The sequence below is a fragment of the Nasonia vitripennis genome (assembly GCF_009193385.2).
Source record: "Nasonia vitripennis strain AsymCx chromosome 4 unlocalized genomic scaffold, Nvit_psr_1.1 chr4_random0009, whole genome shotgun sequence".
Lineage (NCBI taxonomy): Eukaryota > Metazoa > Arthropoda > Insecta > Hymenoptera > Pteromalidae > Nasonia > Nasonia vitripennis.
In genome coordinates, this window is record NW_022279645.1 from 1,316,019 (window position 1) to 1,892,734 (window position 576,716).

Below are 576,716 nucleotides of genomic sequence, written 5' to 3' on the forward strand. Positions count from 1 at the left end.
AATAAGGTGGGACACAGAGCAGCCTTTTGTCCTCTTAAAGAGTACAATCTATGGTACTGCTTTTATTGCCAGGCTGTAGCTCCACACAAAGGGGATGATTGTCCAAATAAGGACAATCCCAAAGATGGGTATGTAAAATCTTATACATATAACAACACAAACACACAACACAAACACAACAGTAATAACTTCAGAGGTAGAGGTAACAGAGGAAGGGGTGGTTATAATAATGTCAGAGGTAGAGGAAATAATGTAAGAAGGGGATCTTTCAAACGCAAGGTCGATATACAAACACCAGGCCGAAATCAGATGAAGGGATACAAGGTCAAAGCGATGCTAACAGGTAACAACACACATATAATTAATAAAACACCTACAAAACTAGTACTTATTTCGGACTCTGGCGCAACAGAGCATATAGTAAATAAGAGCATAATTTTAAGTAACTTCAGAAAAAGTTCAGGCGAATATATCAGAAGTGCAAATAAAAATAAATCTGCAAACATCTCTATAGACGGCAAAGGAGATTTAATTTTAAAATCAGAATCAAATGAGAATAACAAAATAATTTTGACAAATGTAATTTCTGCCAAAAATATTTCAGACAATCTGATCTCTCTCTGGATAATTTCTTTAAACGTAGCAAAACATGAACAATCAGATGAGCAACAAGAAGTCTACGATAAGTATTCATGCACGGCTAACATAGTCTCGGTAGACGAGTTCTTGCAGCAATCTCAGTCAGATATCAAGGATCTTGAGGATCAAAACGAATCAGATGAAACTAACGCATCAGAGGGAACTCAGATGAATCCGACTGAGATTGGGAGGGAGAAGCAGCAAGAACGAACTGTACAAGAATCAAATTCATCTAGTCAGAGAGAAGTTTGTGATACAAACTTAGATGAACAAATTCTGAACAGGAAAATCCTAAACATAGACGACTCGTCAGAAGAAATGCTGAAATATCTACAAAACAATGTGGACAACAAATCAGATAGACAAGAAAAGAAGCTGAACGAAGGAATGCTCTGGCATATCAAATTAGGTCACGCTTCTCTGCAATATTTACTATTGCTACAAAAGTCAGAAGATAAACTCAGAAAGGTAAAATTCGACAAGTCCATTACAGACTGCGAAGTTTGCGTCCTAGCAAAAATGGAAAACCTGTCGTTCTCAGAAGTCAGAGTCAGAGCAACAAGGCCATTAGAAAGGATACACACAGACACAATGGGACCAATTAAACCAGTCTCGTATCCTGGGGAAAATAAATTCATAATAGGATTTATAGATGATTACATCAGATTTGCCAAAGCATACTCTACTAAACACAAAAGTGAAGCTGAAGATTGCTTAGAAAAATTCTTGGTAACTACAAGAAATTTACTGGGCAAAGAAGAAAAAGTGTGTTTCATCCGAACGGACAATGGCACTGAATTTACTGGAGGTAAATTTTCAGAAGTTAAGGAAAAGGAGAAAATTGAAGGAGAGTTCGCACCTCATTACACTCCACAACATAATGGAACCGCTGAAAGGTTCAACAAAACCATACAGTGGAAAATCAGAGCGCTCATGATAGACTCTGGTCTACCCAAGAGCATGTGGATACTAGCTTTGGAAGTGGCGGTCCATATCTATAATAGAACTCCACATAAAGGAATCGATTCAGAGATACCAATCAAGAAAATGGTTCCAAATGGAAACATGCATCTAGACAAAATCAGACGTTTCGGATGTTTGGCCTATGACAAAAATTCAGAAGATTCAAAGGCTAAGAAACCTGAACCAGAAAAGCGACCTTGTCTAGAAAGAAAAGCCAAGACAAACAGACGAACTTGGACACATCTCAGAGAAGTAGTAGTCGAAGTAGAAAATACCAATCACGATCTGCCACAAGTATCTACTCCAACTGGAGAAACCAGAGATACACACTCAGAAGAAGATGAACTTGGACATATTTTTATAGCACGAACGAACAGAGATCCTGTCAGTTATAAAGAAGCTATTGAATCAGGCGACAAACATAAATGGTCAGAATCAATAAAACAAGAGTTAAAGTCTATGGAAGACAACAATGTGTGGACAATAGTAGACAGACCCTCTCTAGACAAAGATGGCAAAAAGGCACACATCATTGATTCCAAATGGGTATTCAAAAGGAAAATCTCAGAAGACGGTCAGACGACTTACAAAGGAAGATTAGTTATCAGAGGATTCAAGGATAGAAAAGAATATGAACTCAGAGAAACTTACGCACCAGTCTCAAGATTGCCAATCGTTAGATCGACTTTTGCAATCATTAATAAGTTAAATTTAACTGCTTATCAGATGGACGTCAAGACAGCATTTCTGAATGGAACGCTTGAAGACGACATATTCATGGAAATACCAGATGGTATAAAAATAGACCCATCCATTAAGAAAAATAAAGTATGTAAACTCCAAAAATCCTTGTATGGCCTCAGAATAAGTCCCAAGCGATGGAACAAACGCTTCTCAGAAGTTGCTTTGGAACTTGGACTAGAAAAGGACATAAATAAACCATGTCTGTTCACGTGGAGATTACAAAATCAGATGGTAGTATTACTGCTATATGTAGACGACATCATTCTAGCAGGCAACAATCAGACGAAACTAAAACAGATAAAAGAAAAATTATGTTCTACCTTTCAGATGAAAGACTTAGGAGAACCTAAATTATTTTTAGGCATGAAAATAACCAGAGACAGAGATCAGAAAATATTAAAACTGTCACAATCAGAGTACATAGAGAAATGTCTTGAACGTTTCAATATGAAAGATAGTAAGCCACAGAAAACACCTATGGTTACAAGACAGGTTCGAAAAAGAGAACTCATAAATTCAGAAGAAGCTCAGATAGCAACTCATGCACCGTATAGGGAAGCTATAGGAAGCTTACTATATCTGGCAGGTGCCACCAGACCTGATATTGCATTTGCAGTAAACTTTCTATCAAGAAAACAGCTGTCACCCACTGAAAGTGACTGGAAGGAAGTAAAAAGGATTTTCAGATACCTCAGAGGAACCTCAGAAATAGGTTTGATTTTCAGAGCAGAAAATGAGTATATGGAAGCAATGACAGACGCTAGCTTTAGAGATTGTGAAGATTCATCTTCAACTGGAGGATATGTAATAAAATTGTATGGCGACTCAATTATGTGGAGAAGCTATAAACAAGTTTACGTATCACTCTCTACCTGCCAACTTGAGTACTTGGCAATGAGCAATGCTTGCCAAGAAATTGTATCGTTGGATAAAGCTATCAGAGATATAACAGGGAAAACTATGTATCCTGTTACCCTGTGGTGCGATAACAAATCTGCAGGGGACTGCACTCAGATGGAAGGAAATCACAAGTTGAAAAACTTTGATGATGATCTGGAAACAATTCAGAGAAAACTACAAATCAGAGAAAAGACAGGGAGTAAAAGTCACATGGCAGAAACACACGGAGACTACATAAAACAGTGTGTCCTAAAGGGACAAATCAGAGTTAAATGGATATCTACTACCGACAATGTGGCAGACATTATGACTAAACCTCTGCCTAATGATACTCATAAATACCTCAGAGATAAAATATTGAACATAGAAATTCACACTTAATTATAATTTTCAGAGTTTTATTTTTATATATATATATCAGACGAATAAGAATTTTTGTACATATTTCAGATACAGGAAACCAAGGAGAAACTAATTCAGAGTAAAGTTCAGAGAATAAAAAACGCAGATGTACAGGAGGACAAGCGCCCCGAAGGGAGGGAGTGTTGGCGAGTCGTCGCGCCGCTTGCCGTCTATAGTAGACTGCAGGGCTAATCTAGCGCCACCATGCGGGCAGCGCTAGGTATTCACGCGTGCTCTGCAAAGTACTCTCTCTCCTGCCGACCGCTCTCGAAGCAACAGCTCCGTCGCCCGAGTTATATATAAGAAGAAAATAAAGAGAGTTATAACAGAATATTAGAGCCTAGTTTAATTACGAGTTCTCCTCAACAACCATCCAACTAGGATTATTCTAACACATGTATTTATTAAAACAATTATACCAAGCTCTAGGGCTTTCTCTGAGTCCATAGAGTGCCTTTTGCAATTTACAAACTTTATTGTCTCCAGTTTCATAACCTTTCGGTTCTTTCACATATACTTCTGTTTTTACATAACCATTTAAAAATGCCGTCTCTACATCCATTTGATTAATGAATAAATTATTCTTACAACAATAAGACAATAAAATTTTTAAGGTTTGCATTTTTCCTACTGGTGAATAAACATTATCAATGTATTCCTTTTGTTGAAAACCTCTAGCAACTAATCTAGCTTTATAAACATTATTGCTTTTCTTTTTGTACACCCATTTTACATCAATACCCTTTTTATCTTTTGGCCGTTCAACAATTTGCCAAGTATTATTTTTCTTTAAACTATTAATTTCGGAGTCCATCGCAATTTTCCATTGTTTATATTCATTTGAGTTTAACGCTTCCTCAAATGTATTCGGTACATTTGCATCAATGTGATTTACATAGATAAAATGAGTTATAGGATTTCCATATCTATTTACAGAACTTTTCTTTCTATTAGATTTTCTTTGTACTTTTAAACTTGAATTATCATTTTCAGCGATATCAAAAGTTAATTTGTTATCTCTACTTTCCCCGAAGGTCTGAGTAGAGATAAGAGATTTTGTTTGATTTGAATTTACATCATATTCATCATTTTTGGATTCTTTTTCCAGTATTTCATTTTCTACGTTTTCAGATTCGCTATTTTCCAAATTTCTATCTTTTTCATCATCAAGTTTTTCTAAACAAATAATTTTGGTATTTTCCTCAACTACTTGTACATGTCTAGCATGAATGACTCTACCATTGACCAGAACTTTATAGCCATTTTCTACGTAGCCTACTAGTACACCTAATTGGGTTTTATCATCCCACTTTGTTAAGTGACAACTTTCCCGATTCGCATTTGAAATAATAATTTCAAATGTAGAGTCGAGAAAGTTCTACACGTATAAAGGTACAGCGAGACTCAAGGCGATAAAAGTATCAAGTGGCTAAGAATCTCGCTAACCTAAACAACTTCCCCGCCAACGACTAGAGGCGCACGTGCCGAGCTACGTTGCAGTTTCGGCGCGCAACTAGTTGCCAGGCCCCGTAAGGTCTAATGACTGCAACAAGCGTCGCCTATGTAACGCGGCTAAGGGAAAGTAAGCTGGCGACGGCGTGGGAGGTCCGGAACCTCTTCCGAGCGCTCTTGAACCACGCTGCTCTCTCACTCCGTGATCGGGCACAGAAGCCGGCGGACCAATAGAGTTTCGAAGTTATACTCAGAGTTTCATTCAAAGATTTAGATTTGGTTTAATTAATTTCCAATTCACAGAATCAAATTAATTATTCAGAGATAACAGAATTTATTATTCAGATTTCAAACGAGAATTTTCTGTAAGCATTGTAAACAGTTTCATAAAGGGTAAATACAGATACAATTGGACCATATAGTTTGTTCAATATATATACATTATTCAAAGTCACTCATTCCCAAAAATCCCAAGATAACAAAAGAAAGGAAGGTCTAGGAAGGAAAGTTTCTATTCAATCGTTCGGAGAGAAAAATCACAAGGTAAGATTCATAAATATTAATTTGGGCAACTACCAAAAGGAAAGAAAAGACACTTGCAGGCAGGCATACGGATCCTGATCAGATTCCACCCTGGACACCTGTAGAGCATGTCAGATAGGCAGACTCACATAAAAGGGGAAGCTCTTCAAGTTTCCACCTAACAAAAATTGGAGGTCCCACCGATATTTTGCCTATCTCAAAGCAAATTTGATTCTCTTTTCTTTTGGACCACAATATACTAATATTAACGTGAATGCAGTGCCCGCGACGCTAAAACAAAAAAAAATTAAAATTTAGAAAAATCGTAAAAATTAAATGTTGAAATAAAATAAATGAACGCGAAGTGATTAAAAAGAAAATTCTCTAGAAGTAAAATCACGCGAGGTACTCGTAACAAAGGCAAGTGTCGAATTTCAAACTGCGCGCAGCATAGTCGAAAGCGTCGCTTGGAAGCTTGGCGTCGCGTCATCAGAGCCTTTGTGCCGGTCCAACGCGCGTGGAGAGTCAAAGGGGCGGCCATCTTGCGAGCTTCGGTTTTCCCAAATTCGAAATCAATCCTTGCTTTGTTCATGTTCGTTCAGCCTGTTGAGAAGAAAAACGTGTTAGGAAAATATTCGAATCGAAAAGAAAGATTATCGAGGATCTAAATTTCAAAAGGAGAAATTTTCAAATCTCCAAAAATTTGCTGAAAATAAAATTATTTTAGCTAAAAACATCCTAATTGTTAAAAATTTCAACAAAAGTAATTACACAATTTTCAAAAAAAAGGAACGAAAACTTTGCTTATGAAAGGACCCCGAATGATAACGACTAAAATATTTATGATTTTAATATAAAAAAAAATATATCTAATGAACATATACAAATTTATATAATACAGGTGACAACAAGTTGGTAAAGCTGTGTTACTTTAGAGGGAAGGGCCCGTTAGTTTTTTTATATAAAGGGAAAGAAAACACAAGCGAAGTTCATATAAGTATAACATACGTACCTCAATCTGGTCGACAAAGATTAAAAATCATTGACATTTCCCAGCCAAAATCGAACCAGAGCGTTGTCATTACGCAGGTGCTCTGGTGCTGAAATTCGATTTTCACAGCAAAGGTGAGAGTTGACTGTTCAGGACCAGACGTATATACCCAATGCTATAAAATAAAAAAAAAATCAAAATTGGTATCAGTGGTTATTAGGAACAAATTGATTCATGAGTAAGAGTATGAATGACAACAAATTGGTAAAGTCACACTCATTGCTTGAGATTTACGAAAACAAGTAGGAAAAGAAAGTCCTTGTTAAAAGCGCACTTTGAAGTACTCATGCGAGCCCCTCCTATATAAAAGTTATATACCTAATACTGAAAAGTTAATCAATCATAAAGAAACACAGATAATAAAGTAAGAAAGATTTACAATAAAAAAGCACTATACATGTTAAAGCCAACCCGCACAATTTATTCAAACAACATAGAGAGCAAAAATTAGAACATTTAAAAGAATAAACTGTGCGTTAAAAGATTACACGTGCGCACTATTTTCACCGCGATTTAATAACAATAATTGAAGGAGAAAGTACGCGACGCGACGCGGGTGAGGTTAGCCATTGCAGCATAGCAGCCGACGGCATGTGTTTGTTCAGAGCGAACGCGGGCGCAGTTGCATGCGTGCGAGCGTGGTTACTAGGCGCGGCTAGGGACTTTTCAGCGGTGCGAGACTAGGCGCGCGCAATTGACGCGGTCGAGTCGGAGTAGAGTCAAGAAGCAGAGAGAGCGCGCGGCAGCCATCTTGAGCGGGCGCGAAATTCAAATAGCGAATGCAAAGAATTAGCATGTTAAGGGTTTTATGACAATAATAATTATTATAGATTAGAAATCACGTTAATTGAACCTTCTTTTTGCATAAACAAATAAATAATTTTTTTTTACTTTAATTATTTCATTAAGAGAATTTTGCGTTTTAGGAAGTAACAATTGTTGATTTAGGGTTTTGTTAATTAAACTTTTTGTAGATTTAAGAACAATATTAAAATTTCCTTTTGTTTTTGGAATAATATCTCATTATTAATTCGGTTTTCTTCGATCGAGGTACTTAATTATTTTGATTATTTTAATTAATTTTGATAAACATAATAATAATTGTTTAGAATCCCAGTTTTGTTTTTTTTTATCGTGTTCATATAATTCTTTTTATGTTTAACAAAATTAAATAAAACCGAGTGACGCTTCATATACAATCACGTAAGAACTTTGAGATTTTTGTTAGATTATTGCAACACACTTAATTTCTTGTCTCGCTAATTTTCACGTCATATGCCAAAATTCGATTATTTAACTCAATCTACCCAATCAAGATTTACATTTATTTTTAAATAAACAAATAAATGTCATCGATAATTTTTAGAATTTTAGGAAGTCTAACTTCTATTAGGCTAATTGGTAACGTTTAAGTTTTTTTTTGGGTACTGGTTTACGGTTTTGAATTTAATTATTAAGATATAGCTATCTGATTTTCCTTTTAGTATAAAAATCAAACAAGTTCTTTTTAGGATAAAGGTTATGATAATTTGAAAGGTTTTAGGTTAAATTTACTTTTGAAACTTTCATTAAGATTTGCGTGAATTTTTATCAAAACATTATTTTTACCCCTCTATGAACACAGTACTTATTTGAGATGACGGGGAACGCCTCAAACAATGATGATTCAGCCACTGGAGGAGCACCAGATGCGAGCATGCTATTAATGAGCACCATGGCAAACAGCTTTGCACTTATGAACTGCATAAGCGGCATTCCAAGTTTTGATGGAAGAAAGAATCTTCGAGACTACATACAAGATTTGAGGAATGCCAGCGAGTTGTTGAGTGACCCGATTAAGTCGCAATTCTTACAACACGCTCTACATAAAATAACGGGACCAGCAAAGAAAAGTTTAAACAATAAAACGATAAGAAGTGTAGAAGATTTGATACAACATTTAAAACAGAGATTTGGACCCAGAAGAAATTTCAGTTACTATAATAATAAAATACAGAACGTGAGGATGAGAGAACAAGACACAGTAGGCGATTTTTATGATGAGATAAATGTGCTTCTGAGCAGTGCTAAAAATGCTTTGAAGGAAGAAAAAGGAGAAAGATTCAAGAACGACATGATGGCACCATTGGAAACTTTAGCAGTGGATATATTCATCAAAGGTTTACCTGCAAATTTGGCTGAGAGAGTAGACTATAGTAAACCCAATGATCTACGAGAAGCTTATGAAGATGCAGTGAGACTAGAAACCAGAATGGAAGCAAAAATAATTCCATATTCAAGACCATACAGAAGTAGAGACCGATACTATAATAATCAGGAGAACTATAATGAACCACAAAATGGTGACAATTATCGTCGCTACGGAGGATACCGACATGAGAATCGCTATCAAAATAATCAACAGAACTCAATTTACGTGGGGTATGTGAATGATAGAACATACAATGAACCGCCGCAAGATGAACCCCAGAATTATTATCCACAAAATAATTATTGAGGCAACAACTATCGAGGAAGAGGCTACCAAAGCAATTACGGCAATCAAGGTGGACGAGGAGGTTACAATCGTAACTACAACAATGGGCAGCAACAACGCAACAATTGTCAAGCTGGGAATAGCAATGGAAACAGGGGAAATCGGCAAATATTCGACCACCAAACTGGGAGATACTACGATGCACCGCAACATCCTAATAGGAGAAATGACACTAATTGGCGCAATAATCATCAGCAACATAATTATCAAGCCCAAAGAGGTAATTTAAACTACCAAGAGGCTCGCCACGACCCCAGGATGGCGAGCCAAAGCCAAAATCAGAGTTATCCAAGACATAACCAAATGCATCCAATACAGAGTTAGGGGACCAATCAAGCCCAAAACCATCAGATGCCCAGGAACACGGATCTACAGCATTATCAAGAACAGTTAAAAGCATACAACGAGAACAAAAATGCGAACCCAATGGGTCCAAGCAACAATCAGCCGAAGGCACCAGTGATGACAATCTTGTCGAGGCCAGTGAACTATAAAGAATGTGGTCCACAAACTGTAAAGGACCTCAAAATGTTAATTGGGAGGACGACAAAGCCACAGCAGTAAGGATAAGAATACCAGTTGGAACCACTAAACCATGAGTGGAATTCATGATTGACAACGGAGCCACAGTAAACTTAATTATAGCAAGTGTACTGGATGATGACATGCCCATCTGTACTGCTGACGCTAGAGAGTTAGGCGGAATGATAAACCAAACTGTGAAGACGTACGCATCAATATACCTAGACATCAAAGGCACCCCAGTGAAATTTCAAATAGTATCGGACGACTTCCCAATTCCATTTGATGGGATATTAGGATGAAACTACCTAAAGAAGAAGCTGTAATATCTTATTACAAGAATACGCTAATGATAAGCGGAGATGTAATGCACCCCATACCATTTATTGGACATGAAGAGGAACATAATCCGAGAAATATTAAAAGAGGATATAAGTGTAAACAAACAAATGAAGTGCTAAAAGTAGAATCTGTTCAAAGTGAAAAAAGTGAACCTATGAACCAAAATAATGAAAATATAACCGATCAAATTGGAGGTACCGTAAAGCACATAATCAAAGTCAGAACCCGACAAGTGATCCAAATCAATCTGATAAATACCGAACTAAAAGAAGGATACATACCGAGAATAGATGTGCGAAACCAAGATCTATTTCTAGGAGAAGGTGTAGTAACCAATATAAATAATACTTGCAAAATGATGGCTAACAATGCGAGTGAGGAAGATGTCATCATAGAAGTGGATCCAAAAGAACTTATACCATTTGACACAGGACCAGATTTCCTGCAAGAAACTGACAGTGAGTTTAATGGCGACATGATTGTGGACCAAATAAGGAGACTAGAAAAAGTAAAAGAAGCAATCAGGAGAGATCATTTAAATCGAGAAGAATTGGATATAGTCGATCGGATTATCAAAGACTACCTGGACTAATTTCTACTTGCAGGAGACAAACTTCCATGCACGGATATGATTGAACACCATATACATCTAGAAAACGATGTACCCATCAACACCAAGCAATATAGGCATCCTCCTCAGCATAAGCAAGTTGTAAGGCACAGCGTAGAAAAGAAACTAAGAGATAAAATCATAAGAAAATCCAATTCACCTTGTAACTCACCAATATGGATCGTACCAAAGAAACCCGACAGTCATGGGAATCCAAGATGGCGGATGGTGATTGATTTTAGAGAATTAAATAAGAAAACAATTAGAGACGCATACTCATTGCCAAACATCGCAGATATCATGGATCAATTGGGAGGAGCAACGTACTTTTCTATCTTCGATTTAGCAAGTGGGTTTCAACAAATACCAATGGCACCCGAAGACTGTTATAAGACTGCTTTCACGACAATTAATGGACATTATGAGTACACCAGAATGCCAGCAGGTCTGAAAAATGCCACAGCGACCTTTCAAAGACTAATGGAAAAGGTACTGAGAGGACTTCAGAACATTGAAATGCTTGTATATTTAGACGACATCATTGTTTATAGCAAGGATCTGCAAGAACATGAAAGCAGAATTGGCAACCTCATGCAAAGACTAAGAGAAGCGAAATTAGTTCTACAACCCGATAAAATTGAATTCTTCAGAAAAGAAGTGGGCTTCTTAGGACACATAATCAGTGCCAGATGCGTGGAACCAAACCCAGAAAAAGTTGCAGCTATAGCTAAATTAGCTACACCCAAAAACGCGAGGAACATAAGAGAAGTACTTGGAATGTTTGGTTATTATCGAAAGTACATTAAAGATTTTGCTAAAATTGCAAAACCATTAAATGACTTATTGAACAAAAATGTGTAATTTAAGTGAACCGAAAAGTGCGAAGAAAGTTTTGAAAAATTAAAGCAGTGCCTAATGGAAGAACCCATATTAAAATTTCCTGACTTAAAGAATAGATAATAAAGAATTCACTCTGACCACTGATGCATCAGACTACGCAATCGGAGCAGTCTTGAGCCAAGAAAAAGACGGATTTGATAACCCAGTCCAATATTTATCGAGGGCACTAAACAAAGCTAAAAGAAATTATTCCACCACTGAAAAGGAATGCTTAGCGGTACTATATGCTCTACATCAGTTTAGACCATATTTATTGTGCCGTAAATTCACACTGGTGTCCGACCATGAACCTTCAAATTGGATGCATAGCAGAAAAGACCTTGGACAAATGCTCATGAGGTGGATATTCAGGTTCACGGGTTTCGAATACACATTTAAATACAAACCTGGAAAATTAAATAAGATTGCTGATGCTTTGTCAAGAAATCCTCCAGAAATGACTGAAAAGGAAATTAACGAAAATTTTCCAAGAATCAAAGTAATGGTAATTGATGAGAAAACAAAGGAAGATCAAAATAAAACTAAAGACAAGAGTCCAGAGTACACAGTCCAGTAGGACCATATATTAAACAAGGAAGTACAACCAAAACATTCAAAACCATCGGTCCAAAGAAACCCGTACAAGCAGAAGTGTCAACCAAGGTTGAAAAATCAACAACAGAAATGACCTCTCTCAAGCCCAGAGAGTTGCCAGAAAGTTCATCCAACATAGATTCAGACACTTCTATGACAGTGAACCCGTCTAGAAGGTCATGGCTATCATCCACAGCCAACGAAGACAGCGACTTAGATAAACCACCATTGCCAGACTCCAGATACACTGGATTACGAGTGGAAGACCCAGAAACACCAGAAGATGAAAAGCAAGAAATACCAGAAAATGAAACATTTTCTTCAGAGAACAACCAAGACAAGACTATAAGTAATATAGCCATTGAGTTGAGCGCAGTAGAAGGACCTCAAACCGAAGAAACCACTGATGAAGACTCTATAGAAAACCTGTCCATAAAAACCACTCTGACAAAACAAGAAGTGGAAGAGGCTAGTAGAAAATTTGAAGAGAGTTTGAGAAGATATGAAATGGGTAAAAGAATGGATACCAGCGAATCAGGAACTGAAATAGCCATACAGTTAAAATTACCCTCACATTTTTCAGACGATGATAATGTACCAGACGACGTGCGTGAATCCCTGTACCTGTCGAATCGAAGATTCGTAAATGAGACTGATATGGACAATGTGTGGAGAAAAGGTGTTCAAAATCTAATAAAACGAGCACGGGAAAAGTTACAAGAGACACCAGGCCAAGAAAATACGGGAGATGAATCAGATGTCGACAGTGTCACAGACATTATTCCACCACCAATAAGAAAAGCCTTATCTGTCACGCCTACTATAACAAGCGATAGTCCCACAGCCAACAGTACACCCCGAAACAAATTCAAGAACAAAAGAAAACTAGGAGTGCTGAGCGAGATGGAAGCCGAAGAAGGGTCAATCATAGACATAAGGTTTTCCAAACCACCGGAACCAACAATGCCATTCCTTATACCTACACCACCGGACTTTGAACCACTAAATAAAAGTCGTGGTTCCCACCAACACCATGAGGAATCTGATAGTGCTTTAACCCATATAACAGCCAGAATGATACGAGCTCCTCACAACATAATCACTGTAAGAGAATGTCTCACACACAAGAGGGACAATCTTGTGCATTTCTTATCAGCCGATTGTGACAACAGGTGGTCCGTCACCAGACTGCTAGTAGAAATAGGAGCCATTGATTTAATGAAAATAAAGAACCAGAAACCAAAGTCAGGACAAGTGCTAGTTACTCCTTTTAAGAAGCATCACATATTTACGGTGATAGTGAAAGACAAATACTTCAATACCATCAAAATGCCGAATCTGAATGAAGCACTCATAAACCTAAAACAAATACTCGTAGAAAGGCATCAAAAGCTTTCGAGTGGCCAGAAAAGGCGATATCTTGGACCAACTAGGATTTCCAGCCATCATAGAAATGCTCTATGAACACTTTCACAGAAGTGGGATAAGAGTGACCATGTGTTATGGCAAGGCAGAAGTACCACCTGAAAAGTACAGACAAGAGATAATCAGCCACCTCCATGATAGTCTAACGGGAGGACATAAAGGAATCAACCAAACTTATCAAAAGATAAGAGAACGGTACTATTGACTCAGAATGAGGAACGACGTTCAGGACTACATCAGGCGGTGTGCGAATTGCCAAGAACAGAAAATAGAACGATTTAAGACAAGAGAACCAATGATCATCACGGACACACCAATAGAAGCTTTCGACAAGGTTTCAATTGATACCGTAGGAAAACTAAAAATGACACCAAGAGGAAATTGCCATTTGTTAACGATGCAGTGCAATCTAACAAAGTACCTTATAGCAATACCTATCAAAAATCTGCACGCAACCACGATTGCAGATGCATTGGCGAAATATCTCATTAATCAATTCGGAGCCCCGAGAGCAATACTCTCAGACAGAGGAACCAGTTTCTTGTCGAACGTAGTTGAATCTCTACTAAAGTTATGTAATATAAACCACTTAACAACCTCGGGATATAGACCTCACAAAGGGGTCACTAGAAAGAAGTCACGCTCCGCTCATAGAATTCATCAGAATATATTCTGAGAAATATGATGATTGGGATCACCTAACACCATTTGCAACCTTCACATATAATACTAGCATACACGCGGCAACCAATTTTACCCCTTTCGAACTGGTTTATGGGAGGGTAGCGCGTTTTCCCTTAAGAATAGCATCTGATGAAAAATTAAGAACCTATAATGTTTACATGCGAGATCTAGTACTAAGGTTAGAGGCAATGAAACTTTTAGCAAGCGAAACCCAAATAGCTAACAAAATCAAAACAAAAGCGAGGTATGGCAAAAAGGTTAGAGCGTTTAAGGGCAAAGTGGGCGGATATGCCAGGTTAATTAATGAACCCCGAGTCAGTAAATTTGATGCATACAGAAACAAACCCTTGAAAATCATTCAATTCGTTGGCAGGAAAAACGTAATCTTAGAATATCCTAATGGCAAAAGAATTCGAAAACACATGGATAAATTAAAACATGTAGAGGACGACTCTGATACCAAATCTGATTAATTAATCGCAATAAGTGTAAATAAATTGTAAATAATATATATATATATATATATATATATATATATATATATATATATATAACTAAATTTCATGAACCGAGAGATGATTGAGAGCACACCGACATCAAAAGACTGTGAAGTAACAATGCTATTGAACCCCAACACGGCAGCATTAAAAACTTGTGACATAAGATATGGAACCAGTGCAAAAACCCAATGGAAATATTTAGAAAATGACCAATCCTGGCTATACTCAGTTGTCAAACCAGAACAAATGTGAATTTCATGCACGAACCAAGCAGACACAAAAATAAAACTGGAGAAAGCCGGAATAATACGACTCTCACCAACGTGCGTTGGGAGGACCACAGACAGCATGATATTTGGACAATAAACCAAATCCACTCGAACCACATAATTGTATAAACCCTAAATTAATTTAAAAATACATAACATGTACGCCATTATAAATGAAAAGGACCAAAATCTTGATCACAATGCACCCCAAAGCATTGACACCAATCTGATTTTAATCAAGCCAAACCCTTAAAACAAATGATAGAAAAATTAAGTGAATTGAAAGAACACAAAAGGCGAGAATATAAAACAAATACACTCTTATATAGTAGTCTAACTTTCCAACTGGTAATGATAGCAAGCATCATAGCATTAATAGTGGGAATGAAATGCGGAATGATGATACTCTGCCCAAAATTAAATAAACAAACATATAAAATATCTCAAACTAGAGAACCCAATTGCGATAACCCCATAATTGAAACAAACCTAACAGAGACCCGTAGTACTTCTAAAACAAAATGCAATAAATTAAGTAAATCCAAATCATTCATAATAGAAACCCAATTTAAAAATGAAGCAGAATGCGATTATTAACACACCCCTGTATGCGAACCAAGCTTTAGCAGTACATTCCCTAACACCAAAAAAATCTATATTTACAGAAAGTAACAAGATGACCGCGGCAGCTACAAGCGTATCAATATTCTGCGACATGCAAGTACCAGTTTGGACCGTTGTCCGAGAATTTGAACAACTTGGGAAACCACGGTGCATTTTTACCGAAAAACACCGAACAGACCCCGGAAGCAAAAAGATCAATATAACTTATGATACAGTGATGGAGACCATGCGAGCCAAAGACTTAAAAACCATACTCATAAGAGAAAATAAGTTCGGAAGACCAACTAGAGCAACACCGATACCAATAAGAAGACCCCTACTCAATGAGAACAACCCTACTCCAGCAAAAAAAAACCGTTCAGTCCAACGTGAAACACGAGTCCCGATCAACACGCAACAAGCAAGAGGCTTCAGTAAAAATAGACTATTTTGCATTTTACCATGGGAAGGCATAGACAAAGAAAAGGATGAGGCCTTTTTCCAACACTTTGCGGAGTTTGGAAAAATGGTATACTATGAGACCATACGAGACAAAAAGGGACGTTTATCATACGGTTATGTCCAGTATTTTGAGGAATCTGGCGCAGAAAAAGCTAGAAAAAATAGTGATCCGACATACAAAGCTACATTTGCCGAACCCAGAAAGAAGAGCCAGAACGAACATGGAATAGATACAAAATTCCACCCGTACTGCAAGAGAGATATCGATGTGAGCCTGTATGAATTACATGACCAAATTTGTAAGAAACAAGCCAAATGGACCAATTACCAGAACCCTATGTCAGCTTCCTTAGCCGGAACAGCAACACCTCAAAATGTCCCCATGCTAACCAAAATCAGAAAGAAAGCAAAGGCGGAAGTAATTCAGCAAGAAGTACCAACATTAAGCAACATCGTCAAGCCAGAACTACCAGAAGTTCCAGAGTTACCAAAGATACCAACACCAAACAATACCATAGAAGTCGAACCGAAAGGGGACACCACCATAAATCAAGAAAAACGTTTAATTTTTGAGCTGGACCCAACTAACTGGTACTTTGTAACTCGCGCTGCATATAAAAATACCCCTAAAAATGTTTTAGAAAAGATGGATGTAGATGAAAAGACTAAAGAATAAAATAAAGTAAAAACCCCATTGCAACCAAAAATATTTCTCCTTCTATCATGAACCTAATTAACAAACTAACCGCACATACAAAAACACACAAACACAACACAAGCATTAAACAAACACAGAAATAGAAAGGGGAACATTAATGATGACAATATGTGAGTCACAAATGACCATATTAACTGAAATGTCCCCGTTAATTCTATCAACAAAGGTTTAAAAAGTTGAAACCTAACTGACAACTCACGTAAACACAAAATGTTTTATCTCCACATACTTGGACGTAATCCACTCCTGCATAGCGTTGAACCACATGCAACAAGATCCTTTAAATCAAGTTGAAACCTAACTCACATGACCCACTGAAACATAAAATGTTCTGTCACCACATACGTGGATATAGAATTTTTCTTTTCTTTTATTCAACTCAACAGTTCAAAGGCAGAGAAGACAGCGCCATGAAAAACTTCATGAAACATGGACCATGCGTCGTTTCTATTACACCGACAGCAACACAATACTTATATATAGCAGATGTGGAATATGCAAACGAAGAAAATAAACACAAGGCAATCAAAACATACACCAAACCCAAGTCACAGAGCATAATGGAGAAAATGGAATATGTAGAAGGCAAAGGCTTAGGCAAAGGTCTACAAGGTAGAACGGACTCAGTCAAAGCCGTACCAAATGAATACAGACATGGCCTAGGTGCAACAGCCCTAGATTATTCAGGATCACCACGACACTGGATTCATCACTGAACAAAAGCAAGTACCACCAGCCATCATAGAAGAACCAGGAGAGGTAATAAGGGTCAGCAAAATCAACGAAAAAACTATGTCAACAAGTATAAGGGGAAACCCAGACGACATACAAGCAAACTTAAAACAATTTGGACCATGTGAAATAGAGAAAGTTTATACGGACCAACAAGGCCACACCAAACTAGTAGTGAGATACCAGATCGCTCTGCATAACAACAAAGCAGTGGAGTATGCAACAGCAATAATAAAAAAACCATAGAACAACAAATACCAGATATCCCTACGCAGACAACACCAGAAGCAGCAATAAACATTCCACTGGTCCTTCCGATATTACCATTGTTACCACCAGCAATTCGACCACCGCTATTCGCAACGTCATTAACAACATCATTACCAGCATAACCACAGAAATCGCCAAGCGAAAAACCAATGCCAGAAATAATAACAGGACCACTGGATGACACGGCAGCGCTAAGATTCTGTGCCCAGGTACCTTTGGGCATGAACTCTCTAACCTTCGGAAGGATATTTGCTGTACAGTACAGAAAAAAACACAGTGTATGCGGCAGAATGAGCGATTATAGAAGCAAAGAGGACCATGAGTTCGTATGTAAAATACAAAATGGAGAAACACTAAAACATCACAAAGAGTGTGGCAAATACATACAATACCAACACATGGAAGCTCACAAACAACATTGCATAAGGGTCCAAGGCAACCCAAAAGAAGAAAAATGACCACAGGAGACAAATAAATAAGCAGGGGCCAGTTGACATCAGCTGATGTAATCATAGTGGAGGAAATAGACCTAGAGGAACTACCACAAGGACATGACGAAACAAACCCACTAGGAACAACAATGGACCAAAATATTAATCCAATCAGTGGTCCTGAACGAATACACAAAAAAAAACTAGGGGGACTCAAAGAAATAAATAATATATTTTTGTACTTTTACATTACACCAAGTTTAATTGCAACCCTTATGTATCCATATAAATAGAATATAAAACATAAAATTGTACACTAACAAAATGAACTATTTAGACATAAGACAATTAATTAGCGCAGGAGATCAAAAGTACTAACAATTTAGCATATAAGGCATCTAATGTAGGACCACGGACCACAGCAACAAAAGTAAGTGGAATATTAGTTAAAACGCACTTCCAATATTAATAAATAATATTAAGGGAACAGAATGATTCGAAAATCCCTACAACCACCCACCCGAACATAAAAACAAAACATTTAAAACCCATAGAAGTCTCATCAACGGCGTTTTCTCTAGCCTAAATCCCATCAACCAAACGTATGTCAAGCAAAACAATCATAAGCTAGACGTATTAAAGAACCATGAGCGAAAGCATCAACACATGATAAAACACACATAGATCATGTGCTGAGTCATAACTCACAAGACATTAATGACATTATTTAAAAGGGAAGAGAAACATCACAATTGACTGGAGACCAGAACAAATAACAATAGATATAAAAAAATTTGCAATGACAACAATAAGCAAATTAAAGCACTTTGTCTATCCAAATAAATTGAATCATTCTGACAAAATTACATTTCTCTTTCACTCAACCACATCGAACACAAGTTTCTTTTTCTTCTTTTCCACTTACAGGACCACGTACCCGAAATTAACGGCGTCAGTTGTTCCTCGGGGACGAGAAACGTTCTCAAGGGGGGGAGGATGTTACGTGACAACTTTCCCGATTCGCATTTGAAACACGTATAAAGGTACAGCGAGACTCAAGGCCACAAAAGTATCAAGTGGCTAAGAATCTCGCTAACCTAAACAACTTCCCCGCCAACGACTAGAGGCGCACGTGCGGAGCTACGTTGCAGTTTCGGCGCGCAACTAGTTGCCAGGCCCCGTAAGGTCTAATAAGTGCAACAAGCGTCGACTTTGTAACGCGGCTAAGTGGAAGTAAGTTGGCGACGGTGTGGGAGGTCCGGAACCTCTTCCGAGCGCTCTCGAACCACGCTGCTCTCTCACTCCGTGATCGGGCACAGAAGCCGGCGGACCAATAGAGTTTCGAAGTTATACTCAGTTTCATTCAAAGATTTAGATTTGGTTTAATTAATTTCCAATTCACAGAATCAAATTAATTATTCAGAGATAACAGAATTTATTATTCAGATTTCAAACGAGAATTTTCTGTAAGCATTGTAAACAGTTTCATAAAGGGTAAATACAGATACAATTGGACCATATAGTTTGTTCAATATATATACATTATCCAAAGTCACTCATTCCCAAAAATCTCAAGATAACAAAAGTAAGGAAGGTCTAGGAAGGAAAGTTTCTATTCAATCGTTCGGAGAGAAAAATCACAAGGTAAGATTCATAAATATTAATTTGGGCAACTACCAAAAGGAAAGAAAATATACTTGCAGGCAGGCATACGGATCCTGACCAGATTCCACCCTGGATACCTGTAGAGCGTGTCAGATAGGCAGACTCATAAAGGGGAAACTCTTCAAGTTTCCACCTAACACATTTGCTTTTTCGCAACGCTTCTGGAACTCTTACAGACTCGAATACCATAAATTTTCAAATTTTCTACATTAGGTTTGATACCAAAAAATATTTCATAAGGAGTTTTGTTCTCCGCTGTATTAGCAATTGTACGATTCTTTAGATAAGCAACAGATTTCATTATTTTGGGCCAATAACGTCTGTGAATTTTTGCTTCACTCATTAAGCATCTACCTATGTCCATAGCTGATCTATTGAATCTTTCCGCTACTCCACTCAGTTCATGGACGTACGGTGGACATGTTACTAATTCTATTCCTTTGGACTTTACAAAATCATAAATCTCGCGGTTCAAATATTCTTTGCCATTATCACATTGCAACTTTTTTACGCTTTTATGAAATTTATTCTCTACTAAATTTATATATTCTTTCAGACAACTGGCAGTTTCTGATTTATTTTTAATACAAAAGATTCTAGCGCATTTACTGCAATCATCAACAAAAGTTACGAAATATTTCTCTCCACCATAACCGATTGTGTTATGTAGACCATTTAAATATGTGTGAATTAATTCTAAAATTTCAGTAGTTTTCGTTATATTATTTTCAAACGGTACATTAGCCATTTTACTTTCTATACAATTTGCACATTTCATTTCAGTACTTTCGGTTTTTTCTGGCAAGACTCCTACTAATTTATTTTTGTCTAACTTATTAAGTATTGAAAATTTACATGACCAAGTGCCCTATGCCATTTCTCTTTATCAGTCAGTGTCATTGAATTTACGTACATTTCTTTGTTCTCCTTTTGTAGTACAAAACTTTTCATAAAATAGAGATTATCTTTTTTATTTGCAACTGCTATCAACTCTTTAGATTTATTGTATATTTTAGCATTATCATTTTTAGCTACTACTGTGCAATTTTCTGTGACTTTAGATAAACTCAATATATTTTGCTTAATTCCTTCAACATAATAAACATTTTTAACATCTACTTGTTTTTGACTGTAATAATTTTGGAAAAGTAATTTTACAGTTCCAATTTTAGTGGCTTTAAAATTTTTATTATCGTCTGGTAATTTTACTTCAATAGGCTCTTTTAAACATATGAATTTATGAAAGAATTTATCGTTATTTATGATGTAGTCAGTACAGCCACTATCTAGAATCCAATTTATTTGTCCTAAATTTTTGCTACTATTTTCTAACGCAGTTACCTGATTTACCTCTGGATTGCAGACCTGTGTCAGCCATGCTTCGGATAGGTGGTCTTCCTGTTGTTCGCCTGAAGATTCCCCCCTGGGTTGAGTTGAACGTCGTCCACGACCTTGACCTCTGTAGTTTCCACCTCTGTTGTGACCCCTGGTGTAGCCTCTGTTGTAGCCTCTGTTGGAACCTCGTTGGTGACCTCGTTGACCTTGAGTGGAATGAGCACCTCGTCCCCGGTTGCTCTGATGTGGTCTCGTGCATTCGTCTTTGAAGTGGCTAAATTTTCCACAGTTGAAACATTTGCCCCTGGTTTGTACCGTAAAGGTGCTGACGTTTGATTTATTATTAGACTCGGGTTGAGTCGTATTTTTCTCTTTGTTTTTTGACTTTACATAATCTACTGTTCGTTGATCCTCTGGTATAACATCTATAAAATCTCCGATGTAGCTGTAACTTGGTGGCAAAGCTCTGATTAAATATCTTAACTTTTCGGTTTCTTCTAATTTTCCACCAGCCGTTTTGAACTCATTAGTGACCTTTTCGAATTCTACAAAAAATTCTTCCACTGTTTTGTAATTATTTAATTTAATTTCTTCGATTTTTCCTCTGCATATAATTTGCAGGGCTGTAGACTGACTTAAATACATCTTGTCGAATTTGTTTATCATCTCGAAAGCCGTTGTGCACTCACCAACATATTCTAATTGTTTATCCGATATTGTGCTTATAATTATTGTTCTGGCTTTTAAATCCATTTTATTCCATTTTGGTTCGTCCTTTTTGTCATCTTCAGTCATTGCTCTGACTGCTGGATCTTTATATTCTAACAAAATCATTAATCTAATTTTCCAACTTGTATAATTTGCACCATCGAAAACTGGTATCAAAATATCTTCAATTTTGGCTTGCTTAGCCATTTCTTCTTCTTAAATTCTTATATTTGCGTACACTTGACTTTTTCGTATAATAATTTTCTAATCGGATTTCTTATATTTTCCTTCCAAACAATTTCTTTATTTTCTAATTCGTGATCTTGAATTACTTTTAGCTTAAGCCACGAGAACATGTTCTTAACCTCGAAATTGCCACGTGCTCTGTACTAGCACGTTAATACGTTTTTCATTTGCCGACTTTAATCCACTGACATCGCACTTTAATCTTGATTAATTTTCAAAAATCTTCTTATAAGTTTGTACCTGACGACTTTATCTTCGTCACTGAGTATATATTTTTTGATTTTAACGTTCTTTGACTGGTTAATCTTCACTTGAAACTTTGCGTTATTCGACAGACGTATCGTCACGAAAATTCAAATTCCAATACTTCACAAGCATATAATCTTTCTGAGAAATTTTCTCGGAGTCTTACAGGCAAGAGAGAGAGAGAGTATAGTACAGTGTCGCATAGTCTGACTCCACGGAGCTGAGTATACAGTATTGATGAATAAATAACTGCTGATGTGGAAATATCTTTATTAAACTTAGAAATAATTAAGTTATACAGTCCCGCACGTCCAGCGTGTACGGAGTCGTGACGCCAAGTGAAGCTACAAGCGCGCCAGCGCCACGTGTCGATTGCTTTAGTAAATTAAGAAGCAGAAACCAATCATAGATCGAGCGGGTAGAATGCTCGTATTTGTCATTTCTTGAGCATTCTCAACAAGTATAGTATGCGTTCGATCGAGTTTGTCTCGTTGCACCAAATCGTCGTGCAGGAGATGGCACGACGAGTATTATATTAGAAAATGTGGATTAGCGGAACATTAATATGGTTTCGGAAAGAAGCGTTCAACCCTGGACGCAGTTAGTCTAGTGATTGACACTGCACAAACAGCGATAGAGGGGAAAAGATGGAAGGGGGAAAAAAGAAGTATTGCGCCATAGTTACATTTGATGTCAAAAATGCATTCAATTTGGCCAGATGAAGTGAAATACACGAGGCACTCTAGAAGCAGCATGTGCCTTTATATATAAGAAAGATGATTTCCGATAACTTGGAGAAAAGAATCTTATTATATGACACTGAGGACGGTACTAAGACGTATAAAGTTACAGAAGGCGTCCCCCAAGAGTCAGTACTTGGCTCACCGATCTGGAACATCATGTACGACGGGGTACTCAAGCTACAATTACCTGAAGACATAGCAGTAGTGGTAGAAATGAAACATAAAGAAGAGGTGAAAGACATAGCTGAAGAGTGAACTTGTATAATACACGAATAGCTAACAGAGACGGGTCTGGAATTAGCCAGTTACAAAACGGAAGTTATCCTCATTTCCAGTAGAAAGAAGATCGAGAAAATCACACTGACGGTGGATGGACATGAGATCGTTTCTCAACCTACCATCAAATACTTGGACATCACCAACGATGCAAGACTGAGTTTTTAAAAGCATCTAGAAGTAGTAAGTGATAAAGCGTAAAAGTTAGCGCTGCTTTATCACGATTGATGCCAAATGTAGGAGAGCTAGCTCAGAAGCGAAGGTTACTCTTAGCCAGTGTAACCACATCGATTACGCTATACGGAGCCCCAATATGGGCAGATGCGATCCGGGTAAAATCGTATGCACGAAAGTTGACTACCGTGTATAGGCGAAGTGCACTAAGAGTGGCGTCCGCATATCGTACAGTATCGGACGATGCTGCCTGCATTATAGCAGGCAAGCCACCCATTGACCTTTTAGCGTTGGAAAGAAAGGACGTATTTGAAGATAGGAGACGATTGAATGACAAAAGCCAGAAAGAGATCTGGGATGCCGCAAGAAAGAAGACGATGGCTGAATGGCAAACAAGATGGGACGCTAGTAGCAATGGGCGATAAACTCATCGCCTTATACCAAGGATAAAAGACTGGATTGAAAGAGGACATGGAGAAGCTAAGTACTTCTTCACGTAGTTTTTGACCGGGCACGTATGTTTCGGGCGTACCTGCATCGGTTTAAACTAGACGACCGTCCGAACTGCCCAATATGTTTGGATGCAACAGAGGATGTCGAGCACGACTTTTGCGAGTGCTCACATTATTATCAGGAGAAGAACTTGTGAGTAATCTACAGACTAGAGTAACTCCTGAGTCGATTATGACGGTTATGCTGACTTCAGAGGATAGATGGTGCGCAGTCAGCAATTATGCAGCAGACATTCTCAAGAAAATCAGAAAGGACGAAGAAGACAGAAGAAGATGGAGAGGCTGAGTATGTACGTGTGTGTGCGATGCAGAAAATGAAGGATGACTATAGTGATGACGACCACATCAACCAGAAGCGGGCGAAAGCCTTTCGCCGCCCCCCTCCGCCTTCGCGAAGCATTGCTTGACAGTGGTACCGCGGGGTTCAGGGGCATAGAAGATGGAGCTAGGCACCTTTACGGAGGGTCGATAAAGGCAAAGAGGGCGTTCCTTTTTACGGCTGGGTGTATTTTCACCTGGCCGTAAGATATATGGATTTAGTCGGTGTGAATCCGACACACGGCTGACATTGGGGATGGGGCTGTCTCGACGACCCTATAAACAAGGCCATGCCCTTTCTAAGATTTCCCCTAATACCTCTTTCTCCGAGAGAGAAAAAAAACACGCACACACCTAGATCGAAACCCAGTCCTGTCCAGGGAGAAAGTTCGCTTCCCACGGGGAGTAGCGTCCCCGGACCATCTGAGCAAGTAGGGTGGTACAAAGGTCGCCTCCCGTGCGACTGCATGACCGTTTCCCGCGACCTTAGGGGGAGTGCAGCGATCTTCGATCTGCATGCTCTACAGGAATAGCAATCCTGAGGTGCCCGAGCAAGCAGGGCAGTACAAAGTTCGCGTCGTGTGCGACTGAAGGATTATCCCCTGCGACATTAGAGGTACCGACTGTAGATTTCGGTCTACCGACTGTAGACTTCGGTCTGTACGATCTACAGAAATAGCAATTCTGAGGTGTCTTTGCTCGCCGTGCGATGAGGAGGTCTGATCGCCGTCTTTATTGGCCGCTCGTGCCCTACTAAGTCTCTCGGACTGAGTTCTTGGACCTGGCTGCCTTATCAGCCGGCGAAAATCCTGTTGGCGGTAGTAGAGCCAGAATGTGTCCAGATTTGCGAGGCCACCGTGACTGGTGAGAGATATCCTACGACGGGAGGCGAAGCATGGGATAACGCGTGGCTGAAAGAGCGGTATGAGGGCTGAAAATTTGTACGTGTGTAGAGGAGTCGGAGAGAAGAAAAAAAAATAGAAGTAAATTAAAAGAAGAATACGTTATCAGTGCCAAAACCGTGGACACCGGGAACCCCAACCTCTAAACCAGCTGAGCAAGGTGATACCTTTAGTAGTCTGAAGAGCATAATCACCAAATTGAACGAGTACACTAAAGGCAAGACCAACGTGCACGGTCCGTTGCCAGATGAAAGGGATGCTAAAAATAATCTTATCTTTTGTGCAGATATGATCTTGTTGTAATTTGCAAATTTGGTCTGGGTGAAAGGGACGCTGCAAATACTTATCTGTGCAGATATGATCTGAATTTTTACAGATATCTGTTTGTGCATGTAAAATGTCGACTGCTCTATGTATTTACGAAAAACACGAGTCGCAATCTGCAGATTTTGCCCAGATGTAAAAGATGCTGAGAATAATCATCTGTGCAGATTCAAATTGGTTTTTTACAGATATCTGTTTGTGAATGTAAAATACCGACTGCTCTATGTATTTACGTATATCACAAGACGCAATCTGTAGATTAGGTCCAGATGTAAAATTAAAATGGCTCTCGCAAAGGAATTGGAAAAGCTGGAGAAGATAGAGAAAAAAGGTATTTGCCTATTAAAGGTACTAGAGCTTCTTCTTTGCTCCCACGAACGAACAATTAGGAGAGTTTAGCAAGTGCGTCCAGCGCGAAAAGCAGAAATATTATTTTAAAAAGTAGAAAATATTATTTTAACAAGTTTTCTGAAAACAATCAACAAAAATTGTTTAAATATTTTAAAAAGTAACAAATTTTATGATAATATCCAGACAACTTTTTTAAATATTATTTTTTTGCAAAACCCCACATTCATCTGGAAACTATATGCGTTTGAAGCATATCCATCAGTATAAAAGTGCTCTTCGAAGCCCAAATCTTAAGTAAGTCTGCGGTAGCTAAAAAATGGAAATTCTGAATTCGAGAAGAAAATATGATCAGAAAGCGAGCGCGGCAACAAGTACGAGCAGAAGAGACACAGCACGCATCAGAACAAACACCAGGGCAGTAAGCCGAAGAGCGAAGCGCTGTGTTACAACTGCAACAAACCCGGACACTTTAAGCGAGATTGTCCGGAAGGAAAAGAGGAAGCGAGCGCGTGAGGACGGTCGACACACGCTCGCGAAACTCCAAGAAGACCGTAAAGGCGGTGAGTAGGAGCGCGAGCCCTAGAGTCACCAGGGCAGAGAATAGATCAGTCTCTGCAGCACAAGCTTCAAGAGCAGAAAAGAGAAGGGGGGGGGGGGGGGGGGGGAACCGCGCACGGCGAGCGAAAACTCGCCTGAGAAGCAGGAACGACACGGCGCGATAATAACGCCGAGCCCCAAAAATAAGAATAAAGCGCGGAAGGCGGGTCAGAGCATGCAGGAGCCCGCCGCGCTCTCATCACTGTCAGCAGAAACAGCTGACGAGGGAGATGAGGCAGGCCAATGTACGCAAGAGCACAGAGAGCCTAGCAGAAGCGAGCGAGATGCGGACGACGTATTCGACTCAATTCTGGAGATTCAAGCGGGAGAGGAAAATAACCTCCCAGGCTACGAAGACAATCCCTAGGAGAAATGCTGGTAGATGGAGGCAAGGGTCGGAAGTTTCCGATTCCGCGCCGTATACGACAACGGCGCATCTCGCGTATGCATGGGTCTGATCGGACCGCAGCTAGCGAGCGCACTAGGACGGCAACTCATGCCGAGCCACGGTCGCGGCGCCAAACTAGCAGACGGTAGCTACACGAAGATCGTAGGCTACGTCTGGTTGCCCTTCAGAGTCGGCAATGCCGAGGACGTCCGCGTGGCAATAATACCGGACCTCCCGACGGACTGCATTGTCGGTGTCAACTTTATGCTAACATTCAAGGTAGTGTTAGATTCTACGACATCAAAGCTGCATTTCAAGGAGAGTAAAATGTATGTCAACGTCGAGTTGGCGGCGATGGAAGGAGGCACGCTAACTCTAGCCTCCATGGGGCTAGCAGACGTAGAAGAGCAGCAGAGAAAAGCACTGCGAGCGCTCCTCGACAAAATCATTGGTCCAGAGACAGGAGAAATAGGATGCACGACGTGGATAGAACATCACATCGAGGTGCAGACTACAAGGCCAATAAAGCAGAAATATTTTCCGGTCTCCAGGAAAATAGAGGAGGAAATGCACGAGCAGGTGAGAGCCATGCTCGCGGCAGGTATAAACGAGCCATCGAACAGTGCTTTTGCGAGCCCAGTGGTGATGGTGAGAAAAGCGAATGGAAAATATCGCTTTTGCGTCCACTTTAGGAAAGTCAATGCGATCACACGAAACGACGCTTACCCATTGCCACAGATGAACGCGATATTGAGAAAATTGCAGCAAGCACGCTATACAAGTACAGGCCGGACCCTGACATCACGGGCGCCATGGGAGACGACGACGATACCTGGAAGCTCGTCGTCCCGGCGGAAAAACGACTGCAAGTGAGAGATCGCCGCGTTCGCGGAAGAAAATCATACAGCGTGGGATGAGCATCTCAGCGAGATCGCATTCTCGTTTAATACCGCGGTGCACGAGGCTACATGTGCCTCGCCTGCGATGCTGAATTGCGGCAGACAACCAGCAATGCCAGCGTCGCTCAGAGTAAAAGAAGACCAAGAAGCGAGCCAGCTTTACACGAGCGAGCAAAAGCCGGCATTCAAGCGCGGCGATATTGTCGCCAAGAGAAGACACGTACTGTCGTCAGCCACCGGCGGAATAGCGGCGAAACTAGCCTTGCCGTATGTAGGTGCGTACACCATCATCGCATGGGTCGGCTCAAACACATTCGAGCTAACTGGCAAAGACGGAAAAATCGAGAAGCTGGTGCCGGCAGAGGAGATGAAAATCTTCTACGATACGGCAGAAGACGAGGCAGGCGACGAAGTAGACGACGAAGCGGACGCCAACCCAACCCGATCATCGAGGGATGCCGCCCGCGCGGAAGACCGCGAAAGATTGTAACGGCAAGCGAGCCGCCGGAAGAACAGCGAATTGTCAAGCGCAAGCCCGGCCGACTGAAGGGCTCAACTAAAGCGAAAGTTAGTGATAAGGCGGAAACATCACCCCACGTAACGCATGCGATGAATCGCGCCGCGCGAGCATAAACGCATGATTGTTTATATTTTCGATAGCTAGCTTTCAGTACCATAATCATCACCCTTCTCTTTCCTCCTCTTACCCGAACAGCCGAAGATGGATCCAGCAGAGAAGAGCTTCGAAGAAAAGGCCCATTGCGAAACCGGGACGGCGGGTATGCTGCGTCTCGCGGCCGCGACATGCACTCGATGGCCCGCAGTCCACTCGGAAGTGGTCCTATAGGCCTTCTCGGAGAGCTTGTGACCCTCTCCGAGGTGGCGAGCCGTGCCCGCGAAGAGGCCGAACAAGCGGCTGATGAATGGGCCGAGGCACGGTCCACCGAGAGGGCCGCTGACGAGGCCGAAGGCGACCTCGACGAGACGGCGCCCACGGTTGATAGGAGTGGCCGGTCGACTGGAGACTCGCCGGCGAACAACGAGCCGGCAAGCGAAGAGGCAGGAGTTTGGGGTGTAACCCCCGAGCCATCAACCCCAGGGGCGAGCTCTCTCGACAACGAAGAGCGCGCCGACAGTTGGGTGGAACTGCGCAAGGAGTTGTGCGTCCTGAGGGACACCATCCAGGAGTCGGAGGACTGGGAGGTGAACCTCTTTGCGCGCTTCGACGCCTACCTCTAGGCTGCCGGATCGCAAGCCGACCCAGAGGCGCAGGTGTGGGCCCGCCGTATAGAAGATCGGCGGGTCGAGCAAGTCCTCCTTGATGGGGCTCGGCGACGGAGGCGAGACCGTTGCCGCGCGCTCGAGGCAGAGGAGCGCCTCGACCGGCTCCGCGAGGAGCGCAAACGCCTGCAGGAGAAAGCGCGCCTCGGAAAGCAGGCCTCGCGCGTGCGCGCCATGAGGAAGAAGTGGCCCGCCAGAAGGAACAGCAGCGCGCGGAGTACCTCAAGAAGAAGAGGGCAGAGGAACCGCGCTGTTACGTGTGCGGCTATCCGGGAGTGCAGCGATCTCACCAGTACCCGGAGTGGAAGCGCCACAAGGAGATACTGTTGTCGACACCACGGGATTACAAGAAGAAGTAGAGGAGATGTAGAAGACGGATGGAGTTGAAGGGTATAGAGTACCTTAGTTTTCTATAATCACCGTGTTTTTCTTTCATCGGCAATCCTTCTTACCTGGACATTACACCATTTACAGCTTCATCAAGTCAGGCGCGCGACGAGGTCGCAGAGCTGCTTCACAGGGCTGCGCAGCGTCTGGAAGGGGGGGTGTAACAAGCGAACGCGAATTCGTAATTCGCGCGCTCGTCGCGTCGCGCGACCATTTCATGCGTGAGGAATTAGCGCGCGAGACAGATAGGCAAAAGCGCTAGTACAGTCATGACGTGTGAGACCTTTGACCGGTACATCACTCGCAATTATCAACGAGTACGAGACGAGAGAGAACAGCGACAATCCGAGATCCGCTGGAAAAGCATACCCGAGCCATCATCATCTCGAGCACCCGGGGTACCCCAGCACAGCATCGCTCAGCCAGGAGGGACGCCTCCCAGCCACCCAGGACTCTTCCCCGCCGGCAGCAATGGATACGCGGCGACCGAGCATCGAAATCGCGCGTCGAAACTGTAAGTTCGTCACATTAGCTATTGCGCGATTTATGAATTATCGAGTCGGCTGCACACGTCGAAGCCGAGGCTCGCTGCCACCGAGTCATCGGCTCGTCTCCAGTACGAGCCGCGAGTGCGAACTCGTCCTCTCGCGACGCGCGATCTATTGTACCAACATCTTGAAGAATATAGCCATCTTTCAATTGTACACGAATGCATGAGTATTTATTCCGTATTCCCGTTGCGTCCTTCCATCGAACCCGGTAGAGTAAAGGAGACCGCGCAGTTGTACACCGAGGCAACCTGGCTGCATAGTACGGGGTCGGCATTGCACCGACGGCTAACGTCCGTCACCGTCTTCGGCATCATCGAGGGATAGCCGTGCAGAGATAAAAAGAGTGAGTAATCCCCCTCGTTGACGCGACAGCATCTTCGCGGCTGTCGCGCTAAAGCACAGTTGCTCCGTGACAATATATGTGTCAAAGTTTGTATGACTTGTTTGGAAAAACGTCTGCTCAATCGTCTAAGGCGACTGATTGTACCTATTCAGCCTTACGCAGGACGTGGGTTAAAGTTCTCTGTCAGACGTAATGTTTTTGTGTGTAAATATCGTTTATTTATTATTCTATATATTCTTTAAAAAAAAAACTTGAATACAAGTCTGCTAGTAACGATTTACCAATAACCTCAAACCCCTATAAGTTCCGTGTAATTCTGTTGCGTTACCCGACCAATTAAAATGGGCAGTTTGTACTCAAAAACAAGCTAAACAGATTGAATCCAATGACCACACATTGAGTACGTTAAAAAGTGTTTCATTCATAATTAGATTTACATGCCAAAAATGGTCATTAAGTGGATTCAGATTCGCTAGAATTAGTTATGACTTAGATTTACACTTATTTTTCTTCAAAATATATAAATCGAGTTAGTCTGTAAATAATTATTTATTCAAGTTGCGTACTATTTTATTTTTAATTTTAACATTTTACAAATTTTAAAAGAACTTATCTAACACGGGCATTAAAATGTAATAGATCTTAAAAAAAAGGCATCTCTGCATCTAGGACACGTTGCAGCGCTTTGGCGATCATTTGTTTAGGTTCCCATCGAGGACTATAAGGAATATTTCCAATATGTTTGAAGAACGGTGTTCCCTGATCAGTCATGTGGTAAATTGAGTGAAGTGATAAACAAAATTGTTCTTCAGGAAAGTTTAGCGGTAGTACAAAACTCAAAATGAAATAAATATCTGAATTTTTCAAATGCAATGATACTTTTCGATAAGATATGGCATCATATTCTAATACTGTCGCATACTGAAGAACTAGAAGTGATATAATAAATTGTTTCCTTTTTTCGAAGCACGATGAATAAATAGCTATCTGTAACATAATAAAACACATTTTGTGATGTATTACTTAATTGAATTTGGCAATAATCTTTAAAAAATTATTACCTAGAAATATGAATAAATTATTGTATTATTATTTATATATTATATATAAGTATCTATCCTAGCGCTATGGCAAACCCAAGCATCGTTATGGTTCTAGGTATAGCCATTCTCTAGAAGAGAGGAAGAGGAGGAGAGAGGGGCCGAGTAGTCGTGAATGTACTGCATGCGTTGAGATGCCTGCCCAATAGATCAAGCGAGGAGTGCCGAGAGGGGGGAAGGTGACCGCACGCGCGCGCATGAATTCGACGGTAGCGGCAGCTGCTGCTGAGCCAGCACATTCCGTATCTATTGCGCCGACTTTTTATCACCCTTTACACACACTAATTCAAAACATATTATATAAAGTAGTATGTTTTTTGTTTTAACTTTCGTTACCTTTAAATAATTTTGTAATTATGTATACGCGTAGTACATAGAGAGTGGTGGCGTAATATCTAGTTGACTAAGCGGTCAGTCAAATTTCGCGAGTGTGTGGCGGAGGGAGAGAACAGTGTCGAAGAGTCGTGTATGCGGTATTGCGATCCGACGCTTTCTCCTATACGTGTACTTACTTATAAAAGATAATAAGTTTTCCGTGTATTAATTTTTACATTCTATAAAATATTAGGAATATCAATTTGACCTGCAATTTGGTTGATTGAAGGCTGCCTGCACTTGTACTCATTATTTTGTATGTTTTTATTTAATAGAGATTTTGGCCACCTGTAGCAATAAGCCCGCCAATGTTTTTTTTTTTTTAAATGTATACACTTTTCAGTCCTCAATTTTTTACATTACTTGCACTTTTATTTAGATAATTAATTATTTGCGATAATTTAAAGCAGACCCATGCACAACACTTTCTTCAACGGTTTCTTCTTTGCCGCCAGAACTTGCGCTTGCAAAAGGCGCAATTGTCTCTCCGCGTTATCTTCCGTTCTCTGACGGGAATATGTCTATTTTGGATGCAACCACTGATTGTATTATGGCAATAAATACAGTTGTGTTGATCTTCTTCTTAACGCATTGAAAAAATTTTCGATTTTCGCACCGCCTGTTTTACTTTCACACGCTTCTAACTTAAATATTGGCTCCACCCCTGCTTCAAAATCTATTTCTATTTCTTCTTCCACCGATCCTTCTTTGTCTTTTATTTCCACTATAGGTTCTTCAATTTCTACTATAGATTCTGCTTCATTTTCTTCACGGCGACTAGTAAATCGCACAAATTTATCTAACGGCCCGTCTAATTTTTGGTACCCAAAACAAACCCGATAATAAAGTTTGTGTATGACTCAAATTTTGTTTTACGCACTTTTCTATTCATTTGCACTTTATTTTTTTGGAAAACAATTGGTTAAAAAAAACGTGCACTACGGTGTCAATCACTATAGATACAATCTTTTGGAAGCTGCGCTCTCTCGTAGACTTCGTGATGGTCTGAGACAATGCTGCAGTGCTCATCCTTGGACCGCACTTACTGGCATTCCAAGGTATCGGTTACTTCCGACAGACAAACGTGACTGATACTTACATACATAACACATCCAAGTTAATAAGCAGCTGACACATAGAACAACAGCCGAACAGCTATTAGCGCATGCTGATTTAACAAAAAACAATAATCATTGTCAATACTGTCAAGAAATGGGACATGGTATCGGGCAATGCCCGTATATAAAAGATTATGAGATTTGCTGGAAATGCAAGGAAACAGGTCATAATCCGAATAAATGTGTGAATATAAAAACTAAGAATACAGAAAAACGTAAATATTTCGACATTACGGACCATACAGTACAAAACTGTCCGGACGTCGTTTGCAAAAGATGTAACAAGAAAAGTCATACGATAAAGTACTGTAAAGCACGCGAAGCAAATTCACATTTTAAGATATGGGCGATTTATGAAACAGCCGGACACGAAGAAGTAAAGTATGAGCAAGCGAAAATCCTAGTTGCAGAATACAAAGTTAAACAGCAGCTTAAATGTTAAATATGCGAAGTAACAGGTCACAACAAAATTTTGCAATGGATTTAAAAACGAACAACAAATGCATCAAACCAGTAGTAATAATTACAACAGAGGTTTTCAGAAGAAATTTTGCGAATGCTGTGAATTTGCAGGTCACGTAGTAAGTGAGTGCAAAAAATTAATGACGTTAGAAAATCAAGGAAAATCCAGACAAGCATTTTGTAAGTACTGCAACGAAGCAGGGCATAAAATAGATGATTGTAAAAAGATTAAAAAACTAAAAAGAGAGCAAGAGAGATTCATCTCAATATGCAAAAATGCAAGTCATACAGCAAACCAATGTAACAGAAACAAAAACAAGCAGGAAAACTACAACACTCTTCCTGGAAGGAACGCCTGGGAAGAGAAATCAAAAACAAAGCGTTTCCACTACAAATAACTAGCAATGAAATTATTAACCAAGTGCAAGATAAAGGCAATATAGGAAAAATAGACACCAGCAAAGTAATAAAATATTACAGACATACGTTTTGAAACTTGAAAACTTACTGCAATATATAGAAGTAGAAGTCCAACATGCGAGAAAATTAAATTGATTATTGTTAGATTGTGGTGCACAACTGAACATTATTAAGAAACCAAATAGCCGAAAAATGAATAAAATTCGGACCAAAACCTACTAAAACAGAACCTTTGAATGTATTAAAACCAAAACCTGTACAAATTAGCTGGACTTTTGAATCAATTGAAGGACTAGCTACAAGTGGAGTGTATTCACAAAATGACTTAGATAAATTACAACAACAACTGATATCTTCAATGGAAAAAGCATGACTTTTAAATGTAATAGCAAGAGAGATGGCAGGAGAACACACGCTAGGAGAAATTTTCACAGAAAATACACTAAAACACACTGCCGATAGCACCTGTCATTTAATAATTGAGAAACTAACGACATGCATTTGTTAACATTACTACAAAATAACTCAGCTAATAAAGAATTAAAAAATAAATAAAAATTAATACAGTGTACGAAGATACAGAGCTACAGGAAGTCAAAGTAATTTCTAGACCTATACAATCACCTCTTATTCCAACCAGACCACTAAGCGTTACTATTCCAGTCACGAAAAATAATGGAATTTTTCTTTAAGTTTAGATTAAATATTAGAAGTTCTTAAATGTTTCTAAATAATAAATAGTAATTAAAAATGTGTAAGTCGATAGTTGTAAGTTTAGATGTGGGACTACCGCCATATCTGGGCCCCGAGGAATTACATCGTATGATGTAATCTATACACTATAAGTATTTTATTTTACAAAGCATTAATTTAAAAAAAAATTTGATTTTGATAATCAGAAAATATTATAAATATTTATGATTTCAAAGTCGCAATGTATAAACATTCATAAGAAAATAGATAATTAGAATAATGTGATTTTAAAGACATAATTTAAAACTACAAAAAAAATTTAAATAGATTAGAATAAACCAAATTGGTTAGGACAAGATGGCAAAAATAAGGAAAATAATGCAACAAACATTAAATAAAATAAAATTAAATTTAAGATTAAAATATTATTTATACAATTACAATCATACCTATGTGGTATGAGAAGCTCGACAATTACATGATAATGTTGACTAAAAACGTCGATGTTAACACGATTAAAATCATTGCAGTAAACTTTCAGTTCATAGAAAAACAAGGCCACTAAACCTCCAGGTGTCCTTATCCGGGCTATAGCAACCCTCCAAATTCTGACCATTGATGAGACAGTTGCAATACCTCCAAGAGCGAGAGAGTTGCCAATCCTGAAACTAAAAATAAACGAAAAAAATTAATATACGAAAGTAAGAAACAAAAAAAGTATAGAAAAGTGAAGCTAAGAGAAGGAAGAAGGAGAGCAGATAAAAGGTGCGAAGGAGGAGGAAAAATAGAAGAAGAGAAAGGCGGAAAGAAAATCGAAAGGAAAGTGTGAGGTTAGCGGCGGGAAGATGGCCGACGCCGCAGGCAAAGCAACAGCGGAGAACGGCACCAGAAGGAGAGGAAGGCCGAGAAAAGAGGAAAAAACGAACATGCATACAGACCAAATGAGGAACTTCCTCGAGAAAGGAAACTGCGGGTTCGAGGTGGTCTTCGGAAGAGGCAGAGTGCAGCGATCTCCCGTAAAGACGCATGGGGACGAACAGCCAAAAAATGAGAACATCAAAGTCAGAGAGGCAGGGGACAGGAAAAACAACGGGCAAGTAGACGAACCGGAAAAGGAAAATCATCAGGAGGACAAAGAAGCACCACCCGTGGAAGCGGCAACAGGAACGGCAGAGGACAAAGAAAAGGAGAAGAATTCGTACTTACCGACACAGCAAAACGAAAGAGGGGAGGACAGCGGATCAACGGACGGAGAGGAGAAAGAAGGAGGCTTGGAGGCGGAGTCAACAGAGGGCGCCAGGGGGAACAGAAAAAATCAAAAATGAATTGAAGGGGGTAGTAGAACGATTGGATACGGAAGCTAAAAAGAACAGGGAGTTAGGAAAGGAAATAGATAAAATGAAAAAAGAAAGGGTTGAACTCAATAAAGAATGGAAAGAAAAGATGCAAAAACTCAAGAAAGAAACAAGAAGTGGTAGCTAGGAATACGAATCTAGAAAATAAGATAACGGAGGGGAGGGAGGAAGCAGAAAGGAAAGTACGAAAATTGGAAGCAGAGTTAGAAGAGCTAAAGGGAAAAATGTAGTTAATTATGCTAGGGGAGACAGATAGGAGAGGGGTAGCAGGGAAAATAGGGGAAAGCAAGGGACAGGAAATAGATGGGAAGGGAGTGGGAAAAGAAGGAAAAAGAAGAGAGGACGATCAAAATAATAACGTGGAACATAGCGGGAATAAGTAAAATATGGGAAGCGTGGGACATATTAGGAAAGCAAGATATAATAATGTTACAGGAAACCTGGCTAGAAAAAGAAAGGGAAGGAGGATTATTAAAAACTTTAGACCAGAGGTATAAATGGGAAGCTAAAGCAGCGGAAAGAGAAAGCAATAGAGGGAGGGCAAAAGGTGGGATAGTGGTAGGTATAAAACAAGAACTTGCAAAAAAGGTAGAAATAAAAGAATGGAATTACGGGATAAGTTTACAAAACATTGATATAGGAGGGAACGAGAAAATTAATCTGATAACTTGCTACAATAATGTGGGCATGAATAAAATAGGAAAGGACCTAGAAGAGATAGTACAAGAAGGGGTCAATAGAGGGGAGAGAGTGGTGCTAACAGGGGGCTTCAATGCCAGGATAGCGGAACAGCAAGGGGAAGGAGATCAGTACAGAGAAAACAAAAGGGAATCAAAAGACAAAACGTTAAATGCGGAGAGGAAAAAGCTTCTAAAAATATGCGATGAAATAGGCTTAAAAATTAGAAATGGGATGACGAAAGGGGATGAAGAGGGGATAACTTATGCGGGGGAGGGAACAGGATCGGTGATAGATCTAGTACTAGAAATAGAAACAGAAAAGGAAAGCATAATAGAAGAAATGGAGGTAAAGAAAAGAATAGAATCAGACCACCTACCGATAGCTTTCTTAATCAAAAGAAGGGAGAGGGTTGGAAGGTCGGATGAGGAAGAGGAGCAAGAAGTGAAAAAGAAGCTCAAATGGAAAGGGAGAAGGGGATTGGAATATAGGCAAATAATGGGAGAAAGATGGGAAGTATCGGAATCGAAAGAGGGAAATAACCAGGAAAAATGGAATGACTTAAGAAAAGAAATAGAGGAGGTAGCAGATATGTTAAATTTAAGGGTAGATACGGAAGAAATGAGGAAAAAATCTATAGAGAATATGCGGGAAGTTAAAGAACAGAAAAAAAGGATATTCAAAGCGTTAAAGAAATGGCTGGAAACGAAAGAGGATAGGGATAAGACGGAGCTGAAAAAAGAGAGAGCAATACTAAGAAAAATAAGGGGGGAGAAAAAAAGGCAGGAAATGGAAAAGGGGTGGGAGAAAATAGAAAAATGCAAAAACATACAGGAATTTTGGGAGGCTGTAAGGAAATATAGGCCAAGAAAAAAAGGGGGGTAGGAGGGGCAATAGAGAAAAAAGACTGGGAAGATCACTTTAAGAAACTGTTAGGAGGAAATGAGGAGCAGGAAATAGAAGAAGGAGCAGAAAAACAAACAGGAGTTGAGGGAGAAGAGGTAGAGGAACTGAATAAGGAGATAACGTTATGGGAACTAAAACAGGTAATAGGAGAGATGAAGAATAAAAAAGCTCCAGGGGAAGATGGGATAACGGTAGAGTTCTTAAAAGGGTTGCCAATAAAGGGGTTAGCAGGACTAACAGATATAAGGAACGATATACTAAAGGAAGGAAAATTACCAAAAGGGTGGGAGACAGCTAGGATTTGCCCAATATTCAAGGAGGGAAAAGAAGATGAGGTGCTAACTACAGGGGAGTGTTGTTACTGGACACGGGATACAAGGTTCTGACAAATATTATAGCAAGCAGGTTAAACGATTGGTTAGAAACACAGGGGAAAATAAAGGAAAGCCAGGCAGGATTTAGAGGAAGGAGGGGAACGAGAGACCATCTTTTCACACTAAATAGTATAATAGGAAATAAAATAAAGAGAAAAGGGGGACAATTGTACGCTGCATTGATAGATTTCAAGACGGCGTTTGATTCGGTAGATAGAAAGCTACTGTTAGAAAAGGTTGAGATGAAGGGAATCAAGGGGAAAATTCTAAATTTAATAAAGGGAATATATAGAGAGACAAAAAACGAGGTTATAGTGGGAAGGGAGACAACGGAAAGCTTTAGGTCAGGAAAAGGGGTAAGGCAGGGATGCCCGTTAAGCCCGTCATTATTTAACATATACATAGAGGATCTGGAAGAAAAATGGGTGATGAGAAACGAGGGAGGGACGGTGATAGGTGGGGTAAAAATGTTCTGTCTCAAATTTGCTGACTATGTGATCCCACTAGCGGACACAAGGGGGGGACTGCAAAGCATGCTAAAGGATTTAGAGAGCTACTGTAAAGGGAACGGTATGACACTAAACACAAAGAAAACAAAAATAATGTGTTTTAAGAAAGGGGGAAGGAGGGATAGAAGAGACAAATGGGTATATGATGGGAAAGAACTAGAAATAGTGAAAGAATATAAATATTTAGGCCAGTGGATCATGTCGACGAACTCGTATGGGGTGCATGTAAAAAAATTAGCTAAGAAAGTAAGGAGAGCAACAAATATGGTGTGGGGAATATGGAAAATGGCAAAAATAGGGAGTCTAAGAAGAAGAACTTACATGCTGGAATCTATTGTCAAATCTAGTTGCTTATATGGAGCAGAAATATGGGGATGGGGTAGGAGAGAGGAGATAGAGAGAGCGCAGTGTAGATACGTGAAGATGGGAATGGGACTAAACAATAATACGCCGAGGTATTTATGGAGAAGGGAAGCAGGAAAGCACAGTTTAGAGATAGAGACGAGGAAGAGAGCAAGCAAATACCTATTGTACACACTAGGAATGGGGAAGGAAAGGTGGCCAAGAATATGCATAAAGGAAGAGCTAAGGGAAATTCTAAATAAAAATCCATCGAAGTGGGGAAGAGAGTTAGAGACCAATGGAGGAGGTAGGGGATCAGGCACTGATCAAATTAATGCACGAATGCAAAAGAGGGGAAGAATTAGCAGGAATAAAGGATAGGCTAGAAAGAGGGATAAGAATAAAATTAGAACAGGAAATACAAAGAGACTGGGAAAAGATAGAAAAGTCAAACTACTGTCCAGAATATAAAAATTGGAAAGACGGATTTAGGAGAGGAAAGATACTGGGAAAACAAGGAAATAAGCGGCTTTGTAAAAGAACAATGGGCAAGAATGAGATGTGGGAACATAGGTAGGGAAAACGGTATGTGGGGAAAAAGAGGAAACTTTGGGTCACATTTGGAGCTGTATCGAAGCGAGAAAAGAAATAGAGGAGGAATTGATAAAGGAAGTGGATGAAAAAAAAAACTATGAGGAGAGGAAGGAGAGAATGTGAGGGAACTGGGAAAGATTCTAAAAGGAAAGCCAAATGAAAAAATAGGCATGTTTGCGCACCAGTTCGAAAAAATAGCTAGAGTAAGGGACAGTAGGCGAAAAGAGAATGCGGGCGAGAGGGGAGGAAAGGGTTAGGAAACGAGTTGTACAGAAGACCGATTAAAAAAATAAAACTGTAGGAAAATGCGAGAAAAGAAAATGCGTAGATAAAACTTTGTAAATATAGATTAAAAAATGTGATATAATAGGTAATAAGATAACAAAATGTATGTATGTAAAATATGTAAATGTAAATGAAAATACGTAAACAGATGTAAAGTCTATACAGGAATAAAGAATATATTTAATTTAATTTAATATACAATTCTGTTATCAATATAAAAAAAAGGAGAAGAAGGTAAAGATACTAACACATACTTTCCAGTAACGACAGTACTCAGCCCTAGGTGGAATCGGAGCAGGTAACGCTTCTCGTTTCGCTCGCTTGATAGCCCAAGTATATTATCAGTCCTCAAACTAAAACAAAAAAAAAAATACATCTATAAGTCTCATAAAAATATATTTAAAACTGAACAATTTGTAAAATGACTAGGAAAAAAATATGTATATACTTAGATACTTACACAAATCATACTATATCGTTTGCGCGAAAATCCATACATGTTTATAAAACGTACGTATACACAAATTGTGAGAACGAAACTGTACTTACCTGGTAGCATATTAAGTCTTTTATAAGTGAAATCTGTCTGCTGTACACTTTTGTAATGCCGAACTAACCGAGAGTCAATGAACCTAAGTTCTTCTAAATTAGTATTTTTAATAGAGAGTTTGAATTTAAAATACGAAGTTAAATATCTCATTGCAGTTAATTCTCATTATTTGCAATGTTTTGGGCGCCGAAGTGTTAAGTCGTACGTCTCACTGCATGAATTTATTTAGAGTTGCAGATATGACAATATTTAAAATACAAACGTTAAAATTCAAGCTCTTAAAGGAAAAAAAGCATTGTGCGCGCTGTACGGTTTCGACATACGGCTGAATATGCATGTCAGTATCGATTTAGCGAAATGCTCAATAAGCAATTCGTGATGTCGTAAGCTAACGCTACTTTTAATGTATACGTTGTCAGTAACTTTGAGTTTTTGAATATTGTAAACAATTACGTTATGAACAAACTCTTGAAAAGCCTTACATGCGCCTAAACGAGCAGTTCGTAGTCAGTCGCGGGCTCCGTGCGTCGCTGTTCGACAATTAGCGCGAATCATTGTAATTATATCCGAACCGTATTTTACTAAATTTCTATTAGTTGATAAATTATAAAATATTTTTTCGTGTAAAACCTAAGGGAATAAATCAGTTATATTGAGCATTTCAAATACATTTGTGTGTGCAACCTCATTGTCAAGAACCTTCCCTTCTAACGAAGATATTTTCAACGCTGCTCAGGATCAACACAAGGTAAGTGAAATTACTTACTTATTATTCATTTATAAAGATGCGGATTTATTTAAACATAGAGACGACCCACTAGACAATATCATTAAGCTCCTTATGTTGTTAATTCTCCAACGAATGTTTAGGATGTAACAACTGATTAGGCCCCATTTTTCACACTACCTTCCGCATGGTAGCACTTATATGGCCACTCATTTAAAGTATTTAAGAGTATTTGGTAGTGTTGAAATATAGTATGTCCTGTATAGGAAATTCCGACTATACTATAAAGTATAGCGCGATCATGAGTGCGTGAGGGGACGCACATATATAAGCATCCCCTCTCGCGGAATGGTAGAAAAGCTGTATATATATAGTAGAATAAATCCACATTATTATTGAATAGAGTAATTCTCTCTGGTCTCATTTACTATCATGGTAACAGGCATGGTTTGCATTTAATTATATCCCGCATATACACTCTCGAGTGATATGACAGATATTTAAAATTTAGTGGATTACGGAGCAACACTGGAAACGAAGAAAGTGGTGAAAATTAAATTAAAGATTCCGAACACGAAGGAACGTCAGAGTATAAACTATAGTTAAAGAAAATTCTAAAGTACAAGAAAAGATTGAAATTCAAGTAGACGAAATGGAGAAGAAAGAATTTGCTATACCTGTATTTGATGGAGAGGATTACATATGGAAAAAAAGAATTACGATGTTCTCAAAATTAAAAAAGTGTCATGAAGTGATAACTGGAGAAAAAGACGCAACGAAAGATAAAGAGTCATGGAATGAACAAGATTTGAAAGCTATAAATATTATATATAGTTCGATATCAAATAAGCAATTAGAATTTATATGCAAAGAAACTACTGCGTTTGGGATAATTAGAAAGTTTGATAGTATGTATCTGAAAGAATCTACAGCACTACAGATCGTGTGTAGAAACAAGTTGGAAAAATGAAAACTGGAAAAATACAGTGACACTGCCACGTTCTTCAGTGATTTTGAAAAAGCAGAGAATGATTTGAAAGGCGCAGGTGCTAAAATAAGTGAATAAGAGAAACTAAATTATATGCTTAACACATTGCCATTCCAATACAGTTATATTGGTGATTTAATAGACACGCCACTAGAAAGTAAACAGACAGCGGACTATGTCAAGAATAAAATAAAGCTTGCTGAATGAAGAACGGGAACAAAGACGTGGAATGAAAAACAAATGTCTTTGTAACAAATAAAGAAAGGTGCTTCAAGTGTGGTAAGACCGGGCATTTTGTAAGAGAGTGCCAAGATGGCGGTTAAGCGAGACACAGCGGCAAAACGTGGTGAGGTTTAACACGTGGACGCGGCAGAGGCAGCTACGGCAGAGGGCGCGGCGAGTTCCGTTAGCAGCAGCAAGGAGCGAGTACCAGTCAAGCGAGCGATACAGATGTCAACGCCTGGGTGGCAACAGCGTACGCGGCGCGAAATGAACAAAGTATAGGTAACAAAATTTATTGGTTGCTCGACAACGGTTGTTCAGAACATATAATTAATGATGACAGCTATTACGAAAATTATATTGAGTTAAAGAAACCGGTTAAAATCTATTAAGGAGATAGTAGTAAATTAGAAGCTACTAAAATCGGTAATGTTGTAAGTTATTTCAGAAGTCAAAAAGAGAAATGGCATAGAATGTTACGGCATGTGAATTTTGGCTATTTTAATATTTTAAGTAAGGGGCAGTTGTTGCAAGGAATACCAACTGAGTTTGAATCGGAAATTTTAAAATGTCAAATATGCACAGAAAATAAAATGCATAATTTACGGTTTAAAAATAACAGAACAAGAGCGAGAAATATTTTAGAGATAATACACACTGACGTATGTGGTAGTTCAAGACCCCGGGTCCAAACGGTGAAAACTATTTTGTTTCTTTCATTGACGATTACAGTAAAATAGCAAAAATTTATTGCATTAAAACTGAGGATGAAGTGTATGATTGTATGATAAAGTATACAAACAAAGTAGAAAATATCACTGAAAAGAGAGTAAAAATAATACGATGTGATAACGGTAAAGAATACTTAAATAATCGATTCTATAAATTTGGAAACGAGAGAGGTATTTATATAAACAATTGTCCAGCTTACGTACATGAGTTGAATGGCACTGCTGATAGGTTTATTTGAACAATTATGGATATCGCGCGTTGTTTATTAGATGAGGCCCAAGTAGATAAAAAATATTGTCCAGAAATTGTTAGTGCTGCGACGTATTTAAAAAATCATACTTTAGCAAACACGATTGAAAAGAAAACTCCATACGAGATATTTTTTAATAAAAAATCGAATGTTGAAAATTTAAAATTATACGGGAGTAAAGTATTTGTTAGAAAACCCGAACAAAAGAGAAGTCCATAATGGGATAAAAAAGCTGAAATAAAATTTTGTTAGGTAATAATGATGTAGGATATAAAGTCTTATTAAATAGTAGAATGATAGTTGCGAGACACGTTGATGTGTTGAAATAGATAAAAAATGTATTGGCCTCGACTATGACGATGAAAATATTACTTCCCGTACTCTGACTCTCGGGTAGAGTAAGAGAAGCGAACTTGAGTTCGAAAACGAAATTGATGATGATGTATTTGATAGCGCAGAAGAAAGTGAAAATGTAACCAAAAAAAGGCAAACAAATTTAAAGAATAGTGATTAAGATAGTTTAAAGCCAAATACTCCACGTCGATCAACACGTGAGAAAAGGAGCCCGATAAGGTATCTGGAAAATAGCGCAAATAGAGTATCCATACATTACTGTAGAGTAGATACACCTTATACATTTGAGGAGGCAATGAATAGCGATGAAAGTAAAAATTGGATGAGAGCAATGGATAAAGAAATGGATAGTTTGTATGAAAATAAAACATAGTTGATAAACAAAAAGGAAAGGAGATCCTAGATGTAAAATGGGTATATATAAAAAACTCTAATGATATATTTAATGCTAGGTTAGTAGTAAGAGTCTTCCAACCAACGAATGGTATTGATGACATAATACGCTCTAGTAGCAAAAACACAAACGTTAAAAATTTTGTTATCATATTGTTGTCAATTTGGTATAATTATAGAACAGATGGATGTTGTTACAGCATTTCTAAATGGTAAACTAAGCTCAGAGTTATATGCCCATCAACCAAAAGGCTATAATGATGGAACGAATAAAGTATGTGATGTGACGTGGCATCACGTCACAGAGAGTGATGATGATGATGATGGCATCACTGGAGGTGTGGCTCTCTACATCCATCACTCACTGACAGCTTGTATCATCTCGTCATCTGATGGTGAATGGTCGGGCAAACCAGGTAAGCCGGAGTATCTTTTCTGTGAAATCACAGCTAAGGGAATATCGCCCATCTTCGTAGGGGTTGTGTATCGCCCTCCTCATTCTCCCTTTATCCAGGTATCTAACTTTATTGAGCAACTAACAACACACATGCACAACTACTCCACGAAGGTCATCATGGGTGATTTCAATGCTGACCAACTTTCCTCGTCTGAAGACGCCAATTTCATCAAGGCTTTCATCGACGAGAACTCCCTTATTTCTGTGCCATATGGTGCAACTCATCATAGACAAGACTCTGACACCTGGCTTGACCTTTGCTTAATCGATGAGCAGGATCGCCTGCTCTCATACTGGAAGACTGACACACCTTTCATTAATGGACATGACCTTATTACAGCCACACTCGACGTACAGATTCCACGCTACGTACCTAATACCTACACTTACAGAAACTACAAAGGAATCTGTGCTGAGAAGCTAAGGGACTTCCTTAGCGCATGCGACTGGTCATTCTTCACCACACCATCACTTGACGGCATCACCATCCTCAACGAAAACATCACAAAAGCCATAAATCATCTCGCCCCATTAAAGACTGTGACACCTGGACGTAAACGTCACCCGTGGTTCACCGCGGCTCTTCGTGACCTTTTAACTGAAAGGAATAGGCTCTACAGGCGTTTTCGCAGAAGTCGTCTACCTTGGGATCTATACTTTTATAGAATCGCAAGGGATGACGCTCATCAACGGGTCGAGGAAGCCAGGCTGAATTACTATTATTCACGCTTGTCTACTCTAACCGACGTTGCAGAGATATGGAGAGAACTTGAAAATCTTGGCATTACCACCTCTAAATCTTCTCCACCTGCTCGGTTCTCTCCAGATGCTCTCAACGAACACTTCAGTTCCATCTCAAATGACCCTCAAGCTCCATCTGTCGAGGAGTATCTGCGGACCCTCGAGAGTCTAGACCTCCCTGAACACTTTATCTTCACGGCCATCACAGAATCGGACGTGTTAGCTGCAGTTTCACATTTCAATACCCAGGCCAGGGGAAGCGATGGCATCCCACAGGTTGTAATCTCTAAAGCACTACCAATACTCACTCCTTTAATCTGTCAAATTTTCAACCTGTCTTTGAGTGAGGCATGCTTTCCCTCTGCCTGGAAATCATCGCTCGTAAGAGCATTAAACAAGATCAACTCTCCTACAGCTGTAACTGACTACCGACCGATTTCCCTACTTTGCTTTCTATCCAAGGCGCTGGAGTGGCTGGTGCACAATCAAATCTCTGAATACCTTGAAACTAGACTCTATCTTGATAGTTTCCAAACTGGTTTTCGCACTGGCCACAGCACGCAGTCCGACTTGATTAAGCTGACTGATGATGTCAGGCTTGGAATGGACAGGAAGAAGGTCACCCTTCTGCTTCTTTTTGATTTTAGCAAGGCGTTTGATACAGTGTGTCACGTCAGGCTACTCAGAAAGCTACCCTCCTTCGGCTTCTCCAAGCAGGTTATCCGCTGGCTTGCATCTTACCTTTCTGGTAGAGAACAGGCCGTCATTGGTGACAACAACGAACTCTCTACATTCCTACCACTAAACACCGGTGTCCCACAGGGGTCAGTCTTGGGCCCCTTATTGTTCGCGTTATACATCAATGACATTGGCCTCTGCCTTGACTCAGATGTATCCCATCTAGTCTACGCGGATGATCTGCAAATCTACTGTCAATGCCCCCTTGAGGAGCTCGATTCCTGTTCTGACAAGATGAGTGCTAACGCCGAGAGGATAATGGGCTGGGCAGCACTAAACAGACTTAAGCTAAATGTTAGTAAGACTAAGGCGATCGTCCTGGGCTCACCCTACTATATCAATGCTCTACATTCTACTGCTAACACCTATATAAATATAGGGGGAGCCCAGGTCAACTTTGAATCATCTGTGCGCAACCTGGGGCTGGTGCTTGACTCAAAACTTACGTGGAAAGAGCACGTTACACAAACTTGTAAACGTGCTCACTCTTTAATGTATCGGCTATATTTCTTTCGGAAGAGCACTAGCCTCAGGTTGCGCCAACATTTGGTGCAAGCACTCCTATTTCCCCTCATCGACTACTGCTCACTTGTTTACTGCGACCTGACTCAAGAGCTTGACTTAAAACTGCAGAGGCTTGTCAATACGGGAATCCGATACATCTATGGTGTAAAGAGGGACGAGCACATTTCCCCTTACAGGCGTGAGTTGCAATGGCTCACCACCGCCGGACGTAGGAAGTACTTCATGGCCTGTTTTCTTAGACAAATTTTCAACACCTCAATACCAGCTTATCTACTAGCCTATTTTGACTTCCACGTCGCACTCAGGCCTGTCAGGGGCGAGGTGACTCCACTGGACATCCCGTCCTTCAAGACGGAGACGCTGAGGAATTCATTTTTCATCAGCGCCTCCTACCTCTGGAACAGCCTTCCATCTCAACTTCGCGACACACTATCCATATCACACTTCAAACAAGCAGCTAAAAATTATTTCTTTAATTTGGAAAACACATAAACATCGCACAAACATACATACATTCTCTTTCATCTCATGTCATCTCTCAACATCACACACACCTTATACTATATACCCTTACACAAATTTTATTTATTCCTTTATCATAATACACTATATTTGTTATATGTACAACAAAATGTACAAAAATAAAGAGCAATTAATCTAATCTAATCTAATCTCTCTCTGTCTCTCTCTCTGTCTCTCTCTCTCTCTCTCTCTCTCTCTCTCTCTCTCTCTCTCTCTCTCTCTCTCTCTCTCTCGCCAACTTCACGTGAGTACTAACAGTCTTGCTCTGCTTTGCTCTCTTTTCTCTGAACTCTTACTGCCGCACGTTGCCTTCGGGCCTATTTTTTTGTAGTTTGTTGCATGCGCATTTCTGCAACCTTCGTAGTGACATATTATTCACCGGAGGCTGCACTTTCCTACATCGCTTTTCTCCTGCTTCAACATCTGTCGCTGGCACATAACCTGCAAACACGCACGGCTTCTCTCCTCGCTGCACGGCGCCTCTCTTTCCTTTGAAGTGATCCACGTGGAGCCATCTGTTGTACGGACGGAGCACCACCACCAACATCATTTACCATCAAACACAGGTCGGTCAATCACCTCTCTCGATCTGCACCCCATCTGGCAGTGACATAACATCGTCAAAAATGAGCGGAATTGGTGAAAAAAGTACCGAAGCACCTGTTATATGTGCTCAGTGTAACAAGGTGGCCAGGGGGAGAATGAAGACATGCGAGTTGTGCAACGATAATTTTCACACCATATGCGTTGCTCTGCGGTCCATAATGGTGGGAAATGTTGCCACACTCGCCTGTGCTGCCTGTGCGGTGGGTTTTGACGTCGTCACGCCCAAAACCGCGCAGACGAGGGCAAAGACAGCGGCAGAAACAGCAAACTCTTCCAACAAGGGCACTCCTTTAACAGGTGTGCCCAAGAAAAATAAGTCTGCGCCTCCATCTCTTTCCAGCGCCAGAGCACAGTCGCCAGAGAGGACACAGGCAGCAATTGAGGCGTCCCTCAAGGACATCATCACGGCACTGGATGAAATCAAGCGGGTCCAAAACGAGGCCCTTCAGGCACAAAACACCGTGTCTGAACGGGTCTCACGGATCGAGAAGCGACTTGGCCCGCTTGAGAAACGTCTCAAAGCCCTTGACGACTTGCCTGCGCTCAAGACTCGGCTAGGCAATGCTGAGTCCACCATCTCTGAGTTGCAGGTAAAACTCCAAGAACTGTCGTCAAGGAGCCCAGCAGAGCAGCACAACATCAGCACTGCTCCTGCCTCCGATGAGATCAACAACCTCCGCAGTGAACTGGCCGAGGTTAAGAGGAGGCAGGAGCGCTCTGCAAATAATGTGGTGGTAATCTCCGGCCTAGCTTACACCCAGGAGACGTCACTACATCTCCTGGCTTACGCTGTCCTGTCTGCACTGGACCCCACGGTCCTGAGGCGGGATATTGCAACTGTCAGAACCATGGGGAGACTTGACGCAAACATCATCAACGCGCAAGGAGACAGCAGACTTCCACCACTAGCTGTCACTCTCTCCTCCAGTGCACTGGCCCGCTCCATCATAGTGGCCAAAGCCAGGAAGCGCAAGCTACACACCAGTGAACTCGATAGTTCATTACTGGAGGAGGCGAAAGCTCTCTACCCAGATCACCAGGGACTCGTCAACATTAATGAGCTGCTTCCTCCAGATGTTCATAAGCTCTGCATCAAGACCAGGCTTGAAGCGAAGAAGAGGAGAGGCTGCCGATCCTACGTGAGGGATGGCAGAATATACATCCGTACTGGCGAGGACAGCGAACGGGCCACTATTATTTCGACTGAGGCGGATCTTGAGGCTTTTTTAGCCCGAACGTCGCCAACAACCAGCACGGACATCACACGCTAAGACACACACCAATCATCCCGCCACGACCACCATCTAAATCATCTAACTCTTTCATATCTGCCTCTAAAGCGTCTCTGTCCAAGGGTCTAAGAGTCTGTCATTTCAATGCGAACTCCCTAACGGGTCACATTGAGACGATCAGGCTATTCTTGTCCACTCGTCCCCTCTTTCACGTAATAGCTGTGACTGAGACCTGGCTGAGTGACAAAATATCATCATCCATCCCTTCACTGGATGATTACACTCTACACAGACGGGACAGAAACAGGAACGGTGGAGGTGTGGCCCTCTATATTCATCATTCACTGACTGCTAGCGTCATTTCGTCATCCGACGGCGAATGGTCGGGCAAGCCGGGTAAGCCGGAGTATCTGTTCTGTGAAGTCTCTTCTAAGGGAATATCACCCATCTTCGTGGGAGTTGTGTATCGCCCTCCTCACTCACCCTTTATCCAGGGAACTAACTTTATTGAACAACTAACGACGCATATACACAACTACTCCACGAAGGTCATCATGGGTGATTTCAATGCTGACCAACTGTCCTCATCAGAAGATGCAAATTTCATCCGAGCCTTCATTGATGAAAACTCCCTTGTTTCTGTACCATACGGTGCAACTCATCACAGACAGGACTCTGACACCTGGCTTGACCTATGTTTGATTGATGAGCAGGATCGCCTGCTATCATACTGGAAGACTGACACCCCTTTCATTAACGGACATGACTTGATCACGGCCACTCTCGACGTACAGATTCCACGCCACGTACCTACTACATACACTTACAGAAACTATAAAGGAATCTGTGCTGAGAAGCTAAGGGACTTCCTTAGTACATGTGACTGGTCATCCTTCGCCACGTCATCACTAGACGAATGCATCACCATCCTTAACGCTAACATCTCGAACGCCATCAATCATCTCGCCCCATTAAAGACTGTGACACCTGGACGTAAGCGTCACCCGTGGTTTACCGCGGCTCATCGTGACCTTTTAACTGAAAGGAACAGGCTCTACAGACGTTTTCGCAGAAGTCGTTTACTGTGGGATCTATATTTTTATAGAATCGCACGGGACGACGCCCATAAACGGATTGAGGAGGCCAGGTTGAATTACTACTATTCACGCTTGTCCTCCTTGACCGACGTTGCAGAGATCTGGAGAGAGCTTGGAAATCTCGGTATTACTACTTCTAAAACACCTACACCTGCTCAGTTCTCTCCGGGTACTCTCAACGAATACTTTAGCTCCATCTCTAATGACCCTCAAGCTCCATCTGTTGAGGAGTATCTGCGAACCCTGGAGAGTCTGGACCTCCCTGAACACTTCATCTTCAGGGAAATCACAGAATCGGACGTGTCGGCTGCAGTATCACACTTCAATACCCAGGCCAGAGGAAGTGACGGCATCCCACAGGTTGTAGTTCATAAAGCACTGCCAATACTCGCCCCCTTACTCTGTCAAATTTTCAACTTGTCTCTGAGCGAGGCACGCTTTCCCTCTGCCTGGAAATCATCACTAGTAAGAGCTCTAAATAAAGTCAATTCTCCAACAGCTGTAACTGACTACCGTCCGATCTCTCTTCTCTGTTTCCTGTCCAAGGCGCTGGAGTGGCTGGTGCACAAACAAATCTCTGAATATCTCGAAACAAGACTTTACCTTGACAACTTCCAAACTGGTTTTCGCACCGGCCACAGCACGCAGTCTGGCTTGATCAAGCTAACTGACGATGTCAGGCTTGGAATAGACAGGAAAAAGGTCACGCTGCTACTTCTTTTTGATTTTAGCAAGGCGTTTGATACTGTGTGTCACGTCAGGCTACTCGGAAAGCTATCTTCTTTCGGCTTCTCCAAGCAGGTTATCCGCTGGCTTGCATCTTACCTTTCCGGAAGAGTGCAGGCCGTCATTGGTGACAACAGCGAACTCTCAACATTCCTACCACTAAACACCGGTGTCCCACAGGGGTCAGTTTTGGGCCCCCTGTTGTTCGCGTTGTACATCAATGACATAGGTTTCTGCCTTGATTCAGATGTATCCCATCTAATCTATGCGGATGATCTGCAAATCTACTGTCAATGCCCCCTTGAGGAGCTCGACTCCTGTTCTGTCAGGATGAGTGCTAACGCCGAGAGGATAATGGGCTGGGCAGCACTAAATAGACTTAAGCTGAATGTCGGTAAAACAAAGGCGATCGTTCTGGGCTCCCCTTACTATATCAACGCTCTTCCATCTACTGCTAACACCTACATAACTATAGGGGGAGCCCGGGTCGACTACGAATCATCTGTGCGCAATCTGGGGTTGGTGCTCGATTCCAAACTCTCGTGGAAAGAGCACGTTACACAAATGTGTAAACGTGCTCACTCTCTAATGTATCGGCTCTACTTTTTTCGGAAGAGCACTAATCTCAGATTGCGCCAACATTTGGTGCAGGCACTCCTGTTTCCAATCATAGATTACTGCGCACTGGCTTACTGTGACCTGACGCAAGACCTCGACCTGAAGATACAGAGACTTGTCAACACCGGGATCAGATACATCTGCGGTGTAAGAAGGGACGAGCACATCTCCCCTTATAGGCGTGAGTTGCAATGGCTTACCACCGCCGGACGTAGGAGATACTTTATGGCATGCTTCCTCAAAAAACTTTTTACTACTTCAATACCATCTTACTTGTTAGCCTATTTCGATTTTCACGTCGCGCTCAGGCCTGTGAGGGGGGAGGTGACCCCCCTGGACATCCCGCCCTTCAAGACGGAGGCGCTGAAGAACTCATTTTTCATCAGCGCGTCCTATCTCTGGAATAGCCTTCCATCTCATCTACGCAACATATCATCTATTTCACATTTCAAACAGGCGGCGAAAACACACTTCTTTAAATTAGAAAACACTTAAACATGATGTAAACTTATCATCTCATACACACACTTTCACCTCATCTCACCACATTTCATCATTCACTTTCTCACACACACACACACTTACACAACTATTACCTTTTGTGTTAACCTAGTCACACATCACTATAAGTATTTATATGTACAACATAATGTACAAAAATAAAAAAATTATTAAATCTAAAATCTAAATCTCTCTCTCTAAGTTATAGTGTAAACTATTTAAGTAGATTTCAAAATTGTTATGATAGTACTCACTGGAAGTATGCTTTGAGAGTGTTAAAATATTTGTACTTAACTAAAGATTCAAGTTTACATTATAAAAGAAAAAAAATTGTAATTCAATTGATTGCTACGTAGATGCAGATTGGTCTGGCGATCATTTAGACAGAAAGTTTACATCTGGTTATGTAATTAGGTGCTTCGGAAATGCGATCGGTTAGAAATCACGCAAACAAACATGTGTAACAAAAGCGTCGACATACGCAGAATATGTAGCATTATCAGAAGTTGTAAGCAAGTTAGAATATATCAGAGAGATAGTGAAAATATTCGATATAAATGTTAAAGAACCAATCAAAATTCATGAGGATAACTTGGGAGCAATAAACATTGTAAATAATGGTAATTTCGCGAAAAATTCTAAGCATATTGAGATTCATTATCATTTTGTACATGAAAGCGTGAAAGAAAAATTGATCGGAGTGTGCAAGATTGACACAAATGAAAATGTTGTGGATATGTTTACCAAAGCTCTGTGCAGAGAAACATTTAAAAAGTGTAGATTTAAACTTAATGTAATGTAAAATGAATTTTCCGTACAGTCCAAGGAGGCGTATTGAAATATAGTATGTCCTGTATGGAAAATTCAGACTATACTATAAAGTATAGCGCGCTAGAATGAACAAGCGCGCTGATGAGTGTGTGAGGGGACGCATACGCTTGTGAGACTATACGACGCTTGCATCGCACTCTCTGAATCGAGCCGTCGCTGAGTACACATGTAGTACAAAAGCTGTATATAAAGTAGAATAAATCCACATTATTATTGAATAGAATAATCCTCTCTGGTCTCATTTATTATCAAGTAGTAAGTTATTAGAACTGAATATTTATGTAATTAAATAACATACTAAAATCTCGTAAAAATGTTTTATGAAGCTGAAATATTTCAATTTTTCTAAAAAGTCAAAAAATTAGTTCAGTGAATTTTGCTTGATCGGCAAGGTATACGCCTTGTACAGAACGTAATCTAGCAGTCGTAGTCTAGCAGTGGCATCCCTATATGATATACTAAGTCCCTATAAGATATACATGTCTTGAAAAAGTATTGAGACGTCAAATGTTCAAATTAATTCCGTAATGGACATGTTTGCTTATCTGGGTGAAAACCGTAAGTCAGGTACTGATTCTTTTGCGAGGGCTTCGAAGGTGTAGGTTGTCAAAATAATTGAATAACCTTTTGCTACTTTCCTCTGCTCATGTAGATTAATGCTAACGATTTTTGATACACCATTTTGTTTATTTTTTATTTTAGCGTTTGAATTTTTCGCGCACCTCCGACTATGATGGTGCGCATGCGCGTGGTTGACCGGGACTCGATCGGAAAGGACTTTACCGTGTCTACTGTTCTCGCGATTATATTTTTTTTTACTTTTTTTTTGTTTTGTTTTATTTTTTTTTTTTTTGTGGGGCCTGGGATTTATTTATTTAGGAAAATAGGATTGTTCATTTGGGAAAATGGGATATATTCAATTGTAAAAATGGAATTTATTCATTTCAGTGAATAAAAAATGACTGCCCTTGCAAAGTATATCTGCGTCCGTGCAGGTGTCTGGCTGGTGGTGGTCATGGCTATTTCCTCCCACTACTCTAAAACCACCACTAAAAACACACAAAATTATAATCAAATTTTTGAAAGTGAGTGGCTTACAACTTAAAATGCGCTATTAGAAAAAGTTACTATTCACTTTATATGCAAGAAAACGGGTCTTTACTGGCACTTGTAAAAAAAAGTACAGTGTGTAACTAGGGGGGAGGGCGATTTCTACCCGCAGAAATAGCCCTTCCGCCTCCCTCCCCCAGTTGCACAATATACTATTGTCCAACATTTGCTGCCTTGAGATCTTGTTTTTCTTCCCATTTAAAAACTGCAGCACCTAGAAATTTGCATAGAAAATTTTCGCTCCACACTGACAAACCAGCGGTTGAGAATCTCTACGGAAAGGTTAAAAACGTATCGCACAGCACGGCGCTGCGCTCGTGCTGTGCGATGGCATAGTTTGTCCCCCACTTTCGGGAGAAAAACTGCCCCGAACTGCGCGCTTACTCTACCGCCGGAAAAGCACATTAGCTCTCTCTTGTTAGAGCACAAAGGACGCACTGTCACAGGGCGCACATTTTTACCGCCAGCCGAGTCGTTCGCGCGCAACTCGCGATCTAACATTTTGCAAATTTGTACTTCTTGCATAGACAATGGACAAATTCTTTAAAGAGTTTGATCTGGCTTATTTTGAGGACGTATTTAAGTGTAAGTGCAATATTTTTTCAATCAAAAATAAAATCATAACCTATAAAAGGCACTGATGTTCAACTGCATATTTATATTACTCTGCATCGTCTATTTATTGTTTTTTTAATTTATTTAGCACATGGCATTAATGACGCTAATCTTGCTGCAATGGAAAAAAGCATGATATCGCATATTTTGAAAAATGAAAGTGCAAAGTGTTTACTTGATTTTATTGGCTAATTTAGTTTCTACAAAGGCACGATTAGTAAAGGTGTTGCAGAGATTGTACAACAAGAAATCTCTGTAATAAACAATTATCATACTAATCCAGAAGATGCAGAAGTTTCTGTTGAACCTATTTTGCATGCTAGTGAAACCCAAGATAATGTTGTATGTGTTGAATCTGCTAATATGGATGAGAAAGAGAAAGGTGATTTTCGTAGTTTTAATTCCTTAACATTTTTATTGAGACTTAATCGAACAACTCTTTCACCAATACTTGTATGTATACGGAGTATGGCTTTAATGGACATTTGGAAACTTTGTGTATCACATATATAAAATAATCATTTCAGGTATATGAAACCAATTAATAGCATTACTATTGCTTCTATTAGCGTAACACTCCCTAAATCTATTAAACCGGACTCTTCAACACCTACAACTTCTGATTCCACTTCAACTGAAGTTTCAAAATTAAAAGGCATCCCTGTTGGAAAGGCACAAATATCAAAATCATTTATATTACATGTAGGAATGAAGTATTCAAAAATATATAAATCATGAGGATACAAAAAATAATAGCTAGTTGGAAAAACCTGCTTTGTAAAATAAAATTTCTTTGACTTTCAAGAATCCTGCTACGTTAGACATCGAGCTTCAGGAGTTTGAGGACTGGTCAACAAATAATAAGCTGAATATATTGCCTTATATAGTTATATGCGGAAAGATTGATGAGATAGCTCAGTCTTATGTCATATTGAAAGCTGAAAAGTATAACTTTCCTAACCCCATCAAAGCTGTTAAAGCTTGCTACAAATATTTGACAGCATTAAGATCTTAGCCATATCTTTCAGATTACGCATGGGAGTTTGTTTCTAAATTAATTTACTCCGTATCTGTCAAATATTCTGTATCGGCCAACACAGCTGTTACCGCTATTAATTAACTATAAATAATTTTATAGTATCTATTTATTTATTCATTTATTTTGTTTAGCTACTAATCATTGCAAAATGAGTATTATCGTTTGAAAATCGTATAAACAAAATTATTATTTAGTAATAGTGAAATCAAGACTCTAACAAATTTCGAAATTAATAATAAATTTGAAATAGATTAAAAAATGCGTTTCGATATAGTAATATCTTTTGTTCTTCCTTTATCTGCTGATCCGAATATACCGAGAAGAATTGTTCAAAATATAGTCGACTTTTTACATAACTTCATTTGTAACACATTACTTTTACGTATAAAACAAGACATTATAACGTTATTAAAGAAGAAAAATATTTCAGAAGCTATAATTTTAGAAATACAAGAATAGTTTGAAAAATATGATTCAATATTTGAAGAAGTATTAACAGAAAAAAAAGATTTAAAATATTTAGAAATAAAGGATTAGTAGATTATAAAGAATTTTTTATTGGAACAAAATTAGTTGATAAAATTGTTGGAAATGACGTAAAATATGTTACTAGAAATATGTAGGAACGCTATAGGTACTCGCGCTGGAACAAACAAGTTCGGAGCTACGTACACTCTAAACCCCAAAGTAGAAAAATTGACGTGTATAAATAAATCAGTTTACACTTAAGGAATAGAATAACTTCTTAGATTTGTACTTTAAGAAAGTTTAAATTGATGACTTTATACTTTGGAATCGGATACAAATATTTTAAAAGTGTAAACAAGAAAATATAAACTCCTGAAAAAGTTTACATTGACAATTTTAAACTTTCCAAAAATTGAAATTGATCATGTTCAACTTTCCAAAAGTATAAAATTTAATGAGACTGTTTCAAATGTTTAAAAATAACATTTTAAACTTTCGGAAAAGTTCAAATTTGTAATTTCAAACTTTCTAAAAGTTTAAAATTTCACGGGAACACGTTGAAAGTTTAAAAATAAGTTTAAAAATAAGTTTTTAAACTTTAGGAAAAGTTTGATTTTATACTTTTAAACTTTCTAAAAGTTTAAAATTTCACAAGACCATCCCTGGTAGGAACGTTGCCGGGTTTTCTAGCAGAACTCTTCTAGAAATGAACATTATCAGTAGATTCTGTCTGGTTGATCTACACGAAAACCCTATACTGGTCACATGAATTTTGCACGTCGTTCTCGGTAGAATATCGAGAACAAATAAAAGTAATAAAAATAAGGCTTTTTATTCGTTTTAAATGGATTTAAATATGTTATAATAATAATTAACATTTCAAAGTATTGTTTAGAATAGTAGTAGGAATAATAATTTTCTTCATATGCACGTAAAAAATAAATCCCGTGAAACCATAACCTATATTTTCTGTCGAGGAAATAACGCACTGAAAACGATTTAACTGTCGATTTTTTGAACAGTAAGTTGGATCTTGATGCGGTTTTTTGTATTCGATTCGTGATAGCGTCCAAAAACTTTGTGACATATAGTGATAAATTACTTTTTGAAAAATACATTTGTGCATTAAAAATATGCATTTTAGAAGTGCATTGCAAAAAGGCAATGAATAATTAACAACTTGTTAAATATTAAAGGAAATTAATCTATTGTTTATACGGTTTTCAAACGATAATTCTGATTTCGCAATGATTAGTAGCTAAACAAAATAAATGAATAAATAAATAGATAATATAAAATTATTTATAGTTAATTAATAGCGGTAACAGCTATTGCAACGCTGTACCTCCCAGCACACGTGCGCAACTCCTGGCGCTCCGATGCGCCCGAATTTGTTTTGTTTAAGCGGCGGATTCGCCGTAGTCGCCGTACGTTTGTGAGCACGTAGGGAGAAAGGACAGGAAATAAATAATCTCTTTATTCTCTTTAATAAATCCCCTATATTTCACCCAACCCCTCCCTACAACGCGGTGACTTCTGCCTCCTACGCGATTTAGCCACGTAGGGCGTAAGCGATACTTTCCCTCGCGCCTTCCCGGTGCTCTCGCACCTAAACTGCGCTTCACTACTCACGTCTCGCGGGCAGTCGACCCAGCGCTCAGCCTAGTCGGACTGCACCGGCGGAGACCCGTTCTCTTCCCCCCACTCCTCTCTCTCCTTTGTTGGCGAGCTCGAGCGTACGTGCCGCTTCTCCCGCTCGGTTCTCGCTATGCCGCGGCGTTTCTGTGTCTGAAGCGTCCGGCGTGGCCTACCTCGCACAACGTGCTGGTTGCCCCGATGTCGGTCTCTCTCTCTCTCTCTCTCTCTCTCTCTCTCTCTCTCTCTCTCTCTCTCTCTCGCTCGCTCTTCCTTTGTCCCTCACTCGCGAGAGACGCAGGCCAATTCCTCAGCGCTGTACGGCTCTGGGTTTCGACGCCACGGACTCCCAGTTCGACTGACCTGCGTAGGCCTTCTCGGTCGCGCTTTCTATCTCTTTCCGCGGCGTACGTCCCGCACTGCACACGCACACACTCTTTCTCTCTATATCTCTCACTCAAGCGTATTCGATGCCGCGTTCTAACCCACTCCTCACTCGCGTTCCTTTTTCTCAAAACCACTTACCGGGTCGCCGTCGCTGGTGAATCTCTCCTCCGCGACGCTCGGAAACCTCGCGTGGACCGTGGCAGTCCTCTCGTCCCGTCTTCACTGCTCCCCTGGTCGCCGGAATGCACCTCAGAAAACCGCAAGACTTCTCCAAACTCTCTGTACTACTCTCATACTTTTCTCATGCTCGCAAACCTCTGCGTTACTCAATTCTTAATGAGGGCTCAAAACCGCATAGCTTCTCGCCGACCGTTCGCGCGCCATTTTCTATGCAGGGGATCTGCCGTGCCGAAAAGAGATTTTTCGGCGCGGCTGCGACGCACCACGTCGCAATCCCCCTCCCTTAACTCCCCTAGTCAGGTAGTCCCCTAGTCACCACCCTTCATCCACCCTCTTCCCCCGAGGTCACACCCAATAGACCAGTGTGCCTCGTTCTCTCTCTTTCCCTCTGACATCATTTGACTTGCTGGTTCCTCCTTCTTTTCTGGTTTGTCTTCATTCTCTAACTCTCCTTCACTCTTCTACCTCCTTCTCGCATTCGGTTCCTCTTCCCGGTCTCTCCTCTCAGTTTCACGACGAAGCCTCTCTCTCGTCCCTGCTATAGCTCCTTCCAGGCTTCGCAGGATCTGCAGGATTTGCTCGATGCTTTGCGGCTGTGGAGCCTCTCCCACTTCCTGCTGGCGCTGGTTGAGCTCTGTTCTCTCTTCAGGCCGCACTCGTTCTCTTCCCCGTCTCTCTTCCTGAACGCTCGCCGCGGCTCCAATCTCGGGAGCTCTTCTGGATAGGTCTTGACAGCGTTCCTCCACACGGGTACCCTGGTTGCGGTATGCTTACGCACGCCGAGGGCATTCCGGCATGGCTGTCTCTCGCCTTCCGCAATTAAAACAAAGATCCCTCGAGGGCAGTCATTCAACTTATGACCTTGTTGCCAACAATTGAAGCAGTGGTGAGGTGCTGGATCCACCGTCGGGTTGGTTGGGATTGGGTTCAGGCCCCCAAAATATACTCCTCTAACCCTGACCGGCATAGGTCTGCGTCCCAGTGACCTACTCCTCCCTCGGTCTCACCCTGACGACTGGTTCCGCGCACCCTGCTCCACAGATGGCCCTGCGGCCTCTCTCCTTTCTCCTCGTTGATCCCTGTCCCTTCTTTCCTGACTACTCCGGCCCGGAGGATGAGGTGGCCCCGCCGTCGGGTTTTCTATTCCCGAGGCTGGTCGTTCCTTGTGCCCGTCCGCCTCTCTCCTTCTTCTACGTGCTTCTCGTCTGCGAGCAGCCCTAGCGGCATTTCGTCGCTGGTTGCGCGAGGTAGCACTCCCATCGTGGGCTGAGTCGGCGGGCGCTGGGCAGAATGGGTTCAGCCTCCCTGCGCCACTCGTCCTCGAGCCTCTGAAGCTCCTCCACTCTCTGCTGTTGCTGATGCTCTCTTTCTCTCTGGTGCTGCTGTTCTCTTTCCCGCTCTTGCTCTCTCTCAAGCTCTTGCTCCAACTCTACTTCTAATTGCTGCTGCCGTCGTCGCTCTAGCTGCCGTTCTCTTTCCAGCCGCTGCTGTCGCTCTTGCTCGAGCTGCCGCTGCTATTCTTCCAGCTGTTGCCGCTGCGCTTCTAGCTGCTGCTGCTCCACTTCCTGCTGTTCCTGCAATCGGCGCTCTTCTGCAGCTCTGGTCGCTAACTCCGCTTGCTGCCGTCTCTCCTGTTGATACTCTACCACCGGATCTCGCGACAAGACGACGACCGGTCCCTCGGGAATTACCCGCATCGGTATTTCTACAGTCGGAGCTTCCTCCACATCGACCTGGGGCGAGTCTCCGCCGTCTCTCGGCGTTGGGACCCAGTTGTCCCAATCGATGGTGGCCGTCCCTCCGTAGATCCCTCCAAAGAACCCTGACCTTGCTGGTACGCCTGGTTCGTCGTCGTCATCGTCGTTGTCACTATTCCCCAGGTGGTAAGGGAAGTAATCCTCCTTCGTGAGCTGCCTATTCGGGTTGTACTTCTTCTTCTTCTTCTTTCTCTTCCTTTTTTCAGGCTCGGTCTCCGTCACCTCACTCTCCTGCCACTCCATGAGCTCCTCAAGTACCAGAGGCGGGTCTTGCTGGTCTTGCCCAGCGGAGGTAGCGATATATTGCTCCAGCTCCTGCTGGGCTTCCCGGCTTTCCCTCGGCCTCCTCACTTGCTTCGCTTGGAATACCCCCCTCAGGTAATTCGCCCTCTCTCCCCAAGTCCTCATTGGGCCCATTTTCACTCAGGGGTTGGTGAAGCGCGCCCAGCCGACGAGGTATCGCACCTTGCGATACAACACGATTCAGCGTATCGTCCTGCTCACTCCTTGTTACTTCCTCTTCCAAGGGCTGCCTCTCCGGCGGGCTCTCCTTCTCCTTCTCCTTCTTCTCCTGTTCCTCGGCTGGTGAACTCCTACTCTGGGAGCTCATCACCTCCTCTACTACTTCCGGGACGTCAGCCATACGCAGGCGGAGCCTTGGAGTGGCGACACCGATCTTCAGGCTGACCATCCCCCTCCCTACATTATTCAGCCCCCTCGACGGTGTTGTCTGGGCAGCCGAATTGAGTGGTGTTGCAGCTCGCTGCGGCCGGGATGACTTGACCGCCTGCGCGTATGAAACGCGGGTTGAAGCCTTATTCACTGTTTCCGCTGAATTGCTTTCACTAGCGCGCGGCGGCGGGCTAGGGTGTTGGTCCTTCCCGTCCACCGGGTGCTCCTCCATTTTCCTAGAATACGCAAAAGTTAATTCGTTCTCGCTTTTCGCGGCGGTATCCACCGCTTGAGTTCGTCTACGTAAGCCTTATTCAACCGCCTTGAACTCCCATCTCCCTGGCTCAATATGTATACGATTGGCGATTTCACCTCAACGATTTCATACGGACCCTCCCAATGTGGCGCCAGCTTCTTCGATTTACTCCTCGACGCATCCGACAAAACGTGGGTTTTTCTCATTACCCAATCGCCTTGCTGGAAGCGTATATCTTTCCTCCCTTTATTGTATACCCGCTCCTGTTTCTCCGTCGCCAAACTCGTGAATTTTGTCACAAAATCGCGTAGTGCGTCTAGACTTTTTACTCTCTCTACCCACTCCTCTGGCTCACGCCTTTCGACTGGCTTACCTGCCTCGACTTCCCGGCGCAGACTTAACACAGGTCGAGGGTGTCGCCCGTAATTAAGAAACGCCGGGGAAACCCGAGTGGACGTCTGGACCGTCGTATTAATAGCGTGTCGAAACTCGCGGGGTTCGCCTGCGGCTGGTACGGCGGAGTTATGATGTGTTTTACTCCGTACATTTCCAAAGTCTTCTTCAACAACTTATTATCAAACTCCTTGCCGTTGTCAGAGAGAAAATATTCCGGAGATTCCCACCTTAACAGAATCAACTCCTCAAACGCCCTGGCGACCGACTTTCCATCCGCTTTCCGCAGATGTTTCAACTCAATCCAACGCGTGAACAGGTCCTGAAATACGACTAGATACTTGAACCTGTTCTTGCTTGGCGGAAACTCCATGAGATTGGCTGCGACGATGGCCCAAGGCCTCTCAACCACTCGCCGTCCCATGAGTACCTTCGCACAACTCTGCAGTACCTTGTATTTCTGGCACTCCTCGCACTCTTGCACAAAACGATACACATCGTGATACGCGCCTCGCCAATAATACTCTTGAGCCACTCGGTCATAGGTCTTTTCTATTCCCAAGTGACCCGAGGTCGGTGGGCAATGTGCATCTCTCATCACACTCCCTCTGCTCCTCGGGCACCACTAATCTCCACGCCTCCTCTCTATGCGTGACCGGGTCCAGCAGCGGATCGTAGCGCCAACGTTACAGCATGCCGTCCTCTATTCTCCAACCCTGATATTTTTGCGGGAATTTCTCCACCTGCTCGAGCAATTTAAGATATTCCGGATCCGAAATTTCCTCGAAAGCGGCGACGGCATCGCCGTCGTCTTAACCGCTCCGGGAAAGGGCATCCGGAAAATGGTTTAATTCGCCCTTACGGTAAATCACCTCAAAATCCCACTGTTGGATTTCTATCGCCCATCTCGACAGCCGACCAGACGGGTATTTAAGATTTCTCAACCACTGTAGGCTCTTGTGATCGGTTATCACGCTGAATTCGTACCCCTCAATGCACGGCCTCAGCTTTTTAATAGCCCAAATCACCGCCAAGCACTCCTTCTCCGTCGTGGTATAATTCCTTTCCGCGCGTGCAGCACGCGGCTAATATACACGATCGGATGCTCGCCATCCTCTCCTTTCTACGTTAAAACCGCCCCTATGGCCACGCCACTGGCATCGCATTGTACCTTGAACAGCCTCGAAAAATCGGGCCGAGCAAGTACAGGTGCCACCGTGAGCGCGTGCCGCAACGCTTCGAACGCTTCTTGCTGCTCCTCACCCCATTCCTACTTCTGATCCTTGCGAAGCAGACGGGTTAGCGGAACTTTGAGGACGGCCTCTCGCTCTATAAAGCGAGAGTACCAACCCAACATGCCCAGAAAACGCCTGAGCTGCTTCACATTCCTCGGCGCGGGATAGTTTCGAACGGGTGATACTCTGTCTGAATCGGGCCTAAGTCCTTCGTTATCCAACAGGAAACCCAGATACAAAATCTGCGAGCAACAAAACTGACACTTCTCCCTATTTACCGTCAGCCCGGCCTGAGTGAGTCGCTTTAATACAAACTCGAGCCACTCCAAGTGCTCCTCGAAGGTCTCGGTTGCGATCACCAGGTCATCCAGATACGAGAACACTGCCGGCTCACACGCGGGACCGAACAGTGCATTTTTCGTCTCTTCGGTGGGGTGTATGTTTGGCCAATTAGGAGGCCTAGCTGCAGCTCCTTACCTTATTTGGAGCTTTTAATGCATGTGATGTTGCAGGGAGGGCCAATCAGAAAACCAGAGTAAAAATCCTTTCCTCTAGTACACCGAGTCCCCTTGTGCTCCTCTCCTGTCAAACTCGCCTCTGATTTAGTTTTTCTTCTCTGCAGGCTTATAGAAGCTCCTCTATGCATTTTGAGCCGACTTGCGCGGTGTCCTCTTTGACGGCTCCTGGAGCTTCCAGCGCGCCTGACTTATTTGTCATTTGCCGATAGCGCTGCGCGCTCCGTTGGTTTCCCCTTCATTGCAGGTATGCGCGGTCCATGATGTACAGTAGACTGCTTATTTTTCTCTCTACTGGTGCTGTGCTGTATTCGTTATATTTTGTAGTGGCTTGGTTTTAGTATCGGTGTGTTCTGCTTAGTCTCCTGCTGTAGAGTCGTAATGTGTGCATGCATATCGGTGTGCTTCGCTTGGTCTCTTGCCTCTGCTGTAGAACCGCAATGTGTGCGTGCGTATCGGTGTGCTTCGCTTGGTCTCTTGCCGTAGAGTCGTAATGTGTGCATGCGTATCGGTGTTATATTTTATCCTTATTGTTTCACGTGAATCTACTAACTGATTTTACTTGTCAATATTCGAGTTTAATTATGTTTTGATGTTTACTTCGCCTTATGTTGTCGTTCCTTGTTCTTATCTATTCAATAAATTATTGGATTTGTCAATTACTATCGGTTTCGTATTTAGGGTCTGTTTAAAATAATGTGATAGTATCCCGATGCCAAGTATAGTGTTATACTTCGGGCTATCGAGAGCGTCTTGTGACCTACATATTCTGAGTTTGCTATATCTTATTATACGCTGCATTCTAGTGGGAAGGGTATCGATTGATTTACTTTACAATAACTAACCTTACTTGTTTTTAATATATTAAAATGCGAAAGAAAGTGAGCATTTCACACACGCTTGGAATGGACGATTTTCTACGCTACTTTTAGGCATGAAAAAAGGCCCATTTCATGTGTGTGTTGGGAAAAAGATTTATACGCACTAGTTGCACTTGAAATTTCCAAAAATTTCAGGTTTAATCGCAGAAAGCAGCTAGACAGGGAGTCAGTACAGGACTTCACTATCGCTTTAAATAAGCTAAGTACCAAATGTGGTTATGGTGATTTTCTACAGAAGACTTTCCGAAATCAATTTGTGTACTGGTTAGGTAATCAAAGCCATCATGCTAATATCTGTAAATGACCCAAAGATGTCGTTTGCAATGCTTGCCAAGTCGGGAACATTTGGAGAAAGTCTACTTAAAAGCAAACTCCGCTTGATCTGTTAATCAGCTGGATGAAGATATCTACATTTCATAGATTGTTGATATTCTCAACGTTGAGGTGCAGTAGGAAGGAGTCCAGGGCAATGGAAAATTTTTAAAAGTATTATCTGTCAACAATCAGCGAGTTGAATTCGAGGTGGATAGTGAAGCTGCGGTGACCCTGATGTCGACGCAACAGGCCAAGCAGTTGTTTCCCGGACTACGTCTACAACGATCACCTGTACAATTGGTAACGTTCTGCAAAACTAATATAAGTGTGTATGGTTACATTACAGTTACTGTTGTATATGAGAACAAAATACTCAATTTAAATTTGTACCTGACTGATGTCAGTCGTTCAATATTGCTCGGTAAAGAATGGATTCGACATTTTATGCAATGTAATAGCGTTTAAAGTTTGTTTAATTCGGTTTCAACTATCGACACCAATGAACTTTGACAAAAATGCGTTCGTAAAAAAATTATCTTGTAAATACGAAAACGTGATACTGCAGAATCTATCACCGATTACAAGACTGCAAGTAACTATGACGCTCAAGGTGGATGCCAAACCCATATTCCTCAAGACTTCGAGTGTGTCATTCCGAGTCGTTCCACTAGTCGATGAGGCGTTGGATTTTTTGGAGAAGGAGAGACCGTGTGTTCCGACATGGCCTGACACCGATTGTTCCGGCATTGAAGAAGAATGGAATCGTTCGTATCTGTGGAGATTATAGTGTGACAGTTAACCTGAAGCTCATCATCAACGAATGCCCATTACCTAAGACTGATGAACATTTTGTGAACTTTACAGGTTGACGTTACTTTAGTAAAATTGATTGCTCGAAGGCATATCTACAATTACTGGTTGATAAAGATACAGCAGATCTGTTTACGATTACTACGCAACGCGGATGATACAGAGTATTGCTTTTGATGCTTGGTGTGGTAGCTGCACCTGCGATTTGGCAAGAACACATGAATGCGTTATTTAGATTGGTTAAGGGTGTGTGTGTGTTTCAAGACAATATTCGGTTGGCGGTCGCTACACCTAATGAGTTCAATAGTTCAAATCATGCAGTATTTCAAAAACTAAATGACCACAATATCAAAGTAAATTGGAATAAATGTAGTTTCTTTAAAGAAAATATTTTATACTGTGGTTTTATCATTGATTCAAAAGGTATTCACAAAGATCCAGCGAAATTTGAGGCTGTGACTAAAATGCCGCCACCAAACTACATCAGCGAATTCCGTTCGTTTATAGATATAATCACGTATTACAATCGATTTATGAAAAATATTAGTGAGATATTGTACTCGCTGTACAAATTGTTAAGTGAAAATATCAAATTTGTCTGGTCGAAGGAATGTCATCACGCATTTGAAACGGTAAAGAGTGTATTTAAAAAAGATAAATGTTAAGCTTTTTTTATCCTAGTAAAGCTTTAGTATTAGCTACAGACGCTAGCCCTGTAGGGGTGGGAGCGGTTTTGTCATACACGTATGAGGATGGTTCAGGACGTTCTATACAAAACATTTTACAAACCTTAAATGAGATTCAAAGAAAATATAGTCAGATTAATCGTGAAGCTTATGCGATATTTTTCGCAATAAAAAAATTGCATCAGCATCTATACGATCACAGATTCACTTTAATTTACGACAATCGACCGCTTGCACAAATCTTCAGTCCAAAAAGAAATATTTCCAACTTTCAGCGCTATGCGTACACTGAGAGGAAATAGGCGCACCCTCTGCTCAATTCATAATGAAGGGTCTACTTTCTGTCGCGGAATAGCAGCTACACCTCGCGGTAAATCTGTTGTTATTCTACAGCGTAGACCGCCCTACTGCGAATCGGCGTAACAGCTGTCTTGTTTACAAGAGTGTCGGCTACACGGGCTTAAGGAGTTCGAGATTCGTGATAAGATTAACCGTCGTTTCGCATTACACATGTATTATTTATATTAGTGTTTCCGATTAACATGAATGCATTCTTTGAATAATACCCGGATCTGCAGCACTTGAAGCATTTATTATGCGACGCAGGTTAGTTTTCGAAATACTTAATCTTAAATATTTAGTTCTAATATAGCACGTGTTTTTTTAATAAATATACACATACATATATTGTTTTACAATTATGTGCATACAGAGCAAGTCAAAAACAAGAACTTTTACAATCTTGATGTGTTTCAACACCGATAAACAATTGTTGGTAGGACAAGCGAATTCTATAAGTATTGTAGCACGTTAACAGTCAGTATCTGATATTGAAGTTAATATTCAATCGGAGATTGTACCAGATCTTGCTACTGAGGCTGTAATTGTAGAAAACGGAGAAGATATTGCAAAATCAAGTGATTTAAATCAGACATTCCAAAAAATTAGGCACATTGATACACCAGACCTCTTTAATCTCATGTTACTTAAATATTCATTACTGTTCGCTTAACTCGAAATGTTTGCCCGGTTTTTAGTAATTTAAATATCATGTTTATTATTTTTGAGAAAAATTCCTTAAATAATTAAAATTATTTTTATGACTTTTACAGACAACTTTCAATTTATTAAAAATATATTGTATTACAATTTGATGAAAACGTTAGAAGGTCGAATTATTTTAGAGATGTATAAAAACGAATCTAAAATTCTTCATTTATGAAGATTAAAATGTTTTATAATACAGAATATAATTTCAGAAAATCCAATGTTATATCAGTGAGTCTGTTCAGCCAATAATAAATCAAAATTGTGCCATCCAAGTTTTTATCGAATCGAATTTTTAAAAGTCGAATTTTCTTATAGGTAGTTAGGATTACTAACACACACACACACCCACACACAAACATCTCCGCGCAGGTATGCCAATACCCCGTATGTGGCGCGTCCCTTGTGGGGTCTGTCCCTGAACAAGGAGCCGAAAAGGTGTGCTTTTTGCAAGCTCCATTACCACGTCAAATGTCTGAACACCATCAACATCAAGACAGTCGTGGTAAACGATAGGCAGTTTATAGCCTGTCCTCCCTGTGTGGATGCCAAGGGTGCCAAAGCGGGGCCCAGGTCAACATCGGCGGCGGGGGTGACTGCGACAACAGCGGCTAAGACCACCCCAAAACAACCGGGGATGAAGAAGACGAGATCGGCACCACCATCAGCCAGCACTTCACGAAGTACTTCACCAACTCGCTCACCACCAACCATCGAAGCTGCATTGAAGGACATTCGTGAAGCTCTCGATGACATCCGCAATGCTCATGCGGAAGCCATCCAGACACAAAACATCGTGTCGGAGAGGATCTCGAGAATTGAGCAACGTCTTAGCCCGCTGGAGAAGCGCCTAAAGGCCCTCGATGAGCTGCCTGCACTCAAGACTCGCATACTTAATGCTGAGTCCACCATCACCGAGTTGCAGGCGCAAGTCCAAGATCTCTCATCGAGGAGCCCAGCATTGCAGCAGGACAACAACAACAACAGCAACAACAGCAGCAGCGCTGCGGAAATTAGCAGCCTCCGCAGTGAGCTGGCTGAGGTCAAACGACGGCAGGAGCAGACCTCAAATAGTGTTGTTGTTATCACGGGCTTGCACTGCACCCGTGAGACCTCGCTGCATCTTCTCGCGTTTGCAGTCATAAACGCACTTGACCCTACGGTCCTGCGGAGAGATATTGCATCCGTCAGGGTCATGGGTAGGCTCGATGCACCCGGGAACACCGCCAGGAGTGACGGCAGATTGCCACCACTGGCCGTCACCCTCTCGTCGAGTGCACTAGCACGAGCAATCGTCGTTGCCAAAGCTCGTAAACGCAAGCTCCACACCAACGAGCTGGACGCAACCGTGATGGAGGAGGCCAAAGCTCTGAGCCCTGACCACCAAGGGCTCATAAACATCAATGAGCTACTCCCCACCGACGTCCACAAGCTGCGTTCACGGGCTAGGCTGGAAGCCAAGAGGAGGCAGGGCTGCCGAACGTTCGTCAGGGACGGGAGACTGTTCGTCCGCTGCAACGATGACAACGAGCGTGCCACCGTCATTACCACCGACGCCGAGCTGGATAATTTTTTAGCTCGGATCCCGCTCGCCGTAAACATCACTCCACAATGAAGCTGCCACACATACATTTCATCCCACCACGTCCGCCATCAAGCTCATCCGCCGTGTCTTCATCGGGTTCTGAGGTATCTCTGTCTGAAGGTCTAAGGGTCTGTCATTTTAATGCGAACTCTCTCACGGGTCACATTGAGATGATCAGGCTCTTTTTATCCACTCGCTCTTTATTCCACGTAATAGCTGTTACTGAGACCTGGCTAAGCGAGAAGGTGACATCCATCCCTTCGCTGGATGATTACCTGCTCTACAGACGAGACAGAAACAGAAACGGTGGAGGTGTGGCCCTCTATATACACAAATCTCTGACGGTTAGTGTTATTTCAACATCCGACGGTGAATGGTCCGGCAAGCCAGGCAAGCCTGAATACCTCTTTTGTGAGATATCGGCCAATGGAGTTTCTCCCATCTTCGTGGGGGTTGTGTATCGTCCACCTCATGCTCCTTTTTTCCAAGGCTCTAACTTTATTAACGAACTAACAACTCACATGCACAACTACTCCACGAAGGTTATAATGGGGGACTTTAACTCTGACCAACTATCCTCATCTGAAGATGCCAATTTCATCAGGGCCTTCATTGATGAGAACTCCCTTTCGTCCGTCCCCTATGGTGCCACACACCATAAACAGGGTTCTGACACCTGGCTTGATCTGTGCCTAATCGACGAGCAGGATCGCCTGCAGTCATACTGGAAGACAGACGCACCTTTCATCAACGGACACGACCTTATCACGGCCACTCTCGACGTACAGATTCCACGCTACGTACCAAATACATACTCATACAGAAACTTTAAAGGAATCAGCGCTGAGAAGCTGAGAGACTTTATTAGCGATTGTGACTGGTCATCTCTCACCACCTCATCCTTGTATCCGAGAGCAATAGACTTTACAGGCGTTTCAGGGACTCCAGGCTCGAATCAGATCGACGCGTTTACAGATTAGCTAGAGACTATGCTCACAAACAAGTCGAGGAGGCCAGGCTGAATTATTACTATTCACGCCTTTCCACCTTGACTGATATTGCTGAGATCTGGAAAGAGCTGGAGAAACTTGAAATTTCTGCCACCAAGGCCCCCTTACCATCTAGATTCACCACAGATGAACTCAACACGCATTTCAGCGCGATCTCAAATGATCCGCTGGCTCCTGCTGTTGAGGATTATCTTGTTACCCTGGAAAGTCTTGACCTCCTGGAACATTTCGAATTCAAACCTATAACGGAATCGGACGTGTTGGCTGCGGTATCGCACTTTGACACTCAGGCCAGGGGGAGCGACGGCATCCCACAGGTTGTCATCTCAAAAGCTTTGCCGGTTCTTGCTCCCTTACTAAGTCATATTTTCAACCTGTCCCTTAGCGAACCCTGCTTCCCATCTGCCTGGAAAATGTCACTTGTGCGCGCACTCAACAAAGTCAGCTCACCAACAGCCCTGACTGATTACCGTCCGTTTTCACTTCTCTGCTTTCTCTCCAAGGCTCTGGAGTGGCTAGTGCATAGGCAAGTCTCAGAATACCTTGAATCAAGGCTATTACTAGATAACCTTCAAACAGGCTTCCGCACTGGTCACAGCACTCAGTCTGGCCTAATTAAGCTAACTGATGATGCCAGAGCTGGGATAAACAAAAAGAAAGTAACACTACTCCTTCTCTTTGACTTTAGCAAGGAGTTTGACACTGTGTGTCACGTCAGGCTCCTGAGAAAGCTATCCACCTTCGGCTTCTCAAAGCAAGTCATCCGCTGGTTTGCCTCCTACCTCTCTCGTAGAGAGCAGGCCGTCGTTGGTGACAATAACGAACGTTCTTCTCCTCGGCGTCTCAACATCGGCGTTCCGCAGGGGTTCGTTCTGGGTCCACTGCTGTTTGCATTGTACATCAATGACATCGGTTTCTGCCTTGATACCGATGTTTTCCATCTCATCTACGCGGATGACTTGCAAATTTACAGTCAATGACACCTCGAAGAGCTCGATTCTTTATCAAACAAGATGAGTGCCAATGCTGAGAGGATTACTGGTTGGGCTGAACAGAATAAGCTAAAACTTAATGTTGCTAAAACTAAAGCAATTGTCCTGGGCTCTCCCTACTACATAAACGCATTACCCTCAACAGCTAACACTTTCATTAACATAGGGGGTGCCCAGGTCAGCTTTGAATCTTCCGTGCGTAATCTGGGATTGGTGCTCGACTCTAAGCTTACGTGGAGGGAGCATATTACACAAGTGTGGAAGCGTGCTCACACACTAATGTACAGGCTTTACTTTTTCAGGAAAAGCACCAATCTCAGGTTGCGCAAGCACTTAGTGCAGGCCCTCCTGTTTCCTCTTATAGACTACTGTTCCCTCGTATACTGTGACCTGACGCAGGAACTCGACCTAAAACTTCAGAGGCTCGTGAATACAGGAATTCGGTACATCTATGGTGTAAGAAGAGATGAGCACATTTCCCCATACAGGCGGGAGTTGCAGTGGCTAACCACTGCCGGACGCAGGAAGTATTTCACTGTTTGTTTCCTAAGAAAAATGTTTAACACAGCCGTACCATCATACGTACTGGCATACTTTGACTTTCGCGTGACACTTCGGCCTGTTAGGGGGGAGGTGATACCTCTGGATATTCCGACATTCGCGACGGAGACGCTGAGGAACTCGTTTCATATCAGCGCCTCATACCTATGGAACAACCTGCCATCTCACATTCGTAACACTACATCTGTCTCAGGTTTCAAGAGACTAGCTAAAGAGCACTTTCTTGAGCTTGAAAACACAAACACTTGAATTCGCTTGTACACATTCACTCAAACGCACACACACACACGCCTGTACACACCCACGCAAACGCACACACTCACACACTCTCGCTTGACCCATCTTCACATTATCATACTTTCACAATACAGATTTTTGCTGTACTACTATTGCTGCTGTATACAATTTATCGTACAACATATTGTACGTCAAATAAATCTAATCTAATCTAATCTAATCTAATCCCTTGGGTGGCGGATAGGGGAATGCTCATCGGCGCTCTAAGGTCTCCTCAAGCGGCCGAAGGGTAGAGCAGAAATAAAATATGCTCCGCGGACCAAACAGGCTAGGGGAAGAAATCCCGAAGATAAATCAAACATGGATAGTGAGTTAATAGTATCACTACCCCAAGCGGGTCAAGCCTCAGAGCCCAGTCCCGCCGTCGATTCCGATTGGATGAAAGACCCGGTGGTCGGCGTTGTCCCCGTGGAGATTGCAGAGGGGAGGGGGGCAAACTCCATGGGACGCCGCAGCGGTTAGTCACCTGACCCCTGCTGCCCGTAGAGAGGCAGGTGACATGGAAAGGTTGATGCAGACAGAAATAAGAAAGCTGTTTGCGTAACACAAAGGAATGCGCACTTGGATCGCCTTGGCAGCAGAACAAGCCCAATGTGCACCAACAAATAATAGATCTTACCCAAATCATAAGAGCAACCTGCGATGCTGTGCCTCTTAACACAGGTGCGCAAGACGTAGAGCCTCGCATGCACTAGGATTTTTCTTTAACCGTAGGATTTGGCGCGATCGCAACGTTTGGGAGAACGCTAGGGAGAGAGAAAAATAATCACACACAATGGTTACAGTTTATTGCACTTGTATTTTGCCCAGCCCTTCCCTTCAACGCGGTGGCTGTAGTGCCTCCCGCGCACAATTTAGCCACGCAGGGCCTATGCTGGTACGCTTACACACGAGCCGCGCTCGTACAGCAGGCGGCAGGTCTCAGGCTCAGGTCCAGTCCGTTGACGGCTGTCTCTCTCTCTCTCTCTCTCTCTCTTCTCTCAAGGCTCCTAATGGACGTCCGTCGGGATAGCTGCCAGCTTGTCCGGGCGTTGGCACTTCCTAGTGACAACGCACTGCACCTGTATCTCACTCATACTATCGCACACATTCGAGAGACTCTCCCAATCTCATCTAATCTTCGACCTTGGGTCGACGAGCAAAGGGGAACACGATATCTTTCTCGCACGTCGACGTACTCTGTCGACAGCCGGGAGAGAACTGGCGGATTTCCCGCTCGTTCTCGCGCTCTCTCCTCGAGCCCGTCAAGCCTGCGCTTCTTGCTTGCGCCCGATTACCTTCCAATCCGCGCGGATAACTAGCCATGCATCGGCGCTCGCTGATTAGCTCGCGACATGTGCAGGACCAATCAGCGCGCGCACCGACGTTGACGGTTAGCTAGCCCGTTATTCGAACTAGTGAACAGGCCGGCGCCGACAACAACAAGCCGACTCGCTTGTTTCTTCCGCGCACTCAGGGTTTGGCCGCATCGACCGAGATTCCTCGTATCAACGCGGCTACAAGATATAGGAATCTCTGCATGGCAGATGATAATTTACAGCAATGCCAACGCCCAGGAACTCCAGGGAGGGAAACCTTGACAACCCCAAGTTTTAGATCTCGGAAAGCAGGTACAACAAAGACAGCCCCAACTACTCCGAAAGATAGAAATGGAGAAAAAAAAGAAGAGGATAACCAACCTAGAAAGGCAGCGTAGAAGGAAGTCGTCACAAAAAAAGTCAAAGAAATAGGAGGAAAGGGCAAGCAAAGAGAATTAAAGTGTCCCTGGCGTTACAAATCAGAATAGGACCAGCAAGGATGGACCAAAGCGGGTAAGACCCCCCAGACCGGATGCTTTAATCATCAAGGCTGCAGAAGGAAATAGCATACAAATATTTTGAAAAGAATGAAAGGGGCTCCGTCACTTAACAAGCTATGAGATAGCGTAAATAAAATACGCAGAACAGTGGCAGGAAATCTTATAGAGCTTAAACGCACAAGAGAAGTCAAAACCTTGGACTTTCAAGAAACAGTTAAAGCAGTATTAGTAGAAGGCGCCACGATAAAAGCACTCTAGCAAGAAAAAACCATTGAAGTAAAAGATCTAGACATGCTTACCTTTAAAGAGAAGGTACTAGAAGCACTACAGAAGGAAATTGTCGAAGAGAAAAGCATATCAGACTCTATAGTAAGATCTCTGCGAAAGACGTACGGTGACACGCAGATTGCAGTGATACGGGTACCAGCTCAAATAGCAGCTAAGATCACTGAGCTATAGAAGATCAGAAGAGGATAAGTGAACTGTAGGATCCGAGTAGCTAACCGCAAAAGCGAGCGGCTTAGGTGTTATAAATGCCTCGGTTTTGGCCATATCGACAGAAACTGCGCAATAACTAAAGATAGAAGTAAGCTTTGCTTTAAATGTAAAAGAGATGGACACAAAGTAAAGGAGTGTAAAAACCAACCCAATTGTGTACTCTGCAAAGAAGGCACAGGTGGGAAGAGTGGCTACGCAGCTGGTAGCTATGCATGCCCAGTTTACCGAGCTGCAGTAGGAGTTACTGACAGACGAAGAAAATAAAAATAGTGCAGTTAAATATAAATCACAGCGCGACTGCACAAGACCTACTAAGTCAGTATGTCCGTAAGACAAAAATCAACATAGTCATCAGTAGTACCCCGGCACCATGGAGAAGGTAAACAAAGCTGACCTTGAACTCCCACCCGAGCCAGTAAGAGGTAAAGGTCAAGATTGTTTACTATCCATGGTGCCATTGTACTTTGGAGAGAGAGCCCCCACTCTCCCTTTTTCTATCCAAAGTGCCTCCGACTTTTCGAGACACTTTGGGGAGAACGCATGCATACAAACACACATGCATATAAAGAACAAGCAAAAACAGATAAAATCTATCCGGCGAGCACGCAGTCAAGAAAGTGGCACAAAAAAGCACTTTGGAAAGCAATGGAGCATTTTCTTGAGATGTCTGACGGTTGACTAACGACTAACGTGGAGAGATTTTCGCCAGCACTACCTTTTGACACGCCTGCGCGTACACACACACACACACACATGGAGATCAGACATTTTGCTGACTATACTTACTATAATATAACATGATACCGACAGCTTAATAAACTACACACACACACGCACACTCACACACACACGCAAACTCACACACACACACACACACACACACACACATATATATATATATATATATATATATATATATATATATATACATATATATATACATACACACTAACAGTTACACATAAATACTGTAGTATTATAAAATAATTTATTTGCATTAACGCCATACAGGGGTCTATCTGATTGTGAGTAACAATGACAGAAACTCTTCTTTCATTATTTGTTGGATACATCGATAATATGCATCAACATACAGACAGTACACTAGCACATATATATAGTACTGTACAGACTAGTGGGCGGTACTGTCGGGTATACACCGGGTCCCTTTTCTGACCTGACTTTTATTGCAGCGAGGCAAGAAGATTCCGACCGACGCAGACGCTCATCAGTTCCAGAACGGCAGTAGCCAAGACACGACCACTACTCATTATATTCACAATTTATACATTTCACATTTACTGTAACCTCGAGTCGATCACTGATCACGCAGTGTATTTTCTAATTGAATAAAGTTTACCTCAAAATAAAATATACATTCCTGATTTAACCAATAATTTTGATTCCCGAAATCAAATGTCAAATATTCAAATCAAATAAATAAGTTTTTAAAAATCTTACCTTTTCAGATATGTAATTTTTTATTGCAAATAAGTAATCTGCTAGTTCCTGATTTTCATTAATTAGAGGAATGTGTTCTAAATCGATTCCATATAAACAATTTTTAATAGATGGCGATAAATACAATTCGGGTGTCACATAAGACAATGATGTTCCACGAATATTTAAAAGCAAGATATTCCATCCCTGAAATTGTTGAGCTTTAGTATTTGATTGGTCAATAAAAAATTTTACGAGAATTTGAAATCTAGTTTGCTTTGAACGTATGGAAACCATAATTTCTAAATTTTCTAAAGGCACTCCTTTTACGAATGATTGAAAATCAATATGTGATCTTTCAGCATAAATTTTCAAAAGATTTAACTGGAAAAAACATTATATCATGAGTGCACAAGATTGAATGATAAATTATTATTACATTTTTTAATCAATAAATCGAATAGAAAATTATACTTGATAAGATTTATAAAAAAATAAAAGTTCATCAATAAGTTTTAATAAGGATGAGCCGTCTGTGAAATCCCACATCATAAGACTACTTATATTATCTGAGAAACATTCAGAATCTTCTTTCTCCAAGTGATTGACTTGATCAAAGAATAAATCTGGACCAAGTTCTGGATAAAATGGATTAAAAGACATTTCCCACCTAAGTGTCTCTTTTACATATGGTACCGATATTTGTACATGATAATTTTGTATTATTTCAGAGCTCTTTGGAAACAAAATGAAGTTGGACCGTCTCCACTCAATGCCTGCAATAATAACGTTAAAAAATAAACATGTTGTTTAATTAATAATTAGTATTGTGTAATTTTAATGTATTAATTTTGAAAAGAATTTAAGTTTAAATTGATTCATCATGACAAAGCCAGATTTGATTAAGAAAAACGGCACTAAACTACTATTCTTTCTACTACCATTTAGAATGTATTCAAATGACAAAAATTTTCGAACAACAATAGTATATACAATCGGTGATATGCATAGCGTTAAAAAAGTTTTAATTAACTATTCATACTATATGACAATTTTCCTTTCATTTACCAACTTATATATTGGTCATAAATTTTGAATTGTCTGTGTTAAATAAGTAAGTAAATGAATAAACACTCGTGGTTAATTGTAATAGTATATATTGTAAAATAATAAATATGAGGTGCGTGGCAAGCGCCCAAGGTGTCAATCCCGATCACATCGGAATCTTACAGTCAAGAGAGAGTGTAGAGAAGAGTATAGCATAGTTCTACTCTACGGAGGATGAGTGTACAGTATAGCATACGCTTAGAGTATAGACGTGAAACATACGCAGTATGCTTACGTTCGCTTAAGATCATCTTGTTGCACAAAATCATCACTAGCCTACTAGAGTGATCAAAACAAAAATCTCCGCAAAAGATCAATGTCGAATAATACTAATTCCGAACATGTTTTACTTATAATGGTGTAACCTGAACGACCATCTTCGACCTTCTTCAAGATAAGTTGCTTACTATCCAGCGCACGTGATCACTATAGAAAAAATCTGAAGACTACCAAATGCTTTTTAAATAGTGAAACATAATTGTACTAAAATAAAGAAAAGTCGAAAAAGTAGGCTATTTTTAAAAAGAAGCAACCTAACTTTCGCGACTTTAATCGTTATATATGATAATAAAATAGAACTCAATTTCTACGACCTATGTCAAAGCAATAGATAGTCTTTAGCAGAGTTCTGTCTTACATTTTTTACAAATATTTCATCTATTATAATCACGTGCGCTGGATAATAATTACACAGCCCCACAATAAAAAAAATTGTAAGTCCCAAAACTTGACCACGGTACTTATATGTTTTTGAGATCGCTGAATCCGAATCCAGGGTCATTTTAACACCATCAGATCTTAAGTCAAGGTCAAATAGGGGTCACATTATCAAAATACATTAAGAAAAGACTAAACCATGGTATCTTGGGGTTTTTTCGGGCGCTGAATCCGAATCCGGGCTTATTACAATCCTATCAGGTCATGGTAAAGGTCAGTTGAAGGTCAAATCATAAAGATTCATAAAAAGTAAAATAAAACCATGACATTTAGGGGATTTTGGGGTCGCCGAATCCGAATCCAGGGTCAGTATAGTCCCATAAGGTTATATTTATGGTCAGTTCAAGGTTAGTTCAAGGTCATGGACGTAAAGAGCGTGAAAAAAATAGTTATAAACTGAAACAATGCAAAAGGTAATGTAAAACATAAAGCAAAGAACAATATATATGCAAGTACAATCGTATCCTTTAAAACTATATCATAGTTTGCTGCTCCTTCATTTACTTTAAATTTGTTAGAAGTATATACAATTCAATAAAATACTCGTAAAAATATTAAGCCCATTACTCTTTTTTATGGTAACGAACTATTTTATTGTCAAATGATCTACGAAGTGGATTAGGCTTCCGCTTCTCCGATGTTGATGGTAGATCTCTTTTTAACGACCAACAGTAATCTGCTAACATATTTACGTCACATCTTCCTTGGCACCTGCGCTCCATTTCCTTGATATCTTGGTGAAATCTCTCTCCCTGCTCTTCGCTGTAATTACCTAGATTTTCTGGAAACTCATCAACATGCGAATATAAAAAGTGTAATTTTAGATTCATTAGGCAGTCTTGATTTTTGTACCTATTTACTAAATTTAAAACTATTTGTTCGTAATTTGGTCTCTTATGATTTCCAAGAAAATTTTTAATTACGTCCTCTAAATATAACCATGCTTCTCTCTCTGTATGATTCATTTTCGTAACAAAAATTTCATCATTTATCATCTTACGAATCTGAGGACCATCGAAAATTCTCTCATTTACTTTAGCATCACTTAATTTAGGAAACTGATTTCGCAGATACTTAAAGCAGCTACCATCTTTGTCTAAAGATTTTACCCATTGTTTCATGAGTCCCAATTTAATGTGCAGAGGTGGTATAAGAATTTTTGATGGATCAACAAGTGGCTTTTCTTTTGTATTCTTAGAACCCGGTTCGAATTTTTTTCTAAGGGGCCAGACACTCTTTATGTAATGATTTTTTCTATCCCTACTATCCCATTCACATAAATAGCAAGGATATTTTGTGAATCCCGATTGTTGCCCCAGAAGTATTCTTATGATTTTAAGATTCCCACATATTTGCCATTTATGATCATTGTATTTTATTCGGTCTAATATTACTTTCATGTTACAGTACTCTTCATTCAGTATTACCGAATATCCTATGGGAATGGCTGCATAAACATTTGTATTGTGTAACAGAACGGCTTTTAAACTTCTCGTCGACGAATCGATGAACAATCTCCACTCGTTGGGGTTGTAACATCCATGTTTAAAGCAATTCATCAATCCAACTATATCTTTGCAGTAAACTAAGGAAAATTCTTCATCTTTAGCGAAATAATCACGATATTTCTTATCTCTGTCTCGGTAGTAAGAAACTTGAATTTTTACAGCTTCATTAGTATTTTCTTTTAGCCATGAAGCCAAGTACCCCGCCCCATCCTTTGGTAGGCCCAAATCGCGTATGAGATCATTCACTTTTTCTTGTGTAAGTGGACCTTTCTCCTTCTTAGCATTATAGGGGATGTATTCCTCGTCACTTGTATCACTTGTACTAGCAACGTTATTGTCTTCATCAGGCGATTTTTCTTCTTCCGCAATAACATCTCCTTCCTCCATTTCTTCTTCTATCATTTCATCTTTATCGTGTCTTTCTAAATTTTCCTCAAGATCCATACTTCCACTTACGTACGTAGCCAGTGGATCTTCTTTTATCAATTGACGATTCATATATAGGTTTCGTGACACTTTCAACGTTAGCGTAATTAATGTGCGACTTGATTTTACTATTAACTCCATGCAAATTCGTATTACAAAAATAACAGTCTTCTTTCCTTAAAGGTTCCTTCTATATCGTAGGCACTTTCATTTTTACTTCAGTTTTACCATTTTTGCCTTTCTGTAGCATTTTCCTACATATTCCGCATATGATTTTAGGAACCCAATCAAATTCGTCAATTTTCATGTCTAAGTCAAACATATTCTTGTACTGCTCTTTAATATTTTGATTGATTGTTCTTCTATTTTTTGGGGTCTCATACTTGCCACAAATGTAACAAAAACTATCCCGTTTTGCTATAAGGCATTCTTGGTCACCAGACCTCAAGTGATAAATTCTTGTAGTATTATACTCTTCGAAAGCCAAGTTTCCCACTAACAAAGAGCTGCGGTCGCTCGATGACGACGCCTGCGGGCCCGCTTGCTCACCCTGACCAGCCGCCGATACTGGGGTTCCGAATCCCTGCATCGTAATTTTTTGCTGTTTGTCTGCCATGACGACTCTAAAGCCTTCACCCAGGGGTTTAGCCGACCGAAAAAAAGAATCGGTCGTTTCCCACCGTCACCACGTGGGGGTACCCTGGGGGCAAACAAACAGCATATTCATATCCGTTCGTATCAAGTAGGAAATACAAGTGATACAAGTGAGATGAAGATTACTGTAACATGACTTTGGAAACCTTTTGGGAAAGAAGACCTTAACACAAACCCAAGATAGTCAACATCAATCGTCTTGGGACTTACACTGAGAGAGACACCCGATAATGAATACTGCCTAATGAATCTAAAATTACACTTTTTATATTCGCATGTTGATGAGTTTCCAGAAAACCTAGGTGATTACAGCAAAGAGCAGGGAGAGAGATTTCACCAAGATATCAAGGAAATGGAGCGCAGGTGCCAAGGAAGATGGGACGTAAATATGTTAGCAGATTACTGTTGGTCGTTAAAAAGAGATCTACCATCAACATCGGAGAAGCGGAAGCCTAATCCACTTCGTAGATCATTTGCCAATAAAATAGTTCGTTACCATAAAAAAGAGTAATGGGCTTAATATTTTTACGGGTATTTTATTGAATTGCATATACTTCTAACAAATTTAAAGTAAATGAAGGAGCAGCAAACTATGATATAGTTTTAAAGGATACGATTGTACTTGCATATATATATTGTTCTTTGCTTTATGGTTTACATTACCTTTTGCATTGTTTCAGTTTATAACTATTTTTTTCACTCTCTTTACGTCCATGACCTTGAACTAACCTTGAACTGACCATAAATATAACCTTATGGGACTATACTGACCCTGGATTCGGATTCGGCGACCCCAAAATCCCCTAAATGTCATGGTTTTATTTTACTTTTTATGAATCTTTATGATTTGACCTTCAACTGACCTTTACCATGACCTGATAGGATTGTAATAAGCCCGGATTCGGATTCAGCGCCCGAAAGAACCCCAAGATACCATGGTTTTAGTGTATTTTTAATGTATTCCGATAATTTGACCTTGAGAAAGATGTGATGGGGTTAAAATGACCCTGGATTCGGATTCAGCGATCCCAAAAACATATAAGTACCGTGGTTAAGTTTTTGGGACTTACAATTTTTTTTATTGTGGGGCTGTGTAATTATTATCCACCGCACGTAATTATAATAGATGAAATATTTGTAAAAAATGTAAGACAGAACTCTGCTAAAGACTATCTATTGCTTTTAAAATATTTTGACATAATAGTATTACAATAAATGTAAGTTGTAAAAGTAGGCTATTATGGAAAAGACGCAAACTAACTTCCGCGACCATGCAATCAAGATTATTATATTTATAGCTCTATTACCATAATCTGCAAAAGTTAAAATTTGGCAGACGTCTGCTTTAACAGTCGCATAGTGTGTGCGAGCTTATTGGCAGCAAAGCAAGTCATAAATCTGTTCCGTAATGCAGCAGACTATAGGCAAGCACACTATCTTGGCGGCTTAGGGAAGAAAGGTCTCGAAATATAGCACTTGCACTGATTAAGAAATGGACCCTAAGGAAAAGGTTGGTTGTTTACGAATAAATTGAATAAGTAGTTACAGACAAACGATAGAATTAGGCGAGTGTGTGATGAGCTCACACTGGGAAACGCATTCATCTATAAACCCTAAACAGGCACTGAAACAATTAAAACTTTACAGTATTTCATATCTTATTTGCTTCTTTAGCTTCATTATGTCTGCATTTTATCTCTTTTATCACACATTCTAAAAATAGACCAAAAATCCTCCTGTTGTAAAAAATGCGGAAGCGATGACAACTGCCTCGAAAAAATGTGTAGGATGATTCGCCACCTGCTCGACATCCTAACGACGAATTGACTGGAGAGGATTACAGAAAATAGGTCATTGCAGAAATTATAAGAAATCTAATGAATATGATTTAGAATAGCAAAAAACGCTTGCTCCTCTCGCGGCTAACATATAATGTTAGTAGAAGGGGTACATTATCGATCCTAGAGGGGTGGTTACCGTCTGGGGACGTTACCGATCCATGGGGGAAGTGAGGCCTGGGTCTGGTGGTGGGGCTTCTGGCTTGGGGGACGGTATCGATCCAAGGTGTCGGCCTGTCTCAGGGTCCGTTAGAGTTCAGCTGGGCAAAGGTGGGTGAGGGGGGTGGGGGGAGGGGTGGTCAGTCTTGGGGGACGGTATCGTTCCGCGGTGGCGGGGTGATGTCATTCAGGCGTGTTTGTTTATATATTTTTTATTTATTGTAAATTGTGTTTATTGTTGTTAAAAATTTTATTTATTGCGAATTTCTTGGATAGAATTAATAATTTTGTGTGTGAATGGGATAAGTGTAAAAAGTAAGTAAAAACGTTTAGATGTTATGAACAAATGAATGTTTATAAAAATTATTTATAAATTTCGAAAGTTGGAAATAATTTGGGCCCCTGTTTTCGGAGTTAAGTATTAGAAGAGTATCCGGAGCAGTGCCTATCCGGAGCTGTGCGCGTCGAGGTGGCCCATGTTTGTGAGAAAAGGGAGTGGACGTATGCACTTTGAAATGCTGGGAATGAGCACGTGTAGAAGGACGGTTGGAGTATTAGGCAGGCTTTCTTGCGGATGTTTAGATTTTTTCGTAGCGAGGATAGTGATATAACTGAGGACACACGTGTTTCAACAAGCGTTGTTTTTTATTTTGAGCCAAATATATAGGGTTACATGAATATATATAAAAAGTGCACACATGATTATATACGAGACAAAATATAAGTCGCACACACACGCGCTTTGATATTTTATTTACAATGTCGGTTTTTTGGTTTACAGGTTTTTTCGGTGTTGGTGTAGATGATTCTTTTATTTACATGTTTGTTTTTGCGTTCTTTGAGATGGTTGGTAATATTTACAATGCGCATATCGTTGACTACAGTATCTGTTGAAAATATTGTAAGAAAATTAGAAAGAGAACTACCACAAGTAAGATGAAACAAAAAACTAATGCAATAATGCCCACAGACGTCAGAATCGAGGCTCTGCAGCTGTTGAATATTCCAATCGTAGACACGGCAATTTCGTCTAAGTCGGTCGATGTGATCCGGGTGGCTGGGGGGGGGGGGGGTACTCCAAAGCTATCAAAGTAAACTTCTTGTCCCGCAGAGTCGATGGAAATCGCAATCCAATGCGAGCCAGGTTTTGTGCTGTCATCGTGTTAACCTGGTATGTTTTTGAGTGCGCGTAGAATTAGTAGAAAGTTCATCGTGAACGCAAGCGTAGTGATGTTCTTCAGCTGGTCTTTACTCCCCACTACTAGCGATGGCCGTAGCTGTGGTGGCGGAAGACACTTACAGCTTAGATTCTACGGATAGGTTTAAATTTTTTAATTTTACATAAGCTTCTTCTATTTGTAAGTATTATTTTTCCTCTCCATATTAATATTAAAATTTAAATTAGGCAAAAGTGGGAGAATAACTCTGGTTATAAACTTCTCTCAAACAACAATTATATAAAAATAACCGGCAACGTTTCGTTCCTGGTGGGGACTCATCAAGCCTTTATTAACAGAAAATAAAATAATGTACATCAGTCATAATATAATATAAAAATACACTTGGATGTCAGTTGCTTAACAAAACAATAAAAAACTAGTCATACCATATTAAATAAATAAACAAAAATATTGCACAGGAGACGAATAAGTCCTTTCTAATGAAATGCAAAAAAGCAGGTGTGATACCGTTACATATTTCAAGGAATTGTCGACGTAAGTTTGTTTTTAAGAGCAATTGTTGTCAACAAAGGTTTGATCACTTTAATGTATCAAATTGTTCACGACTTGTAAAACTGGAAATTAACGATACTTTTGTACATATAGAATTAAAAAAAAAAGACTTAATGCAATAGCTCAAGTACTGCGCACGTTACATTTAGATATTAACCTTCTTGAAATGTTCTTAGAATCTACAGAGAAAAAATGCTCAAATATTTACATACAACTTCCCAAAGACTGTAATAATAATAATAATAATAGCAAAAAATGGGTAATTAATCTCTCTAACACTGAACTTCCTTCTGAAGTGATTGATGTAGTTTCTATGGGTCAGAACTTCAATAAAAAATGTAAACTCAACAAAAAAGATATCATCACAACTATTAAAAATTTCGAAAATGGCATTTCTATGTTAGAGACTGATGTCAAATGCCTACTTAGAGACATACTTATTAAAAACGTTGAACTTGCGTGCAATAGTGATTTAATATGTAATGTTTTCGAGAAAGAATTTCGTCGAAAGTTATCTATAACTAAAGAATTTTGCTCTCAGAATCCATCTATATTTTTTACTCAAGCAGATAAAGGCGGTATAACTGTGTGTCTCAATTACGACGATTATAATGAAAAAATGTCTAATCTACTTAGTGATGAAAAAACTTATAAAATTGTAAAAAAGAACCCTCTAACTTCTTTGCAAAAAACGTATATAGTATTTTAGCCGATTTGAATTATAATGAGTGCTTAGAATTTAAATACAATAAGTTCCAATTAACACAAACTAATACTGTACTCGCTAGAACTTATGGATTACCTAAGATTCATAAAAAATATGTACCGTTAAGACCAATTATTTCAACTGTAAACAGTCCTACACACTTTTTAGCCAATGTAATTGATAAAAATCTTAGACGTTGTTTCAAAAATCTAGCTTCACATATTGACAATAGTTTCGCTTTAAAAGAAAAAGTGACTGATATATATATATATATATATATATATATATATATATATCCCACATGGTTATATTTTGGTCTGTATGTACATTATTTTATTTTCTGTTAATAAAGACTTGAGGAGGTCCCCACCAGGGACGAAACGTTGCCGGTTATTTTTATATAATTGTTGTTTGAGAGAAGTTTATAACCAGGGTTATCCTCCCACTTTTGCCTAATTTAAATTTTAATTCTTCTTCTATTTGATCTACATGCGTGTAGTTATTTTTATTATCAGGCACATCTTTTGAGGGTTGTTAGGCTGTATTAAACCATTCAAGGCCGTGGTGATAGCATGACAGATATGTGTTTGTGACGAGTATACCTTTTTGTATAACGTCGCATTCGTATGAGGCTGGTTTAATGATCCAGTGTGCGATGAAATTATAGTCAACATTGAGCACAGCAACTTCCTTGGGTAGAAACTTGCCTTTTTGTCGTGAAACGCTTGTATATCAATTACGTAGTCTGTTTTCTCCATGATGAAGAGAGAGAGAGAGAGAGAGAGAGAGAGAGAGAGAGAGAGAGAGAGAGAGAGAGAGAGAGCACAAAGCACTGCGGGTGAGAGTTCTAAACTGACTGAGGTGTAGGGGGTCATGTGGGCCTGCAGTCCCTTCCGCTATGCCACTTCTCTCTCTCTCTCTCTCTCTCTCTCTCTCTCTCTCTCTCTCAGGGGAGTGCCTCCCTCTTTGCTCTTTCTAGTATGCCGTCGAGTGTGTGTGTGTGTGTGTGCGTGTGCGTGTGCATATATAGGGGGACTTACGAGTTAAAATCTATAACGACTTGTCTTGCTGCATCTATTTTTTAAACGTTGTCAAATTCTGAATAGAGTATGCAGTTTATAGTTTTAGATAATGGCTTATCGAAGCGGACTTTGATTCTGATTGATCTGTTTTTTACGAGATTCCAATGTCCGGTGTAATGAGCCGAAAGATCGGGAGTAACATCGAAAGCAAAATGACAATAGCCGTCGGCGTATTCTGAACGCGTAATATCGTTGCCTTCGTTCATGTAATGTATGCCAGTGCCTCAGAATAACGTGTGATAGAATTCAACGTACATAGGGGCGTTTTTGTCAAACTTTGGCTGTAATGGCTTGCTCCGTATTTGAGTGCCGTCAACATTGAGATATAGAAAATTAATGGAAAAGTTTTGAAAATTAAATGGGTTTTTTGTCTTGTCGCCGTTAAAAGTTCTGTTGTCGACAAAGCCAAGAATAACCCTCTTAGATAATTGGCCGAGTATGACATTTTCTAAAAAATCCCCGATCGTACCGCTGTGCATGGTAAAAGTTCTTACTTCTACACGTGTGATGGGGTATTTAGCCGTGGCCGATGACAAAATCTTGGCGTATGCTATGAGTACAGCTGGTAAGACTTTTACTCGACGCACGAGAAGTGTGGCTTCGGAAATATGCAAAGAGTACTCGGTGGGTGATGCGTTCATGAGACAAAAAGCGTCTTTAGAATTTAAGTCGAACTTCTACAATGTTTATGAGAAATCTATCCCGATTCATTCTATCGCAATAAAGATATCCAAGAAGATCGTATTGCTTGACACTCGCTAGACATGCCCGTCTTTCAAGGAGACCTGTATTTTTCGTACCAGCATCGCCTGGCTGTTCGTCCATAAAACCCGCAACATCGCTCGCTTATAGCGCTGTGGTTAGGTAAGAATTCTTGGCAGCAGGTCCGTAATTTAAAAGAGTTTCCAAGTATGCTCTATAGGGATACGCGTTATTCGGGAGTGAGACAAGTTTTTGATTTAAATAAACGTCAACTTGGTTGAATATCGAGTGTAAAAAGTTGTTTACTGGAGCCACAAATTTGTCGGTCGTATCTGTCAGCGGTGTTATTTGCACATTCAGTTTTTTCATAGTATGTGCGAGATCTAAATAATCCTCGTTTTAAGAATTTATGCAAAACTCTATGGGACTCTCGTCGCTCAACGACGACACGGGTTTGTAAGATACCCATCTGCTTGATTCTATGGCTGTTTGTGTAGGAGGTAAAGAAAACAAGTCGAGCTCTATTTTGAGGCACGCTTCCGAGTGTGCAAAAACGACATCTTAACGTTAAAACGTTAGCCAAATATTTCACGTGTTTTTTTACTTTTTTGCCTTCTTCTTTGACTTTTGCTTCTTTGTCGGTTTTTTCTTTAATCTTTTAACGGGCTTTGCACGACGCCTACGTAGGCTCTTCTTTGACTTGCGTTTCTTGGATTTTTTAATGGCAGCAGCAGCACCAGCGGTAGATAAGCGTCGCTTTTTTCTTCGTGACACCTTCCGTCGCGGTCCAAGCGAAAGACGAGACTGAGTAAGACGCTTAGCATGTAGATGATTATAACCAGAACCTTCCATGACTTTCGACAGATTCTCTCTTGCTTCTCGCTTAAGGTTATGTCCCGATTCGTTGAGACGGGTTTTGAGCAACTTCTTGAAAGTCATGTTGTTTTCTCCGACGTCTTCGAGTATATTAACGCCAGCTCGTAAAGCTTCCTTGCCAACGGCTCGAGCACCTTTGGCAAGAAACGGTAAAGCACTGCGGAATATTCCAGAGAACCATGATCCCAAGCCATGGCCGCGCATCCGAGGCGACCCGACGTACACATGACTTTCGCCCCGACCGCCACGTCCGATTTGATGGTTAAAGCTCATTTTGCAGACAAAAGAAAAATCGCTTACTTCGCTCTCTTAAAATGTAGTGCTACGGTCAGTGTTCCAAACTCGAATGGTATAGGTTTCCCGAGTTGGTCTCTTATATCTATATCATTTGTTTGAAATCTATTTACGAGCACAGGCACATAATGAACTGGCGCAAAATGCTTCACTACAGTAGTGCCAAAATCAAATTTTCTGGCCTCTATATTGACTATACGCAAAAGCAGCAGGTTGAGTGCCTACGAGACGTAATTGATAATTATCTATTTGCTCTCGCGTTTCTGGGGGATCTACACCAAACTCAAAACCAAGTATTCGATGGACAGTGGGCGACAATTCAGGCGATCTGCACAGCCTTACTGTATTATTTTTTATGAGAAAGCCTATGTATGCAAATCCGCCTCTCTCGTTGTGGAATAATTTCGTGCATAGATCCGTTTTAGCAGCTAGTGTTAAAGCGTCGATTATTGTGTCAACGAGTCGTTGTATAATGCTGTATGTACCGAGTTGAAAGTAGCGTGTTTCTTCTTCCTCTTTATGGCTTTTGAGAAGGCAGTCTTCGCGACGCAGATGAAATGTCGTGCAGGGAATGTGAATTTCTGAAATGCCAACTAGCCACCGGCCATAAAATTCAATTTCTTTGTCAGCCGTGTCGAGAAACTTGTAGTTGTATTGTTGGGAAAGTACTTTGCACTGCTGTTACTCGGGAGAAAGATGGTAAATTCTGTTTGATTCATTGGTTTTAAATATTTTCAATTCTGCAGCAGGTATCCAAGAGTTGAATTTGTCGGGATAGACAACCCAGTTGACCAAATACTGTTTTTTCTTGCCTTTGCCTTTGCTACGTAAAATTTTCTCAATTTCAAATTCTTGATCTTTGACACGTTTTTCATGCACTGCAGACAGTTCTTCGGGTTAGAAAATGCCCTCCATTTCTTCACCTTTTAAATCGCATAGTTTGTAGATAAATAGGCCTTGTCATTTAAAACATTTGTAATTCTAAAAACCTCTTCACTCCAAGATTTTTCAGCACCTTTTTTAATAATATTCTTTTCTCGACTAATGCGTATATACATGCCGGTCTTCTATTTCGGCTTTTTACGAAGAGGCTGTCTCCGCATGCCACGTTGAACTAAATTTTGTTGCACCTTGTGTACGTTATATATTGTTATACTTGCTGGCTCCATTTTAATTAATAGAGCGTGGAGTTTTATCGTAAGCGTCAACCAATAACTGTAAAACGTCAATGTATCGTTTTGTATTTTTATATATAAAATATCTGTACATGCGTTCTTTCAGCATTCCATTGAATCGTTCGACAACAGCAGCTTTCACATCAGGATTGCTTACAATACAAAAGTGAATATCGTTATCTTTGAGTAATTTTTGAAATTCGTTACCGACAAACTCTTTACCGCGATCTGTCTGTAGCGTATGTGGTTTTCGCAGACTGCTGTTGAGAATATTTTTAAATGCTTGAGTGATCTTGAGAGTGGTTTTATCAGCCAGAGGCCGAGCCCAGACAAACTTGGATCGAACATCGATTACCACCAAAATATAGCCAATATTGTCATTGTACGAGTTTAACCACGCGAGTTAAATGATATCAGCCTCCCAAATTTTATCCACACCATCCACGTTGCAAAATAACTGCGGAAATTTTTGTCGAATAGCTTTGTGAAGAGTGTAGCTGTCGTGCTTTGTAAGCCACTTTTTTATCTTATCTGCAGAAATTTTATTTTTATTTTCACGAATAAGATTTCTAGCCCCGGGAAAGCTGGCCGTATGCTTGGGTTCCAAATATTGTTTTTCCAAACGACGATTCAGCGCACTTTCAACCATTTTTTCGTCGTCGTCGAGAGCGGATGCAAACTCAGACTTTGACTTGCCACGATTAGCGATAGTCTGATTATTGTAAATGTCTGATTTACTCCAGTTTCGACTCGTAGATACAGCACCACAGATACTCCAGAGCTGAGTATTGCCAATAAACTCTTTAGGTACTTTGAGAGCCTGGAGCAATCTTTCAAATTCTTTACTTCCAACAGCTTTGCATTTTTTCCTAGCTCGTGCAGCTTCGTTCACCAAATCTATAATGTTTGAATGGTGAATTTTTTCACCGTCAATGTATACTGTTCCACTAGCGTCCCAAAATATGCGATCAGTGTGTGATTTTAAAAAATTTAATAATTGTTAGATACTTTTTCTGAAAATTTTTAGAACACTGCAAGATTAAATCGTCTGGAACCGGTTCGGAACACAGAGAATTTTTTTCACTAGAACTAGTCTATAGTTTACGCTTTTCTTCTAAAAAGAATAAGTACCGTCGCAAAATGCTCAAATAATGCTTTAAGCGATCTTGGTCGTTTGTGTGCGTTGTTGAGTCGAGAATTTTTTTCATTTCATCGTCTAGCCGGCTAAGATTGTCACCGACAGTTTGGCTAGTTCCGAGACTGACGGTACTTGCAGTGTCGGAGCCACTTGTCACGACATTACTGCTGCTGCTGCTGTTGATTGTAGCAGGACGTGTCTCTCGTTGCATTCTATCTAGCTGATCTTTGGATATTAAGACCATTTGGTCTTAATATTCAAATGGTCTTAATATCCAAAGATGGTAGAAATGGTAGAAATCTTCTGCCTTTTTGAACAATGACACGTTTTTTACTTTTCCATGAATTTTTCCGACTCTTTGCCGCGAGTTTTCTTAAAATTTGTTTATGTTTTTTAAGCTTATTTTTTTTGATGATTTTTCAACGACACTGTTCCGTAAAGTACTCGCAAATATATTTGATTAACTTTTCGTCAGCCGATTTTAAATGTGCTATATGCTGATTTTTGTCAGAATGTCAGAGCGTCCAAGGGAGCGATATATTTTTTTTCAATCGGGAGGTTTTTTCGACTCGTGCTAAGCTTATTATATAGACTGCTCCCACTTGCTGGTGATGTACTTTGGCAAGTAAATAAAATGATATGCGTCATCTGAAAATATACAGGTTCTAAAGCGAAATTCATCCGCAGTGCTCTGTTTACAGTCAACCATCAAGTAGCCAAACGTTTTGCTGTAGCATCCTGATACGCTTCTTTGACAAATTTTCGATCTTCGGGGTAAACTTGTCGGGCTAGATGTTGAATCTGTACGCGATCGCGTGGATTCTTGAACAAGATAATATACGATGCAATAAAATAAGATTTTGTCAAATGACACATCGGCCATTTCGTCAAAAAAATCTAGAAAACGTATTATAAACGAAGATTTTCAACACGAAGTTGGGCCGCATATCGTGCTAGTCCAAGGATCTGTCCAGCGAGTATCCATGATGATGATGATGATGATGATGATGACGATACTATGCTGTCTGTTTAAGCACAAAATACAAACTAAATTTATTTAGAGTCTCTCGAAATTTGTAGAGACTTGTGAATCGTTCTCGAATTGTGTGCAAGGAAGAATTAATAACTCTCGAATTTCGTGGTTGAAAGGTATATTCCGTATACCGTGAAAAACTAAGGATGTTTATTGAAAAAGAGTGTATGTACAAGTGATGATAACTATGGAAAAGTATGAGAAAGTTTGTGAGATATGCCGACGCGAGAACAACTATTTTGTTTAACGGTCGACACTGTGAGGCGAGTACGTGCGCTCACAGTGTTTCGGCTATACGTACTAACTATACATCCGCGAGAGCGGCAGAAGGCCGCTCGCGCCACAGGCAGAGAGGGAGAGATTAGATTAGATTAGATTAGTTTTTATTTGCTGTACAATGTGTTGTACAATATACTCGTATATAGATAAATTTACAGTTTAATTAATTATATTAAAGATCTGTGTGTAGGTGTACTTGCAGGTGTGTGTGTGTTTATAGTTGTGATTAAGGATGCTGATGTATGAGACTGTATGAGAAATGAGTGCATCATTTGCTATGAGGATGATTATGAATTTTCGAGACTAAAAAAATTGTTTTTAGCCTCGCTTTTGAAGTGATTGATAGGTATGATGTCGCGTAATTAAGAGGGTAATGAGTTCCAGTGGTATGCGGTGCTTATGTGAAATAAATTCCTCAGTGCCTCTGCAAAGAAAGGGAGTATGTCTAGTGGTATCGCTTCACCCCTCACAGGATGGAGCGCGACGTGGAAGTAGAAGTAGGCAATTAAGTACGATGGTTTGGCAGTGTTAAACAGCTTTCTTAAGAAACAGGCCGCAAAGTACTTCCTACGTCCAGCGGTAATGAGCAATTGCAACACGCGCCTGTAAGGTGTGATCTGCTCGTCCCTCCTTAGACCATAGATATAACGTATGCCTGTATCAACTAGTCTTAGAGAGAGGGCGCGAGCGAGCGCGCATTGTCATGGCAACCCCCTTTTAGTGCCGTGCGAGCTAGCTACGTATTCCAAATTTCGAGATAACGACTACGCTTCTCGAACCTTCTCGCTCTCTCTCTCTCTCTCTCTACGCAGCGAAACTATTTCTTGAACAAACTTTGTTTTTTAAAAAAGCAAGCATATTATTCAACGGCGCGGCGGTGGTGAGCGGCGGACGGCGGCGGCGGCAGGCGGTGCGGTGGTGAGCTTATTTACCGACTGCTTACGAGAGGCTTGTATACGCGGGGGTGTCTAGCTTAAACTGACGGCCGTTAGTCCCAAATGCAGCGCTGTTAGCTACGTGGCCTGTACGCTCTTCTAGCGTAGTAATCACCACCACCACCCCTGTGCAGCATCTCGTGCTTCTAGTGGAAAGATGCGACAGAAAGACCCGCCCTCCTAGGCGCCATTTGACACGACACCCTCACTTCCTCTTTAGCTGCAGCAGACTACCACAGTATGTAGCTAGCAGTTTACAGAGTGAGAAGTTGTAAAATGAAAATACCAGTCATAAAGTGTAATAGTGACTTTTTCAAAATGAGCGTTGACATTGAGCGTCGCGATATCGATGAGCTCCTGCTACAGACCAAGGAATTACGCATTACACGATTCAACACTCCCTCTTCGTTTTATGTACAACTAGTTGAGGAGGATGCCGTATACGATCAGCTTGAAAAAAACATGATGGATTATTACAAAACAACTCCTAAAAAAAATTACATTTAAAGAAGTTACAGATAATGCCGAAACAAAAATTTTTTTTCTTGTAAAAAAACGACCATATATATATATATATATATATATATATATATATATATATAGCTAATTTTATTTTTTATCGCAGCCAGATACGATCATCTCTCTACTTGAATGTGGAGTTTGCACGCAATGCATCGTCAAAGAAAATCGTCGCATGTGTCACGGCCTGTATCGACGAGCGTGTCAAAATGTGGATACTGGCGAGCGCTACAATCTGACAAAAGAACACGAAAACCGAGGAATCTACATTTTAGAAAACAATTTTCGGATGCTGCCGCCGCAAGCAATTGTATGTGGTTTAGACTATATTCTTCCGCATTATAGACCAGACGGCTGTTATTGGGCAAAAATAGCTTGTAGCTATTTCAAATTACAAACGCTAGGCTGCAAAATTCGCGGACATTTTACCAACGAGGGTCTTTTGAAAAATCCGGCATACGTTTATCTAAAAAGCATCGGGTCCCAAGGGAATATAACATATCTTAATATAACTTTTAACGTCGCAGAGTATGCGCAAGTGGGGCTAAGGCATCCAATATTAACATACGACAAACCCGGCTAAGTTATTTAAGGGGTCAAGCCTGGGTTAAATCCTGCAAAAAAACAAAAAGATATTCTTCTTACCAAAAAATTTTTGATTTGATGTAATTTGAATAAAAAAATTATATTGAAAATATATAAAGTATACACCAGTTTTATCGAAAAAAAAACATGTATATACCTTGTAAAATCTTTGACCAAAATTCATGACATTTTACTATATAAATAAGTGTTTTTAGTCACTTGCCATGGCTTTTTGAAAGATCCGGACCGCCTTCTTTACTTTATCCGGGCTTAAAATGTACCTTAAACATGCCCCCTCGGACCGATCGAGAGACATTGCTAAAAAATATAAATTTTTAGACTAATTTTTCTTAAAAAGACACAATTTTATGTATTATAAATTAATTAAATAAAGGATGAGGAGGAAATGTGAAGGGTGTTTAAAAAAAATAAATATAAATTTTATTTACATTGTTTTATTTTATTTATATAAACATTAAAGTGAAAAATATATATTATGTTATTTAAGCTACGCTATATTTACATGTTCGTATGTAATTTTTATGTCATCGTTGGCCTTGCTGTATGTGTACTCGCACACAATTATGGGCTCATCCTCATCATCTAGCGTTATAACGGGATGTAGCGGCGGGCTCGGCGATGCTGGAGGCCCCAAACGTAGAGGCGACGGGTTTTGCGGCGGAGGACTTGACGATGCTGGTAAATCGTATACCTGCGCAGAATCACTCTCCTGCAGAGATGATGATGACAGGAAGGGGCCGTAAGCAAACACCTCGGGTGATGATAGCCCGCTTAAGGATTCAAACGTAGCATATGCCGAGTCGGTCGAGCCATCGTCGGTCAACCCTGTCAGTTCCTCCAACACATCCTCTCCCAATAGCCGCGAAAGATCCAACGGTTGTGTCTCCGCGTCCTCAGTATCTTCCAAACCAACCTGGTAATTGGGCTGGTTCTGCGGACGGCATGGATAGTAACGTCTGCCATACTCCTTCAAATCTATCCACTCTTCGGTCCAAACAGAAAGTGGCGAGGTCGCTGGAGTGTACGCTCTCCAGTCCACCGCCTGATACGACAATTGATTAGGCAGCATGCTATTTACGTTGAGGATAGCCTCGGGCGTCGAATCCATTGCACGCATTTTTTCAACTAAAACTAAAAAAAATATTTTTAGTTAAAACAGATAGTACTTAAAACTTTAATAGATAAAATTTGCTTTAAAATAAATACTTTATAGTTCATCTTCCTACTATGTCGACTACTGTCGCTAGCGTTACGATGCTCTTGGTGGTGTTAGCAGGACAGTTGCCTAGACACTGCTGCTGCTGGTTTTGGTAGACTGATAGAGATGCTGCTACGAGGACAGTTTGCTGACGAGTGTGTATCTGGGCCTAATGAACTTTGGCATTTACACGCTCTTGAGCTCTATCCACCTCTTTTGTCCCTCCTCCGCTTCCTCCACACCTTGCTTGCAAGGTACCCCTTTACCTACGATCTAGTCTGCAGCGATGCAATAAAATTTTTGCAAAAAACCGAAAAATTTCTAAATCCTTGACCTTCTGCGAATAAAGACACAGCACGCCTGCTAATTTACAGAACACTTTGAAATAATGTACACAAAAATAATTTCGTTTTGAAAATACATTTATTTATACAAAAATTATTTTTATACATCTATACAACATGTCTTTGCGCTTTACATTTAAATCTTACATCTACTTTTGCCGCTTTATAACTCCCCCGAATATTCGAACAACCAAACTCTATAGAACTTATCACATTTTTTTCTATCATATGCACCCAGTCCGATACGTGCGCGTCTCTATACAATAAGTTTTTCCTAATCAGTCTCACTTTAGATTTAGAGCAAGAGGGACGACCGCATTTTGAAGACATACAATCAGTACATACATATTTCTTAAATAAACCTTTTATATATATATATACACGCTCATCGTTATATCATTATTATATTTAAACAAATTTACTACTGACATTAGTTCGTTATAGTATCGGAGGCGCAACATATATTTTGTCTGTATTAAACTAAGTAGAAGGCTGTGCCATGCGAGACCCGTTAAACTCTTCTTATACTCCGGATAGTGCTTGCAGTTCGAAATAGCACAGTTGTTTGCGATGCATCTACACGCGTTCTCAGCACCACAAAACACCAAATACCGACAACTAGCTAAAAATTATTAAAACAATTTACTTTTTTTATAACCGTAGGGATACGATATTGTCGGATTAACAAAGCGTCTCTTTTTTAGCACTACAGAACAAGTTTTCTCTTCGTTAACAAATATTACTTCGTCTATAGCTATCCGGCGCAATACATTATTCGTTACGGTTATGCTATTACCACCTACATCCTCAGTAACGTCTTCATCATTTATATTGTAATACTTTTCAAGCAATGCAGCGGTAAAACACTCTATGTAGGCCCCAGGACCGTATTCTTCCAACTCGTCCGCAAGCTGCCCCAAATACAGGCCCCGGAGGCGGTTCATACCCGTACGAGCCGTCGATTTTAGTTTTAAAAATAACCGAGTCCGTGTCATAGTACAAAACACGCTCGTCTAATTTAATTAGATAATCCTGCAGAGTCAATCGTGCTTGTGCTGTCGTATACGCAGCGATGACAACGTTAGTGTAAGGCGAGTTGAATTGTACCTTATCTCTATACGTGTATGTATGTAGGAGATGGGTGGTCGGGATGGCTGAGTAAGCTAGACCTGGTTGTCTCGACTACTTTTATTGTCGCTCTCTGTCTCTCGACTACCACGTGTGCTCGCGTAAGCGGTCAGAGTGGAACACTGGAGCGGTAGCGCTCGCTCGCAGCGTGAGCTGCACTCTCCCCTCTCTGCGGTCGGACGTACCGCCACCTATCGGTGGGGTACCTACAGTACTCCCCCCGAAGGAAGAAAACAATGAGAAGCATTTTTTTGTTGATTAGGAACTTACATAATGTTGCGAGAGAGAAGAGTTTACAAAATCTTCGAAGTGTTATGAAAGAGAATTTGTCAATGTCTGGAGAGTGATTACAAAAATAAATGGTTTACATTTGCTTAAAACTAGTTGTTCGAACGTGTGAAAAATTTTTGCGCTTTGAATTACCAAAGTACTAGCACTAGGATCACAGTGTGTGTGAATATGATACAATGTTTGTATTGATGGTTTCGCTCCATCTGACTCCAAATGCTTCGTTAGCGATAGCGCAACGCGAGAAAAATAAAATGTAAATTATGCTATATTTACAGGTTATATCGAATGCAGATAGAAATTAGCTTTACCAAGCTGTCATTGGAGATTCGGTTCCGTAGTGCGATTACAACGTTGGTCAAGTTTAGCTTAGGCGTTGAGTAGGTATTTTCAGGTATGAACGTCCTGACACTTGGTTTTGCCGCAAATGAGACTCGCTTTTTAAGGGCCTCGCAGCCCTCGCTACGCGACTGAATCGAATCAGTCTGTTTGTTCCGTCGTAATATGTTCGGCACAAACTTCGTACGTTTGGGAACGGGTGCTTGAGTGGGAGGTACAGGTTGATCCGGAGGATCGGTGGTAGGAGGACTAGGAGGTACGTCGTCTGCTGGAAGCTGCGTGGGTTCGGGAATCTTGATCGGTCCAGGTGTAGTATTTTCCTTAGCGCCATCAGGATCCTCTTGCAGAATGAACGCAGGCTTCACGCGTTGCAAAGACACTGTTTTCTGTGTGCCCTTGACTTCGATGACTAAGGTCTGGTTCTCCATGTTGCGCGAGATGACCTTGTGAGGGCCGTTGTACGGCCGTGACAATGCTGGTTTGATTGGTTTTTCTTGTAACCAAACATGAGAGCAGGTTTTCATGTCCTGATGTAGGAATGGCTTGGTTGCCGTTTGTGATTAACTGTGGAACTGGTCTCAGTTGATGCATGAAATCGCGAAATTCGTTGTAGAAAGTGCGAACAGTAGGTTCTTCGTTGGAAAGAGGTGAGAGATACCAGGGATTATCATTGATTTTCCGAAGACTAAGTCAGCTGGGCTGGCGTCTGTGTCTAGACGAATTGAGCACCCTGATCTGTGGTGATCGTTGTTGGTGCGCTATAGCGACAAATCCAGTTGTCGTAGAACGCACGAGCTACTGTTGTTGCAGTAGTATCAGCAATTGGAATAGCCTCAGGCCATCTCGTGTAACGATCGATAATGGTGAGAAGATGCATGTAGCCGTGACTGTAGGCAAAGGGGCCTACGAGGTCCAAGTGGACGTGATCGAATCTTGCATCCGGAGTAACAAAATGGTTGGGCAAAAACTTGTTGTGCTTTGTCACTTTCGATTGTTGACAAGCTACGCATGTTTTGCACCAAGTGGCGATGTCGCGACTCATGTTAGGCCACACGTATTGTTGGTGGATGAGTCGAGCTGTGACTTTAACTCCAGGATGCGATGATGAGTGGAAGTTATCAAAGACTGTCCTCTTCAGTTTCTTTGGGAGGTATGGACGAATGACATCTTCGTGGATGTCGCAGTAGAAAGCTGCGTGGTCAGTGCCCCACGTGAGCTTGCGAAGCTTGAGCGAATGGTCCGCGTTGTCGAGAATCTCCTTGAGTTGCTCGTCCGTCTGCTGTTCTTCGCTCAGCTGTTTCGCGCCAAACAGCGTCCGAAGTTTAAATGCGTTGATGTTCGCTAGGACTTTTCTGACTTGAGGATCAGTCAGCAATTCGGGATCGCTCCAATTGAAGAGTGCAGGAGATGTGAAAGCGTTGATTCTGGAAAGAGCGTCGGCAACGTCATTCTCTTCTCCTGGGAGATAAAGGATCTCCGTGTTGTACTGGGCGATGTATGACAATCTGCGTGAGCGAATTACTGGCATTTTGTCGTGGCTCTGCTGTAGAGCATAGATCAGCGGTTTGTGATCTGTGTAGATTTTGAATTCAGCACTTTCTAGATAATAGTGGAAGTATCTGATGGCTTCGTAGATTGCCGTCAGTTCCCTGTCGTAAGTGGCATACTTCTGCTGTGCGGGTGTGAATTTCTGTGAAAAGAAAGCTATCGGTTGCCAGGAGTCGCCCGAGTGTTGCTCGAGGGCTGCCCCAATGGCGGTGTCGGATGCGTCTGTGATGAGACGCAACTCTCCGTTTTCGCTGGGAAAAGCGGTGAACGAGAGGTTGACGAGATCATCCTTGCATTTTTGGAAAGCCGCCTCGGCCTCTGGAGTCCAAGGGACTGGACGTTTGTCCTTCTTCTTAGCACCTTTCAAGAATTCGTTAAGTGGGCGTTGTGTATCTGCGGCATGCGCGAGCAAACGTCTGTAGCTGTTTACGAGACCCAGGAATCGTCGAAGTTCCTCGATGGTCTGTGGTTTGGGAAATTCTTGAACCGCCTTGACTTTCTCTGGGTTCGGCTTGAAACCGTTCGGCGTGATGAGATGGCCCAAGAAGACAAGTTCTGAGACGCCGAGACTGCATTTCTCGAGATTGACTTGCAGCTCGTACTCGTTTAGGCGATTGAGCACTATGTCGAGGTGCTTCTGGTGCTCTTCCTCTGACGAGGAGGCGATGAGGATGTCGTCGACGTAGACAAAAACGAAATCCAAGTCTCCTAGCGCTGTGTTAATATAACGCTGGAATGTTTACGAGGCATTACGAAAGCCGAATGTCGTAACTGGGAATTCGCAAAGCCCGAAGGGAGTGATGATTGCTGTTTTCGGGATGTCTTCCGGGGCTACCGGAATCTGGTGGTAGGCTTGCCGTAAGTCTATAGCCGTGAAGATCTTTTTGCCGTGACAAAAGGTCATGCAATCGAGCATGTGCGGGACTGAATAACGGTCTGGTTCCGTTTTGGTGTTCAATTTGCGATAGTCACCGCAAGGACGCCATTCGTCATTTTTATTGGGTACCATATGAAGTGGGCTTGCCCAAGAGCTGTCTGAAGGGCGGCAGATGCCCAGCTCGCACCATTTGCGATATTCTTTTTTGGCTGCTTTAAGTTTGGCAGGCGAAAGCGGGCGAGCCCTTTGCGAGACCGGTGGACCATTGGTCACTATATGATGAAAAACACCACGTTTCTTGGTTGTTCTAAAATGGTCAGCACCAAAAGCTTGAGGGTATTTGTTTACTATGTGTGCGTATTTGTGGCTCGGTGCCAGGAAGGAGATTTGCACTGGCTCTACCGTCCTGATGAAGGCAGGAGCATACGTGAGCTGATTGCCATCTACCAGTCTCTTAAGTTTGAGATCTGGTAGCAGATGGTAGTGTTTCAGGAGATCTGCTCCTATGATCGAGTGCGGAACGTCTGCAATGGTGAAGTTCCAAGCCAGTCTGTGAGGCAGGCCAACGTCTCATTCGAGGCGTTTGACACCGTAGACGTCTATGGTCGTGTCGTTGACAGCATAGAGTTGGAAGTCGGCTGCCTTGCCTTGACAGTTGCTGGGTTTTGGAATCACTGAGATGTCAGCGCCAGTGTCTATTAGAAAGACTTCGTTTGAGAGTTTGTCTCTCACGTGGAGGTGTGCGGCAGTGTGTGACCCGCTGTCAGCCTCCTTGACAGCCGGATCATTCAGTTTTCCTGACTTGCTGAGTAATCAGGATTCTTTACCTTGTATGTGTTGCCTGGTGCTTTTTTCCAATCGCACGGAAGGAAGCAGTGTCTGGCCTCCGATCCGTATTTCCAATGGTACCAACAACAACTGTACTTTGTGGTTTGCCGACCTCTGGATTTAGATCTGGCTGGTGTCGAGTCTATTCGGTTTTCCGAGTTGGCTCGAGACTTGTTTTTCCGGTTGTTGGCTCTGGAACGGTTGTTCTGTCCAGAAGTTGTCCTGAAGCTTCTGGGGCAGGGCTGTAACGTTGCTGATCTGGTTGAATGTTTTGTGCTTGACCGTCTGTATTTAAGTTCGCCTCCGTGTGTGGTGACAACCTGGACTGGTGTGGTTGTTGACTGGGTGTTACTATGAGAGGAGCAAGGGAGTCCTGCAGCAGGTTTGCGAGCTCGTCCATCTTGCTGTTGATTTTCTGATCCACTGAAGCCATGACCTGGTCGAAGTTTACTGTTGTGGAATGGCCGTCTTCTGGCAGCTGTTGCCTGTTTAACCCGCTGTTATCTTTAGGCTTGGTTCCTCAGGTTTGGAATAGGCCGTGGACTTTGAGGCGTTCCCAGGAAGTATTTGTCGTTCGATGGTGCCGTCGTTGAAACACGAGACTGCCTGTGGTCTCTTTCAAAATTGAAACCGTTATTCGCTGTGCTGGGCCGCTGGCCTGTGCCGACATGGAAGGCGTTTTGGGTGCCGTGGAATGGCTGGTTGAACCCTGGTGCCATGCTCACCGAGTTTGTGAAACCTGAAGCGCCAGCTGTAGTCGGACTGGTGGGCAGCTGTTGATTTTCTTAAGGTATCGCAAGAGGAGTGTTCAACGAAAAGACAGTCGTAAATGGCGATGTGTGCTGCAGTGTCTCCGAATTCGCAGTTGTGAACGAAAAGGTTGGACTTTGTTGTTCCTCGCTTGTGGTGGTTATCAGAACCGTTTCGTTGTCCTTGCTTATGTTACCGCTTTTGGTAGGGGTGTGCTGCAGCGGCATATTGGGTTTCCTTGTTCTTCTCAGGTTACGGTTCAGGAAAGGAGATGTGGGAACCTGTCTGCCGGATCGTAATGTAAGACCGCGATCGCTCATGTGCAACGAGTCGCAATGTCTGACTAACCTTGTGTTGAATCAAGACGTACAAAATTATTAGGAGACTAAAGTGTACTCGCAGGTACGCACAATAGCGAAGCAATAATGTCTTGTTCAACTCGCACAAGTCCCTAGGAAAAAGGTTGCGCGAAAAGAATTCTCCAAGTTCACTGTTAGATTGCCAAGTTCAATGTTAAAATGCTAAGTTCAACGTTAATTCGCGAAGTTCAGGCCAATTTGTATGGAGAAGTCTTTTCGGCAACTGTGTGCCGCACTCTTCACCGAAGTTCAGATAGCGACACAAAGTTGTTTTTTGTCGTGGTGGACCAAGCACGCGCTTTATGAGCGTAAAAATCGAAAGCGAAATGATGATTCACGAGGACGCGTTTACTCGTCGCTTTTCAGACGAAGGGCTACGACGTATGCGTGACGATTCGCGGAACTGTTTACTGCTCGCACTGACTATTCTCGGAAAGATAGCCTTGTTAAAGGAAGATGGCGGCGAGCTGCCTGAGCTCGCGTGCACGGCCGCGCTGCGAGTCGGCGCCGTGTGCAAAATGACGGCGTGGCGGTTGGCACGCGCGCGTTTTTCCGAGAATGCGCCTGTTTACGCGAACGAGCCGCTGTTCGTTGAGAGGACTTATCACTTTTCTTGAAATTCGGCTTGTTGACGAAGAACGAACCTATCGGTGGGGTACCTACATGTATAGTACATAACCGTACCGCTTACGGGGAGAAAATTTTGGATTATTACATCAGGAATCGTGAAAAATTCCAACATTTCTTTTGGCGATCGAGTCACATGCGTTTGCGGCAGATTGCCCCGCTGACCAAATTTATCCCATAGCGTATTTAGACACAATTTAGCTACAGAGCGTAAACCGGGATTTTTGTTAATTCTATCATAATATAATTTTATACCTTCTTCACGCTCGTAATTCTCAATGTATGTGAGCTTTTCCGCTTCGGTGACAACATCTAACCTCATACTGCCAAATAACCGTTATCGTTTTTAGTACATAACCGTGTTCTCACGTCTTCTTTATTTCTAACGCGACCTAAGTCCCCGACAAAATACGATCATTCTCGTTATTGTGATCGCAGTCATCCTGATTCATCATTTCACAACACGAGCGACACAGCGGAAAAAGTAAGCGATTGTGCAGTTTAAAAGGTAATACCGGATGAAATAAATTGCGCAGCGGAAGTATCTCACACTGCACAAGGCCCTCGACGTTTTCTGTAAAAAGCTCGAAATTATCACCGACTAGCTCGCGACACATATTTCCGACGTATATTTTTGGATGTCCGATCGGAAAGATACCCGTTTTACAGATATATGGGTATAGCGAACAGACATCGAGATAGCGTATCTGCTCGCCAGCTTTCGCTCTAGCTAGAGTTACGACGTTTCCTGTGCGACCTCCAAAGAAAGACGCACGCGTGTTCAGTATTATTTTCTTTGCTAATGGGTGCTGGCTGATAAAATTGTTAAACTCGGTATTACCACGACACGTCTTATCAAAATCGCACTCCCAGAGTTCAACTAACTCGTAACCGTATGATTTTATTCTTGCTGACATTCTATTTGTGTTTTCAAACCGTTGTCTAAGTATTGTTTTGTCAGAAAGAACACGTGCGCGATCGTTTGTGAAATAGCGCTTACACCCGCGCCAATAACACCCGTGAAACTGATAAACCCGGCCCTTTTTTCCGTCTATTTTCAAAAATCCATCAACGAGGGGGCCCTCTTATAAGCGATATTCGTAAGATCTTCCGGCATGTATTATGCCCCTGCCTATATCATGCTCTACCCACAAAAGCCTCTCTATGCATTTTTGAGAGTGATTTCCCGTGCGCAAATACCCATTCGTCGGAATAAGACCAATCGTGTTGTCCTGTAAAAAATTTTTACGAAATAAACGCTAACACGCACTGGCAAGCGTCACGCTCTCGGTAAACGAATCGACATTTACAACATCTAAAAAAATGTTTCTCAATCGCATAGCTGCATCTCTCAAAACTATAACGTCTTGCTGGCAATACTCGAGTAATTCTTTATCCAGATCGAATACAGAATCAGGCGGTATCGTCGCTTACCACTTATAAAACTCCGCGCGCTCCTGAACAGTAATGCTGTCAGGAGAATACATATCAGCCAAAGGATATGCACCTACGTAGTCGGCGTTTTGTACAGTATTGAACTGATGCGGAAAATGCCCTTTTTTAACATCAGCATCAAGACCAAACGTTTTTGGTAGAGCCGACAGTTTCGATGGTATATAATTTGATGAATCGATAAACAGAGTTTTTCCGATTTTCAATTTTATAACGTTACGCCCGTTCAAAATAATGTCCGGTTGCTTGCCGTTATCAACTAAATATTTTAAAATGAATTGCGCATCAAAAGCTTTTGCATTGTGCGCTATGCAAATAAAATTGGTAAAACCGCGTGTTTTTTTATGGACAATAAACTTTAAAAAATTACCGACGGAATCGACGCCCTTTAATATAAGCTCACGATCCTCGCAAACAGAGAACGAATAGGGCGTTTTTTCGTTGTAACACACGTCGCAACATAGCTGCGCTAGACACAATACCGGTTTTAATAAATTATACGTACTATTATTTTGTGTAATTTTTTCTTCCCTTGTCTCGAAATCGTAAAACGCCAAACAGTTTTCCGGGTGACTTCTTTGCTTTTTATTAAGACTAATGGGTTTTATCGTGCATAATTCGTTAGGCGAGTGAGTTCCGCGACATATTCGGCAAAACTCTTTGCCACATTTGTGTTTTCTTTTCCCGTGATAAATAATTCTATCGCACGTATTACACAAACGATATATGTGCATACAGAATGCTTTAATCCCGGCTGAATGCGTTCTTTATTTCGTGCTGCCGATCCGGTTTTTTTGTGTTTAGCCATACAGATTTCGTTGTAAAACGAGCGTCCGCAATCGCTACATCTAAACGTTTTTTTCTGTCTAATCACATCTCGGTGTACCAAAACACGCGTCGCACACGACTTCGCATGTATGCTGGTTTATTACGGAATAGGCATGATTACACGGTTCACAAAAATACATCCGACTTCGCACGCCAACCAAGTTAAGAATTAAATCGAAATGTCCCTCCTCGCGATAAAGCATTATATTTATTGTTTTCTCATATTCCCCGCCAACTTGCTTTGAACCATAAAAAAATAAAGGTTTATTCTTCATCCCGAATGTTTCATTTATATATACACGAATAGCTATTTTTTTAGTTACAAAATACCGTTAAAATTTTTCTAACTCTCGAAGACCGCATCCTTGGCCATTTTCAAGCTCTACACCCGATTTTTGCATTAATGCCAAAGCCCGATGCTTTTGAAAATGAGATCTGGTGCACATACTAAACCACTCTCTGGCCCACTCGCGACTTGCGTTTTTATTTACATAAAACTCATCGCAAGCAAGAGCAAACATAAGTTTTCGTCATTTCTTATGCTTAAAATGCTACGTTTGTCAAGCATATTTTTGACATCGGACGTAATCCCCTTTTCCGTAAAGTCCGTTATCCATTCGTTTGGATCCGGTATAACAATAAATCCAGCTGTTAATGTAAAAGAGGCGTCTATGCCTACAATTCTTTTACTCGGTTGCATCGATTTAAACAGGTTTAGAATAGGCTCGTGTCGCAAATCGCGTATAGTTGTGGGATTAACCCACACCGGCCCGTTTGAAAAGCCGTCACACTTAATAGTTATACCAATTAAATCGCACTCTTTACGGCCTACTTTTAATTTTTCTATAATTTCCCGAAACGCCTGATCGTTCCACTCGTCCTGCTCTATATTCGCTGGTTTATCGGCTATTTTAAATTGTGTAATGTGTTTATTCACTAGCAACTGTAGGCTCAACCGATCGTATTCATTTATAATGTAATACGCTTTTGAATTAGCATTATCATTGCTCTGGACTGCATTCGTCGCACCTCGTTGTGCTGGCAGATTCCTACTTGGACCGCTGACCCCACGTCTGGCTCCTGATTTACGGTCGGGGCGGCTACCTGCGGGTGCATCTAGGACCGCTGCTCGCTCGATGTTGCCGGCATATGTACTCTTTCTTCAAAACACATTGCTTGGCACAATAGCACAATCGTCACGCACTGCACAATTCAGGTCCGATGCTGCTGCTGAAGTGCTCGTCACAGCTTCTGCCACACTTTCCACCTTCACACGCCTTTTTTCTGCTGCTGCTGTTGCTCTGTCTCATGCTGATCGCCTGTTACATCAAGCGCTCCAGCTTCTTCATCCAAACGTCTTTTCCTTTGCTGGCTAGCTTCTGCAATAAACATAAAAAGTATAAAGTATTAATGAAAAGAATTAACAAAGAATTGTAAAATCTGTATGACAACGAAATATTAAATTATATAATTAACTTTTACTTCTTACCTCCGTCACAATATAGTGTTTACGCTGTAGGCTTGACGGTGGTATACCCGGGGTAAAAGCGTCACCCATCTCCCGCTGTAAAGATGGCTCTCTTTTTTGCGGTGTGCCAACGTCTAACTACTCCATCTCGTCGTCGGGACTAGTAATTTTCTCGCTAGCCTCAAAAACTTCTGATAGCTGACCCGCTAACAAACTCCTGATGTATAAAAACTCTAGCGCAAGATTATGCGGTGTCATGTCCAGTATTTGCGACCACCACTCGTTGTTGAAACGACGCTCTCTTAGAAATTTTTGCTGCATACAAGCTGCAGATGCACATTCTGACACTATAGCGCGGAAACTCGCGACAAGTTCGACAAACTTCGCCAACTTGAGGATGCGAACAAATTTTTCACAACGAGCCATTGCGACTATCTTCCTACTCTTTTCTTGACTTTTAAACACGGAGAGTTCTGCACGAGACTGCAGAGTAGACTGAATGGCAGCGCAAACGTCTCCAGAGCTTTTATAGTACTCAGCCCCGGGTCCTACTCTCCGCTTTCAAGCTTCCACCCCTCTATTTTTAAGAAAAAATACTTCAAGACGCCAAGCCTCTTTCACGGTACCCACCAGCGGATCACGTCCGCAGGGTCCAAGGTTTCCACATTTTCCTGAAAAATAATGCCTTCTCTTGACACCTTGAGACTCACGCTCAATCAAAACCCGCACATTTGGCGAAAATATGTCGAGCACTCGGCCACTCGGATACGGGTCTAGTTCAGAGGTAAATTTATGCATAGGTGTAGGTATGCACCTTTATAACCCGTAGTCCTGTCTCTAAAGCAGGCCACGACACTTGCGGGGCACGTGGCCCGCAGTTGCGCTATGCACGAAAATACGCTTTATATTTCGAGTATAAACGGTCACAACAGGCCCGTAATCTCCCCCTAAAGAGTTACGAAATTGACACCCTTCCACGGGACAGGAGCAATAACCCCGATAAACTTTATATTTTTACTATGCGTGCGCATGAAAGGGTGCAGATGGTGGCAGTTAAAAAAAAACATCTTTTAATGGAAAAATCTTGTCAAGACATGCCCTTTCCCCCTCTCTCTTAACCGTTGCTCGCGTTTGAACACTGGACCACGCTTTTTTCGCGTCTACACACATCAGTTATCTGTTAGCTAACGCAGGAATTACAGATAAAATATTTAAAACGTCCACCGTGTGTGTGTGTGTGTATTTGTGCAGTTAAGTGTAACAATGGCTCAAGCTATGCTAAAACGAAAGGACACCCCCGGAGAGGTGCCAGAAGGCAAGAAAAAAATAATCATGCTCGAGGCAGCACACAATCGTGTAGTTACACCGCCAAACTTTGCTGTATTAACAACAAATTACCCGTTAAATAACTCAAATTCAAAAAGAATCAGCGTCTGCCTTATGCACAACGTTACCAACGATACTTTTTATCCAACTATTTCTCCATATATCCAACTTCTTAATCATCAGTATTCCTATGGACTCATTTTAAGCCTCACCTCATGGATCACTCTTCTGAATAATCTCGAAAAAATTACAGCACATTTTGACGGCAGCATCGCCGACAACCCTGAAAAAATGTCACTTGATGACGATAGAGAGATACGCTTCACTACATCCTTCAGCATAAAATCAATTCTTTTCGAAAAAATTTTCGAAGAGTCTACTAATAAGGGGAACAAATTTTTCACCCCGACGACTGTACTACAAAGACGGACTTTTCACGGACTAAAAAGAGCAGCCATCTGTATCGACGAACGCTATCGACCGATCGTCAACAACTACACAGACTACGTCATAGAAGAGCTTTTATGCTTCGTCAAAAAAGATCTTTTCGACACCGATAACGAAAATATTTTTAAATTACGCTTTCAAAATAATACAACAGTTGTATGACAAAATGTTCAAGAGCAACTTTTTAAAATACTACTTTGATATTTTATACTTAGAATTAACAACATTGTATGCAAATAATCTACAAAAATTACTTGTAAAAGTTTACGAAAATCAAGCTGTAAATTTTTCAAATAACAAACAGGCATAAAAAACTCGCCAACTGCAATAAACATTTTTTTCTCTTAAATTACAATCTTATTTATTTAAAAACACACAAACCTATATTATATCATACATATATTTTCCCATAAGAGAAACACTCCTCCTTCGTCTCAAAGCATCCCGAATTTCCTATCATTAACACCATAAAATCACGTAAAAGCAGCACCCCTGTCGTGCAACAAGTGTTCACCCCTCACACTCTCGGCACACTTACTCACCTCAATAAGTACACATGTTTGAGAAGGCTACAAACATCGGGGGCCTACGCCACGCGACCGTCATAAATAATCACATTGCCACCCTCAGGCCCGCAAGATCCCCGACCCCTCAGTATAGCTCTCAGAATTTTCTATCCCCCTAATAGCAAAGCGGAAGAAACACCGAAATTCGAAACTTTCTCCCGTTCTCTATCTCTCCCTCTTACCATACTCTACCTCTGCCAAACTTCTGCTCTCCTAATACACATAACTGACTCATATGCGTCACTGCGCCCTCTTCGCAGCGGGTGGTCCAAAACCCAAACCCTTCTAGGGCCAGATAGGCCCTGCTCCGGACACTCTCCTAATACTCAACTCCGAAAACAGGGCCCAAAATAATTTACAACTTTCGAAATTTATAAATAATTTTTATAAACATTCATTTGTTCACAACATAACGTTTTTACTTACTTTTTTCACTTATCCCATTCACACACAAAATTATTAAATCCATCCAAGAAATTCGCAATAAATAAAAGATTCAACAACAATAAATAAATTTACAATAAATAAAAAATTTATAAACAAACACGCCTGAACGACGCCACCCCGCCACCGCTGAACGATACCGTCCCCGAAGACTGACCACCACCCACCACTCCCCTCACCCACCTTCACACAGCTGAACTCTAACGGACCCCAAGACAGGCCGACACCTTGGATCGATACCGTCCTCCAAGCCAGAAGCCCCACCACCAGACCCTGGCCTCACCTCCTCCCTAGGATCGATACCGTCCCCAGAGCCAAAAACCCTTTTACCAGATCCAGGCCTCACTTCCCCCATAGATCGGTAGCATCCCTACTAATGTTTTTTGTGAATTATTCTGGAGTATGTTTCAAAAGAATAAAATATTTGAAATTTATATATTTTTTGTATAAAATATTTTAATGTAATGTTTCATCATTTAAATATAATTTGTATATAAGATGTTGAATAGGATAAAACAAAAAATTTTCTTTTAATATAATATTATTAATATTTGATTGCTTTATTGTAACGGTTTGGCCAACCTGTAAACAATTTGGTATATCCATTATTATAAATTATTATTAATATTGTAACGAGGTGCGAAATCGGGTGGATTCGCGCATCGTTGATATGCGACGTTGCGCAAGCGCAAGGCAATATTCGGGGCCGAATTGGTGCGAACGCGTCAGCTCTCGTGTGTGGGACTGACAAAATCGAGCGACGGCCGATAGCGTGCGAGAGAGTAAGAGTGTGTAAGATCGCCAGAAGAAGACGTCTCTGCCAACTCCTGCTTCCATAGATAAGGACGACCCAGGCTATCAATCAGCGACTGAAAAAAAGGACGTCGGCTCCTGCGAGTGAGCCAGCATCACCACCGGCGCAGTGTGTGGTGTGCGCCTACCAAGAACGGCGACTGCGAGTAAGTAGGGCTGAGCCCTTTTTCTGTATCGCGTCAGCAGTAGCAGCGGCTACAGCTTTGCGAGTAAAGGCCTTCTCGTTCGCGCGCGTTCTCTGCGCGAGATCCTCTCTACGCCGAGTCGATATTGAGGTGACTCGGCGCACATTTGTATAGAAACAATATTGGCCGCACAATACATTATTTTGTTATCCTCGTAGTTGCTCGATTTACAAGTATAGTTTTAGCCTAATATGTCTTAAAACGTACATTCCTCTTGATTTATCCTAAAACTTTCCTTGCACATATAATCGAATAGTTCGTACTTCTACATAGTTTTAGTCTTAATTCCTAGCAAGTTAGAAGAATCTTTGTCATGTAAATTTTACAACCTAAGTTATTTGTAGATAAATTAATTTACGTCAGCTAGTTTTATCCTATGTATACCTAAGATCTCTGTAACTAGTTTTTTTTGTCAGCATTAATAAAAAACTAACTTTGCAATCAAAATCTTTTTGTTACTTTTCATTTATGATCACACTCATTGATTATATGGTCGCACACGTGATTAAATATATTTTGTTTTGGTTAAATATATATATATATATATATATATATATATATATGCTTAGTTAGAGAGTGGCTCCCTGTCTATTAGTTATAAGTTTGTTCACACAAGGATTATATAATTTCACACATGAATATAGGTCCACACTTGATTATAGGTTTTATTTATTTGATATGATGTGCATTTTCAAATGCTTACTTTCTTTGCGGGTAGTCACGTATTAGTGTTTAGACTCTAGTTGGTTGCATTCTCTCTATCTGCCGACTGGTGGTTGTTTTCTCGCACCTGCACTGCTGGCACTCTCCGGAAATTGCTTCCGGCTCGGCTTGTCTATTCCGCCCTTTTAGGCTTCGGATCACTACGACGATTAAGAGACTCACCATAGTTCCGAATATACCGATCACTACCGTCATAATAGTAATGGCTTTGTTTCCTCCGACCCCCGTCGTGCCGGCGCGTACTACCTGCGGAACTGTCTCCGGGCGTTTGTCTGCCCACAGGGTGCTTGCCGCGGTGAGATGTACGCGCGGCATGAAGATCTCGCGTTCGTCTTGGTCCGCTCCCCCATAAAAAATGCTGTCCGCTATTCTTAGATGACATCCTTCGGATATATTTATCTCGACGCTTCCTTCTAAGGTGACGCTCTGTTTTTCTTCCTGGCACATCCCAGTCCCGTTCACTCTTCCGGCTAGATAAAAGATACATCGTGCAGAGTTTTGTGTTCTGACTAAGTAATACTCGTGTATCAAGGTTCGTTTGCACAAGTTGTGGGCCCTGTATGATTCCGGACCCGCTTTCAGAGTGCTCTCGCAATCCATGTCCCTTTTTAGTTCTTGATTGGTCTTACATATTCGAACGCGGTGTACTTTCAAACACTCTCCTTTTTCCTCCTTGCTCACGAAGAAGTGTTCGTTGTTATCCGGGTTTATTACTAGATAATCGCCCCTTGGGACGATTTTTATTGCGATGTGTCGAGGTAGTTCGAGTGGGTCGAAGACAGGAATTGACACAAGTTCGTAGGTCCTGTATACCTGTTTGGTTACTAGCGGAATGTTTACCTGGATTATTACCTGCCTCTGTAGCAGGTAAATCTCCACAGTGCCGTACTCCCGTATCGTCCCTTGGTTTATTGATTCAAACGGTGTTGCCAGCGCCTGTCCCTCTGTTCGTTGAAGCCGAGCCAGCGCGTTTCTCGTGGTTCTCGTCGACAGCCCATACTCCTTAATCTGCATGATGGTGATTAATCTGCTTGCCAATTCTAAGTTTTCGTTGAGGATTTGGATACTCTCATCAATAGATGGTTCTTATTCTTCTTCCACTGTGTTAGTTTCATCCTCTTCGTTCAATCCAAGCCTAGTCATCAGCGTGTGTTTTTTGCGTTCTAGAGTATTTATTTCCTCATTCAGTTCGTTTTCTATGACTGTCTTGCGGTCGGCCGATTGAGACAGTTCCTCTTTCCTGTTTCGCAGCATATCCTCGAGTAGTATTAGGTTATTGATTCCTTCGCCTTCCAACAGTTCGAAGTCCTTGCCGCCGTGTTTGTGCGTCCGAATATCGTACGGTCCTTTTATTGATTCAAACATAATGGCCATTTTATTTAGTTGTAAGATTTTATCCTGCATTAGGTACATCTGATTCATTAATACGCCGTTGGATGCGTTTCGATATGCTTCTGTTTGTGTCAGGAATATCGCTGCGCGTTTGAATAATCCTGAGCTGTCGAAAACAGGGGTCGTGTCGATTCCTGTTACGAACTTTCATTCTCCCGAGGTGAGCCGCGTATCATCGTTTCGTTGGTACATGAGTCCGGGGTTGTTTTTAGACTCGGATATTTTGATGTTGGTTCCCGCCATTACCGTTCCCAGAGTTAGGAGGAGTCCTACCCCCAAATATGTGCACCCTTTCATCTGTAATGCGAGGTTCTTATTTAATTCCGCTAGTCATCATAGGGTCTTTGATTGTGTCAGCTTTTAGTGTTTGGATCGAATACATATAGTCTAACTATTCTCATCGTTACGCGTCGCATTTTCCGAGTTCTACGAAACAGATTCCTATAGCACCGTCGCTGCGCGTTATCATGTAGTGATCTATATTTTCTTCGACTTCCTCCTTGATCTCGATTACTCCGTCCGATTCATTCCCCCTTGCGTGTGCTATTCCCCAGAGTGGGTCGTTCGTGGGCCCTTCGGTAGCGATCGTATAATTTTTACAGTCTCGGTAGTTTTGAGGGTCTAGGGTCAGTGACCGTACTACCTGCGCCTCGGCCGGGGTTATTGTTCCGGCGCGTACCTGGTCGGCTGCCAGCGCCCGCTGTTCCGCTATTAGCTTTCCGTACTCGTTTACTCGTTTTTCCCTTAATCGTTTAGCTTCACGCACTGCCGTGCTGTTTATCTTATCTATTGTTCTTTCAGAGATTGACTCCCACCTGACTCCGATATGCGTGGCTAACACCTTTTCCTTCACTCTGCCTACTACTAAGAATTTGCTCCGTCGATTTTTGATCGCCTGATCTAAATGGCATCTATCGAATCCGATGATTTTTTTGTAGTATCCACACCAGATGGGCGGGATTTCGTTCCAGAGTTCGTCCACCGTCCGAGTGACATTGAGCGATGCTAAATTTCGCAACTCGAACGCCGTTTCCGAATAGCACCGCTCGCAGAGGAAATTTATTCCGTATTGGTAGCTAACACGTTCGTAACTTCTAATTAGCTCGGATTCAGTTTTACGAAACCGATCACGAAATGCGAGGCGGTCGGCCTCCTGATTGCTGCTTGCCCGGTACAAATCTTGTGACATTTTTCGCACTCGCTAGCTGGCGCTACTTCAAGCAGAGTCGCCCCGCAGATGTTGCACGAAATCGGTAACGTGATCTTTGAGAGTATATGCGTGTCTAGAAATCGGACGTAATCGCCCCGAGTGTCTTGTACAAGCTGATGATAGCAGAGTTGACAAAATAACTTTTTGTGATCGTTAGCGTAGTATCCGTGTACTCCTACTTTAGTTTGGAATGAGTACAAACCTTCTAACGCGTTACAAACTGAGTAGTAGTCCATTGGCTTTTTATTGTTCTCGAAAGTTCAATCCTTGTTTTCTACGCTTAGTTTGATATTTCGTAACTTTATTTACTTCGCCTGCGTATAACTCCGCGTATTTATTGAACTCGCATGTCGTTGGGGGTACCGAGTCCCAAAAAGCGTATCGTCCTCTGAGTCTATACATTGGTCTTGTGTGAGTGTGCACCTCGTTCCTGACCTCAAAACTATCTCATTCGTATTTAAATTAACTGATGCTTCGTATTCTTTTAACGTTATTTTAAGGTATTCTGAAACCACTACTTTGTCGTCGTTTATTTTTAAGTTAGTAATCATCTCATCGCGAAATCTGTCCGTTCGATGCCTATGCATTGTTTTGCACTCTTCTCCCGTTATCTCGTCGAGGAACTTGACATCGCTTCTAAAGACGTCGCTTGAGTGCGAAAATGCGCCGCAGGTTCTTGCCGTTCTTTTTATTTCTACTTTACAGAATCTTACGTGCGTGTTCGTAAATTCATTGAGTTGTAATAGTTTTACGAATACTCGCGTTGTGTTTACTACCGGCATTTCTATGTCGCATTCTCCAACGTTAATTAGCGAGAAAGTTGTTAAATTAGAGACTTGCTGCGAACAGTCGTATGCTATTATCGCGGCACCCCCGATGAAAAGTTGAGAAATTGCTGTTAGCCACAAAATCCAAATGTTTATCATCTGTAATCATTGTAATTGGTTCATTAAACGACGTGCTTGTTTTTTATTTTTATTACATTTACGTAAAACAAATTGCATGCATGCTTGTTGTTTGCAGGAACGGCTTACTGGTTTCTGTGTTCATTTTGTTTGCTATTTTTGGTCTGTTTGTGTGTAAGTTGGCAGCAAAGAAAAAAATTTTGAAGCTTGTGTTCTTCCGTAGTCGAATATTTTCGATATAGCGTGTTTGATTTTGTTATGGTTTGCGCTGAATGTGGATGAATTTTACTGTGCTTTTCATGCATTACTTGCGAGGTGCATACGAGTATACGACTATGTCGTGGTTCTAATTCTACTTAGCCTTATCATTTTTATTTTCTACATGCGACATGCGTAGCTTGTTCGCGTGTACGATTTCTTCTTTAGTCGCGCTTATTTGTATTTTTACATTCCCATTGGGGCTCACGTCGAGCACTGTATACGGTCCTTTCTATTGATCCTCGAATTTATGCGGTTTCGGCCCGCGTAATAGCCACACGTGATTTCCGATTTGCAGCGTTTTAATGTTTACTCGTCTGTCATAATATTGTTTAGCCCTTTCCTTCGCTCTAATCGAGTTTTCTCTCGCTGTCGCTTGGAGACTATTAAGCCGAGTCACCAGCTCCCTCATATAACCATTAAAGGTCGGTAGTAAATCTTCCTCTTCGGGTTCGCCTTCTTCCGGAGTGCGCGTTAATCTTCCAAATACGAGCTCGAACGGCATGTGCCACGTGGCCTCACTAACACTGGTGTTAAAATTAAATGTCGCTAAGTCTATATACTCGTCCCAGTCTCTTTTGTTCTTTTGTACGAAAAATTTCACGTATTCCATCAAGCTGGAATGCGAGCGTTCGAGTGACCCGTTCGACTGCGGGTGAAACGCTGTCGTTTTTACTTGTTTAATTCTAAATCGTTTTGCTACTCTTTTCATTAGTTTGCTAAGAAAATTTGTTCCTTGGTTCGTTAATATTACTCTCGGTGCTCCAAAAACGCAAATGACCTTCCGTATTAGTACGTTCGCGACCATTGCTGCCGTAATGTCTCCCAGTGGTTCTGCTATCGCGAATTTTGTCAGATTATCCTGAAACGTTAGTACGCACTCGTTGCCACTATCCGTAGGAGGTAGAGGGCTTACAACGTCCATGGCTAATTTTTCCATGCTTACTGTTGGTGTGTCCGTGATAACCATAGGAAGTTTTGTTTTTATTCTAACTAATTTCTTTAATTGACAGTCTAAACATTTTCGCACGAAAGCTTGTATTTCTTTCTTTAAATTTTCCCAATAATAGTTTTGTTTAATTCTGTTATAAGTTTTTGTCACGCCGCGGTGTCCCCCGACTATTGACACGTGTGCCGCTTTTATTATCGTTTCACGATCCTCCGCAATGTCGGCCCAATTCGCGCCTCATCTCGTAGTGGAAGCGCTATATGCGTTTTATTATTTACGCGTATCGACGCTGGGATCCCGACCTGTAATCGCGCGAACATCGGTAATTTTCCCATAGTTTTCAATTGTCTTGCCCCTTCATCGCAAGGCTCTCCCGTTATTGAGATAAAGTACATGAAGTTGTCTTTCCGCATAAACATTTGTGCTCGGCACGTAATGGCTTCCTCCGAGTTTTGAGTATCCCGTTGGCTTCCATTTTTAGTCGTGTTCAGGGGTTCCGCCCCTTCTCCCGGGTCGCCGCTTTCACTCTCATCGGTCCCCTGTTGCGTTTCTTTAATGTCGCTCTCCAATTGTACCTCCCCCTGGTTTGAGTCCTGTCGCGTCCCCGTTGTCTCGATTCCGAGTTCCACCGATCCCAGCTGCTCGTCACCGTTCTGACCCGTCGCGGTGGTTTGCTTTATCCCCGGGCTTTCTCCCTGACTTTCTCCTGAAATATCTTTTTCTACCCGTTCTTTTGAGCGGTTTTCTTTTGGCCTACGTTTTCTTGGTGATAGGGCTGCTATGGCTTCTTTATATTTTGTCCCCTGTAGTCTTCCGCCTCGACCGCGCGTCTGCATTGTGTGCGTTGGCGCGGTTTCTTTACCGCGGGCTGGTTTGCCTCCTGCCGCGTCGTCCGCCGAATTGTCACTCTGTGACTGGTTTATATCTTCCGCAGCCACTATATTTATAGCCCTCTCTACCGGGTTTCTTAAAAGCGCGTCAGCTATGTTCGTTTTTCCTGGTTTATAAATTATGTTAAATTCGAATTCCGCGAGTAATAATCTCCATCTGTTAACTCGCGAATTCGGGACCCTATGAGTGGGCAGCCATTGTAGCGCTATATTATCCGTTATCAAGTCAAAACGTCTCCCCAATAGGTACGGCCGGAAATGTTTGATTGCCGATACTAGCGCGTTCGCTTCTTTATTATATGTGTCCCATTTCCTTTCCGCTTCTGTCAATGTGCGTGACACATATGCGACCGGGTGTTCTTTTCCCGGTTCTCCGTTTAGCAACACTGCTCCGAGTGCATACCCCGATGAGTCAGTTACTAGCGTGAAAGGTTTATTAAAATCCGGGAATGTTAAAATAGGTTCTTCAAGAACAAGTGCCTGATTCGTTCTAAATGTTGCTCAAATGAATCCGAATGTACTATTATGTCGTTCATGTAAATGAAGAGTTCGCTACCTGTAAGGCCTGCCAGTGCTATTGCGAGCGCGCGCGAAAATGTCGCCGGCATTGTACGTAGACCGAAACTGCCGCGAGTAAAATGGTATAGTCCGCTCTGCGTAGCAAATGCCGTTTTGTGCCTGTACTCTTCTGTTATTTCTATTTGGTGATAAACCGTCTTTAAATGGAAAACCGAAAAATATTTGGCTCCCCCGAGTTGATCGAGGATGTCAAGTATATTTTGCATCGGATATTGATCATTCAGTGTTTTAGCATTGACTTTACTGTAATCGATAACTAGTCTGAATTTAACAACGCCTTTGGAGTCAGGCTTTTTTGGAACTAGAAAGCACGGGCTGCAAAAAGATGTCGTGGACTTTTCGATAATGCCGTCCTTGAGTAGTTCGGCTATTTGTCTTTCCTGTTCTTCTCTCTCCTCGGGTGAGCGTCGATAAGAGTTAGTCGATACCGGTACCTCGTCGACTGTAGGCATTGTTAATTTAAGTAGCGGTGTTTTTCACAGTTTTTCCCCTTCTACATGAAATATATCGTGGAATTCTTCCTTACCCTGGTTTTTTCTCCTTCGGAAATATGCTCCAAGCGTAGTTGCTCGGACACCTTCTTTATCCTGTCATTATTTATGGTCGGGACGGGTTGACAGTATACGCATGCTTCTACCCGTTCGTTCTGCAGGTCCCTCCGAATTTTTGACAGTTGCTCGTGCGCCTTTTCTAAAATACCGTGATATTTCACCTCACGCCAGGTGCCCAGCCTAATTGCGTCCAATATCTTTTCTAGTGCGACCCTTGTACCTCCCGAGCTGTACCCGGTTAGGCTGTTGAGGCTTAGGATTACGCTTATTGCTTTACTGTACATATTAAAAATAATCTCCTCTACCTGCACCTCTTTTTTTATCACCCGTTCCGCATCTTTCAGGATTGCTTCCAGTTTTTTAAGCACGCTTTCTTTTTCTCTTGTATTTTCTCTCCCCGTCTTCTCGAGTTCGTTTAATTTTTTACTTCGATTTTGTTCTAGAATTGTTTTTATATACCCGATCTCGTTCTCACTTCGATTTAGATTTTTGGCTGTGCCATGATTTCGTTCCTGATTTAGTCCCTCGATTCTCGCCTGATTTTGTTCTCGATTTTGATTTTCGTTTTTGCTGATTTTGTCCCGAATTCGTTCTTGATTTAGATTTTTATCTTCTCCGATTTCGACTTGCTTTTGTTCTTGATTTTTTTTTATTTTGGCTTGCTTTTGTTCTTGATTTAGATTTTTGCTATTCTCGATTTTGACTTGAATTCGCCCTTGGCTCCGATTATTGGTTTTGCTGATATCATGTAGATTTTCTCCTTGATTTAGATTTTTTATCCCACCTAGAGTAATTTGATTTGAATTTTTTGTTATTAGCGCGCTCCGTTCCGTTTCTTTATGTTCGGTCTCCATTTTTTCGCTCAACTCGATTTCCGTGATTTCTTCCCTTACCTCATTAGTGAACGCGATCATATGTTCTCCGATTTTTAAGCAATTATTTTTGTAATCGATACTTGCTTCCGATTGTGCGAAAAAGTCGCACCCCAACAGTCCGTTTTCTTTTATTGGAAAATCGTTGTTCACCAAATGAAATTCTATTTTAAAATGCGCGAAGTATAATGTGATTGTGCCGAGCGTCTGCGTTACTCCTGCTGTGATGCCTCTTAATTTAATTATAGCATTTTCATTCATTTTGACGCCTTCTATGCATTCGCTTTCTTTTAATAAGTTCGGTCCTGCTCCTGAGTCTAATATTAACACGATCTCTCTGCCGTTTAGTGGATTTATTAATTTGATTGAAGGTGATTTCGCGCACAAGCTGAGTTTTACTTCGCTGATACTTATTGTTGCTCGCGGCGGTTGAATCCCTGCGTCGGGCGCGGCCTGCTTTCGGTCGTTCGTCCCGCACCCTGATACGATTGACAAGCTTCGTTTCCCTGCGTTTCGCGCATCTTGTTGTTGTATTCTCTTTTTCTACATTCTGCTATGAAGTGGCCTTCTTTCTTGCAGTAATTGCATGTGGGTTTGTTCTCGGTGCGCGCATTTTCGTTCGGGAAAGTTACTCTTTGTCTGTGAACGTATTGCTCCCCTTGGTTTTGGGGCGTAGTTCGCGGCGGGGGTTGGCTTCGCCATGGCGTCTGTCTCGCATCCTGCATCGCGCTATTGTTAGGCCCCTCCCCCGGGTTCGTTTGCGGTCGGACTGGTGATCTTACGGTTTCGTTATTCGGAATCTGATTTCTGTACCAACATTTTTGTGCTGTATGGCCTTTATTACTACATATTTGACATTTTTCTATAACTTGAGGTTTTACTACGCAAATTTGAGCCGTATTATTTTTTTGATCCTGATTTTCTTGATAGCATGCGAAATCACGCTCTATCTCTATTGCATGGATAATTGCTTCGTTTACGTCATTAAATTCGCCAAGCCGCGTGCTTATTGGCCAATCTAGTCCTTTCTTGAAATAATATATTAATTTTCGACTAAGTTCCGCGTTAAAACATGAAAACTGAAATTTTTTGACTTCAACTGCGTCCGGATTTATTTGTTTATTCGATGAATGTCCCGTTTTGTTTCAATTTTCGTAGAAGGACATAGTATTGCTTGGAAGGCCTAATGTTTGATAATCCTCCGTAATTTCTGCTCTGAGAATTAATTCCGGTATATACGTTAAGTCTTTTTCGTCGTCGCCCACCAGGAATTTAATTAGCGACGTCGGATTTACTGCTATCAAATCCCCTACGACGTTAACTAAGGTGTTGCAATTGACTGTTTTTTCGATTTCCTCCCTGCCGAGTTCTGCTTCTAAAGTGTCGCATATCGCGGCGCGCGTTTGTATCATCGTTGACTGCAGTTTTTGGGTTGAACACTTTACTTTTAGTTGGCGAAAGTATGTTGCGTATTTCTTGATGTCCCAATCGTCCCTCTGTACGTCAGGTTTTAGCGCCTTCGCGTTTACTTCTAAAATTCGTAATGCTTCGTCTACTTTATTCGGCCCGCCTAACGACATGATTCCGTTGATCTAATCGCGCTTGCTTCTAATAGTAATAACCAAGACCTGAAGGGGCCCCCAATTTCTGTTACGTCCGGGTGGCCGCACAGAGCGAATACTCGCACGATAGAAATAATTACAGATTCCGAGTCGATGAGACCTTTTATTTAGCGCAGTCCACTCACGCGATACCGCTCGGCTGACTGTGCGATAGTGATAGCTTACGGAGTTACGCAACTCAGAGTGACTTCTAAATGTATTGGACTAGCTAGGTTTAAACACTATGTACTGACACAATAACGTTGCATGCGACACTGACGTGAATTTGAGAAGATTGATAGGAGAAACGACTTACCTTGACGAAGCTGACTTGTAGTTACCGATAGGATGGCTCGCTCTCGTTCTGGTGCTGTAGCTCGTCTCAAAGGGCGCGGAGTTTGAAATGTAATAATTCGTACGCAAGGATTAAGTAATTGAGAGAAATGGTTTATTCAACTCGTCAGATTATAAATGGTACAAGATACAAGTCCACGACTGAGTACAACTCGTGTCTGAGGTAGAAATATGACTATGTCCAAAAACTTGGCGAACGCTCTGTCAGAAATCACAGGGGCTCAGAAAAATTCTACGCAACAACTATTTTCATGTATTTTGAGCTGCTGAACAAGAATCAATGATGCCTCAAGCGTTCGTCTCTAACCTCAAAAAACACCCCCCAAAATTACTTTTTCACGCAGTTAAGAGGTTTATCCTGTGATCGACGAGAGGAAAATTATTGACAGAGAGTAGTTTTATGTATTTTGTGCTGCTGAACACGAAACCGACCGTCTTTTTTACCGATACCTCAAGCGCTCGTCCCTAACCTCAAAAAACACCCCCCAAAATTGCCTTTTCACGTCGTTGAGAGGTTTATCCTGTGATCGACGGGAGGAAAATTATTGGAAGAGAGTATTTTTATGTATTTTGAGCCACTGAATTTGAACACGAAGCTTATTTATTTTGGTTTCTATTAGTTAAGTACATTCGATTAAAACCAAATGCCTTTAAAACCTAAATAATTAGATGGACGTACCTTTACTTTATACCTGTTAAAAACATTTTTGGTCGTGTATACTGATTCATGGATTCAAAGAAATAAATAGATGAAATGGACTGATTCCTTTTAGAAAATGATTGAAATGCCTGTTATTTTAGAAAATTTATTGATTTAATTAACTCGATTACGTCAATTCCATATGGCGTTCATCATGACCATGTCTATCGAATAGATCAAGATTTAATGAAGTGCAATAGCAAGAAGAATATGCTTTGTAAAAGATGGGAAATCTCTCAAAAAAAAACTTTTTTCAAAAGTGTTGAAAAAAGTTTTTTTTTTGATTAATAAAATCCAAAAAGTGTGGACATTCGATCATTTATTTATCGTTTTTTCCAATATTTCTTAAACTTTCATTCATATGAAAGGGTAGAAATCTGTAAAATCTTGTAAAGGATGCTTCTTTACGGTTCGCTACTATTTTTAGTATAATTTTATAGCTAAACAGCTAAATTTATTTTTTATTTTGGTAATTTTTAGAATATACCAACTAAGGCTTTTCAGAATAAATTCAATTACAACGCGGGCTTTGTTCTGATTGCTTATGAAGTTTAGTAATATTTGGTCATGATGAACGCCATATGGAATTGACGTAATCGAGTTAATTAAATCAATAAATTTTCTAAAATGACAGGCATTTCAATCATTTTCCAAAAGGAATCAGTCCATTTCATCTATTTATTTCTTTGAATCCATGAATCAGTATACACGACCAAAAATGTTTTTAACAGGTATAAAGTAAAGGTACGTCCATCTAATTATTTAGGTTTTAATGGAATGTACTTAACTAATAGAAAGAAATAAGTTTCGTGTTCAAATTCAGTGGCTCAAAATTCATAAAAATAGCCGTCGTCAATAATTTTCCTCTAGACGTAAATTTCTTAACAGCGTAAAACATTTTTGGTGGTTTTTTGAGGTTAGGGACGAGCGCTTGAGGTATCGGTAAAAAAGACGGCCGGTTTCGTGTTCAGCAGCACAAAATACATAAAAATACTCTCTGTCAATAATTTTCCTCCCGTCGATCACAGGATAAACCTCTCTACTGCGTGAAAAAGCAATTTTGGGGGGTGTTTTTTGAGGTTAGGGACGAACGCTTGAGGTATCGGTAAAAAATACCGTCGGATTCTTGTTCAGCAACTCAAAATACATAATAATAGTCGTTGCTTAGAATTTTTCTGAGCCCCTGTGATTTCTGACAGCTTGATCATTTATAATTTCGTAAAGTAGTAATTTTTTAAGGTTAGGGAACGCGTCTGGGAAAAAATTTAAAAATACGCCCCTCACTAATTGATAGTACATAAAAATGCTAAATTTTCCATATTTTAACAATTTTTTAGATCAAAAGGAATTTTGGGCAGAGCTTTGTTACGTTTGACATGGAACGTCCCACATAAATATATATATATATATATATATATATATATATATATATATATATATATATATATATATCAGCGCGATTCCTTCACTTGGCTTCGAGTTATAGTTAGTCAAAGTTGGGATTTCAAGCAATTTTTGCCTTTTTTCAATGATTTGTAGCTCATAAAGGATGCATTCATAACTAAAACTACCCAAATACGTTTTTTTACAAAATTTTCTGAATTTTTTATTGAAACTATTTTTAGTCTTATACAGGGTGACCCAATTTAAACGGGCACCGCTCATAACTCGTCAGGGACAGCCACAATCGAAAAAATGGTAGAGACCAAAGTTGTAGGATATCGAAGGGGCAACCCGATGGTGACCTTGGATTTGACCTTGAACGCGTTTTTCAAGGTCATTTGAAGGTCAACTTTGGATTTTTAAATAGGAACCCCATTCTTTTATTGCGGGAATGGAAAGAGCGGTAAATTTTACGTTCAGAATGGTATGTTCGGTTGCGGCACTGAAGGTCATCTCAATGTCCTGCAGTCAGAATGAAACCACGCCTACGTAATTCCTCTAGCAACACCAAATTAAAAAAAAGTGGTAGAGACCAAAGTTGTTGTATAGGGGGGGGGGGGGAATTGTGACCTCGAATTTGAGCCAGTCCTACAAGGTCATTTCAAGGTCAAATTATTTTTTTTCAAACAGCACCCACTTTTTCAACTCCGGATCCTGAAAGCGTGTAAAATGTTGCACTTTAAACGAAGTAGTAAATTTAAAATAGAAGAAAAGATTTTAATCATTTAGCGTACCATGATCTTTGAGGTCCTCGCCTCTCTCGCTGTTCAATTCTCTGGATCGTACTTCGAGATGGATGATGATTTCTGTTTGGGAAACGCCTCCGATATAATTGTGCTGCTGCATTATAATTTCTTCGACACTCTCCCAAAATCAATAAAATATCAAGAATTTCGCTTCGACTATAGTCCGGCATATTTACTTAGATTATAAATATTACAAAAATAAAAAAAATGACTCAAATCACATATTTTCAATTATTAAATTAGTATTTGAAGTCGATAAATATCTAAATAAATTTAAAAATTCTACTGCATTACTAGAACTTAGACTGTTTTCTGCAAAAAATAATAAATAAAAAACTACTTAAACAATTATTTAATTGCAAATAGTAATTATTAATTTTTTATTATAAAATAATTTATTGATTAGGAAGCTTTTATGAAATAGATAATAAATAAATATTTTGTAATTCCAAAAGTGTTAAAAGTAAATTTTAATAGATAACTTATAAAATAGTTAAAATTGTATTTTAGTAAAAGATTTATTTTAACTTATTAAATTTTATGAAGTGAAATCAAACTTATACATACATTTAAAATATGGGTAATTAATCGGAATATTTAGCTCTTAAACAATATTTTCTAGAATAATCGCTATGACTTGAAATTATATCAAACATTTTTTAATTTTAAGTAAATTGATTCTTCAAGAAATACCTTCATTACGTATTGCAGAACTTTTTTTATACAAGACATTAATACAAAAATTTTAATAGAAAATGTATATTCGTATTATTTTTAATATTAAATGAAATGATGTAAAAAGTACAATCTTCATTTGTTAACAATAATAAATATTCTGTTACGTTAGATAACAATTTTTTTACATTAACATAACTTTAGATGCAATATTTTATATTAATATGTATGTTATTAATTAATTATTATCGTGTTAAATACAATATTTTACAGATTACATATTGTACAAGTTTAAATAATGAACATACATTTTTTAGTGTTGTTGGTTGTTTATTATTACTTATCTAATAGAAAAGTGCAAAAAATTTAAGTACCTACCAATTTCTGCTGCAAAAATATATCTAATAGAATTAAAATATTTATACAGTGGAATTATCACTAAATAATTATATTAACTGTTGCCAGTAATTGTATGTATAATCTGTGTGACGACATGGTATGTATTACAAACTTTATAATTCTGCTTATACATATGTATTTTCAACATGCGTGTTTACATGTATGTGTGTATAGCATATGTATACAAACATACGTATGTATGTATATCTATGTATACTTAAAACAATAATAATTTATGAATAAATTAAATGGAAAAACAACAACGTTATTTAAAAAAACATAATGCAATTTATTTCTGATTCAAATAATAAATGTGTGTAAAATAAATATAAAAACTTTTTTACTTTATACTTCGATGTTTTACTTTTTCTTTTTCTGTATCGATGGCTTTTTATTGTAAAATTCTATTCATATTTTGGCATTACGGTTTATCAATTTATGATTTTTTAAAAATAAAACATTTAATATTTTTTTTACGTTTTTATCAAACTTTGACGTTTTTCTACAATACTTCGATGTTTTACTTAATCTTTTTCTGCATCGATGATTGGCTTTTTAATAAAAATTTTCGTTAATATTTTTGGCGGAAGGCCGAGTGTGAGACTCTTTCGACAATTTTCGGAGGCTATTTTTATTTTTGCAAATCGAAAGTTCGGGCGGCAGGTACGGCGCGGGGCCGGGGCGCCTGCTTGAAAATCATTCGTGAGTTAAGCGTCGTAGGGGAAGGTGGCAAGACTGAGCGCGGGACTTATTTTAAAAGGCTTATTTCGGGAGCCATTTTTATTTTTCGCACATCAGGAGTTCAGGTAGGTAGGTGGCGACCACCTAGAGGAGTCATGCGCAAGTTAACCGTCGGAAGGGATCATTCGGGGAATAGCGAGACTTATGTTTGGACGCTAGCGAGGGCTCATTTGCGTCTTGGCCGCTGGACAGAGAACATCTAAGAAGGGATTTCATCTCGGATACAAAGTAAAAGTAAAGTTTGAAAAAAAATAATTTGACCTTGAAATGACCTTGTAGGACTGGCTCAAATTCGAGGTCACAATTCTCCCCCCCCCCCCCCCCCCCCCCCCTATACAACAACTTTGGTCTCTACCACTTTTTTTTAATTTGGCGTTGCTAGAGGAATTACGTAGGCGGGGTTTCATTCTGGCTGCAGGACATTGAGATGACCTTCAGTGCCGCAACCGAACATACCATTCTGAACGTAAAATTTACCGCTCTTTCCATTCCCGCAATAAAAGAATGGGATTCTTATTTAAAAATCCAAAGTTGACCTTCAAATGACCTTGAAAAACGCGTTCAAGGTCAAATCCAAGGTCACCATCGGGTTGTCCCCTCGATATCCTACAACTTTAATCTCTACCAATTTTTTTAATTTGGCGTTGCTAGAGGAGTTACGTAGGCGGGGTTTCATTCTGGCTGCATGACCTTGCGATGACCTTCAGTGCCGCAACCGAACATACCATTCTGAACGTAAAATTTATCGCCCTTTCCATTCCCGCAATAAAAGAATGGGGTTCCTATTTAAAAATCCAAAGTTGACCTTCAAATGACCTTGAAAAACGCGTTCAAGGTCAAATCCAAGGTCACCATCGGGTTGCTCCTTCGATATCCTACAACTTTGGTCTCTACCATTTTTTCGATTGTGGCTGTCCCTGACGAGTTATGAGCGGTGCCCGTTTAAATTGGGTCACCCTGTATATATACAAAATTTTCTGAATTTTTTATTGAAAGTATATATATATATATATTTATATATATATATATATAAGACTATAAATAGTTTCAATAAAAAATTCAGAAAATTTTGTAAAAAAACGTATTTGGGTAGTTTTAGTTATGAATGCATCCTTTATGAGCTACAAATCATTGAAAAAAGGCAAAAATTGCTTGAAATCCCAACTTTGACTAACTATAACTCGAAGCCAAGTGAAGGAATCGCGCTGAAATTTTTTTTGGGAATAAGGTACAACATACACAGACATTCATACGTATGCATACACAAACATGAGAATCGCGATGTATACAATCCCAAAACCCTGCCGATAAAGACTTGTTTCTTTTTTAGCGCTAAAACATGCGCGTTTGTGTATGTCATCTGATGCATTTACTATATAGTTTATATAATCAAACAAGTATTTTTATAGTTTTATAGCTGTATAATATGAGACTAAATCCTACTGAGTCATAAAAGACCAAATGTTGTCGATTTTACAGGTTTTTTTTCCCATTTTCTAAATAAAAAAAATCCTACAAAATTTTAAGGAACAGATTTCAATTCAGCGTGAAAAAATACATAAAAATAGTGTTTACAGGCATTGAATAAAAAAAATTTATTGTTTTACAGTGACTTCTGTAAGTTTTTTGCGAAAACCGCCAACTTCAACGAATTTTCCTGGACTATACAGTCAACATCAACGTTTCTGCTTATTTTTTTGCGATTTTTGATAGTTTAGACATCATCCTCTAAAATTTCAGATTGATCGACCGACTAGATACGGAGCTATTTGATTTTGAAACACGAAAAGTCGAAATACCCCATAGTGGGCTATTAGTAAAATCTCGCAAGACTGCTCAGCCATAGCTAGTTTGGCTGCTGCCAATGGTCTAACCCTTAATCTCAAAAAGACTTAGGCTATGCTCCTGGGCAGCTCCCTCAATCTTTTTCTCATCAACCTTCCAGATCTCCCGACCGTAACAGTTAATCACACCTCCATCACTTACGTGTCAGAAGTAAAGAACCTCGGTGTCTGGATAGCCTCAGACCTCAGCTGGGGGATTTACGTGTCTCACATCTGTCGGCAAGTTTTTCGCACACTGCGCCAGCTTCGACCTCATCAACGAACTCTCTCATTAGGTCTCCGGAAATCATTGGTATAGTCTCTCATACTACCTTTCTTTGAATACGTCTGCCTGGTGTACCACGACCAATCGGGGGAGCTGAACTTAAAGCTACAACGCGCACAAAATGCCTGTTTTCGTTTTGTGTATGGCAACATTCCATGGATGGCTCACGTGACTCCGTATCGCCAAAAGCTCGGTTGGCTTCCGGTCAAGGCTAGGCATGAGTACTTTCTCAGAGCGCTTACTTTTTCGCTACTGCAGATGAACCGACCAGAATATCTTGCAAACAACCTAATTCTAACAACCGATCGGGGGTGCGCAGATCCACTCGACATGGCATCCCTACTTTTTATTTTTTTTCACTCTTTCCAAATTAGTGCATCTTATTTCTGGAACAATTCACTTAACAGCATCACGTCCTAACCCCATGCTATTTCCCTGAAAACAGTCAAATCACCCCTTCTTAATCATTTATCTTACTGCGATAATCTCTCGTCACTTGCGCACATCCCGACCGGTACGTAGTTGCTACCTGTCATCTCGCTATCAATGTACTGCGACAAATACCTTGACCTTGAAATTAATACGCCACTATATAGCTGATGCACTAACTTATATTATAAACTTATGCATTGAGACAGGTATTTGGCCTAATGCACTCAAGAAGGCTGAAATTGTGCCAGTTTACAAAGCAGGTGAAAAAAATAAAATCACAAACTATAGGCCTATATCATTGATATCAAACGTAGCAAAAATTTTTGAGAAAATAATAATAGACTTTATGATTTTGTAACCAAAACAAATATAATCTCCGAACACCAATTTGGTTTTGTAAAAAAATAGGTACAAAAATGCACTACATTACCTAACGAACTTATTGTACAATAATATTGATAAGAGTATACCGACTTAAGTAACATTTCTCGACCTGGCGAAGGCTTTCGACACAGTAGATCATAGTATCCTACTAGATAAATTATACTGTGTAGGAATTAGGGAAAAAGCTCTGATCCTGCTTTCTTGTTACCTTAGTAATAGGTATCAAAGTGTAAAAATAGATGGTTGTGTAAGTGATGACCTACTGATAAATACTGGTGTACCACAAGGTACGATACTTGGTCCACTGTTGTTTATATTGTACATAAATGATATACTTCAAGAGATACCTTAGGAAGCTATTCTATCATCCGCGGACGATACTGCTATAATCGCAACAGGGGATAGCTGGGTGGAAGCCCAAGATAACACGAATTATTATTTGTTGAAAATACAGAAATGTCTTGCGGAAAATAAGCTATCATTAAATGTTGATAAGTCTGTATGACTTTCGGTAGCTATGTTGACAGCGTTCCTAACCAAATAGATGTTAAGATACAGGATAAAAAACAAGCTAGGATTAAGAACTACAAATATCTTGGGATAGTCTTCGACTATAATTTAAAATGGAATATGTATATTTTATATAATATTAAGAAAACTAAATATCTTGTTAATATCTTTTATAAAATTGCGAAAACAATGCCAACTGAGACTGAGGATTATATACTATGCCTTTTTCCATAGCATAATAAGCTATGGATTCATAGCCTTGGGTAGAGTATATAAGAATAATAGAGATTTAATACAGAAAATACAAAAAAAGACTAAAAATAATAAATAAAAACAATTTTGTCATGCAAAATAATCATCTCAATCACGAACAATTGTTTACGCTGGAGGCTTTGAAATTGTATTACAATGATCTCAAAACGCAATATCTCAACTCATCTAGTATTACTAGAAATAAAAGCATTATCGTACCTATAAGCCAAAAGAGAATTAGTGATAAGAACTGTTATATTAAAGCGATCTCAGTGTTTAATACACTACCAAACAATTTAAAAGTTTTAGTAATAGGAAAATCACGTCAGCTAAAAATAATTGAGGAATGGATGAAATCCAATTGTTGATATCTAAAAATATGTATATAATATTCTTTTTTCTGCTCTCTAGATAAACTGTTACAAATGAAATGTATTTATATGCATATAATGTTAAAACTAAAGCAAGAAAGTAGGAGTGCATAGGCTACTTTTAATGTTAATGGAGGATAATTTTTAGTTTTTAAGCAGTTTTTGAGTATTTTTGTTATTTTTTTTTATATCTTGTAATAATTTATGCCAGCCCTGCGGTCAGATAACCTCGTTTACCTTAGCAGAAATGCTGAGTTTGTATATATCTCTGTATATTCGTTTGTGGTTTAATAAATAAATAAATAAATAAATGAATAAATAAATACACCTATACTCACCTGCGATACGTGCGTTGCCTTACGATATGTATTTATCTACATATCTCATAATGTATTTATGTATTTATTATTGTGACGAGACACGAGTCTCGCACATGTAAATACGTGTGAAGGCGGCCGCAATAGACGCCAGCGCGAGCGGCGCGCCGTGAACACACCTATATACATCCGCGCCGCGCGCCTTTATAAGGCGGACCGCGCGGCGCAACGGGCAGTTCTACTCGAGCTCCACTCCAGGTAGTATTGTGCGCACACGTTACTACAAGGAAAAGCGAGAGATAGACCACGTGATGAGCCCACGTGACGATCTAGTAGACGAACCGAAACCCAAAACTTCAAATTGCCATCGTGAGCACACGAGGCAACCCGGATCATCGATCGTTAGGCAATTCTCCAGGTCGTGCGCTCACCTCCTAGTGAATCTAGGGTTAACTCCTAACCTCCAAAACCAGCCTCACGCCGAGGAAGTGAATCCGACGAGTTTAATGACGCTCCTAAGCCAATAACGGCAACAACAAATTTGCCTTGGTAAGGGCACACTAGCGCCAAATCGCCATGCTAAATCAAATGAGGTTTGCGAAAATTGCAATTAATATAATTAGGTTGAACTACACTGCTCTTCTTATGGTAGATTTTACGAAAAAGAATAAGTATATTGTGCATACATACAATATTACATCGACCAAAAGCTCACTTTTCGTAGAAAACTTGTCGACAAGAATATAAGGAAATGTATCATAAATGTATGTGTATAGTGATGTATACTCGTTTTTATAAAATCTCCCATAAGACTATAAGAGCAGTGTAGTTCACCTTAATTATTTATATTCCAATTTACGCCACCAGGCGAATCCTTATTTGATTTAGCACGGTGATTTGGCGCTAGTCTGACCCTTACCAATTATTTTGAGAATAATTAATAAGGTATTTATTAAAATTATTTTTTATATCGATATTATTTATATGCAAATATCGATGTTTTATGAAATATCGCCATCCATAACGCCGACATCTCATGAATCGCTGTATCACAGTGTGCACACATGATAAAGAGAAGAACGAGACGAGCGACGAAGATTTGTAGAGCCGTGCGCTCACGACTCCACAAGTCCGAGGGATAACCTCAAAACACAGTGACACTATCCAGATCGTTCCTGTGCGTACACAGAGCGATCGGAATCGTTGTTACGCGACACATTCGGATCGGCGTAGCCATGCGCACACGACTCCACCGTCCCGAATAAATTCCTCACCTCACAATACGCCACCGTCCCGTAACACCGCAACCGAACCTATACACCGATGCCGCAACCGCCGAAACATTATTGGTTCAAGGGCATATTAATTTTTTTTTTGCTTTTAGAAGAGATTTATTATCACTTTTGAATCATTAAAATAAACTTTGTTAAATTCCGCCCGAGATGGACGCATTTGATTTTTTTTTTAAATTTAGCTAATTTTTCGAAATTTCATGTTTTGAGCAAATTGGTATTAACTTGAATGTTTTATTGTATGCACAATGTACTAGGAGGTCTAGTATATGCACAATGTACTAGTGACTACAATACTGACTACATACTTTTCATTTTTACTTAGATTACCAAAAGTTAGATTCGCTTAAATATTGCAAACAATTTGGGTAGTAAATTTATGGCGTCACTAAACACACGTAAGAAAGGGATATGATATCTTTTTCGATATTGGTGAACATGATAAAAATAATATGAATAAAAAAAATCGGTTTACTAATAATAACTTTACAAAATCTTATTTACTAATTTTATAATATTTATACAACGTAGTTAATGACTAAATTTTTTTTTGTAACGGTTGATTTTTTCGAGTCTGAATATTGTTTTCGGTATTCAGAAACAACTTAAATTATGTAATTTTTCTGTTCTTCATCTCTAGTCAGTATATTGATGTATTGCTTAGTTAAATGAACTGATCTTTCTGTAGCATCGTTTACTACTCGCAAGCCTTTAAAAATTTTGAGTCCTTTTAGGTGTTACGAGTGAAGAGTGCAACGAAAAGTGACGGACCCTGGGCTTGAACCAAGATCCTCTGGCTTGCAAGGCAGACGTTCCGTCGTCGCGCCACGGCCGCCACCACATTGCACTCTTCTACTCGCTCTCTTATAGTAATTAAACACCCGTGACGTGTATTCACACGTGACATAGGTAATGTTCATTTCTCGACTATTCTTCAATATATAATTCCATAAATTGTTTATTACTTTTAAACCTGTCGAATAGGCGTAAAGAAGTGCTATTCATAGAATAATCCACATATTTGTCTTTTAGAATATTTAAATCTGTAACATTATTCACAAATATTTTCTTAGGAATATATTTATCTGTTTCTACAGTGACCTTAATTGTGTTTAATATTTTCTGTTTAGTATTTGTTGAAATTTCATCGTCGAAAAATGAAATCGCACAAATTTCAGGATTCAAATACCATAAATGATTTTTGAATTTATATAAAGCATTTTGAGAGGTTATTTTGAGAGTAAATTTTTTCATATTTAAATAGATCTTTTATAAACTGTAAACCTTTATTTGGAGCTTTTATAGCAATAGGAGCAGAAAACCAGTGCTTGATATTAACAAAGACAATGAATAGACAAATAGCATAAAGACTATTTTGTTCTTTAACTGTTAATTTAAAAGTCTCTCTAAAAAGATAAATTTTCAATGTCCTTTGCCATCCATCGGGCATGATGATATGCTCCTGGCTTATAAAATTGAAAATCAGCACATGGAATCCCGATAAAAATTTTACTTAAGATTAGCAGTTCTTTGTAATCGTCACGTGGTAATTGATTTTTCAAATATTCTCCAATAAATTTGTTGACCTCTTTATTCTCATTAGACAGACTTGGAATAATGACGTTTCCTTCTAATCCACTTTTGTATTTACTTTTATTAATATCATTCCAAGCAGTTTGAAAGCGTTTGAACAGGGGAACATTTGGACCACTCATTCTCTCAGCTAATACAATTTCGAAGATATGATGACGACAAGGTAAATACAACAAGTCTGTTTGTAGTAACTGTTCCAATATGACTGCAGCTCCATTTGTAGAACCCAAGTTCGAAGCTGTTGTATCGCAGCATAATGCCTTAATCGAAGTTGTAAGACCCCAATCAAATAACGCTTTATAAATAGCATCCGCTTGCGCTTTACCTGTTCCACATTTTAAGGCACAATTTATAGAGTCTTGTATCATTTTTCCATCCCAGTGCACAATTCCAGCATTTAGTTCATTTTTCACAAATAGTTTAATTTTTTTTGCACACTTTTCGCAAATTATCTTTCGCGATTTATGATATGAGCTTTTGTTCAATATTAAGGCACTTGTGTCATAATCTAAAGCTTCAGCTACAGCTAAAATTATGTGCACTGCTTTTCTGTAAGAAATCTTACAACTGTCTAGAGCAGCTACTACTTTATCTGTAGTAACATTGACCGTACCTCGAAAATATTTTTTTTTTTTTCATATCTTTGAGTCTCTTCGAAAACAGAACCGCTGAAACCTGATGCACAATAAGTTTGTTCCTCGCTACACTGTAAATCACTAGGGCTCTTTTGCCTTGAAGTTTTTGTTTCGCCTGAAAAGTAAAACATTTTAATATTGATACATAATAATAAAATGTATAGAGAAAGCTTTAGAAATCATTATAGATAAACCTAGCAACCTTATATTTTGGATTGCCTTTGCTTAAATATTTTATTGTAAATTAAGGGAATGAAGCACTTTTCAATGTGGAAATAACCAATATTTTATATTGCCTATTTTCTCAGTAAATTTTCCATTAAACATGCTCCTAGAAACCGATATAAAAAATATTGCAGAATTATAAGCCCAATACCGAACCCACCCTTATAATTTTTTTTAATTGTGTCTTTCATCTTTTATCTAATACAAATAATAATATAATTTTTAATATGGGACAGTTGGAGGTCCGCTCTCCACCTTTTGCATTTTGTATTTACAGTATTAAAAAAAACTAAAAGTCCGATTAAAATTTCCTTAGGTAGAATGATCCATTAGACTTATCACTAGGGCGGTCAAGAGCCCGCTTTTCATTAAAAGGTTTTTTTAAAAAGAAAACAATCATTGAGAAACAGTGTTTTTACCTCCAACCGCCCTTATTTTTGAAGCAAATTTTCTGAAGAATACCATCCCGAAAACAATTTTACCGAAAAGTTTTTCTTTGTTAAGTTATTAGTAAAATGGCAATACAACATTTTCAATTATTTTTCGTAAAATATCAATTTTACTCTTTTTTGGTTTAAATGCATTTTAATTATTTTATAATGCACTAATAAATAGTTGAATAAATTACCAGATGAATGGGCGAGATCATAGTTTTTATGGTTGGCAGATATTTCTCCAGATTGTAACTCGATTCCGGTTCCATGACTTAAATAGCCTGAAAAATAAAAATTAACTAAAATAAATACAAAATCGATAATTTAAATAATAAAATTTCTTGTGTAAAATTTTATTTTATAGATTAATAGTTTAAAGGCTGTTAAAAAAATACAAGATATATATTTTTCAGTTTTATAGGAAACGAAATTATTTAATAACTCCTCTAATATTTATAAAGAATTAATAATTGATATAACATATACCTGGAAATGCTAAGTTGATAAGTTAAAATAAGATTCATCCTCCCTGGTAAAAACGTTCAGCATTTGCTAAGCAGTGCAGATATATATATATATATATATATATATATATATATATATATATATATAAATTTCTATTATGAATACATATTTTTTCATTATATAAATTGTTATTCAAGAGTATTTAAGCATTACAAGAATATCAAAACTATATACAAAATATAACAAAACTTGACAAAAGTAAATAAAGTAAAGAAATTTTATCAATAGAAATAATGCATACATATTTTAATTCTGCTGCAGTCCTGTTTTATATGATATTTGTTACAATATAATTGCATAATTTTAGCATGCATTTTTATTATGTATTACTATTATTTATTTTTATTACATACTTGACAGACAAATTACAGTCTAAATTAGTACATATTTGTATATAAAATAATAAAATTACATAGAAAATTTACATAAAAATACGTATTTTCTTGACAGGGATATACTATGCGTACATTTTTAACACAAGCGAGGCAATTTTATTTTTAATATTAAAAACAGATATTACAAATGTTACCTGATGTTGTACGATTCTTCTGTGGTTCTAAAAGTTCTACAAAACCAAACTTGTGAACTGATCGCTGACTTAACAAAAAAGTTTTCCTTTCATCAGTGAGTGTGTCCATAACATTTTTATGAGCAACATCGAAAAGATTTTTTAATTTGTTTTTAAAATCATCTTCAAGTTCGTTTGATGTGTTTCGGCTTTTGTTTTTTTGCAAATTTTGGTAATCATTGAATAAACTATCTAATTTTTTAAGCATAATAGAATAACACTGGACTGGAATCTGTGCTTTGTCCCAAACATACTGTACTTCTTTCAAAACGTCATTCATACTATTTTTCGAAGGCATATTTAATTGACGAGTTTTATAAAAAAGTATTTATCTAAGGTGTTAGATTACCAATCAAATATAATTTCTGATCCTGATTTGATGACATTTTGATAATAAAAATTTTAAGAAAATATTCTATAAAAAACTTATATTAACTTTTAAAACTACAAAAAAAGAAAATTTATAGATATAATAAAAACATTTTAAACCAAAATGTAAATACTCACACATACACACAAACGATACTCACACATACACACATAGAGACGCCTACGCACATAGTTCCGGACCCCCCACTAGCCCCGGAAAACTGACCTGGGTTTTATGGCCCGGACCCAAAGGGACAGCCGAGTCCGGAAGAAGGAAAAAGCGGTCAGTCTGACGACAGACACCCAGCGCACCACATCAATCATCAAGAATACTACCGCGTTATTATTTTGCAACTGATATATATTATTTAAACTTGTATCTTTTATTATTTCTACTAGTGTACTACATTAAAATTATTGTGACTGTTTCTTATAAATAAAGTTCTCTTATAATAAATAAAACCGCTGCCAATTCTTCGGCACGTAGCTTCCTTCAACATTATGTATTGCTTTAATATCAAAATTATTTTACTTATATATATTTCTATAAAGTTTTTGTACTTTTTCGTTTGATAGATAAAATTATTTCTAATTAATTGCATAAACATAATCAATTATAATTCTCTGTCTTTCTTTTGCATAGCTATAATTGTTAAACTGATCTCCAAGAGTCATCACCCTCTCTTTTTTACCTGACACTCTATTTACTATCTTATATATTTGTAAACAGGGTGTTAGTTTTATTAGTTGATATATTATCTCTGCCATTATGTTTCATTTTCTCACACACTTTAATAAAATATATTTTACGTTATAAAATGTCGTAACACTGTGGAAAGAGCAGTAAACAATATAAAACAAAATTTGTACAACATAGGACTTGAACTAGCTCCGGAAAAATCGTACTCATCCAATTTAATAACAAGCGCATCGATCCAGGTCAAACTTCCATCACTATAAATAACGTCGAAATCAAATGAAGCGAACCAGTCCGCTTCCTTGACCTCATACGTGATCATAAGTTCACTGTTATCCCGCATGTAAACTATGTTTATAAAAAATGCCTTAGAGCAATAAATATTATCAAATTCTTATGTGGAACATGGTGGGGATCCGACCCTCAAACTCTAATTACGCTCTATAAGAGTTTTGTTCGCTCTGTCCTAGACTACGACAGTTTCATATATTTTCCAACACAGAAAGTACATCAACAAAAAATCGAAAAAATACAATATGCAGTTCTAAGATCTGCGATGGGATATAGAATCTCTACACCAACGAATATTATAATCGCTGAATCCAAGCTGCCACTAATCATCCATCGAGCAGAACTCTTAGGCAAATGTTTTCTCTCGAAAGTAGCTTCATATAAAAAGTCTCGGACACATACAACCGCCATGCGTTATAATACACTAATGAAGCAAAAAAAGCTGCAAAAAAGTTGTAAAATCCCGTGTAAATCTAAGATCATAAATACATGCATAGAGAAAACTCTTAAAAGTGCCGAGGAACGATGCCAAACCTATAACATCTACTCATATGATTATAAATCGATTTCTTCGCCCCTGCCTGTAAACACAGTTCTAGGAAAAACATTAAAAAATGCTAATAAGCCAAATTGCGTAATAAATAATTATTTGAAATCTAAAAAAGCACTTGCTATATACACTGACGGCAGTAAATCAGATAGTACAAAATATACAGGAGTTGCTTGTCGATACCCTGATTTGAATATAAACATATCAATTGCTATTGACAAAACAGCTTCAGTGTATACTGCAGAATGTGTAGCCATTTTCAAAGCTTTGGACATAGCATTGGAAAACTTTTCCTATAACTATGTAATCTTCTCAGACTCGCTAAGTGCCCTTCAAAGTCTCCAAGCGATTAATCTTAAAACTACCGTAAATCCTCACATCTTACAAAATTAAAAGAAAATACAATGCTTATACTTCACACAATCCGGACGTTTCATTCAATTTATATGGGTTCCGTCTCACATGGACATAATTGGTAACGAGAAAGCGGACGAGCTTGCAAAATTAGCTACTACTCAAGATCAAGCAGAAAAAATTACACTCCCATTTACTGATTATTATGAAGAATATAAAAAATGTTCAAAAAAACAAACAATAGAAGTAATAACAGAAAAAAGCTTGCAAACTGGAACAAAATATTTCCAAAAGTGTTACAAAAACAATAATAAACCTTGCTTTCATAATATCTTGCTTAATCGTTACCAAATTGTCACAATTAATAGATACAGGGCAAACCATTACAGTCTCTCAGCATCACTAGCCAGAGTAGGTATAATTGACAACGATCAATGCCAATGCGGTGACGAAAATCAAGATCTTAACCATATTCTCTGGCAGTGCAAATTGTATGATACTGAAAGGCTCGAACTGGTAAAAAAACTACGCAATCTTAAACTGTACCTACCTCTTAATATTGATAATATATTCACCGAACTCAATATTGAAGTATGCGAATGTATCTGTAAATATTCTCGAAAAATGCAATCTATTTATTTAAAGCGACGCACAAGCAAAACACTCTATATTTTGTACTCATGTATAACAATACTGTAAACAATTTTTGACAGCTGTATAAGCCCAAGTGGGACTTAAAAGCTTAAGTAAAAAAAAAAATATGAAGCTTAATATCTTTGAAACTAACTGGTTTCATAAACAACCCAAACATAGGGATCGAAGTGTTATACAGTGCTAACTAAATCCAAAATTTGAACTTGATTATTGCCTTTTTACTCCAGTTATCGCGTCCCATAGAAAAAAGACTTTTTTCAGTTTTTGATGTTTTTCTCCGGATCCGCTCCATAAAATAACTTAAAATTAAAGTGATATATATAGTTATAATTACCTTCAATAATCATGTAATTTTTTAGAAAGATTCGACATTTACTTTTCGAGTTATAACGGTTTCAAAAAATTGCACTTTATGGTGTATAATAAATGAACGACGAACGATAATATGAATTCTCCGCGGTAAAAAGATAGGTAATTTTATTCTCTTTCATGTGCATATTAAGCAATTTACTTTTATAAACTTTTTCAATAACTTTATTGGAAAAAACTGGATTCTCAATATAATAAAAAATCGCTATAAAAAAAAGCGCCTACAAAATGTAAAACGGACTGTTTTCCCATCATGTTATAGTAAAAACGAAGAAAATGAGCGTTGGTTGTGTTCGGGTTATGTAAGAGCGGGAGGGGGAATTTTGAATTTTGCGCCATAGCGCGGCGAGCAATGCAGCGAGAGCGGTCGAGCGCATGCGCGCGCTGATGTGGGCCTCTCCCGTTTGCGTGGGCTCCGGCGCGAGGGAGCACGTGCAGTTCAGTTCTGAGAGCTTCTCTCGAGTAATCAGATGACATTTTGCGTTTTTGTACTTGCAATTGCAAAAGCCTCTTTGTAAATTGCGAGCGAATAGAGTCGTCATCATCGTCCTTTTCAGGACGATCGACACTCTTTATTGTATCACCGTGCGTTGCGTAGTGTGTGTGCATTTTGCGTGCGGTGTGCGGATTGTGTGAATTCTTCGAGTGTTGGGATTTCGGTCACGTGTGAGCTTCCTCGCCGTGTCGATCTTCACCCGGCGATTGCTACCTACGCGGCAGAGCTGAAAAGGCCTGGCCGTGGTCCAGGATTGGTTCCCTCGAGACGTCGAGGTGTCCTGCGACCGAGGAAGGTGCATCCCATCAAGGTGCGTCCAGGGCTTTACGTCGCGCCGTCCACGTCTCGATCTGCGGCTAAGGTAGGAGAGCTCTCCAGCGTGCGAAAGGTACCTCGCGGCGATAGAATTGAGCTACTTGCGTTTCTTTCTCGGTTGTTGTCTAAAGTAGAGTCTCTCTTTTTTTGTATAAGCGTACATTGCGTTTCTCTCTATTTGTTTAGTCTATCCTAGAGTCACTTTTCTTTGTATAATTTCCTTATTTCTAAAATAAAGCTATAGGCTTGTCCCGGCTTTTCTCTCTACTCTGTGAGAGTTTTTACGCCGCGAGAAGCCGTCTTTTTCTCTCGCGAAATTCATTGTGTTTTGCGTTGATTTATTCACCCAAACTTCCCTCACTCATTCCATTTTAATTATATATATATATATATATATATATATATATATATATATATATATATATATATATATATATATATATATATATAATTTGAATTCACTAGCTTTTGTTCAGGGGGATTAAAATCCACTTAGTAGAAGCTGAGATATCTACGAACGAACACACACACACACACACACATCTATCCGTACCGACATTTTCTAAAAACACTATTTTTCGACTAAAAATCAAACACACTTCCTACATATTTTTACACAAACTTAAAAATTTACTATTACAAAAATTACATATCACATTTACACTTTCAATTTTTTTGCGATTTTAATACAAAATATTTACTTTTTTACAATTGGAATCTATGTATATATATATTAGTTGTTTATCCCTTTTATAATCAGAAACAATTTATAATTAATTCGGGAAAAGAAGAAACTTTGATTCTGGTTAAAGTACAGTGGTTAATACTAAGCAGACCACTATTATAATGTTGTTATGTTCTAAGACTGACATATAGAAGTGTGACTAGCACCTGGAAGTTGCTTTAAATTAGTGCGTTATTAAAAACAAGTTGCATTATTAAAAATCGATAAAAGTAAAAGCTTAATGTTCAAATATGCTGAATTTTTTGTTTTTGTATTGGTTTATTTTTATGGAATCTATCTAAATTTTTTCTTGCAATTTTTGAGCTAATCTAACTTTTGGTAATCTAAGTAAAAATGAAAAGTATGTAGTCACTATTGTAGTCAATAGTACATTGTGCATACACTAGACCTCCTAGTACATTGTGCATACAATACAATATTCAAGTTAATACCGATTTGCTCAAAACATGAAATTTCGAAAAATTAGCCAAATTAAAAAAAACAAATGCGTCTATCTCGGGCTAAATTTAACGAATTTAAATGATTTAAAATCGATAGTAAATCTCTTCTAAAAGCAAAAACAAAAGAAATTAATATGCCCTTGAACCGCCAAAAATTTCCTAATGGATATACATATGTTTGAAAATACCCAAAAAATAGAAAAAGCCGATTTTTCAGAGCACAAATAGATTAAATACAATTAAATAACTTTACGAATGGGCTAAATAACTGTTCCTACATGTAAATATATCACTGTAGAATGGTATTTAACCGTTATTTAACGGATTGTCTGGATTAGTATTTTGTAATCCCAAAAATACCAAGAAAAATGTCCTTCCCCATTTAAATAACATAGGAAAAATGAAGTGTCGTGCGGCACGCGAATTTGCAACGAATCGGGCTGAAACTTAGGGAAAGCTCGTTTTTAGGGTCCTAGAACCGAGATGACTACCGAGCTTCTAATAATTTTGAAGATGGGAAATAACGGACACCCTACTGTTGCGAGATAAAGGCCACTAAGTAGTAGATACGAAACGCTCCTTGGACCGATGCAGAGAAATGTTGGTCCTAAAGTTAAGCTCTTACACCCCTGCCCGATGCAGAGGAACGTAGGAGCTTGGGTTGAGTACCTCTAAGTGCTCTTCAGGCCGATGATGAGGAACGTAGGTAACTGAGTTGAGTCCAGACTCCCCCACCCGATGCAGATGAACGTGTCGGGGTTGACTCTGTCCACAGGATGACCGGCGGATGCTGCAGGAAGCAGACGGCTGGACGATGCAGAATAAAGAGGACGGCTGGACGATGAAGAATGATGAAAACGAGTTTGATCCTAAACCCCTAATCACCTTGGTGGATGGGGGATGTTTGGAAATTTCAAACTTTAAAGGAGCAGCCAACTAGGCTAGTTAACGAATCCCACAGAAGTATTGTTCAACGATAGTACCTGTGGGGATCCAGTGTCGGAGGGCCACTTGTGCAGAGCTTTTTCTGTCTACGCCACATGAAAACACACACACGCGCGCGCGCGCGCGCGTGCGCACAGCTATATGGACACTTTCTAAAAACTCGTAACTCTAACTCCAAACACTTCAAAACGTGTTTCTAACGTATTTTTGATGAAGTCGAAAATTTCACTATTACAAAGTTTCCTCCAAGAGGAAGCGAAATTTTCACTTTTTGATGTATAACAAAAGAACGATGAACGTTAATCCAAATTATCTGCGGTAAAAAGATAGGAAATATTATTCGCTTTCAGGTTTATATTTATTGATTTACTTGTATCAACTTCATTGATCAAATTATCACAAAAAAGAATTAAAAAATCACTATCCTACGTAAATACAAAGATCGATCATCAACATATATTAGAGGTCCCAGGTATATGCAACAACACTTTCAAGATGCAATAACTATTATGAAAAAATTTGGCGGACTTGATTTATTTATAACCGTAACATATAATCTATAATGAGAATAGTCAAAATTAATTTTGGAAAAATTTCCAAGAAATACAAAACTTAATAATGTACTTAAGACTTTAAGTAGAAAAATAAAAATAAAAAACTATTTATTTTCAATACCATTAGCAGTAGCAGTTCGACGTAAATTCAGTACTTTTACTTTTAGTAACCCATTTTTTTTTCTCGACTTCGACAAACATTGAACTCTTTTATAATCTACAAATTTTAAATGATACAATAAGATTGTTCATTCTTCACCAACCAGAACGTAATTATCAGATCATGAAAATAAAATTTTCAAATAAAAATCACACAAAAACTAAAATGGAGGGTTAGCAAGCAGAGGACCAAATCTAACTAGTATACAAATATAGCAATATATTATTACAAATACGATTCAATATTGATACAAACTTACCTAATTTTGTTTGTTGCATCAACGGTAACACAAGTTGCATATATGTTTCTACCCAAGAAACAGATGACGATGCTTTTTTAAACATATTGTTGCCAAATTTTATTCAAAAATATTTAACAATCAATTTTAGTAGTACCAAATTCTAATAATATGTTTTTATACTCCTCCTAAAATTACAAATTATTAAAATTAACGGAAACTTCTTGAAAATAATAACAGTTATATGAAAATCCATTAGGAACAACTCTCTAGATACTTACTACGTAACTTGCTATGCCCTTTTTATTGTACTTATAGTGTTTATATCACGTTCTAATACGTAAAAAGAAAATTTTAGTTTACCAGAAAACAAAATAAAACGGGCATGGCAAGTTACGTAGTAAGTAGTCTTGAGAGTTGTTCCTAATGGATCATCATATAACTTAACTTTAAGTTAAGTAAGCCCTTGATATAAACAAAATAATTTTTTTGCTATTTATAATTAAATATAATAAACTTGACTTTGTTTGATTGATCTCAGTCCTTTTTTTATCTGTAATTTCGTTGCAGAATATATTAAACTCGCCTAACCTTTTACTTTTTTAAAAGTCAATTTTTTTTAGAGTCGACTTTACTCTCGTGTTGCATATAGAGTTTTATTCACGATTGTACTGTGTAATCACCTTATTTCTTGAAAAGTGGGTCCTACAACAGCTAAACTGACTAAATTAATACAATTTTTTTTAAATATGCAGAATATTAAAAATTAAAATTTTTTTTTATAATTTTTCTACTTTTTAACATTTTTTGAATATTTCCAAAATTTTTTTCAAAATTTCCAAATTTCTTTTCAAATTTTCAAAATTTATTGAAATTTTACGGGAATAAAGAATTTATTTCCCACAAAATGCGGGAATAAAGTTAATTTGCGGGGAGGAAAAATATGAGGGAATAACATGCTACTTTAGTCCCGCTTTTTGGGAAATAAAGTGCCTATTATAGTTCAGTCGTAAATAAATATTATTTTATCGATGGTCTCGGTGGTAGTGGTAAAAGTTATTTACATAACGTGATGATTAATTATTTAATTTCAATGAATGTTCCGTTTATTACAATGGCCTGGACTGGTATTGCTGCTAATTTATTAATTAATGCAAACGCTGTCCATAATATTTTCAAATTACCATTAAAAATGAATGAACAAACAACGTGTAATATTTGTCCTAATTCAAAATATGGTGAACATATTAAAAATGTAAAAATTATAATTTAGTATAAATGGTTTCAAAACATGCTTTTGAAACCATTGATACTTCATCCTAAATTATAATTTTTACATTGCAGTTGATAAATGTTTTCGTGATAAGTAGTATAACAACGCGGATACGGGACCCCCCCCCCCCACCACACCACCCTCAGCACACTTGTGCACGTGAGAATAGGCCCCGCCCCCACCTGTGCAGGTGAGAATAGGCCCCGCTCTCATGGAATGTTCTAGAAGCTTTTGACGTCATCGCTAGGCCTACCACCCCCCTGTGCAGGTGAGAATCGATAAAGAAGGTCACTGCAGGGTATCCGGGAGGCTCGTTGGGGCTCCGGGCGGTAAACTCCAGTGCTCCAGGAGTCCACGCTCAAGGTCGAGTCAATACGTGGACTCTTCTAGTCAGGCTGACGTCACCGGCCGACGTGCAACTCGTCGCATCTTTTCGTCGACTCGCGGATCACATTACACCTGTTATTCTTTCTTTATGCGCGCTTATTCGTATATATTCTCCTCGGATAGCATATACGCATCTTCTCACTGCATCAGTAATTGCTGCGTATTATCGGCATCTCTCTCTCTCTCTCTCTCTCTCTCTCTCTCTCTCTCTCTCTCTCTCTCTCACATGCTGCATCACAGGTCAGACAGCATCTACGCAATGCATACCAGCAGTAGCTAGCCGCATGGATCAAGTTAGACGTGAGCACCTTTATCTGTACGCATCGACGGCATAATAAGCTCGACTGCAAAGTGTGACGAGAGCCGTGCGACGGGGGTGATTGCGTCAGCGGTGAGCTGCAGGGTGGCTTCGGACGGCATACTTCCTGCTGACTCCAGGAGGCTGCTCAAGGTGTGCATCTGACACCGGGAGTCAGCTGCTGTTGCAGGCTCCAGGGGCAGCATATTTCGGTATACTCCGGGTAGCTTACGAGGGATCCGCTCAAGCTCAGAGGCTACGCATTACAGAATTTTCTGGGAGCATGGGATCAGGTTGCATGTGTTTTTCCTTGCCAAACGTCAGCCCGATGAGCGGTAGCTGACAGTCGCTGCAGTATCGGATTACCCAGCATTGTTTTTTCGCAGGTCCGTATATCCAGCGTAGTATGTAGCCGCGGATATTTTGTCAAGTGGTGTCTTATTGTCACTGCTGCGAATCACTTTCGATCAAGTCATCTTTCGTTAGTGATATTCTTCTTCTACGAATGCGCGGCTCTTTTGAAGACGATTCGCATGAACGTCGCAGTGAATATTATTATTTTCTGCGATAACGATGTATTTTTCACTCACATTGCGGCTCTTTTAAGATGATCTCCCATGAACGTCGCAGCGTATATTATTATGTTTATGCGTGTGCCTTATTTTTTTCACCGCTGTGAATTTGCGCTTCACGCAGTCGAATCATCTTTCACAACGGATATTATCTTTCTTCGAAATAGTCTTACGAGCGCGCTTGGATATAAGCATTTTGTTATTATTCAATTGGATAGTTTTACAATTTTCTAAATAGAGGGGTTGCTATAAAAGCCAGCGGACTGACAGAAAATGAGCAGTTCGACTTTTGAGTAAATACCTTACACATCGTACTATATCAAGCTTACTTTAAGTTGAAGTATACGAACTATGGATTTTGAAGAATTAAATAAAGTTGGTCAACATGCGTATCTGCCAACGAAAAAAATTTCTGAATTAGAAGTAGAAAAAAAGTTTAAAATAACTAAAATAAAACAGTTAAAAACAAAATTTGGAAATAAAGTTACTGTTTAGTTCGTTTTATTCGTTCAAGTAGTGTAGGTGTAAATTTAGGCTTTTTGAATTTCGCGCCGCTGCGCGCTCTCCGTTGCGACGTTGAGAGCGCGCGCGGATTCCTGTTCGGACTGCCTAGCGCTTCGCACGTTTGGCTTTCTTACGCTTTTCGATTTGTTTTCTTTGTACGGTGAGCCAGTGACTTGTTCTTCTCAGAGCTATCACTGTTCACCTCGTTCTGCACCGTGTTTGTAGTGTTTAGCGGAAAATTCGCGATCGCGTCGTTCGCGTGTGTGTATTTGTGCGAGTGTGTGAGTGTGCCTCGAGGCGATAGTCTTAAGGTTTGTTGGCGAAGGTGTCCACGTGTTGTACGTGACTCCTTTGGGGTGAGCGAACAGCGGCAACACCCCTTGTTGCCCTCGTGCCAAGCGTCTGGCTCGTCCTTATTTTCAATAAAGCTTACACTTGCTGAGGCTTTTCCCTCTAAACCGTGAGGGTTTTTACGCCAAAGCAAGTGCTTTTTGTGTACCGCGAAATCGTGTGTGTTAATTAAAAAGAACCCTTCACTCACTCAACCCTTTCCTTTTGTCGGAACTCATTCTGAGTTCTTTCACTCGTTCTAAGATTATTAATCATTTACGTTGAATTAGATGATTGTTTCGGTATTTTTGTACCATCAAGAGTTTCAAAATATTTAACAGATAATCAAGTTATTAGCTCAGTCTCAAGAAGGAAAAATTTATTTACAATATTTTGGTGGTGATACAAATAAAGTACAATTCGGAAATTTTTAAAATAATCATAAGAGCTATACTAATATATACTCATATGTCATCTCGAACGCGAAGAGAGATGAAACAGCGTGGCGTGTCGAATTAAAAAAGAGGAACGCACAACGCTGCACTGCATATTGTTTATGAAAACTTATCCTCTACCGTATACTACCATAATACTGTCTACGTGACCCTTCGAGTATATAAAGCCTAAGGATCATCAGAGAGACCATAGTTCCAGCTCATCCACTCAAGCTAAGACATCTTGTCAGTTCTTCTGTTAGCTGCATTCTCTCTCATCGTATCCGAGTTTCTACGTTTCCATCGTATTTAACAGTAAGTATCAAGATAATGTTTTATTTTAAAGATTTTTGAATCTACATTATAGTAAACAAAAAATCATGCCGATATTAGCGCAGCTTGTTTGCTTTAACGAAATGATACTCGTTCAAAAATTATTATACATAGATTTTATTATGTGCAATGTGATAAAGCAAGCTGACTCCGCTGCTTGCATCCATATTTCATTTTAAAATCATAGAAAACGGATATCTTTTTTAGCTGTCATTTTTAGTAAATACCTTAAACTTAATTAATACTTATAAATAATATTTTTATTGCAGGAATTAGAAAAATGAGCAGTAGCAGTGGCTATGGAAGTAACAGCAATGCTAGCGGGGACAGCGGCGGCTCATCCAACGGGGAGTATATTTTTATACTTCCAAGAGTTCGAGCACCTGCAGAATGGATTAACCCTACTCCTGCTGAAATGCGCTCTATTAATTTGGCTATAGACCAGTACGATGATGACACGTTTGAAATTTTCATGGTCATGAGATCCATACCAACGCATCTGATGAAAGTATTCAACATTTTTAACTTTCAAAAAGTGTCAAGTTTACCAAATAACTTCTAAATTAAATAAATTCAATAATGTAGTGCAACGTTTTGAAATGTTATATGTAGTGCAACGTTTTGAAATGTTAAGTGTAGTGCCTTTTGTAGCAATATAACCGCTCTTGGAAAGTATTACAGTGGTTAAATAAAAATAAAAGAAAAAACCAATAACAATTTTTGTACTCTCGCTGGTAGTGGATTCTCGTGGAATGTTTGTGAAATGAAGTAGCCTTATTGGTTAGTTTTTTTTTGTTTAGTCAAACCCTCTGATCGGAGCATAATTAAAAAAAAAAACTTTCAGTAAGAATCCGCTACTACCGAGTGTACATAAATCCTATGATTATTCCTTCTCCTAATGCACGTATTTTTATTTTTAATTAATCAATTATTTGAAATTTTTAAAAAAAATTTTGATGTTAAATTTTTAATTTTAATTGAAATTATTTTTAATTATACTTATGCTATTTAAATTTAAGTTATGATTTTTTTAATTTTAATGTTGACTTCAAATTTTTAAATTCGGGTTTTTTAATCGTTTAAAATCTTTTATAGCTATCGGTGGCATAAATCCGCTGTCACAACTATCCGTGGTATAAATAGTCTATCATTCTACTGTGCTGATCATCCTCGCAAATATTGAGACAATTGTTACATAAACGTGATACAAATGTTCATGAGAAGCAAAAGTTTTTATCCACTATAGAGCGCTAACTGCACTGGACTGTTTAGGACACGGATAGGCCTAACAGCGGATTTATGTTAGTCAGTGCTATAAAATAGCGTACGATACTCGTAGCATAAATAGTCTGATACGGCGCGGCGTTTTAGCTCCCTCGCTACGCTCGGATGCTAATACACACCGTACCGTAATGGGTTATTTATGCTACTTGTATCATAATATACTATTGTATCTAAAACGTAAATGATTACTCACTCTCCACGACGTGCCTTTATATATGCATACACCCATATACACATTAAATGAACTGTTGGATTTTCTTGAAAACGCACCTCCTTCTTCATGTTGCTATTCATTTTGAGCATTTAGTTTACACTGCACACAATCTCTTTTTAAAGGTGGAACTCCACTCTCAATTGAATTGTGCTCACGACAGCGTAGACACTCCAAAATCTCTGAGTCCTGCATGAGGAATTCTCGTGGTAAATATGCAATATCTCTCAGAGTCATAAATGATAGGTTCTCTGTGCGATAAAATTCTCTGAGAGATCTCTCAAAAGATGGCGTATTGTCGTGATAAAACTTTTTCAGCAACAATACATTTCTGTGTGCGCAGTTTGCCTTGAACGCTAACTTATGGTGTGGGCACAGTGGCTCCAAAATATCATATTTCAGCCTTTGTAACGAGGGAAGGCCCATTTCACCCATATCAACTATGTGAAAATTGAACTTCTCGAGCCATTGCTTCTTCTCGGCTCCTTTGACGTACACAACACTCGCGTTATGTAGAACAGTTTTCAAGACATTTTCCAGCTCCTCGTAGGCCAGATCCCCCGAACTCCATGATAATCCGTGATAATTACGTTCCAGCCAGAGATTTTCAGACTTGTACTTGGCTGTGAGTCTACGCCAAGGTGTGGGCGGCTTGAAAAAAAATACCAATGTCTTGAGTTGAGCATTAAGTGGAACTATGGCAAGTTCCTTGACGACAAATTCATTCACAGGCTTTCTGAATCCTTGTACATCGAGCACGTATTCCATTTTGACTGAATGCCTACCACAAGCTGCTTCTCAATTTATACCATCTTCTCCCACCACCCTTTAAACAATTTTTTTCACATCTCCACTCATAGGGTCGTATTCGACTATGCGATCGTGTAGGATGAGACAGTATGCAGAGGTGCCACCTGGAATATTTTCCCTAGCCTCAAATTCGAGACGTACATCAACTGATGCTTGCTTAAGTGACTCATTTTGTTTTGAGCAGTCAATGATAATGAGAGGGGCATACGACAGATAGTCGGCTTTTTTCAGCATTGGTTCTACCTCTTTGTTGTAGTAAGCATTTTAAGGCATACATATTGTAGAGTAGAGCATACTGATTATTAGTAATATTGAGATTGAGATTTCCATAGGGATAGTGTTGAGAGTTGAGAAAAAGTGTAACGTTGCTTATATTGCAATGATCAAAGCGACTAGCATTGGCTGTTTTTCGTCCTTTGCGATTTGTCTGGAAGCCAAGAATAACAAAGCGAGGCTTCTCCAGCTGATTGGCAGTCTTGACAGTCCACACGTGTTTCGATGTACTGGGCAACAATGGATACTCGTATAGCTCCCAGCTACGAAAACTCATGGTGATAGGTCTATCCTTTTCCAGATGATTGAGCAATTTAATTTTATGTTTATCCGAGAGCACCACATATGGCATTAGCCATTCAATTTTGGTGATTTCAACTTGGTAATCCTCATAAACATTTTGACCAGCCACGGCTACTTGCGTCTGCACAATAGAATTCACATCAGAATTTGATCTTGTGAGAATAAGCTCGTGTTTGGCATTCACAACAATTTTGCGATAATCTTCGGCAAAACCCAGAATCATACTAAGTGGAATTGATATGTCAAAGTAGCCATTATCGTCAAGCCGTTGAGTCTCTGCAATGTCGAGCCAGCCTGCATTTTCAATCGCTGAGCTCTGACTAGGGTTAAATGATACGAATCCTTTCATGAGACTTGTCAAGCCCACATTCTTGCATCGATCAATCTCTATGGCATTGAGCTCATAACGAATTTCCTGAAATAGATGACATATGGCGTTGTTTACAAATCGCGTGCCCTCGATAGCTGTGCCATCTGGCTTTTGCAATTTTCCACATATATGTAATGAACTGCGCGAAGGCAGCACACATAGATCTTGATGTTGTATACCAATGCGAATTTCATCGCTGTTATTGAAATTCGATAAAGTATAGGGCTGATGCGCATGAATCTCGTAATGCGCAACAGATTCGTCAAATACGACAGGTGACTGTATGCTTAGCACCTCTTCCATTTTGCTGAAAGCAGCAAAATATTACACAACTTATTTTTTTCCAAGGACAACTCTTAAACCTAGACTTTTTAGAAACTGTATGTTTTGACGTATTAGCGCTTTGAGTACTCGTCGACGACTGCTCGCTCGACGGCATGGCACGTTACTATTATAACCTTTACCAACTTTAGTATTGTACACAATACCCATAATACTCAGACTGATTTGATGTGTAATATAATTGTTATGACTTCACCACGAAAATTAACTAAATGACCGTCTTGATCGACGATGTGGAGCTGCAAGGTATTTATAGTCTTGACGGTGACTGGTAGGTAAATAATTGGTGATGGTACTTCGATAATCTTGTAGCCTGGTGAGTCAGCTGGAAAGTATTCGTGTATGGTGTGTACCTTATGCTCATTTATGTATGCCCCAGATGTAATATTACACTCGACGCGTAAAGCGTTGACCTTGAGAATGGTTACTGGCAGATTCGTAATCAGTATTTGGTGACAATACGCGACTCGTGAAACCCAACAATTTGCTGATAGAATCGTCTGGCTAGAAATCAATCGATCGATTACACTTGATCATGCAACGAAGGGTGTTGTTATTCGGCTTGAGTTTGAGGGTTATGCCTTTTGGTGTAAGCGCCTCTTTCAGACTCTTCTCAATGTCTTCAATCTCGTAGCTGCCTGTAGGCAAAATTATCACTTCTCCTCCCACGTAAAACTTGTTATTGCCTGTATCGATGTTTGGTATTGAATTGAATGTGAACAACTCAACAAGTCCGAGAACGTAACTTTTGTTAGCTGAAAGTTCAAGCGGTGGAAAATATTGAGCTTCCAATACAGCTGAAGTTCCAGACAGGCTCAGTGTTAGTGAATCTTACATGACTACTCGAACTAAACTGACTGAAGTCGAAGCAGAACCAACACTTATATATCATTCAGAAGAAATTTTAGGCAAAGATGCCCACAGTTGTAGCTATTGTAATCTTGATAATGCTCCTGATTGTACTTGACTCTGCTCACATTCCAATATTTCATGAGATCCTGAGGTGGCTGCAAATCTCCAAAACTGTCAAAATACACTACATGGTTGCCTCGTTTTCGATAGGCGACCCAATGCGTGCCTGGTCCGCTTTTATCGTCAAGATTGACGATTGCTGATTCACGATAGTGTGGTCCACTCGCTGGTAGTGCATTTCGCATGTAAACACCCCGAAAATATGGGATTTTCAGGATGCTGGCATATTTGAGAAGGTCAGCGTCAGTTAGTGCGCGTTGCGGCAATTTGAAGTTTTTTTTTTTTTTTTTAAACCTTGCCCACGTTTCAGGTACATACCATAGCCCTCTTTGTAAGGTTTCAGATAGAGACCTCGGCCACCGAGCGCAATAGCTTCCATTGTTTTGTTATGTCTTTGGCTTTCGTCAAGCTGTCGTTTAGCGGCGCTAGCATCGTTCACTGCTTTAGCGATACCAGCAGCGCCACCTGCTAATGCACCTGTTGCACTCAAACCGACAAATATCGGAATGAGAAATGGTAGGAATCCTCCGATTTTGGATGGGACTGACAGCATACGTGGAATACGTATATTTTGCTTGCCCCCAGCCTTGTTTACAGCTTGGCGAGCAGCCTTCAGAGCGCTACGAATGAGTGCGCGAGAGTTGTTGCTTGGAACAGCAGTGGAAGCAGCTTTGATCACTTTAGCCAGTGAAATAGATGGCTTCTTTTTAATCCGTTTAAGGCCCATTCCAAACTTAGATTTTGCTTTCATGGTGCCTGCTATGGCGAGAGCAGCTACTTTTTCACCAACTCCTGCGTCTGCCGCTCGGACTCGCTCCCAGGCTTTTGCGGCCAAAACCTTATCTGCAGCGTTTCTTGCTTCAACGTTTTCTCGATTCTGTGAGTAGGCAATATCGTGCTCCTTGCAAGCTTTATCAAGAGTATTGATTCCAGGATCTCCACGTGCTAGACGTTTTGCTAGTTTAGTGCCGGGGCCGCAGTACTGATATCCTGGGAGATGCAACTCGACTGGGAGCTTTTTGATAAGTGAATTCACTAAACCACGACCTTTGCGTCGTTGCTGCTTATGTATGATCATGATGCATGAGAGTACAGCTCTCAACTGATCCCAATGCATTATAAACGCATGGGGCTTATAGCTTTTGCGACCTCTACCTGGTATACAGTACTTCCCCTACAGTGAACATGATACAGTTGTGCCACCTGACGACGTACTCCCTAATTCAATCATGGTTTTCGATGACGTCGCCTGTGAGAGACAATACAACGTCAGGGCTTTCTTTTGCATGGGAAGACACAAAAATGTAGACTGTTTCTATCTCTGTCAGTCATACGCTCACATTCCGAAACATTTGGTGCGCGATAACGTAAATGTGCTAGTAGTTTTTCGTCAAGATGACGTAAATCTCAAACACATATACGATGATCATGCGAATCCCGATATGACATATACAAACTTCAAAGCTTTATGCTCAGCATGCTGGAAAGAGGGTAAAAATGGATTTCTTTTTATCGACAAGGAGCGACCCATCAATGATGGACGATATAGAAAAGGTTTTGATTGCTTCGCCACAAATATATAACGTATAGCAGGTGTGAGTAGTTGCAGTAGACTGTGATTCATCAAAGAGTCAACATGGCAGACTTTCGACGTGAAAAGGCAGTTCTTCAGCAAATTGACAAATCTAGAGAAGCAATTAGAAGCAAACATAGATTATTGAAGCAAGGTAAAGCTAGCATGGAAAAAGCTCTGGGCGAGACTTTTAAGCCCATAGTAGATCCACTAGAGAAACTGGTGAGAGTGAAAGAAGAGGTTAAGCCAGATATTAAACAAGAGTTAAAAACAAAAAAGTTTCGACGATGATGTTAAAGATGACGAAGATAATGAGGATGATACGCTACTGAATGAAACAGCTGATACTTCATTTGAAAGTGCTCAAGAGGATAGTGAGGACGAGAAGATTAAGAAAAACAGTAAAATAAATGGATTTAATCCGTATGCTTTCAGACAGCTGGTGCGAAAATTTTCAAAAACTTCAGCTAGCAGCAGTACATCTGTTTTCAAATAGAGGTCTGAATATTGACCCAAGTTTGAAATATTGAAGTTATTCCAAATATTTTGTGCATGTTTATAATCTTCATCTGAAATGTGACAGTTGTTTAATTTATTGTAGAATGCATCTTTTGGCGGTAGCTCGGAAACGTTGAGTTTTTCCAATGAATTCACATAATCGTAAGGGAAAACGCCTTTTCTCCTTAGCAATTGATATTTCTCTTCAGTCAGATGGTTATCTTTGTTAAACTCTTGCTTGAGGATATTCACATCTTCGAAGTAAGATGACAACTTGTCTGGTGACGATGCCATAAATCGAAAAGAGTGGATAAATTTGAAATTGATATCACTACCATCAATGTGTTTCGTAAATGATATAAATTTCTCCTTATTTATAGACAGTAGGTTGACTCTACCAGGTATACATTGAGCAATATCTCTGATTAAAAAGTGTGAATCATATCCAGTCAGGTTGTGAAAGATCACTGGAACAGAGCGAGAATCTTGATAGTTCAAGTTACACTTCTCATGGGCTGCTCCTCGATATCTGAAACACATTTAAGTATAGTACTTGTCATCGGGGCGCTATTGTTGTTATTATTATTACTATTATTACGTGAAAATATTACCTTCCAGTGAGATGGCAGTGATCACGTATTCTATCAAACTCTAGAACTTTCTCACAAATGTGACAAGATGTACCTCGCTGGAAAGACTGCTCTTGCTCCCAAGTCAATGTCTCAATAGGTATGGGACACCAAAATACTGTTTCAATGTTTTCAGCAAGTTGTAAATGCTCGTCAACAAACCATTTTGCAGGATTAGGTCCTCTATAGCTACGATAATACGAGAGTGAATCATCGTAACTGCATTTCATATAATATCCTATGCTAAAAGCTTCATGCTGCTGATAAGCATTTCCAACTTTTATATCTTCGAGGATACATTCGAAATCAGCGTAAACTGCAAATGGTACTCTTTCTTTGTTATTGAAATTTTTAAATTGCAGAATCGAATTTTTGGTATTTGGCAAGTTTACTCGACATTTATTTAGTAGTGAGCAATCACGTTCATGTGCCTGTAATTGTGATTCAGTTCGGAAATAATGTAAGCATCGATTACAGATGTGTAGTTTAACGTGTTGTCTTGATAATTGTCTGGATACTAAGCGGGACAAATCCTTAATCCAAACGTAATGATAAACTATAAGATTGTCATCAACCTCCTCTTTCTCATCTGCATAATAATTTTGTGCCAGTAAAAGGTTAATATGAGTTTCTTTTTTACATGATGTCAAGTGCGTTGGTGCAACTTAGAATGATCCTCCATTTTTTTTTTAAAGTGTAAACATTAACCGAAATACCACTTTGTTTTTCAAACTTAGGTATATGTTTTGGGAGCACAGGGTATTGTAGATCTCTGAAAATCGGGTCGTTTTCATAAGCTTTATATGATGATACCCTATCAGAATGTTTCTTTGCTGGATGTAATGCTGAAAGAATAGCCCATTTGAAACAGGCATCATCGAAATTCTTCACGTTGACACAAGCAAGCTCAATGCATTATATTTATTAATGTGCACACATAGATTAAGAAATGCTCGAAGTGTCCATCCTGAGTCACGTTCTTGGAATTCTTCCATATCTTGCTGGATAGGCTGCTGAACATTCAAACTAAACCACTTCTTGAGATTGGTATTTTGAAAAATAGCTTCAGCCTTTGTGTTGAAATATTTTATCTCCGTAATTTCTTTGTCAGCTTTGGTGATGACGTATTCAGCTGCCAATATAGTATACACTTTCACAGCAGTCTCTTTCTTAAGAGCAGTCTTGATTCGGCTTTGAAATAAAACTTGAGAGTCTTTCATAAATGCTGCTATATCTAACTGTTTCATGTTTGTAATCACTGCAGATCTCATACGATTGTTGAATGCTACCTCTAAATCCTGCCATTTTACTCTATCACTTCGTCGTTCACGCACACCTTCACCACGTTTCAGTAAACACTTTAGCTTGTCTTTAAAGCCCTTGAGAAACGCGATTGTTGACAGGAACTTTTGTATTTGGGGGGGCACTTGCAGCACTTTGAAGCAATAGTCTCAAATGTCTTAAATTTTTATTATTAAGCTTTACCCACTTATCCACTTTTTCAGGGACGTTTCTAGAACTTTGAGCTATAAGCCCATAGGCTTCTAGCATAATATTCACAAGCTCTTTGCAATCGTACGCAGACATGATGATTACTCTCTAAATGGTATGAATAGAATGAAAAACAATGACGTCGCTTTCCTTTTATAAGGGCAGCAAAACAAGCGAAAATCTAATTTAAATAAGTTTTATTATACACGCACTTATTATTCAGAAAAATAGTTCGTAGAAAATGAATCATCTTGAAAAATAATTGAGGGTGTATGTCTGATTCATACTATGTGAAATGTACGCACGAATGTTCTAGAGTATACGCAATCCGACACCCCCGACTGATGTCTGCGCATCGTGATCAATATGTACATAGCTGTATTTAATACAAGCAATAATGCATCGTCTTAAAAAATAAGCGTGAAACTAGAAACCCTTTGATATTAGCCGCTGCGATACAAAGTCATCGAACTAATTCATAGCGCGCATAAAGAAAGAATAACAGGTGTAATGTGATCCGCGAGTCGACGAAAAGATGCGACGAGTTGCACGTCGGCCGGTAACGTCAGCCTGACTAGAATATTCCACGCATTGACTCGACCTTGAGCGCGGACTCCTGGAGCACTGGAGTTTACCGCCCGTAGCCCCAACGAGCCTCCCGGGTACCCTGCAGTGACCTTTTTTTATTGATTCTCACCTGCAGAGGTGAGTGGCTTCACCTGCACAGGGGGGTGGTAGGCCTAGCGATGACGTCAAAAGCTTCTAGAACATTCCACGAGGGCGGGGCCTATTCTCACCTGCACAGGTGTGGGCGGGGCCTATGCTCATCTGTACATGTGTGGGCGTGGCCTATTCTCACCTGCACAGGTATGGGCGGGGCCTATTCTCACCTGCACAGGTGTGCTGAGGGTGGCGTGGTGGGGGTCCCGTATCCGCGTTGTTATACTACTGTGATATATGTAAAAATCATCTTCCTTTTGCAGGGAAAGTTATTGTAACATCCCGTGACTTTAGACAAACCCTGCCTATAATAGTACGGCATAGAATCAGAACAAAAATCCTTGAAACATGTGTAAAAAGAAGTTTTTTATGGTCAAAATTTTTAAGACTATCATTAAGTAAAAATCTATGATTATAAAATCCAGATAATAAATTTAAAAATTGGTTACTTGCCATAGGTAAAAACAAAAATATGACTAAATATGAATTACAAAATAATATAAGAAGAATACCAAAACAATTTATTTGCGAAAATGATTTAATGACAAAAATTTTTGGACATAAAATTAATCCTAATGATACGACATTAAAAAAAGTGATATTGTCACCGTTAAATTCTAATGTACTAAAAATAAGTGAACCGGACGTAACTTTCGCAAGCGAAACGACAATCCGCAAAATCAGGGATTGGCATGTCATGGAGGAATATACTGCAAGTGACCACCAGTATATACTTTTTGACATCCAGGACGACCACAGAAACAGGACCAGAGAAAGAAAAAAAGACTTGCTGAAGAGATGCAAAGGGCGGAGCTCCCATCAATTGGGCTCCCTCAGCAACTGAGCGGACGCGAAAAAGCCGAAGCACTAGTAGAACGTACAACACGTCTCATCACGGAGTTGTGCGACGCAGCTATGCCAAGGGTGTCTTGCGGCCATATAAGACACCCGGTATAGTGGTGGACGGAGGAAATTGCAAAACTCAGAAAGGATTGCTTTCATGCTAGGAGGGAGGCTTAACAAGCTCTGAAAAGACAAAGGCCTGAAGCCCAGGACTTGTACGAGAGACAAGACCGGGCGCGAAAAAGGCTGAGGGACGCGATAAAGGAAAGTAAGCGACGCTGTTGGGCAAAGATTGTCGACGAAGTGGAGAAAGATCCGTTTGGCGACGGATATGCGATCGTTACCCGTAAGATAGGCGAAATGAAAGAATCGGAGCCCATGGAGGCAGAAGTGATAGAAAAGGTAATCGATGGGCTGTTTCCCACACACCCCATCAGACCTCAGGCAGAAAGAACGAATGTGCCGATAGACGATATACCCCCTTTCACCGAGGGCGAGCTTATCGCGGCAACCTCATCCCTGAAAAGCGGCAGAGCACCAGGACTGGATGGTATTCCGACGGAAATGCTCAAAGTCGTCGCAATCCAACGGCCAGAGCTGCTACTGGAAATGTACAATCTGTGCCTGATACAGGGTGTATTCAGCTCGAGATGGAAAAGGGCAAGATTAGTCCTTATCAAAAAACCGAAAAAAGAAGCGGACGCGGACACTTCTTATAGACCATTGAGTCTATTGGATACGATGGGAAAGACGGAGGAAGCGCTGATTAAACTGTGAATACTTAGCGCCGTACGCGAAGCGGGAGACCTCTCTGATAAGAAGTATGGCTTTGAAAAGGACGATCGACCATAGGGGCCATCAGAGAGGTAACAGACGCGGTAAAGAGGGTAGAAGAAGTTAGATACGCGACTAGAGACATCGTAGTTTTGGTAACGTTAGATGTAAAAAACGCGTTCAACTCAGCAAGATGGACCGACATACATGATGCCTTAGAGTCTTTCGGTGTACCGCAATACATTATGCGTCTTACGGAAGATTATCTGAGGGATTGGGTTATAGAGTATGACACGAAGCAGGGACGTAGAAGAAGACCTATAACTGCAGGAGTAGCACAGGGTTCGATCTTAGGGCCGGACTTCTGGGGCATCTTGTACGACGGGCTTCTAAAACTCGAAATGCCGGGAGGCGTGATGCTTGTGAGATACGCAGACGACGTAGCCGCGGTTATAACGGCACATAACGTGGACATCGCGCAAGCGAAACTAAACGCGATTATGAGTAGAGTGCTATGGTGGATGTCGAGGCACGGCTTGACTTTAGCGCTTAATAAGACCGAAATAGTCCTCCTGACAGGAAATCGCATACGTACCATCATACCGATGAAGGTAGGCGGCGAGACTATAACGACGAAACCATCAGCAAAGTATCTAGGGGTAACTCTGGACACGAAGCTGAACTACGGAGAACATCTAAATCGCGTCTGTAAAAAAGCCATGACTAGGATAGTTCAGCTTAGCCGACTCATGGCCAACGTGCGCGGGCCTAGGCCAACAGTTAGGCGGCTACTCATGGCGACCACCAACTCTATCCTATTATACGGAGCAGAGGTGTGGGCCGACGCGATGAGCATGAATAAGTATCGGAACAAGATAACGGCTGTACAGCGAAGGGGGGCCCTTAGAATAGCATGCTCCTACCGGACGGTCGCGGCTGAGGCATCGATGGTAATCGCGGGGGTAATCCCCGTGGATCTTCTTGCGACTGAACGCAAGCGGATCTACGAGGCTCGCTTAGCGTCGAATAGCATCTCTATCGCCGCGGAAGAAAGAGAAAAAACAATGCGCAATTGGCAGACTAGGTGGACCGAATGTCCAAAGGCTAGGTGGACTAGGATCCTTATTAAAGATGTATGCCCGTGGGTGGACAGGAAGTGGGGGGAGGTTAACTTTTACCTTACCCAGTTTCTCTCCGGTCACGGATACTTTAGAAGCTACCTGTTCGCGATGAACACGGTGGCATCACCGGGGTGTAAGTACTGCGGTGACGAACGGGACGACGTGAGACACACGTTTTTTGACTGCCCATGCTTGGCCGAGAAACGTAGAGTACTGGAGCTGACGATAGGGGCGTTCACGCCCGAGACTGTAGCTGAAACGATGCTTGATAGTAAGCAGACCTGGGATGAGATAACGGCGTACGTGGAGACGGTTCTCCGCGCGAAGAACAATGACGGTTGCTTGCAAGACTAGCTGTCGGCTAGAATAGCTTAAGACAGGCGACCCCCCGAAGGAATGCGAAAGCGGCTACCGGGGGGGGGGGGGGTTCGCGGCCTTCTGAGAGCGGGAGTTTTAGTGAGTATGCCTGGTGTTGTCCCACACCAGGAGAGCCTCACACACGGGGAGTCTCGCACGGCTCCTGTCATGGTGCATTATGCATTCCTCCAACTCTCCGGATAATTATAAAAAAAAAAAATGAAAGTATAGTTGAAAGAATAGATGGAGACCACTATATATACTATAGTGATTCATTAACACCTAATCGATTGCCACTACATAAATTAATATTAGAAAAAGTGCAATAATTAGTTGCTTAAGAAATTCAGACATTAGCGGTGGTCTTTGCAATGGTACAAGATTGATAAATAGATATGAAACAATATGTTCTTACAGCAGAAATTATTTCTGGAAAATATTCCGGTAAACAAATATTATTGCCTCGTATCGATTTAGCTCTATTACTAGATGAAATACTATTTGGTATGGTTAGAAGGCAATTTCCAATAAGTTTTGCTATGATAGTAAATAAATGTCGAAGCCAATCGTTTGACTAAGTTGGTTTATATTTATCCACTCCAGTATTTAGTCACGGTCAGTTATATGTTGCATTATCAAGAACAACTTCAAAAGAGAAATAAAAAGTTATCGAATGATGAATCTGCATACAAAAATAATATAAATATTACAAATAACGAATATAAAAAACAAAATTTAAACGACGAAATGAAAATTTACACAAAAAACATAGTCTATTCTGAAATATTCAGAAATTAATTATATTAATTATAAAACATTACTAAAATATGAAGTATCTTTTGATTGATTGAGTAATCGCTACTAATACAACAATACTAAAGTATAAATTATATATTGATTTGCTGAGAACTCTTCACTATTAGTACATTACTAAAATCTGCGTGATCTCCACTAATAGTACATGCGTGTGACTTAAATGGTTCTTTTTTACACGGCGCCGTTAGCACCCGAGTGTATAGAGGGCGCTAAGTGCCGTGTAAAACTGAACCATTTGAGTCAAGAGTATTGTATACAATTTTATAGCACAGACTGCTAAAATCCGCAAGTCTCGCCTATTCGTGACTAAAGCCACGGTGCAAAAAAGGACTACTTTAGTCACAGATAGGCGTGACTTAACAGAGAATTTTAGCCACACTGTGCTATAATAGTACATTACTCAAATTTAAATTCTTATACTTTACAAAAACAGGCATGAAACAAGATTGTATCTGCACAACTGCTTATTCGCAGCATGCTTTTCATACAAACCAAGTCTGCAGATTACGTCATGTGAAATGCATAAATCCAAAGAGCATGCGTCATTTCACATTCACAAGCAAATATCTTCAAGAAATAAGATCGCATCTGCACGAATAATTATTCGCAGCATCCCTTTCATCCGGACCGAATCTGCAGATTACATCTTGTCATATGCGTGAATCCATAGAGCATGCGTCATTTCATATTCATGAACAAATATTTTTAAAAAACCAGGTCATAATTGCACAGATAACTTTTCGCAGCATCCCGTTTATCCGGATTAAAACTGCAGATTACGTCTTGTGATATGCGTGAATATAAAGAGCAGTCGTCATTTCTCATTCACAAACAGATATCTTCAAAAAACCAGATAATATCTGCGTAGATGATTATTCGCTGCATTCCTTTTATCTGGACTAAATCTGCAGATAACGTCATGTGATATACGTAAATCAGGGAAGCTAACTCGGACCGGGATCCGGAGCGTGCGCAGTGGCCTGCTCCGCTGCCACGCTCTCATTGGCGCTCCGCACTCGCGCGCGGTTTGAAAAAGATGGAGGGCGGGGCTTTGTTCACGGGACCGGGTTCCAGCCCTGTGAACAAAATTTTTTTTTTACTCTTTTCTGTTAGTCGACATTTTAATTGACGTGAAAAACTCTTTGTTTACTAGAAAAAAAAAAAAACAATTAGAAAGCTACACAACAATTTTCACATAGGGATATACGTCAGTAGGTAGCTTATATCCAACTAAATCCCCCATGGCTATGTAAACATACATTTCTAAACACTATAAACCCTAAAAACCTAAATATTTGTTAACAAATCATGTTTAAGCTTAAACAAACCCAATTCAAACTAACAAGCCACCACACCCTCGCGATAAACATATGCTACTTTCAATCTTTCTGCTCCAACGACGTTTGTGGCGGCGCGGTCTACGTCGCTGCGCAGTAATCTTATGCTCCCGGGTTCGAGTCCGGTACCCGGCAAATTTTTTTTTCTTTTTTTCTACTTTCTTATAAAATTTGCAGTATAAAATCCACAACCACAAGTTAATAGGGCAAAATTTTAGCAATTTTACTGTGTTTTTGATATATGTATACTTTATTTCTAATCGACTACCAAAAAAATCAGATAAATATAAATATTTATCATTATTTTATACATATACGTAATTTATGTGAAATGTTTTATGACCCGGTCACTTTTTGTGAACCATTCTTCATCGAAAAAGTGTACTTAATTTTATTTGATTTTGATTTTTTTTTCAGTAGGATTTTATATTTATGTTTGTACCACATATTTATCATAAAATAATTATCATCCTAGAATGATTTACAAGTTCCGTTGAATGTTTACATCATTCCTCATTTTAGTGTTTTAATATAGTGTAGATATTGTGTTAAATCTTGTATCAAATCTAATGTAAAATCTTAAATTAACCAGTAATTAATAAAAACTTTGTTTGGCTTACGAAAGCAATATTTTAATTGCATAAAATCTACTCTAAGCATCTTCTAGAAATTAATTCATTACTATGAATTGAAAAATGTGGTTTTATCGTTCCAACGTTTCAGAGGCCTCTGCTTTCTTTCTCAAAAAAACTAAAAAAATACATAGTTTTCTCACCAGCAGAAGCATTTTGTACTAATGCATACAGTCGTTATATTTCAAATTGGCTAGTCAGTATTTCGAAAACTGAATGATAAGTTTCAAATTAGCAAACAAAGGAAGACATTTAGTTATTTTATATACGGCAGATCAGGTGAAACGGGATAACACAATAAACAGAACACTCGCGTGTGATTGAAAAAAGGTATGAACTATGTTGTGCAAAGGTTCAAGAAGTTAGTTTATGAAGTACAACAATCGCGCGCGCGAATCACTCAGCCTTCGGCGGTTTCGTCCCGGGTATCAGAAGTATCGTGCTACTTACTCGCTCGCTGGTCAAACGCTTTTCTTTGTCCTTGTGAGCAGTCACAGCTTTCTAGAAGTAGATCTGGCTGCTGTGGCTCTGGAGGCGTCCCTCCAGTCACTCGAAGCACTATGGGTTCTCTTCCTCGCCGGGTGCGGTTGATCAGCTCCCGATTTCTCAACAATGTTTATCGCGTAGATGTAAAAACAGTTGAAGCGAAATCAAGTCTAAACGCGCGCTTGTCTCTCTGTAGAAAAATTCTTCATCAGAGCCGGCTGCTGACGTCGTCTGCTAGAGCGTCTTGTTCGTAATCACGCGACATACGTGCGCGTGGGATTCAAAATCTTTGCGCTCTTTACACTACGTACGTACAAACATACATATCTTTTAATTAATACAGACAGAAAAAATCTAATTTTTTAATGCACTTCTAGTATACTATATAGCTAAATAAAATTTATCAGATGTGGTCCAGATCAGATGATGCTGGGGATAATCATGATGAGAAATGTACATATATATATATATATATATATATATATATATATATATATATATGCATAGAACAATGTATTTCAGAAACCAAGTCGCTGCTCCACGTTTTTTTATAGTACACATACCTTGTGCACTTCTTTGTAGACAAACTTCCGTCGTCCTGGGGGTCATTCTAAAACCTGAACATCATCTACAAGATGTGACGAATTTTTTATGGTAATTTTGATCAATCCTTGGTGCACTTTTCGGTAGACGGTGCTGGTTTAAAAATTTAAAAAGTAAAGCGAAGGTAAAAAAGAATAGTAAGCTATGCTATAAAACTTTTGATTTTTATTAGGCTTACTTTAATAACAAAAAAAAACATTACAATTTTTATGCCAGGCAAATAAATTCAAGTTACTACAAAGTCTTCACAAAAAAAATCCTCGTATTTTTCAAAAACAGTTGGTGCTAATGGTAATTTGTTTACGATTGAGAACCAAGCAAAAAACAAACGCAATTGCTTTAGTAAAATAATTGTACATGCCTCATCAAATATATGAAAAATTTCTTCATCGTTTCCAATTATTCCCATGGTTATTGCTGTTTCAGTAAATATTGAATACGTTTTATTTTCAAAGTTCTTTAAATCATCGGAAGAAGTTGCCTCTTTAACTCTGTGTAATATTAATTTTAAGTGAAATAACTCTCGTTCGTAAAGAATCGCACAGATTAATCTTCCTAAAGTATTCAAATAGTTTTTACGTCTAATTGACTTCTTTTCCGTAAAAACATTATGTTCTAGTATATCACAATACAACAAATTTCTGGCATAATCATCAATTTTATTTAGTTTATACCATGCTGTTAAAGTTGTCTTGAGATTGAGAGAATCTATACCAATGTTGTTTCCATCAAAAATTGTTTTTTGTTGGTTCTGTAAATAAATAGCTAATTTAACTACACTATGAGAACGAGCGCAAATTGGTAATTCTTAAATACGCCATGAAGCTTCCATTGGCCCTATGTATCTACAATCCATGTATTCTGTTATTTCATCGTAAATTTCTTTATCTTCATTTTTACTCACTTTAATAAAGGAACATTAATCTGCTTTGTGTAAATCTACATAATATTAATTCGATTTTTCTGTGTTTTTCAACTTTGCCTTCTAATAACGTATATCTTCTTACAATTATGTTAAGTTAATTTGGATCCCCTTTCTTTACTACATACTCCTTTACATTGTTCTGAAAAAAACTTTTAAAAGTTGCTTCTACATTTATAAAAAAATCGAATTAAAGGTAAATAACTTGTTTTTGAGATTTGACACTTGTAGATCGTTTCTTTGACACTTGTAGATCGTTTACAGAGAGGCGCGATTTGTTTTTTTGTAGATTCGATTGACACCTAGTGCTCATTCTCGTAGACGATTTCTCGTCGACCAAGAGGTCACCCTGACACCTGGACATTGTCTACAGGGAGGTACAATTTCTTTTTCGATAGAATTGATGTACACTTGGCATTTTATTATCATTAATGTACATATTATTTATTATTGCAAAATATTATTTACTCTTTGCGTTTAACAGGGTTGAGACTGTCAGCTTTACATTTTATATTGAGTAGTATTTTGTCAAATCTAATAAGTATTTTTTTGTTTAAAGCACGAGAGTAAAAGCTATATGTAAAAATTATAACTTCGATATTATCATAATTTGTTGATTTAAAACATAAAAATTTGGCATCTGTGATTAGACAAAGATTCTCCCATTTTCTTCCCGAAAAATGTATAAAGCGGGCTTTTTATATTTATATATGGGTGATTCTCTGTCAAGTCAAAGATAAAAATTTGTATTATGGCCCAAACTGCATATATTTGTTTGATACGATACCCTTGACTCTCAACAAAAATTTGAGCGCGATCCCTTTACTTGGCTTCGAGTTATAGCTGGTCAAAGTTGGGGTTTCAAGAAATTCCTGCATTTTTGCCTATTTGGAATGATTTTTAGCTAATAATAGATGCATTTTTAACTAAAACTACCGTTATTTATTTTTTTTTTTTTGTAAAATTTCCTGAATGTCCGAATAAAAATACTCTTATAGTCCTATATATGTTTAGGCTATCTTATTTGCAAAATCATAGAACTTGATTTTATTGTTACAAATATTCCTACAGAAGTAGAGGAATCGTAAATATATTATATCTTTTGCAAAAATTAACCTAATTATCCACTGACTTTAAAAATTTATGATTGAGAGTATGATTTATGTTCCAATTTTTTGCTAAAAATGGGGGCTAATGTCCAACAAATTAATAATTTTTGATAATTTTAATAAACAACAAATAATTAAATAACAAAATTTTCCAGGCATTAGCCTCCATTTTCCGTGCTACTATCCAGACGGTAGTACCTGTAAGACCACTTCTTTTTATCAATTTTTAAATATTTAGGACTTTTAGATACTACACAAATATGTAATTTTCATACAATCAAAATATTCAGAAAATGACGTTATAAAATAACGTTATTTTTTGTTCCAATTTAATAACGTCATTTCATGATGTCTTTTTTTTTAACAGGGAAATGTACAAGGTGGTCGATGACGAGGTTTAGGTGATTCGCGCCGTGATTTTTACTGTTTGGTGTAAAAATCATTTAAATGTGGTGTCTAGATGTACGCGGTGACCAATGATAGGTCTGGGTGGCACGCCCCGTAGGTTTTGGTGTCTAGGTGTAGAAATCATTCGAGGGTGGTGACTTAATGTACAGGGTTGCCGATGATGAGGTCTAGGTAGTTCGCACCGTGGTTTTTTGTTTTTAGGAGTAAAAATCATTCGACAGCGGTATCTAGATGTACGGGGTGGCCGATGTTGAGGTCTAGGTGGGGCGCTCCGTGGTTTTTGGTGCGTAGGAAAAAAAAACATACGAGGACAGCGTCTAGGTGTACAGAGTGACCGAAGATGAAGTCTAGATGGTGCGCAATATGAAACACAAAAAATTTACTAAAAAGATTAAAAATCTCTAAAAAAAATTAACTTTCAAAAAAGTAAAAGGTTAGACGAGTTTGATGACAATTGTTTAATTACAAAAATTCTTGTATTTGTCAAAATTAAATGTGACTTGTAGCAACTAAATTACAAATAAAAAAGAACTGAGATCAATTGAACATAGTCTAGTAGTAGAAGTTTATTGTATCTAATTATAATGGAAATGAAGCAAAAAATTCTTTTGTTCATCGAAGGGCTTATTCTACTAAGTTATATAATGATCAATTATAGGAACAACTTTTAAGATACTTACTACGTAACTTGCCATGCCCGTTTATTTTGTTTATTAGTGAACAACTCAAATTTCCTTTTTTTATCCTAGTGGAAATAAAAAATGTAATAAAGTGTAATAAAATATAAGAAAATGTAACAAATCGTACCATTTAGTACGTTTTTGTTGGATTTCAGACCTTTTTTACGGTTTATTACAGTTTGCTACATTTTATTACATTTTGTTACGTTTTATTACTATTTATCTTTCTTAATATTTCTTACAATTTCTTATGCATTGTTACATTTTATTATAAAATTAATAATTAAAAAAATATATTGACTATATTAGGCGGTAAAATAACATATGTAATAAAATGTAATAAAATGTAAAAAAAAAGTTAACAATTCTGAAAATGTAAAGAAGTGTACAAAAACGTATGAGAAAAAAGGTCCGAAATCCAACAAAAAGGGACAGTTTCTTACATTTACTTACATCTTTTTACGTTTTATTATAATTTATTACAATTTATTACATTTTTTTCCACTAGGGTATCTATCAGAACGTAATATTTAATTTATCAATATTTTAACTTTGCACATACATTATAATATATTATGGTACCTTGAAAGAGTTTTAAAGTATGCAAAAGTTCATACAATTTTATAAAAATTAATTGTTTCTACATATTTTTTATTTATAAATAAATACAATTTTCATAACTTATATGTAATTTCTATAATTTTTTTAGACACAAGGAAAACATGTCACATCGTATTACATACTTTTTTTAAACTATATTTGCAAATTAATGTCGTGTTATCTACATTGATTATATATTATTGTATCGTAATACCTATTTTATAAAGTTTAAATAAACAAGTAAGTTTCTAATCGGCAATACCATAAGTAAAATGAACGGACATTGCAAGTTACGTAGTAAGTATTGTCACGTACGCACACTAGCGTGCATACGTGTAGCGCAGCATGGCAACAATGAAAGAGCATCGCGAGCTTGGACGAACCGAGTGGATGACACCTTACACCCGCCTTATCACTGCATACCGATGTGCAGTGGCAGGCTTAATTAGCCGTGTGCGGCCAGCTAAATAGTGTATTTAGAAATATTACAATGAAATCGAGGAAGGTATATATTAGGAAATATATAAGGAAAAGGAATATTTTTATACCACACTAAGGAGAGGACAGAACCAAACGAAAAAGAAATCTACACAATCGAGAAGAAATATTGACAGTATCAAAATTTTTTTTTCAAATTAAGCGGAAGTGCAATTGATCATGAACGGAATGCGATTGTGGAACATTTTGACTCTATTAGAATTTTTGCGGTAAGTATATTTCTTTGAATTAAAAAAATATATATAACACTGTATCCCGGGAAATTGGATTGCGCATGAAATTCAGAGTCGAAAAATTAAAAGTAAACCGTAACAGTAATTTAAAAAAAAAAAAAAAAGAATTTGTATTTTTACGCGCATAGCTCACCCACAATCAAAATAATATAACTTCTCAGTAGCGGTTTATTCCTCGATCTGTTGTTTTTAGCTGTCATCTCTCACCACCTAACGGTCTGCTTTGTAGCGGACTTCCCTCGATCGGCTGTTTTAGCGGTCATCAATCCTGGGCCAAATTAATTGCGGTCTATCCCTCGATCTGCTTAAGTCAGATTATTCTCACCGCGCACAAGTGTATTTTTATTCAATGAGTGGCGAGACTTGTAGTATAAATAAGAACAAAAATAGCGGAAAAAGAGCATACTTGCAAAAGCTAATACATCAGAAAAATCAACTCTTAGAGGAGTTGAGCACTGTTTCGGTCAAGCTGTGTTGAGGGTAAAATATTTCGGGGTTGTTTAAACAAGAAACAAATAATTAACATAATTTTTTTTATTAATACAGTCAAACACACAAAATGGTATTTTCAGGAATTTTCAATTTAAATAAAAATAAGAGGTCACCATCTAGAAGGACGGTACCGTCGCGTTGTAATAGCCTAAATGACCTTGAACCGGCAAATTTTATAAATAAACAAGATCCCCTAGTTCAAAAAATAATATCGCGCTTAGACCCGGAAGATGCGACAGAGTTTATTCGTCGCACAGCCACTTCTCGTCCCTCCTCGGTTGCAGGTGCTTATCCGGGTCATACGCAATCGGAACCACCCACGCCGAAACCAATGATAAAAACAGAATGGGATCAGTTCGCACAAAAATATGAATCCGCGGCAAAAGAAAACTTTTCATTAAACCCACCATCACTTACAAAAACCATCAAAAGCGAGCCGCAATTCACCACACCTATCATAACTTCAAGTGCAATTAGATCTCCGAATTTAGCCACTACAAACACTACATCAGTACATCAGGGAAGTGCTTTTACATTTCCGAACACTAACACAATCACTAATATACCACAACAATTTGCCACCTCACGGGCACCATACAAAAACATTTTACGCACGGCATACCGCTCTTAAATTATGAAATTCAGTCGCCTTCATTCCGATTTCTAGACAAAACATCAAATTCTAAACAACAATGTGAATTTTACGCCCTTTAAAATGCAAGGTAATTTGAACGGACAGAACATACACGATTTAAATAATTCACAACAGATTGAAACACCCGTTAATAGAGTAACAAATCCGGAACAAATTTCTTTTAATGCCCTAACAGATATTTGTCAACGTACAAGGGGTTTGACCCTTCCACAAGCTTTAAACCTAATAAGTTTTGATGGTTTCCCGGAAAAATTAAATATGTTCTGTATGGCGATTAGGCAGGTTCGTGCGAATTTTAGCCCTGACTCAGACAAATACATTTTTATGTCGTTGGCTAGTAAATTATCGGGAAGAGCTGCGGACAGCTTTGCAGCGCGATTATTAAACTATAGCTCCATACACGATTTTCTGTCAGATCTAATTTGGCAATATAGCAATATTGGTCGGGCACATTTGGCCTTAGGTCCCCTCTCTATCATCAAGTTCGCAGCGATCATCCCAAATCGCTTGGCGAAGCTATTAGACTCGCTATAGAATATGAATGCAAGCAAAGCGCGCGTATCAATAAGTATCAAAACACTAATAATCAAAGTGCGTCACACGCACAATTAAATTTCACCACTGCAAAACAAGCCCAAACAAAAACGAACCGACTAATGTAAATAAAAATTCGAATATGAGTGGAAAAGAGAAAGAGGCGCCTTCTTTTACTTGTAATTATTGTGGGTCCAAGGGTCATTTACAACCTGCATGCGAAAAGCGGAAAAAAGATAAAGGATTTTGCAACTATTGCGGCAGAATCGGGCATACTATAGATATTTGCTAAACTAAGGAATATCAATTAAATAATGGTCGAAATAATAATAATCCAAATGCAAATAATGGGAGACGCAATGACACAAACAATCAATATGGCAGATATAATAATGGGAATAGACAACCGAATAATTATAACAATAATGGGAATCGGAATAACGGAGGCTTCAATCGGAATAATAATAACAACAACGGTTATTTCGATCGTAACGGTGATTTAAGAAATAATAACGCACAACGATACGAAAGCAATAATAATAATGCAAATAATGATAGGTCAAACGACAGACATCCAGAAGACCAGAACAAGAAGAATCATTTAAACTAGATACCTGCTCGATTCAATCCTCAAGTATCGAGCAGACAGGATGTGTGGTTTTAAATAACGCGAAGCCGTCACACAAGTCAAAAATTCCACAGCGATGGCACGCAGCAGAAAATCCTAAGCCCTGCTGCGAACCAACTAACACCGTGACTCATAGCGGTCTCAGTGATAAGAAATCAAGTTGCTATCCTCGGAAACCATCACCTCCAGCTATGCAAAATCATTCGACATGGCTACTGGAAGCAGCAGAAAACAAATCAGATAATACTATAACAAAAAATTGCGAGCAGCGCGCTCCCTGCCGCTGATATCACTTCAAAGTGAATGTATAATAAAAAATGAGGCCGATTTTTACATTGATACAGGGGCCGAAATTTCCGTAATTAAAAGAAAATATATTGATGAGAAAATATCACAAATATGCAAAAATACAATACTTGCAATCAGAGGCGTCGTGTCTGGAAATGCATGACTCTGGGTACTATAAACATGGAAATTGGTAATGGTATTACGTGCAACTTACACATTGTCCGCGATAGCTTCCCCATTGATGTTGCGGGTCTCATCGGTTACGACATTATACGCGAATACAACGGAAGAGTGGATTTTTCAAAAAAGACATTACAATTACAAAACACTCTATTTCCATTTAAGCGAGAAGAAACTTTCACTATACTAGCCAGATCACGCCAAATTATATTTGCAAGAGCAACTAACCTAGAGGTGAAGATTGGATACGTCCCGATACAAAATTTGGGACCGAATATTTTGTTCGGAAATTTTCTCGCAACAAACAAAAATAATATGCTCTACGCATACTGCTACAATACGGGTCACTGCCTTGTAAAGCTACCTGTACCACATTTAGAACTAATCTCGCTTCTAAACAATCTAGCAGCAATGCGGTCGATGAGGACGACAACATTGACGCATCTAATTATGTAAACATACGTTCACTATTTTGCAACACTAAAGAACCTATTGACGTCGCTGTGAAAAATAGAATTTTAGCGGAAAATCCAGATTTGAGAGAAGAAAGAATAAATAAAATAATGTCTATTATAGACACAAAAAGTTACACCAAGGAAGAAATAGAACATGTACGTGATTTAATAAAAGATTTTACGTGAGTATTTGGTTTGGATGACGAACTTTTGCCAGCAACAAATATACTTCAGCATGTCATTAAATTAAAAACAGGGAAAGTTGTACATGCCAAGCGTTTCGGACTTCCGGTCAATTTAAGAAAACATTTGATTCATGAAGTAGAGGAATTGAGAAATAACAAAATTGAGAAACCATCGGATTCAGATTGTTGCAGTAACTTATGGATTTTTCCCAAAAAGCCAGATGGTGGCTAGTTGTTGATTTTACGCAATTAAACGATGACACAGAGGGAACAACTTGACCACTACCATTTACGAGTGATATTTTGGAACTTTTAGCCCCGGTGAAAATTATTACGGTTGTTGATTTAAAACAAGACTTCCATCAAATTCCAATTCATCCTGATTCAGCGCCATACACTGCATTTAGCACTCCGGTAGGTGCTAATGGTTTTCAACATTTACAATTTAAAAGAATGCCTATGGGCCTGAAAACTGCTAGCAATACTTTTGCTAAAGCTACTTCTTTAGCCATGGCCGGACTGCAGTCGGAATAAGTAGCCATTTACTTGGATGACTTTATGATTTTTGGCAAAGATTTGGAAGAGCATGCCAAGAGATTCAAGAGTCATGCGACGACTGGTGGAGGCAAATTTAACTATTGAACCGAAGAAGTGTCAGCGGGAAGCTGCAGTCTTGGGACATATTGTGGGAGGAGGATGTATTCGTACAGATCCCAAAAAGGTTGAAGCTGCGGCGAAATATCCAATACCAACCACTACTAAGAAAGTAAGGCAAGCAGTAGCTTTCTTTGCATACTACAGAATGTATAACAAAGATTTTGCCAAAATAGCCAAACCATTATACGACCTATTACGCAAAAATGTGAAATTTTATTAGAGTGAAGAACAACAAACGGCCTTTGATAAACTTAAAGAAATACTATGGCAAACTTGGACAAGATCGACCATACGCTTATGCTTCGAGACCATTCAAAGGCAGCGAACTCAGATATTCAACGTATGACAAAGAACTTCTCGCCATAGTATTCGCAAAGGAACAGTTTAGACACTGGGTATATGGCCGAAAATTCACAGTGGTCACAGATCATGAACCTCTCAAACATTTTCACAGCAAGAAGAAAGTGGATTTACGATTCAACAGGTTAAAAGCAGCTCTACGAGGGTACGATTTCGATATAGTATACAGACCGGGCCGTACCAATATGAATGCAGACGCTCTTTCACGCAATCCAATCATACCTGAAGGCGAGAAAAATCCAGAACTGCCAAGGGCTCAATTATACGAACTTGCTAGTGAACAAGAATATGAGAATAGTGATCTCGATGAAAAATCACCACCTGCAAGACTATATATCACCAAAGCAAACGAGGAGAATGTCATAACCAAATTATAAAAGAAGAAAAGACCTCATCCAGATCCCGAAATTCACTAACCAAAATACCTCGTAGAAGAGATAAAGAAACTGAAATTTTATTTAGAAAAGGTGAGGTACTTGCAGTAAGAAGTGGGGAGGATACTTTTTATTTATGCATATTAACACATCATGTATATTATAAAGAAACCGAAATACTAATTCGTTGGCTAACGCAGCTAAATAAGGAAGACAATTTCACATATATATATATATATATATATATATATATATATATATATGAAATTGTCTTCCTTATTTAGCTGCACGCACGCGCGATTGTAGAGACTGCATACCGTTTGCTAGTATTTTAACAAATGTAAGAGTGGCAAAATCAGGTAGAGATAAATATATTTTAGACCCAAATGAGAAACAGCATATTAAGTCAATATTACACGAATCAATACAAAAATTTGCTCTGAATATTGAAGGTGCCCCAGCTGTCTCCAACAACACTCCCATTAATATTCCTGCAAATATAGAGAGCTACTCTTCAGACGATTCATTGGTCCCAAATGTCACAAAGGATCCTTGGGAGAGCTGTAGAAAGAAACGCAAGAAGATGAAGAAGATGAAGAATAATTCATTACCATATTCTCCCAATCCGCAAAAACTGTTTAATCGCTATGCTTCAAGAGTACCAGATCACAATCACACACTCACGAACAGTAAAAATATAAATGCTGAAAATTCAAAATTAAAACAACGTATCATGTACGCAAATTCCGGCGATTAAAACAAGGAAGCCACTCAGGCCGACTTTTTTACATAGATCATTGCCAAATTTTGACATAACCCCGGAGGACATAATTACGGAAAATCAAGATATGCCGCCACTTGAAGTCATCAGTCACAATGAGGATAATATGACATTCGGTAATATAACAGGCAATTTCCAGCCACCAATCCATTCTACACCAAAATCTCCACCCTAAAAGTCGCATTTAGAAAAAGAAAATGATCAGTCACCACGACTTAATACTCCAGGCGATTTGCCCCCAAGCCAAATACTACCCGAAATAGCAATGAAAATGCATGCAAAATTAAGGGTAAACATCAAAGAAAAAGAATACAACGGTAAAAATGGCATACAGGTGGATATTTGGGAAACTGATTCACAATCAAAGTGAAAATAAGATTGACAATGCAAAATCAAAGACTGTAAATAACATCTCTCATGGGGCAGGGATACTCCCATCACATACATCTCATGAATTAATGCCAGAACAAAATAGCATAGTAGCTATAAGCAACAACTCCTCTGGCAAAGAAATTATAAACAACGTTGTAAAAGACATCAGCAATGCAGCAGAACTAATAAATAATCACGGATAAAAACTTGGATAACAATCCAACGTGTAATAGCATGACTACTGTCAGTCGATTTTTAGCGAATCAGGAGTCGGAGTATGAAGCCTCGGACACGTCTTCAGGAAATTCGGAACCTCTTGGAATACCGGTGTCCGTCTTTGAAGCTTTTGACGATTTTGCATACGTCCCTCGACAAGCCGAACGAGAACGATAAGTAGAGTCAACGACACCGGACACCTCGGTCTCATATCTTGGAAGATTCAGAGTATTTGATTATGATCACTGTGCAGACCCACATGCGAGCCTTATACGAAGCGATGACATACCACCATACCCACCGGGTAATTGCTTATTCCATTCCATTATCAAAACAGCAAACTTAAATTATTCGGCTCTTGGCCTCAGAGCAAAATTAGCTCAATCGCCTTTCTTACAGAATTGTGGCAGCCCTCAAGAAGCTTTGAAAATTCTGCAATCACCAACAGAATACGGAGATGCCGACTGCGCATACATTTTTTCTTGGGAATTTAAACAAAATGTGTGTATACATTACCAGCAGAGCAACGAAACCATGGATTACTGGGATATCACTACAAACCAAACGCATGATTATATTCATTTGCATTCAGTAGGCAGACACTTCACGCCATACATAAAAGTAGAATCCAATACGTTGCCGGAGTTTGAAAATTCCGAACCTAAAGAATCATACAATGCTAACAGCGGCAACAAACAGTCGCATGGTGCGAGCAACAAACAAAACCTTTTAGGCCAAAACAATTTGCAAACCTCTCAGATTCAGCATGCAAGCAGCAACAACACCGAAATCTGTTGATATAAGCACTAGAGAGGCTATGATAATTGAAAGGGGCAAAAATGCACTGTTGAATCGGCATCGTGTAGTAAATACAAGGCCACCAAGGGAAAAAAAACCTCCATGATCAATACCAGAAAATCAAGTACCTGCATTATTTTCCAAACCAAAGGAAGTTCCAGAACATCCATTCAGATACAAAGAAAACTTGATTTTCTTACTAACCACAGACATATACCTGGACACGGGAATCCTTGACGCTATGCTGGAAAGAAGATATGTAAATGAAAATACTCTGAAAAACACCGAAAGAAATTTGGGAGATGTTTTAATAACAGATTTTAAAGGCATGAAACTTTTCGTATTATTCGTTAAAAGTCACGCTAATGAAAAACCGCTCAAAGCGCATTTAAGGAAACATATTAAAAATCTAAGATCAGAAATTGCAAAATCAAATATAAATTCTTTTACATTAATTAGAGATCTAGAAATGTTGAGTTTATCAGCGTGGGCGGACTTCATAAGCCTATTCGAGACGATCCTCAATGGTATACCAGCCAATGGAATAATTTATCTTAACTCCTTACCTGTTCCTCCGGTGGCGGACAGGTACAAACTAATTAAGGAATACCATGAAGCCGCTATGGGTGGGCATAGAGGCATAAACAAAACTATAAGTAAAATCGCAAACGATTATTATTGGCGTAATATGAGACCAGAGGTATGGCAATTTGTATTGGGCTGCCCTCAATGCCAAACCAACAAACTTATAAGGGCAAAAACAAGAATGCCCCTAAAAATAACGGACACGCCGTCTAAACCATTTCAAAAAGTCTCAATGGACTTTTACGGTCCGTTAAAAAGTTCAAAAGGTTTCAATTATATTTTAACAGTACAAGACTGGCTAACAAAATATTGCATTTTGATACTGGTAAGAAGATCGACAGCTGAAGAGGTTGCAAGAGCATTCACGGACAAAGTGATATGTTATTTTGGCCCGCCAGCAGCTATCTTGACAGATCAAGGCACACACTTCCAAAATAGACTCTTGGAAGAATTTGCTAGACTGTTTAAAATAGATAAATACTGCTCAACAGTCTATCATCCGCAATAAAACGGCGGTATCGAGAGAATGCATCATACACTAACTGAATATTTAAAAAAGTACATGGAATCACAAACAGATTGGAGTAATTGGCTTCCAATTTGCCAGCCTGCATATAACTGCACGGAACACAAGGCGTCGGATTTCACACCGCACGAGTTAGTCTTCGGACAAAAACCACGTACATCGTCAAGCTTCCAGTCGAGAGACACTGACACGTCCGTAACTTATAACCAATACATTACTGATTTAATAAGCAATTTAGCTCAATTACAAACTTTGGCAGCAATGAACTTAGTTCAGGCGAAATATAGATCAAAATACTACTACGATAAGAAACTGAATGTAAAACAGTTTAGAGAAGGGGAACTAGTCTATATGCTAAAAGAACCACAGAAGGGCAAGCACGACCGAGATTACGAAGGACCCTACGAAATAATCGGTATACATTATATGACAAAAAATATCAAATTGAAAAACGAGGATATAATCAAAATAATCATGGATAAAGTTAAAAGATGCACGGCACTCAAAGATCCATCACCTTGCCCTCAAAGCATTTTAAAACCCACCGAGGTAAATTCGTCAAATCACAGCAATCATTCAAATGAACAGAATTAAAGTAATTTACAATCCGCAGGATCGATCATCAGGCGCAATATAACACTAAACGTCACATCATTTTATCATACGCATCCCACGAACACATTAGTTAATTTACCAGAAAAGCTATCGTCTTATTAATCCCGCGGCCAAAGGGCGCGCGGCAGTGCGCGTAAAAAAAAATTAAAAAAAATGAATGATCATACAAAATTGGTGCTATACATTTTTTGCTATTCTCGGAATAACACCTGCACATCTAGCAAAACTGCAGAGGAGTAAATACATTTGTATTTATTCTTAACATATTCATCTCACGTAACTAGTGTTAAGTTATTATATATCAGAAACTAGGTGCACCATTATGCAAGCAACACCAATAATTCTTACAAAAAAAAGAGAGAAGAAAATTTACCGAGCAAGTCTTTAACCTAAAATATTAAATTAAACTACATTATCAGGAGGTTTTTTTTTTAATACTACCCAGAAAAACAAAATGACCAACCACTCAGAATTCAACAAAATTTAATATGCTATTAAATATTGATAGATTATACGCTTGGTCAAATTTTAGCAAAGATTAAACCATGCGGTAAAAGTTATAAAGATTTTAATTCACAAAAATCTACACTTTTTTAGGATTATTACCTGATTTATCAATACTGATCATTAAGAATTCATTCAAACTTTACAAATTTGTTAACAAACATGCAACGAATAAATTAATACCTCGTAAATTTAAATTTGTAACAAATATCTTTCTTCTCGTTTAAGAATATCCTATACCTTTAGCTGGCAGGGTGAGGAACGGAACATTCCTCTGCGATACGCAACGGCTCCCCTCTCACTGTACACCTCCTCGCACAGCTTACAAGTTTAGTATTTTATTCACGTTACGCTTAATTTCTTAGAGGCTCATGCAGTAACGTAAGCTGAAATATTGCGCAGATCTTAAAATTATTTCAAGTGTGCTCAATAATTTTCTTGTTTATCCCATTCTATCAACCTTGTAAACATCATGCTCTATATTATCAAAACATGCAACTTAATTCAATAATTTATTATATAAAATTTAAATATTGACAGATATTTTAACATTTATTTTCTATCACGAAAGTATATCAAACTTTATGATATATAATTCATTTCGCCCTCATACGAATTTCAAAATTTTCTTTCTCAAAATATATACTCTACACAATTGAAAACTGCATCGCTTATATCTCTAGCTTTCTCACAATAGCGGAAGGATTAGATAATTTTAAATTCAACGAGCGGATATATACTCGACAAATGCACGTGCACCTATATTCAATTAGCTATGCGAGCCATGTGAAAGAAGGATATGAAGAGCGAGAGAAAAAGAGATTTAATTATATATATATATATATATATATATATATATATATATATATATATATATATATATATATATATATATATATATATATACGCACACACACACACACACACACACACACACACACACACACACATACATGATTCGATAGTCGAAACGACAAGGTTTAAATATTCTCACGAATAGCACTCACGCAACTAACAAACAAATTCAAATAAAAAATCAAGGAGCATGGGATACTCGTATCAGGCATAACGATTATCCAATGGCATGAGAAAATGAAAAAGAATTTATTGGCTATCGCTCAAAAGCAAAGCTCAATATACTTTTATGAGCACAAAATAAAGCACGATTATTAATAGTCTTATATCACGAGCGTATATTTGATTGTTCACAAACATTCAACCTTATCAGTGCAAATGTCAACAGTTAAGCATTTTTATGCGCCCTTCACGGAAAAACATGAACTAATGTTTTCCTAATATGCAACAAAAAGCATACAAATTTTTGCACTCAAAAAAAATCAAAAAAGACACAGTCAATAACCAGTGAACAATCTCTACGATCCCACAGCAGTATATTCTGAAAAATCTCATTTCTCTTGATATTCGCATGAGACAAAACTATGGTCATTCTTAGATTCTATTCTTAACACTATCAAATTTCATTTAATTTCAATTGTCAAATTCGTTTATACCTTTTAATGTGGAACAATGAATATAAATAATTATAAATAAATAATTCACAACACCAAGCTCGATTCGACAATCGATGATATGTAGAAAGTTACAATTAAAAGAAAATCATACAAAAATTTAATTTCACCAGATACAAAAAAAAGTTTATATTTATACACAGCATACAAACAAATCAAGTTAATTACTTATTATATTTTTCATATTATACCTATTGTTACCTTTTAATTACAATACATTTTTATATAGTTTATAAAAACAAGAATTATCTGTAACTAGATTAAGCATTTTTTATAATTATATATAAAATGAGAGAAAGACCAGACATGTATTTACATTTAAGAAGAAATCACAAACATCAGTACACTTACAATACACACGATTGAGGATAATTACACGTCATCGGGACGATGACGTCGCGGACATTGGGCGTGTCACGTACGCACACTAGCGTGCATACGTGTAGCGCAGCATAGCAACAACGAAAGAGCATCGCAAGCTCGGACGAACCGAGTGGATGACACCTTAAACCCGCCTTATTATTGCATACCGATGTGCAGTGGCAGGCTTAATTAGCCGTGCGTGGCCAGCTCGCAGCGCAGTTCTACGGGAATCACACTATCCAATACACCTCTCTCTCACTATCCTTTAATAAAGACCATTCAATACATTCAGTGAAGTCTTTCTTGCACCTTTCATCAAGTTCCTAGGCCCATCCTATGAACGCTACGACCATCTTAATTCCCGACTATCCCACGTAACAGTATCTTGAGAGTTGTTCCTAATTTATCATTAAATAACTAAAACTTTAAGTTAAATAAGCCCTTTGATGAATAAAACAATTTTTTCGTTTATCTTCATTATGATTACATATAATAAACTTGACTTTGTTTAAGGGGGCACACTACCTTTGAAATTAAAATCAAAATTTTTCATTAAAAATTTATAAATACTTACACAAATAAAAAAAATTTTTTACTATTCTTAGACATAATTACCTTTATTTTGATTATTTTAGACCTTCTATATACCTCTATAATATCTACGTATAGTAGGGAGTCCATAATTCACTAACCGTAAGATTACAAAAGAACTAATGGCCCAAATGAGCTCAAACTCCAGGATCCCTATATAAAAAAGTCATGACCGGATGTCGTAAAGCCAAGATAGACGTTTTGTGATTGGCTCATGTAGTACGCATGCGTCTAAGTCTAGCTGTTCAAACTCTAGTATTGTTTAAAAGTACATGAGTTATGGTATGAATGAGGGAATTTGGTTTAAATTTCATAGAAAAACTTTTATAAGCATATTACTGATTTTTTTTTATCAATTTTTGATTAATTTTAACATAACTTTTTTTCTATGGAATTTAAACCAAATCCCCTCATTCATACCATAACTAACGTACTTTTAAACAATATCCTGGAGTTTGAACTCATTTGGGCCATTCGTTCCTTTGGAATCTTACGGTCAGTGAATTATGGACTCCCTACTATACGTAGGTATTATAGAGGTATATAGAAGGTCTAAAACTATCAAAATTAAAATAATTATGTCTGAGAATAGTAAAAAAAAATTTGATTTATTTATATAAGTATTTACAAATTCTTATTGAAAAATTTTGATTTTAATTTCAAAGGTGGTGTTCCTCCTTAATCGATCTTAGTTCTGTTTTATCTGTAATTTAGTTGCTAAAACCCTGGTAGAATCGGTAACCCACTTAATGGCCAGCTCTTGCAATGGAATCTAAGAACTAGGCAGTTTTCTTTGCCATTTCTTAGGCAGAATGTAATGCTTTTTATCAAACTTAATGAGCAGTTCTTGGATTCAATCTGCTTACCTTGTTCTTAAGTACAAACTGCCCATTATAGTTGGTCGAGTAACACAGCTGGGTAACACGTGCTTATCACAGTTTGAGGTTAGAATTGGAAATGGTATTTATCATGCTTTGATTCGAGTTTTTAGTTTAAAGGAAAGTATAAAATAATTTTTTGCAACAGAAAAAATTCTGTCTGATCGAAGACTTGAACCCACACCCTGCACGAGGCCAAATAAGTACATCCGTATGCCTTAGCCGACTAAGCCACGCAGACGTTGCTCCACTCAAGCCCTACGAGCTTTGCCATATGTTATTAAAGTTATTCAGCTTACGCCTAAATATTAATAATATTGTATTTTACATCCGAAAAATTAATTGATTTATTGATATTTTCATGAAATATAATTCTCAGCCATAAAAAATGCCCAAGATATCGCTATTTTTATGAAATTTAAAATGTCCAGTATTTTCACACTTGCTTCTATGAAATACTTGTACAATGACTATATATGTTCAATATTACTTAGAAAATTTTTGCCTTTACGGCCATTCTAAATGAGTGATTTTCTACCAGGAAAGTCAATTAATTTTGACAAATAGAAGAATTGTTGTAATTAATGAATTGTCATCAAACTCGCCTAACCTTTTACTTTTTTAAAAGTTAATTTTTTTTAGTTTATGTCATTTATATAATGACATCGAATTACTCATTTTTCAATTAAAAAAGCAAACTTTTAATAAAGAAAATAAATATTATCCCGTGGTAAAATTAAATGATTTAAATGGTGAAATATTATTAGATAAACACATTTCAAAAATAAAAAATTATCTTTATACAGAAAATTGCGATATCAACAAATGAGTTTAAAAAAACTGCAATAAACAAAAAAATATGTGAAAAACGATCAAAAGCAGGTAAGACCAAAAATAATAGAGGAGTGAATTTAAAAAGGATATTAAATGTTCTCGAATTTTACTAATATCAAATGGTATATTACATGGGCAATTATTAAATACAATAGCGACTGCAAATCCCACATAGCATGGAAGGTTAGAGGAAGCTTCACGGAAGCTTGGAAACCTTTCAAAAAGCGTGCTTGTAACTTTCCTGGAAGACGGAAATGTCCGCGACACTTTAACCTCAGAAATATTTTAGTCAATATTACTAGTACTTCCTAGTGTACTAGTTACTAGTACTACTACTACCATCTTTTTAACATATTTCATCAAATATTGCAGTAATATGAATTAAAGCTTACTGAAAGCTTGATAAAGTTTTGAAAGGCCGTTATCTTACTGACAAAGATTACAGTAAGTGTTCAGAAAACTTTTAAAGAGATTTCATGAAAATTTCAGCAAAATTTATTGCAAGCTTCAAAAAGGCTTCCACTATGTTCTGAGAGGCCGTCTAAATTACTGTAAGCTTTTGAAAATACTTCTAATTTTTTCAAATAACTCTCAAGATATATTGGTTAAGCTTTCATTATCCGCTACACTTAGATTTCTTAAATATTACAGTTAAGATGTCTAGACTGTAAATGCTATAGCAAAAACGCCGCAATCATAAGAATTAGTTTCTTACTGTCCTTGTTCAAAAGATATGTGTAAATTATCTTTACTTAGAAACAGCCTATTGATAAAAATTTTATGATCATCATTGAGACATTTTTTGTTAATATTATAAAAAATTAGTAAATAAGATTTTAACGAAACTTTTATTTTATCACTATTGCATAATATATTTTGAACGAACGACGTTAGGAACGGGTTTTTTAACATGTAATTTAGATTACATTTATATTAAATACTCAATACTTTATTTCCCATTTTACTCCAATCAATTATTTTTGCACGAATAGAATATTGTAACATTGCATCAACTTTTAATTTTGTCCCGTTTGCAAAATCCATCATTTAAATTTATATTTTTCAATAATATAACAATTGCTCCTTCTTTTAATTTTAATTTATGTGGTAGAAGGCTATTTGGTGTTATTGAATTTATAAAATCGAATGGTAAATCAGTTCTTAAATTTTTGTCGTTATCATTAAGCGTTGAATCTATTCTAATATATTCTTCAACTTCATCTTCCATTTTTGATAGAATTTCATTAAGACTTAGTACATCTGTATTTTTTGGAGATAAAATTACTCTTTCATTAATATTTTGTTTATTAAAGCTACTACCATAAGTTAAGCCTATTGGATTTGACCAAAAATGTGTTTTTTTTCAATTCTTTCTGAGCCATTTTTTACAAAAAGGTTTTTTCATAAAAGTATTATGGCTATTTTGTAGAAAATTAAATTTTGAACAAATTCACTGTATTTAAAAAGCCTAAATACCCATTTGAAGAAAGTTTTTCTAGTAGCGAAGCCGGATTCTCCAAAGAGTGACTTTCCGTCCGTGCGCAGGACCTGATGTTCATAAGAAGTGACCTTATATTACCCAACATACTAGTTCAAAACAACTTTTTTTAGTCAAATTCACTATGTATATTAAATATACTATATTCTACATGATCACCATGTATATGCATCTTTTTAGACATACTTTTGTAGAACAATAAAGGTAGAAACTGGCATTTCTTCACTATACCCATACTAAATTCTTGAAAAACTAAACTTTTCACACTTGCTTCTATGAAATACTTGTACAATGACTATATATGTTCAATATACTATATTCTAAGCCATCATTGAGCATATGCATATCTATATATACGTACATTTGATACTTTATCCCTCTGTATAAACTTAAATCTTAAGAAAATATGAATTGTTTTCACTCTAACTATAATAAACACTTGCACTGTAACTGTATATTATCATACTCATCACCATGTATATATATATAAAAATATATAAAAATTAGTAAAAGTATATATATATATATATATATATATATATATATATATATATATATATATATATATATATACATACTTTTACTAATTTTTATACGAAGTGACCTTATATTACACTTCATACTTTATTAAACGAACTTTTTGCACTTACACTCACTATATATACTGAATATACTATATGGTACACTACACCTAGCATAAATTTCTTAAAAAACCTTATATTACACTTCATACTTTTCTAAAAGAACTTTTTGCGCTCAAACTCACTATATATATTGAATATACTATATTCTACACTACGCCTAGCCTAAATTTCTTAAAAAACCTCATATTACACTTCATACTTTTTCGAACATATATTATTGCACAGTCCGTATCCTGTAAGCCTGTGAACGGTAGAGGCTTGTCTTTGTCAACCACTAATTTATCATGTCGTACACATAATGTGTGCTGCCTTGCTATGGCTGACAGCAGCAAGTCACTTATCTTGCTTTTATCAGCACACACACACACACACACACACACACACACACACACACACACATATAATATTGCATGTTACTTAAAATCTTGAATTGATGAATTTTTTATTATATTCTTGCGTCCACTAAATACTTACATATGTGTAGATGTGTACATACCCTAGTAAAAATAACTTATTAAATCCGATTCGAAAGATAATAGGGTTTAATTGGATTTCTTAATCGGAAATTATCGAATTAAAACCTATTTAATCTGATTATAAGTTTTAGTCGGTCTTAATCGGATTTAAACAGTTGTGTTTTTAAATAAAATGCTATATTTGTTGAAAAATACAACTGATTGAATCCGATTAAAACCGACTAAAAGTTATAATCAGATTAAATAGATTTTAATCGATTAAATTGGTTTTAATTGAATAATTTCCGATTAAGAAATCCAATTACAACCTATTACCTTTTGAATCGGATTTAATAAGTTATTTCTACCAGGGTACATATACAACTACCGCATATAAACACAAAATCTAAAACGATAAATCTTTAATCTTGCTTGCTCTGAACATAATACTATGCCTCAGAATTATAAAAATACATATAAATTCTAAAAATTTAAATCATTAACTCAATGATATATGGTTACTGCATCACAGAATCGACTTCTTAAACAAATATTGAACAAGATACTTTTACTAAATTGTAACTAGATTATACATAGCAAATTATAACAATCATTATTGCATTGAAAAATTAATAATAATAATAATAATTAAAATAAGAACAATATTTTAATCATAATTTTAACCGTAAACAAATTTTTATGCAATTTTTGACTATAATGAAATATCAATGACATATTATACTTTGCAATAAAATGCAACAAAATCATTTATATACAAGATAAACAATAATTTTAATAAATGAAAAATAATATACTTTACCAGTCAAGAGGCTGGTTGAAAAATTCATCTGCTACAAACATTATAAACATTGAAGAACCTGCAACAATAAAATAAATTCCACAAAGTAAATGCTTAATAGAAAAAGTTTTAAGCAATAATTTTTGTTTTTAATTTATAATAAATTACTTATCTAATAATTCCATTGAAGTACTTTATTGAAAGAAGGATACACATACAAGGAACACTTGTGCAATTTAACAAATTGTAATCATACTTGCACATATATCACTAATAATAAGAAAAAAATAATAACTATTCAACAAGTCAAAACAAACTAAAATCTAAAATACTAATTAAATATAGAGTGTAAACTTCAATATTAAAATTGAACAAACGATCTGAATCATAAACTACATAAATATTCGGGCGTCCAAGCAAAAGTGGTACACCTAGCGGTAGAATTTAGAAGTACTGAGAGTTATACCAAAACAATCAACAATGTAGGTACCTTAACCGATAAACTAATTGTTTAATCTGTCCCCACTGTTCAATTGAATCTTTGTTTCTCCTAATAATATAGATAAATTGTTTTATAAATTTCAATAAAATGCATCAATTTCCCATTTACTTACTGATTTAGAAGTAAAAAAAAAAACACTTAATTGCACTGCCCAGAATTTCCTGCCTGACAACTATAATGAATGTTCAGAGTCTCACTGTTACCATTATTAGTGGAGATTTGAATATTTATTTCATGTGGGTAATCAGTTAACGAACTAGAGTTTAATCACAAATCAAAGTATTTATCCATTTACACATTTTGAACAATTGCGACGTGTAGCCTGCTCGGCTACACGTGAACACTAGTACTAAATTGTCTGCGCAATCAATGTTGTTCCCTGCTGCAATTTATCATGCAGCAGAGGAACAATAACATTGATTGTCGTCGCGCCGAGGAAAATAACCTCACCTGCTAGCCTCGTGGAGCAGCGGTGGCTCCCCTGCGGGCTTGGCAGGTGATTATACCCTTCACGGTAGCGCCGCCGCGGTCCGTCAGGTATTGTCGGGTACCGCTGTACCGACGCAGTCAGCACGCACCTGCTCCTGTACACACTAGGAGTCGCGTCGCAACATGAGTAAGCGGATTCGGGATGAGCACGGAGCGTGGCACGAGTGCGCATCACGGCCGCGCATCTATGAGCGTACCGCGGTAGCTCGGTGGGACGATCGAAAGGGAGACCGAGAGCGCGCGCGGAGAGAGAGGCTCGCGCGCGAAACCGAGTATCATCGCGGAGTCGGTGAGACTAGTGGAGGGAGCGCGCATACACCACTAGCGCGCACCACTAACCGAGCCATACCACCGCGCTGGCACGGTCCAGTGCGCTAGTGGGAGTCCCGTGCACCGCGACTGCACGATGACTTGAATATAACTTCAGAGCTAGATGCCGCGTCAGGACGATATGACATGTTCGAGCTGTCTCTTTCTCGCTCGTTAGACGCGGATGGAAGGGAGCGTCCGGCGGTGTCGCGCCGCCGTTAATTAATATAGGGGGCGCGGATTCGGGTTTTCCGGGAACGCGCAGGACTATTAGGGTGAACGAGACTTCCTTCTAGAACACAATATCCTCGACTGCTGAACCGAAAGGACTCACTTGCTACCACCAACCCCATTTCAACGGATCCAGAGCGAGAGATAGAGGAAGTCGCCGGGCAGTAGCAAGAAGTCGGAGTCGAAGAAGAAGATTAAGTAAGTTGTTGCATATTCGGCACGAGGGCCACTAATTGTTGGTCGTGGATGTATTGGTTGGGGTACGCGACGCGGAACGAAATTACGTGTGTCGAGAACGAGAGAATACTCGTTTCGGGGCGTTGAGACGCGGTCGATCTAACTGGATCCCGCCATTTTAATAAATCTGTTGAGCCGCTGTCGATTGCGTAGCAATCCAGCAACGTACTCGGAGAATTTTCAATCTTCTGTTGATTTTTAAGCGATCCCGATATCGTCGACTAATTGGGTAGCGCCGCTGTTGATCGCCAAGCGATCCAGCTTCGAACAAGGGGAATTACTGAGCCGTTGTAGAGTTGATAAACGATCCAGTAATGGTCTCTGGTGTTGCGTAGCGCCGCTGTTGATCGCCAAGCGATCGAGCCTCATCAGGAAGAACCATCGAGCCGCTGTCGATCAACAGGCCTTTTAAGTCCGGCAACCCGAAATTCCCGTAAAATAGTTACGTGGCGTCGTCGAGCGGCTGTAGCGTTATCCTCTCAACGAGTAGTAGTCGCGGTTTCGCCTTACGAATAACCATTGTTCGTACCGCCACCGAAGTATCCCTTATTGCGGTGGTTTTCGCGTCGTTTTAGGAGATTTTCGCGCTTTTCCGCAAATATTCCCACTGCGGGATCACCTGTTCCTAGACCTACACGTTGTTCCCTTCTGTAGATGTAAGAGTCCGCGGTACGGAGATTGAAGTAAAAACTCGTGTAAACTGATTGTTTGCGTCACCGGAATCGGTTATAAAAAGCGCAACATCACACATTGAAGTACTACAAAGCCCATATAATAGAATATAATTAGAATTTAAGATACTGCAATCTTCTTCAAATGCTCTACTTCACCCATTGATATATTTCATTAACTCAAAAATTTCAACAATTGCACTGGCCATTGCGAACCAACAAATTGCAACTAAATAATAAATAGAAAGTAAGCAAGTTTGTCACCGTAAAAAGCCGTGTTTTAATAATAACTACAACTTTTATCTTCAACATTTTCATGTAAAACGTAGAGCCGCAAAGTATTATGATAAATAATTGATTTTTTTTTGCTACAGGGAACTGATTAGCTACGAACTTAAGTTATAAGCATTTTCATGATATCATGTCAATAGAAAACAGTTGTATTTTTCAAAGATCTACAACTTCTTAATTTAACTTTTTTTGTAGAATGCTTAGTATTCAACATATGGATCTAAAAAAACATTTTTGACCATTTTTGAAGATAACCGCATTCTGCGTATATATTAAAAAAAAAAACGCGCGGAGCGCATCTAAACTTGCTAAAGTGTACTAAAAAATACATATTTTCATGTAAAACTCAGTCATACATATTTAAGTTTAATTAATACAAAATAATAATTCAATAATTCACCTCGATTATTTTGCTGCAATTCACGCAACGTTTCTCCTTGTTGGCGAAGATTGTCCTGCAATCTTTGCAACTCCTCGAAAACGTTGCTTAAAACTTGGTTCTCAAAAATAAATTATAATTTAAATATTTAATATGTCTTTGTTATTATTCCAAATAACTTTGTACATTTTTTAACATTTTTGAGTTCCATATACTTTAAAAGAATTGATATTATAATATAAACACAAAATTATTGATAGATTAAAATTCAAATTTCCCACAAAAACTTATATATTTAATTTAGATTTCTATTTTAATTGTATAATTTCATAAAAAAAAAACTTAATCAGTGCATAATTTTTATGAAATTTTACATTTAACTAATCTCTCTCTCTCTGGTATATTACAACATTTTTTTAATAATAATACTTTGTTAAAAATATTTACACTGCATTTTACATCAAATTTTATGTAATAATTTAGAACTTTTACGTGTACAATTTTACATAAATAAATTAAATTGTAAAACTTTACGTAAAATTTTAAATATTTTTGACAAGATAACTTTTTATTGTCTTGATATTTTCCTAGTAAAATTTTAACCAATCTGGCTGGCATATTTTCTATGATGAAAACTACTTATACAAACTAACCAGTTTCGCTTATATACATATAAAGCGCTTTGCATGCATACTTAACCTTTTGAGGTTAATATCATATAGTATAATAACACTTATTCAATATAAGAAGAAAATGATTTATTAATGAAGGCTTGTATTGTAGATTATTTTTTAATTAAATCATACTTAACATTATTTTACATCTTACAAAGTTATGATGGTAGCTTAAGTAAATATAAACTAGTAAATAAAAGCCATATATAATTTTAATAGCCGATATCCAAATCCATTAACCTTTTCCATCTGTATTATATTGAAGCTACATATCTGGATTTTTGCACAAATATTTTTTCAAATGTTTAGAATTAAATTACAGTACCTGTTAAAATTTTCAGCTGAAGACCTATAAAATATTTGCTAATAGCCGAGTCAAATTTCTCATAAAAATTATTACAAAAGATCTGCTAACTCTTACCAATTATATTTTTGGTTTCCAGTGTATTTTTACATTCAGAAGGATACAATAACTTTGTCTCTTTTCTCAATGCAATAATGAAAATCTTCACTGTTAAAAATTGCAATTGAATTTATCTCAAATAATACACTTTTAATACCTGTACAAAAATACACACTTACGTACAATTCTATACACTTTTGTATATTTATATACATTTTTTTTCTATACTAGAAATACTGCACGATTTTCACATTTCGCAATAAACCATAATATTCACATGAGTGTCCAAATAAAAATTTAAAATATGTCATTTGAGATCAATTTAACTTTAAATTTCATTTCACTATCTATTTTATGTATATTTATGTATATGAGTTTTCGAATAAAAGCAACAACAAAATTTGAAAAGCAAGTATCATGTTCAAAACTTCTTGTAACTATTAAAAGTGAAAATACTTATTAATGCATTAAGAAAAGAGACAAAGTTATTATAACTTTCTGCATATAAAAATACACTAGAATATAGAAATACAACTAGCTAGAAATATTAGATCCTCTAAAAAATGATAACAAGAAATTTGACACGACAAATCCAAAATTTATCATAGGCCTCGATCTGAATATTTCAACGAAGACAATTAAGTAAAAACTGTTACGGTAACTTATATTTGACTAATTTTACAAATATCTATGTAAAAATTCAACCATCTAACTTTAATATAACGCAGATAAAATAATAACAATTGATCATCACCTTCACATAGCTTCCGTTTACTTATTTATTCTAACTTAAGCTATCAACATTACTTTTTAAGAGATAAAATAATTTTTTACACTTTATTGTGCTGCACACTGACAGTTTAATACACCTATTAAAGTAATTCAAATTCATGCATATTCTCAGATTATACATTTTTCTACTCCACTAATCCTATGAATATTAATTGACTTTTGATAATAATATTTTAGTTCTTTAAAAAAACAGTAATATTCTTATCAATAAAAATTAATAATTCAATAATTATTTATACGTCAAAAATACACCAATTGCCATAGTTATAAGGCAAAAAATCGCTATTCTCTTTTATAATTAAATCAAATTAATGTCGAATATTACCAAACTTTGATCAAATATGTAAATCTGATTACAAAAATAATAAAGTAGTTGCTCTCATTTAATTAAATCAAATAACTCAAATCGAATATAATAATATTATCAAACTTTGATATTATATGCACAATACAATTTGAAATCAAAAATAAAAAATCTGTTACTCTCTTTTATGAATCAAATCAAATATCGAATATTACCAAATTTTAATACTATAAACAAACAATCCAATGAAAAAATATATCTTTTTCATTAAAATACTAGCAAAAATACCAATTACTTTTAATTCAGGGGCAGTTTTCTATAATAAACATATTTTTTTAACTCATAATTAAAATTTTTATTACGATATACTTGAAAAAAATTCTCAGGTTCCCTTGAATTAACTAAAATACCAAATGACTCTCAATAAATAAATTAAAAATAAATTTTACCACATCCCGAGGCTGGGGCTGAGGTGGTGGCTGCGGCTGGGGCTAATAATCATCACCGTTATTACGTTCTGAAAATGTCAACATTAAATCATATTTAAAAAAAGTATATAGGTACATGCATATAATTATTATGCAATATAATTCTTATAAATACTTACCATCAGCCATAATAATTATATGTAATATTATAAATTATATAATATTATTATTATTCCAATCCCTTTCTACTAGTCCCTTTCCACTAATGCGCTGTGTGGTATGAGAAGCAAACAATACATACGCAAAATACACAATGTAGATAGACTTTCCACTTTCTATAAGCACTACAATCTCGAGTCGAATCTCGAATTAATATTAACTTCAGAGCAATATCAAATATAAGAATTATCCACCCACCACCGCCAGGAGCGCTACTGAACATATAAGAATAAGAGCACATACGTATGTTTCGCATTCACCATGTTAAGCGACTAGCGCCCTCTCAGCAACCAATAATGGACAAAGTAAAAAACTTTAAAAGATACTCACACGACACATACGTGTATATATATATATATATATATATATATATATACACACACACACACACGCGCGCACATTTATACGTAACTATTCAGTATTTTAAGGATTACATCGTCTTTTAAGAATCAATCATCAAAAGACGAAAGTACACTTCCTGTCTTTTAAGGGTTTTTCTAGAGTCTATTTACTCAAAGTCTGTCGAAGTGTGTATGATTGATTCAGCACAACTCTGAATAAAGAGACTAAAAATCCTCAACCATATAATGTATGTATATATGTATAAAGACAACTTCCGATTATCGACCAAGTTAATGACAGTAGTCGATACCATTTACGATACCAATATAATACCGTTGAATCGCCAACGACAACATATATAATAACTAAATATTCGTTATATATGTTAAGCTGGTGAACCCTTGCATATACATACAACATTATTCTTACGTATCTAATATATGAATAATAATTATTTACGTATGACATATTTATACACGTCATTATTCATGAACAATTACTTATAAGTGTATAACAAATTTTCACAATAATTTATTTATTTATTTATTTATTCCAGAAAATGTACAAGGTATGAGGTTCATACCTGTAATCCTGCAAAGGTACACGTAGGTACCTGTTGGCAGGCCTGGTTACAAAAAAGAAAATACAAAATAATACTTAAAATTAAAACTTAAAACTATTTATATACTGTTATTTATGTAGATTCACTTTAGATCATTCTAACAAAATTTGTTGCGCACGCGCCACAATAACAATTTTATAATTCTAGACCTTAACAGTTACATTTTATCCACGCTTTAATAAGTTTCTTATGCGAGTATTTTTCTATATTCAAAGCTTTTAGATCACTCGGAAGCTCATTGAAAACATTAATTGCTTTCATGAAGCTATTTTTATTACTAATCCTTTTTTAGTTTTAGGTATAATAATACTTTTGTTTCTTGTAACACTATTTGATGCTAAATATTTGTCTTTCAGATCATTGTAATGTGATTTCAGAGATTCTAGAGCGAAAAGTTGTCCTATATTTAATGGATTATCATTCACTAGGAAATTATTTTTATTGACAATTCTTAAGATTTTGTTCTGAAGCTTTTGTAATCTGACTCGACAATTACTATATGCTCCACCCCACGCTATAATACCATAGCTTATTACGCTATGGAAGAAAGCGTAGTAGATCATTCTGAGTGTCTCTGTGTGCATGTATTTAGAAATTTTATAAAAAATATATACTAGGTATTTAGTTTTATCAATTATATATTGAATATGACTGTCCCACTTTAGATTGCTGTCAAAGACAATCCCTAAATATTTAATATTTTCTACTCTAGTTACATTTTTATCAACAATTTTTACATTTATTTGAGCTGGAACGCTTCCAACACTACTTCCAAATGTCATGCACACAGTTTTTCCTACATTTAATGACAATTTGTTTACAGCCACCCACTCAGCTATCACAGATAAAAACTTGTTCATGCTAACTTGGGTTTCTAACCTATCATTTCCAGAAGCTATTATATCAGTATCGTCTGCATACGAAATTATTGACTCAGAAGGAATCTCCTTTAATATATCGTTAATGTATATAATGAAAAGCAGCGGTCCCAAGATCGTACCTTGAGGGACACCAGTGTTAACTACTAAGCTATAATACATAATAATATTTAAATAGTGTTTTATACTTTCAATAAAGTGATCATTTTTTTATATTTACTTATAAGTTGTTGTGTTAAAAATAAAAATTGTATATATATATATATATATATATATATATATATACAATTTTTATTTAATACACAAAAATTTTATTTAAATTAAATTATTAAAAAACATAAATATTGGAGCTCACAGCCAGAGTTTTCATGTTATCATCCTGATGGTAACACCATTATGTACTGGTCCTCATTATGTGAAATTTATAAATTTTACTTATTTCAAACAACTTATAATAAATATATTAAAGATTACAAATTTTGAATGATTGTCACCTGATTATTACCTGATTATCATTAACATTTTATCTCATATAAACGCATATTTATAACTATCAGCTTTAATAAAAATATTGAGCTGAAATCACCTGATAATCCACTGACGTTTTGACATGATTATCTACTGGTTATCAGCTGATTATCATCATCTGTCATCAGTCATCATCAGTCATCTGATTTATTTCAGTAGGATGCACTTCCATCTGTGTAGCAGCTACGGCTATGCCGGAGCCGGAATGGCAGTACGACACTGCAAAGTACGACAGTCCCGCTATCCACGGCATGCTGTACGACACTTATGACGGTTTATGTCGCGTTGTTGCAGCCTATAGTTTTGGACTTGTTGAACGACGACAGCGTCACTGTGTGCTCTCTCTTAAATTGATGTGTACTTATTTAAATAGTTCTTAATTCTATTACTATAAGGTTAAATGAGATTTATATTTATGGAGCAAATTATATCATTCTGTGCGTTAAAAGTATAAGCTAATGTATTTTAGCGAATTAATAATTTTAAGATTTTCCGTAAAAGCCACGGAGTCATGCTAGCAAATTGTGTAAGGAGTGAAGTTACCTTGGATTACTAATAGTGTTATTCTATAGTTATATTTATGTAGTTTATGAATCGAATCGTTTGTCCAATTTTAATATCGAAATTTACACTCCATATTTAGTTAGTACTTATTTTAGATTTTAGTTTGTTTTGACTTTTCAATTTCAAATTGTAAATTATATTGCATATATTGTTGGTGCCTAATAATATTGTTGAATAGTTATTATTTTTCTCTAATTATTAGTGATATATGTGCTTGTATGTATATAATTAGTTGAATTGCACAAGCGTTCCATGTATGCGTATCCTGCCTTCAATAAAGTACTTCAATGGAATTATTAGATTATTGATTTATTATAAATTAAAAACAAAACTTATTGTTTAAAACTTTTTCTATTAAGCATTTACTTTGAGGAATTTATTTTATTGTTGCAGGTTCTCTAATGTTTATGATGTTTGTAGCAGATGAATTTTTCTATCAGGCACTTGACTAGTAAAGTATATTATTTTTAATTTATTAAAATTATTATTTATCTTGTATATACATGATTTTGTTGCAGTTAAAAAATTGCATAAAAATTTGTTGACCTTTTTATAGTGCAAAAGTTCCTGTATGGGTCTCAGAATGGCAAAGATCCTGTATCTTTAACTAAAAATGAAGATATCCATACATTTGTGCTAAAATGATCAAAATTCATATTTAAAGCATGTAGCAAAGCTTATGAATTGCTTGGAGCATTCCTAAAAAATCACAGAGGTAGCAAACATCAAAATAAAGAAAGTCACCGTAGGAGAAAATTGTTCCTTAATGTTCATTATCAACTGAAAATTCAAAGCTTAGTGATCATAAAACTTGATTTTATTGTTACAAATATCCCTGCCAAAGTGGAAAAATCGTAAATATATTATATCTCTCACGAAAATCAACTTAATTATCTACTGAGTTTGAAAAATTATGATGAGTGTATGATTTATGTTATAATTTTTTGCAAGAGGCATAATATATTTACGATTCCTCGAATTTGAAAATATGGTCTGGAATATACTTTTATAAATATTTACTCGAATTATTTAAGATACTTTTTTAGTTATTTACAAGAATTTATTGCAGTATCGGAAGCAGACTAAACGTTCGGAAGACTCCGCAGGTTAACTTCCAGAGATCCGCTTTTAGCGATTGACAAGTGGCGTAGAGACAATTGTCACAAAAATGCACTCAGAACAATAGGCCTGCAGAGAGCCCGAAGATGAACATGAGCTGATAGGACTAGAGAACGACAAACAATACTTATAGTGATTGGAGCTGTTTTTCTTATGTTAAGAAAACTAATTTCCTTGAAAATGAAAGTATCCGCAGCAATTCTTTGAAATCCTTGTATGTCAACAATATAAACATTTTCTTCCGGATATTTCAGTATGGTATTTTGAAACATCTTTCTGTATTCACACATTGCAGTCATCTTGCAGCTTCGTAGAGTTAGTTCTATAAGACGAATTTATTGTAAATGAACAGATGAATTTTATCATCCTGCTTATATAAGAAGAAACTCCACCTTGGTTGTCACACAATTGGTTGTCAAAAAGAAGCATAGACCTCATTGGTCTAAAAATAGAAAATTCATCCCCTCCCAAGAAAATATCCCTTCTCCTTGCCAAACTTCCTATTCATTGGTAGTTTCTAAAATTTTCCTCCTTTTCTTTCGTGGTCTCGTCTATATATAACAAGAAATTTTACTGTGAGGAGCAGACTTCGTCTACAACAGTACACGAAACTAGTTCTTTATACAATTCTGTTTTGTGAGTGTTAAGTGAAAAAGTAAATATGGCTTCATTTCAACTTTTTGAACGCCTTGTTGAAGTAGTGCGTGATACTTTGCGAAATACAGGGTGTTTCATTTTAATCCGACCACGACAAAAAACCATGGAAAAACTAATTTTAACGAAAAATGACCTTAACAAAAGTTGAAGGGGGTAAAGGGGGCCATCGAATGACACAAACACCTATGACCTTGAACTCGATTTTCAAGGTCATTTGAGGGTAATTGTGATTTTTTTAAATAGGAACCTCTATTTTAGACCTTGGAATCAGATAGAGTGGATAAAATTACGTCGCAAAGGATATTTTAAGTTTGCTTTGGTAACCTTGAGAAGGTCAATTCAAGGTCAAATAACAAAAAATCTGCTAAACAGCTGTTTATCTGGTTTTATTTTACTGATGTCGAAAGATGACCTTGACAAAAGTTGAAGGGAGCAAAAGGGGCCATCTAATGACACCAACACCTTTGACCTTGAACTCGATTTTCAATGTCATTTGAAGGTCATTGTATTTTTTTAACGGGAACCCCTATTTTTGACCTCGGAATACGGAGCAGCGGAAAAAATTACGTCGGAAATGACATTTCATGTTTGCCTTAGTGACCTTGAGAAGGTCAATTCAAGGTCAAATAAGAAGTATCAGCCTAAGATTGTTTTCCTTTCAATTTTTTCGTAGAATTATCATTTTGTTATTGTAATAAACATTAAGAGAATAATTGACTTAAAATGTGATTATGCTTTGCTGACTTCAAAGCCATTTTGTAAGGTCAAAAGTGCAAAAATGCAATATCAAATGTTATGTGGAGTCGATATTTATATGCTAACTTTAGTGTTGCCCAGGAATAACGACGTGGACGTAATAGGATTGTGTTCCCTTTGGGGTGCTTGATTAGAGTGAGTCTCCTTGCCTCTCACTTTTATTATGTACAGATTTGAATGTAGGTGCCCAAAGACACCACCATTTTTTTGGATTCTATTCAGTTCTTGGGATGTTTTCGTAAGCGAATTTTTATCCTATCTTTAGCGTTACTCAGGAACGACGTGGACACAATTGGCTACTAATTTTCCTCATCGAATTTTGCACCCCAAAGGGAACTGGACTCCACATAACATTTGATATTGCATTTTTGCACATCTGACCTTAAAATGGCTTTGAAGTCAGCAAAGCATAATCACATTTTAAGTCAATTATTCTCTTAATGTTTATTACAATAACAAAATGATAATTCTACGAAAAAATTGAAAGGAAAACAATCTTAGGCTGATACTTCTTATTTGACCTTGAATTGACCTTCTCAAGGTCACTAAGGCAAACATGAAATGTCATTTCCGACGTAATTTTTTCCGCTGCTCCGTATTCCGAGGTCAAAAATAGGGGTTCCCGTTAAAAAAATACAATGACCTTCAAATGACCTTGAAAATCAAGTTCAAGGTCAAAGGTGTTGGTGTCATTAGATGGCCCCTTTTACTCCCTTCAACTTTTGTCAAGGTCATCTTTCGACATCAGTAAAATAAAACCAGATAAACAGCTGTTTAGCAGATTTTTTGTTATTTGACCTTGAATTGACCATCTCAAGGTCACCAAAGCAAACTTAAAATATCCTTTGCGACGTAATTTTTTCCGCTCTATCCGATTCCAAGGTCTAAAATAGAGGTTCCTATTTAAAAAAATCACAATTACCCTCAAATGACCTTGAAAATCGAGTTCAAGGTCAAAGGTGTTTGTGTTATTCGATGGCCCCCTTTACCCCCTTCAACTTTTGTTAAGGTCATTTTTCGTTAAAATTAGTTTTTCCATGGTTTTTTGTCGTGGTCGGATTAAAATGAAACACCCTGTATACATGAAATGAGCAATAATGATATTTATTATTGGCCGGACATGTGCAATTCCATAATAAAGGAATTGAACGAAAAAATCGACAAAGCTAAACTTGCAAAAGGAGAAAAGCAGAAATTTCAAACTTGTATGACACATCTTTCATGTGTGCAAGTTCAACTCCAACAACATCTTCAGCAAGGAGGTGGTCTACAATCGGAAGAAACTGAAGCTAGAGTTGAGTGGCGAGATGTAGAATCAGCGTTTCAAAATTGAATTAGAACAGGTGTAGTTGTAAACATAAAGCATGTAGACATTCTAAGTTTTTTTAACGATGCGCAAAAGCTCTTTAAGGTTAAAGTAGAAGATTGCTTGAAGGAATATAACGCTGTAAAAATAAATTATGACTTTATCGCAGAATTTTCTATGCAAAAAAATGGTGAGGAAACGACAGACATTAAATATTTTACAAGTGAAAGTTACAGCATTCATGTCAACGAATTTGGAAGAATGGTTCAAGGATCATATCAAAGAACCTATTCTCACCCAGCTTGAAGAATTCCAGGAGAAAGATTCTGGCTGGACTCTGACGAGTATTATCAGTTTGTGTATCAATATAAAAAAATATTCTCCAATCATCATGATGATGGCGGAAGCTTGCCTAAATACCACTACGTTTAGATTAAATATCTGTCTCGACTTTTAAGCACTCAATTAAGTAAATCTCATGTAAAATCATACCACTGCGAAAGGTGTTTACAAATATTTTACTGTGAAGAAAGGTTGGAAATGCACGAAAATGATTGCAAAAATTTAAATAAATGTCGAATTAATTTGCCCGACTTTAAGAATAACATTCTTAAATTTGAAGATTACAATAAAAGTGAAAAAGTTCCTTTTGTTATTTATGCAGATTTTGAATGTTTGTTAAAGCCTACTGAAAATGAAAATGCTTTTCAGCTTCATGAAGCATATAGCATAGGCTATTATATAAAGTGCAGCTTCGATGACAGTTTATCTGTTTATAAATCATACAGACAAGAAAATGAAGATGAAGAGACACCGGCAAAATGGTTTGTTCGAGAACTGAAAGGAATTAGTGAAAAGATTGATCTACTCTACAAAAATCCAAAACCAATGAGACTTACAGATCTAGAACAATTATCTTTTCGGACGTCATCTGTTTGCCATATATGCCGAAAGCCTATCAAAAGTGAAGAACTCGCAGTACGAGACCATTGTCATCTAACAGGACGGTACGTTAGTTTTTAATGTATACAAATATTTAACTTAAATGCTATGCAACATGTAATACTTTTTTTTCTATTTAGTTTCAGAGGTGCAGCTCACAATTCATGCAATTTAAATTACAAGGATTCGAGGTTTGTGCCGGTTATCTTTCATAACCTCAATTATGACACATACTTCATTTTGAAAGAGATTGCTACTTCTACAATAATGAATGGACGAGTATCTCTGATACCTCACAACAAAGAAAAATATATTTCATTTACGAAGTATATAGATGACTGTGACATCAGTTTTAGATTTATAGATTCATGGCGTTTTTTACCATCATCGTTGGAAAAGCTTGCATCATATTTGGAAACCGTGCCGATAGCAGTAAATGAGTTTAAAAATGATGGATTTACAGATGAACAAATCAATCTTCTTAGACGAAAAGGTATATTTCCATATGATTTCGTAGATGGATTGGACAAGTTGATGACTACAAAACTGCCAGAGAAGAATGAGTTTTACAATAAACTAACAGATTCTCATATTATTGACGAAGACTATCACTATGCTGTTGCAGTATGGAACATGTTTACTATAAAAACTTTGGGCGAATATTCAGATTTGTACTTGAAAACAGATGTTTTATTATTAGCTGACGTCTTCGAAAGTTTTCGAGAGACATCTCTGAAAGCGTATAGTTTATGTCCTGCACACTTTTACACGACTCCAGGTCTCACATTTTCAGCAGCTCTAAAAATGTCAAAAGTGGAATTGGAGCTTCTTACAGATATAGATATGCTGATGTTTATTGAAGCAGGCATTCGAGGAGGAATAAGTCAATGTTGCAATCGGTATGCTAAGGCGAACAATCCGTACATCGGACCATCATACGATAAGAATAAGAAAACGAAGACACTCTTATATTTTGATATTAATAATCTTTATGGATGGGCTACGGTGCAGTATTTACCAGTGGGAAAATTCAAATGGATCGAATATGAAACGAATTCAAATTTTTTCAATGCACCACCAGACTCTGATACAGGCTACTTTGCTGAAGTAGATTTAGAGTATCCTGAAGAAATACATGATGATCACCAAGATTTGCCTTTTTGTGCAGAGCATCGTACACCCCCTGGCTCAAAGCAAAAGAAACTGTTGACTACTTTGAACGATAAGAAAAGGTATGTCATTCATTATCTTGCGTTAAAACAGGGATTAGATAATGGACTTCGACTAAAAAAAGTGCATAGGATTCTGAGTTTTGAGCAGAAGCCTTGGCTCAAACCATATGTTGAATTTAATACAGAGAAGAGAAAGCAGGCCAAGAATGAGTTTGAAAAGCTTTTCTACAAGTTATTAATTAATGCAGTATATGGTAAGTGCATCGAGCGAGAACGATCTCACGTTGATGTGCGATTAGTGAATAAATTTACAGGTCGATATGGAGCAGAAGCACGTATAGCTCAACCGAATTTTCATAGTTGTGCTATCTTTGATTAAAATTTGGTTGCTATACAGCTAAAGAGAACAAGTATTACAATTAAAAAACCAATATACGTTGATCTCAGCATTCTCGATTTGTCTAAAACATTGTTATACGATTTTCATTATTCATATATGAAGCGTCGACTTGGGGACAAATGTAAACTCCTTTACACCGACACAGATAGTCTAATATATGAAGTCGTTGACGTGGATATGTATAAAATAATGAAAGAAGACTTGCACAAATTTGATACTTCTGATTACAAAGAGAACAATCAATTTGGAATCCCGCGTGTCAATAAAAAAGTGCCTGGATTAATGAAAGATGAATGCTGTGGCAAGATTATGACGGAATTTATTGGTTTACGTAGCAAAATGTATAGTATTTTGATAGATGGATCTGAGACTGTGAAAAAAGCCAAAGGCATAAAATCAAGTGTTGTGAAGAAAACAATCACGTTCGAAGATTATCAAAAATATCTTGAAGAAGTTAAACGTGAGCAGTGCAATATTCGCTCTAAATTGCATGTAGTGCATACTGAAAAACAGAATAAAATAGCACTAAGTCCGCATGATGATAAAAGATACTTATTACCTCATAGCACAGACACTTTGCCTTGGGGTCATTACCGAATTATTGAGGAACAGATGGCGCTGGCTGTAATTCAAATGGAGGGAGATGAAAAAATGGCTGATACAAGAGAAGAAAGAGTGGGGGAGATGGAAGTGGAGAAGGGGTATGAAGCGATCAATACTGAAGAAGAAAGCGAGAGAGCAATGGAGAGGGGGAATGAAGTGACCAATGAAAACAGTGCAGCACGAGTGGGGGTGACACTTTATGGCGATACAGGTGAACAAATCATTATCGAATACGATGTTTGTGAGGAGCTAATGCACGAATGGAATCCATCGATGGAGGGGGCATCTTCCGATAGAAGGGATATTCTACAAGAGGCGATGGAAGGGGCAGACATCATGGTGGGGAATGGGCTATATCAACCGACGCAGCACGGTGAAGAGCACATTCGAGCAGTCGAGCTTGAAAATTACCTGCCTTTGGAGAAGAAACCAAGACTCACTTAACATTTCCAAGTAAGTTCATAGCTGATTCTCACTATTTTTCTTCTCAAAGAAAGTATTTTCTCTAACACAAATTCTTATATTTTTACTTTTCAGAATGGATCTATCTGCACTTAACAAAATTGCTGAGCGCGAGTTCTTGCCCAAGAAGAAAGCCACGGACTTAGAAAAAGATCATGCATACATGGTGACTGCGTTCAAGAAAGTAAAGACGAGATTCGGCACGAAGATCGTGGCCGAGATCGATAACAGCTTTTAAATATTTCTTCAAGAAAAGATCTCATCAGCAATCTTGAAAGATCAAGAACTTTTCAATAATCTCTCTAACACAGCAAATAAACTTAGTTTATTTATAATATATCAGCGTGGAACTTCTTTTAAGTTCACCACATGCTAAAATAATGAAATACAAAGACTGATAATTGTTAAATACTATTTATTTATTTGTTCAAACTTGTGTGCAATTTACATGAATAAATACATTATTAAATATAATAACAATTGCTTTCTTATTTATTTGAACCTTGAATAATTCATACAATCTCATTTTTATCTATCCAACTATTATGCTTGTCACTAAATCCTAACCATTTAACATATACGCGTTTACCACTTTTCTTTAAAACTTTTTCTACTAAATAAATTTCCGGATACAGTTTTATGAATTTCCGTTTCATAAAAGCCGCCAGAGACGTGTTTATCATAATAATCTTTGAGATGGTAAGTTACTGGATCTGTTTTTACAACTCGCGTTATTGTGCAAATTTCCGTTGACCAGTTTGGCGTGTAACCTTTTTCAAAAACATTGTTTATCTTACTTATTCATACTTTATCTCCTACTTTAAATTTTGGTTTTTTCACTGGCGACTTTTCATTTGGAAAACGTCTCTTGACTTCTCGCTCATTTGCCTGTGTAACATTTTCAGGCTCGATTCCTGTTGTCCGATGTTTTCTCAAATTATATGCTTTGAGCAAGTTAGGTAGAATATCCAACCATTTATAGCTTCCTTGTTTGCTGAATTCTGTCCACATTGCATTTTTTAACGTTCTATTGAATCGTTCGCATATACTTGCATGAAGATTACTATGTGAAGAGTATAAGTGTATATTGTGCTTCTTCATAAGTTTTTGAAAATTTGAATTGTAAAATTCTTTTCCTTGGTCAGTTTGTAGATTCTTCGGTACTCGTCCTTCTTTCAGTATTGACTTCATAGCTGTAGTAACATCATTACCACTCTTTGACTTGACTGACACGGCCCATGCATACTTTGAAAATATATCTATGACAGTGAGTAAGTAATGAAAACCTTTGTTTTCTTTAGAATATGGTATCATTTCTACAAGATCAGCTTGCCAAGTCTCGTCTATTCCACGTATGTCATATTTTCTTCTCTTGTATCGCCGACGTGCTGGCTTGTGCAGCTCTTCAGCTACTCTATGACGTTCCATCTTCCTTTACAGTAGATGAAAATCCATCTGGAAATTCGTATATACGAACTTTTAATTGTTTATTCACTTCTTCAATGATATAATCAACACCAGAGTAATTGCGAAGAGTTGTACTATACAGATAACGAAATTTTGCATTCACTTCCAATTGATGTTTTTCAACTTGCTGCTTGTATTCTTCTATAACTTCACCAATTCCAGCAATTTTAGCAGCTATATAATTTATTTCAGTTTATAGAATAACTTTCAGTGAATGCAATGTGATTGCATCGTTTGGATGATTGGGCGGTCGTAGATTGCAAAGTCGCTTGTTTTCTAGATCAAAATCAAAACACATCGAGACTCATGGTAGTACTGATGCAAAGAAGAAAGTTGCGTATCAATATATATGCCCAGCTTCACGTAATTCCTCAATAATCGACTGGATTTCATTGTTGTGATTATTATTTCCAGCTGATCGTTCGGCAATCAATAGTCGAAGTCTCTCAGTAAGCTCGTTTGGATCATCCCAGTAGACGAGATCAATGGAAGAGTTTTTCTTAGCTATTTTATATTTAGGTATGAGTCCTCCTCCGCTGCTACTGTTCTTTTTACGTGAAGTGCTGCGGAACATTGGTGCTAAAATATTCTTATATTTATTACTTCTCGACATTCGTATAGATTCATCTTTGCTGAATTTTTTCCGATGAGCATTTGTTGCTTCCAGAATCTTGCGATAATTTGCACGATCTGATGAGTTCAGAAGAAGATCATCCGGATATTTTCTAAATAGCAATTCCATCAGTCCATTCGTTTTAGGATAACTTTCATTTCTGACTTTGACATATTTATCATCAAATTCAATTTCTGAATCACCAATCATATACACTTCATCAACCTTTCGCACTCCGTTATATTAGCAATCGTTCTACGGCTTTTATCTAGCAATGATAAAAAGTCTTCAGCTGATTCATTTTTTCCACTCACGGATCTAAATGTAGAATTGGTTATTGTGTCATAAACATCATTATCATCATCATCATCATCATCATCATCATCATAAACAGTATAATCCAATAAACTTGATTTATTGTTCTTATTTTGAACGTTGAGCAAACTCGATCGATCGATTCTCATTCGTTTTTTCATTTTTTTACTGCTGTTTTCATCCAAAATGTGATTGGATGGTTGCTGTAGTGGGCTTTCACTTTTCATCTCAACAAGTTTCTCAAGTGGTGTGATGACTGGTTTTAGAGTATCGCCGATGACTTTTTCAAAATCATCTTTCTCCTGTTTTAATAAAGTGTATTTTTTTTTAATAGCCTCACGAGCTCGCAAGAGCTCACTAAGAACATTCTTCTCTTTCTCCAAGTCTGACATGCTGACGTGGCGATGTCTACAACTGAACTGTAAGTTTGAGATTCATAATTCCCTTTTTATTGCAAAACAGTCAAATCCTTTTCTGTATCTACCCTCATTCATCGGCCTATCTTTATCAATAACGATGAATCCATATCTATCATTCTTCCAACATTCAGAACAAAGATTCCGAAATTCGTTGAAAGTTAAATCGGTATTCACATGATCTTCATAGATATGTTTAAGATTTACATCATCTTGTCGATAAATTACTAACAAATTGACATTATCTCTAATGAGATGTTTTCCTATATGAGTATAAGATTGACATAGGTAGAAGCTATCTACACTCTTATGTCTCCCCATACAGAAAAATGCTCTGACGTTATCCTGCTTCTCACATGCCACATCATCAAAAATCATTATTGAATTTGGAAGGGCTTCATCTGGAGATACTACAGATTCATGCTCACTGAATGGAAGATATGATACTCCTTCAATCGGATCCAAAACATTTTTGAGAAATTGATACTTTGGCTGATTCAAGGATTTAGAGTATACATACAAATTCTCAAACCTAAGACCATTGGGGTGTGTAATTAAAGCCAATAAACTATTTGTTTTTCCACAGTTTGATGGACCACAGAATACTGCTCGTATACTATCTGGTAGTAATTCCCCATGACGCTTCTTTCTCTTCTCTTTTCCAAAATCAAAATTCGTCACAGGGAGTTTGACGTTCTGCTCGATAAAATCCATGTTCACTCAACAGAGTCAAATATAACATTGAGCTCTCGAAATATAAACGCTCGTTTTATACCATGAACGTCAGTTGTGAATCAACACTCGAAGAGAGATGATCATACACAAATCTCAGAAACAGCCGAAAGGCTATGGTTGCTTGATAAAGTTATCAATAACTTACCTGTTGAAATGCATCTTCCTGGATATCAATACTACGGTCCCGGAACTAAATTGAAAAAGCGAATGAAAAGAGGAGATCCTGGTATTAATCCGCTTGATCAGGCTTGTAAAAAACACGACATAGCTTACTCCGATAAAAACGGAGATCGTAAAGCTGCTGACTAGATGCTTGCTGAGGAAGCTATGCAACGTGTCAGAGCTAAAGATGCTAGTCTTGGCGAAAAAGCTTTTGCTTTTGCTGTTAACAATGCTATGAAATTAAAAGGAAAAACTGGAATGGGACTGAAATTTAATAAGTTAGTGACTGCGGCTAAAAAATCAATGTCAACAAGTAAAAGCTCTCGCAAGGTTATTCAATCAGCCTTGAAGGGTGCACTCAAGCTGTTAAAAGTGTAGGTGGAAAGAAAAAAGTTATCATTCCACGTGTTCTGCCGCTTCCATCAAAAATTAGTGGAGTTCTTCCTTTTCTCATTCCATTGTTCGCAGGACTAAGTGCAACCGGTGCTCTGGCAGGAGGCGCTGCTGGAATAGCTAAAGCAGTTAATGATGCTAAAGCTGCGCAGAAAAATCATGAAGAAAGTAAGAGGCATAATAAGACCATGGAAGCTATTGCTTTAGGCAAAGGTCTTCATCTTAAGCCCTATAAAACTGGAATGGGAATATTTATGAAACCTCATATCGGTCGTGGTCATCAAGTCAGTAGAAAAAAAACTTCGATTTAACTTTGCCAAATCGTGCACTGACTGACTATGATCTAAAAAAATATGCTCATATGATGAAATTTCAGAGGTGTTTTCATGAGAAATAATCTACCACCTGATGGTCCATGGCATAATGAAACAGCAGTGGTAAACTTGGACGACTTTCAAAATAGAGGCACTCACTGGGTTTGCTATTGCAAACGTGGCCCTGAAGTGATTTATTTTGATAGTTTTGGCGATCTTAAACCTCCTAAAGATCTCATGTTGTATTTTAACGTGAAAGAAGTGAAATACAACTATAAAAGATATCAAAATTTTGACTCATTTATATGTGGCCATCTTTGTCTCTTTTTCTTAGCTGGGAGACTATAAAAGAGGTGCTCACTGACGAATAGAATCATTATCTTCCGATCAGTCATGGAAGATAGCTTCACTCTGAGTCTCTCAGGAAACTCATCTGTCTTAGAAGCGCAATATTTTCCTTCGATTGAACTACCGAAGCATACAAATTTTGTCATGGGTTTAGTTGAACTTTTATCATTTAACTCTATTCCCAATGTAGACTATTCAAATCATAAACTGCATTTAAACGGAGCTATTATTATTAATATTCCTACTGGCAGTTATGAGATTGATGCTATTAATCAATTTTTACAAGCAAATTTGAAATCCAAAGGAATCGAATTCTCGTTGAAAGCTAACAACAATACTCTTAGAAGTGAAATTCTCTGCAGTCATCCGATAGATCTCACACTTTACGATTCCATAAGCCGTCTCCTTGGCTTTGCTCCTCGCACTCTCGAAGAAAACATTCAACACAGCTCTGATTTACCAGTGAAAATATTGAGAATCAATGCACTCAGAGTTGAGTGCAATATTACTGGAGGTGCTTATATCAATAATAAGAAAGTTCATACAATCCATGAGTTCTTTCCCAGAGTGCCTCCGGGATATAAAATCATAGAAGTTCCGTCACACGTCATATATCTACCGGTCAGTGTCAAGTGCATAGATCATCTACAAATTCAAATTGTTGATCAGGATGGAAATTTAGTGAATTTTCGAGGAGAGGAAATAACTATTAGACTTCACATCAAATTTGTATAATGGGCATCGTTTACAATTCTGGATAATATATAAATCAGTCATCATGGCAACCAGTCATCAGTCGATCGAAGAAACTCAAACCGTTAACACGCAAGAGCATTCAGTTTCTGAAAAGTTTAGGACTAAAAGTTCGTGAAAAAAATTCACGTGTATAATTCTTTGCTGTTTCCAGAAAAATGGACGAAATTCTAAGCATTCGATCAGGTGTCGTATTCGATGAGTCTATTGCTCATTACGAAGTACACGCACATCAACCATACTCATCATTAAGCTTTGACAACAGTGATGAAATTCATATTTCTATCCAACATCAAGATCTATGTCTCTTACCATCGCGCAGCTCTATCCATATATGTGGAAAGTTGCAAGTAAAAGGTGGATCAGCAGCACTTGCTAAAACTAAATTTGTCAACAATGGCATTTATCATCTGTTTGATGAAATTCGTTATGAGATTAATGCTGTGGAGATAGATAAAAGTAAAAATGTTGGTCTGAGCAGTGCTATGAAAGGATTGATTTCATTTAATTTGAATCAGAATGATATGCTGGGATACAAGGGAAATTTTGACGTTGCGATTCCACTGAGTATGATCTTGGGTTTTGCAGAAGACTGTAAAAAGATTATAGTTAATATGAAGCATGAGCTCATTCTCACAAGATCGAGAAGCGACTTGAACGTAATAATCCAGGAAGGTACTGTAGCATCTGGTGTAACTATTTATGAAGATTACGAAGTAAAAGTATCAAAGATAGAGTGGTTGATGCCATATGTTGTTGCATCTGATAAACAAAAAATCCAGCTATTGAATTTCATTGGTAAAGATAATCCTATCTCCATGTGTTTCCGTTCTAGGGAATTATTTGAATATCCTCTTCTCCCAAGCACTACTAAACACGTCTGGACGGTGAAAACATGAAATCAATTGGAAAAACCTCGTTTTGTGATTCTTGGACTGCAAACTAAGAGAAAATCATTGAGAACTGCAAACGCCAGTCGATTTGACCATTGTGAGTTGAGTAATGTGAAACTTTTCTTGAATTCACAATATTATCCATACAACAATATGAACCTCGACATAGCTAAAAATCAGTTTGCCATTCTCTATGATATGTACGCTAATTTTCAAAAATCCTACTATGGAAGAGATCCGCAACCGCTGCTGACAAAGTCTTCGTTTCTCAACTTTGCACTACTCGTAGTTATTGACTGTTCACGACAAAACGAATCTCTCAAGAGCGCTCCTGTCGATGTACGTCTGGAGTTTGAGGCTAAAAAAGATTTTCCTGCTAACACTTCAGCCTACTGTCTGATCTTACACGATCGCATCGTTCAGTACAATCCTATTAGTGAAGATGTCAAGAAGCTCGTCTAAGCTGCACCGGAAAATGGAGTATGCAGTAGACATGACTGGTTTCAAGCAAACCGAAGAAGATTATATTCTAAAGGAATTAGCAATCATACCTCTCAAGGAAAATAGTGCAGATCCTATTGTTCTAATATTCAAAAATCCCTTCTCATGGAAAAAACTCTCAGACAAAATGCAAAGGGAAAACAAATGGCTCAAACCTAATTATCATGGCATCAGGTGGAAAACGGATGGACATGACTACTCTCAAATTGGAAACTTGCTTCGTGACGCTTTACATGATGCATCAAAAATTGTTGTCATGGGTGCATTAAAACAGAAATGGCTTCAACGATTCAAATTTCCTGTTCACAATATTGAACAGTATGGCTATCCGTCAAAACTATCTTTTAAGTGCGTCACAGTATGCACAAATCATAATCCAAGCTATAAGACGACCTGTGTATTGCACAACGTCAAACTCATGAAATTGTTCTATCAGCATAAACTGTAAAGTAAAATAAAAAAAATTTTAAAAATAAGTAGAGAACGTTATAGGCATTCCAAAACATAATCGAGAGAGAGAGGAAAAATTATTCCCACTCTCTCATCGGGTACTAAAACACTATGAGAGGAGAGAGGGTGTTTTAGTATCTTGGAGAGAGAGAGGGGATCCCTCCTCTTCCATCGGGTACCAAAACACTCTGAGAGGAGAGGGGGTGTTTTAGTATGCCTATGTTTTGGTATGCCTATAGCCTATCTACTAATGACATCTGTGCATGCGCTAAAATATGTATAAATAGCGTGAAAAATTGGTTTCAGTGCTCATTCTGCTCTGACCTCTGCAAGCGGTAACATCGATAAATTCTATTATTTTGATTAACAAAATTATTTGGAATATACTTTTATAGTTATCCACTCGAATTTAATGCAGTATCAAAAGTAGACTAAACGTTCGGAAGACTGCGCAAGTTGAGTTTATCATAGTCATAGATAATTTAGTATCATAAACAGAAATTTTTTGAAGTCTGCGCAGGTTGTCATTTATATTATTTTTCATTATAAGTGTGTTTAATAAATTCAATAACTACAACATTGTGCATATATTGACTTTATGAGTTTCAATGGAGGGGCGCTGTTCGTTTTGGCGATCGGTGAGACGTGTCTGAAATCGTTACCTTTAAGTCGATGCTATTGCACAAGGTTGTTAATTAATTGATGATTCAAATGAGATTTTAATATAATAGAGAGGTCACTCTAATTCATAAAAAATTATGAACTTGGAAAATCGGAGAAACGGAGAACGCCAAAATGGATTTCTCTTTAATATAATAGGGTATTATAGGGAATTATCACAAATTTTCTTTTACTCTTTTTAGATGCAAAAAACGTTACAGTGAGGCCAGTTTACATATACTGGTAGCGTGCAGTCAAGTCTCTAGAACAGACTGGGTATACTAAGATTTAAGGTAAATAGAGTACGAACGGTTAAATCTGTGACTATATGAATAATGAAATATCGTATGAGGATAGTTGTTAAAATTATTGTCACTTTTTCAGATTGTTTCTGTTAGAAGTTTCTTTTACAGTTCATTAAGAAGATAAACTTTTGAATTAGTGTTTAGAAGACAGAAAAGTGAAGATCATACTCAGCTGGTATACGTTTACTGGTTACAGTAGAGGGCAACTTTACCTACCAAGTGATATGCTCATTTAGTACTTTTCTTATCGAAAACAAAGTCAAATCATCTACATGCATGCCAAGAGTTCCAAATTTTGTTATACTATTAAAGTTATTTTCTCTTATAATATATCGTGACCGCTTATGTAAGTTTTGATTGTAATTGCTTTAGAAAGTTGTCGAAGCAGTAATATTGTAGTTTCTTATGGTGGCCAAACTTTGTATTCGATACGCAGAGTATATTTTTGATATGCACAGTCTACGGTCTGGTATACATGTGTTGCTCATCGCAGACAGCAACTTGATTTATGGATGTAATTTTCGCTGTCACATGATAAAGTTTCTTCATTATTATTATATTATATTACATGTAATTTTAATTGTAAACCACATGATATTAATTGTAAAATTTGTTTTTTGTTTTGAACAAAGTTTTTTTAGTCTTGAAATATTTTTATACACATATTCCAAAATGTGTTAAATGTTTTTCATCATTACATCTTTTTCATATTTTATACAAATATTGAAATAAATTTAAAAATAAAATCAGTGTACTTATTGAAGTAATGTTTTATTTTTATTAAAATTATTATCAAATTACATGTATAACAATTAAAAATCAATATTTTGCAATTATTTTTTAAAAAATACTTGTAAAATCTATTAAAGGTTAAATTGTGAATATTTGAAATTTACAGGACTGAATTCCACCGTTCGCGTTCTGCGTTCCTTAAGTCTCGTCGTCGCCATATTTTTTTAGAGGCTACTTTTCATAAGAACGCGCCAATTATTGATTTTGTCACCCCGGGCAAGATTTTAGAGCACATAATCGGCTTTAGAATGGACCAAGTCATTGAAAAACCAGGCGGACTTGCGAAATATCAATACGGCTTTAGGAAAAAACGCTCCACTCTTGATACCATAAGCTTAGTAGTTGACACCGCTAGAACTGCAACAGAAGGACAACGATGGAAAGGAGGATCCAAGAAGTACTGTGCTATTATTACACTGGATGTTAAAAATGCGTTTAACTGAGCCAGCTGGGGCAAGATACAGGAGGTACTACGGAAAAAAGAGGTACCCGCATATATAAGAAGGATTATGTTTGACTACCTGAAAGACAGAACCATTATGTATGACACAGAGAGCGGCACGAAAACCTATCAAATAACCGAAGGGGTCTCACAAGGGTCAGTGCTAAGCCCACTATTGTGGTATATCATGTACGATGGCGTACTTAGGCTAGAGCTTTCCAAAGGTGCAACAGTTGTAGGGTTTGCAGATAACATTGCAGTAGTGGTAGTAGCAAAGCAAAAGGAAAAGGTGACGGAAATCGCTAACGAGGCAGTAAGTATAATCCATGATTAACTAAAGCAGACTGGACTTGAACTTGCTAGCCATAAAACAAAGGATATTCTTATATCCAGTAGAAAGAAAATAGAGACAATAACGCTGTCAGTGGACGAACACGTAATAAACTCCAGCTAGTGTAACTACATCAATATAGGCGGACACTATGTTGGTGAAGTTCTATGCACGAAAGCTGTCAACATTTTATAAGAGAAGTGCATTGCGGGTCGCTTCTGCATACCAAACAGTATCAGAAGATGCAGTGTGCGTTATTTCAAGTATGCCGCCTATTGACCTTCTAGCAACAAAACGAAAGAATATATACGAAGAAAATCGGCGTGGTGACAATACTCAAAAGGAAGTTCGGAAATCCGCAAAGGAACAAACCCTAGCTGAGTGGCAAAGACGATGGGACTCCAGTGGAAATGGGCGATGGACGAACCGCCTTATACCATGTATTGTTAGCTGGACCAATAGACGACACGGGGAAATGAATTACTACCTTACGCAGTTTTTGAGCGGGCATGGGTGCTTTCGAGTCTACCTACACTGCTTCAAGATAGAAGATAATCCAAATTGCCGAGTATGTTTGAAAGGAAACGAAGATGCGGAGCATGTCGTCTGCAACTGTTCGCGATACGAAATGGAACGAGAGGAACTCGAGCGGTACCTTTAGGCTAGGGTGACCCCTAAGTCAATGATGACAGCTATGCTAGTGTCGAAAGATGGCTCGTGCGCAGTAAACAACTATGTAAGGACTATTATCAAGAAGGTTAGAAATTACGAAGAGAATAGAAGGGAAGGACATGGCGAAACGGCTGAGTAAAACTGTTGCTAGACAAAGGCCACTAAGTAATAGATACAAAACACTCCTCAGACTGATGCAGAGGAACGTAGGTCACAGAGTTGAGCTCTCACTCCCCTGCCCGATGCAGAAAAACGTAGGAGCTAGGGTGAGTACCTCTAAGTGCTCCTCAGACCGATGCTGAGGAACGTAGGTAACTAAGTTGAGCCCAGACTCTCTCACCCGATGCAGAGGAACGTAGGTGTCGGGTTTGAGTCTGTCCAGAGGATGGCCGGTCGATGCTGCTCAAAGTAGACGACCGGGCGATGCGGCAGGAAGCAGACGGCTGGACGATATAGAAGGAAGAAAACGGCAGGACGATGCAGAATGAAGAAGACGAGTTTGATCCTGAACCCCTAATCACCTTGGTGGATGAGGGATGTACGGAAATGTCAAACTTCAAAGGAGAAGCCAAAAAAGGCTAGTTAACGGGCCCCACGGAAGTATTGTTCAACGATAGTACCCGTGGGGATCCGGTGTCAGAGGGCCACTTGTGCAGAGCTTGCTCTGCCTACACCACATAAAAAAAAAAAACACACACACGCACGCACTGACATTTTCTAAAAACACTATATTTCGACTAAAAATACATCAAAACACATTTTAACATGTTTCTAGACAAACTCAAAAATTCACTATTACAATGCTTCCTCTAGGAGGAAGCAATAAAATAATATTTAATAAAAATTTGTTATTTCACATTTAACTTTTTATTGTTTGAACAAGATTTTTAGAGTTATAATAACAAGGCTCAGTGTCCCAGTTTAAGTGTTATCCTCCGCAAGGTACTACCATTTATGGTCACAAAATATATAAAAAATATTATTTAAATAATTTTTTGTATTTTTTTTTCCAAAATATCCAGCTGGATATCGATCTGGATTATCCACGTGGAATCTATATCAAATCCACATGGAATTTATTTCTAATCCAGCTGGATATCTACCTGGATTATCCACCTAAATATCCATTCATTTATTTTCAACAGAGTAAAGTTTCATTAAATTTTGGGGTTATGTGAAAAGGTGTACGCACGAGTCACCATAGTGCGCATGCGCGGCATCAGTTCCAGAGCGCATGTTTGCTAAAACACACAGAGCATGCTTCTAATAGTTAAATTTGATTGGTAAGCGGTTAGCAAACGCCGTGGGCCAACCGTTGGTGAATGGTTGGTTTATTCTCTACCAGGGTTATTATAAAAATATCTGATGCATTATTCAAAGTATGTAATAAATCGTAATATTTAGTTAAAACATCTATTTAAAAAAATTTATATTGTTTAATATTAATTTATCTTTCCCTACTGAAAAAACTCGTGTTAGTGCTATATACACATAAAGAAAATGATTACATGAAGATTTTCGTAATTTATAAAAAAAATGTGTCTGCACGAAGAATTATTTGCAGCATCCCTTTCATCTAAACCAAATCTGAAGATTACATCTTGTGATATGCATGAATTTCATACAGCATTCGTCATTTCATATTAACAAACAGATAGCTTAAATACAAAAGATCATATCTGCACAAATAATTATTTGTAGTATCCCTTTTATCTGGGCCAAATCTTAAGAGCACCTCTGATGATGTATGTGAAATATACATATATATCTGTGTGCTGCATATGATTGATAGAATAATTCAGAGTAAAAATACGAATAAACATATTTGCCATATTTTTCTGCAAAGATTATTATTTACAGCATCCGACATATCTGGACCAATCTTACTGTGTTGTATGGTATATGTATGCACATACATTATCCTTTATTATATTAAGGAGCATTTTCGTCAGTCAAATTACGACTTTTTTTTTCTTCAGTCATCATCAATGGTTCGTATGTTCCTTCAATAGTTAACTTACATACAAAACGGAGGTCCGTTTATTGAAGACGGAGGTCCGTTTATATAAGATAGAGGTCCGTTTATACAAGACAGAGGTCCGTTTATCGAAGACGGAGGTCCGTTTATTGAAGACGGAGGTCCGTTTGATTTGACACATTGAGTAGTTGAACATACTTCAACATTATGACAATTAAAACAATTAAAATTCAAGAATAAATACGGATTGTATGAAACTACAAATCAATTATCAGCTATATTGTTTTTATTGAAACGAATTTATTTTCCATTGTTACTTTGTCGATAAAGAGGATATACGGGATATACAGTATTATTAAAAAAAAGTAGTTTGCTAATTAAACTATTTCGAAAAGTGTTTGATACATTTTTTTGTTTTCCTATCCATACATGGTGAATTTAAGTTATTTTAACCACAAGGCCATGTATCATTGATTGCTTAAAAATATTATGTAACCTTGGATATTTAATTTCATCAGGTATTTCTGCACTTATGAGTTTATCAACATCATCTGCATTTTTCAGTTTATGATTTTTATAAATAAGAGCCAACAAGTGCATATGTAGTAAACCTCTTTTCTGACTCTGACACACTGTTGTCAACTCTTGACAGCAGTGCGCGAGCAGGTGGCAACATTGTACGTTGCTGAATTTAAATCTCTCCCGATGCTTATTTTCTCTCTGTCTCTCTTACTCTCTCACATGCTGCGCCTTTAGTAGCTGTAACAACAGAAGTATTATACAGAATGTTGATTCTGTCCCGGAGAGACGTCGTAACGTGCTCAACGTGCGTTAATTGCACTGGCAACCGTTACAATGTATTTTTAAGAATTTCATTTAATAACTCATTAACTTTTGCATTAAAAACTTTTGCTACTAAATCAGGTCTATCAATAGCTGATTCATTTTTTCTCAAATTTTGTTTAATTTCCTTCAATTTTGGGTTACATGTCATTCCTGGCGAGTAAAATCACGTGATTTATCACACGATCAATCACGTGATAGATCACTTGAATTCTCACATGATTCATTACGTGATTTATCACTTGACTATTTGGAGTGATTTGTCACGTGATAAATTAAGTTAAAAATCACGTCAGAAATCACTCATATAATTGAAGTTTTTTTTATTCAAATAAATTATTTTTTTTTACTAAACAATTATGAAAAATATATATTTGTTGATGCTAATCCAAACAAATTGACCGCAAAATAGTGAAAAAAACCTTGCCCTAACCGAGACTTGAACCCTAGTCTGAAAACTTCACAATCCATTATCTCACTTGCAAAGTATCAAACGTTTAGCCGACACAATTAACTTTCAATTAAAAAAAAACCGAACCTCAAACAATCAGACGCGGTCTTAGCCCCAGTAGTTGGTCATTGTAATTAAACGTGTCTAACTACTGATGTATGGAAATCGCGTTTTCGATAAAGTTAGACAATACTGAAAAAACCGCTGCCAATTCTTTGGCACATAGCTTCCTTCAACATTATGTATCGCTTTAATGTCTGAATTGATTTGACTTTATATATAATTCTATAAAGTTTTTGTACTTTTTTGTTTAATAGACAACATTGTTTCGAATCAATTATAATTCTCTATCTCTCTCTTTCTCGCATAGCTATAATTGTTTATACTAGAAGTTGGCTTGGCGCGCGTACCGCGCGCGTTGATTTTGTTGTTGTTGAACTCTTTGAAGTTACTCCCTGTTTCCACTGTACCCACCAATGAAATTTTTTGATAACGGTTTGAATTGGCTCTGTAAGAGCTTCAATTCGATATTATCGAAATCTCCCTTTTAGAAATGGATTATATTATTATATATAGTTGATGGCATGAAAAGAACATTTGTTAACTTTTTATTTATTATTAAATTTCTTATTCATTTATTGTATTTATTTAGCTCAAGTATTTTTCTACTGTGCAATCACACTATTATAAATAGACTTACATACTGCCATCTGACGGGAGGTATACGTGGGTGCCTTACTCGAGAATTGACATTCGTCACGATAACGCGCGCCGATTGCCAGAGAGAAACAAACAGAAAAAGTAACTCTGTACGTTGGAGTTAAAAATTCCTCCTTCTCGTTTTTCTCCGGATATACTCCATGAAATGACTTAAAATTAAAGTAGTCTATAGTTATCATAACATTCAATAATCATGATATTTTAAAGAAAAGTTTAACATTTGTTTCCAAGTTATAATGGTAAGGATAATTCGCAGAACGCATCTAAAATCACTAGTGATCGAAAAATCGCCATGAAAAAACACACATGCGTAACTGAAAATCTTGTTGTCAACCAATTGGTAAAACAAAAACAGAAAAAATCAGCCTAGGTATAGATTTAAATCCATTAAATTGAAGCTGAGATCCAACCGATGCAGTTTTCAGTTATAAAGAGTATACAGTGTGGGGTGCGAAAATAAAATTTTGAAGCTTAATATCTTTGAAAATAATTGGTTTCATAAACAGCCCAAAGAAAGGGATCAAGGTGCTGTGTAATTCTAACTATTCAGAATTTGAACTTGATTATTGCTTTTTTAATCCAGTTATCGTGTCACGTAGAAAACGACTTTTTTGAGTTTGATGTTTTTCTCAGGATCTGTCCCATGAAATAACTTAAAATTTAAGTGAAATACAGTCGTAATAACTTTCAATAATCATGTTTTTATTTTTAAAAAGCACAACTCAAAAATTACACGCACTTTGAAAAACATTCAAAACATTGGACCATATTTGAGATATAAACGCAATACACTATTTTCGATCACACAAAGACTCAAATCTTTAAAGGAAAAAGAGAAATTTTAAAATCACTTGAAATCCGATTAAAAAGTTTATCACATTTTTTTTTCTTTTTGAATATTTAGTATTGGAATAGGAACACTCGTGGTCAAACACAAAGAGTTCACACGTAAAATCAACAATTAAAAGCACTTTGCACAAGATCTCGAGAAGTATACTTTTTTTTTTTAATTAAAAGCAAAATCATTACAAAACTTTATTTCTCACAATGGGAAAGAGCAAGTGAAACGTAGGATTGCATTTCTCGCTAGTCCACATATACAATAAAAAGTATCTTCTCACTTTACACACAAAATGTTGTCGTGCACTGACACTCACAATACCTTAACACTATATAAACACCGCTGAAGCACTAGACAGGAGCACAAGATACACAGAACACTTTATTTTACCCTTGAGGTCGAAGTGCTCCAATACAGCACCTATTGGACCAATGTAATGTTGTTGAAAGATGTTTCTAAGTCTGAAAAGTATAAATTAAGTTAATAAGAAAATTAGTCGTATTTATGAACGAGTATTTTTATTTTTCAAGATTACTTTAGAATTTTCAATAAATGCAACAAGGCTAAGAACAAATATTTTAAGGTCAAAGCTAAAGAGGCTAAGGTTTTTATTCCAAACAAAAAAATTCAGTGAAATTAGAATCAGTAACTTATTTTCAAAATATAGTTTAGAAATTAAGACCGTGTGATAGCATAAATATTTAGAGTCTGTCTCCGCGGCCGATAGCGCGTACGCGAAAAGATATCTAGCGCACGCGAAATAACCAAGACCTCGCCGAGGTTCAACTCGCGTACGCGAAAAACAACAAATAGCGTACGCGAAAATTGAGGTTATATATATGTATACTGCATTGGTGCGGAAACTTTTGACTGCAGCAGACGCTGTTCTGTGTGCATAGGTGTAATAAATAAATAAATAAATAAATATATATATATATATATATATATATATATATATATATATATATATATATATATATATATTTGGGGTGGGGGGGGCCTATATGTATATAGGCGGTGGGGGGGTGGTGGAGGGGTGGTGGGGGTTGGTGGGGGTGGTGGGGGGGTTTTTGAGATTTTCGAAAATAACAGAAAAATGAAAGAATTTTACGTGTTTTGGTGGGGGGGCCAAGGTGGGGGGGTGGTGGTGGGGGGGTGGTGGAGGGGTGGTGGGGGGAGTCTTGCCAAAATGACTATATAATATAGGAAGATATTATACATGAGGGATTAACACAGAAATCATTTATTAAGATTTTGAATTGAAACAATTAATACATGGTAATGTTTTATTGTCATAAGTTAGGGGGATACATACAAAATTAAATTTATAAGATATGCAGATATGCATAGAGAAAGGTTTTAAGTATGATGATCATCGCACATTGGAACTATACTTATCACTTTGCAGGTATTTTTACTTGCTACTGTATTATAAAAGAAGTATATTAACTCTACAACAATTAAAATACTCTTAAAATCTCGATGCAACTCATTTTCTGAACTTTTGAGGCATTTGTCAATATTGTTGCACCAGCAACAATTACTTTTGCTAAAATATCTGATATATTAATCATTTATTTCTTTTTGTTCCTTGTTGGTGTACTTTTAAATACGTTTCTTGGTATCCCACGTATCTTTAATGGTGTTGGCATCGTAATACTGGAAAGATCAATGTCTTCATCTTCATCTAAAGTATTCTTTTCATATATTGATAAATTCGATAGAGATGTTACAATCAGTTGATCTAGCTCAATATTTTTATTTTGACTCCAAGCATCAATTATTGTTCTGATCAAATCTGCTCTTTGACGAAATTGCTTTTTTGTAACCATGGATCCTAAATTGGCCAAACTTCCTGCGAGTTCCTTCATTAATTTGAATCTTTAATGCTTAGTTTTAGGCTCTAGCGACTGAATCCGATGACTATTATCTGATGATAATCTATTAGATGAATATTGAACATCTGGAGACAGCGTAGTAGATAGGTTTGTGACTATTTTCGAATTCATTGATATCATTGGTTGATTTTCTAAGTTGTAGACATTTGTCCATCTCGTAGGGTACAACTGTACGTCAAACAGAGCATACTCTAAGTACTCTCTCAGAGAAAATATATGCCTGCAAGGCAATTTATTCTCTATGTGATCAATACATTCACAACTATCAAGTGTGACATTTAAAACTCGATAACCTGACCTTATCTAGCAGGTTTTGTGTGTTTTATTGATCTCTAAAAGTGTCATTGGCTTTCTTCTCTTAAGCTGTGTTTCTACTTTTCTAAAAACAGACGGAGTAAGTACTTTTTGATAGTTGTATTCAGGTGTTCCTTTTTGATGTGGGTGAGTAGTTCACAGTTGCTTTTAGCTAACTTAACCAAAATGTTAAGTGCTTCGTCTCGCTCTTCAGAGGTTATATTCATATCACTTATTGATATTGTTCTTGAAAAAATTTTTAGTACGTGAAATTCACATATGTACATGGCCACATTAGGAAACAATTCCTTAAGAACGTTTCTTTCGGTGAGATCTTTATCAGTCATGAAGCAATTAATTTTTTTACAAGCTTCTACATTTTTCTGAATGAAAATGTTAAATACACTTTTTAATGTTACAGCCTGTTCATTACTTAACAAGGCAACACCAACTATATGGGTTAGACCCATTGAATCCTGCACACACAGAATCAAAGTGATCAACTTGCGCTTCAATAAATTATACGTGGTATCAATGAAAACTGTTTCAGGCCATGCTTTTAAAGTCTGTCGCATTGACAATGTGCTAAAAAAAAGTCCTCTAAAAATTTTTCTGTTATTTTCTGCATCCATATCAAGTCTATATCTGCATCTATATAAAAAAATATGTATACATTTTTTATAAATGTTTATAAGCACATATAATTAGTTATTAAACTATTAAAGATAATTATTATAAATACTGACTGTAGATGTTTTTCAACATTGTTGTTGCAGTATCTAATGTATCATCAGTTTCATCTTTTAATCTTTGTTTAATATTTTGTAGATCTTTTGCGGTTAACTGAATTTTCTTTGCATTGTATATTTCATCTTGGATTTTGGGGATTGAACATCCCATCGAAAACAAATTTTCAACCTTTTCCCGATCTTCTTATTTATTCCATACTTTGTGTTTCTGATAGCGTCTTCTTTAAATTGGTGTCTCTGGTTACCATACATATATGCATTCATATGTAATATCCTTGTACATGCAATCATCATTTACGTCCTTCTTATTATTATTATCATCCTTTTTCTTGTCATTATCATCCTTTTTCTTATCATTATTAGCATCCTTTTTCTTATCATTATTAGCATTCTTTTTCTTATCCTTATTACTGGCACCTTTACTTCCTTCAGATTTACCATGTATTAAATGGGCATCTTTGATAACAAATGCGTGTCTCACTGTATCTTGATAAAGTTTTCAAACTTTCTCAAATTCTTCAAAAGTATCGAACTCTTCGAGTTTTCTGATTCTTTCTATGGACTCTTTTTCAGTAGTCATTATGACGTGATATGTTTTTATACAATTTTAAACAAGTATGTACATACATCGCAATTTAATTTTTAACGACTTTTATATACGTAAAATGACGACTTGCGTTCCTATCATTCAAAAATCCTATGGCGAGCCGCGTTCGTACCTATGCCTATAGGTATAAGCTGTATGCTGTTTGCCAAAGCGAGCTGAGCGCCGCCAAACTTCGCTATTCGCTACTGAAGTAGCGTATTTCGTATAGAATAGCATTCGCGCCAGTGCTTGCAAGGACAAAGCGACTTTGAACGCGAGTGTCAACAGACAGTCTCGGGTATTTTGATACAGGTGCTTAGGTGATACGTGTAAGTATACATTGTTATGACATGTAAACTGATTAGTTCTACGTGTAAATTTGTGGTGTGTTAATATATTGTAGTGTAAGAAGTTATTTTGTTTAAAAAAATAGAAGAAAAATCAGTAAACGTATATGCATATGTTTAATTTACCATGGAAATTCAAGATTTACAATTCACTAGTAAAACAGAATTAGATGCATACAAAACAGAGCATAGATTGAATAAAGTAAATGGGAAAGTAGATGCTACAAATCCTACTGGCTATGATTCCGTCAGTTTATGTTGTGAATGTTATGGAACTTTTAAGTCAAGAGGCGACGGCGTAAGAAATGCCAAGCCATCTATCAAATTTAAATGTCCATTCATAATACATTTGATCTTGAATGATGACAAAACAAAATTGATTGTTGACCATCCAGATATTAACAGAAAGTATAAAAAAAGTTTAAGAATCAGTATTCGTACACAATGCAAAATGCATACAATTCCACGAAGAAAATAGAGGTAATATTTTGTTCTAAATTATAAAACTTTGTAAATATTTTATTTTATAGTGGAATCAACTTCTGATATTTTTTATAACGTTCTGAATTAACCGTCTAGTTTCAATTCAATACTATTACTATCTCATTGGCGATAATGACATATAGATGGATAATAGAATATTTATTATTTTTAGATAAAAATGTTGGAAGTTCTTGCAAGGAGAGTGAGAATCGTACTACTAATTTAAGTACTTCTGGACCTGATGTAGTCACTACTCAAGAACGATCCACAGAGAGTGTAAAAACTACAGAATCATCCTTGTTAAATGCTGGAAGTTCTTGCAAGGAGAGTGAGAATTCTGATGCAGTTGTTACTCAAGAAGCATACGCAGAGAATGTGAAAACCATAGGAAATGATCAAGAGATTGATTTGGACGATTCCCTGAAGAAATTATTTTTAGAACCATTTGAAAAAGGTTAACAGCTTATAATTTTTATAATGTATAACAAACTTATAATTTTAATGATAATTTATTATAATAATATGAATTTTATAGATTTGGAAGACCCAATAACTGATGAACAAACTGATTTTGTAAGAGATTCTACCGAAGCTGCAGAATTGATGAGCACAACTATTCAAAGTAATTCTGATGTCCAAGATATAGTATTCCAGGAGCCAGATATACACCCTCGGGGTCGACCAAAAAATTCAAAAAAATACAAACCTAGTGGAGCATTACTATTACCCACACTGTGTGACTTCAATAAGAAAGATATGAATGCTAAAGCAACAATTATTTTACACTTATTATTTAAGAATCATAATACTGTTGCAAATATAAAAGAGGGTTCATTTAATATTTCTTTAATGGAATTTAAAAATCTGATCAAGGAGAATCTGCCCGACATTTTTTTGGATGAAGCTATTACTAAACAAGTGTATGAATATTTACAAAGATTTTGGAATAGTGATAAATTAAAAATTACAGCTTACTTGAAAAAGCTTATTACTGAGAAAAAAAGGATGAACATTTTTGTTTGCCCCACTTGTAAGGAAGAGGCTCAACTTGAAACAGCTCAGTGCAATTCATGTCTTTCTTGGTACCATTTAGAAGTTTGTGTTCCAAAACAGAAAATGTCATTTCCTAAAAATAGTAAGAAATCATGCTACTGTGACACATGTATGGATGTATCGAAGCTTTAAGCTTGAAGGTAAGAGATAATGATTAAAGTTTATTTATATTTCAATATTTTATCAATTTTATATGTTTAAAAACACGTTTGGTATTGCAGTTTGACAGGGATAGTACGCTTGAAGAGGAATAACTAAGTTATTTTATTTAAATCAACATATATCTAATTATTTATTTTAGTTCATTTTCCATCATGGCGTCGGGCGGGGGAATACCGCCTGACAAGGTTCGTGAAAAATCGTTTAAATGTCATCCCTCAGCAAGAGTTGGAGTAGTAATTTGTTTAATATGTGATAATGTGTACCATAGAAGTGACTTTAATAAATTAAACAACATAAGATATGTCAGTAATACATTGGTAATTTGTCCTGATCACGCGCACATAAATCTAACCTCAAAATATAATGAATCGGCATTAAATGAGGATGCCAGAATCATAGTAGCACATGTGAAAAGTCAATTGAAGGAAGAACTAAGGGAAGAAATTTTGAAAGAACTGGAAAACAAGGACGAGGAGGACGTACAAAATAGTCAGGATGATAGTATGGAAGTGAGTAATTTGAGAAAAGAAAATAGTCTACTAAAACAAATAAATACAGAGATGAGCGATAAGAATGAAATATTGAAGGAATTTATTAAGCAACTACAAAAAGAAAACAATATTGTTAAGAAACCATATGCTCAAGTTTTATCAGGAGAAAAGCCAAAAAGCGAAAGAGTACCGAACATCATAATAAGGAAGAAAAACAATGAGGACAGAACAGATATAAGAACAAGTGTGAAACATTATTTAAATAAAGAGAAGTCAATTCAAACCAAAAAGGTATATTGCAAAAATGACAATGAGATGATAATCAGTTGTATGAACAACACAAGTGCTGCTGAAACCCTTAAATACATGAGTAAGAAATTATCTAATACATGTACGATTGAAAAAGAAGTAGTAAAAAAACCAAGATTGAAAATAGTGGGTGTGGATAATTATGAACAAATGGACTTAAAAGAATTAGAAAATGACATAAATACAAGAAACTTTAAAGGCTGTGAAACAAAATGTGTAGCTGTGCATAAAGGCTATAGCCGGGTTACTATGGTGAAATGGCCCCCTTGGAAAATGTATATATGTTATATACCATTCGATGGGGGATAAAAAAAAACTCCCATAGCCAAATTTTTAGCTCTCTGCCTAGTGCGCATGCGCAGTAACGTCGATAAACGTGTTTTTTTGATTTTATTTTTTTCTGAAGTCCCTATAGGATAAAAATTTTTTTAAAAATTCACATTAGTGTATTTTTATGTCATGAATAACTGCAATTTTTTTGGGATTACATAACCTCAAATATCGGATCTAAAAAAATTATTAAAGTTTTCAATCGATATTTTGACCCCCTTGTTTTTGAGGTGCAACTTTTTAAGTAGACTTTTTTTGTGTACTTTTTCCCGTTCTTTACGATGGCACTAACGTTTTTTCCTTAAAAATGGTGGCACAACTCGATTTGAGCCAAAAACTGATTTTTTTGCCATTTTTTCACGTTTTTAGCTGGTTATGTTACAATTTAGTTACTAAAGTGACTCCTTTTGAGTAGTTTTGCATATCTTCCCATGAAAACATAATCAAATGAAATATTTTGTTCGCTCCAAGCCGTATTTTTTATATTATCTTACGTTTTCAATGATGGTCTTATCAGAATTTGAGGTAATAAAGGGTTTCTCTCTATATATAAAAAGAATATCGCCGCTGTCAGTGTCTGCTTTTCTCTTTAACCTAAAAATGCCCTCATTTGAGTTATTTAACGCCGAAAAAGGCCATTTTTGGTACCATGTAACCCAAAACTAACCTAAAAATGTCATAATGCAAGGGTTTTCACGCAAAAAAGCCTGTTTTTAGCTAAACATAGCCTTGAAATCGATCGTTTGAGGGTACTTTTGGCGTCTTGTGGTCTTAAAAAGGCCATATTTGGCTTATCTGCCTCTACTTAATTGATTATTCAAAATCTATTGACAGTAATAATTATCAGGTAAAAAGGAATTGAAGTTAAGTATGTTCAATTCGTACAAAGTATAATTTATTATCTTCATAGGCTATTTAAAATAAATTATGGAACGTATACAAGTAGCTTTTTAAAAATAACGAATGTTCACAATAGAAAAAATGATTCACTCATCATTGTCACTATCTTCATCAATACACACTTCAATTTGATCATTAAGAAACATTTTAGACAGAATTTCAGCTGGTCGTATGATTTTTGATAAATATCTTCCATGTGAAAGATAATAGATTATGGCAGCAATATGCGCACAACATCCTATAGTACGGTTACCGTTAGCACAATCACAACAGTGTCTTAAGATGCTAGAATAACCAATACCATTTGGTTTATACTCAACGAAACATTTGTATTGTTTTCTGTTAATATGCCTGGATTGAACTTCAAGTTTGAGAATATTGTTAGTCTCTTTTGAATATCCAATCTTCAAATTATTATCTGCGTCAAGCATTTCCGCTAAGTAAGATATTGTCTGTTTAAGCTGATATGTTCCTGTAAACAGAATTTTCAAATCTTTTATTGTTAATTCAGGAAAGTCTGGTAAATCATCCGAAGTTATTATTTTAAATGGTAGTTTCCGACGACTCCATCTTTTGTCTGCTACTAAAACTGCTAATGTATTTTCAACATTTTTTCTAGATTGCATAGCACTAAATATTTCATCTTGCATGTCTTCATCAGAATCTAGGCGTTTGCCAAACAAGTTATTTAAGTAGGAAGAAATTTTACAATAAGATCCAGTATTTTTCACCATTGTATTATCAAGTTTGTGATCTAATAACCTATATTTTTTCTTTTGAACTCCGTGCACTGCTTCAACAACCCATCGCAGTTTTGTCGTGAATCTTGTTTCATTTGATTCTTGCGTAGAAAGTTGAGATTTTGAACCTTTGAGTGCAGGCATCAAAACAATATAACCCATATTTTCTAATTTTTGTTTAATGTCCCTGAAACCTCTATCCAGTATAAAAATGTCCCCTTGGCGAAGAAGTTTCTGTAAAATATTCTGCTTCTCTTCCAATACTTGTTGCTTTCAATGTCAAATATTGTAGAGATGAGCGAGTTAGAATTCCCAGAGCGCATTTTGAATAAAAATACGACAATGGCTTGTGTCGCTGTCCTTACACAGGAATTCTTCAGAGAAGTGAGTTGATCTTTAAGATAATTAATATTTTCCCACGTTAATTCCGTAAAAACTTTCAATTTTTTTTCAGGCATGGAAAATTCAGCTACTGTATCTAATAAAGTTTCGTCTGCTTTCATTGATAATTGACTCAAAAATTGTAGTAATTCATCAATATATACCGTACTTGTAGTGGAAAAAATATTAATTTTATTTAGTTCATCTTCATAAAATCTTTTTTTAATTAAATGTGTGCAACAGCATCTATTGCCATGTGGAATAAAAACATTCATTTTACTATAAACTTGAATTCGGGCCTCTAAAGGAACTAATATATTATTAGTCTGTTTTTGGTACCCACAAACAAAGCAATATTTATGTGTCGCAATCGTCCTTTGAATAAGTAATTCCGTGGTTGCTCGTACTTTTTGTTCCTTTATTGTGTATACAGATGATTGTGTACTTTCCTGAGATGATGAAGTGACAGTTAGCTGAGAAAATGATTCAGAAACATTTGAATCTTGAGACGAAGCAGTTGCTGGAACATTAACCTTTTTAGGTTTAGAGCTTGATATGTATTTGGCTAATCGCTTTCTACATGAATCACAAATTACATCATGGATGTAAATATCTTTATTTGATAATTGTTTAGCATATTCGATTTCAACTTCAGATTCGATTTCCTTTTCTCGACCAATTGATTTTCTAATATAAATATTACACATGGCACATCTTCGATCATCGCGTTTCCTGATGTTATCTGACTCTTCATTACTATTAGATGCCATATTTATTTAACCATTAGACAAGAAGATCACTTCTGAAATAATAAAATATAAATATTTTACAATACATTTAAAAATGCTGTTAGTTAGTTTTTAAAAATCTAAAAAAATTGTTTGCCTTTTTTTAAATTAAAAACTAGAATGAATAATAAATATTACAAAAATATTATAATCTAAGTTCTTGTATAATCCAGTTTTCTCAGTAGCTTTACATGAAAAGTAAAAAAATAATATTGCCTAGTAAAAGTGAAATAAGTTGTATTTCATTTATAAGTTTTTTAAGCAAATAATTTTTTTTTGTCATAAAAACTGTATTGAAGTGCTTGCACCTAGTGATTTTATAAAATCAACAAACCTATGAAATTATTATATTCAATTTGTTTTTTTGTAAAAATATGTTCTTGTATCTAGACATGAATAATAGTGTATTTTAAAATAAATAAATAATGTTGTTTTTAATGATGTTTCATATACGTATGTGTTTAAAGCATAGGTTAGCTTGTGTTTACTTTATTCATTTTACATTTTTTTAACTTAAAAGTTAATTGACAATTAATAAGTTCGCATCCTATTAGTTCTATTTTTCATTTTTATTATTTCTCATGTATTGTTTTTATGTAAAACCAAATATTTTTTCTCATCTCATAATAATTAACTATAGTAAAAATCACATCATATATAGTCATATGCAGATATTTATGTGCATTTTTTATTAATTTGACAGTATTTTATACATAAACAAATTAATTATTGTTCAAGACTTTCTATATTTTATCAATTTAATCATACTTGTATAATTAATATACCGCATTACATCAAAACATGCAACTCATCAATCGTCAAATCCGTTTCTAGCAAAAGTTTATTGTCATATTTTATTCAAATGTTTTTCCTTCTTAATTTTATTTAGTTAATAGTTTCAACAACTTTATGTTTAACTAATTTCTCATTTTACTTTATGTGATTAGCCTAAATTGGTTAAGTTAAATAGACTCGTTCCCCTTACATGCATTGTACGTATATCTATATCTATAGGATTGAAAATTCATTTTTATTAATTACTTTTTTGTTAGCTTATTGATTTAAAATCTGATTGCTATTTTTGTTTTAGGATAAGATCGGATCTTTATGCGAGTACTAAAACAGTTTATAATTTAATGTTGGTTTAAACTTTTGATTTTATGCAAGAATTTAATAACGTACACAACATGTTTTTCTTATTTAGCGTATAAAAAGGTCTAATAATTATCTGTTATTATTATTACATTATTATATTATTATATTATATTATTATATTATTATATCATATTATTATATTATTATATCATATTATTATATTACTATATTATCTGTCATTATTTTTGATACAATTACTCTTAATACTACAGAATTTATAATAAAAATTTTATTTTTCTACCCATTAATAAGTCTTACTCTGCATATACCGGTAAAATACAAGTGTATTTATTATAAATACATGGGAGATTTTTTATTTATCAGTAGGTTGGTTACAGTATTTTTTTCAAAACTCAAAGTGTCGGCATAAAAATAACATTTTAGATATTAATAATAGGTTTTGATTTTAAAGAAGTTATTTAACAAAATATTAATTTATTGTGTAATATGTATTAGAAATACATATAACCCTAATATCAAAGCATATAATCTGTGATGTCAAAACTTTTGAAAAACTTTGTTAAATCTTCATTTTTTTAAAAGATATGTAAAATATATAGTACTCACTTTAAATATACAAGATTGTTAGTTTTGAAGTAAACAGCAGAAAGATTTAAAGTAGCCGCGTCAGCCTTCGGTTCCAACTAACTCCAATGTATTTGAAAATAAATACTTAACTACTTTATTATTTTTTCTAGTATTGCTATCAATTATCAGTCAAAAGCCGAAATAGTAAAAAGAAAAATCGAAACAATTTTTATTTGCTAGATTTTAATTTACTTTAAAAGTTATAAACTTATACTAACAGCGTTTTCACCATTCACTTGTATTAGTATATTATGGAGAAAGTACAATTGAGTCCGTCGTCCCGTACCGACCTCGGGACATACCGTCTGAAATAAGCTGTTTTTACGGGATTGGCTAATTCTGTACCGTCGATTGGGTTATCGAACAGAATTAGCCAATAATATAAAAGTGACTTATTTCAGACGGTATGTCCCGGGGTCGGTACGGGACGGGACGGGACGTATTGTACTTTCTCCCTTATATAGACAATTGTAAGAAAAAAAAAAATTAGTTTTGAAAAAAACAATGTTGGCCATTGGTTTGCGCATCGTTTAATTAATTAAGAAATCAAAATACTTTATTTGTTTATGCTCCTGATAATTCTTAATTTTATGATTGACCATTCACTACGCAGATCGTCTGCATTGCAGCCGCCGCGTCAACCGCGCGGCCAAGCATAACCTTATATTATAAATAAAAATAAACAATAAACAAAAAAGTGCGACAGAGACAATACTTTCGACCAATCACAGAACGTTTAAAAAGAACATAACATTAGCCATCAGTTTTATAATAAGGTGATATCACAATTCTGATAAGACCATCATTGAAAACGTAAGATAATATAAAAAATACGGCTTGGAGCGAACAAAATATTTCATTTGATTATGTTTTCATGGGAAGATATGCAAAACTACTCAAAAGGAGTCACTTTAGTAACTAAATTGTAACATAACCAGCTAAAAACGTGAAAAAATGGCAAAAAAATCAGTTTTTGGCTCAAATCGAGTTGTGCCACCATTTTTAAGGAAAAAACGTTAGTGCCATCGTAAAGAACGGGAAAAAGTACACAAAAAAAGTCTACTTAAAAAGTTGCACCTCAAAAACAAGGGGGTCAAAATATCGATTGAAAACTTTAATAATTTTTTTAGATCCGATATTTGAGGTTATGTAATCCCAAAAAAATTGCAGTTATTCATGACATAAAAATACACCAATGTGAATTTTTAAAAAAAATTTTTATCCTATAGGGACTTCAGAAAAAAATAAAATCAAAAAAACACGTTTATCGACGTTACTGCGCATGCGCACTAGGCAGAGAGCTAAAAATTTGGCTATGGGAGTTTTTTTTTATCCCCCATCGAATGGTATATAACATATATACATTTTCCAAGGGGGCCATTTCACCATAGTAACCCGGCTATAGCCTTTGTAAACAAAAAAAACAATCAAGAAAGCATAATAATTGAAGTAACCTCAGAACTATACAAGACTATAAAAGAGAACAATAACAGAATCTTTGTAGGATACCAGAACTGCAAAGTATATGACGACATTAATCTACAACCCTGTATAAACTGTGGGAGATTCGGACACAGCAGTAGGAAGTGCATAAATGACAAGGTATGTTTAAGATGTGCAGGCCCTCATAATACAATCAACTGTACAAAGCAGTCTGATTTATGCTGTATTAACTGTTGTTTTATTAATAACATCTACAAGACAAAGTATAATACAGCACACGTGGCAAATGATAGCCACCAATGTCAAGTGCTTATGAAAAAAATCAAAAGGCATATTGAATCAACGGATTACCCTGTGGACCCATTTATCCAGAGATATATCGGTAAAATAGATATCCCTGTACCGACTGATACAAGACCAAGAAGAACAAATTCCATGGACACGCTGCTATCAACTTCACCTCGTTCCAGCCTTCTCAATCTGCAGAGTCAGCGAGGAGGCAATCAAGGAATCAAGTAACATGGAGAATATCATTGACATAGTAGAAGATATACAGAGCGAGACGATACAACGAGAAACAACAATATTAGATCTAAACTCTCTAAATAAACACTTGAAAATGAATAAAGAAAATATACTGTATGTAAATATAAGAAGCTTAAATGCAAATTTTAACAAACTTCAAGTATTTATTGAGAGACTAAAGATAAAACCATGCATAATCGTATGCGCTGAATCATGGAACTTAGATTTTAAAGACTATTTTATGATAGAAGGATATAAAATGTATTATAACAGTAGCAAAATAAACAGATCTGACGGTGTGGTTGTATATATTGAAAGCGATATAGAGGAAGACACGGAGATTATTGATATAGGCAAGCTTAAAATACTCAATTCTTGTATAAAAATAAACAATGAGAACACAGTAGACATATCCGCAATATATCGATCTCATGACATACCAAAATCGGAATTTATTATGAACATAAAAGAACTAATAAAAAACAAAAAGAAGACTAAGAATCATTTAATAATAGGAGACTTTAATATTGACACACTGACACAAGAAAATTATAGTAATGAGTTTTTATGTAACTTACTAGACTCCGGGTACCACCCAGGATTTCAGGGTATAACTAGACCGTCAGATTCTAAAAATATTGGAACATGCATAGACAATGTATTTATAAAAACTAATACAATTTTAACCAGGACTTTCAAATTAATTTATGCGCTAACTGATCATTATCCACTATTTGTATCGATTAACAAGCAAAGAGCAAACAAGGTAGAAGAGAACAAAACAACAATAAATTACAAAAAACTAAGGAAAATAGCGAAGGATGTAAATTGGGAATTGATATTGACTATGCATGATCCAACTGAAGCTACCAATACACTTATTGAACACATAAAGATTAGCATAGATTTAGCTACGGAAAACAAAAAAATACGTAACATACGAGACATCACAAAACCTAGAAAAATATGGATTACTAAGGCCATAATAGAATCGTGCAATAAAAAAGAGTTATTGTATAAGACTTGGCAATTGGAACCAGGTAATAATAGGCTGAAGAAAGAGTATAAGAACTATACAAAAATTCTAAATAAAGTTATCAATGAGGCAAAATTTAAATATGATAGTGAACAAGTAGGAAAAAATCTAAGAAATCCTAGACGATTATGGGAAATAGTGAAAACTAAACTAGGGAAAACAAATAAGAAAGACGACACTATAAAACAAATTTTAAATAAAGATATGCAGAAGATCGATGAACCCATTGGCATAGCCAATGAGTTCAACTCTTATTTCTGCAATATTGGTAAAAAACTAAGTGATAAAATTAAACAACCAACTAGTGCTAAGGCACATCAACCAATAAAGTATCCAAAATCTATTTTCTTGACCCCAACTAATAACAGTGAGATAAGTAAAATCATAAAGAATATGGAATTGAAAAGCGGTGGAGTAGATAAGATAAATGTAAAAACAATAAAGCTGCTATCGGATTATATAATAAATCCATTAGTGCATATTATTAACTTATGTATTGAAAAGGGTATTTGACCAGAAGCGTTAAAAAGTGCTGAGGTGATACCAATATATAAAGCGAAAAGTAAGAAACAAGTATCAAACTACAGACCTATCTCTTTAATCTCAAACTTAGCTAAGATATTGGAAAGAGTTATATATTGCAGAATTACTGAATTTATAAACAAAAGTAAGATCATAGCGGAAAATCAGTATGGTTTTGTAAAAAATAAAGGCACAAAGGAAGCATTATATCATATAACAAACATTATTTATAATAAATTAGATAAAAGTAAGCCAATAGCTATAAGTTTTTTGGATCTCTCAAAAGCATTTGATACTGTAAATCACAAGATTTTGTTGGATAAACTTTATAATTATGGTATTAGGGGAATAGCATATAAATTAATTAGGAGTTACTTAACTAATAGGTGCCAAAGAGTTAAACTGAAAGATGTCGTAAGCAGTTATGAGGCTGTTGATACAGGGGTGCCACAAGGAACTATATTAGGACCACTATTTTTTATTTTATACGTCAATGATCTCTTGATAAATATGACAAAAGAAACAATCATATCCTATGCTGATGACACAGCTGTAATATCAACTGATGATAACTGGAGTAATGTTGAAATCAAGATGAACGACTATTTAAGTAACATATCGGTCTGGCTTGCACAAAATAAATTATCCTTAAACATTGACAAAACGGTATATATGACTTTTGGTAATTATATTGATAGTGTCCCAAGAAACTTTACATGTCAAATAGAGGGAAAGGTCTTGAAAAGGGTGGAACACTGTAAATACTTAGGTATAATCTTCGATTTCAACATGAAATGGAAACAACATATAGAATATTTAATAAATAAAACTAAATATTTAGTGTTTGTATTTTATAAGCTAAGAACATTCATGGAAACACATACATTATTAATGATATACTATGCATTCTTTCACAGTGTTATAAATTATGGAATAATAGCATGGGGGGGGGGGGAGCGTATAATAACAACTTGAATATATTACAAAATTTACAAAGTAGATTGCTAAAAATAATAAGTAACAACAAATTCATGACTCATAACAAACCTCTAAACTTAAGACAATTGTTTGCGTTTGAATCCATAGTGTTCCACTATAATGATATGAAAAACAGGTTCTTGACATCGAATAGCGTAACAAGGAAAAAGTTGATACAGATACCACAAAGAACTAAAACTGTAAGCCAAAAAAACAGCTATATAAAGGCTGTTGGTGTATTCAATGATCTTCCGAACGAGCTAAAGACTTTAAACAAATATGAAACAGCGAAAAGTAAAATAAAGGAATGGATTAGGATGAATGAATGATATGCTAAAATACTAGGGATGAATATTTAGGTTCTATTTAAAAATTAAATTGTAAGAGGATCTCTTGTAAGGGGAAAAGTGTTATAATAAAGGAATTGTAATTAGTATTAAGTTTTAGTAGATAAGAGTGGCCAGTCCTGCCAACAGGTACCTGCGAGTACCTCTGCGGGATTTACTGGTGCATTGCGGAGTGTAAGTCACTATTGTAATTCACTAGTGTAAATTTTCTGGTTAAATAAATAAATAAAAAAAATAAAAGTTCTTTGTCAAAATATTAAAAAATGTAACAGTTCAAAGTAATTTTTTCTAGAAGATAACTTCTAATTTTTAAGATATTTTATAAAAGTAATTGTTGCTGGTGCAACAATATTGACAAATGCCTCAAAAGTTCAGAAAATGAGTTGCATCGAGATTTTAAGAGTATTTTAATTGTTGTAGAGTTAATATACTCTGTTACAATGCCGCTACCCTAAGCGGGTCTTGGGCGTTGTCGTCCAGATCGGACGGGTGGGTGCCTATCACCACTACACAGCGCGTCCTTAGGTTGCGGATAGAGGAACAGCCCCTGAGAAAGAGGTTAGCTGCGAATAAATTGAATAAGCAGCCGCGGACAGCCGATAGGAACAGGCGTGGGTGTGATGAGCCCTCACTGTCGAACGCATTCATCTAGAAACACTACGCAAGCACCACAACAACAAAAACACTTCACACTATCTCATATCTCTCAATCTATCTCTTTCATCACACATTACAAAAATGGGCAAAAATCCTGCTGCCGAGGAGGATGCGGGACCGATGATAACTGCCCCGAAAGGGGATGTGTAGAATGATTCGTCACCTGGTCTTACGAGGTAACGATGCCAGCGAAGGCGCGCTGCCTTGCAGGGGGGCGTTAGGATGCCAGAATGAAACCGTAGTGTGTCTGACGACGAATTGACACTGTCCTCGTCAAAGTTGCAAAGCTCTCATACTTAGTTCTAGAGAGGTATGGGGGTTATCACCTCTAGAACGGTGGACTCACCTGCGATCGGAACAGGATCCGAAGCGCGCGGGTTTAACATAACATCATGGCTCAAAAAAATCAAATCCGAACCAAAAGGGACTTAAGGGTCGGAACTTGGAATGTTCGCAGTCTATACAGAGCAGGTGCGTTTAAAGAACTCGTAAAGGAAGCTGATAGGTACAATCTAGATTTGGTAGCAATACAGGAATCGCGGTGGCCAGATGGCGGAGTACTAGCATCGGGTAACTTCACGTACCTGTATGGGGCCGGGAGTGGGGGATCTCTAGGCACCGGATTTCTCGTAAGCAAAAGTATCATACATTCGGTTAAAAGTTTCAAATCCGTCAATGATAGGCTCTCGTACATCATTATCGAAGGTGAATGGTATAGATATGTATTTATTAATGTACACTGTCCTACGGAGGACAAAGAAGAAGAAGCTAAGGATCTCTATTACGAAACTTTAGAGCACGTAATCGACCACTTCGCGTCTTACAACACAAGAATAGTATTAGGCGATTTCAATGCTAAAATAGGTAGGGAGGAAATGTTTAGGCCTACTATAGGTAAGGAAAGCCTGCACGAAGCCAGCAATGATAACGGTATTAGGGTCATAAATTTCGCGGCGGCAAAAGATCTTATAATCAAAACTACGTATTTTAAGCACAAGAACATACACACGGCAACGTGGACATCGCCGGACGGGGCCATACAGAACCAAATTGATCATTTCCTCATTGAAAAAAGACGTCATACTAATGTTCTTGACGTAAGGGCTTACAGAGGGGCAGATAGCGACTCGGACCACTTCCTAGTAGTAGCCAAATTAAGAGCTAGACTAGTAGCGAATCAAAATAGTAAGCGAGCAAACAAGGTAGAAAGCTTCGATATTGAGAAACTACGAGATAGAACAGAGCGAATTAGGTACCAGATAGAAATTAATAACAGGTTTCAGGCACTTGAAGAATCAAACTCATCGCCGGAGGGGAATGACGAACCGAATAGCTTATGGGGGGACATCGAAAAAACGGTAAAAGAGACCGCGAACAAAGTACTGGGTAAAAAGAAAAAGCCAAAGAGCAAACCATGGTTTGACGAAGAGTGCGAACTCTGGTTTGAAAGGCGCAAAAAGGCTAAATTAGATAGCTTACAAAATAGAAGCGATAGGACCGCAGAAGAATATTCTAATGTAAGGAAACAGATGAGCGCGATCTACAGAAATAAGAAGCGGGAGTATCAAAAGAATCTTATTAGGAGAATAGAAACTAACAGTAAGGAAAATAACCCCCGCGAAATGTACAGAGGGATTAACGCCATCAGAAAGGGTTTTAGGAGTAGAGCGCAATTGATGAAGGACGAAAACGGGGACCTCGTAACAAATGACAACGAATTACTGTCGCTGTGGAAAAATTATTTCGATAAATTATTAAACGTGCACGAAAATAGCGAAGAATTAGGGGACGAAATTCACACTGCTGAACCCCACGTGGAGGAACCGAGCTACCAAGAAGTAGAGGCCGCGATTAGAAAACTAAAAAACAATAAAGCCGCGGGAAATGACTCTATACCAGCTGAGTTACTCAAATATGGGGGCGTCGAGCTCACTTTCAAAATCTATAAACTAGCATGTGCCATCTGGAAAAATGAAACAATACCCGAAAATTGGAAGGAATCTATCATTATACCGATTTTTAAAAAGGGGGATAAGACAGACTGCAATAACTATAGGGGTATTTCACTTTTAGCAACGTGCTACAAAGTTCTGTCAAACGTAATACAAGCTAGACTCACTCCATTCGCGGAAGATATATTAGGAGATTATCAGTGCGGATTTCGGCGCAACAGATCGACGAGCGATCAAATGTTTACCGTAAGACAGTTGTTAGAGAAAAAGTGGGAATTTTGCGAAACCATACACCAACTATTTATAGATTTTAAAAAAGCGTACGACTCTATTAAGCGAAGCAAAATGTATCAAATTCTAGTACTTCTCGGTGTACCGAAAAAACTCGTGAGATTAATTCAAATATGTCTGAACGGAAGCACGGGAAAGGTCCGAGTAGGCGGTAATGTATCAGAACCCTTTATGATACGCGATGGTTTAAAGCAAGGGGATGGGCTCTCTACGGTACTGTTCAACTTAACGTTAGAGTATGCCGTTAGAAAAATGCAGGTTAGCCAGATGGGCGCAACGCTTAATGGAACAACGCAGATACTAGGCTACGCAGATGATTTGGATATACTGGGAGATTGTAGGGAAACGGTAGCAAGAAACGCGGAAATCCTCATAAAAGCGGTGGAGTATACAGGGTTAGAAGTGAGTGAATCAAAAACAAAGTACATGATTGTGGATAAGCTAGGCATCTGCAGAGGGGAGGAAGATCTCAGAGTTGGGAATTTTACTTTTGAAAAGGTTAGCGAATTCAGGTATCTGGGTACGACCATAAATGATAGAAACGTAATTAACGTCGAAATAAATAAGAGACTCCATTCGGGTAATGCTTGCTTCTACGCCGTGAGTAATTTACTTAAGTCGAGGCAGTTGTCTAAAAACGTTAAAATAAGAATATACAGGACAATAATACTGCCGGTGGTTCTGTACGGGTGCGAAACGTGGGCTCTCACTAAGCAGGCGGACAACCGTTTTAGGGTATTTGAAAATAAAGTCTTGCGAAAAATATACGGGCCGAAGAAAGATGAGGAAACCGGGGAATGGAGGAGACTACACAATGATGAGTTACACAATCTGCACGCGTCACCAAATATTAACAGAATAATAAAATCGCGCAGATTGGGATGGGCAGGGCACGTAGCGAGAATGGGAGACGACCGTACGGCAGCGCGTGTCATGAAGGGCAGGCCGATGGTAACGCGACCTCTAGGTAGACCTAGACGTAGATGGGAGGACAACGTAAAAGCGGATCTAGTAGAAATAGGACGGGTGGGTGTCGATCGGAGAGATGCATCTTGGGTGGGGTTGACACAAGATAAGGCAGCGTGGAAAGCTTGCGTAGATGAGGCGATGAACTTTCGAGTTCCAAATGCCATGTAAAAAAAAAAAGTTAATATACTTCTTTTATAATACAGTAGCAAGTAAAAATACCTGCAAAGTGATAAGTATAGTTCCGATGTGCGATGACCTTCCATCATACTTAAAACCTTTCTCTATGCATATCTTATAAATTTAATTTTGTATGTATCCCCCTAACTTATGACAATGAAACATTGCCATGTATTAATAGTTTCAATTCAAAATCTTAATAAATGATTTCTGTGTTAACCCCTCATGTATATTACTTTCGCGCGCGCAATATAATTGTTTTTCGCGTACGCTATAATTGTTCTTCGCGTACGCTATTATTGTTTATCGCGTACGCGAGTTGAACCTCGGCGAGGTCTTGGTTATTTCGCGTGCGCTAGATAACTTTTCGCATACGCTAAATATCTTTTCGCGTACGCGCTATCGGCCGTGGAGACAGACTCAAATATTTAAGGTTCAGACAAATTTTGACAATCAATGTAACGATTAGCTTAAACTTGACAAAATATCGGTGTGAGTTCGGATAAAGAGACTCCTGATTAGATTAAATGTATAAAAACATTACCCAGATGTTATATACCGTCATCCTTGTGTGAATATACAAGCCAGTTTTGGTAGTATGCGCCTTTCCCCTCACATTAAATGAGTACGCCCCTGCAAAAAAACAAAAGGAGAAAGGTTCATTAGACACAAAGCAACGAGTCCTTGAAGCTCAATATTAATTAAAGTTTAATTATCATCAGAAAAGAACACTCATCTGAATAAGCAGCAACAGGTGTGCACTGCTTGGGGTAGAGAGTCCTGGGCCCACACTCATATTTCCTGTTTTCACTAATAAACACTGTCCAAAAATTACCGACACAGGTAGAGAACACACTCGCGGACCAACAGATTACACGTGCGCACTATTTTCACCGCGATTTAATAACAATAATCGAAAAGGAAAGTACGCGACGCGACGCGGGTGAGGTTAGCCATTGCAGCATAGCACATGTTTGTTCAGAGCGAACGCGGGAGCAGTTGCATACGTGCGAGCGTGGTTACCAGGCGCGGCTAAGGACTTTACAACGGTGCGAGACTAGGCGCGCGTAACTGACGCGGTCGAGTCAAGATAGAGTCCAGAAGCAGAGAGACAGCGCGGCAGCCATTTTAAGCGGGCGCGGAATTCAAACAGTGAACACGAAGAATTAGCATTTTAAGGGTCTTATGACAATGATAATTATTATTCATTGAGATAAATTCGAAATCACGCTAATTTAATCTTCTTTTTGCATAAACAAATAAATAATTTTTTTCCTTACTTTAATTATTTTATTAAGAGAATGTTGCGTTTTAGGAAGTAACGATTGTTGATTTAGGGTTTTGTTAATTAATCTTTTTGTAGATTTAAGAACAATATTAAAATTTCTTTTTGTTTGTGGAATAATACTTCATTATTAATTCGGTTTTCTTCGATCAAGAGGTACTTAATTATTTTGACTGTGTTAATTATTTTTGATAAACATAATAATAATTGTTTAGAATCCCAGTTTTGTTTTTTTATCGTGTTCATCTAATTCTTGTTATATCCAACAAAATTAAATAAAACCGAGTGACGCTTCATATACAATCACGTAAGAACTTTGAAATTTTTGTTAAGTTATTGCAACACACTTAATTTCTTTTCTCGCTAATTTTCTCGCTAATGCCAAAATTCGATTATTCAACTCAATCTACCCAATTAAGATTTACATTCATTTTTAAATAAACAATTAAATGTCATCGATAATTTTCAGAATCTCAGGAAATCTAACTTCTATTAGGCTAATTGGTAACGTTTAAGTTTTTTTTTTGGGTACTGGTTTACGGTTTTGAATTTGATTATTAAGATATAGTTATCTGATTTTCCTTTTAGTATAAAAATCAAACAAGTTCTTTTTAGGATACAGGTTATGATAATTTGAAAGGTTTTAGGTTAAATTTATTTTTCAAAATTTCATTACGTTTTGCGTGAATTTTCATCAAAACATTATTATTTTTACCCCTCTACGAACATTATATATATATATAAAACTATAAACCTCTTTTGCGACATATGAAACCTTAGTAATATTTTTTTTTGTTGTCTTGGTTCATACATTTTGTATGATTCCAAGACACAAATCTTTTAAAAAATTTTTCCCTTCAAATTCAAAAGTGAAGCTTTTTGAAAAAGGTGATATTGACGACAAGCGAGAGTGGTGACATAAGTTGGGCAAAATTCTACAATTAATTAATAATAAATTAAGCAAGAAGAAGAAAATCAAAGTAACCGAAATCATACTGAATAATTCAAGGTATTATAAGAGTGCAAGAGAATCAATCGATGATACGAGTGACTATCTAAATTATCTAGAAGGTAGACAGTACTTATTCGAGATGAATGACAGAGAACGAGAGCGAAACGCACACAGATACCAAGTCCAGTAGGGCAGTACATTAAACAAGGAAAAGCAACCAAAACATTCAAAACCAGCGATCCAAAGAAACCCGTACAAGCGAAAGCGTCAACCAGGGTTGAAGAATCGACAATAGAAATGACCTCTGTCAAAGCCAGAGAGTTGCCAGAAAGTTCGTATAGATTCAGACACTTCTATGGCAGTGAACCCGTCTAGAAGATCATGGCTATCGTCCACAGCCAACGAAGACAGCGACTTAGATAATCCACCATTGCCAAACCCTAGATATAGTGGGTTACGAGTGGAAGACTCAGAAACAACAGAGAACGAAAAGCACGAAATACCAGAAACTGAGATATTCTCTTCACAGGAGAATCAAGACAAAACTATAAGTAATATTGCCATCGAGTTAAGTGCAGTAGAAGGATCTCAAAGTGAAGAAAACACTGATGAAGACTCAATAGAAAACCTGTCCGTAAAAACAACTCTGACAAAACAGAAAGTGGAAGAGGCTAATAGAAAATTTGAAGAGAGTATGGGAAGATATGAAATGTATAAAAGAGCGGATATCAGCGAATCAGGGACAGAAATAGAGATACAACTAGAACTACCTTCGCATTTCTCAGATGATGACAATGTGTCAGAAGACGTGCGTAAAACCATCTAAATGTCGGACCCAAGGTTCGAAAACGAAAGTGACGTAGACCATGTATGGAGAAAAGGTGTCCAGAAACTAATAAAACGAGCACGAGAGAAACTACAAGAGGCATCAGGTCAAGAAAATACAGGAGATGAATCAGACGTCGACAGTGTAACAGATATTATGCCTCCACCAGTAAGAAGAACCTTATCTGTGACACCTACGATAAAAAGTGACAGCCCTACAGCCAACAGTACACCCCGAAACAAACTCAAAAGCAAAAGAAAACTAGGAGTACTGAGCGAGATAGAGGCCGAAGAAGGGTCAATAATAGACATAAGATTTCCGAAGCCACCGGAACCAACCATGCCATTTCTTATACCTACACCACCAGACTTGGAACCGCTAAATAAAAATTGTGATTCCCACCAAGTCGATGAAGAATCTGACAGTGCTTTAACCCACATGACGGCAAGAATGATACGAGTTCCTCACAACATAATCACTGTGAGAGAATGTCTCACACACAAGAGGGACAACCTTGTACATTTTTTATCAGCCGATTGTGACAATACGTGGTCCGTCACCAGACTGCTAAAAGAAATAGGAGCCATTGATTTAGCAAAAATAAAAAACCAGAAACCAAAGTCAGGACAAGTGAAAATTACTCCTTTTAAGAAACATCACATATTTACGGTGATAGTGAAAGATAAATACTTCAACACCATCAAAATACCGAATCTACGTGAAGCACTCATGAACCTAAAACAAATACTCGTAGAGAAAGGCATCAAAAGCTTTCGAGTGGCCAGAAAAGGAGATATCTTGGACCAACTAGGATCTCCAACCATCATAGAAATGCTCTATGAACACTTTCACAGAAGTGGGATAAGAGTAACCATGTGTTATGGCAAGGCAGAAGTACCACCTGAAAAACACAGGAAAGAGATAATCAGTCACCTTCATGATAGTTTAACAGGAGGACATAAAGGAATTAACCAGACTTATCAAAAGATAAGATAGCGATGCTATTGGCCTGGAATGAGGAACGACGTTCAAGACTACATTAGGCGATGTGCGAATTGCCAGGAACAGAAAATAGAACGATTCAAGACAAGAGAACCAATGATCATCACGGACACACCAATAGAGGCTTTTGACAAAGTGTCAATAGATACCGTAGGGAAACTTAGAATGACACCGAGAGGAAATTGCTATTTGCTAACCATGCAGTGTAATCTAACAAAGTACCTCATAGCAATACCCATCAAAATCCTGCATGCAACCACAATTTCTGATGCATTGGCAAAATAGCTCATTTGCCAATTTGGAGCGCCGAGAGCATACTTTCAGACAGAGGAACCAGTTTCTTGTCGAACATAGTTGAATCTCTACTAAAGTTATTTAAAATAAACCATTAAACAACTTCAGGTCACAACTCAAACAAATGGATCACTAGAAAGAAGTCACGCTCCGCTCATAGAATTCATCAGAATATATTCTGAGAAATATGATGATTGGGACCATCTGACACCATTTTCCACCTTCACGTATAATACTAGCATACACGCGGCAACCAATTTTTCCCCTTTCGAACTGGTTTATGGGAGGGTAGCGCGTTTTCCCTTAAGAATACCATCCGATGAAAAATTAAAAACCTATAATGTTTACATGCGAGATCTAGTACTAAGATTGGAGGAGATGAAATTTTTAGCAGGCGAAACCCAAATAGCTAACAAAGTCAAAACAAAAACGAGGTATGACAAGAAGGTTAGAGCGTTTAAGGGCAAAGTGGGTGGATATGCTAGGCTAATTAACGAACCCCGAGTCAGTAAGTTTGACGCATATGGAAACAAACCCTTAAAAATCATTGAATTTATTGGTAGGAAAAATGTAATTTTAGAATATCCTAATAGCAAAAGAATTAGAAAACACATTGATAAATTAAAGCACGTAGAGGATAACTCTGATACCAATTCTGATTCATTAACCGCATATAAATGTAAATAAATTGTAAATAATATATTTATAAAATTAAATTTTATCAACTGTCACTAACTTATATCTAAATTTGCAGGATGAATAAATTAAATAAAATTTTGATCATAATTTTTAATACAATAATAATGACCCAAAGTCAACCCACATATCAAATAGACCCATTGGACCCGAATCCTGTCATCTACTTCGAGAGAGTGGACGTCATGAGGACAAAAAGAGCTGACTGGAAAATTCAAATCTACATCGACGTAGATGAATTCATGCAGACACATGCACCATTGGAGTCATACAAGGCCGTCTACAATAGCTGTTTGACGATAATCGAAGAGACCAAATGCAAACATGCATTAGGACTAGATCTCATAAAGTTGAAGGACCAAACCTTGAAAGAAGTGCAAAAGCAAAGAAACCATTAAAACAATGACACACCAATCGTATCCAACAGTGAGAAACCCCAGAAGCATTCGAGTGAAAAGAATAGCACCCCTAGGAATAATAGGCTCAATAAGCAAAAGTTTATTCGGTCTAGTCACCTCTGATGACGTGGACAACATCAACAAGAACATAGACACGTTATTTCAGGACCAAACGAAAATCGTGCACATAATGGACCAAAATGCGCACATAGTCTCAGCGCAATTTGAAGAACTATATAATATAACCAAAAACCACCAGAAAGTGCTCCAAGGATTCGAAGCAAGCTTAACCAAAACAGTAAACAAAATGTTAAAAGAAGACGATGGACTAAAACATCTAATAGAAATAACCGTGTACGTGAGACGCCTAAAATCAACACTGGACCACTTAATAAAAAACAACGAGAAGGTCTTAAAAGTACTCAGATACCTGAAAGAACGAAAGATCCATCCGGAACTTATAACAACAAGCATGCTACATCAAATTATGACGGACGTAAAAAGAACCAGCGAAAATCTGGACTTTGCCATACCCACAGAACACTTGAGAATAGAAGAAATAATTAAAATATCGAAAATTGACGCGATTCATCAAAACGGAAGAACCATTGCCGTGATAAATGTGTCACTTGTGGACAGAGAACCATATCAGATTTACAAACTACATTAGGTGGCAGTGCCACAAAACGAGCAAAATCAAACAACGGAGATAGTGTTCGTGGAACCATCGCACAAATATCTGGCAGTAAATTCTAATCAAGAAAAATACGTAAAATTCAATGCAGAACCTACAATCACATATACCAAAACGCATTATGCCCTCATATGCCCAATACTTGGTCCACTTGAGAGCACACCGACATCAAAGGACTGTGAAGTAACAATGCTATTGAACCCCAACACGGCAGCACTAAAAACTTGTGACATAAGATATGGAACCAGTGCAAAAACCCAATGGAAATATTTAGAAAATGACCAATCATGGCTATACTCAGTTGTCAAACCAGAACAAATACGAATTTAATGCACGAACCAAGGAGACACAAAAACAAAACTGGAGAAAGCCGGAATAATATGACTCTCACCAACGTGCGTTGGGAGGACCACAGACAGCATGATATTTGGACAAGAAACCAAATCCAGTCGAACCACATATTTGTATAAGCTCGAAATTGATCTAAAAATACATGACATGTACCCCATTCTCAATGAAAAGGACCAGAATCTTGATCACAATGCACACCAAGGCATTGACATAATTGCACCTAAATCTGATTTTAATCAAGCCAAACCCTTAAAACAAATAATAGAAAAATTAAGTGAATTGAAAGACCACAAAAGGCGAGAATATAAAACAAATACACTCTTATATAGTAGTCTAACTTTCCAACTGGTAATGATAGTAAGCATCATAGCATTAATAAAGGGAATGAAATGCGGAAAGATGATACCCTGCCCAAAATTAAATAAACAATCATATAAAATACCCCAAACTAAATAACCCAATCGCGATAACCCCATAATTGAAACAAACCTAACAGAGACCCCTAGTACTTCTAAATCAAAATGCAATAAATTACGTGAATCCAAATCATTCATAATAGAAACCCAATTTAAAAATGAAGCAGAATGCGATTATTGGCATACCCCTGTACATAAGCCAAGCATTAATAGTACATTCCCTAACATCCAAACACAAAAAAATCTATATTTACAGAAAGTGGGAAGATGACGACGTCAACCACAAGCGTATCAATATTCTGCGGCATGCAAGTACCAGTTTGGACCGTTGTGCGAGAATTTGAACAAGTTGGGAAACCACGGTGCATTTTTACCGAAAAACACCGAACAGACCCCGGAAGCAAAAAAATCAATATAACTTATGATACAATAATGGAAACCATGCGAGCCAGAGACTTGAAAACCATACTCATAAGAGTAAATAAGTTCAGAAGACCAGCTAGAGCAGTACCAGTACCGATAAGAAGGACCCTACCCAATGAGAACATCCCTATACCAGCAAAAAGAAACCGTTCAGTCCAAAGCGAAGTACGAGTAGTAACCAACACGCAGCAAACAAGAGAAATGACTAAAAATAGGCTATTTTGCATTTTACCCTGGCAAGGCATCGACAAAGAAAAAGATGAGGCCTTTTTCCAGCACTTTGCGAAGTTTGGAAAAATGGTATATTATGAGACCATACGAGACAAAAAGGGACGTTTATCATACGGATACGTTCAATATTTTGAAGAATCTGACGCAGAAAGAGCAAGGAAAAATTGTGACCCAATATACAAGGCAACCTTTGCTGAACCTAGAAAGTGAAAACAGAGCGAAAATGGAACAAATGCAAAATTCCACCCGTATTGCAAGAAAGATATCGACATAAGTCTGTATGAATTGCATGACCAAATTTGCAAGAAACAATCTAAATGGACCAGTTGCGAGAACCTCACGGCAACTTCTTCCACCGGAACAGTAACTCCTCAGCATGTTCCCATGCTAACTAAAATCAGAAAGGAGGTTAAGCCGGAAATAATTCAACAAAAAGTACCAACGATAAGCAACATCGTAGAACCAAAGCTACCAAAACTATCAAAGTTACCAGAGATGTCAACACCAAGTGACACCATAGAAGTCGAAGCAGAACGAGACATCACCATGAATCAGGAGAAACGTTTAATTTTTTAACTGGGCCCAACTAATTCTTATTTCATAACCCGTGTTGAAAATAAAAACACCCCTAAAAATGTTTTAGAAAAGATGGATGTAGATGAAAAATCTAAAGAATAAAATAAAAATAAAACCCCATTGCAATCAAAAACATTTCTCCTTTATCATGAACCTGACTAACAAACTAACCGCACACACACACACAGACACACAAACACAATACACGCGTTAAACAAACACAAAAATAGAAAGGGGAACATTAATGATGACAATATGTGAGTCACAAATAGCCATATTAAGCTGAAATGTCCCCGTTAATTCTATCCACAAAGGTTTTAAAAAAATTAAAACCTTACCAAACCCAAGTATCAGAGTATAATTGAGAAAATGGGATAAAACAAGGGTTTAGATAAAAATCTACAGGGTAGAATAGAACCGATAAAAGCCATACCTAATCATAACAAAGAGGGTCTAGGTGCAACAGCCCTAGACTATTATGAGGATCACCAAAACATCGGATTCATCACCGAGCAGCAACAATCATGGAAGAACCAGGAGAAGTCATGAAAGCAAATAAAATAAATGAAAAATCCATAACAATAGTCATAAGGGGAAACCCAGCACACATAGAAGCAGATCTAAAACAGTTTGGACCATGCGATATTAAAAAAATATACACGGACCATCAAGGACTTACCATCTCTATCAGCATATGCGCTGGCAATCACATATCAGATCTCAATACACAACAAGAAAGCTATAGAGTACGCAACAGGCCTAATAAAAAAAAACCGACAACACAACTGCAAAGGACCAACCAAGATTGGACATCCCTACATCCATGGTACCAGCTACAGAAATGGCACCACAACTGGTCTTCCCATTTTTGCCACCCGCATTACAACCACCATTATTCGCAACACCGACAACAACACCATTATCGGCTAAACCGGAAACAAAACCAAGCGAGAAACCTGTACCTATGCCACCACTAATTACCGGACCATTCGACGATACAGCGGGACTGCGCTTCTGTGCCCAAATACCGTTGGACATGAAATTTGAAGAATTTACGAGAATTTTTGGCACATTTGGACCATTGTACCATATAACTTTCGTGTTGCACAAAAATCAAGAGCCAGGCACACCATTGCGCAAGTACCTCGCCTTCGTGCAATACTTTGAAAAAGAACACGCGAAGAAGGCAATCGACCACTACATCGAGAGATTCAAACAGAGATGGGCGACGCCGAGACACGTCAAAAAGCAAGATACACAATACAGGAAAAGGCACCACATCTGCGGAAATCTCGCTGACCACAGAAACAAATTGGACCATGAGTTTGTGTGCAAAATACAGAACGGAGAAAAGTTGGAGCTACATAAAAAATGCGGACAATACTTTCAGTACAAGCACATAGACACCCATGCAAGAGAATGCAAAGGGATTCAAAAAAAAAACCCATAGAAGAAGAGAGGTCCACGCAAAACGACCAGCATCAAGCAACGGACAGAGAAGAATCCGCATCACCTGACGTAATAATAATAGAAGAGATAGACCTGGAAGAGCTATCACAAGGACATGGCGAAACAAACCCAACAACAACAACAATGGACCAAAGCCTCGACACAGTCAATGGACCACAATCAACACTATGGTTCGAGGAAAATCAAGACCAAGTCAAAGAAGAAGAAGACGACAAAATGAGTCTTTATAGTTATGCGCAACTGTCACAATAAATGTTTTTTTCTTTTTTTTCTCTCTTTCCTCAATCTTCTATAAAAATTTACATTATATTTTATTGTAAAATGGTACCAAAAATAGGGGGACCCAAAGAAATAAATAACATATTTTTATATTTTTATACCATCCACCAACACCAACCACCCACCCGAACATAAAAACAAAACATTTAGGACCAACAGAAGTCTCGTCAAAGGTGTTTCTCTAATCAAAATCCCACCAATGAAACACACCAAGTGTGTATTCAAGCTAAACAATCATAGGCTAAAGATTAAAGAACCATGAGCGAAAGCATCAACATATGATATAACACACATAGATCAGCAATAGCTCACAAGGTATCAACAATATCACATAAAGGGTAGAGAAACAGCAGTTGACTGAAGACCAGTGTAAATAATGAAAAACAAAAAAATAATTATAATAATAATAATAATAATAGCGGTCAAAAGAAAATTAAAAACCCTGATCCCTCCTAATTAGTCGAATCGTTCTGACAAAAATTTCTTTTTCTTTTATTCAATCACAACAAACACAAATTCTTCCACTTACGGGACCACGTACCACAAATTGACGGTATCACGATTGTTTCTCGGGGACGAGAAACGTTCTCTAGGGGGGGAGGATGTTACGTGACAACTTTCCCGATCTCGCATTTGAAATAATAATTTCAAAAGTAAGATCGAGAAAGTTCCACACGTAAAAAGGGTACAGCGAGACTCAAGGCCACAAAAGTATCAAGTGGCTAAGAATCTCGCTGACCTAAAAAACTTCCCCGCCGAACGGCTAGAGTCACACGTGCGGAGCTGCGTTGTAGTTTTGGTGCGTAGCTAGTTGCCAGGCCCCGTAAGGCCTAATGAGTGCAACAAGCACCGACATTGTAGCGCGGCTGAGGGGAAGTAAGCCGGCGGCAGCGTGGGAGGTCCGGAACCTCTTCCGAGCGCTTTCGAACCACGCTGCTCTCCACTCCGTGATCGGGCGACGAAGCCGGCGGACCATATAGAGTTTTTCTTCAGATCAGATTTATTTGTTAGAGTAGAGATAGAGAAGAAAGATCAATTTTTCCTATTTGTTGGTTTGAGAGTTTCATAAATCATTTTGACGAAAGATTTGTAAAAGATAAAATAGAGAGGAGAATATACAATTATTTGGACCACAACTTTGCCAATTTAAATCATTCCAAACCATTCAACCCGAATTCCAATAAAGCACAAAGGTAGAGATTTCAGAAAGAAGAGCAATCAAACCGACGACAAATACAAGTTATAATACAAGGTAAGAAATAAATATTCAGTAGTTCAATAAACACTCGCGACAAAAGGAGAGAATAAAAGAATCGATCGTGGGAGCGAAACGCATGACGTGACCATTCATGCTTTTTGCTCGATAGCTGTATAGTTGTCTGTGCACATCAGACTCGTTAAAATAAATAATATTTTCGAGGGAGATTTATCTAAAATATATACTATTTACTAGTACAAATTTAGATTATAAATATCAATCTAAACTTCAAAAATATTTTAGATCTTTTTAATTTTTACCTTGAAGTATACGTGTAAACTTTACAAAGTTATAAATCTAACATATCTTTAGGTAAAAGTAGCATAGAATTTTAAGGCTTACTACAGCACAAATAGCTCAGGCAGTAAGATAATGGATTATGAATTTGAGGATCAGGGTTCAATCCTCGGTTAGGACAAAGTTTTTTTTTCATTTTTTTGTGGTCAGTTTATTTGAATCAGCAACAAATCTATTCTTCATAATTGTTTAGTAAAAATAAAATAATTTAATTTATTTTAATTTAAACGAATACTTTATGAATGATTTCTGACGTGATTTTGAAGGTGATTCATCACGTGAAAAATCACGTCAAATAGTCCCGTGATAAATCACGTGATAGATCGTGTGATAAATTACTTGATTTTTCTCGCTAGGAATAGTAATGAAAAGATCTGGTTTAATATACTTTTAAAATATTGTCATTGAATCTAAAAAGTTTTGTTGTAACGATCGTGGACTTTCTGAAAATGTTGAAGGTAATATTACCATTTATCCAATTTTTACGTTGTCATCGTTACTTTTATTTCTTAAGAGATCTATGACACTTTTGTATAAATCTGTCATTAATTAGTGTTGATTGTCATTTAAAATAAAATAATCGTGAACCATCAAGTTTTACCTAAACATCAGCAATGTATTGTTGAGTTAATTTTCCTAAATTTAAGGATTAAACTCGTTACTACTGCTGAATTTATGACAATAACATTGTAGCATTGAAATATTGTTTTTATCATTTTTATTATTCATATTGGGCATCCATCCAAAACCTCTATTAGGATACATAAGTGGATATGACATGGAATCTACATGTTCACTAATGTACGGTATATTAGTAGGTGCTCTATGTTTTGAATATATACATACATCTCGATCTTCTGGTGGTTGACCATTTTCACCTACAAATACCACAGCTACTTCATCACATTTAGCTGCTTTATATCTACGTTTATCATGATTAGAATTGCGTGTTAAATACATTATGATTTCTTTACTATTAAACTCAACGTTGTTGTTTTTTAAACGATTTTGTTCTTCCATTTCGACTTCGTGCATCATTTTGTATGATTTAGCGTACATGTTTACTTGTCGAAAAAAATTATCTCATTCCTTTAATAGCATTAAGGGGTCCAGCCTGGGTTAAATCCTGCAAAAAAAACAACAAAATATTCGTCCGATAAACATTTTTTCTTTGCACGTAAATTAAAAAACTAAAAAAATCTACTGAAAATATTTACAATATACACTCTTTCTACCAAAAAATATCATATACAGGTGAGTCATTTTAATCTTTAATCTCAATTATCTCGTTGGCAAAGCATGCTAGCGAAAAAAGTTTCGGGTAAAAGTTTTAGGATTTTTCCCTGGCTATCTGATGATGACCTTGACAATGTCATTGAGCGTGACCTTCAGGGTCATTTGAAGGTCAAGTCGATTTTTTCAAATAGAAACCCCTACTTTTGGCACCAGAAATGGAAAGAGCGGGAAATTTTACGTTTGAATATGACCTTGCCTTGACCTTGAATTCAATGGTCAAGGTCATTGGTCATGCCGATAACAGTACAACTGGTTAGCTGAACTCGAATGCATTCAAGGAGAAAATGTTACCCACAAAAGTTTTCAGTTTTCTCCTCGGCTGACGAATGGTCATCTTGACCCTGTCGTTAAACAGGATCTTCAAGGGCATTTCAAGGTCAAGTTGATTTTTTGAAATGGAAACCCCTACTTTTAGCCCCATAAATGAAAAGTGACATGCGTTCAAAAATGAAAAAATTTTCAATATTTTCTAAAATTTTCGTAATTTTTTCAGTTTTCAAAAATTTTCAAAGTCATTCCATTATTTTGTATTAGTGTCAATTTTCAAAATTCTTGATGTAGTTAAGTCATTCCATTATTTTGTATTAGTGTCAATTTTTGAGAGTGAACTACTCTTAACAGTTATGTAGATAGCAAATTAGTGCAGAAAAGCTTAATCGTGTTTTTTACTTCTTGTAAATCGATAATTATTATTGAAAAAAATCTGTTTCCCTGTTTACTGGTCTGTAACAAATTATTTTGATTTTGATCATGGCTGATTATGGTCCCAACGAAATCGTTGATATGATCATGATTTTGGGAGAAAGTCGAAATAATTATGCAGCAGCTGCCAGACTTTATGCTGAACGCTATCCCAATAGGAGACACCCAAGTAATGTTACTATTCAAACCTTAACTCAGAGAGCTCGAAATGGAGCTTTTGTTCGTCAACGCCGTCATCATGAATACGACGAAAACGATCCTCGTGTTATTACCATTCTAGCGATTATTCATCTTGATCCTCACATTAGTACTCGACAAATAGAAAGAGAAATAGGTATACCTCAATCAACAGCATCCCGAATATTGAGAGCGAGAAGATATCATCCTTATCACATAACATTAACACAACAGTTAACTCCAAATGATATGATTTTGCGAGTACGTTTTTGTCGATTGGCAATACGAATGATTCAACAAGATCAAGACTTTTTCAGGCACGTTCTTTTTTCAGATGAATCAACATTCAGAAACACTGGAGAATTGAATAGACATAATTGCCATTATTGGTCAGATGAAAATCCTCATTGGTTCAGGCCCATAGACAATCAACACCGCTGGAGTGTTATGGTCTGGTGTGGAATCATCAATGGCTATTTGATTGGTCCTTATTTCTTTGAAGAGAACGTGAATGGGGTAAACTTTTTGAGATTACTTCGAGACATTTTACCTGAATTACTAGAAAATGTAGATCTAGCCACAAGGCTAAGAATGTGGATCCAATTAGATGGAGCACCACCACATTATGCACGCATTGTTCGTGATTATTTAAACATCCGCTACAATGGCAGGTGGATTGGGCGAGGTGGCCCAGTTGCCTGGCCCCCTCGTTCACCTGATTTAACCCCTCCCGATTTTTACTTATGGGGATATCTTAAGAATGTTGTTTATGCTCAACGGTCAACAACGCGAGATAATATGATCGAACGCATTCGTACAGCTTGTGCAGCAATCCCTCGAGATGTTCTACTTAGAACCATAAGACAATTCAGAGCTCGACTTGATCTTTGCATCTAACAAAACGGCGGTAATTTCGAACAATTAATCAATGGTTAACTCCAGTTAACATTCCATAAAAATACCAAAAAAATAACTATAAGGAAAAAACAAATAAAAAAAAAATACAAAAAAAAATAAAACAAAAAACAAAAAATGGGATGCTAAATCCTTTTGACAACCTCCTCGATGGTGCATCCTGGGTTCGGCTGATGTCAAAGGTAATTTCCGCACAAAAGATGATTTGTTTCCAAAATCACATGTTCGAACGTAAAATTTCCCGCTCTTTCCATTTCTGGTGCCAAAAGTAGGGGTTTCTATTTGAAAAAATCGACTTGACCTTTAAATGACCTTGAAGGTCATGCTCATTGACATTGTCAAGGTCATCATCAGATAGCCAGGAAAAAATCCTAAAACTTTTACCCGAAACTTTTTTCGCTGGCATGCTTTGCCAACGAGATAATTGAGATTAAAGATTAAAATGACTCACCCTGTATATACCATACAAAATCACTGAGAAAAATTTATGACATTTTACTATATAAATAAGTGTTTTTAGTCTCTTGCCACGGCTTTTTGAAAGATCTGGACCGTCTTCTTAACTCTACCCGGGCTTAAAATGTACTTTAAACATGCCCCGTCCGACCTAATGAAAGACATCTCTAAAAAAGAATAACTAAATGTTGTTAGCAACAAGTACAGTGTGAAAAATATTAATTTTTTAACGTATGGATAATAATATTTAATTAATATTTTTTAGGAATGCCTTTCATTAGGTCTGAGGGGGCATGTTTAAGGTACACTTTAAGCCCGGGTAGCGTAAAGAAGACGGTCCAGATCTTTCACAAAGCCGTGGCAAGTGACTAAAAACACTTATTTATATAGTAAAATGTCATGAATTTTTCTCAGTGATTTTGTATTATATATATATATATATATATATATATATATATATATATATATATATATATATATTATTTCTCGGTATAAATAGTGTATAGTGTAAATATTTACAGTAGATATTTTTTTTTTAATTTACGTGAAAAGAAAAATCTTTATCGGACGAAAATTTTTTTTGTAGGATTTAACCCAGGCTGGACACCTTAAAGAAAATGACACATTAGTTTTTAATCGTGATTGCGAGGCGATTTCATTGTCAATGATGTATAGTTGCCCATATCTTCTGGCTTCGTTTTCGTCTGAATGTAAGGTATAAATATTGGGGAAAATTTGACCACTTATTCGAATAACTTGAGGGCCTTTCCCGAAAAGAGCGTCAAATCTAGCTTCAAAACTTGCGAACACGGAAAAACTGGTCCATTACAGAATATGAGGACGAAAATATCGATCGTCATAGTCTATGGTGGAGTCACTTGATTTCCTTAAATAAGTCTCCTTAGTGCGTGACGACATAGATGTCACCACATTTCGTGGGGATTGGCACTGTTTTTCGTTGTGACTGGCGCGTGTTTTTCGACGACTGAAAAGCACGCACAACGAACTACGTGCACAGCGGTCAACAGGTTTGTGTAGACGCCACCTCAAAGTCTTCGCGTGTTTGCGGTTTCCGAGATTGTTATTACATAAAATGTAATATTTAACATTATAGATATAAATATTATAGTTATTGTGACGACAATGAATTTCGTAGAAGAGTTGAAAACTTCGGGCTTTGATTTCCTTATTGATATATTTAAGTGTAAGTATTATAACCCATAAATATAAAATTGTAAGCAACAATGATATGATAACGAGAATCCCATGTGTGTGATAGATTATAAAAATAATATTGAGTATATTGCGACTAGACATAAGTTGTAATCTTATATTTGTGTGTAAACAATGATAAAAACTTTAATAAATAAAAATAAATTTAAAATAATTGTTAATTAATTTTTTTATAGTTAAGTATACAAGTGTAGTAATTTATAACCGCGTATAGCAATCTTTGTACGGTGTATAATATAATGCACGCGCTTTATATGCGCGTGCATTATATTATACGAGGAACTTCATCATAGAATGAAGTGACTGCCTGTCACCTCGATTTGTGGTGACAGCCGTAACGGATTAAGGTCACTACCACGCCATCTTATGGTGTTTGTCCGCTACGTTTGAAGGTGACTCGATGTCACCGTACTCTATAGTGGACCAGTTTTTCCGTGAAGGCAAGTGCATTATTATATTGTCTAATGTTATTTAAAAAGTGTTTACTTTCGTCAGTATTGCCAGAAACTAATTCTTTTAAACGTCAAGGATAAGTGATATTATCAGATAATACAACGTTTTCTCTACTGCAACAATTAAAAAACTTCTTATCGCATAATATTTCAAATTTGAAATGTATTTAGTATTACAGAATTCAAATATTTCACTCATGCTACCTAAATCATTCTCCATAATTGCTGATCCAATTTTGTTATTGAAAATTTATTGAACTTTTAATAGCGTAACATTTTAATTTTTTGTAGTTATTATTATAATCATATTACTTTTTAATTTTCTTCAGAGCTATAAATATAAATATATACATCTAATCAACTGAGTGACGTTAGGAGCGAGGTGACCCTGCTACACGCTAAACCCTAAAGTACAAAAATCGACGTAAAAAAGTACGAATATCGCAATTTGTACTTAAGAAAAGTTGAGATTGTTAAATTTGAACCTTAAAATTTCTAAAAGAGAGATTTTGTACTTTTCAAAAGATCAAATTATTGATTTTAAACTTTGTCAAAGTACAGACTGCTGATTTTGTACTTTAAAATTTCTGGCGACTATTTAAAAAGTTGAAAAGTGGGATTTTGTACTTTTGCCAAAGAACAAATTATTGATTTTAATCTTTGTCAAAGTACAGACTACTCTTTTTGTACTTTAAAATTTTTTGCGACTATTTCAAAAGTTCAAAAGAGTAATTTTGTACTTGTGTGACCTTTTCAAAGCACTCGCTTATAACTATTATACATAATTCATCATAAATAAATAGAAGACATGTTATAATAAGAGAATAATTTTTTTTCTTTTGTCAAATGAACTTTATATAGTAACTTTATAGTAAGAAATTTCAATGTCGCCCCTTTTACGCTAGACGTTAAGGATTAAGACTTCTAAAATTACGGAAAATTGAAGGACAAAACAGATCAGACTTAAGATTTTTGGGGTCGCTCAACACGAATCTGCTATCGAAATTGTAAAATATATTGTTTAAACATTTTTTTTTAATAAATTGTTGCAAAATTCATATTTCTTAAACGGTCAAGTCCGAAATAGCAAGGTATATGGAGTTTTTGGGGTCGCTGAACACGAATTTGATACCAGATTTGCAAAATTATTTGTTTCAACAATTTGGTTTATGCAAATTATTGCAAAATTAATTTTTTCACAAAAATTAGTGTTCTACTAGGGGTTTTCGACATCACTGATTTCGAAACTGATATCAGATTCTGGAAATTATTTGTTTAAACAGTGTTATTTATGCAAATTAATGTAATATTAATTATTTGATAAAAAGGAGTCTACTGTTAGGGATTTTCAAAGTGCCTGATGACAAATCTGGTATCAGATTAGAAAAAAAACTAAAATGCATAAACCTATTAACCCCGACCTCCTCATATTTAATCATTTATTTAAGCTACTCCTTGGCATATCGAAGGAAGGTGAGCAAGAGCGAGAAATAAACCTAAAACCAAAGCTTTCAAACTTACTTACCCCACGCACAGTAAGTTTCATAATAAAATACGTGGCACATCGAAGGAAGGCGAAGCTCGTCAAGCTGTAAATCTAAAACTAAATCTTCAAAATCAACTTACCCCACGCGCAGCGAGTTTGATAATAAAATACGGGGCACATCAGAGGAAGGCGAGCGAAAGGAGAAAAAATTGAAACCGGAAGCGCCCCAAACCAAAGCTTCAGAACCATCTTACCCCACACGCAGCGAGTTTGATAATAGAATACGTGGCACATTAAAGGAAGGCTAGCAAATCGATAATAAATCTAAAACCAAAATGCGCAAACCCATTAACCCTATGCTGTCCAAATTATTAATTTATTCAAACAAAACCTTCCAGCACATCGGAGGAAAGCGAGCAAGTGCGAGAATTATATCAAGTATATAAACTTTTAAACCCACCTATACTACGCACTGCGAGTTTACGTACTTGGCACAGCGGAGGAAGGCGGGCGAGAGGGATGATTAAATATATAACTAAAATCTACGTACCCCTCGCTCTGCGAGTTTCCGTTCTCGGCACAGCGAAGGAAGGCGAGAAAGTGTGAGAATTATATCAAATACATAAACTCTCAAACCCACCTACCCCTTGCACTGCGAGTTTCCGTACTCGGCACAGCGGAAGAAGGCGAACAAGTGGGAGGATTATACAAAAAACATAAACTCTCAAAAATGCATGTATATTTTTTTTCAGCAAAGAAGCAGAGATTATAAGTTTATATTTATAAATAAATAAAACCCAGAAGTATGTCTCCGTGTTATTCAGGAGCACTGAAAATTATACTTTTGCGGAATATTTTCTATACATTTTTAATTTATGTATTTATATATTTATACGGAACAATGAGGTAGAGGCGTTTTAGTTATAATAGCAAAACACGCTTCTGCAGACATTCGTTCGATGCTCACTATTTATAACCTTCATCATTTCATTTTTCCCGTAATAATCGCAGTAGATACGGCAATGAGCATTATAGTATATTATGACACTGTTGAGAGAGATGTTTTTCTACCTTGCTCGAGGTTTTTCGAGGCGAAAATCGAGCAAGGTAGAAAAACACCTCCCACAACAGTCTCATACGATATTTGATAGCACGTAGAAAAACATTGAAACCCGAAGCGCCCCAAACCCACCTACCCTACGTGCAGCAAGTTCAATAATAAAGTACGTGGCACATTAAAGGAAGGCGATCAAAGCGATAATAAATCTAAAACCAAAATGCGCGAACCCATTAATCCTATGCTGTCCAAATTATTAATTTATTTATTGCTGTTTCGGACTTGACCGTTTAAGAAATATGAATTTTGCAACAATTTATTAAAAAAAAATGTTTAAACAATATATTTTACAATTTCGATAGCAGATTCGTGTTGAGCGACCCCAAAAATCTTAAGTCTGATCTGTTTTGTCCTTCAATTTTCCGTAATTTTAGAAGTCTTAATCCTTAACGTCTAGCGTAAAAGGGGCGACATTGAAATTTCTTACTATAAAGTTACTATATAAAGTTCATTTGACAAAAGAAAAAAAATTATTCTCTTATTGTAACATGTCTTCTATTTATTTATGATGAATTATGTATAATAGTTATAAGCGAGTGCTTTGAAAAGGTCACACAAGTACAAAATCCCACTTTTCAACTTTTTAAATAGTCGCCAGAAATTTTAAAGTACAAAATCAGCAGTCTGTACTTTGACAAAGTTTAAAATCAATAATTTGATCTTTTGAAAAGTACAAAATCTCTCTTTTAGAAATTTTAAGGTACAAATTTTACAATCTCAACTTTTCTTAAGTACAAATTGCGATATTCGGACTCTTTTACGTCGATTTTTGTACTTTAGGGTTTAGCGTGTACAAGACTAGATTAGTAGCCAGGGGCTGTGCACAAGTATATGGATTTGATGTAAAAGAAACATACTCACCTGTACCATCCCAATATGGTCTGCAAGCTTCATAGATGGAATAAAACAGAGTGGCAGAGTGTGGAACATAAAATTGGATGGATTCTCATGCAATTAGGCCTATAAAAATACATATGATCCTTGTATGCACACCCTGACCAAAGGCTGTGAAAGAATAATGGTAGCTGTGTTCGTGGACGACCTGCTGTTATTTGCAAGCCCGAAGCAAATAATAACCCAAGACATCACCGAGGGTCTGGAGAAGCATCTCGCTTTGAGAGATCTGGGTGATGTTAAACGCTGTCTAAATGTCAATATAACCAGGGATAGACGCAGGGGAGTCATTTTCATGGATCAGATTGATAGTATTATCCGCATCCTAAAAGATTACAACATGGAAGGATGTAATCCGTGCAACACCCTGACGGAACCAGGATCAGTCTTAATAGCAGACACGTCTCAAAAATCACAGGCAGAGCTGGAGTCACTAAGTAAGATCCCTTACCAAAATATGGTCGGATACTTAATGTATTTGCTTTAGATGACAAGACCCGACTTGAATTACACCGTTAGCACAATGAGCAGGTTCAATACTTCCTATGGAGCAAAACATTGCAGAGTCCTCAAGAAGACCTTGCGATATCCTGCTAAAAAAAGTTAATAGAAGTTGATAGAAATCAATAAGACTTTTTATTGACTTTGAGTCTAACTTTTAATACCACTTTTTGCATTAGAACTTGATAAAACGTGATAACATTGATATACGTATATCGATATAAATATAATATATCAACTTCTATTAACTTTTTTTAGCAGGGTACTTACAGGAGACTAAGGATTACTGCTTATGCTTTTCAAGGGATGGCAACCATCTACAAGGGTACTGCGATGCCACTTGGATGTGTGATTTAACGGATGTTAAGTCAGTAACAAGATACATATTTATTCTACAGGGAGGTACTTAGGTAAACAAAAAACACCAGCAACTTCTAGTATGGTAGCAGAATATCAGGCAATGTCCTATGCCACTATGGAAGCTCTATGGCTTGGAGACCTGGTGATGGAACTCGGAATCCAAGGAGATGGACCCATTGAGTTGATATGTATGCAATAACAAGGATGCAGTAGATCTGGGTGTAAATGCCAATTTTTCGACTACAAAACATATTTGTGCAAAGTAACACTTTATACAAAATAGTGTAGACAATAAGGAGATCACAATAAAGCACGTCTCAACTGAATGTATGGTATCTGACCCATTCACCAAGCAAGTACCGGTTCCAAAGATGTGTAAGTTCCTGTTAAGTGTCGGACTGATAAATAAGCAAACATAAATCTATGTAATTTTGAAAATGAATTTATTGGTCTCAACAAACAATAAATAATATTAGCTTCCTTAACTGTTTTTTTTAGAATAATTAAGTAGCGTTTTTCTTTTTAATGTTAAGACTCGTATAATGAATTTTGTTGTTGTTTTTTTTAAGTACTGTATGTAAATGTAATAGATCAAATTTTACTGAATTCGTATGCAAAGGTATGAGTGGTGAACTTAATATAAATTTGTTGAGTCAAAAACATAAAAAGTGTGTATTTTAATTTTCTTTTATCAATATGTAAAATATGCTGCAAAACGTGGTTTTTTGTATTTGGCTTTTTTATATTTAAGAATTAAGTATTTTTTCATAAATGTATTTGAACAAGGGGGCATTTGTATTTGTATAAGCTTGCGAATGTTCTAAATACATTATATAATTGTACGTGTATATGTGTATGAGTGTATAGTGCTGCGATCGCTACAGCTTAGTAGCTTAGTGTTATAGATTTCAAATGTAGTCAGTTGCTATTCGCACCTGACCGACACAGGTACCGTAAATAAAAGGATTAGTTGATGTGTGTGTATGTGCCAAATCTATCTTCTTTTACCTACCATAATTTCCCTCAAGATAATATTTTATGTTTTTACTATAGTGGTAGTACCACCAACTGGGACTTGGACATCAAAATATTTGCATGTCAAAATTAATTGCAGATCAAAAAACACGAGACATTAACTTTTAATAAAAATTGAGGAGTCTTATAGTGCTATCATCCAGATGATTCATTGGAAAATAGATATAAAAAAATACTTTAGAGCAAATTTTTCTAATTTTGATCAAAAGACTATATACAAGATATTAAATGAGATCTCGTCTGAAACTTCAAGTAGAGTTTTACTTAAATTTTATCAGCTAGTAATTTAAAAAATAAGCTTTTAATGGTTTTAGTACACTTATTTTTCAAAGTATCATCTGAATGGAAGCACAAATAAGACAAGCCAACTTTTATTTCAGAGTATTCCCAACCAATGGTGCTAGTCGAATTTGGTGCCTTTGAACCATTAACCATAACAATTGGTGCACCAGTAACAATTATTCATATAAATTAATCAAAAAAATTTGACCTGATTAACTATAAAAAGTTTTATGTAGATGCTGCTTTGACTCATTTTTTGAGGTTAGATGTGCGTTTTTTGTTTTTAATAATTAAATTTTTAGTTTTTATAAGTAAGCGATATCTTATGATGTATTTCAAGTACCTTGGATCTTCATTATATATTTGTCTGTACTACAAGTTTTTTTAAGAATATAGCCCGTGTTAATCTGCAAAAAATTAAAATATTAATATTTCAATCTACAGGTACCCTAGATTTTCGAAAATCAATGCAGATGCTTTTAAAGCATATGGAAACCTGGGTATAAGATTTCATAATTGTCTCAGAATGTTTTTCTTTATCTACAATTAATTCTGACTTGCAAAAAATATGCATAAGATTCTCATGTGAGATCTCACATCCGATCTCATTAGAGATTTTGTAGTAGGATTATTATTTACCATTAACCCTGCTAAAATATAACTTGAAAATCAAAGCAGATAATTCATGCAGATCATGTTATTTGCACAGGGAAGACATCAATTAAAAAGAATATTAATGCAAACATGGAGATGTATTATAAAAATTATTTTAGCTATCAGTTATTGGGTTTGTCGCACTATATCCGTACATTGGTATTAGATTTTTTATAATTTATTTGATAATACATGATAAGTTTACAAAAATCTTACCTTATACATGAGACTGTAAACAGTACATAGTGAATACTTATAACCTGTAACTAATGAGCATTAGCTATTTCTCTTTTATAATCATAATCAATATACTATTTTTATTTTATTTCAGCTTTTCAGCTCAGAGAATAGCTAGTTCCTAAATATTTTCAAATGACAAATGACTTTTAATCATATTGATACTACCCTATTGAAAATTTTTCGCAAGATCTGAGATAAGATTCTACAAACGGTCTTATGTAAGATCTGGTACAAGATCTTACACGAGATCTTTTCATTGATTTTTAACCATGAACCTACATAAGGTCTCACATAAGATCTCATATAAGATCTTACGCTCATAGTAAAAAAATTATCTTTATCCAATATCCATTTAAGATCTTATGCAAGATCGTGTACAAGTTTTTACATAAGATATTAAGTGAGATCTTTTATAAATCTTCATGTAAAAACTTATGATTCACTTGAAAAGAAACTGTTACGTTGATGATTAACTTAAGATTTTGCATAAGATCTTATGCAATAAATAAGATCTTGAGTAAATTATCAAAAAAATAGTTTTCTTGTATAAGATCTTATGTGACACCAAAAGAAAAACCTATTTTTATGAAAAAAAATAGTTTTTTAAGTGAAACATAAGTTTTTACGTAAGAACATAAGATTTTACATAAGATCTTATGTTAGAGCCATGGAGGAAGAGAGAAGGAGAAGCAACTCCATAGGCCGCGGCGAGCAAAAGCAGGTCGCAGTTTTCGCCAGAGATCGAGCCGTAACCTCACTGGTTATAGCGCCATCCGACGGGCGGAAGACAGAAGCTTCCCTATTTTTCTGTTACCGACTGCCGCAATTCGCTGGGATAATAGTTTTGCATGTGCGGCTATTGCTAGGGATGTTAGAAACAATTAATATTGATAAATAATTGAATGTAAATTATAAATAAACAAATTATAAAGATTGTGTATGATGGCTATTTTATAAAGTGCATGGCTGTTGAAAAAACGACAAGGGGTTGTAGGTTTCATCAGTAAGAACTATATATTTTGTTTTGTAATTTCTATTCCCGGCTTACATATAAATTATAATATTATTTAACAATTAAAAAAAAACTACTCAGTTGACAAGTCACTTTTTTGACGGTAATTTTTTTGTTCCTGATTTTCTTGTATTGGAATGAGTAATTTTATTATTATTATTTCGTTTTCTTGGCTTTTTTTCTTTAATTCGCTCATCGTGATTTTCAAGCACAATTTCGTCTCCCCTCTGTTTATTTGATACGTTGACTAGATTGGATAATTTACGATTCTCTTTTGATTTTTCTTTTTCAATATTGTCATTTTTGTTTGCTTGTTTCGTTATAAAAAACATGCGCGTGGTTAAAAAGAAAGAAACTATTTTATGAGTGAAACTCATTTGATGTTCTTCGCATCCAAGCAAGGGAAGAGGAATTTCCAAGTTCTCGAGAGCATCAGTAATTTTAAAAATAGTATCCGCGCTAACTTCTCCCGTATTCATCACTTGCAACGTCGCTCGTTCCAAAATTGATATTAATTTAAACAATTTTTCGGATGGTTTAATTAAGTAACCACGACTTCGCATTTCGATGAGTTTATAATATTCTGGAGAAGTGTCATTTGCACCCAAACGTAATGATGACAAACATTCTTCGCAGCTGACAGATTAATTTTTTTTTAGTTTTCATTGCAGCAAATCGACTTGCTCTTCGAGCGACAAATCCAGCGATATATGTGGGGGCTCCCGCCGACCACCACCGGAGCCACCGACGGAAACAGCGCCTGGTCCCCAGGCCCGACTTCACTTAAGCAGTCGCGCTTTCCGGCCACCACCGCTCCGCGGCGCCCCCTCCGAGCCGCCACGATAGGTGGCGATCAGGCGACGCGGCGGGGCTCGAGCGCCATGTTAGAACAAGAGAACGCTCTGGTGCTTCGAACGAGCGACACGCATCAGAGCTTATAAGAGAGAGAGAGTTTGAGCTGAATAAAGAGTCTTATATTTTATTAAATTGACTTCGCATTTATTACGACACCCTATCGAGCCGGCGAGTTATCTGCGAACCTGGAGAATCCCGATTCGCACCCGTTTCTAAATATATGCCAATATATAATCTGATATTGTACAATGAAAATAATCGTGATCATCTAAGTGAAGAGATGCATCGCAAATTTTGTCAACGTTTAATCCCTTATCCAAAATTGTATCAAGCTGATCGTTCCACTGCTGTTTTCGTTCATCAATCTTCGGAATGTCTTTAATACCATAACAAGTACGCCAATGAGATCACTGCCGGTAACGTTTGATCCTTTTGGAGGTTTAATTAAAGAATATGTCGATACGAGCTTGTACATTTGAAGAAAGATTGCTGAATCGGGATGATCATTGCATCCACTGGAAATATAAATATTTCTTAGAAATAAAATTGGTTAAGTCTCGCTGTCATCAAATATTTAAAATTACATTCGCTAACGAGATAGTTGCAAATTTCGAGAGCACCTTTTAACGAAACTTTTAAGCCGTAGCACGTTTGTTCAGTGATGAATTCAAAATTATCTTTTTTATCTTTGGCTTCTGCTTCCCATTCTTCTAAAAATTGCAGGAAACTTTCTATGCTCTGTAAAATTAAAATGATGATATCAATGTCTATATGTCCGTATACGTTCGTGTCTATGTATGTATGCACAAAGCGTGTGTGACGATTACGGAAGCCCTACATAAAACTTGTAAGCTAGCGAACTTACGAGCCGATACTGCCAAAACTAGTGCAGGCGTGCGTATATACATACATAAAACACAAATTGTAAAGCTCACTATAGTCGTCGGCAGCATCGGTTCGTAAGCTCGCAAGCTTTTTACGAATTGGAGCTGGTTCTCATACTCAGAGATTACGATAAAAAAATCGCACTTTTTGAGCTTGCGCGCGTTCACGTCTTACGAGCGTATGATGCAAAAATAATTAAATATGAGCGATATAAAAAGCACATACCTTCCACATGGCGTTTCCGGGCTTTAATGCATTTGCTGGTGTTCTACAATTCATCGCTGTAATCAAAGATTTTACTCTACTGCAGAACTTTATAGTTCCGTCGCAATCACGTAAATTCGGATGTTCATCTCTCAAGATAGTCATTGCCTCAGCAACACCAAAAAACTAAAAAAAGAATAAGATAGTTAAGAACTGCGAGTGGTTACAAACAATGAAAATTTTGTTTTATCACTTGAAAAGCTAAAGCAACGTTCATGTTTTTATAAAACTGTGGTTTGATGTGCTATTCGGTTAACTTATAATTAATTGACATGCTATATGCTGATGGATCTTGAATATCGAGTAGAGCATACCAATGATTCAGTGACACGAATCCATCTGGTGTCTACGCAACATACACGATAGAAGTCATAAATATACGTAGTCAGATATTAATATTATTGCATTTACACATTCATTTTTTATTTTTATTTATACTATACCCAAATACGATCATATCTTTCATGTTTCGAAAAAGCGTTTCGTAAACATTTAATTAAATGCGGGAAATCCGAAAAAACCACAATCGTCGATTTGGATCTACAATGTGCTCGACACTAACGTTTTTTCCGTTTACTCCAAACTTCTCCCACATATTCATAATCCAGCCCTTTCAGCAAGAATGATTGCCTCCGTCATTATTTGATGTAGCACTGTGCCATTTGCGCTCCCTTTACTCAGAAAATATCCTAAGGTTTGCACCCATTTACCCTTGAAAGGTTGAAACATCATAACCAGAGCATGATCCCCTTTAACAGATTTTTGATGCTCCGGTGTATATTTCCCAAGATCCGTAAAACCTTCAACTATCAGGTTTTGACGATTAAATGCAACTGTTTTTGACAGCTTCATTTCATCGACAAGAAGTAAACCTATAAAAAAATTAATTGTGGATTAAGTAAATAAGTCAATCGACATATAATTCAGAAAAACTTCGATCATAGCTTACCGTGAACATCGCTATCTTTCATACTGGATGTTTTGGCTTTTAGTAATTTAAATGTGCTTTCATTAAATCCATAAGCTTCTTTAATATGTTTTAGATAGCGGTTCAACGTTTCGCAACTTGGCAAACATAATATGTTGTGTGTTCGAAGATGATTATATGTTTTACGGCTCTTTATTCGAAGAAGACATTCATAAATCCACTGTGTAGTGTATCTTATACCTCTCTGGTCTTCTATTTTTGATGCATTAAAACAAGCCCTCACAGCTAACTGCTGACTTTCAGGCAGTTCCGCGCAAGCTCGTTCAAGAGCTTCGATATTGGCCTTAGCACATTGCGTTTTAGCTTCTTTTAATTCTCTCTTCAAACGTTCCACCTGCAATATACGTACGTAAATTTATATATTTATACCGTGTAATGTTGCTTTATTATTTTCTGACGTACGGGCCGGAGAGAATTTAATCACGAGAGACGAGGTTGCCGCGAAACTTAAAGCGCGAATCGCGCGGGAAAAAAAAGATCCTCTGAAAAAGAGCGAGTGAGCAAGTAATCGAACGGAATGCTTATACGTGTGTATAATATTTTGGAATGTCTTTCTCTCGTCGAGGCGAGGATCGTGAGGTACTCGAGAAATTTTTTGAAAAAGAGACGCGTGCACGCGTCCATGGACTGTTGTAGCCAGCATTTTTTTTATTGAAAATTTACTTGATAGTTTGATTAGCGATGTATATATCTTTTATTATATACGCGTGTAGTACACGCCGTGACCTAAACCTCGATTTACTGCTCGCTCTCGTGCAAAAGTGCACTCGCAAAATCACGGTTTACGCACGTTGTTTCATAAAATATAGTAATATATTATATTGTTTAAAAGGCACAAATTACCTTTTGTTTCAATCTAGCCGCTTTTCACTCTATATTTTTCACTCGAACTACAAACATTTTTCTCTTTTCTCGAGCTTCTCATAACCTCTGAATGTCGCCTTTTCTTTTTTTTCAATCGTAATCGCATTGCTCTGCATTCAGGATATCTCGCTGCTTTGGGACCTGAGGAACATTTGAAGTCGGTTGTAAAGCTTTTAGTCAATACGAATCCACGACAATTAGGTGACCTGTAAAAAACAAAATAAATAATTCCGATTATCACAATTTTAATTGAATAGATCGAAGATATATGTATCATTTATACTTGTTGGTTTCATCAATTTTCTGGCAAGGAAGCACAAAGTTCGCTACGTACCAAACAATTCTAGATATATCGTCAACCGACGCAATGTTTTTTATGCCGACTACATCTACCAAGATTTCCTCGACGTAAATCTAAAAAACATTTATCGTGAATTCAAATTATTATTATATTAACATGGGTTCTTTTTCATACAGTGACTTCGAATATTGTTACATCCACAGTCATGTTTGAGAAAATCACAATACGTTTAGCGATGCTTGAGTAATTTTCTTTCCATTCGGCAAACATAATGCATTTTACTCCAGTGCAAATAACTTGTGGAATCCAATTACCAGGTAATGTGACTGACTGAGCGTTGTGCATTAACGAATTACAGATTTCTACAAAATGAGTTTCTCGCAAAGAAACTGTTGTTGATTCTGTCTCTTCGTTTTCAGCATTCGCCAATGATTGGCTTTCTCGTGAAGAAACTGTTGCACATTGGATCTCGTCAATCTCACGACCATTCCGCGATGTACCTTCATCAGTTTCGAGTTGGTGTGCTTTCCTCTTACAGCTTACGAGCGAATTGATATCAGAGATACTTCGCCTTGCTTTTAACATCTTTTTATTCGCCTCATCGATACTCCGTGCATTTTCCGACCAATACTCGCAAGGTACTTTAAAAATAACAGTAATATACTCATATCGTACTGGATTTAAATGTTATAACAGTGATCAAAATTATTTCGAAAAATCCAAGATTAAAGAAACACGCGATTGTCAAGACGAAGCAGTCTGCGAAGCGATAATCGAAATAGGATTTTCATGTCGTTCAATAAGTTGATTGGCGTATGCTCGATCTTTTTATAAATGTTGTATGTATCTGACTATAAATATCGATTTGTTATTGTGAATTACGCTGTACGTGATCTGCAATTGTGTCTGCAACCTCCACAAGTTGTAGCCTGTCAGGAAAAATGCAAGGCACAGCTCCTTTTCTCCGTGCCGCTTTTTCTCTCTGGAGAGTTTGTTTTGTGCCATCCGGAAAGATTTGCACGAATTCCTTAACGACATCTTCATTATTAAAGTGCTTTTCGCAAATGAGATTATTCTCTTTCAGTTTCTCGCCTCCAGGAATCGCACTTTTCCATGAATCCAATACGCTCTGTTAAAAAATTCAATTACTATGAACAAGAATCGCAATTACACTGATATATACATATATTACTCGTAGTAACGTTCATGGTTCCTCTATTACAAAATAAAAGCAATTACTTTAGTTGCTTTGTAAAAGCTCAGTTTTGAGTCATTCTCGCCTTCATTCGATACACAACGATTTTTTTCGCCTTACATCCTTCAATAAAACACGACATTAATTGCACATAAGAACAACACGAAATTGCAGGTACTGATGTTTTCGGATAAATAAAAACTTTGAATTTTGACGGAGATGCGTTCTCTAGAGAGACTGCTAAACAACTGAAGACACGATGTTATGATTTTTAAGCCCTAATGTGTACTTCGCGGAAGTCAGTGCACCGCCTCAAGTTTCGCGAACGCCAATTTCCCGGAAAATGTGGGGAGAAAAAAAAGATTTTCGTAACGAATTAAAGCGATTTCCTATTTTACTTATTTGTTATCACAACTTACCTTTATGCACAAAAATTATCAAAGCTCATACTTTAATTTAATAGTACGGGCTGAAAACTCAACAATAAGGACGACGTGTGAAATATATTTGTATCGTACAACTGTGAATGATTAAATATAAAATAAAATAACAGCCACGAAATGATTAATTTTTTATTCAAAAGTAATCTATATAAAAAAAAATTAAGAGTACTGGAATTGAACCTTGGCCAAAAAATCACCAGGCCGGCATCTTATCACCACAGCCACCAGCTCCAATGTCCTAAAGTAATTTTATGTCGCATATGATCATCGCCCCCTGCGGGGGCTTAAGTTTTGAATTAGTTTGAGTTTAAGCTTAAGTTTAAGCTTAAATTGAAGCTTTGTAGTTTATAAGCTGTACAAACATCTTGTTGTGCGTTTAATCGCACAATCTGTTGTATATTGCGTAGCCTATTTATTTGGGTTTTAAACAAGAAGAAAGGTAGCGGAATTAAACAAACTTCATTGTGTTTCCCATGTTAAAATTTATTTATTATTAATTAATGATTATTTGTTAATCTATTCTTCAGTCATAATAGTGAGATAATTGCTGCACATAAGCATAACGGCATAACTAGCGAGCAGTCGATAACGTGATTTTCAAATCGTTAGGCTCTCGATAGATGGCGCTGAAACCAGCGAGGGTTTGGTGGTCTCGCTACCTCTGGAGGAAAAGTCGTCCCAGTTTCTGGGTACTAAGTTGCTTCTCCTTCTCTCTTCCTCCATGGTTAGAGCTCGTTAAAGATGCAACATAATATCAACGAATACAGACTTGGTATAGAAGGACGGTCAGTATTGGCGCCGGGGTCCCATTTTGAAATACACGTAGAGCCTATACTACACTATAGCTGTCCCCCAAGACTGCATAGGAGAGAGACCCCTATGACACACTATACCTGTTCCCCAAGTTATCGTCCCTTCAATTTAACCCGTGTCCGTTTTTCTATACCAAGTCTATATTCGTTGATAATATCGTGTGTAAGATCTTGTACACGGTCTTGCCTAAAATCTTAAATAAATAATTGATAAAGATATATTTTCTTATCAAGATTTCGCATGAGATTTAATATAGGATCTTTCATAGGTTCGTAATTAAAAATCGATGACAAGATCTTGTTTACGATCTTGGACAAGGTCTTATACCAGATCTTATGCGAGATCGATCACAGAGATTAGTAGAGAGATTCAGTGTGGCCAGTATTGGGAAACCTGGTTTCGCCACCTATTGGAGACAAATCGCCAAAAATCGCCAGCTTTGAAAGTTTCAAATATGTGAATAGATTCAAAAGCATTATAACCCAACAAAAAGTTTGTAATCGTAAAGTAAACATGTACATCCCGGGAAAAAAAATTAAAAACGTAAATTATTTTTATTAAACCTATAATATTAATTATTTTATAATTATTAATTCTTAATACGACCCTACGTGTAATAAAAAATCATTTTAAACAATGTAGTGAAATAATTTATTAATTTAGTTTTACAGATTCAGAAGTTTCAGAAATGAACTTATATATATATATATATATTTAAATAAATAAGGTTATTGTCTTTTTATTATTTATAAGGTATTACATTTTAGATTTCGGGTACATTAATGCATGGATAATCAAACGTATTCAATATATCGATAACTTCAAATTCCTCTTCAGCTAAGTTTTCTTTTTCTTCAGAATTTTTATTTGTTTCTTGATAAACTACTTTGTAGTTAAAATCTGTGAGCATGTTAGAAGAAGGTTTGAAATTTTTACAACACACGTTAGTAGCATAAAATCTCATTCGAATTCTTAAAATAGAATCTAACATTGTCAGTAACATCTTATTACGAATCTTTGTTTTAACTGCATTCATAATTGAAAAAACGCGCTCTACAACTGCGTTACTTGAGGGCAACGATAACAGTGTTAGAGCGTAACTCGCAAGTTCCTTAAATACAAATATTCCACCTGCATTTTCAAAGGAGTATACAGTAGGCCAGAACGTATAACTATTTTTAAGAGACTCTTTTCCAAACTGCGCTACCCAATCAACTGTCAATAATTTATTCCACTGATTTTCCAGAGAGACTAGTTTACTATTTACCGTTTTTAAAATTCTTTTAAAAACGGTAAATCTGCAAAGTGTGGGCGTAATGTTTGTTATAAGCAAACAGATGGAGATAGAAACTTAAATTTTTGATACAGCCCTAAATTAGCTGGCAATCTATTAGATAATTCTATGCATATAGTCTTAATAAGACCAAATGCTCTGGTTTCTATATTCAATAGTTGCTCTTTGGAAATATTGCAGTTAGTTAACGCATTTTTATAGTCTATACCAGAGTCTGCTTTTTCGACGGGCAAATAAGCCAAATCATTATCTAGATTTTTTAATACTACATCTAAACCTTCGCTCAAAAATCCAGGTTTCATAATTTTTCTAGCTAGTAGCATTAACATATCTTTCAAATCATCATAAGCACGACCTAAATCGACGTTTACACTTTGAAAAGATGCGTTAACGTAGGTTATTTCACCAAGTATCGGTTTTAAAATTAATAAATACACTTAATTGCTGTCATCTTTTAACATATCAACAAGAAGTCTAGCAGTGTAATCTTTCTCTGTATTGACTACTAAATCGAAATGAGTCCGTAATGCTATAAAATGAAGTAAAATAACTTTAATTACATTATACCTTACTAACCACCTAGTCGTTGATAATTGAACGAACTTCAAATAAACCTCTTTTTTGTTACTATCTTTTTTGTTTTTATCAACATCTGTATCATTTTCTTCAGCTGTATCCATATTATCAGCTTCTATACCAGTATTTATTGTTTCCCACGTTGTCTTATACTCTAATTTTCGATTTGCACTATGGTTAAACCAATTGTATATTTCCCTACATAAAAATTCAACATTTGCTGGAAAGTGATTGGCGGCAGCTGAAGCAGCGCTGTTCAACGAGTGGCAGATACATCTTACCAATTGTAGGTTTTCATTAAATTGCGCTTTCAACAGCGTATAGACAGAATGCTTTTTACCGCAAAGATTCGTACCTCCGTCGGTACCTAAACCGATCAAATTTTTCAAGTTTAAATTAAATTTTTTAGAATACTCAATAATTACATAACATAAAGTGTTGGCATCTGCTTTTACGACTTCAATTAAACCTAAATAATCAGTATTTATCCTATTTTGCTTATGGTTAAAATACTTTATACACACCCTGGTAAAAATAACTTATTAAATCCGATTCGAAAGATAATAGGGTTTAATTTGATTTCTTAATCGGAAATTATCGAATTAAAACCTATTTAATCGATTAAAATCTATTTAATCTGATTATAAGTTTTAGTCGGTCTTAATCGGATTTAAACAGTTGTGTTTTTAAATAAAATGTTATATTTGTTGAAAAATACAACTGATTGAATCCGATTAAAACCGACCAAAAGTTATAATCAGATTAAATAGATTTTAATCGATTAAATTGGTTTTAATTGAATAATTTCCGATTAAGAAATCCAATTACAACCTATTACCTTTTGAATCGGATTTAATAAGTTATTTTTACCAGGGAAGACACAGAAACTTCATTGTTGCAACATCAGTTGATTCATCAACGATCAATGAGTAACCCCAATCACCAACATCTTCAATCAGCTCCTTTAGTATATTTGGTGCAATTACGTATTTAATTAAATTCCCACATTTTGTTTTGTGTAATCTAAGATCTTCTATTACCTTCAAATCTTTCAAAATTTCACTTAAATGATCTACGCTTCTTATGCTCGAATGAGTTGCAATGTAACCTGCTAGTATTAAATCCCTTTCATGATTTTCTTTTTTCTTATCTGTTTGTGTTTTACACTATTATTTTCGGTTGATTTTCAGCAGCCAAACTCTCAAATAGTTTTACGTGTGAATCTCTTTTGCTGTGAGCTTCTAAATCTGTTGGATGGGCTCGAAGAGGTTTACGGCAGAGTTTACAAAACGCTTGCTGATTAGCATTATGATTATTTCGATTTTTTACCAACCAACCTATAAATAAAACGCGCAAGCATATAGTATTTATTTCAACCTTTCTTTCGCTGTAAATTATGCTTATATATCAAGACATTACACGTTTAGTAAAATTATTTTACCTTTCGCCCAAGTCTCGTTTTCCCATGACGAATTATACTTATATACTCTGACTTTCTGGGGCTTGGTGGCAGGTTTTGTTTTTACTGCGACTGCTTTTTTTTGTCGGCCATTTTCTTATTTTTGCATTGTACAAAAAAAGCACAAATTTAGTAGTACAATTCAAAGTCACAAATATCTTGACGAAATCACTGATTTTTGGACTTTGCCGGTTACCAATGCACAAACACACACGCAGATGTATTATAGCCGTCCGTTGTAAGTGTAAGTCGTGACAACAAAGGACAACGTATTTGTGTGCACGATGCACGTATAGACTTGTCATGCATGTGTCTGTTCGTCCTTTTATATGTGTATAGGTTATGGGCGCTGCTAACAATGTATGTGTTTGGGATTGGTTCTCCTTCTCCATCTCCAAGCAGTATCCCGCGCGTGCGCCATCACCCGCTTCGGTGCGGCGCGCTTATATCGGTCTTTCGTTCTCGCGCGCTATTTAAAACGCTGGTAAGTAAAACGCTTCGCAACTTCGCAAACCTAGTTGAAATAGCCTATAAAATAGCCAAGAAAGTACTAATATAGCCTAAAAAATCGCCCTCGCCATGATTGAAAAACATGTCGCCAAGGTAAGCGTGAAATCGCCGTTTTGGCTACAAATAGCCGAACCTGGCCACACTGTCCATATCTCGTGGAAATTGGCAAACACGAGATATGGGCTGTTCAATTTTGCTCCCGTGGTGCGTATACTATTTTTCTTCACACCAGCACCGAAAATGCACATTCCTCTCCAGGCGCCCGGGTGGGAATGTGGTACTTTCGGTGCAGGTGTGGAGAAAAAGCTACTTTAGACCCGCTTTTCAGGGAATAAATTGGCTATTATAGTTAAGCCGTAAATAAACAGTTTTAATTACAAACAAAACACAGTTAATGGACTCGACATTGACAATTTTTTAATCATAATTGATTTTATGTGATCGAACTATATAAACAATGTAGTTCGATTAATGAAAAAAAATTACATTAATTAAAGTTTCTTGTTAAGTTTTTTTTTAATATATTGCGACTGCAGAAAATTCTCAAATTTTCAGTTTGCGGGCTCCGCCTCAATCAGTTACGTCAGTGACGTAAGCTCGCGGCGCGTGATTAGATTAATACGCACTATTATATTATTTGCATGAAAAAGATATGAGAGGCTTTACATGTTGCTAATATATATCTAAAAAAACTAAACCATACATCGTGAATTACGATTAATAAACGAACTCATTTACCGATAATCTATTGTACTTATTTCATCGCCCCGATAGATATATGCGTGAAAGTTGTTTTATTAATCAGTCTGCTCGAATCTTTCAATATAGTATGATCAGAAAATCATAAACATTTTGTACGATAATATTCCTATAAGTTTATGTGTAATATTTTTCTAATATAGTATTTGACGCAGAAAATCAGTGTCAAAGCCGACTAAGCTTTGGAAGGCAGCGTAAGTTAAATACACATATATATATATTTATACATATTTCTGATATCCACAAATGCAATCTGTGCATTCGTACCAATATGTATAAATAGCCGGGGAAATTGTTTTGATTGCTCAGTCTGCTCTGACCTTTGATATTTGAAGATCTTCAATTTTTATTTTGCTTTGTATTGTCATATTAGCTTTGGTTTTGTATATAGTTTTTTATTTGAACTTTTTGTGCTACAAACTTGTTGTGACTGTCGACTTTATGGATTCAGTGGAGGGGCGCTGTTCGCTTTTGCGATCGTAGAGACGGGTCTGAAATTGTTACCATTAAGTCTACGTTGTTACACAGTTTATAGGACTTCAAAAAATTCGAATGATATCAGAATTATACTAATACATATAAATATGTCAGTTATTGAGAAAAAATATGAATGGCTTCACGGCACACAGGAGTATTTAAGAAACCCGGAATTATTAAGGCCCAAACATTTTAAGGTTATAAATTTTAGATCCAAAACTGTTGAGGCCCAACAATTTTAATGCCCAAAAATTTTAAGGCCCAACATTATATCCTAGATATTAAGTTATTGGGAAAAGATGTGAAAAGCTTCACGGCACACGGGGACATTAGGCACTTTAATATAATAGTAGATTGTTAGTACTATGTTCCTTTTTACTATCAACGTCTACATCTTCAAATCGTGGGCACTCATAATTTTTCCCCAAGTCTTTTAAAACGTTTTGGGCTCTGTTACGTACAACTTCTTCCTTCTTTTTCAGATTTGCAGCTTTATTTTTCTGTATAAACAAATTATTTTGGTATTATGAATGGTGGTAGGTGCCTGAATTTTCTAACGTTATTAAAATAATAATAACGTTAGAAATTTCAGACACGTACGGTGGTAAAGGTTTTAGAATAAAATGATACATAATAAAATTACAAGTTGAAAATTAGCAAATTGAAAATTCAAAAACAATTTCAAACAAACTGATTCGGGTAGAAATTAAAAATAAAAGAAACGAATAAATTTAAAGAAATATATATAATGTCAACAAATAAATTATAACTTAAAAATGTTCAAAGATATTTTTGTAGATTTCTTAATTTTTTTGAAATTTTCAATCCGAGGGGTAAAGGAGCTGTCGGTGCGAACTTTACTGATTGTGACCTCACCTCCTGCCGTAGTTCTCATTATTTGCTTTTAATATACTTCAAATTAACGAAAATCAAATTGATGATTGATCGTTATCGTGTAAGTAACCTCGGAACACAGAGATTTTAGCGATTTAATTATTAAAAAACTTTATATAATGAAATATTGTACGAGAAAATGACGGTCATCTTACTGATTCTCACCTTCATCGTCGCCTTAACCCATTAGCGCCTGAACGGATACTTTTCGACACCAAAGTTCAGAGATTCACGGTACAATGAATTTGATCGAAAAAAATGTTTGAACCACTGTACCCCATGTTTTAAATGTTGCTCTTTCTAATAGTGATGGTTAGAAATCCCCAAAATTATTTTTTTATGTAAAAATTGCTAATTGCTAAAAACAATACATTTTACTTTTAATCTTTAGCAATTTTTTCTGAATTTATATGGACTTTAGGAAAAATTTCCTCAGAATAAAAACGTCCTAAAATTAATCAAAGAACACTCTTAAATTTTTTAAAACCGTAAAAGAAAATTTTTGATTTTCCGGAAAAAGTCTATCGAAAAATATAACACTTCAGCAATTTTATTCTCAATAACTACGGACTTGCGGAAAAATTTTGTAGGAAAAAAAGTCTTAAAATCAGTCAAATAATACCCTCATAATTTTTCAGAATGTTTAAACAATTTTTTAAAAATTTCATTTTTTCCATTTTCCTGAAAATCAAAAATTTTCTTTTACGGTTCTGAAAAAATTTGAGGTTATTTTTTGATCAATTTTAGAACGTTTTTATTCTATGGAAATTTTTCCTAAAATCCATGTAAATTGAGAAAAACATTGCTAAAGATTAAAAGTAAAATTTATTGTTTTTAACGCCATTTTGTATGAATAAAAATTTTTTTTATTAATAAGCTGTTAACTTTTAGTTTAGGGTCCACGGACGCGTTATTTATCGGTATTATGTATGTAGAAAAATGCATAAGCAAAAAAAAAATTTTCTTAAAAAAATTAAAAAAAAGTGTTATTTTAATTAGCAATTTTTACATTAAAAAAAATCATTTTAGGGATTTCTAACCATCACTATTCGAAAGAGCGACCTTTAAAACATGGGGTACAGTGTGGTTCAAACATTTTTTTTCGATCAAATTCATTGTACCTTGAATCTCTGAACTTTGGTGTCGAAAAGTGTCCGTTCAGGCGCTAATGGGTTAACCTCGCTCCGTAATTCTCATTGTTTGTCTAAATTACACATTAGTGTACATATTTAAGCGCTTGTAAATGTACAATTTTATAATACGCACCTCAGAACACCGCGTTTATGTGCTATAAATAAGTGTAGGTGCTTATTATTTATGATCTAAAATATTTTTGAGGTTAGGAAAACCAGAACATTTCGACCAGTTAGCGTTGATCCGACATCCCCTTAATTAACGCGTTACCAACGAAGATAGACCTTAATAGAAGCGCAAAGCCCCATCCTAAAGTGAGGCACCCCGAGAGTTAGTAAGCACCCCGACCACTGGGGCGCGTTAGTCTAGTTTCTTGTGTTCTTATGGTAACAGAGTGCAGCTTAGTCGGTAACATATCGGTCATGCTTATCAACTTAGTTTTTATATGCAATCGGCGCATCGAAGGAGGGCGAGCGAAATCAAGGAATAAATTTAAAGCAAAAACCCTCAAACCCAGCTACCCCACGCGCCGAGATTTTAAATGACAGAATATTTATTTAAAAAAGACGTCTGCACATTGAAATAAGAAGGCTAGCGAAAGCGACAAATAAATCTAAAACCAAAAGGCCTAAACCCACCTACCCCACGCGTCACTATTTTTTGTGATAGAATATTTATTTAAAAAAGCCGTCGGCACATCGGAGAAAAGCTAGCAAAAGCGACAAATAAATCTAAAACCAAAAGCCCTAAACCCACCTACCCCACGCGTCGCTATTTTGTTGTGATAGAATTATATTTATTTAAAAAATACGTCAGCACATTGGAGGAAAGCTAGTGAAAGCGAGAAGCTAGTATTCTTTAAAAAGAAGATCTTTTATTAAAACATATTATTCTCTAAAATCTCGAAGCGTGAAGTAGATGGGTTTTTGTTTTAGATTTATTCCTCGCTTTCGCTAGCCTTCGTCCGATGTGCCGACGTCTTTTTTAAATAAATATTTTATCACAAAAAATCTCGACGCATGGGGTAGCTGGATTTGAGGGTTTTTGCTTTAAATTTATTCCTGGCTTTCGTTTTCCTTCGTCTGATATGCCGACGTATTTTTTAAATTAAGCTCGTCTTATTAAAAATCGCGACGCGTGGGGTATCTCGGTTTAAGGATTTTGGTAGATGTATTCCTCGCTTTTACTCGCCTTATTATTCTTCGATGTGCTGACGTATTTTCTAAATTAAGCTTCTCTCATTAAGAATCGCGACTTCTTGGGTAGCTGGGTTTAAGCATTTCGGTTTTAAATTTATTCCTTGATTTCGCTCGCCCTCCTCCGATGCGCCGATTGCATATAAAAACTAAGTTGATAAGCATGACCGATATGTTACCGACTAAGCTGCACTCTGTTACCATCAGAACGCAAGAAACTAGACTGACGCGCCCCGGTGGTCGGGGTGCTTACTAACTCTCGGGGTGCCTCACTTTAGGATGGGGCTTTGCGCTTCTATTAAGGTCTATCTTCGTTGGCGTTACGTAAGTTGACTTTCTTCATAGTACTCTAGAACTGCATAAGTCTCAATGAACGAAAACAAAAACATTCGTATGTTTCAATCTGATGTGCTCTTGAGTTTTGTAAATCAAAAAGATTACATGTTAAAGAAGTTGTTCTGATTTTAAAATAACAAACATATTTAGGAAAAAAAGTTCATATGCGTTGATATCTTATCTTATATTATATTAAAGGGCTTATTGTTTCCGGCTCTACTGTTTTAAAAGACCAATCTTATATCAAAGGGCTTATCGTTTCCGGCTCTGTCGTTAAAAGATCAACCTGGCTTAACTAAAAGATTAACGTTATAACATTAGGTTATATTATGGGCCTTAAAAATTCTGTATTGCCAAGCGATGTTAGGAGAAAGATATATATAACTAATATATTAATAAAACACTTTTCAGCACACAAACGCTACGCAAAAAAGTCCTACATACTGCACAAAAATAACTTACTACACACATATTTTGTATGCATAAAAATTGTATACAAATATTTAGTGCACAAAATTTCCCTACGTGCATTTTAGATTATTTTACTACACCAGTAAACTCTACACAATGTATTATTTATTGTTGCAACAATGTATAACAATTGGTTACACGATTGTGTAGAGTATTAAACGGTCAAGTTAAATAATAAAAAATGTATAACGACAATTGGTTACACAATTGTGTAGAGTTTACCATTCTGGTGAAATAATAAAAAATGCATAAAGAAAAATCTTGCGCAGTAAATATTTGTGTACAATTTTTATGTATACAGTTATTTTTGTGTAGTAAGCAAGATTTTTTTGTGTAGAATGCAGTGTAAAAATCATATACAGAATATAAAGTCGTTTGGATACCCTCCCTAGTGGAAATAATTGGGTGTGCCAAAGTGTGCCAAAGTATGATAAAGTGTGTCAAAGTGTGCCAAAGTGTGCCATACTGTGCCAAAGTGTGCCAAAGTGCTCAAATTCGGAAATTTGCTGCACTTCGGCACACTTTGGCACACATGGATTTTTCGGAAACAAACATCTCTTTTTTGACAAAATATCGCACAGTATAGCACAGTTTGGCACGGTATGGCACAGCATGGAACACTTTCCCCGATAACATCGCGTGCCGGGCATTTTGGGGTCACTCATGCTGGCCGCTCGTGCCGTCATTGTGACGTCCCCAAGACATCTTTCGTTGGAATTTTCAACAATTTTTTTTCCTGCCATTCGGAAAGTCATAATGTTGATATTTTGGCGGTACAGCGTGCCAGCACGCGTGCTCTCATTGCGACGGCACGAAACTTTATCAGAATGACGGCCATGAGTGCCGGCTGTATAACACCGGCACGAACGAAGGCAAAATGTCGGCATTTTGCGGTCATGCCGTGTTGCACTCATGGCAGCATTATGACGACATTTTAAGGAGCTACATGACGGCATTGTGCCTTCGACCTGTGTTCAAAATTTATTAACATTTGGCGCTATCAGAGTGCTAGCAGAATGCCTGCTGGGAGTACTGCTCGCCATGACAGCATTCTGTCGGAACGAAATTCCCGCAGAATGCTGGCTTTGTTGGCTGCGAAACTTAGAAAATTTTCAGCCGCGCAATTCACGAAATAAGGCTTTTTAATGTATTATATTTTAAGGCTGTTGATTTTGGTAATTTGGGCTATTAGTTATCCACCGGACTTTATTCCTTGCCAATTTTTATTAATTATATTATCATGACTACTCTTTCATGACTACCGAATTTATAGCAGTCTGCCAGTTTCGCGCCTTACACGAAATAAGCGGCGAATATCAATGTTGTTAAACGCGTTAATAATAATTTTGGTGATTGTTTCTTACAATAACTTGCAACTTTATTGCCAGCCTGCTAACTGAAAGGTTCAGGGTTCGATCCCCGTTAGGGTTTTAATTTTTTTGTTTTTTCGCTTAATTTAAGTGCCGGCACGATGCTTGCACCGCGTGCCGTCATTGTGCTCAGCACAATGCGATCATGTCCGTGTCCCGAAGCAGGGGTATCTGGACGTCACGCGTGGCCCATTCCGTGCAGTCTCCGTGCCGTCATTCGGCCGACATCATGTTATCGGGGTTATTACACTTTGGCACACTATGGCACATTTTGGCACACTTTGGCACACTTTAGCACACTTCGATACAGTGAGATATATCCCGCCGCCCGCGCGCCAAAACATTGACACGCATGATGCCGTCATATCGACGGCACGCGTGGAGCTTAAAGTCCCAGTTATAGAACGTAACAATAAATAATTTAATAAAAAAAAAAGAATTCTAGCGTCGGTAAGACTTGAACCCGGATCCTTTGGGTTAGTAAGCTGAAAGTCTACCACTGAGCCACAAGTACTCGTTACAGATAATACAAAAATTTAAACTCATGTACTTCAAGCAGCTTTAGATACTTAGTACTTTTACAATATTAATTAACAATTGCCCGTAATTGCCTTAAAGCTGCTGTCCGCCCTAAATGTTGGAAAAACATGCCTCAACAGAGGAATCCGTCGGGAATACAATTTTTCCAGACTTCATGCAAAAAGTCCTCAATTTCCGAAAAACCCATGTGTGTCAAAATGTGCCAAAGTGTGCCAGAGTGTGCCAAAGTATACCAAGGTATGCCAAAGTGTAATAAATTTCCGAATTTGAACACTTTGGAACATTATGGCACACTATGGCACACTTTGGCACACTTTGGCACACTTTGACACACTTTGGCACACAATCCATTTTCACTAGGGATAATGACAAGATAATATAATGTAACATGGGCGCGGAACGGGATACTGCCAAAAACGAATCTGGTGCACGCGTTCTGCGCACGTTGCAGCTTCTGGTTCCGCGTAACATCGACATCGTGGTATACCGCGCAGGCGTAGTCAAAACAGGGAATAACCAGGCTTTCGACGAGATCCTTTCTGATGTCTTTGGCGAGGGCATGTTTGCAAAATTTGAGGGCATATAGCGCGCCGTAGATTTTACGCAGTACCTTCGTAGTATGGAGCTGCCAGTCGAGAGAGGGTGTGAACCAGACACCCAGGTTACAAGCTTCGGAAACGTAGCAAGCCTTACACCACCAACAGTGATTTTGGGTAGCGTAGGGAGATCAACGCGGCTTACATAAAATTGACTGCCTAGAATCATGGCCTTACACTTGTTGAGGTTAAGGAGAAGCCCATTATCGTTCGCCCAACTAAACACCGCCTCCGCGTCGGCTTGCACCGCTGCCAGGGCGCTGGGCAGTTCATTCGGGTAACATTGATGATAAATCTGCGTGTCGTCGGCGAAGATCATATGCCTCGAGAACTGCAGAACTCGCGGGAGGTCGTTGATGTATACTGCAAATAACAGCGGTCCAAGAACGCTCCCCTGGGGCACGCCCGAGGACGCTCTTAGCCAATCAGTGGCAGTTCCACCCTTATCTATCACGGCTTGAAAGCGATCAGCTAGATAGATAAAAAAAAAGCGAAGCGAGCGCTCTCGGATTCCCATTGCTTTTAGTCTGGCCAACAGTTTTGCATGCGGGATCGAGTCAAAGGCCTTTGAAAAATCAAATATGATGAGGATGGTGAGCTTTCCATCGTCGATGCCCCTGCGGATGTCATCAAGAACACCCAACAAAGCCGTTTGAGTGCTGTGGCCTGCCCTAAAGCCGGCTTGCCTAGGGTCTAGGAGTCTGTGTGCTTTGAGGTAGCTAGTAAGCTGGGAGTGGACTAAGCGCTCAAAGACCTTGGACAGCTCAGGGAGCTGCGCAATAGGGCGCGTGTCCGAAGGCGAAGTGAGAGTTTTACTCTTTGCCAGGGGGACGATAAGGGCTTTCTTCCAGTCGGTCGGAAACGTTCCATTTAATATACAGGCATTTACAAGATCAGTTAGGTGATCGAGTACTCCGGGAAACGCCGCCTTAATCATGGGAACTGAAATCCCGTCGACTCCTGAAGCTTTGGAAGAGGCATTGAGGACAGAATCACGCACCTCAGCCAAAGTAACGGGCCGAAAGTCAAAGACTCTGTCAGCAGCTGGTTCGGCAAGGGGGGAATAAAATAGTACCTGAAAAATTTCCTCTTAGAGTAGCGGGTGTCTGTTAACTATAGCAGCATAGTGCCTGTTCAGCACATCCGCATCAAAATAAAGTAGAGGTGATGGTAGGCGAGGTGAGGTTATGTACATCGAACGGAGTTCTCGCCATTTCGAGTTCGAGTCAGGGGCTGAGACTAGCCTGCCTGTTAGGTACTCGTTTTTAGCTGTGTCCAGGAGGTTCGATACCTCAGATCGGAGCGCTCGGAAGCGTTCAAAGTCGCTATGGATGCCCGAGGAGCGCACCAGGCCGTGTGCCGCGTCACGTCGTTTCATGAGCGCCTTGATCGCGGGGGAGACCCAGGGTTTTCTCCGGGACGACAGCGTGATCCTACGAAGAGGGGCGACTGTATCGTAGGTAGAAATAAGCGCTGACGTAATGTACCGCTGGAATACATCCGTATCCGCAGGACAGGGCCCGAGCGTCACTGGCAAAGTTGGAGATGCGGTCAGAAAACTATTTTGACCGTGCTGAAATGGATTAGTGAGAGAGGCAAGAATGTCGCACAGAGCGGCTGAGATAACAGCAGGGTCCACTTTCTTCAGGTTGCGGCACATGATTACCTTCTCACAGGCCGGGGGCTTGGCTGCTCGTATGGTCAACTCAATGAAGTCGTGACCAGCGATGAACGGCGAGTCGGATTTGCGTAGGGCTACAACCGAATCCCTGCAATTGACTATGAAAAGGTCAAGCCACGTATGAGTGGGCGGGCGATCGTACCGAAAGACATGGTGTGTAGGCTCAGAAGGCACCAGATAGAGCGAGAGAGATTCAAGAGAAGAGCGAAGATTATTAGAATTAGCGTTTAGCGTACACATATCTGCGTTGAAGTCGCCAGTTACAACGGCATTTAAGTAATGAAGCAGGAGCGGGGCTAGGCACTGGAAAAAGTGTGATGGGTGGGCAGAGTTGGGCCTGCGATAAACAACTGCGAATAAAAGCTTGAAATTTTTATATATTAATTCAGCTATTACAAATTCCGGAATGATGCCACCTGAATGCGCAAGAATCTTGACCTTGAAAAAGTCTCGCGCGTAAAAAGCCACTCCTCCACCGGCCTGGCCCTCTCTATCAACCCTAAAAAAATTGAAACCGCTGAGCGTCAGCTGATAATCGGGATCAGCCACGGAAAGAACAGTTTCTGTTACTCCGATTACATCGAAGTGAGATGTCGTACAATGCTCCTCGAATAACGCAAAGTGTGACGCAAGGCGATTAACATTAACGTGGCCTATATTAATCGAATCGAGGGGTCCGGAGCTGTTGGGCCCGGAGGCTGGACGTCATTGTTGTGGACGATAGGGCTCGAGGGCAGCGAGCTCTTCCTCGAATACAATCGTGATGAGCGGAGACTCTTTGGTCTGACGCATACAGACTACCAAGTTTTGTACAACAGAACGTGCGTAATTGAGCTGTTTAGCCACCCTCATAGCCTTCTTGCGCAGTAAATACACCGGTTTAGGGTACAGCGGGTTAATATAAATTTTCCTTGCACCTCCAGATCCAAAAAGCGCTTGCGCAGAGGTCATATCAAGAAGGCTCGCGTTTTCTAGCGCTGAGTCCCTGAGCGGGGCGGACATGAGCTTAACAACGATTGTGCGCGATTCTGGCTCTGTTCGCGACGAGGTTAAAGCTTCGTTGGCCTGGGCCTTTTGAGGCCAGTCGCGAAACCGGATGACGAAGTTGAGCAGCCATTCAAGTTCAATAGCCGCGAATACTTTGCGTGCCAATTCGAGCACGTTTGCATAGTTGTGTAACGTGCTCTTTCCACGTTAGTTTGGAGTCAAGCACCAACCCCAGATTGCGCACGGATGATTCATAGTCGACCGAGGCTCCCCCTATGTTGATATAGGTGTTAGCAACAGTTGGTAAAGCATTAATGTAGTAGGGGGAGCCCAGAACGATTGCCTTAGTTTTCAGGACATTAAGATTAAGGTGATTTTGTGGAGCCCAGCCCATTATCCTTTCGGCATTAGCTCTCATCTTGTCAGAACGAGAATCGAGCTCCTCAAGGTGGCATTGGCTGTATATTTGTAAGTCATCCGCATAGATTAGATGGGACACATCTGAATCCAGGCCAAAACCAATGTCATTGATGTACAACGCGAACAGCAGGGGACCTAGAACCGATCCCTGTGGGACACCGGTGTTCAGGGGCCGGAAGCTGGAGAGCTCGTCGTTGTCACCAATAACGGCCTGCTTTCTTCCCGTAAGGTAAGATGCAAGCCAGCGGATGACTTGCTTCGAGAAGCCGAAAGCTAGCTTTCTCAGGAGCCTGACGTGACACACCGTATCAAACGCCTTGCTGAAATCAAATAGAAACAGAAGCGTGACTTTCTTTTTGTTTATGCCAAGCCTGACATCATCAGTCAGCTTAATTAAGCCAGACTGTGTGCTGTGACCGGTGCGGAAGCCTGTTTGTAGGTTGTCAATGAGTAGTCTTGATTCAAGATATTCCGAGACTTGCCTGTGCACCAGCGCCTTTGATAAAAAACAGAGGAGAGAAATTGGACGGTAGTCAGTCAGGGCTGTTGGTGAACTGACCTTGTTCAGTGCTCGCACCAGCGACATCTTCCAGGCAGAGGGGAAGCGTGACTCGCTTAAGGACAGGTTGAAAATCCGACATAGTAAAGGAGCGAGTACGGATAGTGCCTTTAAAATTACAACCTGTGGGATGCCATTGTTGCCTCTGGCCTGGGTGTGGAAGTGCGACACAGCAGCCAAAACGTCCGATTCTGTAATAACCTTGAAGTTGAAATGCTCAGGGAAGTCTAGACTCTCGAGGGTACGCAGAAGAACCTCAACTGCAGGAGCCAGTTGATCATTTGAGATAGATCTAAAGTGTTTGTTGAGGTCATCTGTAGAGAAGCGAGAAGGTGATGGTGCTTTAGAGGTGGTGATTCCAAGATTCTCAAGCTCTCTCCAGATCTCAGCGAAATCAGTTAGGGTTGACAGGCGTGAATAATAATAATTCAGCCTGGCCTCCTCAACCTGTCCGTGAGCGTCGTCCCTTGCTACTCTATAATAATATCGATCACAAGGTAGACGAATTCTGCGAACCCTTCTGTAAAGTCTGTCCCGTTCAGTCAAGAGGTCACGAAGAGCCGTGGTAAACAATGGGTGACGTTTACGTCTTGGAGTAACAGTCCGTGATGGGGTGAGATGATTTATGGCGTTCGTTAATTTAGCGTTAAGAAGGGTGATGCATTCGTCGAGTGATGACGTAGCGAGAGATGACCAGTCACATGTGCCAAGGAAGTCCCTTAGCTTCTCGACACAGATTCCCTTGTAGTTTCTGTAAGAGTATGTTTAGGTACGTAGCGTGGGATCTGTACGTCGAGAGTGGCAGTGAAGAGGTCATGTCCGTTGATGAAAGGAGTATCAGTCTTGTAGTGTGATAGCAGGCGATCCTGCTCATCAATTAAACAGAGGTCAAGCCAGGTGTCGGATTCCTGTTTATGGTGCGTGGCACCATAAGGGACCGACAATAAGGAGTTTTCCTCAATATAGGCCTTGATGAACTTGGCATCTTCGGATGAGGAGAGTTGGTCAGCGTTGAAATCACCCATAATGACCTTTGTGGAATAGTTGTGCATAAAAGTAGTCAGCTGTTCAATGAAGTAATTATCCTGAATAAAAGGGGCATGTGGTGGACGATACACGACTCCCACAAGGATGGGTGAAACTCCCTTCGCGGAGACCTCACAGAAAAGGTACTCCGGTTTGCCTGGCTTGCCCGACCAAGCTCCATCAGAGGATGATAATACGTTGGCAGTCAGTGAGTGATGTATATAGAGGGCCACACCTCCCCCGTTCCTGTTTCTGTCACGTCTGTAGAGCGTATAGTTTTCCAGTGAAGGGATAAAAGTTACCTTCTCGTCAAGCCAGGTTTCCGTCACAGCTATCACGTGAAAGAGGGGACGAGTGGACAAGAAGAGCCTAACCATCTCAATGTGACCCGTAAGAGAGTTCGCATTGAAATGGCAGAATCTTAGACCCTCAGACAGAGTTACCTTAGAATTGATTGAACATGTGGTGGACGATTCAGATGATGGTGATCTACGTGGAATGAGGGGTGTGTACTTCAGTTGGCTGTGATCGAGCTTAAAAAATTCTTCAGATCTTCATCCGACGCAATCTTCACAGCACGATCCTCCTTCTTTAGCTTGATGTATATTCGACCATCCCTCACAAACGTGGTGCAGCCATGCTCTCTTGCAGCCTCCCTTACAGTTTTGCGGAGCCAAAGGAAATCAGACGGCTACCATTCGTTGACGTTGATGAACGAATCCGGAAGCGGTAGTGCAACGCGGGCCTTATGCATCAATTCGCTAGACAGCTGCGTAGTATGTAGCTTCCGAATCTTGATTTTAGCAGAGATGAGCGAGTGCATGAGCGTCCTGGATAGTGAGACTGAGAGCGGCAACCTGGCTGCTCCAGGGCTTGCATCAGAAGCGTCCGCAGTGTCATTGCGGGCTACTCTCACCCTTCCCAGGGGTCGCAAAGAGATAATGTCTCTCTCCGTTAGCTCAGCGTCCAAGGGCCGAAGAGCTGCATAGGCAAGGTGCCTTAAGGATGTCGTCTCCGAAAAGGTCAGGCCGGTTATGACCAATTCTGCAGAGTGCTTTGCCTGGGACGACACAACGCCATCCAATTGCGCCTGGATTCTCGTGTTGGCTTCACGGAGCTGCTGGATGGTCTCGGTAAACAGCGCCGGAGCATTCGATGGAGACGAAGAAGAAGAGCCAGCACCACTCGCCAGCAGTTGTTCAAGCTTAGCTTTAATGTCCTCCTGCTCAGCCCTCAAAGCAGCCACATCCCCTTCCACCAGCGTTACACGGTTAATCAGCGCCGGTATCTCCTTCAGCGGCTCCAGGGACTTCTCAATGGCTGTCATTCTCTTCTCCAGAAAACTCTTGCTCTCAGAAAGCTGGTTATTCATTGCGTTCTGCTGCTTCTCTATGTTGTCAAGTTTATTTAGCTTGTCCATTATTTTGTTGAGCACGGGATCTTCTTTACGTGAAGAACTAGAAGAGCGCGATGGTGGTGCAGATGGTGGTGCAGAAACCGGTTTCCTGTAGCGTGTTTGTTCTTGGGACAGAGGGCTGCTGCTTCGTGAAGATGGAGAAGAGGTAGAGGTGCTGCGTGAATTTTATTAGCAGCTACCAAGCAGTTCATGCAGACTTGTATAGTCTTGCCACCTTCCTTAATTGCCTGAATAGGCGTACACTTAGGATGGTAGTACCAGCCACATTTGTCGCATTTGCGCGGATTACGCAAATCAATGACATCAATGCAAGTCTTGCACGATGTATGCACCAACAGTTGTTCGTCATCTCCCTCAGGTTTCAACATAGTGTTTAAAACAAATGACGCAATCGACTTTATCCACGGGAGGTAATTCGGCTCAGTCGACAAGTGGTGCAGGAAATAAGGTGAAGAGAGCCGTGGTGTGCGGTGGCCAAAGTAGTCTCTGTATAAGAGCCTTCAGGACGCTCTTTTGGGTGCGTGTTTGCGTACGCCGTGTCGGGGCCACCTGGCGGTAGAGCTGCTGTACTATACTGCAGTTCGCTGGCTCGGAGAGTGCTGCCCTCTGGTGTCAGAAAAATAAAGTTCCGGCTTAGCAACGACAATACTTGGCAACGCTGTGACGAATAGAGAGAGATAGACATATAGCTATAGCTATAGCTGCTCTCGTAGTCTATAAACACCGCACTGCACGATTTCACTCCACTCACAACACTGTACTGATTAAAAATACTGTGCTTGTGCCTTGCAGGTACGATGCGGATGACTGAGTCGGAGATTGGCGGAGCACACCTATAGTAGAGCACGTCTCTGGATGATTGAGGTTATGTAGCACAACTTTTTGCGGAAATCCTTCCCGGCTCTTAAAATTGCAAAAAGATTGCAATTTTTTTGGCTGACGCTTAGGAGCCGTTGGGAAGACTCTTCCGCTATAAAATGTTACACCAGCGCCAGAGAGAGAGAGAGAGAGAGAGAGAGAGAGAGAGAGAGAGAGAGAGAGAGAGAGAGAGAGAGAGATATATCTTACATTTTATTAAGTTTGATACATTTATAATCTGTATATATGTTTCAAAAATATAATGAATCATAAATCTATATAAAGTATATTGTTCTGATATGTACTTTTGTTTCATGAGTTGTAGAAAAAAAATCTATTTCGCCAAAAAGTAAATGAAAAATATTGTTTAAAAAATATAAATTTTTGTTCCGTACTTCTACGGTTAATAAATTTTCTTCTGCGACTCATGATATATGTATATTATATCCATATATTTTATGTATACATTCATAATTTATTTAACAACGATTAAAATATTATTTGATAGTTGAGGGGATGTCGGAGCTAAAAACACTGTTTTTCACTCCATATAACTTATAAAATGATGTCAATCCATGTTATAGTTTTTTTTGGGGATTTTAAATACTAAATACCCTGGGGTATATTTGCAAATTTTTAGGAGCTCCCACATCTCCAGATTACGTTAAAATTTTTTTTTTTATTTTTAACTAGAGATTTTATAAACCTAATTAATGTAAAATTTTTTATGCTATACTTGAATACGGTTGGACCTTGATTAAAACCTATACATTATCATCCTCTGAAGGCCACTTCAAAAATATGTTTAAATAAGAAAAATGAATTATTTTTTATATATAATAAAGTCTGCCCTGAGCTTTAGAAGTGGCCAGTTCGGAAAAATTATACTAATTTTGTACGATAATATTCATATACATATCTGATATTTATCAATGCAGTCCGCGCATGTGTACCAATATGTATAGATAGCCGGAGAAATTGTTTTAATTGCTCAGTCTGCTCTGGCTTTTGAAATTTGAAGATCTTGAAATTTTTATTTTGCTTTGTATTGTCGTATTAGCTTTGATCTTATATATAGTTTTTCATTTGAACTTTTCCTGCTACAATCTTGTTGTTTCTGTCGAATTTATGGGTTTCAGTGGAGGGGCCCTGTTCGCTTCGGCGATCGTTGAGGCGGGTCTGAAATTGTTACCCTTAAGTCTATGTTGTTACACAGTTTATAGGACTTCAAAAAATTCAAATGCGATAAGAATTATACTACATATAAATATGTCAGTTATTGAGAAAAGATATGAATGGATTTACGGCACACAGGAATATTTAAATAACCTGAAATTATTAAGGCCCAAAAATTTTAAGGCTTAAAAATTGTAAGGCCCAAAATTATATCCTAGATGTTAAGTTAATAGGGAAAAATGTGAAAGGCTTTACGGTACACGGAGACATTAGACACATTAATATAATAGTAGATTATATAAAAATGATAATATACAAGCACTTCCAATGGCAATGAAATTGGTTGCTGCTATTTTTATTTCTTTGATGCTTATTGTTTAATTGTTAGGCAGAACATACTTATACATAACCATATTAAAAACTTTATAATGTATAGAAAAATTAAATTAATGTTCAGTATTAATGTATATAAATAAATAAAATATTAATTATCGAGAATACTAGAAGATACGTAATATAAAATTAGTTAAAAATTGTCTAATTCAAACATTTCACGATAAACAACATTTTTAATATAAATTTGTAGATTATCATTGGAAAATTTATTTAAATAATTAATTTTATCATCTTGGTTTAATGTTATTCCTGAATCTTCTACTAATAATATTTTGAAATTATTTTTTTGACGTACTCTAAATAAAGCAACATATAATTGACCATGACTAAAAACTGAAGACGGTAACGATTGACATTGTCAAACGATTTACTTTGTGATTTATTTATACTCATTGCGAATCCTAATCTAAATGGAAATTGTCTTTGTATTATGGTGAATGGAACTTCTTCAATCGAAGGACTTAAATCAATTCGGGGTATTAAAATAATTTTACCTTTAGGGGTACCAGTAATAATTTCAGCTTTAACACCATAAGATCGTAATTCTTGTATCATTAATCTAGTTCCATTGCATAAACCACCATTTAGATTTAAATTTATGAATAAAATTACAATCGCATCAACTTGATGTTAATTTATGAGGAGGAAGTCCATTGGGTGTTAATGAATGGACAAAGTTCTTGATATTGATTTGAGCCAAAAGTTTTGTAGTTTTTTGGCCCAAAAATCAGTTTTTTCTACGTCAAAAATGCTCAAAACATCTATGTAACAAATTTGCGGCTATACCAGTCCAGTCCAAGCTACAGATATAACTGAAATTTGATGATAATTAAGATATGAAATTAATATATTGTGTAAATAACTTTTTTTTCTGATCTACCGGGATCATCTACAAAAATTTATTTTTAATTTTATTTATTAGAATAAATTGCTTTCATAACCTCGTTAACAATATCACGTTGTCTCTTATTAAGTGAGTGAATAATGTTCGAATCATATGAAGGTGCTAATAGAGTAGTTTCGCAATAATTAAAGTAATTGAAATTTTGAATGGTTTCGTCATTTTAAGGTAAATCATAATCACGTAACGTTATTCCATGTAAAATTAAAATATTATTAATTTTCGTTAAACAAGTTTGTTCTGCAATTTCATCATTTAACTAAGGATCATAAAAATAAGTTTTATATTTATTGTACAGTTCTTTAGCATTGCAAGGATGGTGAAATATTAAAATAAAAGAATATAACTGAATTATTGCATTGGGGAATTGATCATTTATAGCTTCCTGTAAACATGTATCCAATTCGTTATCCGCTGATATTAAATGTTGTAACGAGCGAACGCAAATTCGTATTTCGCGCGCTCGTCGCGTCGCGCGACCATTTCATGCATGAGGGCGACGTTGCCAGTTCGGCGGTACTCGGGGAAGCGCGACTACAGTAAGGACGTGTAGGAGACTTTTACCGGTACGTCACCCGCGTTTACCCGTGCGACTGAGTCGAGAGAGAACAGCGACGGCCCGAGACCACCTGCTGGAAGGACACACCCGAGCCACCTTCACCTGGAGCATCCGGGGTACCACAGCACGTCATTGCTTCAGCCGAGAGTGACGCCTCCCGGACATCAAAGGGCTTTTCCCCGTCGGCGCCGACGGACACGCGGCGACCGAGAACCACACGCGCGCGTCCAAATTGTAAGTTCGTCACGTTAGCTATTGCGCGATTTATAAACGACCGAATCGGCTGCAGGCGCCGAGGCCGAGGCTCGCTGCCACCGAGTCGTCGGCCCGTCATCAGTACGAATCGCGAGAGTGAACTCGTCCTCTCGCGACGCGCAATATATTGTATCAACATCTCGAAGAATATAAACATCTTTCAATTGTACACGAATGCATAAGTATTTATTCCGTATTCCCGTTGCGTCCTTCCGACGAACCCGGTAGAGTAAAGCCGGTTACATCGCGGTGCGGCTACAGAGCGCGCGCTTGGCCGGAGACTCTATACGCGAAGAAAGCGCGGCGAGCTTCGCACGCCGCGCAGTTGTACACCGAGGCAACCCGGCTGCATAGTACGGAGTCGGCATTGCACCGACGGCTAACGTCCGTTGCCGACTTCAGCATCATCGAGGGATAGCCGTGCGGAGATAGAAAGGAGTGAGTAATCCCCCTCGTTGACGCGACAGCATCTTCGTGGCTGTCGCGCTAAAGCCCAGTTGCCCCGTGACAATGTAAAGCTAATGCTGCTTCATAAAATGAAGAATATACGATACCTTCTACAGTTCGTATATTCTCACATGATGTGGCGCCTTTTACATGTAATAACAATATACGTAAGTAAAATAATTCACGTTTTTTTGGATCAACAAAATACTGATTAACTACTGATTAACTGATCAACTAAATAATGATTGGAAATTTAAATATATAATAAATCTCGTGCTAAAGAATGAATTTTGTTTAATTTAAACCAAGCTGTTAATGTAGTATTCACACTACGATCTATTAATTATGTTTCAGATATACTAATTTCTTGTTTAAAATATACTAATTGTTAATTTTCTAAATGGATCGCTAATCAATAAACTACGTGGAATTAATCTTATAATTTAAATTCTAATAATCTATACATTGCATCGTAATTTAAAACATTAGCGATCTCATTTGAATTATTAGATGTAATATAAGACTCATTATTTAAATCATTCTCTTTTCTAAAACCTACTAAAGTGGAATCGGGACCTTTATATAAATATTTAAAAAAATATTAATTGAATTTACAGTGCTGCATATCTCGACATTAATATGACAATTAAATGTTAGCAATCAATAAGGATTATATAGAACTAGAAATTAATTATAAGCAGTACGATTTGATTCATACTATATTATTCGTCTATCATTACGTCGACGATATATTGGGTATCCATTTTCTACATTGTAATTAGTAAATGAAGCAAATGGTTTAGGATACTTTTTAGTACATATAAATTTTGATTTATCTGTACATGGTGAATTTTTATTCTGAATTCCACATGGTCCATGTATCATATGTTGTTTAAAAAAGACATACGGAATAGGATAATTACTTTCATCTGGTATTTCAGCGCTTATAATGTTGTCAATTTGATCAGAACTATGAAACTTATCTTTAAAATCTATATATAATAGTGCATGCATATGAGGTAATCCTCGCGTTTGAAATTCAATTACATAGATGTAACCAATAATTTTACCAAAAAATTTTTTTTTTTCATAATTCATTCCAGAATACAGCTACTTTAAGATGAAAAACTTGAGCTACTAAATCAGGTCTATCTAATGTATTTTCATTCTCATTTAAATTGTCTACAATTTCAATCCATTTAGTCATAGTAACAAATAAATCAGGTTTTCTAAATGTTTGGACGACTGTCATTGCGTCTATATAATTTTGTTGCAAAGAACGCAGACTTCCAATAAATGTTAATGGTAAAATATCCATTTTGCCAATGTTGACCTTAATTGATTGAGCTTTATTTGTTACATAAAATTATTAATCCACGATACGTTTCAGTTCTTAATTTTACTTGCTGATTTCTTGTTGTCACAATTCCGACCTATAATTAATTATTGAAATTTTACTTACTTGGGTTTAACTACTTGGACTAGAAACTCTGCTGTTGTGCTGTAGTCAGGCTTATACAGGAAGGATATATTCAATAGAAAAACACTTATAGTTGATTGACTTTCACGATTTCTTCAAGATAAAGTTCTATAGGTATCGGGATCGCGACTTAAGCCCGGATAACTCTTGTCGACGGATAGGAGCGTCGTACAAGAGTCCAGATCGAATCTATAATTACAACTGGTCGCTCGGCGTATACAGGGGATACTCATTAACCTCACTGATCTACTTATTAATCTGAGTCGTCAGTTTTCGGCTTCGTAACGATTCCGCTGATATGGCTTAAATGCAATACGTCGCAGGGCGTCACACCCCCACAACTAGCCGATGCCTTGGTATAATGGCAACTTTATTGTAATATTATATAAAACTAAAATTAACTAGTGGTTTACAAATAATTTTGATCCTTAAAATTCTAACATATTTTAACAATACTTTTTTTTCACTTAAAAATACCAACTTATTTTCTTAAAAATTTCAAGAATAGTTTTATTTTATTAATTATTATTGTTTAAAATCATTAAATGTTTTCATTTTTACTGTTTTATATTTAAATTACTAAATATGCTGGAATTTTATTTACATATTTAAAAATCTTATAGATATCATTTTACATAACATTCATTGAAAACATCAGTTGATTTTAATACAAATTTACTCTATCAATACATCATATATGCAGAATAATATGATCGGAGTTTTAACATTAGTCTCAAATATCTATAAACTAACAATTTTCATAAAAAATATAAATTTTGTATACCTATGTTGTTGTATATGTAGAATAACATTATAGGGATTTTATATAATAGATTTCTTTTATAGTGGTGTTAATGAAAATAAAGATATACTAGCCTTAGATTGTGTCTGAATTTTCGGTATTGTGATTTTACTTGTATAGGTATTTGCATGTGGTGGGCGTGAAGGAATAGGTGGTGGCATTGGGGCGGATATTGGAGCGGTAATCCTTATTTCTTGTAATTCTGTCTCTTCATAAACTCTGTTCTTCTTTTTATTCGTATGAATCTGCTCTTTTATGCTGCTTGTATTTTCCAGTGTTGTCAATAAATGCGTTACTGAGCTGAAAATGGCTCCACATAGATGTATTGACCATCCAAAAATCGTATGTAACGTGTAGCCTCTAATAATGGTATCGATGATCAGTTTTCCAATATGCAGGATTATAAGTATCATGATAAACACAGATGAAAATGACCCACTTGTGATCAGTTTTTCAATAAGCATGTGCCATGTACTTTCGGCTAAATTTCTGTTTACGCTATTTATATTACTAATTTTATCGTTTTGAAAATGATACGCATTTAAATAACTACTCTTTTCTATGATTAGTAATTTTGGATGTTCTGTACGTATAAATTCTCTATTAGAACGCATAATTTTATCCTTAATAGCTAAAGTGAACGTTACTTCATTTGAATTTAGTGCGTAAACAATTTCATGATTAGTATCGCTAAAATATTCTGTTGTTATCCCTTTGAAAAGAATATCAAAAGAGTTTCTAAAACTTGCTGACTTTCCGCTTGCGGTAAAAGTTCCCAAAACGTGTGTCCTCCTTCCATATCTATACAATGTTTTTCAGAAAATTTACACACCGTTCCTGAGCTTAATCTTAATTTATCATTTTTAAACTAACCTTAGCACTATTTTGAATTAACGTTATTTTAATTAAGCCATGAACAAATATCTTATTCCAGGATACAAAACTATCAGCGTAAGATGCACCCGAGCAAGAGTTGCCATCTGCACTTCCGGTAAAATCTATTCCTTTTGTAATTGTTGAATTTACCTTCAAATTTGCTATTGTGTGAATATTATCATACTTAAAAATTCCCGTATCATGAATAAGTTTACGTTGTTCATGACTTATTTCATAAATATATTCCTGCTCTCCATTTTCTGTAGGAATAAGATGTCCGAAGATTGCACAGCTTGATACTTTTCGGTGGATTTCTATTTTACATTGTATTACCGTGACTTCTCGGAATTCAGCGACTTATATCAGCTCGATGTTGACGCTTGTTGAATTTATTTGTGTATTGTGGAAGTCGCATTCTCCTGAGTCCAGTTTTATTAACCAGACCTTTTCACCAATTTTTAAGTCGATTAATTTTGAATCTATCAAATTTTCTCGAGTTAATTTTGCCATCTCTTGCATTTTTAATACAAGATTTTCTAAATATCTAGATGGAAGTCTAGCTGGATAAACAAAAACTAGTTCATGTGGTGTGAACTTATGGCTCGTATGAACGCTCGTGTTATAATGAAACTGTGCGAACTCTAACAACTCATCCCATTCGATTTTCTTTGATGTAAAATTTTTTATATATTCGCACAGAGGGTAATGAGCTTACTTTTTGTGAATGGGTTTTGGATATTATGGCTTACTATGTCCTTTGTTAATGCTGGATTTTCACGAACAGCGTTTCTAATTAATCTTGGCCTCTGAGTGTCGTTTTATTTACTTCTTTCGTATTATCACTCATTTGATAATCTCATTTTTGTTACCTTTTTATTTATTACAAAATCTTATTTAGTCCGAATTTTAGAATTTCAAATCGCTTACAAACAATTCAAACGAAATTTTACTGTCCTACTTATATTTTAACACACGACTTACTTTCTAGGTATGCGCGTAATTAATTTCTTCACATATGTTTTGAATATTCTCGATTGACCTAGTAAAACAAGCTCTACCAATTTGAAGCGCTTCTTTCAATCGCCTTGCTGACACTGCAACGTCAGGTGAGCGCGATCGCGGATGAGCGCAAGCAGGTCACTCACCCAATCTTTCATTGAACTCGCGATTTTATATTTCTGTTTTAATGATTGATTTTCCAATCTAACTACCGTTTTGTTTGCAAATTTTATTTTTTTTATTTTTTTTTATTATATATATATTTTTTTATCTCTGTTTATTCAGATATAATTTTATAGTTGACTAACTGAATTTCCCGAGTTATATGGTTTCCATTAGGATATTGATTTATGGAAAAGAGTAATCGCTATTTAAGCGATCAAAGGATAAGTCGCTTTTCAGCGTCTTTAGGATAGGTTTTTGCACAACAATTCTAGCACCCACTTGTTATTATTTTTTTTTTAACACTTTAACTTACTTTTGGGGTATTGATATTTATATATGTAATTTATATTTGTTCAAATTTGCAAATGCAATTGTAGTTTGATTAATTTGTTAAAATTTTCCCTCTTTTTTATATGTAACTTTTCTTTTAAGACTCTATAATTCGATTTGTATCGCAACCAATGTTAAGTCACAATTCCGACCTATAATTAATTATTGAAATTTTACTTACTTGGGTTTAACTGCTTGGACTGGAAACTCTGCTGCTGTGCTGTAGTCAGGCTTATACAGGGAGGATATATTCAATAGAAAAACACTTGTAGTTGATTGGATTTTGCACTTGTAGGATCGCGACTTAAGTCCGGATAACTCTTGTCGACGGATAGGAGCGTCGTACAAGAGTCCAGATCGAATGTATAATTACAACTGGTCGCTCGGCGTATACGGGGGATACTCATTAACCTCGCTGATCTACTTATTAATCTGAGTCGTCAGTTTTCGGCTTTGTAACGATTCCGCTAATATTGCTTGAATGTAATACGTCGCAGGACGTTACATTCTAATATAAATTAATTTTGTTCCTTGAACTTTACACCATGAATCGACTATAAATTGTTGAGTTAATTTACCGAAATTTAAACAAGGATTAAATTCATTTCGTACACTTAAAGGAAAGGAATAATATAGCAACGCTGTAACTTGGGTTTTGTTTTAATTTCACTTTTATAATTAGGTTGACATCTTTCTTGTCCGAAAGAAAAAATTAAAGGATATGTCAAAGGATCAACATGTTTATTTATAATTGGAATATTTCAGGTTTTGAATTTATAGAAGCAATACAAAAATCACGATTAAATGGAGGTTCTCCTTCCTCACCTACAAAAAATACTGCTTCATTACATGATGGAAGTTCAAAAGTTTTATCATTAGAATTTGCATTTTGTATGCTTCCGCATAAGGATTTATTTTACGTAAGTTATTGTCAATTTCATTTAGTAATTTTATGTTGCATTTTAAATCAGTTGAAAACCGAATTTCATTAGCTATTTCATTGTCTATTATATATAATTGTCCAAATTTTCTATTTTTATTTGTTACTGGGTTAAATGAATAAGCATTATGATAAGTTTGACCACAAATGCAAAAAACTTAAGGGCCATGGCCAGGAACAATATCTAGTTTAGCCCCAAAACTGGCAAAAGCATTGTTATAATTTCGTATTAATCACATAAATTGTTTACTTTCTTGTGATTTGCGAGGAGTCAACTGCAACAAACAAATCGGATATTGAAATTTATCTTTTATTATAACTTTTCCTTTATGACAACAATTGCTATATTTTTTATCATATTCCAAATTAGCAATAAATCCTATTTTATCATTATTCAATTAATGTGTATTTTATTATATTCCTTAAAATTAATCATGATTTATAATAAGAAAGATTATTATTTTTGATGAGTAAATAAGGAATCAACGTCTATGCTTCAGAGCAAAGTAAATTTTCTACTTTCTAAAAACTTCACAAGTCTGAAATATTGTAAAACTTATACCAAGGGGTCAAGAATAAAGTATAAAATCTAGATCTAGCGTTAGTATAAAAATAATGACATTTAAAAAAACATTTTAAATTCAATGATAACAAAACTCCACAAACTTATGAAACTCTTCATGCAATTATTATAAAATATGTACTAAGGAGTTATATAAAATATATAAATTTGAATGTAGTATTAATATAAAATTAATGATATTTTCAGAAAGAAATTTTACATTTATCGTTTTCACTTAGTTTGATTAATTATGTATGCTTTAAACTTTATACTTAAAAACTTAGGAATATATTTTATAATGTTGTGAATTTTCAAAGAGTGGAAGATATACATTTTTTTATAAATATGATTCTAAAGAATAATGAATTAAATTTTTTTCTAAGTGTTAACAAATAATGACTAAAAAATGATTAAATTATTACCAGATAAAATCTAAGTTATCAAGCGCAAAACACGCTGATCTAATCCTAATATAATAAATAAGAGATGAGAATTAGTTAGTATTAAAAATAAAATTTTATCAATACATAAAGTTAATAATAATTCATTCGAACTTATATTTTAAAACATACATTCAATCAATATTAAGGATCCATCAATTGGGCTCCCTCAGCAACTGAGCGGACGCGAAAAAGCCGAAGCACTAGTAGAACGTACAACACATCTCATCACGGAGTTGTGCGACGCAGCTATGCCAAGGGTGTCTTGCGGCCATATAAGACACCCGGTATACTGGTGGACGGAGGAAATTGCAAAACTCAGAAAGTATTGCTTTCACGCTAGGAGGGAGGCTCAAAAAGCTCTGAAAAGACAAAGGCCTGAAGCCCAGGACTTGTACGAGAGACACGACCGGGCGCAAAAAAGACTGAGGGATGCGATAAAGGAAAGTAAGCGACGCTGTTGGGCAAAGATTGTCGACGAAGTGGAGAAAGATCCGTTTGGCGACGGATATGCGATCGTTACCCGTAAGATAGACGAAATGAAACAAACGGAGCACATGGAGGCAGAAGTGATAGAAATGGTAATCGATGGGCTGTTTCCCACACACCCCATCAGACCTCAGGCAGAAAGAACGAATGTGCCGATAGACGAGATACCCCCTTTCACCGAGGGCGAGCTTATCACGGCAACCTCATCCCTGAAAAGCGGCAGAGCGCCAGGACTGGATAGTATTCCGGCGGAAATGCTGAATGTCGTCGCAATCCAACGGCCGGAGCTGCTACTGGAAATGTACAATCTGTGCCTGATACAGGGTGTATTCAGCTCGAGATGGAAAAGGGCAAGATTAGTCCTTCTCGAAAAACCGAAAAAAGAAGCGGATGCGGACACTTCTTATAGACCATTGAGTCTATTGGATACGATGGGAAAGACGGAGGAAGCGCTGATTAAACCGCGAATACTTAGCGCCGTACACGAAGCGGGAGACCTCTCTGATAAGCAGTATTTAGAAAAGGACGATCGACCATAGGGGCCATCAGAGAGGTAACAGACGCGGTAAAGAGGGTAGAAGAGGTTAGACACGCGACTAGAGACATCGTAGTTTTGGTAACGTTAGATGTAAAAAACGCGTTCAACTAAGCAAGATGTACCGACATACATGATGCCTTAGAGTCTTTCGGTGTGCCGCAATACATTATGCGTCTTACGGAAGATTATCTGAGGGATCGGGTTATAGAGTATGATACGAAGCAGGGACGTAGAAGAAGACCTATAACTGCAGGAGTAGCACAGGGTTCGATCTTAGGGCCAGACTTCTGGGGCATCTTGTACGACGGGTTTTTAAAACTCGAAATGCCGGGAGGCGTGATGCTTGTGGGATACGCAGACGACGTAGCCGCGGTTATAACGGCATGTAACGTGGACATCGCGCAAGCGAAACTAAACGCGATTATGAGTATAGTGCTATGGTGGATGTCGAGGCACGGCTTGACTTTAGCGCTTAATAAGACCGAAATAGTCCTCCTGACAGGAAAGCGCATACCTACCATCATACCGATGAAGGTAGGCGGCGAGACTATAACGACGAAACCATCAGCAAAGTATCTAGGGGTAACTCTGGACACGAAGCTGAACTACGGAGAACATCTAAATCGCGTCTGTAAAAAAGCCACGACTAGGATAGGTCAGCTTAGCCGACTCATGGCCAACGTGCGCGGGCCTAGGCCAACAGTCAGGCGGCTACTCATGGCGACCACCAACTCTATCCTATTATACGGAGCAGAGGTGTGGGCCGACGCGATGAGTATGAATAAGTATCGGAAGAAGATAACGGCTGTACAGCGAAGGGGGGCCCTTAGAATAGCATGCTCCTACTGGACGGTCCCGGGCGAGGCATCGATGGTGATCGCGGGGGTAATCCCCGTGGATCTTCTTGCGACTGAACGCAAACGGATCTACGAGGCTCGCTTAGCGTCGAATAGCATCTCGATCGCCGCGGAAGAAAGAGGAAAAACAATGCGCAATTGGCAGACTAGGTGGACCGAATGTCCAAAGATGAGGTGGACTAGGATCCTTATTAAAGATGTATGCCCGAGGGTGGACAGGAAGTGGGGGGAGGTTAACTTTTACCTTACCCAGTTTCTCTCCGGTCACGGATACTTTAGAAGCTACCTGTTCGCGATGAACAGGGTGGCATCACCGGGGTGTAAGTACTGCGATGATGAACGGGACGACGTGAGACATACGTTTTTTGACTGCCCACGCTGGGCCGAGAAAAGTAGAGTACTGGAGCTGACGAGAGGGGCGTTCACGCCCGAGACTGTAGCTGAAACGATGCTTGATAGTAAGCAGAACTGGGATGAGATAACGGAGTACGTGGAGACGGTTCTCCGCGCGAAGAACAAAGACGGTTGCCTGCAAGACTAGTTGTCGGCTAGAATAGCTTAAGACAGGCGACCCCCCGAAGGAATGCGAAAGCTGCTACCGGGGGGGGGGGGGGGGGGGGGTTCGCGGCCTTCTGAGATCGGGAGTTTTAGTGAGTATGCCTGGTGTTGTCCCACACCAGGAGAGCCTTACACACGGGGAGTCTCGCACGGCTCCTGTCATGGTGCATTATGCATTCCTCCAACTCTCCGGATAAACAAAAAAAAAATGTAAAACAATAAATAATATTTTAAAACACGATATATTTAAAATAAAATATAAATACACTTATACTTATTTAACAGTTACAACATTAAACCATTATAATAAAATGATAAATATTATTATTATAATAACGTACTAAATTTACTCGACCGTATGCTACTACATACCCAACGAAGCATGACTTATAATAATACATTAATGTAATTTTCATTTAACATTTTTTAACTTAAAAATTTAAAATGATCTTATGATTAAATCCAATTGAAATTAAAAATATCAATATTATTAACTCAAATTTTCATATGAGTTTAAAATTAAATTTTGTAGTATAAACGAATAAATAGATAAATCTGACATAGTTGTAACTTTAAAAAACGCGCCATAATATGGTAATTGATCTCGTTTTAAGTATTCGCATGTTAAGGCAAAAGTGGCACATTTGGGGGATATATTTGGAAGCTTTGTGAGTTATACCAAAACAGTGATCATAAACTCGCAATAATACAGTCACTCCTACCCTGTTGAAAATAATCGGATGGATATCCAGCTGGATAATCCACCTGGATATCCAGCTGGATAATCCACCTGGATTTCCAGCTGGATATCTACATGGATTGACATGAATTCCATGTGGATCCAACATGGATTCCAGCTGGATAATCCACCCGGATTTCTAGTTGGATATCCAACTGGATTGTGACAAAATCCAGGTGTATTTTCCAGCTAAATATCCAGCTCAAAATAATCGTTAAAAAATTCGCTGAGAGCTGGGCTCGATCCGGGATCTTTGAGTTAATAGGTTTGCGACTTAACCACTTGGCTAATTCATCACTTACCTTATGATCTCATAACGTAACATACATGGTAAATCTCGTATATTCCTCATATAATGTTATAAATATGCATTAACCGATGTATAAACTTTATCATTTTACGCTCGAGATTAAACGCAAATTCCAGCTTGAAAATTCACGCCGTGCCGTAAAGTACGACTTATGCCACTTGTATCGTAATGTACTATTATGGTTAACACAAATTAATGCAACATTATATCGGGAATATACAGGATTTACCATATATATTACGATATGAGATCATAAGGTAAGTCATGAATTGGCCAAGTGGTTAAGTCGCAAGTCTATCAACTCAAAGGTCCCGGGTTCGAGCCCAGGTCTAGGCGTTTTTTTTTTAAGATTATTTTGAGCTGGATTTTTAGCTGGAAAATCCCCCTGGATTTTGCCACAATCCAGTAGATATCCAGCTAGAAATCCGGGCGGATTATCCAGCTGGAATCTATGTCGGATCCACATGGAATCCATGTCAATCCATGTGCATTATCCAGCTGGATATCCATCCGATTATTTTCAACAGGGATAGCACCTGCACGTTCGGTCTAGCTTCGCTTGCGGTAAACATATTTTTCTAATCAGAATTTTTATAATAAAAAATATAAAATTTAGCTTCGTGATCAAATTCAGTACACCAAAATTCATAAAAATAGCCTTCGTCAATGATTTTCCTCTAGATGTAAATTTCTTAACCGCGTAAAAAAGACATTTTGGATGGTTTTTTGAGGTTAGGGACGAACGCTTGAGGTATCGGTAAAAAATACCGTCGGATTCTTGTTCAACAGCTCAAAATACACGAAAATAGTCGTTGCTTAGAATTTTTCTGAGCCCCTGTGATTTCTGACAGTTTGATCATTTCGTAAAGTACTAATTTTTTAAGGTTAGGGAACGCGTAGCTCCGTCTGGGAACAAAATTTTAAAAAACGCCCCTCACTAATTGAAAGTACATAAAAAATGCTAAATTTTCCATATTTTTACAAATTTTTAGATCAAAAGGAATTTTGTGCAGAGCTTTGTTACGTTTGACGTGGAACGTCCCATATATATATATATATATATATATATATATATATATATATATATATATATATATATATATATATATATATATATATATATATATATATATACACAAAGCAGGGTGGGCCATTTTAATAAAAACAGTCTAATAACTCCTAAATTAAGCGATGAACAGAAAAATTGTTCAGATGAAAGTTGTCCAGGATCAAGGGGGACATCTTTCTGTGCAATTAGTTTTGACCTTGAACTCAAATTTCAAGGTCATTTTAAGGTCAATTTTTTTTTTAAATAGGAACTTCTATTTTTAATAGCAGATTCGGAAAGAACAGACAATTTTACGTTCGAAACGGTATTTCAAAATTTTTTTCATGACCTTCACAAGGTCATTTCAAGGTCAAATGTTAAGAAATACTGTAATTGCTATTTAATCGCATTTTATGATAGAATAATCGTAGTTAATGTACTTTTATGATGAATATTCAAACCCAATGTGACAATGACCATGAAAATATTTACCTTGAAAACAAAATAATTCCCTAATTTCAGCGCTACCCAGGAACAACGACGTGGACGTATTAGGATTATGTTCCCTTTGGGGTGCTTTTTTACTGTGAGTCCCCTTGCCTCTCACTAGGATGCTTGTTTAACATTCGTTAACAAATTTTTAGTGGTCAAAAGTAAATTTTGAAGTAAACATGATAATTTTAAATATCTGAGTTCTTAATGGGAGTGGGAAATGGAACGTTAAAAATTAATGTTGTCAATTTATTCACGGTCGAAGCAGAGTCAAGTAAAAGTTTAATGTTTCAAAAGCGTAAAAAATGGTTAAACAATAAAGGTAGGATGTTAAAAAATATATTATTTAAGATAAAATATTAAACAGCATTTTGCTTTTGTAATATTAAAAAAAATTTTTAATAATTGTATTTGCCAAAGTGCATCATTTCCAGTTTAGATGTTTTTTTTAAGTTGAATTTCTTTAATCTAATATGAATTGTAACGATTGTTCTCACGCTGTCTTCAATTTAAATCAAAATGTCTTAACGTAAGAAAATAAGAAGTTACAAATTTGATTTAAAAATTATACAGTTTGAAAATTCCTCCTTTTTTTGTTGTCACTTTCTTATTTTGGTTTAGTTTCAATTTCAATAATGAGTGAATGTAAATAAAATAGTTTTTCTTATTATAAACAAAATGTTCAACATGGGCGATTATCAATCCAATGAAATTGTTGATATGATAATGATCTTAGGCGAAACCCAAAACAATGCCAGAGCCGCGGTGCGACTCTACGCTGAACGCTTTCCTCTAAGAAGGCGTCCTTCTCATGACACATTACTCAGATTACTTCGAAGAGCTCGTGATGGACATCGATGGACGCGACGAATACAACGAAAATGATCCTAATGCTATAGCCGCCTTAGCAGCTGTTCATCTCAATCCACAAATTAGTAGTCGACAAATTGAAAGAGAAATCGGTATACCACGAAGAACAGCATTGACAATTCTCAATAATCTCCACTATCACGATTACCACATAAGATTAGTTCATGAGCTGAGACCACGCCATTTTCTAATGCGTATTAACTTTTGCCAGTGGGCTTTAGGAGTTTTACGAAATGATCCAGATTTTTTCAGATTTGTTATGTTTTCTGACGAGGATATATTTCGCAGTGAAGGTCAATTAAATAGGAACAATAGTCACTACTGGTCACCTGTAAATCCCCACTGGTACAGGGCTATTGACCATCAAAACCGATGGAGTTTAATGGTGTGGTGTGAGATCATTAATGGTTACCTGATTGGGCCATATTTTTTCGGTCAAAATGTTAACCAGAATAGCTATTTGGCATTGCTCAGAGATCGACTGCCAGAGCTTTTAGAGGATGTTGAATTTCGGACGTTTCGGACGTGAAATTTCCTGTTCTTTCCGAATCTGCTATCAAAAATAGGGGTTCCTATTTAAAAAAAAAAAATTTGACCTTCAAATGACCTTGAAATGTGAGTTCAAGGTCAGAACTAATTGCACAAAAAGATGTCCCTCTTGATCCTGGACAACTTTCATCTGAACAATTTTTCTGTTCATGGCTTAATTTAGGATTTATTAGACTGGTTTGATTAAAATGGCCCACCCTGTATATATAAAAGTTAAATCAATGTTTAAATATAACGAGCGAGCGTTAGCGAGTGAGTTTGTAGCTAGTCTTAAATAAAATAGTTTAGGGTTATTTGGATTAACAGTATACACTAAGGTAAAATTTAGTTTGTATGATTGTTTTCCTGCTGTACATTCTTTTTGAATTTCTTTAAACACATGCATGTATGGTATATCCGTTTCTAGCATTTTTATCGTTCTAATTAAGTAAAAACCATGCAGTTAACGTTGTATTTAAATTGTTATTATATAAAATTTGTTCACAGCCTTCTTTTAAATAAACATATTGTTCATTCATAAGATGTACTGCTATTCAAAAAAAGATTTAATAATTAATTATTAAATTAATCAAATTGAAAAAGTAATTGATTAGTTGCAACCCTGGCTCTAGCCTTTTGGGCGCTTGCGCTGGCTGTTGCGTCTTACTCCGTTTACTTGCTCGGTTTTGCTCTTCTGCGAAGTACTGGACGCTGTCTTCTGCTGTGGCCTCACCCTTGGCAGGCGTCGTTGCTTTGCGCTTGCGAGTGGACTTTCTGTCTGACTTACCTCTGGCTTTTCGAAACGTTTCACCTTTTCTTGTAACTCTCGTAACTGCTGAGTCATTCTCGTTATTTCCTCTAGAAGTTGCACATACGTGAGAGTCCTAAGATCTCCCTCACGCATCTTGTTGCATGATAACTAAAGCTGATAAGTTTTCTTTGACTCTGTGTCCGAATTGAGCTTTTCGTTGAGAGTTACTTCGCTGTTCCGCGTTGGCGACGTCTCGCTTGTCGTTGAGGTTATGAAAGCCTTTTCACTTGGTTTTTCCTTCTCATCAATCATGGGATGATTAGGGATGATTATTCCCTTCAAGATGATTATTACCTTCTCCAAACCCTGTCTATCTTCGACGTAAGTGTCTCACAGTTCTCGGCTAGTTTCGGCTATCGGCTGCTTTCCTTAAAGGTCTGTGCGCAATTTTCATTGGCACTGTCAAATCCGCTATCGTGCGCGATTTGTGCGGCAACTGTTTGGTAAACACTTGGTAACGCGAGTTCTAAAAACGTAAGCAGCCTTACATCTTTCTCGTCTTGTGACGTCTCTGCCAAGTTCTTTAGCGGTGACGTAATCTTCCTCGATATCGTCACTTACCAGCCGTGCCTTCAGATTTACTACCTCTGTTGAAAGTTTCAGCACTCATTTGTCGACTTCAGTCTCTACCGTAGACTGTGGTGTGCTGAAATTGATCTGCATTTTTACGGGCAGTTTACCTGCATGACACGGTGCAACTGTAATAGTGGATGTGCTTTGCCGGCGTCATTATTTGCTCCCAATGTTAAGCACTTTGAGCATTCTGAGGCCTCTTTAGATGTATGCTCGATGAATGCCTTGCGCAAATTTTCTTGCTTGGTGCGCGCTTCCCCTGCTGTCATACTAGGAGATGTCACAAACTCTGTTGCCACGTATTCGCCTAAAAACCACTTCTGTAGTCGTGCAGCTTGACCGATACGTCTGCCATCCTGGTGGCCATAGAGATGGACGATATTCTGTAAAATATCGATATAATGTATCGATACGTATTGTGTAGCAAGATATCGATAGACCAATATATCGGTATTAAAATATCAATAATCAAAACATCGATAAAAGCGGTGCTTTCTGAAAGAAGATCTCTTGAATTTCGGTATAGATTATTTACTGGGTGGCCAGGCTGTGACAGCACTAGCGGTTTCCATTTGCATCATGACTGCCACGTTGCTAAGCTAACGGGTTGCGTCAGCATTGGCACCCATCTTCTTCTCCTCAACAAACTCCAACATTCTCCTTCTCCATAACATTTTCTCTTTATTCACGAATGCTGTCTCCCAACTTTTCTTGATTTTATCATCTGGCTGAAAATCTGAAGTACTACTGGCATCTTGTCTGTTGACTTGATCAGGCTGTAACACCGGTTGGGGTTGGTTGGGTTCTATTCTGCAATTTTGTAATTGGTAAGAATGTCGGTTCTTCATCCGACTCGTTCTTCCTCTTGTATTAAGCTAGGGTTTCCCTAATTCTGCCATGACTGTTAGCTGCTGGACTCAACATGACTGGCTCTGCTTTCGTGTTTTCATGGCGAACTCTAGCCTTATGTGATGACTTACTCGAGGTTGGAATCATATCCCAATTTAACTTCACTGAACTACCACTTTTTTCACTTTCCTCATCACTACTGGACGGCCGGGCTGTGACAGCACCAGTGGATATCATTTGCTTCGTGACTACGATGTTGCTAATTCAACTGGTTACGCCATCGTTTGCAAACATCTTCTGCTCCTCCAATTCTTCGACTGTAACCTCTTGTTTCTGCTGACTGGGTATGTCAGCGTTCACAAAAAATTTATCTTCTACAGAAAATTCCTCTTCTACAAAATCTTTCTCCTCCTCTTCTACACGAAATTTCTTCTTCTCTTTGAAAATGTTCTTCGCTTTTACACAATTTTTCTCTCTACAAAAATTCTCTTCTCTACACAAAATTTCTCTTCGTCCACAAACAATTTCTCCACTTCTTTTACATCTCCTTTTGCTATCTCTTGATGCTTCCTTTTTAGCTTCCTTCCTGGCGACACTAGTGGGCTTGGACCACTCCTTCCCCCTCCCAAAACTGGCATACCTCTCTGCAACGCAGACCTCGCATGCCCAGTTTTCTGCACTTTAATAGAGGTCTGTTGTGAGACAGTGTGGGTAGCATCGACTTCTGTGTTGCTCCCGCGTTGCCATTTCCAACTGATGACAAAGTGTGGCGCATGTAGGGCATTTTTGAAAAACCACTCCTATTTGACCACAGTCTTGGCATTCCTCGAAGTTGTGGCTTTGATACACTGGCTGGAAAGGTATTCTACCTTGAACTCCATCTGGCTTCGGTTGGATGACATGACTGTCATTATGACTATTATTCCGGCTATTAATACTAGAGCTTCTGCTACTGCTGCTCAAGTTGCTGCTGCTGTTGTTGATCGAGCTGCTGCTGCTGCTGCTACTTGAACTGCTACTGCTTGAACTGCGGCTGCTTCGACTTGAACTGCTGCTGCTTGAACTGCAGCTGCTTCGGCTCGAATTGCTGCTGCTTCGACTTGAACTGCTGCTATAACTCCGACTTCGACCTCGATTTCGACTTCTAACTCGAACACGGTCTTCGACTCTTTTTCTTCGACATCTTCTCCTTCTGGTACTGGGCCTTGGCTTTGTCGGAGCTGCATTGGTTAACATGGTCTTCACTTTTACCGGCATGGTGACATAGCGATTTCGTCTTCGTTATTCGGATTTTATCGGCCTCCTCTCCATAAATTTGTCTACAAATTCTCTTGGCGCTGCGATTTTTCGTGCTAGTTTCGTCGTTATCCCAACCGTACCATAGTACCGGGTCTTGATAACCCGAATACCATAGCGTGGCGCGTAATAGTCTATCACGGCGTAAGTCTTTAGAGCCATTCGTACTAGCACTCAAGGATCGTAGTCTGGCTTTCAATTCGGCTGTATGTAGTTTTCGAATTTCTCGACTGAGATTCCTCACCTCTGAATTCTTCCGTAATTGTGTCATAATTTCTAAATAAAAACTCATAACAACGAAATTTCCATTATCGTTCGTGAAATTACGGCTGTAATACGCGGATCAGGGCAAACTATGTGTTTCTGTGAACCTCAATTCACCACGTGATCGTAGCCAACGGCTAAAATGGATGTGTGGATAAAAAAAAACAGAAGATTTAATTTTCTCGTTTCAAACACTTTGTGAAGTCTAAAATGACATACGAAAAATTTTTTAATAAATCCGCAAAACGTTAATTTTTCCTCAACTACTACAGCTTCGAATTTTGCAAAAAGGGGAACAAAAAAATTTTTCTTTGACTTCGTATTATGTTCGGGAAAATTCTATACTCTCAACTGGCTGTAAGAAAATTAATAAACCCGTGTATTGCCACACTAGAGTCCAAAAAAAGAGTACTAGGGTAAACCATGAAATCACTTCTGTGAACCCCAGTTTTTCGGTTACTGTAGCTAACTCCACGTGGTCAGCGATTTTCGACCAAAATTTTCACGGCTACGTACTGGGAAAATTCTATGCACTCGACTGACTGTAAGATAAGTAAAAAAAAACTCGTGTATTGTCACGCTAAAGTCGAAAAAAGAACACTATGGTAAACCATGAAATCACTTCTGTGAACCCCAGTTTTTTTGGCTATTTTGTCTGACTCGACGTGGTCAGTGAATTTTGGCAATACGGTGAGTTATAATTATCCCGGCACTACAACACGAGTTTTACGGCACACAAGAAAAATTATTTTATTCACTTTGTTTGCTGTGAGAGCACAAAGTTGGAATTTAATGCGTGGTCGACGCCGAGTCCCCAAGATGGCGGCTAAGCGTCTCACTGGTTGCAAAAATGTCGCGCACTACACAAATCCGACTTCTTCGCACTTAATTTTCCCGACTTTTCACGACCGTGCCCCACGCGTTGGGCAGCCACTGTAACGGTTGTGATTTTCGGGGAAATCCAGGCGTGAGATTACGCCATTCATTCGTTAATATTGGTTTCAATATCGCCCGACCGTATTTATTAAACGAGCGCCAGGTCGAAAGAATTTAACTTTAGATAAAATTCACTAACACGTTGCCGGCTATTGGAGACTTCTTATCCCTGAGGAGATTCGGCCATGGATAAAGTCGGGAGAATAATTATGACACTTTATTTTAATACACTGAAATCACAATTCTTTTATTTTTAAAAAGATCTAAAATCTCTAAAAAAAAAAAATAACTTTTAAAAGGTTAGGCGAGTTTGATTTATACCGCAAAATTATTATGGATGTCAGTGACGTAGCATTTCATACATATTTATTACAACAATTCTTCTATTTGTCAAAATTAATTGTGACTTGTAGCAACTATAAATTACAGATAGAAAAGAACTGAGATCAATTAAAGAAAGTCAAGTTGATTATATGTACCCTGTTGAAAATATCATGCCGTATATTCATACTTTACCGAATTCTCACCCTCGTAGACGATGTCTCGTCGACCAGAGTGTCCCTCCGGACACCTGGACATCGTCTATAGGGTGTCACGAGTATTTCGCCGTATTTCATACTTTAACGAAATCTCACCCTCGAAGACTATCTCTCGCCGACGTGGGAGCTATTTTTACTCCCGGAGAACATCTATAGGAAATTACGATTTAATTTCTGAACGTTCTTAGTGCTATCTTCCTTGTAGATTTCACAATTATCACGGTTTGCATACACACAGCCATCCGCGCGGACATTTTCTAAAACGTATGAGACGAACTCCAAATACGTAGTTTCTATGAAATGTTAGCGAAACCGAAAATTTCACTATTACGAAGGTTTTTTTCGAAGGAAGCCAAAAAAATCATACTGTTCAATAATTAATGTGATAAATAACGTTTAATTTTAAAATACTATTGTTACAAATTATTTATATTTATATTAATATGTATTGTTATTTTCCTGGGTGTGTTTATTTGCTGAAACAAAAAAGTAAAATATTATATTTTAGATAATATGCAGGTTTAAGAACAAAAATGCAAGAACAATATTTGATGAAATAAATATGTTTAGTTATTAAATTAACAAAAACTTTGTGTTCCGCGGTAACCTACTTAATAACAAACATTTAATTAAGGGATTTACCTTTTTTTATAGCGCTGATGACTGAGGCGATTTCCTCAGTTACGTAATCTCCGACTTTTTTCACTCTATCTCGTAACTCATCACGATCAATTTCTTTCTTCGATTTCTGCTTCTTTCTTAAGATACTTAACATACTTTAAGCATCCTGCAAACGGAAATAAATAATATTATAAGTATCTGGTATCACGTATTTAGGTTTTCAAAAAATACGGTGTGCAATACGAGGAGAAAACCTATTTCGAATTAACGGGATGTCGTCCCAAAAACACTATTTTGTATTATATAATACTTTTTAAATAAAGCTTGCAAATGAAAAACCGAGTCGATCGGATTTTCTGTTTTTCTTAGCGGATTTGCGAAGCTCTTGGCCGACATCTCCTTAAGGGGAAATTTTTTCAGCCCTCGTGTCTCGACTCTTATTAACTTGTGATTTCATGCCTAGTCCTCTTTAGGAATAGCTTATTTTCTTCTATTGTTGTACAATTTTATGTTTAAAGGTGTTTAAAATGTTATTAACGTATGTAACTTACTTTCTAAAATGCGCCTTTTTACGGGTGTCATACGCTGCCGTGACACCATTCGGCGTTTTGCACGAAGCAAAGCCAGAACTGGAGCGCCTGCTTAGTGTATCGTTCGTATAAAGTGTTCGTAACAAGATCTTAATGCACATGCTGCCACTTTCAACTATTTTCGCTTCTGTCCACTTATTCTCTGATATAGAAATATTTCCCAGCAAATGTCTCATTTTTATCTATAAAAATGCATTTAACTATAAAGTTCATATTTAATAAACAGGTGTCATGGTTAACGTTTTTATGTTTATGTAAAAAAATACAAATTATTATGACCAAAAAGTTAACTACATTGAGACGCGAATCTAAAAACATTCAATCAAAGTTCTAATTTTAAGGTCAAAATTTAAATTAATCGCTTCCTCAATTTTAATAATCATTCGTAGATTTTATAACATATTGATAAAACAGGTATTACATAAGTTATTTTGTTTGTGTGAATTACAACCGCAAATGAACAAAAACGATAATCACCTCATCCTGCATTAACAAATACAGAAAGTACCATCGCGAACGCGTAAGTTCCGGCGCTTGGATACAATAGCTCGTTAAATTCGTATTCTGAATATTAAGGAATTTCTTACCTTTCTACCACTTTCATCCTTTTCCCAGGACTCTAAAAACTTTTTTTCATCTTCATCATTCTCTTTGCCATTACTATAATATTTTAAATGTTTAACTGACATTTTTCTTTTCTTAAATCTTTTTTTCGGTTTGCACCTTCTTACTTGAAGAATCCGTTGCCGATTCGTCACTGTTGTACGTCTTTTTACGTTTTACTTGTTTTCGAGGAGTAGTGTCGGATTCAGAACTACTGGAACTTTGGTTGTGTTTCTTTGATTTTTTATCTTTTTGAGCCTGCGACGAATCATGTTTTGCTTTTAACGAACGTTTGTGATGTTTCTTTTTCTTTTTTGGGACTTCTGACGAATCAGACTCTTCTTCACTCACATGTTTATCACGTTTATTTCTCTTTTTAGTTTTTTCGGACAGCAACGAATTAGATTCTGCTTTTGATTTATTGCTGACGTTCTTTTCAGATTGTTCAACTTCATCCTAAATAGCCATACTTGTTGATGCGATTGAAGAAACTTCATCTCTACACTGATTTTGAAACAGACGCTTGGATACGTTTCGATCAATGCCTAAATAATAAATAAAATTAAAAAAATCGCTGCCAAGTCAGTGGCACTTAGCTTCCTTCTATTCTGCTAATGGATGATAATTACATGGGACAATCACCTCATCATTTATTGATTTAAATATTCGCATTCTTCTTCTTAGAAAAATGTTCAATTACGTAATAGTATATTACTTATTGCTTTGCTCGATCGGGAGAGATCTACTTTATGCACTCGTATCGTACACTTTTCTATAAAACTTTTGCAAACTTCGTGCACACGAATTTTTGTGCAATGTGCTATTTTTTCCCGCAAGCTATTGAGCATGGGGTAATGAATTCTTTTAGCGCGCGGCACAATGAATTGTTTACGTTTTGGTGTCAGTGAAAGAATAAATCGTCGTTTCGTGTAACGTTTTCCTTTTGCAAAATCTCATGTGTGTTAAGTGACGAAGTTCCTGGATAAATTATTTAGAAACTTTTGGTGTTTTAATAAAGTGGTACAACGCTTTAAGTAAAAGAAAATAATTTATTGATGTCAGCACACACTCCTTCCGGAAACCTATTAGCAGCCCGTGTCTCACAGCAATCACCAGAACCACTACTACGAGGAGCTACGAATAACTGTTGTCGCTAAGCAGGCTCGGTGCCAACTGGACGCGATGATTTTCGCTTCTAATAACGTTCGACTCGACGCGCTCGCGAATTGAAACGAATTCTTAGAACTGTGTTTACACACATAGAAGGTATTGTTACCGCGGTGACTCTCTCGACGCACATACACACGTATACACGCAACATAGCAAAAATACGAGGATAAACCTCAACACTCCCGCTATCTGAGTATTTTACATACACTTTTATTGGTCGAGGTAATGAAGTCCTATGCTTTCACACAGCTGGTCGTGTCGATTACGTGCCAGAGGTTTTGTGAAAACGTCTGCAAGTTGATGTTCTGTTGGCATATATACGACGTCTATTTCGCCACTTTCATACTTTTCACGAATAAAATGGTATTGAACGTCAACGTGCTTGGTCCGTTTGTGAAATACAGGATTTTTCACTAACTGTATGGCACTTTGATTATCGATGTATAATACGGTTGCTTCAGCACGCGGAAGTCCAATACCACGGAGAAGGCTTCTGAGCCACACGGCTTCGCGGGTCGCGGTTGCTGCGACTATATATTCGGCTTCCGTAGTGCTTAATGATACGCCGCGTTGTCTATTAGTACACCAAGAGACGGGACCGTTACAGAGTTTAAAAACGTAACCTGATGTAGATTTTCGCGTTTCTCGGTCTCCCGCATAGTCTGAATCGCAGTAGCCTACAGGTTCGAGTTGGCTCCCGCTGCCTTGGTACAATATTCCGCGTTTTGCAGTTGCTTTTACATATTTCAATATTCTCTTCGCGGCTTCCCAGTGCTTTCTTTCAAAATTTTCTAGAAATCTGCTCATTAAATTTACCGCGTAGGTGATATCCGGGCGCGATACAGTGCTGAGAAAATTTAGCGAACCTATTAATTCTCTGTAGGGCAACTTGTCGCGATTTGACTCTTGTTCTTTTGTCAGGGATAAGTCGACTCCCTTCTCAACAGGGGTATATACAGGCTTAGCGTCGCACATATTAAATTTTCTTGAAATTTTGAACGCGTAATCTGCCTGATGTAAGAACAAGACTCTCCTCGCTCGATCACGCACTATATTCATCCCTACGAAAACATCGGGCTCACACTCAGTAATTTCGAATTTCTCTTTTAACAATGTTATAGCATTCATCAGCACTGTACGGTCCTTCGTTATGATTAGGCCATCATCTACAAATAACAAAACGTATACAACAATATCATTCATTCTACCGACAAAAATTGAGTTTTCGACATCACAACTGTTAAAACCGTGCTCGCCTACATATCTTTTAAAAACGGTATTCCAACACCTCGAGGCCTGCTTTAAACCGTACAGAGATTTATTTAACTTACACACTAGACCACTCTTCACACTCATACCACTAAAATCTTCTAAGCCTTCGGGTATCTTCATAAAAACATCTTCTTCGAGCGTCCCGTAGAGGAAGGCCGTCTTCACATCGAATTGCAGCATTTCTAGGTCCTGCTCGGCTGCAAGAGCAAGAAGGACGCGTACGGCGTCGTATCTCACTACAGGCGCGAACGTCTCCTGATAATTGATGCCGTACTGCTGTCGGAAACCCTTGGCACACAGTCGAGCCTTGTATCGTCTCCCTTTGCCCGCTTTTGCCTCCTGCATCTTAAAAACCCACTTAGAATCTATGGCATTACAGCCTTCGGGCTTCTGAACTATGCTCCAGGTTCCGTTTTTCTCGTGAGCCATGAATTCTTCACGTATTGCTGCTCTCCATTCGTCGGCATCGGATTCCGACACCGCTTGCTGATAGGAATCGGGCTCTTGATATTCGATGAAGTTTGCCTCGTATCTGCATGGTTTTTTGATATTTTCTCGGAGTCTCAATCTTCGACATGCGCTGACTTCTGTCTCGACACAGGGCTGCTGCGTTGGGCGATTACTGGTGTCTGGCTTCGCATCTGAGGCTTCTCCCGTTCGATGAATTGCGTCGGTTGTTGTCTTCTTAGGAGGAGCAGTGGTCTGTTGTTGTTTCTTGTTTACCTGGTCGTTATCCGCAGCCTCAGCATCTGCGTCGGTAGGTTCATCGTTCGGTAGCAGCATGGAAAAATCCATGGGCTCAGCGGGTTTGGCAGTGTCGAAAAATTGATTTTCTGCAAAGGTGACGTTTCTTCCGACAGAAATCTTTCTTGTGCGGGGATCGTAGAGTCGGTAATTTTTGGAGTCGCCCTCATATCCAACCAGCATACGTTTGTTGCTCTTTTTGTCCATTTTCTTTCTTAGTCCTTTCGGTATGAGCTCGTACGCAATACTTCCAAAACTTCTTAGATGTGAATAATCCGGTTTTCTTCCCGTCCAACACTCGTACGGAGTCGTATTGGCTCTTCTTTTAGTCGAGGTCATGTTTAAAAGGTAAATTGACGTATTGACGGCTTCGGCCCATAGGTGCATTGGTGCTTGGCTTCGGATGATCATCGTACGAGCACTCTCCACAATCGTGCGATTATCTCTTTCCGCTCTCGCATTTTGTTGAGGAGTGTATGGAGCGGTCGTCTCCAGCTTGATGCCTCTCTCTGCCAGGAGCGCTTTCATGGGTCCATTGACATATTCTCGGCCGTTGTCTGTGTGCAGAACTTTCATTGATCGGTTAAATTTATTAAAAATCAGTCGTTCAAATACTTTAAATCTGTCGAATACATCCGATTTATGTTTTAAGAAATACACAAATCTATAACCTGACCAGTCGTCTTTGAAAGTTAAGAAGTATCTGGCACCTCCAAGAGAATCAGCTGAAAACGGCCCACAAACGTCGCTGTGAAAAAATTCTCCAATTTTCCACTCTCTGTGCTCGATATTCTTTGCAAACGGTAATACGTGCGCCTTTCCTAGCTGGCAAGCCTCGCAAGAGAATTCGGTTTCTGCTTTTATTTTGATTCCAGTTATAATGCCCTTATTTACCATCGTTTGCAATGTCTTCGTGTTGACGTGCCCCGCCCGCTCGTGCCACAGCTGAAGACTGTCGCAAGTCGACGCGTTCGCTTCTTGACAGACGAGGACTCTAAATAGCATACGGTAGATTTCGTTACATTGCTTGACTCCTTGTGCTATTATCGTGTCATCTTGAGTTACCTCTACTAGATTGTTTTTGAATAAAACACTATACCCCTTGGTGGTGCACACACCAACAGAAAATAGGTTCTTTCGCAAATCCGGGACAAAGAATACATTCTCCAATTTACCTGCTATCCAACGGCCATCGATGAATCGTTCAATGAGGATCGTGCCAGATCCTTTTATTTCGCATACCTCGTTGTTTCCAAGAACTACGTTTGAACCGTTGGCTGGAGTAAAGGATTGGAACCATTCTTTATGAAACGTAAGATGACACGATGCGCCACTATCAGTGATCCAAATCTCCGACGTTTCCATCCTCATGTACTGGTCAACAATTTTCGTGCTGGGAGAATAATCCTTGCGCGTCTGCTTGTATTCGATTGTTGATACGAGCGCACTCTTGTACCGCTCTCCCTCGTCGTTGCGATCGCCTGAGCCTCGATTCCTCTCGCCGTCTCGATGATTTGTTTGTTTACCTCTCATTCTGTTTTGCTTCCTTCGGCACTTTCTCGCAATGTGCCCAGGCTTCTTGCAATAATAACACACTGCTTCTGATCTCCGGCTCTCTGGTACTCTTGATTGATAGCTGGTCGATGCTCTCTCTGGTTGTTGTCCGTGGAAAATTTTAGAAACGGCCAGCGCGTTGGTTTCTTCACTCTGCTCACTGAGCCGTCGTTCCTCCTTGATAAGCCTTTCCTGGAGATTATCAAGCGTTTGTTTTGCTGGATCCACGCTGTCCCATGCCGTTACCAAGTTGTTATATTTGGACGGCAAGCTTCCAAGAATTTTGGCAATTATGCCGATGTCAGAAATTTTTTCGTCGAGATCATCCAGCATTCTTGCCATGTTGCATATTCTCGTAACAAACTGCACAACAGGCTCGTTCGCGTCCATCCGACAAGCATAGAATTTTTGCAGAATCGTTGATTTGTTCGTGGCGGATTTGTGTTCATGTATTAAAATCATCTTCTTCCACATATCGTTGGCTGTAGCGCTCGTAATGCAGTTCTCCAACTGTTCAGGTGCCATAGCTGTCGAGAGGATGCACATCGCCTTGGCATTGTCCTTTATCCACTTCTGCCCTGCTGTGCTCGTCGCATCCTCGGGCTTTTCTGAGGCGCCTGATACTATTTCGAGCAATCCATGAGCCTGTAGCACCGCCCGCATTTGGAACTTCCAAACCGGGTAGTTGCTGCCGTCGAACTTCACCAGATGGTTAGTCGGAATATCACTGGACATCTTCGCAAGGAGTGTGCAAATTTTCTTTACAAAAATTTTCACAGTTCACGCAATGCGTCTTTTCTTGACTTCAATAATTGTTTCTTGGATCACTGTTGCATACCTGGGCCCATAACCTTTTGGTGTTTTAATAAAGTGGTACAACGCTTTAAGTAAAAGAAAATAATTTATTGATGTCAGCACACACTCCTTCCGGAAACCTATTAGCAGCCCGTGTCTCACAGCAATCACCAGAACCACTACTACGAGGAGCTACGAATAACTGTTGTCGCTAAGCAGGCTCGGTGCCAACTGGACGCGATGATTTTCGCTTCTAATAACGTTCGACTCGACGCGCTCGCGAATTGAAACGAATTCTCAGAACTGTGTTTACACACATAGAAGGTATTGTTACCGCGGTGACTCTCTCGACGCACATACACACGTATACACGCAACATAGCAAAAATACGAGGATAAACCTCAACAGAAACATTATATAAAAATTACCCAAAGCCAGTAAAAAGAAGATCCAGAAACTTCGACGCTTAACTAAGCCTCGAAGGAATGTACCCGAAATCAAAACAAACTTCTCCTCCCTCGGCTGAAGCGCGCGTACACAGCCGACGCTGCAGTTTAGCCGTTGACCATAGTATTAGGCCCATAAGGCCTAATGAGTAAGACAAAGAGCGCGGCTAGGCTGAAGTAAGAAGAGAGGAGAAGTAAGTACCCCGCGTGGGAGAAAGCTTCGACTCTCTCTCAAGCATCACCTCCCCCGAAATGCCACTCCAGGGTGTGCGCTCCTAGAGAAAGGACGCTAATTTTAAGAGTTTAGATTTTGAGTAATTTGCCTTTGAGAAATTCAATAAGTTTTGTTTCATTTGAGTGTCTGATTTAATTTGTGTTTTGATAAGTTGATAATAAACATCACTGCAATCCATGTGTTGAGTTTTGGAAAATAAGTCATTCAGAATACAACCAATTTTGAGCCATCCTCCGTTTTGCTAAAACATCTTGCCAAAAAGGAGATCTGAACCCCGCAATCTTTTCCGAGCAGTCATCTCAGTTTTTCTGAGCATCCTTTCGGGTTAAATTATTTCTCAAATTCCAGAAGTCCACAGAACAAAGTAAGTAGCATTTAATTCAATATTTCTGAACTTTGACATTTCGGTTAAATCAAACAGTTCTGCCTCGACAAATTAGTGTTCTCACTGATCTCCCCCGTATTGGAGAGTAGCTAAGCGCCCACGTTTTAATAATATTTCATTGTTAGCTGGTGGAATCGGTTCTATCCTAACAATGTGTGATTTCGAATGTTTCAAAACCTAGTTTTTGGAATTTATTTGGGGGGGGGGGGGGGAGAGGAATCTGCTTTTTATAGGCGATTCCGAATATTAAAAAACCCATTTTTCATTAAATAAGAGGATCCAGCAACTTCCGGATCAAAATTAAAGATGAGAATTTGCAATAGAGTTAATATTACACGAGACGAGGAATTCTTCCCCGCACGCAAAAACGACAACAAATCATTCCTGCATGCTAAATTATTTACTAATTTTAAGGAAATATTAAATATATTTTGAAAATCACATAACGAAAGGCAGTGTGATATCCTAGTTTTTCGTAATTTTGTTTTATTATTATTTTTATTACCCTCTTAATTTAATTTCCATAAAAAAGTAGCAACAGCTAGCATAATGAAGCACTTCTTGTAACAAAAGAATAGGTAATGTATAAAATATAATGATGTTATTGTTTTCAATAATTGTAATAAATCTATGACTGACAGTTGGTGTGGTTAGATGTGTTTTTTAAATATCAAATTTGTATTTATCAGATCAAATATAATTGGCATACCCTTCTATAAAAATCTACCGTGATTTACAACATTATACATTTTTATGATATCTTTGGAAATTTAATTAAAGAAATTCACGAGAAGATGGAAAAATTGATTTGCGAATCTGAAGATATTAATGTTTGTTTTATTCGTCGACATGGTATCGTAAGTATTTTAACGTTATTCCTTAATGCTTTGTATAGTATATCTACAATTAAAAAAAATAAAATAAAAGGCACCAGCTAATATAACGATAATAATTATATTTGATTCATTACAATTTTGGATGCTATATATAATCTCACCGTATTAAAATACTCAAATTTATTTAAATTTATTATTAATTGGTGCAAATCGCTTAAAAAATTTTAATTCAAGAAATGAATATCATGAAATTTAAGCTGACTTTTGTATTTGCATTTAGATTATTGTTTATAAAGATAATAGAAGAATTATAGGCAGCTGCCATTCAATTTCTGAAGAAGATAATATTAAAATTTGTCCAATATGCTTTAGAAAGTACAATGACTATCCTAAGTACTTCAATCATGGAATCGAAGTATGTATATCATCATTATTTTTTTTTTTTATAATATATGTTATATTCTTTTATTATAATCATATATTTGTGTTTACTGTAGCTTGAAGAATATTATAAATTGGATATTGATTTGCTTCTACTATTGATGGATGATTAAACACGTCAGAACAATATTGCTTATTTGTAATTAGAACCAATATCTAAATTAAATTTTGTCAAAATTGTATGATTAATCTGTAATTGTATATATTTGTACAATTTTATTATAAACTGTGCACCACGCGCGGTCTGGCGATCGCGCTGCATGGCTTGCTGCTTTATTGCATTTTGCATCGTTAAGCAGGATTTGAATTGCGCGCGCAAGTCTTTTCACGTACGTCACGCATGGTATGTACCTATTACCCTTACGAGATCAACCGACAACGACAACTCACTTTAGTTTCGTGTCGTCAGCCGGAACAAGGCTCATCAGGGATGGCGACCGGAAGTGCAAAAAACGCACCAAGCGGCTCACTTCAGACCGCGCGTAGTAGAAAATAAATTTCTATAGTCCGTAGCGCGAGAGCTGCTCTTCTGCAGTGTGTTCTGCTACGCGCACGTAAACAGCTGTGCTGACCGTAGTAACGATTAGGTGATCGATTGAGGATTGCGAGTCGTGTCTGAGAATGCCGAGGATTTGGAGGAAGCTTTTGTAGTTTGTAGAGCGATTAGAGCAGTGAAAATGGGCAACGAGCCGCAGATCGTCCATATTCTCAACTCTTAAGTGCTTTTAATACTGGTATGTGAATCAATGGGCTTATTGGATTCAACCGATTGGTTGTATGGGTTTTAGAAAGTTGAATCCATAGAGGAGGCCTTCAGCTGCTTTATTGTTCACAATACCAACAACGAGAAGGCCAAGATCCCAGGATTGTAGACCAAAATGACCAATGCTTTGATGGGGCTGACACACGAGCAACAAGAAAATGCTATTTGCAAATTTCTCTACACATCAGCAGAGATCACAAATTACAGGCGAATGCATCTCATTCTTACATTGCTGGAGAAGCTAGTCTCTAACAATATTCTGCCTGCTTGGTAAGCTATCTGAACAAATATGATTAACGGTTGTTCCAAATAATCAACTTTGCAATTTATTGTTAGACTTGTGTACGAGTGTATTATCAGTTGCGACTACCAACAAGTTAAAATATCAAAATGAAGAGTTTTGGGTTAAATGTTTTTTTACACTTGTTGGTCATATTATTGGTGGAGTAGACTACAAGGGAGTGAGGGATGTCTTGAAAGCCTGTAAAGAAAAAGCTCGCTCATTACCCACAAGACTAGATGCTCCAGTGCAACCTCAAATGAAAGCCTTAGAGAACCTTGTAGAATATATTTTTGACAGAAATGCGTGTTTGATACCCAGTTATTTGATCATCGACGAGCTTGAGAAGAACATGGAGATCAAAATTTGGCCACATTGGGTAATTATTTGATTTTACATTGTAAATGTTGATACACTACAAATGTCCAGTTTGCAACATGCCACATATGTTTCAGCAGCTAGCCAAGTTGATATCAAATTTTATAATATGTTTGTCGTGCATAATGTTTGTCTTTTATCATATGATTTGCAGTTCTCGATGGCAGAAAGCTGAAGGTAATAAGTTTGGAAATGAATGAAATTTACGGCAAAGTATGTTTTTCATTTGGAAGGTGTAGTTAACTGTCCAGAGTTTCTTGTTCATTTACCAACGTTTATCAAGTTAGCTTGGAAGTTTAGAATTGATAATGTTTGAAAGGTAAATGCTCTTTTATTGTATACAACACAAATACTGACTTTGGATATATCAAACAATTTATTAATTTCTAAACATTTTCATTGCGCAGATTTGACGAATTTTATGAGAGAAGGAAAGAAGATGGGAAAACTCTTCTTGGTAAAATGCTGACATTAGAGACATACCCACTCTATCATGAAGCTCCACTTCTTGCGGAAAATTCACAAGAATATCAGCATGCAGTGGAATACGTGGAAACTTCTACAGGGCATAGGAAGATAGGAACTGGATGTAAAAATGTTGTTGGATGTAAAAATAAGGCATCATTGTATAGACACCATCTGCTGAAGTTTAAAATATTTTCTAGTACCTTGGATCTGGCTGTTTGACTGTTTGTATTAACAGGAGTTACATGTTTAGCAGAGTCTCAACAATCAGCTATGGAAGGAGTACATGGCAATTTTTAAATATAATTGAGCTGTAGACGAGTCAAGAAGGTGTAGAGAGCCAAGCCCTTGAGAAATTGAAAAGTGCCTTGTTCCAAAGAACACCTCTTATATCAGCTGTTAAATGTGAACTCAGAGTCAGAACTGTCTATGACAGTTAGTTCTTGGACTATGATGAGGATAGGAATATGGGAGTCTTCAAAGTTAGCTGTGAAGCTGATTCTTACATCAGAACAGTATGTGTGCATCTTGATCTATTTCTTGGGACCTGCAAATCGTTCTGGTATTACGTCTGAAAAGAATGGCTTAGTCACTGTGCATGATATTCTTGATGCTCAATGGTTTTATAATTTGGTGGACGTGATACAAAATAAGTCAAATCAAATGTCCATGGGATTATTGGAGACATGACACAATGCGCAAACTGCACCAATTCCAACTCCTCTTGTTTTGGATTCGTCTGCAGCTATAAAGTTGAGTATGGGCAGCACTACGTTTCAAGAAAGAGGCTTCATTGTGCCATACATGGCATAAAATTGTAATTCTTTGTGGTGCTAATTTTCGTAAAGAGACTGTCCTCAAGAGTAATCAAGTTATATGTGAAAATTCATGTTTTATTGTTAGGAACTTTGATCGAGCATTAGATCAACTTTGCAAGACAAGTTTAATTGTTCAATGCATTGATGAAAGTCAGTTGATTTTTTCAATTACTCTTGGATTTGTATCGATTCATGATCTCAAGGAAGCCCTTGTTACTGGCAGTATTTAAAAGTATTGAAAAGAAGATTTTGATACTGGATAATTTTTACAAAGATGCAGATATAGACAGCACAGTTTACTGCCCTCTCTGAACATACCAGTGGTTTTTGATAATATTTTGCCTTTATCAAAAACAGTTATTGCGCCAATCAATAATCGAGATGCTTCCAAGAAGAGATTTAATTTTGAGAAGTAATAACTTGGAATCTCTTGAATTCACTGAAAAAGTTTTCAGTTTTGTATTTTCCAAGATTGACCTACGCAATAACAAGCTATCTGATGTTTGCTGTACTTGAACCATTTTCAGAGTATAAAGTTACAGAATTATGGCTAGATGGGAATCCTCTTTGCAGTAATTCAGTAATTATTCATCAGTTAAAGATTACGTGACTGCAGTTAAATGTTATTTTCCACATTTACAATTGCTAGATAAGGAGATTATTGGTATTGAGGAAAGACACGTACCAATAAATCATAAACATTTTGTTCAAGATAAAATAAAGATCAATTTAGTGAAACAGTTTTTAGAACACTTTTTCACATGCTATGATCAAGAAGATCGGTTAGTGTTCAATGGATTATACGATGCTGAAGCATTATTTTCAAGGACAATAGGACCTATCACAGAAAATTCTCAGAAACAAATTATCAAATCTTTTGCAATTAACAGAAATTTATTAAAGTTTGTTGAGTATGCAATATGTACTAAATTTCTACTGTAAGGACCAGAAAAAAATTATCACTGCCTTGCGACGTGAGCCAGCAACTCTTCTTAAAATGAAATTTTTATATATAGATCTGCTTTACAGCACGAGTAATAGTTCTGCTGTATTTGTGCAAGGTCCCTTTGTGTGTGTATACAGAAAAACCAATGTACCACCAAACTGGTTCACCAGAACTGTAATAGTTGTAGCCAAAGAAGACAATGAATTTTGTATTATCAATGCAGATCAATATCACATAGATTATTGTCAAGAACAGTGCAATAAATGTCATATGTTATGGAGCAAAAACAATGCTGCCTGGTGCTCTCATGTATCATGAGAATCTGCCCTCCTGGCAATACCCACAATGTCTGCTTGTGACCACTGAGTAGTTGCTAAGATAAAACGTGTTATGATGGAAAGCGATGCCTAATCAAGGAAATGGAGTCCGAGTCCAAAAGCTTCTGAGAAGAATCGTCATATTGTGCAAGGCAAATTTGACAAACACAGAAAACTAAATGAAAAGACACAATCACAGTGGTTATCTGGTTACGCAGACTACATTACATTGTAAGTAGTTCGAGATTCATATGTATGTAATGTAAAAACTGGTATAAGAAACAGACTTATTTTTTTTCCAATAAATTATTAATAAAAACATTTTCTTTACTGTGTATAGATGTACAGTTGACTGGCATGGTGATTGGGAGTGCCTTTGCTTATTCCATGTTTATCCCTACTTAAAAACTTCAGGTGATAATCATCTGATTATCAGGTGATAATCATCTGATTATCAGCTGATTATCAGCTGATAATCAGGTGATAATCGTGTCAAAACGTCAGCTGATTATCAGCTGATAATCAGGTGATAATCATCTTGATATTTGCATTAAATAAAACATTGTATTAACATTATTTAGTAAATAATTTATTTTTTAAAATCAAATGCAATTAATAATATTTATCAATAATTTAATTAATATCTTATGTTCTAGAATAAATTAATTATAAACATTGATTTGTAGTGATTTTTTTTTAATTTCAGGATCGGGTTTATTTTAGGAAAAAGAATGACTAATACAGAGTTTTCAAGCATGAAATAATATATTTCTATAAAAATATAAAAATCGTTTTGTCAATAATGTAACAAATTCGGCAATGGTAGTATATACTTTATTCCTAAAATATCAATATAAATACAAATAGTTTTTATTTCGCTCGTAGCTACAATAGTAGAATTGGCTTCAATTTCATCAATTATTTTGAACATGTGATAGTATCCAGTATGATAGTTACGTGTTTTAATAATATTACAAATTGTAAACTCTCGTTTATTGTATTCGTCTACAATAAATTTGTCAATACGCGCAAATTTATTATTGTTTAACAAAATAAAGGAATTATTTGATCTCCTTTTTTTTCGTGATTCAGACTCATACAAACAACCATCTTTTATTATTTTATAATACATCGTTGCATCTTTTGATAGATCAAAGTTAACTACTAATATATTGTCAATGCTATTACCTTTACCGAAATAAGTTATATTTGATATTTTACAACAATTTTGAACCTTTGAATCCAGAATGTCATCACATATACATGTTCTTGCAAAACTGTTGCTGTGTGATTAATTTGTATAAATCTTGTAATCTGATACGGAACGCCTTTGGAAGATTTGATAGCTTTTAATAAAATGTGATTACCCGACTCAAATGAAAATGTTGAATGACACCACAATGGTCCCCAATTCAGTACGCTTGTGGATAAATGCAATAGTTGGTGGACGTTGTATGTCATAGCTTTCTGTCCGAAATATTTTTCAGTATCAGCTACAAATATGTGCAACATTTCATCAGCTCGATTTAATTCTGTAATATTAATTTTATCCTGCAGTAATATATACAAACTTTCTACAAAGAGAAGCCAATGATAGTAATGATTTCTACTTAAATGTTCTGGCAAAACAACGACGCTATAGTACAAAATATAATTTTCCCACTCTCGTGCTTTCCAGTCATTTCGACAACTTAATGGTCGACTTAATTTCGAAATTTGGTGTGGAGCTGTGATTTTATTTATTTTTGAATCGATTTCTCGGATGTCATCATTGTTCATCGATGAGATATGGTATTCTGTAAGCTGCTTTGCAACCCCTTCTAAACAGCAGTGCATATAATCGGGAACAAATCCCGAAATAATATTAAAAGATGTTAAATTGATGAGCGGGGAAGGGTACTTAATACCATTTATTGGACGATCGGGAGTAGCTGTCATCATATCATTAATGGTACTTTCATGGTCTCTTGGATTAATAGAAGTTGTCAATAACGGGTACTTCATTGCGTCTTCGACCCATACACCGGGATGGAGGCACCAACTACAAGCACACCTACCATTGAATTGCTTGATTCCCTGAATTGGTGCACGGGCTACGGAATCAACGCAGCTACTAATAATGTGTAACTTTAAAAGGCGATCTTTTGCATTTATAACGCACGGGATACCATCTTTGGTTAACCTATTCATCATATCAACAAACGTACCTAAAAAGACAGTCATGTCGGGTTTGTGTTTATTAAAAAACAATCCGCAAGTAATTAACTTGGACATTCTTTCTTGTTTTGGTAATTCGTTGAGCATAAGAAACAAAGGCCAAATAGAATATTTTGAACATTTAAATTTGTTTGCTCCATCCGTATTAAAAACTGCACTAATGTAATTTGATTTATCTTGTTCTGGCAAAGAATCAACAAATTTGATATATTCCTTACTGTCATATACATCACTTATACTATTGGGTTCACGAACTCTTTCTTTAATTACATATTCGTAATGATCTTGGTAAATACTAATAATATCCTTTATTTGAGACGAAGGATTAAGTAAAATAAAATAACTGGTATTACTAGGATTACTTAAATCTAGTTCCAACGTGCAGATTCGACAGTTCCTTACATTTTCTATTTCACCAAATTTACCTATGTATGCCGTGCAATTTGGACATACGGCATGGAATTCGGCTTTGTCCATAGGATTGAACAATTTATCAGCAAGATACCGGGAATTCGGCATAATCGACGTCTCAAAAATAGTATTTATTAATTTAAATAAATTCGTCATACCAGTGACCGATAAATTATTATTCATACTGAACTTCAAAATCATTAATAATAACTCGCCTTTGCTGACGTTAACTGGATCTGATGAAGCGGGTTCTAGAAGAGTAGGACTATTGAGCAATTCTTCTAAATTCTTTGGATCTTGAAAGGATTGAGAAGACTTTTCGAATCTATCTTCAAGCAGTATTGTATGAAGATAGTACTCCAAATCGTTTTCAAATTCCATCGACATCATGTCCTAAAAAATGAATAATTTTTAATTTTAGACCCTCAAAAATCCCTCAGTGTTTTTAGTTTATGTATGTTCATACTTGGGAGTACTTGCTTTTGATTTAAAAAAACAGATTTTAATCGAAATGAAAATGTAATTCTCAACTATAGTAAATATAATTCTCAAAATGACTCAGTTAAATTTTTGGAATCGGAGGTACTTTGAAAGAAGGATATTTGTATTTTTGTTTAAAACATTATTCTTACGCAGGGTCTTATGGAAAATTGCAATAATTTAGGTATTTTACAGAACTTAAAAAACAATTTGTGATACAAAATTTTAAACAAGATCTGAGGAATAATTATTATGAATGGGTACCTCTAAGTAATAAATAAAATTAGTTGAAAATGAAAATGGTACATTTAACCTCAAAAAGTAAGTCGAATCAGCTTACTTATAAAACTTGATATTAATAATTAGAATTAAATGCTAAATGCTTTAATTGGATGTATGATTCTTATTTAGTGTGCCGTGTAAATTATACATCAGCTTTTTTTAACAATCTTTACTTCGTAAATTAAGAAAATACATAAAAAGTCCGGAATTATGTTAATTGGAATAGAAATTTACATGCTTAAAATAAGGTCATTATGTATGTTAGTTTACGAATGAAAGCGAAAACAATATTTGAATCATAGACATTGAATAGGAGCTTTATAGTAATACATTACATTTAAAAGTGAAAATTTCTACAAATGCATTGAGAGAAATGAATAAATCATCATGATTTATCTTATATCAAAATACATTAGAAGCAAGAAATATAACTCAAAAGAACTAGCAGGTCATATACCAATATTTCTGATGAGAAATATCAAGTGTAAAAATGTACATATGTCTAGAGGTGGAAATTGCAATAGAGGCAATTAAATTGAATGTGTCACGGTCGTCTACTTCAATCTAAATAATTAAAAAAATATCTACATATAATTTTATAGACAATGAGCTACACTTCTATGTAGATATGTCATCACAATAACGGTACCCAGGCCTGCGGTGCTGCCTATTTACATTGTCTCTCATATTATAAACATATTAATAAAGTGCACTTCTCAGACCTCGTGATCAGAAATCTTAAACACATACTAATCACAATATTTAATCATTTATACTGTCTATAGACGTAGTGTATTCATCTTACTAACCTCCAATTGAAATGTTTATTATAAAAATGTATAATTTTTAATAGGCCACGTAACAATATAATCAGAAAAAAGTACTAAATTGTAAATTATGTGAATGCGACAATGATATATTATACATAGTTGTTAATAATTGAACCATTTAATATTGCACAAATTATAAAAAACTACAAGAAATTATCTAACAATAACAATAATATAATGGAGAGCAGTGCATTAGTGGACAACATAAAATCATTATTACTCAAAGTATTACCTGCTCATTGTCCAGTTCCATATGTTGTTCCATGGGGCGGTTAGTCACGTCATTTATATAATCAGCTTCATTATCATTAAATGTAATACAAGAATGGTCTGCTTCCTGAAAAATATGTACATTTTATTTAGATTATAACTATACATATGATTAAGTATTGGAGAATTATGACAAATATTTTTTGAAATAACCTCATTACTTGCATTAAGATGATAAGACGGAGATATAGTACTATCTCTATATCTGTATGCAGTGCTCCTTGTAATGGCTTTGTCGCCTAATTCTCTATATTGGTTATACCTATCCATATTCCTTGCAGTGTGATCTGTTGTGATTATTTACAATTATTGTAAATATATAGCTACAGCTGATGGAGACTGTTTCGGATCCTCTCTCTGTCTGTCTGTCTGTCTCTCTCTCTCTCTCTGTCTCTCTCTTTCTCTCTCTCTCTCTCTCTCTCTCTCTCTCTCTCTTTCTCTCATGTGCGTTAAGCTGCTGAAATCACATTTCGTTTCTATATTCATTTTGTTATAATCTATATATTTTTGTTATTTTCGCCAATTATTTGTTCGTCTTAAGAAAAAAATTGGATAATTTACTTACGCTCTTTTTTATTGCCGAATTTTTTATTACTGCCGAATGTATTTATAAATGATAAAAAAACGTGTTCCTAAAGTCGTCAATCCTGCAGTGACTGTAGTGAGTAACTAGTACTATATTAGAGTGAGTACTAGATTGATCACTTTAAGAACTGCAATATCATTCGATGTTTACATATACATATAAGTACATCTGTATATACATATATGTATGGACACATTACACATGCAGCAGACGTGATCACGCGATATTGCTATACTTCGCCATTTGCCGACTCGCGTTAGAGATGAGATCGATATATGTTTAATGATATAAATAATTTATTTATTTGTATTCGGTGATATATATATATATATATATATATATATATATATATATATATAATACCTTGTTTAAGAGCGGATAATGGCTCAGTGTTTCACATGTTAAGTGAGAGTGATGTTTTAAAAAATAATTATTTTAAAAAAAGACATGAAGTATGCATGCTTGCATTAAATTTGTACATGATAATAACAAGTATCATTGTGTGCTGGTATCACATATATTCTACAAAAAAAATGATGTACAATATATCACACCTTTACACTTACTAGATTATGATAGTACACATAAGTATTATATTTTACATGAGAAAAACCAAAGATATCCAGGATATATTGTATGTCTCGGAGGTAAATATATATCTTTGAATGTATAAGATATTTTGTACTATATTCTGATTATTAATTTAATTTAACTATTAAAAATCATTTTCTTGCAGAGTCGTTAGAAGAAGTCCAAAGAAAGGCTTTAGATAAACCAAAGAGGTTAATATTTCCAAAAAAGTTTACTTCGAGCGAGGATGAAAAGAAAATTGAAGGCGATGATAGTAGAAACCCCGAAACCAATCCTGTATGTAACGTCAAACTGCTTGGCATACTTTTATTTTTTTTTATTGATTAATTTTGAACATAATTTAATTTTTTTCAGATTAAACTCAAAGTATCTAAGAAAATGGCACAGAAAGAGAATTCAGTGCGCGTTATAGAAAAATTTAAGAGTCAATTTTTGATCAGAAATCGCACAAATTTAACTCTTGCTAATGACAGAGTTAATGAAAATATTGGTAGTAATAACAGAGATTTAACTCGTACAAATTACAATAGCAACTTAAGATTAAATGATGACAGTCATGATAGAGAAACAACTCTTATAAATTCTACAGATAATCAAATTAATGAAAACTATAACAGTAAGCTGCTAAGAGCAAACGTGGTAATTCACTTGGTGGATTGCGTAAAATCCTCTCCACACGTAACCAAAGGTTCGTTGAAATTAATTAAATATTTTCAAAACATACATATATGGTAATAAAATTTAGCCGTGCCTGACGTACATGTATGAGAAAACTGTTAAGATTTTAAAAAATTACAAAATAATCTAATTTTTAAGTAACAAACATTAACTAATTTTACTTAGTAAAAATCTTTTAAAATAACTTCTACAGATTTTAAAAGTATAAATTTGTCTATATATTTTTTTAGAAATCACTAAAGTAAGCAACAGAAAGGCAAGAAAAAGTTGTTCTAATTCCATCTCTCCGACGCAATTAGAAAGGCATAAAAATGTTTCAAACCCTGGCTATCGTAAGGACATAATACCACCCAATGAGGAACCTCCATATGAAACGCATCCAAATACTGCTTCCACTAGCATACAAGAACCAATGGATAGCCCAAGACTGTCACCTCCATTTGGTATGCTTCCTGATCTTTCCACAAACCAAAAAGTACCAGTCAACCATACTCTACAATCAGCATCTCCACCTCCAATGCTTTCTGATGTTGCTTCCACGAGCAAAGAAGTATCGGAACATAGTCCAGCATCAACACCTCCATCTGTTCCAGAAAATTTATTCCCACTTGCCGGACAAACATTTTCGAGGTCACTGTCACCCGCATCAAATACAAAACTAACATCGTCTTCATCTTCACTACATTTACAGCAATTTCGTGACAGATTCAAACGCTTAAGAGAAGCAACACCAGCGATTGAACCATCACAATGTGCAACACCTCGATCCTCAAGAAGAAGCCCACAAACACGTAATGGATCAGAGAGACAGACATTATGTTCAGAAAATCAAGAACATAACCTCACAGATCCGAGATCACCTTCAGTACAATCATCTATTAGAGAAACACACAGCATATTATCTGACAATGGTAGCAACTTTTATATTGATTTACTTATTAATATTAAATATTGTATTGCAAAAATATTAAAAAACTGAACTTTTTTACAGGAGCTGCTAATATACCATGCCATTATTTATACACATACAAAAAACAACTATATAAGAACTACAAAAAAAGAAAAATTGATATGCGTCAGCAACATGAAGAGGTGTTAAAAAGATATGAAGAGATGGACGGTGAAATGGTACGTATCAAGTTTTGTTTTCAAAATTAATTATTCAAAATTTATTATTAAAATTGAAAACTTTGTATGATTCTAATTTATTTGTGTTTAAGGTATACCTAGGTGAAGGAATCCAAGTTGGAATTAAGTCGTGGCGCATATCTAAAAGAAAGAAATACACCTGTTTCTTACGGGATATAGGAGGCTATTTATGGAAGAAGCATCAGCTCCCAACGCGATGCCTTGATTTGTCCAAAACCAAAAAGGTGTTGCCTGAAGGATATCAGTACAAACTTTGCTCACCTCGGAAAGTGGATTTATATTTGAGTGAGTATAACAAATTCTTATCTATATACACGAATAAAATACATGAATGTTTAACAAATTTGTAAGGTACGATACTTCATGAGGGCTTATATACTAACTTTTCAGCACAAACAATCCACCAGTTATAAAATATTAGATATTTAACCTTAAAAATTGTAAAATAATGGAATATTTACATTTAGTGCATTGTCTGGACTCGAAACTTAGTATACAAGCTCTCAAAGTGTACTGCATCTAACCTGCAAATTTTAATTTCTTTTCAGAAACTAAAATATGTACATCGTTCTTTAAATTGGCTTTTGTCGAAAGTGTTTTTGGGCTAAGTACACCTAGTGCTTCTAGAAAAGTCTAAAAGCTGTATAGATTTAATGCAATACGCTCTGAGGATTTGCCTACTAATTTTCAAGTCCAAACAATGTAATAGTTTTATATTAAATTTTTACAATTAAAAGTGTCAAAATAATTGAATATTTAAAAACAGTGCGTTGTCTGGACTTGAAACTCAGCTCAGAGCATACTGCATCTAACCTGCAAATTTGATAACTTTGCATACATAATACGTATATTTAATCAATCCAAAGTTCTATAATTTACTAATTTTCAAGTCCAAACAAAGCAGTATTTTATAGCATTACATTTTTATTAAAACTACTGCATTGTTTGGATTTAAAAATTAGTATGAAAATCCTCAGTGCGTATTCTATTAAATCTGTACAGCTTTTAGATTTTTCTGGAAGCACAAGGTGTGCTTAACCCTAAAACACTTTCTGCAAAAGCGAATTTAAAGAGTGATATTCTTGTTTCTGATTAGCCATTAAACTTTGCAGGTTAAATGCAGTACGCTCTGAAAGCTTGTATATTAACAAGAGGACACCTTAGCCTCCGGTTGTCAAATCTGACTCAAAATTTTCAACGCAAATATCTTCAACAATTCCATCCCATAGGCCTTAGTAATTGAGATATCAACTTATTGTTATATATGCAGAGTATATCTATACATATTGTTTTATATTATATATAGATATACATCATTTTAAAAATTTAATATTATATTTTTTACATTAAAAATTTCAAAATAATTGGATCTTTAAAACAAGTACATTGTCTGCTTGAAACTCAGTATACAAGCTTTCAGAGTGTGCTAGATCTAACCTACAAAGTTTAACAGCTTTTCAGAAACATCGCTATAATAATCTTGTATTTTTCAGGTTTGTATGATGATTACCTGAAAGAGAACAGGAAGTATAAAAACATGTCCGACGACGAAAGGGACATAATGATCAAAAACTCAACGGAAGTTCTTACTAGCTTGATAAGGGATGAAAGGGATGCGTTCATTAAAAAAAACATTTTATAAAGTGAAAATAAAATGTGATAAACTTAAAAGAAAAAAAAGTATTAAAAGGATCTAAGTCTTATAATTAAAAATTGTTGTAATAACAATAATATTGTAATAAAAAAGCATTGTTAAAAAATAAATTTTTGCATTATATAATTAATTACCTTAATTAATAAATATATATCTAATATAAATCTTATATTACAATAATAAAAATATAAATATAATATATAAAATAATATCTAATATAAATCTTATATTAGAATATTGAAACAAAAAAGATTTTTATAATTATTTTGCACAATACTGAAATATCAATTTATTTTTTTGATCAAATTCTTTTTATCAATTATTAAAATTTATAAATAAATACAATTTAAAGAACATTTGATTATGTAATAATATACCTTTTTATTGAATTAATTTATCAAGATGATTATCAGCTGATTATCAGCTGATAATCAGCTGACGTTTTGACACGATTATCAGGTGATTATCAGCTGATAATCAGCTGATTATCACCTGAAGTTTTTAAGTAGGGATCTGCATTTTTCGGTGAGTTCAATTTTTATAATTTCTTGTGGATGTTAAATGTCTCTATTTTAAATTTTTCTTAAACTGATATTTTCTTTATATTGTAGGAGAATATTGGGACATTTTAATATTTTAACAGTGCTCTTTGTCTTATCCTTTTTCTCTACTCTTAATGCAATCATTCTTGAGAGACCATCCAGGCGTATAATGCTATGTCTATATGTTTCAAATATTGTGAGAGTTTTCTCATTTTACATTTTTGCACTACTGATCTTTGATATTTTTGAATCATGGTTAATAGATTATTCCTGTTTTCATATTCGATCACAGATTTAAAATTTGCACTTTTAAAATAGATCAACATCCAATTCTTGCAATGTCTTGTAAATTCGAAATGCATGTAGTCCCTTAAGCATGGTCTTGTATTTGTTTTTTGATTTTTTTAGTTATTTATATTAAACATTACATTTCCTCACTTTGCAGGCTACTGAAACTTTGCTCAGGATGTCTGTTTGTAGAGAATACATATCTGGCATTCCCCATGGAGAAGTTTACATATTTGCTGCTGGCTTGGAAACCTTCTTATACTTCTTTAGAAATAAAAGTAATAATACTGATTCTAAATAATAACCAGTGACTTAGACCAGTGATCTAGATAATAACCAGTGACTTAATTGATTGATTCGTACTCCATTTTCAAATACCAAACATTACAGCTTTACTTTGCTTTTTACTTTTTTTCTTTAACATTATTATTATACTTGAGCACAGGCAGAGTGATTAAAAGTTTTCATATTTAAAAATGCAGTTAAATATAATAATACAAGTCACTACTCTCAAGATATCCTTTGCAGCAGTTTAATTAATAAATCAGAGGGCAAAAATGGATAACCGCGAGATGATCCTCAAACAAACCCTAAAACAGAATATAGTTAACAAATAAATGCCAAGATAATTAGTTTTATAATAGATTTTATAATATATGTACAAATTTTCAAACCTCTTAAGAGAATATGTTGACCATAACTTGTGAAATCTTTTATGGCTAGATGTTTGAAAATTTGTAGAGATATTATAATATCCCTTACAAAACTAATTACCTTGACATTTTTTGTACGCGTTTAAATACTACAGTTGTTATTGAAAATCTCATTTTATAAATTATTACTCAAGTACTACTCTTTAATTTTATTTTTCAAAAAATATTTAGACAAAATATGTCAAAAAGTTTTATAATTTAAACAATAATATTGATTAAAGATTTCAATCAGCAATTATTATTATAAAACTCAATTATTTTAGAAACTGAAATCAATACGAATTTTAATTAATTAACATTTATTTTTTAGCAACATTTGCATAAAGCCCTTGCAAAAAAGATGAACCACATTATCGACCAAAAAAGCGACTTGTAGTCAACGAATTGGTATTCTGTTCGCAGCCAGCAAAACGTTCGTGTCCTTCTTCATCATCGTCAAGGAGCGTGAGATGGAGTGACATTTAATCAAAAGTACTCGCTACGTCACAGCAAGAATATTTTGATAGTTTAAAATACTCACATACTTCTGTGAACAATTTAACGACATAAAATAAATAAGATTTGCTTTTTTACACATTGCAGTTGAATTAAAGAGCAATTTATTTGAATGATAACATGCACCTCCTCAGTAGAAAATTAAAATAAAATTAAATAAAAAATTAAATAAAACCATTATTATCCGTTATTATCATTGTTTAACAATAATATTTCTGTATTGAAAAATCATTTTCAAAAATTAGTATTATTTTATTTAATAGTATCAATTATGAACTTGAATATGTTTTTCAAGAAAAGTAAGATTTCAATGTATTCTGTTATTTTATATATTTTTTAAATTAAATAAATACATTCTTAAATATCGATTTCAAATTATTATTTAGCTTCATCTTGCATCCATTTACTCAATCTACAACATATAAAATAAAATTGATTTTTAATATCTGAAAGAATAGTACTACAAAATTTTATGATTTTAATTGTAAAAAACGGAATAGTTATGTTTGAAAATTTACCTTGTTTTTTCTTCTCCATTGTAATCTATATCAATTATTGTTGAATTTGTAATGTTGACTCTTTTGATGCCTTCGTACTCAGAAATTTTAATTCTCTTAAAGCAGTGATCATGTTTTCTTGTAATTTTACATTACCATTTCCCCAATAGTGTAATATTATCTGTAATATTTATACATTTTAGTATTTAGTATATACAATTAATATTTCAAAGTAAATTTTCTCTATTTTTTTTTTTTTTTTTTATTAAAGAAGCTTCGTATTAACTTACTGATTGATTGCTGTCATCGATTAATTCAATATCTGTCTTAATGTATTCTTTTCTAGTTTCTTTGTTAGTTAAATTTTGGGGTTCGCTAATGCTTTTTATTATTGCAATTATATCTAAAAAAAATGCTATCATTTTTTATTCAAATTTAACATAAATTTATTAAAATTAGTTTATAATTTCAGTCAGCTAAAGATAAAGTTAAATAACAATTGGCAGCATTTTTAATATTTTTAAATGCTTATGTGTAAATTTATTTACCTATTATAGAATTTTCTTCTTTATCTATTATATCAGCAATTTGAATAAAATTGTAATCTATTTTTAATATTTTCGTAGATTCACACATCATCACACTCAGTTAAACAGGTTTTATATGAGGCATTTAATTCGTATTGATGATCCAAATTGTTGTATTTCACATTCGCCCGTTTTACGTAGCAGTTTGAAACAGTATAAGTTTTATGAACCTATAAAATATATTCGAAAATAAAAAATATTTGACATAGTATAGGTACAATCAATAAAAAGCTTCCTCTAGGATGAAGCAAAATCACATTTTAACAAATATTTTATAACTTACTTCGATAGTATTAAAAAATTTTTCTTTGTCTCATTGTTTTGTATATAAGTCCGTGGTTCCGATTTATTGGTAATTTTTGCATAAATTTCCCAACTGTAAATAATTGTTATATGCATGTTAAAAACAATATGGAAATATGTGTTAAGACGATTTCATTATTTGTTATTTTACTTTGCTTTATGTGGGGTGATATCTTTTATTTTTGTCGCGCTATCCAAAGTACGTTTCATTTTCGAGACACAGTACACACTTTTTTATTCAAATTTACGTAACAACGTATTAGTATAATATATTTTTCATACAATTATGTTTAGAGCCGTTCAATATTTTGTTGATATTCAATATATATTACGAAAATTCTTTATTCGTATGTATGCATAAACTTCTTTACGTTGATATTTGACGGGTTATACAATAACTGTTTCAAATGCTTTTTATACATGCATTTGAAGAGAAATAAACAAGACATATATATTTGATAATTAAAGTAGTTAAGTTCAAGTTACAACTTTTTAAAAGCTCTAAGTGAGATATTTGTATTTATCTTTCTTTGATCTCTAGTATATATACGTATTTAATATAAGCTTTTATTTGATATTTATTTTACAATTTAATAATAAATTGATAGACTATTATTTCATTTATTTATTTTTATTCTATACATTTTTATCTACACGACTTGAAAGTTGTTAAAGATGGATCAGTGGGAAGGTAAATAAATGTGTTTTTTTACATTTTTAAATTTATAATTATAATTATTGTATTTATTTATAGAATATCTTAATTTTGAAGAAAATTTAATAAATTATTACGCAAATTTGTATTATTCAATGATGTCTAAGAATGTTGTTGAAAGTGAAGATAATTTTACTCAATCATCAAATACTCTGAATATTAATAATAAGGCAGAAAGTAAAATAGAAAGGAAGAAAATGAAATGAAATCTTCCAATAGAAATAAAATAACATACAATTTAAGATCAAAAAGTAAAAAGATGGTAAGATTAATACATTTTTTATAAATTGATTAAGATTATCAACTATCGTAAGATAGACATTATTTTTATTTCCTTTTTTCTAGAAAAACTAGAAGAATACATGAAATATTTCTAAATTATTTCATTGGGATTTGTCAGAAATGTGATCTTGGAAGCAATTGATTAATATCAATTATCGTCGATAATCACAGTTATGGATTCAGTTTATAAAATATAATATATTTTTTCATAAAAGCTTATTTTGTATTTGTTAGAACCACCTTAATCATGTTATATAAACATGTGAAAATCAAAATAAACCTTTGTTTGTAATCTACTATACATATTGTCTCGAAATCGAATGAAGTTTGTGTTCATTTAACTTTGCTTACCTATATTCAATAGATAACCATAAAAACTGTTAACTCATACTCACGAAAAAAGTCATTATTTGTGTTATAGGTATAATATATACATTAATTTACATTTATTCATACGTTGCTAAAATACGTATTTCGAATAATGAACTATTTACCTAAAACGTTGGAAGATGTCCGAAAAATGATGAATTCGACAGAAAATTTACGACAAAAACTTGAAAAACAAGAAAGAAAACTTTTGCTGGATGAAAGAAATAAGAGATTTACTGAATTAGAAGAAGACGAATGCATTATCAATTACGAAATCGAAAATGTAGATAAAAAGTCCAGAGAGCTTCAAAAACAGATGCAAAATCTAAACGAAGAAATATTAAAATTGCTTATCAAATTAGATGGTATAAGAAATAGCCAATTTACAATCGCAAAATGAAGAAAATGGAACTTATCCAAAAAAAGATTATGTACAAGAAAAGACGTATCCGTGAGCATTTTTATATCTTACCTGTTATAAAAGTATTTTTTACAAAATCACATTGAATTAAATTTATAATCAACTTATTATTTACAGTTCTTATAATTACAAACAGAAGTTTTCTAATAGAAGAAACAACTACAACTATAAAAATAATTACAAGTAAGACAATTACACATATAATACACTAACATATCTATGAATCAAAATGAGATAAAAACGCATTGTTTTTTAATATAATTATTATCATACAATTATTTGCAGATATTTTCCATACAACAATAGCTATTCCAAAATGAATAAGGACAAAAATCATAGATAGTAGAAGCATTCGAAATAAGCATCAAAACTTTACGTTTTTGTTATTTAACAGAAACAGATACTTGTTTAAAAAAATGTATTCATCACTAAATAATTTAAGATTACATTGCAATTATTAAAGATAAATAATTTACAAAACCCTTTGCGTTTGTTTTACTTCTCGTCGTTTTATGTTCTGTTTAACAAGTTGTATACTGATATTATTGCCTCCTCTTTGTACATATATTAACGACTTCCTTACCAAGGACTAACTTGTCAACTGTATAGCTACCATGAGCTCTATCACAAGATTACTAAGTTAATGGCACAAGGTGATCATTAGATTAACTAGCCGACTTCCTCACATGCTAATTCCTAATAATTTTCCTCCTCTGCATTATACTTGCATTTCTTCCACTTGACATTTTACTTCTGCATTGTACATCAATAGAGAAACGGTGAGAATATCTCAAATGCACAGACACAGAAGATTCTCCGATGAAGATGTAGAGGAACAGCTGCAATCTTCTACACCTGGAGGTGCAGGTACAGGTAAAGTTTTAACGTGGATAAGTTAATTAAAACCGGCATAATATATGGTTTTGTAATGATAATTGAAACTTCTATGCAAAATTTCAGACCTCTAGCCCAATAACTATTCAAATGGCAGGATGAACATTGTTTTGGATTTGACTTACGAACATTCTAATGAGCAAGTTTATCATGCTATTTGAATAAATTTTTAGCTAGAGATCTGAAATTTTGTACATAACGTTTTATCAACATTAAAAAACTACATACCATGTCAGTTTTAGTCAACTTGACTTTCTATACAATTTTACTTGTATCAGCAGTACCGGCTTTTGAGTTTGTAAAAGATAAATTTCAAAAACGATGGTCAGGCAGTCTTACCAAGTTTTATGCAATCACCTACAAAACTGCTTTACGTAGTCATCTTGTAGAGCTGGTGTATTTAAAGAGGTTGATTATGTCTCCCATTAGAATATTCAATCATGAACATGTTCTACTGCAAACTTTTCCAACCTGTAAATACAAATCTATTATAATAATAACAATAGCGACAACTAACACATTAAATAGTTTACATGCATAAGTATAATAGCTATTACACTGTTTAAGTTTGAGCAGCTAAACTATGTTGAAAATTAACTGATTAATTAATTTTTAAATGACAATTAAAGAGAATCCGATACTGAATAAATTATTACTTTACTTTTACTATTTTTTTTTTTTTTTTTTACATGGAATTTGTGTCAACCCCACCCAAGATGCACCTCTCCGATCGACCCCCACCCGTCCTACTTATACTAGATCCGCTTTTACGTTGTCCTCCCATCTACGTCTAGGTCTACCTAGAGGTCGCGTTACCATCGGTCTGCCCTTCATGACACGCGCTGCAGTACGGTCGTCTTCCATTCTCGCTACGTGCCCTGCCGATCCCAATCTGCGCGATTTTATTATTCTGTTAATATTTGGTGACGCGTACAGATTGTGTAACTCATCATTGTGTAGTCTCCTCCATTCCCCGGTTTCCTCATCTTTCTTCGGCCCGTATATTTTTCGCAAGACTTTATTTTCAAATACCCTAAAACGGTTGTCCGCCTGCTTAGTGAGAGCCCACGTTTCGCACCCGTACAGAACCACCGGCAGTATTATTGTCCTGTATATTCTTATTTTAACGTTTTTAGACAACAGACTCGACTTAAGTAAATTACTCACGGCGTAGAAGCAAGCATTACCCGAATGGAGTCTCTTATTTATTTCGACATTAATCTCGTTTCTATCATTTATGGTCGTACCCAGATACCTGAATTCGCTAACCTTTTCAAAAGTAAAATTCCCAACTCTGAGATCTTCCTCCCCTCTGCAGATGCCTAGCTTATCCACAATCATGTACTTTGTTTTTGATTCACTCACTTCTAACTCTGTATACTCCACCGCTTTTATGAGGATTTCCGCGTTTCTTGCTACCGTTTCCCTACAATCCCCCAGTATATCCAAATCATCTGCGTAGCCTAGTATCTGCGTTGTTCCATTAAGCGTTGCGCCCAGCTGGCTAACCTGCATTTTTCTAACGGCATACTCTAACGTTAAGTTGAACAGCACCGTAGAGAGCCCATCCCCTTGTTTTAAACCATCGCGTATAATGAAGTGTTCTGATACATTACCGCCTACTCGGACCTTTCCCGTGCTTCCGTTCAGACATATTTGAATTAATCTCACGAGTTTTTTCGGTACACCGAGAAGTACTAGAATTTGATACATTTTGCTTCGCTTAATAGAGTCGTACGCTTTTTTAAAATCTATAAATAGTTGGTGTATGGTTTCGCAAAATTCCCACTTTTTCTCTAACAACTGTCTTACGGTAAACATTTGATCGCTCGTCGATCTGTTGCGCCGAAATCCGCACTGATAATCTCCTAATATATCTTCCGCGAATGGAGTGAGTCTAGCTTGTATTACGTTTGACAGAATTTTGTAGCACGTTGCTAAAAGTGAAATACCCCTATAGTTATTGCAGTCTGTCTTATCCCCCTTTTTAAAAATCGGTATAATGATAGATTCCTTCCAATTTTCGGGTATTGTTTCATTTTTCCAGATGGCACATGCTAGTTTATAGATTTTGAAAGTGAGCTCGACGCCCCCATATTTGAGTAACTCAGCTGGTATAGAGTCATTTCCCGCGGCTTTATTGTTTTTTAGTTTTCTAATCGCGGCCTCTACTTCTTGGTAGCTCGGTTCCTCCACGTGGGGTTCAGCAGTGTGAATTTCGTCCCCTAATTCTTCGCTATTTTCGTGCACGTTTAATAATTTATCGAAATAATTTTTCCACAGCGACAGTAATTCGTTGTCATTTGTTACGAGGTCCCCGTTTTCGTCCTTCATCAATTGCGCTCTACTCCTAAAACCCTTTCTGATGGCGTTAATCCCTCTGTACGTTTCGCGGGGGTTATTTTCCTTACTGTTAGTTTCTATTCTCCTAATAAGATTCTTTTGATACTCCCGCTTCTTATTTCTGTAGATCGCGCTCATCTGTTTCCTTACATTAGAATATTCTTCTGCGGTCCTATCGCTTCTATTTTGTAAGCTATCTAATTTAGCCTTTTTGCGCCTTTCAAACCAGAGTTCGCACTCTTCGTCAAACCATGGTTTGCTCTTTGGCTTTTTCTTTTTACCCAGTACTTTGTTCGCGGTCTCTTTTACCGTTTTTTCGATGTCCCCCCATAAGCTATTCGGTTCGTCATTCCCCTCCGGCGATGAGTTTGATTCTTCAAGTGCCTGAAACATGTTATTAATTTCTATCTGGTACCTAATTCGCTCTGTTCTATCTCGTAGCTTCTCAATATCGAAGCTTTCTACCTTGTTTGCTCGCTTACTATTTTGATTCGCTACTAGTCTAGCTCTTAATTTGGCTACTACTAGGAAGTGGTCCGAGTCGCTATCTGCCCCTCTGTAAGCCCTTACGTCAAGAACATTAGTATGACGTCTTTTTTCAATGAGGAAATGATCAATTTGGTTCTGTGTGGCCCCGTCCGGCGATGTCCACGTTGCCTTGTGTATGTTCTTGTGCTTAAAACACGTAGTTTTGATTATAAGATCTTTTGCCGCCGCGAAATTTATGACCCTAATACCGTTATCATTGGTGGCTTCGTGCAGGCTTTCCTTACCTATAGTAGGCCTAAACATTTCCTCCCTACCTATTTTAGCATTGAAATCGCCTAATACTATTCTTGTGTTGTAAGACGCGAAGTGGTCGATTACGTGCTCTAAAGTTTCGTAATAGAGATCCTTAGCTTCTTCTTCTTTATCCTCCGTAGGACAGTGTACATTAATAAATACATATCTATACCATTCACCTTCGATAATGATGTACGAGAGCCTATCATTGACGGATTTGAAACTTTTAACCGAATGTATGATACTTTTGCTTACGAGAAATCCGGTGCCTAGAGATCCCCCACTCCCGGCCCCATACAGGTACGTGAAGTTACCCGATGCTAGTACTCCGCCATCTGGCCACCGCGATTCCTGTATTGCTACCAAATCTAGATTGTACCTATCAGCTTCCTTTACGAGTTCTTTAAACGCACCTGCTCTGTATAGACTGCGAACATTCCAAGTTCCGACCCTTAAGTCCCTTTTGGTTCGGATTTGATTTTTTTGAGCCATGATGTTATGTTAAACCCGCGCGCTTCGGATCCTGTTCCGATCGCAGGTGAGTCCACCGTTCTAGAGGTGATAACCCCCATACCTCTCTAGAACTAAGTATGAGAGCTTTCCGACTTTGACGAGGACAGTGTCAATTCGTCGTCAGACACACTACGGTTTCATTCTCGCAGCCTAACGCCCCCCTGCAAGGCAGCGCGCCTTCGCTGGCATCGTTACCGCGTAAGACCAGGTGACGAATCATTCTACACATCCCCTTTCAGGGCAGTTGTCATCGCTCCCGCATCCTCGTCGGCAGCAGGATTTTTGCTCATTTTTGTAATGTGTGATAGATTGAGAGATAAGAGATAATGTGAAGTATTTTTGTTGTTGTGGTGCTTGCGTAGTGTTTCTAGATGAATGCGTTCGACAGTGTGGGCTTATCACACCCACGCCTGTTCCTATCGGCTGTCCGCGGCTGTTTATTCAATTTATTCGCAGCTAACCTCTTTCTCAGGGGCTGTTCCTCTATCCGCAACCTAAGGACGCGCTGTGTAGTGGTGATAGCCACCCACCCGTCCGATCTGGACGACAAGGCCCAAGACCCGCTTAGGGTAGCGGCATTGTAACAGTTACTTTTACTATAAACAAGTAAATTGTTGATTTACTTGTTTATGTTAAGCCTCAAAAAAAGCCCGCTACGAGGGAATATTTACAACTGAGATGCCTTGTGCTCTCTAAATAGTCTCTCAACATAAGAAAGCTTTCATAATATATATTCTGAGCGTTGGTTAGCAAAGATTTGAGTCTCAACATCTCATCCAAACAGAGAAAACACATTTTTTCCATTCAAAATTTTAAATAATGTAATATACATAAGCTGTGTAATTGTTGAGACTTGAAATTTTACAAACCAACCCTCAACATTTGTTAACAAAAGACTGTGTGTACGAAAACCTTTCACAGGAAGCACAAGGTGCTACAGTGCAAAATATCCCCTCGGGAAGGGCTTGCTTTGAGGCTTTGTGTACTTTCTTCTTTTTGCATAGTAATAACACTTTCAATCTAGGATACAGGAGTATCTGAGAGGCAGTACAACAATTTTCATGCCTCCAGAAGAGACCAGTTGCTAAAAAAACCATTTTCAAATTTTTGAATTATTCAATGATGGCATTTTAAAGAACTGGTCTCTTGTGTTGACATGAAAATTGTTATGCAGTCTCTGAAATACTCTTATATCATGCATTGAAAGTTTTACTACTATTCAGTAAAAAGAAAGTATGTCAAGCCTCAAAAAAAGCTCGCCACTAGGGAATATTTACAACTGTGATACCTTGTGCTTTTCACCCTTCGAAGGAAGCACAAGGTGCTACAGTGAAAAATATACCTTTGCGATGGACTTACGAAAATTCTAATGAGCAAGTTTATCATGCTATTTGAATAAATTTTTAGCTAGAGATCTGAAATTTTGTATATAACGTATTATCAACATTAAAAAACTACATACCATGTCAGTTTTAGTTAACTTGACTTTCTTTACAATTTTACTTGTATCAGCAGTACCGGCTTTTGAGTATGTTAAAGATGAATTTCAAAAAGGATGGTTAGGCAGTCTTAGCAAGTTTTATGCAATCACCTACAAAACTACTTTAGTAGTCGTCTTGTAGAGCTGGTGTATTTAAAGAGGTTGATTATGTCTCCCATTAGAATATTCAACGATGAACATGTTCTACTGCAAACTTTTCCAACCTGTAAATACAAATCTATTATAATATACACACTTGAGCATTAATCAATTGAAGTTCAATAGCGAAAAAAATAATTGTTATTATTTTGTACGCAGTTGAAGGCTGTAAGTAATTAGCACACCTCACAAATCAATTAATACAACTAACGCATTAAATAAAAAATATACATAATTTGTTCAATGATTATATTTGAATTAAAAATGATTATAAAATAAAATTTACTACACCTGGTGTATGAGAGTTCATTTTTCAAATGAAAGAGGAAATGCACAGTCCTCTTATATGAATTTGCATCCATATGTACATGATAATTAATATATTAGTATAAATAATATTCCATTAATAACATTACACTTCAATAGCCGAAAATAAGTTAAAAAGGCTAATTAATAAGAAGAGTATTGAGATACGTGTCTCACAATAATGAAAGAGATACTCTAATTCTAACCTACAAAATCGCGTATTGATTGACTTGCGTATATTATAAGTTGTAAGATTAAAATTATCAAATTTAAATACTCCCTGAAAACAGTGTTGCATCTGGATGCTATCTCACTATACGGTGTATACTCCCAGAATTCGCGATGCATTGGGAAATTGTTACGCTAATACACGCGTTGTTGTTGTTGTTGTTCCTGCAAACTCCGATATACAGCAGACGCTCGCAATAGCAGCTTATATTATTAAAACACTCGTTCAAACGAGTGTTTTAGTACTTTTCACTTTTGCAATTAACAAGAAATAATATGACTTATTTGCAATATTATTCGCACATCGTGGCATCGAATGCCGACTGATGGCCGATTTGCCGCCTCGAAAGTTTGAATTTTCGCCGCCGTAGTGCCAACTTTGTGCTTATATCGCACGGCAAACGTTCATGCTGGACAAAAATTGATCATATGTATTTATTATATTCTCCGTAAAGTAGTACTTGTATTAAATAATTGAAATTTTAGAAGTACGTTAGTTCCTAAAATAAATACCCAACCGCACAATTTAATATTTATGTAGAATAAATAAATATATTTTTACTTTGCGGCAAAACCATTAATCTTATGATTTATTTAATTCGAATTCGCATTTTACACACACACACACATATATATATATATATATATATATATATATATATATATATATATATATATATATATATATAACCATTCGATTTATTTTGAACAACTTCATTACATTATAAATGTCATTGCTTAACTAATAAGCGAAAGAAAGAGTTGTATGTATTTCAAGTGTCATATAAAGCTATAAATAATAGTCTACGTACTACTATTATAAAAATTATTTGCAATTAGAAATTATCACCAGTGCTTAATCTCCCGAAGCTTGATACTAATATTTGAATAAGGAATTTCAAGTTTCTTTTCGGAAGAAGCTTTTTTTGGTTACACGTAATAAAGGAATCGTTGCGATTTTACATATGGTGATTGAATGAGGTAAAATTTAAATTATAAATAAATACTGCCTTTTATTTATTTATTTATTTTTATTTAAACGGCTTAAAGCCTTTTTAAACAATATATAGTGCAGTTTTAGACTTAGATGGACGTTCTGGACTTATCTCAGATTCAAATTCATTAGAAAAATCTTATAAAGCCTTCTGAAATCCACTTTTTTGATTGTGAAATAGTTTTAATAGCACTGCTTTCGTTACTACTTTTATTTGATACTTTGGTTTGCTCAGCGGACTTTTTATGCAGTTTTACAGTTTTATTTTCAGGTGTCAATTTGTGAGGTGATTCTGCTTTTTCTGTAGATTGTTCTTTTGAAGTCGATTACTTGTGACTACTGCTAGATTAATTCTTGGACTTATTCTTTCTTTTTTCTTTTCTGTCTTTACTCTTTTAATCCTTTTTTCTACTTTCACGATTGTGTTTGGACTTATCTTTTTTTCTTTATACTAGTTCATTTATACTAGTTTTCTTGTGACAACTATGGACTTTCTCCGGAGTTTTTTCTTCTTTATTGCTAGTGCTATTGTCATCTTCTGAGGTATTGTTTGAGAGCTTCTTTGCATGATTATATAGAGGGCTAGTTATCAACTCCAGGATTACTCAATCCTAAACTTAGTTTGACATAGGCAAGCTGATCCATATTGTCCAATTCCATTAGGACGATCAAGTACTAGTCTCCAATGCTTATATGGCCCAACATAACTGTCAGAAGAATGAATTTAAAATGTATTATTATACTCAAGTACTGACTACTAAGCAACTAAGAATGTATGTTTAATATTTTTTTGGGGAATCATACTTGCAGTTTAAAGAGTCGTGGATAAGTTTTTAAGTAAACATGAATATAAGATAAACTTAAATAAAAACGTATGTGGTTGATATTTTTTAAATAAGTTTCAGAATACTTGTGCAAAACTGTGGAACCCTATTTCAAAACCAATGGAAGTGGCATGGTAAACAACTATTACAATTGTCAAATAAATCAAAGCAAATCAAACATTTTTAAGCAACTTTGCACAGATGCATGCATCTTATTAAATAAATATTTATCTACCACATTTTTTATTTTAGTTTATTATTTTTCATATTTACCTACAAACCTATCTACGGCTTTTTAATCTGTAAGTGTGTTTTTCTACAAAAATTATTAAACATATATTCTTAGACGCTGTGACTGTTACAAATGTATTGTACTGTATTTTGTTAAGTATGGAAAAGTACTATTACTTAATCTGTTACTTTTGCTTTAATAACAACTTTAAAATTATGAACAATTGACTTATTATCCAAATTAAAAGTACAAATTATTATTAAATGGTTAATTGGCAGAGTAAAAGATTCAATAATAGTATTTTTCTATACTACAAAAACAATGGAAATGGTTATATGGATAGCATGAATAAAAACTGATAAATTTAAATGAACAAGTAAATGTAATTTTTCACAGATGTTTTAAAACTGATTTAAAAACTAACGAGTAAGACTGACATATTCTTGTCAATTTTATTTTTGTTTGAACAAGAGCTCTGTAATATTGCACAGATGCTTCAAAACTCATAAAAAAATTATTTACCTTATCAGTTTTTATTTAAATTTATCATCTCTTGATATTTATCTGATGACCTAGACACGATTTTTTAATTTGCAATTGTGATTTGTAAATAGTTTTCAAATCAAATTACCAAGGCAGTTTTTACTCCAATTTCTCTGTTGTAGTGAAGGGAATGTTATATGTTGCAGCTATAACTTGGCAATGTTTTCCACCCCTGAACATTATTCTTACTGCACATACATAGATAAATATTCTATAAAATATAATATATTTTAAATAATAAAAAGAATTCTTATAATTAATAATCTATTTGATGACGTATTGGACTCTAATTCTTAAAATATGTTACCTCTTTGGCTTCGTTGATCAGCCAGCTAGACCGTGCATTCTTTACATTGACATAATAATATTTAATATTATCTAATGACTCCTCTTCTTTCCATAGCTGAATAATAATTGGATTACTGATTATTATCTCAGCAAAGTCCATCACTTCTTTGCCTCATTCAAGACAAGCGTAGATATCTTCTTCAAATTAAAATATTTAAATTTGAGAGCCCAGTCTAGAACTTTATCTGGTGTTCCAATGACTATATGTTTCTCAATATTGCTCCTTCTTGCCATTTCTTCTTCTCTAATTGCAAATTTTAAGTTATATCTAAACGTAATTTTGACATCTTGGCTGCTACTTCTCTTATTTGTATCGCTAACTCATGCATGGGAGAAAGACATAAAATGTGTGGATATATCTTGCTTGTGTCTATTCTACTTAGCATCGCTAACACAAATGCTGCAGTTTTTCTAGTTCCTGATTGAGATTGAGCAATCACGCATTTTGTGGCTTAAATCAGTCGACGGCAAGACCTGACTGTAGGCACTGATGTTAGCTTGTACTGTGGGCTTGCTATACTGCTGACATACACTGATCAGCAAACAGCTTGACTATGCCGCCATGAAAGTTCTTGTCAAAAAATCTCTCAATAAGATATCAAGCCATTAACGTTAAGAGCGAAGCATCTATCATCAATGCATAAAACACATGAGCATTGGTTAGGAGTGGACCACAGCATTACATGCATGCACAGTTATTAAAAAAGCATGAGACTCCTACAATGAAAATATTGAAATAATAACTGTGACTCAAATCTGTTAATGACTCAAGCAGAAAAAATTTCATCATTGCATACCTACAACCCAAAAAAGTGCAACGCCAGCCTCAACTATGTAGAACAGTAGAAGCAAGCGAATCCCAATAACTGCATAATCTTGAGCAAGAGTCACCATGTGATTTAGAATCATTAACTCTTGTCTTGCATGCATTAGTAGGCCCCAAGGTGCGGGTGGTGATAGAGAAAAATCATCGTGTTCAACAATCATAGAAAGGCTCGCTAGTGTTGATTGTGTCGTTGAAAAAAACATGGCTGAAAATTGAAATAATTTTTAAGCATTGTTTAAAATGTGGCAGAGCAACTTTCTAATCCTTAAATGTTGTATATTTAACAAACATTGAGGGAAGAGCAAATAAAATAAAGTTGTTTGTGCTACAATTTTTTTTTAAGATTATCATTTTGGACAAAAATTTTTCCACTGAGTGGAAAAAAAAATCAACTATGCTATTGTCTGTAAAAATAAAATAAAAAAGTAAAAGTGTTTCTATGGTCAAAAGCTGCCATCAAAAGAGTAACAAATGTACACAGTGGATCAATTATGAAAAAAAGAAACTTGTTTCAACTTACCAAACGCTAGTAGATGGAGGGCTTTTTCCATGGTAAAAAGCAGGTGAAAGGCTATTCTTAGGATGTAACTGATGACTCGGTTCCTTTTTCTTCTCACTCACATCTTCAGTTCTATTGTTCGCTCTCTCTTCAGTTGGAATTTTTCTCGTTTCAATAGAAGTGATGGGTTTGATTGGAGAAATATTATTGGGAATCGATAAAAGGGGGTGATTTGGTTTCAGACCTGTTGAGCGAAAAGAATATAAATTGATTAGTACTATGAGTCGAGGGTGAGAGGGAGCAAAATTGACAGCAAAGAGTTAGTTGTGAATGAGTAAAAGATATTTTAATGAATAGAAAAAAGTATGCAGATGTAGCTTACCTGTTTTTCTTTAACCTGTATATTACAAGATAGTCTCTCAAGGGTGATCTATCCCGTATTCCGGTCAATAATGTCAACGCACACTCTTTATGATATAGTCTCTGAGAGTCATTGAATAATTGTATGTGGAGTTATAGCTCCATCGAGATGCGATACTGTCACTGTCATAAACAGATTGAGAATTGCGAATTGCGAGGCAAGAATCGGCGAGTTGCTGTTACGTTCAGATGTCGCGTGACGTGAACGCCGAACGAGCTGTTGGTAGTTGCGATTTGCGAGCTGTTGGCGAGTAAGGTGGTGGCGAAACAATCGACGAATTATTGGAACTTAAGAAGATGGGCGAGAGTGTTTGTGGATCATTTGCAACGCCGACGCACCATGTACGTGTAAACACACTCAAGTAAACTTCTCACAGTTGAGCTGAGGTCTGAGCTGTGTCGACTGCTGTAAGTGTGTAGGCTAATTTTCATGAAAAAAAAACGAGTCTGCAGAGCATGCTCGTTCTTTTTTTAGGAGACTATACGAGACGAGGGGCAGCACTAGCGCGTGTAACATGTTACGTTTCTCGAGCGCACTCGAGCAGCCTCGATTCTATGGACATACTACCCGGTGATGGCAGCACGTGTTTAACTCATCATTGTCAAAAAAAAAAAAAAAAAAAGAACAAGAAGAAGAAGATCCTTATGGAGTGCTTGGGTCTACGGTCTACGGCACGTTGCCACATAGATCGGATAGATGGTTTACGCTCTACTTGCGTCCGCGGGCCTCACGGCGTCACGGCTCGTGTTCGAGAGCGGTGCGAGCGTCCGGAGAAATTCTCGAGTTGATTTGTTGACTCTCGCGCGACTCGAGGGCTCCATCTTGCGGTCGACACTAACGCTCGAAGCCGCTTTCGTGCCCGCTGGTTTTTTACGTGGCTATTCGCCTTGTTAAGCCACAAGTGGCGCCACAAAATACACGGGAAACCCCATAAGACGGCCAAAATCGGAACTATCCTATTGGTGGAAAGTGCATTGGTTTATATGTAATATAGTTCGTTCTCGCACTCGAGGCTTGCTCTATGCCGTGGTATACATACCTATAACGTGCGAAGCTGTTCTCGTGTTCTCATCCACCGATATGGTCATTGAGAATACACAAAATGAAATTAATTTTTAGGTACGGTCGCGATACGAAAGTGTCTTATAGTTTTGTTATCGAAAAATGTGTGAGATGTGATATCTCATGCAATTTTCAAACCATCGGACTGAAATATATGTGCAAATCCACGGAAAACCGGACACTTTTGGGGGTTCCTTTTAGGCCATTCAGAACACGAAAAACCTTACGTTCCCGAGATTTTGAAATACTTATTTTTTTGCCGGGCAGTTTAAATTCTCTTATGGGAATTTAACTTGGGAAAAATGAACGAAAACTAGCTATTTCGAAATTTTGGGAACGTAAGGTTTTTCGTGTTCTGGATGACCTAAGGAACCCAAATAAGTTAGTCCGGTCTTTGTGCCCTCAAATTTAAATTTTGTTCGCTCAGACCCCCAAAAGTGTCCGGTTTTCTGTGGGTATATAATTCAATATAATCTCAATGCAATATACTCCATCTGGCACGAAAAGCTCAGAATTGTATTTTACCCTTTATCTTGTAAAGTATAGCGAGTGATAACCAACTCGGTACCAGAACTAATAGCAGTTAAAGCATCGTGGAATCTAGTAGAGCGCGTAGCGCGAGTACCGAGTGGTCGTGCCTTATATATATTCAATTACCTTATATAAATGCCTTGTATCGTGAAGAGATGCAAGGTGAAAGCCACGGCGGCCTTTAGGAGTGCTGGAAGTTGAAAATTTAGAACTGAAGGCACGTTGACTATTTTTTTTGGTTTCTAGAACCATCTATTGCATGAAAATGCCCGCATGCAAACTTGATCACTTTCCAAACTTTTTTGCCAGACAGTTCAAATTCACTTATAAAAATTTAACGCAAGGAAAAAACGAAAACTAGCCATCAAGACTTAATATTATGTATGTCTATACATATAGGTGTTATTATCCAGATGAAATGGCTAATTTTGCAACTTTAAACGCTCGTAGTTTTTAATTCGTAATATTGACAGCTTTCTCATGGCGAAATTCGTGATGTAGGGATGATTTTACATTAAAATCAACAAGTTTTAGCTAATATTTTCATATAAAATCATTAGTAATTTCCCTTTTGTCTTTGTTTTTGCGAATATCGCACTGTCCTTCAGTCTATACAACACACCCATTTATGTATATACTTTTATTGGCTGACCCCGAGACAGAAAAACTTATTCTTTTTAAATCAAGTTCATCAACTGAACGTGTTCACTTGATAGCCTTCTTCAGTTGACAGTGAACAGTGAACCGTGAACAGTTCATCAGTTTTTCGGGCGGGAAACTTGATTTTTTGGAAGCTTGTACAACTCTATGAGAGATTTTGCCCTGCAAGCTCGAGCCAGAGAGCGCCAGTACATGTCTGGGCCTGAGGAACCCAAATAAGTTAGTCCGGTCTTTGTGCCCCGCACCTATAACATAATAATACATAGCCGTGCTTGTCTGCCTCGTACTCATGAGCCTAGCACAGAGAGCATGGAGGGGAATCGTCAATTACCAACATGATTTTTCGCATAATTACTGCGAATTTTGCAAAATCCAGGCATCCAAGGCATTTTCAGAATCCGTAATCAAATTGCAAACGTTTTGTGCTGTTCTTGTCATCCCCCACTACGCTCTCTGCGCTAGGCGCATGAGTACGCGGCAGACTAGCACGGCTCAACATATGTTATAGGTGTGGCGGCCATGACAGTCCAGACGCGTATTGGCGCCCTCTGGCTCGAGCTTGCAGTTGCAGGGCAAACTCTCTCATAGTAAATAGATACAACGGTGCCTGGCGGGAGACCGATATTTGAGAAATATTACCAATTTGAACTAATCAACCCGGCAAGTTTCCTACCAGGGATGTTTGTATTATATTAGATAGTAGAAACCGTTAAACGCATGTATGTATGTATTTTGGCTTTTGAAGCTCGAGAGCTTATGGCCGTAGTAGCATCTGTTATTGCTTGTGCTGCTGTTTCTTGATAGTCGTGTTAGTAGTGTGAGTTCAGTCTCACGCCTACCCCAGCTGACTAGCAGACCGGGAAGATTCGAGGTGTGTATTAGTTTTGATGGTAGTATGAGGTATGTGAGGTGTAGTTGTGTAGTTTTGTACCAAATTGATACATGTGCTCCATTCCTTTCTATCCTGAGCTAAGTCTATCCAGTTTTCCCTATTTCTCCCGATCTCAGCTAGGTCCTGATTTACGTCATCTTCCCACCTTCGCCTTGGTCTACCTAAGGATCTTCTGCTGTTTGGTTTTCCTACTAGTATTGCATTGATTATTCTACCTACTTTAGGGCTTGTATATCGTTCATCCAGCTCGTGGTTGTCGAGCTTTCTCCATTTGGAGGTGTCTATGTCTTGCTTCGCGCCATAGATCTGTCGGAGGATTCTATTTTTAAAAATTTATCCAATTTGTCGAGAATTGATCAGTTTCTTAACCGCGTAGAAACTAGCATTTCCGGCATGCAATCTCTGTTTTATTTCCTCTTTGATTTCGTTTTTACTGTTTAGGTTAGTTCCAAGGTATTTGTATTCTTCGACCCTTCCGAAGGTCTTATCTAGCACCTGAAGGCCTTCAGTCCTATCATTGTTGTGGGTCCCTAATCTGTCTGTTGTCATGTGCTTGGTCTTTTCCTCACTTATTTCCATGCCAACTTCTCTACCCGCTTTTAGGAGGAGCTCTGTGTTCTTTGCTGTCTCCTACTAACATAAGTCCACGTCATCTGCATTCGGAGGAACCTGTGTCAGTCCGTTTAGAGTGGTTCCTTCCGTATACGCATTATAAATAAAATATTAATTTTATTACTTAAATTTTGATATACAATACAATTCTACTAGATACTATCCCGTTTTTGTGAAAAATATGCAGACTGGATTGGCGAAATAAATATTTTTCGACTCATCGTACAGTCCTAACGAGATTATCACAAAATGTTTGTTTCGATGATCAATCCTGGTTTAATATAAAAAAAAGGTAAGACATAAAATAGACTTTTAATACGAAAACTGTTTAAACTAGTTTATCAAATTTTAATACTATTATATCTCATATAGACCTCATATAGACCTCATATAACACAAGGAAATTGAAGACAAAAAGTCTTATTAGTCCTGCAAAGAAATCTATATTTTCATCATACATACGTTAAGTTATCGATGTTTATTGTTTTACTTTTTAAATTATTTCCTTAGGTTATTTATATTAAAATTTCTAAATTTGAAATGATCTTCTTTCTGGTGTTCAGAATTTCGACGATTTATTTTGAAGTGATTTAATATGATGCACCTGATCACTGATTTCTCCTTGTCTCATATTTATTAATTTTTAAGAAAATACGCGATTGGATGATTATTTTTAATATCGCTTTTTATTTCAATCGTGCACTACGGCACGCGCATTATTACACTAAACCGTAATAGAATACATAATTTCATCAAACCTTTGTGTACGTAGTGAATCCCTCTTATTAGTGTAAATTTTTACTTACAAACTTTATTAGGGTTCGTTTTTATTGAGGACGTACAATTACAATTACATTTTTTTTTAAATTTACCATAGATAAATTATTATTAATTGACAAGTAGAATTAATATTATTAATTCATCAAAATGCCAAAACAAAAGAAACAAACTACGAACTCTATATCTCTAAAGAAAAAAGAAAATTGGCATAGTGAAAACAAAAAAAATATAGTCAAGCTCCGCAATAAACTGCGTGAGTACATAAAGAAAAAACAAACGAATAATAATTATGTGGAAAATAAAAAATTGAAAAATCTTGAAAGAATACAATGTCTATGTAAAAGTAAAATTTATAAAGATAGGGAAAATAATCTTAAGATTAAGCAAAACAGAAAAAGAAGAACAAACAACATTTTCACAAATAAGGAAAATCGACTAAATATTGAAAGAAACAAAAAATTAAGATCAAACGACGTTTACAGAAATCTCGAAAATCAATTAAACATTGAGAGAAACAAAAAGTTGAGGTCGGACGAGGTTTACAGAAATGTCGAAAACCAACTGAACATTGCGAGAAACAAAGGGTTGAGGTCGGACAAAGTTTACAAAAATCTCGAAAACGAACTGAACATTGAAAGAAACAAAGGATTGAGGTCGGACGAGGTTTACAAAAATCTCGAAAACGAACTGAACATTGAGAGAAACAAATTACTTAGATTAGATTCAAGTTATTCGAAAAATGAAAATTTAGTAAACAATAATAAATACAAATCAATAAAACGTACAGATGAACTATATAAAGAAAATGAACGATTACAAAATAAAAAAAGATTACAAAATTTACTAAAAAATGATGAATTTGTGCAATTTAATAGAATCAAAGATGTAAAAAGGAAAAAGACACTAAGATTAGATGAATCATATAGATATCGCGAAAATCATGCAAACCAAGTTAACATTGATTTGAAAAATGGTAAAAATATTGCTACAAATAAACTTATATCAATATTTTTAGAAGATAGAAAAAATGGACCCGATATACCTTGTGTTTGTTGTGATCACATTTTCTTCATAAGATCTATAGTGGTATTTAAAAAAAGTAAAATTAAAACGAAAATAGTTTCTTGTAACATAAATCATGATGATTTCTTTGCACAAATCGTAATTCTGAATCAGAATATGTATGTAAAACATGTTTAAAACACATTCTTAAAGGTCATATACCAAAATTGGCGGCAAATGATGATTTACGTTTTCCAATTGTGCCTGATATTATTAAAAATTTATCATCGATTGAAGAAAGAATGGTTTCCCCTTATATTCCATTCATGTAAATTAGAGCTTTACAGCCATATGCATTAAATTCACAATTATCTTTAAAAGGCAGCGTTGTTAATATACATACTGAAATTAACGACATGATTAGTGTTTTACCAAGAAAATTCGATGAAATGTCTATTGTTCAAATTAAATTGAAAAGACATTTAGATCATCAAACTGATTATATGTATGAAACCATCAAACCTTGCAAAATAGTGAACGCTTTAGAATATCTTATAAATACTCCATTATATATAAAACATGATATAAAAGTTAACGAAGAATTTTTTACAAGTTTAGAACGTAATAGTGAAAATGATATAAATTTTATTGTTGATGATTTTGACAAATCTAATAACAATAGTGGTAATGATTTGAATACTATTAATGAAACAATAAATGCATCGTCAGATAATAATGAAAATGATATAGATGATGATTTTGAAATAAATGACGAAGTTTTAATTTTAGATCGAAATGAAGAAATTACTTCTGATATTATAACAATAGCTCCAGGACAAGATAAACAACCATTGCCATGGTATAAAGTTGAAAATATCTATGAATTATGTTTTCCTAGAATTTTTGGAGGCCAAATATTAGATAAAGATAAAAAATTAACTTATAGTGAACCAACATTATCCGAAATTAGACGTCGTGATAGAAGATGATGCGAACCTACTAGATTATTATTTATGGCAAAGCAAAAAATAGAAAAATCAGTTTTTTCTAATATGAATACTTGTTTGAGAAAGATTAAAAATAATGAAAATTTATCCGCAGAACAAGTTTTGGATCATACTAAATTGCATGATATTTTCAAACAAGACGACGGATTTATGTTTTTAAAACGAGTTAGATCTTCACCATATTATTGGCAAAATAAAAAAAAAAGAATTATTTTCTGTTATCAGACAACTAGGAATATCAACATTATTTATGTCACTTTCTGCTTCAGAAATAAAAAATTTTGATTTATTAAAAATCTTATATCAACTTCAACACAATAAAAGAATTACTACTCAAGATGTTCTCCTTCTTGATATGGATACAAAAACTGAATTAATAAAAAATGATCCAGTAACTTGCGTAAGATATTGCGATAATCGATTTATTAATATCATGAATTTATTAAAAAATCCAGATGGTCCATTTAAAGAACATTTTGTTATTGATAGTTTTTTAAGGGTTGAATTTGAAGCTCGTGGGTCTGTTCATGTACACGCATTGCTGTATTGTAATAATGCACCAGTTTATGATGAAAATGATCCTAATTCAGAACAAAAATTATTAGATTTTATTGATAAATTGATAACTTGTAAATACAATCAAAAAATCCTTACATGGCATTTCAAAGACATAAACATAAACCGACTTGTTATAAAGGTAGACAAAATAAAAAAGTTTGCCGTTTTAATTATCCATTGTACGTTATGAATATGAGAATGATATTGAAGCCATTAAACGAAGATGAAATCACTGGTAATGAAAATGTTCATGTTCATAAAATCAAAGAGTTAATGAATACATATTTTAAGACAAATACTGCTGTGACTTATCAAGATATGTTACAAAATTTATCAATGACAGAATGTGAATCGCTATTAGAAGTACTTTAAAAAGAAATAAAATTTGTTTAAAAAGATCATCTCTTGAAGTTTCTATAAATGCATACAATCTACAAATTTTAATGTTGTTAGAATCAAACATGGATTTACAAAAAGTATTAGATGCTTATGTTGCAGCATTTTATATGGTAAATTATGTGACTAAAATAGAAGCAGGACTTTCAAAATTATTAAAACAAGCATCTGATGATATTGAAAATGGTAATTTAGATTTACGACAAAAATTAAGAAAAATTGCAAATGTTTTTATAAATGGAAATATATTGACTGCACAAGAAGCAGTTTCCCGGTTGAAAGACACAAATAAAATACTATAAAAAAAAATTGTATATATGCATCCATACGGCTTCTGCACCAAGCATACCAGATAAAGAACTATAAAAGTAAGTATCTATAAGAATTTGGTAGGCATTTAGAATACATGCAAACACGTTTTTTATAAGATTTTACTAGCTCATGACAATTACCTTAATACCCTGATTTTAAAAATCAATTTAATCTTTTATTAAATAAGATTTTATCATCAAATGCTAATAAGATTAAAAATTCATAAAAATCAGTAGAAAGTCTATATGAATCTATTAGGCTCACGGAACCAGTACTTGATTATTGAATAATTCTATACTTTTCTATCGTTATTTTCTATGCTAAGCTTTATTAGAACTTACTAAAATTTATAGCTGAACCGTCGAGCAAGTTCAATTGAATTTTATTGGATATGTGTATCAGGCGCAAAAATATGTTTTAGAATTTTATAACTTTTTACAGAAAAAGAATACGGACACAATACTTATTTATTAGATTAAATAAGTAAAGAACAATAGCTTATATGAATATTTATCACTTTTTTATCGTACATTAATATATAATGAAACGGCGCTAGATCTCGCTACTACCATCACTTGCACGTGTGTGCGCATTCGAAAGACAAGAGTTCGAGTTTCGAGACTACAATCCTTTAGCGTGCTGATTATATTTGATTTGATTGATTATCCTCCTCAGCACTTTCAGATGAACTTTCATCTGTACTGACTTTATCATCATCTGTACCGTTTTTATCATCATCTGTTCCATCTTTATCATCACCACCTTCGTCTTCTTCGCTGGCACTTTCTGTCGGTGTTCCTGTAGTCTCTGTTATTTCGGGAATTAGGATGTCGTTAATTCCATCTGTATTTTGGGGTTTCGTGCTTTTTTTACGATTAACGTCACAACATTTTTGTGCAATATAACCTCCGACGTGTTTTTTATGCAATGCTATATCAACTTCGTTAAATTGTTTTTCGGTTTTTAAATAATACTCAAATATTCCTGTAAACAAACAAGTTAAAAATTAAAATGACTGTAAATATTATGTATTAATTATTTTGAAATTCGTATACAATAATTTTGCAATAAGTAAATATGGTAATGGCGTTATTTTTCAACTTTAAAAATAAGACTGAATCTCAATTTTTTGTTATTTTGTACATACATAAAACGCTGATATTTCTTGAGTAAAAATAGACGATTAAAAGAAAAATAAGCACATGAAATGAATAGTATCTGTTATCGTCAAAGTGTTCGGGGAATTCAGTGGATCTGATCATAAAATTAAGCACGCTTGAGATTTACTAGTATATAAAAATTAAAATTTCGGCCAATAAGACGAAAACTACAAAGCTGTCGGTGAGAACACAGTTTGAATAGTCCTCTGACATCCTCTAAGTATTACTTTAACTTACCGTAAACAGCACCTACGAGTTTAGGATCTAATTTTTCCTTAGGTGTTGTATTGAGCCGATTGCATTTTTTCCCTGTAACACTGCTTTTCATCAACGTTTCAGCGCCGATGATAGACATTGCCACATTACGTACAAATGCACTGTAACCGCTTAATAGCTTATCGGCCTTTTCATTCTTGTGCGCATCATTTTTAGCATTGTCATATGCTTTGTGTGAAATGTAAACGTTATTTCCGCAATGTATCTGAAATGGATGATATAAAATTAATTAAAATATTTAGCATAATGTTTCTTTTTTGGATATATTGTACTAAAAAGCTTTAACATCCCCACATAGACGTGGTAGGAATGTTTCCGTAAAAACCCAGAAACGGGTATACGGGTGGAGCAGAATAAAAAATAAATATACTAAAGAGCTTTAAGTTACTACTTTTACAAGAGATGTTATGGCTTTATAGTTTCTGTACGAGTAAGCAGAAGATGCAAATGTAAATTATTTAAATCTTACTGTATCATCAATTTTTCTGATGAATCCAAGCGCTGCTTCGGTTGTGCTTATTTTATCCATTACATTTTCTGGGCGACTGGCTGCAATTAAAGAAATTTTAAGGTTCAAATAAACTGTGAATGTATACTGTTATGCAGCAATATAGGTATTGATCGCAACTAAGAAAACTAACACGGCGCGATAGTTATAATCTCCTTGTAAAAAGAAGATAGCCAGGAGAAGTAAAGGAAAGATCCGATTTAAATAGACCAAAATTGACAACATTTATAAAGAAATTAGGTTTATGCATTCGGAAATGAGGAGGGGAGGGAACAGCGCGGAGTATAGCCAAATGGATTTCGCTTTATGTTTTGTTCCATAAACAAACTTCTTCATATTTGCATGAACAAAAACTACTAGCATAATGTAACCCACAAACAAATACGAGTGCACGCACATTTCGTGAAACAAGAATGCAGTAATTTTTTTTAATTACGAAAAAAGTCCACGTTTCCGAGAATCGGTCGACGCGATCGTTTGTTTTTGTATTGGGCACGCGGAACACAAAACGTAAATAACCCGCATAAACACGCAGTAAATATTTGAAAAGTATAATGCAATGATATTAATAAATGTAATAAACTTACTGGGTTGACGAAGAATCGACGGGACAGGCAGATTAAGATGACTTCCTCTGCAAGGAAGTCTAAACACGACGCCAGGGTGATGACAGGACACTGCGCTGCTGACACAATCACTCTTTGTTCCTTCGTCACCAAAACGTGGCTGCACCGTTCGGAAGATGATGAGATACTGATGAAGTGATGACTCGACCGTGACCGATGCAAGCAAGAGAGACATAAAGAAAATCACTTCAAGCGGCTAACGAGCGCACGTGTGACGTGATGGCGCTAAGCGAGAGACTACAATCGCAGGGAGGAATAGCACCTATACTCAGTCCCCACTCTCCCACTCCGGCCCTTTCTGACAAGGCGCAAACAGTCGGCCAATTCTTCGAAACGCAGGAAATACTTTTCCATTTTCTAAAAAATAATATTTTATTTGATTTTATCTGCAGTTTCCAACATAGCTACTTTCAGTTCTTGCTTGCAATAATACATTCAACTTTTTATTTGTAAAAAAAAATAAACTTAATAATCAAAAATTTAGCGCAGAAGATAACAGTAAAAACCACAGGATACACAATAAAGTTTAAACAAAAATTCTACAAAATGTATATAATGACATAGGATAAATTATAAACTTATACGTACTCATATGTTATAATTCAACGTACTTTGAATATTTATAAATCAAAAATTTCTCGACTGTATAAAAACGGTAAGAAACAACATTTTCTAGCAAAAATTACTGTAGTAAATTATAAAATATAAAATTTAGTATTCAAAAAATCCAACGATACAAATTTTACCCAACAGCAGAGAAAAGTAAATATTTTTTGACCTTTAACACTACGCAGACCGGCATATAAATTTGCAATAGATCGAATAAAATACAATAAAATTTGTCTCACTATATGTGATAAAGAAACATTAATTATGTTAGCAAAGTTAAAAAAAACTTTAAATAATAATTAATTCGTACAAAATAGCATAATCTGAAATATATAAAATTATCCTATTATATAATCTAATTAAATTCTATACAATTTAATATAATCTTATAGATTTTCTTGTTTAGTTGACTTAATAAATATCAATCATTTTGTCCTCTAAACTATTTAAAATCCAAATCTAAAAATAATTAAGTAATTGTATACTTACCGTGATAACATCTGCAGAGAAGTATATAATGCTTATATAACACTTCCTAAACAAAGCCAAAACAAGTGTGGATGCTACTTCGTTTACGAAACATATAGTTTGAGGATAATTTAAATATTATACACTAACCACGGAAATACCAATAATGCTAGCGCGACGTGCAAACATCTAATGCACAAAACAAAAACATTTTAAGAGACCGACTTAGAGTGATAAGCGATATTTATTTTAATATTATGATTTTTCCCTATAAAGTATGATACATTTATATACGTTTATATTTATAAAAAAAATTATTCCATTTATATGTTCCCCCCATCAACTACTATAAATATCAATTTTTATATGTTATCATACGGTTTGTGCACCAGGATTTTCTTAAATATGCGTATAAAATAGATATTATTAAGAAATTTATAAATAATTTTTCCTATTCTATATATTCTATTTAATGTGATAAATTTGGTATGAGTCAATTACAACAGTTGCTCATTCATATACTTACGTACTTTTCCTCATAAAAAATTATAAAATGTTTACATAGACAACCTTATAAATAACAATTATTTCAAGTACTAAAAAATCCTATAAAATTATTATAAGTTTAAGCTTATAAATGGTAATACAAAAAATGTATTATCCATAAACTATAAAAACTTGTTAAATTAAAAAGTAATAAGCCGTATATAATAATATAAAAATATAATCAGATAACTTACAGTACACTTTCTATACGTAAAGTCTTATAGAATACTTCAGTTTTTTTCACATTCATCTGGTTATTAGATTATTTCTATAGAATCAAGTAAAATAATTAGGCAGATAGAACCCGATAAAATTTTTTATTGGAGACCCAATAGAGAGTTTAAAATTTTTATTGGATTTTATCTGTGTCTTTTAACCGGGTTGGCACACATTGGCACAGTTTGGCACAGTTTTGGCATAGTTTGGCACAGAATTTTTTTTCACTAGGGAAGTTGTTTAGAATTTTTTAAATTCATAAAATTCACATAATGAGTGTGCCAATATTGTGTCAATCTGTGCCAATATGCTGCCAATCTGCACCAAACTGTGCCGGACACTGCGATAAAATTTTCACAAATTTTATTAATTTTCAGTATGACAAACTGTGCCAATATTGTGCCAAACTGTGCTATAAGTGTGTTAAATGTCCAAAATGTTCATGGTTTGACACAGTTATTCCACAATTTTGACGTAAATTGGCACAGTTTTGGCACGGTTTTAGCACAGTTTGGCACAGAATTTTTTTCCACTAGGGCATTTGGACAATCATGCGAAAATTTGAACGATAAAGCCTAATATTCATTCCCCATATGTTTCGGTATGAAAAATCCAACAGAAAAAAATGAATCGAAACTATCACGGTAACTTTTTTGTAAATAATGTAATAAATATGTGTACAACATTTTAGATATCTGGCTTCCATACAGCGCAGATAGTTTGATAGTAACTTTCATCACACATTGCATACTTTTTCAATTATACCTATTATGTTCTTTTGAATTCATTATTATATATTTTCACGTTAAGCATTTTTTAACTCCATCTATCCTATGAAAAAGGTTTTCTTTATTAAATGTTTATTGAAGTGCGATGTTGAAATTTTCATTATTTATAAAAAACAGTAACTCTCTGTTTATTTAATATTAATAATAAGATAATTATTTTTACTTTAAATAAACAATAGTTTTATGCGATGATGTACTCAGTTACAGGGCAAAGAAAAGTAGTAAAATATACGTTTTTATGATAAGATAGATCGGCTTTTCACGTTTTAAATTTACTTGTTTCAAAATGTTTGTAACGTCGCAAACGCTTTTTCATTTCGAGCTATGTTTCGTGCTCCGGTTATCGGCTGTATAAGTCGAAATTTATAACAAAGGCCCCTTTGTAAATTTGCGCCGAGCGTCTTTTATACATGCTTATTGTAATCAATGATAGAGGATATTCTATTTTTTTATAGCCATTTTGTTGAAATAAGGCATCGAACGTATTAGAGTTGCGGTCCTTGCCCACACAGCATGAAAGGTTCCAATTGAAAGTTTCTCTAATATTACTTTGAAATATTCCAGTAAAGCTTTCTGCAAGATTATTGAAAGCTAATACTAGAAGATCTCATTTTTCATTTATTGAAACATGACATGTTATCTTATAACAAGCTTCTATTAAGCTTCCATGAAGGATTCGAAGCAACATTACATAAACATTTCATTGAAGGTTACTATAAGCGATCATAAATGCTTTTCAAAATATATGTAGGATTGCTTCGGGAAGGTTATTACCTGCAAGACTTTTGTAAGCTTCTTGGCATATTAAAAAAATGTTCAAATTTAAACCCAAATGGGAATATTTCAAAAGCTTTCCGCAATCTTCCATGAAAGGTTCAATGCAATATGGTGAGAATCTGCCATGAAAGATTCAGGTAATAAGGCTTGCAAGCTATCAGAAAGATATGTAGGATTGTTCCGGGAAGGTTACCAGCAGGACTTTTGTAAGCTTCTTGGCATATTAAAAAAATGTTCAAATTTAAACCCAAATGGGAATATTTCAAAAGATTTCCGCAATTTTCCATGAAAGGTTCAATGCAATATGGTGAGAATCTGCCATGAAAGATTCCTGTAAGAAGGCTTACAAGCTGTCACCAAGATTTTATAATAAACTAGGTACATTTATGCGCGCTCCGCGCGCGTTGAACTTTTAGGTTAGGATTTTATTATTTATATATATATATATATATATATAATTTTATTTAAATATACAGCTAATCAAATCCGATTAAGACTGCCGATATTATAATAAGATTAAATAGGATTTAATCTATTTATAAATAATTATAATATTAGTTAATTTAAAGTATTTATTAACTATCAACTTTGATTGTTGTTTTGCATATTTATAAAAAGGGGGATAAACATATATACAGCTTATAATTGCAGGATGGATTAATAATTGAATCGATTCCCATATTTTAATTGGGTTATTTTCAAAAATGAAGTAAACTAGTTTCGCTTATTTAACAATATTCCAAGATTGATATTATTTCAATTTGTAGAAATATTAATCTTTATTACAATTTTGCTTGCAAGCAAAATTATAATTATATATATATATATATATATATATATATATATATATATATATATATATATATATATATATTCTGATAACTACTAATATAACTATATTAACAAATTTTATTTTTATTACCATTACAAATTTTTAATTATATTAACGAATATACTACTTTATTTCGAATTTAAATTTAATTTTCGCGCCGAAATTTATGTTTCGCATCATTTTGTGCACTGTAAAAAATGCTTTATAAAAATACAACGTGGTAGTAAAATTACAACCACTTTTTGATCTTGAGTAAGACAATTTCACTACTCTCAAAATTGTAAAAATACAAAATCTAGTAAATTAAAATATTTCCCTAGCAATTTTACTACCTGGTAGTAAAATAGCTATCTCCAGCATAGGTCGTATTCGATTACTAGCATGACGGTAGTAATTTTACAACTGGTCAAAGTTTCGTTGTGAGTGCGGAATTTAGTGAAGTTACAACCAGTCTTGTAAAATTAGATATGATATAATGAATTTACAACTACTTACGCATGGGACGCTATCGTTTTACTTCAACGGGAGAACGGGAGATCGTGCATAACTTATTTGCGTGAGAAGTATTAAAGGTGATATTTTTGTACTGGTAACCTATTTCGTGCGTATGTATGTATCACGTTTATTGATAATTGAAATTAATAGGTTATGTTTGAGCAGCAAATAAATTTTATCATCTTCTTTTGATTAAATTACTTGATACAATAATAAATCAATCCTTTTGATTAAGAGTATTAAAATGAAATGTAAAAAACTGTACGTGAATGTTGATTTTTATTTACGCGATAAACTTTTTTTTGAGACATACAACGGTTTTCTCTTTAAAGACAAAATTAATATGTGATGGGTTTATACACCAGCCTCACGTGGGCCCAGCTAGTGTATGTTTATACCTTTATTTATATCCCACTCAATGTTATTCCCCCAGTTTCAATTCCTCTTAATTGTACACCTTTTTTCCAACCTCATATACATTTTCTCCTGGGAAGCGACAAAATTAATAATATAAATAGTAGATTTGCTAACCGCGTATTTCCCCCGTGTAAAAGAAGTTTTTAATAATAAGTATTTTAATATATTTAATTTGTAAGTGAACGATTTCTATATATAGTTACATTAAAAATATTTTTTTTTCAGACTTGTTCACTAAGGTGCATTAGTATTACATTATCCTTTAGAACTATCTAATTCCTATCAACCAAAATAAAATAAATACAAAGTCCTTAATTGTAGAGTAAATAATCATTATTTAACTAAATATGTATGCTTGTACTTTGTGTTCATCTGTATTTGAACATATATTTCATTATAATAAACACCAAAAGATTCACGATAACTCAACTAACGAAATTCGATGTTTACAAAATGACTGCAAGATTTCATGTCATAGCTATTTAAGTTTTCGACAACACTTACTTCGTTTTCATGGAAGTATGAATAAGTGCATTATAAACAGTTGTAACTATAAAACGACTAAGTCTCATTTAATGAGTGCACATTACAAGGAACACGAACGCAATTCCACATTCATTATCCAATGTCCTTATTGCTTAAACAAATCAAAATACTTTAAAACTAAAAATAGTTACAAACTACATTTACATCATTACCATAAAAATGCAAAACGCGTTGAAAATAGTGAAAATAGTTTTGAGATTCCTGAACTGACTTGCTCTACAAATAAAATTCATGATGCGGAAATTAATGAAAGCCACAATGGATCTTTATGTGTTTCTAATTCTCTTTTTAATGAAAATGTACAGTCCTCTGCGACTTTACAAGATCCAGCTAAATTACTTTCCGATATGTATTTACAATTATCGACTAAATATTTTGTTACAGAGCCGATTATTCAAAACGTTGTAAATGTTATGTACACAGCTTTTCAAGCATGCAGTGATCAATTCAAAGCATCTTTATCTAACAGCAATTTATCAGAAGATGAGAAAAAAAAGTATTAACAATTCATTTGCAAAGTCTTAACAGTATTATTAGTACACATAACCCTTCTTCAGGAACGTTGCGCAATACTTATTGCCGGTGTTAGGATAGAACCGATTCCACCAGCTAACAATGAAATATTATTAAAACGTGGACGCTTAGCTACTCTCCCATACGGGGGAGATCAGTGAGAACACTAATTTGTCGAGGCAGAACTGTTTGATTTAATCGAAATGTCAAACTTCAGAAATATTGAATTAAATGGTACTTACTTTGTTCTGTGGACTTCTGGAATTTGAGAAATAATTTAACCCGAAAGGATGCTCAGAAAAACTGGAATGACTGCTCGGAAAAGATTGCGAGGTTTAGATCTCCTTTTTGGCAAGATGTTTTAGCAAAACGGAGGATGGCTCAAAATTGGTTGTATTCTGAATGACTTATTTTCCAAAACTCAACACATGGATTGCAGTGATGTTTATTATCAACTTATCAAAACACAAATTAAATCAGACACTCAAATGAAACAAAACTTATTGAAATTTCTCAAAGGCAAATTACTCAAAATCTAAACTCTTAAAATTAGCGTCCTTTCTCTAGGAGCGCACACCCTGGAGTGTCGTTTCGGGGGAGGTGATGCTTGAGAGAGAGTCGAAGCTTTCTCCCACGCGGGGTACTTACTTCTCCTCTCTTCTTACTTCAGCCTAGCCGCGCTCTTTTTCTTACTCATTAGGCCTTATGGGCCTAATACTATGGTCAACGGCTAAACTGCAGCGTCGGCTGTGCACGCGCGCTTCAGCCGAGGGAGGAGAATTTTGTTTTGGTTTCGGGTAAATTCCTTCGAGGCTTAGTTAAGCGTCGAAGTTTCTGGATCTTCTTTTTACTGGCTTTGTGTAATTTTTATATAATGTTTCTAAATAATTTATCCAGGAACTTCGTCACTTGACACCCCCCCCCTGCAGACGTTTGTCGTCCTCGACAAACACACACATATAAGGGTAAATGGTCAGACATCGGTGACACAATGAGAAACCAAAACTGAGTAACGAACTGTCCTATGAGGTTAATGTTCCAACCTGCTATTTACTGATTTAATATCGGTGTTGTGAGATGCATTTTGGGCAATGAGTTGTATGAGGTATCTTGGAGGGTATTTTTTAGAATTTGGGCAGGATCAAGCTTTTTCAGGTGTCTATCAGCTGTTCTAAGTTGTAGCTGTTGATGTATGCCTATGGTTTTAAATAATTGGTGCGGTCCTTGGTCCCTTGCCTCTATGATCACATGATCATATTAATCAGCCTTTGCGGCGCTTGATTAAGAAGAGAAATATATAGAAATATCCTTTCTCTTTGAATGTCGAGAGCATTCATATAGCGGTCTCGCGGTCAGGTCTGCTTTTATTGAGAAAAGAATTCTGAAAGCTACTGGTACGCAACCGGTAATTGTGCTTTCTTTGTATCTCATTGATACATGGAATTTCTTCAAATGCATCACCTTTTGCTTGCGTGGGATGATTGGTTTGGATGGATCGTTCTATCTTGGGTAATCTATTCTCTTTAGTTTTGTCCTACCTTGTAATTTGTTTTGGTTTCACCTTGCTGTCACACATGTCGTTGATGATGTTCTGGTACACTTTAACCTTACTGTATAAATTTAACTATTACTGTTAATGTTGCCTAATATTAATCTAAATATATGTCCTAACCTGCTACTGTATATTATGCTAATACTATATTTCATTTGTGTTAGTAAGTAGATTCGCTTTCGTTTATATTATATATGATATTAGTTCCTATAGTTTAATATTTATATTATATTAAGGTGTATTGTTTGGATGTAGGTCAATTGGTCAGTGAAAAAAAATGTTCTCTCTTTTTTTATGAAAGGTAGTACAAAACAGTATCTTATTTATTAGATGACAATAGTGGTAACTTGGTTCAATAATACTTATGTTCTGCATCTTTTATTGACTACAAAACTTTTATGGCACTCTTGGTTTCTTAAATCTAACTTAAACTAGCGTCACGGTGTCGTCACTTAAAAACTAACGTCTAATATCTTCTTGAAGTCAATTTTGTCCAGTTCTTGTCGTAACTCATTATCTGCTTCGTCCTCGTGCCTCGCTGGTGCTTCTGCCTCATCTGCTCTCTCATTTTGATGTTGTCTATTGTCTATGGTCAGTTGTCGCTGTCGTATTGATCTGGCTATTTCTACTTCATTTAACTCTTCATCACTTGATGAGCTGTAGTCGATGTATAAGGCTCTGTGTACTGAGACTGGTGCTCTTGTTGACTGCGTTGCTGTCCCTGCTGTGCCAGCATTCTGTCTCTCGTCGGCTTGTCTGCTGGTATTCGGTTGTGGCGTTTGTGATGTCGGTCTCATCTGTTGCTGTGCTGGTGCTGCGGTTGTTCTTTTTTCGTTTTGTAGCCGTCGTCGTAGTGTAGTTGTGGTACAGTCGCGTGTGTGGTCTGTAAAACTCTGTATCGGTATTTGGTCTCCGCATGTAAAATGTAATAGTGTCTCAGTAGTCTGTGGCATTAACTTCCAGTCAATTTTGTATTTTCGTGCTCCGTTTAGTTTGGCGTCGATGGCGTCTATTTTGTCCTTGTAAATAATGTATCCTACTTTTTCATTATTCTCCTTTTTTCCGTTCTTTAACTCTATCTGTATTGCTTCTCCGTATTTTATGAAGTCCGATCTGAATTCCTGTTGTGTCGTGTCAGGTGGTGCGAGAACATACAGTTTTGTGTTGTTGGCGGGGTCCAACGTCCATCGTCTTTGTCTCTGTGCGGTTCCTGTGGTTCTTCGTTTCTCTGTCGCTCCTGTGCATTTTCCTGTGTCGTCGCTGTTTTTGTCGTCCGTTGTCTTCGATTATAAGCCCATTTCGGTAAGTATGTATTGTCAGTTTCTGTTACTGCTTTGTATGCGCTGTCCTTGTGTCTGTATTGTATAAATGCTGTATAACGTTCGTCTTCGTTGTTCGGTTTAATGCGTTGTATGTCAGCTATTTCTCCAAATGTTGCAAATATTTCCGTCAGTTCTTGTTTGCTTACTGTCCGCGGTACTCGTACACAAATAGTATCGTCCGATCTAACGTATTCTGTTGTCGGTGGTCCCTGTTCTCGTTCTTGCCGTTGAAGTCCTTGCACGTCCTCGCCTGTCCGTTGTATATATTGTCTGTATAGATTTATTATTTTCCGTGCATGTCTGTCTAACTGGTACCGTGTCGATATGGCTTTAGTGTCGTCTGTCGTGGACATGTAGTGTTCTGTGTGGCATGGTCCGTACTGTCTGAACAATGCCTCTGCGTCAATTGTGTCTCCTCTGTATATAGCTGTTATCGTATAAGTGTCCGTCAGGTTCATCTTGAGTAATTCCACGTTGTTTTGGGGATTGTACTGCAAGGAGTAGCCGTTATCATTAACATTGTCGTCGCTGTTGATATCGTTGTTGTCTGCATTGTCGATGCCATTACTGCCGTAATCGTCGTCATTGTTGTCTGGGATGTGGCCATTGTCGTTGTTCATGTTGTCTTCGTTATTGTCATTGTCTTGCTGTGGGACATCTTCATCTGAATTTAAAATAACTTCGTCATTTTTGTCGTTATCGTCGCTTTCAGGAGTGTCGCTAGTGTTGTCCGTTCCGTCGGTTCCGTCAGTGGTACTTCTGTCGCTGCTGCTATGTTCGTCGTCTGTGTCTGAGCTGTCCGAATCAGTCGGTGCTTCTACTCTCTGTTCTACTGTGATCCTGTCCTCTGTTCTGGATGTCTTATAGTCGCTTCTGAGTCTCGTCGCGCTTGTCCGTGTTCTGTACTTAATAGTTAATCTCGCTGAGTCATGGTGTGGTCCTCTTGGAATAATTTCAAATTTGACGGTGTTGTTTGGTCCATAACTGTTCAATAGCTTCATTACCATAGGGAGTTTTCCCGCGGGGTCAAAACAGATTGTGACATGGTCCAAAACTTCGTCGAAGACGATTGAGGTGACGATATTTTTCAAAACTTGGTCCATATCGGAAAATAATTCAAAGAGAGTGGTATGATAATTATATGTTATGTGTATTTGGTTATTTTAATTCATGCGATATATTTTCGTTCATGCATTCATTCATTCATACAGGGTCATTGGTCCTAATTATTGTTTATTATGCTTATATAACACGGTCGCAAAATTTAAATTTATCTGTCTTATTCTATGCTCATACTGCTATCATTTTCATCTAGGTCAGGGAGGGTGGCTTCTGGGGTCTTGGGTCTTTCATGGCTCACTCTATTTGTCCTGGGTGTTGGTGGATGTCGGTTGTTTTCCTTTTGATTTTCCAGTTTTGCTATTTTTCTTTTAATTCCATAATAGTCTCCTGTAGTGGCTGTAACTTGCTCAGTGGGTCTTCACTGACATTGTCTTGGGTCCAAGCTATTTGCTTTTTGCATGTTATTTCATGTAAGTTGTATATTTCTACTTCTATCATCTGTTTGCATCTTTCATGGAATTTAGTATTTGCGGTTCCTTGCGCTGCACGTGGTAGTCTTCGCGGTTCGGCAAATGTTGCTTTGTACATTGGGTCACTCTCTTCCTTGGCGGCTTTGGTGTCTTCTTGTGTGAAATATTGCACGTATCCGTATGACAAACGTCCCTTTTTGTCTCTGACAGTTTCGTAGTATGCTAATGTCCCGAACTGGGCGAAATGTCTGAAGAACATTTCGTCTTTCTCTCTATCATTGCCGTCCCAAGGCAGTAGGCAGAACAGTCTGTTCCTGATTGGTTGAGGTGTTGATGGTTGATTAACCACGTGTACTTCAGATCTAACTGTTGGTTCTTCTTTTGGAGTGAGGTCTATCAAATCTCCTATTGCTGTTTTTGGTCCTGTGGTTACCATGGGAGTTTGGTATGGTGTTGCTCTTTTGCTGTTCCTCTTTAATTTATTTTGCTTGGCTAATAGGGATCTGAGTTCATATGCTTTTGCTATCTCTCTTTCTGAGTTGAAAGATAGCGTTATCTTTTTGGTCTCTCATTCATATCTGTTTTTCTACACGGGCGTTCTGGGGTTCTCCTACTCTTTCAAATTTTCTTATTATGTTTGATAGTGGTATGTCTACATCGCAGAACATTGAAATGTTTGTTCTTGGTCTAAAGTCCATTGTGTATTCCTTTGTCTGCAAATAGATTACATCAATCATGTTAGAGAAAAAAAATTTTTGATTGGTTAAGCATTGTTTTGCTATGTACAAGCGTCCTGGAAATTCAAAAATTTAATTTCATTCACTCATGAGCATTCTGCTTCTTGTTTGGGTAGTGCAAATTTCTTTGTTGTCGATTGCGCGTTCGTTTTAGGGTTTTCGCGGTCTAGTCGCAGGATTGCGTGGTTTTTATGGTTGCCTAGAATGTCTTCGAGTTCGATTTCCTCATCTTTTGTTTCGATCTTTCGTCTTTTGGTGTTTATTCTCGGTGATGGGTTTCTACGCTTCTTATTCTTTGGGCAGCGCCATTTTCTTAGACACTTCATCTTTATGATGATAATTATTATTATCGTTACTATTAGTAATTGGACGGTCATGCTTCCATATAGTACTGTGTTTGTACTGTAGTTTTGTCGTTTATGTTCGCCTATTTCTCTTAGTTTGCTGACTATTTCATGCAATGGCCTTCCGTCATTGTTGGCCATATTTGATCCTAGCACATCTATGTTTTCTGAGCTGTGCACTTCTAAACTGGTGTCTTCTTGATTCAGTAGGGGGTAAATATCTGTTATTTTTAAGTTTATTTCTGGTTTGTACACGTAGTTAAACTCGGTGTTCCTGGTAACTTCTCCTGTGATGGTCGTCTCAGCCGTTGTTCCTATGCATATTGGTGCTATGTGAACGATTCCTGCGTCTTTTATCGTGACCTTGTTTTCATGTTTGTCTTGGCAAATGATGTTTAGTATTTCTGGTCGAATTGTTGAATAGAGCCATGATTTGTCATAATTTAGGTACGTCCACTGAGTTTGTTCGCTCAGTCTGTATCGTATATCAAATTGTGTAATGGCCTTTTGACTGGGGTTCAAGAGCAATGTTATTTCACAGTCTCTTGATTCTGGGACATTCCTGAGTGCTTCTAGTATTGGGCATATGTCTGCATAGTGCGTTTTAATGCGTTTTTGGTCCTCATTGAATTTTATTTATCTGGTATGATCGTAGCTAATGGCGATGTATTCATGTGATGGTCTTATGAAGGCTTGTCCCATCGTTACATTTTTCATGTTTTGTGGTATGTTAATAGGATGCATCTTGTACAATTGATAAGGCATGCGATCTACTAGAGGTAGATGTAGCACTTCTAATATTCGCCCATTCTGGTAAATGGCGTCAATTTCCGATATTCTGGCTAATTCTTCGGCTCTCATGTGCTCTGGTGGTGGTGGAAATTCTAAATCTTGACTCACTCTTTTTACACCCATGTTCATTTGTTGAACCATGTCCTGTTTCATAAGGTCTGGGTGTACTTTTCCTTCTTTTAATTTTCGTAGGATTTCTAGTCAATGGCTAGGGTGTGTCTGCATTTTCTTTCTTCCATTACTTTCTTGCAGATCTCGAATATTTCTTTGTACGAGTCCGTTGCGTTGTGCGTCTGCATGAAGTCTTCGACGTCAATGTAGATGTTGAGCTTCCACGTCGCCTTTTTGATCCTGATCAGGTCCAGCTTCTCGAAGTATATTCCGGGATTGGGGTTTAGGGGTTCTATCTGGTACATGGGTTCGCATCTCCTCACGTTGAGTTGATTAAATATTATTATTATTATTTCTAAAATTTTCATCCTGTAACATGGTTATCGATTAGTTGAAAGAGCATGAATCCTCGTTATCGGACTTATCCTCTACGGCTTTCAATTTATCTATATGTTTTCGTATGCGCTTTCCATTCGGGTACTCTAAAAGGACATTTTTCCTACCTAAGAATTCGATTATTCTCAATGGTTTATTCCTATACGCATCAAATTTGCTTACACGGGGTTCATTTATTAGTCTCGCGTATCCGCCTACTCTACCGTTAAAGGCTCTGACTTTCTCATCATACCTGTCCTTTGTTTTAATTTTATTCGCTATTTGGGTTTCGCCTGCTAAAATTTTCATTTCTTCTAACCTTAATACTAGGTCGCGCATGTAAACATTGTAGGTTTTTAGTTTTTCGTCGGATGGTATTCTCAAAGGGAAACGCGCTATTCGCCCGTAAACGAGTTCAAAAGGGGTGCAATTAGTTTCTGCGTGTACACTAGTGTTGTAAGTGAATGTTGCAAATGGTGTTAAATGGTCCCAATCGTCATACCTCTCGGAGTATATTCTAATGAACTCTGTAAGTGGGGCGTGGCTTCTTTCCAATGACCCATTCGTCTGAGTTCTATATCCAGACGTCGTTAAATGGTTTATTTTGAACAATTTCAATAATGATTCCACTATTTTTGACAGAAAACTGGTTCCTCTGTCGGAGAGTATGGCTCTCGGAGCCCCAAATTGACATTGCTATTGTTGTGGCGTTGAGATTTTTGATGGGTATGGCTATTAAATATTTGGTTAGGTTTTTATTATTTTCTGGTAAGTTTGATTGATTCCCTTGTGTCCTCCTGTTAGACTGTCGTGAAGATGGCTAATTATTTCCTTTCTGTGTTTTTCAGCTGGTACTTGTGCTTTTCCATAACACATTGTCACTCTTATTCTGCTTCCGTGAAAATGTTTGTAGAGTACGTCTAAAATTATTGGTGATTCTAATTGGTCTAATATGTCTCCTTTTCTCGCTATTCGGAAACTTGTAATTTTTTTATTGATGAGTGTTTCTTTTAGATTCCGAAGTCCCTTGTTTAAATTTTCTATTTTTATTACGTTGAAGCATTTGTCTTTTATTATTACTGTGAATATGTAATGTTTTTTGAATGGCGTGACTAGGATTTGGTCTATCTTTGGCTTTTTTCTCTTGATTTTCGTTAAGTCTATGGCTCCGATTTCTACTTATAATCTGGTTACTGGCCAAGTGTTGTCGCAGTCTGCCGATAGAAAGTGAACAATGTTATCTCTTCTGTGCGTGATGCATTCTCTTACGGTGATTATGTTCTGGGGAATCTTCTTGAATGTTATGTGTGTTGGGGCATCTTCCGATTCATGATCATTTTCTGTTGGAGTGTAGTCTTTGTTTAGTAGCTCTAGGTCTGGTGGTGTAGGCAGGAGAAAAGGCATTGTTATTTCAGGCGGTTTTGAAAATCTTATGTCTATTATTGATCCATCTTCTGCTTCTATTTCACTTAATACTCCTAATTTCCTGCGTGCTTTCGTCTTATTTTGTGGTGTGCTCTTGGATGTAGGGCTACCACTTGTTATCGTCGGGGTCACAGATAATGTTTTCCTTGGCGGCGGCATAATTATGTCAGCCAGGCTTTCGACGTCGGAGTCGCTTCCTGAGTTTTCTTCTCTTGTGGTCTCCTGTAGCTTTTGTCATGCTCTTTTTATTAATTTCTGCACGCTTTTTCTCCATACATTATCTATATCTATTTCTTCTTCTGTTTGAAACCGTGGGTCGGATGTGTACTTCATCTGTTACTTCATCATCATCTGAAAAGTGTGAGGGTATCTGTAGCTGTATCGCAATTTCTGTCCCTGATTCTGTGGTATTGGTGTCTTTATCCATTTCATATCTTTTCATACTCTCTTCAAATTTTCTGCTTGCTTCTTCTACCTCTTCCCTAGTTAGAGTCGTCTTTACTGATAGGTTCTTGATTGATTCGTCCTCGGAACTTTCTTCTGTGTTGGATCCTTCTATTGCGCTGACATCTATTGCAATGTTGCTTATAGTTTTATCTTGGTTTCCTTCTAAAGAAAATACTTCGTCATCTTCCGTTTCTTCTTCCGTCGTCTCTGTGTCTTCTTGTCGTAGTCCACTATACCTTGGGTCTGGTATCGGTGGCTTCTCTGAGTCGGTGTCTTCGTTGGTTGTCGGAGATAACCACGATCGTCTAGATGGGTTGACTGTCATCGATGTATCGGAGTCTGCATCGGTTGAGCTTTCTGGGATTTCCTTCAGCTGAATGGAGCTAGTTTCTGCTGTTGACGCTTCAGTCGATGTTTCAGCTGTGAGTTTAGCTGTCACTGGTTTTCCTGGTTTTGTGGCTTTTCTTGATGCAACGGGTTTGGGTACTCTGGGTATTGCTCCTTGTTTGATGTACTGTCCCACTGGACTCTGTACTTGTGCGCGTCTTGCTCTAGTTCTTTGAGCTATCACGCTATGCTCCAACTTTGGTGCCTCTTTATTGGTTTTGGCTCCTATGGGTCTTCCTCTTCCTCTAGGTTTATTTGCTGTGTCGCCTGTTGATTGTATCCTGGTGCATGGTTGCACAATTCCCTTGGCTGGTTTTGCTACACTTGCTGCCGCCTTTTCTTGTTTACTTTGTTTTTCTTCTATTACCATTATTTTGATACTAGGTAGATTTTTGTTGATCTCTTCTTCAGTCATTTCTGGTGGATTCCGTGATAGTGCATCTGCGTTTTTATTCAGCTTTCCTGGTTTATACTTAAAAGTGTACTCGTACCCGGTGAATCTAAACATCCACCTCATGGGTCTTTGGCCTGGGTCTTTTCTGCTGTGCATCCAGTTTAGTGGTTCGTGGTCACTAACTAGTGTAAATTTTCTGCACAATAAATAAGGTCTAAACTGGTGCAAGGCGTAAAGTACTGCGAGGCATTCTTTCTCCGTGGTTGAATAATTTCTCTCGGCTTTGTTGAGCGCTCTAGATAAATATTGTACTGGGTGATCGAAGCCGTCCTTTTCTTGGCTTAATACTGCTCCTATTGCCGGTCTCGTCTGTCATTTTGAATAGATTTAAATTTTAGAATTTAGAAATTTAGAATTAGACTGTAAAATGTAGGACTGTGCCTGTTTTTGGAGTCAAGTATCGGCAATCAAAATGTAATGCAAAAAAAAAAAAATTGTTGAATGAAAATTGGTGTGATTCTATGCGTAAATGTTTTGGAAGTTACTGTATGCGTCTCTCTGTGTACTGGTTAGTGAACAATAATTTGTGATATCAAACTACGGAGGTATATTGTAGATTGTTGGTGTGTGACTCGAATGCGATGCCAATTTTCAAAATCTTGATTCTACTCTTTGTGTGTAATATCAAAGTACTTATAATGAACTTTTATGTGTATATGTTGTGTGGCAGGACTCATCAAACTGCTTGTGCATTGAGTGTGTAAAGAAAATTGCTGGTGTAAGAAAAGATATTGTGTAATATTATTGCGTTTTGTCTTATTTGGGTACCTCTCCTAATATCCACTGGGTCTCAATGATTTATAACTAGTAAAACGTCCGAACTTATTAATTGTAAGAGTCACAAGAAATAATAAAAAAAATTATTTTAAAATCACTGACGTTACGGCGCGTCCCACCCGATATGTGGCTGCAGTGTCGTCACAGCGTCTTTGCGTGCTTGCGCGCGCGTCTCGAATTTCAAACTCCTATCAATGCTCTTGCTTTTTATATTCTCTCGTTTCTCTCTTTGTCGCACTTATGACTTTTTAATATTTTTCGTATTTACGCGCACTTAATTGGGATCCTTTTTTTATATGTTCACTCACTCACAAAAAAAAAATTATTTTAAACACAGAAAACCAAACAGTTTTGCAAGCAACAAAAGCTAAGCAAATCCCGGACGAACCCCCAGTTTTGATAGGATAGAACCGATTCCACCAGCTAACAATGAAATATTATTAAAACGTGGGCGCTTAGCTACTCTCCCATACGGGGGAGATCAGTGAGAACACTAATTTGTCGAGGCAGAACTGTTTGATTTAACCGAAATGTCAAACTTCAGAAATATTGAATTAAATGGTACTTACTTTGTTCTGTGGACTTCTGGAATTTGAGAAATAATTTAACCCGAAAGGATGCTCAGAAAAACTGGAATGACTGCTCGGAAAAGATTGCGAGGTTTAGATCTCCTTTTTGGCAAGATGTTTTAGCAAAACGGAGGATGGCTCAAAATTGGTTGTATTCTGAATGACTTATTTTCCAAAACTCAACACATGGATTGCAGTGATGTTTATTATCAACTTATCAAAACACAAATTAAATCAGACACTCAAATGAAACAAAACTTATTGAAATTTCTCAAAGGCAAATTACTCAAAATCTAAACTCTTAAAATTAGCGTCCTTTCTCTAGGAGCGCACACCCTGGAGTGGCGTTTCGGGGGAGGTGATGCTTGAGAGAGAGTCGAAGCTTTCTTCCACGCGGGGTACTTACTTCTCCTCTCTTCTTACTTCAGCCTAGCCGCGCTCTTTTTCTTACTCATTAGGCCTTATGGGCCGAATACTATGGTCAACGGCTAAACTGCAGCGTCGGCTGTGCACGCGCGCTTCAGCCGAGGGAGGAGAAGTTTGTTTTGGTTTCGGGTACATTCCTTCGAGGCTTAGTTAAGCGTCGAAGTTTCTGGATCTTCTTTTTACTGGCTTTGTGTAATTTTTATATAATGTTTCTAAACAATTTATCCAGGAACTTCGTCACTTAACAGCCGGAATTCATTTTTTACAAATAATCCTAAATATGTCAAACCAGTTCAAGTTACGATTAGTAATTCGGGAAAAGGGACATCATTTATATACTCTTATATTCCAATTTTAGAAACACTTAAAACTATGCTGCAGGATAAAGATATTTTGAAGTACTGCACAAATAATAATATTGATAACAGTGATAAGAGGCCTAACGATGGTAAATATGCTAATAGAATACGAAACTCAAACTTTTTTACCCAAAAGAATACTTTACAATAGCGGTGTTTCAAGATGGTTTTGAGATTTGTAATCCGTTAGGTGCATCCAAAGGTAAATTTAAAATGATTGGGATGTATTTCAGTTTGTTCAATTTGCCACCGTTTTTAAGATCTAAAATTAATAATATTAAATTGGTATTACTTTGTAAAGAATTTCGCAATTTTCCTGGGATGAAATTTTAAAACAATTTATAACTGACATAAAAATATTAGAAACAAGCGGAATTACAATTGATTTATCGACTAAAGTTACATTCACAGGAAGTATTATTGCAATGGTAGGTGACAACTTAGGCAGCCATCAAATAGGTGGTTTTACGCAAAAATTTTCTTCTCCGACAGAATTCTGTCGTTATTGCAATTTAACCATGGAAGAATTTTTGAAAGATCCTTTTTATACCGGATTATTAAGAACCAAAGAATCCTATGAAAAGGATGCTGCAGACGCGAAGGCAAGCAATAGTATTGTGCACGGTGTAAAATTTAATTTGATTCTTAATCAATTAAAACATTTTCATGTTATTTTTGGGCTTCCTCCGTGTGTTGCTCATGATGTATTCGAAGGTATAGTAGCATACGATTTATGGCTCGCAATAAAATATTTGATCTCAATAAATTGGTTTAAACCAGCACTTTTTAACTATCGCATTAATAATGTAAATATTGCACACGAAAATCAACAATTCATTCCAAATTTTAATGTAAAAAATAAATATAAAAAATTGTCGGGTACCGCTTCACAATTAAGAAGACTATTACTCATACTACCTGTTGCAATATATGATTTAATCAAAGATTTCGACAACGATTTATGGAATATGATATTGAAATTGAGACAAATAAGTAGTATTTTGTGTGCTCCATCAATGTCAGATAATGAAATAGCTATTTTAACATCGGCAATTAATGATTATATAAAACTAAGAATTCAATGTTTTCCCAACATTAAGTTAAGGCCTAAACATCACTATCTTATGCACAAACCAGAATTAATACAAATGTTTGGACCCTTGAAACACCTGTGGACTCTTAGATTTGAAAGTAAGCATAAATATTTCAAAACTATCATTAAACATATTCAGAATTTTAAAAATGTCACTCAAACTCTTGCTGAGAAACATGAACTTTTACAAAGTTCAATTGAAAATAACTTTTATTCATCGACTGATATAAAATCTGCTTTTGAATATACACCAGAAAATTGTGATTCTGAAATTGTTAAAGCTATTGATAAATATTTTAAGGACAAATCGGTTGTTGTAAAATATATTTGTTTAGAAATAACTCATCGTACAATTAATTATAGTAATGACATGAAAATATGCACTCATTTGAATGAATACGGAAATTTAATGATATGCAATATACACGCAATCATTATTGACAATATTTTTAACATTTATTTCGTTGGAAACAGCGACGAAATCATATATTTTCCAGAGCTAGGAATTTACGAACGCGCTAATTATCAAACTAGAAATAATTTAACTAATGATTTGTTACTTTTTCCCTTAACATTTCTCTTTTGTCCACATCCTCTTTTAGAATCAAAAATCAAATACGTTCCAGTTTTTCTTTCTAAATATGCACCTTGCGGAGCTGATATTTAGAAATTATGTGAGAATAATAAATAATAAAAATCAGCAATTCTATAGTTTTTTTTCTTGTAAAATTATATAGCCTTTTTTTCATTTATCATTTAAATGTTCTATAAATATTTGGATTTTTATTAAACTTCATTTTGTTTTTAAAATATATATTGTACGTTTGTTCAATGGTTGGCATAAACTTTATTCGTAATTATTACAGATGTCCCAATTCGAAATCTGCAATTCTTCTAGAACGAAAAAAGCATGTGTAACATGTGATGATGAAGATGAAAATGAGATTTTTATGCAGACGATATTGTCACAAGCTAGCAGATTTTTTAAAATAAATGCAGCAAAAATAGTGTTTGAGCGATGAAGTTTTTATTATTTTAGAAGATAACGATGTTTGGACAGCGTCTGAAAAAGGCAACGAAAACAATCAAAACGTAACAAACCAACAAGAAGAAGCTCCTAGTCCCTGCAAAATACCTAAACAGTCAGATTCTCGCGAAGCAAACGACAGCGGCAATATTGTTCCAAATGTTTATACCGCAGATGCATCAAATCTTGTGAAACCTTATGATAATTTTAAAGATTTTAAAATTATTTGGTCCAAGTTGGATTTTGATTTAATTCAAAATTTTAAATCGGGAAAAAGAACAAAAAGAATCCAAAAGTATGTTTTGAATGGCATTATAGATGAATTGAGAATAATCAATCATCATATCCCGGACTCTGTACTCAAGAGCGTCGCGGACACTTTAATAGCCGTGTATCCAAAAACCTTTGCTGATTTATGGAAAGACGGTAAAAGACAAGGAGATGGAACTGCAACGGTTATTTCTAAAATGAGGAACCGGAATAATTATTTGAATAGACCACATATGGATTCTAATAATTTAAGTAGAGTGTTACAATTACCTCTCAAAAAAAAAACAAAGTTACTTCAAAGCATTCGTGTTGGGTGTCCGAAATGTCAACCTGAACATTACAATGCGGATGTTACGAATGAAATTGCCGAAAAACATCGTCAATACTTATTGCATTACAAAGAGTATGATGAGGCTGATGACGAGATACTTCGACAATGTACTGACGCTTTAGCTGACTCATTTCCGTTACAGAGATTATTTTTAAACAAAATAGAAAATTCACCATGTGTTGCAGAAATTCAAGAGACATGGCCATGCCTTTTTAACCAACTGTATATGACACTACATTTTTCACTTTTAACTAATTACAATTATAACGACTTCATCAAAGAAATGAAAGAAGATATACCAATTCTTCTACAGTATGGGCATTTCAAGCAATTTGTAGATATGGACGAACTTCAAACAGATAATCAGAAAAACTTAGCTGCAATTTCAGTTATCTTTCAGCATTTTAATGAAAAATTTCAGAGCTTATTTTTAACATCACCTGTAAGAAATTTTATTCTTTTAAAGTTAATTTTATTTGATAAATTACGATTTATTAATTAATGTATATATATATATATATATATTTTTTTTTTATAGGCAAGCACAGATATTGAATCTATAAAACTCAGTGAAGCATATCCTACAATTGTCATGACAGGTATCTATATATAATGTATGCATCAATGCATGCGTATGTTAATTATTGGCTTGTATGACTTACAAAATTTATTAAAACATTTTAGAAATAGCTGGAGATAATGATAATGATGCAGAGGATGAAGAGAAATATTTTCTTTTCATGGATCATATACGTGTCACTGAAATAGACAGTTTTATAAATGCCGTATTTATACTACTTGCATCGTATTTAGTGTTTAACCGATTATGGCCACCAGCGGTTAGCTGCTTTCTAGAATTACTTCAAATGCGATACATGAAGGTTATATACGACAAAACCAGAAGCAAATCTAAAAAAATTACAGAAAAGGTCAATGCGTTTTTTAGAAAATTGGAAAATTTTTCATCGGAGCATCCCTAATTTACAAATGTAGATTTAAAGTTTAAAGTACAAATTATTTAATTAGTGTTTCTAAATTTGCTAAAAAAATGATCTCAGTAACTTAATTTGCATGATGCAATTTTGTTGTGCGAAATCATTGTGTTAATCAGGATATAAAAATTTTAAAAATTTCCTCGTCCAAAAAGTGTTAGGTTAAGTAAAGAGATGTGATCTTAATATTATTAATAACTTATTCATTTTCTTAATGTAATGTTATGTGTCATTACACTTATATATTTAAATATTAATGTAAATATTCTGTTGAGAACAATATTGTTTTTATTACTGCAAGAATAATACAAATAAATGTTCAAATAAATTATCCTTGTATATTATTATTATATTATTCTCCGAATAAATGAATTAGTTACTTGATTTTTTATTTTTATATATAAAAATTTTGAAAATGTGGTAAATTTGCTATTTTAATTGCGATTTCGCCTTTACGATATTAATTTTACTACCGCGCTGGTAACCTCTAAAGAAGAAAATAGGGTCGTCGTAAAATTACTAGACTTGCGATTTTACTACTACAGTTGTAAAATTGTTACTAGTCTAGTGATTTAACTGTGCTGAGCATAGGTCTGATTCATTTACTATGCTCATAATAGTAATTTTACAAAAAATTTTTTTACAGTGTGGATTTCAATTTCAATTTCCAATCTGCTTATGCAGTCTGCACAGCTGGAATTCGGAATCAAAGAGGGCTACAAGATAGCAAATCAGTTTGCGAGGGAAAACTCTTCATGAAAAGGTAAGAAGATTTTAATTATTGTTTATTGTTTATTAATCATTGTTTATTAATCATTCATATATATATATATATATATATATATATATATATATATATATATATATATATATATATATATATATATATATATATATATATATATATATATATATGTATGTATATGCCTATGCAGGTTAAGTAGTAACAGCTATGTAGCGTTATTTTCTTTCCTTTTTTTCTCTCTATAATATATATTTATATACCTCATTTTGCATCACAATATTTTTAAATAAAATATAATCAATTTCATGTTTAAGTAATGAAACATTTTTCCTTTCCAGAAATAAATCAGTTCTCATCGCATTATCAAATTTGACTACTTATATTGGGCCATATATATACCAATTGTCTGTGTGGAAAGCATAGTATAGGAGTATACGGTTCTCTTTGTGAATTTCCATTCAAAATAATTCTTCTTTAGGTGAGTTGTACTGAGACAAAAGTATTTTCTATTATAGTAATTATATTTTTGCATTATAAAAAAAACTATTTTTTCTAAAATTGTTATTTAGTTATGGATTAGAGAGGATCTATTAACTTTTAACAATTATATTTCAGGTTTGTAGAGTATTTGTAGATATAGAAAGTTACAATAATTTTGCCTCTTTACTCTATACATTAAGCAAGAATTAATTGCACTTTATAAGAGATTGTGAATATGATGTCTGTATTCCAATTTTTGTTTTCACTCTTGGAAAACTAATACACTTGTGATGAATGGATGGATGTAGGGTGACTGTGTGTATGTAGCGCGGATGTTGTGTATGTGGGCGGCCGCTGCTGCTCTACAAAAAACGCTTGCGAAGCTCTCTACATTATAAGAAAAATAACTTTACTTTATTATATTACCATTTATGGCTTGCCCTTGAAAATAATTACAATTATCTTAACTCGACGATGACGCATTACTACTATTATAAAAGTATTACAAAAATGCAAAAAGGTTCGTCGAATATATGGCTGGATATCTAATACTAAATTCCGCCTGGCGTGCGGCGGTGGCCATGTGCGACCTTGGTTTTTCTTGCCGATTTCGGCAGCTTGGCTTTTTTTTTTCTTGCGTAACGGTTTTGCTATTACTGCCGTGAGGTGGGAGCTACCGCGAGTGCTTGCCCGATACGGACCGCTGATGGCTCACTGTGGTTGGCTTAGCTGCAATACGTCTGCAACTAAGTTGTTTGCTGCATTCTTCTGCGCCGCCAGGCCTGTGTTATCTCTATCTGCATCATCCCACGCTGCTGATTGACCAGGTCGCGCATCGGTTGCCCGACTCGGTACCGAATAAAACACCAAATTAAACAAATTACAAACGCGAGCGTCGCGATCATGGACCAGGACGAGTATCCGAAAATCGAAGCATACCCGCTCAGATCTCTAAGCTCGAACGCCGTCGCCTTTCTTTGAGCGATTTCACGCGCTTTATTTGCAATTTCATGCAGGCCCGCTCCTGCCTCTAAATTACCTAAATCCGTGCCGTGTAAGTATTTGGCTCGGCTCGCCGCTACATCCGCGATTGCCTGCTGAATATCAGCAACCGTAGTAAGAGAACCGTTCAGTTGCGCCACGATTCTGGACGCGTTAAGCTGAATTAGCTCGAATATCGTGTCGTTTAGGTGGGAGACCAGTGATCGAGAGGCCGTGAGCCGCGCGTTTGCCGTTAGGGCTGCGCACCCTTCTCGCAACTCCAGAACGCCCGAGCCTGTGATTCGCGACGTCACCTGCTCTGCGCGCTGGCATTGGATAAATAGGTTTTCCGGCCCACTCGCTGAGTAGATCCACGTGTTGGCTCTATGCAATCTAAGCCAAAACGTGTCTCGCATCTGCTTAAACCTTATGTCGCAGTTGCCCGCATTTTCGATCGGCCGTCCCGACGCAACTTAATATGCGCTGCGCGGTCGGTACTGGCGAAGCCCTGAACAAGTTAAATCTCTCTATGTCGAGGAGGGGAATTGCCACCTGGTAGACAAGGTGACCCTCGACGAATAATATCGAAATTTTTGACACCTCCATTATCGGAATTGCCGAAAATCCTCCAGCTGGGATCGGAAATTTCGCATTTACTACCGAATTTTTTACCGTTTCGGCCGCGCGACTAATCGTGCTCAGCGGCATAATCCGCGGATCGATTAAACCTTTGACCGCGAATAAAATTACGTCAGTCACTACCTCCGTATCCAGTCTGAATTGCGCTATAGACGCTTTAGCGTTCTGCACCGCGTTATGCGTGACGATAGCATTCCGGTTTTCGGTCGTTGCGTTGACTAAGATATCAGATGCGACCTTTAGTATCAGCATCTGGCTGCTGAGATCTGACAGCTCGCGCTCGACGATCTCTGTCTGATTAGCCAGAAGGGCCGCTGTTTGGCGAGTGTCTTCGGCAATCACCTTGACTGCCGCCTGAATTTCCACTAAATCGGCCTCGTCAGATGTGCAGAGTCTGGGTCCATCTCGATCTGATGGTATCCCTGCTTGAGATCCATAACCGTTATGTACTTAGCGGCTGCTAAATGTTCTAAAATATCACTAGTGAACGGGAGCGGGTGGCAGCTGCCTTCCGTCTCCTCGTTGAGACCTCGAAAATCGGTTACTAGACGATATCTCTTATTCCCGTTCGCGTCCGGTTTTTTCGGCACGATCCATAAGGAGGACGAGTAATTTGAGTTCGATTTGACGACTATATTTTGCTCGCGAAGTTTCTTGAGCTCTCGGATCATATGCTCCTTAATAGCCGGTGGAAATCTAAACCTACCATTCTTTACCGGTTTACTTGACTTCAGCACAATTTTGTGCTTCAAGAGATGCGTAGCGGGTAATGGTTCGCCGTCGAGGCCGAAAACGCCCGCGTACTCATCAACGATCTCCCGAATATAACCGATCTCTTCCGCGTTGCAACCAGATAAATCCGCGAGCTCTAACATTTTATCAACCCGCTCGCGTCTGGCCTTTCCATCGGCACGCAGTCGATCGTTTAGTGTATGCACTTCTCGGTATTTTTCCTGTTTTTTGTCCGCATCGAACATGCGGCGGAGCGAGGTTGTGAAGTCGGCAATCTTCTCAGCAGAGCCGTCCCCAGCGGCTTGATACAGCGGGTTCTCTATGACGGTCTCGCATTCAACCAGCTCGACCGTCGGAGTAGGAATAACTACCTCTTCCTCGCTGATGTTTATACATTCAGCGTAAATCCGACCGTTCCTACTTTCGGCAAGAAAATTTCCGAATAATAAATTCGGAAATTTTCCCTGGGGGGAATCGCGATACGCTCCTCGGACTCAAACGGCATAACTCTGTCGCCTAGCTTCAGAGTTTTGCTGGCCGCGTCGACGCACCCATTATGCGCGTTGATGACGTCCCAGCCGATGATACCTGTATTTTCTACAGGGAAATCATTCGGCACAACCTGGACGTCACATTGCAAGCCCTGTAGCTGAATAACAGCTTGTCCGAGAGTGTAAGACGTTCCGGGGGTTACTCCCTGCAGCCTAATAATTTTCTGCTTATCTATGGGATAACCGGGGGCCAAGTGGCCGATCTTTACGATCGAAATATCCGCGCCGGAGTCAGCGTAGAATTTGCCCGACCTGTCACGTAATTGGGGACAGTTGACCGATACGATAGGAGGTTGCCTACCCGCTGTGAGGAATCTAATTGTTGCTGAGTTTTTATCTGGAATTGCCGCTTCTATGCCTGATTTTTCACGCTCGGCGCTTGGGGGGCGCGGCGAGCGTGTATATAGTTTAAATTCCCGCTAACGTTAGAATTATTGCCGCGGTTCTCATTGCGATTATCGCTGTCGCGATTGCTATCGCTCCGATTGCTATTATTATTCTTGTAGTATTTACGGTTACTATTTCTTCCGCGGTAGACCTTGTTGTTATTGTACTCGTTTTTTGAGTTATTACCGGAGTTCTCGCTTTTGCCATTCTGCGCGTTGCCCTGGTTATTGTCCTTATTATTGGACGCTCTCCCGGACTTCCCGTTATTATCACGGCTGGGGTGCACGATTATTTTCCTAGCTACGTGTTTAATCAAAATACGGAATTTCGCCAGGCCATGCCCCGGTATATCGCAATAAGGGCAATGCTCCACGCTCTGCTTCGCGTTTTCTGGCGTTTCGCCCGATTTTCCTGCGTCTGGGCCCGATACCGACTCCCTGAGTGGCTCGGTCTCATCGGCTACCACTCGACGTACTTGAGCGGCCGGTTTCGAGGCAGAAAGACCCGTGCTGCCCGCGTATCTAGCGCTCTGCTTCCCCTCAAACTCGATAGCCGAGGTCATTGCCGCGGTTAAATTTTTAGGGTTTCTACTGCGTACCTGATGGTCTAGCGGCGCTCGCAACCCGAATAGGAACTGCTGTAACACGTCCTCTTTCGCGCGGTGCCTTCTCGCTTTTCTATCAGCTCGTGACAACTCTGGGGCAGAATCAATTATCGTCATTAATCGATTGTAGAGCTTTTCTACCCGTATGCTGTACTCGGCTACCGACTCGTTCGACCCCTGCCTGACTAGTCTAAGCTGGGTATTAATTTGGTCCGCGATTCCTATGTTTGCAAAGTGCAGCGTGAGATCGTGCAAGAGCTTCTCAACCGACTTGTATTTCGCGGTTCTAGCACGGTACCCTTCCGTCGCTTTGCCCTTAAGCCTATTGGCGATATGGAGAAGCATATACTTCTCTTGCTTTGGTCCATAGGACCTCATAACTTCGCGAACCGCGTTACAAAATTGAAATAAATTGTCGGGGTCTCCATCGAAAAATGGGATGAATGCCGCAGCCTGGTGAAACGGCATCTTATACTCCCGGCTGTAGCAGTCGAACTCGCTCCCGTCTCTTTTTGCCGGACGCTTGCGGCGTGAATGTTTCGCCTTGCATCCACGCTTATCGGAGCGCTCTTGCTCGGACTCATTGTCCGAGGAACGGCGCCTGTCTTTATCTTTACGCCTGCGACGGGGAGTTTTGTGATCAATTGATTCGTCACGGTTGCCGTCGCGTTGATCCCAGCGATTATGCTTGTGACGGCGCGCTTTCTTTTTCCAGGACGATACGGATGGTGCCGAATCCGCACTTTCGCTGGATTCGGAGCTCAGCTCGCTTTCCGACTCGCTAGAGTACTCAGAGTCCCAGCCGCTCTCTGAACTGGACTCCGATTCGGAGTCGGAGTCTGACCAGGGGTGCTTCGCGGCCGATTTCTTGCAACGAGATGCTTCTCGGTGCGAGTGCTTACGCCCGCTGCCGCTACGTCTAGACCCGCGCGAGTCAGAGTTGGAATCCCTAAAACTAGCTGATTTTTTGACTGCGCGTCCCGGGGATCGTTTGCGCGGCGCGCCCTCCTTGCCGCGCCGACTAGTTACATTGTCAGACGTTCCCTTCGATTTGCGCGTCTTGCCGCGGCCAAGGCCACTACGGTCACTGCCCGACGAACGTCCAAGCCCGAATTCGTCTGCTGAGGCCATTACTTGCTCAACTATCCTTCGCACCCGGTCCTGCATAATTCCGCGCTTACGCTCAGAATCGCTCTCGTGGTACTGTTCAACATGTACAACACGCTTCTCCGGCCTATCCCTTTCGAAATTCAGCTCTGCCGATTTTCTAATTTTCCGACGGCTGCCGCTACTTCGGTCACTGTCCGACGAACTACGGAGTCCGCGCTCATCTTCCAAGGCCCTAACCTGCTCGGCGATTAATCGACCTTGATATTCAACGGCCCTGAGTCTATATTCGGAGTCGCTCTCCTTACCGAAGCTGCGGTTCGCGCGGCGACTCGATTTCCCGGGTTCCCTGAAACGGTGTGCGGCCGGCACATGTTCGCTAAATAAGTAATCACGCGGGCTGTTAATGACTCGTGGACTAAGCGCGCCAGGTCTCCTTTTCCCCGCGAGCGTCGGCGGACTGCGTAAATAATCGGTCGCGATAGCTGGCGGGCTGCGTATGCGTTCGGACGCGTTGGTAGCCGCCTGTTGAACTCCGTATAACGGGTTCGGCACTCGCTGACGTGCACTTGCCGCTCTCTGGTGTTCTGCCATAAAACTTTGGCTTTTGCCTGCGACTGCTCTATCTTTATTACCCCGAGCGCCGATATTTTCCCAAACTATATTTTTTATTCCGTGCAAATTGTACACCCCCGCGCGGTATCTCTCGTCTATGGCAAAACGCTTCTTCACTGACAGCGGTACGGTGGACGGGTCACCCGGAATATGCTCGTCGTCGGGCCCCGCACTTAACCGGTGAACTGAGCGGTAAAATTTGCGTCGATCGACCTGGCCGAGCTGTCTGAGTGAGCACGACGTGAAAATTGTCCTTGCCCTTCCGTGGGCTCTGGAAATTCCAGTGGGTGTGCAGCTGTCGCTTTGCCTTTTAGCAAAGCTTCCTGAGCCTCCGGCCAAGCACTCGTGATTCGCTTCACGCGCCGGTCGGTCTCGGAACCGTCCGTGTCTATTGCCGTCTGGCTGAGGGTTTTTCTGAACGATTTTCCGGAGCGAGGACTCATTTTCCCGTAGACTCTAAACCCTTCGCTGGCATACTTTTCCTGCTTCCTAACGTGCTCCGGGTCGCCCTCCGCGTCTCTCTCTCTTTTTTTCTTTCGCGCACCGCGATTGAGCACTGATTTAGCGGCGTCAATTATGCCTGCTGGAGCCATTTTGCCCGAAACGCGCACTGATTTTAACAAGAGATATTTTCCTTTTTACGCGAGAGGAGAGAAAAAATAATTGGCCAATCGAGCACAGTTGAAACTATATCGCACTCCCGAAAAGCCAAGCTGCGCGAAAATTCGGGAAATATTGGCAAGAAAAACTTACATGCTGACGAGAATGATGCTTATAGCTGCGACGCGCATGTTGGCTGCTGCTGAACGAGACGAATCGCACGCGCCGACGGCTGGTCCGCGCCGGTGACTGTCTGTGCGTGGTGGCTGCTAAGCTGCTCGGCTGGAGGGCAGCTGGCCCGCGACGAAGGCTGCTATCTGGTTCGTTGTCCCAGGCGGGCTTCGGTGGTCCAGATGGACTTAGATGGCTGAGATCAGCTTTGCGGATTCTTCTTATGTGCCGTCGCTTGCTCCCCTTTTGTTGATAAGGCGTATACTGCAGCGAGATCTCGACGGCACTTGGTATATATATATTTTTTTTAAGACTAACAATAGTTGAGCCTCGGCGACCACAAAACGACAGGACAGGCGGCTCTCTGAACTTCCCTTTTGTATTTCTGTCGGCTGAGTTGCTGCTGCTGAATTCGCTCGACAGCATCACTGCGAAGATGATAACTCTCTCGCTGACTCTTCTCGACGACGTAATTTATACATCGAGAGAACAAAAAAACGTTGTGATTTCAAAGTCTTAAAACGTTTGAAAACTTCTGCTGCTGCAGAGCTCCACTGTGGGATGCCAGTTGTGACGAATGGATGGATGGTGGGCTCTCCCTGAGAGCAGAGGGTTGGCGAGAAGAGGAAGACTAAGTGGTGGTAATGCTCTTTATTCTGCATAGAAGCGATCGCGCGTGCACAGGTGCATACGCTGCACCTCTGCAGCGTGCGAACTCTCGGCAGCGGCGTTCCCTGCTGACGATGCGCTCTAAGCATCGCCAGCGGCGGTCACCGGAGATGCCACGCGAGATCCTAGAGCTCGACCATGACACACTTCTGTCACAATTTCATTTCTGATTGTGAAACAGTATTTAAAATTGAATGAACTTCGAGTGATTTATTTTTGATTTTAACTCCAACTTATATAATAATATTTTACGGTTATAGCATAATATATTATCATGAGAGTCAGAGTCAAAGTTCCAAGTACATAACTTGAGATTAATTTAATATAAAATATTGTTTTACAATCAGAAAAGAAAATTTAATATGCCTGGTTATGTGTGTTTGTTTTCGAATGAAGGCAAACACAAAAATTTGAATATAGACATCGTATTCAAAATCTCCTGTAATTCTTGTGAGTGAAAATTCTTGTTAATGCATCAAGGAAAAAGACTAAGTTATTATAACTTTCTGCATGAAAAAATGCACTACAAACGCCTAATATAATTATCTAGAGTTTGTAGATCCTCTGAAACTACCCTTATAAGAAATTTTACCCGGCAAAGGCAAAAATTCACATGGGTCTTCAGTCGACAATTCCAACAGAGACAGAAAAATATTCGGATTATTATCACCTGATAATAAGATGCCGTTTTGGTACGATTGTAAGCTGATTATGAGTTGATAAACAGCTGAATATCATCTGATTTTTTTGGTAGATTTAGGTTATACATAATACGAATTCGTGAGCGGGGGCACATTTATGGCCAGTTCATCCCAGTTTTTTTATTCACTTACCACAAGATATCTTGGCATAGAAGGGTACGGGATCAAGCTTCTATGAAGCTTCCATGGAAGTATGGGAATCTTTAAGGAAGCTTTCATGGAGGTTTCGAAATCTTTTAGGAAGCTTTCATGGAATATTTCTGGAAAACATAAATTTCCGCAACGCTTGACGTCAGAAATATTCTGGTAAAGATTATTGAAACGTGCAACGGTTCTTATTAAAAGATTTAACAGAATATGCATTATATATATATATATATATATATATATATATATATATATATATACATGTGTGTGTGTGTGTGTGTGGGACGTTCTTTATCAACCAGAACACCTAAATACCCAAAATTCCTTTCAACTTAAAAATTTTTTAAAATATGGAAAATTTAGCATTTTTTGTGTACTTTCGATTAGTGCGTAGCCTTTTTTAAATTTTCATTCATAGACGCAGCTGCACGTTTCCTAACCATAAAAAATACTACTTTAGGTAATGATCAAGCTGTCAGAAATCACAGGGGCTCAGAAAAATTCCAAGCAACGAGTATTTTCATATATTTTTAGCTGCTGGACACGAATCCGACGGTATTTTTTACCGACACCTTAAGCGTTCGTCCCTAACCTCAAAAAACACCCCCCAAAATCGCTTTTTCACGCAGTTGATGTATTGGCAAGCCACCTTTAATTTTGCAAATCTTCGGGTTTAGGATCTCAAAATACGCAAAAATAGTCCCTGTCAATATTTTTTCTCTAGACTTACCTTTCTCAACGGAGTGAAACAGCAATTTTTGTTAAGGAGGGGGGGGGTGGGCTGTTTTTTGAGGTTGGTCCAACGCTTAAGGATTAAGTAACATGCCGCACGCAATTTTATAATGCATCCGCAAGAATATAAATCTTTTTTTAAAAATTATAATTTATTCGATTACCTTAGTTTATCATTTTTAAATGATATTTCGTATCCTAATGTAAATTTAGCAACATATAAAAAGTATTAAAAAGTCATTTGGGTTTTTCGTAATTGATTATTAAAGAAGCAAGGATATAGGGCTCGAAGAAGGGGGAGGGGGTCCGGGCGACCATGCGAGCGTCGCGACGCAGCATTAAGATTATCTATTTTTCATTGATTATCTCGGAACTTTGCACTCATCGGAATCAAGTAAAAAATCGTTTCCAATGTAAAATTTGACGCCCTTTCGTTTGGTGCAAGCCATTTTATCGCAGGATAAATCGTTCTCAAAATATAAGCAAAAATAATGTTTGCACCTTGTTTTCGCATAGAACCCCTTGACCTAGGAAGCTAAAAATGTCAGAATTGTTTTTCTCGACCTCGATTTACCTCATAATCAAAACATAGTCATTACTACTTTTATTGGGTCATTAACCCTATACCCGTGCTTCTTTAATAATTAACTAGCCTAGCAATTTCTTATTTTATTATTAAAATAATAAAATACCTTGCTAATATATTGTTTTGCAACATAATAAGATAGTATACCTTGTTATAAACAGTTGATAGAAGTCGATAAGATTTCTTATTAACGTAAATTGTATATATCTTAATTGCATTCTTTGCAATAAAATTTAATAGAAAGTCCGATATAACTCGGTAAAAGTCCATATATAGGTCAATATTGATCGAGAAATCTATATACGAAATTGAATTGTTTAATCATGTAATTTTTTTCAGTAGGATAATAAAAGGCGTGTAACTTTCAAATTGGATTTAATTTGATATTTACAATAAAGAATATACTGAAACGGTCCGCGAAGGGTTATTACGCGAACGCGAAGGATTCGACACCCAAGGTTAGTAAAGCGGGAGAGAAGCACATTCGAAGAGTGATAGCAGTCTTTGATCCACCCGGTAATATCTATTGAGTGGACAAAAGACCTCCCTATCCTCTGTAATGGCCGAACCACCAGAGGAGAGCTGCTCGTGCGTAGAGGGAGATGAGTAGGGTATTCCCGCTACGCATATCCCGCACACTTAGGTAAACCACGCAGCTATTAGACTGATGTGTGAGGTACTACCATCTCACCATGAGTCTAGAACCAGATGCGCCACCTAAATGCAGGGTACTATCATCCTACACCGGTGACACAACTGATGGGGGGATGGGAGTGGGTAATACTAAGCAAGGGTTTATATGTTTTAAATGTCTTTCATTTATTTATTTAATCATTCAATATTCTATGATAAGCGATACTGGATCTCAGTCTACCAGGAGAGGGAGTGGACTGCACACATACTCTTCGAGAGCCTGGGGCTCATGGACTACTGGGTATGGTGGAGACCGGAGCAAGCAGCGAGTACTACCATTCGCACGTTGCTCAGTTGAGAGCCAGATCATGAATGCTCGCTGCTGACTCCGGGGCTCCTTATATACCCGGGATGCTCCCTCTCTCCTGTGTTATCTGCGCGCACGCCCTCTACCAGCGCTTAGGTAGACTATTTACATGTGGCTACTAGCGCCACTCGGTCGGTAACTTGCCTACGCCAGGCAAGTTATCTGTTGCTGTTCTCTTATCCCCCGGGCTGGGCCTGCCGTCTCAATACTATGAAATTTTATTTTTGTTTGGTGTATGTGGTTGCATGCGCTAGGGGATAAAAATTATTATTATTCACTTTAAGCACTTTAATATAGTGTAGATAGATACCCTACTGAAAAAAATTGCGCAAGTAATGACGCGAATACTGGCGCGATTTTTTTTAAGTGAGATAGAGAAAGAAAAGTAGAGAAGAAGAAAAAGTGAGAGATTAGATTAGATTAGATTAATTGCTCTTTATTTTTGTACATTTTGTTGTACATATAACAAATATAGTGTATTATGATAAAGGAATAAATAAAATTTGTGTAAGGGTATATAGTATAAGGTGTGTGTGATGTTGAGAGATGACATGAGATGAAAGAGATTGTATGTATGTTTGTGCGATGTTTATGTGTTTTCCAAATTAAAGAAATAATTTTTAGCTGTTTGTTTGAAGTGTGATATGGATAGTGTGTCGCGAAGTTGAGATGGAAGACTGTTCCAGAGGTAGGAGGCGCTGATGAAAAATGAATTCCTCAGCGTCTCCGTCTTGAAGGACGGGATGTCCAGTGGAGTCACCTCGCCCCTGACAGGCCTGAGTGCGACGTGGAAGTCAAAATAGGCTAGTAGATAAGCTGGTATTGAGGTGTTGAAAATTTTTCTAAGAAAACAGGCCATGAAGTACTTCCTACGTCCGGCGGTGGTGAGCCATTGCAACTCACGCCTGTAAGGGGAGATGTGCTTGTCCCTCTTTACACCATAGATGTATCGGATTCCCGTATTGACAAGCCTCTGCAGTTTTAAGTCAAGCTCTTGAGTCAGGTCGCAGTAAACAAGTGAGCAGTAGTCGATGAGGGGAAATAGGAGTGCTTGCACCAAATGTTGGCGCAACCTGAGGCTAGTGCTCTTCCGAAAGAAATATAGCCGATACATTAAAGAGTGAGCACGTTTACAAGTTTGTGTAACGTGCTCTTTCCACGTAAGTTTTGAGTCAAGCACCAGCCCCAGGTTGCGCACAGATGATTCAAAGTTGACCTGGGCCCCCCCTATATTTATATAGGTGTTAGCAGTAGAAGGTAGAGCATTGATATAGTAGGGTGAGCCCAGGACGATCGCCTTAGTCTTACTAACATTCAGCTTAAGTCTGTTTAGTGCTGCCCAGCCCATTATCCTCTCGGCGTTAGCACTCATCTTGTCAGAACAGGAATCGAGCTCCTCAAGGGGGCATTGGCAGTAGATTTGCAGATCATCCGCGTAGACTAGATGGGATACATCTGAGTCAAGGCAGAGGCCAATGTCATTGATGTATAACGCGAACAATAAGGGGCCCAAGACTGACCCCTGTGGGACACCGGTGTTTAGTGGTAGGAATGTAGAGAGTTCGTTGTTGTCACCAATGACGGCCTGTTCTCTACCAGAAAGGTAAGATGCAAGCCAGCGGATAACCTGCTTGGAGAAGCCGAAGGAGGGTAGCTTTCTGAGTAGCCTGACGTGACACACTGTATCAAACGCCTTGCTAAAATCAAAAAGAAGCAGAAGGGTGACCTTCTTCCTGTCCATTCCAAGCCTGACATCATCAGTCAGCTTAATCAAGCCGGACTGCGTGCTGTGGCCAGTGCGAAAACCAGTTTGGAAACTATCAAGATAGAGTCTAGTTTCAAGGTATTCAGAGATTTGAGTGTGCACCAGCCACTCCAGCGCCTTGGATAGAAAGCAAAGTAGGGAAATCGGTCGGTAGTCAGTTACAGCTGTAGGAGAGTTGATCTTGTTTAATGCTCTTACGAGCGATGATTTCCAGGCAGAGGGAAAGCATGCCTCATTCAAAGACACGTTGAAAATTTGACAGATTAAAGGAGTGAGTATTGGTAGTGCTTTAGAGATTACAACCTGTGGGATGCCATCGCTTCCCCTGGCCTGGGTATTGAAATGTGAAACTGCAGCTAACACGTCCGAATCTGTGATGGCCCTGAAGATAAAGTGTTCAGGGAGGTCTAGACTCTCGAGGGTCCGCAGATACTCCTCGACAGATGGAGCTTGAGGGTCATTTGAGATGGAACTGAAGTGTTCGTTGAGAGCATCTGGAGAGAACCGAGCAGGCGGAGAAGATTTAGAGGTGGTAATGCCAAGATTTTCAAGTTCTCTCCATATCTCTGCAACGTCGGTTAGAGTAGACAAGCGTGAATAATAGTAATTCAGCCTGGCTCCCTCGACTCGTTGATGAGCGTCATCCCTTGCGATTCTATAAAAGTATAGATCCCAAGGTAGACGACTTCTGCGAAAACGCCTGTAGAGCCTATTCCTTTCAGTTAAAAGGTCACGAAGAGCCGCGGTGAACCACGGGTGACATTTACGTCCAGGTGTCACAGTCTTTAATGGGGCGAGATGATTTATAGCTTTTGTGATGTTTTCGTTGAGGATGGTGATGCATTCGTCAAGTGATGGTGTGGTGAAGGATGACCAGTTGCATGCGCTAAGGAAGTCCCTTAGCTTCTCAGCACAGATTCCTTTGTAGTTTCTGTAAGTGTAGGTATTAGGTACGTAGCGTGGAATCTGTACGCCGAGTGTGGCTGTAATAAGGTCATGTCCATTAATGAAAGGTGTGTCAGTCTTCCAGTATGAGAGCAGGCGATCCTGCTCATCGATTAAGCAAAGGTCAAGCCAGGTGTCAGAGTCTTGTCTATGATGAGTTGCACCATATGGCACAGAAATAAGGGAGTTCTCGTCGATGAAAGCCTTGATGAAATTGGCGTCTTCAGACGAGGAAAGTTGGTCAGCATTGAAATCACCCATGATGACCTTCGTGGAGTAGTTGTGCATGTGTGTTGTTAGTTGCTCAATAAAGTTAGATCCCTGGATAAAGGGAGAATGAGGAGGGCGATACACAACCCCCACGAAGATGGGCTATATTCCCTTAGCTGTGATTTCACAGAAAAGATACTCCGGCTTACCTGGTTTGCCCGACCATTCACCATCAGATGACGAGATGATACAAGCTGTCAGTGAGTGATGGATGTAGAGAGCCATACCTCCACCGTTCCTGTTTCTGTCCCGTCTGTAAAGAGTGTAATCGTCCAGTGAAGGGATGGACGATATCTTGTCGCTTAGCCAGGTCTCGGTCACAGCCACTACGTGGAAGGGGGAACGAGTGGACAAAAAGAACCTGATCATCTCAATGTGACTCGTAAGGGAGTTCGCATTGAGATGACAGACCCTGAGACCCCCAGACAGAGACGCTTTAGATGTAGATGTGGATGTGTTTGATGTTTTAGACGGTGGTTTTGGTGGAATGATGTGTAAGTGTTTTAATGTGTGGTGTCCGTGTTGGCTATTGGCGGTGTTCGGGCTAAAAAATCTTCCAGATCAGCCTCTGTAGTGATGATGGTGGCCCGTTCATTGTCTTCGCCAGAACGGATGAGGATCCTACCATCCCTCACAAAAGAGCGGCATCCTTTCCTCCTCTTTGCCTCCAGCCTTGCCCTGATTAGCAGCTTGTGAATATCTGGAGGAAGCAGCTCATTTATATTGATGAGTCCCTGATGGTCTGGACAGAGAGCTCTCGCTTCCTCCAGTAGCGCAGCATCCAGTTCACTAGTGTGAAGTTTGCGCTTCCTGGCTTTGGCCACTATGATGGAGCGGGCCAGTGCACTGGAAGAGAGGGTGACAGCAAGTGGTGGAAGTCTGTTGTCACCCGGCGCACTGATGTTCGTTGTGTCCAGTCTCCCCATGATCCTGACGGACGCCACATCCCGCTTCAGGACCGTGGGATCCAGTGCAGCCAGGACCGAGTAGGCCAGGAGCTGCAGTGATGTCTCCTGGGTGTAGCCCAGGCCGGTGATCACCACCACGTTGTTGGAAGTACGCTTCTGCTTCCTCTTTAAATCGGTCAGCTCGCTGCGGATGGTATTGAGCTCCTCCGAGGCCGGCGCAATGCTGTTGTTCTGCTGCTCTACAGGGCTCCTTGACGACAGCTGTTGAATTTGTGCCTGCAGCTCAGAGATGGAGGACTCGGCTTTACTTAGCCAAGTGTTGAGCGCAGGCAAGTCGTCAAGGGCTTTGAGGCGCTTCTCAAGCGGGCCAAGTCGCTTTCTCGATTTTTGAGACCCGTTCAGACACGGTGTTTTGCGCCTGAAGGGCCTCATTTTGGACCCGCTTGATATCATCCAGTGCCGCAATGATGTCCTTGAGGGACGCCTCGATTGACGCCTGTGTCCTTGCCGGCGACTGCGCTCTGGAGCCGGCAAGAGATGGAGGCGCAGACCTATTCTTCTTGGGTACACCTGTTAAAGGAGTGCCCTTGGTGGATGTGCTTGCCGTGGCCGCTGTCGCTGCCGCTGCCCTTGCCCTCGTCTGCGTGGTCTTGGGCGTGCCGACGTCTGTATATTCTGCTGCACAGGCAGCACAGACGAGTGTGGCATCATTCCCCACCATTATGGACCGAAATGAGACACATATGGTGTGGAAATGGTCATTGCACAACTCGCATGTCTTCAATCTTCCCCTGGCTGCTTTGTTGCATTGAGCACACATAACAGGTGTTTCGGCACTTTTTCCACCAATTCCGCTCATTCTGGACGAGGTTATGTCACTGTCGATAACTTACTGACAGTCGATAAAGTAGAGTATGTTGGAGGATAATAGCTGGTGGTAAGTTATCGACTGTTTGATGGTAGCGACGCTGAAGGTGGTGGAGTAGAGAGAGAGAGAGAGAGAGAGAGAGACCTCCGGCTATGCACTTGCCTGTACCGTAAGTTTGTTTTTTTTTCAAAGGAGAGAATATACTCAAATTTTAAACCTTTTTGTAATTTTAAGAGCCTCTGTCGTTCATAACGGAATTTCCTAAGATGGAAAGTAAATGTAATTATATTATATATTTTGGTAATGCTTTTTGTTATATAACTTAAAATGAATTTTTTCTAAATTATACCAATAGAATTCAAATTCCATCTTATTTTTTTGCTGTTTAATTTTTTTTTTTATTCTTTTCACTTAAAAGTAATTGAGCGGGCTTACTTGATCATTATATTTTACCTAGTTTACATATAAATTTTTAAATGAAACTCATAATCTTTAAGCGTCTAAACCATTCTATCGAATTATGAAATCATGGATTTTTAATTATTAACAGTTTTGATGAACAAAATAATTTCAACTGTTGCTAATGTACACTTTATACATATTTTTTTTTATTGTTTAGAAGCTGTCAAACTTGTATTTCCAAATGCAAATGACGATGACATTAAAGATGGCATAAGTGCTTGTCTGGATACTGCAAACACGCGACTAAAGAGAGAAGCAAGGTAAATATTTTAATGAATTGATTATTTTTGCTTTCTATAAAACAAGCGATTTTGTGTAGTCTTTTTTGTTTTCAAAAAATCAATCATAAACAAATTCATTTGCGTCTATTATACGCATTTTTATTTAAATCATAGCTTATTCTGTTTTTTATCAGATTCTAAAGTTTTTTGCCATAGTAAATATTACCATTCTAAAGCTATTTTGCATTATTTTTATATGACTACTTTTTTCAGTGAAAAAGGTCCAAAAAGGGCGCCATTCCAGCCAATAGTTATTGACGAAACTCTGAACAGTGGCGAAGAATCCGATCCATAATTATTTACTTATTTTATTCAGCATTCGTAAATACTTATTTTAATTCTAATCGTATCCAGTAATTATTCTAATAAATAAAGTAGAGATCAGTAATTTAATAAAAACACAAGCTTAATTTGTAATTGATACATTTTTTCAATAAATAAAGGTATGTAATCATTCGATTTGAAGGTTTCTTTGAGCTAATATCAACTAATTTTAATGGGAGTGTAACTTACATTTTGACAAAGGAGACTTCAAAACATAATCTTTTGCTTCAAAACTTATTGCTTATTTCCATTTTGCATTAAAGTACATTTAAATTCAAATATAATCTATTCGCATATCTCCTTTTAATAAATAAAATATTTATCGTCCATATTTATTACTTTGAAATTACAAAAAGTTAAGTACATTTAAAAAATGTGGTATTCTTCGCTGTCCGAATCCTTCGATATTCCGGAGATGCCAACCTTGGGGCTCTGAGAGGTTCAAAGCGTGCAAAACAACGATAAAAATAAATGCAATGAACTGTTATGAGATACTAGCAGGTTACTTTTTAAGGTTAGAAATTCAAACATACACAGAATCGCGCACGAAAACGAATAGCCAATCGGAGATCACATAGAATATGTTACACAATGGCGCCATGCATTTTTTAAGTCGGATAGTCCGTATTTCGAATCGAAAGATCAATTAAAGAAGTATTAAATAATGGGAAGATTCCACAAATTCTTTCGGAAAGATTCCAAAAATCTTGCTGAAACCTTAATAGAAGGTTATTTGTAATTTTCCAATAATTTTGAAACATATTGGAAACTTACTGGAATCTTTCAGAAGCTTTCATCAACGTTTTTACAATCTTCCAAGAAAGCTTATAAACATATTCCACGGAACCAAACAGCAATGTTGTTGGAAAGCTTTCTGACATGGATTTGAAGCGGACATTCTCAGCTTCCGGGAAGATTACACGGAAGCTTCTTTTAAGATACCAACACTTTCAAGGAAGCTTCCTTAACGCTTTCAAAAAGCTTTCATGCTGTGTGGGTGACACTTCATAAATCTATTGCTCTTGGGTCGACAGTTTAATTAATGGCATCAATCATATTTTGCAAACGAGCTGGGTCAGTAGAAATATCGGCGGGACATAAATATTAGTAGTATCTGATTTTATCAATATCTGTGATTTTGGAAGGTCCTTATTACCGGTTCTCTAGAGCATCGAGATATCACATTGAAACCGTCTTGATTGTCCCAACGGTCTTTCAGAAAATAAATATCTTAATGACTTAATTATACGTCGAAGTATGTCGTCAGCGAAAATATAAAAAAACCGGTGCCAATTCTTTGGCACGTAGCTTGTTTTAACATTATGTATTGCTTTAATATCAGAATTATTTTACTTTCAAACAATTCTGATATTAAAGCAATTTTTTACTTCATATATAATCATATAAAGATTTTTTACTTTTTCTTTATTGGATAAAATTATTTCGGATTAATAAAATATACATAATCAATTATAATTCTCTTATATCATATCATTATCTTATAAGCTTCGATAATAATGATTTTTTTTAGTTTTCGAGTTATAATGGTTAGAATACTTCGCGGAACGCGTCTAAAATTACTAGTCATCGAAAAATCGCCATGAAAAAACGCACACATGTAACTAAAAATCTTGTTTTTCACGAAATGTTAAAAAAAAAACAGAAAAAAGGCTACGTAGATTAAAATCTATTTAATAGAATCTGTGATAGAAGCAATGCAGTTTTCAGTTATACAGAGTATATAGGAGAGAAAACAAGTTTTGGAGCTTAATATCTTTGAAATAAACTGGTTTCATAAACAGCCCAAAGAAAAGGATCAAGGTGCTATATAATGCTAAGTAAAACCAAAATTTTAACTTGATTATTGCTTTTTTACTCCACTTATCGCGTCACGTAGAAAAACGACTTTTTTCAGTTTTTTAAGTTTTTCTTAGGATCTGCCTCATGAAATCACTTGAAATGAAAGTGGTGTATAATTTTAATAACATTTAATAATCATGTTTTTGTTTGAGAAAGGTTCGACATTTAGTTTTCGAGTAGAAACGATTTCAAAAAATTGCGCCTTATGATGTGCAATAAAAGAATAGTGAACGATAACATAATTTTTTCGCGGTAAAAAGATAGGTTCTCTCTCGGATACATGTTAATCAATTTACTTTTATCAACTTTTCCAATATCTTTTCTTATAAAAAAATGAAAATTGCGTTAATGCACACTTCCTAAATGTTTTACATACCCTCCAAAAATTACTATTACAACGCTTTCTTAAGAAGAAAGCAAAATATAGACAAAAAAATTATCCGCTGCAAAGTCGCGCTCGTGTGAAACTCGACGAAAGTGCCAAAGCCGTGACAGAACACCATAGTCTGGTCGTCGTAGTTGACGTATTCTGTGTACAGTTGTTTCATTCATCTTTTTGGCCCTGTAACTGTTGTCATTAAAAGCACATTCTTATATGCATATATTTATATAAAATACTTGAAAATATTTTCTCTACAGTACCGCAGAAGAAGCGTTGTTGTTGCATCGGCGAGCTTATAGGCTTTGTGCGGAATATTTTGTGAATTAAAGAATAATAAGAATTGAAGAATACAGTGTCATAATATTTCGAAAAGAAATTCATTTACCAAGTCAAGAAATTGTTAACAAATTTTATAGAAAAATAAACAGATATGGATTCTTCAAATGATGATTTTGAGGTATACAATACAGTATATTGTTATTATGTATATTATTACTTTTTTTTTTACACTGTGTGCGAAATTCGATTTCTCCTAGCTGCGTGGCGTACGCGAAATGCCTGATTTTCACACTAGTGCGCGAAATTCTGAATTTCGCGCACGCTCATCTGCTAAGTTCGTATATTCGCACACTTTTGTTAAAAAATAGTATACGATACTCCTGCGTGTAGGTGGTGATCACACTCGCTTTTTTGTCACTGTCGCTACATTGGAGCGACAAAATGCTTCGCACACTTGTACCGTAATATACTATTATTCCACATCTTGTTTGCGAAGTGTCTCGTATTGTATTATTTTGTAACACATGCAGCATTTTTGCATTTTTCGTCCTAAAAAATATGAAGCAAAGTAGCTGTTGTTTGACCCGTGCATTGCAAAAGTAAAGTCAGGATCGTGATAAAAATACTTTTAATTAGTAGTATGCTTTCTCAAAGAAACATTAATTACAAATTGTAGATATTACTAAGTAAGAATATTTCCAATGTTACTACAAACATTTCGTTTTGCCAGACATGTTGTCAACATAATTCTTTCATCCATTTACTATAATGTTTCTTATTTGAAAAAATCGAATGGCGAATAGTATGAATTAGTGTTCTGTGCGAGGATTCATTAATATGAATCCGTTTCAATGGAGCTTTCTCTTTAAAAAATCAAAAATGGAATTAAAATATATCTTTAAATTCGATTGAAAATGTAATCAATCCCATTTGACTATTTTTAACAAAGCGAGCAATAAAAGTCAGTATTGAATGACTATAAAAGCTGATTTAAGTGTAGTGGTAAACTCTTAATGTAGCGGAAATCACTTATTTTGGACCAAACTTTCGTATTGCACTATCTAATATACATTCGATTTTCGAGCGGTATCGCAATTTTCTAGCTGAAAGATGCAAAAATCCATATATGCGTTACAAAATATGTAGTGCACGACAATGGTAACTTAGTTTTTTGTCATTGTCAAACTTTATCCAAACTTCGGAAAAGAAATGGTATTAAAGTACGTAATAATACAATAGGTTTTAATTGTATGAACAGTAATAGAGACAGTACGCCAAGTAGAGCAGACAATTTGCCCAATATTTCACTGACATCTGATAGTATTAATTCAGATGCGACAGAAGAAATTTTACGGAATATTTCCGATACAACTGTCAGCAACATGAGTATTAATGATAGTAATGCATCTGATAGTGCTGATACAGAAATTATCATAGGAATGTTACAAGATTACGATACCAGTTCCTCGGAAAGAAGTATTCATGGTAATCATTATTATTTCTTTATCCCTATTGAAAAATCTAACGTGAGATCTCACGCCAAAATCTTATCTAACCAATTTTTTGTTTTTTACGCGTTTTAAACCATTCTCAGTCAATTGGTGACTTATTAAAAAAAAATTCAAATTTAAATTTTTTTTCAAAAAGCCACTAATTTACTAAAAATGGTTGGAAACGTGTGAAAAATAATAAATTGGTTAGATGAGATTTTGGCGTGAGATCTCAAGCCAAAGATTAATTATAACAAAGATCATATATTTTCTATTCTTTGTCGTGCACGATATTTATGCATTAATTTGTAATCCCAAAAGATGAACATTTTAAAAATATAACAAGAACGTGTCTTGATGTTCAAAATCAATAAACGTTTTGAACCAAATGTTTTTGTTTATCATTCAAAACAGCTACATGATTTGTTGTAGTAATTTCATTTAACAGTTTACTTGTAAAAGAGACAATCCATATTTTATTTTAAAATTTTTCGTTATAGATGACATTCAATCACTCGATGGTTTGAATAATGAAAATTTTGAAGAAGATTCATTAAGCGATGTGAGTAAAAGTATAGTTATTCCATAAGTTGTTATTTAAGTTAAATGAAGATGCGGTAACGCCACGGTGGAAAATATAAGTTTGATACACTGCCATCAGGGAGCACCACAACTTACTATACTTTGATTTATATTACTATGATTATATTACTAGCATTTCACTTGATACATCAATACAATGAAAAATATAAATTGAAATCCAATTTTCAGATGTCTTTTAACGAAAGTGATGTAAACCGTAGAGAAGAGGAAATTACTGAAAGTGACATTAGTGATTATATGAATGATACAATTGAAAATGAAGAAATACCGCCAGCATTTGTAGCTCTATTAGCAATGCTAGAAGAAAAAGAGTCAAATGAAATCATTACAGCAAATTTTGTTGTAAATAAATTAGAAGTATTGTTAGCCATATTAAAATTTTGTCACGTCTACTCTTTACCGAATTCAGCAGTCGATGATCTTACAAAAATGTTTAACAAATTTGTTGATGCTAAAATCATTCCGGATTCACGATTCCTTTTAGATAAGTTATTTTATCCTGGCGACAATATTCACTATCACGCAGTATGTCCAATATGCAAGGCATACATTGGACCGTTTAATCGTGAAACGGATCATAGAATTTTGTGCGAAATATGTCAACAGTATGTGCATTTGAAAGATCCTCTATATCGAGACTTTTTTATTACATTCGATATAACATCTGAACTACAAAGTTTGCTAGAATGTCATCAAGATTATTATGCCAATGTAATTTTATAAAGGGAAGTAGCAATCAACGACGTTGAATTTCGGAGCTTTTGTGATGGGAGAAAGTATAAAGCGTTTGTTCGATCGTTGCCAGCGAACAAACAACAATCTTACGTGACTATGAGCTTAAACACTGATGGCTCTCCAGTGTTTAAGAGTTCAAAATTTTCCATATGGCCGATACAGCTAATTGTAAATGAAGTACCCGAGCATGTAAGAAACACAAAATCTATCGTACATGCTCTGTGGTTTGGTCATGATAAACCAAACATGACCTATTTATTAAGTGAATTTGTTCGAAATATGAATGAATTGTCTGAGAATGGGATAACTTGCACACTTCAAAATGAAAGGAAAACTATTTATCCTTTTGCCATATGTTGTTATGTAGATTCAGTCGCTCGAGCACCGATGCAAGGTTTAACACAATTTAATGGCCGGTACGGGTGCAATTGGTGCCTTCATGAAGGAGAGGAAATTTTTCATATTTGAGGTACAGCGCGAAAATACACAACAACTGATGCAGCTATAAATAGGCGAACTAGAGAAGATACTCGAGTTCACATGGAGGAAGCACTTACATCAAGAAGACCAGTTTTTGGTGTCAAAAAGGTCTCACCATTAATCAATTTAAATAGATTTGATATTATAGATGGTTTTGTGCCTGATTTTATGCACTGCGTAAATTTGGGCGTAGTGAAGCAATTTGCAGATTATTGATTTAATTCATCAATGAAACCATATTCTATTGGTAACGCATACATAGAAACAATGGAAAATCAACTTGAATCTTTTAAAGTGCCTACACAAATTTGTCGTCTGTCACGTACAATAAATGATAGGAAATATTGGAAAGCCAAAAAATGGGAGAATTGGCTTCTCTATTACAGTTTGCCCTTACTATCTGAAGTACCTGGATTTGATATTTATATAAAACATTGGGCTCTTCTAGTAGAAGCTTCACATCTTCTATTGAGGGAGTCTATCTCTATAGTACAGCTACGTATAGCTGATGACCTTCTCAAATGATTCGTTACGCAGACACAAGAATATTATACAGCTAATGCCATGACTTTCAATATCCATCAGTTGACCCACATTGCTGTGAGCGTATTTGATTGGGGACCTCTTTGGTCGCACTGTGGGTATCCATTCGAATCAGGCAATGGAAAAATTGTGAGAATGGTGCATGCCGCAAAAGGCGTTTTAAACCAAATATGTCGTCATATTCATAGGAATCAATCTTTGACGATTTTAGAAAGACACGTTTCCTTACAACAACATTCGCCAATTACGGACTACTGTAATTATTTAGAAAAAAGAACAACGCGCAAAACAGACAAACGTATAATCGGCAGGTACTTCGGCAAGCAAGCAGTGATTAACAGAAGATGTGCTGAAATGCTAAATTTGTCGATGCAAAGAACACGAGCCTACCACAAAATGGTAAAAAACAAATGCCTATTTAAGTCGCGCAAAGGGTCAAATAATTGTTATAGGTCGAATAATTCGTTTGCTCAGCTAGAAAATTGTCATTTCATTCAAATTTTTCAATTCATTGTAGATGAAGAAAACAACAAAGAGTACACTATATATAAAGCATTAGAAGTTCAAAATTGTCTCTTTTCAGACCAGTGCACGAGTGTAAAACAAGTACTACGTATTCGCGAAGACTTGTGTGCTATAGAAACAGCGAATGTAAAAAAATTATGCGTATTTTTATGATTGTAAATAATGTACAGTATATATCAGCGGTGCCGAATATGTACTGGCAGTCTTAAGTAGTTGTAACTCATGTACATGTATTATATCGACGGCTGAGTGGAATAAGAACGTATCTCGGCGGCGGCTACAAGGTCGTCGTATCCTGGCGGCGGCTTCGAGAACGTCGTATCCCGGTGGCAAGTTCGAGAACGTCGTATCTCTGGATTCGCTTCAAGAACAACTTTTACTTTTATAATTCTTGCTAAATAGACGCCATACAAAATTTTGAAAATAATAGAGTTAATACTATATATTGTTAATAGTTGACTTTTTAAATAATTTTTTATGGCGTATATTTAGCAAGAATTACAAAAGTAAAAGTTGTTCTTGAAGCAAATCCAGAGTTACGATGTTCTCGAAACCGCCACCGGAATACGACGTTCTCGAAGCCGCTGCCAGGATACGACGACTTCGTAGCCGCCGACGAGATACATTCTTATTCCACTCTGCCGTCGATATTATAATAATAAATCTTTAAATATTTTTTAAATAAATTATTAGTCTTTTTATTAAAATCTTGATTTATTTTTCTATAATCCTCCAACATAATTTTCTATAGATTCTGTCCAGGGGTCAAAATAGCCCCCAGGTCGACGAAAGATCGTCCAGTTGTCCGGAGGGACCCTCTGATCGACGGGACATCGTCTACGAGGGTGAGAATTCGTTAAAGTATGAAATACGGCGAAATACTCGTGACACCCTGAGACGATGTCCAGGTGTCCGGAGGGACCCTCCTGGTGACGTGACACTAGGCATTTATTAAATATAATGGAAAAGCTGTGATTGTATCGCAAACAAAAAATAATAGTTAATTAACTTAAATTACTTGTAACATTATTAATGAAATCTTAAAAAATGTCATAATATTCATAATACCATAATACCAATAATATTAATAATTTTGAATGTTCTTGTATTTGGTGGTTTGTTGTTTGCATGACTCCTCTGCTTAGCTTAATTCATCAGCCCACCATCAAGGTTGAATCAAGGTAGCATCAAGGTTGAATCAAGGTTCAATCACGGTTTCATCAACCTTGATATCAAGGTAGATATCAACCTTGATATTTTCAACAGGGTAATTATAATGAAGATAAAGCAAAAAATTGTTTTGTTCATTAAAGAGCCTATTTAACTTAAAGTTTAAGTTATATAATAATCAAATAGGGGTAAATTTTAAGATACTTACTACGTAATTTGCCATGCCCGTTTCACTTTGTTTAATGGTAAACAACTAAAATATTTTTTATCTATTAGAACGTAATGTTTAATTTATTAATATTTTAACTTTGCACATACATTATATCGGTACTCATAAAGATTTTTTAAGTATGCAAAAGTTGATATAAATTTATTAAAAATTAATTGTTTCTACACATTTTTTATTTTTAAATGAATAAAATTTTCATATACATATATCTCAAGGTGAAAGTTTTTTGTCCCTAGGAGCGAAAGTGTTTACTTTTGCCCTTAGGGAAAAAACACTTTTGCCTCAGATATTTGCATTTTCGCCTGCGGTGCCCTCGACTCCCACTCGTGCTGAATCATCATCCTCGCTTGAAAAAGCCAACTTTCGCCCCTAGTTGTGTAATATTCTATTTTTCCCGCTGTTCATTTACCCCGCTGAAGCGATTATGAAATGAGATATACAGGGGCGCTAACATATTAACTTAACCAAATTGAAAATATAAAAATTTCCAACTAGATTGTGCACGATTCGAAATGCACAATTACCTACAAATTACGATGCAGGGATTCGGAACCCCAGTATCGGCGGCTGGTCAGGGTGAGCAAGCGGGCCCGCAGGCGTAGTCATCGAGCGACCACAGCTCTTTGGTAGTGGGAAACTTGACTTTCGAAGAGTATAATACTACAAGAATTTATCACTTGAACTCTGGTGACCAAGAATGCCTTATAGCAAAACGGGATAGTTTTTGTTACATTTGTGGCAAGTATGAGACCCCAAAAAATAGAAGAAAAATCAATCAAAATATTAAAGAGCAGTACAAGAACATGTTTGACTTAGACATGAAAATTGACGAATTTGATTGGGTTCCTAAAATCATATGCGGAATATGTAGGAAAATGCTACAGAAAGGCAAAAATGGTAAAACTGAAGTAAAAATGAAAGTGCCTACGATATGGAAGGAACCTTTAAGGAAAGAAGATTGTTATTTTTGTAATACGAATTTGCATGGAGTTAATAGTAAAATCAAGTCGCACATTAATTACGCTAACGTTGAAAGTGTCACGAAACGTTATATGAATCGTCAATTGATAAAAGAGAAGATCCACTGGGTACGTACGTAAGTGGAAGTATGGATCTTGAGGAAAATTTAGAAAGACATGATAAAGATGAAATGATAGAAGAAGAAATGGAGGAAGGAGATGTTATTGCGGAAGAAGAAAAATCGCCTGATGAAGACAATGACGTTGCTAGTACAAGTGATACAAGTGACGAGGAATACATCCCCTATAATGCTAAGAAGGAGAAAGGTCCACTTACACAAGAAAAAGTGAATGATCTCATACGCGATTTGGGCCTACCAAAGGATGGGGCGGAGTACTTGGCTTCATGGCTAAAAGAAAATACTAATGAAGGTGGAAAAATTCAAGTTTCTTACTACCGAGACAGAGATAAGAAATATCGTGATTATTTCACTAAAGAATTTTCCTTAGTTTACTGCAAAGATATAGTTGGGTTGATGAATTGCTTTAAACATGGATGTTACAACCCCAACGAGTGGAGATTGTTCATCGATTCGTCGACGAGAAGTTTAAAAGCCGTTCTGTTACACAATACAAATGTTTATACAGCCATTCCCATAGGATATTCGGTAATACTGAATGAAGAATACTGTAACATGAAAGTAATAGTAGACCGAAAAAAATACAATGATCATAAATGGCAAATATGTAGGGATCTTAAAATCATAGCAATACTTCTGGGGCAACAATCGGGATTTACAAAATATCCTTGCTATTTATGTGAATGGGATAGTAGGGATAGAAAGAATCATTACATAAAGAGTGTCTGGCCCCTTAGAAAAAAGTTCGAACCGGGTTCTAAGAATATAAAAGAAAAGCCACTTGTTGATCCATCAAAAATTCTTATACCACCTCTGTACATTAAATTGGGACTTATGAAACAATGGGTAAAATCTTTAGACAAAGATGGTAGCTGCTTTAAGTATCTGCGAAATCAGTTTCCCAAATTAAGTGATGCTAAAGTAAATGAAGGAATTTTCGATGGCCCTCAGATTCGTAAGATGATAAATGATGAAATTTTTGTTACGAAAATGAATCATACAGAGAGAGAAGCATGGTTATGTTTAGAGGACGTAATTAAATATTTTCTTGGAAATCATAAGAGCCCAAATTACGAACAAATAGTTTTAAATTTAGTAAATAGTTACAAAAATCAAGACTGCCTAATGAATCTCAAATTACACTTTTGATATTCGCATGTTGATGAGTTTCCAGAAAACCTAGGTGATTACAGCGAAGAGCAGGGAGAGAGATTTCGCCACGATATCAAGGAAATGGAGCGCAGGTACCAAGGAAGATGGGACGTAAATATGTTAGCAGATTACTGTTGGTCGTTAAAAAGAGATCTACCATCAACATCGGAGAAGCGGAAGCGTAATCCACTTCGTAGATCATTTGCCAATAAAATAGTTCGTTACCATAAAAAAGAGTAATGTGCTTAATATTTTTACGGGTATTTTATTGAATTGCATATACTTCTAACAAATTTAAAGTAAATGAAGGAGCAGCAAACTATGATATAGTTTTAAAGGATACGATTGTACTTGCATATATATTGTTCTTTGCTTTATGGTTTACATTACCTTTTGCATTGTTTCAGTTTATAACTATTTTTTTCACTCTCTTTACGTCCATGACCTTGAACTAACCTTGAACTGACCATAAATATAACCTTATGGGACTATACTGACCCTGGATTTGCATTCACCGACCCCAAAAACCCCTAAATGTCATGGTTTGATTTTACTTTTTATGAATCTTTATGATTTGACCTTCAACTGACCTTGACCATGACCTGATAGGGTTGTAATAAGCCCGGATTCTGATTCAGCGCCCGAAAAAATCCCAAGATACCATGGTTTTAGTGTATTTTTCATGTATTTCGATAATTTGACCTTCAACTGACCTTGAGAACGTTCTGATGGGGTTAAACTGACCCCGGATTCGCATTTAGCGACCCCAAAAACCCCAAGATACCATGGTTTAGTCTTTTCTTAATGTATTTTGATAATTTGACCCCTATTTGACCTTGACTTAAGATCTGATGGGGTTAAAATGACCCTGGATTCGGATTCAGCGATCCCAAAAACATATAAGTACCGTGGTCAAGTTTCTGGGACTTACAACTTTTTTTTATTGTGGGGCTGTGTAATCAGCTGATGTTTTGGCATGATTATCAGCTGATTATCAGTTGATTGTCATCTAATTTTTTTCAGTAGGGATTACTTTCATGCCCTCGCTGAGAAAAATATGTTGTGGGACATGGGAAGAAAAGCTATTCCAGACTCGGGTGTGGTGTTTTCAGCACTCGTCTACGTCTCGGGGCGCCTTGGGCGCTCTTCATTCCGACTTCTCGGTCTCGACCCTAACCTCACCCCCGCTTAAAATTGCTTATTTTCTCTCCTTGTCGCACAATGTACTATTTTCCCGCTATTTTTTCTGATATAAGAGCAAATATATCGATACGGCCGAGTATCGGAAGGGTAGAATATCGATACAAACTATCGATATTGCAAGTATCGATATCTGTAAATATCTATAAATATTGTCTATCTCTACGTCCTGGCGCAACTCTAACGATTCTAACGCCATCTTGAGTTTGTTGCTGTTCAGGCTCATGCACCATTGCTCGGTGTCTTTCTCCAAATCTACCTACATCTTCATTCTTGACAGTGGAGGATCCTTGTGCTCGCGAAACCGTCTCACTTCTACGCACACTAGAGATATCACCTAAGTTGTACTTTTGTTGCTAGAACGCAACAAAATTACAACCCGTATCTATGTAGTGTGACTGAATCCCGAAATTCTGTTAAAAAAACAAGACGTTCCCACGCGAAAGTAACGCAAACTTTCTTTAATTCCGATGAACAAAATATAAACCAAATTAAAGTGAGAAAAACGTCAGAGAAGCTTCGGGTAACTCTTGACGCGCGCACACTTTAGTGCTCAAACAATCTGCACTTTTGTGCTACACTTAATTTAATTTCGTAAAAAACCGAAAAAAATTAAATTTATTAGTCGCATAAGTCGCAAAATTTTGTGGTCGAATCTGTACACGAGTACAATTCTTGCGCGTTTTGTATAGTGATTGTGGCGTCTTACACACATAGACAAATTCGCCTGCGCAGCTGTGCGGTCTTCTATCCAAATCTTGTTGTTCCTAGTCGCGCGTTAGATTCTTGATTATGCATTCGCTTTTCGAACTTCTACATCGATAGCGCGTTCAAAATTCCAATATACTTGCGTGGATTTAAACTCTCAGTTCAAGTATATGCACGCGTGCATATAATATTCTTTTGGCTCAAGTATATAATTCGCTCGCACAGCTCGACTGCGACGTAAATACAGAGTCACGCTTGATTACGTTGTTCACCGCAGCCATCTCGTATTTATGCGATCTACTGCTGCTGTATCCACGCTATAGCGACGCTACCAAAATCCTACTGTTACCCTCTCTCGCGATTATTTCGTACTCGCGAATATTCTACGGCGATCCCACGCGCGTTCTCTTCTAGAATTTTTCGCGCGTTTTTCACCGAATTCACACTTTTGGTGGGCGCTATTGTAACGATGCTCATTTTCGGGGAAAAACTTGGCAATATTTGACTGGCTCACAAGCCCTTGGCTCGGCGGAGAACCCTCTCAACGCCTGTAATCTACCGTGTGCTATATCTCCGCACCCTTTTGTGCAGAGCCGGTTACTCAGATTTACGTTGCAATCTTTTGTTTTAACACCCGCGGAGACGGCGGTATTCGCGGTAAGGATGTAGGGAACGGCAGAGACAAACTCGGGAAGATGAAATCAATCCCGATTAAGATTAAGACGAAGAAATAATATATTGTGCGGCTAAACTTTTTTATACACAAGTATGCGCTGAGTCACGTGAATATCCACTCGGCGTGGAGAGTATCTCGCGAAGCCTACGAATGCAAATGAGAAGGTCACTACTCGGTGCTGTTGCACCAAGTTACAAAGTTATATCAGCACACACCACACACTCAAATACACTCGGTACTAGTGATGTTGATGGCTTACTGACAGAAGCTGATGTCTTCTCGTTCGGTCGCTGGTCGACAGGCCGGGTCTTCCTTTTCTATGGTAGCAGGAGTCGGCTGGGACGTCTTCCTCTTGCGGTCACGCACTCCCTTACTCCCTCGCACGCTATTGGTCGTCGCTCGGTGTAGTCAGTCTTACACACGAAAGCTGACGCGTTCGCTTCTGCGGCCGGGAGCTATCTGTCTATCCGACGGACCGCGACTCATACGCGAGGCCCCGAATCTTTCATCGCACTTCTAACAATGCGTAAATACACCTAATTTCACACCTCATTATTCACTTCATTAAATAATTATTTGTAGACTCTGCGAGACACTACATTGCACTTGGTTCTATATGTGTTTATTTAGTGACCACAGGAGCTCCGTCCTAGTCGACTGGCTATGTGGACTGCCTGCTTCACTGTCATGACGATGCACGACGGAGGCGGTCCCGAGCGCAAAAGTACGCTGCACTTTGCGTGTGAGAGCCTCTCGGCTCCAGCGCTCACAGACCGTTCGAGGAATGACTCGATTGCGAGCGCGGACAGTCACCGGAGAGCGACAAGCCTGCATCCGTGACACGTCCGGACCGTGCAAGCGAACGTCCTCGTAGCCGAAAAAAAAACAGGCTTTAATGACCTATATAATTTAAATGACTCTTGTCTTGATTTTAGTTTAATAAGTCAGCAAGCAATGGTCCGAAGGGCGCACGTGAGCGTAGGTGTTGCGCTCTTTCACTTTGCTTTTAGTGTGCATGTGTAAATGTTTCGTTTTGATCTCTTTTAGAATCTCGAACAAAATATAAATGCTATTGGATGTTAGGGATGCCAGCACTTGTTAAGCGCGAGAGAAAGCATATTGAATTTTTACATAATTATTACTATCTTTTGGTTTTTGTGTGCATGAGTGTTTGTGTTGTTTGTCCCGAATGTGTAGCTAAATGCAGCCGCTGCTCCTCACAAAAGGCGTTCGGAGCTCCTCTTTTACATATTTCTTAATTTTTATAGCTTATACAAATTGTGGAAAATTTCAAATATATAAAATACAAATTTCTGGATACATCATCATTATATGAGACGCTTATGATAATTGTTACATTTCATTGTTTTGCTATTATTAGTTTCGTTATCTTAGTATTATTAGTACAATGTAGATTAACATAATTGGAAAAAAGTACAAAATATAGGCTTTGTGGCTTCATTCTATTAATGTAAATAAAAATATAGTATATGAGCTGTAAAGCACAGTGTGTCGACCTTGAGGCCTTAACTTAAGGGGGCACACCACCTTCGAAATTAAAATCAAAATTTTTTATTAAAAATGTATAAATACTTATATAAATAAACCAAATTTTTGTTACTATTCCTAGACATAATTACCTTTCTTTTGATGGTTTTAGACCTTCTATATATCACTATAATACCTACGTATAGTAGGGAGTCCATAATTCACTGACCGTAAGATTCCAAAGGAACCAATGGCCCAAATGAGCTCTAACTCCAGGATATTGTTAAAAAGTACATTAGTTATGGTATGAATGAGTGGATTTAGTTTAAATTTCATAGAAAAAAAGTTACATGATAATTATGTTAAAATTAATCAAAAATTCATAAAAAAATCAGTATTATATGCTTATAAAACTTTTTCTATAAAATTTAAACTAAATCCACTCATTCATACCATAACTAATGTACTTTTTAACAATATCCTGGAGTTAGAGCTCATTTGGGCCATTCGTTCCTTTGGAATCTTACGGTCAGTGAATTATGGACTCCCTACTATAGGTAGGTATTATAGAGGTATATAGAAGGTCGAAAACCATCAAAAGTTTTGAGAAAAATCGTTTCTTACATTTTAGCTTTTCTCTTGAGAACTGCTTGACGAAATCGTTCAAAATTTTAGCACCAGATAGCTTTTTTATGGTAAATCCTCACATTTTTTATTTTCTTAACTATTTTATTTTATGGCCATTTTTTGACTTTTGATATATATATATATATATATATATATATATATATATATATATATATATATATATATATGTGTGTGTGTGTGTGTGAAAAAAATTGACGGCAGTGTTCGTATTCTATAATAAAAAAACAGAGGGGTCTGCAAACTTTTGGACAATGAATAATTCAAAACTTATACATTAAATCATGTATCAAAAACTGCCTCATACATTAGCAGGTAGATATACTGTATATTAAAACAATATTTTATTCAGTTGACTTATAAATTTAGTTGGAAGAAGCTACGTGCCAATGAATTGGCAACGGTTTTTTGTTTGTCGTATTATAAATAAAATAATATGATTGTAAACTTGACTTTTTTTAATTGATATTATTTGTTTTGTAATATGTAATTTCACTGTAAAAAAAATTATTGACATGCATGGTAATACGCAAAACATTAAACGCGCCTTATCTTTTTACTTTAGTTTTTTTAGACATTTCATTTTTTTTTTTTTGAGCGAATTTATTGAAGTAACTTAAATTTATTCTAAAAATAAAATACATGATGATGGGGTTCAGGTAGTGCACACTGGGATTTTTATTACGGGAATATCGATATCTCTCATGCATGGTATCCAGGTGCATAAGGTCGCCGATGACAAGGTCTTGTTGATACGCTCCATAGATTTTGGTGTCTAGAATCAGTTTTTACACTTAGACAATGAAAGCTATGGAACGTACTACGTCGATCGCGTCATTGTGGAAAAGCGATACCCAACTGTATTACACATAATAGCTTGTGCGGCCAACTTCACGGTCCTACTATCACGGAAATGTCGGCTCCCGAGTCTGCGTAAAATTTTCCTTGCGTCTTCCTCATATGGGGGCAAGATGCGCTCACGATCGGTGGTTCTCTGCCGGCTAGCAAAAATCTGATATTCACTGATTTGCTGGCAATCGCTGTTTCTTTTGCTTCTATTTGATGCCTGACGCTTAAGGGACATGGCGGGCCCTCTAGTTAAAATTACTTTACGATGAATTGTTTCTTCACTTTTTCTGCGAGTCATCATGGTTATTATGGCTATCGCTATTAGAATCGTTCTTGTTATTTCGATTTTCATTCTCGTGGCCGTTTTCGCTGTTCTCCCGGTTATTACCCTAATTGTTTTGCCATCGCCGGCCGCCGCCTCGATTAAAATTCGGTCATTTAATTATACGTTTGGCTGCATGGCTAATCAGAGTGCGACATTCCGCGAGCCAATGGGTATTAGAATTGCACTACTCGCAGAATTTATTTTCCGCGTCCTGTTTTGCCGGGGCTGCTGTGCCTGAGTTCCTCGAAACGTCGGCAGGCGCCTCATTGGGTTAATTCTCCGTTGCCGTCGTTAGTCGCACCTGAGCTGTCGGTTTTACAATAGGGTTTGCACTAAATGTCGTTAACCTCGCACTTCGTTTGCTTTTGAATTCTATTGAGAACGTTATTACAGCGTCCAAATTTTGGGGTTGCTTACTACGGACCAGGGGGTCCAGCGGTGGTTTCAGGCCGAACAAAAATTTTTCGAGAACGTCCTGGTCCACTTGGCGTATTTTAAAATCCTTAACCGCGACCGATAGATCCGGAGCCGATTCAACAATTCTGCGTAGTCGATGATAGAGCTTACTGACCCGTAGCCCATATTCTCCGGCAGATTCTCCCGGACTTTGCTCAACTGTACGAATTTTGTTGTAAATTTGGTCAGTGATGCCAATGTTGGCATAATGCAACGTTAAGTCGCGTAGAAGCGCTTCGACCGAGCCCAGTAGCCTTTCGTGGCTTTTCCTTTTAAACAGTTAGCAATATGAACTAATAGGAAACGTTCGTTCTCCGGACCGTACATTAGCAGAACTTCCCGTACCGTGTTACAAAATAAATTTGGACAGTCTGGATCTCCGTCGAACTACAGAATGTAGTTGACCGCTTGATGAAATGTCATGCGCTTTACCGTCGTGCTGCTATGATTTTTATTTGGAGTCGCCGATTTTATTTAATGATGTTGCAGTTTGCAAATCTCCATCGCGTCGTCGTCCGAATAGTCTGACTCGTCGTAGGGATCGTCATCCAACGGCGGCTGCTTGCTTTGATGCACGTACGCATTACGCTAAGGTTGGATATCGCCGCGCGGCTTATTTTCTTTTGCTGAGTGTGTGTTGCGACAGCTGTTATCACTCTTACGTGAACGATGCTCCACGCTTTCGCTCTTGGCGGCGCAGCACCTACCGCATTTCTTGACTACTTCGTTTCTTGGTTTAAGGGGACACAACACCTTTAAACTTCGAAAAAATCGATTTTTTTTTATTGGTTATTTGAATAGGAAATTTTTCATAGAACATGCTCCTGAAACCCGTCTGTCAAAAAAAAAAAAAAAAAAAAATTCCTGCAAATTTTTACGTTTTTCGTAAAATTGCGTATTTTGCATTTTTTGTCTAATACGACTTATAATTTTAATTTTAAGTTTCATAAATTCAATATGAAAGAAATTTTCATTATAAATGTGAAATATACTAGTTTATTATCGTAGTATATACGTATATAATACTCGGCGTATGTATTTTAGTAAATAAATTGGAGCGCATTGATTAGATTTTTTTCCGTTTTTTCGAGATACATTTCTAGTTTCGCTTCAGATATAAGGCTCCGATCGAAACATAGGGACATTTATTTTAATTCAAATATCGCGCGCCTGCGCACCACCTATAGGAAGATAAGAATTAATGTGTCTAAGAAGGACAGAGCGACCGTTCTACTGTTCTGCTAGCAGACAGCAAATATTTCAAAACACATCTGATACAGTCCTGGAATTTCTTTTACACTGAGTAAACACTGCTGATGTCTAAATACATGAAAAAAGCAGATATTTTTTAAACGTATTTTTAAATTAATCTAGGTAGTGTTTGTAGTGTTTTCAGGGTTATAGCTCATATCTTATAACCCTAAAAAGAAAAAAAAGTGAAGTGTTTGTCTAGAAGCAGAACAGTGAAGTTTTTTAAAAAAGTGTAAAGTGTAAAGTGTAATGTACAGTTAATTTGAAAATATGTGTGATCATCGAGATACCAAGGACAGGTTTACGAGTACCCATCCAGGACAAGAAGTACTCTCGAGGAAGAGGCAAGAAGAGGCTAAGAAGAATTCTAGGAATAAGGAGTGAGGATGAACCTGCCAACAAGTTAAGACCTTTAAGATCAGCAAGAAAGATACAAACTCTAGCAGCGAAAGGAACCTCTGAGGTCAGGAATAGATTAATTAATATCAACATTCTATTTCCTACGCTCGAGGAACTTTTGATTTGCAATGTCATAGCAAAGTTCAACTTGGCGAATCCAAAGCTCAAGGATTAGGATTTAAGATTTAAATTGTGTGTATTGAGTGTGGTCAGCTTGCAGCTGTTAACTCATGCAGAAAAGCAGGCTCAAGAACTATGCTTGGGAGAACAACAGAAGAGCAGTGGTTACATTTCGTGCTCTTGGACTTGGACACGCTGCTTTATCAACATTTTGCGGGTTGATGGACTGCTCATGGACCATGGATCAATCTGAATGTAATGCAATTAACAAACAATTCAGTGAAGTGTGTGAAAAAGTGGCCAAGGACTCCATGAAGACTGCAGTGATAGAAGAAAAAGCCGCTACAGAGACTGAAGCACCCGGATAAACAGTTCTGGAGATGTTTATCTGGGAGAGGTTTGGCTGAAGTATTCTTCTCCGTAATATTTGGAGGTTAGACTGGTAATTTACTACAGTGTCAACTTCAAGATTTAACACAGTGATCAAAAAAAGATAAGAATAAAGTGTTATCATAAGCAAGAATTGAATAACCTTTTTATTACATTTTTATGTAAATTCATGAAATGCCTTTTTTTGTTTGCAGGTAAGAAAAGCCGTACAGAGCCAAGGTGTGTGGAACATATAAAACTTGGTCATAAAGGAGTTGGTAAGCACTTATTTGAGATATAATTATAACAATCAAGTGGCGCGGTAGCGCCACGAAGGCGAGTTTAAGAAGCAAAAAAAAATTTGGCGCCCGCAACACTTTTTACTTCTATATTGGTATCCGAGATTTTACTTTTAAGAAAAACGATACTTTCCATAATTGTTTCTAAGTGATTTTTATAAATTATCTCATTCGTGTGCTAATCAGTGATTTTTAATAGAATTTGTCAAAAAAAAAAAAAAAAAAAAAACGCTGTCATTTATATAATGTGAACAATCTTTTATATGATTTGCTCAAATCATTATCTTTTTCTCCAGTGTGAAAGGACGGTGAAGTTAGCCGCCTCCAGTGTGAACGAGGGTAAAGTTGCGCATCAAAAATAATAGGGAATTGCTTTTCCACCTTTTTTACATATCCTCACATTTCTCATATCATTGCGGTGTTACATACAAAAAAATATTACTGCGGCGTTGTATTAAATTAAAAGTTTATATTATTGTATTATTAAAGTGATTCTGTCAATCATGCATAGACAAAATCACTTTAAGAATACAATAATATATCACGATATTGCTTTTTCAAGAAAATATAATAATATATCACGATATTCAGAATTACGAGGTTGCCGGTGCATACTCTGCGTTCCGGAGCAGTAACAGTAACTAGGTTGCCAGGGTCGCCGATGACAAGGTGCAGGTAGTTTTCAGTGTCTTAGTGTAAAAATCGTTCAAGGGCGGTGCCTATGTGTACATGGTGGCCGATGACGACGTCTAGATGGTGCACTCCATGGTTTTTGGTGTCTAGGTAAATAAATCATACGGGGGCAGTGTCTCGGTGTACAGGGTGACCAAAGACGAGGTCTGGGTAGTTTGCATTGTGGTTTTTGGTGTCTCGGTGTCGAAATCATTCAAGGGTGGTGTCTAGGTATACAGGGTGGCCGATGACGACGTTTAGGTGGCGAGCTCCATGGTTTTTAGTGTCTTGTTAAATAAATCATACAAGTGATGAGGGGTCAGTTTAATCCCATCAGAACATTCTCAAGGTCAGATGAAGGTCAAATTATCGAAATACATGACAAATACACTAAAACCATGGTATCTTGGGGTTTTTGGAGTCGGTGAATCCGAATCCGGGGTCAGATTAAACAATCAGATCTTTCTCAAGGTCAATTGAAGGTCAAATTATCGGAATACATTAAAAATACACTAAAACCATGGTATCTTGGGATTTTTTCGGGCGCTGAATCCGAATCCGGGCTTATTACAACCCTATCAGGTCATGGTCAAGGTCAGTTGAAGGTCAAATCATAAAGATTCATAAAAAGTAAAATCAAACCATGACATTTAGGGGTTTTTGGGGGCGCTGAATCCGGATCCAGGGTCAGTATAGTCCCATAAGGTTATATTTATGGTCAGTTCAAGGTTAGTTCGAGGTAATGGACGTCAAGAGAGTGAAAAAAATGAAAAAAAAGAGTTGTTCCTAATGGATCATCATATATCTTAACTTTAAGTTAAGTAAGCCCTTGATTAACTGTTACAATGCCGCAACCCTAAGCGGGTCTTGGGCGTTATCGGGGGATCCCTAGGCACCGGATTTCTCGTAAGCAAAAGCATCATACATTCGGTTAAAAGTTTCAAATCCGTCAATGATAGGCTCTCGTACATCATTATCGAAGGTGAATTGTATAGATATGTATTTATTAATGTACACTGTCCTACGGAGGACAAAGAAGAAGAAGCTAAGGATCTCTATTACAAAACTTTAGAGCAGATAATCGATCAGTTCGCGTCTTACGACACAAGAACAGTATTAGGCGATTTCAATGCTAAAATAGGTAGGGAGGAAATGTTTAGGCCTACTATAGGGAAGGAAAGTCTGCACGAAGCCAGCAATGATAACGGTATTAGGGTCATAAATTTCGCGGCGGCAAAAGATCTTATAATCAAAACTACGTGTTTTAAGCACAAGGACATATACAATACAACGTGGACATCGCCGGACGGGGCCACACAGGACCAAATTGATCATTTCCTCATTGAAAAAAGACGTCATACTAACGTTCTCAACGTAAGGGCTTACAGAGGGGCAGATAGCGACTCGGACCACTTCCTAGTAGTAGCCAAATTAAGAGCTAGACTAGTAGCGAATCAAAATAGTAAGCGAGCAAACAAGGTAGAAAGCTTCGATATTGAGAAGCTACGAGATAGAGCAGAGCGAATTAGGTACCAGATAGAAATTAATAACAGGTTTCAGGCACTTGAAGAAGCAAACACATCGCCGGAGGGGAATGACGAACCGAATAGCTTATGGGGGGACATCGAAAAAACGGTAAAAGAGGCCGCGAACAAAGTACTGGATAAAAAGAAAAAGAGCAAACCATGGTTTGACGATGAGTGCGAACTCTGGTTTGAAAGGCGCAAAAAGGCTAAATTAGATAGCTTACAAAATAGAAGCGATAGGACCGTAGAAGAGTATTCTAACGTAAGGAAACAGGCGGGTGCGATCTACAGAAATAAGAAGCGGGATTATCAAAAGAATCTTATTAGGAGAATAGAAACAAACAGTAAGGAAAATAACCCCCGCGAAATGTACAGAGGGATTAACGCCATCAGAAAGGGTTTTAGGAGTAGAGCGCAATTGATGAAGGACGAAAACGGGGGCCTCGTAACAAATGACAACGAATTACTGTCGCTGTGGAAAAATTATTTCGATAAATTATTAAACGTGCACGAAAATAGCAAAGAATTAGGGGACGAAATTCACACTGCTGAACTCCACGTGGAGGAACCGAGCTACCAAGAAGTAGAGGCCGCAATTAAAAAACTAAAAAACAACAAAGCCGCGGGAAATGACTATATACCAGCTGAGTTACTCAAGTATGGAAGCGTAGAGCTTACTTTTAAAATCTATAAATTAGTATGTGCTATCTGGAAAAATGAAACAATACCCGAAAATTGGAAGGAATTCATCATTATACCGATTTTTGAAAAGGGGGATAAGACAGACTACAACAACTATAGGAGGTATCTTCCTTTTAGCAACGTGCTACAAAGTTCTGTCAAACGTAATATAAGCTAGACTCACTCCATTCGCGGAAGATATAGTGGGAAATTATCAGTGCGGATTTCGGCGCAACAGATCGACGAGCGATCAAATGTTTACCATAAGACAGTTGTTGGAGAAAAAGTGGGAATTTTGCGAAACCATACACCAACTATTTATAGATTTAAAAAAAACGTACGATTCTATTAAGCGAAGCAAAATGTATCAAATTCTAGTACTTCTCGGTGTACCAAATAACTCGTGAGATTGATTCAAATATGTCTGAACGGAAGCACGGGAAAGGTCCGAGTAGGCGGTAATATATCAGAACTTTTCACGTTACGCGATGGTTTAAAACAAGGGGATGGGCTCTCTACGGTGCTGTTTAACTTAACTTTAGAGTATGTCGTTAGAAAAATGCAGGTTAGCCAGCTGGGTGTAACGCTTAATGGAACAACGCAGACACTAGGCTACGCAGATGATTTTGATATACTGGGGGATTGTAGGGAAACGGTAGCAAGAAACGCGGAAATCCTCATAAAAGTGGCTGAGGATACAGGGCTAGAAGTGAGTGAATCGAAAACAAAGTACATGATTATAAATAAACTAGGCATCTGCAGAGGGGAGGAAGATCTCAGAGTTGGGAATTTTAAATGATAGAAACAAGATTAATGTCGTAATAAATAAGATACTGTATTCGGATAATGCTTGCTTCTATGACACCGTACAAATTCTGCACAAAAATAACCCTACACACTACACAAAATAATTCTACACAGGAAATAACTGCACGGAAAATTCTACACAGATATTTACTGCGCGGAAATTCCCTACACACATTTTTGGTAATTTTACTACACCGCAAAACTTTACACAATCATATAACCTGTTGTTATACATTGTTGACCGTGTAGGGTTATTTTTATGTAGAGTTTGTACGGTGTCGCTTCTACGCTGTGAGTAATTTACTTAAGTCAAGGCTGTTGTCTAAACACGTTAAAATAAGAATATAGGAGAATACTACCGGTAAAATAATACAGAACTATAATACTAACGGTGGTTCTGTACGGGTGCGAAACGTAGGCTCTCACTAAGCAGGCGGACAACCGTTTTAGGGTATTTGAAAATAAAGTCTTACGAAAAATATACGGGCCGAAAAAAGATGAGGAAACCGGAGAATGGAGGAGACTACACAATGATGAGTTACACAATCTGTACACGTCAACAAATATTAACAGAATAATAAAATCACGCAGATTGGAGTGGGCAGGGCACATAGCGAGAATGGGAGACGACCGTACGGCAGCGCGTGTCATGAAGGGCAGGCCGAAGTCAACGCGACCTCTAGGTAGACCTAGATGTATCTTGGGTGGGGTCGACACAAGATAGGGCAGCGTGGAAGACTTGCGTAGATGAGGCGATGAACTTACGAGTTTCAAATGCCACATAAAAAAAGTTAAAGGTATTTCTACTAAATATCACTATGAAAAATTGTAAATGATTTACTTCAATTTTGTGATTTTTACTTATAATTCTTTTTTTCAGGGTTTAAAGGTGTTGTGTCTCCTTAACGCTCTTAGATTTCTGGGATGAATTTAATTTTTTGTGATTATTGCGCTCAGATCCGCTATCGCAGCATACGTATTTGCGCGTAATTGAATTAACCTTGATTCTGCCCGCTTCAATGTGTCTGTCGGGGGACTCATAATATTTGCGGCTTGAACGTGATTTTACTGTACGGCGGCTCCCGCCTGTTGAACAGCTTTCTAAACCAGAGCTGGAACTGCTGTCAGAGCTGCTGTTGTATTCTCGTCTTCTGCAACCGTTCGCGCATACAAGATAATCCGATTTTTTCCCCAATTTATTGTGCTGGTGTGAACGTGGTCGCCGGGGTGGACTTTTGCTGCTCGCATTATGCCGGCGTGGGCAGCATAGAGTTATCGGCTTTTTTTGAGATTTACTGCGCGATTTCCCGAGCTCATTAAAGCAATTTGCTCATTGAAACAGTGCGTTTTTTGTGTGCTTGATTTTCTCCCCAAAATTGCAAACGATGCGTTTTTGTTACTTGCGGGCGCCTCATGAACGGTGCAAGCATTTGATATATTTGCGGGCATAATTTTATCGAGCACTACAAAGTGGTTGCTAGAGCACGCGTAGCGTTAGATCTCGCGCTGCTAAACGATTGCCTCCTGCTGCCCGATCTGCTTTGCTCAGCGATTTCTTCACGAATCCATGCCCTGGCCCTAGCTTCGCTGATATAACCGTAAATGAACGGTGGGTCATTAACACGAGAGGCTGGCTGTCTTGTGACTGTGAGGATGTTACTTGTTAATAAATCGGCTCTATGACCCGTGGACACTTCTGCGATTGGTATATCGTCTGTCTGTGCTGGAGACGCCTTGTTGTTCACGACAGCGGCGACCGGAGTTTTTTGCAATTCTCCCGCTATATTTGTAAGGTTAGACACACCCGCTTGGCACCTAGCATCAATTTTTATACGTTCCAGGATATTTAACGGTTCTCCGGCTGCTCCCCAAATATATTTTGGCACGACGTCCGTTCCTATTTCTTGGCCTAATAATCTTTGCCTAAGACTGGCTACACTACTCGCATGCGCTCTGTCGCCGTGCTTCTCATCGGGCTGACGTATTATCATTTGCCTATCCATTCCCGGTCCGACGGCGTGCATCGGCGCGGCGCCGCTTAGCTCGCGAGACTCGTCAAACGATATTTTTAAAACATAGCGCTCGAGCGTTTTACCATAGAACACCCTGGTGAATTTTATTGATGTGATTTTGTGATGTATTAAAATTATGTATTTCTTTATGTAATTTTTATATGTGATTTGTGACGTCAGTTTGTTATGTACTGAATTCGAACGCTTTATCACGTAATTTTATGACTTTTTAGAAAAATCGAAATACTTAAGCTTTATGAAACTTTTTTACGTAATTTTAGTATGTTATTTAATTACATAAATATTTAGTTCAAAATAATTGCACTCCTAAGTACTTAAAATTTGTTAAAATAAGTGATCATATGGGTGCTACCATGCGGATGGTAGCACCCATATGATCACTTATTTTGGGGGCTTATGCCTCAGAAATTAATTATTTTTAATACTTTCACTAAATATTAAAAAATTAAAAAAAAAATAATATCTATCACTCATTAGCCCCTATTTTCCGCACTACCATGCGCATGGTAGGGCCTATATGGTCACTTATTTTAACAAATTTAAATTATTTAAGAGTATTTAGTAGTAAGTATTTAGAATTAAATATTAATGTAATAAAGAAACATACTCAAATCACAAACGTAAAAATGTTTCGTAAAGCTGAAATATTTTAATTTTTTTTAAATGTCATAAAATTACGTAATAAAACGTTCGAAATCAGTACATAACAAACTGACGTCACAAATTACATATCAAAATTACATCAAGAAATACGTAATTTTGATACATCACAAAATCACATCAATATATTCATACGCATTGTCTATGGTAAGTCTAACATTATCAACAAGTCGCTCTGCCTGTTTAACATCTTTTTAATGTGTTTTCTCACTCGATTGAGTGATTTTTCGCAGCGAGAAGGATCCTCTAACCGGCTCGCACGCTAGAGCTAAAAAAACCACGGCCTTTCGTGTGTTTTACGAGCCTGGAGGATTTTTTTTCGCAAGCTGGTGATAACATAACCTCATCTCAACCACTGAATGACTGCTGACGGCGAAGATACTCATGGCTGTTCCATCAGGAGGACATAACATCAGTGTTCAACATCGCTAAAAAGGAAAAAAAGGAAAATCATGTTTCTGTGATAATCAGCTCCAAATTCCACCGAACCGAGGTCTTCTTCAGAAATGTTTTGATGTTAGAAACATATAGCTCTATCTCTCTCTAAAGAGCACGAGATCAGTTGTCACCGTCGCTGCGCGTCTAGTACCAATTTTCGCCACTAGAGTGCAACACCATCGACTCTGGAAAAACGTTGGCACCTATGACTGATCGGCCATGGTAATTTTGGCGCGTGTCTCAAGAATCTGCTAGAGCGGGAGTTTTGAAAATTGAAAAAGGAAGGAAGGTTTCTTTCTTTTCTCTCGAAAATTTTGATAAGCATTACAAACTGAAAAAACATATACGTCCTCACATGCCAAAATGGCGCCGGGCCGAAACAAGCCTCCTGACAAGTGTCGCAGTAATTTTGCATGTTGCAAACAAAAACCTGCAACAGCAGCAGTGTGCGTGATCTGTGATGAGGCATATCACCTTAGCTGCCTTAAGAACAAGAATGAAAACTTTAAATTCATTGGTAATAACCTTATAGTATGCTCTGAATACAGTGATCGGAACATAACCTCAAAAATTGATGAGGATGTTAAGGAGATTAGTTAGTGAATTAACTGAGAAAAATGACCTTCTAAAAGAAAAATTACAAAACACCAGAAGTAAAACTGACAACAATGTCCTTACATACTCAGATGCCATGAAGTAATCTAGACCAATCCATAAAAAAATTCCTAAAATATCCGTAAGAAAAAACAACAACAGTAATATAGATGTTATGAAGTCAGTTATTGAATGTCTAACAGCTGAAAAAAACATCCAAACAAAGAACATCTACGTAAATAAAAATGAAGAAGTCATTATAAGCTGTCTTAATGAGGATAGTGCGGTATTGACAGAGATAGTACTAAAGGAAAAACTAGAGGACCAATGTGATGTCATGAAAAATGAACTCAACAACCCGAAAATTAAGATAGTAGGTATAGATAATCACGCAAATATGGACATCAAGGATATTGAAAAGGACATAAACGAAAGGAACTTCAGTTATTTTGAAAAGGGAGGACAAGTCCTACACATGTATAAGAATAATTATAATAGCTTGAGTACGGTCATAATGGAAGTCCCAGCTGACATCTACAAGCATATAAGAGAAAATAATAACAAAGTTTTTGTTGGATATCAGCAATGCAAAGCCAATGATTTGGTTAACGTTTGCCCATGTTTCAAGTGCGGTAGATTTGGACACAGTGCCAGGAAATGCCAAAATGAGTTTCTGTGTTTGAAATGTTCCGGGAAGCATAATACGTGTAATTGTGATAAAGATTATGCTAAGTGCATTAACTGTCACTATAGTAACATAAAATACAAGTCAAAGTTAGACACAAAACATCATACTTATGACTCTAACTTGTGCAGCATCTTGAAAAAGAAAATTGACAGATATATTGACTCTATTGATTACCCGATAAAACCTACTCTACCTGAAACTGAATCGATCTATCACAGCATAGAATTGGCAAACAGGCGTAAAGTATCCACAGAGGCTAATAATGTCGTAGATAGTGAACAACAGGAAAATGACACTCCACGCAACAAAACAAAGCCAGAAACTGAATACAACAGAAGACCAATCACAAGACGTGATCCACTAATTCCACTGAACCATCTAAAACCGCAATCCTCTGCATTGTCACCAGCCAACAAGATTGATAAAAACAAGATCAAGAAATAGGTAAAAATGGATATTTTTGATTATTTGGATAGGTTTCAAAATGAATCGATGCAAAAAGAACGGACATGCGATAATATTGAAAATTTTAACAAAGCTATAAACAATAAGAAGGACTTTATCATGCATGTAAACATTCGTAGTATGAATGCAAATTTTGATAAGCTGAAAATTTTAATAGAAAGTTTAGCTATCAAACCAGCGATTGTGATATGTTCAGAAGCTTTTGAGCAAGTTAATTATAATTTCTATCAACTGAATGGTTCAGATTATGAATATAAAACTTATTATAACGAAAGTAGGATAAACAGGACTGATGGAGTCTTTGTTTTTGTCAATAGAAATCTAGTCTAAAATACCAAAGTCATTGAAGCAGGGAGAATTAAAATAATAAATACTAGAATAACCTTAAATGATAAAGGCGGTCTTGAAATATCAGCCATGTATAGGTCACATGGGATACCGAAAACAGAATTTATACTAGATCTGAATAAGTACTTAATTTATAAAAAAAATGTAAAGAATCACTTAGTCATAGGTGATTTTAATATTTACCTGCTAGACTGTGATCATTATAGCCAAGATTTTCTATGTAACTTCCTTGATAAGGGATTTATGCAGGGTTTTGTTGGTATTACAAAGCCAGCTATCGGTAGAGCTAAAGGATCATGTTTCGACAACATTTTTATTAAATCTCACAACATTAACACAGCCACATACAAGCTTAAGCATGATCTAACGGATCATTACCCGATTATCATAGCTGTAAATAAGCTAAAGACAGTAACTAAAGAACCGTATGTTTTCTTAAACTACAAAAAAAAAAAAAATAAATAACGCTAATTCAAGAAACTGGGATGAAATTAGTTCGATACCTGATCCAAACTTGGCTGTAGAAAAATTGTTAAATGAAATCAAGCAATGCGTAGAATTGTCAAAAACAACAAAAAAGACAAAATTATAGAAAAAACTGGATTACCGACGCAATAATAAGATCATGTGAAACCAAAGAATTTTTGTATAATTTGTGGTAACTAGATGTGCAGAAGCTTAAAATACAGTACAAAACCTATTCTAAAATCTTGGATAAGGTAATTACCGATGCCAAAATGAAATATGAATTGAATCTAGTGCAGAATAATTACAACAACCCAAAAAAAACTATGGGAAATAATAAATACAAAAATCGGTAAAGTTAAAAAATCTAATGATGCCATAAATTATATAAAGGTTAATGATAGGAAAATTACAGACAAAGTCGAAATAGCTCAAAACATGAATACTTTCTTCTGCGAAATTGGGAGAAAATTAAGTGCAAATATCGTGAAACCTGTCAACGCAGAACTTAGGCTACCTGACATGAATCCTATGTCGATTTTCTTAAAGCCAACCAGTATGGCTGAAATAATAAGTATAATCAATACGCTAAAACTGAAAAATGGGGGATTTGATAAGATAAAAGCCAAGACTTTGAAATTGCTATGTAATCATATAGCAGGTCCTCTGATCCATATTTTCAATAAGTGTATTGAAAAAGCGGTATGGCCTGATGCTCTAAAGAGTGCTGAAGTAGTGCCGATTTATAAATCAGGCGAAAAACATAAGATCACGAATTATCGACCTATCTCTCTTATATCTAATGTTGCAAAAATTCTTGAGCGAATTATGTATAATAGAATAAATGATTTTGTAGAAAAGAGTAATATAATTTCTAAGCAACAATTTGGTTTTATGAGAGAGATTGGTACGAAGGATGTTCTGAACTACCTAACCAATGTATTATATAATAATATCGATAAGAGTAAGCCTACGATAATAACCTTTCTTGACCTGGCGAAGGCTTTTGATGCTGTTGACCACAGTATACTACTGGCCAAATTATATCGTATTGGAATATCAGGGGTCAAGCGTTGGATCTCCTTTCCAGCTATCTAAATGACAGATATCAAGTAGTCAAAATAGACGGTAATGAAAGTGATAGAACTTTAGTTAACACAGGAGTCCCGCAAGGAACGATATTAGGACCGCTACTATTTATCCTGTATATTAATGATGTCTTAAAGGAGATTCCTCCCGAGTCCATAATTTCTTATGCAGATGATACTGCTATTATAGCTACAGGTAAAGACTGGATAGAAGCTCAAGTAAACATGAACAATTTCTTAAGTGTAATTGCCGAGTGGCTGGCAGTAAACAAGTTGTCCTTAAATGTAGGAAAAACAGTGTGCATGACTTTTGGAAGTAATATTGGAAGCGTACCAGCTCAGATAAATGTTAAAATTTTTGATAAAAGTATAACTAGGGTGGAGAACTTTAAATATTTAGGAGTTGTCTTTGATAGTAATCTAAAGTGGGATAACCACATGCAATATATAGTTGGAAAAACTAAATACCTAGTCTATATTTTTTATAAAATCTCTAAATCAATGCCCATAGAGACTCTCAGAATGATTTACTACGCTTTTTTTCATAGTATTATAACTTATGGCATCATTGCTTGGGGCGGTGCATATAGGAATAGCCGAGACCAAGTTCAAAAATTACAAAACAAAATTTTAAAAATCATCAATAAAAATAACTTTTTGTTACAAGACAATCCATTAAATATAGGACAACTGTTTGCTTTCGAAACTCTTAAACTACACTACTATGATCTCAAAGAAAAATTCTTAGCATCAGATAGTGTTACTAGGAATAGAAGTATTATTATACCAAAAACAAATAAAAGAATCAGCAATAAGAACAGCTATATGAAAGCAATTAATGTATATAATGAGCTTCCTAATCGACTAAAAGTATTAAATATAAATAAATACCCTCAAAAGAAAATCATAAAAGACTGGATACGATACAACTGTTAGAAAAATAATAAAAGAAAAAAATTGTTTCTGTATGCAATACACAAATTTGTTATTAGAAGCTAATGGCAAATGTATATATCTTAGTTTTAAGTTTTAATTTTAAGTTTTGTTTATATTTTTCTTTTTCCTTTGTAACCAGACTGCGAACAGGTAATTTTATTTACCTCTGCAGGTTTACAGGTATGAAATACATACCTTGTAAATTTCTTCTGGTAATAATAAATAAATAAATAAATATTTATACCAGGGCAATAATAATTTGCCATCCGAGATGTGTGTTATCGACCTTCGCTCGAACTGCTAGAGATTAATTTTGATTCACTAAAGGTGCGAACTATCTTTCGTGGCACTCCCTTGTTCCTTTTCCGAGTCGGAGCATGTGCAAGATATTTTTTCCTTATGAATAGTTCTGGTTCGCCTTAACGCGATTTTCGCGGTGTCTAATATGCCTGCCGGGGCCATTTTGTTAAATTACGCCGCGCACACTGATTTTAAATGCCTTCTGAATCAAGATTGTTAAAGCTCGCTAAAAACATTTGAGAGCAAGAAGCGAGGCGTGGCTCGCGCCCTGCCGGAAAGCCAAGCTATGGTACAGTAAAACAGGACTTACATGGCGAAGATATCGATGGCTGAGTGTAATAAGCTCGTATCGTGGCGGCTACTCCGAGAACATAGTATCGTATCGGCGTCTTTGGAAACGTCGTATCGTGGCGGCGACTCCGAGAACATAGTATCGTATCGGCGTCTTTGGAAACGTCGTATCGTGGTAGCGACTCCGAGAACGTCGTATTGTATTGGCGTCTTCGGAAACGTCGTATTGTGTCGGCGTCTTCGGAAACGTCGTATCGTGTTGGCGACTCCGAAAACATCGTATCGTGTCGGCGTCTTTGGAAAGGTCGTATCGTAAACGCGATTTTGTTTCTCTAATTTTGTAGTGACAGCACTGCGCGATTTTTAAATACGACTTTACAAAGCATAAAATGCGCGTGAAAAATTCTAAAAAAGAATCAAATTTTTCATTGCCTATGCATATGAGGCATTCTACGAGAAGTTAGACAATTTACGGTCGAAAAATCGGGCTCTTGCAATTTTGAGGACACACTGACCAGATCAAGTTTTTGACATGCGCTTGGACATACAATATATGTAAGAAACATAGTTGCTACCTCTACAAACCCTTTGCCAACAAAAATTTTCGGGACAATTACTAATTAGCGAAAAATAGCCTTTATTGTGCCCCGGGTAATTTCTTACATAGTCGAGCGAACATTATTATTTCCGGAATTACTGAACAGCTAAGCCCGAGATCTTGAATTTGAAAAAAAGTGTCGAAAAGGACCGACCCTATCAAAAGATGCGAGCTATTTGAAATAGGGAAATTCTTCAAAAATACCTTCGAAACAAGAATTTTCAGTATTTTGTCGGATTTTCTCGTCGGATGAGAAAATCCGACAAAATGCTGAAAATTCTTGTTTCGAAGGCATTTTTGAAGAATTTCCCTATTTCAAATAGCTCGCATCTTTTGATAGGGATGATCATTTTCGACAATTTCTTACATATTGTATGTCCGCATCCGAGTCAATCTGTTTTATTTTGATATGTTTTTACAGCATTCAATACATCTGGACCAAATCTTAAAAATATTTTATGGTAGAAATATATATTTTTATCGTATGTATCTATCTATCAAAAAAAGGTTTTATATTTCTGAAAAACATTAAACTTTGTAGAATCAATGCAGAAAAAAATCCGGTGGAAAGACGGATGGACATTTTGAGTTTTTTTTTTATACCAATAACTAGTTAAATTTGTGCACAAATGAAAATTTTTTTGCGGTCTTAACGAATAAAGTTGGAAGAACATTTCTACTGTCAAAGATTTTTTTTGCGAGCTTTCGAGGTTTTTACAAAATCGCTCAATATAAAATTTGAATATAATTTAGATCAGAAGATTTATCTTGCACTGCGATACTGCATTGAATTCTATCGCTTTAAATAAAAGAAAGTTAGCTTGTGTGTAGAGTAAAGGACCTATAATCAAAAGGAGTCGTGTTCAAGTCCTGATTGCGGCACTTTTTTGTACTTATTATTTTTTTTTTTTTTTTTAATTACTAACAATAATTTATGCTTCAAAACGTTGTATGATGAATAACCATACAGTGTAAAGGCCTAAAAACGTAATTGAAACATAATTTTAGCTAGGTGCACATGCCAACGCACCTCTGCAGAGAGGGTCCAAATTTCCTGCTGAGATATTTGCAGAGCTCTCTGCAGAATGTCTTTGTAGGAATCTCTGCAGACTTTTTTCGTAAATGACATGGGTTTATAACATATTTAAAATGTTTTTAAATCAGTTTTAGGATCATTTTAAAACATATCGTATTCTTACCAGGTAACAGCTTAAACAATCGAGATTGATTTTAAATTGTTATTTCTTTATTTACATTAAAATAGATATTTCTTATTGTTTCTACATTTATTTTTATTAGAATTAAGTTGTTTGTATTAAAACCTTTTAATTGAGTAGAATTATGACAATAGATCATAGAATTTCATACTATATAGGGTCTATATAAAGTTTCTTGTGTTTCTGTTATAATATCTGGAATAATGTGAGAACTTTTTTCATTTTTTTTTATTATAGGATTCGAATTTGTCAAATCATTTATATACTCTTGTTTCTCGACGCGCGAAGTTCCAAAGTCTTTATTGTTCAATTTTCCTTCTAGCTGAACTTTCTTGTTTCTTTTCCATTTCATTCGCCGATTTTGGAACCAGATTTTAACCTAGAATAATACCAGAATACATTGAAATTTGCTGTATATTCAAGTTTAAAAAAATAAATTTTGAAGAAATTCTTTATATTACGAAAAATATTTAGCTTTGCAACACTTTTAATTTATATTTCAAAAATGGTACAAGTTGAAGCGGTCACCACTCTTCCTGATCCTGTATAATTAATTATTATGAAAGAGTAGTTCGCATTTACTTGATCTGTGTCGTCATTATAAAGCCAGATTAATTAAGTTATGTCAATTATATTATTTATAATATTATATATAGGTCCGGGATACTAGGTAGCGGAGAATTATCACAATAATGAGATCTATTTAGATTATGTTTAGATAATAAAATAAATATATTCAGTCAATTCTTTTTTAGTACGAATATTGCATAATTATTGCATATATTCTTCTTAATAAGGTAAATTAACAATTATGCTTTGTGTTACAAAAGTTTTTAACCGATTAGCTTCAATTGCGTTATCAAGTTAAAATCGAAAAAGTTTTACAAGTTTTAGAAATGTCGAAATAATTCTAAGTATTCTATCTACTCAAGGCGTAAATTACTCTTGAGTAGAGACTAGTCGCCTAAATTGTCGCCTAAATTGCGCTGAAGCTAGTCTTTACAAAGTAGTTTATAATACCTGAGTTCTCCTCTCGTTCCATTTCGTATCGCGAACAGTTGCAGAAGACATGCTCCCCATCTTCATTTGCTTCCAAATACACTGGGCAATTTGGATCGTCCCCTATCTCAAAACGGTGTAGGTAGGCTCGAAAGCACCCATGTCCGCTCAAAAACTGCGTAAGGTTGTAATTCACTTTACTATGTCGTCTTTTGGTCCAGTCAACAATCCTTTGTATGAGGCGCGTCCATCGCCCCTTTTCACTGGAGTCCCATCGTATTTTCCACTTAGCTAGTGTTTGTTCCTTCGCGGATTTTTAAATTTCCTTTTGAGTGTTATTACCACGCCAGCTTTCTTCGTATATATTCCTTCTTTCTATTGCTAGCAGGTCAATAGGCGGCATACCTGAAATAGTCTAGTCTAGTCTGACGTCCAAGGTGATTCTCAGGTACTTAATAGTCAGCTAGGAGTCTATTTCGTGTCCGTTTACTGTCAGTGTTATTGTCTCCATTTTCTTCCTACTAGATATAAAGATGGCCTCCGTGTTATTGCCAGCAGGCTCAAGTTCTGTCTGCTTTAGATAATAATCGTGGATTATACTTAGTGCCCCGTTAGCGATTTGTGTCATCTTTTCCTTTTGCTTTGCTACTACCACTACTGCAATGTAATCTGCAAATCGTACGACTATTGCCCCTTTGGATAGCTCTAGATTACTCCATCGTACATCATGTTCCACAATGATGGCCAAGCACTGACCCTTTTGGGACCCCTCCAGTTACGTTATATGTTTTCGTGCCGTTCTCTGTGTCATATAATAGGGTCTTTTAGGTAGTCAGACATAATCCTTCGTATATATGCGGGTACTTTTTTTCCGTAGTGCCTCGTGTATTTTGCCCCAACTGGCTAAGTTAATTGCATTTTTAACATCCAGTGTAACAATAGCACAGTACTTCTTGGCTCTTCCATTACATCTTTTTTTTTTATTGCAGTTCTAGCAGTGCCGACTACTAAACTTACGGCCTCAAGAGTGGAGCGTTTTTGCCTGAAGCCGTATTAAAATTCCACTTGTCTACTTGATTCTTCAATGACTTCGTCCATTCTAACGCCGATTGTGCGCTCTAAAATCTTGCCCAGATCGTCCAGCATGCAGAGTAATCTGTATGAGGCAGCTTCTCCAGATGGCTTATCTTCTTTCGATAGTAGTACTAGGCGTTACTTCTTCCAGTTCCTAGGAAAAGTCCTTTCTTCAAGACATGAATTGTACAGGTCCACATCGGGGCGTGCCTGGATAATCATCATTTGCGTTCGCTTCAGGACTAGCTGTTACTTCCAGTTGAAGGTGAAACAGCGTAGTCACAGTACGGCCTAGGGGGGGGGGGGATATAACCTTCCTTTATCTTCTTCATTACTACTTGGTATGGTCGCCGCCAGGGATCCAGCCATACCTCATCCTGTAACTCTTTAAGTCACTATCGTTTATTTTCTCGTATTTTTTTCTTGAGTATCTGTTTAGCCTCCTTCATTTTTTTTTGTTTCGAGCTTCTACTGCTTTTTGACCCCTATCAGTCCTGTTGTATTTCTTCCTGTCCCGCTGTCCTTGTCCTTTGGTTTGATGACACTTGCTGCGGGTAGCGTCAATTTATTCATCCCACCAGTATACTGGCGGCCGTTTATTATTGGGAGCCCTTCTTGGCATTTTTTCGTCGCAGGCTCGGGTAATGTTTCTTATCACGTATTCGACCTTATCATTCGCAGTCCTGTTTAACTGTATTTCTTCTAGAGCCAGCAGAAATGTCTCCTTGTTATAATCTTTGTTTTCCAACCGACTCTTTTCATCCTTGTACTCTCGCTCGATCTTCGTTTTGGATTCCCTATCTCTATTATTATCGTTTAGTGGTCGCTATTTGTGTAATGATAGCTTACCGTCTACGATCCAACTAAGCCAATCAGGTAGCTGCTAACAAACATGAGATTTATGATGACCCAGCGTCTTCTCTTTGAAATGTGTAAGAGCATCCCTGGTTAAATAAGACCAAGTCTAGGGGGGCGAATGCTTCCAGTAGCGCTCGTTCTTCTTTGTTCGTCCTTTGGCTGCCTCACTCTATTATTCAGGCGTTAAAATTTCCTGCTATCAGAGCTGGTTTTCTTCCTATAGCATCCTGTACTAGTTGATCCAATAGTTGTCTGAATTGTTTTATCGGCGCGTTGAGAGAAGCATATCAGCTGTAACTGTGTATGCCTGCAATCTTAGCGCGCACGAATCCTTCTTTAAATCTTGTCATTTTTTCCTGAAACGCAGAGTCTCCGCATGCCCGTATCGCCGCTATGCCAGTTTTGTCCATATCCCACGATTGTCTGTCCAGAACACACTGGCTCAGTAGGCCATGTGCAGTCGCGCTGTGGTTTATATTTAACTGCACTATTTTTGTTTCCTTCGTTTGTCAATGGTTTCTACTGCAGCTCGGTAAACTGGACATGCGTAGCTATCAGGTAATTCTTTCCGCCTGTGCATTCTTTGCAGAGTACGCAGTTGGGTTGGTTTTTATTTTCCTTTATTTTGTGACCATACTTTCCACATTTAAAGCAAAGCTTACTTCTATCTTCAGTCACTGTGCAGTTTCTGCCGATATGGCCAGAACTTAGACACTTGTAACATCTAAGTAGACTTGCGTTTTTTTTCGTTTTCCGTATTCTGTAGAGAACCCAGCTCATTTTGATTTTCTGCTTGGTTATCATCTCTCGTGCCGTCTCTGTTGGCATTTGAATGACGGCAGCCTGCGTGTCGCCGTATGCTTTCCGCACTGACTTTACTACCGTCTCACCGTTATTGATGACTCATCACTCGGTGGCTCTCTGCATAATGTTTTGACTACGCTTTCCTCGCAGTTTGTTACGTCAAGCTCCTTTATCTTGAAGATTACTAAGTCTTGCAGGGTACTTATTTTAGTATCCTCTTCTAGCGCATCTTGCACAGCTTGTTGAAGTTGGACTGTCTTTCCTTCCACTGTGCGTTGGAGTTCCAGCAGCAAGTCTCCAGCCCTGCATATTCTGTTAATGCTGTCACTAAGCATCGCCAGTTAGGGCTCTGCTTTTATCTTTCTTAAGATGTCGGCATACGACTTTCCGTCCTTAGTCTTTATAACAAGGGCCTCTGTATGGGTTGGTTATACCCGTGGTGACTTATGTTTTTTGCTGCCCTTTTGGTTCGCATTTCCTTCACCCCTGCCGTCTTTTTTTTCTTCGATTTCCCTATTTCCACCTTTTGCCAGGCTGTCTGTGTAGTTATTATTATAAACTCACCATCCATATTTGGTTTATTGTTCGGAGTTTCTTCCTCTAGCCTGCTTAGTCTGTGCAGCATATTTTATATATATATATATATATATATATATATATATATATATATATATATATATATATATATGTTAAGGCTACCTTATTTGCATTTTAAACCATATAATATGAAAATCTGAATATTTCATCCGGACTCCGACAACCTCAATACAGTAAAAAGATACCTTTTTATAGTAAAAAAGTAGCTGTAAAGTTTCAGAAAGGGCCTGATCTTCTACTAGAACTTATGTAGAAAACTTGATATAATGGCAAATAAGTGTTTTTACATGAAAATTTGACACTTATTATATCCTAGTAAATTTCATGTCTACCGATGCAAACACATGTTGATATCGGTGATCATAAAATGTACTACGTTATAAGTGTCAAATTTTCATGTAAAAACACTTATTTGTCATTATATCATGTTTGTTTTCTACGTATCTTCTAGTAGAAGGTCAGGCCCTTTCTGAAAATTTGCAGCTACTTTTTTACTATAAAAAGGTATCTTTTTACTGTATTGAGGTTGTCGGAGTCCGGATCAAACATTCAGATTTTCATATTTTATGGTTTAAAATGTAAATAAGGTAGCCTTAACACACACACACACGCGCGCACACACACACACACACATATATATATATATATATATATATATATATATATATATATATATATATATATATATATATATATAGGTCTCCTCAACCCGTGGGAGGGTACAGCAGAAATAAAATATGCTCCGCGGACTAAGCAGGCTAGAGGAAGAAACCCCGAACAATAAACCAAATATGGATGGTGAGTTTATAACAATTTCCCAAGTGGGTCAGATTAATTAACTTAACACGGCCATCAGTTCCGATCAAGTAAATAATTTAGGCGGCAGAGACTGCCTAGCAAAATCTACTGTAAAAGATCCAGGAACACCAGGACATAATGAATAAAGTAGTGTCAACGGCTTGCAATATGCACGACTTAGATAACGACGACATGAAGAAAGCCATGGGATCTAAGAAACGTCTTACCAGCCTCAGGGAATCGACAACTAAGACCAAGTCAAGTTTCGGGCTAATGCTAAGGAGTGTCCAATTACAGAATCTGCAGACACCCAGCGGACAGAGGGTTAGTAGCATGCAGAGGAAATAAAGGAGTATTTACCTAAACAAGAGTCTTCCACTAAAAAGAAGAAAGACGAAAAACAAAGGCTGCAGTTCCGACAGGGGATAAAGACGGCTACGTCCAGCGAGTCACAGCCGACAGTGCCAACGCTGACTACACAGAGAGCCTGGCAAAAGGTGGAAATAAGGAAATCGAAGGAAAAAAAAGAAAAAAAAGACGGCAGGGGTGAAGGAAATGCGAGCCAAAAGGGCAGCAAAAAACATAAGTCACCACGGGTATAACCAACCCATACAGAGGCCCTTGTTATAAAGACTAATAAGGGTGACAATCATACGAGTGAGGAATTGATTTTAAAACGTGTATTGAACATTTATTTTTGTCGATACTGCGTAAAATCGTCTTTTGCGCACACTGTATCAAAAAATAATAAATTGTGCACCTGGAGGGGGGGGGGGGGGGAGAAATCGGCACTTTATAGTGATGTGACCGAAACCCTTTTTTAAAACCTCATATTTTTACAATTTTGGCTAGCTCCAAACAGTTAATGAGAAGTTCTATTTCGTTAACGATTAACATCAAAGCATATATTGTAACAGGGTTTTTGGGTACTAAATTGCACAAAAGTAAAGCTACGTGGGTGATTTGTTCCAACATTCCCGAGATCTTAAGGTGCGTGCTCTATCACTCAGCCAACGACGCACTTATGTACACTTGGCGGTAAAGTATTTTTACGGAATGTTTTTGAAATGATTCAACCTGATTGATTAGTTTTTGTGAATAGAGAGCTCTGACTGAAGGAATTCGAAAAACTACGGATAGTTTACAGTTCCTGCATAACTAACAATAATTAACAAAAACAATTGTTCTTCAATTTTTAATGTTCAAAAGAAATTTAAAATAGTTTGATCAGTTCTTTGTAAGAATATAATTGATGAACCTGCAAAGGTTCAACGAAAAAAACAAATGCGTTCGAGTAATCGTAGTAGTATACCCCTCGCTATGGACGCGAAAAACAATACCCCCACCACCTGCCCAGAGGTGTTGGTGGGATAGACGTCTAGCGCCACAGCGAGGAGTAACGTCATGCGATAGTGGGGGAAGGCCCTCCTTCTCCCCTTCCCGTCCCCTCTCCCTAATTGACGTCATGCGGTAGTGGGGAGAAGGTACCGCTTTCTCCCCCCTTTCCATTCCCTCTCGTCAATTTATCTCCCTATTTATTTACTTATTATCTTTTTGAGAATGTTTTTATGAATGATGTAATGTAACTTGATATTTTTAAGATAATTTTCTACTATGGGAATGGATAAGAAAGGATAGCAATAAATAATAGAAGATAAGTATTATATATTTTATAACGATAGATTATTTATTCAATATATATCTCAATATGACATAATTATACAAATTGTGATGCACATTGGTAACTTTTTTTCTTCTTTCGAAGATAATATTTACAAGAATGATAGTAATAAAATTAATAAAAGAAAACAGACATAATCTATCACCTATTTCATTTATTATATCGACAATTCTATTGAGATGATGAGATACAAGTTGGTAAAATATATCTACAGTATCATTACGACTGAACGGAATTTGATCTTTCATTTACATCGCACGCGTCTGCACAGTTGTTGTGACACTATTAAACCATTTATCATCAATAAGATCGATAATTGCTTTTACAAGAGTTATCGTATAAATACCAAATTGTCTTACGGGTATTAACACTCTTGTCTGGTATTAACCATTGTCTGGATTAACACTCTTAATGTATTCTACAGTCTCTTTAGCAACCCAACTTACACTACCCGCTACAAACTTAAGATATTCTAGACGCGCATCAATGCATTTCACAATATACTCATACAATTGTAGAAACTTAGCTTTTTTTTAAATAATAGTAGAATGATTTTGTTTGCTCACTATTGTAAATGTCTTGGGTGGGGGGCTACTATCCACAATTTCGATAGCTCTGTCTCTCTGACTGTGAGTGAATTTTGCTGTCCAACCTGTACTGCAAATTTGTTGACCTGTCATAGAATCGCTGCAGCTACTGTGGTCGCAAAGATACTTGAAAAAGTCGATGAAACACTTTGTGAATTTCAACCACTGATCTTGGGTAAAAGTAATTCTTTTCGAGTCATCGCCTAATAGTCGCACAGCTGGTCTGTAGTACTCGTCTTGCAAGTTGCTGTATTCCAGACCGACAATGATTTCCGTTGTGTACGACTTGTCCAAAATGTACTCAGGAGCTGAATTGGACGAAGTTTGTTTTCCTCCTAGAATGCCATTGTGCGAATCTCTCACGATCACCACTGCCACCTTCGAACGACTAACTCTGACTCTTAGCACAAAGTCTGAAGGTGGGGCGGTATGGTGGGGATAAGGATTGTGGTGGTAGTGGGTACAGCCACGTGTAAGAGAGAGATACGGTATCATTATCTCAATAACGACATCTTAGAACTACAGTTTTGTAAGCAGCTGACAATGCAACTGTCATTTACAATCTTCTCGGGTTACAATAACGACATTTTAGAACTACAGCTTCGTAAGCACCTGACAATGCAGCCGCCATTTCCAATGAAATCATCGTCATAGCTTTTTTCCTTTATTTACAACAGACATATCGTCTTACTACGTCATCATTTTTTTGCAGTTTTTCTAAAAAATTTTTAAGAAATTTCTTAAAGCCCAGACCATTACTCATGTAATGCAAAAACATGATGCAATATTGCCCGCAAACATCGGAAGAATCGCTATGTAGTCGAATATTATTTCAGCGAAAACGTTTACTATTTTTTCTCAATCGATTGATGTGATCGGGTATAAATGGGGGTAATCCAAAACTATCAAAGTAAAAAGCGTTACAAGATTTGTCCGCATATACGGCGACCCAATGCATACCCGATCTCGTATGATCATCCGTATTTACAACAAACGCTGTCGGTTTCGTCCACACCTTCAGTATCTGATCGGCTGGAAATACACCGATAGTATGTGAGCGAATTTTCGATAGATTCTTTAGCATCTGAAGACTGTCCATCGCATAGATCGCTTAAAGTGTTCCAAATTTTGGCTATTTTGGAAGCACGCACAGACAGCCACGATTTTAACCGGTAAGCGTTATTTGAAGCGCATCGATAATTACTATGACAAGTTTTAATAGCGTGATGCATACAGTATACATCAGACGATAATTTAGCGAAAGACATTCCTAATCGTACTCAAGATTAGTAATTCGGACCAACTCAGGTAGCCCCTAAGAGCTAAGGGTCGCACCCCTTAGCATAAGACTGGACGTTGCACCCTGCCAGTCGATGATGAGAGATCACTGCTGCCTCTTACATAAGCGTAAGATCATACAAAAGGCGTAATCGATCGATGCCGCTCTCGGCGGGGCCGCTCCTAAAAGTGCCCTCAGTTGGCTAAACGCGTTGCGAATTGTCTGTGCGCAATGCTCCGCTTGCGCCGTATCCACCTGGCGGGTGAGCGTGGAAATAGTGCCGCGGTATGAGCTCGTTCGCGTGCTCGCCGCCTATCGGTTGGGTTCGTAACCGTTAGTGCGGTATACGCTTGCATCTCAATTTAGAGAGCAAAGAATACCTATCTACTAAATCTTAAACTGGCGAATCTTCTCCGCCCAAAGAGCTTGCTAACATGACTGTGACCTCTACGGCTCCAATCTGAGACTCTGCGTTCTCACGCTCAGTTGGTTCTAGCTTCGCTTCATTCAAATCTAAATCAATCTTACTTGTTCATTCGCTGTTCGTTTCTCATAAGCATTTGGGTTCTCTCTACCCCAGCTAATTATCCTTTAGATCTGTCGCCAGTGAACGTCTTGACGCTATATCTGCCGGATCATCTGCAGACTCGATATGATAATACGCATCTGGCATACAAGAATATTAGCGCATTGATTTGCCACAAATGTCAGCCATTTCGACGGGATATCTCTAAGCCAGTATAAAACATCTTTGGCATCCGTCCATAAATGAAAGCGTACGTGCGGGAGTTGCAGAACCCCAACAAGATGGCTGACTAATCTAGTAAGTAGCTGGGCAGCACACTACTCTAATCACGGAATCGACAGCGTTTTAGTTGGTGCCACTTTCGTTTTCGCATTTAAGGGGTCAAGCCTAGGTTAAATCCTGCAAAAAAAATAAAAAGATATTCTTCTTACCGTAAAATATTTTATTTCGTGTAATTTGAAAAAAAAAATTCTATCGAAAATATATAAAATATAATAACAAAATTTGTTGCTAGCAATATTTAATTCATATTTTTTAGAAATGTCTCTCGATCAGTCCGAGGGGGCATATTTAAGCTACATTTCAAGCCCGAATAAAGTAAAGAAGACGGTCCTGATCTTTCAGAAAGCCGCAGCAAGTGACAAAAAATACTTATTTATATAGTAGAATGTCATGAATTTTGGTCAATGATTTTACAAGGTATATACATGTTTTTTTTTTCGATAACAATGGTGTATATTTTATATATTTTCAATAGAATTTTTTTTTCAAATTACATCAAATCAAAAATTTTTTGGTAAGAAGAATATCTTTTTTTTTTTGCAGGATTTAACCCACGCTTGACCCCTTAAGAAAGCGATATGAGTTTCTACAACGCCAATTTATCTTAGAAAGAAGGGTTGGGACCTTAACTGCATCCTCCAGAAGAGTACGCTAGTAGAATTGCATTTTTTTATTTTATTTTATGCATCGTCAGAATGGCTTCAATGTAAATGTTATCTAGGAGATTCAGCAATTGGAGGACCATGCAAATCATCGAATTAATGTTCGATAAGCGTTTATTATAAAATCATTTATAATCAATCAATTTTAACTGTATTATGGTTTATTCAATAAATATTCTTATCAATTACTCCTTTTCGATATATTGATCTCTCTCTCCCCCTCCACCCTCCCTCACGCATATCAATCTGTTGTGTGTCTCTATATCTCTCTGTCAGTCTCTTTCTCTACCCGCCGCAGTAGCAGAGGAAGTGCTCTAATTTGAAGTTAAGCTTCTCATGGGAGTGGTCAGGAGGAGACTTGGATCACCTGGACTTTATACACCGCGAGGCTCCGGAAGATCCGCATCTTTTTTCTACTTTCCGGCGCTGATGGCGCGAATCTAATTCGGCGATTGGCCAAAAACAAATCCATCAAAAGATCCAAGCTCTGAACTTCCAAGACTGACATACCAAGCAGATTCCCAATCAATTCTTAGCAATGGTGTTATTCAGGTTTTGTAACAAAAAATCAACATTTATTGCTTTGTCACTCTCCAAAACAATGCATGATTGGTCGATTGAAAAATTTCTTTATAGGTTTCTGGAGAGCTGTCTAATGCTGGACACCCATGGCTTCACGCAATCTTTCGTACTAGCGGCCCAAGCTCTAATAAAGTATTATGTGCATATCTTCCGTTATCAAGATTTTGATTATGCCAATGAGGAGGAAGAAGAATTGGAGGGAGAACGCAATAACGAAAGCATTGAGATGGAAACTGAAGTTAAAACTGTAAGACGAGACATTAAGAAAGATGACAAGCGAAATCAGACTCAACAACTGGACTCAAATCTTGGAAATGTCAAACATGGTCAAATCCAACAACAGCCTCCAATCATGACTCAACAGCAACAAATTTACTACGCTATGCCTTCTCAGGAGCAGGTGACAGCATTAGGTGAGATCAGTGGCCTGACAATCATATTAAATTTGCTGCCTAGTTTAAAAATCACCAAATGAATTACTATTTTAGATTCATTCTGTAATGCAGCTAGAGACTCTAAATGAATCTGTTCACGAATATTTTTCCATCATCTCTCAGCAGCCCCTCAAACAACAACAGCAGCTGCAGCCGCAAACAGCTCTGCAACATCCACAGCAGCAGCAGCCCCAAAAGCAACAGCAGCAATACATTGCTGAAACAACTACTCAAGAGCAATTTCAAAAAGAGAGGAAACAATATTTGGTTTTTCAGCAACAGCAGCAAGCGCAACGGGTAAAAACAGACGCTTATGCTGCTACAGAGAAGACAAGTGAACAACTGGAGGTTGAGCAGAACTATACAACATCTGCTCCTAAGGTGAGACTGAACACCAAGTTACGCGTAACTAGTGACAAGTGTAGTACTAGTTGCGTTTCACTAGTGAAAAGATTGAGTGGACACGTTCAGAGGTTTGTAAGCAATATTTATGTTTGAAAAGAATACAGCGGAGACATGGAAGTAGAAATCAAGAATGGCAAGGAGAAATTGATACTAATTAGGTGAATATTTGATCTACGTTTTTTTCAAATAGTACTAGGCTTTATTATTGTTTTATTATTGTTTTTCCAGTTCGCCTTTCTTATTTTTTGTTTGTAATACATTGTCACTTAAATAACAATCAATTTGCACATCTACCTATTATCAAGTATAACTATTTATTTTTAATTTCAGTACTTTTCTGAATTAGAAGAAACAGTTTATCGTAATATCACAGCTTGCAAACGGTTTGCACAGTCTGTGCGCACTGCCTGTTCCGTCGAGACCCGAGGTGTAAGTTCCGCCGTGAAAACGGTGTCGAGCGAACTCAGCGAGGTCGACGTAGAGCATGTGGCTCCATCTTCCGTGCTCGAGTTGAGCAAGCGGAGTCGCGACTTGCCGCGCTCGCCGGCAGCGCCGCCGGCCTCGTGTCGCGCGCGGCCGGACGAGCGCCGAGTGAGTTGACGATAAGACGCCAAGCTTGACAGCTCGTGCAGTCAAGCTAGCGAACGATCGAACGACACTTTGGCTCTTGCGAACCCGTCCGTACGTCCATCGAGTGTTTCTGGTGCTGGTGCTTGTGCTACTCTCTCTCTCTCTGTCTCTCTCTCATTCTCTCTAAATCTCTCTAAATCTCTCTCCTTTGTCTCTTTCGCTGCCTGCTACTCGCGTTCGGCTCGCGCCCGGTTCCGCGAATCGTATCTCGCGCGCGTCGAAACGTGCAAGTCGGTAGAACTGCGCTACCGACTTGAGTCAGTGGAACTGCGCCACTGACACGAAGCGAAGATTCTCTCTGAGAATCGCACGAACACGACACACGTTCTTCTTTTTCTTCGCAGCTTGTAAAATCTTCGAGAGGGGTTTTATGCCTCACGGCTTTCCCCTCTCAATTTGAGCGCGATTAAATATTCTCGATTTTCGCTCAATCGACTTCTTTATTTCTCCCACACCTCACTCCTTGCGAACTCGAACACACACGTAAAAAAGCGGGAATATTCGCCTCAGAATATTTCGCGCGCGACAATTCATGGTGCCTCCTGTGAGGTGTGGATCGACAGTTCGGCCAGTCAGCCAAGGACAAAGGGTTCATCAAGGTTCCCCAGGTCATAGCATAGACGTCTTCCCCTGGGGTCACCTCTCCAGCTGCCGCTTCAAGGTCAACGCATACAGAAAAGATAAGTAGCGTTTATCTTTTTCAAAGTGACTCTACGCGTGTGTGAATTTCGAACACAGCGCGGCGTTTGTTTGACCTCGCGCGTAAACACGAGGTCGCGCGTTGCGGCGAGCGGCAAACCGTTGTTGTGCCGGACGAGCGAATTCCGAGAATCTGAGCGCGTCGAGACACGTGCTCGCGCTTCAGTCCGTATAAGGGATTTCGGTATTTATTATTTAGCGTGCGTATTCACTGACTACTAGGCAACATGGACGCTTTAGTGGTACAGTGGAACAACCAGACCGAGCAACTTAGGGATTTATTGACAGACCTGTCGATAGTTATTAAGTCGAAATCTGCTGTTCTTCACGAGTGTAAAGCGCGCATGGAGGAAATCGTCATGCACTACAAGACTCTCGGTAACTTATTCTATAAATTAGATGCAGTCCACAAGGAAGCCGAGAGGGAGAAGTTCAATGACTTGAAGAATTTCTACTTCAAGGTAACCGCGTACCTCCGATCCACCAAGGATAAGCAGAGCAAGACTCTCGGTAGCGATACTACCGTTCCATTAGGGCATTCGACTCTTCTAGACATCTCTCGATTTTCTGGGTTGCCGACTATTGACTTGCCGAAGTTTGATGGTCGTCTAGAAAAATGGAACGCGTTCAAAACGACTTTCAGGAACGAGATGGTGCGATTGAATATAGACAACATCACAGCGTTCCACTATCTAAAAAAGTCGTTAGTCGGAGCGGCCGCTAATTCGCTCCACATCTTGGATCCAAGCGATGGCAGCTACGATGAAGCCTGGCGACTTTTGGGCACGCAGTACGAGCACGTTCGGCTCATTGCTGCTTCTCACATTGACGCAATTTTATATTATCCTGTCATCACGGATGTCTCCCATCGATCGCTAAAGGACATGGAAACTTCGGTCCGGCAACATCTGGCAGACTTAAAATCTCTCAAGGTCGTTCCTTCCGATTACTTCGTGATCCGCACTCTCGAACGAGCATTGCCCACCAACATCAAGGACAAATGGATCAAAAGGATGTCCATCGATGCAATTCCCGATCTCGAGTCGTTTTTCAGATTTTTGCAGGAAACTAGCAATTATCTATATGCCCAGGAAGGGGAATCCAAGGACGCCAAGGCTTCAGCCAAGCGGTCTGTGGCGCAGAGCGAGAAAGGGACCAAGTTCCGGCGAGGTAACGGGCAAGCTCGAGCGCTTGTAACGAGCTCGTCCATTTCCTGCTACTATTGTAGCGGCGAGCATACGATCTATCGGTGTTCGTCGTTTGCTGCGTTGTCCGTCCAGCAGCGATGGGATGCTGTGAGGACGAAAAAACTATGTAGGAAGTGCTTGCGAACGCACGAAGGCAAATGCGAATCCCGCAATTGCAAAAAATGCGACAAGGATCACAATACGCTCTTGCACGAGGATCAAAAGACAGATTCCTCAGGCAAGAAGCCGTGACTAGGCGTAGGAGTCCTTAGCACCGTGTCCAGGGCTCTCCAGTCTCAGCTCATGATGAGTGCTGTTGTTTTGATTAGAGATGCCGATGGGGCGTACATAGAGGCTCGCGCGCTCCTGGACACGTGTGCAAATGCGAACTTTATGACCGCGGATTTAGCTAAACGATTGCGTCTCCCTACTAGGCCTTGCTCGATTCCGATCGGAGCAATTAACGACTTGCGAACTACCACGAAACGTTGCGTCGATGCCCAATTTAAAGCGTTACATTCGGACTTTAATAAGCGTTTAACTTTCCTCACCGTTCCCAACATAACTAGTGTCACTCCGGAGGAACCGTTTCCTCGCGATTCGATCAGGCTACCCAAGAACATCAGGTTAGCGGACCCTCAATTCCATCTCCCTCGACAAGTCGACATTTTAATTGGTTCTGGAGCAACGTTGTCCATGCTTTCTATAGGTCAAGTTAACTTGTCTAGGGAAGGAAGCGAGTTATATCTTCAGAAGACTCAGCTAGGATGGGTGATCGTTGGTGGTATTGACACCGACAAGATTTCAACGGTGTCGTGTCATCTTTCTCAGTTAGAAAAGCAGCTGGTTCAATTTTGGTCTCTGGAAAAATGCTCCAGTCCGGTTGAGCAGGCTGACGACAGGTTAGAATGCGAGAAGTGGTATGTCGACACCACGGTTCGACTGTCTGACGGGCGGTACATGGTGAGATTGCCGTTTCGGAAAAAGGACCCGGTACTAGGGGACTCGAGGGCGCAAGCTCTCAAGCGGTTCCGGGGATTGGAACGGCGATGCAGCCGTTCGTCCGGCATGATGGAAGAATTCAGTCGTGTCTTTCAGGAATATCTCGATTTGGGTCATATGTCTTTGGTGGTCGACGAGAATGACTCGGAATATTATCTTCCATTCTTGATTGTCGTTAAGATTTTGAGCCTTACTACCAAGTTTTGAGTCGTTTTCGACGCATCCGCTAAGTCGTCGTCAGGCGTGTCTTTAAACGATCTGTTGTACGTTGGACCTACGATTCAGGACAAACTTTACGTTCATCTAGTAAGGTTTCGATCGCATAGGTACGTTCTCACTGCTGATATTGAAAAGATGTATCGGCAGATACTTATCCATCCCGATGATCGCCGATACCAACGCATTTTCTGGTATCGCGACGGGAAACTACAGGTGTACGAGTTGAACACAGTTACGTTTGGCGTATCTTCTGCTCCATATTTAGCGATTCGAACTATTCATAGGCTCGCGGACGACGAAAGCGCGCAATACCCCCGAGCGGCCGAGATTCTTAAGAGGGATATGTATGTAGATGATCTGCTGACAGGCTCAGATTCTTTAGATGAGATTTTGAAGGCGCGTGATGAGATAATCACCGTCTTAAAGCATGGTGGATTTAACATCCGGCAATGGGCCTCTAACCATAACCATGCATTAGATAATTTAGATGAGAAGGTTCTGAGCTTGGCACCAGATGGCGAGGACGCGGTTTTAAAAACATTAGGCGTTTCCTGGGCCTCTAAACGCGACGAATTGGCTATCGTAGTCAAGCCCGTAGAAATCCCCCCTAACGTAACTAAACGCGTAATCTTGTCGGAGATTGCGAAGATTTTCGACCGAGTAGGTTTAGTAGGACCGGTAGGTTTGCACGCGAAGTGGATCATGCAGGAATGTTGGAAGGAGAAAGTTTCTTGGGACGAATCAGTTCCACAGAGTTTGTTTACGCTTTGGATGGACTTCGCGAGTCAGTTGTCGTCTCTCTCCAGCGTTTCTGCACCACGCCATGTAGTTTGCGTTAATCCCTCGCGCATAGAAATTCACGGTTTCAGCGATGCGAGCAAAAAGGGCTACGGCGCTTGCCTGTACGCTAGGTCCACCGATAAAGACGAAAAGATCACTGTGCGATTGATCTGCTCCAAATCTAGAGTCGCCCCTTTGAAAGAGCAGACTATTCCCCGTTTAGAATTATGCGGAGCCGTGATCCTTGTAAGACTTCTTTTAGAAACTCTTCCAGCTTTAGAATTTTCCATTGACCGGATCGTTTTATGGTCCGATTCCACTGTAGTCTTACATTGGTTACGGAAATCCCCGCAAGATTTGAAGCTATTCGAAGCTAACAGAGTACGCGAAATTCAAGAATTAGGAGAGTGCGCCAGTTGGCGATACGTCCCTACCCAACAGAACCCAGCTGACGCTTTATCCCGCGGGCAACTCCCGAAAGAATTCCTGCGAAACGAAACGTGGTTTACCGGGCCTACCTGGCTACGGCAAACGGAGGCTTCATGGCCCGCGAACATCGTCGAATCGTCTCCGGATATACCCGGATTGAAAAAAGGAGTCTGTCTCTTCGTCGACAGTGCTAAGGATCGCATGTTCCTATCGCGTTTTTCTAAGCACCGCATGATGCTTAATGTCGTTGCAATATGCTTACGATGGCTTCCTTCGGGCCGACAGTACCGAGGAAAACCCATCGCGGTCGCGGAGAAACGCGATGCTGAAACCCGCGTGTTTCGAAGCATTCAGCAGGACGCGTTTTCCGATTCAATTGCATGCTTGACGAAGGGTATTCAGGTGAAGGGGTCGCATATTGCGGCACTTAATCCGTGTTTGGACGCGAATGGAGTTGTACGTGTGGGAGGACGTCTGAAGAAAGCAGATATCCCTATAGCTAGTAAGCACCCCATACTATTGCCTTCAAGGAATCATGTCACGGATTTGATCATCCGTGAAGCTCACGAGTCGAACTACCACTCCGGTGTTCAAAGCACTCTTTTCTATTTGCGACAACGTTTTTGGTTGATTGACGCAAAAAATCAAGTTCGTCGTGTCATCCGCGAGTGTGTCACGTGTATTAGACACAAGCCCCCTCCAATTCACTGCAAGATGGCAGATCTCCCGACCGCTAGGGTCACCGAATCTCACGCTTTTTCTCACGTAGGCGTAGATTTCTTTGGTCCCCTTTCCATTAAAGAGAAAAAGCGATATAATCGTACAGCCCTCAAGGCGTACGGGTGCGTTTTCGTATGCATGGCCACAAAAGCGGTGACCATAGAGATAACCAGCGATTTGACCACCGAAGGTTTCCTAGGCGCGTTCGCTAGATTCGTAGGACGTAGAGGTATCCCCCAGCATGTATACTCCGACAACGGGACCAATTTCGTTGGGGCCAACAATCAGCTTAGGGAACTTTTCGCACTCCTCAATTCAGAAGAGTTCAAGTCTAAGGTGAATGCCAAAGCTCTTTCGTTAGATATTCAATGGCATTTTAACCCGCCCTTATCTCCGCATTTTGGTGGTTTATGGGAGGCCGCGGTAAAATCATTTAAGCATCATCTCAAACGCGTAGTGGGTGGGCAACTTCTCACATTCGAAGAGCTCTATACTCTCGTGATAGAGATAGAAGCAATTTTAAATTCTCGACCCCTCTGGTCAATCTCTGCCGACCCCAATGACCCGATAGCGTTAACCCCAGCTCATATTCTGATAGGTAGGCCTATTACAGTTCTGCCAAGCGCTGATTTAACATCTATTCCAGATAATCGACTGTCCATTTGGAAGTTCATCACCAAAGCCCGACAGGACTTCTGGAAGCGGTGGCATTTGGAATATCTCCACGAGCTCCAGCAGCGTCAAAAATGGCATGACTCTACTGGAGAACTACGGAAAGGAATGGTCGTCATCCTCATCGATAAAAATCAGCCTTGTACGCAGTGGCAGCTGGCAGTCGTTCAAGAGGTGCACCCGGGAACCGACGGACTCACTCGAGTCGCCACCGTTCGAACTTCACGAGGGACTCTGAAGCGGAACATCACTCAGCTGTGCCCTCTTCCCACGTCTTCAACGGAAGAAGCTGAATGAATTATATATATTTACACTCACATACATACACACTCAATCACATGTACAACCATCGAATGTACACCCTCTCGAACGATGATTTCGTTTGCTCGTGTTACTCGCAACGGGGGGAGAATGTTCCGTCGAGACCCGAGGTGTAAGTTCCGCCGTGAAAACGGTGTCGAGCGAACTCAGCGAGGTCGACGTAGAGCATGTGGCTCCATCTTCCGTGCTCGAGTTGAGCAAGCGGAGTCGCGACTTGCCGCGCTCGCCGGCAGCGCCGCCGGCCTCGTGTCGCGCGCGGCCGGACGAGCGCCGAGTGAGTTGACGATAAGACGCCAAGCTTGACAGCTCGTGCAGTCAAGCTAGCGAACGATCGAACGACACTTTGGCTCTTGCGAACCCGTCCGTACGTCCATCGAGTGTTTCTGGTGCTGGTGCTTGTGCTACTCTCTCTCTCTCTCTCTCTCTCTCATTCTCTCTAAATCTCTCTAAATCTCTCTCCTTTGTCTCTTTCGCTGCCTGCTACTCGCGTTCGGCTCGCGCCCGGTTCCGCGAATCGTATCTCGCGCGCGTCGAAACGTGCAAGTCGGTAGAACTGCGCTACCGACTTGAGTCAGTGGAACTGCGCCACTGACACGAAGCGAAGATTCTCTCTGAGAATCGCACGAACACGACACACACACGAACACGACACACGTTCTTCTTTTTCTTCGCAGCTTGTAAAATCTTCGAGAGGGGTTTTATGCCTCACGGCTTTCCCCTCTCAATTTGAGCGCGATTAAATATTCTCGATTTTCGCTCAATCGACTTCTTTATTTCTCCCACACCTCACTCCTTGCGAACTCGAACACACACGTAAAAAAGCGGGAATATTCGCCTCAGAATATTTCGCGCGCGACAATTCACTGCCTACGGATCTCATGGCGTGAACAAAATGGTTATCAATCACTTCGAAAAGCTATTTGTAACAAGCGATGTCACAACAATTATCAAGGAATGTTTAACATCCAGCTGCAAAACTATTAGTTCTTGCATCTGAGATGCAAGAAGCAGAGGTTAGAGATGGTACAAACTTTGTTATCATTTTTGCTGGTTAATTGCTGAAAGCATTAAGTTTTATATATAGGTGCAAATTCAGAAAAAACTGGACACGTTTGAGGGTCTAAGTGAACGAAATTGAAATTTGAGGGCACACCTCCTAGACCAACTTTTTTGGGTTCCTTAGGCCATCTAGAACCCGAAAAACCTTGGATTCCCGCGATTACGAAATACTTATTTTTTGCCGGGCACTTTAAATTCTTTTATGGGAATTTAACACGGGAAAAATAAATGAAAATTAGCCATGGTTCAACTTTACCCACTCAGTGTCTGAAGGCGTAAGCCAAAAATGTGTATTATTAGGAGCGAAGTATTAGAAGAGAGCTTTAATTTGAGAGCTGGTGAGTTGAAAATGGTTGCATAAGGAAAAAGTTGTCCAGACTTAAAAATAGCGATAAATGATGAAAAATGATTTTTTACGAAAATCGGCGATTTTTTTTTTTTATTTTTATAATTTTTATAACTTTTGATCCAAGCAGTCAATTTAAATCATTTAGGGTTTAAATTAAAGCTCTTTTCTTCTACTTTCGCTTTCAAAATTTAGATCAACCTTTTAATCGTTTGATCAGTTATATATAAGCCCATCGATTATAGCTGTTTTTTTATCTTTTTCGTTGTCATATATATAGCCGATAAAACCGAAAAAATATCTAATCTGATTATTGAATACGAAATTAAAAGAAAAAAGCCTTAATTTGAAATTCATGTCTACCGATACGATACCCGATATGAATCGGTAGACATGAAATGTACTAGGTTATAAGTGCAAAATTTGCATGTAAAACCAGTTATTAGCCATTTTATCATGTTTGTTTCCTACACAACTTCTAGTAGAAAGTCAGTAAGAAGGTCAGGCCCATTCTGAAACTTTACAGCTACTTTTTTACTATCAAAAGGTATCTTTTTGCTGTATTGAGGTTGTCAGAGTCCGGAATAAACATTCAGATTTTTATATTTTAAGGTTTAAAATGCAAATTAGGTAACCTTAACATATATAAATATAGGGCTTTAAAAGTATTTTAATTAAAAAATTCAGAAAATTTCACAAAAAAAGTATTCGGGTAGTTTTAGTTAAAAATGCATTCCTTTTGAGCTACAAATCATTGAAAATAGGCAAAAATTGCTTTAAACCTCATCTTTGACCAGCTAGAACTCGAAGCCACATGACGGAATCGCGCTGAAATTTGTTTTTGAGAGTCAGGTGCAACATATAGAATGCATATATACAGTTTAGGCAAAAATTAAAATTTTCATATTTTCGATTTTACAGAGAACTACCCATATATGTATATACTGACCAGCTATATAAAAAAAGTGCTGTAACTTTTTCTATTTTTCTAATAGGGTACGTAACGCGTTATTAAATATAAGCAGTTATACATGAACGAAAATGATCGTAAAAGTATTTTGCAATTTTTTCCATTAAGAATGATTGCAATTTGGCTTGTCGAGCGAATTTTGGCTATAAAAAGTGGATTTTGGTACAGTGTGCGCCGTCGCGCGATCATGTATTATGATGATGTCAATGTAATATCAAGTGGCGCGGTAGCGCCACGAAGGCGAGTTTGAGAAGCAGACGAAGCTGCGGCGCCCGTGACACTATTTACTTCTATATTGGTGTTCGGATTTTTTCATGATACAGATAAAAATTAAAAAATTTCTTAAAATTCTAACTGACTAGCTATAACTCGAAGCCAAGTGGAGGAATCGCTTTGAAAATTTTTTTTGAAATTATAAATTATTATTAATCATATATATATATATATATATATATATATATATATATATTTATTTATTTATGTATTTATTTATTTATTTATTTATTTATAAACGTACCTGACTTACAAAAAAAAATTTCAAAGCGATTCCTCCACTTGGCTTCGAGTTATAGGTAGTCAGTTAGAATTTTAAGAAATTTTTTAATTTTTTGCACATTTGAATGATTTGTAGCTCATAAGGGATGCATTTGTAACTAAAACTGCCTGGGGGAGCCCCCCCCCCCCCCCCCTTCCACAGCTTCACACCTTTTACCGATTTATACAACAGTACTGATAAATTATTACAGTTTTTACAGATACAGAAGAGTAAAGTATAATAACAACTACTTTCTGTATAAATTTCGAAAATGTTTGAAGTTCAAAATTTTGGTTGAGTTTTCCACACAACCCAAGAGGTACTGTCAGAATCACATTATATTAGAGTCATAAAATGTACGTCAGACGTGTTTTTTTTTTATTTCATTGCATAAAAATATTGTATATAATTTGATCATGTCATGAAATTATATGAAACTATTGGTAAAATTATGTTTATTGACAAAAATGAATTTTTTTCTTAAGTTGATTCTTTTAAAAACAATATGATCATTGCCAATCTATTTTCATAAATTAGAATTTGTATGCAATAATTTAAAAAAACCGTTTAGTATCCATCTATAGCCGTCCCAATGAATAATCGAGGGTGAAATTTAGCTTTCAAAATATAGGTATAGAGTTTACACGGTCCATTGTGTGGGGAATAGACTCTTTAGTCTCAATCGAAATTAATCACTGAGACGGCAAACCCCGCCTGGAGGATAAGCGAGCAGCAATAGATAACTTGCCTGGCGTACTAACCAAGTGGCGCTAGTAGCCAAATGTAAAATAGTCTACCTATGTGCTGGTAGATGACGTGCGCGCATGTAACAGAGGAGAGAGGGAGCGTCTCGGGTATATAAGGAGCCCCGGAGCCAGCAGCGTGCATTAACGATCTGGCTCTCAACTGAGTAACATGCGAATGGTAGTACTCGCTTCTTGCTCCGGTCTCCACCATACCCAGTAGTCTATGAGCCCTAGGCTCTCAAAGACTATGCGTGCAGTCCACTCCCTCTTCTGTAGGCTTTGAGATCCAGTATCACTTATAAATCATCATCAAGTGAATAAATGAATAACATTTATAAATATATTAATAATTGAAACCCTTTATTTGTTCATCCACTCCCATCCCCCCTTTAGATGTGTCACCGGTTTAGGATGGTAGTACTCTGTTCTTAGGTCGGGCTATCTGGTCAGAGACTCATGGTGAGATGGTAGTACCTCACACATCAGTATCATAGCTGCGTGGTTTACCTAAGTGTGCGGGACATGCGTAGTGGGCATACCCTACTCATCTCCACCAACACACGAGCAGCTCTCCTATGGTGGGTCTCCCACTTCAAAGGATAAAGAACGCTTTTGTCCACTCAATAGATATTACCGGGTGGATCAAAGTCTATTGTCGTTCTTCGGATGTGCTTATTTCTTGGCTTACTAACCTCGGGTCACGAATTCATCGCGTTCGCATACTAACCCATCGCGGACCGTTTCAACACTTAAAATTGCTAATGAACAATAATTATAGTTACATGATAGGAACTAACGGAGTCAATTACCTGTGTAGAATGTTTCGACAGTAGAAAAAAACTGAAAGTGACAAAACTAAATAAAAGTTTAATTTATTTTGTATACTAAGAAAATTCAATGTACTCACAAGGAAAGGTACCCAACCCGAACTCACCGATTTTGATGATTTTCATATATGTTGTAGAATATAAAAAAATAAGAGACACGTATTTTTTTTTATCGGCTAATTTTCACTTTTAAGGGGTAAAAATCTCCCCTAAAGTTAACCCCCAAAAAGCGTTTTTTTTAAATATCTCGGCTTAAAATTAATATTTTTCAATGAAACAAATTGGAGGTTATTTCTTACAAAAAGAGCAAGTATTTCATGGTGATTTGAAGAGTAAGGGTAGCATCCCCTATTTTTTAGGGGTTGAAAACATATATTTTTTGGCATAATTTTATAATAAAAATGTTTAAACCGACTAAAAAAAATTGGAAAAAATGTTTAAACATCCTTAATAACAAAATTTAGTTGACGTCTTTCGGTGTTTTCATAAATATTATCCCTAAGGGGGTAAACCACCCCTAACACAAAATAACTGTAAATATGTAATTCAATACATAATATTTCGTAGAAAGTTTGTATATAGAGGTTTTCGAGGTCGCTGATTACAAATCTGTTATCAGATTTTGAAAATTAAAAATGGCGGATCCAATATGGCGGACGGAAATATCGAAAAAAAATTTTATATAATAAAAAAGTTTTAAACGACTAAAAAAATTGGAAAAAATTTGTAAACATCTATAATAAACAAATTAAGTTTTTCGATTTTTTCATAGATACTACCCTTTAGGGGGTAAACCACCCCTAACACAAAATAACTATAAGTATACTTCAATCCATAATATTTTGTAGAAGGTTTGTATATAAGGGTTTTCGAGATCGCTCTTTGCAAATCTGATATCAGATTTTGAAAATTCAAAATGGCGGAACCAATGTGGTGGACGAAAATGTCGAAAAAAAATTTTAACTTTCATAAAACCTGTTATAAATGTGTGATCTTTGTAGCCTGTACATGTGAACTAAAGAGCCTTAAACCCTAAACCCCTAAAGAACAAATAGGCTAAAGGGTTGTGCTTTTTAACCAAACCACCTCAAATTCCTAAATTTGTAAACAAGAAAATTCTGTGTGTGAAGCAGTTTTATAATTTCCGTAGAAATTGTTATCAGAATGTTATTGAAATTCCTTTATTGTAAATTCAACTTATATTGTATTTTTGTTTATAATATTAGAGTATAATAATAATCTACAATCTTTTATCTTTTGCCATAGTGCATTTTTTGTATTGAGCATAAAATATATTATTTTACGATGTTTTTACAATAATGGTAGTCCTCATAAAAGTGTTTAAAGCACAATGCTTTTTTGCACCAACCACATCGTACAATTGCAATGTTTGTGCACCCTTCTATTTCACAATGTGTTGCACAAGACTTTCCAAAACTGAAATCTATAGGATTATCAAATTTATCTGGTTTTTCATTGACGTAACCGCTTTTATACCAGGAATATTTAAACAAATCTATATATCTCGGTGAAGACAGTTGGTTGTGAACCAATGATTGAAGTTTAATTATATTATTTCTCACATAAATGTAATTTATGTAAATTCATATCATGATCCATTAACATTACATTATCAGAAAATGTTCGGACAAAGTTTTTCCAAATACGGAATCCATAGACATCAAGTGGTTGTATTTTTCCTGTGGTTCCAGTTGAAATTTTTTTTATGTTAATAATTTTATTTTGTGGCATTGTTTCTTCTATAACTTTGTCACAATGACCACTCCAAGAATCAAGTAATAGTATTGAGTGATGGCCTACATAGGGATAAAATATTTTTTCCAACCAGATTTTGAAGTGATCTGCAATTAAACGACTTACTAATTAACTGATCAACGATATTACAATGTAAAAATTGTTATTAGTTCCCTTACTTGTTGTTAATTTTCCAGATTTGGATGCTTCCACGTACACGTTTTCTGGTCTAAATATGTTTTGTTCTACAATAGGGCCAAACTTGCCACTTGGTTCCTTTAAAACAAGAAATAGCGGTGACAACAGTTGTCCAGTAGCTGATATTAGTGGCTGTATAGTATAACTATGCGTTGTTGCTGAAATTGACTGTACCAGACATTGCACTTGCTTTTCTCCTTCTACTGCTAATGTTCTTCCAGAATGCATTTCTAGCTGAAATCTGCTCTGATCTGTATTATACAAATTTTCGAGTCCAATCCTTGGTATACACGATTTAACGTCATCGATAAATGCTTCAGCTTTAGCCGTAAGTTCTGCACTACTTTCTAGTGTTTTTCTTGTTATGAACATATTTATTTTCCTAGAAACTATTCGGTGTGCTTGCTTAAATTTGAGTAACCAATGTTTAGAAGCTTTGAATCTAATATCATCAAAACCAATTTCTTTTTTAGCTTGTAAGGCCCATCGAATTATATCTTCATCATGGATAATTGAACCACTGTCGAGAGCTGCTTGAAAATTATCCAGGGTATACTGACAAATTTGTGCTACTTTTTCTCTATACGTGCCACCTTTATTAATTGAATGAGCCCAACGACGTAGCTGACTAATAGATGATACTTTTTTGAATCTGTTTTGCACTGTTTTGAGACTTAAATTTTGCTTCGTTTTGCTACTTCTCCAAAATTCTACAGCTCTTTTTTTGTATTCAAAATCTAGTTCTTCATTATCTGCTGTACATTGATTTGTTGGTGCTATATCCGGATCAGGAAAATGATGTTGCACTTCATCTTCAATTATTTCCGCATTATGGTCTTTATACTCTTCTTGAAAATCCAAAGAGTCATCAGTAATCATTTCTACATCGTTGAAATCATGTGTTGCATCTATTAAAATTTCTTTTATTTTTTCGGCCAACTCTGTTTCGTGATAATTCGTGACACTATCTGGTATGTTTAACGCTTGAAAGTATGCTAATAATAAGTTTAGAACGTTTAACGGATTAATTTTCATTTTTCAATCTAAAATGAAAACAAGCGGTAAAATTTATACAAGCTGTGTTTTTGCATGTAAGGCACGACTGCTACATTTCTACCAGAATAAAACGAGTGAATGTAAATTGAATCAAATCATTAATTTATGCATTAGAGAAGAATTCTCGTTCCACTTTGTGATGTTCGGAAAACTCTATTTTTGGTTTTATTCAACTTTTATTCACTTTGAAATTGAATAATGTAAATCTATATAAAATCACTAAAGAAAATTTTCTACAACTGTATGATACCACTGACAAACAAAACGACGTACTATTCGTACTTTCCGGCATCGAACTAGAATACCCACAAAACTCACTCACTGCCTAAAAAATAACACAGGCAGCTGAGGTAAACACTCGATGAAAACAATCTAAAAAAAGAACATACTGATTCGCACATATTGTCAACAACTTTTATGAGTGAAAGACATTTATCTGTGGAATTATCATTGAATGTACGATAACATTCATTAAACTAATGAATGCATATAAAATTCCCTTTCAATAGCAACGTGTTCTTTAATTGCAAATGAAGTTCGAGTATTAATATTCTTTTATGTATTTTTACCAATAACAAAAATTATCATAGTAATATAATAATAATTATAATAAGAAGAAGAATAAGCATAATTGCAATAGCAATAATAACAGTAATACTGATAATAGCAATGATAATGAAAAATAATAATAATAATTAGAATAATATTTATTATTAAATTTAGATTTTTTGATAAATTCATTAAATCGTAGCAAATAGTATTATTATGGAATTCCAGACTGTAAATATTTTACTATAGATACAATAATCATTACTTCGAGAATTCATCTAAAAAACTCGGCTTACGAAATAATTGTAACAATGAAAAACTCCCAAGTTTGACAACATTAAATTTTATTACAAAACGCAAAATAGTTTGATAAACTAATTTTATTAACCTATATTTTTTCATTTGCAAAAAAGTGTGGACTTTTTGAATTTATAAAATTATATAATTATGCAATTTATGAAATACTTTATAATTTATGAAATTACTTTTGAAATTATGCTAATTTATAAAAGCAGAAAAATAAATAATCTTTGATTGAAACATAAAACGAGACGTTATTTGTTACATACAAAATGATAGAATAAAATATCGGTAATATGTCTATACTCGTGTCTACGGTAAAGCATAGGCCTTCGGCTTGTCTGGAGGTTAGGGGTTTGGAGTCGTTTGGTTAAAAAGCACAACCATTTAGCCTATTTGTTCTTTAGAGGTTTAGGGTTTAAGGCTCTTTAGTTCACATGTACAGGCTACAAAGATCACACATTTGTAAACAAGTTTTTTTGAAAGTTAAAATTTTTTTTCGACATTTTCGTCCACCACATTGGTTTCGCCATTTTGTATTTTTAAAATCTGATATCAGATTTGTAAAGAGCGATCTCGAAAACCCCTATATACAAACCTTCTACAAAATATTATGGATTGATGTATACTTATAGTTATTTTGTGTTAGGGGTGGTTTACCCCCCTAAGGGGAAGTATCTATGAAAAAACCTAAAAACTTAATTTGTTTATTATAGATGTTTACAAATTTTTTCCAATTTTTTTAGTCGTTTAAAACTTTTTTATTATATAAAATTTTTTTTCGATATTTCCGTCCGCCATATTGGATCCGCCATTTTGAATTTTCAAAATCTGATAACAGATTTGTAATCAGCGACCTCGAAAACCTCTATATACAAACTTTCTACGAAATATTATGTATTGAATTACATATTTACAGTTATTTTGTGTTAGGGGTGGTTTACCCCCTTAGGGATAATATTTATGAAAACACCGAAAGACGTCAACTAAATTTTGTTATTAAGGATGTTTAAACATTTTTTCCAATTTTTTTTAGTCGGTTTAAACATTTTTATTATAAAATTATGCCAAAAAATATATGTTTTCAACCCCTAAAAAATAGGGGATGCTACCCTTACTCTTCAAATCACCATGAAATACTTGCTCTTTTTGTAAGAAATAACCTCCAATTTGTTTCATTGAAAAATATTAATTTTAAGCCGAGATATTTAAAAAAAACGCTTTTTGGGGGTTAACTTTAGGGGAGGTTTTTACCCCTTAAAAGTGAAAATTAGCCGATAAAAAAAATACGTGTCTCTTATTTTTTTATGTTCTACAACATATATGAAAATCATCAAAATCGGTGGGTTCGGGTTGGGTACCTTTCCTTGTCAGTGAAGTTCTTACAACAGTTGTATAAACTGATATTTTACAATCTTCTTCTCTAAATACGATATATAACTTCATTTTTACAGAGTTATCCTTTCATCAATTTTTTATTAGTTAGTTCTCATATATATATATATAATATATATTTGATTTCTAACTCTAACAAATTCTAAAAATGGGGTGTTGGCGAGCAAAGCGAGCAGGGGGGCGGAGCATATATATATATATATATATATATATATATATATATATATATATATATATATATATATATATATATATATATATATATATATATATATATATATATATATATATATATATATATATGCTCCGCCCCCCTGCTCGCTTTGCTCGCCAACACCCCATTTTTAGAATTTGTTAGAGTTAGAAATCAAATATATATTATATATATATATATATATATGAGAACTAACTAATAAAAAATTGATGAAAGGATAACTCTGTAAAAATGAAGTTATATATCGTATTTAGAGAAGAAGATTGTAAAATATCAGTTTATACAACTGTTGTAAGAACTTCACTGAGTACATTGAATTTTCTTAGTATAAGAATATACTATATATATATATATATATATATATATATATATATATATATATATATATATATATATATATATATATATATATATATATATACTGCACGGAGAAAAATAAACCGTTGCGGTTACTGAAGTCAGTTCAGTAACGCCTGTTCAGTAGATGCTACTGAGCAGCTTCAGTAACATCTACTTGACTACGTGCGACAGCGAAAAGGAGCGGCGCACCTAACCTAAAAAGATATACTAGTATGGTGTATCGTGCGATACGAGAGACTGGGGAAGAAAAAAAAAGACATATAAATATGCAATATAGTGTGTCTCATCTGAGACGAGACACAAAGAACTTCGGATCTGCGCCGATCACCCTTCCCTGTGCTCAAAACTTCTGCCCGAGTTGCCTTCGCGGCACAGTCGAGCATGGTCTTCTTATATTATTATATGACATTATTTTGTTGGTTTTACAAACCAACTATGACTATAAGACTATGCTGGTACCTAGGTACATGCGGTCGACAATGTCGCGATTGAGGCAGGACTCTCCGTAGCTTTCATTGTCTAAGTGTAAAAACTGATTCTAGACACCAAAAGCTATGGAGCGTATCCCCAGGACCCTATCATCAGCGACCTCATGCGCCTGGATACAATACACGACAGATATCGATATTCCAGTAATACAAATCCCAGTACCCTCGTAGGAAATTGAGGCTAATACGGCCACGATATATCAAATTTTATGCCCAGTATAGCCAAATTATATGGCATATCGTGGCTATATGTCCCTGTTAACAGGCGACGGTAAGTGGGCATAATATGCCATAAAATTATGGTGTACGTTTTATACATGGCAACCTAACCTTGCACATATTTATGCATATGTACGTACAAACATGACCACACTCAACGCTCACACTGAAATGTACACTTTTTATGTGGGTTTAGATATTAGAAACATTAAGTAAAATTTGTGTGTTCAAGATTATCAACGATGAAGTGTAAAAGTGATGATCCTGACAGATATTCTCTCTACTCAGTGTTCGAGTCAGTCGCAGGCAGTATCTATCATTATATTGCCTTACATGCAGTGTATTTATGCTAAATATTTGATTTGTAATGTAGATGCTTATTTTATTATTTAAAAACAGGCTAGCGTAACAAGTTTTGCTTGTCTGTCTTTGCTAGCTGATCCACACCGAACCCCATGGCTCCAGGGGCAAAATTTACAGATGGGTGTTTACATGAGAATTCAAACTACAGCACTTGAGATGAAGACAAGTAGATATATTGTTTTGAAAGCCTAAAACAAATCACCATGCATGCTAAATAAATATGGCTACTAGTTATCGACAAGCCATATCTTATGGCGTATTTTCTACGAGGGTATGCACTACCTGAACCCAATCATTATGTATTTTATTTTTAGAACAAGTTTTACGTATTTCAATAAGTTTGCGCAAAAAGATATGAAATCTCTAAAAAAAAAAAATTTAATCAAAGTAAAAAGGTTTGATGTTTTGCGTATCATCATGCATGTCAATAATTTTGTTTACAGTGGAATTACAGATTAAAAAACAACTGAGATCAATTATAAAAAGTCAAGTTTACAATCATATTATTTTATTTATAATACGGAAAACAAAAAATTATTATGTTTAATTGAGGTCTGAGTCGAATGATTCATGGTAATTTAAACTTAAGTAATATATTGATCAATTACAAATAACTCAAAAGATATTTACTACGTAACTTGCCACGCCCCTCACATTTTGTTCATGTCACATACTTGTTCACGGAGTGGTCTTATATTGATCACTTTAATTGGTTACAACAGTCTCGCCCTGAACGAATTACACCAGTATCGGTTCTCGAACCCGCAAATATCTTGCGACAACCTGCCCGAGGTCCTGCAGTCGTTCTTATGGAAGAGAACTGAAAGGTATGGTGGTTGACCCATGCAAAAAGCCTTGTACATTAACACCGCAGTAAAATACATTCTCCTCTCATTAATGTCCATCCAGCCCAGATTCCTCCTGTAGGGAGTGCCCTGGCGAAAAAAAATTACGCGATTAATCGAGTGATCATAAATCACTCGATTTATCACGTGATATATCACGTCAGAAATCACTCGTAAAATTTAAATATTTGTTTATATTGAAATAAATTGTTTATTTTCTATCTGAATAATTATAAAATATTTGATGATATTGATGATTCATATAAATAAATCGCAATAAAATAGAAACAAAATTTTCCTGACCAAGACTTGAACCCCTGTCCTCCACTTGACAATCCAATGTCTTACTACCTGAGCTATTTGTGCTGTTGCAAGTTGCAAACACTTAATCTAATCATACACAAAAAAATAATAATATTTATCATTTTATATAGATTACACCGGCACACAAAATAAAAAAAGTTGTCTGCGCGAGAAATCAGACCTATCTATCTTTATGTTTTTCAGGTCGCTGAAATCGAATATAAGGTCAGTTAGGCCCCATCACGTCAGGGTCAAGGTCAGTTGGAGGTCAAATTAAGAAGAAAAGGTTTAAAAAAATTAAAATGCCATATATTTATGTTTTTTTGGTCGCTGAATCTGAATCTGGGGTCAGTTTTACCCGATCACGTCAGGTTCAAGGTCAGTTCGAGGTCAAATTGAGAAGTAACGGTTAAAAAAATTAAAATGCTATATATTCATGTCTTTTTGGTCGCTGAATCCAAATCCGGAATCAGTTTGGCCCCATCACGTCAGGGTCAAGGTCAGTTCAAGGTCAAACTGAGAAGAAACAGTTTAAACCGATTAAAATGTCATATCAAAACTTGGTATTGAAGTAGCCAATCAAAATGTAAACTGGGTGCCACAAAAAGTTTGCAGTAGATGTTATACGATGGTAACACGCTGGGAAAGAGATAAAACAGAAAGAAACTTGAAATTTACAAAACCAATGATATGGTCTTCTCCAACGTGTCAAAATGACTGCTATTTTTGTATGACTAATACCAAAGGTTTTAACACGGCTACTAAATCTAAAATTGTATACGCAGACGTTTCTTCAGTAGTGAAACCTGTGAGAATAGAAGTCAGGGATAAAACTGTTAGTATCGAACCCATGGATGTGGACCGCTCAGGCGAAGTAGAAGAAATGCAAGTTGATGAGTCCTGTGACGAAGAAGGTTCTGAGGTTGAAGAAGAATCTGACGAAGAATCCTCAAACGAAGAATACCTGCCAGCTAGTACAAGAAAAGCTCCAGAAACCTTTAACCAAGAAGCGTTAAGTGATCTTATTCGAAATTTAGGATTACCTAAAGATGGAGGAGAATATCTAGCGTCAGTTCTTAAAACGAAAAATCTGTTAGCACAAGGAACAAAGGCCTCTTTTTATCGAGATAGAGAAAAAGAATTTAGGAATTTTTTTACGAACGATGAAGAGAATTTGTTGGTATATTGTATAGATGTTAAAGGTTTAGTCGATGCAATAAAACCGAATACGTATAAAGACGAGGAATAGAGACTTTTTATTGATTCGTCAAAACGAAGTCTGAAAGCTGTTCTGCTTCATAACGGAAACAGGTTTGCATCCATTCCCATAGCTCACTCGACTAAGCTGAAAGAGACTTATGAAAATTTAGAAATTGTATTGGAAAAAATAAAGTACTTGGAACATCAATGGAAAATTTGTGGTGATCTTAAAATTGCAACCATGATCTTAGGACAACAATCAGGTTTTACTAAAAATCCCTGCTTCTTGTGTTTATGGGATAGTAGAGACAGGGTAAATCACTACGTTAAGAAAGTATGGCCAACTAGAACACATTTTGAACCAGGATCGAGGAACATTATACGTACGCCATTGATTGACCCATCAAACTATCTGCTACCACCACTTAATATCAAACTTGGCCTCATGAAGCAGTTCGTCAAAGCTCTGGATAAAGATGGCGATTGTTTCCAGTATTTGGGAGAAAAGTTTCCCGCAATAAGTGAAGCTAAATTAAAAGAAGGTATTTTTGATGGTCCTCAAATTCGTACTCTATTTGAAGACGAAACATTTATCACAAAAATAAACGACACAGAAAAAGCTGCATGGCAAAGTTTTAAAACTGTTCGTGAGAACTTTTTAAGAAATAAAAAGAGTGAGAACTATCAGGAACTAGTTGAACAAATGTTGGAGAATTTCAAAAATTTGGGTTGCTTGATGAGTTATAAAATGCATTTCTTACATTCCCATCTTGATTACTTCCCTCTTAATCTAGGAGATGTCAGTGAAGAACAGGGAGAACGATTTCATCAAGATATAAGTGTAATGGAGAATCGATACCAAGGAAGATGGAATGTCAACATGATGGCAGATTTTTGCTGGACACTGAAGAGAGACATTAAAACAAATAACAAAAAGAGAAAAAGAAACCCATTGCAAAGGTCATTTGAAGTAAAAAGAGTTCGTTACAAGAGAAAAAAGGAGTAAAGAAAGACATCGAGAGTTACTAAGCTAGTGGAAAAAAAGCAAAATAAGAAAAAAATATAAACGAAAGCAACTTTTCTCTGTACACAAGGAAGATATTATGTGATTAAATAAGATTTTTTACAATTTTTCGGTATCTTTTTCCATTTTTGGAAAGTTTTGATATGACATTTTAATCGGTTTAAACTGTTTCTTCTCAGTTTGACCTTGAGCTGACCTTGACCCTGACGTGATGGGGCCAAACTGATTCCGGATTTGGATTCATCGACCAAAAAACCCTGAATATATAGCATTTTAATTTTTTTAACCGTTACTTCCCAATTTGACCTCGAACTGACCTTGAACCTGACGTGATCGGGTAAAACTGACCCCAGATTCAGATTCAGCGACCAAAAAACATAAATGTATGGCATTTTTATTTCTTTTAATCATTTCTTCTCAGTTTGACCTTGAACTGACCTTGAACCTGACGAGATGGGGCCAAACTGATTCCGGATTTGGATTCAGCGACCAAAAAAAAAACATAAATATATGGCATTTTAATTTTTTTAAACCTTTTCTTCTTAATTTGACCTCCAACTGACCTTGACCCTGACGTGATGGGGCCTAACTGACCTTATATTCGAATTCAGCGACCCGAAAAACATAAAGATAGATAGGTCTGATTTCTCGCGCAGACAACTTTTTTTATTTTGTGTGCCGGTGTTATACGCTTACTGCATATATTGATAATAATAATAAAAACACTTAAACACTTAACTGAAATTTCCATTATTTATCTTACAGTATCCATATAAACTATATAAAGTGATAAATATAATTATATTTTATGTATAATTTGATTAGGTGTTTGAAACTTGCAACAGCACAAATAGCTCAGGTAGTAAGACATTGAAGTGGAGTTCAGGGGTTCAAGTCTAGGTCAGGGATATTTTTTTTTTATTTTATTGCGATTTATTTATATGAATTATCAATATCATCAAATATTTTATAATTATTCAGATGGAAAATAAACAATTTATTTAAATATAATCAAATATTTAAATTTTACGAGTGATTTCTGACGTCATCTTACACGTGATAAATCACGTCAAATAATCACGTGATATATTACGTGATGTATGTCGTGAGAAATCAAGTGATTTGTCACGCGATTAATCATGCGATTATTCACGTGATATTTTTCGCCAGGGTGATATGGTCGTACCTCCGTATGTCGTACCCATAGATGTACCTCACACATGAATTTTGCAACCGTTGCAGTCTGGAATGGAGCTCCCCTGACACGTCAAGATTAACCTTCCGGCTAACTGCATCCACCTGCGGTTTCCACGTTAACTTTGAATCCATCACCACACCGAGGTTAGTCACGGTGTCGACGAATGGAACAAACACATAAGTCTGCACCTCGACACCAGGCAAATTCAACCCCTGTAGTTGATTTATATTATACTCTGAACCAAAGATTATAGCTTTGGTTATGCCAGTATTGAGGTGCAAAGCATTACGTGAAGCCCACCCCGACACTGCTCGCGCCACCGCCAACATGCGATCCACGCCCTCACGAAGATCACCTCTTGCGACCTGGGTGTAGGTTTGCCTGGACAACCACTAACCTGGAGAATCTCATCCTGATCAGCTTACGCAGTAATCTCGAGGGGGAAATTGAATCAAATGCTTTACTGAAGTCAAACAGTAGTAAGATGGTGAGTAATTGTTTGTCGCTGTCAATACCAGCTCTGATGTCCTCTGTCAGTTTCAGCAGTGTTATCTGCGTCGAATGATTGTGTCAAAAACTGGTCTGGAAAGGATCAAAAATGTTCTTTGAGGCTAGATACTTGGAGATCTGCTCATGCACAATCTTCTCCAGAACCTTGGAGAGAAAGCTCAAAAGGGCTATTGGACGATAGTCCGTAACAGTTGATGAAATAGGTTTCTTCTTAAGAGGCACCAAATTAGCGTTCTTCCGGGCATCGGGAAAGATCCCACAAGAGAGTGAGGCGTTAAATAAGGTCACCAAGAGATGTCCTAGGACTGGGAGAGATTTTGCTATAACGCTTTGAGGTATCCCATCTTCCCCCTTTGCTTGAGATGAAAAATGAGCGACTGCCAGAACCACGTCCGCAAAGGTGACTTCACGAAAAGTGAAACCATCCTCATTGGCCTCGGCCAGGATGCCACTCAGATCAATCTCGCGCTCGGCATCAAATATGGATACCCCAGTAAAACGCGTGTTCAATTCATCCGTGGTGAAGCCATGTAAGTCTTCTTTAGCCTTTGAAATAACGCCGAGACTCCATAATTCATTCTAGACGTTTTTATTGTTTTTTAGTGCGTCGAAAACTAGATTTTGAATAAATTCTTCTCGCGCTTGACTGGTACGTTGTTCAGCCTTGACGGCGAGAGATTGATACTCCGTCCATAGGTCATCACGTCGTCTAGAGCCTCGTCGGGCATGTTTGTATCATCTTTTTAAAGCGTCTCGTCGGCTGTAGAAGTGTCTTAGTTCGGTGTTGACCCATGGAGGATAGCCCTTCTGTCTCGGTTTAAATTGAAGGTGCCAGATCGAAGGTGCCAGCCGTGCTCGGATGATGCTCGTCGACACGATACGTTTACCAGGATACTTTAGTTCGGTCTTCACGCACGTGTGTTTACTGGTCGCAAGCCCGAATTAGTCTACCTTTACACGCAATATCTCCCGCGCGCCTTCGCGCACTACGTAGCAACACCGCACTTGCATGCCGAGCTAACATCGCGCGACTAAACGAGCGCTTGCAATATGAATTCGCGATTGCACGTTAAAGAATGCAGTATTAAAAGCATCATTGCTTATTCAAATTATTATGAGATATTATTGTGAGTCTTTACTAATTTCTAATTCTAAAACATTAAAATATTTGACACCAGAGAAAAAACGCGCTCTTCTATTTACCTTATGGGTAGCGTTAAAAAATAGAAATATAATAATTAATATTATTACTAGTAATATATAAAAAGATAGAATATTTCGCTAAAAGTAAGACGCTCGCACTGATATTTCCATCACATGGTAAACTACGAAATAATCCCTTAAGTTACTTGCAAATAATCCTATTGTAAAGTTTGACTTTCGAACTTTTGATTCCATTTTTAATTATCCTTAATTAAATATTATTAAAGAATTTTTAATTTGAAAAAAAGACATTGAGCGGGGCACGTCTGTCAAGTACAGGTGGGGCACGTTTGGCACTAGAAGTGCTGTGTCACTGAGCAAACCCCGCGGACATAACCTTACTTTACAGTGATTTGGAGTTCGTCGAGTCGAATGAGAAGTTATCAAGTGAAGGATGTCTTCTTGTTTATTTTTTAAATAAATTTAGTTTCAACCATGGTTCGAAACGCATTCTTGCTGATTCGAATTATGAAGTAATACAAGAAATGTTCGTTCCATCTACACCTTAGCCACAAGATAATCTTTTTTACCAGTTAAATGGAACTGAATTCTTTGTTAAGCCATTAGATGATCAAGTGCAAGTTCAGTATATTCAATTGCCTTACGGTTCTGAATTAATTAGCAATAAAGAGACTCATCGTTTATTTTTAAATGTTGATTACTTTATAAAATATTTAAAGGCATGTGTCACATAAAGATTTGTGACATAAAAAATAAAATGTAATGTGATTATAAATGTAAGAAAAAAAATCATAATTATAAGGAAAATGTTACAGACTGATTCTATGTGATCTAGATCTAAATTGTTAAAAGTAAATTAATTTCAATATTAAAATCTTTGATTTTACCCATAATCAAATTCTTTTCACATTTTCTAATCTAGGTGCATCTGTGAAATTCCGTCTAAAGACCGTGCCAATTTCGTCCCACCCGCCTGCCAGTGTTAACCCGCTAGTCGAAGTGGCGGGGCACATTTGGCAGATTTCTTTTCAATGAATATACACAAAATGTTTAGTTTTACAAAGTACGGCATTTATTTCGGTTCTAGGTGACAAGTAAATTAGTGTTTTTTGAATTTTCCAAAGCCAATTAGTTTTTAATATAGCCTGGATCAAAGTTAACCTGCCAACCGCGCCCCGCTCTCCCATACTGTAATTTATGTCTTCCGTTATCTTTAGGTGAACCTACATTTAATCTACTAATTTTTTAATTTTTCTTTACATTTTTTCTCTATTGCCATATTTTTGTTGTCTTATTAAATATATAATGTTCTGGAATATTTACGTACTTTAAAGATTTTGCAAAATCATCAATTTTATTTAATTTAAACCAAGCTGTTAATGGTGTTTGCCAACTCTTTATTGCACTTTTAATTTTACTCATGTCAAATATCTTATAATTTTTGTGTTTTTCACGTTCAGGCATATTTTCAACTTTAAGACATCAGAAAATTTAAAAATCGCCAAACTGCTTTAATTGGACTAAGATATCTACCATCAACATAAATTGTAATTTCGTCAAGTTTTTCTTGATTACAATTATTATTTTGTCATTTTTGAATTTTGACAAATGCTCTGTCACTACCTTTGTGAATATACTTATAGTTATATATATATTATACTCTGAATAGATGCACAAAATTCAACATTTATGTGGCATTCGTATTACCCTATATAACGCCCAATCTTTCGGCAATATTGCCAAAAGGTGGCATCGGCAGGTTTAGCAAATTTAAAAATAAGGTAGGAAGATTATATGATCTTCTGGATATTGTCAAGTAATATTGCTGAAAGTGGTAATGTCCGTTTTTAGATTGCATTTTCAAAAAAACAATATGTATATTACGGCACTATTGTTTGGAGATTATTTGCAATATTGTGTCAATATTGTAAAATAAAGGTAAAAAAACATCAATTAAAAAAATTATATAAGCGTTTTCACGGATGTTTTCCGGATGGTACTTCCTGAAACGGGCATGACGAGAACCCGTGAAAACGATTATATCATTTTTTTCATTGAATGTTTTTACCTTTATTTTACAATATTGACGAAATATTGCAAATAATCTTTGAGCAATATCGCTGCGATATTGTTATTGTTTTTTTGAAATGCAATCCGAAAACGGACATTACCCTTTACAGCAATATTGCTGGACAGTATCCAGAATATTCAATAATCTGCAACCAATAATGCAACCTTCAGAAAATATTGCCGAAAGATTGGGTTCTATATGGGTCATTAACAAAAATTTATTATATGGTACAACCATTGAATTATCAACTAAAATTTCTTTCTTATTTTTAGTTCTATAAATATGATTTTCAGAACTATTGTCCGTTCTTTTATATTGAGGATAACCGTCTTGTTGTATTATTGTTACATTAGCACTGCATCTAATAAACGTTGATAACATTCTATAACTAATTGTTTTTGGTTATTTCTTAAAAAGTTTAAGTGATTATTTTCTATCATTGCATAACTGTGTATGAAAAATTGTTACAACATTGTCCTGCATACAACAAAGGACAAACAAATTTTGTATTTGGTCTATAGGCAAGTCTATATGAAAAATATTGCAAAAGTGTATTTTCTTTAACACGTGCATAATGATTTTTAAATTAATTAGTACTCTATCCCAAATCACCAAGCGGAAACATTATTGAAAAAACCATTGGATCGACTAATTGCGATAATTTATTCAAATATGTATTTTGTGGATGATTTTCTGGTAATTCTTTAGGGTATATACAAAGATCGTCATTTTCTGGCAAACTTGAATCTGAAACAATAATTGCACAACACTCAGCGGTCACTGGTTTGCTATACACATGTTTCTCTTTTCCGTCTTTTCGTAAAGAAATCATTTTCTAATTTGGGAAATTTTTAATATTTGAAATTTATTGGTGACGAGAAGCAGCTAGTCAAGAAAAAGTTTCGGAAAGCAGCTACTCCAGAAAAAGTCTTGGAGAGCAGCTACTCTAGAAAATGCGCCAGAAAGCAGCTGCTCCAGAAAACGCATCAGAAAGCAGCTACTCTAGAAAGCGTGTCGGAAAGCAGGTAGTCGTGAAAATCTGTTAACAACCAGATTCATTTTTCGAGGAGCAAGAACCAGCTACTTTGAGGCTAGTTTATAAACGAGACATTTCTATGCACGAGTTATCCCAGACGACTTGAAAGTATTTGATTCGGCAGGAATTGATAGTGTTCAAGCGCAGGAGGTTGCTCACACGCACCCGCGCCGTAAGGGATAGGGCTCTTTTTACGTGCTGAACTTGATAACCGTCCTGCAGTCATCCCTCATTTTGAGGGTGGAAACGGGGTTGCGAATGGAATCCCGTTTCCACCTTTAAAATGAAGGATGACTGTAACACGGTTGTCGAGTTCTGGAGTAGCTGCTTTCTGAGACTTTTTCTGGAGTAATTGCTTCCTGTAAAAATTTTCTGAAATAGAAGCTTCCTGTAAACATTTTCTGGGGTAGTTGCTTTCCGAGGCGATTTTCTGGTATAACTGCTTTCTGAAACTTTTTCTGGACTAGCTGCATCTCCTTCTCAACAAAACCATTAGTTGCACTGTGCTTTTCATCAGATTTGTAAATCAGTATTACTTTAGCCTGTTTGAGCGAATCAGGCCAGACTGCTCTTTCGATACATGGATTGAATATATGCGTTAATGGTTTCGTAATATCGTTGCAAAATAACCTTTAGCGTCTTAGTATTTATTTTGTCAACGCCACCATTTTTAGGTTCAAAATAATTGATTATAGTTTTTACTTCTGTCGAATTCGTAGGTTTCAGAAAAATAGAATTAGCATTCAATTTTGGCAGTTTAGGTTCGGCATTTTAAGGTTTTACAATAATATCACTCAATTTACGGCCTATCTTATAGAAACATTTCTTGATGTTTGCATCTACTTTTACTTTGTCTGTAATTTTATTATCGTTAATCTTTTTATAACTTATGGCATCATTAATCGATCTTTTTTTACCTATTTTTTTGTTAATGATTTCCCATAGTTTCTATGAATTGTCAGCATTTCTTTCAACTAGGCTTTTATCGTATCTGAATTTCGCATCTTTAATAACCTTGTCCAAAATTTGAGTATATGTTTCGTATTCATATTTAACTTCTTCATTGTAAATATCCATTTGCCATAGTTTATATAAAAATTCTTTGGTATCGCATGATTTTATGATAGCATTAGTGATCTAACTTTTTCTGCTTATTTGTTCACATTTACTAGGTCTCGTTTTGGATAACTCAATACATTGTTTAATTTCCGAAACCAAGTTATTTGTAGCTAGATTGGGATTCTGCATCGACATAATTTTATTCCAGTTTCTGTATTCTGCAATGTTTACTAATTTTTTTATAATTTAAATATTCTGTTAGTTTGTTATCTTCAATTATCATTTTATTAAGTGAAATAAATATAGGGTAATGGTCAGTTATTGATAATTTGAGTTTGTAAGGTAATGTATTGGATCCTTTAGACCATCATACAGGCTGCCTTGTGATACCAACAAAGCCTGGTATTTATCCCTTTTCAAACAAATTGCACAGAAATTTTGGTCTTACATGATTGCATTCTAGAAGATCAATATTGAAATCTCCTATTACTGAATGATTTTTAATAATTTCCTTTTTTATCAAATATTTATTTAAATCTAATATAAACTCACTCTTTGGTATACCATGTGATGTATACATAGCAGAAATTTCAATATTTTTACTGTCATTTAATTTAATTTGCGTATTTACAATCTTAATCTGTTACAATGCCGCCACCCTAAGTGAGTCTTGGGGGTTGTCGTCCAGATCGGACGGGTGGGTGCCAATTACCACTACACAGCGCGTCCTTAGGTTGCGGAAAGAGGAACAGCCCCTGAGAAAGAGATTAACTGCAAATAAATTGAATAAGCAGCCGCGGACAGCCGATGGGAACAGGCGTGGGTGTGATGAACCCACACTGTCGAACGCATTGATCTAGAAAAACTAAGCAAGCACCACAACAAAAAATACTTCACATTATCTCTTATCTCTTAATCTATCTCTTTCATCACACATTACAAAAATGGGCAAAAATCCTGCTGCCGAGGAGGATGCGGGAGCGATGACAACTGCCCTGAAAGGAGATGTGTAGAATGATTCGTCACCTGGTCTTACGAGATAACGATGCCAGCGAAGGCGCGCTGCCTTGCAGGGGGGCGTTATGATGCGAGAATGAAACCGTAGTGTGTCTGACGACGAATTGATACTGTATTCGTCAAAGTCGGAAAGCTCTCATACTTAGTTCTAGAGAGGTATGGGGGTTATCACCTCTAGAACGGTGGACTCACCTGCGATCGGAACAGGATCCAAAGCGCGCAGGTTTAACATACTATCATGGCTCAAAAAAATCAAAACCAAACCAAAAGGGACTTATGGGTCGGAACTTCGAATGTTCGCAGTCTATACAGAGCAGGCGCGTTTAAAGAACTCATAAAAGGAAGCTGATAGGTACAATCTAGATTTGGTAGCAATACAGGAATCGCGGTGGCCAGATGGCGGAGTACTAGCATCGGGTAACTTCACTTACCTGTATGGGGCCGGGAGCGCGGGATCCCTAGGCGCCAGATTTCTCGTAGGCAAAATCATAATACATTCGGTTAAAAGTTTCAAATCCGTCAATGATAGGCTCTCGTACATCATCATTGAATGTGAATGGAATAGATATGTATTTATTAAGGTACACTGTCTTACGGAGGACAAAGAAGAAGAAGCTAGGGATCTTTATTACGAAACTTTAGAGCAGGTAATCGACCAGTTCGCGTCTTACGACACAAGAATGCTGAAATAGGTAGGGAGAAAATGTCTAGGCCTATTATAGGGAAGGAAAGCTTGCACAAAGCCAGCAATGATAACGGTATTCCCAAGACGATTGATGTTGACTATCTTGGGTTTGTGTTAAGGTCTTATTTTCCAAAAGGTTTCCAAAGTCATGTTACAGTAATCTTCATCTCACTTGTATCACTTGTATTTCCTACTTGATACGAACGGATATGAATATGCTGTTTGTTTGCTCGATTCTTTTTTTCGGTCGGCTAAACCCCGGGGTGAAGGCTTTAGAGCCGTCATGGCAGACAAACATCAAAAAATTACGATGCAGGGATTCGGAACCCCAGTATCGGCGGCTGGTCAGGGTGAGCAAGCGGGCCCGCAGGCGTCGTCATCGAGCGACCGCAGCTCTTTGTTAGTGGAAAACTTGGCTTTCGAAGAGTATAATACTACAAGAATTTATCACTTGAGCTCTGGTGACCAAGAATGCCTTATAGCAAAACGGGATAGTTTTTGTTACATTTGTGGCAAGTATGAGACCCCAAAAAATAGAAGAAAAATCAATCAAAATATTAAAGAGCAGTACAAGAACATGTTTGACTTAGACATGAAAATTGACGAATTTGATTGGATTCCTAAAATCATATGCGGAATATGTAGAAAAATGCTACAGAAAGGCAAAAATGGTAAAACTGAAGTAAAAATGAAAGTGCCTACGATATGGAAGGAACCTTTAAGGAAAGAAGACTGTTATTTTTGTAATACGAATTTGCATGGAGTTAATAGTAAAATCAAGTCGCACATTAATTACGCTTACGTTGAAAGTGTCACGAAACCTATATATGAATCGTCAATTGATAAAAGAGAAGATCCACTGGGTACGTACGTAAGTGGAAGTATGGATCTTGAGGAAAATTTAGAAAGACACGATAAAGATGAAATGGAGGAAGGAGATATTATTGCGGAAGAAGAAAAATCGCCTGATGAAGACAATGACGTTGCTAGTACAAGTGATACAAGTGACGAGGATTACATCCCCTATAATGCTAAGAAGGAGAAAGGTCCACTTACACAAGAAAAAGTGAATGATCTCATACGCGATTTGGGCCTACCAAAGGATGGGGCGGAGTACTTGGCTTCATGGCTAAAAGAAAATACTAATGAAGCTGGAAAAATTCAAGTTTCTTACTACCGAGACAGAAATAAGAAATATCGTGATTATTTCGCTAAAGATGAAGAATTTTCCTTAGTTTACTGCAAAGATATAGTTGGGTTGATGAATTACTTTAAACATGGATGTTACAACCCCAACGAGTGGAGATTGTTCATCGATTCGTCGACGAGAAGTTTAAAAGCCGTTCTGTTACACAATACAAATGATTATGCAGCCATTTCCATAGGATATTCGGTAATACTGAATGAAGAATACTGTAACATGAAAGTAATAGTAGACCGAATAAAATACAATGATCATAAATGGCAAATATGTGGGGATCTTAAAATCATAGCAATACTTCTGGGGCAACAATCGGGATTCACAAAATATCCTTGCTATTTATGTGAATGGGATAGTAGGGATAGAAAGAATCATTACATGAAGAGTGTCTGGCCCCTTAGAAAAAAGTTCGAACCGGGTTCTAAGAATATAAAAGAAAAGCCACTTGTTGATCCATCAAAAATTCTTATACCACCTCCTCACATTAAATTGGGACTTATGAAACAATGGGTAAAATCTTTAGACAAAGATGGTAGCTGCTTTAAGTATCTGCGAAATCAGTTTCCCAAATTAAGTGATGCTAAAGTAAATGAAGGAATTTTCGATGGCCCTCAGATTCGTAACATGATAAATGATGAAATTTTTGTTACGAAAATGAATCATACAGAGAGAGAAGCATGGTTATGTTTAGAGGACGTAAATAAAAATTTTCTTGGAAATCATAAGAGCCCAAATTACGAACAAATAGTTTTAAATTTAGTAAATAGTTACAAAAATCAAGACTGCCTAATGAATTTAAAATTACACTTTTTATATTCGCATGTTGATGAGTTTCCAGAAAACCTAGGTGATTACAGCAAAGAGCAGGAAGAGAGATTTCACCAAGATATCAAGGAAATGGAGCGCAGGTACCAAGGAAGATGGGACGTAAATATGTTAGCAGATTACTGTTGGTCGTTAAAAAGAGATCTACCATCAACATCGGAGAAGCGGAAGCGTAATCCACTTCGTAGATTATTTGCCAATAAAATAGTTCGTTACCATAAAAAAGAGTAATGGGCTTAATATTTTTACGGGTATTTTATTGAATTGCATATACTTCTAACAAATTTAAAGTAAATGAAGGAGCAGCAAACTATGATATAATTTTAAAGGATACGATTGTACTTGCATATATATTATTCTTTGCTTTATGGTTTACATTACCTTTTCCATTGTTTCAGTTTATAACTATTTTTTTCACTCTCTTTACGTCCATGACCTTGAACTAACCTTGAACTGACCATAAATATAACCTTATGGGACTATACTGACCCTGGATTCGGATTCAGCGATCCCAAAAACCCCTAAATGTCATGGTTTGATTTTACTTTTTATGACTCTTTATGATTTGACCTTCAACTGACCTTGACCATGATCTGATAGGGTTGTAATAAGCCCGGATTCGCATTCAGCGACCCCAAAAACCCCAAGATACCATGGTTTAGTCTTTTCTTAATGTATTTTGATAATTTGACCCCTATTTGACCTTGACTTAAGATCTGATGGGGTTAAAATGACCCTGGATTCGGATTCAGCGATCCCAAAAACATATAAGTACCGTGGTCAAGTTTTTGGGACTTACAATTTTTTTTATTGTGGGGCTGTAATAGTTATTGTCTGTTGCATTCATTTTTTTATTCATTTTCTAAATTGTAAAATTTTACACTTTTGGTTTCTATTAGTTTGGTTTCTATAATTTTCAAGTGTATATATATATGATTAAACCACTTTTTAGGCACGACCACAACACAGAAGTGCCTTATAGTTTCAAATGGCGTGAAAAATGTGTGAGATTCGATATCTCAGCCTGCTCTAAGAAGCCTGACACGTCCCTCTCAACTATGCTATTACAATTTATTTCCTAAATTAAATCTTGATTTATATGAATTTTCTGTTAACTGTCTTTAAAATCATCTTGAATATCCTCTTGAGTCCTTCCATTAAAAAAAAATAGAATGAAATTAATAAAACTAGAAGAAAATGACTGTATAATGTAATTAACTGTTAAAGAAAAACCAGCCTCTATAAAATGCATGATTATAAATACGTTTAACCTGCATATTACAAGTACTGCATCTGCAAAAATAATTATATCAATCACATAAAATTATTTAAATTATATAAAACATATTGTACCTGACAGTTAAACTGTCGAAGATTTAGTGTTATCGATAATCAGGTACCAGTGGCTTTAATCTTACTGCTCCCCATCTAGTAGACCATGATACTGACAATTGTATTTACACACTGGAAAATAAAAAAAAAGCAATAAAAATTTAGACTTACAAATAATTATTCAACTCACTAATCTCACCTGACAAAAATACTCATCCATTGATATAGCAGTATAGTAGTAGTATAGTAGTACCAGAGTCTTGAATAAAGTTACGTTTCAACTCCAAGATTTTGATAGCTTAATTATCTACCATTAGTATCCTTAGTTTCACTTCAGTAGACGCAGTATTGTTTGTACAGACTCGCGCAGCCCGTCCTACTATCTAGTACGTCTTTACAATTTTGTTTTTTTATTGTTTCATAATTTTGTGTATCTCATTGTATATTCTTTATAAGTGTAGTAATGAATTTGCATTTGATTATTTCATTATTATTTCATAATATGAAATCTAAATATTCTGTTGTAGTCATTATTTTAAAAAGACGTGTGTAATATTGGGAATACAACATAATCATTCTTATAAGGGAGTTTACATAATTTTGCAGATATCGTTTGCAACTTCCATATTTTGATTCCGCTTTTAATATCTTTTATAGCACAGTGTGGCTTAAATCCGCGTTTAAGTCACGCCTATCCGTGACCTAAGTAGTTTATTATTGCACTGTGTATATCGCACTCGCTACGCTCGGGCGCTAACCTAACGGTACAATAATGGACTGCTTGGATCACGGATAGGCGTGACTTGTTGGATTTAAGCAGCTGTGATATAAAATTGTATACGATACTTGTAAACTAAATAGCCCATTAGTGCACGGCGTTTTATCACGCCGTGCAATAATCGGCTACTTAGGTCACACGTATCGTAATATACTATCACAATGCATATTCCTAATGTACTTTATGGCCGTGGCTTCTTACACAAATTGCCTAATATCTGCAGTTGTTGCCCCACAATATGTATCTCATTATTTTTCTTTTGCATTTAATAAAACTTAAGGCCTTTACTAATTTTTTATTAATAAATACGTACATATTTTTTGCCATTATAGCAACTCAATTCTATATATCTCTTCTAATATCATCATTTTGTACTGCAATATATCAGTAACATAGTAATCTTTTGTTAAAGGACCTTGCGTGTGTTGCGTTTTAAAAAAAGTGTTTTTTGACGTATTATCTTGAATGCATTCCTGCATAACTTCTATTCAAGCACATCTCCGCATTAATTGTTGCAAAGGTGCCTTTTCTGTACAAATAAATTGTTTAATGCGAGAAATGAAATTCTCGAATCTGCACGCAGAAAATTTTTCCAGTTGACCGTACCGCCTGATGTCATTAGATAAATGTTGCAAATTATGAAAATTGTACGTAACATATTCTGGTCCGTACAGTAATTCAAAATGTTCGACGAATTTTACGAATAATTTTTCAGCATAGTCGATGTACATTTTATCTGCACAGAGTTTTGAAGTGCTTAATATACGAACTGCTACATGCAGGGTTAAAAAATTAATGTATACATCCTCGTCTATTACATTTTTTAAAGCTATAGGTCCAGTGTATAGCAAATGTTGGCGGAATTCTGTAGCTTTGAAAAACTTTTTTTAGGAAAATTATAAGAAATATATTTTTGAAGAGATCTACATAATATTAAAATTTTTTGTTTTGGAAAACAATGTTTTCCATAAACATCCCTATATTTCGTTAAATATTCTGCAAAAATTAATTTTTCAACATTGATTGTAATCTTTGCTTATAAACACATAGATTCATCTCAGAAATCGTAACTTTTAAACAATTTGTTTTTACAAACATTAACAATAAACATTAACAAAGTTGCGTACGTCTGTTCGTCCGTCCGTACATACGTACAAACATATTCATCTCTTGTTTGAAACAGAAAAATATGATTTTTTTCATACACTAATAGTACAAGTTTATATGTATAAAAATGCTAAATGAAAATTTTCGGATGTGGTCCAGATTCGATGATTCTGATGATAATCATGATAAGGCCTATTTAAACGATATGATATACTGTTACGAATGAAGAATGCAACGGAAAGTGACGGACCCCGGGCTTGAACCGAGATCCTCTGGCTTGCAAGGCAGACGTTTTGTCGTTGCGCCACGGCCGCCACCGCATTGCACTTCTCTACTTGCTCTCTTATAGTAATTAGACACCCGTGACGTGTATCCACACCTGACAATACATACGGTATTTTTTTTTGGTACATTTAATGTACATTGGATGCTCTTTTTCGAGAATAATGTACTGTCGATCAGGGCGTGAACCTGGCACCTTGACATCGACTACGAAAGATTCGATTTTTTATCGGCACATTTGATTTATATACGATGCTCTTCCTTATTGACGATGTCCCGTCGACCAGGAGTCATCCTAGCACCTAGACATCGTCTACAGGAAGATACAATGTTTTTTGTATATATTTTTGTATTAGTATTCGGTTTTCTTCTTCTTTTTTATCTTCTAATAAATCTCTATTATGCTCGCAAATAGACTCCTTACTTAAAAATAACTTTAAGTTATTTCTTGATTTCGTTCTTGACAAAGCAAAATATAATTGACCATGACTGAATACTGTTGTAATGTCCCATGTTCATATATTCTTGGCATGTAAGTATGTGTGTAGCGCCTGTATGACTGCATTCGTGCACTCATACAGGTGACGTAAGGTGTGAGAAAAAAATTTCTTTTGTATTAAAACCTAATATCTCAGGATTGAGTCAACAAAATTGGATGAAATTTGGTTAGAGTATAGTTTGAGTTATGTGGAATAAGATAAAAATATTGGGAAGGCCCACAATAGTTTTCGGGGGCCCCAAAATTCAAGGAACAAAGGTCCATTTTGCGATTTTAGCGATAATATCTTTGCTTTATTTTAATATTTATAATATTTTTTTGGAAAAAAACTATGCGACTTACAAATTTTTTTTACTCTATCGTGAGATATTAGGTTTTAATACAAAAAAAAAAAAAAAAAATTTCACACTGTGCGACGTATACTACACCGATTGCGATAGTACGAGACCGATCGCCGAACATCCAAACGAGTGCTTTGACCTGCGAGTCAGCACTTCTCACGTGAGTATCACTGATTTACTTTCGTATATCATCCTTGCACGTCAGATATTAATTGGTCGATCGTTGCCGCGTTTCAATTAATTTCACAACTCCTTGAATCGTCACCGAGGCTTTAAAGGCCAGGAAACGATACACGGAGCGCTTTTTGTATAAGTAACCTGTTGTCGCGTGGCTGTCCCCGGTCAGCGAGTACAAGTGCTATTTCTCAGTACGCATCACTGATTGAGTGTGTGCAAACCACTCAAACTCTGTGTGCGAGAAATAGTAGACTCCTTGCTTTCTGGTAGAGAGTCTGCATAGTGCAATAGGCGAAGGGCCCTTAAATAAAACTGGCGTTAGTGGTAACACAGCTTAGATAAGAACGTAAAACTTGCCACGAGTAATCGTGTAGAGTTAAGGCCAATCAGTACCTGACGTGCCACGAAGGACTATCCAGTTTCCAGGTCACGAAAGAGAACAAACATATAAATTCATCGTAAGTTAAGTTTAATTGTACAAGCGTCAATAGTAATTATAAATAAACCACCGCACAACGTAATAAAATCGATACTACAATAACTAACTTATACAAAACTGTAACATCTGCTGAGTTCCGGGTTGTCTCTAATAAAACAAAAACCATAACAATTAATCAGTGTATAATTATTATTAATAATCAATAATATCCATAAAACAACCTAAAACCATCGAGATGAGAACAGAAGGAGTAAACACGCTTGCCGACAACACCGTAAGCCACACAAGGTAAGGGCAAGCAACATAGTCGTGGACATTTCCTAGTCCGCGATACTACAGCGTGACTATATTGCTAGGACACCAACAAAGTCTGCGCAAAACGAACCTGTCCGCTTTAGCAGGTAGTGGGGATAGAATACCGTCCGCGCATTAACACGCGTCCGAGCAGACGAGAAGCGCAGGACATACTCAGATCTTTCAGTCCGCGTGTAACTGTAGTGACATAAGGCTCTTGAGCTGAAGGCTAGTTCCTTTTAATTCAAATAATTATTTGTAGACTCGCGCAGCCCGTCCTTATATCAAGTACGGTCTTTACACTGTAGTGAACAAATATATTCCGACTTTGTCAAAAGATTGACCTTGAGATCTGTTTATAGTCATAGCGAAATTTAATCTCATCTAACGACGGTCTTAGATCAAGTCGTGGCATTGAGACGATTTTACCAGGATATTCACTAGTAATGATTCATCCAACTAATATATGTTTTTTTTATATCCTTAATAATCATTCTTGTTCCATAACAAGGACCGCCATCGATATCCAAATTTCTTAAACAACTAACTATCGTACTTTTTTTTAATATTAATTTATGTCGTGGTAATCCATTTGGTGTCAACTACATAATTAGCAGTTCTTGACAGTTTTAAAGAGTCAAGAGGAGACAAGAAAGCATCCGAGAAACATCGCAGATGGAAGATAATTATAGGTAAGCGTTATTTTTAACTGTAGGTGGGTTGGGTTCGGGTTTAAAATTATTTCTTGCACAATTCAAGGAAAAATTTTTTTTATTTAGCATAAAAGGTTGTTTATTATAAAAAAAAGTAATTTTTTGTTTTTATTTAGACTTAGTAAGAAAGCCAAATAGAGATTACATTTCGTATAATGCTGAAGAATTAACAAAGGCTTGGCTCAAAGAAAGTAATAGAACAAAGAAAAGATCAAACGATCTAGAAAATTTGGAGAATGACAAGGACGGTGAAAAATAGATTGTAGTCAAATTATATTCTAATACGTTGATCTACGTCGAGATTGAGAAATGAAGACATAGGGCAGCTGGTAAAGTCGTGGATCATTTTCATCAGATAGTCCTCTTCAAGATGAATCTAATTTTTGAACGATTTGAACGTGAACGGTGCTAATTAAAAGAAAGACGCCGTACCAACAGCTGCCGATTCGCAACTCTACAAGTGTAACGTAAGTCGTAATCTTCATACGTGCGAGTTCATCGGTTGCGTTTGTGTAGGTATGAGTTTGGCTTTGGCGGTGCCGTACATATAAGTAGTTTTAATATTGTATGACCCTTTTTTCGCGTTTATATAAACAATGTAAACTAACCTGTTTTAATGCAAATAAATATGACAATATTTTTTAAATATTATTCTAATAATGTATATTTATTGATTGGTTGTTTGAAGAACGTTTCTGGAACGTTGTATATGCAACTAATACAGATTTCGTTTTGTACACGTTGCTAGAACGTTGCAACAGCAACCAACGAAAATGTGGCATCCATTGGTTATGCGTTTCGTACACGTTGCAAGAATATTGCAATTGCAACCATCGAAAATTTAGCACACATCAAAGGGCGCGGTAGCGCCCCTATGGTAAGTACAAGTTTTTTATACACTGTGCCGTCGGGGAGCAGCGCGACCCTGTTATACTTTAAATTTGCTTTTTAACCTAAATGCGTTTCATTGTCTCCAATTGTTTCTTGTCTGATATGCCTTCGATGCTTTTGTTTGAGTAATGTATCTTGAAGATTTTAATAAGAACTTTCTAATGATCATGAAGAAAAGCTAATGAGTTCAAAATATATATGTATATTTAATGTAAAATGGTGAAATAAGTAAGGGAAGATTGGGAAGTCAAATCAATAGTACGCAAATTTTGCGGAAAAAAGACGACTTGCCTCAGCGTAAAAACTCTTACGAATCAGAGAGAAAAGCCGGGGAAAGCGAACTATTTATAAATTAAGTAAAGGAAATTATACAAATGAAAGAGACTAAGACTCTAAGAGACTAAGACTCTAAGATAGGCAAAAGAGAGAGAGAGAAAAACAATTACTATTTACGATTATACAATAAAAGAGATTCTAATATAGGCAAACAGAGAGAAAAACGCACTTAAATTAACGCAATCGCTGGAAGGTACCTTTGCGCACGCTGGAGAGCTCTCCTACCTTGACCGCAACTAACGTGGACGGCATGACGAGAAGCCCAGGTTCGCGTGCTAACTAAAAGAAAGTGGGTGGGATGCATTTTCCTCGGTCGCAGGACGCCTCGACGTCTCGAGGAAGCCTATCGTGGGCCGTGAGCAGACCTTTTTAGCCCTGCCGCGTAATTGACGATTGCCGGGTTGGAGGTCAGCACGTCGAGGAAGCTCGCTCGTGGCCGACGTCCCAACACACGAAGTACCACACACACTACACGCCGCTCGCACAATTCTCACGCACAACGCGACGCACGCTATAAAACTGAACAGCACGTGCTCGCGCGTACCCGCGCAAAACTAGAGAGACCTTACGCGGCGCACGCATGTGCCCGACCGCTCTCACCGCAGTGCTTGCCGCGCTACGGTACGAAATTTAAAATTCTACTTCCCGCTCTTACATGACCCAAACAGATCATAATATTTTGCTTTAAAAATTTCTCTTTGAGCAAAATCATTATGATTAAAAATTAATTTGCGATAATTTCTTTAAATTTTGGCTATGCGATTCTCATCTTTTCAAGTATAACAATAAAAAAATATGTCATGAGATAATAGGATACATAAGGTTATCTTCAGCAATCAGTGCAATATGCTAATAGCAGTTGCAGAGAGCCGAACGCACGGAGTAAGCATCTATCTACACAAAGATTTTGAGGAAAGAGGATCCGATTTTTCAGACTGGTTATCGAAAGCCTCTATCTAGTTTTTTCTTGCATCGTTTACAAAAGCAGAGTACGTCCGGCCTTGTATCAACATTAAAACATAGCCTAAAACAGTGGTGTTTTGGAGCTACTTGGTGCGCACCAACTCTCGCGAATCTGTCTCGAAAAACTCGAGTAAATCCAAATTTTAGAGTCACTCGAAATTGTCGGGTGTTGAATAATTGATATTTGGATGTTATATTATTAAATATAGTAAAATTATAACCTTTTAATGTATTATGAGGCATATGATTCAATAAATGTGAATGCAGAATCAGCCAGTATTATTTGGGCGCCAGGTCCGTTTTGAACCCAGTTAATGTATGTATATCGCATGGGCATGCTCTTGTCTGTGAGCCTGTGTTTGTTAAGTCACATAGACATGGTACATACATAATATAAACATTGTATATAATACATTGAACACGGCTTGCCGGTTATATTCCTGGCCCTAAAAACGGCGTATTTTAAAGCGTGAACGAAAATGTTAAACAAATCTCCCTATAGTAACCTACACTGTAAAATAGTACATTACGATACTAGTCGCATAAGTCGTACTTTACGGCATGGCACGGTGTGCGCTTTTATACGCCGTGCCATGAAGATCGACTTATGACGCATGTATCGTACGATATTTTATAGCACTGACTAGCATAAATCCGCTGTCACGCCTATTCGTGGCATTAGCAGTCCTTTTTTTCACTGTGAAGTTAGCGCCCGAGCGTAGCGAGGGCTATATGCACGGTGCAATAAAGGACTGCTTATGCCACGGATAGGCGTGACATAAATGCGGATTTATGACACGCAGTGCTGTAAAATGATTTTTTTAAATCACTAAAATGTAGTAAAATTACATGAGCTTCCAACCCCACGTATAGCAATTTAACTACTCTCAGCTACGTAAAATTACAAAAATCTAGCAATTTTACTATTCTTGTAGTAAAATTGCTTCGCCCAGCGTAGGTCGGATTAGTTTACTACTCTTAGCGTAGTAATTTTACAGGGGCCAGACTCTCGCGTTCAGTGTGAAAATACTACCGCCGTTGTAAAATTACAGCGTGCAAAATAGTAAAATTACTATATACCGTTGTGAGTTTACTTATACTGTTGTAAATTTACTGGGCGTAAGACGGAATGGTTTACTACTGGGTTAGTAATATTACGACAAAATTTTTTACAGTGTAACCCTGAAAATAGGCCGTCCCGCGGACGAGCATAAATGTAGCGCGCTTTTCAAACTGGGATACACAACTGCAGTTACGAGAACAGTAAGAGCAGTGCGTTTTTTGCGACTTCTATAGGGCTTGACCACGACCAGCTTAACCCATAAGCTTATTGCTTAGTTTATATACGTACGAAAAACAATTCGCTTGTATGAGCTTTATGAGCTCTCACTTTCATTGCTTCATGCTTTACTGAGCCACTGAGGCTGTCTTAAAGCCATGCGTAAATATTATTATACAATTTCGAATGGTTTGATAAATATATGGTTAAAAAATAATCTTGAGTAGTGCGAGAAACTCGAGTAACTCAAAAGATTCGAGTAACCCGAAAAATTCGAGTAGTTTGAAATGTTCCAGTAACTTGACTCGACCTGGTACTTTACTCGAGCTCGTCGAGTCGAGTTTTTCGATCGAGTACCCCGACTTTTCGAGTACTTACACACTCCCAATCATCACAAATACGAGGTGAATCCAGAAAGTAAACAGCAGCGTGTTCTACATCAGCGGATATCTTGTGACCCTTAGTTCATATCGGTGGACTGGAAACTGGACACCAGCCAATTGCTTCAGGACATGCAGGACTGCTAGAACAGAGTCAAGCGAGATCGACACCGTGATCCACGGAAAATCTATAAGCTCGTCTTCAACTTCACGAGCTCTCACCGTTTGAGCTCGACAACGACCCCGTCCCCTGCTATGCCGACCTCCACGTCTATGGTTGTTCGACTCGTACTTTAGCCTCCTTAACGGCAACTATATACAAGACCCTACTATAAACGTCACTTTGGCCAACAGTTTACTGATTAGCATTGATAAGCATTTATACCAGGGCATCTTCATAAATATGTAAATTTGTATAAGAATTCTATTCTAATTTATCCTTTAAAATTTATGAAATTATTGAAAGAATTGCCAAATGCTTGCAGCTTGCGAAGTTTCTGTATGTGCTTATAAATATACGTTAATGAATGTAGTGAAATCAGTTTTATCTATGTCAAGCATCAAGCATTAAAATTCAGCAGGTGAGATAAGATTAGCTGACTAGTGGTTTTTAAAAAAAAGGTTACAATTTTCAAAAATATTATTTGAATACACACTTGCCGTCCCGCTGTCTTATAGTTTATCAATGAAACATCCGAATTGTTATTATTAAGGTGTAAATCTGTTAAATCATATTGAAGTTACAACATTTTTTGATTATAATCTAAGAGCTTTGCTTTATTTTAAAAATCTTCAAATATATACATGAAAGTTTATAGCAAAGAAAAAATCTCAAGCCAAATTTAATAATTTGCAAATATAATAAGTATTTTTAGAATCATATAGTAATATTATTTTTGCTTTAATAATTTGGCTTTACGATTCTTTTTTTACCATAAACATTTGCGTATGAATGTGTCTGATTTCATTAAAAACATGATAAATGAGCATATTTGTGTGGGGAATAATCTTTAAGTAATCGATAAGTTGTTTCAAGTCAGTGAACATCGTAGACTATGAGACGACGGGACGGCAAGTGTGAATTAAAATAATATTTTTGAAAATTGTAACCATTTTTTTAATAACCACTAGTCAGTTGACCTTATCCCACCTGCTGAATTTTAATGCTTGATGCTTGACATATATAAAACTGATTTCACTACATTCATTAACGTATATTTATAAGCACATACAGAAACTTTGCAAGCTGCAAACACTTAACAATTCTTTCAATGATTTCATAAATTTTGAAGGAGAAATTAGAATAGAATTCTTATACAAATTGTCACGGGGCAACTGGGCTTTAGCGCGACAGCCGCGAAGATGCTGTCGCATCAAAGAGGGGGATTACTCACTCTTTTATCTCCGCACGGCTATCCCTCGATGATGCCGAAGTCGGCGAGTGCAATGCCGACTCTGTACTATGCAGCCGGGTTGCCTCGGTGTACAACTGCGCGGCGTGCGAAACTCGCCGCGCTTTCTTCGCGTATAGAGTCTCCGACCATGCGCGCGCTCTGTAGCCGTGCCGCGATGTAACCGGCTTTACTCTACCGGGTTCGTCGGAAGGACGCAATAGGTTTACGGAAGAAACAGACATGCGTTCGTGTTCAAAAGTAAGATGTCTATATTCACTCAAGATGTTAATACAATGTAACGCGTGTCGCGAGAGGACGATTTCGCACTCGCGGCTTGCACTGGAGACGAGCCGACAACTCGGTGGCAGCGAGCCTTGGCCTTGGCGTCTGCAGCCGATTCGGTGATCTATAAATCGCGCAGTAGCTAATGTTACGGACTTACAGTTTCGACGCGCGCGTTCGTTGCTCGGTCGCCGCGTATCCGTCGGCTGCCGACGGGGAAAAGTCCTGGATGGCCGGGAGGCGTCCCTCCTGGCTGAAGCAGTGACGCGCTGGGGTATCCTGGGTACTCAAGGCCATGGTGGCTCGGGTGTGCTCCTCCAGCGGATGGTCTCTGGTCGTCGATGCTCTCTCACGCCTCGTAGATACGGATAATCGCGGGTGGTATACCGGTAAAAGTTTCGCACTGGACTGTACTAGCGCTTTTGCCTATCTGTCTCGCGCGCTGATTCCGCGCGTGCTTCCCGAGTACCGCCGAATTGGCAACGTCGCCCTCACGCGTGAAATGGTCGCGCGACGCGGCGAGCGCGCGAAATACGAATTCGCGTTCGCTTGTCACAAAATATACAGATTTATGAAGATGCCCTGGTATAAATGCTTACCAACGGTAAACTGTTGACTAAAGTGACGTTTTTAGCAGGTTGGTTGGCCAACCATAATTAACTGTTGGGTTATTTTCTACCAGGAGAGAGACCAAACTTATAGTTGCCAACATTTTACCTTGTAAAAGGTGTTTTTCAAACCGATTTCATACTCGTTTAATGCGTTTAATTAAAGCCTATTGCCACGAAGTTGGACATTTTCACGTTTCAGCCACGTTGCTACAACCTTTCTAGAACGTTGCAAATTTGCAAATGCAACGTTGCTGGAACGTTCTCACAACGTAACGTGCTGATTGGGTAGTGAGGCGATATTCAGATCTCTTAGTAATAGGTTTTTGTATCTTCATTCTTTTTAGATCAGTATGATCTTTGTAGATAGTTTTCTCAAAATATTCAGGTTCAGTATTAGCTAATTTTCGAATTATTTGTTTTTTACTTCTTTTTTTCTGTTGCATCTTTACTTGTGCAATGATCACTTTAGCTTTATTACACAGCACATTTTTATTCACTTTTAAGGTTTGATTCGCTTGCTCATGTTCATTACATATTACATAAAGGTCTCACTTATGATCACAGTATTGGTTCATTTTTAAAATGATCTGTATAAAACACGTTTTCACATATAATACATCACTACACCTTACTTTTGTCTGGAATGGCACTTAGACGATTTATATCCGAACTTATCGGGCGGGTCAGTGCTTGTTGCTAATATCTTAGGTTGAACCTGCTTATTCTATCATGGTTTGTCGTAAGACAACAAATTATCAAAATTTTAAAACATCAAAAAGTATATTCAAGCTACATAAAGTGTGGTCAGGTGGTGCGCTCTTTAGTTTTTTTTTGGATATGTGGAGCAAAGTGTATAGGTATAGGTTATAGTTGCGTCTATATTATATATGCGCCATAGTTTTGAAAACGTAGACATGCACTAGATAGCCGTGGATAGTATCTAGGGTCGTCGATGTCGAGTTCTGGAAAGTGCGGTTTATAGTTCTTGCTGCATAGACATACATACCAGCTATGGTGTATATATATATATATATATATATATATATATTGTCCAAAAAATGATTGTGCTAGAGGTGCAGTACGAAGTGTCAATGAATGGACATACTAGTCATGCGTTGACACTTTGTACTGTGCCTCTGATACAATCTTTTTTTTAAGAGTATGTATTAACCTAAGAAGAACATAGTTCAACACTCAAGCTTTAAAAAACAAATTTTGAACATTTTCTATGTCTCAAATGCTTACAAGCTTTTTTTAAAAAAGTCTAAGTAATGAAGTCACGTGTATCGTTATATACTATTCGGTTGTCGTGTTTATGCAAAATAATAAGCCATTTTTTTAAATTTTACCTGAGTTTCTGTTAACATTAACGAAGTTGCTACTTCAAATCTTTTAGGCCTACTAAGGTATTTATTCTGACGAAATTGTTTTTCTAACTCCAAAAGTTGTTGCGATGTAAAGGCTGTTCGGGGTCTGCGGGTCTTACCTAAAAGTGCGTGATGTGCCGTGCAACCTAAATAGAAAAATTCATATAAAATGCTAAAATATGTGTGAAGGAAATAAAAATATTATATTTATAAGTATATATTTTTTCACAGAACGCATGCACTATGCATTGGTAGTTAAAATCGTTAAAAACAACATCATTAAAACAATACATTGAGAATTTTAATATGTAATGACTTATATATTGTGGAATTAATCATTAGTTAACATAATTATTGCTACAATATATAACATTCTTTTTACTTGAAATGTACAATCTGTTTATATTATGACCATGATATTTGAAATGACTGAATTTTCAAAACACTCTTTATGAAAATAATGTGCATCGATATGTGCATAGATCTTTGCAGAGTTTTCTGAACTTGGCACAGATCTCTGCACAAAATTTGGACCAGCCCCTTTTTATTTCCAGAAAATTATTAAAAATAAAAGTTTATACTATAAGTGACTCATTACATTCATTTTTTGTTTTGCTATTTTGCTGAAAATTAAATAGAGACAGTCCATTACAGTCCATTTTATATAGAGATCTGAGTAGAAATCTCTGTAGATATCTGTGCACATATTTTTGCACATTATTTTTGTAAGGTCATTGTTTCTCAACAATCTCTTATATCGCAATAGAAGTATGCAAAATGTTAAATAACGTACAAATACCAAGATTTAAATGACTTATAAATTTATGTGTGTGCATATATACATATGGGTGGTTCTCTGTGAAATCGGATATATATATATATATATATATATATATATATATATATATATATATACAGGGTGTTTCATTTTAATCCGACCACGACAAAAAACCATGGAAAAACTAATTTTAACGAAAAATGACCTTAACAAAAGTTGAAGGGGGTAAAGGGGGCCATCGAATGACACAAACACCTATGACCTTGAACTCAATTTTCAAGGTCATTTGAGGGTAATTGTGATTTTTTTAAATGGGAACCTCTATTTTAGACCTTGGAATCGGATAGAGCGGAAAAAATTACGTCGCAAAGGATATTTTAAGTTTGCTTTGGTGACCTTGAGAAGGTCAATTCAAGGTCAAATAACAAAAAATCTGCTAAACAGCTGTTTGTCTGGTTTTATTTTACTGATGTCGAAAGATGACCTTGACAAAAGTTGAAGGGAGCAAAAGGGGCCATCTAATGACACCAACACCTTTGACCTTGAACTCGATTTTCAAGGTCATTTGAAGATCATTGTATTTTTTTAACGGGAACCCCTATTTTTGACCTCGGAATACGGAGCAGCGGAAAAAATTACGTCGGAAATGACATTTCAAGTTTGCCTTAGTGACCTTGAGAAGGTCAATTCAAGGTCAAATAAGAAGTATCAGCCTTAGATTGTTTTCCTTTCAATTTTTTCGTAGAATTATCATTTTGTTATTGTAATAAACATTAAGAGAATAATTGACTTAAAATGTGATTATGCTTTGCTGACTTCAAAGCCATTTTGTAAGGTTAAAAGTGCAAAAATGCAATATCAAATGTTATGTGGAGTCCATATTTATATCCTAACTTTAGTGTTGCCCAGGAACAACGACGTGGACGTAACAGGATTGTGTTCCCTTTGGGGTGCTTGATTAGAGTGAGTCTCCTTGCCTCTTACTTTTATTATGTACAGATTTGAATGTTGGTGCCCAAAGACACCACCATTTTTTTGGATTCTATTCAGTTCTTGGGATGTTTTCGTAAGCGAATTTTTATCCTATCTTTAGCGTTACTCAGGAACGACGTGGACACAATTGGCTACTAATTTTCCTCATCGAATTTTGCCTGAATTTATTGTTGAAATAAATAATTTATTTTGTAAAGATGATTTTTCATGTTGAATTTTCCCGCGACTCATTGTTGAAATAGACAATTTTTCTAATGAGAGATCTCTTTTCATATGAATTTATCCTCTACTCATTGTTACTTACACTTAGTATTCAATAGTTTACTAGTTATTGAATATTTATTGACTAGCCAAACTAATCAAATATCATTTGTTTAACATTTTCTCTTTTTCATTCATTGACCTTTATTTTTTCTATTAAAATTTATTACTCATCGAAAGCTATCTAATTTGTTCAATTTGGTAAAAACAAAATTTTTTATTGAACTTGTTATAAATTTTTAACAATGGCTGATTATCCATCCGTTGAAAGGGTTGATATTTTATTGATTCTTGGTGAATCTAGACGTAATTATCGACAAGCTGCAGCCTTGTATCAAATTCGATATCCCGATAGAAGACATCCAAGTCATACAACCATTCGTGAGATTTACCGTAGAGCTCAACAAGGGCAACTAGCACGGGTTAGAGAACGTCGTAATTACAACGAAGATGATCTTCGTGTAATGGTCGTTTTAGCCATGGTTCATTTGAATCCCCACGTTAGTACCCGTGAAATTCAAAGGCAAAGTGGTATACCTATGGCTACTGCTTGGAGAATACTGAGAAGTCAACGTTATCATCCATATCATATTACTTTTACTCAGGATCTCACACCTGCTGATATGAGGTTAAGGCTACAGTTTTGCTAATGGGCACGACAGATGATTGCTAATGATCGTCACTTTTTTCAATACGTAATGTTTTCTGATGAAGCAAAATTCAAAAGCAATGGAGAGCTTAACCGACACAACTGTCATTATTGGTCGAATGTTAATCCGCATTGGTACAGGCAGATAGATAACCAAAATCGTTGGAGTCTTGATGTTTGGTGTGGAATTGTTAACGGATATCTTATAGGCCCATACTTTTTCGATGAAAATGTAAATGGCCATAATTTTTTACAGTTCCTGAGAGAACGTCTTCCAGTACTTCTTGAAGAAGTAGATTTATACACAAGAGCAAGAATGTGGATTCAATTAGATGGAGCTCCTGCGCACTATGCTCGAATAGTTAGACAATATCTTAATCAAAATTACCGTGACAGGTGGATTGGACGCACTGGACGTGGAGATTTGGGTGTTCGACGGCCACCGAGATCTCCAGATATGACATCACCCGATTTCTATTTGTGGGGGTATTTGAAAGATGTTGTTTATGAACATGAAACTACAACAAGGGAAGATATGATCCACAGAATTCAAACCGCTTGTGAAAACATCCCAAGAGCTGTATTACTCAGAACAGTAGAACATTTTCAGCAGCGAATTGAATTGTGTATCCAACAAAATGGTGGTGTCTTTGAGCACCTGCGTTGAATTTTGAGCAAAAGTGAGAGGCAAGGGGACTCACTCTAATCAAGCACCCCGAAAAGTGAGAGGCAAGGGGACTCACTCTAATCATGCACCCCGAAAAGTGAGAGGCAAGGGGACTCACTCTAATCAAGCACCCCGAAAAGTGAGAGGCAAGGGGACTCACTCTAATCAAGCACACCGAAAAGTGAGACGCAAGGGGACTCACTCTAATCAAGCACCCCAAATGGAACACAATCCTATTACGTACATTTGATATTGCATTTTTGCACTTTTGACCTTACAAAATGGCTTTGAAGTTAGCAAAGCATAATCACATTTTAAGTCAATTATTCTCTTAATGTTTATTACAATAACAAAATGATAATTCTACGAAAAAATTGAAAGGAAAACAATCTTAGGCTGATACTTCTTATTTGACCTTGAATTGACCTTCTCAAGGTCACTAAGGCAAACTTGAAATGTCATTTCCGACGTAATTTTTTCCGCTGCTCCGTATTCCGAGGTCAAAAATAGGGGTTCCCGTTAAAAAAATACAATGACCTTCAAATGACCTTGAAAATCGAGTTCAAGGTCATAGGTATTTGTGTCATTCGATGGCCCCCTTTACCCCCTTCAACTTTTGTTAAGGTCATTTTTCGTTAAAATTAGTTTTTCCATGGTTTTTTGTCGTTGTCGGATTAAAATGAAACACCCTGTATATATATATTCTACATGTTGTACTTTATTCCCAAAAAAAAGGCTTCGAGTTATAGTTGGTCAAAGTTGGGATTTCAAGCAATTTTTTGCATTTTTTGCCTATTTTCAATGATTTTTAGCTCATAAGGAATGCATTTTTAACTGAAACTACCATGGGTCTGACTTTCTACTAGAAATTATGTAGAAAACAATCAGGATATGATGGCTAATAAGTGGTTTTATATGCAAATTTGACACTTATAACCTAGTACACTTCATGTCTATCGATACCAACCAAGTTAGACAGCTACCTAGCTTTAAGTACAAGTAGAAAAGCAATATAATTTTAATAAAAAAGTGATGGAAATGAATATTCAACTTTTATACCTATGCCTATAAATTGGATTGTTATATCCAATCACTATGAAAATAGTCATAAAGATGGCTGCTAAAACTAGAATAGTATCTACATAATTCTCAATATAGCAGGGGACATACGTTTGTTGCAAAAAATAAGAATATCAATTGGTAAATTATGGATACGCAATAATCTAGTATTGATATTTAAACTTTCGAGTCATCATAAATTTGTAAACTTTAAATACTATCTCGCAGCACAAAAAATTATTATTTTATACTTAAAAAAACAATTGGAGACAAAAATATTGAAGATTGTACTGATTATGTCATGTACTGATATTATATCATGATATGTTGCTACGGGCTAAGCCCAGCTCTTGAAATTCTGAAATACTTGTTGCTTACTGCTCTTTTACTACTCAAACTTAGCCATGTAACTTTATTCATATCGATAGACTTACAATTTACTAAGTTATATGTGCCAAATTTGCATGTAAAACCACTTATCAGCCATTATATCATGTTTGTTTACTACATAACGTTTAGTAGTAGGTCAGACCCATTCTGAAACTTTACAGCTACTTTTTTTAGTATAAAAAGGTCTTTTTACTGTATTGAGGTTATCGGAGTCCGGATCAAACATTTAGATGAATTTTCATATTTTAAGGTTTAAAATGCAAATAAAGTAGCCTTAACATATATATAGGACTTTAAAAATATTTTTATTAAAAAATTTAGACGTGTAGTACATATACATACAGTTTGGGCAAAAATAAACATTTTCATCTTCGATTTCACAGAGAATCACCCATATATATATATATATATATATATATATATATATATATGTGGGTGGTTCTTCGTTTTTCGCTATAGTATAATAATTATTATTATTACTAAAAAAGGTTTATAGCACTGGGTGGCATAAATCCGCATCTATGTCACACCTATTCGTGGCATAAATAGTCCATTATTGCATTGTGCTGATTGCTAACTGCACGGTGCAAAAATGGACTGTTTAGGCCATAGATATGCGTAACAGTGGATTCATGCTAGTCAGTGCTATAAAATAGCATACGATACTTGCGGCATAAATAGTTCCGTAATGGACTATTTATGCCACTTGTCTTGTAATATAGTATTATAGCACTGCTTGGCATAAGTCCGCACTTATGTCACGCCTATCAGTGGCGTGAGTGGTCCATTATTTTATCGTGCTTATCACCCCCCTACACTCGAGCGCTACTACACGGTGAAAAAATGGACTGCTAATGCTACGGATAGACATGACAGCGGACTTATGTCAGGCAGATGCTATAAAATATTGTACCATACACGTGACATAAGTTGTTCTTCATGGCATGGCGTTAAGCGCACTCGCTGTGCTCGGGCGCTTATGTCGTAAAGTACAATTTATACCACTTGTATCATAATGTACTATAAATAAAGTAAGACTGAAGGGGACTGGGGGAGAAGAGCAAAGGGCTTCAGGTGTTAAAAAAAACGCGTTTTTATAAACAATCTAACGTTATTTTGAGGGAGGCTAAAGAGGGGCTAAAAAGGGAGGAGGAGTAAGGGGGGGGGGGGGGCTAAATCCCACCTTGGCTCAAAACAACTATATAATATAGGTATATAAATACACACACACACACACACACATATATATTGTAACGAGTTGAGCACCGCGGCTAACTCGTAGCGGTATGAGTACCGCTGCACCGCGACGAAGCAGCATAGATTCGTGCGCGCGACGAAAACCACGTGTGAATTTGGCCAGTAATAGGAGAGAGAGAAAGAGAGAGAAAAAGAGAGAGATTTTTAGATTTAGGTTTATATGTGCTTTATTATTGTACATTATGTTGTACATATTTATTTACACAGAAAAGAAGTAGAATAAATTATTGTGTAAGTATGCTAGATGTGAAGAGTGTGGAATGGAATGAAATGAAATGAGATAAAGAAGTGTGTGTTTGCATAATGATTACGTGTTTTCCAATTCAAAGAAGTATGTTTCAGCTGCGTGTTTAAAGTGTGATATGGATAGTGTGTTGCGAAGGTGAGATGGAAGAGTGTTCCGGAGGTAGGAAGCGCAGATGAAAAATGAATTCTTCAGCGTCTCCGTCTAGAAGGACGGGATATCCAGGGGGGTCACCTCACCCCTTACAAGCCTGAACGCGATGTGGAAATCCAAAAAGATTAATATGTAGGTAGACACTGAAGTGTTAGAAATTTTTCTTAGAAAGCAGAACCTGAAGTATTTTCTACGCTCGGCGGTGGTAAGCCATTGCAACTCACGCCTATAAGGGAAGATGTGCTCGTCCCTCCTTACACCACAGATATAACGGATTCCCGTGTTGACAAGTCTCTGCAGTTTCGTGTCTAGTTCTTGCGTCAAGTCACAGTAAGCCAGTGAACAGTAGTTAATAATGGGAAATGGGAGTGCTTGCACAAGGTGTTGGCGCAGCCTGAGGTTAGTGCTATTCCGAAAGAAGTAGAGTCTGTACATCAAAAAGTGAGCACGTTTACAGATTTGTGTAACGTGCTCTTTCCAAGTAAGTTTAGAGTTAAGCACCAACACCGGATTGTGCATAGATGATTTATAGTCGACCCAGGCTCCCCCTATATTTATAAAGGTATTAGCAGAAGAAGGTAATGCATTTATGTAGTAGGGGGAACCCAGGACGATTGCCTTAGTCTTAAGCACATTCAGTTTAAGTCGAAGCAGCCAGCCCATTATTCTTTCGGCGTTAGCACTCATCCTGACAGAACAGGAATCAAGCTGGCATTGGTTGTATATCTGCAGGTCATCCGCATAGATTAGATAGGACACATCTGAATCTAGACAGAAACCAATATCATTGATGTACAACGCGAACAACAGAGGGCCCAAAACTGACCCCTGTGGAACACCGGTGTTCAATGGTAAAAAGGTGGAGAGTTCGTTGTTGTCACCAATGACGGCCTGTTCTCTTCTAGAGAGGTAAAATGCATGCCAGCGAATAACCTGTTTAGAAAAGCCAAAAGAGGATAGCTTTCCGATTAGCCTGACGTGATACACAGTATCAAACGCCTTGCTAAAATCAAATAGAAGTACCAGAGTGACTTTCTCCCTGTCGATCCCAAGCCTGACATCATCGGTCAGCTTAATTAAGCCAGACTGCGTGCTGTGGCCAGAAATGTACTTGTTGCTGCTTGTATTACTAAAGTTACTGATTCTGGGTACTTCTGCGTAGCTGATCATCCAGAGTCTACTGCAATTGCTCATCCAAAGTCTGCTGTTGCTGCTCCCCTTTATGCAGTTGTTACCACTGATATTCCTCAGAGTTACAACTATGCATCCAGAGTCATCTGCGGTCATACGCACAAGATCTAATGCTGATTCTTTTTCGGGGCCTGCTGCTGATGTTGCTGTCTTCAGCAGCTGATACTGGTGCATCTTTTTCTGTGCTATTGATTAAGCAGCTTGTACTGTGCGACTGTCAGAAGAGCATCATCAGTCTTAAGTTTTGTGTATAATATTTTTATTGCGTAAAAGTAAACAATACACAACACTGAACAAGCTCTTGTCATGTATTTTAACATATTTCTGTAGTTTGATGAATTTACTACAACTATTGGCAACTGAACGATACTGCAGCGCCAAAACTCTGTGTTAATTTCGATAAGGTGGCGAATCTCGGAAGCTGAGAAGATGTTGTCTCTGTTATATATGGATATAATATATAAGTAATATGGACGATGCGACGAGGCGATCCGTCGTGCACCGTGTCCTTCAGCGCTAGTTGTGTGTGCGCGATTGTTGCTAACCCATGTTTTCTTATTCTTGTGCGAGTGCCTTGGTGAAGAGTCTAGGAAGCCGGAGGACAAAGAGCAACGACGATGATTCATGGAAGCAGCGAGTTCGAGAAAAAGAAGAAGAAAACCGAGTGTGAGAGTGTTCGCGGAATCTCTGTAGCTCCGGCTGCGTCCGAAGGATTTGCCAACATTTAAAACGCGTCGAGCATCGCAGGGGATCGTGTTGCTGGGCGCGAGTCGAGACGGAGAATGTAAGCTTGGATCGTGCAATAAAAGAGTTTGAATCAGAATCGAATGTATTATAATTTTCCTCCATTTACACACTGCTGTAACCCGAACAGTGGAATCCCCGCGATATTGCCTCCGAGATCCACTCATACAAATAATAGTGTCAAGGCTTCGGGATGGGGCGGAGAGCGAGTTTTCACCCCTTGATTGGCCACGTCACAACGACATCTTCACAGGTTTCAAATTTATCCGCCAGGATCGTGGCGGTATAATTTAGTAGTCAATAAGATGTACTTCGTTCTAAAGCACTTGCGCCAAATGCATAGATTTAGAGCAAACTAGATCTTTTGGTTCTAGTAAAGACACTAAACTACATAAATATATTGAAATACATGACAAGGGCTTATATATAAATTTTTAAGTTTATACGATGCATTACTCATAAGAAATCTCAGTTTTTTTCACATTTTTGTGGCTGAAAATTACATATCTCAAAAGTGGTGCATCGTATACACTCGAAACTTGATATGTAAGCCCTTGTAGTGCATAACAATATATTTCTGAAGTTTGATAAACTTATTTCAACTAGAAGTTGTACTTTGTTCTAAAGCACTTGGGCCAAATGTGTGTAGTTTAGTGTCTTTACTAGAACCGGAAGATCTAGCTTGTTCTAAATTCAGACACTAAACTACATAAATGTATTGAAATACATAGCAAGAGTTTACATATTATCATATGTATCATTTATACATAAGCTCAGTTTTAAACAATTTTTGTGACTATAACCAGGAAAAATCTATTCTAAACAACTTATTCTTAAAACAAAATATACATAATTGTTTTGTAATATGAAAGGCATTATTACAATATTGATTATAATTATTGATAATAAGATAGGCGTGTAGCTAAAATACGCCTGTGTGTGCGAATTACACATAATTATCAATTCTAGTATAATATAAGGTAAGCAAAAGATCTTTTTGTGCAACAAGCACGATTTTCGCGTTTTTCGTACCTATTAGAGCGAACGTAGAGTTTTTAAGGCACGACCGCTGCGCGATCGCCCGATCCATCAACGCTCGCGCTTCGCGCTCGCCTCGATATAGCCTGATATCAATCAATTAAAGCTTTTGGTCCAGATAGGGCGTGTAACACCGAAATTGTTATTCAATTATATGTACCAAAAATCGTTTCTAGGGTTGTTGTTTATGTATAAGCGTTTTGAAAAAATATTTTTCACGGTAAAAAGTTCTGTTTTTAAAATATCTACAACTTTTATATTTAAGGTTTTTATGTATAATGTATAGCCTCAAAGTTTTATGATGAATACTGGTTTATTGCTATAAAAAAAATCGATTTTGACCTGTTAACTCGAATTAAAAGCATTTTCACGCTTAATTTGTAAATAAGAAAAAGTTGTATTTCTTTGAGATCTACAACTTTCCGATTCAGCTTTTTTTTTGTAGAATGCATAGAATTCAAGTTAGAGCCAAAAAACTTAAAAAACTCTACGTTCGCTCTAATTTTTCGTAGGCAGAAAGCGCTGTTTCATTGCACGTGTTATGAACAAAACTTTCCTAAATCCAGAATCAGGAATAATTATGATGGTACACGTACATACATACACACACAGCCATTCGCACGGACATTCTCTGAAAAAGTATGATTCGAACCGCGCTCGACTGCCGCGCTGGAATTCCAGGTCAGGTAATCAATGATAAATTGTAAGTCAAGATACCCGAAAACTTGGTTATAATATTTATTTAAAATATTTCATATCTTTATCATAATAAATATTTCAAATCTTTCATGAAATATCACAGAAATATTACTGGAATGTTCTATGACGTTTGGGATATTTATTTATATTATGTATGTCTAGAGTAAACTTAGAAAAAGTATAAAGATGTTCACTCAAAGATAGGCTTATTTAGAATGACAGTTATTATTTACAATCAATAATATGAAGTTGCATGAAAAACAATAGAACTTAAAAGAACGTTAATTGAAATATACTACAATTTATTTTTTATTACATATTTATTTCATGAATAATAATCCTCCACCACTGCATGTATCAAGGCTTGCATAGAATATTTCAAAAATTTATTTCAGAAATATTTCGTGATTATCTGACCGAAATGATCCATAAAATATTTACAAAATATTGCTGGCATCGTAGTTCACATACATCATTTCACAAATTTGTTTGAGAAATATTCCTTGATCCTACCACTGAAATATTCTATGAAATATTGTATACATAGAAATTTCTTTTATACATCGTACAAAATTATTTATAAAATATTCCAGCAATATTCCATTGAAATAATTAACAACATAATTTGTGAATGATGTGTGTGACCCAATTAACCCACGCTCCCCGAGCTCAATCATTTAATTAATCAACACCTCGGCACATCGGAGGAATGCGTGCAAAACGAGGATAAAACCTAAAATCAAAGCACTTAAACCCAGCTACCCCACGCTCTCGGAGATCAGTAATTTATTTATAAAATCTCCTCGACACATCGGAGGAAGGCGAGCAAAGCGAGGATAAAATCAAAAATCAAAGCGCTTAAACCCAGCTACCCCATGCTCTCGGAGATCAGTAATTTATTTATAAAATCTCCTCGACACATCGGAGGAAGGCGAGCAAAGCGAGGATAAAATCAAAAACCAAAGCGCTTAAACCCAGACTTTATTACATACACTTTTTAACCGTGAAAAAAAGATGTACAAGGGAAAATTACAAAATTAAAGTAAATAATTTAATTTTGTTTAGTGATACTTGGTAATAAAACCCTTAAATTCACCATGCTATAACATGATTGCGGCACTTGGTGCAATGTTTTGTGAATTTTTTCACTGTCCGTAGGATTTCAAGAACAAGTGGTTCTTTTGGGCTAAAATATAGGAGTGCCATTCTGGGACAATATTGTGTCATTCTGTGTCAATATTGTGCCATTTTGTGCCAATATTGTACCAAACTGAGAAAAAACTGTGCTGTGATATATGAAAAATAAGCACTAAAGTTTGATTATGCCATACTATGCCAAACTGTGCCAAACAGTGACTAATTGTAATAAAACCATACGAAATGTCCGAATTTTATATGGTTTGGCACAGTTTTGGCACAGTATAATGTCGTTTCTGCATCATTTGGCACAGTTACGCACAGATTTAGCACAAATTGGCACAGCATTTATTCCCACTACAAAGCCTAATATTTTTTTAAAGTTATTCTAATTGCGTTTATATTCATTGTTTAATCTTTATTTTGTTTCCTTATTAACCGATGATTGTTAAATTTTTCATTAACTCATGTTTTATTTTTCTTAAACATTGGCTCATTTTTTTGTAATTCCTTATTTTTTTAATATTAAATATTTATTATGTCCATAATGAGTTCGATTGCAGTTTTGTTTATAATTTTCCAAAAATAACAATTTGCGTTTTGGAAGATGTCATAATTTCCTGCATTAACTGGATCTGACAATAAAAGATCGAATGAATTATTATTATTACTAAAATTTTGACCATATGATATAGGTTTTTTTTTTATATTTGTACGATAAACTGAAATTAACACTTTATATATGTTCACAAATGTACTATCTAATATTTATAACTTCTGTATGAATCTGCACTTGTTATTTTAATATCGTAAAATTCATTCGTATCATTATATATGTCTTGTATTCTTTCCAATTTTAAGCAATATATTTTATAGCACTGCGTGACCTAAGTCCGCGTTTATGTCGCGGATAGTTGTAACATAGCGGACTTAGGGCAGGCAGATGCTATAAAATAGTATACGACACTTGTAACCTAAGTTGGCATTTTATTATACGGCGCTGCGGTATCACCCTCGCTACGCTCGGGCACTAGCTACGCGCCGTGTAATAACGTGTCATTTAGGTCACACGTATCATCATGTACTATTAGAATTAATGTTTTTTTTTCGATAATTATCTTTTGTATTATATAAAATAAACACGAAAAAGCACAAAATAAACAATTCCCATCGCCTTTTTTTTCCAACATTCGTATCATGTATTGATTCTGAATACATTTTAATTCTTAGGTTTCAAACCAATTTATGAAAAGGAATATAATAATCTATTTAAATGTTAAAGATACTAAACATATTTATATTCATACATGACAAATAACCTAGATCATTTATGAAAAGTAAAATACATTACATTTCTAAATGTTACCTTTTATCACAGGAGATATTCCACTGAGGTACGCTTTGAACTCAAGATAATAACACCAGTAGTAGAAAGATACTTCTAATGTAGTTTATAGATCCACTACAAAAAATATAAAACTGTTAAAGTTACATATACTTTAAATGTTTTAATCCTAGAATCTATGTCACTACAGTTTTTCGTACAATTGTACTCATCATAGCAACGAAAGAGAAAAATATGAGCTTGAGAAATTCCGCACTACTAGTCTATGGTTACAAAACTAAAAGATTATCATTGTTTTGTTTTTAACGTATTTACTGCAGTCGGTTCGATCATTGATTATATTCCTGAGATAACTTTTGGAATGTCGAAAACGAATGACAGAGAATATTTTACTGTAAATAAAAAAAAAAACGTCCTAGGATAGCTACCGATACATAAAAATCAACTAATGTAAAGCCACAGAAAACAATAATCATATAAAGAAACCTTTCGTGATTTAAGCAAAAGAAGCGCAATATTTCATCGTTGTAGTTTGAACGAAAATTTAAGAAGATTATTACAAATAAATATTACCGGAGGGTAGGCAAGTAAAATTAATATTTTATAATGAAGCTATTAGCCAAGTGTGTAGCCAAGACAAATAAGTTGATATTCGATGAGACGGAACTGTTACAATACAATATATGAAGATTAGATATCAGAGTATTACAATGACCACAGGGATAAACAAGTATTCAAATCTTATAAGAGACGTTTTTATTTGATCTTGATGTTCTTTAAGTAGCTTCAAGGTTCAGTTTCATTTCAAACATGGAAAACCGTTCTGTCTCTTTCATCGCCCATCGGTAGACATGCGAACTACACGACAATAGGCGCGTGCGCGCACGTTGTTGTAAAATTCAAAACAGTGCAAATTTTTCAAATACTAATTTATTGCACCGTGATTGTAAAAAATACGTTATATTTAATAAATCAATAATAAGTAATTCAAGACATAGGAGACGTATATGAAATATATTAGATTGAATTTTTCTTTCGCATTCATATCTCGCAGAAAGAAAAAGATGTATTTGATGATACGCAGACTATAAGTTAACCTCTACAAAGCAAAAATACAAAACACATAAGACATATCTGATCTATTTGATGCCTTGTTTTTAACAGACCGTATACTTTCACAATAATATGTCAACTGAATCTCGATATTGCACAAGCACTCATTATGCTACATTCAGCAGTAGCTCGCAAGAAATATAAAGTATTTATCCTTCTTTTTCTCGCGCAGTCAAGTTCGATGCACCAAAATAATCCTGTATATGTTCAACGTGTTTTATCAGCAACAATAGATAGCCACCGCCTATGGTTTTCCATAAAAAGTCAATGCATACACAACAGTATGTGCGTTGCTGTAAATTATAAAACAGTGCAACTTTCACAGCGACCGATATATCGCGCCTCGATTATCGAAAGATGCATAATTATGTTTAATCACATATCAAGAGTAAACAATTGAAAACATAAGAACCTTTTTTACTCCACATACACATCCCGTAGAAAAAGAAATGCATTTGATTACACGCGCACTGTCATTTAACCTCTACATAAAGGAAAAACGTAGCAAATGAACGAATTTGACAAATAGTATTTTTTTATTACTCTTAATTGATCTTTAATTAACTCTGAAAAACAACCTTGGGTCAGAAACTGTGACAACAATAAGAACAGAAGCAAGAAATTAAGGACATCCACTTCTTAAATAGTTTTTTTTTTCCAAAACAAATCAAAAGCGTTGATAATGTCAATATTTCAATTTATTGCACGGTACTCTAACTAAACAATTTCGTTTAATTTAACGTGACTTGCGGTTAATTTTTCTAAAAAATATATAACGAAAGATAGAATAGATTTGACAGTAACAGTCAAGCTGAACAGCTTAAACAAAAGCGAAGTTTATGTCATGAAGTATAGAAACGAACATTGCCACATATAAGAATCGAAACTTGCTGCGTGCGTCCTTTTTATAATCACATACGCATTGCTTGCACAAAAAGCAATAACCGAATTTAGATTTTTTTCGTCACCTGGTTATAAAGGCTCGACGAAAAAACTTTTTTAATCGAGTGTATTCACTGTATAATTTTCTTTATAAAGCACCACAAATAATCGTTTCAGAACTTGAACGATTACACGGCAGCGAGCTGGCGAGAAGTGAAAAAAAAAAACACAGACTGTGTAATGATCGCTAATGACTCGATGATTGCTTGAATTATTAGAGTTCCTTATGCCAACAAATATAGTTGATTATTGATAGTATAGTAATTTACTAAAACGCACAGGTACTATAAGTTTTTGCATAAGATATATATATATATATATAGTATTGACCCGTCCTTAGCCTATCAAATCGCATCATTGTATCAGTCTGTCCGATCACCGGATCGATAATCTTCCGCAGCTCTCACCTCTCCGTACAACGAGACCCACAGAAAAAAGTCCGGACAGAACGAGGCGTGTGAAAAAAAGCCAAAGGTATATTTCATATGCTAACCGTCATTCGTGTTTTCCGCAAATTCGTTTCTTTCATAGAACTCTGTACAGCTCAAGCGCAAAAAATTAATTTTTTTCATTTTCATAAAAGAGGTAGCATCATAAACGACGTTCTTAATCATAGGCAAGATACACTGGTAGAAAGTGCAACCAATTCTTACCCAAGAATAAGCTTATAAGTGTCGAATTAGCTAATCTAAGTCAAGAATATTGGGTTATAATTGGCTTACACTAGCATTGTTTTTACATAAGAATAAAGTTACTTTAGCTGATATTGTTTTTAAAGAAGAGATACGTAACCTCAAATTTAGATGATAATGCAGCGAAGCAATAAAACTCGGTAAATATTGATGGAGAAAAGTCCAGTTTTGTTACTCGAGGGTTTTTGGGGGCGCTAAACACGAATATTGCGATAGCAACGCGCTCCGAAGTACCTGGTACCCAGGGTAGACAGTATCCATGTCGTTTCTTGGAGTTTTGTTGGAATTTAAAACGTAATTAGTCAGAACTCGTTACTCAGGGGTTTTCGAGGTAGTTGAACACGAATATAGTGATGCCAAGGACCTCCTAGGTACCTGGTGCCCAGGATGGGCAGGATGTGCAGAAACGCACCCGATAACTAACTTCAGACCGCACTGACATTCGGCGTACGAAAGTATAACATATAAACATTCGCCGTTGCGCGTGATACGGGATTAGTCGGAAAAATTGTATCGACTAAGTATTAATTGATATAATTTACAAAGTACAGGAATAAGAATTAAGTATAACAATAATAAAGGAATTTCCTAAAATGAACTTTTCAATGAAAATAGATAGTATAACCTCTTCTATACTTTTATCTAAAACTAAAGCTCCCAACCCCACCTACCCTGCCCAGAGCAAGTTTCATAAAAAGATACGTCAGCATATCGGAGGAAGGCAAGTGACTGCGAGCTACAAAAATCTAAAACCAAAATGCTTAAACCAACCTACCCTACGTGCAGCGCGTTTAGTAAAAATAAAGTCGGAAAATCGGAGGTAGGCGAGCGACTACAAGAAACAATTTTAAATTCGAAGTCCTTGAACCCAGCTACCCCACGTGATGTGTGTTTTAATCGTTTTTTAATAAGGGGATTCTTTTGCAAAAATAAGTCGGCACATCGGAGGAAGGCAAGCGACTGCGTGCAACAAAACTAAAACCAAAGCTCCCAAACCCACCTACCCTGCTTGCAGCACATTTTATAATAAAACACGTTAGCACATCGAAGAAAGGCGAGCGACTGCGAGCTACGAATCTTACACCAATTAAAGCTCTCACGTCAAGAAACAAATCTAAAACTAAGTCCTAAAACCCGCTTATCCTATTCGCGATGAGTATAATAATGAAATACGTCGGTACATCAGAGGAAGGCAAGCAAATCTATAACCGAAATGCTTAAATTTACCTACCCCACGCACATCGATTTAAAAAAAAATACGTTGGCACATCGGAGGATGACGAGCGACTGTAAAAATTTTAAAAACAAAGTCAAAAAACCCATTTACTTCACGCGACCAGATTCTTTATTGTAGTCTTGTTTTAAAAAATATGGCACATCAAGGGAGGCGAGCGAGAGTGAGAAATTACGTTCCGTTTCTTGCTGTTGCTTGCCATGCTCCGATGTGCCATCGTATTTTTTTTAAGATATAGGGAAGAGAGGGGTAACATACATGTCATATCTCACCAAAACCAACATTTGGACCGTTGGACTTTCCTGCAAGCGACGGTTACACGTTTAGGGCCAGTGAATCAAAAATTCTCGAACACTTTCTGGAACTTTTAAATGTCAGGAAAAGTGTGACCACGCCAGTGTGTCTATAGGATTGCCTCACCCCTAGGGCAATTTTATAAATTTGATGCTTTGTTAAAACTGTAGAGGGATTTTTATAGTGTCCGTTTAGGGAGCTTAAAAATTGTGTATAACTACTTTAAACCAAGTTTTTAAAACCCATTATTTCTTTTTCATTTTCATGTAACAGTTTTAAACTATAAAGCGACAAAAAAGCATACAAGTTAGTCCCCCTCTCCCCTACTGCTTTATAAAGAATCTCGGCACATGTAGAAATCGGATTTATCATATTAAACTGAACGCGAGTAGGGTAGGCGGGTTTTAGCACTTGGTTTTAGATTTGTTTCTTGCCATGGGAGCTTTAATTCGTGTAAGATTTGTAGCTCGCAATCGCTAGCCTTCCTTCGATGTGCCAACGTGTTTTATTATAAAATGCGCTGCAAGCAGGGTAGGTGGGTTTGGGCGCTTTGGTTTTAGTTTTGTTGCATGCAGTTGCTCGCCTACCTTCGATGTGCCAACGTGTTTTATTATTAAACGCGCTGCAAGCAGGGTAGGTGGGTTTGGGAGCTTTAATTTTAGTTTTGTTGCACGCAGTCGCTTGCCTTCCTTCGATGTGCCGACTTATTTTTGCAAAAGAATCCCCTTATTAAAACACACATTACGTGGGGTAGCTGGGTTTAAGGACTTCGAATTTAGATTTGTTTCTTGTAGTCGCTCGCCTCCCCCTGATTTTTTAACTTTATTTTTATTAAACGCGCTGCACGTAGGGTAGGTGGGTTTAAGCATTTTGGTTTTAGATTTGTAGCTCGCAGTCGCTCGCCTTCCTTTGATGTGCCGACGTTTCTTTTTATGAAACTCGCTCTGGGCAGGGTAGGTGGGTTTGGGAGCTTTAGTTTTAGATAAAAGTGTAGAAGAGGTTATATTGTCTATTTTCATTGAAAAGTTCATTTCAAGAAATTCCTTTATTATTGTTATACTTAATTCTTATTCCTGTACTTTGTAAATTATATCAATTAATACTTAGTCGATACAATTTTTCCGACTAATCCCGTATCACGCGCAACGGCGAATGTTTATATGCTATAGTTTTGTACGCCGAATGTCAGTGCGGTCTGAAGTTAGCTATCGGGTGCGTTTCTGCACATCGGGTATCCAACGCTGGTGTTCTGTGACCGCAAAAACCCATATCTTGAGTATTACACTATATCCATGTTCAGTGGACCCAGAAATCCCTCAGTAAGGAGTTCCCACAAAACTCCAGGAGACGACGTTGATACTATCCACCATGGACACCAAGTACCTCGGAGAGCATTGCCGACACCATATTCGTGTTCTGCGACTTCAAAAACCCCCAAGTAACAAGTTTTGTTTTATTATGTTTCAAATTCTCACAAAATTCTAGGAGATGACGTGATTCTGTCTACCCCGGGCACCAGGTACCACGGAAAGCGTTGCTGTCACGATATTCGTGTTCTGCGACCGCAAAAACCCTAGTAGTAAAACTGGACTTATTTCCATCAATATTTATGGAGTTTTTATGTATTGTCTCTTGGCAATGCACTTTATATAGGTTATGATCGCATTAGAAGCGCACATTCACTTATTATAAGTTTAGAATTGGTCAATAAAGGTTTTTTAAACGTAAGAAATAACATTATTTTTATTAAGCAAACCAATGCCTAAGCTTATTTTTCTACCAGAGATACGTTGCATGAATTTCTTTGCACGGTAGCTGTGTACGTTCTATATAATACTTTTTTTTCCTAAGTATTTTATAGTGTTTCGTGATATACTATTGTAGTTAATACTTTAAAGATGGGCTATTCGAATCTGGTCTTCTATGTGGTTCTGAATTTCTCTATTGATGGTATTCCACATAGGTAGTTCATTTTTGATAAGAAACTACTTTGCTGCTCACACTCATAAAATTTATTAGCTCTAGCGATGGCCTATGTAGTATGCAAAATATCTTTCTACATATCTCGTAGAAAGAAAAAGATGTACATAATTATACGCGGATTATAAGTTAACAAAATACGGAAGCAAAAATACAAAATACATAAGCCACCTTTTCGTATATGAAACATTTTCTCAACATTCAGATCAAAATCCCAACATTTATACCAAAACTGCAAGTGTACAAAGTGTCCTCTTAGAATTTTAGCCCAAAAGAACCACTCGCTCACTTTAAATCCTATACGGACAGTAACCAAATTCACAAAACATTGCACCGAGTGCACAATGGGTAAGTAGAGGTAATTCATGTTTTACTACAGTAAATTTAAAGGTTTTATTACCAATTATCACTAAAAAAATATCAAATTATTTACTTTAATTTTGTAATTTTCCTTTGTGAATATTTTTTTCACGGTTTAAAAGTGTTGTGTCCCCTTAAGATTCTTTCTGTTAACTGTAGATCGGTGTGAATAACAGAAAAATTAATATTAAATTTATGTTGAAAGACTTAAAAAGGAACTGGGTTCGACCTGGTCACTATACATTTTTTATAATTTTCCGAGTTCAAATTCCCTGCAGATTTCTCTGCAGACATCTCTGCAGACTTTTTTGTAAGGATAACGCCTACTGAAAAATCTCAGGTGAGATTTCATCTGAGATTCTGCCCTACTGATTGCTAAAATTTCTTAAATAACCATAATGCAGTTTGTTATAATTAAGAGTTATCTTCTAGGTATAATCTACAAATAAGTTCAAAAATACATGTTTTATATATAGCATTTAAAGCAATATTAAAATTTTTTTAAAATCACATGAGAATCTCTCGTGAAAAACTCAGGTGAGAATCTCATGGGTTATAATTTTAAAAATCGAAAAACTGGCCAAATCAACTTGATACATTATTTTTTAAACTAATTTGGGAGTTTCTACCATCTACAGGGTAACTTTTAATTATAACAAACTGAATAATAATTATTTAAGAAATTTTAGCAATCGATAGGGCAGAATCTTAGGTAGGATTTTCTAGTAAGGATTGCATGATTTCAAGATATTATTTTAAGTGTCATTCGACCAAATATTTATACATTAACTTTAAACTATGTAGAAAAATAGATGCATAACGGAGGGCAACTATGTTCTGGTTTATCCAAATTTTGTTTTTATTTTTTATTCCACGCAAATGAGTTAATTTTGTCGTCTGCTATTTTATGGTCCCTGTTAAAAACAGACGTCATTAAATGACGTTATTAAATGACGCTATTAAATGACGTTATAAAATGACGTTATTAAGTGACGTGATTGGACGTGAAGTTTGAATTTTTCAAAATAGCCATCAATGGACTAAGAATGGGTTGAAACGCGTAAGTATAAAAATATTTTAAAATATTTTTAAAATATTCTACATCATAAATAAAATGCAACCATTTCAAGCATATTTAGTAAAGAGACTCGAATTTGGGGGTAGACTCGGCCATACTCGATCGGATCAGAATCCCTCGTTGCGGTGAAGAATTCTCTAAATGCCCGTGATTTACCCGCGTAGCAACGCAGTTCGCTGCGAGAGCTGCTTCGCCAATGTCGTATTCTCACGTATGCTATCTCTCCGCACTCTCCTGTTCGGAGCCGGCTTCTCAGTTTTGCGTTGCAACCGCTTGTTGCAACCCCCGCGGAGGCGGCGGTATTCGCGATGAGGACTTAGGGAACGGAAGAGAACAACTTGGGAAAATAAAGCTAGTCCCGATTAAAATAAAATAACGAAGTTATATATTGTGCGGCCAATACTGTCTCTTTACAAATGTGCGCTGAGTCAAAACAATGTCGATTTGGCGTGGAGAGTATCTCGCGAAGCGTACGCGCGCGAACGAGAAGGCCGCTACTCGGTGCCGCTGCACCAAGTCGTAAAGCACCAACCATTTTAGTCATCCAGGGCTCGAATTAAAGCACTTTTTTTTTATCTTCGTTTAAAAAATTTTACGATCAACTATATATATGCCTATCAATTACGGCCGTTTTTTTGCCGTGTTCATCGTCACGCTACAATTTGAACCCCAGATGATTAAAATTGACCGCTGGGATCAAGAGATATAAGCATTTTAAAATAAGAAAAATCGCTGATTTTCGTAAAAAATCGAAAAATAGGTGATTTTTTTACGTTTTCAAGCCTAGACAACTTTTGACCTAGGCAACCATTTTTAACCCACCAGCCCTCTAATTAATTCATTTTTTTAATACTTTCATTCTATTAAAATACATTTTTGGATTGCGCCTCCAGACAAAAAGTGGCAATTTTCTGGTTTTCGTTAATTTTGTGTTAAATTCCCATAAGAGAATTTGAACTGCCCTGCAAAAAAGTTTGGCAAGCGATCAGCGATGCACGCAAGAATTTTCGGGTTCTGGGTGGCCCAAAGAACCAAACAAATTTGGTCTGGTAGGCGTGCCCTCAATTTGAAATTTGCAACTTCCAACACTCGAGTTGTGTACTGTCGGTCGTGGATTTGCACACATACATACATACTGTTCGTGGGATAATCGGGATTGCCAGATTGAGAGAAAGAGGTGTGTCTGCTTGTGTCGCTGTCGCGAAACTTGGATGCGAGGAAGCGCTCAAAAGGAGCGCTTCCCGCCGACTGTCGTGAACTGCCCGCGATCCGACAGTAAGGCAGGCGTAAGATGTTATCCGCTCGCGATGCACTTTCGCTGTTACCATGCTGCCCTACACGTATGTACGCTAGTGTGCGTACGTGACAATACATACATTTTTGAAGTGAATACTTCTATAGGCTCGCCGAATACACATTTTACTGGGGAGTAAATCGGCGAGCGGCAACCGTCACGGCGGCGCGACAGACCGATCGTCACGAAAGCAGCGGCAGCTCTCTCCCCCCAACACGCGCATATTAGCATGCTCGTACAGCTCAGCTCTCTCCTTACATATCAACCGCACACATTTACACACGCTGCAAGCGGCTATAGGGTTTTTTCGGTTCTTTTCGCTGAATTTCGGACGCGCTAATATAGCGGTACCTTTTCATGGTGCTTCAATTTTTTTGCGTCAACTAGAGAACGTGACTTTTTTAATATGCGCAAAACGTTTGCAGGTAAACTTTATTGACTTATTTTGGTAAACATTATCACTGTATGACACGCCCTGGCGTAAACCTCGATTTACCGCACGCTCGTGCAAAAATGCACTCTCTAAATCTCGGTTTACGCACATTGTATCGTAAAATATCGTACTATACTATCATTCTTATTAAATTTTCTTTATTTGTATTATATTTTGCCTATCCTTAATTTACTAGTTGATCAATGATTACTTGACTTAAGATTTTTTAACTCTCTGTCAAAATTGCGATTAAGTTGGAAAAATAAGAAAATGACGGCGATTTACGCATCAAAATCGCTAAATCAGAAAATTATAAAAATTTATCAAAAAAGTCACAATTGAATTTATCCTTGTATATTACTACTTTGCACTCAACGAAGACGCATTTGAATTTCCGTCGAAGTATAAAGTACACTTGCAGTCCCGCTGCGAACACTAGTACATTTCTCACTTCGTATACGTTTGATTCTTTGGCAACGAAACTATTCAAAATTTTCCAAAATTCCACACCATCTTTTTAAGTATTCACTTCTATCATCTGTCCCTGAGACAGCCACATTTTTTAAACGTATTTTTCGGACTCAGGAACCTCAAAAATATCAAAATTGATCAAAATCTGATTCGAAAACTTGCACCGTTCAAAGAAAATAAGACTTGGTTACCACTGATGAGTAGACGCTGATATATAAGCGTCTACGAACGAACACACATACATCTGTCCGTACGGGCATTTTACAAAAACACTACTTTTCGACTTGCATCAAAACACACTTCCTAAATGTGTTCACACAAACTTTAAAAATTAAAAATTGATAGGAAGCGATCAAATAAAAAAACATGCATTACCCGAATGTAGTCTCTTACATATCTCGACTTGAATAAAAAAAAAATTACCCCTTTAATGTTTATAAAATATTTTGAAATATTTCTAAGAAAATGTATTATAATCTTATAATTTTACATTTCCAAAAATTGTTTTATGAATATTGTGAAATAATGCTAAGTAATATGACTTGGAAAGATTATAAAAATGTATCAAAATATTTTATCAATATTTGTATCAAAATCTCGTAATTTAATATTCAATAAAAATATTTTACTAGCTTTTTAAAATGTTTTTAAAAATCATTATTTTATAATGTTTTTAATATATTATTCCTATATATTTTTGTGAACCAAATTAAAATGTTTCTAATAAATATTTCTGAAATATATAAAAATGTCTTTAGATACATTTTATAACGATTTATGTATACATTTTAATAAAATATGAATGCAACATTATAAAATCTTTGGAAGAAAATGTATTATGAGTGAAGAGTGCAATGATAAAGTGACGGACCTTGGGCTTGAACCGAGATATACTGGCTTGCAAGGCAGACGTTCTGTCGTCGCGCCACGGCCGCCATCGCATTGCACTCTTCTACTTGCTCTCTTATAGTAATTAGACACTTGTGACGTGTATTCACACGTGACACGTCCAGAGCCCAGACGGATCGACGTCCCCCTGTCGATGCAACGCACGCAGTACTGCAGAATTCTTCTATTATCGGCACGTGTCGCTCGGATCCTCGTGATAACTTCATTTTTCACAGGACGCAACACACCCTACTGAAAAAAATCAGTTGACAATCAACTGATAATCAGCAGATAATCAGCTGATAATCATGCCAAAACGTCAGCTGATTATCAGGTGATTTCGGCTCAGTATTTTTCGTAAAGCTGATAGTTGTAAATATGCGTTTATGTGAGATAAAATGTTGATGATAATCAGGTGGATAATCAGGTGATAATCATTCAAAATTTGTAACCTTTAATATAATTATTATAGGTTGTTCAAAAAAACTAAAATTTATAAATTTCAAATAATGAGGGCCAGAACACAAAAAATTTGTTTAAATTAAATTATTGAAAAACAAAAATACTGGAGCTCACAGCCAGAGTTTTCGTGTTATAAAATTTGACATGCATATCTATTTTTGGATTCTGAATTCGGGAAAAACAGTTACTTTTTATTTTATCAACTATTTTTTATGGCCAGTTTTTGATTTTTGAAAAACACTATTTTACGTTTTTTTAATTATCTCATTGTTACAAACAATTTAGCTAATATGCATTTGAAAGAGAATAAAATGAACTACTTGTCCTCGTTTGGTCCTCTGGATCGGCCGCTTTGTTCGGCAGATAAAATGAAAAATGTGATTTTTTTTCAAATTGATATTTCTGAATATTTCGTTAAGCGGTTCTCAAGTAAAGATTTAAAATGTAAAAACCGATTCTTCTCAAAACTTTTGCTTCCCCTTATAGGGGTGTCGTTGCACATCGTTAAAGTCCCTCTCTATGAATTCATAGCATAGCAATGTGTATATATATATATATATATATATATATATATATATTGTCAAAAACAATTGACGGCAGCGTTCGTATTCTATAATACAACAACAGAGGTCTGCAATCTTTGGACAATAAACCATCCAAAACTTATATATTAAATTATGTATCAAAAACCGCCTCATAATTGGCAGGCAGATTACACTGTATATTAGGACAATATTTTATTTATTAAACCTAGAAATTTAGTTGGAGAAAGCTACGTGCCAATGAATTTGCAGCGGTTTTGTTTTTTTGATCAAGTGGCGCGGCAGCGCCACGAAGGCGAGTTGGAGAAGCAAACGAAGCCGCAGCGCCTGCGCTGCTATTTACTTCTATGTTCAGATTCGCATTTTTCATTAAAAAGAAATAAATGCATTTCTTTGTTGTCTCTAATATATTCTGACTTATATCATGTTTTATTATGCCTAACTATGATTTTCAACAAAAATATTGCTAAAAATAGCTACCTTTGATATAATACACGAGTGTGTCATTCACAAAATGTCAAATCAAATAAAAAAATGTTAGAACCGTTAAGTTTGCCGCAACAAGTGATAGGACCGTAAAGTTGGCCGCACAGCTATATACAGATGGATATTGCTTTCTCATCGGTTTTCTGCATGTTCGTACACATGTAGTTTTTAGTGTCTAGGTGTAGAAATAATTTGAGGGCTGTGTCTAGGTGTACAGGGTGGCCGATGACTAGGTTTAGGTGGTGCACTTTGTGGTTTTTGGTGTCTAGGTAAATAAATCATACGAGGACGGGATCTAGGTGAACAGGGTGGCCGATTACGAGGTCTATGTAGTTCGCACTTGGTTTTTTGTGTCTAGGTGGGTACAAAATTCGATGGAAGTGTATCAGAACAATCAGTGATTTCATGTTAGTGATAAAAATGTTACAAAAATGCCATGGTCAAAAGGTGATAAGGATGCTTATATTTTGTTTTCAGTAGAAATATGAAATACTTCGAAAAATTTACTAAAAAGGACTGAAATCTCTAAAAATATCAACTTTTAAAAAAGTAAAAGGTAAGGTAAGTTTGATGTATTCCGTAACAAAATTACAAATAAAAACCGTTGCTAATTCATTGGCACGCTTCCTCTGACTAAATTTGTAGGTCCAATGAACACAATATTGTTTAATATACTGTTACGGGGGAGAGAGAGAGAGAGAGAGAGAGAGAGAGAGAGAGAGAGAGAGAGAGAGAGAGAGAGAGAGAGAGGTGTGACTGCTTGAGAGATTCCCGTCGAACTGCCTCGCGAGCCGGTTGCGCACGGCTAATTAAGCCTCCCACTGCACATCGGTATGCAGTGATAAGGCGGGTGTAAGGTATCATCCGCTCGGTTCGTCCGAGTTCGCGATGCCCTTCCGTTGTTGCCATGCTGCGCTACACGTATGCACGCTAGTGTGCGTACGTGACACGCCCAATGGCCCCGACGTCATTGTCCCGATGACGTGTGAATAAATTGAATCGTGTATATGTAAGTGTACTGGTGTTTGTGATTTCTTCGTGAGTGTAGGTACATGTGTGGCCTCTTTCTCATTTTGTATATAAATATGAAAAGATGCTTAATCTAGTTGTGGATTTTAGTTATTTCTATAATCTGTGTAAAAATATATCATAATAAAATGGTAACATTACGTATAATATGAAAATACAATAGGTGATTAATTCGATACAATGATTAAGAAATGTGATTACTAAGTCACTTTGTTCGTATGTCGTGTGCAAACATAATTTTACCTTGTATCTAGCAAAATTGGATTTTGTATGATTTTTTTTTTTGTGATTTTGCTACATATCATCGATAGTCGAGTTGAGCTTAGTATCGTAGATTATTTATTTAAGATTATTTAAAAAAAATTTTTTTTGAATACTAAACGATGTGTGCGAATGAAGCAATTAATTAAATAACTAATTTTTGTTAGTATTATATCTGTGTTTATATAAAAAAATGGGAGCTAAGAATAATCGTGGTCTTATCTCACACGAAGATCAAGAAGCTTGAGAATTTTTTCTTTCTTTCTTTTTTTTTTTAGGATGAATTGCTGTTTCTGCGTAGAGATTGTTCACTAGTTGTGCAGAAAAGATATCAATATTTTCTGCTGCATAATTGGCAAGTTTTACTTGGAGAACATAAGTGTTCTACCGTCAGTAGTGCATAAATATGCTTAATTATTATAATTGTACTGATAAAGTCGTAGAAGTGACCAACCAAATATAAGCTCATGACGTGAGACTATTAATAGTCGTGTTTCTCATGTTTTTTTTGTATTTTTGTGCTCATACAAGTATATTGAGCTTTGATTTTGAGCAACAGTCAATAAACTCCTTTTCTTTCTCTCATACCATCCGATGATCGTTGAAATCGACACGAGCATTCGTGCTCCCATATTTTCCTGATTTCCGCGGTGTAAGAATTATTTGTTAGTTTTGAAAATTTTAAGTTCTGTCGTCTCGATTATCGAATCATGTTAATTAATTGCTTGTTTTATAAAGAAGGTTTCGAGTACTGTGTATCAAGCGTTTATAAGGGATGAATTTAGCAATTGTAAAATAATTCTGCTTAAGCGCACGCATATACTTAAACTAATTATCATAAGCTTGATACATAACGGTAAATTTACACAGTGTGTAATGGGTACATGTTTGTTTGTATAATCATATACAGTAAAGAGAAAAATATATATTGTAAATCAATTTTTATCCAATTTATGATTATTGTTGATTCTTGAGTTATGCCAACCTCATGTTTCTTGTTTTGTTAACTATTCGTTTTATTTTATTTTAATTTCTTTAAGCATTGTTTTGTTTAAAGTTATTTGTGAGAGATGAGCATTGACATTTCCCTTGTATTGCTAACATGAAGTTTTTGGTATACATGATTAATGAATCCATATAGTAATTATGAGAAAAATGTGAAAGGTAAACTGTGAATAAGTATAAATGAGTTACTGTGTAGAGTCACGGCTTATGATTTTCGCAGAGAATGTTCTTATCATATATGCAACTTTTAATAAATTTATTATTTACCTGTGTACGACAATTCTTGATATTTTCATGAACAATTTTCAAAATATTTTATTGCGCGAAGTTCATTGTAAGATTGCGTTTGTAATGTCTTAAAGCCGGCTTAATACTTAACTTACTTAAAGTATTCCATTATATTCATGATAACTGATTTTAGTAATCAATTCTGATATTACGTGGCCTACATTTTGCAATATATTGTTAACAAAATTGCGTGAAGTTCAATACATGACGTGTAAAGCATGACATTTCAATGCATGTATGCACTTTTATAAGATTAAATTTTAAAAATAATAAAAATTTCAAGCAATTTTGATTACAACGTATTTAAGCATAAATATCCCTATTTTACTAAAACGATCCAATAATAGTTAGTCAAGTTTCAGCGCTATTATCCCATACCTTTACACACACTTTCCATATTTTGGCTACACTGCGCACTTCACAGATCACTATCACTCGGGCTACTGCAACTGCAGGTAGGGCCCGCGCAGGATTCCATGCAGGTGTCGCAGCTAGAACTAGTGGCCTCCGTTGTATTGTTCTTAACTTCTCTCCACTGCTGCGTTGATTGCGGGGTGGATTGGACTGGTGTTGCTTGAATAGTTGATTCGGCCGAGTTTACAGGTGTCATGTGTACATGCACCACGACGTTAGACTTGGCCCTCGGCTTGTTGTTTTTGATGCAAAGTCTTGAGTATACCATTGATCTTGTGTTAGCACAAGTCCTGCAAACGAATAGCGGTCCTTGCTGTACTTCGTGTTTCGTCATGCATGAATTGTGCGTGTGATTACTGCACAATCTGCACAACCACCACTGTTCATTACGAACGTCCGTATTTTCTTCTGCTCCCTCCTCTCTCGACTTTCTAAATCTGAGGCCGCATCTCACGCACGGTGTACCGCGTTGTATTGAAGGGACCGCGAAGGATTCTCTTTCGGCCGCTAGCCGTTTTATGGCTGAGATCGGATTAGCGCTAATTCGGGAGGCGAGCGGTGCGCTTTCCGAACTGCGCTCATCGCTGCTGCTGCACTTTACAACCTCCGGGTTCGGGAATGCGTCCCTGTGCGCGCAGCTTTTTGCTTTGCGGAGAAATTCACTTTTTGCTGCTTTCTTTAACTTTTCCTTCTCACTATGTCGCTTCTGCTTTAATTTCCTCCTTTCCATCCACCTCACTTTCCTGAGTGCATCTCTCTTCTTCTCAAACGTACTCTTACTAGCGCTGCTTGAAGATTGGATGGATGCTGTTTTTATAGGAGTTACGGCCTTGCGCTGTGTACCGCACGTTGACGGAATGGGGTGCAGTGTCTCCTCCTCCTTTTCTTGTTGCAGGATGCAGTTAGAAATGAGTTCCAAATTCAGCATGGAGACACGCAGATTGCAAATAGCAGCCTCTATCATGCGCTTGGATCCGGTGTCGCCAAGGGTTAGATTCTCCATTAATGTTGCTTGAGTTTCGAGAGAGTCGATAATTTCACGTATATGCTGTATTCTCTCCACGTTGGCTAGGAACGTTCGAGCGATGTGTTGCGCGTGACGGTTCGAGGAGTACTGATTTTTCTGAGGTTCATTGTTTATGAATTCGGGCAGCGTGTGGTGTGTTTTCTTTATTTTTTTTTAAATTTTTTTATGTTGAGGACTCGAGTTGTCGAAGAGCTTTCTGATTCTGGGTATAGTTGACATCCGACGCCCGTAATGGGATCGTCATAGGCGCACTTATCGCCCATGGAATTTGAGGGCCGTAAGTGGCTGCATTCTCTCTTGGCTATTTATTCTGGTTAAGTCGAGTTGTATAGCATGGATGTTTGTTACGTTTTCCGGTGTGGCTGAAACTGTCAATAATTTTAGAATTCGGGACCCCCCGGGATTGCTCATTTCCAAACTATGATTATGAATAGTGCAATGCTCGCTAGCGTATAGCCCGAGATTTGAACTGTGTTTTTGAACGTTTTGAAGTTGCTATTGGCTTTGTGAAATTCCGATAGGGATTTGGCTTTTTGTATGATGTCATGAAAACTCGAGCCTGTGCTGAGTGTATCTGTATGAATTTTGTGTAAGTTCTTTGCTTTGAGAGCTATCTCGCTCTCGATTATTTCGTTTAAATAAGACGAAAATGTTCAGATTGCGGTGTATTGTTAAGCATAGTGTAAATGTCAATTGTTATATTAGGATAAAATATTTCATTTGTTTGCAAGTTATAAGTTCTAGATGCAGTAAACCTTGCGTTGTTAGTATGAGCTGTGCAGCCTGCGTTTAGACGTAGGATGCCGGTACCGTTTAACTCGTGTGTTGAGTGTACCGATCTTTGGCATTGTATAAATAAGTTTTCGGAGTTGATAGTTGAAAATAGCAAGGTGTTTTGTTCATGAAGTTTTAGCCAGTATGTGTCGTGTAATTGGATTAATTTTATGTTGCAATTTTATTTCACAGGCCGCATTTTTTCTAATTTCACGAACCGATTCGGTGTTTTTGCAAATTATAAGGTTATTGAATTTTTTGCATTTTTTAAGATTTTCAGCTCTTATGGGAATATAGTTATGTTTGTTTAAGCTTATGGCGAAAATTTGGGTTTCGGGCCAGATGTATGCGAATGTGTTCGATAAATTTTCCAGATTTTGTTTAATTGGAACTGGGGAGGCTTTATATAAAAGGTATTCTTGCAAATCAAGAAGCGGTATCGATTGGTGATAGATTAATTGATAGTTTGAGTAAATTATTGATAGGTCCGAAATTTTCATTAATTGAATTATTGTGTCAATTTTGTCGCTGCTCGGAAAAATCGCGTCCGGGACAGTTTCTCTTACTAACTCGGCTGATTTGTAGATGAGATCCGGAGTTAAGAAACGCGGGTGTATTGCGCCCTGCGAGGCGAATAATATCGCGTCTGTAATAATTTCTGTGTCAAGTTTGTATTGCGTCACTGTTTGGCCCAGAATTTGCGATTTAGAAATGTTCGAAACTACACCAGTTACTTTATTTATTTTATCATTTATCTCCTGAAATTCTGTTTCAACCGGTTCTGTTTGCTGTGCTAACAGCTTTGCTGTCTTATATGTGTCGTTGGATGACGTTTCAATTAAATTTTCCATATCTTTTTGAGCTTCTTCATCCATTGTGCCGAACAAAAATCTGCTGACTTGGCCGATAAATGGCAGGACGGACCTGCGTTGTATCGACGCTTTTGATAAGTCAAGGCCAACCAGCAGTTCTACAACTTTTTCGGACTGCAAATTTGTCTCTTGGATTTGTCCAATATAGCTTTTAATTAGTTGATTATGCGGACAGACTTATGAATTTTTGTCGCACAGAGATTGTATGGTCTTGCATTGTTTTAGTAGCCGATTGCCTGTTTCGAAGTAGGATTCTAAATTCACCTTTTGAATAATCTTCCAATCTATATTAGACGACCACATATAGGCTATTTTTTCTGATAGCAATCCAGGATTATTTTGTAGTATTAGCACGTTTGGCTGTATATATCCTATCTTATCTGCTTCTGCGTGTATCCTAATTCTGCAAATTGAAAACAGAATTGAGTACGCGAGCGAGACTATAGATGAGTGTAAATTTACTAATCTTATTCTATTCTAGTATTGATAAAAACGAGCGGTTAGAGTGAGAGTTTTCCCGAATGTGCGGCGAGAAGGTAAAGAAGGATTAGTCGTTTTATGAGTTTATTGATATGGGGATTTAATAGTTTATGTTCTTTTAAACGAATATGCTTTGTGCATACACGAATTTCGTTACTCATTCCTCGCGTGGGTAAAAGTAAAAATATAATAATAATAATAATAATAATAGTTGTTTATTTATTTGCTTAATGAAGTATAAGTTTATGAGTTCGTTTACTGAAGAAGTTTCAGAAGTAATTTTTTTTATTCGTATGTCAAATTAAATAAGCTTTGCAGCATTGGTTCGTTGAATATTTTTACGCTGAATTGCGTATGTTGTATTTGTCCTGAGTAGTTTTAGTGATATAATGTGCTACTAGTAACACACAATTGTAACTTCGATACATTTTCTGCGTATAAGTTATGTAAGGTAGGTTTCAACATTGAGAACAAGAATTGCATAGCAAGGCTAGATTGCGTATGCGCGGTTAGTTTAAGGAGTGTTAAGGTTTATTTGAGGGTATTCCATGACCCACGATAGTGGATATGATGTAGTTATTTAAAGAAATTTTTCTCACTACAAGTCGAGGCGATAATGATCGTGTTGTGTGTACAATTAATCGAATGTTTCGCAGTTGAACAGTAATCAATGAGGATGATTGTATAGATAATATATTTCATCAACATATGAATTAAACATGCTACTAGATCATTGCAGAGGTTGAGGACATGGGATTGTCTTTGCATTAATTAATTAACAAAAAAGGGGATGGTTGGTTAAAGGTTCTTTTGTGGCAAGTTTGATTACTTGCTCATAGCACACCAATGTGGCTTTGATACATTTAATTGCATCAGTTCTGTGAGTGAGGTTTTAATAATGAAAAGTGAAAAGAAAAGACAAAAGAAAAATCATAACTTTACACATAAGTCTAAATTCGTTTAGAGTAAAGTATAAAAGAATACACGTAATAACAAAAAGAAAATCAGATTTGCGCGCTTATGTAAAATATTGTATAGTGCGATTATATAATATAGTAGGTGAGGCTATAATATCATTATAATGAAGGACAAAGTATATTTGTATTTACTTATCTATATATGATGTAAGAAAATTACCTAAGTGTTAAGCTGTCTAAATGAAAGAGGATATTTTACAATTTCTGAGGTAAAGCTTGTTTTAGTCAGGTTAGAATGTGACTGGTTCGCGCGCTGCGTTAAGCATGAGATACTCGCCATGCGCGTATTCTTGCCGCGATAAGCGCATAATACAGCAACGTATGCTATTCGTTTATTTCGACGAAAACATTTCCAAATGTATCTTAATTTCTATTGTAGGAATTCGGGTGAGTGTCAGAGCATATAAAACAGGGGAAATATTTTACAATTTCTTAGGCAAATTATGTCTTGGTCAAGTTAGAATGTAGAAAGTTCACGCGCCATGTTACACATACTGTATGAGAGACTCGACGCGCGTATATTCATGCCGCGATGAGCGCATAATATAACGACGTGCACTACTCGTCCATCTGGAGGAAAATGCTTTGAATGATACCTTGGTTTTTATTGTAGAAGTTCGGATAAATACTAGGGTATTTTAAACAATAAGGATATCCTACTATTTTTAATGCTAGATATGCCTTATCTAAGTTAGAATGCAAAATCTTGTGTGCTGCAGTCAGTATAACGCGTGAAGGCCGCTTGATGCGCATGTAAAAATTCAAGCAGATGTCAGGCTAACTGACAATGAGACAAGATAGATCTTTCGTGCTTTTTAGCGCGGAACATGCATTAGCTAAGTTCGAATACAAAATTCTACGCGCCGCGTTTAACACATCGCACTTGGGAGGTTCGGTGCGCGCATACTCATGCCACGATGAGCGTTTAGTATGGTGGTGCATATTGTAAGATTATTGTTACGAAATTTTGATGAGAATTGTTTTTATTTATATCTTTGTTTTTGCCGTAGAAATTCAAGAAAATATCAGGCTATCTAAAACTAGAGAAGTGTATTAAAATTTCTGACGTAAAATATGCTCCAGCTAAGTTATAATGGAAAAATTTTCGCGCCGCGCTTAACGTATTGCATGAGAGGTTTGAGGCGCGTGCGTTCGCGCTGCAATAAGCACATGATGTAATTGTACGTATTATACAAATTACATTATACAAACATCTGTTATTATAAAAATTATATAAGAACTACCCTTGTTTGCGTCTTTATTTCTTTCGTAGATATTTAGACTAATATCGGGCTATTTAAAAAAAGGAAACTTTTCATGATTTTGAATACTAAATACATTTTATCAAAATTAGATTGTAATTTATTAAATGTGGCGTACAACATGAATCAAGTGAAAGCGTTTAAAACACATGTATATTTGAGCTGCAGAATGTTGCACATACGCATGTTTAACTATAAATCTTCTTTGAAACATATACAAAACTGTTCCTAAGAGAATAAAGTCTTAATCCTCTGCATTAGCTGAAATTGTATTGCTTGTATATAGATTGTATCTGGTGCGTGATGAAATGTGAAATTAAATTTTCGATTCTTTCTAAAATGTATTGGCATGGTCGTCACTGGCCTGAATGATTGTCGCTGTTCTATCAGCTTGTCGGAATGCATGTTTACACGTGTTCCTGTCTCGAGCGGCGTTGCCAAGCAGGTCTTGAGTGAGCGCAGGGCTTGTGTATGGGGGAGCGGGGAGAGTGGTAAGCTGCGCTCGGTACAACGGCTCTCCTTTGTGCCGTTTATGAATGAGATGACCGCGCGGGTGGGGAGAACAAGGACATCTTGGCAGTTAAGACGCTGCGTCTTTGATTGCGCGCATAATTCTCTTGACCCTTGAAACGTGCAGTAGTGTTCCCAGATTTTAACCATGTGCTCCGTGCCGACTCCAATAACTGCGCGATGTCGTTGGCAAAGTGGGCGACGGCTTCTTTGACAGGCTATGAAGTCTACGCAAGGGAGATGTTGTTTATGAGCCTGGTTCGTACGTGTTTTGGGGTGATAGTCCACGAGCGTCTGATAGATTGGCTGCAATGCCGATTCTGTGATGCGGTAAGTGATAATTTTATGTTCGTCTGCTTCCTTGTCTGTATGTGTGGATTATCTGCTTGTATGGACGAGATCGTGTTGGTACGTTTTGCGTGTGTAATACTGCGTATGAGCGTATGTAAAATTGCTGATTTGTAAGTGTTTTTAATTTGCTATAAATGTATGTGCAACGTGAGATGCGAGTGTTTTTGTGTGAATTAATGTAAAAGTTAGCCTCGGTGTATGTTGACTGTGCGGTTTGTGTCATGTGTGATTGTGTGAATGTGAATGCGTATTTCTATGCGTTGGTTTAAATAGGTGCTATTGAGTGTAATCGTGAATATATGACATTGACTGTGTGTATGAATAAAGGTGGCGTGTTGATGTAAATAGTAAGTGAGTATAAATGCTTGAAAGATGGTTGCGCTTATGTCTTCTCTTCTTATTAATTAAATATATAGCGTGTAAGTGTGTATGAATGTATGTGCATTCGTGTAAGCTGACATGGATGTTTGTTTATGAAAAAGTGTAGAAGCATGTTTTACTGTGCGTATGAGTGATGAGTGTGTGTGAATTAATGAGGTGTGTGTGCGTTTCCACGTAAGTTTGTGTGAATACAAGAGTGATTGTGGGTATGTATTCTTGGTAGTGAGCGTTGGTTAGTGATTGAAGGTATAGTGTGTGTTGTGTTTGTTTAAGATGTGAGTGAGCGTGAATGCTTGATGCGTAAATGCGTTAATGCGTGTCAATTTTGAATGTGTGTATATTAAAATATGCGTATTTATTTGTATATTGTATTAATTCTTTTTATTTCTTATTTTACAGGACCTTGTGTTTCACGTGGGGACGAAGGTGCAGAATTACGCTGATTTTGGGAATTGGAAGGCGGACGGTGGCCGTTACCTTTTGGGGGAGCGCGGTGAGACTCGCTTTCCTGTTATATGCCCGAATGATGGATATGTAAGTACATATTTTGTGTTACCACATTTTATTTATTTATTTTTTTTGCTAAAATGTATTGTCATAAAATTTTATTTTATATTGTTGCAGCTCGGGACACGCGTAGTGATGTAGCCCGCAATAGAGAGGGCAGATTATGAGGAATTTGATCCGGAGTTTTTCGGTGATGTGCTTACCACTGGACGCGAAATCGTGGAATACAAAGGGAAGCGCGTCAAGATATTGAAATATAGGTGTCCATGGAGAAAGGTTAGTACTTGATACGTTTGATTTAACCCTCTTTATCCTAAAACGTTCTATTGCATGAAGCCTATAATTTGTTTGTTTGTTGCAGCCATATTCAGTGATTGTTTATACTGGGTCACGACGTCCAACCTATCTGCCCTCCAGCGTGAAGCACCTAGGTACGGAGGAGAGGCCCAGCATAATATCCCTGCGGTGCGACGTGCATGAAGGGAGCACGTCGTACCAGAGGATGCTATAATGCCGGTATCATGGCAACTTCATGCTATTTGAAGTTGTAACAAGCGCTACAGATTGAATTAAATTCTGTAAAAATTTTTTTTATTTTTATTAATAATATAATATAATGCACTCTTATAATAATAAGATTTTACGTTCTTATTTGCGAATACCTTTCCATTTCCTATATTCCTATATGTTTAAAAATAAAAAAAACTGTTGATTTCTTTTGTTGTATGTAGCTTTCTTTAAAACTATCATTTAATATCAGAATGGTTTCAGAATGAATTCTATATAATCAATTTTGAAAAAAAACCCGGCAATAATTTCAACATAGAGGAAATGTATATTTTCGTGAAATTAAATGTTTATTACATATTTCGAGCCTTTGCTGAAGTTTAACTGAGCATTTAATGAATGGTTGATCATTACTGGGTAGTGCTGATCCCTTGGTGCCCGGTACATAATGATTTTGCATGAATTATGTCTGGTGAATATGTTAAGAATGAATAATAAAAGTAATGTACCTATATCCTACAGTTTCGCTGAATGTGCAAGCGTTATTCTGCGAAAAGCAAGAAAATGTACAACACTAATTTTGTATGTATTTTTGCGTGCACTGCCGCGCGCCCTATGGCCGCGGAATTAATAAGGTGATAGTTTTACTAATAAGTTGAATAATGAGTTAGTAAGACGCGAGTGACAAAATGATGTGACGTTGAGTGTTTTTTATTATACACAATAATTGATCTTGTAGATTGTGTTCTATTTCAATTCTGTTACCTTGAATCATTGCTGTGATTCGATGAGTTTATCTCAGTGCGTTGTAAGATACTTTGAGGGCAAGGCGGTGGATCCTTGAGTGTCGTGCATCTCTTGATTTTATCCATGATCGTTATTTTGACTACATCGCCGTTTTTTAATTTAACATTCTTCGTTTTATAATTTATGCCGATGATTTCGTACGGTCCTTCGTAGTCTCGGTCGTGCTTGCCCTTCTGCGGTTCTTTAAGCATATAAACTAGTTCCCCTTCTCTAAAATGTTTTACATTAAGTTTCTTATCATAGTAATATTTAGACCTATATTTTGCTTGAACTAAGTTCATTGCCGCCAAGGTTTGTAATTGAGATAAATTGCTTATTAAATCGGTAATGTATTGGTTGTAAGTTACAGACGTGTCAACGTCTCTCGGCTGGAAGCTTGATGGTGTTCGTGGTTTTTGTCCGAAGACTAACTCGTGCGGCATGAAATCCGATGCCTCGTGTTCCGTGCAGTTATATGCGTGCTGGCAAATAGGAAGCCACTTGCTCCAATTCGTTTGTGACTCCATGTATTTTTTTAAATATTCAGTCAGTGTATGATGCATTCTCTCGATTCCGCCGTTTGATTGCGGGTGATAGGCTGTTGAGCAGTATTTATCTATTTTGAATAGCCTCGCAAATTCCTCCAGGAGTCTGTTTTGGAAGTGTGTGCCCTGATCCGTTAAAATCGCTGCTGGAGGGCCAAAATAACATATTACTTTGTCCGTGAATGCTCTTGCAACCTCTTCAAATGTCGCTCTCCTCACCGGTATCAATATGCAATACTTTGTAAGCCAATCTTGCATGGTCAAAATGTAATTGTAACCTTTTGTACTTTTCAACGGACCGTAGAAATCCATTCAGACTTTCTGAAAAGGTTTGGATGGTGTGTCCGTTATTTTTAGAGGCATTCTTGTTTTTACCCGTATAAGTTTGTTGGTTTGGCATTGGGGGCAGCCCAACACAAATTGCCGTACTTCTGGTCTCATATTTCGCCAGTAATAATCGTTTGCGATTTTACTAATAGTTTTGTTTATACCTCTATGTCCACCCATAGAGGCTTCATAGTATTCCTTAATTACTTTGTATCTATCCGCCACCGGAGGAACCGGTAAAGTGTTAAGATAGATTATTCCGATGGCTGGTATGTCATTGAGGATTGTCTCAAATAGATTCACGAAATCCGCCCACTCTAATAGAGTTAGCATTCCTAAGTCTCAAAAGTGCAAAAGAATTTATATTTGATTTTGTGATTTCAGTTCTTAGATTTTTAATATATTTTTTTAAATGCGCTTTGAGCGGTTTCTCATTAATGTGACTCTTGATGAATAATCCGAAAAGTTTCATGCCTTTGAAATCAGTTATGACAACGTCTCCCAAATTTCTCTCGGTGCTTCTTAAAACATTTTCGTTTATATATCCTCTTTCCAGCATAGCATCAAGGATTTCCGTTTCCAGGAATATATCCGTGGTTAACAAGAAGATTATATTTTCTTTGTATTTAAATGGATGTTCTGGAATTTCCTGCAGTTTTGTAAATAACGCAGGTACTTGATTCTCTGGTATTGACCAAGGACGTTTTTCTCTTGGTGGTCTTGTATTTACTATAAGGTATCGATTCAATAGTGCATTTTTGCCTCTTTCGATAATCAATGCCTCTCTTGCGCTTATGTCGGCTGATTTGGTAGTGCCATTATTATCTGCATGCTGGATTCTAGATGTTTGTGAATTATTTTGTTGTAATGGATTTTGTTTGTTGCTCGCCTCATGCGGATGCCACTTACCACTGTTTGCGTTATAGGATTCTTTAGGTTCGGAATTTTCGAGGTTCGGTAATGTGTGTTTGGTTTGTAGTGATATGCCAGTAGTCCATTGTTTCGTTGCTCTGTTGGTAATGTATACATATATTTTGTTTGAATTCTCAAGCAAAAATATATGCGCAATCGGCATCTCCGTATTCTGTGGGTGATTGTAGGATTTTCAAAGCTTCTTGAGGACTACCACAATTCTGTAAGAAAGGTGATTGAGCTAATTTTGCTCTGAGACCAAGAGCCGAGTAATTTAATTTTGCTGTTTTAATAATAGAATGGAATAAGCAATTGCCCGGTGGGTATGGTGGTATATCATCGCTACGTATAAGGTTTGCATGTGGGTCTGCACAGTGATTTTCGTAGGCGAATACTCTGAATCTTCCAAGATAGGAGACTGAGATATCTGGAGTCGTTGATTCTGCTATTTGTTCTCGTTCGGCTTGTCGTGGGACGTATGCGAAGTCGTCGAATGCTTCAAAAACGGATACTGGTATTCCAAGAGGTTCCGAGTTTTCCGAAAATGTGTCTGATGCTCCACATTCCGATTCCTTATTTGCCAAAAAGCCACTAACGGTAGTCATGCTATTATACGTTGGATTATTGTCCAAGTTTCTATTCACAACGTTTGGTTTTTCCGCGTTATAGATGTCCTTCTTGGCAGTGTTTATAATTTCCTCGATCGAGGAGTTACTACTTATAGCATTAGTGCTATTTTGTTCTGGCGTTACCTCTCGAGATGTGTGTGTTGTGATTATCCCTTCCCCGTGAGAGATGTTATTCAGTGTGCCCGGTTTTTCTTTGTCAGTATTGTTTGTACATTTTGACTGTGAATCAGTTTCCCAAATATCCACTTGTATGCCGTTTTTACCGTTGTGATCTTTTTCTTTGATGTTCACTCTCAATTTTGCGTGCATCTTCATTGCTATTTCGGGTAGCGTTTGGTTTGGGGGTAAATTATTTGGGGTATCATGTTGTGGTGATAGATCATTTGTTTTTTCCTGTTGCAACTTTTCGGGCGGAAATTTAGGTGTGGAGTGGATTGGTGGCTGAAAATTACTTGTTACATTATTAAACGGCCTCATTTTTGTTGTGACTAATAATTTCTAGTGGCGGCATGTTTTGATTTTCTCTAACTAAATCCTCCGGGGTTACGTCAAAATTTGGCAATGACCTGTGTAGTGAAGCCGGCCTAATTGGTTTTCTTGTTTTAATAGCCGGATTTTGCGTGGATGATGCGTTATGTTTCGATTTTGATTTTTTGGCACTTATTTTCTTGTTGCATGTGAGTGTGTGATTATGTCCTGCTGATTTTGAAGCATAGCGATCAAATAGTTTTTGCGCATTGGGAGAGTATGGGGATGAAGTATTCTGCATCTTTTTCGTCTTCTTGCGTTTCTTCCTACAGCTTTCCCAAGGATCCCTTGTGACATTTGGGCCTAATGAATCGTCTGAAGAATAGTTTTCTATATTTGCAGGAACAATAATGGGAGTGTTGTTGGAGATAGGTAGGGCATCTTCAACATTTAAGGCAAATTCTGTATTGACTCATATAATATTGATTCAATACGCTGTTTTTCTTTTGGGTCTAAAATGTATTTATCTCTACCTGATTTCGCCACCCTTACATTTGTCAAAACACTGGCAAATGGTATGCAGTCCCTGTAATCAATTGTGTATACAAAATTGTCGTCCTTGTTTAGTTGCGTTAGCCAGCGAATTAGTATTACAGTTTCTTTATCATATACATGATGTGTTAATAAGCATAAATAAAAAGTATCCTCCTCATTTATTACTGCAAGTACTTCTCCTTTTTTGAATAAAATTTCAGTTTCCTTGTCTCTTTTACGAGGGATGTTGGTTAGTGAATTTTCGGAATCTGGATGAGGTCTCTTTTTCTTTTGTAATTTGGTTATGATATTTTCACCATTTGCCTTGATGACAAATAGTCTTGCAGGTGGTGATTTTTCGTCGAGATCACTATTCTCATATTCTTGCTCACTGGCAAGTTTATATAATTGAGCCTTCGGCAGTTCCGGATTTTTCTCGCCTTCAGGTATGATGGGATTGCGTGAAAGAGCGTCTGCATTTACATTGGTACGTCCCGGTCTGTATATTATGTCGAAATCGTACCCTCGTAGAGCTGCCTTTAACCTGTTGAAACGTAAGTCCACTTTCTTCGTGCTGTGAAAATGTTTGAGTGGTTCATGATCTGTGACTACTGTGAATTTTTGGCCATATAACCAGTGTCTAAATTGCTCCTTCGTGAATACTATGGCAAGAAGTTCTTTGTCATATGTTGAATATCTGAGCTCGCTGCCCTTGAGTGGTCTTGAAGCATAAGCGCATGGTCGGTCTTGTCCAATTTTACCTTGACCTATGACGGCCCCGAGCCCATAGTCACTTGCGTCACATGTTACAATAAACGGTTGGGATAAATCTGGGGCTGCTAGAACCGGTTCACTACATAGTATTTCTTTAAGTTTATTAAAAGCCGTTTGTTGTTCTTTGTCCCAATGAAACTTCACATTTTTGCGTAAATCGTAAAGTGGTTTAGCTATTTTGGCAATATCCTTTATATACATTTTATAGTATGTGAAGAATGCTACTGCTTGCCTTACTTTCTTGGTTGTGGTTGGTATTGGATATTTTGCCGCAGCTTCAACCTTTTTAGGATCTGTACGAATGCATCCTCCTCCAACAATGTGCCCCAGAACTGTAGCTTCTCTCTTTAAAAATTGACATTTTTTTGGCTCGATAGTTAAGTTTGCTTCCACTAGTCGTTGCATGTCTCTCTTGAATTTTTTTGGCATGTTCCTCTAAATTTTTGCCAAAAATCATGAAGTCACTTCATCCGACTGTAAGCCGGCCATAGCTAACGACATAGCTTTTGCGAAAGTGTTGCTAGCAGTTTTTAGGCCTATAGGCATTATTTTAAACTGTAAATGCTAAAATCCATTAGCGCCAACCGGAGTGCTGAATGCAGTATATGGCGCTGAATCAGGATGGATAGGAATCTAATGAAAGCCTTGTTTTAAATCAACAACCGTAATGATTTTCGCCGGGGCTAAAAGTTCCAAAATGTCACTAGTATATGGTAGTGGCCACGTTGTGTCCTCTGTGTCATCGTTTAGTTGAGTGAAATCGACAACTAGTCGCCATCTCTGGTTACCGTTGGCATCTGGCTTCTTGGGAACGATCCATAAATTACTGCAAAAATCCGAGTCCGAAGGTTCCACGATTTGGTTGTTTCTTAATTTTTCTACCTCATGTATTAAATGTTTTGTTAAATTTACCGGAAGTCGGAAACGCTTGGCATGTATAACTTTCCCTGTTTTTAGTTTAATAACATGTTGAAGTACGTTCGTTGCTGGCAACGGTTCATCATATAAGCCAAACACTCCCGAAAAATCTTTTATTAAATCACGCACATGTTCTATCTCTTCCTCAGTGCAACCTTCTGTGTCTATGATGGACATGATTTTATTTATCCTTTCTTCTCTTAAATGCGGATTTTCCGCTAAAATTCTATTTTTCACAGCGACGTCAATGGGTTCTTTAGTGTTGCAAAATAGTGTACGTATGTTTACATAATTAGAAGCGTCAATGTAATCGTCCTTATCGACCACATGGCCGCTAGAATGTCTAGAAGTGAGACATTCGATAAGTTCAACATGTGGTACAGGTATCTTTACAGGGCAGTGGCCTGTATTGTAGCAGTATGCGTAAAGCATATTATTTTTGTTTGTTGCGAGAAAATTTCCGAATAATATGTTTGGTCCTAGGTTCTGTATTGGTACGTATCCAATTTTTACCTCTGGGTTAGTAGCTCTTGCAAATATAATTTGGCGTGATCTGGCTGGTATAGTGAAAGTTTCTTCTCGCTTAAACGGAAATAGAGTGTCTTGTAACTGTAACGTTTTATTTGAAAAATCCACCCTTCCGTTGTATTCGCGTATGATGTCGCATCCGATGAGACCCGCAACGTCAATAGGGAAGCTATCGTGGACAATGTGTAAATTGCACGTAATACCATGATCAATTTCCATGTTTAATGTACCCAGAGTCATTCGCCAGGCACGACGCCTCTAATTGCAAGTATTGTGTCCTTGCGAATTTGTGATATTTTCTCATTAACATATTTTCTCTTAATTACGGAAATTTCGGCTCCTGTATCAATGTAAAAATCGGCTTCGTTTCTTATTATACATACACTTTGAAGTGATATTAGTGATGGGAAGCGCCCTGCTCTCGCCAATCTGATGTTAGCAGTATTATGTTGTTTGCAACTTTTTGTTGTAGTATTTTTAGATTCATTTTCTGCTACTTTCTGTACCCATGTCGAATTATTTTGTATAGCTGAAGGTGGCAGTTTCCAAGGATGGCAACTTGATTTCTTATCATTGAAACCGCTATGACTCACGGTATCAGTTGGTTTGCGGCAGGGTTTCGGATTCTCTGCTGCATGACGTCGCTGTGGAATTTCGGGTTCGTGTGATAGCTTCGTGTTATTTAAAACTATACATCCTGTCTGCTCGACACTTGAGGATTGAATCGAGCAGGTATCTAGTTTAAATGATTATTCTTGTACTGTCCTTCTGGGCGTCTGCCGTTTGGCCCACCATTGTTATTTGCATTATTGTTGTTTCCTTCGTGGCGAGGTGCGTTGTTATTTCTTAAATCACCGTTGCGATCGAAATAACCGTTGTTGTTATTATTATTCCGATTGTAACCTCCGTTGTCCTGATTCTCATAATTGTTGTGATTATTTGGTCGCCTATTTCCGTTGTTATATTTGCCATTCTGATTGTTAGTGTCATTACGTCCCCCGTTATTCGTATTTGGATTATTATTGTTTTGACCATTGTTTAACTGATATTCCTTGGTACGTCAAATGTCTATAGTATGCCCGATTCTGACGCAATAGTTGCAAAATCCTTATTCTTTCTTGCTCTTTTCACATACAGGTTGTAAATGACCCTTGGACCCACAATAATTACAAGTAAAAGAAAGTGCCTCCTTATCATTTCCGTTTGTATTGGAACCCTTATTACCGTTGGTCGGCTCGTTTCTCGTTTGGGTTTGTTTCGCAGTGACGAAATTTAATTGCGCGTGTGACGCATTTTGGTTATTCATGTTTTGATGTTTATTGATACGCGCGCTTTGCTTGCATTCATATTCTATAGCGAGTCTAATATCTTCGCCAAGTGATTTGGGATGATCACTGCGAACTTGATGATCGAGAGGGGACCTAAGGCCAAATGTGAAGTGTTGTAATGCTTCACTATTTGCCGTTCTTTTTATGTATATGCGATCATTATCATCAATGCCGGGAGCAGACTCGTAAATCGTATTGAGTCTGTTGAGCAACTTTTCCGTTCTAATACCATAGTCCCCGGCCTTTTCTCTCGGCATTTGAGTGATCAATTTCAATTCACTCATAATCTCATCCGCTAGACCAATATTACTATATTGTAAAATTAGATCTGATAGAAAATCGTGTATGGAGCTATAGTTTAATAAACGCACCGCAAAGCTGTCCGCGGCTTTTCCGGATAATTTACTAGCCAAAGACATAAAAATGTATTTGTCCGAGTCAGGACCAAAATTCGCACGTACCTGTCTAATTGCCATGCAGAACATGTTTAATTTCTCCGGGGAACCATCAAAATTCGGTATTAGGTTTAAAGCTTGCGAAAGGGTCAAACCCGTTGTACGCTGATAAGTATCTATAGGGGCGTTAAGAGAAATTTGTTCTGGACTTTTTACTCTATTTATGGGTGTTTCAATATATTGTGAATTGTTTAAATCATGTATGTTTTGTTTGTTAGAATTATCTTGCATTTTGAAGGGTGTAAAGTTTATATTGTTGTTCGGAATTTGATGCGCTTCAAAATTTCTATAATCAGTTAATTGTGTAAAATTTAATTCAAGGCTACTTCTGTTTGCTGTTACTGCATTATTATTATTCAACTGTGATTCGGGAGAATATTCCGGTGTGTATAAATACGGTTGTGTCAAGTTGTGATCCCAAGTAATTTTCATATCCCAATTTTTATATGAGTGATTGTATTAGTATTTGGAAATGTAAAAGCACTTCCCTGATGTACTGATGTGGTGTGCGTATTGGCTAAATTCGGAGATCTATTAGCACTTGATGTTATGATAGGTGTGGTGAATTGCGGCTCGCTTTTAATAGTTTTTGTAAGCGGTGGTGGGTTCAATGAAAAATTTTCTTTCGCCGCGGATTTATATTTTTGCGTGAACTGATCCCATTCCGTTTCTATCGTCGGTTTTGGTGTGGGTGGTTCCGATTGTGTATGATCCGGATAAGCACCGGTTACGGAAGAGGGGTGAGATGTAGCTGTGCGACGGATAAATTCTGCTGCATCTTCCGGATCTAGGCGTGAAATTATCTTTTGAACCAGCGGATCCTGTTCATTTATAAAGTTTGCCGGATCAAGGTCATTTAAACTATTATAGCGCGACGGTACCGTGCTTCTGGAGGGCGATCTCTTATTTTTATTTAGATTGAAAATTCCCGAAAATGCCATATTGTGTGTTTGAATATGTTAGTTAAAGGAAAGAAAATTATGTTAAATGCTTGTTCTTTTTAAACAATTCAGAAATATTCTACTCTTAATACCGCTTGATCGAATACTATTTGTTCTTACTCAATTCACTCGTTGCAAAATTATATAATTTGTCAAATTTTGTCCCTATTTTTATTTGAAATTCAGAGCGTTTGAACAGGCTGTCATTTGATGGTGCCGTTTCTCTTTGATTAGAATCGTGTGTGAAAGAAAGCTTGTCAATCTTTTTGTAAACAATTCTTAACTCCTCTAAGAGTTGATTTTTCTGTTGTATTAATTTTAGTAAGAGTATTTTCTTTCCGCTCCGTTTGCTTTTATTTTTGCTTATGCCACAAGTCCCACTACTCATGAGATGAAACAAGCTTTCGTATGGTGAGAGTGATCTATTTTAAACAGATCGAAGGATAGGACGTAGTTAATTTGGCCCAGGAAAGATGACCGCTAAGACAGCAGATCTGGGGAAAGCCGGTACAAAGCAAGCCGTTAGGTGGTGAGAGAAGAACGCTACAAAGCAGGTCAAGGACTAGGCCGCTACTGAGCAGGCTCGTGGATGGGATAGTGTTATTTTATCCTGAGCGCGCGCAAACTACGTGTGCAGAAGCAAAAAAAATATACTCTCTTTTTATTTTGTAAATGATTGATTATTAAGGTATGCTCTTAAAGTTAGTCTCTGAATTTCCGATTTTTAATTGTATGCGCAATCCGATTTCCCCGGGATATAGTGTTATATAAAAATTTTAAATTTAATGAAAGGTACTTACTGTATGAGCATTGTCAGAATTAAACCATGCCACAGTTCCATAATGAACAAGATTGATTGCCCTTCTGAATTTTTGGTGTTGTAAATACTTCTTCTTAATCTTCTTGTAAGATTTTTAGATATACTGTCTGTTGGCTGTTTGAGTAGTGTTGCAGCGCTTTGAGTATCTTCTCTTTTTTTTTATTGTAAAAAATACTCTCTTGACACCTCTAATTACGACACCAAAAGGGATGCCAACTGTTACGGGGGATACTTGGGTATTAGGATTAGGGTGGTCGTAGCGTTCGCAGGCCTTCCTACGAACTTGGCGAAGGAACAAGAAAGTCTTTGGATATGAAGCCTTATACGCACTCAAACGGGCAGTTCGTAGTCAGTCACGAGCTCCATACGCGTCGGTTCGACAATTGGCGATGTATTTGTGAAAGCAGTTTTCATTATAAATATCTATATCGGATTTCATTCCTGTTATACACGAATAATATTGTAAGAGAATTTTATATAGCTAGTTAAATAAACAATAAAGTTACAGTGGAATAGAATTCGTGTTTTAAAAGTTCTTTATAACTAAATCATATCTATCCAGTACGAGCTTGAATCTGCATTCTGGCAACTAAGCATCACCGTACTCAAAGGTAAGTTTTCTCATTTATTTACTAACAGTGAGAGTGTTAGGCGCGGACTAATATTTATTACAGCCTTTGCCACTACACATATCATTACGTTCGTGACCATTTTATAAAAAGTAGTCCAGACGTAACAATTTGGTTCCGATAAGAAATTAATAAAAATAGGAGTAAAATCACTCGATATAAAAATAATAATAGCAAAGCCTACTTAACTACAATAATAGTGAATAAAAAGAAACATCAATAATAGTGCAAATTTACATTTTAAATACAAGAATATTGAAAAAAAAATTCTTGCGTAAACCGAGGCAATATCGTAGCGTGAATATAACCGCATTGAACAAAATAAAATCGTAATAAACAGACGTAAAGTAACAGTCGCGTTTATACACGGCATCGGATCACATTTCAGCAGCTACTCGCGTTGGCGCGAATGACCTACTAAACTTGCTAACAGTAGCAAAAACGCGGAAGTAGAGCAAAACGTAAACAAACGCTAAATAGGCCAATTTAAAAACTCAATGGGTTTTAGTAAAACAATCAGAATATACTTTTAATCGAGTAATGAAAATATCAAATGAGCAATAAAGCAACAACAGACGATAAAACTCCAGAGAACGCAAGAATTACTAGGAAGCAAGTCCAACAAAATCCAAATTTAAAAAACCTATTAACGGGAGCACTTGAAATTCACGCATTCAAGAAAAGTTCAAAACTACAACGTTCACCTGTAAAACACCAAGGAACGGCAAAAGAAGAAGATAAACAAAGTAAAGAAGTAAAAATCAAACATACAGGAGCTATACCAAAAGTATTAGCACCGACAAAAAATAAAACTGAAGGAAAATTTACAGAGAAAACTAATATTCTCAGATCAACAAGAATCCTTAAAATCAAACGCTAAACAGGAAGAGAACTTAGACCATACAGCAGGTGTAAAAAAGCACAGAAATCCGATATTTCAATCAACTTTAACAGCGTCTCAAACAAACGAGTCAATTTTAGACAGAACATTCGACTTCGGAAAAGAAGAGCGATATTCGGACATAGGAGGATTTTCTGCAGAACAAAGCTTAGTGGTAGGAACCGAGAAAGATCCACGTTTTAAAACAATTAGGTACAGCAATTATCCGACAAATTTTTTGACAAATACGAGTTTAAACGGAAGTTATAGTCTGATATATTTTGATAAGCCAATCGGAGAGGAAGCTCACGGCATACAAGAGATTGCCGATAATAAACAAAGCAAAAATAACAACGAAAATAATTCTGAGATTAAGACAAATCAAAGCTTAACCCAATTAATTTTAGCAGTAATAATAACAGAATCACAAATAACCAACTCAATAATCAAGAAGAACCGACTATTACAAACCAACCAGAGAATAACGAAGGAAACCAAAACCAAGAAAGAGACAATACCATAACAATGGCTCCTCCAGTAGCAGAAGTAGTAAGACCAATAAAATTGAATCTGAAAGATGTCGTGAGCTATATTCCAGAATACGACGGAAAAAATATGACAGCAACGGATTATATAAAAAAATTAAAACAAGTCAGAAGTCTCATAGACCCAATTGACGAGGGAAACTTGACGAACCTTCTAAAGGTAAGAATGACAGTAGAAGCAAAAGAAGCACTCAGCAGCAACGAAATAAAAACCATAGATGATTTAATAAACGGAGTAAGAATACTGTACCCGATTGACGACGACATCCATGAGCTGTACGCGAAAATGGGTAGAATATTTCAGGGAGAAACAGAAACGGTAGTACAATATACAAAGAAACTGAGGAAAATAGTATTGAAAATAAAAGAATTGAAAAGGCTACAAGGGACTGAGGATGCAGAACTTAAAAGATTCGAGGAGGAATTAGACGCAGAAGCAGCAAGAAAATATAAAAAAGAACTTTAACCAGAAATTAAATACGAATTAGGTCAAGAAAACACCGTAGAAAATATTTCGAAAGTAGCAATAGAAATTTAAAGCGATATAAAGAAAAAGAAAGACATAAATAGAGGCATCGTGAATAATGTGTACGAAGACTACGGAAGAGAAGTAGAGCAAACACGGAAAGTGTTGACGTGCCAAATATGCAGAGACTTCCAATACGAAGCTCTCTTTTGCCGTTCAGCAGCATGCGTATATTGCAAAGGAGCGGATAATTTTTCCAATAATTGCAGGAACGTTTCAAATAAAATAAAATTAATCTGTAAATTGTGCAGTGCTGCAATTAAATTAGTGCTTGCCGATTTAACAGAAAACAGAATAATCACTGCCAATATTGTCAAGAAATGGGACATGATGTAGGGCAATGCCCGTACATAGGAGATTACGAAGTATGCTGGAAATGCAAAGAAACAGGACACAGCCCAAACGTATGCTCAAATACAATGACGAATAGCATATGAAAATGCGAATATTGTGACATTAAAGGGCATACAGTACAGAATTGTCCAGGGGTATTGTGCAAAAAATGCAATAAGAAAGGCCACACAATTAAATATTGTAAAATAGGAGAAAGCAGGCTACCATTTAGAGTATGTACGATTTGCGAAGCAAGTGGCCATGAAGAGGCAGACTGCGAAAGAGAGATTCTTGTGGCAGAATATAAAACCAAACAACAGTTCAAGTGCCAACTATGCGCAGAAAATGGTCATACAGCTAAATTCTGTAATAAATTTAAGAATAAATAACAAATGCCGCAAACAAACAGCAATAATTACAGTAGAAATTTTCAGAGAATATTTTGTCAATACTGCAAAATAGGAGGACACGTAGTGAACGAGTGTAAAAAATTAAAAGCCCTAGAAAGTGGAGGAAAAAATAAACAAGTAAACTGTAGCTATTGCAATGAAACAGGGCACAAAATAGATAGTTGCGAAAAAATTAAAATCCTAGAAAGACAACAAGAGAAATTCTGCTCGATATGCAAAAATAATAATCATACAGCAGAAAGATGCTTCAGAATTACGAACAACCAGGGAAACTACAATGCTCTTCCAGGAAGGAGCGTCTAGGAAGAGAAAATGAGATGAAATACACAATGACATAAAATACAATTCTAGATATAACGTTAAAAGAAAAAAATCTAGAAACCACTGAAAACAGAGTTGACACAATATTACAAACTTACGTACTAAAACTTGAGAATTTATTGCAATACATAGAGGTAGAAGACCAACACTCTAATAACATAAATAGACTACTAGTAGACAGTGGAGCACAATTAGATATCATTAAGAAACAAAACATATCAATGAATCACATAAATAACGACGAACAAATTCTAATATCAGGAATAACGGAAAACGCCATACCCTTGGATCAATAAAATGACCAATAAACGGAATATATTTTGATTTTCATGTAGCTCCGGAGACATTTGCCATTCCGTATGACGGAATCATAGGAATAAAAGTTTTATTACATCAAAAATTAAGATTAGACAAAGGTTACTTAGAAATAAACCGTAAGAAAATCGAACTAAAATCTACAACGCAGATAAATACAAGAAATACTAGTACAATAGCTGAAGAATACAGTATAAAAGAAAATACTCAAGAAATGGAGACAGAAGAGATAACTGTACAACAAGATTTAGAAAAAATACTAAATATTGTAGGAGAAATTCAAAACAGTATAAATAAAGGTATTTCAGAATATGAGAATAACACAGAACGCACAGTTGACTCGCCAGATTTCGTAAAAGAAAACTCGGACGAAGCACAACTGAGCAGCTGGAATCAACGAAGACTTGCACCTTTGAATCATGAATGAAATCTGTAAGTATGCAGTCATTTATAGGAAACATTAATGAAACTCTCAAAAGTACAGAAAAAGAAGAAACTGAGGAATATTACATACAAAATTTTTCAACATTTGTAAAAACACTTAAAGAAAATGTAGATTTCAAAAGTGATGAAAAATATTTACGTCATACAAATGAAATAAATTTCATCACGTTCGACATAGAGGATATGCCTGATACTTTTACAGGAATTCCAGGATTATCACTGCCAAAAGCGGAAGAAACTTTACACTGTGGTTCTATATATTTAGAGCAGAAGAAATCGCAAAATTAAGTACAAATGAGAGAAAAAACTATTAATGAATACAATAAATTTAAATCATTTATCTAGAAGAAAAAGAAAATTTATTGAAGATCTAATATTATTAAATGAAGTTGGCTAGAAGGAGAAAAGTTGGGAACATGCAATGTAGAAGAGCATGAAATAAATTTAACTGACGAAACGCCAGTTTACGTAAAACAATTTCCGTTACCCTATACATTAAAACAAATAGCAATCAGTGAAACAAAAAAAATAATAATAAATGAATTAATTAGATCGTCAACTAGGGCATTTAATGCTCCGGCATGGGTTGTGCCAAAATAAGGTTTAACAAAAGATGGAAAGAAGAAATGGAGGTTATTTATTGATTACCGAAAACTAAATGCTAAAACAATACCAGATCCTTACCTATTACCGAATATAACGAAGATATTCGATTCTATGGAAAAAAGCAGATATTTTACAACTATTGATATGGTATCAGGTTTTTACCAAATAAAAATGAAAGAGTCAGATATACACAAAACAGCATTTAGCATACACCCATTGGGATGGTTCGAATTTCAAAACCATTTATTATAACAAGAGAAGCATCTAATTATGTACTTGGATGCGTATTATCACAAGGAGAGATCGGAGAGGACAGACCAATTGCATTTGCGTCAAGAGTATTGAAAGCAGCAGAGAAGAATTATCATACTTACGAGCGTGAAGCCCTTGCAATCACGTTTGCAGTAAAAACATTTCGAAATTATATTTATGGCAACAAATTCAAAATAATTACTGACCGTAAGCCACTATTATCATTCAAATCAGTAGATAAAAACAGTAGAGTTCAAAAATGGAGATTACAATTATTAGATTACGACTATGAAATTATTTATAAACCGGGAAAAATTAATACAAACGCTGATACATTGTCAAGAAATCCAGTAGAAAACATCCAAATAAATGTAATTACAAGAGCTCAAAAAGCAAAAGAATTACAAACAATAGATACTAGTGAAATACCTACCAATGACATGAAAATTCAAAAACTAAATGAAGAACGGGTTAAACTAAAGGAAAGAAAAAATAGCAAGAAAAAGAAAAGCAAAATTAAAGTAGTGAAAAACAAAGCTAAGATAGAAGAACCTACGAAAGCAAAAACATGCGAGGAAAAAATAATAAATACGGAAACTGACAAAAACATCGTTTATACAAAAAAATCTATACAATTTAGGAAAGACAACATCGCGTACATTATAAATAAACAGAGAAAATCTTTAGACCAGAAAACAGAGTGGTTTATGAATAGCAAAAATGCTATGGCTAATAAATATTTAAATATAAACGAAATTGAAATTATTAATGTAAATTCAAAGAAAGTATATATAATATGCATGGATACAGGCCAATCAGCAACCAGGGTACAAGAAAATGTACAAAAAAACTTTGAGCTTCTGAGAGAAATCATGATACGCAAAAAAGTTAAAAGTTTTAGCATTTCTAAAGATTTAAAAATAAATAACATCAATTGGCTGGAAATAGAAAAAGTTTTCCAACATTCTGATATAAAAGTAGTCGTTTGTCTAAATTATATAGAATATGTTGAATTAACGGACAGAGATAAAATATTTCATTTAAATCATTTAAGTGCTATATGAGGACACTCAGGAGTAAATCGAACATTCAATCAAATCAGAAGTAAATATTTTTGGGAAAATTTAAAAGCAGATATCAAGAGTAGAATTAAAAATTGTGAAGATTGTCAAAGAAATAAACTAAAAAGGGTTAAAACAAGACAACCAATGATAATAACTGATACACCTTTCAAAACATTCGATAAAGTAGCCATAGATATAGTAGGTCCATTAAATTTAACGAAAAATCAAAATAAATAAAATTTTAAATTTTCATAAATAGAAACTACAACCTTTTCTCCCTAGTCCAATAGATCATTAGAAATGGTGCATCATCCACTATGTGAATCTTTGAAAAATTTTAGAACGAAAAAGATAGAATGGAACGAATTACTAGAATTAGCACAATTTCATTATAATACAAGCGTACATAGTGCTCATAAATTTACGCCACATGAACTTGTTTTCGATTACCCTCCTAGACTACCTTCAAGTGAAACTTTGAAAGCATCTGAACAATTGCCAACATTTAATAATTATATAACAAATTTAGTAAAAAATATGCAAGATATCGCTACTCTAGCACGAAAAAATCTGATACTCGCGAATGAAAAAGCGAAAAAATATTATGATTGATTTATAAATCCAGTAAACTTTGAAAAAGGGGATCAAGTTTGGCTCATAAAAGAACCAAAATCCGCAAAATTAGAAAAAAATCAAAATTTATAACATTTCGAAATAATACAGGTCAGCGAGAATAGCAATATCGTAATAAACAAAAACGGGAATCGAAACACAGTGCATGTTAATAAACTAATTATTTATAAAAATAAAAACTAATATAATTTTCTGTTTTAGGAAAAATAATCACGATCACCATCATAATAATTTTCAGTGCAATCATTAAAGTAACTGTAACAATTATTGGCTATGACTCTGGATCTGCGACACAAAATATTACGACATTTTCGCTACTTGACTCTGGAGAATGCGATTTCCACACCACGCAAGTAAACTCGAGAAGCGTCGCCATAGAACTCGTGCAAATAGCGGACTTCAGGACTTGCCGTAAAACATTACGGTTTTACATTTTATATGAAAATATTAAAGGTAAAAGTTGTGAACATTTGTAAAATACAACTTTTTTCTATTGAAATCAAATCATGAAAATGCTTATAACTCGAGTTTACAGCCCAAAATCGATTTTTTACAGCTAAAAACTAATTATTTGCCGTAAAACATTACGGATTTGCGTTTTATATGAAAATATTAAATATAAAAGTTGTAGACATTTGTAAAATACAACTTTTTTCTATTGGCATCAAATCATGAAAATGCTTAAAACTCGGGTTTTCAGCTCAAAATCGATTTTTTACTGCTAAAAACCAATTATTTGCCGTAAAAAATTGCGAAATTACGTTTTACATGAAAATATTAAATGTAAAAGTTGTAGACATAATTAAAATACAACTTTTTTCTATTGACATCAAATCATGAAAATGCTTATAACTCGAGTTTACGGCCCAAAATCGATCTTTTACAGCTAAAAACCAATTATTTGCCGTAAAACATTACGGATTTTTTCTATTTGTTTCTACTTTTTTCAATTAACATCAAATCATGAAAATGCTTATAAATCGAGTTTACAGTCCAAAATCGATTTTTTACAGCTAAAAACCAATTATTTGTCGTAGAACATTACGGAATTACGTTTTACATGAAAATATTAAATATAAAAGTTGTTGAAATTTGTAAAATACTACTTTTTTCTATTGACATCAAATCATGAAAATGCTTATAACTCGAGTTTACAGCCCAAAATCGATTTTTTACAGCTAAAAACCAATTATTTGCCATAAAACATTACAGATTTACGTTTTATATGAAAATATTAAATATAAAAGTTGTGGACATTTGTAAAATACAACTTTTCTCTATTGACATCAAATCATGAAAATGCTTATAACTCGAGTTTACAGTCCAAAATCGATTTTTTACAGCTAAAAACCAATTATTTGCCATAAAACATTACGGAATTACGTTTTACATGAAAATATTAAATATAAAAGTTGTGTACATTTGTAAAATACAACTTTTCTCTATTGGCATCAAATCATGAAAATTCTTATAACTCGAGTTTACAGTCCGAAATCGATTTTTTACAGCTAAAAACCAATTATTTGCCATAAAACATTACGGAATTACGTTTTACATGAAAATATTAAATGTAAGAGTTGTGGACATTTGTAAAATACTACTTTTTTCTATTGACATCAAATCATGAAAATGCTTATAAATGGAGTTTACAGTCCAAAATCGATTTTTTTACAGCTAAAAACTAATTATTTGCCGTAAAACATTATGGATTTGCGTTTTACATGAAAATATTAAATGTAAGAGTTGTGGACATTTGTAAAATACTACTTTTTTCTATTGACATCAAATCATGAAAATGCTTATAACTCGAGTTTACAGCCCAAAATCGATTTTTTACAGCTAAATCCAATTCTTTGCCGTAAAACATTACCTATTTTTTCTATTTTTTTCTACTTTTTTCTATTAACATCAAATCATGAAAAGGCTTATAAATCGAGTTTACAGTCCAAAATCGATTGTTTACAGCTAAAAACTAATTATTTGCCGTAAAACATTACGGATTTGCGTTTTATATGAAAATATTAAATGTAAAAGTTGTAGACATGTTTAAAATACTACTTTTTTCTATTGACATCAAATCATGAAAATGCTTATAACTCGAGTTTACAGTCCAAAATCGATTATTTACAGCTAAAAACCAATTATTTGCCATAAACCATTACGGATTTACGTTTTACATGAAAATATTAAATGTAAAAGTTTTGGACATTTGTAAAATACTACTTTTTTCTATTGACATAAAATCATGAAAATGCTTATAACTCGAGTTTACAGCCCAAAATCGATTTTTTACAGATAAAAACCAATTATTTGCCGTTGAACATTACGGAATTACGTTTTACATGAAAATATTAAATGTAAAAGTTGTGGACATTTGCAAAATATTAATTTTTTCCTCTGACATTAAATCATGAAACTGCTTATAACTCGAGTTTACAGTCCAAAATCGATTTTTTACAGCTAAAAACCAATTATTTGCCATAAAACATTACGGAATTACGGTTTACATGAAAATATTAAATGTAAGAGTTGTGGACATTTGTGAAATACAACTTTTTTCTATTGGCATCAAATCATGAAAATGCTTATAACTCGCATTTACAGCCCAAAATCGATTTTTTACAGCTAAAAACCAATTATTTGCCATAAAACATTACGGGTTTACGCTTTACATGAAAATATTAAATATGAAAGTTGTAGACATTTGTAAGATACAACTTTTTTCTCTTGACATCAAATCATGAAAATGCTTATAACTCGAGTTTACAGTCCACAATCGATTTTTTACTGCTTTAAACCAATTATTTGCGATAAAACATTACGGAATTAAGTTTTACATGAAAATATTAAATGTAAGAGTTGTGGACATTTGTAAAATACAACTTTTTTCTATTGACATCAAATCATGAAAATGCTTATAACTCGAGTTTACATCCCAAAATCGATTTTTTACAGCTAAAAACCAATTATTTGCCATAAAACATTACGGGTTTACGCTTTACATGAAAATATTAAATATGAAAGTTGTAGACATTTGTAAAATACAACTTTTTTCTCTTGACATCAAATCATGAAAATGCTTATAACTCGAGTTTACATCCCAAAATCGATTTTTTACAGCTAAAAACTAATTATTTGCCGTAAAACATTACGGATTTGCGTTTTATATGAAAATATTAAATATAAAAGTTGTAGACATTTGTAAAATACAACTTTTTTCTATTGGCATCAAATCATGAAAATGCTTAAAACTCGGGTTTTCAGCTCAAAATCGATTTTTTACTGCTAAAAACCAATTATTTGCCGTAAAAAATTGCGAAATTACGTTTTACATGAAAATATTAAATGTAAAAGTTGTAGACATTTGTAAAATACAACTTTTCTCTATTGGCATCAAATCATGAAAATTCTTATAACTCGAGTTTACAGTCCGAAATCGATTTTTTACAGCTAAAAACCAATTATTTGCCATAAAACATTACGGAATTACGTTTTACATGAAAATATTAAATGTAAGAGTTGTGGACATTTGTAAAATACTACTTTTTTCTATTGACATCAAATCATGAATATGCTTATAAATGGAGTTTACAGTCCAAAATCGATTTTTTTACAGCTAAAAACTAATTATTTGCCGTAAAACATTATGGATTTGCGTTTTACATGAAAATATTAAATGTAAGAGTTGTGGACATTTGTAAAATACTACTTTTTTCTATTGACATCAAATCATGAAAATGCTTATAACTCGAGTTTACAGCCCAAAATCGATTTTTTACAGCTAAATCCAATTCTTTGCCGTAAAACATTACCTATTTTTTCTATTTTTTTCTACTTTTTTCTATTAACATCAAATCATGAAAAGGCTTATAAATCGAGTTTACAGTCCAAAATCGATTGTTTACAGCTAAAAACTAATTATTTGCCGTAAAACATTACGGATTTGCGTTTTATATGAAAATATTAAATGTAAAAGTTGTAGACATGTTTAAAATACTACTTTTTTCTATTGACATCAAATCATGAAAATGCTTATAACTCGAGTTTACAGTCCAAAATCGATTATTTACAGCTAAAAACCAATTATTTGCCATAAACCATTACGGAATTACGTTTTACATGAAAATATTAAATGTAAAAGTTGTGGACATTTGTAAAATATTAATTTTTTCCTCTGACATTAAATCATGAAACTGCTTATAACTCGAGTTTACAGTCCAAAATCGATTTTTTACAGCTAAAAACCAATTATTTGCCATAAAACATTACGGAATTACGGTTTACATGAAAATATTAAATGTAAGAGTTGTGGACATTTGTGAAATACAACTTTTTTCTATTGGCATCAAATCATGAAAATGCTTATAACTCGCATTTACAGCCCAAAATCGATTTTTTACAGCTAAAAACCAATTATTTGCCATAAAACATTACGGAATTAAGTTTTAAATGAAAATATTAAATATAAAAGTTGTAGAAATTTGTAAAATACGACTTTTTTCTATTGGCATCAAATCATGAAAATGCTTATAACTCGAGTTTCGAGTCAAAAATCGATTATTTACAGCAAAAACAAATTATTTGCCATAAAACATTACGGAATTACGTTTTATATGAAAATATTAAATGTCAAAGTTGTAGACATGTTTAAAATACAACTTTTTTCTATTGACATCAAATCATGAAAATGCTTATAACTCGAGTTTACAGCCCAAAATCGATTTTTTACAGCTAAAAACTAATTATTTGCAGTAAAACATTACGGATTTGCGTTTTGTATGAAAATATTAAATATAAAGTTTATAGAAATTTGTAAAATACAACTTTTTTCTATTGGCATCAAATCATGAAAATGCTTATAACTCGAGTTTACAGCCCAAAATCGATTTTTTACAGCTAAAAACCAATTATTTGCCATAAAACATTACGGAATTACGTTTTACATGAAAATATTAAATGTAAGAGTTGTGGACATTTGTAAAATACAACTTTTTTCTATTGACATCAAATCATGAAAATGCTTATAACTCGTGTTTAGATCCCAAAATCGATTTTTTACAGCTAAAAACCAATTATTTGCCATAAAACATTACGGGTTTACGCTTTACATGAAAATATTAAATATGAAAGTTGTAGACATTTGTAAAATACAACTTTTTTCTCTTGACATCAAATCATGAAAATGCTCATAACTCGAGTTTACAGCCCAAAATCGTTTTTTTACAGCTAAAAACCAATTATTTGCCGCAAAACATTACGCAATTACGTTTTAAATGAAAATATTAAATGTAAAAGTTGTGGACATTTGTAAAATAATACTTTTTCCTATTGACATCAAATCATGAAAATGCTTATAACGAGTTTACAGCCCAAAATCGATTTTTTACAGCTAAAAACCAACTATTTGCCATAAAACATTACGGAATTACGGTTTACATGAAAATATTAAATGTAAGAGTTGTGGACATTTGTGAAATACAACTTTTTTCTATTGGCATCAAATCATGAAAATGCTTATAACTCGAATTTACAGCCCAAAATCGATTTTTTACAGCTAAAAACCAATTATTTGCCATAAAACATTACGGGTTTACGCTTTACATGAAAATATTAAATATGAAAGTTGTAGACATTTGTAAAATACAACTTTTTTCTCTTGACATCAAATCATGAAAATGCTTATAACTCGAGTTTACATCCCAAAATCGATTTTTTACAGCTAAATCCCAATTATTTGCCATAAAACATTACGGATTTGCGTTCTATATGAAAATATTAAATATAAAAGTTATAGAAATTTGTAAAATACAACTTTTTTCTATTGGCATCAAATCATGAAAATGCTCATAACTCGAGTTTACAGCCCAAAATCGTTTTTTTACAGCTAAAAACCAATTATTTGCCGCAAAACATTACGCAATTACGTTTTAAATGAAAATATTAAATGTAAAAGTTGTGGACATTTGTAAAATAATACTTTTTCCTATTGACATCAAAACATGAAAATGCTTATAACTCGAGTTTACAGCTCAAAATCGATTTTTTACTGCTAAAAACCAATTATTTGCCGTAAAACATTACGAAATTACGTTTTACATGAAAATATTAAATGTAAAAGTTGTAGACATGATTAAAATACAACTTTTTTCTATTGACATCAAATCATGAAAATGCTTATAACGAGTTTACAGCCCAAAATCGATTTTTTACAGCTAAAAACCAATTATTTGCCGTAAAACATTACGGATTTTTTTTTTTTTTCTACTTTTTTCTATTAACATCAAATCATGAAAATGCTTATAAATCGAGTTTACAGTCCAAAATCGATTTTTTACAGTTAAAAACCAATTATTTGCCATAAAACATTACGGAATTACGGTTTACATGAAAATATTAAATGTAAGAGTTGTGGACATTTGTGAAATACAACTTTTTTCTATTGGCATCAAATCATGAAAATGCTTATAACTCGAATTTACAGCCCAAAATCGATTTTTTACAGCTAAAAACGAATTATTTGCCATAAAACATTACGGGTTTACGCTTTACATGAAAATATTAAATATGAAAGTTGTAGACATTTGTAAGATACAACTTTTTTCTATTGACATCAAATCATGAAAATGCTCATAACTCGAGTTTACAGCCCAAAATCGATTTTTTACAGCTAAAAACCAATTCTTTGCCGTAAAACATTACGGATTTTTTCTATTTTTTTCTATATTTTTTTCTACTTTTTTCTATTGTCATGAAATCATGAAAATGCTTATAACTCGAGTTTACAGCTCAAAATCGATTTTTTACTGCTAAAAACCAATTATTTGCCGTAAAACATTACGAAATTACGTTTTACATGAAAATATTAAATGTAAAAGTTGTAGACATGATTAAAATAAAACTTTTTTCTATTGACATCAAATCATGAAAATGCTTATAACTCGAGTTTACATCCCAAAATCGATTTTTTACAGCTAAAAACCAATTATTTGCCGTAAAACATTACGGATTTTTTTTTTCTACTTTTTTCTATTAACATCAAATCATGAAAATGCTTATAAATCGAGTTTACAGTCCAAAATCGATTTTTTACAGCTAAAAACCAATTATTTGCCATAAAACATTATGGAATTACGGTTTACATGAAAATATTAAATGTAAGAGTTGTGGACATTTGTGAAATACAACTTTTTTCTATTGGCATCAAATCATGAAAATGCTTATAACTCGAATTTACAGCCCAAAATCGATTTTTTACAGCTAAAAACGAATTATTTGCCATAAAACATTACGGGTTTACGCTTTACATGAAAATATTAAATATGAAAGTTGTAGACATTTGTAAGATACAACTTTTTTCTATTGACATCAAATCATGAAAATGCTCATAACTCGAGTTTACAGCCCAAAATCGATTTTTTACAGCTAAAAACCAATTCTTTGCCGTAAAACATTACGGATTTTTTCTATTTTTTTCTATATTTTTTTCTACTTTTTTCTATTGTCATGAAATCATGAAAATGCTTATAACTCGAGTTTACAGCTCAAAATCGATTTTTTACTGCTAAAAACCAATTATTTGCCGTAAAACATTACGAAATTACGTTTTACATGAAAATATTAAATGTAAAAGTTGTAGACATGATTAAAATAAAACTTTTTTCTATTGACATCAAATCATGAAAATGCTTATAACTCGAGTTTACATCCCAAAATCGATTTTTTACAGCTAAAAACCAATTATTTGCCGTAAAACATTACGGATTTTTTTTTTCTACTTTTTTCTATTAACATCAAATCATGAAAATGCTTATAAATCGAGTTTACAGTCCAAAATCGATTTTTTACAGCTAAAAACCAATTATTTGCCATAAAACATTATGGAATTACGGTTTACATGAAAATATTAAATGTAAGAGTTGTGGACATTTGTAAAATACTACTTTTTTCTATTGACATCAAATCATGAAAATGCTTATAACGAGTTTACAGCCCAAAATCGTTTTTTTACAGCTAAAAACCAATTATTTGCCGCAAAACATTACGCAATTACGTTTTAAATGAAAATATTAAATGTAAAAGTTGTGGACATTTGTAAAATAATACTTTTTCCTATTGACATCAAATCATGAAAATGCTTATAACGAGTTTACAGCCCAAAATCGATTTTTTACAGCTAAATCCCAATTATTTGCCATAAAACATTACGGATTTGCGTTTTATATGAAAATATTAAATATAAAAGTTATAGAAATTTGTAAAATACAACTTTTTTCTATTGGCATCAAATCATGAAAATGCTCATAACTCGAGTTTACAGCCCAAAATCGTTTTTTTACAGCTAAAAACCAATTATTTGCCATAAAACATTACGGATTTGCGTTTTATATGAAAATATTAAATATAAAAGTTATAGAAATTTGTAAAATACAACTTTTTTCTATTGGCATCAAATCATGAAAATGCTCATAACTCGAGTTTACAGCCCAAAATCGTTTTTTTACAGCTAAAAACCAATTATTTGCCGCAAAACATTACGCAATTACGTTTTAAATGAAAATATTAAATGTAAATGTTGTGGACATTTGTAAAATAATACTTTTTCCTATTGACATCAAATCATGAAAATGCTTATAACTCGAGTTTACAGCTCAAAATCGATTTTTTACTGCTAAAAACCAATTATTTGCCGTAAAACATTACGAAATTACGTTTTACATGAAAATATTAAATGTAAAAGTTGTAGACATGATTAAAATACAACTTTTTTCTATTGACATCAAATCATGAAAATGCTTATAACTCGAGTTTACATCCCAAAATCGATTTTTTACAGCTAAAAACCAATTATTTGCCGTAAAACATTACGGATTTTTTTTTCTACTTTTTTCTATTAACATCAAATCATGAAAATGCTTATAAATCGAGTTTACAGTCCAAAATCGATTTTTTACAGCTAAAAACCAATTATTTGCCATAAAACATTATGGAATTACGGTTTACATGAAAATATTAAATGTAAGAGTTGTGGACATTTGTAAAATACTACTTTTTTCTATTGACATCAAATCATGAAAATGCTTATAACGAGTTTACAGCCCAAAATCGTTTTTTTACAGCTAAAAACCAATTATTTGCCGCAAAACATTACGCAATTACGTTTTAAATGAAAATATTAAATGTAAAAGTTGTGGACATTTGTAAAATAATACTTTTTCCTATTGACATCAAATCATGAAAATGCTTATAACGAGTTTACAGCCCAAAATCGATTTTTTACAGCTAAATCCCAATTATTTGCCATAAAACATTACGGATTTGCGTTTTATATGAAAATATTAAATATAAAAGTTATAGAAATTTGTAAAATACAACTTTTTTCTATTGGCATCAAATCATGAAAATGCTCATAACTCGAGTTTACAGCCCAAAATCGTTTTTTTACAGCTAAAAACCAATTATTTGCCATAAAACATTACGGATTTGCGTTTTATATGAAAATATTAAATATAAAAGTTATAGAAATTTGTAAAATACAACTTTTTTCTATTGGCATCAAATCATGAAAATGCTCATAACTCGAGTTTACAGCCCAAAATCGTTTTTTTACAGCTAAAAACCAATTATTTGCCGCAAAACATTACGCAATTACGTTTTAAATGAAAATATTAAATGTAAATGTTGTGGACATTTGTAAAATAATACTTTTTCCTATTGACATCAAATCATGAAAATGCTTATAACTCGAGTTTACAGCTCAAAATCGATTTTTTACTGCTAAAAACCAATTATTTGCCGTAAAACATTACGAAATTACGTTTTACATGAAAATATTAAATGTAAAAGTTGTAGACATGATTAAAATACAACTTTTTTCTATTGACATCAAATCATGAAAATGCTTATAACTCGAGTTTACATCCCAAAATCGATTTTTTACAGCTAAAAACCAATTATTTGCCGTAAAACATTACGGATTTTTTTTTCTACTTTTTTCTATTAACATCAAATCATGAAAATGCTTATAAATCGAGTTTACAGTCCAAAATCGATTTTTTACAGCTAAAAACCAATTATTTGCCATAAAACATTATGGAATTACGGTTTACATGAAAATATTAAATGTAAGAGTTGTGGACATTTGTAAAATACTACTTTTTTCTATTGACATCAAATCATGAAAATGCTTATAACGAGTTTACAGCCCAAAATCGTTTTTTTACAGCTAAAAACCAATTATTTGCCGCAAAACATTACGGATTTTTTTTTCTACTTTTTTCTATTAACATCAAATCATGAAAATGCTTATAAATCGAGTTTACAGTCCAAAATCGATTTTTTACAGCTAAAAACCAATTATTTGCCATAAAACATTACGGAATTACGGTTTACATGAAAATATTAAATGTAAGAGTTGTGGACATTTGTGAAATACAACTTTTTTTTATTGGCATCAAATCATGAAAATGCTTATAACTCGAATTTACAGCCCAAAATCGATTTTTTACAGCTAAAAACTAATTATTTGCCGTAATACATTACGGAATTGCGTTTTAAATGAAAATATTAAATATAAAAGTTGTAGAAATTTGTAAAATACGACTTTTTTCTATTGGCATCAAATCATGAAAATGCTTATAACTCGAGTTTCGAGTCAAAAATCGATTATTTACAGCAAAAACAAATTATTTGCCATAAAACATTACGGAATTACGTTTTATATGAAAATATTAAATGTCAAAGTTGTAGACATGTTTAAAATACAACTTTTTTCTATTGACATCAAATCATGAAAATGCTTATAACTCGAGTTTACAGCCCAAAATCGATTTTTTACAGCTAAAAACTAATTATTTGCAGTAAAACATTACGGATTTTCGTTTTGTATGAAAATATTAAATATAAAGTTTATAGAAATTTGTAAAATACAACTTTTTTCTATTGGCATCAAATCATGAAAATGCTTATAACTCGAGTTTACAGCCCAAAATCGATTTTTTACAGCTAAAAACCAATTATTTGCCTTAGAACATTACGGAATTACGCTTTATATGAAAATATTAAATATAAAAGTTGTGGACATTTGTAAAATACAACTTTTCTCTATTGGCATCAAATCATGAAAATGCTTATAACTCGAGTTTAGAGTCAAAAATCGATTATTTACAGTAAAAACAAATTATTTGCCATAAAACATTACGGAATTACGTTTTATATGAAAATATTAAATGTCATAGTTGTAGACATGTTTAAAATACAACTTTTTTCTATTGACATCAAATCATGAAAATGCTTATAACTCGAATTTACAGCCCAAAATCAATTTTTTACAGCTAAAAACCAATTCTTTGCCGTAAAACATTACGGAATTACGTTTTACATGAAAATATTAAATGTAAGAGTTGTAGAAATTTGCAAAATACTACTTTTTTCTATTGACATCAAATCATGAAAATGCTCATAACTCGAGTTTACAGCCCAAAATCGATTTTTTACAATTAAAAACCAATTCTTTGCCGTAAAACATTACGGATTTTTTCTATTTTTTTCTATATTTTTTTCTACTTTTTTCTATTGACATTAAATCATGAAAATGCTTATAAATCGAGTTTACAGTCCAAAATAGATTTTTTACAGCTAAAAACTAATTATTTGCCGTAAAACATTCTGGTTTTACGTTTTATATGAAAATATTAAATATAAAAGTTGTGGACATTTGTAAAATACAACTTTTCTCTATTGGCATCAAATCATGAAAATGCTTATAACTCGGGTTTTCAGCTCAAAATCGATTTTTTACTGCTAAAAACCAATTATTTGCCGTAAAAAATTGCGAAATTACGTTTTACATGAAAATATTAAATGTAAAAGTTGTAGACATTTGTAAAATACAACTTTTCTCTATTGGCATCAAATCATGAAAATTCTTATAACTCGAGTTTACAGTCCGAAATCGATTTTTTACAGCTAAAAACCAATTATTTGCCATAAAACATTACGGAATTACGTTTTACATGAAAATATTAAATGTAAGAGTTGTGGACATTTGTAAAATACTACTTTTTTCTCTTGACATCAAATCATGAAAATGCTTATAACTCGAGTTTACATCCCAAAATCGATTTTTTACAGCTAAAAACCAATTATTTGCCATAAAACATTACGGGTTTACGCTTTACATGAAAATATTAAATATGAAAGTTGTAGACATTTGTAAAATACAACTTTTTTCTCTTGACATCAAATCATGAAAATGCTTATAACTCGAGTTTACATCCCAAAATCGATTTTTTACAGCTAAAAACTAATTATTTGCCGTAAAACATTACGGATTTGCGTTTTATATGAAAATATTAAATATAAAAGTTGTAGACATTTGTAAAATACAACTTTTTTCTATTGGCATCAAATCATGAAAATGCTTAAAACTCGGGTTTTCAGCTCAAAATCGATTTTTTACTGCTAAAAACCAATTATTTGCCGTAAAAAATTGCGAAATTACGTTTTACATGAAAATATTAAATGTAAAAGTTGTAGACATTTGTAAAATACAACTTTTCTCTATTGGCATCAAATCATGAAAATTCTTATAACTCGAGTTTACAGTCCGAAATCGATTTTTTACAGCTAAAAACCAATTATTTGTCATAAAACATTACGGAATTACGTTTTACATGAAAATATTAAATGTAAGAGTTGTGGACATTTGTAAAATACTACTTTTTTCTATTGACATCAAATCATGAAAATGCTTATAAATGGAGTTTACAGTCCAAAATCGATTTTTTTACAGCTAAAAACTAATTATTTGCCGTAAAACATTATGGATTTGCGTTTTACATGAAAATATTAAATGTAAGAGTTGTGGACATTTGTAAAATACTACTTTTTTCTATTGACATCAAATCATGAAAATGCTTATAACTCGAGTTTACAGCCCAAAATCGATTTTTTACAGCTAAATCCAATTCTTTGCCGTAAAACATTACCTATTTTTTCTATTTTTTTCTACTTTTTTCTATTAACATCAAATCATGAAAAGGCTTATAAATCGAGTTTACAGTCCAAAATCGATTGTTTACAGCTAAAAACTAATTATTTGCCGTAAAACATTACGGATTTGCGTTTTATATGAAAATATTAAATGTAAAAGTTGTAGACATGTTTAAAATACTACTTTTTTCTATTGACATCAAATCATGAAAATGCTTATAACTCGAGTTTACAGTCCAAAATCGATTATTTACAGCTAAAAACCAATTATTTGCCATAAACCATTACGGAATTACGTTTTACATGAAAATATTAAATGTAAAAGTTGTGGACATTTGTAAAATATTAATTTTTTCCTCTGACATTAAATCATGAAACTGCTTATAACTCGAGTTTACAGTCCAAAATCGATTTTTTACAGCTAAAAACCAATTATTTGCCATAAAACATTACGGAATTACGGTTTACATGAAAATATTAAATGTAAGAGTTGTGGACATTTGTGAAATACAACTTTTTTCTATTGGCATCAAATCATGAAAATGCTTATAACTCGCATTTACAGCCCAAAATCGATTTTTTACAGCTAAAAACCAATTATTTGCCATAAAACATTACGGAATTAAGTTTTAAATGAAAATATTAAATATAAAAGTTGTAGAAATTTGTAAAATACGACTTTTTTCTATTGGCATCAAATCATGAAAATGCTTATAACTCGAGTTTCGAGTCAAAAATCGATTATTTACAGCAAAAACAAATTATTTGCCATAAAACATTACGGAATTACGTTTTATATGAAAATATTAAATGTCAAAGTTGTAGACATGTTTAAAATACAACTTTTTTCTATTGACATCAAATCATGAAAATGCTTATAACTCGAGTTTACAGCCCAAAATCGATTTTTTACAGCTAAAAACTAATTATTTGCAGTAAAACATTACGGATTTGCGTTTTGTATGAAAATATTAAATATAAAGTTTATAGAAATTTGTAAAATACAACTTTTTTCTATTGGCATCAAATCATGAAAATGCTTATAACTCGAGTTTACAGCCCAAAATCGATTTTTTACAGCTAAAAACCAATTATTTGCCATAAAACATTACGGAATTACGTTTTACATGAAAATATTAAATGTAAGAGTTGTGGACATTTGTAAAATACAACTTTTTTCTATTGACATCAAATCATGAAAATGCTTATAACTCGTGTTTAGATCCCAAAATCGATTTTTTACAGCTAAAAACCAATTATTTGCCATAAAACATTACGGGTTTACGCTTTACATGAAAATATTAAATATGAAAGTTGTAGACATTTGTAAAATACAACTTTTTTCTCTTGACATCAAATCATGAAAATGCTCATAACTCGAGTTTACAGCCCAAAATCGTTTTTTTACAGCTAAAAACCAATTATTTGCCGCAAAACATTACGCAATTACGTTTTAAATGAAAATATTAAATGTAAAAGTTGTGGACATTTGTAAAATAATACTTTTTCCTATTGACATCAAATCATGAAAATGCTTATAACGAGTTTACAGCCCAAAATCGATTTTTTACAGCTAAAAACCAACTATTTGCCATAAAACATTACGGAATTACGGTTTACATGAAAATATTAAATGTAAGAGTTGTGGACATTTGTGAAATACAACTTTTTTCTATTGGCATCAAATCATGAAAATGCTTATAACTCGAATTTACAGCCCAAAATCGATTTTTTACAGCTAAAAACCAATTATTTGCCATAAAACATTACGGGTTTACGCTTTACATGAAAATATTAAATATGAAAGTTGTAGACATTTGTAAAATACAACTTTTTTCTCTTGACATCAAATCATGAAAATGCTTATAACTCGAGTTTACATCCCAAAATCGATTTTTTACAGCTAAATCCCAATTATTTGCCATAAAACATTACGGATTTGCGTTCTATATGAAAATATTAAATATAAAAGTTATAGAAATTTGTAAAATACAACTTTTTTCTATTGGCATCAAATCATGAAAATGCTCATAACTCGAGTTTACAGTCCAAAATCGTTTTTTTACAGCTAAAAACCAATTATTTGCCGCAAAACATTACGCAATTACGTTTTAAATGAAAATATTAAATGTAAAAGTTGTGGACATTTGTAAAATAATACTTTTTCCTATTGACATCAAAACATGAAAATGCTTATAACTCGAGTTTACAGCTCAAAATCGATTTTTTACTGCTAAAAACCAATTATTTGCCGTAAAACATTACGAAATTACGTTTTACATGAAAATATTAAATGTAAAAGTTGTAGACATGATTAAAATACAACTTTTTTCTATTGACATCAAATCATGAAAATGCTTATAACGAGTTTACAGCCCAAAATCGATTTTTTACAGCTAAAAACCAATTATTTGCCGTAAAACATTACGGATTTTTTTTTTTTTTCTACTTTTTTCTATTAACATCAAATCATGAAAATGCTTATAAATCGAGTTTACAGTCCAAAATCGATTTTTTACAGTTAAAAACCAATTATTTGCCATAAAACATTACGGAATTACGGTTTACATGAAAATATTAAATGTAAGAGTTGTGGACATTTGTGAAATACAACTTTTTCTATTGGCATCAAATCATGAAAATGCTTATAACTCGAATTTACAGCCCAAAATCGATTTTTTACAGCTAAAAACGAATTATTTGCCATAAAACATTACGGGTTTACGCTTTACATGAAAATATTAAATATGAAAGTTGTAGACATTTGTAAGATACAACTTTTTTCTATTGACATCAAATCATGAAAATGCTCATAACTCGAGTTTACAGCCCAAAATCGATTTTTTACAGCTAAAAACCAATTCTTTGCCGTAAAACATTACGGATTTTTTCTATTTTTTTCTATATTTTTTTCTACTTTTTTCTATTGTCATGAAATCATGAAAATGCTTATAACTCGAGTTTACAGCTCAAAATCGATTTTTTACTGCTAAAAACCAATTATTTGCCGTAAAACATTACGAAATTACGTTTTACATGAAAATATTAAATGTAAAAGTTGTAGACATGATTAAAATAAAACTTTTTTCTATTGACATCAAATCATGAAAATGCTTATAACTCGAGTTTACATCCCAAAATCGATTTTTTACAGCTAAAAACCAATTATTTGCCGTAAAACATTACGGATTTTTTTTTTCTACTTTTTTCTATTAACATCAAATCATGAAAATGCTTATAAATCGAGTTTACAGTCCAAAATCGATTTTTTACAGCTAAAAACCAATTATTTGCCATAAAACATTATGGAATTACGGTTTACATGAAAATATTAAATGTAAGAGTTGTGGACATTTGTAAAATACTACTTTTTTCTATTGACATCAAATCATGAAAATGCTTATAACGAGTTTACAGCCCAAAATCGTTTTTTTACAGCTAAAAACCAATTATTTGCCGCAAAACATTACGCAATTACGTTTTAAATGAAAATATTAAATGTAAAAGTTGTGGACATTTGTAAAATAATACTTTTTCCTATTGACATCAAATCATGAAAATGCTTATAACGAGTTTACAGCCCAAAATCGATTTTTTACAGCTAAATCCCAATTATTTGCCATAAAACATTACGGATTTGCGTTTTATATGAAAATATTAAATATAAAAGTTATAGAAATTTGTAAAATACAACTTTTTTCTATTGGCATCAAATCATGAAAATGCTCATAACTCGAGTTTACAGCCCAAAATCGTTTTTTTACAGCTAAAAACCAATTATTTGCCATAAAACATTACGGATTTGCGTTTTATATGAAAATATTAAATATAAAAGTTATAGAAATTTGTAAAATACAACTTTTTTCTATTGGCATCAAATCATGAAAATGCTCATAACTCGAGTTTACAGCCCAAAATCGTTTTTTTACAGCTAAAAACCAATTATTTGCCGCAAAACATTACGCAATTACGTTTTAAATGAAAATATTAAATGTAAATGTTGTGGACATTTGTAAAATAATACTTTTTCCTATTGACATCAAATCATGAAAATGCTTATAACTCGAGTTTACAGCTCAAAATCGATTTTTTACTGCTAAAAACCAATTATTTGCCGTAAAACATTACGAAATTACGTTTTACATGAAAATATTAAATGTAAAAGTTGTAGACATGATTAAAATACAACTTTTTTCTATTGACATCAAATCATGAAAATGCTTATAACTCGAGTTTACATCCCAAAATCGATTTTTTACAGCTAAAAACCAATTATTTGCCATAAAACATTATGGAATTACGGTTTACATGAAAATATTAAATGTAAGAGTTGTGGACATTTGTAAAATACTACTTTTTTCTATTGACATCAAATCATGAAAATGCTTATAACGAGTTTACAGCCCAAAATCGTTTTTTTACAGCTAAAAACCAATTATTTGCCGCAAAACATTACGGATTTTTTTTTCTACTTTTTTCTATTAACATCAAATCATGAAAATGCTTATAAATCGAGTTTACAGTCCAAAATCGATTTTTTACAGCTAAAAACCAATTATTTGCCATAAAACATTACGGAATTACGGTTTACATGAAAATATTAAATGTAAGAGTTGTGGACATTTGTGAAATACAACTTTTTTTTATTGGCATCAAATCATGAAAATGCTTATAACTCGAATTTACAGCCCAAAATCGATTTTTTACAGCTAAAAACTAATTATTTGCCGTAATACATTACGGAATTGCGTTTTAAATGAAAATATTAAATATAAAAGTTGTAGAAATTTGTAAAATACGACTTTTTTCTATTGGCATCAAATCATGAAAATGCTTATAACTCGAGTTTCGAGTCAAAAATCGATTATTTACAGCAAAAACAAATTATTTGCCATAAAACATTACGGAATTACGTTTTATATGAAAATATTAAATGTCAAAGTTGTAGACATGTTTAAAATACAACTTTTTTCTATTGACATCAAATCATGAAAATGCTTATAACTCGAGTTTACAGCCCAAAATCGATTTTTTACAGCTAAAAACCAATTCTTTGCCGTAAAACATTACGGAATTACGTTTTACATGAAAATATTAAATGTAAGAGTTGTAGAAATTTGCAAAATACTACTTTTTTCTATTGACATCAAATCATGAAAATGCTCATAACTCGAGTTTACAGCCCAAAATCGATTTTTTACAATTAAAAACCAATTCTTTGCCGTAAAACATTACGGAATTACGTTTTACATGAAAATATTAAATGTAAGAGTTGTAGAAATTTGCAAAATACTACTTTTTTCTATTGACATCAAATCATGAAAATGCTCATAACTCGAGTTTACAGCCCAAAATCGATTTTTTACAGCTAAAAACCAATTCTTTGCCGTAAAACATTACGGAATTACGTTTTACATGAAAATATTAAATGTAAGAGTTGTAGAAATTTGCAAAATACAACTTTTTTCTATTGGCATCAAATCATGAAAATGCTTATAACTCGAGTTTCGAGTCAAAAATCGATTATTTACAGCAAAAACAAATTATTTGCCATAAAACATTACGGAATTACGTTTTATATGAAAATATTAAATGTCAAAGTTGTAGACATGTTTAAAATACAACTTTTTTCTATTGACATCAAATCATGAAAATGCTTATAACTCGAGTTTACAGCCCAAAATCGATTTTTTACAGCTAAAAACTAATTATTTGCAGTAAAACATTACGGATTTTCGTTTTGTATGAAAATATTAAATATAAAGTTTATAGAAATTTGTAAAATACAACTTTTTTCTATTGGCATCAAATCATGAAAATGCTTATAACTCGAGTTTACAGCCCAAAATCGATTTTTTACAGCTAAAAACCAATTATTTGCCTTAGAACATTACGGAATTACGCTTTATATGAAAATATTAAATATAAAAGTTGTGGACATTTGTAAAATACAACTTTTCTCTATTGGCATCAAATCATGAAAATGCTTATAACTCGAGTTTAGAGTCAAAAATCGATTATTTACAGTAAAAACAAATTATTTGCCATAAAACATCACGGAATTACGTTTTATATGAAAATATTAAATGTCATAGTTGTAGACATGTTTAAAATACAACTTTTTTCTATTGACATCAAATCATGAAAATGCTTATAACTCGAATTTACAGCCCAAAATCAATTTTTTACAGCTAAAAACCAATTCTTTGCCGTAAAACATTACGGAATTACGTTTTACATGAAAATATTAAATGTAAGAGTTGTAGAAATTTGCAAAATACTACTTTTTTCTATTGACATCAAATCATGAAAATGCTCATAACTCGAGTTTACAGCCCAAAATCGATTTTTTACAATTAAAAACCAATTCTTTGCCGTAAAACATTACGGATTTTTTCTATTTTTTTCTATATTTTTTTCTACTTTTTTCTATTGACATTAAATCATGAAAATGCTTATAAATCGAGTTTACAGTCCAAAATAGATTTTTTACAGCTAAAAACTAATTATTTGCCGTAAAACATTCTGGTTTTACGTTTTATATGAAAATATTAAATATAAAAGTTGTGGACATTTGTAAAATACAACTTTTCTCTATTGGCATCAAATCATGAAAATGCTTATAACTCGAGTTTACAGTCCGAAATCGATTTTTTACAGCTAAAAACCAATGATTTGCCATAAAACATTACGGAATTACGTTTTACATGAAAATATTAAATGTAAGAGTTGTGGACATGTTCAAAATACAACTTTTTTCTATTGACATCAAATCATGAAAATGCTTATAACTCGAGTTTAGAGTCAAAAATCGATTATTTACAGCAAAAACAAATGATTTGCCATAAAACATTCCGGAATTACGTTTTATATGAAAATATTAAATGTCATAGTTGTAGACATGTTTAAAATACAACTTTTTTCTATTGACATCAAATCATGAAAATGCTTATAACTCGAATTTACAGCCCAAAATCAATTTTTTACAGCTAAAAACCAATTCTTTGCCGTAAAACATTACGGAATTACGTTTTACATGAAAATATTAAATGTAAGAGTTGTAGAAATTTGCAAAATACTACTTTTTTCTATTGACATCAAATCATGAAAATGCTCATAACTCGAGTTTACAGCCCAAAATCGATTTTTTACAATTAAAAACCAATTCTTTGCCGTAAAACATTACGGAATTACGTTTTACATGAAAATATTAAATGTAAGAGTTGTAGAAATTTGCAAAATACTACTTTTTTCTATTGACATCAAATCATGAAAATGCTCATAACTCGAGTTTACAGCCCAAAATCGATTTTTTACAGCTAAAAACCAATTATTTGCCATAAAACATTACAGATTTACGTTTTATATGAAAATGTTAAATGTAAGAGTTGTAGTCATGTTTAAAATACAACTTTTTTCTATTGGCATCAAATCATGAAAATGCTTATAACTCGAGTTTCGAGTCAAAAATCGATTATTTACAGCAAAAACAAATTATTTGCCATAAAACATTACGGAATTACGTTTTATATGAAAATATTAAATGTCAAAGTTGTAGACATGTTTAAAATACAACTTTTTTCTATTGACATCAAATCATGAAAATGCTTATAACTCGAGTTTACAGCCCAAAATCGATTTTTTACAGCTAAAAACTAATTATTTGCAGTAAAACATTACGGATTTTCGTTTTGTATGAAAATATTAAATATAAAGTTTATAGAAATTTGTAAAATACAACTTTTTTCTATTGGCATCAAATCATGAAAATGCTTATAACTCGAGTTTACAGCCCAAAATCGATTTTTTACAGCTAAAAACCAATTATTTGCCTTAGAACATTACGGAATTACGCTTTATATGAAAATATTAAATATAAAAGTTGTGGACATTTGTAAAATACAACTTTTCTCTATTGGCATCAAATCATGAAAATGCTTATAACTCGAGTTTAGAGTCAAAAATCGATTATTTACAGTAAAAACAAATTATTTGCCATAAAACATTACGGAATTACGTTTTATATGAAAATATTAAATGTCATAGTTGTAGACATGTTTAAAATACAACTTTTTTCTATTGACATCAAATCATGAAAATGCTTATAACTCGAATTTACAGCCCAAAATCAATTTTTTACAGCTAAAAACCAATTCTTTGCCGTAAAACATTACGGAATTACGTTTTACATGAAAATATTAAATGTAAGAGTTGTAGAAATTTGCAAAATACTACTTTTTTCTATTGACATCAAATCATGAAAATGCTCATAACTCGAGTTTACAGCCCATAATCGATTTTTTACAATTAAAAACCAATTCTTTGCCGTAAAACATTACGGATTTTTTCTATTTTTTTCTATATTTTTTTCTACTTTTTTCTATTGACATTAAATCATGAAAATGCTTATAAATCGAGTTTACAGTCCAAAATAGATTTTTTACAGCTAAAAACTAATTATTTGCCGTAAAACATTCTGGTTTTACGTTTTATATGAAAATATTAAATATAAAAGTTGTGGACATTTGTAAAATACAACTTTTCTCTATTGGCATCAAATCATGAAAATGCTTATAACTCGAGTTTACAGTCCGAAATCGATTTTTTACAGCTAAAAACCAATGATTTGCCATAAAACATTACGGAATTACGTTTTACATGAAAATATTAAATGTAAGAGTTGTGGACATGTTCAAAATACAACTTTTTTCTATTGACATCAAATCATGAAAATGCTTATAACTCGAGTTTAGAGTCAAAAATCGATTATTTACAGCAAAAACAAATGATTTGCCATAAAACATTACGGAATTACGTTTTATATGAAAATATTAAATGTCATAGTTGTAGACATGTTTAAAATACAACTTTTTTCTATTGACATCAAATCATGAAAATGCTTATAACTCGAATTTACAGCCCAAAATCAATTTTTTACAGCTAAAAACCAATTCTTTGCCGTAAAACATTACGGAATTACGTTTTACATGAAAATATTAAATGTAAGAGTTGTAGAAATTTGCAAAATACTACTTTTTTCTATTGACATCAAATCATGAAAATGCTCATAACTCGAGTTTACAGCCCAAAATCGATTTTTTACAATTAAAAACCAATTCTTTGCCGTAAAACATTACGGAATTACGTTTTACATGAAAATATTAAATGTAAGAGTTGTAGAAATTTGCAAAATACTACTTTTTTCTATTGACATCAAATCATGAAAATGCTCATAACTCGAGTTTACAGCCCAAAATCGATTTTTTACAGCTAAAAACCAATTATTTGCCATAAAACATTACAGATTTACGTTTTATATGAAAATGTTAAATGTAAGAGTTGTAGTCATGTTTAAAATACAACTTTTTTCTATTGACATCAAATCATGAAAATGCTTATAACTCGAGTTTACAGCCCAAAATCGATTTTTTACAGCTAAAAACTAATTATTTGCAGTAAAACATTACGGATTTGCGTTTTGTATGAAAATATTAAATATAAAGTTTATAGAAATTTGTAAAATACAACTTTTTTCTATTGGCATCAAATCATGAAAATGCTTATAACTCGAGTTTACAGCCCAAAATCGATTTTTTACAGCTAAAAACCAATTATTTGCCTTAGAACATTACGGAATTACGCTTTATATGAAAATATTAAATATAAAAGTTGTGGACATTTGTAAAATACAACTTTTCTCTATTGGCATCAAATCATGAAAATGCTTATAACTCGAGTTTAGAGTCAAAAATCGATTATTTACAGTAAAAACAAATTATTTGCCATAAAACATTACGGAATTACGTTTTATATGAAAATATTAAATGTAAGATTTGTGGACATTTGTAAAATACAACTTTTTTCTATTGACATCAAATCATGAAAATGCTTATAACTCGAATTTACAGCCCAAAATCAATTTTTTACAGCTAAAAACCAATTCTTTGCCGTAAAACATTACGGATTTTTTTTTCTACTTTTTTCTATTAACATCAAATCATGAAAATGCTTATAAATCGAGTTTACAGTCCAAAATCGATTTTTTACAGCTAAAAACCAATTATTTGCCATAAAACATTACGGAATTACGGTTTACATGAAAATATTAAATGTAAGAGTTGTGGACATTTGTGAAATACAACTTTTTTTTATTGGCATCAAATCATGAAAATGCTTATAACTCGAATTTACAGCCCAAAATCGATTTTTTACAGCTAAAAACTAATTATTTGCCGTAATACATTACGGAATTGCGTTTTAAATGAAAATATTAAATATAAAAGTTGTAGAAATTTGTAAAATACGACTTTTTTCTATTGGCATCAAATCATGAAAATGCTTATAACTCGAGTTTCGAGTCAAAAATCGATTATTTACAGCAAAAACAAATTATTTGCCATAAAACATTACGGAATTACGTTTTATATGAAAATATTAAATGTCAAAGTTGTAGACATGTTTAAAATACAACTTTTTTCTATTGACATCAAATCATGAAAATGCTTATAACTCGAGTTTACAGCCCAAAATCGATTTTTTACAGCTAAAAACTAATTATTTGCAGTAAAACATTACGGATTTTCGTTTTGTATGAAAATATTAAATATAAAGTTTATAGAAATTTGTAAAATACAACTTTTTTCTATTGGCATCAAATCATGAAAATGCTTATAACTCGAGTTTACAGCCCAAAATCGATTTTTTACAGCTAAAAACCAATTATTTGCCTTAGAACATTACGGAATTACGCTTTATATGAAAATATTAAATATAAAAGTTGTGGACATTTGTAAAATACAACTTTTCTCTATTGGCATCAAATCATGAAAATGCTTATAACTCGAGTTTAGAGTCAAAAATCGATTATTTACAGTAAAAACAAATTATTTGCCATAAAACATTACGGAATTACGTTTTATATGAAAATATTAAATGTCATAGTTGTAGACATGTTTAAAATACAACTTTTTTCTATTGACATCAAATCATGAAAATGCTTATAACTCGAATTTACAGCCCAAAATCAATTTTTTACAGCTAAAAACCAATTCTTTGCCGTAAAACATTACGGAATTACGTTTTACATGAAAATATTAAATGTAAGAGTTGTAGAAATTTGCAAAATACTACTTTTTTCTATTGACATCAAATCATGAAAATGCTCATAACTCGAGTTTACAGCCCAAAATCGATTTTTTACAATTAAAAACCAATTCTTTGCCGTAAAACATTACGGATTTTTTCTATATTTTTCTATATTTTTTCTACTTTTTTCTATTGACATTAAATCATGAAAATGCTTATAAATCGAGTTTACAGTCCAAAATAGATTTTTTACAGCTAAAAACTAATTATTTGCCGTAAAACATTCTGGTTTTACGTTTTATATGAAAATATTAAATATAAAAGTTGTGGACATTTGTAAAATACAACTTTTCTCTATTGGCATCAAATCATGAAAATGCTTATAACTCGAGTTTACAGTCCGAAATCGATTTTTTACAGCTAAAAACCAATGATTTGCCATAAAACATTACGGAATTACGTTTTACATGAAAATATTAAATGTAAGAGTTGTGGACATGTTCAAAATACAACTTTTTTCTATTGACATCAAATCATGAAAATGCTTATAACTCGAGTTTAGAGTCAAAAATCGATTATTTACAGCAAAAACAAATGATTTGCCATAAAACATTCCGGAATTACGTTTTATATGAAAATATTAAATGTCATAGTTGTAGACATGTTTAAAATACAACTTTTTTCTATTGACATCAAATCATGAAAATGCTTATAACTCGAATTTACAGCCCAAAATCAATTTTTTACAGCTAAAAACCAATTCTTTGCCGTAAAACATTACGGAATTACGTTTTACATGAAAATATTAAATGTAAGAGTTGTAGAAATTTGCAAAATACTACTTTTTTCTATTGACATCAAATCATGAAAATGCTCATAACTCGAGTTTACAGCCCAAAATCGATTTTTTACAATTAAAAACCAATTCTTTGCCGTAAAACATTACGGAATTACGTTTTACATGAAAATATTAAATGTAAGAGTTGTAGAAATTTGCAAAATACTACTTTTTTCTATTGACATCAAATCATGAAAATGCTCATAACTCGAGTTTACAGCCCAAAATCGATTTTTTACAGCTAAAAACCAATTCTTTGCCGTAAAACATTACGGAATTACGTTTTACATGAAAATATTAAATGTAAGAGTTGTAGAAATTTGCAAAATACAACTTTTTTCTATTGGCATCAAATCATGAAAATGCTTATAACTCGAGTTTCGAGTCAAAAATCGATTATTTACAGCAAAAACAAATTATTTGCCATAAAACATTACGGAATTACGTTTTATATGAAAATATTAAATGTCAAAGTTGTAGACATGTTTAAAATACAACTTTTTTCTATTGACATCAAATCATGAAAATGCTTATAACTCGAGTTTACAGCCCAAAATCGATTTTTTACAGCTAAAAACTAATTATTTGCAGTAAAACATTACGGATTTTCGTTTTGTATGAAAATATTAAATATAAAGTTTATAGAAATTTGTAAAATACAACTTTTTTCTATTGGCATCAAATCATGAAAATGCTTATAACTCGAGTTTACAGCCCAAAATCGATTTTTTACAGCTAAAAACCAATTATTTGCCTTAGAACATTACGGAATTACGCTTTATATGAAAATATTAAATATAAAAGTTGTGGACATTTGTAAAATACAACTTTTCTCTATTGGCATCAAATCATGAAAATGCTTATAACTCGAGTTTAGAGTCAAAAATCGATTATTTACAGTAAAAACAAATTATTTGCCATAAAACATTACGGAATTACGTTTTATATGAAAATATTAAATGTCATAGTTGTAGACATGTTTAAAATACAACTTTTTTCTATTGACATCAAATCATGAAAATGCTTATAACTCGAATTTACAGCCCAAAATCAATTTTTTACAGCTAAAAACCAATTCTTTGCCGTAAAACATTACGGAATTACGTTTTACATGAAAATATTAAATGTAAGAGTTGTAGAAATTTGCAAAATACTACTTTTTTCTATTGACATCAAATCATGAAAATGCTCATAACTCGAGTTTACAGCCCAAAATCGATTTTTTACAATTAAAAACCAATTCTTTGCCGTAAAACATTACGGATTTTTTCTATTTTTTTCTATATTTTTTTCTACTTTTTTCTATTGACATTAAATCATGAAAATGCTTATAAATCGAGTTTACAGTCCAAAATAGATTTTTTACAGCTAAAAACTAATTATTTGCCGTAAAACATTCTGGTTTTACGTTTTATATGAAAATATTAAATATAAAAGTTGTGGACATTTGTAAAATACAACTTTTCTCTATTGGCATCAAATCATGAAAATGCTTATAACTCGAGTTTACAGTCCGAAATCGATTTTTTACAGCTAAAAACCAATGATTTGCCATAAAACATTACGGAATTACGTTTTACATGAAAATATTAAATGTAAGAGTTGTGGACATGTTTAAAATACAACTTTTTTCTATTGAAATCAAATCATGAAAATGCTTGTAACTCGAGTTTACAGTCCAAAATCGATTTTTTACAGCTAAAAACTAATTATTTGCCGTAAAACATTACGGATTTGCGTTTTATATGAAAACATTAAAGATAAAAGTTGTGGACATTTGTAAAATACAACTTTTCTCTATTGGCATCAAATCATGAAAATGCTTATAACTCGAGTTTACAGTCCGAAATCGATTTTTTACAGCTAAAAACCAATTATTTGCCATAAAACATTACGGAATTTCGTTTTACATGAAAATATTAAATGTAAGATTTGTGGACATTTGTAAAATACAACTTTTTTCTATTGGCATCAAATCATGAAAATGCTTATAACTCGAGTTTAGAGTCAAAAATCGATTATTTACAGCAAAAACAAATTATTTGCCATAAAACATTACGGAATTACGTTTTATATGAAAATATTAAATGTCATAGTTGTAGACATGTTTAAAATACAACTTTTTTCTATTGACATCAAATCATGAAAATGCTTATAACTCGAATTTACAGCCCAAAATCAATTTTTTACAGCTAAAAACCAATTCTTTGCCGTAAAACATTACGGAATTACGTTTTACATGAAAATATTAAATGTAAGAGTTGTAGAAATTTGCAAAATACTACTTTTTTCTATTGACATCAAATCATGAAAATGCTCATAACTCGAGTTTACAGCCCAAAATCGATTTTTTACAATTAAAAACCAATTCTTTGCCGTAAAACATTACGGAATTACGTTTTACATGAAAATATTAAATGTAAGAGTTGTAGAAATTTGCAAAATACTACTTTTTTCTATTGACATCAAATCATGAAAATGCTCATAACTCGAGTTTACAGCCCAAAATCGATTTTTTACAGCTAAAAACCAATTATTTGCCATAAAACATTACAGATTTACGTTTTATATGAAAATGTTAAATGTAAGGGTTGTAGTCATGTTTAAAATACAACTTTTTTCTATTGACATCAAATCATGAAAATGCTTATAACTCGAGTTTACAGCCCAAAATCGATTTTTTACAGCTAAAAACTAATTATTTGCAGTAAAACATTACGGATTTGCGTTTTGTATGAAAATATTAAATATAAAGTTTATAGAAATTTGTAAAATACAACTTTTTTCTATTGGCATCAAATCATGAAAATGCTTATAACTCGAGTTTACAGCCCAAAATCGATTTTTTACAGCTAAAAACCAATTATTTGCCTTAGAACATTACGGAATTACGCTTTATATGAAAATATTAAATATAAAAGTTGTGGACATTTGTAAAATACAACTTTTCTCTATTGGCATCAAATCATGAAAATGCTTATAACTCGAGTTTAGAGTCAAAAATCGATTATTTACAGTAAAAACAAATTATTTGCCATAAAACATTACGGAATTACGTCTTATATGAAAATATTAAATGTCATAGTTGTAGACATGTTGAAAATACAACTTTTTTCTATTGACATCAAATCATGAAAATGCTTATAACTCGAATTTACAGCCCAAAATCAATTTTTTACAGCTAAAAACCAATTCTTTGCCGTAAAACATTACGGAATTACGTTTTACATGAAAATATTAAATGTAAGAGTTGTAGAAATTTGCAAAATACTACTTTTTTCTATTGACATCAAATCATGAAAATGCTCATAACTCGAGTTTACAGCCCAAAATCGATTTTTTACAATTAAAAACCAATTCTTTGCCGTAAAACATTACGGCATTACGTTTTACATGAAAATATTAAATGTAAGAGTTGTAGAAATTTGTAAAATACTACTTTTTTCTATTGACATCAAATCATGAAAATGCTCATAACTCGAGTTTACAGCCCAAAATCGATTTTTTACAGCTAAAAACTAATTATTTGCAGTAAAACATTACGGATTTGCGTTTTATATGAAAATATTAAATATAAAGTTTATAGAAATTTGTAAAATACTACTTTTTTCTATTGACATCAAATCATGAAAATGCTCATAACTCGAGTTTACAGCCCAAAATCGATTTTTTACAGCTAAAAACCAATTCTTTGCCGTAAAACATTACGGATTTTTTCTATTTTTTTCTATATTTTTTTCTACTTTTTTCTATTGACATTAAATCATGAAAATGCTTATAAATCGAGTTTACAGTCCAAAATAGATTTTTTACAGCTAAAAACTAATTATTTGCCGTAAAACATTCTGGTTTTACGTTTTATATGAAAATATTAAATATAAAAGTTGTGGACATTTGTAAAATACAACTTTTCTCTATGGGCATCAAATCATGAAAATGCTTATAACTCGAGTTTACAGTCCGAAATCGATTTTTTACAGCTAAAAACCAATGATTTGCCATAAAACATTACGGAATTACGTTTTACATGAAAATATTAAATGTAAGAGTTGTGGACATGTTTAAAATACAACTTTTTTCTATTGACATCAAATCATGAAAATGCTTGTAACTCGAGTTTACAGTCCAAAATCGATTTTTTACAGCTAAAAACTAATTATTTGCCGTAAAACATTACGGATTTGCGTTTTATATGAAAACATTAAAGATAAAAGTTGTGGACATTTGTAAAATACAACTTTTCTCTATTGGCATCAAATCACGAAAATGCTTATAACTCGAGTTTACAGTCCGAAATCGATTTTTTACAGCTAAAAACCAATTATTTGCCATAAAACATTACGGAATTTCGTTTTACATGAAAATATTAAATGTAAGATTTGTGGACATTTGTAAAATACAACTTTTTTCTATTGGCATCAAATCATGAAAATGCTTATAACTCGAGTTTAGAGTCAAAAATCGATTATTTACAGCAAAAACAAATTATTTGCCATAAAACATTACGGAATTACGTTTTATATGAAAATATTAAATGTCATAGTTGTAGACATGTTTAAAATACAACTTTTTTCTATTGACATCAAATCATGAAAATGCTTATAACTCGAGTTTAGAGTCAAAAATCGATTTTTTACAGCTAAAAACCAATTATTTGCCATAAAACATTACGGAATTACGTTTTACATGAAAATATTAAATGTAAGAGTTGTGGACATTTGTAAAATACTACTTTTTTCTATTGACATCAAATCATGAAAATGCTTATAACTCGAGTTTACAGTACAAAATCGATTTTTTTACAGCTAAAAACCAATGATTTGTCATAAAACATTACGGATTTTTTCTATTTTTTTCTATATTTTTTTCTACTTTTTTCTATTGTGATGAAATCATGAAAATGCTTATAACTCGAGTTTACAGTACAAAATCGATTTTTTACAGCTAAAAACCAATTATTTGCCATAAAACATTACAGATTTACGTTTTATATGAAAATGTTAAATGTAAGAGTTGTGGACATGTTTAAAATACAACTTTTTTCTATTGACATCAAATCATGAAAATGCTTGTAACTCGAGTTTACAGCCCAAAATCGATTTTTTACAGCTAAAAACTAATTATTTGCAGTAAAACATTACGGATTTGCGTTTTATATGAAAATATTAAATATAAAGTTTATAGAAATTTGTAAAATACAACTTTTCTCTATTGGCATCAAATCATGAAAATGCTTATAACTCGAGTTTACAGTCCGAAATCGATTTTTTACAGCTAAAAACCAATTATTTGCCATAAAACATTACGGAATTACGTTTTACATGAAAATATTAAATGTAAGAGTTGTGGACATTTGTAAAATACTACTTTTTTCTATTGACATCAAATCATGAAAATGCTTATAACTCGAGTTTACAGTACAAAATCGATTTTTTTACAGCTAAAAACCAATGATTTGCCATAAAACATTACGGATTTTTTCTATTTTTTCTATATTTTTTCTACTTTTTTCTATTGTGATGAAATCATGAAAATGCTTATAACTCGAGTTTACAGTACAAAATCGATTTTTTACAGCTAAAAACCAATTATTTGCCATAAAACATTACGGAATTACGTTTTACATGAAAATATTAAAGGTAAGATTTGTGGACATTTGTAAAATACAACTTTTTTCTATTGACATCAAATCATGAAAATGCTTATAACTCGAGTTTACAGCCCAAAATCGATTTTTTACAGCTAAAAACTAATTATTTGCAGTAAAACATTACGGATTTGCGTTTTGTATGAAAATATTAAATATAAAGTTTATAGAAATTTGTAAAATACAACTTTTTTCTATTGGCATCAAATCATGAAAATGCTTATAACTCGAGTTTACAGCCCAAAATCGATTTTTTACAGCTAAAAACCAATTATTTGCCTTAGAACATTACGAAATTACGTTTTATATGAAAATATTAAATATAAAAGTTATAGAAATTTGTAAAATACTACTTTTTTCTATTGACATCAAATCATGAAAATGCTTATAACTCGAGTTTACAGCCCAAAATCGATTTTTTACAGCTAAAAACCAATTCTTTGCCGTAAAACATTACGGAATTTCGTTTTACATGAAAATATTAAATGTAAGATTTGTGGACATTTGTAAAATACAACTTTTCTCTATTGGCATCAAATCATGAAAATGCTTATAACTCGAGTTTACAGTCCGAAATCGATTTTTTACAGCTAAAAACCAATTATTTGCCATAAAACATTACGGAATTTCGTTTTACATGAAAATATTAAATGTAAGATTTGTGGACATTTGTAAAATACAACTTTTCTCTATTGGCATCAAATCATGAAAATGCTTATAACTCGAGTTTACAGTACGAAATCGATTTTTTACAGCTAAAAACCAATTATTTGCCATAAAACATTACGGAATTACGTTTTACATGAAAATATTAAATGTAAGAGTTGTGGACATTTGTAAAATACTACTTTTTTCTATTGTCATCAAATCATGAAAATGCTCATAACTCGAGTTTACAGTACAAAATCGATTTTTTTACAGCTAAAAACCAATGATTTGCCATAAAACATTACGGATTTTTTCTATTTTTTTCTATATTTTTTTCTACTTTTTTCTATTGTCATGAAATCATGAAAATGCTTATAACTCGAGTTTACAGTACAAAATCGATTTTTTACAGCTAAAAACCAATTATTTGCCATAAAACATTACTGATTTACGTTTTATATGAAAATGTTAAATGTAAGAGTTGTGGACATGTTTAAAATACAACTTTTTTCTATTGACATCAAATCATGAAAATGCTTGTAACTCGAGTTTACAGCCCAAAATCGATTTTTTACAGCTAAAAACTAATTATTTGCAGTAAAACATTACGGATTTGCGTTTTATATGAAAATATTAAATATAAAGTTTATAGAAATTTGTAAAATACAACTTTTCTCTATTGGCATCAAATCATGAAAATGCTTATAACTCGAGTTTACAGTCCGAAATCGATTTTTTACAGCTAAAAACCAATTATTTGCCATAAAACATTACGGAATTACGTTTTACATGAAAATATTAAATGTAAGATTTGTGGACATTTGTAAAATACAACTTTTCTCTATTGGCATCAAATCATGAAAATGCTTATAACTCGAGTTTACAGTCCGAAATCGATTTTTTACAGCTAAAAACCAATTATTTGCCATAAAACATTACGGAATTTCGTTTTACATGAAAATATTAAATGTAAGATTTGTGGACATTTGTAAAATACAACTTTTCTCTATTGGCATCAAATCATGAAAATGCTTATAACTCGAGTTTACAGTACGAAATCGATTTTTTACAGCTAAAAACCAATTATTTGCCATAAAACATTACGGAATTACGTTTTACATGAAAATATTAAATGTAAGAGTTGTGGACATGTTTAAAATACAACTTTTTTCTATTGACATCAAATCATGAAAATGCTTGTAACTCGAGTTTACAGCCCAAAATCGATTTTTTACAGCTAAAAACTAATTATTTGCAGTAAAACATTACGGATTTGCGTTTTATATGAAAATATTAAATATAAAGTTTATAGAAATTTGTAAAATACAACTTTTCTCTATTGGCATCAAATCATGAAAATGCTTATAACTCGAGTTTACAGTCCGAAATCGATTTTTTACAGCTAAAAACCAATTATTTGCCATAAAACATTACGGAATTACGTTTTACATGAAAATATTAAATGTAAGATTTGTGGACATTTGTAAAATACAACTTTTCTCTATTGGCATCAAATCAAGAAAATGCTTATAACTCGAGTTTACAGTCCGAAATCGATTTTTTACAGCTAAAAACCAATTATTTGCCATAAAACATTACGGAATTTCGTTTTACATGAAAATATTAAATGTAAGATTTGTGGACATTTGTAAAATACAACTTTTCTCTATTGGCATCAAATCATGAAAATGCTTATAACTCGAGTTTACAGTACGAAATCGATTTTTTACAGCTAAAAACCAATTATTTGCCATAAAACATTACGGAATTACGTTTTACATGAAAATATTAAATGTAAGAGTTGTGGACATGTTTAAAATACAACTTTTTTCTATTGACATCAAATCATGAAAATGCTTGTAACTCGAGTTTACAGCCCAAAATCGATTTTTTACAGCTAAAAACTAATTATTTGCAGTAAAACATTACGGATTTGCGTTTTATATGAAAATATTAAATATAAAGTTTATAGAAATTTGTAAAATACAACTTTTCTCTATTGGCATCAAATCATGAAAATGCTTATAACTCGAGTTTACAGTCCGAAATCGATTTTTTACAGCTAAAAACCAATTATTTGCCATAAACATTACGGAATTACGTTTTACATGAAAATATTAAATGTAAGATTTGTGGACATTTGTAAAATACAACTTTTTTCTATTGACATCAAATCATGAAAATGCTTGTAACTCGAGTTTACAGCCCAAAATCGATTTTTTACAGCTAAAAACTAATTATTTGCAGTAAAACATTACGGATTTGCGTTTTATATGAAAATATTAAATATAAAGTTTATAGAAATTTGTAAAATACAACTTTTCTCTATTGGCATCAAATCATGAAAATGCTTATAACTCGAGTTTACAGTCCGAAATCGATTTTTTACAGCTAAAAACCAATTATTTGCCATAAAACATTACGGAATTACGTTTTACATGAAAATATTAAATGTAAGATTTGTGGACATTTGTAAAATACAACTTTTCTCTATTGGCATCAAATCATGAAAATGCTTATAACTCGAGTTTACAGTCCGAAATCGATTTTTTACAGCTAAAAACCAATTATTTGCCATAAAACATTACGGAATTTCGTTTTACATGAAAATATTAAATGTAAGATTTGTGGACATTTGTAAAATACAACTTTTCTCTATTGGCATCAAATCATGAAAATGCTTATAACTCGAGTTTACAGTACGAAATCGATTTTTTACAGCTAAAAACCAATTATTTGCCATAAACATTACGGAATTACGTTTTACATGAAAATATTAAATGTAAGAGTTGTGGACATGTTTAAAATACAACTTTTTTCTATTGACATCAAATCATGAAAATGCTTGTAACTCGAGTTTACAGCCCAAAATCGATTTTTTACAGCTAAAAACTAATTATTTGCAGTAAAACATTACGGATTGCGTTTTATATGAAAATATTAAATATAAGTTTATAGAAATTTGTAAAATACAACTTTTCTCTATTGGCATCAAATCATGAAAATGCTTATAACTCGAGTTTACAGTCCGAAATCGATTTTTTACAGCTAAAAACCAATTATTTGCCATAAAACATTACGGAATTACGTTTTACATGAAAATATTAAATGTAAGATTTGTGGACATTTGTAAAATACAACTTTTCTCTATTGGCATCAAATCATGAAAATGCTTATAACTCGAGTTTACAGTCCGAAATCGATTTTTTACAGCTAAAAACCAATTATTTGCCATAAAACATTACGGAATTTCGTTTTACATGAAAATATTAAATGTAAGATTTGTGGACATTTGTAAAATACAACTTTTCTCTATTGGCATCAAATCATGAAAATGCTTGTAACTCGAGTTTACAGCCCAAAATCGATTTTTTACAGCTAAAAACTAATTATTTGCAGTAAAACATTACGGATTTGCGTTTTATATGAAAATATTAAATATAAAGTTTATAGAAATTTGTAAAATACAACTTTTCTCTATTGGCATCAAATCATGAAAATGCTTATAACTCGAGTTTACAGTCCGAAATCGATTTTTTACAGCTAAAAACCAATTATTTGCCATAAAACATTACGGAATTACGTTTTACATGAAAATATTAAATGTAAGATTTGTGGACATTTGTAAAATACAACTTTTCTCTATTGGCATCAAATCATGAAAATGCTTATAACTCGAGTTTACAGTCCGAAATCGATTTTTTACAGCTAAAAACCAATTATTTGCCATAAAACATTACGGAATTTCGTTTTACATGAAAATATTAAATGTAAGATTTGTGGACATTTGTAAAATACAACTTTTCTCTATTGGCATCAAATCATGAAAATGCTTATAACTCGAGTTTACAGTACGAAATCGATTTTTTACAGCTAAAAACCAATTATTTGCCATAAAACATTACGGAATTACGTTTTACATGAAAATATTAAATGTAAGAGTTGTGGACATGTTTAAAATACAACTTTTTTCTATTGACATCAAATCATGAAAATGCTTGTAACTCGAGTTTACAGCCCAAAATCGATTTTTTACAGCTAAAAACTAATTATTTGCAGTAAAACATTACGGATTTGCGTTTTATATGAAAATATTAAATATAAAGTTTATAGAAATTTGTAAAATACAACTTTTCTCTATTGGCATCAAATCATGAAAATGCTTATAACTCGAGTTTACAGTCCGAAATCGATTTTTTACAGCTAAAAACCAATTATTTGCCATAAAACATTACGGAATTACGTTTTACATGAAAATATTAAATGTAAGATTTGTGGACATTTGTAAAATACAACTTTTTCTATTGCATCAAATCATGAAAATGCTTTAACTCGAGTTTACAGCCAAATCGATTTTTTACAGCTAAAAACAATTATTTGCATAAAACATTACGGATTCGTTTTAATGAAAATATTAAATATAAGTTTTGGAATTTGTAAAATACAACTTTTCTCTATTGGCATCAAATCATGAAAATGCTTATAACTCGAGTTTACAGTCCGAAATCGATTTTTTACAGCTAAAAACCAATTATTTGCCATAAAACATTACGGAATTTCGTTTTACATGAAAATATTAAATGTAAGATTTGTGGACATTTGTAAAATACAACTTTTCTCTATTGGCATCAAATCATGAAAATGCTTATAACTCGAGTTTACAGTACGAAATCGATTTTTTACAGCTAAAAACCAATTATTTGCCATAAAACATTACGGAATTACGTTTTACATGAAAATATTAAATGTAAGAGTTGTGGACATGTTTAAAATACAACTTTTTTCTATTGACATCAAATCATGAAAATGCTTGTAACTCGAGTTTACAGCCCAAAATCGATTTTTTACAGCTAAAAACTAATTATTTGCAGTAAAACATTACGGATTTGCGTTTTATATGAAAATATTAAATATAAAGTTTATAGAAATTTGTAAAATACAACTTTTCTCTATTGGCATCAAATCATGAAAATGCTTATAACTCGAGTTTACAGTCCGAAATCGATTTTTTACAGCTAAAAACCAATTATTTGCCATAAAACATTACGGAATTACGTTTTACATGAAAATATTAAATGTAAGATTTGTGGACATTTGTAAAATACAACTTTTCTCTATTGGCATCAAATCATGAAAATGCTTATAACTCGAGTTTACAGTCCGAAATCGATTTTTTACAGCTAAAAACCAATTATTTGCCATAAAACATTACGGAATTTCGTTTTACATGAAAATATTAAATGTAAGATTGTGGACATTTGTAAAATACAACTTTTCTCTATTGGCATCAAATCATGAAAATGCTTGTAACTCGAGTTTACAGCCCAAAATCGATTTTTTACAGCTAAAAACTAATTATTTGCAGTAAAACATTACGGATTTGCGTTTTATATGAAAATATTAAATTAAAGTTTATAGAAATTTGTAAAATACAACTTTTCTCTATTGGCATCAAATCATGAAAATGCTTATAACTCGAGTTTACAGTCCGAAATCGATTTTTTACAGCTAAAAACCAATTATTTGCCATAAAACATTACGGAATTACGTTTTACATGAAAATATTAAATGTAAGATTTGTGGACATTTGTAAAATACAACTTTTCTCTATTGGCATCAAATCATGAAAATGCTTATAACTCGAGTTTACAGTCCGAAATCGATTTTTTACAGCTAAAAACCAATTATTTGCCATAAAACATTACGGAATTTCGTTTTACATGAAAATATTAAATGTAAGATTTGTGGACATTTGTAAAATACAACTTTTCTCTATTGGCATCAAATCATGAAAATGCTTATAACTCGAGTTTACAGTACGAAATCGATTTTTTACAGCTAAAAACCAATTATTTGCCATAAAACATTACGGAATTACGTTTTACATGAAAATATTAAATGTAAGAGTTGTGGACATGTTTAAAATACAACTTTTTTCTATTGACATCAAATCATGAAAATGCTTGTAACTCGAGTTTACAGCCCAAAATCGATTTTTTACAGCTAAAAACTAATTATTTGCAGTAAAACATTACGGATTTGCGTTTTATATGAAAATATTAAATATAAAGTTTATAGAAATTTGTAAAATACAACTTTTTTCTATTGACATCAAATCATGAAAATGCTTGTAACTCGAGTTTACAGCCCAAAATCGATTTTTTACAGCTAAAAACTAATTATTTGCAGTAAAACATTACGGATTTGCGTTTTATATGAAAATATTAAATATAAAGTTTATAGAAATTTGTAAAATACAACTTTTCTCTATTGGCATCAAATCATGAAAATGCTTATAACTCGAGTTTACAGTCCGAAATCGATTTTTTACAGCTAAAAACCAATTATTTGCCATAAAACATTACGGAATTACGTTTTACATGAAAATATTAAATGTAAGATTTGTGGACATTTGTAAAATACAACTTTTCTCTATTGGCATCAAATCATGAAAATGCTTATAACTCGAGTTTACAGTCCGAAATCGATTTTTTACAGCTAAAAACCAATTATTTGCCATAAAACATTACGGAATTTCGTTTTACATGAAAATATTAAATGTAAGATTTGTGGACATTTGTAAAATACAACTTTTCTCTATTGGCATCAAATCATGAAAATGCTTATAACTCGAGTTTACAGTACGAAATCGATTTTTTACAGCTAAAAACCAATTATTTGCCATAAAACATTACGGAATTACGTTTTACATGAAAATATTAAATGTAAGAGTTGTGGACATGTTTAAAATACAACTTTTTTCTATTGACATCAAATCATGAAAATGCTTGTAACTCGAGTTTACAGCCCAAAATCGATTTTTTACAGCTAAAAACTAATTATTTGCAGTAAAACATTACGGATTTGCGTTTTATATGAAAATATTAAATATAAAGTTTATAGAAATTTGTAAAATACAACTTTTCTCTATTGGCATCAAATCATGAAAATGCTTATAACTCGAGTTTACAGTCCGAAATCGATTTTTTACAGCTAAAAACCAATTATTTGCCATAAAACATTACGGAATTACGTTTTACATGAAAATATTAAATGTAAGATTTGTGGACATTTGTAAAATACAACTTTTCTCTATTGGCATCAAATCATGAAAATGCTTATAACTCGAGTTTACAGTCCGAAATCGATTTTTTACAGCTAAAAACCAATTATTTGCCATAAAACATTACGGAATTTCGTTTTACATGAAAATATTAAATGTAAGATTTGTGGACATTTGTAAAATACAACTTTTCTCTATTGGCATCAAATCATGAAAATGCTTGTAACTCGAGTTTACAGCCCAAAATCGATTTTTTACAGCTAAAAACTAATTATTTGCAGTAAAACATTACGGATTTGCGTTTTATATGAAAATATTAAATATAAAGTTTATAGAAATTTGTAAAATACAACTTTTCTCTATTGGCATCAAATCATGAAAATGCTTATAACTCGAGTTTACAGTCCGAAATCGATTTTTTACAGCTAAAAACCAATTATTTGCCATAAAACATTACGGAATTACGTTTTACATGAAAATATTAAATGTAAGATTTGTGGACATTTGTAAAATACAACTTTTCTCTATTGGCATCAAATCATGAAAATGCTTATAACTCGAGTTTACAGTCCGAAATCGATTTTTTACAGCTAAAAACCAATTATTTGCCATAAAACATTACGGAATTTCGTTTTACATGAAAATATTAAATGTAAGATTTGTGGACATTTGTAAAATACAACTTTTCTCTATTGGCATCAAATCATGAAAATGCTTATAACTCGAGTTTACAGTACGAAATCGATTTTTTACAGCTAAAAACCAATTATTTGCCATAAAACATTACGGAATTACGTTTTACATGAAAATATTAAATGTAAGAGTTGTGGACATGTTTAAAATACAACTTTTTTCTATTGACATCAAATCATGAAAATGCTTGTAACTCGAGTTTACAGCCCAAAATCGATTTTTTACAGCTAAAAACTAATTATTTGCAGTAAAACATTACGGATTTGCGTTTTATATGAAAATATTAAATATAAAGTTTATAGAAATTTGTAAAATACAACTTTTCTCTATTGGCATCAAATCATGAAAATGCTTATAACTCGAGTTTACAGTCCGAAATCGATTTTTTACAGCTAAAAACCAATTATTTGCCATAAAACATTACGGAATTACGTTTTACATGAAAATATTAAATGTAAGATTTGTGGACATTTGTAAAATACAACTTTTTTCTATTGACATCAAATCATGAAAATGCTTGTAACTCGAGTTTACAGCCCAAAATCGATTTTTTACAGCTAAAAACTAATTATTTGCAGTAAAACATTACGGATTTGCGTTTTATATGAAAATATTAAATATAAAGTTTATAGAAATTTGTAAAATACAACTTTTCTCTATTGGCATCAAATCATGAAAATGCTTATAACTCGAGTTTACAGTCCGAAATCGATTTTTTACAGCTAAAAACCAATTATTTGCCATAAAACATTACGGAATTACGTTTTACATGAAAATATTAAATGTAAGATTTGTGGACATTTGTAAAATACAACTTTTCTCTATTGGCATCAAATCATGAAAATGCTTATAACTCGAGTTTACAGTCCGAAATCGATTTTTTACAGCTAAAAACCAATTATTTGCCATAAAACATTACGGAATTTCGTTTTACATGAAAATATTAAATGTAAGATTTGTGGACATTTGTAAAATACAACTTTTCTCTATTGGCATCAAATCATGAAAATGCTTATAACTCGAGTTTACAGTACGAAATCGATTTTTTACAGCTAAAAACCAATTATTTGCCATAAAACATTACGGAATTACGTTTTACATGAAAATATTAAATGTAAGAGTTGTGGACATGTTTAAAATACAACTTTTTTCTATTGACATCAAATCATGAAAATGCTTGTAACTCGAGTTTACAGCCCAAAATCGATTTTTTACAGCTAAAAACTAATTATTTGCAGTAAAACATTACGGATTTGCGTTTTATATGAAAATATTAAATATAAAGTTTATAGAAATTTGTAAAATACAACTTTTCTCTATTGGCATCAAATCATGAAAATGCTTATAACTCGAGTTTACAGTCCGAAATCGATTTTTTACAGCTAAAAACCAATTATTTGCCATAAAACATTACGGAATTACGTTTTACATGAAAATATTAAATGTAAGATTTG

General features: G+C 36.4%; 10 protein-coding genes and 6 long non-coding RNA genes across 72 annotated transcripts in view; 7 read left to right on the forward strand and 9 right to left on the reverse strand.

The window, feature by feature from the left end:
- LOC116738681 overlaps positions 1-3,785 on the forward strand; it is a 4,788-nt gene extending 1,003 nt beyond the window's left edge. Inside the window, exons 2-3 of the mRNA XM_032602050.1 lie at positions 1-128; positions 3,697-3,785. The exon at positions 1-128 is cut by the window's left edge and continues 823 nt beyond it. The gene's annotated coding sequence lies outside the window, so the exon portion shown is untranslated. The remainder of the gene's footprint in view (positions 129-3,696) is intronic.
- Positions 3,786-31,026: 27,241 nt separating this feature from the next.
- LOC103317042 (BRISC and BRCA1-A complex member 2) lies at positions 31,027-257,463 on the reverse strand. 50 transcript variants are annotated; one of them, XM_032602064.1, is made up of 8 exons: positions 257,356-257,463; positions 256,686-256,729; positions 218,643-218,793; positions 139,835-140,001; positions 131,738-131,824; positions 75,174-75,475; positions 74,721-75,083; positions 31,039-31,483 (listed from the first exon to the last, which is right to left on the reverse strand). In XM_032602064.1, the coding sequence occupies exons 4-8, from the start codon at positions 139,917-139,919 to the stop codon at positions 31,139-31,141; spliced, it is 1,182 nt and encodes a 393-aa protein (XP_032457955.1). In that variant the 5' UTR covers positions 139,920-140,001; positions 218,643-218,793; positions 256,686-256,729; positions 257,356-257,463; the 3' UTR covers positions 31,039-31,138. The 50 variants fall into 50 exon arrangements, 49 of the variants coding, with proteins under 49 accessions (XP_031786023.1, XP_031786022.1, XP_031786020.1 ...); XM_032602063.1 differs by having other exon boundaries at positions 256,686-256,735; XM_032602058.1 differs by having other exon boundaries at positions 256,686-256,827; positions 256,920-257,420.
- LOC116417383 lies at positions 35,060-40,482 on the reverse strand. Its single transcript, XR_004227654.1, has 2 exons — positions 39,956-40,482; positions 35,060-35,332 (listed from the first exon to the last, which is right to left on the reverse strand). It is a non-coding gene; the product is annotated as an uncharacterized LOC116417383 (long non-coding RNA).
- Positions 194,523-198,266, forward strand: LOC116417374. Of its 2 annotated transcripts, XR_004227647.2 has the most exons (3): positions 194,523-195,343; positions 195,419-197,906; positions 197,991-198,266. XR_004227647.2 is itself a non-coding variant. In XM_031930130.2 (2 exons), the coding sequence occupies exons 1-2, from the start codon at positions 194,877-194,879 to the stop codon at positions 196,827-196,829; spliced, it is 1,878 nt and encodes a 625-aa protein (XP_031785990.1). In that variant the 5' UTR covers positions 194,523-194,876; the 3' UTR covers positions 196,830-197,983. The 2 variants fall into 2 exon arrangements, 1 of the variants encoding a protein (XP_031785990.1); XM_031930130.2 differs by lacking the exon at positions 197,991-198,266 and having other exon boundaries at positions 195,419-197,983.
- A 309-nt stretch (positions 257,464-257,772) lies between the features above and the next one.
- LOC116417382 lies at positions 257,773-260,588 on the reverse strand. Its single transcript, XM_031930173.1, has 2 exons — positions 259,687-260,588; positions 257,773-259,314 (listed from the first exon to the last, which is right to left on the reverse strand). The coding sequence occupies exons 1-2, from the start codon at positions 259,828-259,830 to the stop codon at positions 259,111-259,113; spliced, it is 348 nt and encodes a 115-aa protein (XP_031786033.1). The 5' UTR covers positions 259,831-260,588; the 3' UTR covers positions 257,773-259,110.
- A 54,625-nt stretch (positions 260,589-315,213) lies between these two features.
- LOC116417372 lies at positions 315,214-319,272 on the forward strand. Its single transcript, XR_004227646.2, has 3 exons — positions 315,214-316,028; positions 316,182-316,346; positions 316,435-319,272. It is a non-coding gene; the product is annotated as an uncharacterized LOC116417372 (long non-coding RNA).
- A 47-nt stretch (positions 319,273-319,319) lies between these two features.
- On the reverse strand, positions 319,320-323,926 carry LOC100678713. Of its 7 annotated transcripts, none has more exons than XM_031930112.1 (4): positions 323,629-323,926; positions 323,229-323,520; positions 323,026-323,130; positions 319,320-321,594 (listed from the first exon to the last, which is right to left on the reverse strand). In XM_031930112.1, the coding sequence occupies exons 2-4, from the start codon at positions 323,331-323,333 to the stop codon at positions 319,777-319,779; spliced, it is 2,028 nt and encodes a 675-aa protein (XP_031785972.1). In that variant the 5' UTR covers positions 323,334-323,520; positions 323,629-323,926; the 3' UTR covers positions 319,320-319,776. The 7 variants fall into 7 exon arrangements, with proteins under 7 accessions (XP_031785972.1, XP_032457973.1, XP_003427863.1 ...); XM_032602082.1 differs by having other exon boundaries at positions 323,217-323,517; positions 323,629-323,924; XM_003427815.4 differs by having other exon boundaries at positions 323,217-323,520; positions 323,629-323,924.
- Positions 323,927-324,014: 88 nt separating this feature from the next.
- On the forward strand, positions 324,015-327,738 carry LOC116417361. The gene is made up of 7 exons (XM_031930113.2): positions 324,015-324,296; positions 324,386-324,516; positions 324,595-324,928; positions 325,149-325,829; positions 325,910-326,046; positions 326,139-326,352; positions 327,561-327,738. The coding sequence occupies exons 1-7, from the start codon at positions 324,104-324,106 to the stop codon at positions 327,707-327,709; spliced, it is 1,839 nt and encodes a 612-aa protein (XP_031785973.1). The 5' UTR covers positions 324,015-324,103; the 3' UTR covers positions 327,710-327,738.
- A 613-nt stretch (positions 327,739-328,351) lies between these two features.
- LOC116417368 lies at positions 328,352-329,838 on the forward strand. The gene is made up of 2 exons (XR_004227642.1): positions 328,352-328,829; positions 329,575-329,838. It is a non-coding gene; the product is annotated as an uncharacterized LOC116417368 (long non-coding RNA).
- Positions 329,798-330,679, reverse strand: LOC107981671. The gene is made up of 3 exons (XR_004227644.2): positions 330,547-330,679; positions 330,278-330,437; positions 329,798-330,171 (listed from the first exon to the last, which is right to left on the reverse strand). It is a non-coding gene; the product is annotated as an uncharacterized LOC107981671 (long non-coding RNA).
- Positions 330,680-330,804: 125 nt separating this feature from the next.
- Positions 330,805-333,805, reverse strand: LOC116417370. The gene is made up of 3 exons (XR_004227643.2): positions 333,415-333,805; positions 331,127-331,219; positions 330,805-331,013 (listed from the first exon to the last, which is right to left on the reverse strand). It is a non-coding gene; the product is annotated as an uncharacterized LOC116417370 (long non-coding RNA).
- On the forward strand, positions 332,226-333,116 carry LOC116738686. Its single transcript, XR_004345304.1, has 2 exons — positions 332,226-332,963; positions 333,051-333,116. It is a non-coding gene; the product is annotated as an uncharacterized LOC116738686 (long non-coding RNA).
- An 18,856-nt stretch (positions 333,806-352,661) lies between the features above and the next one.
- Positions 352,662-354,117, reverse strand: LOC116738685. Its single transcript, XM_032602085.1, has 3 exons — positions 354,044-354,117; positions 353,536-353,779; positions 352,662-353,122 (listed from the first exon to the last, which is right to left on the reverse strand). Exons 1-3 carry the CDS (start codon positions 354,101-354,103, stop codon positions 352,782-352,784), a joined length of 645 nt encoding a protein of 214 aa, XP_032457976.1. The 5' UTR covers positions 354,104-354,117; the 3' UTR covers positions 352,662-352,781.
- An 8,802-nt stretch (positions 354,118-362,919) lies between these two features.
- On the reverse strand, positions 362,920-364,892 carry LOC116738682. Its single transcript, XM_032602051.1, has 2 exons — positions 363,623-364,892; positions 362,920-363,554 (listed from the first exon to the last, which is right to left on the reverse strand). The coding sequence occupies exons 1-2, from the start codon at positions 364,890-364,892 to the stop codon at positions 362,920-362,922; spliced, it is 1,905 nt and encodes a 634-aa protein (XP_032457942.1).
- A 61,761-nt stretch (positions 364,893-426,653) lies between these two features.
- On the reverse strand, positions 426,654-490,994 carry LOC116417366 (homeobox protein Hox-A2-like). Its single transcript, XM_031930119.1, has 3 exons — positions 490,763-490,994; positions 483,839-484,002; positions 426,654-427,025 (listed from the first exon to the last, which is right to left on the reverse strand). The coding sequence occupies exons 1-3, from the start codon at positions 490,992-490,994 to the stop codon at positions 426,792-426,794; spliced, it is 630 nt and encodes a 209-aa protein (XP_031785979.1). The 3' UTR covers positions 426,654-426,791.
- Positions 490,995-517,431: 26,437 nt separating this feature from the next.
- Positions 517,432-519,484, forward strand: LOC103316161. Its single transcript, XM_031930121.1, has 4 exons — positions 517,432-517,959; positions 518,761-518,895; positions 518,986-519,144; positions 519,230-519,484. Exons 1-3 carry the CDS (start codon positions 517,810-517,812, stop codon positions 519,007-519,009), a joined length of 309 nt encoding a protein of 102 aa, XP_031785981.1. The 5' UTR covers positions 517,432-517,809; the 3' UTR covers positions 519,010-519,144; positions 519,230-519,484.
- The last annotated feature ends 57,232 nt before the right edge of the window (positions 519,485-576,716 follow it).

What these genes read in the sequence shown, in the direction of transcription:
- LOC116738685 (XM_032602085.1), bottom strand. Translation starts at nt 354,103, where the DNA reads ATGGATAAAATAAGCACAACCGAAGCAGCGCTTGGATTCATCAGAAAA. An exon ending in TCAGAAAAATTGATGATACA is followed by an intron (nt 353,780 to 354,043) that starts GTAAGATTTAAA and finishes CATCCATTTCAG; the next exon opens with ATACATTGCGGAAATAACGT. An exon ending in ACTCGTAGGTGCTGTTTACG is followed by an intron (nt 353,123 to 353,535) that starts GTAAGTTAAAGT and finishes GTTTGTTTACAG; the next exon opens with GAATATTTGAGTATTATTTA.
- LOC103316161 (XM_031930121.1), top strand. Translation starts at nt 517,810, where the DNA reads ATGTCGTTGGCAAAGTGGGCGACGGCTTCTTTGACAGGCTATGAAGTC. An exon ending in AATGCCGATTCTGTGATGCG is followed by an intron (nt 517,960 to 518,760) that starts GTAAGTGATAAT and finishes CTTATTTTACAG; the next exon opens with GACCTTGTGTTTCACGTGGG. An exon ending in TATGCCCGAATGATGGATAT is followed by an intron (nt 518,896 to 518,985) that starts GTAAGTACATAT and finishes ATATTGTTGCAG; the next exon opens with CTCGGGACACGCGTAGTGAT.
- LOC103317042 (XM_031930151.2), bottom strand. Translation starts at nt 139,919, where the DNA reads ATGTTTAAAAAAGCATCGTCATCTGTTTCTTGGGTAGAAACATATATG. An exon ending in GATGCAACAAACAAAATTAG is followed by an intron (nt 131,825 to 139,834) that starts GTAAGTTTGTAT and finishes TTTATTTTTCAG; the next exon opens with GCTATTTAAGTCATGGAACC. An exon ending in TTTTTTATAAATCTTATCAA is followed by an intron (nt 75,084 to 75,173) that starts GTATAATTTTCT and finishes TGTTTTTTCCAG; the next exon opens with TTAAATCTTTTGAAAATTTA.
- LOC116417374 (XM_031930130.2), top strand. Translation starts at nt 194,877, where the DNA reads ATGCACGAAAATGATTGCAAAAATTTAAATAAATGTCGAATTAATTTG. An exon ending in CATTGTCATCTAACAGGACG is followed by an intron (nt 195,344 to 195,418) that starts GTACGTTAGTTT and finishes TTTTCTATTTAG; the next exon opens with TTTCAGAGGTGCAGCTCACA.
- LOC116738682 (XM_032602051.1), bottom strand. Translation starts at nt 364,892, where the DNA reads ATGGACCAAGTTTTGAAAAATATCGTCACCTCAATCGTCTTCGACGAA. An exon ending in CCCGCCAACAACACAAAACT is followed by an intron (nt 363,555 to 363,622) that starts GTATGTTCTCGC and finishes AATACGGAGAAG; the next exon opens with CAATACAGATAGAGTTAAAG.
- LOC116417366 (XM_031930119.1), bottom strand. Translation starts at nt 490,994, where the DNA reads ATGAGTGCTAACGCCGAAAGAATAATGGGCTGGCTGCTTCGACTTAAA. An exon ending in AGAGCACGTTACACAAATCT is followed by an intron (nt 484,003 to 490,762) that starts GTAAACGTGCTC and finishes TTTTCTATTTAG; the next exon opens with GTTGCACGGCACATCACGCA. An exon ending in TAATGTTAACAGAAACTCAG is followed by an intron (nt 427,026 to 483,838) that starts GTAAAATTTAAA and finishes GTATTATTCTAG; the next exon opens with GTTAAAATCTGGTTCCAAAA.
- LOC100678713 (XM_032602082.1), bottom strand. Translation starts at nt 323,333, where the DNA reads ATGGATAGGTATAACCAATATAGAGAATTAGGCGACAAAGCCATTACA. An exon ending in ATCTTAATGCAAGTAATGAG is followed by an intron (nt 323,131 to 323,216) that starts GTTATTTCAAAA and finishes CATATTTTTCAG; the next exon opens with GAAGCAGACCATTCTTGTAT. An exon ending in TGGAACTGGACAATGAGCAG is followed by an intron (nt 321,595 to 323,025) that starts GTAATACTTTGA and finishes TTCATTTTTTAG; the next exon opens with GACATGATGTCGATGGAATT.
- LOC116417361 (XM_031930113.2), top strand. Translation starts at nt 324,104, where the DNA reads ATGCATGCTTGCATTAAATTTGTACATGATAATAACAAGTATCATTGT. An exon ending in ATATATTGTATGTCTCGGAG is followed by an intron (nt 324,297 to 324,385) that starts GTAAATATATAT and finishes ATTTTCTTGCAG; the next exon opens with AGTCGTTAGAAGAAGTCCAA. An exon ending in AAGAGATGGACGGTGAAATG is followed by an intron (nt 326,047 to 326,138) that starts GTACGTATCAAG and finishes TTTGTGTTTAAG; the next exon opens with GTATACCTAGGTGAAGGAAT.
- LOC116417382 (XM_031930173.1), bottom strand. Translation starts at nt 259,830, where the DNA reads ATGACTATCTTGAGAGATGAACATCCGAATTTACGTGATTGCGACGGA. An exon ending in CCGGAAACGCCATGTGGAAG is followed by an intron (nt 259,315 to 259,686) that starts GTATGTGCTTTT and finishes TTAATTTTACAG; the next exon opens with AGCATAGAAAGTTTCCTGCA.